Source organism: Hypanus sabinus, chromosome 6 (assembly GCF_030144855.1).
Source record: "Hypanus sabinus isolate sHypSab1 chromosome 6, sHypSab1.hap1, whole genome shotgun sequence".
Taxonomy (NCBI): Eukaryota; Metazoa; Chordata; class Chondrichthyes; order Myliobatiformes; family Dasyatidae; genus Hypanus; species Hypanus sabinus.
The window spans coordinates 113,849,384-114,323,824 of record NC_082711.1 but is presented as its reverse complement, the minus strand read 5'-3'; the positions used below and the strand labels follow the sequence as shown (position 1 = coordinate 114,323,824).

General features: G+C 46.4%; 2 protein-coding genes and 1 long non-coding RNA gene across 7 annotated transcripts; 2 read left to right on the top strand and 1 right to left on the bottom strand.

Annotated features, from left to right (window-relative positions):
* Window positions 1-65,430: 65,430 nt before the first annotated feature.
* On the top strand, window positions 65,431-103,397 carry LOC132395767 (uncharacterized). 2 transcript variants are annotated; one of them, XR_009512736.1, is made up of 4 exons: window positions 65,431-66,958; window positions 67,056-67,249; window positions 81,901-82,039; window positions 100,145-103,397. It is a non-coding gene; the product is annotated as an uncharacterized LOC132395767 (long non-coding RNA). The 2 variants fall into 2 exon arrangements; XR_009512735.1 differs by having other exon boundaries at window positions 65,438-67,249.
* A 51,954-nt stretch (window positions 103,398-155,351) lies between these two features.
* On the top strand, window positions 155,352-446,805 carry LOC132395766 (peptidyl-prolyl cis-trans isomerase FKBP5-like). 4 transcript variants are annotated; one of them, XM_059972770.1, is made up of 11 exons: window positions 169,025-169,156; window positions 191,242-191,412; window positions 279,378-279,522; window positions 293,335-293,477; window positions 315,775-315,895; window positions 335,177-335,333; window positions 414,856-414,946; window positions 416,544-416,627; window positions 422,986-423,171; window positions 443,662-443,901; window positions 445,467-446,800. In XM_059972770.1, exons 3-11 carry the CDS (start codon window positions 279,414-279,416, stop codon window positions 445,563-445,565), a joined length of 1,230 nt encoding a protein of 409 aa, XP_059828753.1. In that variant the 5' UTR covers window positions 169,025-169,156; window positions 191,242-191,412; window positions 279,378-279,413; the 3' UTR covers window positions 445,566-446,800. The 4 variants fall into 4 exon arrangements, with proteins under 4 accessions (XP_059828752.1, XP_059828751.1, XP_059828753.1 ...); XM_059972769.1 differs by lacking the exons at window positions 169,025-169,156; window positions 191,242-191,412 and adding an exon at window positions 155,352-155,481; XM_059972768.1 differs by lacking the exon at window positions 191,242-191,412 and having other exon boundaries at window positions 168,550-169,156; window positions 445,467-446,799.
* LOC132395765 (uncharacterized) lies at window positions 252,760-256,467 on the bottom strand. The gene is made up of 2 exons (XM_059972766.1): window positions 254,866-256,467; window positions 252,760-253,522 (listed from the first exon to the last, which is right to left on the bottom strand). Exons 1-2 carry the CDS (start codon window positions 255,638-255,640, stop codon window positions 253,122-253,124), a joined length of 1,176 nt encoding a protein of 391 aa, XP_059828749.1. The 5' UTR covers window positions 255,641-256,467; the 3' UTR covers window positions 252,760-253,121.
* Window positions 446,806-474,441: the final 27,636 nt, after the last annotated feature.

Here is a 474,441-nt window from a genome sequence, read left to right as displayed (position 1 = left end):
ATGATCCATTTCAGAAACCAATTCATATGATACACACAGGTGAACAAGCAGACAGGAATGTAATGTGGGAAAATATAATTCACTGCACTCTATGGAAATAGAGTAAAGTGTAGAATGAGCATTACTTTTAAATGATGGGAAAGAAGGAAATCTTCCTTATAACTGAATTTTGGTGATCTAGTTCATAAAATAAAAGTAAGCATGCAGATATAGGAAACAATTGGGAAGTAAAATTGGTTGTTGGCCTTTATTGCAAGGAGAATGGGATAGAAAATGAGGTTGTCTTGCTGAGATTTGATAGGGCCGTGGTGAGACTGTATTTGGATTACTCTGTGCAGTTTTACTCTCCACTCCTTAAAAAGGATATGCAAGTTTTTGGGTATCACTGCAGTGTAGATTCATTAGATTGCTTTCCACAATGACTGGACATCTATGGAGCAATTTTGGCCCATGGTCACTAGAGTTTAGAACCTTCAAATCTCCATTATGACATAGACCCGTACCATTAACCAAGGGGTCCATGGACCCGAGGTTGAGAACCCCAGGGTTAGGAGACTGAGTGGTGATCTGATGAGGATATTTGTGAAGATGGGAGGAACTGAGGAACTGAGAGATACCGAGAGATGTTTCCTTTAGCTGGACAATACAGAACTCTGGTTAAAGAATTGGTCATTTAAGACAGAGGTGAGTTGGCGAGGGTGCAGTGTTATTTTGAAGTTCAAGAATATTGAAGCATAAAAGCATTGAATTTCCATGTCAGGATGTGCTAATTTGGAGTGGGCGGTGCTTCTGAATGCCTGCTGTCCTTGTCCTTTTCAGGTTGTACGCATAAAAGGAAGATAGCATAGATACTACTTCTTTGGCCCTTGCAAATCCATGCTGACCATCGACCATACACTTACACTAATCTGACATTGATCCCATATTCTCCCTATGTTTTATAAACCACTACCTCTCACCTACGTACATGTCAGGGAGAACCTGCAGTGGTCTATTAAGAGAATTGTAAACTTAGACGGGAGCCTCTATAGTATCCAGATCATGCTTTGTTCTCATTGCTACCATCAAGAAGGAGGTACAGACACCTGAAGGCACACACTCAATGATTCAGGAACACCTTCTACCCATCTGACTTCTGAATGAACGTTCAACCCATGAACACTATCTCACTAATTTTATTTCTATTTGTGCACTATTTATTTCACTACTTAATATAAATGCATATACTTACTGTAATTCACATTTTTTTTCTATTTTTGCATTGCACTGTTGCCGCAAAGTCAACAAATTTAACGACATATACCAGTGATCTGTACGCCTTTGGGATACGGAAGAAAACTGGACCATTTGGTCAGAGTAGAATATGCAAACTCCAGATGGTCAGGACCCAAGTTCAGGATTGAACTTGGATGTCTGGCAATGGTTCTACTAGCTGTACCATGTGCCACTCCTAATGGTACAGGTAATACATTTCAATTAAGAGATCTATCAAGCCTTGGCAAGTCACCACTGTGGATGGCACAGACGGCACAGAATGCAGATTTTGTGTATCTATGGTTAGATGTGATTCCATATGTACAATGTCCTGTGTATGTTACTCAAAATGGGTTTTTTTGGTTTGTTAAGAGTAGGAATGCTTCTTTGTCTGATAAGTGTTTCTCTCGCAGTTGTTTTGCTTTATACTTGTTGATATGGTAATTGTATTCATTTGTTAACCAATGGGGAATGTTATTTTGTCTTGTGAGGCTGTGAACTTGGGGGAGGGGTTTCTTGCGGGTTTTTGGTAGAGAGCCGGGAGGAAGACGTCGAGGAAGGTGGACGTGCGCTGCACTGCTCGGAAGACCACCGGGTGTGGTCCTAGGTGCGAAGACGTGGAGGTCGGAGGCAAGCGACAAGGGGTCGAGTGGTTCGATGTTTGAGCTCCAACGATGTGCTCTAAAGCGACTGAACTTTGATAAGTTGGCGCCTTTTTGTTTTTTTCCCTTGCATATATATTGTATTGCCTAATACTCTTTTAATTTTAGTAAACTCTTTAAAGTGTATTTCATAACAGTATTTGTTGTGGGTTTGATACTGTGGGCGGGCGCGAGGCATAAACTCGATTCTCACAGCCCCTGCGTGTACGGGAGGTGGGATTGGTGTGTGGCTGGATCTCCTTTTCCCCTAGACATATACCAGCCTGTTGGGCAAGTGTTACACATACATTCTTGAAGTGTGAGTTCATTTGTCATCATCTGCTTGACTCTTCCTTCAATGCACTGTGTCCTCATTAAAACTTTTCCTCTCTGTCACATGGATCACACATCATGACCTCTCCCTTCCACACAAGAAATAAGGATGGTGAATGGTTTTGGATTCTAATTGAGCTATCTATCTGCTAACTGATTTCTTATTATTCTGAAACGTACCTCTAAATTTTGTAACTTACCAACTCTCTCCACAGATTTTGGCCAACCTGCCTGGAATTTTTATTATATTTTTAGATTTCCACATCTGCATTTTACCTGCTTTCCAATTATCCCAGCTAACAGTGAGAAACTCAGGTCCCTTAATCTCACACACATAATGCTGCTGTGTTCCACCAGCATTTTGTGTGATGTTGTTTGAATTTCCAGCATCTGCAGATTTCCTCGTGTTTGGTCCCTTAATCTGTTGGCTTTGCACTTGATAATAACCTCCCCAAAAGTTTCCTCCTCTGTCACTATATTCTGGCTAATAGAATATTTCCCTTTGTGTAACAGAGCCCAATACTTTTTTAATTCTAACTAAATGGATTCTGTGCTTTATCACTCCAGAGATACTTTCCCTCCCTTACACTGTAATTTCTAAGTTAACCACTGCACTCCTTTTTCTTCTCCTCTGTTTTCTAGACCCCTGACACCGAGTGCAGAGTCATGCCTTTTGTTGAAACATGTTAACACTACCACATCACATTTTTGTGAGGCTATTTGTGATAGTGGCCTGCTGGTTTTATTTAGCACCCTTGGTACATATGCCCCATCTACGAAGTTATCCACCTTTCTGCCTTTGCCTCTCTCACCACTTCACGTACTTACTCCGCTGGTATCTGCTATTCCTAGTCCTTTGTGCACACTTCCTTTTTTCTCTCTATTGCCTCCTCCTTCTCACTTTGCACGTTGTTCCCAGTATCTCACTATTGAGATTTTTAAAAATTCACCTACAGATTGGATCTCACTAGCAAGAACAGTATCTAGCCCCCAAACCCTCCCCACCCCCAATTGTCCTTGAGAAGGTGGTGAAGCCCTCTGGTAAAGGTACTTCCACAGTTGAGTTTCTTCCTGAGCAATCCCTTGGGCTTGAGGATCACTTGATTCCACTCCCATTGTGGGTTCTGAGGTGACTGACGAGACAAATATGTGGGACAAGAGGTAGGGTGAGTATTTTGGGAGGTGGTGGGCTCCTCTACCATTTACTTGTGTGTCTGTGCACTCCCAATGAAGTGACTGAATATTCTCGGTGTCATCTCAGGTACTTCGAGTAGTCGTGGCCAGTGCTACCAGGAGTTGATGGGAACGTTGAGATCTTTCTTATTGTGTGCTTGGTAACCTTCTCCTGAGACAGAGCTCAGAATAGAACATCTGTGCAGGGGGTCTGACATCAGATGTGCAAAAAATCCAGTCCAACTAACAGAGCAGACTGTGGGTAATTAGGACCTGCACACTCTGAGTGTTGGGTTGGGAGAGGATGCTGATGTTGGTTTGGTTATCTTCCAGTGGATTTGGAGGACTTTGCAGATACAGCCATATCTTGCCAGTCCAAATTGTCTGTAGATTGGTTTATCTCTTCAGTACCTACTACAGGTGGAAGGCCAGCGATCACAGCTGCTGGTGGTCCAAGGGTTTGGTGTCTGGAACTTTAAACATCCTTTTCCTTAGACTTTGCTGGTGCAGTGCTAACCTTCATTCTCACCAGATGCTTCTGCAGAAAGATTCCTCCTGAGATATGGGTGTAGCCCACATTCTCCATTTCTTGCAATGGATATTTACTGTCAGATGGCACCATTCTATGGGTTTGGCAGAGGGCCTTTAAGAACACAGAATACAGCACAGGAAAAGGTCCCTTGGCCCACAATTTTGTGCTGAACCAGCTAAAAAGTGAATCAAAAGCCCTAAAAATCTAATCCCTCCTACCTAGATGTCCCCATCCATCCATCTTCCTCACATTCACTTGCCTACCTAAACTTCTCTTAGAAGTCTCTAATGTATCTGCTTCTACCTCCACACCAGGCAGCGCATTCCAGGCATCCACCACTCTCTGAGTAAAAACTTGTCCCTCTCATCCCCCTTGAACCTACCCCCTCCCACATTCAATGCATGCCCTCCTTGTGTTAGATATTTCCACCCTGGGGGGAAACAGATGTTTCCTGTCTATCTATACCTTTCATAATAGTGTGTTCAGTGGATGCAGCACTGTAGCAATGTTTGGGAGAAACTGGTGGTAGTGTTTTACACGGCCCAAGTATGAACTGAGTTGTGACACAATTTCCGGTTTGGCTGCCTGTAGCACTGCTTCAGTCTTCTCTTGTGATCTATGTAAGCCGTGCTTGTCAATGCCACTTCCACAATATGTGATCTCATTCTTGAAAACACTCACAAAACTGAAAGGAATACAAAGATTGAATCCAGACTAAGATTTAATGGTCCAAGGTATGAAGATAAAAGGAAACCACCAATTACCACAGGTACCTATCCCGGCATTGGAGGAAAGGGAGCAAGTGACACAGAGATCACAACAAAACTAGAAATGAATGAAGAAGTCTAGTTAAAGAAAATAACTAACATGGTGTTTACACTAGAATGCTACAAACATTTTGTTAGGGAGTGTCATTGCATTGTCCAATAGTAAAATATTCAGGTATCATGAAGCCACAAGTTCATTCAAAAAAAGTCCAACATACATCCTCAGATCACCAAACTTGTGCATTAACATGGCAAATTCAGAAAACTCTTCAGGATATGGTGATTGATGCTTACTTATAACTAAGAGTAATGTGCAAAGGTGAAATAATTGTCATAGAACTTGTTAAAATGGCTTTAATTATGTTTGTTTTAAATACTGGTACACTGTTGCTGCAGATTTGCTTAGAAATGAAATCTGTGCAGAAAGTTAAATTGTCTCCATTAGCTCTAACAGAGAGACAGGGCTTTTATACCATGACAAAATGGCCATGCTCACATATTATCAAGGATTTCTTCTAAAACATTAAATTGCAGCAGAAAATAATTACAGTAACTTGTACTAAATAGGCTGAGTTTCAGGTTATTTAATTTAATCAAACCACTAAGAGGTGCACTTTCATTTAATTTAAAGCTTATGTTCACAAATCCAGCAGCAAAATGTAAGCAAAATGGCCAGTAATGTAAAATAAATCCACATTGGTTCAAGGTACAGCCAGTAACATAAAGGTTGATAAAACAATTGTCCGGAGGACTTTGGTACAACAACGGGATAAATTAGGACCCAGTATTAGGTGTGGCTCAGCCTTATCTACTCAGAGGTAATGTCATTTGTTCTAATGTTCCCTGCTTCTCCATAGGGAGATCTTTATCTGTGTGTTCAGGTGGAATAAGAGAGGCAGAAAACTGAGGGAACGGGAAATAAGAATAACAGCCTTTTGAAGATTCATTGAATTAATATAATAAAGGCAAATGGAAATTAAATATAAAGGTAAGTGGTGACTCTCTGAGCCACAGAGACAGAACTGTAGACACTGTAGACGGCTTGAAGGGCCGAATGGTCTACTTCTGCACCTATTGTCTATTGTAACAAATCTTCATTCAGACATTGAGGAGGAGACCTTAAGCTCCTGTACAAACAATATCCAAGACAAGCTTTTGACTGTATCTGGGTACATATAACAATAATGAACCAATTCAAAATCCAGTTGGAGAGAAAATCTCTTGGGAGAATCACCTGCAACAATCTCCTCTCAGAATCTTCAGTCTCTCAGAAGAATGTACAAATCTTTTGAGGTCAAATCTATGAAAGCCAAGTATAAAATTTTATTCTGGCTTCTTCCCCCTTCCTTTCCAGTCCTGAAAGAGGGTCTTGGCCCAAATCGTTGAGTGTTTATTCAGTTCCATTGATGCTGTTTGATCATGCATTTTGTGTGTGTTGCTTTGGATTTCCAGCATCTGCAAAATTTTTTGTGTTTCAGTGTAACGGTTGTGTTTGTTCCCAGTTTTGAGATTTTGAGGATCAGCAGGAAGCACTGACGCACTAACACCAGCGTACTGGAGGAGCCAATATGAACAGCATCTCCACCACGATAAAGCAACACCAACTCCGATGGATAGGTCATGTCATTCTGATGTCTAACTCACATCTCCCCAAACAGATCCTTTACTCCCAGTTGAAGGAAGGTCAGCGAGCTCCTGCTGGGAAAAGGAAACACTTTAAAGATAACATCAAATTCAGCCTGAAGACATCCAAAAACAGGGGAGACCCTGCATTCTATAAATAAACCGGGAAGAAATATGTTCAAGAGAACATAAGCACTACATGAGAACAAACTCCTCTGTGCTGCAGAGAACAAGTGGCAGAGACTGAACAACCAAAAGGCCCAACCACTAGCCATAGCCACCACCTACTGGTGTCCACACTGCACCAGAACATGGGGATCCCGGTTCAGCCCCCACAACCATCTGAAGACCCACTAATAGTCAACCCCGTAGGAGAACATCATACTCGACTCAAATGGTCTCACCATATATATTACATGGTTTCCTTCAATATTGTTGCTTGTAGATTAGTGGTTCCATCAAATCACATATTTACTGTCTCAATATCCAGAGATGTACCCATTGGTAGGTTAATTGGTCTTTGTAATTGTCCCATGATTAGGCTAGGGTTAAACCAGGGGTCGCTGGGTGGCATGGCTCGAAAGACCAGAAGGGCCTGTTCCACACTGTATTTCAATAAACATATACATAAATAAAAATAAAAAAATATATATATATCAGCTGACGAGATCACCTCTATATTCAAATACTTCTGTTAGGAACCCAGACAAAGCAAACAGCTTCATTTTATCACTGCAGTGAGGAATAGATCTCCGGATACACAGACATCCAAACACTGATTAATAAAATAAACACGTCTATGACTATGTATTATAGGATAGCCAGTCTGAATTATTGACTGATCTCATCACAGGGGTTTCAATGTGATCTGATTAACATAACCACTTTTCTGTCTTTTCTCTAATGTGATTCACAAAGGTATCGAGTGGCTGGTTTCAGCATATAAGTACACTTATACTGGCAATGGGTGCCATATGGGGAAAGGGGATCAGCAGCCAGTGTGGAGTATGACCTGTACAAAAAGGGTGGGTTACACCTGACCCCAAGGAGGCCCAATATTCTTGTGGTTGGGTTTGCTAGAGCTGTTGGAGAAAGATTAAGAAAGTGATAGAGCTGAGGATGGAGCAGTTAGTATACAGGTAGATGCAGTGTGTGGTGAGGCTGTGAGGAAGGATAATGATAGGGCAAAATTGCAGTCAGTCATATAAGCTGAAGTATAACATGGGAGCAGTCTGAGAGGGAAAAGCTAAAGTCAGATGTATCAGTATTACAGTGGAGTAAAAGGGATTACAGAGGCATGAGAGAGAGGAGCTGGTCAAAGTTGACTTGAAGCGGATGTGAGAAGGGATGACGGCAGATACAGCAATGGCTGGAGCTTCTGGGGTCATTTTGGAAAGTGCAGAATAGATACGTCCCAAAGACAAGGTAGTATTCTAAATGGAGGATGACATAGCCATGGCTGACAAGGGAAGTGAAAGAGAGCATAAAAGCAAAGGAGAGAGAATATAATAGAACAAAAATTAGTGGGAAGTTAGAATGTTGGGAAGCTTTTAAAAGCCAACAGAAGGCAACTAAAAATGCCATCAGGAAAGAAAAGATTAAATATGAAGCTACACTAGCCAATAATATAAAAGAGTATACCAAACTTTTTTTTTAGATACATAAAGAGTAAAAGAGAGGTGGTAATGGGGTCAAAGAAATGGTGAATGAACTTAAGTATTTTGCATCAGTCTTCACTGTGAACAAATTCAGGAGTATCTGGGCAGATGTGAGTGTAGTTGCTATTAATAAGGAGAAGGTGCTCGGAAACCGAAAGGTCTGATAGTAAAAAAGTCTAATGCACTGAGTGGACTACACCAATGAGGTAGCTGAAGAGATTGTGGAGTAATGATCTTTCAAGAAGTTCTGGAGGAATGGAAAATTGCAAATGTCATTCCACTCTTAAGAAGGGAGGAAGGAGGAAGAAAGGAAATTATAAGCCAATTAGCCTGACTTCCGTAGTTGGGAAGATGTTGGAGTCCATTACTGATGATGAGGTTTCGGGGTATTTGGAGGCACTGGATAAAAAGACCAAAATCAGCATGGTTTCCTTAAGAGGAAATCTTCCCTGACAAATCTAGTGGAATTCTTTGAGGAATTAACAGGCAGGATAGACAAAGGAGACTCAGTGAATGTTGGTTATTTGAATTTTCAGAAGGCCTTTGGCAAGATGCTGCACATGAGGCTTCTTAACAAGATAAGAAATAAAAATCCAAGGTACTACAGAAAACATACAAGACTGGCTGATTGGCAGGAGGCAAAGAGTGAGAATAAAGGAAGTCATTTTGGTTGGCTGCCTGTGACTAGTGGTGTTCCACTAGAGGTCAGTGTTGGTACCACTTCTTTTCATGTTATATGTCAATGATTTGGACTACAGAATTGATAGCTTTGAGACCAACTTTGTGTACAATATGAAGATAGGCGGGGGTGGGTAGTGTTGAGGAAGCAAGGAGTCTGCAGAAAGATGTAGACGGACTGGGAGAATAGACAAAGAAGTGGCAGATGGAATATTTTGTGGGCAATGTATGGACATACACTTTGATACACAAAAAAATTTCTGCAGCACCACACACAAAATGCTTGAGGTCAGGCAGCATCTATAGACATGAATAAATAGTTAACATTTCTGACTGAGACCCTTCGTCAGTACTGGAAAGGAAGGGGGAAGACACAGGAATAACTGGATGGAGGGTAGCTTAAAGGTGATAGGTGAAGGGTAAAGGGCTGGAGAAGAAGGGAACTGATAGGAGAGCAGAGTGGACCATGGAAGAAAGAGATGAATGAGGGGTACCAGAGGAGCTGATCGGCAGATGTGAAGCGGTTAGAAAGCGGGGTGGGGAATAGAGGAAGAGAGGAGGGGGTGGTGGAATAAAGGCATAGAGTATTTTCTAAATGGGGAGAAAATTCAAAAGTCAGAGGTGTGAAGGTACTTGGGAGTTCTTCTGCAGGATTCCCTAAAGGCTAACTTGGAGACAAGTCAAAAGGAAGGAAGGCAAATGCAATGTTCACATTCATTTCAAGAGGACTAGAATATAAAAGTGTGGTGCTGAGACTTCACAAGGCCTTGGTCAAACCGCATAATGTGAAGGCCTTTGGCCCCCTTATCTAAGGAGAGATACGCTGTCATTGGAGGGGGTCCGGAGGAGGTTCACAAGAATGATTTTGGGAACGGAAGGGTTAAAGTATGAGGTGGGTTTGATGGCTCTGAACCTGTATTCTTTGGAATTTAGAAGAATGAGGGGAGCATCTCAGCGAAACCTAGCAAATAGTGGAAGGCCTTGATAGAGTGGATGTGGAGACCATAATTCCTTTCGTGAGGAGTCCAGGACCAGAGGCCAAGCTCAGAATAGAGGCTTATCTATTTAGAACAGAGATAAGAAGGTATTTCTTTAGCCAGGGGACAGTGAATCTGTGGAATTCATTGCCACATAGGATTGTGCAGGCCAAATAACTGAGTACACTTAAAGCGGAGGTTGATAGGTTCTTGATTAGCAAGGACATCGAAGGTTAGAGGGAGAAGGCAGGAGAATGGGGTTGAGAGATAAATGGGTCAGCCATGATGGAATGGTGGAGCAGCCTCAATGGATTGAATAGCTTAGTTCTGGTCCTATGTCTTAGTATTTAATAAAGTATCTTCCAACACATGTCTGTGGAAGAAATCGTGCTGCCAGTTTCTAAATCGTATCTCTTAAGTGGCCTCCTGCTGTTTGCCAGTAGCCTGTTCTCTTCTGTGGCAAAGGTGTCTGTTTATGCAGCTGTTCCTGCAAGTTCAGAACTGATTACTGCTTGTAATTACATACTGTATGTATGAACGGTTTTGTATTACTGGCTGCTATCTCCATCACCCTGACAATACCTAACCAGGTCAACAAGTTGACCTTTCAAAACACAAATTAGTATATGGACAACACTCAAGCATTATGGGAAAGCCAGGTAACTGTTGCACAAAAGTGCTATGCAATAGAGATTCTAACCATCTACCTTAGTATTCAGTTGCACTTCCAGCAACAAATCCCTCACAATTAATATCCTGGAGTCATTATTAATCACAAGCTTAACTGGATTGGTCTCTCTCACACACACACACACACACACTGCAAGAGCAAATCAGAAACTAAGTACTCTGCCAATTTACTCTTCTCACGACCAACAAAACCTTTTGATCATCAATGAAGCTCTGACTGAGAGTGCGATGAAATACTTTGCTCTTACCTCCAACAACATTTCAGAAGCTCAGTGGCATTCAGGAGCAAGCAATCAACTGACCATCACATCATCAATACTTCTAACAGTTTAGCCCTCCAACACTACAGTGTGCTCCATGCAGAAGGTGTCCTGGAGTTGTCATGTTTTCCTTGACAGCACCTCCCAAAAGGCATCAGGCATGTGGAGCTGCCATAGACTGGAAGTTCTCCAAGACACGATCTGGACTTGGAAATAACATCATTCCTTTGGTATCTCTGGATGTAAATTCTGGATCTGATCCAATCTCATTGTACACTGGTACTAAGCAAGGTAGAATCATTGTCCCAACAATTTTACAACATTTCTCACTGAAATACTGCATTTCAATTCCAACAAGCTTCCCGTTTAATTGGCTCTAATCTATAGGACTAATAGAACATGGGACAGTGGAGCACCGTTTCAGGCCCTTTGACGCAATACATTGGTGCTGACCATGATGCCAAATTAAAATAATCCCATCTGCCTAGCCTATAGCTCACCATTCCCTGCCTCTTCATACGCATGTCTAATTGCCTCATAAACATTGCTATTCCATCTTCTTCCACCACCTACCCTGGCACAGCTTTCCAGGCACCTAGTACTCATTTGAAAAAAACCTACCTAGTACATCTCTTTTAAACTTCCCTCCTTTCGCTTTAATCTGATGCCATCTAGTATTTGATACTTCCACTCTGGGGTGGAGAAAGGACTCTATCTACTCTCTCTATGTCTTCTATATACTGTACTTCTATCAGGTTGGCACTCAGTGTCCAACACTCCAAAGAAATTGATCCAAGTTTGTCCAACTTCTTCGAGCTAATGTACTCTCATCCAGGCAGCATTCAGGTGAATGTCTTCTCCACCCTCTCCAAGCCTTCACATCCTTTCTGTAATGGCACATCTGCAACTGCATGCAATACTCCAAAAGTAGTGTAACCGAAGTTTTACACAACTGTCACCTGTCTTGCCAACTTTTATACTCAATCCCTCAGCAATGAAGGCAAGTGAGCTGCATGCATTCTTCACTGTCCTTTTCTGTTGTGTTACTACTTTCAGGGAATTATGGACTTCCACCCAAACTCCTTCTGTACATCAGTACTTCTAAGGCCAGCCCTCTAGACCAGTCAGCATCCCACTAAACCTCTTCTGCACCCTCTCCAATGCCTCAACACCCTTCCTATAGTGGGGCAACCTGAACTGTATCCAATACTCCAGATGTAGCCTAAGCAGAGTTTTATAAAGTTACAACGTAACATCTTGACTGTTTAACTCAATGCCTTGATGAATAAAGCAAGCATTCCATAAGCCTTCCTAACGACCCTCTCAACCGTGTAGCTATTTCCATGTACTTACTCTCTCTGATTTCTCTGCTCAGCAACACCCTTAAGGGTCTTATAGGGGTTAACCCCCCACACCCCCAATAGCTTCATAGAAGAGCTCTGTCGTAACTTGGTACATGGTCTTCCTATGTTCCCTAGTTAATGTGGAACTTTGACAAACCTCTATAGATGTGTAGTGGAGAGGGTATTGACTGGATGTATAAGAGAGTAATAACATCTGATGAACTGCTCACCCATTATGACCCATCCCTGCCCATCATCCCCTTATAGCATTGGAGCTGTTTTGTTACACATTATGAAAGATGGATCTGGATGCACGATTGTGTTTGCTGCAAGGTCACTGATGAGTGCAAAATGCAATTATGTGCAAATGGACCGAGAGGCCCTTAGTCTATAAAGAAGTACACGCTGTACACGCTTGTACACGCTGGAATTGGGCTTGTACACGCTGGAATTGGGCTTGTACACGCTGGAATTGGGCTTGTACACGCTGGAATTGAGGAGATTGAGAGGGGATCTGATTGAAATGTTTAAGATAATTAAAGGATTTGATAGGATTGAGGCAGGTAATATGTTCCAGATGTTGGGAGAGTCCAGTACCAGAGGACATAGATTGAGAATAAGAGGTCAGTTATTTAAAACAGAGTTGAGGAAGAGTTTCTTCTCCCAGAGAGTTGTGGAGGTGTGGAATGCACTGCCTCGGAAGACGGTGGAGGCCAATTCTCTGGATGCTTTCAAGAAGGAGCTGGATAGATATCTGATGGATAGGGGAATCAAGGCATATGAGGACAAGGCAGGGACTGGGTATTGATACTGAATGATCAGCCATGATCTCAGAATGGCGGTGCAGACTCGAGGGGCCGAATGGTCTACTTCTGCACCTATTGTCTATTGTCTATTGTCTAAGTTTCACCACTACACCTACAAACAAAGGTTTACACTATTGATAGGGCACCAACCACAAGAGTCCAGTTTCAATCCCAGGAAGGGAATTCCAGTGATGACAGGAACCCGGTTACAACATTGGGCTCTATTCCTAGGAGACACTCTTATGACATAGAATTCAAGGGCACCAAACAACACAGCAATGCTGACAACTTGTCACATCTTCCACTGTTGACAACCAAAGAAGGAAAGTCCTCATTCTGTGACCCAGCGGAAGTGTTCCACACTGCACTGATGGACCAGTTTCCGGTAACAAATTTTGAAATACAAAGAGAAACAAGGAATGACCCAACATTGTCAAGTCTATGACATCACCATGCAAGGATGGCCAGCTCACACTAACCCTATGTTTCCAGAGATCTCAGTGAGATGAAACCCACTGTTGTTATGTCAAAGAACACTGATGTGTGGATCAAATGTTGTGGTTTCCTCTAAACTGCACACCAGAGTGTTAGAGAATCTGCATGAAGGATACCCGGGTACAGTCAAGATGAAGAGTATCACCTGGAGCTACGTGTGATGGCTGGGAATAGATATACAGATTGACAACTTGGCCAAAAACTGTTCAAGTTGCACCCCCACATGCACGGTTACACCAGTGGGAGTGGCCGTCTTCACCACGACAAAGTGTACATATTGACTCTGCTGGGCCAATTGTGGACTCCATGCTTCTGGTTGCAGTGGATGCTCATTGAAGTGGCCAGAGGTCATACCAATGAAGTCAACCACATTAGCAAAGACGATATCCACTTTATCTTTGCTAGAACTGGCTTACTCAAATAAGTTGTAAGTGACAATGGACCACAATACACGTCAGAAGTATTCTAACTGTTCATGAAGAAAAATGGCATCAGACGTTTCAATCAGCGCCTGACAACCCAGCAACGAATGGGTTAGATGAAAGTTTTATCCAAACCTTCAAGAAGTCCATTAAAATGATGAACAAGGAGAACATTTCTCTACAGCACAAGGTGGACAACTTCTTTTTGTGTATCGGAACTCTGTTCATGCAATGAGAAATCAAACACAAGCAATGCTGTTCATGAACAGGAACCTGAGATCTTGCATAGACCTCCTGAAACCAGGCCTACGGAGGGAAGTGCAGAATAAACACTTCAACCAGTTGCCAATTGAAGCAGCAAGGAGCTTTGAGACTGGACAGGAAGACTTGGCGTGTGATTACGTAGAAGACAAGTGGACACCCGGTAGAATAGCTACAAGAACTGGACCACTGATGTACACAGTGGATGTTGGATATCAGATGTGGAGACGTCATGTGAACCAGATCCTGGATGCTCAGCCGAGTCCAACAAGACGGACACATTACAGTCACCGGACTTACCTCTCAGTGATGATCATGTCACCGACAGCAACGAGACTCGGGAAACCAAGAATGTTGTCTTAGACAAGACACCTGCCAAACCTGATGCCACTCCACAGGTCCAGAGGCGTGATGAGAATGTTATCGTTGACAAGACACCTGCCAAACCTGATGCCACTCCACAGGTCCAGAGGCGTGATGAGAATGTTATCGTTGACAAGACACCTGCCAAACCTGATGCCACTCCACAGGTCCAGAGGCGTGATGAGAATGTTATCGTTGACAAGACACCTGCCAAACCTGATGCCACTCCACAGGTCCAGAGGTGTGATGAGAATGTTGTCTTAGACAAGACACCTGCCAAACCTGATGCCACTCCACAGGTCCAGAGGCGCTATCGTGAAAGGAGCAGAGCGCCACCCAAAAGACTGAACCTTTAGAACTATGAAGTTCATTATGGACCGTTATTGTGAAGGCACGTTTCTTTGGAATATGTGTTTATGAAAGAGGGGTTGACTGTTTTGTCCATTGACTGTTTGATGTTGCATTAATCTAAAAGGGGAGGTAGTGGATCTATTTTTTTTTAGATCAATGCCCCCCCCAGCTCTAGGTATTGATCAGTTGTCTGCACATTCACTGTTGTCTATGCATGCACATAGTTCTCTCTCTTGCTGCAATGTGAATACACCAGTTAAAGCCATCTTCTGCATGCACGCTTTTATCTAATAGTTGTGCATAGACACAACAATAGTGTTCATGGTTTCAATGTCATTCAGAAATCGGGTGGCAGAGGGGAAGAAGCTGAATCATTGAGTGTGTGCCTTCAGGCTTCTGAACAAGGCATGACCTGGGTGATGGGATCCTTAATGATGGATTACGCCTTTTTTTGAGGCATTGCTCCTTGAAGATATCCAGGATCCTTTGGAGGCTATTGCCCGTGATGGAGCTGACTAAGTTTACAACTCTCTGCAGCTTAGTTCAGTCCCGTGCAGCAGCCCCCACTCCCCAACACCCAATACCAGTTAGAATAATCTGTAGAAATTTGTGTGTGTTTTTCGTGACATGCTAAATCTCCTCAAATTGCTAATGAAACATAACCATTGTCATGCCTTCTTTGTAGCTGCAATGATATGTTAGACCCAGGTTAGATCCTCAGAGATATTGGTACCCAGGAACGTGAAATTGCTCACACTCTCCACTTATGATCCCTCTATGAGGACTGGTGTGTGTTCCCTCATCTTGTCCTTTCTGAAGTCCAAAATCAGTTCTTTGGTCTTACTGATGTTGAGTGTAAGATTGTTACTGTGACACCACTCAATTAGCTGGTATAACCTGTACACCCTCTTGTCACCATCTGAAATTCTTCCAACAATGGTTGTACCATCAGCAAATTTATAAATGGTATTTGGTCTGTGCCTAGCCACACAGTCATGGGTGTAGAGAGAGTAGAGCAGTGGGCTAAGCTCACATCCCTGAGGTGTGCCAGTGTTGATAGTCAGCAAGGTGGAGCTGCTATTTCTGATCCACACAGACTGAGGTGTTCTGGATGGGACGTTGAGGATCTGGTTGCAGAGAGAGGTAGGTACAGAAGCCCGGGTTTTGGAGCTTCACAATCAGAACTGTAGGAATGATTGTGTTAACCCTGACACAACTTATACTGTTCGCAGTTACACAGCATTGATGTTATGTAACTGCAAACTGTGAATGTGCTAATTATGTTAACACGACTGAATGTATTGAGCATCAATGTAAACGTTTTGCACTGCTTTTATTCTTTTTATCATGAATACAATTCATTTTTGAAATATTACAAACATGCTATCATGAATATCATCAGTGGTGTAATTAAGGATTCCAGTATTAACATCCCTCAATTTGGAAAACCTTAAGGCAAAGTAGTGCTTTGCTTCAGATGTTGACTGATGTTGTGTTGAATGTTTCCTGCAGGAAGTCGGTGTTCCTCAGCACAGATTTGTTTGTGTGTATAAGACGGGCAGTAGGTGGCGTGGTAGTATAAACACAAGCAATTCTGCAGGTGCTGGAAACCCAGAGCAATGCGCACACAGCTTTGACAGTCCGAGGTACCCACTGAATGGAAAATCCTTCAATCCCTGCCCATCACAGGTAAAATCCTTCCCACCATTGAGCACATCTACACAAAACACTATCACAGGAAAGCAGCATCCATCATCAGGGGCCTCCTAGGACATTTTCTCTTCTCACTGCTGCCATCAGAAAGAAGGTCTGAAACCAAAAGGGATAACTTCACTCACCCCATCATTGAAATGTTTCCACAACCTATGGACTCACTTTCAAGGACTCTTCATCTCATGTTCTTCACACGTATTGCTTATTTATTCTTATTATTTCTATCTTTTTGTATTTGCTCAGCTTGCTGTCTTTTGCACATTGGTTGAACACCCAAGTTGATGTGGTCTTTAATTAATTCTGTTAATGGTTATAAGTCTATTATTGAATTTATTGAGTATATATGTGGTGATGTGTCTGTACTTTAATAATAAATTGACTTTGATCTTTGAGCTTTTGAAAATACGGGGGGAGCTCAGTGGTTGGGTCTATAGAGACTGTCATCCCATGTGCATTGTCAATTTTTATTTGTTGTTAAATCAGAGCCAAGAGTACATTGGGGAAAGCATATTTATGTGGTAAAGTTTTTGGAGGGATGTCAAATGGGACCACTGAGGCCAATCATGGTTTTCCAGCTCTCTTTCTTCCCTTGCTTATTTTTCCAATGGTTTCCCCAAGCCCACCCAGTGCTGAAGGGGGGCGCCTGGGCAGAAGGCTGAACAGGCAGAATTCTTTTGCTATATCTCCTCTCCACTGGCAAAGCATTTAGCTTCTCCCATGTCCCTCAGTCATCCCAACCAACACCCCAAACCCCTCACTGCAACACCTTCACCAGGAGGAACAGCCGCACTCTGTGGCAATGTAATCAAAAGCTCACAATCGTGCTCTCTGTAATCCCTCTGACAACTTTTTTCAGCTTTGGTTCCTAACAAATTAAATGCAAATTTCAAGAGCTCTTCTCAAAACGTAGTGTTTATTTTTTCCCCTTATCTTTAGTTTGTCTTTCCCATCCTGTAGTTTCCGCTTTCGGGGATAAAGCCCACAGTGAGATATAACATGCAGTTATGTGCACTCAGGAAGGTACCTGTCCCAAGATTCTCTCACTGGCTCTGCGCATTGTGTAAGACTTCTGAAGCGGTGAGAAATAAGTCTCGGCAGAGGGCTAATAAAATTCAGCTATAACATCACTTCCAGCTCCCCACACACTTCTGGATCAGAAAACCTTTCTCAGCTGATTCCGGGCAGCAGCTCCAGTTTATTATCGGCCAGTGCAGTCCAAGCTAACTTCCCACAATCAACAGACCTGAACTAATAGTGAAGTAAAACATGCAGTCAAGTCCCATTATCAACCATTTGATTTCAGAAGTCAGGAATTTAAAACAAACTGTAAGACACTGGGTGTTCAGACTGGATTGAGTTCAGGCTTTCTGCCAGGAATAGGCATTTGTATTAAATGAAAATAAGCCAAAGAAGCCAAAATTGAAGTGTTATTTCAATCAGAGGAATTTAGATTTTGGTGGGAATGGGGAGGAGATGATATGGTTGGAAATGAGCTGAGGGGCAGATTGGAAATTTAGTTGAAGATCCCAGAGATATCAATGAAAATTTAGCTGTAGGTTCATGATACAGACACCATGGTGGGTGAGAAGCAGTTGGTTAGTTTAATGATAGGATATTATATCACACCCAGACTACTGTAACCAAGTTTTAGGAAGAAATTGGCCTTGGAAGGGAATGCAGATTTACCAAAATGACAAAACATCATTGACGTGAAACATCAGTTTTTGTTTTTCTTTCCACTGATGCTACCTGACCTGCAAAGTATTTCCATTATTAATATTCTGCAAATGATACCCCAACTGATGATATCTAATATTGTGGAAATCTTACCCTGGAATGTAAAATGCTAAAGGATAATTTGATCACAGATTTTAGATAAGGTTCTCAAGAGGCTGAGTTTGCCCACGTTTATTTGCAGCTCGGGAGGTGCTACATCAAAGACTCCCCAAGGGGTTCTGTTGATGGAAAGTTCCTGGTAAAAATAGTAGTGTCGAAATTTTAAACACAAAAAAAGTCTGCAGATGCTGGAAGTCCAAATCCACACATAGAAACTACTGGGGGAACTCAGCAGGTCAGGCAGAATCTATGGAAATGAATAAACAGTCAGTGTTTCGGGCCGAGGCCCCTCTTCAGGACTGGAAAGGACGGGAAAAGACGCCAGAATAAAAAGGCTGGCAGTGGGGATGGACAGAAAGCTAGAAGGTGATAGGTGAATCCAGGTAAGTAGGAAAGGTAAGTGCTATCGATGAAGGAATCTGATAGGAGAGGAGAAAGGGAAGGAGAGGGGATCCAGGAGGAGGTGATAAGAGGTAGGAGGCTAGAGTGGGGGATAGAAGAAGAAGAGAGGGATTTTTTCACTGTAAAGAGATATCAATGTTCATGCCATCAGATTGGAGGCTATCCAGACAGACAGAATACAAGGTGTTGCTCCTTGGCACAAGAGGAGGTCATGGACATGTAGAAATCTCTTTCTGCAGCAAAATATTTTTATTTTCCATGTTTACCAAATTTTGTTTGCATTCCTCATACACTAGTATTTCACTTCAGGGCTTTTGCCCTGGATCCTCACCAGCGCACAGGCGTGGCTGAATGGTCTCGGTAATATCACATGAGCTTACGCAATGTCATTCTGCATTTTATAAGACTCATTTAAGACAGACCCCTCTAAATTAGGCCTTAACTTGCAAATTGAGAATTAGTTCAAGGATTCTAACTCAGCTGGACAATTGCTGGGGGTTTGAAGCACCAATTTCCTCCAGACAGGTTTTTTTTTGAAGTCTTCTTTCATAATGATTGCTCCACTTACCATCAATGTCCTCTGACCCTGAAGAATCCTGCAAGTTTCCTGAAAACTTTTTGCAAAGAAATCACTCTGATTGTGTCGCTGATTGTCAAATCCTTCTTACCTCCCAGTCAACTGATCACCCAAGTCAATACCTCTCACCGGAACCCCCTCTTATCTCTCTACAGTCTGACTTCCTGTAACCCATACCTCCTAACCACCTCCCTTCCTCCCAGGTCCTTTAACACCCCGAATGACGCGCCACTTACAAACGATCACCATCTGTATCGTTCATCCCTCATACCCAAACCTCTTCCCTTGGACAATACCCACCCCCCCCATATGCAATCCTTACCCCTTCAGCTGCATCTCAACAACAAATCTCTGTTATTCTCACCTCCCTGTCCATTTGGCTCCATGACTGGTTTACCACCGACCTTCTTCCCTTTCTTGAGCCAATCTCTTCTCTAGCACACCCAGATCCTTTCTTTCCCTACGTGGTGTGGTTAAGCACGCAAAAGCAAAAATTAAACTTGCTGGGGGAATGGAACAGGTTAGTGGGCTGACCGTTGTTTCCTTTCCCTCAACCAATGATGAGTTCCAGCTGCAGTTTATTTTGCTCCAGATTTTAGCATCTTGTATTTCAGTAAGCATGCAGGTCTTGTCTTCCTGCCCTTGCTCCATTGTTCCTGCCAGACTGTGCACAAGGCTGATACGCATACCTCTGAGTCACAGCCTTACGCCTCCCTTTCAAGAGGTTTAACATACTGAGCCCAGGTGTAAACACCAAGTACACTGCAGATGCTGTGGTCTGTTCAACACGTACAAACAAGCTGGATGAACTCAGCAGGTCGGGCAGCATCTGTGGAAGCCAGCAGTCAGGGCACCAAACAGTCCTTCCAGGTGAGGCAACACTTCACTTGTGAGTCTGTTGGGTCATCTATTGCATCCGGTGCTCCCGTTGCGGCCTCCTCTACATCAGCGAGACCCGACGCAGATTAGGGGACTGCTTTGTCGAGCACCTATGCTCCATCCACCTCAATAGACAGGCCAACTGCACTTAAAGATCAACACATACAAACAAGCTGGATGAACTCAGCAGGTCGGGAAGCATCCATGGAAACGAGCAGTCAATGTTGCCACCCACTTCAACTCTGCTTCACATTCCCATTCGGATATGTCCATACATGGCCTCCTCTACTGCCATGATGAGGCCAAACTCAGGTTGGAGGAGCAACACCTCATCTACCGTCTGGGTAGCCTCCAGCCTGGTGGTATGAACATTGAATTCTCCAACTTCGGGTAATTCCCATCCTCTCCCTTCCCCCATCCACTTTCACTCTGCCTCCTCTTCCAGCTGCCTATCACCTCTCTCATGATTCTGCCTTCTTCTACTACCCAAAGTGCTTTCCCCTTAGATTCCTTCTTCACCTCTCCTGCCTATCCCCTCCCTGCTTCCCCTGCCCTTGATCTTTCCTTTGATTGGTTTCTCACCTGGCACCTTCCACACTCCCCGCACCTTCTTTATGGGGCCCCTGCCCCCTCCTCCTTCAGTCCTGATGAAGGGTCTCCGCCCGAAACGTTGACTGCTTGTTTCCACGGATACTGCCCAACCAGCTGAGTTCATCCAGCTTGTTTGTACGTGTTGATCTTTAATTGTGGTTGGCCAGAGTAGAAGCACGGTCAGGCTGACTTGTAGAACCATGGAACAAATTGGAGGGTGATAACAGCACCAAAGACTATTTGGCCCTTCAAGCTCATATTGGGATTTTGCAGGAGGAACGCAGTTGGCTTCCCCTTCCATGCCTTTACTCTATGCTTTTTTACTTATTATTATTATTTTTGTATTTGCAAACTTTAGTGTCTTTTGTACACTGGTTGAACACCCAAGTTGGTTTTGTTGATTCTATTATGGTTATTATACTCTTATGGATTTATTGAGTATGCCCGCAAGAAAATGAATCTCAGGGTTGTTTATGGTGACATGTATGCACTTTAATAATAAATTCACTTTGAACAATTACAGTATTTTCCTACTCCTTCAAGCTCTAATCTAGTTCTCTGCTGAAAACCAGCCTGTTTCCCGAGCCCTTCCAGGCAATGCATTCCAGATACGAACCACATACTGCTTAAAACTGTTTCTTCATGTTGTCTTGGATCTTTTGCCAATCACCGTAAGTCTGTGTACTCCATTATCAGCTCTTCAATCGATGACAATAATTAGTCTGTCTGGATTTCTCATTTCTTTGAGCAAAGCTGTCTTCTCAATTCTAAGAACTTTCCCAGTTCCCTGCAGCAGAAGTCCTGGAAACTTCCGAGTAATAAATCTTTTCTGTACTTTCTGTAAGGCTTTAACATTTTCTCAACAGCGCAATGACCAAAAATGGATGGAATGCAACAGTTATGGCCAAGGCAATGTTTTAAAAAAAAGAATAAAAACACAAAATGCTGGCAGCAGGCCAGACAACATCTATGGGAGGAGGTAGTGACGACGTTTTGGGCTGAAACCCTTCATCAGGAGTGAAGTAACATGGGATGGGGGAGAGGGGATAGGAAGTGGGGGGAGGGATGAAGTAGAGAGCTGGGAAGTGATAGGCTGGAGGGAAATGGGCTAGAGGGAAGGTGGAGGTGGAGAATTAAGGTGGAGAAATCCTAGCTATGCTTGCCTTTTTGTCAGCCATGTGGAGCAATCTATGTTCCAAGCCTACACCGGTATCTGTCCTCCTCTTTTCTTGCGTTATATAATAATTCAGGATCAACCTTCTCATCTCTTGTGCCTGCTCCAATGTCCAACTGGCTTAGCTTTTATCTCATTGTCATCTTCCTACATCAAGAATACCAAAGATTTCTTCCCATTTCAGTTCTTAATGAATGACTACTTCTGTTCTCTGGTTCTAGATATAAGACCATAAGACATAGGAGCAGAATTAGGCCATTCAGCCCATCAAGTCTGCTCCGCTATTCCATCATGTCTGATTCCAGATCTCATTCAACCCCATACACCTGCCCTCTCACCATATTCCTTGATGCTCCAACCAGTCCGGAATCTGTCAATTTCTGCTTTAAATATACCCATAGACTTGGCCTCCACTGCAGTCTGTGGCAGAGCATTCCACAGATTCACCACTCCTTGGCTAAAAGAATTCCTCCTTATTTCTGTTCCCAAAGGTCACCCCTCAGTTTTGAGGCTGTGCTTTCTAGGTCTGGATACCCCCACCGAAGGAAACATCTGAGCCAAAGGAAAGGTAATGCCTTCAACTGCAGTCAAGCCCTTGGAGAACTGTGTTTACTCCAATGAGATCCCCACCCCAGGAATCAGTGTGGTCAATTTTGGTTCCATTGCTTTTTCCCAGGGCTGAAATGGTTGCCATAAGAGGACACAAAAAGTGCTGGGGAGTAGGTACAGAGGAGATGTCAGTTTTTTCCTCAGAGAGTGGTGAGTGTGTGGAATGGGCTGCCGGCAACGGTGGTGGAGGTGGATACGATAGGGTCCTTTAAGAGACTTTTAGATAAGTACATGGAGCTTAGTAAAATAGAGGGCTGTAGGTAAGCCTAGTAATTTCTAAGGTAAGGACATGTTTGGCACAACTCTGTGGGCCAAAGAGCCTGTATTGTGCTGTAGGCTTTCTATGTTTCTATGCCACAACTGCTAATATTCCAGAGGTAGAGACATCAGTTCTGCATGTAATTATGATCTCAGAAGTGTCCTTTGCAACGGTAGTAAGATGCCTTGTACTCAAACCACGTTTTGATCAGGAACAGCATTACCTTTGCCTTCTCAAATGCTGTTGATTCTGCCCATTGTTTTTTCAGCGAAACACAGGTCTTGCCAAACATTGATGCTTTCCTATTTTCTCTGTGAATGTGGAAGGCCTCACAGTTTTACACACTACATTCCTTTTGCCATGTTCTGGCTCCAGCATTTAGCCTGTCTATCTATATCGCCCTGAAGCCTTTCTGTATCTTCCGCACACCCAACACAACTTGGATTCATTAGCTAACTTGGAAATGCTACGCTCAGACCTCTCATCCAAGTCATTGATGTAGATTGCCAGCTCATCTGTGTTCCTTGTAATGTCCCACTAGTCAGTCTCCTGACCTGAAGTGACTCACTCATTCCTGTTCTCTGTTTCTGTCTATTAATTGTTCATTGTTCCACACCAGTATTATACTTTGAAGCCTATGTGCTCTACTTTCTTTCCGTAACCTCTCATATGACATCTTACTGAAGGTGAAGATCCAGCACGCTATATCCATTGGTTCCGACTCACTCATTCTCTTAGTTACCATCTCAAAGCCTCCAACAGATTTATCAAATAAAATTTTCCTTTCCTAAATCATGTTGACACTGCCTAATCCTATTATTATTCTCAAAATGACCCATTGTTACTTTGTAATAGTAATTTCTAATATTTGACTTAATTTTTCTGTACTGTTCTTATTTCTCAGTTTATTTTCTCCTGCCCCAGACTGTCAAGGACCCACGTCGACCACTCTTAATCTTTTCTTTTTTTTTACCTATTTATTAAAGATTTTATAGTCTGTTGATATATTTCTAATTTATTCCTTATATTTTACTTTCCCTTTTCATTGTCCTCCTGTGCTCCAGTCTGACAAATTTCCAAACCTTAGATCTGTCTTTTTGGCAAAATAATAAGCCTTTCCCTGGATTTTACAGACTACATTTAACCTTTTATTCACTGTGCTAGATACTTCCCTCGTTGGGGTTTTATGCAAATATATTTGCTACAAGTGATGTATTAATTCTCCAAACATTAGGCATGACTTAATTTTTTTCTCTCTCTTTTTCAAAATTTCCCGGTTTGCTTGCCTTTTGTTCCCAATCTCTTGATGGCCTTACCCAACTTCGATGTTATCAGCTTCGGTCTTGACTAATTAAGCTGGATAATGCCAGAGCCCTGAAAAGATTATGTCTCTGCTGTGGGAGTTCGGATTTCCTTGGGACCAGGTCTGTCTGAAGGAATTTCGAATGATAAGTGAAAGGAAGCTCAAAGCATGTAATCAGGCTTGTGAATCAGGGAGAGGATGTTTGGCTTGCAGCATATGTAGACATGGCAGAAATGGTCCACCTGGTGAATGTCAGATCGGTCTTTGTAGTATTATTTGTTGTGAAATATTTTCTTAGAAAAGCAGCATCTGTGCAAGCCCCTGCTACCACACATTCATCTATTCTTCAATGTTATGATTACTAACTTGGTAACGAGCAGAGAGCTTGGCAGTGGTTTCTGTTGCTCACTGTGGTCATTCCATGGACTATAGATGACTGCAAACTGCTTCTCATCCAGACAGATGCAAATATTTGAGCTATTGACATATCAGCTCTCAGGTTTGAAGTTACTTGAAAGATAAAAAATTTGAAAGATATCTTGTATTTGTTCAACCCCAGAACATCTAAAGTGTTTCATAATCATCAAGTTCTTTTAAAGTATAGTAATTCTCATAGAGCTGGAAGCTTTTATAAATGTATTAAAGGAGAAAAGATTAAGAGAAGTAGACTTGGGTCTCTGACAGGCTGGGGCAGAAAAATTAAGTAAAAATTAGAATTATATAACAGGATTGTTGTGATGGGAAATTTTAATTTCCTAATTATCAATTGGCATGTCCCTAGAGAGAGGGGTTTAGAAGGGGTGGAGTTTGTTCGGTGTGTTCAGGAAGGTTTCTTGACACAATATGTAGATAAACCTACAAGAGGAGAGGCTGTACTTGATCTGGTATTGGGAAATGAACCTGGTCAGGTGTCAGGTCTGTCAGTGGGGGAGCATTTTGGAGATAGTGATCACGATTCTATCTCATGACAGCTTGGAGAGGGATAGGGACAGACAAATTAGGAAAGCGTTTAATTGGAGTAAGGGTAAATATGAGGCTATCAGGCAGGAACTTTGAACCATAAATTGGAAACAGATATTCTTAGGGAAACATACAGCAGAAATGTGGCAAATGTTCAGGTGAGATTTGTGTAGAGTTTTGCATAGGTACTTTCCAATGAGACAGGGAAAGGATGGTAGGGTACAGGAACCGTGGTGTACAAAGGCTGTTGAAAATCTAGTCAAGAAGAAAAGAAAAGCTTGAGAAAGGTTCAGAAAACTAGGTAATGACAGAGATCTATAAGATTATAAGGCTAGCAGGAAGGAGCTTAAGAAAGAAATTAGGAGAGCCAGAAGGGGCAATGAAGAGGCCTTGGCGGACAGGATTAAGGAAAACCCCAAGGCATTCTACAAGTATGTGAAGAGCAAGAGGATAAGACGTGAGAGAATAGTGTGACAGCGGAAAAGTGTATACGGAAACAGAGCAGATATCAAAGGTACTTAATGAGTACCTTGCTTCAGTATTCACTGTGGAAAAGGATCTTGGTGATTGTAGGGATGACTTACAGCGGACTGAAAAGCTTGAGCATGTTGATATTAAGAAAGAGGATGTGCTGAAGATTTTGGAAAGCATCAAGTTGGATAAGTCACCAGGACCGGATGAGATGTACCCCAGGCTACAGTGGGAGGTGAAGGATTTTTTTTATAACCTGTTATTTTCCCATATTCTTCTAATCTATAGGATAATTTATGCAATGAGTGTAATGGGTTTGTTAGATACAGAACAGTCAGCAAATAAGTTAATCTTGTATTCTTCCTGATTAACTCTAAAACCCTTAATATCTGGATCCATTCTAATTAATTCAGCTGATGGCTCTATCGCCAACACAAATAAAGCAGGTGATAATGGACAACCTTGCCTAGTTGACCTTGTTAACTGAAATGGTGTTGAAATTTGACCATTTGTCACTACTTTAGCTTTGGGATTAGTATTTAAGGTTTTAATCCATTTTATAAAAGATACTCCTAATCCATATTTTTCCAATACCTTAAATAAAAAATCCCATTCGAATCTATCAAATGCTTTTTCTGCATCTAAAGCAACTACTACACTCATTTCTTCCCTCTTTTGTGCCAAATGAATTATACTAAATAACCGAGTTACATTATCTGCCGATTGTCTGTTTTTAATAAATCCTGTTTGATCCATATGTACTAATTTTGGTAAGTATTTAGATAATCTGTTAGATAAGATTTTTGCTATTATTTTATAATTGGGAGGTGAAGGATAAGATTGTTGAGCCTCTGGCGATGATCTTTGCATCATCAATGGGAATAGGAGAGGTGCTGGAGGATTGGAGGGTTACAGATGTTGTTCCATTATTCAAGAAAGGGAGTAGAGATAGCCTAGGAAATTATAGACCAGTGAGTCTTACTTCATTGGCTGGTAAGCTGATGGAGAAGATCCTGAGAGGCAGGATTTATGAACATTTGGAGAGGCATGATATGATTAGAAATAGTCAGCATGGTTTTGTTAAAGGCAGGTTGTGCCTTCCGAGCCTGATTGAATTTTTTTGAGGATGTGACTAAACACATTGATGAAGGAAGAGCAGTAGATGTAGAGTATATGGATTTCAGCAAGGCCTTTGATAACGTACCCCATGTAAGGTTTATTGAGAAAGTAAGGAGGCATAGGATCCAAGGAGACATTGCTTTGAGGATACAGAACTGGCTTGCCCACAGAAGGCAAAGAGTGGTTGTAGATGGGTCATAATCTGCATGGAGGTTGGTGACCAGTGGTGTGCCTCAGGGATCTGTTCTGCGAACCCTACTCTTTGTGATTTTTATAAGTGACCTGGATGAGTAAGTGGAGGGATTGGTTAGTAAGTTTGCTGATGACACAAAGGTTGGGGGGGGTGTTGTGGATAGCGTGGAGGGTTGTCAGGGGTTACAGCGGGACATTGATACGTTGTAAAACTGGGCTGAGAAGTGGCAGATGGAGTTCAACCCAGATAAGTGTGAAGTGGTTCAATTTGGTAGGTCAAATATGATGGCAGAATATAGTACAAATGGTAAGACTCTTGAAAGAGTGGAGGATTGGAGGGATCTTGGGGTCCGAGTCCATAGACATTCAAAGCTGCTGCGCAGGTTGACTCTGTGGTTAAGAAGGCATATAGTGCATTGGCCTTCATCAATCATGGGATTGAATTTAGGAGCTGAGAGGTAATGTTGCAGCTATAAAGGACCCTGGTCAGATCCCAATTGGAGTATTGTGCTCAGTTCTGGTCGCCTCACGACAGGAAGGATGTGGAAACCATAGAAAGGGGACAGAGGAGATTTACAAGGATGTTGCCTGGATTGGGGAACATGCCTTATGAGAATAGGTTGAGTGAACTCGGCCTTTTTTCCTTGGAGCCACGGAGGATGAGAGGTGACCTGATGGAGGTGTATAAGATGATGAGGGGTATTGATCACATGGATATTCAGAGGCTTTTTCCCAGGGCTGAAATGATTAGCATGACAGGGCACAATTTTAAGGTGCTTGGAAGTAGGTACAGAGGAGATGTCAGGGGTAAGGTTTTTGTGCAGAGTGGTGAATGCATGGAATGGGCTGTTGGCAGCAGCAGTGGAGGCAGATATGATAGGGTCTTTTAAGAGATTCCTGGACAGGTACATGGAGCTCAGAAAAATAGGGGGCTATAAGTAACCCCAGGTAATTTCTGAAGGTAAGGACATGTTCAGCACAGCATTGTGGGCCGAAGGGCCTGTATTGTGTTGTAGGTTTTCTATGTTTCTATATTATTAATAAAATAGAATATTATTATCTTGATATATTAATAGAATGTTAGACCTCACCTCAATTTTCTCACTGCATAATCCCATAAACAGCAGTATGGTAACAAGCAGGGATGTTGGTCATATGATCATTATTAGCCAAAACTGGGAGAAGAACATCCCTGCCTTTCTGTGAATTTGAGCCAGGTGGTCTTTCACATCCATCTGCCGGAGAGCAGAGATTAAGTTCAGCTTCTCATGTGGAGAGGAATCATGTCCAACGGTGCAAGTATAATGGCACTTGACCAAATTTCAGAGGGGCACCAGGGACTGTTGTGTACTCTGCTTGACTGAGACATGGCACACCAGTCAGAGCTCTCCATTCTGATGGCTTCGCCTTCCGCAGTCTGGACCGGGTGGCAGAACGGGTAAAGGCAGAAGTGGCTGTCTTTGCTCTGTGATTCACTCATTATGGTGCATGGACATGGTGGTCCTGTCTCAGTCTTGCTCCCATGATCTGGAACAACTAGCAACACACACAAAATGCTGGTGGAACGCAGTAGGCCAGGCAGCATCTGCAGGGAGAAGTACAGTTGACATTTCGGCCGAGACCCTTCGTCAGGACTGACTGAAAGTGGGAGGGGGAGGGGGAGATCTGAAATGATAGGAGAAGGCAGGAGGGGGAGGGATGAGGCTAAGAGCTGGAAAGTTGATTGACAAAAGGGATACAGAGCTGGAGAAGGGAGAGAATCATAGGACAGGAGGCCTAGGGAAAAAGAAAGGGGGAGGGGAGCGCCAGAGGGAGATGGAGAACAGGCAAGGAGTGATTGTGAGAGGGACAGAGAGAAAAAAAAGTGGGAAAGATAATAAATAAACATCAAACAAACAAACAAATACATAAATATGTCAGGGATGGGGTAAGAAGGGGAGGGGGGCATTAATGGAAGTTACAGAAATCAGTGCTCATGCTATCAGGTTGGAGGCTACCCAGCCGGTGTATAAAGTGTTGTTCCTCCAACCTGAGTTTGGATTCATCTTGACAGTAGAGGAGGCCATGGATAGACATATCAGAATGGGAATGGGACGTGGAATTAAAATGTGTGGACACTGGGAATCCTGCTTTCTCTGGTGGACAGAGAATAAGTGTTCCGTGAAACGGTCTCCCAGTCTGTGTCGGGTCTCACCAATATATAAAAGGCCACACCGGGAGCACCGGACGCAGTACACCACACCAGCCCACTCACAGGTGAAGTGTCGCCTCACCTGGAAGGACTGTCTGGGGCGCTGAATAGTGGTGAGGGAGGAAGTGTAAGGGCAGGTGTAGCACTTGTTCCGCTTACAAGGATAAGTGCATGGAGGGAGATCGGTGGGAAGGGATGGGGGGGGGGGAATGAATGGACAAGGGAGTCGTGTAGGGAGTGAACCCTGTGGAAAGCAAAAGGGGGGAAGGGAAAGATGTGCTCAGTAGTGGGATCCCGTTGGAGGTGGCGGAAGTTACGGAGAATTATATGTTGGACCCAGAGGCCAGTGGGGTGATAGGTGAGGACAAGGGGAACCCTATCCCGAGTGGGGTGGTGGGCGGATGGGGTGAGGGCAGATGTGTGGGAAATGGGAGAGATGTGTTTGAGAGCAGAGTTGATGGTGGATGAAGGGAAGCCCCTTTGTTTAAAAAAGGAAGACATCTCCTTCGTCCTGGAATGAAAAGCTTCATCCTGATAGTAGATGCGGCAGAGACGGAGGAATTGTGAGAAGAGGATAGCATTTTTGCAAGAGACAGGGTGGGAAGAGGAATAGTCCAGGTAGCTGTGAGAGTCTGTAGGCTTATAGTAGATATCAGTAGATAAGCCGTCTCCAGAGATGGAGACAGAAAGATCAAGAAAGGGGAGGGAGGTGTCAGAAATAGACCAGGTAAATTTGAGGGCAGGGTGAAAGTTGGAGGCAAAGTTAATGAAGTCGACAAGCTCAGCATGCGTGCAGGAGGCAGCACCAATGCAGTCGTTGATGTAGTGAAGGAAAAGAGGGGGACAGATACCTGTATAGGCTTGGAACATGGACTGTTCCACAAAGCCAACAAAAAGGCAGGCATAGCTCAGACCCATATGGGTGCCCATGGCTACACTTTTAGTTTGGAGGAAGTGGGAGGAGCCAAAGGAGAAATTATTGAGAGTAAGAACTAATTCGGCTAGACGGAGGAGAGTGGTGGTAGAGGGGAATTGGTTAGATCTGGAATCCAAAAAGAAGCGGAGAGCTTTGAGACCGTCCTGGTGAGGGATGAAGGTATATAGGGACTGGACGTCCATGCTGAAAATAAGGCGGTGGGGGCCAGGGAACTTAAAATCATTGAAAAAATTCAGAGAGTGAGAAGTGTCGCGAACATAGGAGGGAAGGGATTGAACAAAGGGGGATAAAACAATGTCAAGGTATGCAGAAATGAGTTTGGTGGGGCAGGAGCAAGCTGAGACAATGGGTCTACCTGAACAGGCAGGTTTGTGGATCTTTGAACATCTAGCATTAGGTTATCACTGTTCTGTCTGCCGAGGGAGTTTTCCCAGCATCTTCCTGGAAGCAGTGTATGTCCCACCCCTGACAAACGTCAGGCAGGCTGAGGAGGAGCCGTGCACTGTGATCAGCCATCAAGAGACATTACATGGTGTGCTTTCCCAGCCACTGCAGGACACTTCAACTGGGTCAGCTTGAGAAGTCTTTGCACTATGGAACCAGAGGAGCCAATGCTGTGATCCCTGTTATACTACCATCAAGGATGCTTACCAGGGCATCGCACTTTGGCAAGTCCAATCACTTGGCGTACAGGCAGAGACTGAGCTCTGCAGCACCAGTGGTGAGGTCCATGAAACATGGGCTGTGGAGAATATTCTTTGATTCTGAATGAGTACTGTCACGGACTTCATCACGATCTGTGTGGATGAGTGTGTGCCTTTGAGAACAGACGAAGTTTTCCCTGATCAGAAGCCCTGGATGAACTAGGAGATTCAGTCTGTTGAGGGCTAGATCTGGGCATTCAACGCCAGTTATTCGAAGTTTTACAAGGAATCCAGGTATGGCGGTCCTATCGCAGGCACACTCTTCAAGAAGGTGGATCCAGGAGCCTGAAGACCCACTCTCAATGATTCAGTAACAGCTTTTTCTCCTGTCATTAGTGATGCACCATCAATAACTCTCTGAGACGTGAGGCGAGATATTGGCTTTTATTGACTGGAAGAAAGAACAAGCAGCAATTGACCACCATGCTACATCCTGGAGACTGAGAGGCCGGGCTCAGGCCCCAATTGCCTTTATACCGGGGTCAGTGGGAGGAGTCACAGGAGCAGTCAGTGGGGGGGGGGGGGTGTCTAGACAGGTATATGTAGTTCACCACGATTAGGTTTCTGAATGGTTCATGAACCATTTTTGTACTAACGTATACTAATTTTATGTTTTTACACTGCATTGCTGCTGCAAAACAGATTTCACATCATAGCAAGACAGTGATAACAAACATAATTTTGATTTATGTGATAACCTGCTTCAAAGATCATCCAGTAACTCTTACACCCAATGTGATGAAGTGCTTTGAGAGATTGCTGATGAAACTTATCAACTCCTGCCTGATAAGTGACTTGGATCTGCTCCAATTCACCTGCTGACGCAGAAGGTGCAGAGCAGATGATGTCTCATTGGCTCCTCACTCAACCCTGGAACATCTGAACGGTAAAGATGCAGACATCATGATGCTCTTTAATAACCACAGCTTATTCAGTAGCATCATCTCGAAATCAGTAAGCTTCAAGACATTCATCTCAATACCTCCTTGTGCAATCAGACCCTTGGTTTCCTCACTTGCAGACTCCAGTCAGTTTGGATTGGCAACAACATCTCCTCCACAATCTCCATCAGCAGAGGTGCACCACAAGGCTGTGTACTTAGGCCCTTATGACTGTGAGGCTGGATACAGCCCCAGTGCTACATTTACGTTTGCTGATGGCACCACTGTCACTGGCCAAGTCAAAGATGGTATCGAAGCAGCTCACAGGAAGGAGATTGAAAATCTGTCTGAGTGGTGCCACAACAACCTCTCGCTCAATGTCAGCAAGACGAAGGAGCTGATTATTGACTTCAGGAGGAGGAAACTGAAGGTCCATGAGCCAGTCTTCATTGGAGGGATCAGAGGTGGACAGGGGCAGCAACTTTAAATTCCTCTTTGTTATTATTTCAGACGACCTGTCCTGGGCCCAGCGTGTAAGTGCAATTATTGAGAAAGCACGGCAGCGCCTCTACTTCTATAAGTAGATGTGACGTGCAGTGTATGTTGATTGGTTGCATCACAGCCTAGTTTGGAATACCAATGTTTTTGAACGTCCAATCCATCACAAGTTAAACCCTCCCTGCCACTGAGCATATCTACACGGAGTGGTTTCACAGGAAAGCAGCATCCATCATCGGGGGGCCCCCACCACTCAGTGCAAGTTCCCTTCTTGCTGCTGCCATCAGGAACCTCAGGACGGACACTACCAGGTTCAGGAACAGTTGTTACCCCCTCAGCCATCAGGTCCTTGAACCAGTGGGCACCCTGGTAGCAGAGCAGTTGGTGCAATGCTATTACAGCTCGGGGTGTCTGAGTTCAATGCCAGCATCCTCTGAAAGGGTATTGTGTGTCCTCCCTGTAGAATGTGTGAGCTTTCCCAGACGCTCGGGTTTCCTCCCACAGTCCAAAGATGTACTGGGTAGGTTAGTTGGTCATTGTAAATTGTCCTGTCATCGGTTCAGGTTAAACCCGGGTTGTCTGGGGTTTTTGGACTCTGTATAGCTCAAAGGGCTGGAAGGGCTACTCGGCACAATATCTCTGAATGATAACTCCACTTCCCCAACCTATGGACCCACTTCCAGACTCTTCTCCTCATGTTCTTGATATTTATTGCTTATTTATTTATTTATTTATTATTATTAGCTCTTTTCTTTATTTTTTTCTATTTGCAGTTTGTTGTCTTTTGCACGTCGGTTTGTCCTTCACGCGGTGTGTGGTCTTCAATTGATTCTATTGTTTCCTGGATTTACTGTGGATGCCACAAGAAAATTAATCTTAGAGTTATATAAAGTGACATACTGTGTATGAACTTTGATAATAAGTTTACCTTTCACTTTGATTCTGATAACATTTCTGCTGTCTCACAAAGAGAACAAACTAGCTGGGCCTCTCTAGGAGCAGGTCAAGCTGGACGCACAAGGTCACAGAACAGGAGGGCCATTGTTCTGTTTCAGAGATAGTGTCGGACCAGCATCATGGGATGATTCAGAGCCACCAGTTGTCTGGGAGATAGTTAAACCGTCTGGATGGGTAGCATGTGTAATGCATGTGATTAATTGTTAATTTTATTGATCTGTCGCCAGTGTGAAAAGGAATAATGAAAGATCTTTTCCTTTCTCTGTTGCTTGGAACACACACACACGCACACACACACACACACACACACACACACATGCACACACACACACACACACACACTCTCTCTCTCTCTTTCTCTCTCTCTCCCCCTCTCCCTCTCCCTCTCCCTCTCTCCCTCTCCCTCTCCCTCTCTCTCTCTTTCCCTCTCCCTCTCTCTCTCTCCCTCTATCTCCCCCCCAGTGATATACACTTATAAAGATGCTTACATAATACATCTCTGCCTCTCAGAACTGGCCTGGGTCCCGTTGCTCCTTGTGCATGACAGGGAAATGGAGTGCCACTTCCTTGGGTGACTCACAACAATGCCACTGTTGTTTTCGCACATTGTTAACACATCTAACACTCTTTCTGCTTACTGGGTGGGCGTTCCATAACACCAGTTTTCTCTCAGCCAGAGACAGAAGTTAGAATTTTTGGGCCAAGCTTCAACCCATAGGGGAGAAAAAAACCTTGGAAGCACATGGTAGAGGGATTGGGAACGAGAAGATAATTAAAGAGTCTGGGCTGTGACATCTGTGACATCCATGGTCAACATTTTGGAAAATGATCCTTTTAATACAAAATTTGCATTCAATTCTGTGCCGACAAACCCTTCAATCAACCCAGATTATCCCCTGACTTGGGTCCTTTTGTGACATGGGAGTCAATCAGTGCAGACCACGACACGGGGAATGTCCAGGTGCACAGAGGAGCACTGTGTCTCCTCTCCCTCATCTCCATTGCAGATATTTTATGGCCATACGATGCTTGCCATGACGAGAGGGGTTTCAGCTATGACTCGCTCCCAGCAGTCAATGGGCAAGACCAAAGTTCTGTGCATCTTGCCTGTACCTCTCAAAATTGACTGCGTGCAGGTTCCATCCTACTGGTTTTAAGTGATTTGCACCCAGTTTTCTTTCCCTTCAGAGAGCTTTGCCACTTCATGATGCAAAAATCCCTTGCAGTACGAGAGGGTGACATCCATTTTCTGGGAAGTCAGTTTTCAAACCATTGAGGTTGAAAATTCCAAAGCAGGCAAATTTTTGGAGCTACAATACTGTTATGTGGAGCAGTCTGAAGCTGGAAAATATCTCAGAAATGTGCGCAATGCTAGATCAATTCAATTTTAAAATCACAGCATCATTCCTTTGGAGCTGTGCAGACAAACAATGAGCCTAGATTATTTTTGGTAGCAGCCAAACAATCTTTGTTAACATATGTGCGAAGTTATGCCTTATTTTTTCAATGAATTGTGTTCCAGGACTAAAAACATTGCACTGAGTACTATCTGAAGGTCACATCTGGCCTCCAATGACTACTGTGGTCATGGCAATGATCACTATTTGGAACAAGCTTTTTTATTTTTATGGAAATATTATGTAAGATGTGCATCATGAACGCATTATTGGAAATGTAATGATGCTCCCCAACAAAACTGCAAAATGCATCAACCATTTTAACTTAAACACCAAACTGGCTTTGCAACTAGAAGTCTTCAATCATTTAGTCTTCTGTTCTGTCACCGGATCCATTTATTGATGATTTCTGGTTTTGAGTTCAATGGTTCAACTTTATATCAGGGAACGTATACAGTATAAAACCTGAAATTCTTACTCTTCACAGACATCCACGAAACAGGAAAAAAAATCCCAAAAAATATGACAGAAATGTCGGAAACCTAAAGCCAACAGAAGCATCAACCCTCCCCCCACTTGCCCCAGCAAAAACTCTGAACCCCCACCACCCAACCATGCAAGAAATAGGACTATGATCTAGAGTCCATCAAAAACTACTGTCCATCCCAACATCTTGGACAGGCTCTCTCTCTCTAGCGAGGGGGAGAGAGAGATATCACTCTTGCAACAAACAAGAGCGGGAGACCAGCAACAAGCTGTTTCATCTGCCACGTTGCTTGTCAGAGTCTCCCAACTTGAGGACTGACAGGCTGTCACTACCCATCAAAAGAGAGAGAAGGAGAGAAAGAGAAAGAGAGAGAGATCACTCAAGTGAAGGGGCCTTCTTCTATCAGCAGTGCGCACTGCCTGCTGTCTCTATGTTTCTTTCAGTCTTCCACAGCACTTCAGTCAACAACATTGGTGAGGAACCCGGTCATCCACCCCGAAAGCGCAAGTCTTCTTGGCCACACCTGGTGATATTGAAACCCCAGGCCACACGGTGAGTCCAAGAACAAGAACCCACTGCCCATGGGGAACCGTAGTTTGAGCTGTAGCTACATATTACGGACTCTGACAGAACCCCAGCCACCTTGAAAAGAAAAGAGAGACATGAGAAAAGAAGAAGCTGTTTGAAGTTGCCTGGGTCTGCAAAAGTTCTGGTGCCATGGGATAGATACACATAGTTCTGATGGTTTGCTCTTTTCCTCACATTAACTCTCAGCATCAATTTGACCTTCTGATTCCTTTCGGTTTTTCCTCTGAATCTATAGAATTCTCTAATGGCAGGTGGCTGACTGAGAAAGAAGTCCTAATGTGGACAAATGGAATTAATGTAGATACTGTAGGTAAGAAGGCTGGTATGATGTGGCAGGCCACAGAGCTCCGTTTTGGTGCTATACAACTCTGTCTCTAAGAGGGGGAAGTATCTCCAGTAGGTGCAGAGCATTGATTTTGGAATTACCTTCAACACATAATTTCTAAGTTAATTCAACTGCACCTAGTTTAATCCCCATCACGTGGTAAGTGAGTGACAACATGCAGTTGCTCCTGAGAGCTGACGGTCTGTGGGGGCTGTTTTTTTTATTCTAGGAAAAAGCTGAAATCTTGCCTTTTTTGTGGTGTAGGACACAGGAAGGGTGGTTTAGACATGGGGTGTGATAAAGAGGCTGATGGAAATGTGACGAACAAGACTTGTGGTTAAAATTCACTGTGAGCTGGTCAGGATGTGAGCCATGTGCTCAAAGCAGAAAAACTGCAAGTCAAAATCAATTTCATTGTCATAGGCACAAGTACGTACGGTGTGGTACAGGTACAATGAAAACAGCATTACAGACAGGCATTGCGGGTTCAGACAACACAGCAGATGTCAATTATACATTAAAATCAATACAAGACAGTGGAGAAAAAAACTGCAACTAGAGCAATCAAAAAACACCGAGACAAGTCCATAGTCGTCTAGGAGGTTGTAATAGTGTTGTGTTGCTAACACATATTAAAGTAATAAACACATTAAAAATAACTTTACCTATAATTTGTACACAGTAAGCACAACCTGTATGCACCTTTCTTTGCAGTCATAGCAATAATAATTCAGCTCAGTCCATCATGTTACCTCCTTAAACAAGAAATCCAAGCAGTGTTTGACATGTTCTTTCGAAGGACCCAATTGCTCAGTGTCCAGTGGGAGCAGGACTCAAAAAATGATTCAATGGGCTGCATTAATTACTCATACTGAAATGACAATCCCACTTAAAACCATCTTTTTGACCAATATACTGGCTACTTACCCTAACTTCATACCCTAACGTTGCTTGGGATGTTTTTCAAACGTAATGTTGGTACAACACTTTTCAGATTAAGCTGGGTGAGCATGGTGTTACTTTGGTGAGCCAGATCAAGGGGGACTGACTAGAGTGAATGAGGTGATGAGTGAATATTACTTCATGAATAAATTGCCAGTTATGTTCTACACCTTGTTTTTTTCCACACTGCTTTCTCCTTACACAAATTGTGGACTTTCCTTCATTTATTCTCTGACTTCATAGGGACAGAGAATGTTGAATTTTTGTGGGTGGAGTTAAGAAACTGCAAGGATAAAAAAACCCTTTATGTGTGCTAAATAATAGCCAAGATGTGAGGTTGAGATTGCAAAGGGAGCTGGAAAGGACATGTAATAAGGGTAATGACACGATTGTAATGGGGGTCTTCAATACGCAAGGGAATTGGGAAAACCAGGTTGATGTTGGATCGTGAGAGAGGGAATTTGTTGAATGCGTATGAGATGGTTTTTCAGACCATCTTATGCTTGAGCCTACTTGGGGAGGGATAATCTGAGATTGGGCATTGTGTAATAATCCAGATTTTATTAGGGAGTTTAAGGTAAAGGAACCCTTGAGAGACAATGATCATTATGTAATCGAATTCATTCTGCAACTGGTGAGGGAGAAGCGTAAGTCAGATGTATCCCTATCACAATGGAATAAAGGGAATTACGGAGGCATGAGAGAGGAGCTTGCCCAGGTGGACTGGAGGAGGAGACTGGCGAGGATGACAGCAGAGCAGAGATGGCTGAAGTTTCTGGGATCAGTTCACAAGGTGCCGGTTAGATATGTCCCACAGAAGAAGTTGTTCTCAATTTATAGGGATAGGCAACCGTGGCTGACAAGGGAAGTTAAAGGCTGCATGAAAGCCAAGGAAAGGGCAAATAATGTAGCAAAAGTGAGTGGGAAGTTGGATGATTGAGATGCTTTTAAAATTCAACGAAAGGCAACTAAAAAGCCATAAGAAGGGAAAAGATGAAACATGAGAGCAGACTAGCCAACAATATAAAGCAGGATAGTAAAAGCTTTTTCAGTTATATAAAGAGTAAAAGGGAGGTGAGAGTTAATATTGGACCACTGGACAATGATGCTGGTGAGGTACTAATGGGGGACAAAGAAAGAGCGAATGAACTTTGCATCAGTCTTCACTGTGGAAGACACTAGCACTGTGCCAGAGGTCCATGACCGTCAAGGGAATGGGAGTGAGTGCCATTCTATTGCAAAGGAAAGAGTGATAGGCAAACTGAAAAATCTTAAGGTGGAAAACTCACCTGGGCTAGATGAACTACATCCCAGAGTCCTGAAAGAGGTTGCTGAAGAGATAACTGATGCATTGGTTATGATCTTTCAAGAATCACTAGATTCTGGCATGGTTCCAGAGGACTGGCAACTTGCAAATGTCACTCCAGTCTTTAAGAAGGGAGGAATACGATAGAGAGGAAATCATAGGCCAGTTAGCCAAACCTCTGTGCTTGGGAAAATGGTGCAGTCCATTATTAATGGTGAGGTTTCAGGATATTTGGAGACTAATTTTAAAATCAAAGTCAGCATGGTTTCTTGCCTGACAAATCTGTTAGAGTCCTTTGAGGAAGTAATAAGCAGGGTGGACAAAGGAGAGTCAGTAGAGGTCATTTACTTGGATTTTCAGAAGGCATTTGATAAGGTGCCACGGATCAGGCTGCTTAACAAGATGAAATCCTATGGTGTTACAGGAAAGATACTGGCGTGGATAGAGGAATGGCTGACAGGCAGGAGGCAGTGAGTGGGAATAAAGGAGGCCTTTTCCTGACGAAGGGTCTTGGCCCGAAACGTCGACAGTGCTTCTCCTTATAGATGCTGCCTGGCCTGCTGTGTTCCACTAGTATTTTGTGTGTGTTGTTAGGCCTTTTCTGGTTGGCTGCCTGTGACTAGTGGTGTTCCTCAGTGGTCAGTATTGGGGTCACTACTTTTCACATTGTTTGCCAATGATTTAGATAATGGAATTGATGGCTTTGTGGCAAAGTTTGCAGATGATACAATGATAGGTGGAGGGGTGGGTAGTTCTGAGGAAACAATCTGATTGCAGCAGGACTTAGGCAAATTGGAAGAATGGACAAAAAAGTGACAGATGGAATACAGCGTTGGGAAATGTATGATAATGCATTTTGGTAAAAGGAACAATAGTGCAGACTATTATCTAAATGGGGAGAAAATTCAAACATCAGTCAAGTCAACTTTTATTGTCATTTCGACCTGCTGGTACAGTTCATAGTAAAGATGAGACAACATTTTTCAGGACCATGGTTTACATGACGCAGTACAAAAACTAGACTGAACTACGTAATAAAAAAAACACAGAGAAAGCTATACTAGACTACAGACCTACACTGCACTGCATAAAGTGCACAAAAACAGTGCAGGCATTACAATAAATAATAAACAGGACAGTAGGGCAAGGTGTCAGTCCAGGCTTCGGGTATTGAGGAGTCTGATAGCTTGGGGGAAGAAACTGTTACATAGTCTGGTCGTGAGAGCCCGAATGCTTCGGAGCCTTTTCTCAGACGGCAGGAGGGAGAAGAGATTGTATGAGGGGTGCATGGGGTCCTTCATAATGCTGTTTCCTTGCAGATGCAGCATGTAGCGTAAATGTCCATGATGGTGGGAAGAGAGACCCCGATGATCTTCTCAGCTGACCTCACTATCCGCTGCAGGGACTTGCGATCCGAGGTGGTGCAATTTCCGAACCAGGCAGTGATGCAGCTGCTCAGGATGCTCTCAATACAACTCCTGTAGAATGTGATGAGGATGGGTGGGGGGGGGTGGAAGATGGACTTTCCATAGCCTTCGCAGAAAGTAGAGACGCTGCAGGGCTTTCTTTGCTATGGTGCTGGTGCAGGTGAGATTCTCCACACCAAGAAATTTGGTGATCTTTATGATCTCTACCAAGGAGCCGTCAATGTTCAGCGGGGAGTGGTCGCTCCGTGCCCTCCTGAAGTCAACAACCATCTCTTTTGTTTTGTTCACGTTCAGAGACAGGTTGTTGGCTCTGCACCAGTCCATTAGTCGCTGCAACTCCTCTCTGTAAGCTGACTCGTCGTTCTTGCTGATGAGACCCACCACAGTCATGTCATCGGCGAACTTGATGATGTGGTTCGAGCTGTGTGTTGCAGCACAGTCGTGGGTCAGCAGAGTGAACAGCAGTGGACTGAGCACACAGCCCCGGGGGGTCCCCGTGCTCAGTGTGACGGTGTTGGAGATGCTCCTCCCGATCCGGACTGACTGAGGTCTCCCAGTCAGGAAGTCTAGGATCCAGTTGCAGAGGGATGTGTTCAGGCCCAGTAGGCTCAGCTTTCCAATCAGTTTCTGAGGAATGATTGTGTTGAATGCTGAACTGAAGTCTATGAACAGCATCCGAACGTATGTGTCTTTTTTGTCCAGGTGGAGGGTGGTGGCAATGGCGTCATCTGTTGAACTGTTGGGATGGTACGCAAACTGCAGGGGGTCCAGTGAGGGGGTCAGCAGGGTCTTGATATGCCTCATGATGAGCCTCTCGAAACACTTCATGATGATGGATGTAAATGATGATGGTAGTCATTTAGGTGCAGAGGGACAGCAGTTCTCATACGAGACTCCTTGATGTTTAATTTACAGGTTGAGTCTGCGGTAAAGAAGACAAATGTAATGTTGACATTCATTTCAAGGGGAATAGAATATAAAAGCAAGGAGATAATGCTGAGGCTTTACAACACACTAGACAAGGGTGTGAATAGGGTAGGGATGAACGGACAAGGGAGTTGCTTAGGGAGAAATCCCTGGGGAATGCAGAAAGTGGGGTGGAGGGTAAGATGTGTATAGTGGTGGGATCCCGTTGGAGATACTGGAAGTTGTGGAGAATTTTGTGCTGTCTGTTTCTGCTAATGTCTCACTGGAGTGTGATCTTCAACAATATAACTTCCACAATGTCACTAAACTCAGAGGACATGTTCAAACGTTCCAATTGAATCTTACACTTTACGTTATTTCTGAGCTTTCTGATACACTATTTCTGCTTCTCGATCTTGCATTCCTACTGTGTGCGAATGTTACAGTTTTCAGGAAGGTCTTTCGCTTCACTGTGCATTTGCAAATACAGTATACATATCCCCCGGCCTTACACTCTACAGTCAGAGATTTTCTCTTAGGCAGTCCTCATTGCCAATGAGATGTACCATGAGTTTTGCTGAACCTGTCTCTGGAACTGAATATTGTATCACTTGTTCACAGAGTTAGATACGGAGCATTAAGTGAATAAAGCTGCCTGTCTTGGTGATCAGTTTTCAGGTGAACTACCAGCATGGACCAATGAAGTGACAACGTTGCAGTTGCAGTGCCCTTCTGAGTAACAAACATGTCACAATCACATTTCCCTGAAGTGGAGTTTAAACCCATTACTTCTTCAGTCATATAGAAATATTATCTTTAAACTGTGGTTAACATTTTGAAAGTGCAGCTCACTATCGAAATGCAAAATCTTGATTTCTGCTGACAATAATCTCGTCAACTTCGAATATCAAAATCAATCGTTAAACAAAGAACTTGACATTTTGTGAGATTCAGAATGTGGAGATTAGTTTGAGTAAATATGTTTTTGTGATAATTTTATACATCCATGTCTATAAGATAAGCTACTCAAGTACAAAGGGTGATGATATTTGGAACCACACCTGTCTGGGCAGGAATTGGATGGAGTAACCGTTTCATGCCCCAAGTGCAGTGCGTCTGATTTTTCTGAAAGAAAAAGCAAATGAGCCAGTACTTTGTTGACAGGAGGTTATAGCCTGAGAATTGGGGATATCACTGAATTTATGTTTACCAGGATTTATGTTGCTTCATACAATGGCAACCAGTCTTTAACCACTCCACCATTATCATGGAAGTTGCTGCATTAGCGCATTATCAAGTTTATTAATGAATAAGGAAAATTTTCTTTCAAGAGCATAGTAATTGTTAATTGCTGCAAATCTGCCATGTCTGCTCAGTAAGTGCAAATTGGTTTGTAGTCTAACTGCTTGAAGGTGTGAAATTTTGTAGGATATTTTACAGGGAACATAGTCCAGTACAGCACAGGAACAAGCCATTCAGCCCACAATGTTGTGCTGAGCCAAAACATTAGCAATCAAATGGACAACTAAACTAATCCTTTTTGCCTGCACCGTGTCCATTTTCCTCACATGCATGTGCCAAAGTCTCAGATGTATCTGCCTCTCCTGCCATCTCAGGCAGTGCATTCCAGGTATCTGCCACTCTCTGTGTAAAAATTAACCCCTCACATCTGGTTTGAAATTGTCCCCCACCTTAAATGGATGCTCATTGTTATTAGACATTTGGACCCTTGGAAAAAAGATATTGTCTGTCTATGCCTTTCATAATTTTATAAACCTCTATCAGATCCCTCCTCAGCCTCTGCTGCTCCAGGGAAAACAACCCAAGTTTGTCCACCCTCTCGGTACAGCACTTGCCCTCTAATCCAGGCAACATCCTGGTAAACCTCTTCTGCACCTTCTCCTAAGTCTTGATATCTTTCCTATAAAGGATGACCAGAACTGTATGCAATACTCAAGGTGCGGCCTTACTAGAATTCTATAAAGCTGAAAAATAACTTCTTGACTTTTGAACTCAGTGCCTTGACTAATAAAGGAAACATGCCAAATGCCTTCTTAACCAACCAATCAACCTGTGTAGCCACTTACATGAAGCTATGAACTTGGACCCCAAGATCGCTTTGCTCATTACCACTGTTAAGGATCTTGCCCTTGTCAGTGTCTATTTGCATTTGACCCATCAAGGTGCAACACTTCACATTTGGTCTGGCTAAACTCCACCCATCATTTCTCTGCCCATATCTGCAAGTGATCTATATTGTATATCTCTGTATTCTTTGCCAGTTATCTAGGCTATCCACAACACTACCAATCTTCGTATTACCTACAATCTTACAAACCACCAGCTACATTTTCATCCAAGCCATTTATATACATCACAAACAGCAGAGGTCCTGGTACAGATCCCTATCGAACACCACTGATGACAGACCTCAATTCTATGATCAAGCCAGTTCTGAATCCAAATGGACATTTCACCATGGATCCCATGTATCTTAATCTTCTGGATGAGTCTCCCATGAGAGTCCTTCTCAGATATGCCTTATGAAAATCCGTGTACACAACATCCCCAGCTCTACCTTCATCAATCGCCCTCATCACCTCGTGAAAAAACTCATTCGTATTAGTAAGATATGACTTGGCCATGCTAGCTCTCTCTGATTTGGCTATGGTTTTCCAAATGCTCATAAAGCCTAACCCTAAGGCTTCTCTCCAGCAGCTTTTCTACACTGGCATGAGAATCCTGGTACCCTCCTTGAATAATGGAACAACATTAGCTAATTGCCAGTCCTCTGGGACCTCGCCTGTTGCTAGAGAGAACATGAAGATATTGGTCAAGGCCCCAGCAATCTCTTCTCTTGCCTCTCTCAATAACCTGAGTTATAGTCCATCAGGCCCTGGGACTTATCCACCAGAATGTTCATTAGGAGACCCTAAGCTACCTCCACATTTACCTCAAAATACCCTAGTTTATCAATATGCTCAGCACTGATTTCCCTATCCTCCACATCCTTCTCCTTGGTAAATACTGATGTAACAGTACCTCATCCACATCTTCCTCCACCCTTTATCCTTGAGTGGTCCTACCCTCTCCCTGGTATCCTTTTGCTCTTGAGATTCTCTTTATTCCTACCAGGCAAGGACTTTTCCTGGCCCCTCCTGGCTTTCCTAATTCCCTTTTTGAGTTCTTTTCTGGCTTCTTTATAATCTTTAAGGGTTTTGTTTGACTCTAGCTCCTTAGGGTTCACACACTTTTTCATTTTGTTCTTGACTACAGTACAGTGCAGAAGTCTTAGGCTCATGTATAAAAGTTCTGTAAAGCAAAAGACGCTTTTAAAAATAATGAAATGAAAAGTTTCTAAATATCAAAAATTTATGATAAAGAGCAGTAAACAGTAAAAAATGAAATCATATCAATATTTGTTGTAACCACTCTTTGCCTTTAAAACTGCATCAATTCTTTTAGGTACACTGTCATGCGGTTTTATAAGAAAATTGGCTGGTAGGTTGTTCTAAGCATCTTGGAAACTCACTACAGTTCTTCAGTTGCCTCAAGATTCAGGGGAGAATATTTAGGATGGAGATGAGGAGAAACTGTTTTTCCCAGAAAATGGTGAATCTGTGGAATTCTCTGCCCAGGGAAGCAGTTGAGGCTTCTTCACTAAATATACTTAAGGTAAAGTTAGACAGATTTTTACATAGTAAGGGAATTAAGGGTTATGGGGAAAAGGCAGGTAGATGGAGCTGAGTTTACGGACAGATCAGCCATGGTCGTATTGAATGATGGGGCAGGCTCGATGGGCCGGATGGCCTACTCCTGCTCCTATTTCTTATGTTCTTATGTTCAGCAGACTTGACCTGTCTCGCTTGCTTCTGTCGCTTGAGGTAATCTCAGACAGTGCCGATGACGATGAGATCAGGGCTCTGTGGAGCCCATACCATCTGAAACCAGTTAAAAAATTTAGGGTGCCTAAGACTTTTGCACAGTACTTCAAATCCATCACTTCTCTCACCTCTTGGCCTGTTCCACACAATTTCAAGGAATGGCTGCCAACACTGGGTAAATCAAAAGTTAAAAGACTTGAGAGCATCCCAACTGTAGTACTGGAGGTCTGTGCTCCAGACCTTGCTGAATCTAGCCCAAGTTGCATCAACTCAACATCATATATAACCATATAACAATTACAGCACGGAAACAGGCCACCTCAGCCCTTCTAGTCCATGCCAAATGCTTACTCTCTCCTCGTCCCACCAACCTGCACTCAGCCCATAACCCTCCATTCCTTTCCTGTCCAAACACCTATCCAATTTTACTTTAAGTGACAATATCGAACCTGCCTCTTCCACTTCTACTGGAAGCTCGTTCCACACAGATACCACTCTCCGAGTAAAGAATTTCCCTCTCGAGTGTATCCAGAGATACCGGCCACGTGACAGACGCACTGCCAGCTGGCTGGTTGGAGGACACACCACATGCCAATCAACATTTGGTCCCTCCCAACTAATCAATGCACACCTAAATTATTGGTCACCTTAATTGGATTATCTCGCCCAGCCCCATGCTATAAAAGGTGAGACATGTGCCTGGCTCGCTCTCTCTTACAGACCACCTCATTGAAGGTAAGTGCATTGATTTATGTTTGGGAAGGTTTATCATTTGTCCTGGTAAAGGAGCCGCAGCTATCCAAGGTCAAGGGGGATAGCTGTCGTAGTGCTTTTCCCTTGTTCTTTGTATGTGTAACTGTACCCTGTCCCCACACCTCTTTCTGTGTATTGTAGTTGCTTGTGTTGACCCGACTTCCCCTTGTGAATAAATTCCTTATTATTAAAACAGTGTGTCCAGGCCTCTACTGTTGAGACTCAAAGAACCAGTTATTTTCCATCACAACATTTTGTTACCCCTAAACTTTTGCCCCCTAACTCTCAACTCATGTACTCTAGAACATTGTAGAAGATGACCCTAGTGCGTCCAGTTTGCAGATCCAATTGGCTGTTATAACCTGATCGCTTTCAGTCTTTATCAGAGTGGAGAAAGGTGTCATCAAAAATGTTGTCAAAGTCTTTACAACCTCCTCTTTACTGCACAGTTTAGATTTTACCAGTGAGGGTAATGGCACCTGGCATCGAGGCAGCACTTGACTAGGGTGCTGTCCTAGTAAATCTGAAGTCAGTGGATATCTATTGGCAACTTCTGCAATTTTGGAGTTGTGCCTCTGTTATGAATATGCCACAGCTCTGAGGGGCTGAAGGGTGCGGGGTAGCCCCCTCCTTTTTGAGAATCGCAAGATCACTGTTGAGTCAGTTCAGGAGACCCAGGAAATGAGAGAAAGACATGCAGAATCCACAATGAGTTTGGAATGTGTCCTGGCCTCCAAAAGGCGGAACCATTAATACGGCTATTGTCTCTTGGAGACGGAATTGTGTATTGAATCCTGTATGATGCATTGAAGCCCCCAGGCAATGAACCGAGGGGGGTGGGGGGTTGGTGGAGGGATTGCATCATCCCAACCTGATTGACATCTGAGACCCTGTGAGTCAGGATAAAAGAGGGTCTGTGGGAACAGCCCCTTAGACGCACCAGAAGAAACGCTAGCGATCCCGTAATAGCGAAAGCCGGTGGGAAGGCCACGTGCGTCCGTTTCCATTTGCCCCGGAATCGGTGGGCCTTTACCACGGAAGAACGGTTTTTAGCTAACAATCGGGAAATCAACTCCCAACGACTCTCGAAGGATTGACATCATAAAAGGCCTGGGCAAGTTTTAACCCGTCTTTCTCTGCAACCAAAACACTGCAGCTTGAATGAACTAAAGTGACTTTTATATTTCCATCGGACAATACATTATCCCCTAGACAACGATAGAGCTATTTCTTATTGATTATTATTATACCCGTGCTTTTAGATTTAGTATTGACGACGTATATTATCTGTATGTTTGCATTGATATTATTTTTGTGTATTTTTATCAATAAATACTGTTAAAAATAGTACCATCAGACTTCAATGGACTCTCTATCTTTGCTGGTAAGTGACCCAGTTACGGGGTACGTAACACCTCAAACAAAGGAAGTTCTCAGAGGTCAGTCGCCCCATCTCTAGACGATCACTGCAGGGAGTCTAACTAATCACACTTGCTTCAGCACAACCTCTCCTCTATCACCGTGTTAGAAGTGAGGATGTTCACTAGTGATTGCACAATGTTCCCTTTGATTTATCTCTCCTTTTCTAACAAAACAGCCTGTGGTCAGATTTGGCAAGACATTGACAACATTCAAGCAAGAGCTGGTATTGACACCTCAGAAGTACCAGGTAACTGCCAACCTTCAGTAACAATGAACCTAGTCACTGACTATTAACATTCAAAATGGCATTATCATTACTGAGTGCCCAATCACTAATATCCTGGGCATCACCACTGATCACAAATTAAATCAAATTAATTTCAAGGAAATACAAGAGCACTTCAGAGTGAGGGTATCCTATGGTGGTTAATTCACATCCTGGCAGGCCAAAGTCTTTCCACTATCGACAAAGTACAAGTCAAGAACATGACTGGATACTCTCTGCTTACCTCAATATGTTTATCTGCAACAATGCTCAAGTTTGATTCCACCCATGGCAAAACCGTATAACTGATTGGCACCTCACCTTAAACCTTCATTCCCCACAGCACTGGTTGACGGTATATCTCATTCACAATCTGCACCCAGGGTACTCTGAACGCATTGCCCAAACCTACGCCACCAGGGGGACAAGAGCAGCAGGTGCGTGGAGCACATTCTCTTGCAGGTTCACCTCAAAATTGTTCATTATCCTGACATGAAAATGTATTACCAGCCCTTCGTCGTCACTGAGTCTAAATCCTGAAGCACCCTCCCCAATTTCACTGTGGACTGCAGTGGTTTCAGAAGGCAGCTCAACATCACCTTCTCAAGCTGTTTTGCAATGAGCTCTGTTGCTGGAGGTGACAATTACAGTTTAATACTGGAAACAAAAAAAAAAGAGTTGAACAGACATTCACGCTCTGAATCGAGAGATAAAAGTGATATTTGCACTCTATGACTCCTTATGAGCTGTGCCATCTAGGCAAGCATGAAGTGGCTGCTGAGTCCATTACAGAATGGCTGAATGTGCCATCTGACAAGGAAAAGGATGTGCATGCAACCCAAGGCCATGATGAAATCCATATTGCTGAAGTCTCTCCAGAACCGGCCCTCATTTTCATCTATCATTCTCTACGGCCAAAGAACATTACATTATAGAAATGGGTGACTCAGCCCATCTGAAAATGTTCACTCAAGAGTAACATGGATGAGAGGCGATAGATCGGGCAAGAGAAAATCTGTAGGTACTGAAAATCCAAGTAACACACACAAAATGCTGGAGGAACTCGGCAGGCCAGGCCAGGCAGCGTTTATGGAAAAGAGTACAGTTGATGTTTCGGGCCGAGACCCTTCTGCAGAACTGGAGAAAAGAAGATGAGAAGTGAGAAGGTGACAGAGCAGTTGGCTAAGAACTAAATCCACATTATGTGCATGCTGCTCAGATTTCTGTGTAAGTTCTGGAACCATCCTGAAAGTGCAACTGAGGCCATCGCTGGAATTATTGTCAGTGATTAATTCCTAAATCTGTGATCTGGAATGCTTTCCGTGGCTGTGTGAGATTGTTAGTGAAACTGTCACTGCAGCTCTGATGTATTTGTCAGGGAATTTTAGATCTGATTGTGGAGCCAGTGCTGACACTATTTCAGAGACCGTAGCTGGGATATTGCAGGATCTCTTCCTCAACGTTTTCTGCGACCCTTGCTCTTGCCAAAGACGAGAGAAATTTCATGCAGGAAGATTGCTTCTCCTCATACTGAGAATGAATGGGCCACTGTTATACATGATCTCTTCAGGTATCTTGGTGGGACTCTTGTGAGACCATTTGCTGAACTTGTGGCAGGGTAGATATCCAGATGGAAAGCGGCCAGTGAGTGAGTGGGCCAGTGAAGGAGTGGAGATTTGAGGCTTTGACTCGAGAGGCTGAGGATGAGCTTCACTCCAAGTGAGGTAAGGCCGGGTAAGTTCCTTTCAAAGGAGAAAGTTTCAAGAGTTGAGGCAAGTATTGGGTAGTATTGGTTGAGATTGGCCCCGTGGTTTGTTCATCCTGCAGCATGTGGGAAATCAGGGATACTTCCAGTGTCCCTGACGACTACGTGTGCAGGAAGTGTGTCCAACTGTAGCTTCTGGCGTCTGGAGCTGCGATTGGATTCATACTGGAGCATCCGTGATGCTGAGAAAGTCGTGAATAGCACGTTCAGTGAGTTGGCCACACCGCAGGTAAAGGCTACACAGGCAGAAAGGGAAGGGGTGGCCACTAGACAGCGTAGCAGTAGGCAGGTAGTGCAGGAGTCCACTGAGGTCACCTCCCTCCTAAACAGATATACTGTTTTGGATACTGTTGGGGGAGATGTCTCATCAGGGGAAGGCAGCAGCAGCCGAGTTCATTGCACCATGGGTGGCTCTGTGGCACAGGAGGGAAGGAAAAGGAGTGGGAGAGCTATAGTGATAGGGGATTCGATTGTAAGGGGAATAGATAGGTGTTTCTGTGACCGCAAATGAGACTCCAGGATGGTATGTTGCCTCCCTGGAGCAAGGGTCACGGATGTCTCTGAGCTGCTGCAGGACATTCTGGAATGGGAGGGTGAACAGCCTCATGGTGCACATAGGTACCAACGATATAGGTAAAAAACGGGATGAAGTCCTACAAGATGAATTTAGGGAGTTAGGAGATAAACTAAAAAGTAGGACCACAAAGGTAATAAGCTCTGGATTACTACCAGTGCCACGTGCTAGTCAGAGTAGAAATAGGAGGATATTTCAGATGAATACGTGGCTTGAAAAATGGTGCAAGGGGGAGGGATTCACATTTCTGGGGCATTGGAACCAGTTCTGGGGGAGGTGGGACCGGTATAAACAGGATGATCTGCACCTGGGCTGGACTGGAACCAATGTCCTAGGGGGAGTGTTTGCTGCTGCTGTTCAGGAGGCTTTAAACTGACGTGGCAGGGGGATGGGAACAAGTGGCGAGAGACAGAGGGGTGTTAAATGAGGGTAGAAGCAAAAAGTAGTAAGGTGAAAAGTAAAAGTGGCAGGCAGGCAAATCCAGGGCAAAAAGCAAAAAGGGTCACTTTTCAACATAATTGTATAAGGGCTAAGAGTGTTGTAAAAACAAGCCTGAAGGCTTTGTGTGTCAATGCGAGGAGCATTCATAACAAGGTGGATGAATTGAATGTGCAGATAGTTATTAATGAATATGATATAGTTGGGATCACAGAGACATGGGTCCAGGATGACCAAGGATGGGAGCTCAACATCCAGGGATATTCAATATTCAGGAGGGATAGACAGGAAAGAAAAGGAGGTGGGGTAGCATTACTGGTTAGAGAGGAGATTAATGCAATAGAAAGGAAGGACATTAGCCTGGAGGATGTGGAATCGATATGGGTAGAGCTGCATAACACTAAAGGGCAGAAAACGCTGGTGGGAATTGTGTACAGGCCACCTAACAGTAGTAGTGAGGTTGGGGATGGCATTAAACAGGAAATTAGAAATGCGTGCAATAAAGGAACAGTAGTTATAATGGGTGACTTCAATCTACATATAGATTGGGTGAACCAAATTGGTAAGGGTGCTGAGGAAGAGGATTTCTTGGAATGTATGCGGGATGATTTTCTGAACCAACATGTCAAGGAACCAACTAGAGAGCAGGCCATTCTAGATTGGGTATTGAATAATGAGGAAGGGTTAATTAGCAATCTTGTCGTGCGAGGCCCCTTGGGTAAGAGTGACCATAATATGGTGGAATTCTTCATTAAGATGGAGAGTGACATAGTTAATTCAGAAACAAAGGTTCTGAACTTAAAGAAGGGTAACTTTGAAGGTATGAGATGTGAATTAGCTCAGATACACTGGCAAATGATAGTTAAAGGGTTGATGGTGGATATGCAATGGCAAGCATTTAAAGATCGCATGGATGAACTACAACAATTGTTCATCCCAGTTTGGCAGAAGAATAAACCAGGGAAGGTAGTGCACCCATGGCTGACAAGGGAAGTTAGGGATAGTATCAAGTCCAAAGAAGAAACATATAAATTAGCAAAAAAAAAGCAGCACACCTGAGGACTGAGAGAAATTCAGAGACCAGCAGAGGAGGACAAAGGGCTTAATTAGGAAAGCGAAAAAAGATTATGAGAGAAAGCTGGCAGGGAACATAAAAACTGACTGTAAAAGCTTTTATAGATACGTGAACAAAAAAGCTTGGTCAAGACAAATGTAGGTCCTTTACAGTCAGAAACAGGTGAATTGATCATAGGGAACAAAGACATGGCAGACCAATTGAATAACTACTTTGGTTCTGTCTTCATTAAGGAGGACATAAATAATCTTCAGGAAATAGTAAGGGACTGAGGGTCTAGTGCGATGGAGGAACTGAGGGAAATACATGTTAGTAGGGAAGTGGTGTTAGGTAAATTGAAGGGATTAAAGGCAGATAAATCCCCAGGGCCAGATGGTCTGCATCCCAGAGTGCGTAAGGAAGTAGCCCAAAAACTAGTGGATGCATTAGTAATAATTTTTCAAAACTCCTCAGATTCTGGATTAGTTCCTGAGGATTGGAGGGTGGCTAATGTAACCCCACTTTTTAAAAAAGGAAGGAGCGAGAAACCGGGGAATTATAGACCAGTTAGTCTGACATTGGTGGTGGGGAAAATGCTAGAGTCGGTTATCAAAGATGTGATAACAGCACATTTGGAAAGAGGTGAAATCATCGGACAAAATCAGCATGGATTTGTGAAAGGAAAATCATGTCTGCGGAATCTTACAGAATTTTTTGAAGATATAACTAGTAGAGTGGATAGGGGAGAGCCAGTGGATGTGGTATATTTAGATTTTCAAAAGGCTTTTGACAAGGTCCCACACAGGAGATTAGTGTGCAAACTTAAAGCACACGGTATTGGGGGTATGATATTGATGTGGATAGAGAATTGGTTGGCAGACAGGAAGCAAAGAGTGGGAGTAAACAGGACCTTTTCAGAATGGCAGGCAGTGCCTAGTGGGGTACCGCAAGGCTCAGTGCTGGGACCCCAGTTAATTACAATATATATTAATGATTTAGACGAGGGAATTAAATGCAGCATCTCCAAGTTTGCAGATGACACGAAGCTGGGCAGCGGTGTTAGCCGTGAGGAGGATGCTAAGAGGATGCAAGGTGATTTGGATAGGTTAGGTGAGTGGGCAAATTCATGGCAGATGCAATTTAATGCGGATAAATGTGAGATTCTCCACTTTGGTTGCAAGAACAGGAAAACAGATTATTATCTGAACGGTGGCCGATTAGGAAAAGGGGAGATGCAACGAGACCTGGGTGTCATTGTATACCAGTCATTGAAGGTGGGCATGCAGGTACAGCAGGCGGTGAAAAAGGCAAATGGTATGTTGGCATTCATAGCAAAAGGATTTGAGTACAGGGGCAGGGAGGTTCTACTGCAGTTGTACAAGGCCTTGGTGAGACCGCACCTAGAATATTGTGTGCAGTTTTGGTCCCCTAATCTGAGGAAAGACATTATTGCCATAGAGGGAGTACAGAGAAGGTTCACCAGATTGATTCCTGGGATGGCAGGACTTTCATATGAAGAAAGACTGGATCGACTAGGCTTATACTCACTGGAATTTAGAAGATTGAGGGGGGGATCTTATTGAAACGTATAAAAGTCTAAAGGGATTGGACAGGCTAGATGCAGGAAGATTGTTTCCAATGTTGGGGAAGTCCAGAACGAGGGGTCACAGTTTAAGGATAAAGGGGAAGCCTTTTAGGACTGAGATGAGGAAAAACTTCTTCACACAGAGAGTGGTGAATCTGTGGAATTCTCTGCCACAGGAAATAGATGAGGCCGGTTCATTAGCTATATTTAAGAGGGAGTTAGATATGGCCCTTGTGGTTAAAGGGATCAGGGGGTATGGAGAGAAAGCAGGTACAGGGTTCTGAGTTGGATGATCAGCCATGATCATACTGAATGGCAGTGCAGGCTCAAAGGGCCAAATGGTCGACTCCTGCACCTATTTTCTATGTTTTTATGTTTTTACCAGTGGGGGGAGTCACAAACAAAGGGACTGAGCTATAAAATAAGGGACCAGTTGTTTAAGATTTTGGAACTGATGCACCATCAATAACTCACACTGAGACGTAGGCGAGATATTGGCTTTTATTGACTGGAAGAAGGAACCAGGAGTGAGTGTCTATCATACAAGGTCTTGGAGACTGAGGCCGAGCGTCAGGCCGCAGGTCTCCTTTATACAGGGGCCTGTGGGAGGAGCCACAGGAGCAGTCAGCAGGGGCGTGTCCCGACAGGCACATAGTTCACCACAGGAACGTATAGATTTTTTTCTCTCACACAGTGGAGAATCTCTAGAATCCTCTGGCCTTAAGGCTGGATCGTTAGATCCATTCAAGGTGGAGATAGATAAATGTTTGAAAGATTGAGGAATTAAATGTAATGGGGAAATGGCTCTGTTGATCAATCATGCGAAGCCGGCGTGAGGGGCCCACAGGTCCACTCCTGCTCCTACATTCTTGTGTTTTTGAGTGCTGGAATTTCTGGGACTTTGATAATCTTCACACAAATCTATGCAGGAATTCCAGCTGGGATTGTTTTGAGGGATCTCGCTGGTAACATGCTGGAGTTGTTCCTGCTTTATGCCAAAATGTTTATTGGGATTCACAGTAAATCTCTAGTTGCACTGTCGTCAGTCCCTTGCTGATCTTATCCTAAACTTCCTGTCGGCATTGTGCGATGGTTGCTGTATAACAGAACTGCAGAATTTTGAAAATGTTGCAGCCCCAGTAATTGGTGTATGTGTGCTTTGCATTGAAAAGTTGAGATTTTTAAAAAGTGATTACATTAGCAGGGTTAACCAACCTTCCAAACCACTCCAAACAATACATGTTTACAAATTGAATGATTAACACTAGAAGCTGGATCAATTAGCACCTGAATTTTATGTATCGGACTTCCGAAGCTCAATTTTAGCTGGAATTACATTTTATTGGGAAATTGGACTGATCACTTTCAGGAAACATTCCAGTTAGTGCTCCTGAGCGTTTCCCAATGTCAAATATGTACATTACCTAATGACATTACCTTTCATGCAGTGCCTCATTCTGCCCTAACCAATGTGAATGATGTAAAGTCCAACATTAATGAACAGTTTCCTTCAAACTGGGAGCATGGTAGCTTGCTGTCTTTTTCATTATTTAAGGGACCCATCTATTGACATTTGGAGATCTGCATCAGAACAACAGGAAGCTTCTGAAGTTCACTGTGTTACGTTAAAACTGACAGTGTATAGTATATCTACTAAATACTTCTGCAGTGGTGCCTCAGGAGTGACCATGAGCTCTCAATGGCATGGCTGATTGGTCAGAGTCCTGGGACAGGAGACTCCTCAGGAGACTACTCTGACCATTCTCAAGGACGTTTGTTTTGGTTCTCTGCCTGGAGTATTTGGTGCACAATCCCTGTCGGTGCTAATTGTGGGGTGACAACCCAGTCGCCACAGGCACTGGCAAGCCTGCCGAAGCTTTCCTGCGTGTCAGCTCCTGAGCTTGCACTGAGAGCAGGGTCATCAGCAAAGAGGAAATCCCTTAAGGTTGTTTCTCGTACATAGTCCTCAAATCAAACCAAGTGACTGTCTCCGTAATCCAGTAGCCAGCAACAACATGGTACATTGATAATCCAGTGGAGAGAGCCCGGAGGATGTGGAATAATCCCTCACATGCGGCTTTGCATTAGGTATCAATAAATGAACCACAGTGGAGGTTTACAATGCTGCTCAGCTCAGTCTGAGTGGGATTTCAACAGCTGGAGGACACAGCTGACAAACACTCACGTTAGTCCGCACGACTGTCTCCTGGTACCTCCTCACAAGTACAAGTTCTTGCTCATGCCTTGTAATTCACTCATGATGGCCAGATCTCTTTCACTAAATCCTGACGCTCTTGACTTCTACACTGAGGGGGATTCTAACAGCCGACAAATAATTGCATTGGCCATCGTGGCTCTTTCCCGGCACCTCCTGACAGATAGGACCTCACTCATGTCTTCTAATTGACTCATGAGGAGGGCCGGATCTCTTTCACGAAATCCTGATGCTCTTGCCTGAAGACAATCACCTTACAGCAATCAAAGCACGTGCTGCTTGCGCCGGACTGCCCAGGGGCCTATCCTTTTAAAGCAGGGGTTCCCAACCTTTTTTATGCCATGGACCAATGCCATAAAGCAAGGGGTCCATGGACTCCAGGCTGGGAACCTCTGCTTTAGAGGCTGATGCCCTGCTCTGATTGCTGGAAGCTCCATTTAACTAAGCATGGACCCGTTAGGAATGTACAAGTCTTGTGAAAAATCACACCAGCACTCTCTCAAATGTATTCTTGGCTTTGCATGACCTTTTACAGGAAAATAAACATCCAGTATGGCTAAGTACCACAAAGGTTAAAAGTACCAAAAGCAGGTGAAATCTAGTTTCGTGCCATTAGTGTTTATTATCAAACATTAAAACTCTGAGTAAGTGCAACATTTTGTGTGGAGTTCCAAACAAGTAGTAGCGCTTCCTCAAAACAGATAACTTCTGTGAGGAGCCCCAGCTTTTTTTCACTTTCTCAGCCAGAGACAAATTGTACAAGAACATTGTGCTACCAATCTAAGATTCCAGAATTAAAGACAGCTCAAAGCTACGATAGCATAAGGAATGATGGGAATTCAAAACTGATGAAATGACAGAAAATAATATAACAGCAAGTCAACACACAGAAAGTACTGGAGAAACATTCAGTCATCTGTTCCAATAAGAGAATTCTCTGTCCCTGTTCTATTGCAGAGTGATTAACGATGTAGAAATTGACAAAACAAGTGAAGGAATAAGTTATTCTTCATTATAACAGCTGCCCTGCAAGCTCCATTTCACTCCCTAAAGGATCTCAAAAGTAAAGTCATCTTTAATTGGGGTCAGTGTCACTATAAAGCAAGAACAAGTTCATTTATACGATGCTATTACTACCACAAATCATGCAAAAAGGTCTTAGCTACTTGTGTAATGAAATTAAATCGTGACATGTAATTGGCACACAGTACGCACAAAAACAACAATAAAAGAAAAGATTAGATCATCTATTCTTTTAGGTACTAGATAAGGAATAAATGCATGCCAGGACTCTTAAGTTTTTGTCTGAATAAAACAAAATGTCACCTCGGAAAATTAAGTTCTTCCTCAGTCCAGTACAAATGCTATGGTGCAGATATGGAGGGGAGTTTGAACTCTGATTAGCTAGTGCCTCAGGTTATGCTTGATACAGGCTAAGCACCACTTATCAAAAAGACTTGGGGCCAGAATTGGAATGTTTTGCAATATTTACAATACAATAAGATACCTTGGGGATGGGACCCAAATCTAAACATTACATTACAGATATAAATGTACCCTGACTGGTAGCTTTATATAATATTTTTAATTGTTTTGTACATGGAACAATAATGTATTGCTGGGAGTCTTTTTTCTGTTGTTTTCAGGAGCAGTTGATTTAAAAACTGGTTGGACCAGCCTGCAACACATACCTTCAAGGCTGGCAGAGGTGTGGCAAGTGAAACGAAGTAGTCAATTTATCAGCCAATATAAGCAAGGTTTGCTCTCGGGGAGCAGCCTTGTCGAGGGAAGAGCCTTGTGAGAGAAGTGCCAGTCTTTGGCTCGAGAGTCTTCAGCGAGGAGGCTGAGGGAAGCGACTACATCAAAGTTGGAGAGGGTGAGAGGTGGTGAAGAGATGAGAGGTAAACTGATTCAGTGTGATGCTTGCCTGACGTGGGAGGTCAGGGACACTGATGGTGCCTCTGGCTGCTACAACTGTGGAAAGAGTGTCCAGGTTCAGCTCCTGAAGGACCGTGTTGGGGCACTGGAGAGGCAATTGGATGACCTCAGGATCATCCGGGAAAACGAGAGTTTTCTGGACAGGACCTACAGTGAGATCATTACACCAAAGATACTGGAAGGGGGAGGGTGCCGATGAGGAAGGGATAGATGCTTGAAGTACAGTAGACCCCGGTGGATGTACCCTTGAAAACAGGTTCACCCTCTTGGAAGCTGTCGGGACAGAAGACACCGCCAGTCTGGGCGGTGGACAGGTCTGCGATTCAAAAATTGGCATTGAAGCAAAGTGGAGGACAGACGTTAGGCAGAACCGTGGTAGTAGAGGACTCCATAGTGAGAGGTACAGAAAGGTGTTTCTGCGGCAACAGGTGGGATTTGAGGATGGTGTGTTGCCTCCCTGGTGACAGGATCCAGGACATCACGGACAGATTGCAGGGCATCCTCAAGGGACCAGCCGGAAGTGGTAGTGCATGTCGGCACAAATGACATCGGGAAGACAAGGAAAGACATTCTGCAGCGGGACTTCAGAGAACTCGGAAGAAGGCTGAAAAGCAGGACCTCCAGGGTGGTTATCTCCGGTTTGCTTCCAGTTCCTCGTGCTGGTGAGGGCAGGAACAGGGAGATAGGGCATCTGAATGTGTGGCTGAGTAGTTGGTGTGGGAAGCAGGGTTTTAGATTCTTGGACCACTAGGATCTGTTTTGGGGTAGGAATGAATTGTACAATAGGGACGGGTTGCACCTTAACAGGTGGGGGGCCAGCATTCTGGCAGACAGGTTTGCCACTGCTACACGGGTGTGTTTAAACTAAGTAGTGGGGGGGGGGGTGATGAACTGGAAATATAAGGATGGAAGGATGGAGTTAAAGGGAAAGAGAGAATAAGAAAAGTTAAGAAAGACAACAGAATTAACGGGGCAGAAGGCTCAAGAAGGGATCAGAGCGAATGGCCAAGTGCAGTAGGGATCGATGAGAGAGGTGAGGGGAGTAATGGATTAAGAGTATTGTATATGAATGCACGAAGTATAAGAAATAAAGTGGATGAGCTTGAGGCTCAGTTGGAAATTGGCAAGTATGATGTTTTAGGAATAGCAGAGACATGGCTGCAAGAGGACCAGGGCTGGGAAACGAATATTCAAGGGTATACGTCCTATCGAAAGGACAGACAGGAAAAGACAGAAGGCAGAGGAATGAAATTCAGTCCCTTACAAGGGGTGACATAGAATCAGGAGATGTAGAGTCAGAATGGATAGTACTGAGAAATTGTAAGGGTAAAAAGACCCTAATGGGAGTTCTCTACAGGCCCCCAAACAGTAGCCTGGATATAGGGTGCAAGTTGAATCAAGAGCTAAAATTAGCATGTCGCAAAGGTAATGCTACGGTTGTAATGGGGGATTTCAACATGCAGGTAGACTGGGAAAGTCAGGCTGATACTGGACCCCAAGAAAGGGAGTTTGTGGAGTGCTTCCGAGATGGATTCTTAGAGCAGCTTGTGCTGGAGCCTACCAGGGAGAAGGCAATTCTGGATCTAGTGTTGTGTAATGAACAGTATTTGATAAGGGAACTGGAGGTAAAGGAGCCATTAGGAGGCAGTGACCATTACATGATAAGTTTTAATCTACAATCTGAGAGGGAGAAGGGAAAATCAGAAGTGTCAGTATTACAGTTGAACAAAGGGCACTATGGAGCCATGAGGGAGGAACTAGCCAAAGTTGATTGGAAGGATATCCTCACAGGGATGACAGTGGAACAACAATGGCAGGTATTTCTGGGAATAATACGGAAGGTGAAGGATCAGTTCATTCCAAAGAGGAAGAAAGATTCTAAGGGGAGTAGGGGGTGGTCGTGGCTGACAAGGGAAGTCAAGGACAGTATAAAAATAAAAGAGAAGAAATATAACATAGCAAAGATGAGCGGGAAGCCAGAGGATTGGGAAACTTTTAAAGAGTAACAGAAGATAACAAAAAAGGCAATATGGGGAGAAAAGATGAGGTACGAAGGTAAGCTGGCCAAGAATATAAAAGAGGATAGTAAAAGCTTCTTTAGGTGTGTGAAGAGGAAAAAATCAGTTAAGACCAAAATTGGGCCATTGAAGACAGAAACGGGTGAATTTATTATGGGGATCAAGGAAATGGCAGGCCAGTTGAACAGGTACTTTGGATCTGTTTTCACTAGGGAAGGCACAAACAATCTCCCAGATGCTCATGATGAAATGGTAGAGCAGACTCAATGGGCTGAATGGCCGACTTCTGCTCCTTTGACTTATGGTCTTATGGTCTTGTGTAATAGTGGCCAGAGGACCTAGGGTAACGGAGGAACTGAAGGAAATTCACATTAGAAAATGGTGTTGGATAGACTGATGGGACTGAAGGCGATAAACCCCTAGGGTCTGATGGTCTGAATCCCAGGGTACTTAAAGAGGTGTCTCCAGACAATCACAGGATATTTTGGGTATTAATCGTAGGACAGATATTCATAAGTTATCTTTGTATGCAGATGATTTATTATTATTCATTTCTAACCCGGAGAAATCCATTCCAGCAGTTTTATCATTATTGGCTCAATTTAGTGAGTTTTCTGGGTATAAGTTAAATCTTAATAAAAGTGAATTGTTTCCATTGAATAAACGGGTCCCAATTTATGGAAATTTACCCTTTAAATTAGTTAATGACTCTTTTACTTATTTAGGGATCAAAATCACAAAAAACCATAAAGATTTGTTTAGATTTAATTTTTTACCCTTAATTGATCAGATTAAAGGTTTGTTTACTAAGTGGTCACCTTTGTCTCTATCCCTAATAGGTAGGATTAATGCTATTAAGATGGTTATTTTACCTAAGTTTTTATATATTTTTCAAGCGATACCAATTTTTATCCCGAAATCTTTTTTTACTAATGTTGACTCTAAAATTTCTTCATATATATGGCAGTATAAAAATCCCAGGTTAGGTAAAACATATTTACAGAAGACAAAAAAGGAAGGCGGGTTAGCATTACCTAATTTCAGATTTTACTATTGGGCAGTTAATATTAGATATTTGTTATGTTGGTTGAAAGATGGGGGTGGATCTTTTGGCCCTTGTTGGGTGAGTTTAGAAACTAATTGTTTTTTTCACCCTTCCATTATAGATCAAGCTTATTCAGCTTGGAAAACTAAGGGATTACTAAGATTTTCTGATTTATTTTTAGATAATTGTTTCATGTCTTTTGAACAATTATCCAACAAATATAACTTGCCGAGATTTCATTTTTTTAGATATTTACAGATTAGACATTTTTTAAGTTCTGTACTCTCTACGTTTCCAAATTTTGTGCCTTCAGATACTTTGGAGAGTTTATTTGAATTAGACCCTTTTCAAAAAGGGCTTATTTCAAAACTTTATAATATAATTATGAAGATACGTTCAGAGCCTCTTTATAAGACTAAACAGGATTGGGAAAGAGAGCTTAGTTTTAGTATTTCTAGTGAGAATTGGGATAGAATTCTTCAATTAGTTAATACATCATCGTTATGTGCCAAACATTCACTAATACAATTTAAGGTCGTACATAGGGCCCATATGTCCAAGGATAAGTTAGCTCATTTTTACTCTCATACAAGTCCTATTTGTGATAGATGTCATTCTGAAATTGCGTCTTTAACTCACATGTTTTGGTCGTGTTCATTTTTGGAGAAATATTGGAAAGATTTTTGATATTATTTCTGCGGTTTTGAATATTGATTTACAACCTCATCCTATTACCGCAATTTTTGGTTTACCAATGTTAGATTCACTGCATTTATCTTCTTCAGCCCGTCGAATGATTGCATTTCTAACTCTGATGGCTAGAAGATCTATATTGTTGAATTGGAAAGAAATTGATCCTCCCACTGTATTTAATTGGTTCTCTCAAACTATGTTATGTTTAAATTTAGAAAAAATTAGAAGTGGTACTTTTGAGACTTCTATTAAATTTGAAAAGTTATGGAGACCATTTATTCAACATTTTCATATGATGTAATATGACCCTGTGCCAAGTTCATTTGATTTCCCAGTTTTCAGCTTATGTATTTTGAGAGGACCGGAAGTGACGGCATTGATGAATACTTATTTTTGTGAGATATTATAAACAGCCCGTTTTTTTTTCCTTCTTTTTTGTTTTTTTTCTTTTATATTACTTATTAGTTATAGTTATTAGATTAGATTAGCTAGTTCTGCATTATATAATTTTTGTTTTTTTTTCTTTTTTCTGTTTTTTTTTATATTATACATTATGAAATATTTAGATTTACTATGTCCATACATATATCTTATGGCTTATGTCTTGGTAAACTCATTTATATTGTAACTATAATGTATGTTTTTTTTTCATATGTAATGGAATGTCTATGTTGGTAATTTCTTTATCAATATATCATCTGTATTCTGTCCATATTACTAATATTAATAAAAAGATTTAGAAAGAAAAAAAGAGGTGTCTCTAGAAATCGTGGACACATTGGTAATCATTTTTCAATGTTCTATAGATTCAGGATCAGTTCCTGAGGATTGGAGGGTAGCTAATGTTATCTCACTTTTTAAGAAAGGAAGGAGAGAGAAAACAAGAAATTATAGACCAGTTAGCCTAACATCAGTGGTGGGGAAAATGCTGGAGTCAATTATAAAAGATGAAACAGTGGCACATTTGGATAGCAGTAACAGGATCGGTCTGAGTCAGCATGGATTTATGAAGAGGAAATCATGCTTGATTAATCTTCTGGAATTTTTTGAGGATGTAACTATGAAAATGGACAAGGAAGAGCCAGTGGATGTAGTGTACCTGGACTTTCAGAAAGCCTTTTATAAGGTCCTACATAGGAGATTAGTGGGAAAAATTAGAGCACATGGAATTGGGGGTAGGGTACTGACATGGATGGAAAATTGGTTGGCAGACAGGAAACAAAGAGTAGGGATTAACAGGTCCCTTTTGGAATGGCAGGCAGTGACCAGTGGGGTACCGCAAGGCTCAGTGCTGGGACCACAGCAATTTACAATATACGTTAATGATTTAGATGAAGGGATTAAAAGTAACATTAGCAAATTTGCAGATGACACAAAGCTGGGTGACAGTGTGAAAGGTGAGGAGGATGTTATGAAAATGCAACGTGTCTTGGACAGGTTGGGTAAGTGAGCAGATGCACGGCAGATGCAGTTTAATGTAGATAAATGTGAGGTTATCCACTTTGGTGGCAAGAACAGAAAGGCTGAATGGTGTCAAGTTAGGAAAAGGGGAAGTACAACGAGATTTAGGTGTCCTTGTTCATCGGTCACTGAAAGTAAGCATGCAGGTACAGCAGGCAGTTAAGAAAGCTAATGGCATGTTGGCCTTCATAACAAGGAGAGCTGTGTAAACACAAAGTACACTGCAGATGCTGTGGTCAAATCAAGATGTATAAAAAAGCTGGATGAACTCAACAGGTCGGGCAGCATCCGTTGAAAGAAGCAGTCAACGTTTTGGGTCAAGACCCTTCATCAGGACTAAAGAAGGAGGGGGCAGGGGCCCTATAAAGAAGGTGGGGGGAGGGTGAAAAATCAATCAGAGGAAAGATCAAGGGGAGGGGAAGCAGGGAGGGGATAGGCAGGAGAGGTGAAGAAGGAATCTAAGGGGAAAGCACTATGGGTAATAGGAGAAGGCAGAGTCATGAGACGTGATAGGCAGCTGGAAGAGGAGACAGAGTGAATGTGGGATGGGGGAAGGGAGAGGGAGGGAATTACCGGAAGTTGGAGAATTTGATGTTCATGCCAAGGGGCTGGAGACTACCCAGATGGTATATGAGATGATATGATATGCAGACTCCAGGGGCCGAATGGTCTACTTCTGCACCTATTGTCTATTGTTCCTCCAACCGGAGTTTGGCCACATCATGGCAGTAGAGGAGGCCACGTATGGACATATCTGAATGGGAATGTGAAGCAGAGTTGAAGTGGGTGGAAACCGGGAGATCCTGTCTGTTGTGGCAGACAGAGCGTAGGTGCTTGACGAAGCGGACCCCAATCTGCATCGGGTCTCGCCGATGTAGAGGAGGCTGCACCGGGAGCACCAGATGCAATAGATGACCCCAACAGACTCACAAGTGAAGTGTTGCCTCACCTGGAAGGACTGTTTGGGGCCCTGAATGGTGGTGAGAGACCAAGCAGAAAAGTCATGACTGTGCCTCAGGAATTACAGTACTGTACAAAGTCTTAGACACATAAAAAAAATTCAGTAAAGCAAAGATGCTTTCAAAAATAATGAAATTTCTAAATATCAAGAAAAACTATAGAGAGCAGTAAACAGAAAAAAAAACTAAATCCAATCAATATTTAGTGTGGCCACCTTTTGCCTTTAAAACTGCATAATTCTCTCGGGTACATTGTTGTGCAGTTTTGTAAGAAAATTGGCTGGTAGGTTGTTCCAAGCATCTTGAAGAACTTACCGCAGATCTTCTGCAGACTTTGGCTGTCTCTCCAGGTAATCCCAGACAGCCTCAATGATGTTGAGATCAGGGTTCTGTGGAAGCCACACACTGGAAACCTTATACAAAATCTAGGGTGCCTAAGACTTTTACACGTGTTTCATAAAGTCATCAATTTACATGGCACAGCAACAAGTCCTTTGGACAGCTGAGTCTATGCAGAACATTGTGCACCCATTTTACACAGATCTGGCAGTGATCTTTTTCTATCCTCTGCACAATTCCAAGTCAATAATTCCAGACTGTACCTACATGTTAACTTTCAAAGCCCACATATCTTTGGGATGTGGGAGGAAAGGGAAGCCCATACAAACAGTACCCAAGGTCAGGACTGAACTGTGAGTTGGAGAGGAATAACTGTCAAAGTTGGCCTTTTCCACAGATTTGGGTGTTGGGGTGGAGATACATCTCTACCAAAGGAGGGGTAAGGTGCTCCTTCCTTCTGTTTGCCTGCAGGTCACCCTGGGGCAAGGTGAGGCACCAGTTTACCTCCCTGATCAAGGTCAGGTCATGGGAGCAGGTGATGGAGGGTCGTATGAGCAGCCGGTGCAGATCACAAGTCCTGGTTATGCGACCACTGACGCCAGGCAGACAGTCTCTGAAGAGCATTGATAATGGCTGTGGTCACCCATCTTGTCAAGACACTGCCCAGAAGAAGGCAATGACAAACCACTACTGTAGAAAAATTTGCCAAGAACAAACATAGCCATGGAAAGACCATGATAGCCCATGTCTTACAACGCGGCACAGAATGAGTGATTCCACAGATGCACTTTGCATATGAATAAGTATTTCAAGAATGGCAAAACTGGGATGTCCTTGCTTTAAGAAATTAGTGTGTAGGCTTACTACCTTTCAGAGGCATTAAGATTCTGGGGAGTGTCAACCCTGCAAAGTAAACCTCTCTCTTTCAGTGCAAACACAAGGAAATCTGCAGATGCTGGAAATTCAAACAACACACACAAAATGCTAGTGGAACACAGCAGGCCAGGCAGCATCTATAGGGAGAAGTGCTGTCGACGTTTCGGGCCGAGACCCTTCATCAGGGCTCATCTTTCAGTGTCAGGTGCTGCAAAGTGAAGGTTAAAGGAATGTGGAGGTGCAGGGCACAGAGCTTAAGGATGGGAGATCAGGGCTGGAAAAATGAAGGGGACTCAGATTGACAGGTGAGATGGGGGGTTTAAAGGAATGTGACCCACTTTGCTCCAGGCCAGGATTTCAGGCTGGCGTTGGTCGAGGGAAGGTACTTTGAATGATATGATCTGGCCCAGTACGAGCCAGAGGCATTGACTGCAGGTGGCAGGTGTTCTTCGTACAGAGGAAGCAGTGAGTGGGGTATGAAATATAACCACAAGACATAGGAGCAGACACTAGGCCATTCGGCCCTTCGAGTCTGCTCCACCAGTCCTTCATGGCTGATTTATTATCCCTCTCAACCCCCGCCTGGTTTTCCTGCCTTTGACACCCTTATCAATCCAGAACCTATCGACCCCTGCTTTAAGTATACCCAATGACTTGGCCTCCACAGTCATCTGTAGCAACGAATTCCACAGGTTCACCACCCTCTGCAAAAGAAATTCCTCCTCTATAAAGAAATATGGGAAGTGGTACACCAACAAAGGCCCTGTAATCCAAGCTGGGGTTGTTATCTTCAGCCTGCTGTTTTCCATAGAACTTTGACCAATTGGGGTAGCCGCTTAATTGGGCCAAAATGCAATGACATGATCAACCAAAATCCACTGTGTATATCCCTTGGTTCAAATTTTCATCATCATGTTCCTGTGAAAGAGCTTTGGACTGCTAACAGCATGAAGAGTGGCTATAATATCCAAGAGGTTTCTAATGATATATTGTATTCTTTTGATATTTATCATCTTCATCTTCACTGCAGATTGCTTCAAGGCACTGTTAACATTTCACACTAGCTGTTGGTTTGGGAAGGTGATTACAAAAGTCAACCAGCGGAAACTGGCTTCATCCATATTGCATCGGACACCACGCCCACAAAGGAATGAATGCCTTGGGTCTCCCAAGTATGCTCCTTAAAATTGAGGAATATCAGGAAATTCTGGAAACATTTAGTCAGAAACTTTAAGAAAGAAATAGTGCTTCAGGCATGATGAACTTTCATCAGCTGGCTTTACTGAGTCTTTCAGTAAAGTTAGTGCATTGTTATCTTTAAAATTTTACCAGTCCTATCATTAATTATATTTGATCATGTTTACCTTTCTCAGGGAGTACACATAACGGACAATCTCATCTGGTCCCTCAACATCATGTCTTTGGGCAAGAAAGGACAGCAGTGTTGCCATTTCCTGAGAAGATACATGTGCATGAGGCTTCTCTCCCCGCCACCACCCTACACCACTATTCTAACTATTTTTTACAACAGCACCATTGGGAGTTTCCAGACCTGCTGCATACAGGAGTTGCAGGTCCCTACAGAAGATTGCAAGGACTCCGCTGAGGATTATCGGAGTCTCTCTTCCACTCAACCAAGATATCTATCAGGAGCGCTGCAGACACAGGGCCCTTAGCATTGTTAATAATCCCTCCCATTTGTCCAACAATCTCTTTGGCCCCCTACCATCAGGCAGCAGGTACAGTAGCATTGGGACAAGGACTGTTAGGATGGGAAACAGCTTCTTCCCCCAGGCCGTGAGGCTACTGAACTCCCTGCCACCACCCAGGCCTCACCAGGTATGAAGCACCAGTAGTGTTTACCTTATTATGTGTTAATTTATTTCTGGTAATACTACACATGGTGCACACTATGTTGTGCACCTAGGTAGGGAGAAGCATTGTTTCGTTTGTCAGTATACATGTGTACATACGGTCTGATGTAGAGATGATGATGAGAGTTTATTCATAACAATTCCAAAAGAACATTGGTAGCTTGGCCGAGTGACATCATGAAATTCTCAAAATTACAACCCCACCATTAGTGCTAATTGGGTGTCCGCTTAAATAATATAAGTAACATGGAATCCCGGAGCCAATCAAATTAAACTTAACAAGCTTTAACAGAAAGCACCGCGACATCGCATTACAAAGAATGAGGCACTCATGAAAAAACCCCAAGGATCTTAATGGTTAACAACTCTTATTAAACAACAATTAACCAATTCAGTTGCTCTGGAAAAACCCCAAAGCCCAACGCACAAGCTTAAAGAGTTCATTATATTTTAAAATTTTACATTAAAATACTAATGAGTGATTATACATTAGTATAAAGGAAAATAAGTCAATATAAATAATAGAACTTAACTTCTCCCTATAGGCCTGTCACCACGCTTCATCAATAGGTCAGAATCCCCTTTCAATAGGGAATCTTTATCTGAAGATTAGGGGGAAAAAGTTAAGTTCTATTATGATGCTATAGATGCTGCCTAGCCTGCTGTGTTCTACCAGCATTTTGGGTGTGTTGTAAGTACTTTGTTAGTCACACTGTTTCTGACGAGCAACCATCGCAAGTAGAAGTCTGCACCGTCACTTTGGGCTTGAAGGCAATTCAGCATCGCAGAACCGAGGTGAGGCGGCAGGCCCATTGCCGAGCGCTAGGAGTGCCCGAGGTTTGATCGATCTAATCGCCACGCCAAAGGCCAAATTGGGGCGGTGAGGTTGTACCAATTCGACTGAACTCAACGATAGGTTGGAGGCGTAAGTGTCTTGCTAAATTGGAAAGGTCAGTTACCGGCCGAATCGACTTTGTGCACCAGAGGGTATCGATTCGACTGAACTTCATGGTTGGACGGAGACTTAAATGATGTGCCAAGTCAGAAGGGTCAGCTACAGGCCAAATGGAGGCGGTGAGGTCCAGACCCAGAGTGTATTGGAACAATTGAACCTGATGTATGGTCATCGATTTAGGTACCAGGTCCTGCTGAAGGGTTTCAGCCCAAAACGTAGACTGCCCTTTTTTCTACAGATGCTGCCTGGCCTGCTGAGTTCCTCCAGCATTTTGTGTGTGTTGCTTGGGTTTCCAGCATCTGCAGGTTTTTCTCGTTTGTGATTTAGGCACCAGGCCAGATTGAAAAGGTCCAAGGTCGAGGAAGGGGCTGATTCTGATCAGTGTTCCACGTGGCCCTGCAGTGAACTACGCTGAACTGCTGGACTCTCTTGTCGACTTCAGTTCAGAACACTAATCGCTTGTGGTTTTCCTTTCTCTCCACATCGCGTGTCCGATGGTCTTTTTTATTTAGGTTCTTTTATTCATTGGCGTGCTGTGGTTTTTTTTCTCTCTCTGCACATTGGGTGTTCAACGGTGTTTTTTATGTGTGGGTTTGTTTTTGGGTTTCTTTGTCAAGAGATGAATCTTAAGGCTGTATAATGTATACTCGCTTCAATAATAAATTACTTTGAACTTTGAAACAGCTTGATCACACAAGTGGAAGAATTTCCGGAGACACGAGAGAATGCTGGAATCCGAAGTAACAGACAATCTGCTGGAGGACCTGAGCGAGCTGAAGGGTTGTGGAGGTGCCGGGCTAGGACTTGTTGATGTTTCGGGTTGACGGACTGCACCATGACTCCTGGTCTCCCTGTGCTGAGGGGCCACTGCAGAGCAGGTACATGGGAGAAGATAAATCTGGCATTCTACTGTGCTTGCCTTCTGAGGAATGAGAAAAAAATTACGTGATCAAGTTCTGCATTCATTTCTTCCATCTCTTGCATCATGTGCACTGTTCTACTGTCTTAGTCTTAGACACACACACACAAAAAAAATATATATATATGTGACAGGAGGGGAAGGAGTGGGAAACAGAGGGACATTCTGTAATGATCAACAAATCAAACTGTATGGCATCAAATGACCTTGCCTGGTGTCTCAGGGCTGGGTATATCTGCACCCATGCCACCACACCTCCCACCCCGGCACTCCTTCTCTGTCACTTGTTCCACACCCCTCCCATGGTGCTCCATGCTCACCATTCCCAGCATCCTTTGCTCCCACCAGATTTACAAACTTGCTCTCCACACCACTTTGAAAAATGCAGTACTGTGCAGAAGTCTTAGGCACCCTAGCTATATACAGTGTATGTGCCCAGGACTTTTGCACAGTGATGTACATCCTACTTGTCTTGTCCAGCCTATGGGATCTTATTGAACTTCCTTAAGCAGACAAGGTTGAAATCCAGATAGGGAGAAGCTACCATTACAGCAGTTATCCATTGGACTGTACACAGAGGACCTGGTGCTGTTGTAAAATCTTTGGAGAGCTTAGTAGGTGGGTCACCTCTCTCATTACTACAGCTAAAGTTTCCCATCTACTAAAAGGGCAACAATTATACTAGTTCCCAAGAAGCACAGGGCAAGCTGCCTTAATGTCTATCAGCCAGTAGCGCTCACATCTATGATGATGAAATGCTTTGAGAGGTTGGTCTTGGCTAGAATCCTGTCTCAGCAAGAACCTGGATCTGCCGCAATTTGTCTATCACCTCGATAGGTCTACAGTAGACATGATCTCAATGGCTCTCCATGTGACCTTGGATCACCTGGACAATACTAGTACCCATGTCAGGATGCTGTTTCCTGACTACAGCTTGATGTTTAGCACCATTGTTCTTACAGTTTGGTTGAAAAGCTCCAGTACCTGGGCCCCTGTTCCTCCTCCTGCAACTGAATCCTTGACTTCCTATCCAAAAGATCACAATCTGTGCGAATTGGAAATGACATCTCTACTTCACTGACAGTCAACACTGGTGCACCTCAGGCAGAATCTCAGATGGTGATGAGAGGGAGTACAGGAGTGAGATATATCAGCTTGTTGAGTGATGAAGCAGCAACAACCTTGCACTCAATGTCATTAAGAGCAAAGAACTGATTGTGGAGTTCAGAAAAGGTAAGACAAGGGAACACACACGGGTCCTCATAGAGGGATCAGAAGTGGAAAGAGCGAGCAATTTCAAGTTCCTGGGTGTCAGTATCTTTGAGGATCTAACGTAGACCCAACATATCAAAGCAGCTACAAAGAAGGCACGTGGTGACTACATTTCATCAGGAGTTTGAGAAGATTTGGTATGTCTCCAAAGACACTCACAAATTTCTAACTGGCTGCATCTTCATCTGGTATGGGTGGGGTGGGGGATCTACTGCACAGAATTGAAGTCAGCTGCAGAGAGTTGTAAACTTAGTCATCTCCAACATGGACACTAACCTCCCTGGCATCCAAAACTTCTTCAAGGAGTGATGCCTCAAAAAGGCGGCATTGATCATTAAAGATCTCCATCACCCAGGACATGCCCTCTTCTCATTGCTACCATCAGGAAGTGGTGCAGAATCCTGAAGGCACACTCTCAACGATTCAGGAACAGCTTCTTCTCTGCCATCTGCTTTCTGAATGGACATTGAACCCATGAACACTACCACACTACTTTTTTTACTTTTTTTTGCACTACTTATTTAACTCTTTAATATATATACACTTACTGTAATTCACAGTTTTTTTTTCTCTATTATTATGTATTGCATTATACTGCTGCTGTAACGTTAACAAATCTCATGGCATATGCCAATGGTAATAAATCTGATTCTGACACCAGTTCAAGACAAAATTAACCTGCATAAGAGATCCACTGGCGTCAACCCCACCTCCGTTCAAGACAAAATTAACCTGCATAAGAGATCCACTGGCGTCAACCCCACCTCAGTTCAAGACAAAATTAACCTGCATAAGAGATCCACTGGCGTCAACCCCACCTCAGTTCAAGACAAAATTAACCTGCATAAGAGATCCACTGGCGTCAACCCCACCTCAGTTCAAGACAAAATTAACCTGCATAAGAGATCCACTGGCGTCAACCCCACCTCAGTTCAAGACAAAATTAACCTGCATAAGAGATCCACTGGTGTCAACCCCATCGCTTTGACCACACCACCCCCGTGTCTGAACAAGCCATGATGACCACATCCCCCTTGTGTTCCAAGCCATGTAGAAGGTCCAGTGGGACCATCACTGGAGCACCCATTGGAAGGAGGATTTTAAGTGTGGGAGTGAAAGTAGCCCTTTCCAAGAATGAGTATAGTGAACAGGGGCCAGGCTCCAGAAAGCTACAGAGGTTGGCGTGAAAGTTCCCTGTTTCTGAATTCCCAGTTTCAGCTGGCAGCAGTCTGAATGAGGACTGGCATTACTCAGTGGTTGGTCACCAACAAACGTGTCACTTACGCAAATAAACCATCCAGACTGACGTGCCCAGTTTGATTTCCCATCTACTCCAGGAACGATAAACCATCATGAACACTCAGAAAAATATTTGCTTTTGGTCACATGGTGATAAACAGGGCAGCACTTCTGGAAAGAATATCCAGACCACAAACTTCTCTTTCATGTACACTTCCTTCCAACTTCAGCTGCTGCCCTCATATGGACACTAACACATGAACCTTCTTCAGTGTTGGTTTTGGTTTTGTTTGTGTTGTTAAACACTGTGTGCAGTTGTCGTCACCCACCTACAGGAAGGATGTAAATAAGGCTGGAAGAGTGCAGAGAAATTTACAAGGATGTTGTTGGAACCGGAGGACCTGAGTTATAAGGAAAGATTGAATAGATTGGGTAAACGCAAGCAGGCTTTTCCCACTGAGGTTGGGTGGGACTGCAATGAGATGTCATGGGTTAAGAGTGAAAAGTGAAAAAGGGGATCACAGGAGGAAACATCTTCACTCGTGAGAGTGTGGAATGAGCTGCCAATGCAAGTGGTGCATGTGAGCTTGATTTCAACCATTCAGGGAAGTTTGGATAGGCTGATGGACAGTAGGGATATGGATAGCTGCAGGTTGATGGGAGTAGGCAATTTAAATGGTTTGACACAGACTAAATGGGCCAAAGGGCCTGTTTCTGTGACCATATGACTCTATTCTTTAAAACTACCTTTGGTTGTTCTGTCTATCATTTATGAAAAGTAACATATTATTTTACCCTTTCAATGGCTGACTAACCAGGTTCAAAGGTAATAAGCAAGTCGAATCTTGTACCTCTATCGTTCTCTTCCCAGCTCACAACCAAACAACTACTGACCCTGCAAATCACATTTGAAAGAATAGGTCATGGTTACTAATTTAATTAATTTCACAATTAATTTATCTCTCAACTGCAATGGGAGGAGTGAAATCCCAAAGATCAAAAAATAAGACATTCCGTATGGTGTTGGCCATTTCTGTTTGCAGTTTTCAGATGTAGTGTCGTTTCTTGTGACTGACTCAATGTCTTAATCTCTGTGTTATGCCACCTTCATAAGCAGTGTCCTTCAGGTGGGGACTACAGAAGGAGGATGCAGAGCTGAATGTGCTCTCCATTCTGGCTATGGTCCTTTATTTTCTAACTTGGAACACAGTTACATCTATAGGACATCTGGGCACCACATCAGCTTGGCGGTTATGGCTCAGGGCATCAGAGTTCAGAGTTCAATTCTGATGCCAAATGAACGAAGTTTGTATGTCCTTCCCATGAGTGCATGTCTTTCCTCTGGGTGCTCCGGTTTCCTCTCACTGTCCAAAGACATACCGGTTAGTGGATTAATTGGTCAATGCTAATTTGTCTGTGATTAGGTGAGGGTTACGTAGGTGGCAGGGTATGGCAGACAACGATGATGATGATACATAGGTGGGTTGCTGAGCAGTGTGGCTCATTGGGCTGAAAGGACCTGTTCAATGCCACATCTCCAAATAAATAGATAATTAGATAGATAAATAAATTAGTAAGCCATGTCTCAGGAAGGCAAACTCCGTCATCAGGGATGCCCGCCATCTGGGCGACATCCTTTACACATCGGGCAGAATTATCCCAGGAGCCTGATGGCCCAGAACACAAAGTTTGAAACCGTTTCCTCCTCACTGTCATAGACCTGAAAATCTCTAACTCTACCTCAGACTATATTTCTTTTTCTCTCCCCCTCAGCTTTCTCAATATTAATGCTATTATGTTTATTTTCTTGTATAACTTATGTGTAATAAGTGCTAATTGGAGTTTACTTTGTAATTTGCTGTGATTTGCACGGCATTTGCACGTGAGTATGCAGCTTATTACCATGGTAAGACACTCGCATTCAGAGTCTGCTATTCGGTGCAGGTTGAATTTCTGTTGTGAAAAAGCATGAACTGAGTTCCACATGGAAAGTAAGCCATGTTAATGTCATCATCTTTACTTCACCACCATTACCTAATTTCTCCTGCACACCTCCCAACTACGTCTCATAGACCTTTTTTGGGAGTTTTTGATCAATATCATGACCTCACACTGCATATGCTGTTCTGTGGGTGTCTCTTTCTCCATTCCCCTCTCCGTGGTGGTCACGTTTCCCCCTCCCCCACCTCTGTTTTACTTCTCCCTCATCCCTCGTTCCTGCTGCTCTTCGTGTCTCTCCCAACCTTGCTGCTCTGCCTCTTTCTCCCTTCCTGTGCAAAAGTCCTGGACACATACATACAGCTGGGGTGCCTCAGACCTTTGCACATGACTGTAGTAATTTTATGTATTGCACTGTACTGCTGTCACAAAAAAAAACAACTTTATGACGTATGTGAGTAATGTTATCCTGATCTGATATGGGTCTCTCTTGTGGACTGAGAGTGGGAAAGGAGCAGAGACATGGGAATCATGGTTGGGGAAAGGGGAAGGGAGAGGGAAGCACCAGAGAGACATTCTGTAATGATCAATGAACCAATTGTTTGGAATGAAATGACCTTCCCTGGTGTCTCAGGGCTGGGTATGTCTGCACCTGCACCTCTCCTGCCCTGGCATACCTCCTCTGCCACCCATCATCACCCCTCCCATGGCACTCCACCCTCATCATTCTCAACGTCCTTTGTTTCTGCCAGATTTACAGCCTCGCTCTCCACTCCACGTTGACAAGTACAGTGTTGTGTAAAAGCCTTGGGCACCCTAGCAACATGTGCGTGCCTCAGACTTTTGCACAGTACTGGAGGTCCCTCTGCTTCTCCCTTTCTCTCACAACTGATCCCAGAAATAGGCACAAACACATTCTGCTCCAGCTCCCTGCTCTGAGCCATATTCCCGATCCCTGTCCCAGCTAGGCTCTTCCCTTCCTCTCCCAGTTCTGGCCATTCCTGATCCTGACCATGCTCCTCTTCTCACTTCTGGCCACATTCTCCACCCTAGTCTCACGCACCCCTTCCCAATGCTCCCTGGTCCGTGACAATTCCAGCCCCCATTCCCTGGTTTCAATCACCCCCCAGCCACCCTGCTCTCTGGTCACCCTTCCCATTGTAGTCATTCCTTCAGCAAGAATACATATTATTGGTAAATTGACTGAAATCTCCATGCTGAGCCCAGACTCAGGGCCAATCTTTTCAGACAGCTTGTGAGCTAGAAGAGAAATCTAGAAGTGATTGACAGACAGACAGACAGACAGACCGGCAGACAGACAGACTTTATTGATCCGGAGGGAAAGTGGGTTTCGTTACAGTCACACCAACCAAGAATAGTGAAGAAATACTGCAATATAAAAACATAAATAATTAAATAATAATAAGTAAATTATGCCAAGTGGAAATAAGTCCAGGACCAGGCTATTGGCTCAGGTGTCTGACACTCCGAGGGAGGAGTTGTACAGTTTGATGGCCACAGGTAGGAATGACTTCCTATGACGCTCAGTGTTGCATCTCGGTGGAATGAGTCTCTGGCTGAATGTACTCCTGTGCCCAACCAGTACATCATGGAGTGGATGGGAGTCTTTGTCCAAGATGGCATGCAACTTGGACAGCATCCTCTTTTCAGACACCACCGTCAGAGAGTCCAGTTCCACCCCCACAACATCACTGGCCTTACGAATGAGTTTGTTGATTCTGTTGGTGTCTTCTACCCTCAGCCTGCTGCCTCAGCACACAACAGCAAACATGATAGCACTGGGCACCACAGATTCGTAGAACATCCTCAGCATCGTTCTTATGCAATCAGCTTATGCAAAGACGGGCTATGAAACCATATCTCTACAGAGGTTCCCAACCTGGGGCCTACAGACATCTTGCTTAATGGTACTGATCCATGTCATAAAATTACCAGGTGTCTAATAGATAATAAGATTGCACATATTGTCAGGCATGCTCCTAATCAGTGTTTTTAAATGTCGCCATCACGGGAAAAACACATCAATAACACCAACATTTTCTCCATCCAAGTATCAGAGGAGATTTACAAGGATGTTGCCTGGATTGGAGGGTGTACCTTATGAGAATAGGTTGAGTGAACTTGACCTTTTCTGCTTGGAGTGATGCAGGATGAGAGCTGACCTGATAGAGGTGTATAAGATAATGAGAGGGATTGATCATGAGGATAGTCAGAGGCTTTTTCCCAGGCTGAAATGGCTAATACGAGGGGGTGTAGTTTTAAGGTGCTTGGAAGAAGATACCGAGGTAGGTTTTTCACACGGAGAGTGGTGGGTGTGTGGAATGCACTGCCGGCAGTGGTGGTGGAGGGGGATACAATAGGATATTTTAAGAGCCTCTTAAATAGGTACATGGAGCTTAGAAAAATGGAGGGCTAAGTGCTAGGGAAATTCTAGGCAGTTTCTAGAATAGGCTACATGGTCGGCACAACATTGTGGGCCGAAGGGTCTGTAATGTGCTGTGGACTTCTATGTTGAATATATTCTATATATTTTTGTTGGATTCCAAACACTGCTCCTCAGGTAATTCATGTTGTCATAGAAGGCAATCAGGATGGAGGCAGAAACAATTCTTCAAATGGTCACAAGTGTGATTTTTGGTTTAAAATGGAAGGAGCGTGCAGAGAAGATTTGAACAACAATCGTCAACGGAACTGTCCTTCAACCCGTGTGCTTGTCGGAGTGAGTTATGTCTAAGGTCGTCTAGGGTTAAAGAGTACGTAATAAAGTTATAAAATGATGAGCAAGCGGACTGCGATCGTAACTAACGGCTTGTAGAGATAGAGGGGGTGGGGGTTCACAGTTACACTGGTGCTGTTTACTGTCAGCTTCATGTGAGAAAGCGGTGTTGTTGTACCCTGCTATATATAACAACAAAATAACTGAATGTGAATCTGAAACGGTACAGAATACAGCGCTCATTTTATCGTATGACAGCTTGCGTTATTCGTCGTGTTGTTCACTGAAGCCGGAGGTTCGCTCCTGAATGTTTCACCGCCACTTCTCCGGCGTGCTCACCTTCATTCAGCTCCGGCTCGTTGTTCTGATTGGTTGACCGGGGCGCTGGCTCTGCTTGCGTCATTTGACATTGTACATTCAGTAGTTTCAGGTTAGAATTTTACATCAGATTATATGTTCATTTGTGCTTTGTTACTTTACTTTGTGGAGTTTGGTTGACTTTAATAAAACTTTCCCACAGAATTTTGGGTTGTGCTTCTCTCTGAACCTCGACACGTTTTCCCCACACCGATGTTTTCAGCGTGATTTTAGTGTTGTTTGAGGAAGGAACTACCTATCCCTATTCCTGATATTCATCTTACTTCTACCTCCAGCTCCCAGTCCTGGCCACACTCCACTATCCCACTCCCTGTGGCACAGCTGCCTTCTCCTATTCCTCTTCAGCTAGTTGTAAAGACTTACTGTGAATTCATAAGTTCAGTTCTGCCTTGATCACTTAAAGCAACATCGCAGATCTTTGATGGTTTCAATACTGTTGCATTTTTGGTTTTTATAGTGGGGCCACTGAAACATGATACATAAATAAAAAGTATTGTAGGAACTGTCCAAACTTGCAGAAGCAAAAGTGAAGTGTTTCTGACATGTGCAAGGGCCAATTGGCCACCGGTTGTTTGGTCCATTACAGTAAAACAAACCTCAAAGAACTTCATTAAAATTCACAGAAGACTGGTGTCGGTAAATGCAAGCACCACTGTGTGCCAACAGTTTATCAAAAAAGAATCACCTTTGGCTCCAGCTCAGAGAAAATTGGTTCTTCTGGCTTTGTGGTTGTTTCTGCAGCTGTTGGCAGTGAACAATGAAACACTTCATCGTTTAGTCTCATCCCCTAGCAGCAGCTTGGGCTTTCAGCTCATTCAGACCCAAGTCCAATATAATCCCTGTCACTGAGTCTTTGGAGATCACCAGAAAAGTCCTTATTCTCACAGATCAGCGATCGTCTCTAACACTGGCCACTTCCATTGCTTGGCCTGCCCCCGTTCACAGTAAAACACGATTGCAGCTCCTGACATAAGTTGTGCAAAGCTCTCCTTGCTCTAACTACTATGAACTTCAGGTAGTCGAAAATGATCCCAATATCTTAAAACAGAGCAAGACTTGTCCTTGTAATGCATTACTGTATTCTCACATCTGTGAGTGTCTGGTACAATCTGATTCCACCTACCTCCTTAACTCCTGACGAAGGGTCTCGGCCCGAAACGTCGACAGCGCTTCTTCCTATAGATGCTGCCTGGCCTGCTGTGTTCCACCAACATTTTGTGTTTGTTGTTTGAATTTCCAGCATCTGCAGATTTCCTCGTGTTTACCCCCTTAACTTGTTTGGTCTCACCATTTCAGTGATATTCTCTTTGTTCTACCTGTCATCTCTCCCCTGCTTTCTCTGCTACTGAAAACTACCTTGTTTTCTCTCTGAAAGATCGCACAGAGTTGCTTTTCAAATGATGGGCAATTTCTTAAATCTGGTGCACACCAGGGAATGACCAAAGCTGATCTACCTGAGCGAGGGTTTGGTACAAGATTACCAGTAAAGTTACATTCTGATAGCAGAATGGTGGCTACAGGAAGACTGTTAAGTAACAGACCGGATCCTGGTTACAGAGTAAAATGATTATCCAAGGTTCTAGCAGTAAACCCAATATTCTATAGCAACAGTGGCATGTACTGTAACACAAGTAGAGGATCTGCTGAAACTTGGATGCCATTGCATGCTCCCAGTTTTGTTTGCGATACCCTGTTACCACGTTAGCACAACACACATCTCCAGTTACTAATAATTAGCCCTCACAGTTCCTTCCCTACAACAGTTTTATTTTTAAAAGGTCTTGGGTCTGAAACATTAACTGCTTCTCTCTTGACAGATGCTGCCTGGCCTGCTAACTGCTTCCAGAATTTTACACCATAATTCCTTAAGGTATAGGAGCAGTATCAGGCCTTTTGGCACATTGAATCTACTCCATCATTTCATCATGGCTGAACAATTTCCCTCTCAACCCCATTCTCCTATCTTCGCCCTGTAACCTTTCATGTCTTGTCTAATCAAGAACCTATCAACCTCAGCCTTAGATGCTCCCAATAACCTGGCCTCCACAGCTCCCTGTGGAAATAAATTCCACAGATTCGCCACCCTCTGGCTAAAGAAATTTCTCCTCATCTCCATTCTCAAACACATCGCTCTATTCTGAGGCTGTGCCTTCTGTTCTTAGACTTCACCACCATAGGAGACATCCACTGTATCTAGGCCTTTCAACATTCGATAGATTTTAATAACATCTCATTTTTCTAAATTCCAGCAAGTTAAGTTCTGGAGTCATCATTTGCTCCTCATATGATAAGCATTTCATTTCCAGAATCATTCTCGTCAACCTTCTCTGAACCCTCTCCAATGTCAGCAAATCCTTTCTTAAATAAAGGGTCTAAAACTGCTCCAAATACTCCACAAGTGAGGCCTCACCAATGCCTTATAAAGCCTCAACATTACATCCTTGCTTTTATATCCTAGTCCTCTCGAAATGAATGCCAACCTTTCATTTCCCTTCCTCATCACTGACTCAACCTTAAATTCCTTTGGAGAACACTACATGAGGACTTCCAAGGCCCTTTGCACCTTGGATGTTTGAATTTTCTACCCGCATAGGAAAAAGGTCTATGCTTTTATGCCTTCTACCAAAGTGCATGACCATACACTTCCTGACACTGGATTCTATCTGCCTCTTCTTTGACCACTTTCCTGATCTGTCCAAGTCCTTCTGCAGCCTTCCTACTTCCTCAACACTACCTGCCCCTCCACCAATCTTTGTATCAATCTAGCTGCAAAGCCATCAATAGCCAATAGACAATAGGTACAGAAGTAGACCATTCGGCCCCTCGAGTCTGCACCGCCATTCTGAGATCATGGCTGATCATTCACTATCAATACCCAGTCCCTGCCTTGTCCCCATATCCCTTGATTCCCCTATCCATCAGATATCTATCTGCTTTGACCTCCAAGGACTTGGAGTAGTTTTGGCATTATTACTTTCAGTGGATTTTTTCCAGTTGCTGAGACCTTTCCAAGACCTTTCCACTTCCCTCTTCCACTTTAAAGAGATCTCTAAAATGTCCTCTTCCTAGCCTGAGGGCTTCTGATGCCTTTATATGAAAGTTTGCTTAATAATGCTTCCAGGACTTGTGACATTAAAATGCCTTTAACTACAGTACATTGCACCACGTTTTACTTTAGTAACTCTCAAAGAGAGAGAGAAAGTAACAGTTTAGTGAACCTTTATCAGACATAAATATCAATGTTTGGTCATGTAGATTGCAATTAAGGGAAATGTTAAGAGGAACAATGTTAACTATCTGCTGGTAGTAGGTTAGTAGCATGCCTGTTGCCAGTATAAATGGCACTGGAGGGTTCGGCTTGTGGAGCTGGCGAGACACTGGCATCATCGGTGTGCCAGGTTTTGGGTAGGGGTATACCCTTACAACGACAAGGCAGCAAGCTTTATCCGGGATGTCATGTTGGTGACGATGGGAGAGTGTGTACACTGAACATCCACCAGAGTAATGCAGAGTTGGCAGATGATAACACCGGTCAGGGTGCAATGGTAATTTGGTTCCAGGAATGTCACTTATGAAGTCAAGACTCCAGTCAATGCCTCCTCTTGGAGTCATAGAGTGAAGCAGCAAGGAAACAGACCATTCGGCCCAACTAGTTCATGCTAACAAATATTCCCATCTAAATTAATCCTGTTCATGTTTGGTCTATATCCTCTACAACCTTTTTTATCCATGTACCTGTCAATGTACCCTTTAAATATTTCGAATGGACTTGCTTCATCCAGATATTCTGGCAGCTCATTCCATATACTGACCAGTCTTTGGTGAAAGGCTGCTCCCCCGTTTAATCTCTCACCTTAAACCTGTGGTCTCAGGCTCTTGATTCCCCAACCCTGTGAGAAATGCCGTGTACACTAACCCTATCCATGCCCTTCAGAATTTTGTAGACCTCTACAAGATCAGCCTTAGTCAAAGCTCAAAGTTGAAGTTTCATGGTAAATTTACTATCAGAGTATGTATATGTCACCTTAAATAACCCTGAGATTCATTTTCCTGTGGGTATACTGAGCAAATCTATAGAACAGTAACTATAACAGGATCAATAAAAGATCAGCCAGAGTGCAGAAGACAACAAACTGTGCAAATGTGAATATAAATAAATAGCAATATATAACGAGAACATGAAATACCAAGATAAAGAGACCCTAGAGTGAGATAATTGATTGTGGGAACATTTCAATGATGGGCAAGTGAGTGCAGTTATCTCCTTTGTTCAAGAGCCTGATGGTTATGGTGTAGTAACTGTCCTTGAACCTGGTGGTGTGAGTCCTGAGGCACCTGTATCTTCTACCTGACGGCAGCAGTGAGAAATGAACATGGCCTGGGTGGTGGGATCTCTGACCTGATGATGGGTGCTCCTGTCTCTAATGGAAGTGTTCTAACCTACTCAACCTTTCTTCATAACTCTGTCCATCGAATCCTGGCAACATCCTCATAAATCTCCTCGATACACTTTCTAGCTCTTTTCTTTTCGGTTTAAGACGGTGCTGCCGAAGAAGTGTGACGGCTTACTGGTGGATCGAAAGCAAAGGAGATCGATTAAAACCATAATTAATAATACCTTTTTTGAAGTACATTGTGGCAAACTATCACTGCAAACAATGAAGAAGTGAGCTGGCGGGATGTGCTGTTGGAGCTGAGCTGGTTGGAGTGAACAAATCAGAGGGGAGAAGACGGGATAGAGAAGTTCTGATGCCCGTCCATATAACCCAGGGCCGAGGTGGATCGCTCTGAGCACCAGGCCCGTTTGGAGAGGGTAAGAACAGCTCCTTCAGAAGTGAATCACTGGGCAGCACGTTCAAGGCTTGGATCGATTTGCCGCGGCAAAGCCCGGGTCTAATGCGAGGTACTATCTGCTGTTGGGGCAATCTAAATGCCCCCTCATGTAGACTGGAAAGCAGGGTGTCAAGAGTCAGGCGAGGTTGGATCACGCTAAGCAGCAGGCTGACTTGGAGAGGTTGAGGACAGCTCCTTCCGCAGGGAAATCTGGGCCCAGAGTGATTCGCCGGTAGCAGGGCTGGGTTGGTGCAAGGTTCAGACAATTTAAGTGCTGGCCCAGATAGTCTGGGGGCTTCTCTCTCTGCGTCACTAAGGCTGTGAGAGTGCCCCAGGCTCCCGTGTTTCAGGCCTGTGAAGCTCGCAGTGACCTGCCCCACTAATATGATGGACTGAATACTGAGGCTTTGGGCCTGCTCTTGGAATTTGGATCTAAGGACTCAGTTTGGTTTGGAACGCTGTTGTTGTTGCTCCCTTCAATGATTTGTTTTGTGTTTTTCTCTGTGGGCACTGAGGTGTTGGTCTTATTTATTTTTAATTGGGTTCTTTCATGTTCCTTGCTTTGTGGCTGCCTGTGAGCAAACAAATCTCAAGGTTGGATAATTTATACATTCTTTGATAATGAATAATAATACATTCTTTGATAATGAATAATAATAAATACATTCTTTGATAAACATACTTTGAAACGTTCTTGACTTCAGCCAGCTGACATATACGGAGCAGCAGTAAAGGCAGATAACACGAATATTGCTGCAACATTCATGGACTCAGTCAAGTGAAATTTTTTGACATTTACCCGTATAACATATAGAAATGGACAATGAAGTGGAGGTGCTGCTGTGCCTTCTTGTTCAGGGAGGTGATATTAAATAACCAGGTGAGGTCACCTGTGATGTGAACTCCCAGGAACTTGGTGCACTGAACTCTCCCTGTGGAGAGGCCGAACTGCAGCCTGGCACACGAGACCCCATTTTCCAGGTGGGACTGGACAGAGTGGAGTACAGAGGCTACTGCATTCTCAGTGAATTGATTTGACTGATAAGCGAACTGGAAAGGGTCCAGTGTATCTGGGAGAAAGGCTTTGATGTGCTCCATGACCAGCCGCTCAAGGAGTTTCACAATGGTTGATGTTAATGCCACTGGACGATAGTCATTTACACAGGTTTCTGTTGCATTCTTTGGCACTGGAATGCTGGTTGTTGCCTTGAACACTGAGGAGACGATGGATTGTTCCAGAGAGATGTTGAGTATCTCCATCAGCTGGACTGCACAGTCTTTCAGAACCCGACCTGGCAGGAAGATGTTCAGCTTCCCAGGGGTCCTGCTGAAGGGTTTTGGCCTGAAACATCCAGTATACTTTTCTCTATAGATGCTGCCTGAGTTCCTCCAGCATTTTGTGTGTGTTGTGTGGTACATTAGCGGGCCCTGCAGCTTTGTGTGGGTTGGCTCTGACCAGGGTCTTCCTCACCTCAGCTTCAGCCAGACGGAGTGCCTGCTCCCCTGGGGGAGGGTTCCTTCCTCAACAGCACATTGTTCTGCGCATCAAACCGGGGGGTAGAGACACTCAGCCTCTTAAGGAGTGAGGCATCCTGGTCACTGACACTCAGAGCAGATTCGTAATCTGTTATCCTCTGAATTCCCTGCCACGTGCACCTCACGTCTCTGGTATCGCAAAAGTGGCTGTAAATTCTCTGAGAATGCCCCCATTTCACCACCTTGATGGAGTGGGAAAGCACAGTTTTTGCTTCCCTGACAGCTGTTGCATTCTCCAATTAAAAGGCAGCATCACGAACCCTGGGCCGTGCACAGACCTCAGCAGGATGCCGTGGCTGCAGATTTGCCCTCACCCGAGGTGTTTCATGATGTCATCCTCACGTAGCTGGTCACTGAATCCACATATTCCTCCATGTTAACATGGTTGCCATGGGTAACAGCCTCCCTGAACGTTCTCCAGTCTTAGACTATAATTTTTGTGTGACTGTGTTTTACTGATATCTTTTATGCGTTATGTAACTTATGTAACACCCTGTGAAAGGTTTCACTGCTAATGTAATGGTCTTTCTGTAGCACCAGTGTTTGTGTTATGGCTAAAGATCACGGGGGGGGGGGGGGGGGCTTTGGAATGTGCGCTGAATGTGCAATGAAGGGAGTGGTTTTTTCTTGTTGTCTGCCTGACACTGAGGTGATCTGGGTCTTTTGTTTGGTGGAAGATGAAGAGAGAAGATGCCAGAACAGAGAGGTCGTAGACATAGAAAGGAGTGGACTTGGAGTGGGGCCGGGAGTCGATGAAGCCCGGGGAAATCGATGGAGGACCGGTGGAAGGGAAACCGTGAGCTCCAACTTGTGCACGTTAGTCTGTTTCGTTAAAACGGGCCCTTTTCTTGTTGTTTTACTTTACTAACCCTCTAGTCAAATTAAGAATTGTAAAGCTGAATCGTGTAATTGCATACGGTGTACTGTCTGTTATTTCATGGTACTGGTTTGTAACAGGGTGACACATCACACAGCATCCACACAAACAGGAGGCTTTGCACCTCAATCTCACACGTTTGACGGGGCCGGAGATTGTCTTCCCTGGACTTATGCAGCCGACAGAACCTGAGGGTCACGCTAATATTTGCTACTTGTGCCTTGTGCTGTGTGTGTCTGTTGGTATTGTGTTTTAAACCTTGTCACTGGAGAAACGCTATTTCACTTGGCTGTGTTAATGGGTATTCATACATGATTAACAATTAAACTAGAACTACCAGCTATGAACCTCCTGACCTGGACTCACACACAGAAGTTGAATTGTTTATCAAGATTGGCCAAACATTTAATCCGCTATGAGACAGAAATTTTCTAGCAGTTTGTTGTTAGTTCTTTGTTTGGTCCTATCATTTACTTTCCAGTTCTAAATACCTTTGAGAAGGTGATGATAAGCTATCTGCTTGTGAAGAAACTTTGCTGGAGAGTTCCAGAAATTAGACCCAAGGGTAGTGAAGGAGCAGAATACATTTCTATGTCAGGATAGTCTATGACTTGAAGAGAACATGTGGCTTTGATCCTAGAAGAGTTTGTTGCTCTCTGCTCTTATTTCACATTGTATGAACTAACTGAGCTTTGCACCAATCACGTGTATTCAGGACCTGGATGGATTTGTACCCATCGAGTCACAGAGTAAATGAGGCTATTTCACAAAGCTATCCCAAAAATCATACCCTTCACTTCACTTTCTTCACAGAATTGCATTTTTTCCCCCATTTCAAGTATTAATTCTGTATGATTTGTTTTCTGCCAAACCATGAGTCTTACATTAAATAACTCACTGGGTTATAATGAAAATTGCCATGAAAGTCACGTGACTGGGGAGTCACTCTAAGCAGGAGAACCAGCGGTAGGAGGAGGAAAGAACGCTTTCCAGAAATATGTCTTATCCACCCATGATACCCAAGGAACTACTTTTCTCCCTGAGACATTTGGGCTTCAACAAGAGCATCCTCACCAAATGAAGGCACAGTTACCATTGCAGTGGGAAGAACTGTACTGCCAATGGACATTAGGGTAAGCCTGGCAAATTAAATTCACAAAACATTGGACATACTTCAGATATGACAACGATCGTGGAGAGAAAGACAAAGTTAGTGCTTCAGATTGAAGGTTTTCCATCAGAACAGTAAAAAAAGGATTTGGCCTGAGTTATCAACATTTTCTCCCTGTACTTCCAACGTTCACTGATCTTATTTCAGATCCCCAGTCCCTGTGGTTTATTTATCAATGTGATGTGATCGGGCTCCTTCTGGGCAGGAGCTCCCTCCCTCCGCTAGCCTGCAGGTCACCCTTGGGCAAGGTGTAGCACCTGCTCAGCCCATTGATCAGGGTCACGTGAAGCATTGGGAGCAGGTGGTGGATGGTCGTATGGGCAGCCGGTGCAGATCACAAGTCCTGGTTATGTCACCACTGATGCCAGGCAGACAATCTCTGAAGAGTATTGATAATGGCTGGGGTCACCCGTCTTGTAAAGACACTGCCCAGAAGAAGGCAGTGGTAAATCACTTCTGCAGAAAACCTTGCCAAGAGCAATCATGGTCATGAGACCACGGTCACCTATGGTGTACGACATGGCACATAACGATGGTGATGTTTTATAAGGGAATTTGATGGGCTCTCCATTGAAAAGCAATCGATTACATCGTACTCTTCCTTGCTAGACAGAGAAAACACAAGTCTCGTCTAGGATTACAGGCCACCCCGTGTAAAGGTGCTAATAAAATCACACATTTGATTTCCAGTCATGGTATTGTATCCTTGTAACCTGCCAAAAACAACACTCAATGAATTCTCTCAATACCTAACTTTTGAGTGATCATAGACAGTGAAGAATGTATAATGATTAACTCTTACATGTCTCACAACATACTAACTTCATGCCTATGATGGTCAAGTGTGGATGCATGGGTGGGATCCTTAATAATCCACAGGACCCTTAGTGTCATTAAGGATCCCACCCATCCATCCAGCATCCTCTTTGACTTTCCACCATCAGGCAGGGGACTCCAATACACAAAAACAAGAACAGTCAGAATGAGAAACAGCTTCTTCTCAAGGCCATCAGCCTTCTGAACTCCCTGCTGCATCATATTTGAAGTGTCACTGCTTAATCTGTTCTGTACCTTACAATATTTAATATTAATGCCCTTTAGTTTGTTACTTATTTGTGAATCATCTGTAGATTTTATCCTTACCTTCACAAATCATCATATGTTATGTGCACTGCTGTGCTTTACACCCTGGTTCAGAGGAACGCTGTCCGTTTCTATATACATTGTATGGTTATCTATGTTATTTACATGTATATAGTTAAATGACAATAAACTTCACTTGACTTGAAATGTGAGTGAGTAGGGAAGTGGGTTGTGCTTGTCAAGTCTCCCTGGCACCTGTGAAGTGACTACACCAGGGTTGTTACAGACTTTATTAAAACAGCTGTGGATGAGTGTGTCCTCATGAAATCATTCGGGGTTTTCCCCAATCAGAAGCCCTGGATGAACAATGAAACCTGGAACCTGCTGAGAGCCAGATCAGAGGCATTCAAGTCTGGAGATCAAGAATGCTACAAGAGGTTCAGGTATGATCTCCAGAAAGTCATCTCTCAGGCAAAGTGGAGATTCCGGACTAGACTGGAATCAACAAGGGAAGCTCAACAGCCATGACAGGGTTTGGATGCCAGAACCTCCTACAAAGCTAAATCTTGTGATATAGGGGACAGCAGAGCTTCACTTCCAGATGAGCTCAATGCCTTCTATGATCACTTTGATCACCAGGACAGAGACACCCCCATGTCTCCCGATGATCCTTTGGTCTCAGCATCTGAAGATGACATGCGGGCTGCTTTCGAGAGTGAATCCAAGGCTAGCATCCAGTGTCTGGCTGAATAATGAAGACTTGTGCCGACCAACTGGCTGGTGAATATGTTCAACCTCTCGCTCTGGCAGCGTCAGGTGCCCACCTGCTTCAAGCAGACTTCAATCATACCGGTGCCCAAGTTGAGTGTGTTAACCTGTCTAAGTGACTATCATCCACAGTGATGAAGTGTTTTGAGAGGCTGGTAATGAAGCCTATCAGCTCCTGTCTGAATGGTGATACGGATCTGCTCCAATTCACCTACCAAATTGGCAACAGGTCTACAGCAGATCCTATCTTGTTGGCTCTTCACACAACCCTGGAACATCTGGACAGCAAAGATGCATAGATCAGGATGCACTTTATTGATTATTGCTCAGCATTTAACACCATCACCCCTCAAAGCTAATCAGTAAACTCCAAGACCTGGGCCTCAATACTCCCTTGTGCAGTTGGATCCTGGATTTCCTTACTTGTAGATGCAATCAGTTCAGATAGGCAAAAACATCTCCTCCATGATCTCCATTAGCACAAGAGCACTGCAGGGTGTGTACTTAGCCCCGCTCTACTTGTTTTACACTGATGACTCTGTCGCTATGTACAGCTCCAGCACCATATACAAGTTGCTGATGACACCACTGTTGTGGGCTATATCAAAGGTGATGATGAATCAGCCTACAGGAGGGAGACTGAAAATTTGATGTAATAACATCAATCTCTCATTCAATGTCCATAAGACCAAGGAACTGAAAGCAGACACCAGGAGAGGGAAACCAGAAGTCCATGATCCAAGAGACAGAGGTGAAGAGGGTCAGTAACTTTAAATTCCTGGGTGTCACTATCTCAGAGCGCCTGTCCTGGGAACATCATATAAATGTAATTGCCAAGAAAGCACGACAGCACCTCCACTTCCTCAGCAGTCTGCAGAAATTAGGCATGTCATCAAAAACCTTGGCAAAGTTCTAAAGATGTGTGGTGGGAAGTGTGCTGACAGGCTGCAGTACGGCCTGGTATGAGAAAATCCTACAAAAAGGTACTGGATTCAGCCCAGTATATCACAGGTAAAACCCTCCCAATCTACGTGAAACATTGCTGTCAAAAAGCAGCATCCATCAACAACGATCCTCACCACGTGTTCTTTTCTCACTGCTACCATCAGGTAGAAGGTACAGGAGCCTCAAGACTCGCACCACCAGGTTCAAGAACTGTTACTGCCCCTTAATCATCAGGCTCTTGAACAAAAGTGGTTAACTACACTCATTTAAGAACTCTTAACTTATTATTTCCTGCTCATTATTTATTGCTATTTATTTATAGCTGCACTTGCACAGTTTGTTGTCCATTGATCCTGTTTACAAGTTACTGTTCTAAAGATTTGCTAAGTATATCCACAGAAAAAAATCTCAGAAAGATTGTGGTGTCATGTATGTACTCTGATGATAAATTTTACTTTGAACTTTTAAACTTTGAAGTTCAGGGTAATACATTCCTGATAGCTTTGCCTGTAACCATTTTCTAGAAAAGTCATTATGGTTTTGTGTCTTGTTGGACTGTGCAGCTTTATAACACAAATAAGGTTCATTTTTTGTCATGTTCCACTTTGCACTGACTGAATTATTTCAGAATGCTACGTGTAGATGCACAAAAGCAAATCAACCATAACAATAGGTGGTAGTACTTGCTTTGGAACATGATCATGCATATTTACTTTGTTTTAAAAGACAAAGTACTTTTTGAAAACTAAACTCTTCTTAAACAACTGGATGTTCATCTTTGATTCTTATAATAAACTGAACTCGAACTTGAACTTGAGCAACACTCAAGAAACTCGACAGCATAGAGGGAACAGCAGCCCAGTTGATAGGCATCCCATCCATAACCAATCACACAATGGTGCCAGTGTGTACCGAGCACAGGATACACTGCAACAACTCACCAAGTCTCACTATGCTAAAGCATGGGCAAGACCACCACCTGGAAGCTGCCCACCCAAGCAACACACCCTCCTCACTGGGGAACATATCCTTCATTGTCACTGGGGCAAAGCGCTGGAACTTCCTTCCAATATTCAGGAGGTATATCCACACCTCAAAACTGCAACGGTTCAACAAGGAAACTCACTCCCATCTTTTCAAGGCTGAGAAGGAATGCATAATTAAATGCTGTCTCAGCATGCAAGGCGAATGCCCCTTAGAATGAAATTTTGCAAAAGGTGCAGATCCACCATACTAAATGCCAAGGTACTAGAAAGATTTGGCTTGCCGCCTAAATTTTCTGGAATGGGCAGAATGGTCTTTCTCATATTGTACTTGCTCATGGTACTAGTCTTTTTATATCTAATATATATACGATGCTGCTTTGTGCGTGGATCATCGACACTTCAGTGTTCAGAGTACATGCACGTCACCTCATACACCCCTGAGGCTCTTTTTCCTGTGGGTAGACTCAGCAAACTATAGAACAGCAACAGTAAGCAGGATCAATGGAAGAGCAGAAGACAGCAAACTGCTGAAATGCAGCTATAAATAAATAGCAATAAAAAATGAGAGCATAAAATAAAAGGTAACGAGTCCTTAAAGTGAGATCATTGGTTGGCTTTAGGTTCATACTGGTTAGTTTAGGCCAACACTTAAGGTTAGTTCCTCCAAGAATTCATGATTTATTCCCTGAACTCTTCAGAGCAAATCAGGGAAGATATCACGAAATTACTAAAACTTGGCCTTCACCATGGAGGATACAAATAATATCTCTGGCATTAGTAGGAAACTGAAAGAGAAGAGGGAACTCAGGAAAATTGCAATCACGAGGGAAACATTACTGAACCAGTCATTGGAACCACAGGCGAACAACTACCCCACTCCCAAAGGACTTAATCCCGGGATTTTGAGAGAATTGGTGCTTTGGTTTTAATTAACCAAAACTCCTTGGATTGGGTAAAAGTTCAATTAGACTAGAAAGCAGAGACTGCAGCTTCTGTGTTCAAAAAGGAGAAACAGAAAGCAGGAAACAACAGGAAACATCAGTAATTTGGGAAATGTTTGGACATATTATTAAGGATTCTTAATATACATAAAGTAATACAATTCTTAATATACAAGGTTCTTCAAAAATTTCTCAGATAATAAAGCATTGTGAAAATGAGATTATGCTTGACAGAACCTGTGGACAGAATTCCAGAAATGTAGGCATGTATCAAGAAATTCAACAATGGTATGTTGTTTTGAATTTTCTGTTGCTATCTACAGGAATGTTCTTTTGCACCTGTTGTAATTGCAGAAGGCTTCCATATGTCCTCTTCACTAAAATATTCTGCTTTGGGTTTTCCTGGCAAAGTGTCAAATGAAAGAACTCAAAAAAGGCTAGTAATCTGAAATTATAACACAGAATGCAGCAAGGTCATGGCAGGGAGCAAATACAGATCCTGGAATCTGATGGGATGTCAGGACAGAAGTAAATTCAGTCATTCAAATTGATAATGGCTAATCTGTATCTTAAATTCATTCGCCTGTCTTGGTATCTCGTCTCTTTTTATGATTGTAAAACAAAAAAAAAACCCTTAATGTTGGTTTGGAAAAAATCAGTTGCCTTGTCTAAGCAGCTTTCTCGGTATCATTCCTGATTACCGTAGTCTCAGAAGGATTCTTGAACAATTAACTTCACATATTAAAGCTTCTTGTTCTGAAATTCCACACCCGAGGAAATAATTCCTCCTTGTCTACTTTATCAACTTCTTAAATTACCTTACAGATTAGATCCCAATTTGTTCCCAAGGAAATACTGTTACAGTTTGTAACTCCAAGAACTAATTGAGAGAAAAACATGGAACTGGGGATAACTAGTGTACGTTTTAGTTTTTACTTCGGTGAGGTGTGCACTTATGACAAGGTGCTGTAATGACATATGCCATTCACATGCTGTTACTTACAACCCGGAATGAATTATTTAACCAAACAAATAGTATCCCATCAAATAATAGATCTGCAATATCACTGAAATATTAAATAAACTGTGCTCCTCCCCGCTTAGCGATAAACTCTGACTCAAATTAGAATGCATCTCAGCTCATATACATACAGTATATATATATATACTGTATACTAAATAATACATCCACAGCATAGTAAATTTTAAATTCTCCCATTCAGGCCTGAAGATTTAATCGCTGTGGAGGATTTCTTACTCTTGTGGGATAACGTCGTTCCTGACAATTGGGGGTTGGTGGGAGGGGGTGTCACTCTGCTTGTCAGGGGAGACTTGTGGCTGTGAAACAATCTCAAGTTCTGGGGCCTCCTCCATGATGGTTGTAGGAGTTGACTCCGGCACCGGGAAGTGGCTCTGACAGCTCTAGACGCCTTTCTTTTCTAACAGTTGACTACTCTCCACAGCTGATCAATGTGTCGTCTCCAGATGACATCAGACACAATCTCCACTGTGCAGGAGAGTGGTCCAGTTCTGTCCTTAATCTTTCCAAGTACCCACTTTCGATCTAATCTGTAGACCCTCGCCAGGACTGATTGTCCAGGAGTGAAATATCGAACCTTCTCATTTGAGGAGCCTTCAATTTGTCTCCGCAGTTTGTCCTGCATTCTCCTTCCGAGATTGAGTCTGAGGAGATCCAAGCCTAAGTGTAAGGCACAACCCAGGAACTGCATGCCTGATGAGTTGTCGGTAGTGGAGTGTGCTGCACTGCGATATGCAAGGAGGAAATCGGAGAGTTTGTGATTCAATGTCACTCTAGTTTGTTCAGCTGACGTTGCTCACAGTGCATCCTTTAGACTCTGAATCAGCCACTTGTACAGTGCAGATGGAATGTGTTTTATTCCATTCTTTTTCAGGAATGACTGAAACTGTTCTGCACCAACCATGGTCCATTGTCACTGACCAAGAGTTCAGGAACACCTGTCCTTGAGAAAAGGCTCCTCAGTACATTAACAGTGTGTGAGGCTGGAGTGGAGCTTTTGGGAACCCTTCTGGCCACTTTGGAGCTGCATTCACTACTAGTGAGAAATTTGTGCCCATGAAATCCACATGAATCCTCTGCCAGAGCAATGCTGGCCACTCCCAGGGATGGAGACATGTTGCTCTTGGCATCTGCTGGGCGTGTTGGCATCCTGATCAGTGCATGGCAAACTGCTGAATCCATTTATCTATCCCTGGCCACCAGTCAAAACTTCGAGCCAATGCTTTAATTTTGACCATGCCTAGATGACTGGCATGTAGCTCCTCTAAAATTTTACCGCTCAGCTTGGACGGTACAACAATTCTAAATCCCCACATAAGACAACCTTTCTCAAGGACAAGTTCATCCAGGTGCTGGTAAAATGGGGAAACTGGAATTTCTGCTGCACATTCCAACCATTTTCGGTTGCTGTATAGACCTGATACAGTGTGGGTTCATTTCTGGTTTTCCTTTGGATCATCTCTGCTGTAAAAGGCAGACTTTCAATTTGCATTAGGGAGAATGCATCAAGAGGAAGTGCCCTCTTTTGTAAAATGTTCATACATTTCCTTTTCCAAGGGTAAATGGAAATCAGCATTTCTAGGATTAGTTGCTCTCTTGAATTCGATCTGGTAATTGTGTTCCCCAAATAAAAGAGCCCATCTCTGTATTTGTGTGGCTGCTGTTGGTGGAACACCCTTCTGTGGATTGAAAATGGATGTTAGTGGTTGACGGTCAGTAATTAGGGTGAACTCTCTCCCATACAAATGCTGGTTGAAATGTTTTACACCCCAAACCAAACTCAAGGCATCACTGTCAACCTATGTGTAATTTTTCTCTGCAGTGGTTAGGGAACATGATGAAAAGTCTATGGGATGTTCACTTCCATCACTCATAACATGTGACATGACTACACCAATACCATAAGGTGAGATGTCACAGGCAAGTTTCACTGGATGATGTGGATCACAATTAGTGAATACAGTGTCTGACATCACCACTTCCTTTACCTTTTGGACAGCCACCTCACACTCCGTTGCCATTTCTTCCTGATCTGTAGTAATGAGATCAGGGGTGGCGCTCAATAGCCAGGCTTGGCAGGAACTGTTAAAGCAACTGACACATCCTAAAAAAACGACCACAACTGCAACATGTCCTTTGGCCTTAGAGCAATGACAACTGCGTGAATTTTCTCAGCACAGTTGTGTAAACCTTATGTATCGATAGTGTGACCACACTAAGTGATGCTTGGTTTAAAGAAATCACAAAAAAACCCAAAGAATGCTTAATCAAATATTATATTCACAATATTATTGAAATATTAAATACACAACAAATTCAAGCAGTTTTTGTCTTGCCACCAATCAGATTTATCAGGACCACAACAGGAGAGGGTTGCATCCTGGATTGATCTTTTGAGAAGACTCTTTAAGAGGATGGATTATGTCATGAGTTGACAGCCTCATTCCAGGTACATGTTTGATCACATTTATGTTTTGGTTTACAGCCCATGCCTTACTGAAGCCAGTGGGACAAGTGCTCATGAGATTAAAACTATTTTTTACTGTGCCGCGCAACAGAGCTATCGGGAATGAATTCTGCTCCTTGTTAGGCTCGCAGCCCCTGGCTGCTATGAAACAAATTCAGTCAATGCACGTGCTAGATTTCTCAGCATGCCCTCTTTCCAGTTTCAGGTCACAAAACAAGGAATCCGCTGCCTTATTTTTTGGTTTTGTAGGTGCCAGCTTACTTTTATGTTTCTGTGCAGGTCTGGAGGATGCATTTATGGGTCAGTGTGGCAACAAGTATGCCACTTGCACATGCTGGTAATGAGATGCAGTGCTGAACTGACCTCAATGCTGCCAGAAAGGATGGCAGTGACCTGTTTAACCCCGCATGTTAATCACGCAAGGAGAGCAGACGTTTAGCAGGGAGAAGAACATTTCTGCTCGTACCACTCAGTGACATCATCAATAATCTGCAGCTTTATTGGTCATGCACTGAGACTGGAGTCTGTCAGAGTTAAGAGTTCAAAGAATCATACAGCACGCAGAGCCCCTGCTAACCAGCAGGCGCCCATTTACAACAATCCCACTGAATTTCCACTGTATTCACCCATGTTTAATTCTCTCCTTGGCCTTGTATTCAATGGGACATATACTAAATAGAACCTTCCCATAGGCTACATGGACTGCAGAAGTATCCCAAAAACCATTGTGGGAGATAAAGTTCAATTTGGTTCTCAAGATGGGAAGCACCATTGCAAATTTCTTGGCTTTAAAAAGGAGATTCAGAGTACAGGAAAAGAAGAATGAATCACGCAATCGGCAAAAGCAAATGAGTGAAAAACACAGAATATAAATGATCAAATCACAAAGTCAATGAAACAGCACAGTTTAGTTCAATCTCGTGCTGGGGTGCTTGTTGACTACAGGCTGCAGAACCAGTCCATCCCAATCGAAATCACACAAAAAAAGTGACCAGAAACCAGAAACATATCACAACGAGAACTATAGAGTCAAAACCACGAACTGCATTGATTAAATACTGCAAAAGGAATACTTTAACCATCAACATCACATGTGAAATAAGTTGCGCTCTCAGTTGAGTTCTTTGCTTGAAGGGAAATGGAGGGATTCTGAAATAAAAACATGAAGTAAGCCACATCTCTTTGGATCGCAGCAAATAATTTAACCTTCCTCCTCTGAACTGAACATTTTGAGCAAAAACTCTTCTTGAAGTAAACCATTTAATTCCTGGTGCTTATCAAACTGGGTAGGAGTTTTTAAACATGACATATTAATCTGTTGTGAACTGATATTATGTCTTTATGTTCTTCTTACTTTCAAGACTACTGACATCAGTCTCTTGAAAGAAATTAATCTTGATCAACCTGATCTGGGAAACTGCTTGATCATTTTCAACCTCCCTTTCTGCTTTAACGTCTTTGAAGAAGATGCTGACTCCCAAATCGGTAGCTATCTTTCCCACAACTTACAATCTGAACCTGTTCAGAACAGTTTCAGAAGATTCTTTTATCTGCAGCACCCCTTAGCAAAGGCCCATATAAAATCACATGTGGTGGTGGAGTGTTACCACCTTACATCTTCCTCAGAGTTTTGGAAACCCATTGGACATCCACCTCAGTTCCTACTATCACAGGGTTAATTCTTGCACAGCAGAAAGATTGTAGCCTAGCTGCTCTTCCTCACAAAGGAGGCTTTAAACTAACGTGGCAGGGGGATGGGAACAAGTGCAGAGAGACAGAGAAGTGTAAAATGAGGGTAATCGCAAAAAGTAGTAAGGTGAAAAGTAAAAGTGGCAGGCAGGCAAATCCAGGGCAAAAAGCAAAAAGGGCCACTTTTCAACATAATTGTATAAGGGCTAAGAATGTTGTAAAAACAAGCCTGAAGGTTTTGTGTGTTAATGCGAGGAGCATTCATAACAAGGTGGATGAATTGAATGTGCAGATAGTTATTAATGAATATGATATAGTTGGGATCACAGAGACATGGCTCCAGGGTGACCAAGGATGGGAGCTCAACATCCAGGGATATTCAATATTCAGGAGGGATAGACAGGAAAGAAAAGGAGGTGGGGTAGCATTGCTGGTTAGAGAGGAGATTAACGCAATAGAAAGGAAGGACATTAGCCTGGAGGATGTGGAATTGATATGGGTAGAGCTGCATAACACTAAAGGGCAGAAAACGCTGGTGGGAATTGTGTACAGGCCACCAAACAGTAGTAATGAGGTTGGGGATGGCATTAAACAGGAAAATAGAAATGCGTGCAATAAAGGAACAGCAGTTATAATGGGTGACTTCAATCTACATATAGATTGGGTGAACCAATTGGTAAGGGTGCTGAGGAAGAGGATTTCTTGGAATGTATGCAGGATGGTTTTCTGAACCAACATGTCGAGGAACCAACTAGAGAGCAGGCCATTCTAGATTGGGTATTGAGCAATGAGGAAGGGTTAGTTAGCAATCTTGTCGTGTGAGGCCCCTTTGGTAAGAGTGACCATAATATGGTGGAATTCTTCATTAGGATGGAGAGTGACATAATTAATTCAGAAACAAAGGTTCTGAACTTAAAGAAGGGTAACTTTGAAGGTATGAGACGTGAATTGGCTAAGATAGACTGGCAAATGATACTTAAAGGGTTGACGGTGGATATGTAATGGCAAGCATTTAAAGATCGCATGGATGAACTACAACAATTGTTCATCCCAGTTTGGCAAAAGAATAAACCAGGGAAGGTAGTGCACCCGTGGCTGACAAGGGAAGTTAGGGATAGTATCAAGTCCAAAGAAGAAACATATAAATTAGCCAAAAAAAGCGACACGCCTAAGTACTGGGAGAAATTCAGAGACCAGCAGAGGAGGACAAAGGGCTTAACTAGGAAAGGGAAAAAAGATTATGAGAGAAAGCTGGCAGGGAACATAAAAACTGACTGTAAAAGCTTTTATAGATATGTGAAAAGAAAAAGATTGGTCAAGACAAATGTAAGTCCTTTATGGTCAGAAACAGGTGAATTGATCATAGGGAACAAAGACATGGCAGACCAATTGAATAACTACTTTGGCTCTGTCTTCATTAAGGAGGACATAAATAATCTTCCGGAAATAGTAAGGGACCGAGGGTCTAGTGCGATGGAGGAACTGAGGGACATACATGTTAGTAGGGAAGTGGTGTTAGGTAAATTGAAGGGATTAAAGGCAGATAAATCCCCAGGGCCAGATGGTCTGCATCCCAGAGTGCTTAAGGAAGTAGCCCAAAAAATAGTGGATGCATTAGTGATAATTTTTCAAAACTCCTTAGATTCTGGATTAGTTCCTGAGGATAGGAGGGTGGCTAATGTAACCCCACTTTTTAAAAAAGGAGGGAGAGAGGAACCTGGGAATTATAAACTGGTTAGTCAGACATCGGTGGTGGGGAAAATGCTAGAGTCGGTTATCAAAGATGTGATAACAGCACATTTGGAAAGAGGTGAAATCATCGGACAAAGTCAGCATGGGTTTGTGAAAGGAAAATCATGTCTGACGAATCTCATAGAATTTTTTGAAGATGTAACTAGTAGAGTGGATAGGGGAGAGCCAGTGGATGTGGTATATTTAGATTTTCAAAAGGCTTTTGACAAGGTCCCACACAGGAGATTAGTGTGCAAACTTAAAGCACACGGTATTGGGGGTATGATATTGATGTGGATAGAAAATTGGTTGGCAGACAGGAAGCAAAGAGTGGGAGTAATCGGGACCTTTTCAGAATGGCAGGCAGTGACTAGTGGGGTACCGCAAGGCTCAATGCTGGGACTCCAGTTGTTTACAATATATATTAATGATTTAGACGAGGGAATTAAATGCAGCATCTCCAAGTTTGCGGATGACACGAAGCTGGGCGGTGGTGTTAACTGTGAGGAGGATGCTAAGAGAATGCAGGGTGACTTGGATAGGTTAGGTGAGTGGGCAAATTCATGGCAGATGCAATTTAATGCGGAGGTTATCCACTTTGGTTTCAAGAATAGAAAAACAGATTATTATCTAAATGGTGGCCGATTAGGAAAAGGGGAGATGCAACGAGACCTGGGTGTCATTGTACACCAGTCACTGAAGGTGGGCATGCAGGTACAGCAGGCGGTGAAAAAGGCAAATGGTATGTTGGCATTCACAGCAAAAGAATTTGAGTACAGGAGCAGGGAGGTTCTACTGCAGTTGTACAAGGCCTTGGTGAGACCGCACCTAGAATGTTGTGTGCAGTTTTGGTCCCCTAATCTGAGGAAAGACATTATTGCCATAGAGGGAGTACAGAGAAGGTTCACCAGACTGATTCCTGGGACGGCAGGACTTTCATATGAAGAAAGACTGGATCGACTAGGCTTATCCTCACTGGAATTTAGAAGATTGAAGGGGGATCTTATTGAAATGTATAAAATTCTAAAGGGATTGGACAGGCTAGATGCAGGAAGATTGTTTCCAATGTTGAGGAAGTCCAGAATGAGGGGTCACAGTTTGAGGATAAAGGGAAAGCCTTTTAGGACTGAGATGAGGAAAAACTTCTTCACACAGAGAGTGGTGTATCTGTGGAATTCTCTGCCACAGGAAATAGTTGAGGCCAGTTCATTGGCTATATTTAAGAGGAAGTTAGATATGGCCCTTGTGGCTAAAAGGATCGGGGGGTATTGAGAGAAAGCAGGTACAGGGTTCTGAGTTAGATGATCAGCCATGATCATACTGAAAGGCGGTGCAGGCTTGAAGGGCCGAATGGCCTACTCCTGCACCTATTTTCTATGTTTCTATGTTTCTAAATGGACTCAGTCTTGGCCAGAGTAAAGGGCAAAGCATTCCCTACTATTGAGCACGACTACACGAAGTGTTGTTGCAAGAAAGCAGTATCCATTATCAGACGCACCCTTCACCCTTGAAGAGCGATGACTGAGATGTATCCCATATGAATCAGGTTTAATATCATTGGCATGTGTCATGAAATTTGTAAACTTTGTGCCAGCAGTACAGTGCAATCATACATGATAACAGAAAAAAGCTGTGAGTTACAGTGATTATAGATATATTCAATTAAATAAGTAGTGTAAAAAATTGGAAATAAAAAAGGAGTGAGGTGGTGTTCATGGGTTCAATGTTCATTCAGAAGTTGGACGTCAGTGGGGAAGAACTGTTCCTGAATCGTTGAGTGTGTCTTCATGCTTCTGTACCTCCCTCCTGATGGAAGCAAGTCAAGTCAAGTCACTTTTATTGTCATTTCGACCATAACTGCTGGTACAGTTCATAGTAAAAATGAGACAACGTTTTCTCAGGACCATGGTGTTACATGACACAGTACAAAAACTGACTGAATTACGTAAAAAAACAACGCAGTAAAAAAAGACGACACTAGGCTACAAACCTACCCAGAACTGCATAAAGTGCACAGAACAGTGCAGGCATTACAATAAATAATAAACAGGACAATAGGGCAGTAAGGTGTAAGTCCAGGCTCTGGGTATTGAGGAGTCTGAGCTTGGGGGAAGAAACTGTTACATAGTCTGGTCGTGAGAGCCCGAATGCTTCGGAGCCTTTTATTGAGAAGGGGACATATCCTGGGTGGCGCTGAGGCTATGTAGTCTTCCCCAGTTGCTCTGCTCCATGCCTGCTAATATGGTGAACTGATAACTGGGGCTTTGGGTCTATTCCAGGCTGCCCCGGGGTTCGGATTTGAGGACTCAGTTCAGTTTAGAATGCCTGCTAATATGGTGAACTGATAACTGGGGCTTTGGGTCTACTCCAGGCTGCCCCGGGGTTCGGATTTGAGGACTCAGTTCAGTTTAGAATGCCTGCTAATATGCTGAACTGATAACTGGGGCTTTGGGTCTACTCCAGGCTGCCCCGGGGTTCGGATTTGAGGACTCAGTTCAGTTTAGAAAGCTGTTGTTTGCTTCAGCTGTTTGCATGATTTGTGTTTTTTCTTTCTCTTGCACATCGGGTGTTGGTCTTTTATTTTTTATTTTTTCTTTAATTGGGTTCCTTCAGGTTTTTTGCCCTGTGAGTGAGCAAATCTCAAGATGGTCTAGCTTATACGATCTTTGACAATAAACGCACTTTGAATCTTAATGATGAACGCTACCTTTCTGAGGCACCACTCCTTGAAGAAAGCCTGGACACTATGGCGCGCCACATAATGACACAAGTACCTGGAAATTTAGTTGCATAATACTTGTGTTTTTAAACAACCATGCATTGATTTGTATGACATAATCAATTATGCAATGCATCTGTAAGAGACATTTTAAAACTATCCAGATGGAGTAAAAATGTAAGCAGGAAAATTTATGAATTAATTAATGGCATAGTAAAATGGTAAAACCAAAAGGCTTTTCATAGTAAAACCAAAAGGTTTAATAGAAGTAACCCAGACACTGAGTTTTGCTTTCTCAACAAGTAGGTTATTGCTATTCAACCTTGCCTTTAATCTGAGATGTCTGAGTGTCTCTAGCAATACTCACAAGATGCATTTTGTGCACCACATCCCAAGGAGACAGAGGGAGAGAGAGCTTAAAAGAAGTGAGCAGGGTCAGTTGGCACATTTTGAGCACCACAGTTCCTGAGTGGACATTGGATTGTGCATGATTAGGGTCAATAAGGAGAAACTAGGCTTTAGTGGAGCAGCCATTGTGTGAGTGGTGTTGGCCAGTGATGGAGTGGGGAATGTTTTGTCTCCTCGAGCCTTCGGCAAGAAATGGCATAGGCAGTAGGTAGATTGCTTTTCATTATTTATTCTTTTTTTCTTTCTTATTGCACATTTAGAGCAGTGGGGATGTCAGGCAGGATAGTGGGAAGCTACTCTTGTGGGATTTGGGAAACAGGGAGACTTCCAGTGTCGCTGATAACTGCCAGCTTCTAACAGACTGTGTTAAGGAGCTGGAGCTGGAACTGGATGAGCTCTGGATCATTCGGGAGGCTGAGGGCTGATAGATAGGACATGCAGGAAGGTAATTACACCCAAGATGCAGGACACGGGTAACTGAGTGGCTGTGAGAGGGGGAAAGGAGGTAGGCAGCCAGTGCAGACTATGCCTGTGGTCATTCCCCTCAGCAACAGCTGTACCACTTTCGATACTGTTGGGGGAGGTGGGGGGTGACCTAGTGGTGGAAATTCACAGCCGTCAGGTCTCTGATTCTGAATCTGTTTCTGTGGCTCTGAAGGGAAGTGGGGGAGAAGAGGCAAGCTGCAGTCACAGGGGATTCGTTGGTTAGGGGCAGAGAAAGGAGGTCCTGTGGATGAGAACAACATACCCAGCTGGTTTCTTGCCTGCCTGGTGCCAGGGTCAATGTCATCTCGTGTTGAGTCCATGGCATTGTTACGTGGGAGGGCGAGCAGCCAGAGGTCGAGGTTCACAACAGAACCAATGACATGGGTAGGATGGGTGATGAGGCCCAGGAGTTAGGTGATAAGTTAAAGGACAGAACCTCCAGGGCTGAGATCTCAGGCTTGCTTCCCATGGCACGTGCTAGTGAGGCCAGAAATACAGATCGCGCAGTTTTACACGTGGCTAAGGAGATGGAGTTGAAGCGAGGGGTCAGATTTTTGGATCGCTTGGCTCTCTTCCAAGGAACTGGAACTGGAGGGGGACTAATATCCTCGTGGGAAAATTTGCTAGTGCTGCATGGGGCTGGGGGCCAGTTTAAATAAGAATTGCAGGGGGTGGGAACCAGAGCAGATAGAGGAGTATTTGTGGACAAAGATGTTATTAAGTCTACATTCAAACTCAGGACAATGGGACTGACGTCCTGAGATGTGTATATTCCAGTGCCAAGATTATTGTAGGAAAGGCAGATAAGCTTAAGTGATGGATCAGCATGTGGAATGCTGATTCCACATTGTAGTCATTTGTGAGACTTGGTGGCGGGAGGGTCAGGGCTGGCAGCTCGGTGTTCTGGGAAAGCGGGAGGGGTGACGTTACTAGTCAGGGAAAATAACATGGCACTGCTCAGTCAGGGCAAGCTGATGAGCTTGTCTTGGGAGACTTTATGGGTAGAAATGTGGAATGAGAAAGGTATGAACACAGTAATAGGATTATTTTACAGACCACCCAACAGTCCAAGGGATTTAAAGGAACAAATTTGTAGAGAGATCACAGACTACTGCAAGAAACATAAGGTTGTGATTGTAGGTGTCTTTAGCTTTCCACATATTGACTGGAACTCCCACACTGTAAAAGGTCTGGATAGGTTAGAGTTCATCAAGTGTGTTCAGGAAAGTTTTCTTAATCAGAATATTGAAGCCCCAACTAGAGAGGGTGAGATATTGATGTGCAGCATTAAATTTACACCAGACGTAGGAGGAGATGGGTAGGTGAGGAGAAGGAGTAAGAGGGGAGCCAGATTGAGAGTGGAAACAGAGAAGGGGGAGGGAGGAGAAAATGCTAGAAGAGAGAATGGACAGCACGGTAGCATGATGCTGTTATAGATGGGGATGTCAGGGTTTAATTCCAACACTGTCTGTAAGGAGGCCCTGCAAGGAGTCCTCCCCGTGGTATCCGTGGTGGAGCTAAGTAGTTATGGTGCCCATTGGCGACTGCTTTGCTTGCATGTTTGAAAACAGTTCTATTTTCATCTTTAATATTTCTATTTTTCCCTTTCAGGGTTCTTTTGAAGACCCTGACTGAGTTACACGGTGACTACGGTTCTTTGCGGGAATGGGACCCGTTCTCAGGGTTCCAGAATTGGCCATTATTCAGCATGCCAAAGGCTTGGCCTAAGATTTTGGCTCAGATTCTGAAGCCTGAGATCTCAAGGAACTGGAGACAGGCAAATCAAGGGTTGGTGTCGTCACTGGAGATCTGTGTATCGTCGGGGGAGTCAGAACATCTGCTGTGTGCCTGGGGGACCCAGGATCCTTTCGATCTTCAGGCACAGAACTCTAAAAAAGCGACGTAACAGACTTTTAACATCATAATCCAGCAGGTCGTTTGTTATGTCTCCCCACTCGTTGGAAAATGGAGTCACCTCTTTCTCCCTTATTCGGAGACAGAGAGCCTGCAGCATGTCGAATTATCGGGTGAACAATGTAGTCTTTGGGGTAACTGCAAGTCTGTGTCTTTGCTATTGCTTTGTTCATGCTTGAGTACTGGTAACAGGTGCATTTTTTTTGCCGGTGGGGGAAGGGCGATTGTTGCTCGATGCACCTTATGCGCGGGGGGGGGGGGAGCTGCAGGGGCTTTGGGGTTCTAACATTTAACTGTCATTCATTCTTGGGGCACTCCTCTGTTTTTGTAGATGAAAAGAAAAAGCATTTCAGGATGTATATTGTATACATTTCTCTGACATTAAATGAAACTTTTCTCCCCTGGTGCTCCGGTTTCCTCCCACAGTCTGAAGCTGTACTGGGTAGGTCAATTGGTCAAGATAAATTAACCCGTGATTAGGTTAGGGTTAGATCAGGGTTGTTGGGAGTTGCTGGGGCAGCACAGCTTGAAGGGGCTGAAAGGCCTACTTCATGCCGTATCGCTAAATAAAGAAATCAGTGTTGATGCCATCAGGTTGGAGGCCACCCACACAGAATATACCAGTGTTGCTCCTCCATTGTGGCAGCAGGGGAAGGCATGGCCCAACATGTCGGAAATGGGAATGGGAAATAGAACTGAAATGGGTAACCACCAGGAAATCCCTCCTTTTTAGACCTGCCAGCTTGTACTCCTTCCCCTCCACCCTCTGTCTTATTCTGGCTTCTTCCCCCTTTCTTTCCAGCCCTGATGAAGGGTCTTGGCCTGAAATGTCAGCTGTTCATTTCTGTTGATGCTGTCTGACCTGCTGAGCCCCTCCAGCATTTTGTGCGTGTTGCCCTGGATTTCCGGTATCTGCAGACTCACGTGGGTCTGAGGTACATTGTCATGTTTCCTCCATAATGATCTGATCTTCTGTGTCTGGCCAAGCACCGGCAGAGTTTCAGAATAGCTTCTCGCCACCCTCTTTCCACACTGGCCCAATGAAATGTTCTTGATGGAAGACTGATTGCTGCTTAGTAAGTTTCCAAGTGAGAAGGAGAGATGACCATGTAGTGGGTTTCGCCTCTCAGCAAAGTGTTTAGAGTCATGAAGCCACACAGGAACAAAGTACCTGTAGGCCCTTCTGCCCAACTCGTCCATGCCAACCCGAGCTAGGCCCACATAGAAATCATTGAGTCCCTCAGCATAGAAACAGGAACTTTGGTTTCATAATTTAGCAATTCTATAGATCCAAACTAGAATTAAATTCATTTAAATCTTACATCCATCCCACAATGTGAAGGAATGAAACAATATCACTGAACACAGCAGGTATTAGGTGAGACACGAGCAATAAATAACACACCAGACTGGAAGACAATGTTGTTGGGGTGGTGGTGGTTTGAGAATTTTTTTACAGGAGAACATATTATCAGTGTCTGTTGGGAATATCAATCAGCTTCTTGGTAGATGAAACATCTTTTTCTCTCGCTCCCTCTCTCCCTGTTGAACATTTCAATGCATGAATAGAAATTAAGGTTGCCAAGTCACCTCGAGTTCCCTAAAGATTCCAGGAAATTAATTATGTGTACAACTGCTAGCAACCCAGAGAAAATAAAATGTGATTCAAAGAGGCATTCAAACAATTGTGTGATGTTTGTATGTTCTTTGTTGTTCTTATGGGGGGAGAAATAGTTTCACAGGGCAGGGATCTTGGATGAAGCTTCCTGGAAATATCTAAAGAGAACTGGCAGTTTCATCTGAACTACTTGGATAACCTCTGACGTAATTCATTACAAACCACATGCCAAGTAGGTGAGCCCCTTCACATTGAAAATGGTTGATTACATTTACAAAATGCTGAGTTGTAAGAGAAAAGTGAGGACTCCTAGTAAATGACGGATGTTGATCCATCTCATTCCTCTCATCACAGAATTTAATGTTTTTAATTTGCTTGAACTGAAGTGGTTAAATCGCTCCAAATTTTCTTCCTTTAATTCACTTCCTGCCCACATGTATTAATCTCCATATCGTGTTCTCACTGCCTTAACATTCTTTCCTTAACTTATTATTTCCTCAGAACTACAAAACTCAAAGTGAAATTTATCATCAAAGTATGTAATTTTCTTGCAGGCAATTATGAAAAACTATCCATGAATGAAGATGGCCAAACAACCAATGTGCAAAAGACAAAATTGTGCAAATAAGCAACACTGAGAACGTGAGCTGTAAGAAGTTAACCATGTAACATATAACCATATAACATATAACAATATAACAATATAATCATATAATCATATAACAATATAACATATAACAATACAACCATATAACATATAACAATATAACCATATAACATATAACATATAACCATATAACCATATAACAATATAACCATATAACATATAATTACAGCACGGAAACAGGCCATCTCGGCCCTTCTAGTCCATGCCGAACGCTTACTCTCACCTAATCCCACTGACCCGCACTCAGCCCATAACCCTCCATTCCTTTCCTGTCCATATACCTATCCAATTTTACTTTAAATGACAATACCAAACCTGCCTCAACCACTTCTACTGGAAGCTCGTTCCACACTGCTACCACTCTCTGAGTAAAGAAATTCCCCCTCGTGTTACCCCTAAATTTTTGCCCCCTAACTCTCAACTCATGTCCTCTTGTTTGAATCTCCCCTACTCTCAATGGAAAAGCCTATCCATGTCAACTCTATCTATACCTCTCATAATTTTGAATACCCCTATCAAGTCCCCCCTCAACCTTCTACACTCCAAAGAATTAAGGGCTAACTTGTTCAACCTTTCTCTGTAACTTAGGTGGAATGCTCTGCCCCAGAAGGCAGTGGAGGCCAAGTCTCTGGATGCATTCAAGAGAGAGTTAGATAGAGCTCTTATAGATAGCGGGGTCAAGGGATATGGGGAGAGGGCAGGAACGGGGTACTGATGTGTATGATCAGCCATGATCACAGTGAATGGTGGTGCTGGCTAGAAGGGCTGAATGGCCTACTCCTGCACCTACTGTCTATTGTCTATTATTGTCTATTGTCTATTGTAACATTCTAGTAAACCTTCTTTGTACTCTCTCTATTTTGTTGACATCTTTCCTATAATTCGGTGACCAGAACTGTACACAATACTCCAAATTTGGCCTTACCAATGCCTTGTACAATTTTATCATTACATCCCAACTCCTATACTCAATGCTCTGATTTTTAAAGGCCAACATACCAAAAGCTTTCTTCACCACCCTGTCCACATGAGATTCCACCTTCAGGGAACTATGCTCCATTAATCCTAGATCCCTCTGTTCTACTACATTCTTCAATGCCCTACCATTTACCATGTATGTCCTATTTGGATTATTCCTACCAAAATGTAGCACCTCACACTTGTCAGTTCTTGAAAGTAAGTCTTTTGCTTGTAGAATCAGTTCAGAGCAGTGGTGATTGAACCTATCCATGCTTGTTCAGGAGCCTGGTGGTTACAGGGCAATAACTTCATGAACCTGTGATGTGGGATCTCAGGCTTCTGTGGGGTCTTTAATTGTGCTGGCTGTTTTACTGAAGTGTAGACAAAGTCCTTCTGGCCCTTTGAGCTGCACCTCCTGATATCCCTGCTCTAACTTTAACCTACTGGTGGATCAGTTTACAATGATCAATTAACCTACCTGTATGTCTTTGAAGTGTGGGAGGAAATCTGGGAAAACCCATGCATTCCACAGGGAGGACGTAGAGACTCCTGACAGACGACGCCGGAACGGAACTCTGATCTCCATCGCACTAACCGCTATTGATAATTGGCTTGTCAGGAAGATGGCAGAACAGTAGATGTCGTTGGATTAAGTTACAGTGCCAGAGTTAACAGGAGCAGAGAACTGAGGTCAGGACAGGACTGGATCTGGAAAAGGGAAGGGGAGTGGTGAGTGGCATGAAGACTATTCAAAGACAAGTTTCAGGAATTATCCGAACTCTGTTCAGCATGTATGTAGATCAGTGCTTCAGGTACTGTTCTTAGATTGGCTTACAGTCGTACTAATACAATCAGTGTGTCGCGGTTAGCACAGCGCTTTACAGTACCAGCGGCCCAAGTTCAATTCCCGACACTGCCTGTAAGGAGTTTGTACGTTCTCCCCGTGACCGTGTCTGTTTTCACCGGGTGCTCCGGTTTCCTCCCGCAGTCCAATGACGTACCAATCGGAGGGTTAATTGGTCATTGTAAATTGTCCTGTGATTGGGCTGGGGTTAAATCGGGGGTTGCTAGGCAGCATGGCTCCAAGGGCTGGAAGGGCCTGTTCCAAGATAATCTCAATAAATAAATAAATAAAGTCTTTCTTGGTAGTGTTGTTGACATGCACTTTTCTCATTTGGTTTTATACAATGAAATCTGTGGATGTCCACCAGTCATACTGGTTGTCTTTGCTATTTTCAATGCTCCTGAGGTGAAGGTGGTGATTTAGAAAGCGGGATGTTAGCTAAGCACTACACCCATTATGCCAGCAGTGTAGCACACACAAAACGCTGGAGGAAATCAGCAGGCCAGGCTGCATCTATGCAAAGTGATAAAGAGTAGACATTTCAGATCTCCAGCCCTTACCTTCCACACCATGAGCATTCATCACTTTGTTCTCCACAAATTCTGCCACCTTCAACGGGATTCTACAACCAAACTCATCTTTACCTCCACTCCCCACCCCCTGCACGCTTTGGTTTCCACAGGGTTTGCTCTCTTTGTGATTCCCTTGCCTTTTTGTCCCTCCCCACTATCCCCACTGTTCTCCATCCTGGCACTTAACCCTGCGAGTGGAACATGTGCTACACCTGCCCATTCACCTCCTCCCTCACCTCCATTCAGGGCCCCAAACAGTCCTTCCAGATGAGGTGACAATTCACATGCGACCCACACAAAATGCTGGTGGAACGCAGCAGGCCAGGCAGCATCTATAGGGAGAAGCATTGTCGATGTTTTGGGTCGAGACCCTTCGTCAGAACTTATTTCGATGGGACTTCACCCGCAAGTCTGTTGGGGGTCATCTATTCTATGAGGTGCTCCTGGTGCAGTCTCCTCTACATCAGTCAGACCTGACATAGATTGGGGTGCTTTGTCGGGCACCTTCGCTCCATTCGCAACAAGCAGGATATCCCAGTGGACAACCATTCATTACAATCCCCATTCCTATTCTAACATATCAGACCTCCACTGCCACGATGAGGCCACTCTCAGTTTGGAAAATTGACACCTCCTCTTCCTTCTGGGTAGCCTCCAACCTAATCTCTCTTAATTCCGGTAAATTCTCCCATCCTCCCCGTCTCTCTTCTTCCATTCCCCATTTACCTTTTCTCCTCACCTGCCCATCTCCTCCCTCTGGTGTCCCTCCTCCTTCCCTTTCTCCCATGGTCCACTCTCCTCTCCTATTCTTCTTCCTCAGCCCTTTTCCACCTATCATCTCCCACCTCCAGACTTCAATTTGCCTCCCCACCCACCTACTACCTGCTATCTAGTGCCCCTTCCCCACCTCTCGTGGATGCTGGCCTACCAGCTGAGTTTTCCAGCATTCTGTGTGTGTCGCTCTGGATTTCCAGCATCTGCACAATCTCTTTGTGTATATGCTAACAGTGTCACGTTTTAAAGTGTGGATCATCACACTACAACGTACAACAGCCATTTGGCCCATTGGGAACATGCCAGTCTCCATATGGGCCATCAGTCTCAGTCTCACTCTTCTTATGTCCCTGACACCCTGATTCTTATTCTCTCTTGATTCTTTGGCCACTTACCCATGTTAAGGGTAAACGTAACTATGTTACAGTGGTCGATTACCCCACCAGCTTTTGGGATGTGGAACGAAACGGCGCACCTGCAGAAACTCATGCACTCAAGGGGAGAGAGAGGGAACTCCACATCGATTGCAACAGAGATTGCAATTCAATCTGGGTCACGGGAGATGCGAGCGTTGACCATTGTACTGTCTGAATCTAAAGCTCTTTGTAACTGTAGCTGTTCCGTTCTGTAACTTCAAAACATTAAACTAATTCAAGGAATCCGGGAGTGCTGGTCTAACTTTGTGTTTACTTTAAGCAAGGCGTACACGTAACACGTGGTAACATGATGACACAGGTAATTCACATATTTAAACATACAAGTCATAAGTAATTATTTAATTGAACAACAATGCTTAATCAACCAATATATTTACACAAGATTACTCAAATATTACTTAACTATTAAATACATAACTGAAGTTTTATTAGTTGTAGCTTGTGGAAACTTCCCAAGTAGCATTCTGTTTTTTGGCCACCCATCTTTCTGTGCCCATTCTGATATGTCCATCCATGCCTCCTCTACTGTCACGATGAGGCTGGAGGAACAACACCTCATATTCTGTTTGGGTAGCCTCCAACCAGATGTCATGAATATGGATCTCTCAAACTTCCGGTAATGCCCCCCCTTCATCATTTCCCATCCCCTTTTCCCTCTCTCACCTTATTTCCTCCCCTTTTTCTTTCTTCCATGGCCTTCTCTCCTCTTCTATCAGGCTCCCCCTTTTCCAGCCCTGTATCTCTTCCACGTATTTCCTTCCCAGCTCTTTACTTCATCCCTCCCCCTGCAGGTTTCACCTATCACCTTGTGTTTCTCTCTCCCCTCGCCCCACCTTTTCAAACCTACTCCTCAGTTGTTTTTCACCAGTCCTGCTGAAGGGTCTCAGCCCGAAATGTTGACTGTTTACTCTTTTCCACAGATGCTGCCCGGCCTGCTGAGATCCTCCAGCATTTTGTGTGTGTGGCTTGGATTTCCAGCATCTGCAGATTTCCTCTTGTTTCTGTTTCTTCCTAGTACCCCAGCTGTGGATGAACAACACCAGCACCAAAGTTTTGACCAGTAACCACTGAAAAGTGCTCCTGGAGAACTGTCTCCAGTGATTTTAAATTGGGAACCGAATCAAGAGTCCGTATGCTGGAGAACAAAAACAAAACGGTGCAAACCAGTTCAGCAGACACCTGTGGGAATGATTCGCACCTCTGACTAGACCAGGCATGGGCAAACTATGGCCCGCGGGCCATATGCGGCCCGTTAAGCTTTTTAATCCGGCCCGCAGAACTTGATGAAATAAAATTAATAAACCTTGTTAACGTTTTTTCCCCGCAATTCTGGCGTTTTTCCAATAGATGACGCACTCTATATACATTGACCTTTGTTGAGGTGCAGCGTATTACTCCACATTTGCGCTTTACTCTTTGTTTGGCTCAACCTATTTGTGTGAACAGGCGTTCAGCGTCATGAACATCAACAAAGCCAGCCACAGATCCAAGTTAACTGACCAACACCTCAGATCCATCCTGAGAATCGCCACAACAAAACTAAATCCAGACTTTGATGCGCTGGCTAAAAAGGGAGACCAACAACACTGTTCCCACTGAAATGAAAAATAAGTTTCTTTGTTGTGTTATGTAAAAAATGCATTTGAAAATATTTTTTTCAATAAGCCTTACATGTTACATGTCAGTTCTGTTAAGTGATGGACATGAGTAGTGCGCAGGTGCACGTACGTTCTCAAAATAGAAAATGCGCTCCAGATCAAATAACGCGCTCCGCATACTGGCGCGCTATCAGTGTTCTGTCTCTGTGCTGGTCGTTGTTGAGTTTTGGCACAGGGGACAACTGAATAAGAAGGAGCAGGACAAGTAGACCCACATCTCCTACCGTTTTTGAAATAAAGACAGTCAGGAGGAGAGTGATGATGATAATATCTTGAAGGATAACAGAATTTTCAGTGCTTTAAAATAATAACTGTTACTATTAAAAAAGCTGTATTTTATTAATTTAATTTTCAGTGTTTTAAAAGTCATTTCAATAAATAGCTAAATACCATGGGACTTCAAAGACAGATATTTTGTTGTAATGCATTTGTTCATTTTCAATTGAAATTAAAGCACATGTTTTCAACATATCCCATGATATTTTATTTTCTCTTATGAGGTGTATTACCAAAACACTCCGTCCATCTGCTCCTGGTCCGGCCCCCCTGTCCAATTTTAGAACCCTTTGTGGCCCTCAAGTCAAAAAGTTTGCCCACCCCTGGACTAGACGAAGCTCCTGGCTTTCACAAAGGGCAGTCTGCAGCCAGCTCAGTTAATTTCACGCTATGTCAGGAAACTGCACAGAGCAAATGCGACAAGACCGGACAACATCCCAGCCAAAGTAGTGAAGACCTCTGCTCCAGAGGCAGCTGTGTGACTGGCCAGGCAGTTCCTGCACAGACACAACGATACCTGTATGAAGAATGCACAGATATGTTCTGTTCATGTGAAGCAGGACAAGTCCACGGCCTGGTTGTGGCCAATACACGGGCCTCATCTCACACTGCTCTTGGGCATTTCCCGGGCCTCGTTTGCCTGGCCGTGGCCTGTAAGGAGTTTGTACGTTCTCCCTGTGACTGTGTGAGTTTCCTCTGAGTGCTCCGGTTTCCTCCCACGGTCCAAAGATGTACCGGTTAGTAGGTTAATTGGTCATTGTAAATTGCCCCATGATTAGGCTAGGGTTAAATCGGGGGTTGCTGGGTGACGTGGTTCAAAGGGTCAAAAGAGCCTATCCAATGCTGTATCTTAATAAATATGTAAATTGTGTGGTTCCATTCGAAATACCTTGTCATTATGTAGAACATGTCCTCTGCTCGTTGTCCACCCCATACGTGTTATAGCTGCCACCTGTTTGCTCTGTCACACTCTAACCTTGTCTTTATTTGGAAAGCTCCCACCTTGGCTGCTCAGGCTCCACCTCAGTGGGCAACCACTCTGCCCCATCAAAAGGCTTTGGACCTGCTTGTTGCTGACTGGATCATCTCATATCAGATGGACACACCAGAGAAGAGTCTTCTCATCTCTCTCAACACTACAACCTCAGGCTTAAGGTCCCCGCTCCCTATGAGGCAGATCGCTATCGAGTCCATAGGAGCAGAATTAGGCCATTCAGCCCATCAAGTCTGATAATGGATCCCACTCAACCTCATACATCTGCACATCTCAACATATCCCATGATGTCCCGACAAATCGGGAAACTATCAACTTGTGCTTTAAATATACCCATGGACTTGGCCTCAGCCGCAGTCTGTGGCAGAGCATTCCACAGATTCACCACTCTCTGGCTAAAAAAATTCCTCCTTACTTCTGTTCTAAAAGGTTGCCCCTCAGTTTGAGGCTGTGCCCTCTCGTTCTGGATACCCCCACCAGAGGAAACCTCTTCTCCACCTCCACCCTAGCTAGTCCTTTCAGCATTTCAATGAGATCCTCCCACATTCTTCTAAATTCCAGTGAGTACAGGCCCAAAGCTGCCAAACGCTCCTCATCTGTTAACCCCTTCATTCCTGGAATCATCCTCGTCAACCTCCTCTGGACTCTGTCTAATAATAATACATCCTTTCTAAGATATGGGGCCCAGAACTGTCGACAATACTCCAAATGCAGACTGACTATTGTCTTATAAAGCTTCAGCATTATCTCCTTGTTTTTATATTCTATTCCCCTTTAAAGAAATGCCAGCATTGCATTTGCCTTCTTTACCACAGACTCAACCTGTAAATTAACCACCGGGAGTCTTGCACGAGGACTCCGAAATCCCTCTGCACCTCTGATGCTCGAAGTCATTCGAGCTCCTGTCCAGATGCCTCTTAAATGTTGTTACTGTTCCTGCCCCCACTTCACTCGAGATACCAACTACTTTCTGAGTAAAAATGTTACCCCTCAGAGCCACCTTAAACCTATGCCCTCTAGTTTTAACAGCACAATCAGAGGAAGCAGACTCTATGTCACCCATTGGTTTCTGTACCTCCATCGTCATCTTTTGCTCCAAGGAAAAGAGACCCAGCCAATCCTTATAACTCAGACCCTTCAATCCTGGCAACAGCCTTGAGAACCTTTTCTGCATCCTCCCCAGTTTAACCATATTGTTCCTAAAACCATCCCAGTCCTTACACTGCCTTCAACCTTCTCGTTATCTCTGCCAGCTACTGAGGAATGAAATTAATTGTAAACAGTTCTGCTGACTTTGGCACTTGACATTCAGTGTGAAGCATCAGTGCAGTGTTACCATTGGATCCTCTTACATTAGATGTGCTCAGAAAGCGTATGCTGTAAGGAGAGATGCTGATCGTTTTCTCTGGAATGGTGGAGGCTGAAGGGAGGTTACGAGAGGCACAGATGGAGTAGGCAGTCGGTATCTTTTTCTCAGTGTTGAAACGTCTAATACTAGAGTACATGAAAATACACTGAGAGGCAACAGGTTCGGTAGAGATGTGCGGGCAACACACACACAAGGTGCTGGAGGAACTCAGCAGGCCAGGCAGCATCTGTAGAATAAAGTGCAGTTGATGTTTGGATTTCAGCCTGAAATGTTGACTGTGCTTTCTTCCATAGATGCTGCCTGGCCTGCTGAGTTCATCCAGAATTTTGTGCATATTGTTTTGATTTCCAGCCTCTGTAGATTTTCCCTTGTTCGAGATATGCAAGGCAAGATTTTTATGCAGAGTGGTGGGTGTCTGGTGTGTGGAGGCAATATGATGAAGAAGTTCTTAAATAGGCGCATGAATACTTGTCATCACCGAGGACAATGAGATTACAGTGCTATTCCATTCCATTATTAAAATAACAGTGACAACATTTAAAACAACATCTCAGTTATTTAGAATGGCACACAAGTTACAACTGAATCAACAACAGGCAACTCTAAAGTTAAAAGAAACAGTGAATGCACCATTCAAGTGTTTCACATGCCCATGTTGTAAAATACGATGACTAGATATAAAACAGCATCAGGAATTATGCCCACGTGTGGCACTTAGAGATTGCACACAATGCCTGAGGACTATGGGTGGATGGGCAGGGACACAACAGCCCCGGGGGAATGAGCTATTTTTCAGTCTGGACATCCATGCAGAGGTGTCTCTGAATCTGCTGTTGGATGGCTGGAGATTGAACAGGTGATTGCTGAGGTGGGATGAGCCTGTCATGATTTTGCAAGCCCACAGTGACATTGCAAGTTGTGGACGGTTTCCACATTGGGAAGGTTTATCCTCACGACGCAGAGAATGGAGGAATGTGCATATTGTGTAGGCACTGGGGATTTATTTAGGCTTTTAATTGCTAGCTTAATCAGTTCAGTGGGCAAAGAAACATCTTGTTCCTTCCCAGATGCTTTAACTAGTACAAGTAGTTTAGCCGGAGCTGAGGTATTTCTGTGTAGGATGGTGTTATTCCTCGTGGTTATTACTATAGATACACGTATGCAGCCTAAGTCAGACATGGTACCACAAATACCAAATCTATCATCTGAATATTTCTTCCTTTATAATGACCAAGATTAAAGTATTGCAAGACTGGCCTGGTGCGAAGCCCTGCAGTAACTGGTGAAAGTACGAAGGAAGATTAATGAGCAGGCGGTTCTGGGCTAAGATTGTGCTTGGAATTCCCTAAGACTGCTGTAAGGTGCTGTGATGGAATTCTTGCCCTCCAGGTCTGCGATTTCCCAGACATGGGCTTTCTTTGCATGAGTTCTGAGCAATTTTCTCATGGGATTGTCTCAGGTCATGGCTGCACTGGATTCTGCAGTTTCTGTCAGTGCCCATGATGTTGAACACCTCTGTTGCTTTGGATGGGGCGTATATTCTCTGCCTGGGTGCCTGTGTATTGAACGAGTCTTCCACTGCCCAAACTGACAAAATGAGTGAAAAGACAAATAGGTTCATCGTCATGCTTGTCATGTGTTAGCTCAATAGACTGCTCACATAAATCAAGCGGAGAATCCATTTGTGATGGTGGCCCAGAAGAGAAAAGTATTAGTGTTTGAATTGGAAAACTGGTGCATGTGCAGAGTTTCACATGACTGTTTTTCTCTTGGCCTTCTTTGGCAAAATAAAATGTAATCTGCTTGCAAACAACTGCAGGAAATTTGACATGGGACTTCCTCTTCTAAATCACCCTAGCCACTTCGACACAATGTCTATGAAATGGAACTCTCAGGCTTCTGACTGAGAAACAAAGGTGCTATCAGCTGAGCACTTAAGATAAGACAAAGAACCAATTGTAAAAATTCCAGTGATTAGCCTCTAATTGACATATTTTAGGCCATTTTCTACCCAAGAACCTGAGTTTAAAGGGGCCAGTCAAACTCACAATTGTACATCCCAGCTGCACATATCTGTAATGACACTGAACAGCTGACAGTATTTCTGAAAAGAAAACTTATACCATTGCTTTTCCTCCTGTATTTTCATAAGTGCAAATTTTTATATCATTATAATTATCATTATGTGCCATGTTGTATGCCATGGACCATGATTGTTCTTGGCAAATTTTTCTACACAAGTGGTTTGCCATTGCCTTCTTCTGGGCAGTGACTTTACAAGATGGGTGACCCCAGCCATTATCAATACCCGTCAGAGATTGTGCCTGGTGTCAGTGGTCACATAACCAGGACTTATGATCTACACCGGCTGCTCATAGAACCATCCACCACCTGCTCCCATGGCTTCACATGACCCTGACCAGGGGGGCTAAGCAGGTGCTACACCTTGCCCCAAGGTGACTTGCAGGCTAGCGGAGAGAAGGAGCTCCTTACACCTCCTTTGGTAGAGACGTATCTCCATCCCACCACCCACAAATTTTCATATAGCATTTAAAATAATAGATCAGAAAAGAAGAATTCTTGTGTTTATCTTGGGGAAATGCCAGGAAGTAGTTGGAGATGTTCAGCAAACCTAATCAATTCCTAATTACCTCAAAGGAAGAGAAAATGGTTATTTGCATAGCACTCTTCAGAACCTGAGAATATCCCAACATGCGTTACACTTAATAAAAGACATACATTTGCCAAAGAACCAGCAGAGGGGAGATTTTCTTTACAATGTAACATAGTTGTTATGATGTGGAATACGGAGTCTGAGAGGTGGGGACACAAATACAGCAATACTTTTCAAAGGAGAATTAGATACCTGTGTGGCTAAGGATAAATGACTTTTATTTCAGAGCAACACACACAAAATGCTGGAGGAAATCAGCCTGCCAGGCAGCAGCTATAGAAATGAATAAACAGTTGATGTTTTAGGCCACAGCCCTTCTTCAGGTCTGGAAAGGAAGGTGAAGATGCCAGAACTAAAAGGTGGTGGGGGTGAGGGGGAGGGGAATAGCTAGAAGGTGTTAGGTGAAGTAGGAAAGGGAAAGAGCTGGAGAAGAAGGAAACTGATGGGTGAGGAAAATGGACCATAGGATAAAAGGAAGGAGGTGGGGATTCAGGGGGAGGTGACAGGCAGAGTTAAGTGGCCAGAGTGGGGAATAGAAGGGGGTGGGGTGAGGGAATTTTTTTTTATTGGAAGGAGAAATTGATATTCATGCCATCAGGTTGGAGGCCACCCGCCCGATGAGAGGGAGTGAGACGAGAAACATTGAAGATCTGCTTTCAAAGGGGCAGTATGCAGCTCTGATGAGCCAAATGGCCAAATGATGTTAATACTGCAGATACTGGAACCTGGAGCAACAAGCAAGAAGCAACTCAGATGGTCAGGTAGCATCTGTGGAGAGAAATGGCCACCAGTGTTTCTGATGGACGCTCTTCTTCTCTCATGCAGATGAAGGACCTCAAACCTGAAGGTCAACTATCCATTTCCCTCCACAGATGCTGCCCGGCCTCTCACTCAAACCCCTCCAGCGAGCTGTTTTTCAGTCCATGTTATTTTATCTTGCTTCACTTTAAAAACAAGTACTTCCACAATCCTTCAGAAGCACTTGTACAAGTTCATGAAATGTCAAGATATAGTGTTGGTAAATGGGATAGTAGGGATAGGTACATAGTGGGCTGAAGGGACCTCTCTGTGCTGTATGACTGTGACTCAACACTGGACAATAAATGTTTCCAAAAGTGTTGCTTCCTCAGAATTTTTTTTTGTTTATGATAGACTGCTTAAAGATGAACACAAATATAATTTCAGAATATTTGTATCACGTAGGAATTTGGAGAAACAAGAAATTAACTTCTATTGAATATAATGTGTTCAATTGCATAATGGTGCTGATGCTTTACAATAGTTCAACTAAGTTAAAAATATTTTGTTAATGATTTTCATTGGTACTCAGTGTCTGAGGCTTCTCGTTTAAGTGTCCAACAATAATTCGCCAGCATTGATGGATTCCAGATGCCCTGGTATCTTTTCTCCATGATCGCAATGTCCTGGTGAAACCTTTCACCATGCTCGTCACTAATAGCACCAAGATTTGCAGGGAAGAAGTCTAAATGGGAATGCAGAAAATGAATCTTTAGTGTCATTGATGACCTGCTTGATTTGGCATCAGTTATTCTGGGAAGCATGTCTCAAATATCAAAATCCTTCATAGAAATTTTTGTGCCTGGTGATAGCAAATTCCACCCTTACAGTCCTGAACCCAGTAATTATTACTAAACCTGTCCTGCCATGCAGCAGCCACACTGCCTAAGCATGCCTGGACAAGATAGGAAACTTTCCAGCTTACATTGTAGGCAACATTTTAATTGACTCGAATTATGAATTGAAATAATAAACGTTTATTTTTAAAAATGGTGCGTGATAGGGAAATTTCATGGTGATTTTCATGATCAGTAGTCAAAATTCATAAGATACACCTAAAGGTATCCAGGAAGCAAAATCTTTGTTGTCCAGTGTAATGTAAGGTGAAGCACACTGGGACATCTGCTCGAGTGGTCCTGTGGCTTTTGGGGCCAAAACCACATTCAGATCATTAGTGCAGAATGGTAGTCTTTCACGATTCCCGCAAAGTTTTTGCAACACGGTTTGATTTGCAGACGAGCTTAGCACTGTGCAATGCGGCGATGACATTTGAGCTGAGGCTGTCGAGATGGCATTTCTGCCTCGGAACAGTGAGTCCAGACTGTCAGGCAAACTTGCAGGCCCATTTATGGGAATACGCAGCCCCTGGAAGACTACTTTGCGGCAGTGAGGTTTAAACTACCTAGGTTGAAGCCACTGGGCAATTTACACAGCCTCGATAAAGCAGCTGTCGAGGATGTACAGAACAAGGCAGCGCTTAAAAATGATCGAGCTTGCCGCCAGTACCATGGAGCAGGAAAGTGACGCAGAGTTTGCCGGTCCAATAGCTTCAGCAGCAACTGAATTTGTTCCCTTTAGATTGCAAGCTCTGTACTGATTCTGTCCGGGGCAGGGGTAAGGGAGCCCCTAACCTGAGGCAGGGTGCACCTTCAAACCACTCTCACGTTCGAGAAATCAACTGTAACAAGATGGAAACTTGAAATGCACGGACAAAGATCCAGAGCGGTAACACACTCAGTCCCCAGTACGTCTCATGTGTTTGACTTGCATAGAACTTAATGTACTGGGCTCCCTGCCAAGGCGGTTGACATCTTCTATTTTGAAACACATCAAGTTTCAGTGGAAGTTTTTTTTTCTGGGCGAGGTCCAATGTCAATAAGGCTGTTATTCTAACGCTCTGTTGCGTGTCGCAGCCTGCAGCGGGTCCCACAGTTCAGTTATCGCTGTGCCCGCGACACGCCCCCACCAGCGAAAGAACATTCAGTTCCCGTACAGCTGGCAAACATCCCTCTCCTCACGTCAGTACATAAAACTGTTTATATTCTGACATTAATCTTCGGCTCAAGCGCCGCGTTCCTTTGTGCGGAATGATTCAGATCGCCGGCGGGCTTTTCACTCGATCATGTGGGAGGGGTTCTTGACACCTCGTGTTTGTTTATTTTGAGGTGGCCCTTTCTGTGTGCCTCAGTACACCTCGGTCTCCCAATAAACACTTTCTGACCCTTCAACGTGTTGGCAGGAAGATAAAGAATTTGCAATTAAATGTATTCTGACGAAAGGGGGAAAGGCTGCTAGTCAGAAAGAGGGTCGGGATTTAATGGCGTACTGGCGGTAGAGTGTTAACATTACCCCGTGTTTAAGGCGCCAGACTTCGGGCAAATATCCCGGAGCTGCAAGAGAGAGGAAGGGTTCAGAGGAAGAAGTAGCAGGAATTCCGAAGACAGGGCATTATGACGATGAGTGTAAGGCCAAATGGAACGCTTACTATCCGGTCAGAGGAAGGTCAGACCAAGATGAAGTGTGCTAGTCCAACAAAAATTACCATATAAATCAGTCCTTGGGAGCAGATGAGCTGAGTCAGGGTGGAATCAGGAAATGTTGTGGGATGGATTGGGCAGATGAAACAATCATCTTGGGGTCAAATAGATGTTGCAAACAATCTGCTTCAACCTCAGTTGCCAGAGAGAAGGACAGAGTTGTGGAGATAATGACAGGCCCCCCAGATCATTCCTTGCTGTTCCCTCTCTCTTTGGCGGGGTTTTCTGGTCTGCAATGGGCAAGCTGTCTGAGCTGGAGAAGAAGGAGCTGCCAGTGGGAAAGTGCCGGCCAGACACGGTGGACATGGGTTCCTGAGTGTTGGCATTTCAGAGTTATCAAGGAACAGTCCCTGAGGAACAGTCTGGGATCAGGAAGAAAAGCCTTGACTGTGAAAGTACCAGAGGGGAATAGTAGTCGCAATTCATTGTACGTATATGGGGGGACTTCAGAGAATGGTGGCATGTTCATCTGGGTCACAGCCTGCACCAAAGTCAGAAAGGATGACGAAGGGTCTTGGCCCAAAACGTCGACTGTACTTCTTCTTATAGATGACTGCTCCTTTCAATGGATGCTGCCCGACCTTCTGAGTTCATCCAATGCCTGTACGCATTCCTATAGATGCTGCCTGGCCTGCTGTGTTCCACCAGCATTTTGTGTGTGTTGTCAGAAAGGATGAGGAGGATTCATCTCTGACAATGTCACCAGTGACTTTCGCAGTCCGTTGTTCTTGGAAGTGAGGAAAAGTGTGGCTGGGAAGGTTGAAAACTCAGAGACCCGGGTGCAGATTTGAGGGCCATTCATGTTTTAGTGGAATTTGGTGAGGAGAAGAGGGTTGGAAATCTGGCAGTGCTTTGCAAAGATGGAAGACTTAAGTGCTGTCTTTTGAGGAGGGCGAATAACAGAAGATTCAAAGGAAAATGGCACGTGCCACGATGTGCGCACTGACGATGTTGGAACCCAAGTGCAGAGGGAAGTCAGACTCCAATGTAGAGACGGTGAACAGAGTTTATCGATAACCCTTCCAACAGAACAGTGGTAGCTCGGCCAAGCAAGGCCACAGGATGTAACATTCTCAAAATCAGGCCCCCACGATTAGCGCTAAATAATATATACAAGTAACACGGAATCCATGAGCCAATCAAAATTAACTGGACAAGTTTATACAGAAAGCACCAGGAAGAATATTGTGAAACACAAGTTGCACAAGAAAAGCAACAGAAAGTCTAGACGATCCACCACTCTGGTTAAACACAATCAACCAGTTCAGGTGCTGTCAAAAAGCTCAGAGCCCAAAGCTCTCTAGCTCCAAACATAAGCCCAAAGGGCTTGTTACAGGCACAGTACCTGAAAAATTAATAATAGCGCTGAAAGAAATTACGGTGGTCTGTGGCTTAATGGGTATGAGTTAAAACCTGCATGTTGTAGGTCATATAACCACAGCTATTCCAAAGAATCTGCAACCCCCATCCAGTTCCCATTCACACTTATTAATTGTAAAATTTCATCAAGTCCCCAATCCCCCCCATTCCCCCATTCATTCCCCAACCCCTCCCCATCCCCCATTCATTCCCCAATCTCATCAAATCCCCAACCCTTCCCCATCCCCCAATCTCATCAAATCCCCAATCCTTCCCCATTCCCCCATTCATTCCCCAATCACTCCCCATCCCCCATTCATTCCCCAATCTCATCAAATCCCCAATCCTTCCCCATCCCCCATTCATTCCCCAATCTCATCAAATCCCCAGTCCCTCCCCATTCCCCCATTCATTCCCCAATCTCATCAAATCCCCAATCCCCCCCATTCCCCCATTCATTCCCCAACCCCTCCCCATCCCCATTCATTCCCCAATCTCATCAAATCCCCAATCCTTCCCCATTCCCCCATTCATTCCCCAACCCCTCCCCATCCCCCATTCATTCCCCAATCTCATCAAATCCCCACGCCATCCCCATTCCCTCATTCATTCCCCAATCCCTCTCCATATCCTCATTCATTCCCCAATCTCATCAAATCCCCAGTCCCTCCCCATCCCCCATTCATTCCCCAATCCCTCCCCATCCCCCATTCATTCCCCAATCCCTCCCCATCCCCCATTCATTCCCCAATCTCATCAAATCCCCACGCCATCCCCATTCCCTCATTCATTCCCCAATCTCATCAAATCCCCAGTCCCTCCCCATCCCCCATTCATTCCCCAATCTCATCAAATCCCCAGTCCCTCCCCATCCCCTATTCATTCCCGAATCCCTCCCCATCCCCCATTCATTCCCCAATCTCATCAAATCCCCAGTCCCTCCCCATCCCCCATTCATTCCCCAAGCCCTCCCCATCCCCCATTCATTCCCCAATCCCTCCCCATTTCCCCATTCATTCCGCAATCTCATCAAATCCCCAATCCTTCCCCATTCCCCCATTCAGTCCCCAATCCCTCCCCATTCCCCCATTCATTCCCCAAACCCTCCCCATCCCCCATTCATTCCCCAATCTCATCAAATCCCCAGTCCCTCCCCATCCCCCATTCATTCCCCAATCCCTCCCCATCCCCCATTCATTCCCCAATCCCTCCCCATCCCCCATTCATTCCCCAATCTCATCAAATCCCCACGCCATCCCCATTCCCTCATTCATTCCCCAATCTCATCAAATCCCCAGTCCCTCCCCATCCCCCATTCATTCCCCAATCTCATCAAATCCCCAGTCCCTCCCCATCCCCTATTCATTCCCCAATCCCTCTCCATATCCTCATTCATTCCCCAATCTCATCAAATCCCCAATCTCATCAAATCCCCAATCCCTCTCCATCCCTCATTCATTCCCCAATCCCTCCCCATTCCCCCATTCATTCCCCAATCTCATCAAATCCCCAGTCCCTCCCCATCCCCTATTCATTCCCCAATCCCTCCCCATCCCCCATTCATTCCCCAATCTCATCAAATCCCCAGTCCCTCCCCATCCCCTATTCATTCCCGAATCCCTCCCCATTCCCCCATTCATTCCCCAATCTCATCAAATCCCCAGTCCCTCCCCATCCCCTATTCATTCCCCAATCCCTCCCCATTCCCCCATTCATTTCCCAATCTCATCAAATCCCCACTCCCCCATTTCCCCATTCTCATCAAATCCCCAATTTCAGCAAATCCCCGCTCTCCCCATTCATTCCCCAATCTCATCAAATCCCCAATCCCTCCCCACCCCCCATTCATTCCCCAATCCCTCCCCATCCCCCCATTCCGTCCCCAATCTCATTGAATCCCCAATCCCTCGCCATCCCCCATTCATTCCCGAATCCCTCCCCATCCCCCATTCATTCCCCAATCTCATCAAATCCCCAACCCCTGTCCTCCTGCAATATCCTCAGTCCCCTTTATATTCGCTCATCGACACAGTTGGGCCAATTCAGAGCCACCAACCCCCTTATCTTTGAAACATGGGAGGACAGGATAGTGCTGTTGTGCCCAGCACAATATTTCCAGTACAGGCGACTTGGGTTTATTTCCCCCTGCTGTTCATAAGGAGTGTATACCTTCTCCCTGTGTTTCCTCTGGGTGCTCCAGTTTCCTCCCACCATCCAAAGGCCTACTGTTTGGGATTGTGGTTGGCCACTGTAAACTGTCCTGTGATTAGGCCAGGGTTAAATTAGGAATTGCTGGCTCAAAGTGCCACTGTCTCTCAATCAATAAAATCACATAAAAAAGTCAGGAACCCATGGCGCTGTAGGAAGAACGTGGAGCCTCCACACAAACAGCATCAGAAGTGAGGGTTGAACCCAGGTCACCAGCCATACCATCAGCAACGGTCTGACAGCCAAAGTGCGAAAGTTGCGGTAAAATTTGAAGACACAAACAGATTATGCAGAGCAACATTCTACACACACATTGTAGTAATTCCACTTAGGTGCTGTTAATTGTGTGATAAATATGGACCAATACACAGGGAATACAATACAAGGTCCAGTCCTTCTTTGAACGGGACCAATGGATATAGTCACACTGGTCTGAGAATATAATTAGGGTTTGGGCTCACCTCCAACCAGGAATCCCCTTGATAATACAATGGGGTGTCAATGGATAACATGCTGAAGTCTCATAGTGAACTAGCTAAAGAAAGGGAACTGACCTAGCCACATCTTTATATTTAACTCCAGAACTGAAGGTGGAGGGGTGGGGGTGCTTTGTGAGGTTGTTGAGAGTTGTTAAATCCACATACCAATTACATGACACATTGAATTGCAAGTACATATAATTTGTTCTGAACTGTTCTGTACCTTAAAGTGGTAAGGATGTGGTTTTCCACACGGCACGCTTTGCATTTGCAAGTGCTGCGATTGAGGCAATGAAACAGTTCCCCTCGAGCTACGGTTAGGAACATTGTGTGAGACTGGCAGGCCACTGTCACGTATCTGTGAGCAGACAGCGAAGGAGCAGCATTGACAGAGAATAGGGAAGAAGCTGCTTCGCTACTTCATAAGTAAAATCCCATCGATGCAATGAGCATTAGGGAGGGAGTAGCCACAAACCGAGCCAAGCTGGGCTGGAAGAACTATGTTGCCTGGGATAGACCAGCGTGTGTGGCTGTGAGAATCTGAGACAGGAGCCAGGCACAGTGGCACAGCTGGGAGAACTCAAGCTAAATTGAACTGAACTTAACTAAAGAGAAAATTCCTAGATTTTTTCAATGACTATGTGGTTTTGTGTTTTATAGTCTGTGTCCTTTACTCGTTTTTTGCTGTTGGGTGATTTATTCTCTTTTTTTTTGTATGTTTGATGCTTTCTTCAAATGGGTTCCATGGTGTTTCTGGCTGTCTGTGGGAAGATGAATGTCAGGGTTGCATACCGCATACAATCTTCGATGCACACAGTTCCAGCGATTTGGGTTCAAATCCTGATGGTCTGTGTGAAGTTTACATGCTTTTCCTCTGACTCCACACTTGTCTCCCAGGTGCGCTGGCTTCCTCCCTCACCCCAGTTGTGCAGGTTGGTGGGTTAACTGGCCACAGTAAGTGGGTGAGTAGTAGAATCTGCAAAGAGGTGATGGGAATGTGGGGAGAATAACCCAGATTAATGTAGGATTAGTGTAAGTAAGCACTTGATGGTCAGCAGAGACTTGGTGTGCCAGAGGGATCGTTTTCATACTCTAAGGCAGGGATTCCCAACCTGGGCTCCAACAACTCCTTGGTTAATGGTATGGGTTCATGACATAACAAAAGGTTGGTAACCCTAAGACATCCTAGTAAAATCAAAGGAGTGTTGAAATGTAAAAATTAAGCATCTTAGTCTGTAGCTAGAAAGCTGTCAGAAACAGCCGTTTTGATTATGAACCTATCACTTGTTGAGTGATGAAAGCTGCCCAAGGTACTGAGTTAGTTCTTCAACTTTAAACGCCGGTGCCAAGCAATCTTTTGTGTCCAACTGAGAGAACGGTCTGTATGTCAACAATTCTGACACTGAAGAATCCTTTTGTGCTGTACTGGTGTCAGATTAGACTCATCTGAACTGTTCTCATTTACATTTACTTTGCTGCAATTGACAATCGACCTCCTAGCCCAGAGGGAGGAACAATGAGCACAGCTTAACATGTTAGCTGTTTCCAGCCACCAACAAGTCCAAAACTTATAAAAAACTTCAAGCGTAAGTGCTACACCTGTCCCTACACCTCCTCTCTTACCACCATTCAGGGCCCCAAATAGTCCTTCCAGGTGAGGCAACATTTCACTTGTGAGTCTGTTGGGGTCATCTATTGCATCCAGTGCTCCTGGTGCAGCCTCCTCTACATTGGTGAGACCCAAGACAGATTGGGGGACCGCTTCCACCACAACTGACAGGATCTCCCGGTTGCCACTCACTTCAACTCTCCTTCACATTCCCATTCGGATATGTCCATACGTGGCCTCCTCTACTGCCATGATGAGGCCAAACTCCGGTTGGAGGAGCAACACCTCATCTACCGTCTGGGTAGTCTCCAGCCTGGTGGTATGAACATCGAATTCTCCAGCTTCCGATAATTTCCTCCCTCTCCCTTCCCCCATCTCACTTTGCCTCCTCTTCTGGCTGCCTATCACCTCTCTCATGATTTTGCCTTCTTCTACTACCCACAGTGCTTTCCCCTTAGATTCCTTCTTCACCTCTCCTGCCTATCCCCTCCCTGCTTCCCCTCCCCCACCCCTTGATCTTTCCTCTAGTTGGTTTTTCACCTGGCACCTTCCACACTCCCCTCACATTCTTTATAGGGGCCCTGCCCCCTCCTTCTTCAGTCCTAACGAAGGGTCTTGGCCCAAAATGTTGACTGCTCATTTCAACAGATGCTGCCCAACCTGCTGAGTTCATCCAGCTTTTGTACGTGTTGATTTGACCACAGCATCTGCAGTGTACTTTGTGTTTAGTCCAAAACTTAATACTGCTGAAGCATGCACAACTGTAGAGTTTGGTTCTGAAAGGCTATAACTGATGCAGGTTATGATTGTACTGTATGTCATAATGTGCACTGGGAACTACTGAACCCAGCTCCGGAGGAACAACAGACTCCCATGTAGAGACAGACATTCCAACAGAACATTGAAGGCTCAACCGAGCAACACTGTGAGATGAATCATTCTCAAAACAAGGACCCTGCAATAAGTGCTAATCGGGAGTCCACTTTAAATAACAGCAGTACACAGAAAACCCGTGCCGGTCAAAATAAACTTGACAAGATGAAGCAGAAAGCACAAGCACTTAACGATTCTAGTTAAGACAACAATTAACAAGCACAGGTACTCTAAAGACCTCTAGCCCAAAGTTCTGCGCTTGCTGCACAGGCCCGCAGGGCTCATGACATTGTATGGCAAATTAACTTAACTTATTGCCTGTTTTGTCCTGGGCGTTTAGAGCAGCAATGAAGGTCCTCTATCTCAGGGATTCCATCATCATGTCAGTAGTTCAGTTTTCACTACTGTCAGCCATGCAAGTCCTGGGTGAAGACTCAGAAATACAGTAACACTCAGATGTAGAAGGGTTCTTTACCAGGTAGACTTGTTAGCCCTGAGCTGAACCTCTGAACCTAGAGGACTGGTGGACATTTCTGACATTCTTTTAGTCCGGCCACTATCCCCTGACCTGTTTGGCATGGGTGACCTACCAAGAGCCAAAGCAGAAAGAACTTACTGCAGCCAACGTGGCTGTCCAGGTCACTGAGGAATGCAAGCCTCCAAACTACCACAAGGTTGTGGTCCTCTTTGAAGACATTATATGACAGTGATCAGGATTATTTGCCAATACTTTTTAGTTTGGATTGTGATTCCCTCATTTCATGACATATGCCAGTGATATTAAAGTGGATTCTGATTTTAATTCTGATGTACATTTCACCAGATCAGTGTAGAGATGAAATTCCTCTCTTTTTAATATGCTTGGTCTGTGTATAAATTGCCTATGTAGATCTATGTAAGTAAAAGCAAGCCTTTTATTTTTTGAGTATTTGAGATGAATGGATAATATGATGAATTAGTTGAGACAGCCATTAATGAGTGACCACAGCAAAGTGTAATATCTTTAACATTTGTAGCTAGTTGATTTAAAATTGAAACCTGGGATTAGAAAACGGAAACTCGGCATATTAAAGAAATTTAGAATAAAAATACGGTATCATTAAAGGTGACCAATCAGTTTTTAGTCCCAGTGGGAAAGAAATTTGAATTCTCACCTATTCTGGTTTACATGTAACCACAGCAAATCCTTTACCTACTCTCTGAAATAGCCTCCTGCCCAGGGAAAATCACTGAAGGATGATAAATGCTGTTCTTGATTCAAGCAAAATCAACATAATGAGATAAGAATGATAATCTAGAATTACAATATCACTTTACTGGAGCCTAAAATGGGTAGGGGGGGGGGGTAGGAATCTTGAAATTAAATACATGAACAAGTCTCTTTGCTTGCAGAGTTTGTGTAAACAGTTCTCTCTGTACATATTATTTGACAAAAATGTGAAACATTAGTGAACATAATACAATGAATGCTAACTCCTTATCTAAATTCTGATGAACTGCACATTGATATAAAAGGGTTCAGATTTGGTAATATGATTCTATGTCAATAATAGTGAGTCAGCCATAAACTGTATGGACAGAAGCCACTCTTCCCTTTCCTGAAATCTGTTTACATCATCTTCCTGTTTGGTGTTTATCTCTTTGTGCCAATGCGGAAATGGTATAAGAACAATAAGAAACTGTGTTTAAAAGTTCTGCTGGCAATTCTTGCATTATATTTTCCTTTGGATTTTTTTCTGTGTGCTCTTCTGGGTGAAAGACACTTTTGTCTGGGAAGATGAAGTTGGGCATTCCTCAACATCAGGATATTCCAAGCACTTTAGAACCAGTGAAGTTTTTTTCTGATTTGAAAGCATAAAATGTTGAAAATAGCAGAGAAAGAAGTGAACGGGAGCAATTTGGGAGTGGGGGCATAGACAAAAGAATGTAGGAGTTACAAACTGAAGAGCAGGAAGACGTGCATGGAGAATGGCTCAGTTTGCTTCCTAATTTTCCTTTTCCTTCCTCTGTAAGTGAAGGATGTGCCCAGCCTGACCTGCTGGGGACATCTTCCTTCTCTGGTTTCTGCAGCTCTTATGTTCTTTTGTCTGTTTCTTTTTTAATTGTCTTTGTTCTCGCTCACTAACTGCTCTCATTTGTTCAGTGATCAGATAAACTTGTTTACAGCGTATTCCCATTGGCCACCCCCAGTTTCACTCTCTCTCTCCCACCCTCCCTGCAAATGGATGCGATTCTATTCTCTCCTTCCCAGTTCTGACAAAAATCCTCAGACCTGAAACATAACCTCTGTTTTTCTTGCCCCGATGCAGCCTGACCTGATGGGTGGTTTTAGATCTCCAGCATCAGCAGTTATTTTTGATTGTCAAGTAGTTTTGAAGATCTGTTCTATTTACCACAGACAGAAAAAAAACAGAAGCCAAATTTGCATAGAACAAGATTTCGACAAATGTCAATAAGATAATGATGAAATAACTACTTGTGGGTGTTGGCTGAGGGTAAAGCACTGGCCCCTGGGCTATGTTCCCTCTAAACTGCACAAGTGTGCATGCAGTTTCGAAAACTGGAGTTATCTGTCTGTATTGTTGAGATGAGAAAGTTGCTGGAGAATTTGCTAGTGGAAAGAAGTGGAATGATATTTGGAAACTTGACTTTTTGAAGCGTCAATTGGCAAGTAAATCGCATTTGGACAGTGTACAAAATGAATCAACTCAAAAACAAGCTGAGAAACTGTTTAGGTGAATGTCATTTGGATATGTTAATGAGAATCAAAAGCTATCAATTGGATGGAACTTCTATTAGTCTAGATAGAGTTTACAAAGAATGGGTAAATGCCCAAGACAGGAGAGAGAAAAAATAACTGAGTGACTTAAATATGTGTGTTATTTTGCTGTTATTCTGTGCAGTTTTACGTCAAATATTTTGTAAACCTACATAAACTGTGACACGTGTGCATTCAGTGCGCACATACTTCTGTCACAGGAAAAAAATTTGCATAACATAAGATTTTTGCGCACACTGACTACTAAAAATTAGAGGGAACATTGCCTGTGGGGAGGGCTCTCTAAAACTTCTTCTGATCATCACTACAGAGTATTTTACATCTTCCTGATGTACAGTCTCAGTGTAAAGGCAGAATGTGCAGTGGACTGGACCTAACTACGTGAAATAAACATGTCCACTCCAGTAGGTAGCCTTCTCTCAGTTCTGAACTCAGAACCCTTCTTCTGCCGTGGTTGTTTCCAAGTTGCTGCTGCCAATAGTTACCCACACTGCACTTCCTCTATAGTTCAAAGATCCATTTATTATTAAAGCATACACAACTCTGAAATTCGTCTTCTCCAGATAGCCACAAAACAAAGAAGGGACACAAAAGCCACTCAAGAGAGAGAAATCAAACACACCCCCTCCGCAAAAAATGGAACAGCATCCCGATCATCAACCCCGCCCTCCAAAAAACCTTGCTCCCCCACAAAAAACGGAACAGGATCATCGATACCCAAAAAGAAAACCCCTCCCCTGCACAAAAAAAGACTAACAGAACAAAACAGAACATCAACCTTCCCTTGCACAACAAAATGGAAAAGGAACAGGTGATAGAAAACACAAAAACTACAAGTCTGAAAAAGTCCACAGTTCATAGACACAGCAGTCAAGTCCGTTACGCAGAACCATGATACCATCCTCCAATATCACCGACATTCATCAACAGAGAGGGACACCACACGAGGCAGAGAGGCCTACCTACCTGCCACAGCGTGCCACGCTGCAATGGGCTGATCACAGGCTACGTCTCCACAGCAATCAAAAGCTGATCTCTGACTTGCCTTCCACATTCACCTTGATGTCTCAATCTAGTTGTTACACTTTAGAAACATAGAAACGTAGAAAATTTACAGCACAATACAGGCCCTTCGGCCCACAATGCTGTGCCGAACATGTACTTACTTTATAAATTACTAGGCTTACACATACCCCTCCATTTTTCTAAGCTCATGTACCTATCCAAATGTCTCTTAAAAGACCCTATCGTATCCGCCTCCTCCACCGTTGCTGGCAGCCCATTCCACACACTCACCACTCTCTACGTAAAAAACTTACCCCTGACATCTCCTCTGTACCTTCTTCCAAGCACCTTAAAACGGTGCCCTCTCGTGCTAGCCATTTCAGCCCTGGGAAAAAACCTCTGACTACCCACAAGATCAATGCCTCTCATCATATTATATACCTCTATCAGGTCACCTCTCATCCCCTGTTGCTCCAAGGAGAAAAGGCCGAGTTCACTCAACCTATTCTCACAAGGCATGCTCCCCAATCCAGGCAACATCCTTGTAAATCTCCTCTGCACCCTTTTTGTAGTTTCCACAACATCCCTGTAGTGAGGCGACCAGCACTGAGCACAAACTCCAAGTGGGGTCTGACCAGAGTCCTATATACCTATAACATTACCTCTCGGCTCTTAAACTCAATCCCAGGATTGATGAAGACCAATGCACCATATGCCTTATTAACCACAGAGTCAACTGAGTAGCAGTTTTGAGAACCTTCACAGTTCTGAATTAAATCTGATCATTCCTTCGAGATCAAGGAATGAACAAGAAGACAGAATAAGAAGAAAGTTCTGTTTCCTTTCCCCTTTTCCATCCTTAGCTTACACCTGGACTCGATCAATGTCGATAATTGCAATTCACATCCTGGGTGGGTTAAACAAGTGCATGCATTTTCTTATCCGCCAGAGAGTTCTTTAAGCAGTGTGTATGCTTGCAATTCATACAAACATGTTTTGCTCATAGACAGTCCCAAAACATTCTTGTTTTTTTTGTTTAAATTCTGCTTTCCACAGTGGAATAATTACAATGGCAGATTTCACAGGGCTGTGTCAGCATGCTGCAGTTCTTATTGAAACTGACGGAGTATGGATCTTGTGACCTTTCTTCAAAGTGCTCTTTGCTCTGTAGTTCCCCGTATCATTTTCCAGACAGGGTGACCTCCAAAAGCCTAGTGGGGTACTTGACATCTTATCTCCAGGGACATAATGTACTTAAATTATGTAAGAGCTGAGCCCAGAACCATTGGACACTGAGTGTATGACAGCTGAGCCACTGATACCACTGAAAAATACCAAAGGACTCCCCCTCAGAATCCCAGCCTCAATGTTCCTCCAAGCCTCAGAATGATAGGAAAGGAAGTTTGATGAAAGAAGAGCTAAGATATGAAGTTGGACCTGGAATTGGTTTACCATTGTCAATACAGTGAAAAGCCTACCTTGTGTTCTGTGCATGCTCACCCCTGCCACACAGAAGTGACAAACATGCCACTCCTGCAGTTGTCTTTCCCAATGTCTTGACCATCTTAGACCTTTTGCAGGTAACTAAATGAGTATTCAGATGAAAGCTGACAGCACAGCTGGACTACCCTGTTGGGTTTAGCTTTAACTCGAGGACTGCTCTCACCAAGAAAGGAAATCAATAAACATTTGTAAAAATTAAGTTAATGTTTCACATTTGTAATGTGTTACCAAATGGGGAATTTACTCAACATTCCACACTGCAACCAACTCAATAACTCTGCACTTTGCTTTGCCAGCAAAGGAAGTATCATGTGAAAGGTCTTCAATTTGACTGAAGAGGTTATTGCGCGAATTGGACATAATGTACCGAGAACCATCCTGATTCCGGAGGCGATGGCAATGCTTGCCCTGTGTTCTGAAATGGTTCTGAAATTCATTCTCGGCTCAGTTGCACTTTGTACTCTACATTGTAACCCGCATTGGAATCTCTTTTCATTGACTTCAGTGAAACTCATCTTCAAGCATGGAGTGAAACACACTAATGCTGCTATATTGCTTGTTCAGTGCTTCTGCTCTGAGGATGATTTTCTAGAGACAGTCCTCCTTCAGAGTTTTTTTTAAAGCAAGGCAGCTCTGTTCTCTGTAGTAATTCTTCAACCACGTGTTACCTTTAATGCAGAACCAGAGAGAAGTGATAGGCTGGCAAGGAGAACAGGTAAGAGGACAGAATGGGGAATAGAAGAGGGAAGGGGGAGGGAAAAGAAGTTTTTACTGGAAGGAGAAATTGATGTTCATACCATCAGGTTGGAGGCTACCCAGAGGGAATATAAGGTGTTACTCCTCCACTTTGAGAATGGCCTCGTCGTGGCAAAAGAGAAGGCCGTGGACCAACATGTCAAATTGGGAATGAAGGTAGTCACTGGGAATTTCCATTTTTGGCAGATGGGAGGTGCTCAACAAAGAAGCCCCTCCCATTTATGCCAGGTGACACAGTTTGGATAGAAAGGCCAGTAAGATAGTTTGGAGGAGGATGGAGAAGTAAGAGGTAGTCCTGATTAGGGAATCAAATTCACAGAGGAAAGTTTCAAGAGCAGGTGAGTTGAGAAATACCAACAGTTCACTTTTGCCAATTTCTGGAGTGATACATGCTGGTAGTGTGAAAATGTAGATGGAATTCAGTGTGCAAACAAGTATCATTCCAAGGATGGAGATAATGTTGTTCAGAGCCAGTCATTTGCCATGGAGATGGAGAGGGTTTTGGAGCTTGGAGACTCGTAGCTTAAGGCATGGCCACCGGGGATCAAACCATTAAGATCAGAAAATTCTTCAGGATTCTGATAGAATGAGTGCATATGTATGGGAGGGTTAAAGGGTTGGAGGAGATTCCATAGGCATGGAGGTGAGTAACATAGATAAGGTCTTCAAAACTAAGGGTTTGATTAACCAAGTTGGTGAGGGTCTGAGAGAACTGGTGAATGAGACTTGGTGCAAAGTTGGCAGAGACAAGACTGCCTTAGATTTCACGGAGGGGACAATGATGAAACCAGAACAACACGTTGTATTGGAACAGTCCACCTATGGAATTGATATGTGGAAGAAAGTTTCAGCCGTGGGTGTGTTGAGACGGCCCTGATCTTTCTGCTGAATGAAAACAGTATCCCTTTGTTTACTTTGTTTAGATACTTTATGATATAGAATAATTCTACAAAAACAAGTGGCCTTCTGGCTGTCAGGAATGTAAACCCAGCTTCAAAAACACTCATCTTTCTGGCTGTAAGAAGTATAAAGACAACTTCCTTCAAATGATGAAAATCAAACTGATAATCTGGCGCCACTGGAATTCTGATAGGGCCAAACTAGCAGATTGTCCAAACTACAGAAGTAACAAACACACTTTTCTTACATTTTACAAAGTAGTATCACACATGGTCCTGTGATCCTGCTGAGTTTAAGGAGAATGAAGAACATATGATGCTCTATATCCCAGCTCACAGTCATGAGGAGAACATGCAAACTCCTTATAGACAGGACCAGGGGTCAGAATCAAACCTGGACTCTGGAGCAATGGGGTATCGGTGCTCTGTCATTGTGCAACTGCTCCACTTCACTCTTTCCTGCAATGAGTATTACCTAATGTGTCCATCCTCTCTCCCAGTGTATCTATCTATTTAGCTTTTAAAACTATCTTCTCTGCTTGCCCCACTTCCATCTTTTGTGTCATATGTAAATTATGAAATAGTATTTTGTATATTCAAAATACAAGGAGCTTAAAAAATAGAGGGCTATGTGGTAGGGAAGTTCCAGGGAGTTTCTGAAGTAGATTATATGGTCGACACAACATGGAGGGTGGAAGGGCCTGTAATGTGCTGTAGACTTCTATGTTCTGTGTAAGTTCAGAAAAGCAACAAACCAAGACGCTGAGCTGCGTGGACCCATAATGAAACACGTTGGCATTCCTTGGAGCACTGGGTATTGAAGTGGATCTAGAGTTGCTCCAACCTGCTCGGGACCTCCTATAAACATTCTGTACGATTGAAATGAATGCGGGTGATCTCACAGGTGTGACAATTGGTGCAAAGCAGGACAAGTGACTGGTATAATGAACGTGCAGTGGGTTCTGCTCATTTGGGATTCAGGCTGAAGAGTAATGGTAGGATTGAGTAAAGGACTTCTCTCCAGGCTGAGGAAGGCTTAATTCTGTCATTTGGTACCCAAAATTATGCCCGTGACACCCACCACCCTCTGCTCACTACCAAGACTGCTAATGCTTGAAGAATTTACATTCTTAAAAGGCCTCATCAAATCTCTCTACTATTCACTTTGACGTTAAAAACATTCCATTTTTATAAAACAGTTGAAAAGTATTTGTGCACTGGATCAGTTGAGAAAACTCAGCTGTGCTTTCATCTATCCCACAGAAGCGGTTACAAGTTAGTGAACCCCTCTCTGGATTCTAGCTGAGGTTGCAACCAATGTTTTGTCTTCTCTCAAAGCTGTCAATAATTTTCATATTTTTCAACCATCTCTGACATTCAGAGATAATTTCTTTCTTTTTCAATCTTTTTATTGAGTTTCATATATATATAAAGAAAAACATAACATAATAATGAATAGGTTATGAATATAATAGACTTGAAATTACATTGGTAATAAGATAATAATATCCTATTAAACATCAACAGAAAGAAGTACATTAATCAATCAAGTCTGTATATCTATATATGAAAAAAAAACAAAAATAATCATCAAAAAAGAAAAAAAAATTGAAAATAAGTAAAAGAAAATGTATATTGAAAAAAAAACACTAAACTAAACTAACATGGGCAATAATAACAGTTTATAAGTATGTGATAGTGTCAAAAAAACTCCGGAACTCCATACCTGAACAAGAATAAGCAGAAAGAAGGTCTGGAAAAGGTCAGATTAATTCATATGAAAATGTCGAATAAACGGTCCCCAAGTTTCTTCAAATTTGACTGATGAGTCAAAAATAGTGCTTGTGATTTTTTCCAAACTTAGATATGAAATAGTTTGGGAAAGCCACTGAAACGTGGTAGGAGGATTTACTTCTTTCCAGTTTTGTAATATGGACCTTCTGGCCATTAATGTTACAAAAGCAATCAATAGTCTGATTGAAGGGGAATAGAGATAATTTAAACCATTGTTAAAATTTAAATAACTAAAAATCTCAAATGATTAAGAATAAAAGTTAATATAAGTAAATACATTACTTAGAAGTGAATGAAAATATGAAACCAAAGTAAAATGAATTGCTTTCTTTTGTCTCCTAAATGAATGTTTTGATGCCCTGGATTAAAATTACAGAGGCTCTGTACAAGAAGGGACAGAGCCGACTGTACTTCTCGAGGAGGATCCGGTCATCAGCACCTGCAGTCCTATGCTGCAGATGTTCTACAACTCAGTGATGGCTGGCATTCTATTCTATTCTGCAGTCTGCTGGGGCAGCAGGACGAGAGCAGCTGACGCCAAGAAGATCAATAAGCTCGTCAGGAAGGCTGGTTCTGCTTTGGGGGTGGAACTGGATTCCCTGGTGGTTGTGTCTGAGGGGAGGATGCTGGAGCAATGACAGAGCGTTAAGGACAATCCGTCTCACCCCCTCCATGACATACTGGACAGAGGGGCATGTTTAGTAACAGACTGATTCCACAGAGGTGCTCCACTGAACGCCGGCAGGTTCATTGATTTTGTGACCAATTCATGATTACCATGGCTAGGGTTGGGATAGGGCACGGTGCAAGACTTCTATAAACTGGCAGGCTAAATTTCCTGCCCAGTTTTCATTGGGATTTTCTATGGCATCTCCAAAACCCAACCAAAGAATTGGAATGGATGACTTTTTTTTTGATGCATTATTTACAGCGGAATGGTAATTATAGAGTCATAGAGCCCTCCAGTACAGAAACAGACCCTTTGGCCCATCTAGTCCATCTAGTTATTCTGCCTTGTCCCATTGACCAGCACGTGGACCATACCCTTCCCATACATGTACTTAACCAAACTTCTCTTAAATATTACAGTCAAATCTGCACCCACCACTTCCACCGGCAGCTTGTTCCACACTCTCACCACCCTCTGAGTGAAGAAACTCCCTTCAGGTTCCCCTTAAACTCTCCAATGCCAGCACTTATTTTCTTAGATAAAGGGCCCGTAATTGTTCACAATACTCCAAGTGTGTCTGACCAATGGCTTAGCATTACATCCTTGCTTTTAGATTCCAGCGCTCTCAAATTGAATGCGAACACTGTATTTGCCGTCCGTACCAAAGACTCAACCTGTAACTTAACCACACTCCCCGTGAGAATGTGGGGTAGCTAAAAAATAAATGGATGATTGATGGTCAAGGTGAATTCAGTGGACCTCTCTCAATTATCCTTCATTTCATAGATGTCCAACAGATGACAGGTACGTTTATTAAATCTGAATGCAGAAGCAAATTGAGTTAAAAGATTGCATCTGAGCTCAGATCAACTCCTGAGTGTCTCGGTATCTTCCTTTCATTCTCATAGTCAGAAACTGGATAATAGGAAGTTATTAAAACCAACAAAGTATTTCATTAAATGAAAGAATTCTGAGAGAGACAAGTAGCATTTTTTTTACTCTACTCCAGGCAGACAGCTGCACATTATACAGTGCTTCTATTGATCTGAGATGAATTCAGTATTCATTGAAGGCTGAAAAAAAAATCCCCAAGTACTTCAACAAAAATTTGACAGACTTTCATACAAGGTGATGTTAGTACAGTTGATTAACATTTAAACTAAGAGCAATGTTTTAAAACTGTCTCAAAGAAGGCAGCAACAGGGTAGAGAGGTTGAGGGAATTCCCAAGTTTAAACCTCTCCCAGCTGAGGCACAGTTACCAATGCTAAGGCGAAGGGAGTGCAGAGATCTCACATTCTAAACAGTGTTCTGGTTCTCCCCTGAGGTGTGAATACACCCTTTATCCCCTGAACTCTTCGCCTACAATTCTACATGTTCTTGTGCTGCTGTCTGGTTACAGCCCTCTGAGGTTGGCATTTCATCAGTGCTAGTTCGGACTGGGACTAAGCCAGGAGTGTTCAGAACAAAATGGGTGCTAAGAACAACAAGGCACAAGAACTAGAGGAAAACACCCTCCCATGACGTTTGAGAATTTTAAAACATTACAGCATGTTCTTGGATTACTACTGTCCTGCTCACCAGAATAACTAAATCTAGGGTACAGAGTGAAATGCTTTCTGAAGGAGCTCATTAGCATTCGTTTCACACCAGTTGGTTTCAAGGACCATCTTGAGAATGCTGAAGAAAGTCTTTGCCCAAAACTGGGCAGTCTAGTTTCTGTGTCTGTGCCACAGTGCCAGACTCGTTGCAAGTGGAGGCTTTTTCCGTGCGTGTCCAACAACAGATTCCAAAGTGCCAGAGGTTTGTTGTGTGGATGAAGAGAAAGATTCAAGAATGCGCTTGTAGTCTCCTTGAAAAAAATTCAACAACACCACAGAGAATCACTGGCCCGTGATAGTTCGTAGTGGAGAAGAAGCATTCAAGCTGGCAGGGAGGCCCTCGAGTCCATGTGTGAGGAGACGCAACAATGTAAATGGTGGAGGGAACAAACAAGCTCCAACACTATTCATCCATCTTGTCTCACCACAGACATTGGAGAACTGAAGAGGACACATGTCATCTTTTACTTCAAAGGATGTCCCCAAGTAGAGGAGAAGAAAGTTAGAACCCTGTCACCTGAATTGATGCTCTCAATTGCAGCATCGTGAAGGACATAGACATTTCCCCAGGGTCAAGGAGTCTAAATTAAGACCATAAGATATAGCAGCAGAATTAGGCCATTTGACGCATCGAATCTGCAACACCATTTCATCATGGCTGATCCAATTTCCCTATCAGCCCCAACCTCCTGCCTTCTCCCTGTATCTCTTCATGCCCTGACCAGTCAAGAATCTATCAACCTCTGCTTTAAATATACATAAAGACTTGGCTTCCACAGCTGCCTGTGGTAAAGAATTCCACAGATTTACCAGCCTCTTGGATAAAGAAATCCCTCCTCATCACTGTTCTAAAAGGTCACCTCTCTATTCTGAGACTGTGTCTTCTTGTCTGGGACTCTCTCACCATAGGAAACATCCTCTCCACATCCACTGCATCAGCCTTTCACCATTCAATAGGTTTCAATAAGATCACACCTCATTCTTCTGAATTCTAGTGTATACAGGCCCAGAACCAATCAACGCTCTTCATATGACAAGCCATTCAATCCTGCAGTCATTTCCGCGAACCTCCTTTGAACCCTCTCCAGTTTCAACACATCCTTTCTGAAATAAACCTGCTCACAATACTCCAAGTGAGGCCTCACCAGTGCTTTATAAAGTCTCAGCATTATGTCCTTGCTTTTATATTCTAGTCCTCTAGAAATGAATGCTAACATTGCATTTGCCTTCCTCACCATGGACTCATCCTGCAAATTAACCTTTAGGGAATCCTGCATGAGGACTCCCAGGTCCCTTTCCTCCTCAGTTTTTGCATTTCCTCTCCATTTAGAAAATAATCAACCATTTCATTTCTTCTACTGAAATGCATGACCCTACACTTCCTGACACTGTATTCCACCTCCCATTTCTTTACCCATTCTCCTAATCTTTTTAAGTCCTTCTATAGCCTCCCTACATCATCAAAACTACCTGCCCCTCCACCTATTTTCATATCATCTGCAAACTTTGCAACACAGCCATCAATTCCACCATCCAAATCATTGACATATAACATAAAAAGAATTGGTCCCAACACAGACCCCTATGGAACCTCTCTAGTTACTGGCAGCCAACCAGAAAAGGCTCCCATTAAAGGGCACGGGTTTAAGCTGAGAGAAGAGAGTTTAAAAGGGATATTAAAGGGACAATGTTTTCACAGAGAGGAAGGAGCTGCCAGAGGAAGTGGTAGTAGTAGGTACAATAATAACATTTAAAATATATCAGGGGTGATTGATAAGTTTATGGCCTAAGATAGAAGGAGTCAATTTTAGAAAACCTAGCACATATATTTTTCAATATAGTCCCTCCTACATTTACACAATTAGTCCAGCGGTCATGGGGCTTACGGATCCCTTCTTTGTAGAAGTGATCCACAGCAGGGGTGATTGATAAGTTTGTTGTCTAAGGTAGAAGGAGATGAATTATACAGGTCTCGTTACCTGCACGTGCAGTTCAACTGTTTGAGTGAAAATGCAGAAAGTTTGAAGTTAGTAACTCATCTCCTTCTACCTTAGGCCATGAACTTATCAATCACCCCATGCTGTGGGCCACTCCTGGAGGTCCAAGATGCCGATTTCCGCAAAGAAGGATCCGGATGCCCCATGACCGCTGGACTAATTGTGTAAATGTAGGAGGGACTATGTTGAAAAATAAATGTGCTAGGTTTTCTAAAGTTGACTCCTTCTACCTTGGGCCTCGAACTTATCAATCACCTCTCGTACTTAGGCAGGTGCATGGGTAGGAAAGGCTTCAGCGTCATATTCATCAGATGTACATAGGAACATAGAGTGGAGTGGCATTTCCATTAAACCGACACAAGCTGGGGGTGTGCTGGGGGGTAGCCCACTGGTGTCACCACACACTCTGCTGCTAACATAGCATCAGCAGAACAGCACAGGCAACAACAACCACCACTACAACCAAACAAAACCACAACAGCTAGACCAACCCCTTTCGCTCCCCCCCCCACCCCACTCCAATCCACCCGCCGCTCATGTACACAGACAGGCCTTCAACCCTAGAAAGGGCTTCCTCCTGGCCTCCGACCACCAGTTCTTGGCCCTGGGCTCTCAGGCTCGCTGGCAATGGGCCTCTCTGGCCTGAAGCCACGGACACGCAGACATCAGGCCTCTGACTTCCAGATGTGTTGACCCAGGGGCTTTGGCGCTTTGGGCCTCAACCCCAGGACTCGGCGTTCATGGAACTCTGAACTCTGGGCCTTGGCCTCTGGACTTGTATAGACCTCCAACTTGGGGTGGTGGGGTTACCGGCCGTTGAGCCTGGCACACTCCTCATACTATGCCAAAACCATCCCCATGAAGCTAAGTAACAACCAGGTCTGAGCCACGACTTTGACTAATGTTGCAGAGGGATATGGGCTTCTAAACATGGGGAGAAGGGACTGGCTCAAGAAGATAACAGGTAGAATGGACAATTTAGGCGGAAGGGCTTGTTTCTATGCTGTACTGTCCAATCATAGAGGCCAGGACGAGCAGATCTGCAATTGGTTCTTCGACCCAGCCGTGCAACCCAGTACTCTCTGCTCATTCACTTCCTCAAAAGCTACTGAAGTATGTTGTCTGAAAAGAGCCTCTTGGGGTGTTGGCAGGCCACTGTAATTCATTGGGAACCAACTCTGAGAACAAATTGGCCCTTCCTGCCACTGCTGGCTGAGAAACACAGGCCTCATGATGGTGTCAGTTGCAGCAGTATACTCAATCACAGTCTCTGACACATCCCACAATCTGAAAGTGAGTCAGTAGGCAAACAAGCCATCCAGGCCGCCACTTCTACACCTAACAGCACATGGCCCACAGCCTCTTAGGTGATATAAGTGCTTGTTTCAACAACCCAGCTTTTAGTGCTCTCAAAGAATGACTCCCCGCTGCATTATCACACATTGAGAATCCAACGCAAATTGTGATCAGTATATTGATACTTTGGTATGCACTGAATTCATGTGATTCAATCTTGGATCGTGCTACTGAATGATCCAGATCTTTGTCACGTGGTCCAGCCACACGATTGGGACCTAATGCACTCACTGACTGATGCACCATCAATAACTCTCTGAGACGTGAGGCAAGATATCAGCTTTTATTGACTGGAAGAAAGAACAAGCAGCAATTGACCACCATGCTACATCCTGGAGACTGAGAGGCCGGGCTCAGGCCCCAATTGCCTTTATAACGAGGTCTGTGGGAGGAGTCACAGGAGCAGTCAGCGGGGGGGGGGGGGGTGTCCATTCAGGTATATGTAGTTCACCACATTCACCCCCCTCCTTTGTTTTAAAAGAGAGTCCCCATGGGGCGAAGTTTCTTACAAGTATATTTACAGGTTAAGTCTATCAGGTGGTCGAATCTGTCGCTGCGATTTACGTAGCACCGGCTGTGATTGCACAGGTGCCGGTGGTGATTGCACCGGAGACGGTGGTTGTGCTGGTTCCGGCCTAACTGGAGGTGTCAGCACACTAGGCGTCAGTGATCCCTCATGCGTGTGCGAGGCGCCTGGTATATACGCGTACGAGACGCCCGGTATATGAGTGTCGTGAGGAGTCTGTGTAGGGCCTGGTGTGCGCGGTGTCACCTCAGGTACAGGGTTCATAGTTACCAGGGAGTGTTCGGGGTAGTGGTCTGCTGCTCCTGCAGGCACCAGGTCACGGACGGAGACAGTGTCCTCCCGCCCATCAGGTAAGACCACGTAGGCATACTGGGGGTTTGCATGTAGAAGGTGAAACCTCTCGACCAGCAGGGAGTATTTATTGCTCCTCACATGTTTCCGGAGCAGCACTGGCCCCGGGGTCGTCAGCCAAACTGGCAGGGTGGTCCCAGTGGCAGACTTCCTGGGAAAAGAGAATAGGCGCTCATGAGGGGTGGCATTGGTGGACGTACATAACAGGGAGCGGATGGAGTGGAGTGCCTCGGGGAGGACCTCCTGCCATCGAGAAACCGGCAACCCTTTTGACTTAAGGGCTAAAAGTGTGGCCTTCCACACTGTGGCATTCTCCCTCTCCACCTGTCCATTTCCCCGGGGATTATAACTCGTGGTCCGACTGGTAGCAATGCCCCTAGCTAGCAAGTACTGGCGCAGCTCGTCGCTCATAAAGGAGGACCCTCTATCACTGTGGATATAGCAGGGATATCCAAACAGAGTGAAGAGCTGGCACAGTGCTTTTATGACGGACGTGGCAGTGGTGTCGGGGCAGGGGATGGCAAAGGGGAACCGCGAGTACTCGTCGATGATGTTGAGAAAGTAGACATTGCAGTCGGTGGAGGGAAGGGGGCCCTTAAAGTCAACACTCAGTCACTCAAAGGTGCGGGTGGCCTTGATAAGTTGTGCCTTTTCAGGATGGTATAAGTGCGGTTTGCACTCAGCGCAGACTTGGCAGTCCCTGGTCATCGTCCTGATTTCCTCAAGGGTGTAAGGCAGGTTCCAGGCTTTCACGAAATGGTAAAATCGGGTGACCCCCCGGGTGGCAAAGATCTGCATGAAGGGTGTATAGCTGGTCGAGCTGTGTGCTAGCACATGTTCCCCAGGATAGGGCATCAGGGGGCTCATTGAGTCTGCCAGGCCGGTACAGGATATCATAGTTGTAGGTGGAGAGTTCTATTCTCCACCGCAAAATTTTATCATTTTTGATTTTGCCCTCCTGTTGGTTGCTGAACATGAACGCAACTGAGCGCTGGTCGGTCAGCAAGGTGAATCTTTTGCTGGCGAGATAGTGCCTCCAGTGCCTAATAGCTTCCACTATGGCCTGGGCTTCTTTCTCTACCGCGGAGTGCTGAATTTCAGAGCCTTGAAGGGTACAAGAAAAGAATGAGGGTATTCATTCTGATTGAGGGTAGCAACCTTCCTGATTGAGGGTAGCAGCCAGTGCGAAATTGGAGGCATCACACTCTACTTGGAAGGGAACGGTCTTGTCCACCGCATGCATTGTTGTTATGGCAATGTCCCCTTTAATGCGGCTGAAGGCCGTGCGGGCCTCAGCAGAGAGGGGAAATGTGGTAGACTTGACCAGGGGGCGGGCCTTGTCTGCGTAATGGGAGACCCGTTGGGCGTAATAGGAAAAGAAGCCCAGGCACCGTCTGAGGGCTTTGAGGGTGGTGGGAAGAGGGAGTTCTAACAGGGGGCGCATACGATCAGGATCAGGGCCAATGACCCCATTTTCCACGACATACCCAAGGATAGCGAGTCGGGTGGTTCCGAACACACACTTGTCCCTGTTATAAGTAAGGTTCAGGGCTTTGGCCACTTGGAAAAATCATTGGAGGTTGGCGTTGTGATCTGACCAGTCGTGACCACAGATGGTGATATTATCCAGATAGGGAAATGTGGCCTTCAGTTGGCACTGGTCCACCATCCGGTCCATTTCCCTCTGGAAGACAGAGACACAATTCGTGACACCAAAGGGGACGCGCAGGAAGTGATAGAGCCTGCCGCCCGCCTTGAAGGCAGTGTAGGGGCGATCCTCTGGGCGGATGGGGAACTGGTGATAAGAGGATTTCAGATCTATTGTCGAGTACACCTTGTACTGAGCTATCTGGTTGAGCATATCCGCGATGCGGGCTAGGGGGTACGCGTCAAGCTGCGTGAACCTATTGATGGTCTGGCTATAGTCCACGACCATCCTATTTTTCTGCCCAGTCCGAACAACAACCACCTGGGCCCTCCAAGGACTTATGCTTGGCTCAATGATCCCCTCCCTGAGCAGCCGCTGCACCTCCGATTTAATGAAGGCCCTGTCCCCCGTGCTGTACCTCCTGCTTTTAGTTGCCACAGGTTTACAGTCGGGGGTCAGGTTGGCGAACAGTGATGGGGGAGGGATCTTGAGGGTGGAGAGACTGCAAGTGGTGTTGGTAGCGCAGCTGTCGGCATGGTGCTGGGTGGGATGTGTGGGTCGGTGTGTGTGTGTGTGGTCAGTAGCGGGGTATGTGACAAAGCCCCACAAAACTGAGGATTCCGGACAGTGAGTGCTGGGAGGGGCCCGTCATATGCCATAGTCACACTTTCGAGATGGCTCTGGAAGTCCAGCCCCAATAGCACAGGTGCGCACAGTTGAGGCATGACCAGTAGCGCAAAGTTCCGAAATTCTGTGCCCTGCACCACCAATGTCACTACACAATCCACCCTGATGTCTGTGGAATGCGACCCAGAAGCCATGGTGACCCTCTGGCTTACCGGCCGTGTCACGAGTCCGCAGCGTTGCACCGTGTCCAGGTCAATAAAACTCTCAGTGCTGCCCGTGTCAAACAGGCAGCTAGTCCTGTGCCCCTCCACCAGGATGTCCATCATTGACCTTGCAAGCTGGTGTGGGGCGCTTTGGTCGAGGGTTACGGAGGCCAGAGTTGAACTGTCGTCTTGGTGCCCGGTAAGCACCGGTGGGTCGGGTGGGGCGAGGTGGCTCCGACAAAGATGGCCGCCCACATCCGGGCAGGCAAGATGGCGGCCCCCATGCCTTACACACAGCGCTGCCCGACCCCGCTTGTGGTTTAGACTTACAGACCTTGGCGAAATGGCCCTTCTTCCCGCAGCTGGAGCAGGTCGCTTCTCAGGCCGGGCAGCGTTTTCGGGGGTGCTTTTCGAGTCCGCAGAAGTAACACTGCATGGACTTGCGACTGGCAGCAGCTGTGGTTGGTTTCAGGGAGGTTGTGGACTCGCGACTGGCAGCGGCAGCGGTGAATTCACTCGCGGGTGGCAGGGTCTGCAGTGTCCACGGAACCGGCGGGGAATCACGTGGCAGGAGAGCGTCAGTGTTGTGCAGAGCAGCCTCCAACGTGTCGGCCGTCTCGATTGCCGAGCGTAAGGTAAGCTCGGCATTTTGCAGCAGCCGCTGGTGCACGTACACTGACCTGATCCCCGTAACGAAGGTGTCTCGTACTAGCAGCTCCGAATGCTGCTCCGCCGTCAGTCCTTTGCAGTTGCAAGTTTGCACGAGTGTCTGTAGGGCTCGGAGAAACTGCCCGCTTGACTCATCGGGTCACTGTCGCTGCGTCGCTAAGCGATGTCTTGCGTAGACGGTGTTCACCAGCCGCAGGTACTGTCTTTTGAGGGTGTCCAGTGCCCCCTCGTAGGTCGGCAGGTCCCTGATAAGTGAGAAAACTTTTGGGGTGACCCTCGAGAGGAGAATTCTGTGCATAATAGCGGGCTCAGTCGTACGAACCTCCTCCAAGTATGATTGGAAGCATGCAAGCCAGAGTTCAAAGGCAAGAGCTGCTTCTGAGTTTTGAGGGTCCAAGTCTAATTTTTCCATACGTAAAATACTTTCCATGTTTTAAAACTTCCAGTCAATAAAATTAATGCACCATTAATAACTCTCCAAGACGTGAAGCAAGATATCGGCTTTTATTGACTGGAAGAAAGAACAAGCAGCAATTGACCACCATGCTACATCCTGGAGACTGAGAGGCCAGGCTCAGGCCTCAATCGCCTTTATACAGGGGTCTGTGGGAGGAGCCACAGGAGCAGTCAGCAGGGGGGCGTGTCCAGACAGGTATATGTAGTTCACCACACTGACAAAGCAGAACCATGAAGTAATTATCAGAGCCGCCTGCAGAATGGCAAAAGATAAAAATAGATAAGAGATTGCATGTGAGGCTCTGTGCTGAATGAATGGGTTCCTGTGGGTGGGCAAAGGGGAGCTGAAGGGAGTTCCCTTACTTGAATTAGGCTGAGAGCAACGTCCTGCCAAAGTTACTGACTAGAACAGTAAAAAGAGCAAAGTGATAGGGCTTGAAATTTCCTGGTCCATCTTTCTCTGTTCTGGCAAATCTTGTGGATTGGTATGTTTTGAATCTGTAGTTTAGATCTGAACTGATCGATTAATTCTAACTAATATCTAAATAAAATCTAAAATTAACCACAATCTGTGCTAATCTGTAACCAATTTACCTACCACTGCAATTTTAGTGATCATAAGATCACTATAAGCAGCACAGGGGCCTCACAGGGGACTGTATTGACTCCCTTCCTGTTTACCCTGTATACCTCTGATTTCAGATACAACACTGAGTTGTGTCATCTGCAGAAATTCTCTGATGACTCAGCAGTAGTTGGCTTTATAAAGGGAGGACGGGAGGATGAATACAGGGCACTGTTGGAGGACTTTGTCAAGTGGTGCTGGCTGAATCATCTGCAGCTCATCATCAGTAAGACAAAGGAGATGGTGATGGACTTTAGGAAGACTAAGCCTGTACTGCTCCCTGTTACTACTGATGGTGAGTATGTGGATGTGCTGAGAACCTACAAGTACCCGGGGGTGCACCTGGATGACAGACTTGAGTGAGCACCAACACAGAGGCTGTGTACAAGAAGGGCCAGAATCGCCACTACTTCCTGAGGAGACTGAGGTCCTTTGGAGTGTGCAGGCCTCTCCTTCACATGTTCTACCAGTCTGTTGTCACCAGTACAATCTTCTATGCGGTGGTGGGCTGGGGCAATGGCATCAGCACGGGTGACGCTGACAGGCTCAGTAAACTGATTAGGAAGGCTGACTCTGTGATAGGAGTCAAACTGGACACACTGGAGGCTGTGGCAGAGCAGAGGACCCAACAAAAAATCCTGGAAATTCTGGACAATGTTTCTCACCCTCTGCATGCCACTTTTGCTGAACAGAGAAGCACTTTCAGTAATAGACTGAGACAACTATGTTGCACCAAAGAGCGCTGTATGAGGTCATTCTTACCCTTGGCCATAAGGCTCTATAATGAGTGAACCTATAGTCAGGGAAGTGATGGCCCCCTCCTGTTAGACTGTTTGAGGTGACTTATTTTTCATTCTTTCTTATTCTCTTCCAATATTTGTATATTTGTGTATCTGTGCACTTGTAATGCTACTGTGGCACTGTAATTTCCTTTGGGATTGGTAAAGTACCTATCTATCTATCTATCATGAAACATAGGAGCAGAATTGGGCCATTTGGCCCATCAAGTCTACTCTGTAATTCAATCTTGGCTGATTTATTTTCCCTCTCAACTTTATTCTCCTGCCTCCTCCCCATAACATTTGATGCCCTTTCTAATCAAAAACCTATCAACCTCTGCTTCAGGTATACCCAGTGATTTGGCCTCCACAGCTGTCTGTGGCAATGAATTCCTCAGATTCATCACCTTCTGGCTGAAGAAATTCCTGCTTATCTCTGTTTTAAAGGGATGTCCTTTCTGAGGCCATGTCCCCTGCTCTAGACTCTCCCACTATTGGAAAAGCCCTCTTAATACCCATTCTACCTAGACATAACAATATTTGGCAGTTTTCAATGAAAGACCCCATTCATTCTTCTAAATTCCAGCTAGTGCGGGTCCAGAGATATCAAAAGCTCCTCATTCATGAACCTTTTCAATCTTATGATCATTCTCTTCAACCTTTCCATTGCCAGCACATCTTTTCTTAGATGATGGGGTCCAAAACCACTCACAATATTGCAAATGCTGCCTTCAAGGCCTCAGCATTATATCCTTGTTTTTGTACTCTAGTCCTCTCAAAATGAATACTAACATTGCATTTGCTTTCCTTACAACCAACTCAGCCTGCAAGTTAACATCTAGGGATTCCTGCATGAGGACTTCCAAAGCTGTATTCACCTCCAAATTCTGCACTTGTTCCCCATTTAGAAAATAGCCCATGTCTTAGTTCCTTCTACCAAAGTGCATGACCATACAATGCACAATACTGTATTCCACCTGCCGCTTGTTTGTCAATTGTCCCAATCTTTCCAAGTACTTCTGCAGACTCCCTGAATCCTCAACATTACCTGCCCCTATCTCTGTATCACCTGCAAACTTGGCCACAAAGCCATAAATTCCTTCATCCAGATTATTAACACGCACTATGAAAAGTAGCAGACAATGCTGACCCCTGCGGAACACCACCAACTGTACAACTACACCAACACCAACCGCAAAACACCCCTTTTATTCCCACTCTTTACCTCCTGCCAGTCAGCCAACCTTCTATCTACGCTGGCATCTTTCCTGTAGTACCATTTTGTCAAAGGCCTTCTGAAAATCCAGGTAAACAGCATCCACTGACTTGTCTCTTTTCTATCCTGCCTGTTGCTCCCTCAAAGAATTCCAACAGATTGGTCAGGGAAGATCTCTTCTTAAAGAAACCATGCTGACTTTGGCCTTTTTTAAAATTCTGTGTGTCCAAATACTTTGAAACCTCATCCTTAAAACTGGGCTCTAACATCTTGCCAACAATTGAAGCCAGACTAACTGGCCTATAAGTTCCTGTCTTTTGCCTCTTAAAGAGTACAGTGTCATTTCCAATTTTCCTTCTAGAATCTATGATTCTTGACAGATCATTACTAATGCCTCCACAATCTCTTCTACTACCTCTTTCAGAACCCTGGGGTGTAGTCCATCTGACTTTTCAGCTTCCCGAGTACACTCACCTTCCCCTGCCCACGACAGTCTTGGCATTCTGCTAGTGTCTTCTACAGTGAAGACTGAAGCAAATATTTGTTGTTTGTCTGCCATTTCTTTGTCCCATCCCAACAATACTGCCTCTCCACCACCATTTTCCAGCAGTTTGATGTCGACTCTTACCTCTCTTTTACTTTATATCTCTGAATAAAACTTCTGGTATCCTCTTTTACATTATTGGTCAGCTTACCTCCATATTTCATCTTTTCTCTCCTTATTGCTTTTTAGTTGTCTTCTGTTCATTCTTAAGTTTCCCAATTCTCTAACTTCTACCTAATTTTTGCTATATTGTATGTCTTCTCTTATACTTTCACGCTGTCCTCGATTTTACTTGTTAACCACGGCTGCCTCATTCTCCCTTTAGAATTCTCCTTCGATATTAACCCATTCTGTGTCTTCTGAATTACCCCCAGAAACTCAAGCCATTGTTGCTCTTCCATCATCCCTGTTAATGCCCCTTTCCAATCAACTTTGGGCAGCTCCTCTCTCATACCTCTGTAACTCCACTCTAATACTGATACATTGGATTTTAGCTTCTCTCTCTCAAGCTGCAGTGTGAATTCTATCTTATTATGATCAATGCCTCCTACAGTTCCTGTACCTTAATCAGAATCAGAATCAGAATCGGAATCCGGTTTATTATCACCGGCATGTGATGTGAAATTTGTTAACATAGCAGCAGCAGTTCAATGCAATACATAATATAGAATAATAATAATAAATAAGTAAATTATTACAGTATATGTATATTAAATAGATTAAAAATCATGCAAAAACAGAAATAATATATATTTAAAAAGTGAGGCAGTGTTCAAGTGTTCAATTTCCATTTAGGAATCGGATGGCAGAGGGGAAGAAGCTGTTCCTGAATCGCTGAGTGTGTGCCTTCAGGCTTCTGTACCTCCTACCTGATGGTAACAGTGAGAAAAGGGCATGCCCTCGGTGCTGGAGGTCTTTAATAATGGACGCTTCCTTACTGAGACACGTCTCCTTGAAAATGTCCTAAGTACTTTGTAGACTAGCCCCCAAGATGGAGCTGACTAAATTTACACCCTCTGCAGCTTCTTTTGGTCCTGTGCAATAGCCCCTCCATACCAGACAGTGATGCAGCCTGTCAGAATGCTCTCCATGGTACACCTATAGATGTTTTTGAGTGTATTTGTTGAAACACAAAAAAATCTTTTCAACCTCCTAATGAAGTATAGACCCTGTCTTGCCTTAAGCATCCTAATCAAATCTAGTTCTTTACACAAGTAGCTCCAAACAACCATCTCGTAGACATTCCATAAATTCCTTCCCTTAGAATCCTGCACCAACTCGATTTTCCCAATCTACCTGCATATTGAAATCCCCCATGACTATTGTAACATTGCCCTTTTGACATGCCTTTTCCAACCCCCGTTACAGTTTGTACCCCATCAGGGTACCTACTCACAAGGATTCTACATCTGATGATCCCATGCCACTTCTTTTTAAGGATTTGATTTCATTTTTTACCTGCAGTGCCACTCTATCCCTCTGGCTAGCTGCCTGTCCTTTTGATACAATGTATTTCCTTGGATCTTAAGCTCCCTGCTGTGATTTTCTTTCAACCATGACTACAGTGCCAACAATGTCACACCTGTCAATCTCCAACTGCACTGCAAAGCCATCTAACTTCTATCATATAGTGCGTGTATTCAAATATAACACCTTCTGTCCTGTATTCACCATCCTTCTTTTCAGTTTTGTCTCCAGGTTGCCTGAAATTCAATTCTTATCCCTTTCTAACTATTTTTATCATTGCCATCAGTGCTTTCTACAGGGGCACGATTGAGAGCATCCTGACTGGCTGCATCACAGCCTGGTATGGGAACTGTACCTGCCTTAAAGCCTTCCTTCACCAGGCAGTCCCCGTCTTCCCTATATTTCCACAGTTTATGGACGTATCACCAGGTTCCTGAAGAAACACTGGATTACTACCATCCACAACACGTAAGGTAGCTCAAGTCACAGCTTCCGTGGACCAGAGATGACATGGCTCTCAGGACAGCTGGTGTTTTCAGGGTTCTCTGTGAATGTGGAGCAGCCTATATTGGCCAGACGGGATGCACAGCGGAAACCTACATCTAGGAGCACAGGAGGTGTATCCATTTGGTTACCTGGAGGAATTGGCTTTTGCAATAGCCATAGGATTGACATCGACGGCACAAACCTACTGTACCGCACCAGTGGCTTTTGGAACCATCTGATGAAGGAAACCATTGAGATAGAACGAGAGGAAAAGACTTTTAACAAAGACAGAGGTCTCGCTCTTAGTAAGAACTGGAATTCAATTGTAAACAAGGTGGGAGAGCAGAAGCCTGACTGGATTAGGACTAACCAATCAGGAGGGACAGACTACAGGGGTATAAATACCACTAGACTAGACATGCCCAGACATCATCCGTGATGAAGATGGCAGAGCTTGTCATCGAAACCGATACCTGTACCCAGGAAGAGTTTGTTTATTTGTTGGTTGATTCAGATGCAGTGCAGAGCAGAATAGGCCCTTTTGGCCCTTTGAGCAGTGCCACACAGCAATCTCCTAATTTAATCCCAGCCTAATCACGGGACAATTTACCATGATCAATTAACCTACCAATCGGTATGTCTTTGGACTGTGGGAGGAAACCGGAGCAATTGGATGAAACCCACATGGGCACATGGAGAACATACAAGCTCCTTACAGGCAGAGGTGGGAATTTAACCCCGGGTTGCCTGTACTGTAAAGCATGCTAACTACTACCTTGCCACCCACTTACAAAATATATGTATTCCTTCTGAGGGTAATAAGTAACATGAAATATAGTCCAGCCATAGAAGTTAAACACTGAACTAGATCAAAGGAAAATAATATTTCCAAAAAGGTGGTAAATCATAAGGATCACAGGAGTCTGCAGAGGGCTGTAGACTCAGCCAGCTCCACCATGGACACAACCCTCTCCACCAGAAGACATCTTCAAGAGGCAATGCCTCAAGAAGGTGACACCCTCACTATCTGAGACAGGCCCTCTTCTTGTTCCCATTATCAAGGAGGAGGTCAGGACACTGAAAGCCCCACTCAGCAATTCAGAAATATTTTCTTCCCCTTAACCATCATATTTCTGAAAGGTCCATGAAACCATGAACATAATTCCTTTATGTTGCACCATTTACTTACTCCATGGCCACTTTATTAGGTACCTCTTGTAAAGTGGCCACTGAATGTATGTTCCTGGTCTTCTGATGCTGTAGCCCAAGTTGTACATTCAGAGATTCTCTTCTACACACACACTTCTGTAACAAGTCTTCTTGTCAGCACGAGAGCCAGTCTGGCATTCTCTTCTGTCCTCTCTCATTAACAAGGTATCTTCACCCGCTGGATGTTTTTTTTGCTCCATTCTCTGTAAACTCTAGAGACTGTTGTGTGTGAAAATCCCAGGAGATCAGCAATTTCTGAGATACTCAAACCACCCCGTCTGGCACCAACAATCATTCCACCATCAAAGTCACTTAGATCACATTTCTTTCCCATTGTGATGCTGGGTCTGAACAACAACTGAACCCTTTGAATGCTGAAATCTATTATTCAGCAAATAACCAAGTACTTGGAAAATAATAATAAGGTTGAACTGAGTCAACATAGAAATTTGGAAAGGAAATCACATTTGACAAATCTATGTGTTTTTGAGACTGTAACCAGCAGAATGGAGAATGATTAAAGAGTGAATTTGGTCTAATTCAACTTCACTGAGATGCCACACAAGGATATAGAGAATGCGGTTTTGAAGGTAGTATACTGGTCTGTATAGTAACGGACAGATTCAAAGAGTAGTAATAAGCAGGCCACTATCATGTTGACTATCAGGTTGCTGCAGTAATCGGTCATTCACAGCCTCTCTGAAGTATTTTGTTGAGAAGGTGAAGTGACAGACTGCACATCCAAATTTGATGCTGTTACAAAGCCAAGTGGAAGTGTGGGCTATGAGAAGGACGCAGAAATGCTTCAGGGGATACAGCCAGGTTTGGTGAATGGGAAAAGACATGGAAAATGAAATATAATTTGGAATATTGAATCCGGTTTTGGTTGCACTTGCTATCAGATTGAGTTGTGGAGAAATTTTGAGCAGGTTCAGACTTTTTTCATCAGAGCAAAGGAGAATGAGGGTGAACTGAGAGAGACGTGTATAATCATGAGGGTCATAGATATGGTCAACATGGTCTTTCTTCCATGGCTCCCAGACTTGGGGTATCAAAAACCATTCAGTATAGGTGGGAAGAAATGTACTGGGAATCTGTGGGCCAACTTTTTCACACAGAGGCTGGTGCATATGTGGAATGAGCTGCTAGAGGAAGTGGATGATGCAGGTGCATGAACAGCATTCAAAAGTACTTGAACAGGTTTAGAGGGATATTAGCCAAAAATGGTCTATGGCTCCTGTCGGCTCAGCAGCTGTGTCCTGCAGCCGCCGGGCTCCTGAGCAAGTTGCAGTTGCCTCTGGGCTGAACTGGTGATGTGGCTGTGGAGCCATGTTCAGGGACTCTGCACTTTGTGTTCTGGCTATCACTTTTTATATCGCTTGCACCATTTGTTCTTTCTTCGCACATTAGGTTTTTTTTGTCTTTGCTGTGTCAGGTTTTTCATGAATTCTGTTGCATTCCTTTGCTTTGTGGAAGATGAATCTTGAGGTTGTATATGGAGTACACACAGTATTTTGATGATAAATGTAGTTTGAACTTTGAAATGGGACTAGCATTGATGGGAATCTTGGTCAGCATGGACACCTGGTTCCATGCTAAATGACCCCATGATATGTGGAAAAATGTGAGGCTGGCCACATTCCTAGAAAACGTAGAAGTGCTGAGCACATTCTAAATGGCAGGAGACTGAAAGGTCTTGGTGTTCAGGGGCAGGGTGGGGGGGGATTGTGAATCCAGATATCCTTGTATACAACTCACTAAAAGATAACAATGAGATCCCGAATGCAGTTAGGAAGACAAGCATTCACTGCAAGTGGAGCTGAATATTGGAGGTATCTTTTCCCAGCTATGTAACACCCTGGTGAAACATTTACAATATTGTGTGGAACTGTAGGGAGAGCAGGGCTGATTATAAGGGGAAGCTATATGATAGGGTATCTGTGTACATGAGGTGAGAGAAATTAAGATGGAAGAATGCATTTTTCTGCACAAATACCAGCTCTGGATATATCAGACAACATTGCAGTCACCGGACCTGTAATCCAGAAGTCTGGACTGATAAATTGGAAATCTAAAAATTTAAAAAACGTAGAATGCTGGAAATATTCAGCAGGTCAGGCCGCATCTGTTGGAGGAGAAACGGAGCTTCAGGACAAAGGAACTTTGTCAGAACTGGGAAGCAGACAAAAATTCTTGTTAAGCTGCAGGGTGGATGAGGGAGAGGGGGAGCCACTGACAGGGAAGAACAGTGGTGAAACTTGAGGAGAAGCTATACACAAGACCATCTGGTCAATGCGTGGATGGGAGCAGTTGGAAAGTGAGGACATGGCAGAAGAGCATAGACAAAGGAGAGCAAAACACAGAGTAGGAGGACATGCCTGGCAGGTCAGGATGGGCATGGTCCCCTCCCAGAGATAAAAAAGAGTACAATAACACATTGACTACGGAAAGCTGCAGTGTGCCCAGGTTCCACAACGTTGAAGTGTTGTGTTGGGCACTTTATAACAGTGCAGATGCCCAGACCAGTAGGTCAGAGTGGCACTGGGATGGAGAATTAAAGCGGCAGGCAAAGGGAAGCTTGGAGTAGCCCCACCATACTGAATGCACGGCTTCCATAAAGTAGTCAGCCGATCAGTGTTTGGTTTCTCCAGTGTAAAGGTCTTCTCTCCATAGTCATCCTAGTTTTATGCTATTAAAGATATCTACCCCACTCACCAGCTTCTCCATCCCAGCTCTGAGGAAAGGTCTTCCATTTGAAGCCTTGATCCTAGTTTTTCTCCTCCCCCAAAGTGGCTTGAGCTGTTGAGTAATTCCTGCATCTTCACTTCAACTGGCACTAATGAACCAGTGGCAAGACTCTAATCTCACCACAGCAGCCGTGGAATTTGCAATAATTTAATCATCAGGAATTTTTTTAAAAAGGGCTAGTCTTAGCAACAATAACCTCAAAACTACTGGATTATTGCAAAATCTATCTAGTTCGCTAATATTATTCAGGAAAGCAATTTGTCCTCCTGATCTGCAAATTCTCATTAACAATTAGTAGTTGTCATCACATGTGCCAACACCATCATTATGTGCCATGTTGTATTGATATGGGTGATCTGGGACTTTCCATGACCATGACTGGCAAATTTTCCTACAGAAGTGGTTTGTCATTACCTTCTTCAGGACAATGTCTTTACAAGACGGGTGACCCCAACCATTATCAATACTCTTCAGAGATGGTCTGCCTGGTGTCAGTGGTCACATAACCAGGACTTGTGATCTGCACCAGCTGCTCATACAACCATCCACCACCTGCTCCTGTGTTTTCTCATGACCCCGACAGGGGACTAAGCCAGTGCTACACCTAGTCCAAGGGTGACCTGCAGGCCAGCAGAGGGAAGGAGCACCTTACACCTCCTTTGGTAGAGAAGTATCTCCACCCCTCTGCCCAGCATGTAACATCAAAGCTATCAAAGTGAGGCTTACTCTTAAATGTCCCATGAAACATTCTAAGGGTAATGCAGTTCATGGGCCATCAATCTTACTGACAGATGTCCCAATTAGGAACTACCTAGTCCCAGCCCCAGGCATTTTGTACTAAACAGAATGCTTCAGTTCTGTGAATTTATTTTAAGTTGGGTGACATTTCAGATCTCTACACCTATATATAGAAAATAATTCTGAAAACAGTTCCCTCGCATTTGCATAACACAAACTTTGCATTAACAAGTGTCCACAGCCTTATGGGTGCAGGACAAGAAAACTATCGGTGGGATCTTGGCTAACTACGGGGGACTGTACTGATTGATGCCTGATGGAGCTCATTTACCTCTTATCTGTCCCTCTTGAGTTCTGCATCACCTATCAAGAAAAGGCCCCACACTCACATTGAAACTTTCAGGGTCAACAGAGTGGATGCAATGTGCATGTTTTCCTTTGGCTGAGGAGCCTTGCACCTGGGGCATAGTTTCAGAATAACAGGAGGGTAACTTAAGATTTAAATAAGAATTTTGTTTTTTTCTGAGGTACACTATTGTGGAAAGCTCCACAGGCTCAGTCACTGACAGGCCTCAACAGGTTTCCAGATATTTGGGGAATCAAGGGAGAGTGCGAAGGTGCGATGAATGGAGCTAAGATGGAAGAACAGCCAAAGTCTTAAAGAAGGGTCAGAAATAAAAGCTAGCAGCTCTCTGAATTATCCGCTCCGGTTTCCTGAACCTGATACAATGATCAATGAATTATTGTCCCTCTTTAAATAACTCCCCTCACCAACTTCACCTGACCTTCCCAACACCTGGAAACTTCTTTGAAACTATCTCTTGCTCACAACATCTGTTTTTTTACAGGTTAACGTTCCATTCATCCCTACCTCCTTAAACATTAGAACCTTCAGCCTTAATATTCATCTTGAAGTTCGACAGCTTGTCACCTCTCCCCCTTCTTTCAAAAAAAAACCAGATTTAATTGGGATTTGACCTAAGTTTTTCTGCAAAGTCTGTTTCTCCCTTGTAGATCGCTGCCTCTGCAGGTTGTACATGAAATACCAAGGCCAGTAATCTCTATACTGTATTACTGAGTCTGTTCATCGTCTTATTGTGTTGAATTGCATTGTAGAGGGAGGAAGTGTGGCTTTGCATTTCAGGGTAACCCCTATCTACAATCACACTCCTTTGGTTGTGCTCCTCAGCCACAGGAAGAAAGACAAAGAAAATTCCACTATGCAATATTGGGATCTGGTGGCTTTTCCAAAGTACAACCAAAATCCATTCCCTACTAAAGTATTTCCCATACAGGTCTACATCTCCCTCCCCAGTTCAACACAGAGTGTGTTTGATCCTCTTGTCATTGGAAGATACTTTATTTTGCAAAACCTTTACCAACCCTTGTTTTCACCACTTAATAAGTTGAATTGTTCTATGTAATCTTAATAATCAGATTAATGTTTTATCTTTTAAGATAAATATAGTTTTCCTTCTTGTAAACTATACATCCCATAGGCCAAGTTGCACTTCATCCTCAAACTGGCAGGCAAGTGATAGCCCCAGACAAACATGTATGTTTCGAAAAGTAATCTGCTCCAAATGACAAGCCTCAACAAATACCTTGTATAAACTTTGTAGTAACTTGTGCTGATCACTGCTCACTTAGTACAGGTGAACTGCAAATACATATTAACAATTGTCGGATAATGTAGGTAATCATGACCATGTTTATTCTCAAGGTTTCCTACACAAGTGGTTTGCCATTGCCTTCTTCTGGGCAGTGTCTTTACAAAAGGGATGATCCCAGCCATTATCAATGCTCTTCAGAGATTGTCTGCCTGGCGTCAGTGGTCACATAACCAGGTGATCTGCACTGGCTGCTCATACGACCATCCACCACCTGCTCCCATGACTTCATGTGACCCTGATCAAGGGGCTAAATTGGTGCTGCACCTTGCCCAAGGTTGACCTACAAGCAAAACAGAGGGAAGGAGCAACTTACACTTCTTTTGGTAGAGAGACGTATCTCAAGTTCAAGTTTAATTATCATTCAACCATACATGAATACAGCTTTCCTCTGGGGCCAAGGTGCTAAACATACACCGCACATTCAAGATACAAAAAAACACCCCCCTTACACCACATGGAAGTAAAAATGCTGTGGATGATGGAGGTCTGAAAATGTTGGACATACCTGGCAAATCAGGCAGCATCTGTGGAAGGTGAAATAGTTAATGTTCTTCCAGGAGTACTGAAGTAAAAGGAGTTTGGATTCAGAGAACGAGAGAAGAGAGGACATAACTAAAGGAAAAGTGGTTGATAGAGAAGAGATGAGCAGATTAAATTACAAATGATACAGAGTTTCAGGGAACTTGGTAAATTGGTTTATTATTGTCAGATGTATCGAAGCACAGTGAAATCCCTTACTTTTCATGTCACCTGTACAGATCATTCCATAACGTCAGTACAGCAAGGAAAGACAAAGGAAAAGCAAAGCAGAAGGCAGGCTGCAGAGTTACAGAGAAGGTTCACCAGATTGATTCCTGGGATGGCAGGACTTTCATATGAAGAAAGACTGGATCGACTAGGCTTATACTCACTGGAATTTAGAAGATTGAGGGGGGGATCTTATTGAAACGTATAAAAGTCTAAAGGGATTGGACAGGCTAGATGCAGGAAGATTGTTTCCAATGTTGGGGAAGTCCAGAACGAGGGGTCACAGTTTAAGGATAAAGGGGAAGCCTTTTAGGACTGAGATGAGGAAAAACTTCTTCACACAGAGAGTGGTGAATCTGTGGAATTCTCTGCCACAGGAAATAGATGAGGCCGGTTCATTAGCTATACTTAAGAGGAAGTTAGATACGGCCCTTGTGGCTAAAGGGATCGGGGGGTATGGAGAGAAAGCAGGAACAGGGTTCTGAGTTGGATGATCAGCCATGATCATACTGAATGGCGGTGCAGGCTCGAAGGGCCGAATGGCCTACTCCTGCACCTATTTTCTATGTTTCTATATTACAGTTACGGAACAGTACAGCGTCAGTAGACTGTCAGACCAACAGCTCATCTTCTCATACAAGAAGTTTATTTGCTAGGCTTCTATATGTGGGACAGAAGCTGTCATTGAGCCTGGTGGTACGTGCTTTCTAGTTTTTATATTTTCAGGGGGGGAGGCGAGAGAGTTGTAACTGAGCACATAAACGAAACAAGACACATCAAGAGGAGGTAAAAATTACAACGACAAGATCAGATAAAGTCTGAAAATAATGCAATAGTCAACACTGTTTCTCTGGAGGTGGGGAAGAATATAGTAATTGACTAATGATCTTTCTCTGAAATATAGTCGGCAGCAGGCAATGTGGGGCTTCATTCTGCCTTGTGTTCAATAAGATCACGGCTGAGCAGCATTGCCTTCACTCACTGATCACGTACCTCTCAATTTCCTCAATGGCTGAGAGCCCAGCTTCAGATTTCACCTTTAGTGACCAAAATGAAATTGTTGAAGCAAGGAGTCGCCGCTGGAGGATGTGGAAGGCGGAAGCTGGCAGTGTTGGCGAGCGTCCCCATTTCAGGCTGAGATGCCCAACGAGCTAGAAGAGGAGGCGAGGAAGTGGAACTGAAGCTGTGCAAATCCCATTGAGAGCTTAGTGAGGATCCATACCGATTCGCATCCAAACAGCTTCTACTCTGAAGAAGTAAGCACAGTCAAAGAAACAATTGTTCAATGTGTGAATGTTTAGCCTGGCAATGGAATGTTTTATTGCAGATATCTAGTACATGCCAAAGTTTGCTCAAGTGTAATTGAAGGAATGAATGTTGAACCCAGAAGACCTTAGGTAAATGATTATTTGATGTTCCTTGACCTCACACCAAATACCATAGTAATTATGTAGAAGGTTTTCCCTGGTTGGAGATGAATTGTATTTGTCTGTTACTTGGCAACCTATAAACTTTTGTCTAATTGGCCTGAATGCATATTGAATAGTTAATTCATAAAGGAATTGCACATTGTGTAATCATTATGTAACATCTCTGCCTCTGAGGGAAAGTAGTTGGATTAATGACACTGCCCTGAGGACCTAGTTCTGCCTTGGGAGTGAGATGATTGACTTCTGTAATATGTAGAATGAATGATTCCAAGAAGGGGAATGTTTCCTTCTTGATGTTTGATAACCTCAATTCTACCAGGGTCAAATACTGCTTGAGCAGACACCTACGGCCCACCATTGGAATTCAGCTCTATGGCTCATATTCTGACTACGATTTTTGGAACCAAGTGTGACTGACAAAACTAATCACACAATAGCTTATTGATGAGAAAATGCAGTTTGACCTTCCATCACTGCAGATAATCACTGATTCGGCAGGTGTGGCTGGATATTTCTGCCTGCTGTTGACAGGACATACCTGGGCAATTTTCCACATTGTCAGAAGATGCCTAGTTGTTAGTGTACCAGAATAAATTAACTGGAGGTGCAGACAGTTCTGAAGCAAAAGTTTTCAGAATTACAGCTGCTCATTACCTCATTACCTTTTTTGGATCCAGTGTGTCAGCCATTTCTTCATATCAGATGCAGTGAATCAAGCCCAGCTTCTGAATTGGTTTGCACCTCAGGAGGGAGTGGGAGGAAACTGCTTAGCCCTCCAGAATGAAACTGGTTGGTCCTTGCTTGCTTGACTTCACTATCATGAAGTATGGGTCTGTTCTTGGAGCCTAGTCCTCCTGTCCTCTTGTCAGCTACTTAATTGTTCTTCACCATTCAGAACTGTGACGTGGAAAAACTGCAGAGCTTTCAACTGCTCTGTTGGTTGTGGGATTGTCTAATTCTGTCTGTCAAACACTTTTTTTTCTGCTTAACGTGAACATAGTTCTGTACTACAGCTTGGGTAAGCTTACATCTCAGTTCAGGAGGCACAAGAGGCAGCAGATGCTGGAATCTAGATCATAAAACCAAGCAGTGGAGGAATTTAGTAGGTCAAATAACATCTGTAGGGGGAAGTGTGTGGTCAACGTTTTGGGTCGAGATACTTCAACAGAATCGCAATCAGGTTTATTATAACTGAAATGTGTCATGAAATATAAAATATAAAAATTACTCTGTTAGAAAAATAAATGAATTCTGCAAAAGATCATGGACTGATGATAGAGGGGAAATCTGATGATGGAGGGGAAGAAGCTGTTCCTTAAAAATTAAAATCAATGTTAAAATATCAAAGTATATACTGTCTGCCACTATATACGACCCTGAGATTCATTTTCTTACGGCATACTCAGTAATTCCAAGAAACATAGCAGAATCAATGACAGAGAGGTCAGGCAAACAACCGATGACAGACAGGACAGGCAAACAACCGATGACAGACAGGACAGACAAACAACCGACGACACAGCACAGACAAACAACCTATGACAGACAGGACAGACAAACAACCGACGACACAGCACAGACAAACAACCGATGACAGACAGCACAGACAAACAACCAATGACGGACAGGACAGACAAACAACCGATGACACAGCACAGACAAACAACCAATGACGGACAGGACAGGCAAACAACCGATGACAGACAGGACAGACAAACAACCGATGACAGACAGCACAGACAAACAACCAATGACGGACAGGACAGGCAAACAACTGATGACAGACAGGACAGACAAACAACCGATGACAGACAGGACAGGCAAACAACCGATGACAGACAGCACAAGCAAACAACCGATGACACAGCACAGGCAAACAACCGATGACAGACAGGACAGGCAAACAACCAATGACGGACAGGACAGACAAACAACCGATGACAGACAGGACAGACAAACAACCGATGACACAGCACAGGCAAACAACCAATGTCAGACAGGACAGGCAAACAACCGATGACACAGCACAGGCAAACAACCAATGACAGACAGGACAGGCAAACAACCGATGACACAGCACAGACAAACAACTGATGACAGACAGGACAGGCAAACAACCGATGACACAGCACAGGCAAACAACCAATGACAGACAGGACAGGCAAACAACTGATGACAGACAGGAAAGGCAAACAATCGATGACACAGCACAGACAAACAACCGATGACAGACAGGACAGGCAAACAACCGTTGACACAGCACAGACAAACAACCGATGACACAGCACAGACAAACAACCAATGACAGACAGCACAGGCAAACAACTGATGACAGACAGCATAGGCAAACAACCAGCAACAGACAGCACAGACAAACAACCGATGACAGACAGCACAGACAAACAACTGATGACAGACAGCACAGACAAACAACCGATGACAGACAGCACAGACAAACAACTGATGACAGACAGCACAGGCAAACAATCAACAACAGACAGCACAGACAAACAACCGATGACAGACAGCATTGACAAACAACCGATGACAGACAGCATAGACAAACAACCAATGACGGACAGGACAGACAAACAACCGATGACAGACAGGACAGACAAACAACCGATGACACAGCACAGGCAAATAACCGATGACAGACAGGACAGGCAAACAACCGATGACACAGCACAGGCAAACAACCAATGACAGACAGGACAGGCAAACAACCGATGACACAGCACAGACAAACAACTGATGACAGACAGGACAGGCAAACAACCGATGACACAGCACAGGCAAACAACCAATGACAGACAGGACAGGCAAACAACTGATGACAGACAGGAAAGGCAAACAATCGATAACAGACAGGACAGGCAAACAACCGATGACAGACAGGACAGGCAAACAACCGTTGACACAGCACAGACAAACAACCGATGACAGACAGGACAGGCAAACAACCGATGACAGACAGGACAGGCAAACAACCGTTGACACAGCACAGACAAACAATCGATGACACAGCACAGACAAACAACCGATGACAGACAGCACAGACAAACAACCGATGACAGACAGCACAGGCAAACAACTGATGACAGACAGCATAGGCAAACAACCAGCAACAGACAGCACAGACAAACAACCGATGACAGACAGCACAGACAAACAACTGATGACAGACAGCACAGGCAAACAACCGATGACAGACAGGACAGACAAACAACTGATGACAGACAGCACAGGCAAACAACCAACAACAGACAGCACAGACAAACAACCGATGACAGACAGCACAGACAAACAACTGGTGACAGACAGCACAGACAAACAACTGATGACAGACAGCACAGACAAACAACCAATGATGGACAGGACAGACAAACAACCGATGACAGACAAGACAGACAAACAACTGATGTGCAGAGGAAAACAAACCATTGTGCAAATGCAAACAAAAATGCAATTCTGTGGACGCAAGAAAGAAACTTGAATGGTAGTTTGCCTCCCAGGTGTCAGGGTCTGGGATGTTTCAGACTGTGTCGAAGATATCCTGTGGTGGGAGGGACAACAGCCAGAGGTCGTGGTACATATTGGTACCAATGACATAGGTAGGAAAAGGGAAGAGGTCCTGAAAAAAGACTACACGAAGTTAGGAAGGAAGTTGAGAAGCAGGACCGCAAAGGTTGCAATCTTGGGATTACTGCCTGTACCATGTGATAGTGAGAATAGGAATAGAATGAGGTGGAGGATAAATACGTGGCTGAAGGATTGGAGCAGGGGGCGGGGATTCATATTTCTGGATCATTGGGACCTCTTTTGGGGCAGGTGTGACCTGTATAAAAAGGACAGGTTGCACTTGAATCTTAGGGGGACCAACATCCTGGTGGGGAGGTTTGATAAGGCTACTGGGGAGAGATTTAATTAGAATTGTTGGGGTTTGGAACTGAAGAGACTGGGGAAGAGGAGGTTGGCTCACAAATAGAGAAAGTTTGGAGACAGTGTGTGAGGGAGGATAGGCAGGTGATAGAGAAGGGATGCACTCAGACTGAAGGTTTGAGATGTGTCTATTTTAATACAAGGAGTGTTGTGCACAAAACAGAAGAGCTTATGAACCTGGATCAGCACTTGGAGCTATGATGTTGTGGCCATTACAGAGACTTGGATGGTTCAGGGACATGATTGATTACTTCAAGTGCCAGGTTTTAGATGTTTCAGAAAGGACAGGGAGGGAGGCAAAAGAGGTGGGGGTGTGGCACTGTTGATCAGAGATAGTGTCACAGATGCAGAAAAGGTGGACACCATGGAGGGATTGTCTACGGAGTCTCTGTGGGTGGAGATTAGGAACAGGAAGGGGTCAATAATTTTGCTGGGTGTTCTTTATAGGCTACCCAATAGTAACAGGGATATTGAGGAGCAGATAGCGAAACAGATCCTAGAGAGGTGTAATAATAAGTGTTGTCGTGATGGGAGAATTTAATTTCTCAGATATCGATTGGCATCTCCCTAGAGTGAGGGGTTTAGATGGGGTGGAGTTCGTTAGGTGTGTTCAGGAAGGTTTCTTGACACAATATGTAGATAAGCCTAGAGGAGAAGCTGTACTTGATTTGGTATTGGGAAATGAATCTGGTCAGGTGTCAGATCTCTCAGTGGGAGAGCATTTTGGAGATAGCGATCGTAATTCTATCTCCTTTACAATAACATTAGAGAGAGATAGGAACAGTTAAGTTAGAAAAATGTTTAATTTAAGTAAGGGGAATTATGAGGCTATCAGACAGGAACTTGGAAGCTTAAATTGGAAACAGATGTTCTCAGGGAAAAGTATGGAAGAAATGTGGCAAATGTTCAGGGGATATTTGTGTGGAATTCTTCTCAGGGACGTTCCAATGAGACAGGGAAGTTATGGTAGGGTACAGGAACTGTGGTGTACAAAGGCTGTAATAAATCTAGTCAAGAGGAAAAGAAAAGCTTACAAAAGGTTCAGAGAGCTAGGTAATGTTAGAGATCTAGAAGAGTATAAAGCTAACTGGATGGAGCTTAAGAAAGAAATTGGGAGAGCCAGAAGGGGCCATGAGAAGGCCTTGGCAGGCAGGATTAAGGAAAACCCTAAGGCATTCTACAAGAATGTGAAGAGCAAGAGGATAAGACGTGAGAGAATAGGACCAATCAAGTGTGACAGCAGAAGAAGTGTGTATGGAACTGGAGGAGATAGCCGAGGTACTAAATGAGTACTTTGCTTCAGTATTCACTATGGAAAAGGATCTTGATGATAGTAGTGATGACTTGCAGCAGACTAAAGAGCCTGAGCATGTAGATTTTAAGAAAGAGGAAATGCTGGAACTTTTGGAAAGTATCAAGTTGGATAAGTCACCAGGACCAGACGAGATGTACCCCAGGCTACTGTGAGAGGCAAGGGAGGAGATTGCTGAGCCTCTGGCGATGATCTTTGCATCATCAATGGGGACAGGAGAGGTTTCAGAGGATTGGAGGGTTGTGGATGTTGTTCCTTTATTCAAGAATGGGAGTAGAGATTGCCCAGGAAATCATAGACCAGTGAGTCTTACTTCAGTGGTTGCTAAGTTGATGGAGAAGACCCTGAGAGGCAGGATTTATGGACATTTGGAGAGGTATAATATGATTAGGAATAGTCAACATGGCTTTGTCAAGGGCAGGTCATGCCTTATGAGCCTGATTGAATTTTTTGAGGATGTGACTAGACCCAGTGAAGAAGGAAGAACAGTAGATGTAGTGTATATGGATTTCAGCAAGGCATTTGATAAGGTACCCCATGCAAGGCTTATTGAGTAAGTAAGGGGGCATGGGATTCAAGGGGACATTGCTTTGTGGATCCAGAACTGGCTTGCCCACAGAAGGCAAAGAGTGGTTGTAGATGGGTCATATTCTACATGGAGATCAGTGACCAGTGGTGTGCCTCAGGGATCTGTTCTGGGACCCTTACTCTTCGTGATTTTTATAAATGACCTGGATGAGGAAGTGGAGGGATGGTTTAGTAAGTTTGCTGATGATACAAAGGTTGGAGGTGTTGTGGATAGTGTGGAGGGCTGTCAGAGGTTACAGCTGGACATTGATAGGATGCAAAACTGGGCTGAGACGTGGCACATGGAATTCAACACAGAAAAGTGTTAAGTAGTTCATTTTGGTAGGTCAAATATGATGGCAGAATATAGTATTAATAGCAAGATTCTTGGCAGTGTGGAGGATCAGAGGGATCTTAGGTTCTAAGTCCATAGGACGTTCAAAGCTGCTGCACAAGCTGACTCTGTGGTTAAGAAGGCGTATGGTGTATTGGCCTTCATCAATCCTGAGATTAAGTTTAAGAGCAGAGATATACAGGACCCTGGTCAGAACCCACTTGGAGTACTGTGCTCAGTTCTGGTCGCCTCACTACAGGAAGGATGTGGAAGCCATAGAAAGGGTGAAGAGGAGATTTACAAGGATGTTGCCTGGATTGGGGAGCATGCCTTGTGAGAATAGGTTGAGTGAACTCGGCCTTTTCTCCTTGGAGCGACGGAGGATGAGAGGTGACCTGATACAGGTGTATAAGATGATGAGAGGCTTTTCCCAGGGCTGAAATGGTTGACACAAGAGGACGCAGGTTTAAAGGTGCTGGGGAGTAGGTACAGAGGAGATGTCAGGGGTAAGTTTTTTACTGAGAGAGTGGTGAATGTGTGGAATGGGCTGCCGGCAAAGGTGGTGGGGGCTGATTTGATAGGGTAATTTAAGAGACTTTTGGATAGGTACATGGAGCTTAGAAAAATAGAGGGCTATGGGTAAGCCTAGTAATTTCTAAGGTAGGGACATGTTCGGCACAACTTTGTGGGCCGAAGGGCCTGTATTATGCTGTAGGTTTTCTATGTTTCTATGTAAAAAACAAATAATCAATAAATATTGAGAACATGAGATGTAGAGTTCTTGAAAGTGAATCCACAGGTTGTGGGAACAGTTCAGTGATGGGCTAAGTGAAGTTGTGATGTTTTTCCCACTGGTTGAAGAGCCAGGTGGTTGCTGAATCTGGTGATGTGGGACCTGATGCTTTTGCACCTTCCCCTGAATCTGGTGATGTGGGACCTGATGCTTCTTTCAGATGGTGGTAGTGAGAAGGGATCATGGCCTGGATGGTGGGGGTCCGTGATGATGAATGCTGCTGCTTTCCCATCAAAGTGCTTTGTGTTGATGTGGTCAATGGTTTGGAGGGCTTTACCCATGCTGGACTGGACTGTAGGATTTTCTGTTGAAGGGCACTGGTGTTTCCATACCAGGCTGTGTTGCAACCAGTCAATATACTCTCCAGCACACATCTGTACAATCTTGTCAAAGTTTTAGATGTCATGTCGAATCTTTGCAAACTTCTAAGGAAATAGAGGCACTGCCGTGCTTTCTTCGTAATTGCACTTACATGCTGGGCCCAGGATAGGTCCTCTGAAATGATATCACAGAGGAATTTAAAGTTGCTGACCCTCTCTCATCTCCTGTATCTCCTCCCAATGAGAAGGAGGCATGACAGTCAGAGACTGCTTGGAGGAGACAGCTAGTTTAAGGAGGTGAAATGAAGGGGTCATGAAAGACCTGGCGGGTGAAGGTTGGACACTGGTGAGAAGAGGTGACAGGTAGAAGGAGCAGCAGAGACTGGCGGGTGAAGGTTGGACACTGGTGAGAAGAGGTGACAGGTAGAAGGAGCAGCAGAGACTGGCGGGTGAAGGTTGGACACTGGTGAGAAGAGGTGACAGGTAGAAGGAGCAGCAGAGACTGGCGGGTGAAGGTTGGACACTGGTGAGAAGAGGTGACAGGTAGAAGGAGCAGCAGAGACTGGCGGGTGAAGGTTGGACACTGGTGAGAAGAGGTGACAGGTAGAAGGAGCAGCAGAGACTGGCGGGTGAAGGTTGGACACTGGTGAGAAGAGGTGACAGGTAGAAGGAGCAGCAGAGACTGGCGGGTGACTGGTGCTGGCAGCATACGACAGAATCTGAAAGAAAGACAGAGCTGGGAACCAAGGATGATCACCTGGGCTGACAACAATGGCAGAGAGGAGGACACGTCCTCATGTTGGAGATTACAATGGAGCAGCTTGAAAATATAAGGACAGTATTGTTTCCAAGTACAGTGCTCCTATTACATGTTATCTGAATCAATTTCTCTGCACTTGCCCCTCCACCCAAGCTGGGCGGAAGGAGAGACTGTTTCTGAGTGTGTGTCAGCCTGTCTCCGACGGTGAGATGACCTGCGAGTGTGTGAGGCTGTGAGTTTCTCTCTGAGCTCCCTGACTAATGTGCTGAAAGTGTTCTGGCAAGTGTCACACCAAACAGTTGTTTTTGACACCACTTCCTGTCAGCCTCCAGGGATGATGACGTGTGGAGACCTCTGGTTCCCATTGCCATACAATGCCTCCCTTTTGAAGTGAAACCATTGTCCTGACTCTGAGGCCAAAGTCAGACAAATGGGCCCTTTCTCTCAGTCATAATCCTGTTCCCCTCACCTAGAGACCTGGACCATTATAAGTGTGCAGTCCTAATGCTCATGTATCTGGATCAACTACGCAGCCCTTTTTACAGAGCAGATAAAAACACCACTGTTTCTCTATAATTATGAAATGATTACCTTGTCTTTGGGATGCCTGGCCAGTGAATGTTAGAAGCTTTCCAACTGATAACTTCATATTTTCCTTTATCCTTAACTTTAACAGTTTATATTTCTAAGAACCACCGCAGACAGAGTATTGGAACGAAACTATTGTGTTTCCTTTCTGAGCAATCCCATGCAGCTGTCAGTTGTTAACCCTTGAAAAGCTTTCCCCAGCATTTAAAACAAACAGGCTAAAAGCCTAACATGGGCAAAATGAAGCAGTTTTGTCAAGTCATCACCCCTACATTCCACCCCCAATAAATTGACATTTTGGGATGAAAAGATTGATCAGGAATATGAAACATTGACTATTCTTTTCTTCCAGCCGATGCTGCTTGACTTGTTGAGTTCTTCCAACGGATTGCTGCAATAAATGAATTTGTTTCCTCAAGGATCATTAATATCAAACACGGACTTAGTCTCATTCTTTGATCTATGGATTGTAAACACACAGCTACATTTGTTTCGTCATTTGCTATGACTTGTCCCATTTCCAGAAAGGAAAAATGCACTTATGATTCAACATTGGCAAAACAGCAATTCCATCCACACTTACAACACAGAAAAGTACAGCACATGGAAACGTCTTTAAGCTGACCATATACAGTATATTCCAGATTAAACTAATCCTATCTGCCTGCACGTATCCTGCATTTCTCCATTCCCTGCCTGTTCATGTGTCTGTCTAAATGCTTTGCTATCGTATCTGCTTTCACCACGTCCCCTAGCAGTACTGTCGGGGCAGCTGCTGCCCTCTGTGGAAAAACCTTGCCTCGTAAGTGTCCTTTAAACTTTTCACCCCTCACCTTCAACCACAGCCTTCTAGTATTTGACATTTCCATCCTAGGAAAAAGTCTCGATCTACTTTATCAATGCCTCGCATCATTTTATATACTTCTATCAGGATGCTCTTGTCTTCAGGCATTTGAGAGAAAACAATCCAAATCTATCCAACCTCTGCTTATAACTAGTGCCCTTCAATCTGGGTAGCATCCTAGTGAACTTCTGCAGCCTCTCCAAAGCCTCCCTCATATCCTTTCCACGGTGTGGTGATCAGAACTGTAGACAATTCTCCAAATGCGACTTAACAAGAGCTGCAACACGACTTCCAAGTTGATCAACCTGTGTTACGTACTCGTGACACATGACAGTGGAGCCCTTGTCATGTGACTGGGGTTGAAGCTATACTGGACTTGAGGTGATGGTCTTGTGATGGTGGAGTGACGTCATTTTCCCGCCAGTAGAGATCATGTGACAGGTTTTTTTTACAGGTTATAAAAGGTAGACCCCACCCTGTGAGGAGGGGCAGTTCGTGGCTGGATTTGCCAAGTTGACTTCATGCCACTGTGTGATTTAAGTGATGACGCAGTTTAGTTGAAGGATGAAGTTTTTATCTAATGCCCAAAGTTTAAAAGGTCATTGCCAGCAGGTTCTTTACGATTCTACTAGTTCGAGACTGTGGAGAGTAAAGATCGAAGTTCGGGTATTAAAGATCGAGGAGAATCGCTTTCTACGGTGAAACGGGTTTCAACCTTTGTTTGATCCTTATACGGAAGGATTTCGTGGACTATCTTCGTGTTAATCCCTGGGTTTAACCAGAAAGGATTGAAGGTAGTGAGGAAGGAAAGGTCAGTGCCTTTAAGCCGTTTCGTTTCGTAAATTCTTCGTGGGAAGTTCGACATCGGAGATCGAAGCCAAGCGACGTGAAAGAGAATTTAAATCGTCTTATAAAGTCTCTCCCTTTTAAATGGACTGTGAGCATATCAAACTTTTGGCAATACCACTTTAAAGAACTGTTTTTGCAATATCGCTTTAAGAATTGTTTGAGCTGCCGCACAGCAGCTGTTTCCAGTTACGTTAGTGTTTGTTTACTTTTGGGGGGGTTTGTTTTCTGTGTTTAATAAACGTGCTGTTTGTTATAAAAAACCCTTGCCAAACTCATTTATTTATTGTTGCCTGAATACGTAACACCTGGCTGATGACAGGAAGGCTTCTTCTTATGCCTCCTTCATGACTTGACCCACTTCTGTTGCCAGCGAGTCCGATGTCGCTCACTGTACTTGGACTCATAAAATGCAGCAGCTAGCACTTAATGGTGAGTTGTCCTTCTCTTCATTGGCACTCTTCATCCTATTCCAACCTCCTCCTTTCCCATTATCGTACTCCTCATTCTGTCATCAAATAGTGTTTTGGAAAGAGGCAAGATCTGGTGCAGGCACAGATCTATGTCTCTCTAGCCTTTATCTGGAGGAAATGCTCATACCAACTGTTTAGGTACAGGGCAGGAGTATTGGATCAGCCTGACTTGAATTACCTAGAGCCAGTACAGGCTGATGGGCTGAATAGCAGTGCTGCAACTCTTCTGCATTCTCTATCCTCCACCTGAGACTAGAAACTCTTATTCTTTGCTTCTGACAAAATAAAATATTCCTCCTTCCAAAACATGTACTTCCCTCATACTGAGTCCATTTCACATGTTCTAGAATCGCGTTTGATCTGATGTTAAACAAAGTTCCCTTTTATGTCTATTGCCAAGACCACTTCAGCCTGCATCCACAACATTGTCTGTCTTCTCTGACTTTATCCCCACTGACATCAGATCACTATTGTGGTATGTTTGTCCTCACCAGCAGTCACCCATACCCTCAAGGACACATGCCTTTCACCCCAAAGCGGACCAAATCATAGTTCCCAAATGCAGACTGGTAATTCTAATTATAATTTTACTCCATATTCCAAGGAATCCTGAATTCCCTTCCACATTCTCATCCTTTTTCCCCTTGTCTCTGCCTAGGGTGTTTCTCCTGTGGCAGGCCAGGCAGCATCTGTGGAAATGGATGAACAGTCGACGTTTTGGGCTGAGGCCCTTCATCGGGACCGCAGAGAAAAGGGGGAAGATGCTGGAGAAAGAGGGCGGGCGAGTGGAAGGAGGACAAGCGAGGTGGCCGGTGGAAATGAATGAAGTTTCAGGCTGAGATCCTTCTTCAGCATCTGAAGAGTCCTCCAGCATTTTGTGTGCATGGCTCCAAAGCTTTCATTTCTCTTCTTTGCAGACCTCCCAGTTTTGTCCCATTCTCCCTTCACCCCACTGCCCCTACTTCCCTTCACCTATCTTCACCCAACTCCCACCTATGGTTCCACCCACCCACAAGCCCCCAACTTCCTACCCAGCTCCCCTTCCCCTATTCTAGTTCCATCCACCGCTTGTCTCAAGTAGTTCCCATTGTCCATCACCTTTACTTATCGGACTCCATCATTGGAGCAGTCCTTTGTGTTCCTGCTTAACTTTCCTACCTGCCTCCACCCTCCCAACCCCCAGCTCACTCCATTTGCCTCAATTGTTCTTGTCTACTTCCATTACCACCATCTCCCAACACTACCCTGTTCCTCTCCCTTCCCTGTCATCTTTTACTCTTCCTTAGTCTAGCCTTCCCCTCTTTATGCTGGCCGTCTCCCCTCTCCGCTCTCAATCCTAGTCACAGGGTTCCTGTCCCACCGACACTTCAGAGGGTGGTGCATGTGTGCAATGAGCTGCCAGCAGAAGTGGTTCCATTGTAACAAAAGTGTCAATAGGTGCGTGGATGGAAGGGGTATGGATACAAGAAGATGGGACGAGCCGGAAGATCAGGTCAACATGGACTAGATGGGCCTAAGAGCCTGACTCTGTTCTGCAAGACTCTGTAACTCCTTTCCCCCACAAATTGCTGCTCAGCCTGCTGAGTTCCCGATAGTTGGGCGTTCCAGGTTCCAGCATCCTGTGTTTGCTTGCCCCCTCTCGCCTCTGTCTCCCACTTCCACCCTTCCTGCTCTCCTGGTTGACTCCATCTGCCTCAACCTAAGTCAGGACGGACACAGGGCTTGTCCAGGCTGACCAAGTGCCCGCCCAAATTAGTCCCATTTGCCCACGTGTGGCCTGTATCCCTCCAAAGCTGCCTTCCCCATACATTTATACTTGTCGTCAGTAGATCCATCTTCTGCAGGACCTATCTCACCCCTCGGCCTATCTTCAGTCCTCATTCCACACTCAATTCTGATACAGGAGTTTCGATAGTTCCTCCTTCCTCCTTCCCCCTCCCCACCCCACGCCGCCTCTCGCTGCCCGGCCGACTATGTTGCCCCAGCAGTTGTTACCCCATTCTCTCATTGTCTACATGAACGCAGACCTCTTTCTAACAGTCTCTTCCCTGGGTTCTGCCCCCACCGGCCCCTTGCCCAGTGCCCAGTGCCCAGACCCTCCTGCTCGGATATCGTAACCCTGAACACTCGCCCCTGATACGTCACACACCGATCGTCCAATTAGAAACCCCGCCTTCTCAGCGCAGTCTCTTCGAATTCAGCAGCTGTAGCAGGAATAGGCCGCTTTCATTCGCGCTAGGAATACTGGGACGGCCTCTGTTCCATATCTTTCGGAGCGCAGTGAAAGGCGGGTGAGAAGAGAATAGGAGGTGTGTGAGGAAAACAGAATATCCAGGAAGAGAAGTCGGAGAAAACAGGAAAGAAAGAGCTCTGGAAGCATCAAGCGAGCAGTTTGACCTGCGAGGGTGATTGGGTGAAGTGGAGATTTAACGATAATATTTGATCTTGCGCGTCTATTCAGAGCCGACCTGCGACGTTAAAGTTACGGTGTATTCAAGGAAAGTTGAGGGCGTCAACGGGAGAATCAACGGGCAAGCGAAAGTGAAGAGAGAAAAGGAACCAATATCTTATGGTCGAGGAAGGTCAAAAGTCGACCGTGGATCTTCGCTGTGAAATGACCACTGGTCAGGGGCGCAGATTACCGGCGAAGGAAGGCGAGATTACAGAACTGGAGCCGGGGGTAGAGGATCTGACACCCAACCGAGACAGAGGGGTGCTGAAGGTAACGTGCACTGCACTTCAATTTGTCCTCCAACAGATGCACAAACACATATTTGGACTGTTGGTAAATGTTTGACCCCCACTTAAATGATAACATTTAGTAATCGGACCGAGCTCACCCACAAGATAAATACTTTTCTCGTAATAGAACATGGGTCTGCGAAGACGGTCTCTCATTCGCCCGGGAAATTTCCATGAATGTAGCACTGATATTTCTCCCCCAAATGTTTATACCGTTTGGTATTTTGCGCGCTTCGATACATTGGGAGAGCACTTATGCAGAATTCCCTGTACAGTACTTGACTGGTCATATGTTTACGTTGTACATAATTTACATGTTAATTTACACGAGTCTTCACGTCAAAATGGGGATAAAATGGAATTCTCGCAACGCGTTTTAAATGATAATTTTCAGATGAATTGATAGGCGTCCCTGTTTAGTTCTGTGTGGCTCACCCACACGTCACTAAGCATCGCCGCGAACTTGCACCGTGTCGTTGTTTTTGCAGCGTAACACGTGCATGTTGGTCGGCTAACTCTATCGCCAGCTACCACCGGTGTTTGGAACCGTCTCCAGAGCGCTTTCGTTCATTTTCTGGCGAGCCCTCTGCCGCCGCTCCCACTCACCGCACGGCAGCAGTGGCTGCTCTCTGCCCGACTTCGGAAGAGACCGGACCAGAGGTCCGCAATAAGCTCTTCAAACGCAGCACAACGAATAAAAGTTTCATCTTAAGGTTGCTTGACAACTGCCCTCACAGAGGCACCTGGGCACACATTCTGACTTTAAATCTTGTTGCTGGATTTGCTCTCAGGAGGCGACAATGATTTAAAATCAGAAAGGCATATGATGCTCGCAGATTTTTCAGCGTTAAGCCGCCATTCTCTGTCGGGATCATGCTCAGACTGCGCACTCGTACAAGTTATTTTAATCAGTTTGAACCGCAGGCACGGCGGATTGCCACAGGGCCAGAGATCATTCCGGCGACGATGTGATTGCCGACGTTCCTACAGCAGGGCGATCCAGTAGCAGCAGCTTGGGCTGCCCCAGTTACTGGTGTTATCCCCCGAAAGATTCTCCGTGGCCGGGGTCGTCACTGCAGCCGCTCTTGCTTCTTGTAACTATACGCATCCGTTAGTCTCGGGAGACCATGGATTTGCGCCTTGGAAAGTTTCCGGGGCGCAGGCCAGGGTTGTACGGGAGGCCGGCAGTTGGCCAAGGGAAGGGCAAGGGCCGATGCAGCTTGGCACCGCTGTTGTCACAGAGCAATGTGTGGTTCAGTGCCTTGCTCAAGGACACAGCACATCGTCATAGCGGAGGCCCGAACTAGCGACCTTCCGACCAACGCCTTAACCATTTGGCCATTCTTGTAACTGGATCACAGTTATTGCCGCCGACTTACAGGGGTCCACAGACCCCCTCGGTTAATGGTAGGGGACGATGGCATACAAAGGCTGGGATGATGTTCAGTTTGTTGTTTTGCAGTACAGTGCCAGACATAAGATTACCATAAATGACAAAATAAATAGTACCAAAAAATAATAAGGTGGTGTGCATGGACCATTCAAAAATCTGCTGGTAGGGGATAAGAAGCCTCTGAGTGTGGTTCTTCAGGCTCCTGTACCTTCTCCCTGGTGGTAGTAGCCAGCAAGGAGCATGATCCAGGCGATAAAGGTCATTGGTGATGGATGCCATCTTATTGAGGCACCGCCTCTTGACAATGGCTGTCTCTGTGATGGAGCTGGCTGTATCTATAATCCCCTGCGCCCTCTTGCGATCCTGGGCAGTGGATACGCCGCACCGGGCTGTGATGCAACCAGTCAAGTACTGTCCGCCATATCAATATCTGTAGGAATTTGCAAGAGTGTTTGGTGAAGTATCAAATCTCCTCCAACTCCTCATGAGGTAAAGCTCCTGGCAAACTTCCTTGGCGTTCTGTCAACGTGTTTGCGCAAGATAGGTCCTCCGTGATGCTGATGCCCAGGAGCCTTTCTGCAGCTGACCCCCTGGTGTGGGTCCTATAATACTGGTACCGTGACAGAAAACAGATTGGAACCCAGTACCCTGCCAGGGCAGACCAAATAAATCTGGCTTGTGAGGTACTGCGTTTTTCCATGCAGGGTTACGTGTCCCAACCAGGTGGAGACTTTGGTTCCCAGCTTCTGATTGGGCGGTCCCTTAGGATGTCATTCGAACTTAGTGCTTGATCTTTTTATCCAGGCCAACAGCTGAAAGAAGTTTTCCTTACAGTATGTCACAGCCTGGTCTAGCTGAGGATGTCCCAAAGCACGTTACATGCCGTACAGGATTGCAGTCACTCATGGGAATCCTGCTTGTTGACTGCATGAGGATCAGAATCTTTCTACGGTCACATTTCCGAATGGTCCATGAACCCGACCTCATTATTCCTTTTCTAACGCACTATTTACTTATTTTGTGATTTATAGTAATTTTATGTCTTGGTTCTGCACTGCCGCTGAAAGACAACAAATTTCATGTCAGATGACACTGGACAACAAAGATTTTGCTTCCTGAATACTTTTAGGTGTATCTTATGAATTTTGACTACTGATCATGAAAATTGCCATGAAATTTCCCTATCACACATCATTCTTAATAAACATGTTTATTATTTCAATTCATAATTCAAGTCAATTAAGATGTTGCCTACAATGTAAGCTGCAAAGTTTCCTGTCTTGTCCAGGCATGCTTAGGCAGTGTGGCTGCTGCATGGCAGGACAGGTTTAGTAATAATTACTGGGTTCAGGACTGTAAGGGTGGAATTTGCTATCACCAGGCACAAAAATTTCTATGAAGGATTTTGATATTTGAGACATGCTTCCCAGAATAACTGATGCCAAGATTAAGGAAAGCAATTTTGTTGGTCCACAAATCAAGCAGGTCATCAATGACAGGCAATTTGAAGAATGTCTAGTGGGACTGGAGAAAATCACATGGAAGGCATTCAAGAAAGTTGTTGAAATTTTTCTGGACATCTACAGAGCACCAAACTACGTGCAGTTGGTTGAAAGCAAGCTTCAAGCATATAAAACCATGAAATGCAACATGTCACTAAAGATTCATTTTCTGCATTCCCAGTTAGACTTCTTCCCAGCAAATCTTGGTGCTGTTAGTGACGAGCACGGTGAAAGGTTTCACCAGGACATTGCGGTCATGGAGAAAAGATACCAGGGCATCTGGAATCCATCAATACTGGCGAATTATTGTTGAACTCTTAAGCGAGAAGCCTCAGACACTGAGTACTAATGAAAATCATTAACAAAATATTTTTAACTTAGTTGAACTATTGCAAAGCATCAGCACCATTATACAATTAAACACATTCAATGGAAGTTAATTTGTTGTTTCTCCAAACTCCTACATGATACAAGTATTCTGAAATTATATTTATGTTCATCTTCAAGCAGTCTATCATAAACAAAAAAAAATTCTGAGGAAGCAACACTTCTGAAAATATTTGTTGTCCTGTTGTAAACCTGATTCTGATTAATAGGGGATTGTCCTCTAGCTCCCTATTGTTGGGTCCTCCATCAAATCATCATCATCATTACATGCTGTGTTGTATGACGTGGGCGATCATGGTCTTTCAGAAACCATGATTATTCTTGGTAAATTTTTCTACAGAACTGATTTGTCATTACCTTCTTCTGGGCAGAGTCTTCACGAGATGAGTGACTCCAGCCATTTTCAATACTCTTCGGAGATCATCTGCCCATCGTCAATGGTCGCATAACCTGGACTTGTGATATGTTCCAGTTGCTCATACAACCTTCCATCACCTGTTTCCATAGCTTCACATGACCCTGACTGGGGGCTAAGCAGGTGCCCTGCCTTGTCCAAGTGTGGCCTGCCGGTTAGCAGAGGGAAGGAGCACTTATGCCTCCTTTGGTAAAGACATACCTCCGCCCTGCCACTCCATGTAACACCTTGTTCAGAACGTACATAGCTCTGAAAGTGCAGCAGACCCCGTTATCACCCCTGAGGTATTAGTTTGTACTTGCGTCTATGTAGTGCTAGAGATGGGAGTGCTACCAAAGGAGACAATGAATGTTTCAGAACAGATTTCACAACAAGCAGCTGCAATACTTGCAGTACAAGAATGTGTGTCTACTCTGCTAGAGAAATAACTTCCTGTTGGCAGTTTAATTTCGGGATATGCTTTGTTTCTGTTGTACATTTCAGATAGAATAGGCAGTTACCAACATTTGTGGCAAGAGAAAGAAAACTTGTGGAGGAACTCAGCAGGTCAGTCAGCATCTATGGAGGGGGGTGGAGAGTGGATGAAGGGTCTTAAAGCTGCTGACCCTCTGACTTCCTCCAGTGTTTTTAAACATTTTTTGCTGCAGATTCCATCTGGGGTCACAAATGTCTTGACTCTTCTAATGATTTGTGGGTTGTTTGGAAATTGCCTTAGAGTTCTAAAACATGGGGGAAGGCCCTTCAGCCCATTGCATCATGCTGGCCCATCAGTCACCCAGTACACTAATTGCATTTCATTCTCCTACATTCCCCTCAACTACCTCGCCCCTTTCCCCATTCAGATTCTATAACTCACCTACACATTTGGGGGAGGGGTGCGAGGCAACTTTGTGGCCAATTAACACACTGAATAGCACACCTTCGTAATACAGGCAGAAATTAGGACACCTGGGGTAGTCCTATGGAGAATGCACAGATTCCATAACTTCAGCTCCAGATTTAAACTGAGTCATGAGATCTGTGGGACAGCAACTCTCTACCTGCATTAAATTCCTTCTGCCCTCTTTCCACCCAGATTTCTTGACTTCCGGTAAGATTAAAAGCCCTCCAGAGTTACCCATTGCCTCAGTCACTAAAGCAACTTTGTATCTAGTTTCCAAAACACTTTGAATCCCATGTGGTCTAACTTTTCAAACAGCCTATCATACCCTGTCAAAAGCCTTGTTAAATTCCATGTAAACCACATCTGTACCACGGTCTTTAGTAATTTTCTTCGTAATCTCCTCAAAAAACTCAGATTTGTGAGGCAGGATTTCCTATGCACAAAACCATACTTGTTATCCCTAATCAGTCCCTGTGATCATGTGGTCATGTGATCATGGCACCATGTCCAGAAGGCTTTACGATACTGAGACAGAAGATGAGCTGAATTCCACATGCCTCATTGGAATAGTGTAGGAGTACAAGGACACAGAAGACAGACAGACATAAAAAAAAATTAAAAATACGCATGGTCTACCCCATCAGCGAGTTGCTCGTTGGTGGAGAAACTGAAGGAGCTGGACTTGGTGTGGACCATGTTGTCACCAGAGTCAGAGAGGCAATGGTGCGCGAAGGCGGTGTGCAGTCTAACAGTGAGTGATCATCTTGGTCACTCCTCTTGTGATCGCAAGATCCTGCTGGACATTGTTGGTGTGGAATGCTGCAAGTCCAATTCATTAATTTATTGGTGAGTGGCAGGGGAGCTGTGTGGCCTTGGTTGTAGCGAAGACTAGACCTCAAGCCAGGGTGTTACCTGTTTGCAACTGCCCAGGGGGAGGTGTTGGAGTGGGGTGTGCTCTCGAAGTACTGGAGGTGGTGTGGCATGGTGTCCATGCTGGAATAAGTGCTCCCCCTGTATTCACTCAACAGAAGACAAGGCACATTGTGTCTGACTGCAGGTTGCTGCAGCATTCACGGCCTCAGGGACTTGGACTGTATATTTTTTGTGTGACCGTAATTTCCTGCTATCTTACATGTGCAATATGAGCCTTGTGCTGTTTGTGGCTGTTGACACTGTGTTCTGCTCCTTGACCCCAGAGTAACGCTGTTTCAGTTGGCTGCATTCATGGGAGCTTGTGACAATTAAAGTTGATCTTGAACTTGAATTTAATTTGGAGTAAAATTTTGAACTAATCTGGACTCGAGGTTACCAGGTTATTTTTGTGTTGGTTATCTAAAAGTAAGTGGAATGGTCACATTAAATGCACAGTTGACACAAGAATTAATGTTATTTAACAATTCCAATGTTGGTGATACAAATCAAATGGGCACTACTTGGAAAATTCATCCCCTGTTTGTGTTCACAACTTTTACAATAAAGGAATATTGCCTGATTTTGATATGTTGAAATCAACTATATATAGCAAGTTATAATGAAAGGGAAATGTTCTAGAAAAACACAACAGGGCAGAAGAACATGGAAGTGAAGAAATCAGAAGTTGTTATTTGCCAAGCGAACAGCAACCCAGATAACTTGGATTTCTCGCCATCTCTGACTAGTTTGGTGTGATCTCCATCTTGTCATGCTCCTCTTTCCAATATTTCTCCTTTGCAAATTTGCAAGTAAAGGACCATTAATCAGAACATAGAACGCAGAACTCCACAGCACAGGGACTGCCCTTCAACACTAAGTGTCTGTCCTGAGCATGATGTCAGTTAAGAATAATCCCACTGTATGGTTGAAGTCTGTCAGATGGCAGTCTACGTGCCTCTGTTTGTATCTACTGCAACTGCTTCTCTTGCAGCAGTAGCTCCTCTCTATTTTCAGTGGAAAATTTTGGAAAGTTTATGCAAAATGATTATTTTAAATATAAACAAATCCAGGAACAGAAGGTACAAGAAGTACATGCAGACCTTTCAGCCTGTCCTGCTCTGCAATTAGGTCAAGGTTTGAATCCATTACCCATCTGAGAACCATGTTTCTTGATGCCTTTATCAAATATTGAAAACGTTTTCAGGCAGACAATTTTGGGGAGTAGTACCTTTCTTACCATTCTCCGTGTGGAACTGTCTCTGCTCGCAATCCTGAATACCTGTCAGCTATTTGTCTTGATAAAGCTACTTAATAGCTTTAAAGAGTGAAAATTGTATAGTTTGGATTAAAGCAGAATAGAGGAAAGGTATGACATTGGCTGCAAAACCGCTAGGACTTTTCATGTGAAGGGAGTTTGTAGGCATGGGAACCACTTCTTTGGATCGTTAGTCTTTACATTTTAGATTAATGGTCTTTGTTACTTGTGCTTTCAATACAGGCACATCTCAGAACTCTGATAATTCCAGTTCCCCTATTTTTTTTCCAGTGCCATATCATGACACCATTTTGCATGTCACAGTTGCCAATGAGATATTGGAATACATAGAAGGGTTAGTCAGCACAATTTTGCACACCACAGTTCTGGAGGAGACATTGGATTGCTCGAGGGAGAGAGAGTTTAAAAGAAGTGAGCAGGGTTAGTCAGCACAATTTTGCACACCACAGTTCTGGAGGAGACATTGGATTGCTCGAGGGAGAGAGAGTTTAAAAGAAGGTTTCAAAGGTACAATTTAATGTCAGAGAAAAGTGTACAATATACCTTCTGAAGTGGTTTTTCTTCGCAACCATCTGTGAGAACAGAGGAGTACCCCAAAGAATGAATGACAGTTGAATGTTAGAACCCCAAAGTCCCCCCAACTCCCCTCCCTCCTGTGTGTAAGCGTCAGCAAGCAGCGATACCCCCTCTTGCCCCCACCAGCAAGCGAAAAGCATCAGCACCTGCCGCCGAGCACTCAAACGTACAGCAAAGACACAAACTTGCAGAATTACAAAGACTACTTGTTCACCCGGTATTCGACATACCACAGGCTCTGTCTCGCTCCCTAATAAGAGAGAAAGAGGTGCCTCCATTTCGCAGCGAGAGGGGAGACATAACAAACAACTCTCTGGTTTACAATGTTGCATCACTTTTTCCGAGCTCTGTGCCCAAAGATCTCAGGTCTCTGGGCACACAGCCAAAGATCTTCCAGCTCCCACAACACGCCAGACTGTTGGGACACCAACCCTTGATCCACCTGTCTCCAGAGCCCTGAGATCCTAGACCTTCAAAGACAAGCTGACCTCTTAGGCTGAGCCCTTGACGTGCCAAATAACGGCCAGTTATGAAACCCCGAGAGCGGGTCCCATTCCCGCAAAGAACCGAAGTCAACGTGTAGCTCCAGGTCAGGGTTTTCAAAAGTACCCTGAAAGGGAAAAATAGAGGCATCAAAGATAGAAATAGAGCTGTTTCCGAAGATGCAAGCAAAGGGGTCGCTGTTTAGGGCCATCTAAAATGAGCAGAGGCAGCAGTTGACACATTTTACACACCGCCATTCCTGATGAGACATTCGATTGCACATAATTAGTCATTTGGCAAGGTCTAGTAAGTGGGGTTTGAGTGGCCATTGTGAGAGCGGTCACTGTGTGAGTGGGCCAGTGTTAGTGTGGGGAGTTGAGGCTGTGGCGAGGAAAGGGATAAACCGTAGGTGGTTTTTTCTTGTTATTTATTCTTTCTTGCTTTCTTATTGCACATTTAGAGCAGTGGGGGTGCTGGATGGGATAGTGGAATGCTCCTCTTGTGGATGTCCCCGGTGACCGCACCTGCAGTAAGCCCACCTATCTGCAGCTTCTATCAGACTGTGGTAATGCTTTAGAGCTGGCAGTGGATGAACACTGGATCATTCAGGAGGCTGAGCATGCAAGGAGGTAGTTAGACTCAAGGTAATTGGGTGACCATTAGGATGGGGAAAGAGGATGCCAGTGCAGAATACCCCTGTGGCTGTTCCCCTCAGCAACAGCGCTACCACTTTGGATATTGTTGGGGGGGGGGAGATGACCTAGAAGAGGAAATCCACGGCAGTCAGGTCTCTGCCACTAAGTCTGGCTCCATGGCTCAGAAGGGAAGAGGGGAGAAAAGGAAAACAAACAAGCAGTTTGGTGGACGAGAGCGAGGTTCCTGAATGGTCTGTTGCCTTCTGAGTGCCAGGGTCAGGGAATCTCGGACAGGGTCCACAGCATTCTTAATTGGGAGGGTGAGCAGCCCAAAGGTCATAGCCCAAGTAGGTACGATTGGCATTAGGAGTGACGAGGTCCCACAGAGTGAGTTCAGGGAGTTGGGTGCTAAAGCACAGGACCCCTCGGGTTCTGATCTCAGGGCTGCTACCTGTGCCACGTGCAAGTGAGCCCTCAAATAGGAAGATCATACAGTTTAACATGTGGCTAGGGAGTTGGTGCAGGAGGGAGGGCTGCTGGTTTTTCAATCATTGGGCTCTCTTCCAGGGAAGGTGGGACCTGTACAGAAGAGATATTTGGATCTGAATTGGAGGGGGACTACTATTTGAGCGGGAAGATTTGCTAGTGCTGCACGGGTCATTTAAACTAGAGTTGCAAAGGGATAGGAACAAGAGTGCCAAAACGGATAGTTGAGAGGTTGTGGAGAAAGATGTTGTTATAACCTCAGACAAAGTCAGGAATCAAAAAGTTGAGCATGGTGGGACTAACGCCTTGAGCTGTGTACTTTTCAATGCAAGGAGTATCGCAGGAAAGGCAGATGATCATAGATCGGGGCGTGGATCAACACTTGGAGTTATAATTTTGTAGCTATTAGTGACTGCAGGAGAGTCAGGTCCAGCATCTCAATACTCTGGGGTTCCGTTGTTTTAGACGTAATAGGATGGGAGGGATTAGATCCCATTACTTCTCAAGGAAATTGTCACAGCGTTGCTCAGTAGGACAGACTGGAGGGCTTGTCTAGTGAGGCTTTATGGGTAGAACTGAGGAATAAGAAAGATACGTCCACGTGAATGAGATTATACTATGGACCACCCAACAGTCTGTGGGACTTAGAGGTGCAAATCTGTAGAGAGATCACAGACTGTTGCAAGAAACATAAGGTTGTGATTGTAGGTGTCTTTAGCTTTCCACATATTGACTGGAAACGCCATAGTGTAAAAGGGCTGGATAGGGTAGGGTTTGACAAATGTGTTCAGAAAAGTTTTATTGATCAGTACATAAAAGTCCCAACTAGAGAGAGTGCAATATTAGATCTCCTATTATGGAAGAAGACAGGGCAGGTGACAGAAGATTAGCTCCTGGTAGGGGAACAACATAATATGATTGTAATGCCATTAATTTCGATGTAACTATGGATAAAGATAGGTCTGGTCCTCGGGTTGTGATTCTAAATTGGAGAAAGGCCAATTTTGATGGTTTCGGGAAGGACCTGGCCAGTGTGGATTGGACAGATCATTTTCTGGCAAAGCTGCACCTGGTAAGTGGGAGGCCTTCACAAGTGAAATTTTGGGAGTACAGAGTTTGTATGCTCCTGTCAGAATAAAAGACAAGTTTAATAGTTTTATGGAACCTTGGTTTTTCAAGAGATTTCGATGCCTTGGTTAAGAAACAGAAGGAGGAGTATAGAAGTATACGGTAGGTACGAATTAGCAAATGAGGTACTTGCAGAGAATAGGCAATGCAAGAGAACACTGCAGAGGGAAATCGGGAGAGCTAAAAGGAGTCTTGAAATTGCCCTAGCAGACAAGGTGAAGGAGAATCATTAAGAGCAAAATGATTTCACGGGACAAAGTTTGTCCTCTGGGAGATCAGAGTGGTAATCTATGCCTGGAGTCGAAAGAGATGAGAGAGATGTTAAATGGGATTTTTACATCTGTATTTACTCATCAGACAGATGTCAGTGTTATTAAAGCTGATTCTGATTCCAATGGTAGTTGGATAGATTGAGAAAGTCATTTTTACAAAGGCATAATTCTTGTACTTAAGGTACAAGAACAGTGCGTGAAGACAAATATCTGTTTAAGGCTTAGTAAATCAATGAATGGATCTCAGCAGGAGTAACATGTCATGGAGTTATACAGCATGGGAACAGGCCCTTCAGCCCATCTCAGAAATGCTGCCCAAATTGTTTTTTTGTGGTAGTCCCATTTTCCCTAGGTTTTATAGCTGCCTATTTCTGTGTATCAGAAACAATTAAATAACAATGTTCAACAGAGGATTTCATAAATACTTAAAAAGGGTAGAAGGTAAAGGATTGAAGAGAAAGAGCAAGGGAAAGGGATTAATTGGATCAATATCAAGGTGTACGTGGATGTGAAGGGTATGGTGAATAGCTTTCTACTTATCGTAATTATGTTGTTTTAAGATTTTGCCCTCTTGTCTAGGGAAATAGAATCTCCACAGCAATGTGTCAGCGATTAGGCTGAGCTGAGTTGTAATACCCAACTGGATAGAGGAGATCCTGTTGGGTAATTCTCCACACAAGAGGCTGTGGATGTCCAGTGCATCTTTACATTCACAGGTGATGTCAGAATTGTATTGTACTTGTAGGGAATCAGCAAGCAAATGGACTTGAGTACAAGATTAGCGATGGTTCATTGAAGGGTGAAGAGAATTGAGGGGGTGATGTGGTTTTTTGTTTTTGTAATAACATTTCATGGAGTTATTGGCCAGGGCTCACTTCTATGGAGCATCTGCCCAATGGAGGATATGTGTGAAGCAGTTTGCCAATGGAAGGCACCATGGAGCATTCAATTGATAGAGGAGATCCACAGTGTAGTTGATCACTGGTGCACTCTCATGCAGTATTTCAAACAAAATAGGTGGCCCATCAAGTCAGCTGCAACATAACTTTCTGACTCTTGAGCTCAATGCACTGCCTAATAAAGCAAGCATGCCACATGGCCTCTTTGCAATCCTATCAAGTTGTGCAGCCATTTCTGGAGAGATCTTAAGTAACTTGTCTTGGTCAGATGACGTTTGGGCAACTGTGATAAATGTCATCTCCATTTCACAAATTGTATATTGAGAGTGAGTGTAGAAAAGTTTTATAGTAACTTAACCAGTGTAAGAACCGACTGGGCTTTTTTGTGTCTGTTTGAAAAGATCTCTTATCGAGGTCTTAAGGAATAAAGATGCAGAGGATGTTTTCATATAGAAAGCGTGGAGCAGAAAGAGGGTACACATAAAGGGAACTTGAGACAGATTTCTTCACATAGAAAATATGAAACTGTTGAATCAGATGATGTTTATGCAGTTAATGGAGAGGATTGATACATGCCAGAGTTTTGGGAACTGCAGGATATTAGCACAGACAGCAAAAAAGAGTTTGAGTGTGTATTACGACAAATAAATACCAGTCTGGATCAGTGGGTAGATTGGAATCTTACTTGATTATTTCTGTAATATTACATTTAAAACCCAGCTGAGAAGTTGCCTGCCTGCCAAATCCTGCAGTAAGCAGAATAACTTGTGGTTTCCTGTGTGCACATTGGACTGTCCGTTGCCTGTTCACTATATATCTTCCAATTGGGGCTGCTGGCTGCCCAGAGTAAAGCTGTACCCTGGCAGTTGTTATTGGCCATTACCAGTACATGACCTGTTGAGCTGGGCAGTTGGGGGCAAAGGTTTCCCCAGCTGCCTTGCTTGCAGAAAAATGCTTTCAAGTAGAAGATGAAGCCGTTAGAATGTACTTTATTATTGTCATACGTGGATAAAGACTTTCTTATTTTAGTTATCTTACTTAGAGATACAGCTCTCTGAGCTGCACTGCCCAGCAACCCTGACTTAACCCCAGCCCCATCAAGGGACAGTTTACTAACCTCTCAGGTAAGCCTCGTACTGTGGGAGGAAAGCTCACACAGAGAGGAGGTACAGAGGATGCCGGGATCAAACTCTGAACTCTACACCCCAAGCTGCAACAGCGACGTGCTAACTGCAAAGCTACCGTGGTTTACATACTATCCAGACAGATCATTTCATTGTCATTGAGGTAGCGCAGGGCGTGGGGAACAGAATGCTGAATGAAATACTAAAGCTCAGGGAACGTGCAGTGCAGGTCAACAGAAAGGTGCAAGACCGTAAACAGAGGTCAGTTGTCCACCTTATTATACCGAGAGTCTGTTCGATAGTCCACCAGCAGCAGGGTGGAAGCTGGCGTTAGGCCTTCTGGCACATGCTTTGCCCAGAGGGCACTGGAAAAGGGAGGATGTTTAAGGTGATTTCCATCTTTATGTTGGCTGTTTTACTGAGGCAGGGAAGGCTGGTTGCCATAATCTGCTGAGCTATCTGCAGTTCTTTGGAGTCATAGAAAAGTACAGCACAGAAACAGGTCCTTTGGCCCATCTGGTCCATGCTGAACCATTTAAACCACATAGTCCCAATGCCCTGTGCCAGGGTCATAGCCCACCATACCCCTATCATCCATGTACCTATCCAGACTTTGCTTAAACATTGAAATTGAGCTGCACTGGCAGACCATTCCACATTCTCACCACCCTCTGAGTAAAGAAGTTTCTTGTCGGGTCCCCCTTAATCTTTTCAACTCTCATCCTCACCTTATGAACTCCAGTTGTAGTCCTACCTAACCTCAGTAGAAAAAATCTGCTTGCATTTATCCTATCTATACACCTCATATCTTTGTTTACCTCTAATAAATCTCCCCTCAATCTTCTACTATGTTTCAAGGAATAAAGTCCTAACCTATTCAATCGTTCCTTATAATTCAGGTTCTCCAGACCTGGTAATATCCTTTTAACATTTCTCTATATTCTTTCACTTTATTGACATCTTTCCTGTAGGTAGGTGACCATAACTGCAGACAATACTCCAAATTAGGCCTCACCAACACCTTATACAACTTCAACATAACATCCCAAATCCAGTACTCAGTACCTCGATTTATGAAGGCTAATGTGCCAAAAGCTTTCTTTATGAACCTATCTACCTGTAACTCTACTTTCATTGAATTATGGACCCGTATTCCCAGATCCTCAGTGCTCTACCATTCACTGTGTAAGACCTATCCTGGTTGGTTCTACCAAAATGCAACACCTCACACCTGATTGCATTAAATTCCATCAACCCATTTTTCCAGCTGGTTCAGATCCCACTGGAAGTTCTGATAGTATCCTTACTGTCCACTGCACCCCCAATCTTACTGTCATCCACAAATTTGCTGATCCAGTTAACCACATTATCATCCAGATCATTGATATAGAGGACAAACAACAATGGATCCAGCACTAGTCCCGGCTGGACCACTAGTCACAGGCCTCCAGTCAGAGAGGCAACCATCTACTACCACTCTCTGGCTTCTCCCTCAAAGCCATTGTCTAATCCAATTTACAACTTGAATGCAAAGCAACTGAACCTTCCTGACCAACCTCCCATGCAGGACCTTGTCAAATGCTTTGTTAAAATCAACACAGGCAACAGCCATTGCCTTGCTTTCAGCAATTTTCCTGGTATCTTCCTAACAACCTCTATAAGATTGGTTAGACACAATCCAACATGCACAAAACCATGCTGACCATCTCTAATCAGTCAATGTCTATCTAAATACAGTAGTCATATATCCAGCCATTTTAGAACACCTTTCAGTAACTTTCCCCATTATTGATGTCAGGCTCAATGGCCTGAAATTTCCTGGTTTATTTTAAACAGCAGAACAATATTGGCTATCCTCCAGTCTCTCACCATAGTTAAGGATGATTTAAATACTCTGCTACAGCCCTTGCAATTTCTGCACTTGTCTCCCGCAGGGTCTGGGGGAACACCTTATCAGTCCCTGAGGGTTTATCCACCCGAGTTGCCTCAGGGCAGAAAACACCTCCTCCTCTGTAAGCTGTGTAGAGTTCACCACCTTCCTGCTGCATTGCCTCACTTCTATAGACTCTGTGTCCATCTCCTGAGTAAATTCAGATGCAAAAACATCCATTGAAGATCTCCCCCATCTCTCTTGGCCCCGCACACGGATTACCATCCTGACCTTCCAGAGGACCAATTTTGTCCCTTGCAATCCTTTTGCTCTTAATGTATCTGTAGAATTGCTTAGGATTCTCCTTCACCTTGACTGCTAAGGCAACCTCATGACTTCTTTTAGCCCCCCTGATTTCTTTCTTAAGTGTCCTCTGCATTCTTGTACTCCATAAGCACCTCATGTGTTCCTATCCACCTATACCTACTGTGCGCCTCCTTATTTTTTCTTAACCAGGACCTCAGTATCTCTTGTAAACCAAGGTTCTCTAAACCTATTATCTGACAGGACCATACAAACTCTGTACTCTCAAAATTTCACTTTTGAAGGCCTCCCACTTACCAAGGGCACATCTGTTGGAAAACAACCTGTCCCAATCCACACTTGCCATTTCATTTCTGATACCATCAAAATTGCCCTTTCTCCAGTTTAGTATCTCAGCCTGTGGACCAGACCTATCTTTTTCCATATTTATTTTGAATCTAATGGCATTATGATCACCAGATGCAAGGTGTTCCCTTGCACAAACTTCTGTTACCTGCCCTGTCTCATTTCCTAATAACAGGTCCAGTATTGCACGCTCTCTCATTGGGACTTCTATGTACTGCTGAAGTAAACTTTCCTGAATACATTTGACAAGCTCTATCTCATCTAGTCCTTTAAAATTATGGGAGTCCAAGTCAATATGGGGAAAGTTAAAACCTCCTACTATAACAGCCTTGGCTTCTTGCCACAGTCTGTTCTCTCTACAAATTTGCTCCTTCTAAATCCTGTAGACTGTTGGGTTGTCTGTAATATTGCCCCATTAAAGTGGTCATATCTTTCTTATTTCTCAGTTCAATCTATAACACCCTACAAGATGAATTTTCCAATCTGCCCTGACTGAGCACTGCCGTGACATTTTCCCTGACAAGTAAAACCACCCTTCCTCCTTTAATCCCTCCCTCTCTGTCATGTCTAAAACAACAGGAGCCCGGAATACTGAACTGCAAGTCCTGCCTCTCTGCAACCATCTCACTAATGGCTACAATATCTTAATTCCAGGTTTTGTTCCATGCCCTGAGCTCATCTACCTTCCCTGCAGTACGTCTTGCATTGAAATATCGGCAGCTCAGGACATTAATTGCATCACGCTCAACCTTTTGATTCTTGCCTTTGTCTGATGTTTTACCAACATCCTGTCTCCACAACCTCTCCACTAACTGTTCTGGTACTCTTGTTCCCATCCTCTAGCAACCCCAGTTTAACCCCCTCCCTCCCAATCCCCTGTGCAGCACTAGCAAGCCTTCCCTCTAGGATATTAGATCCCCGCAGCTCCGTACAAACCGTCCCTTCTGTACGGGTGCCACCTCCCCTGGAAGAGAGCCCAATGATCCAAAAATCTAATGCCCTCCTTGCTACACCAAATCCCAAGCCACATGTTAAACTGTATGATCTTCCTAGTTCTGGTCTCATTAGCACGTGGCACGTGTAGCAATCCTGTGATCTCAATCCTGGAGGTTCTGCCCTTTAACTGAGCACCTAATTCACCAAACTTACTTAGCAGAACCTCATCACTCTTCTTAACTATGTCATTGGTACCTACATGGACAACGACCTCTGGTTTTCACTCTCCCGCTTCAGAATGCTGAGGACTCAATCTGAGCCATTCAGGACCCTGGTACCCAAGAGGCACCATACCATGTGGGAATCTCGTTCAGATCCTTTCTGTTCCATACCAGTCGAAGAGGGTTGAGAATAAGAAACTTGATGGGCTGTGGAAAGAATTAAATAGGATTAGAGTAACTGAGTGTTGAATAGAGTGTGGGAACAGAGGAGGCTGAGGGCCTAACTCTATGCTGCAGAGCTCTAAAGCAGGGGTTCCCAAACTGGTGTCCACAAACCCCTCGGTTAATAGTGGGGGTCCAAGGCATAACAAAAGGTTTTCTCTAAAGGGTTCTCCTGCACTTTTTAATTCTCAGTAATTAATTTGGCCATCATTTAACTTTGATTGTCCCTTAAGCTCATATTTTAAATCAAAACCATTTTTTTTCGTGTCTCCCTTTGCCAGTATTAAATCGAACTTTAGTCATCCCAGTGTGGCTCAAACAGCACATGCCGTTCCACCTTACTGAAGTCTTAAAGATATTTGTTTAGTTTTCATGTGGAGGTCTTCATTTTCAGTGATGCAGCATTCAATTCTGGAGTGAGCTTGCATGCAGTTTCAGTTCATCTGGTACACGCAGGTACCAGCCATGTAGGTGGGGAAATTATCTTGTGGTGATGCCAGCTGGGAGTAAGCAGAGTTTTGCGTCAGTCAACGTGAAAGGTGTTTCAGAGACGCAGGAGACTGCAGGCGATGGAATTTGTAGCAAGCAGCTGAGGTGTGAGCAATATGGACAGAGGAGCAAACGCGAGGAAATGGAAAGCCTGCGTCAGGACTGTAGGTGCCACAGAACAGAGAGGCTTAGGAGCTCATTGACAGCAGTGTCACAAGTAGACAGGGTGGCAGAGGAGGTGTTCGGCACTCTGGCCAGAGCATAACAGGTGGGATGTTTTATCGATGTAATATAAGACATTGATGAGGCTGCACATGCAGTCGTGTGTCCAGTTTTGGTCACCTTGTTATTGTAAAGATGTTATTAAACTAGAAAGAGTACCACAAAGATTTATCAGGGTGCTGCCTGGGCTAGGGGGCCTAGGTTGCAAGGAGAGGTTGCGTAGACCAGGACTTTATTCCCTGGAAGGTAAGAGGCTAAGGGTTGACCTGGTGGAGATATATAAGATCATGAGGGATGTAGACAGAGTGAAAGCACATGCTTTTCCCAAGAGAGGAGGTGGTAAAGACACGAGGGGGATAGATTTAAATTCAGAAGGCGAGAGATTTATCCCAGGCAACCTGTTCATATTCTATACTTTCACAGCATGGTCCCGGTCAATTTTGACCCAGCCCAAGAATCCCCTCATAACAAGTGAACTACAGATCTATTTAGAATGTATAAACAGCCTATCTGATATTAAGAAATGGGTGATTAATCCTTAACTAATGTTTCAGAGATCTAAAATCCATTTCATTAGATACGGGTCAAATTTGACCCAGAATAGCCTCAGTGTACAAAAGTTTGTAGCACCCGTACAAAAGTATAAAATTTCTAAATATTTTCATTTTTGTGCAATTTGGGTAACTTTTGGAAAAGTCATCAAATTTTGGCTAAAAAAAATGGCATTTAGGGTGTTTGTATTGCTGTCAAATGTCAAAATGGGTCAAATTTGACCCAAATGGCATGTAAGGGTTAAAAGAGACATCAGGGACAGTTCCTTCACACAAAGGCTGTTGTGTATTTGGAATAAACTGCTTGAGATAGTGGTTGAGGCAGGCAGGCAGGCACTAGCAACATTTATAAATCACATAGGCAAGAGCTGTGCACAGATAGGAGTGGGTTAGAGGGCTATGGGCCAAATGCAGGCAAATCCGACCAGCTCGCTGGGCATCACAGTTGGAATGGACAGGACGGGCGGAAGGGCTGGTTCCAAGCTGTATTAGTCTATGACTGAGATTCTGCCTAATTTACTGAGTTGCTCCGGCAGTGTGCTTTCAGTTGTAGTTTTGACGTAAGGTGGTCAGCAGCGAGTTGGGCCTCTGCAGGGACAATTTAAAGCAGGTAGCAAACAGAAAAATTACTGGTTAGTTTCTATTGGCTGTTAAAACATTGAACAAGTGGATGAAAGCTTTGCCAAAAGTGAACTATTAAGTTGTTACCCAGCAGGATGGTAGAAATTCTTTGGCGAACGATTGGGTTGGGTCCTAATCCGATGGTAAATTGGATTACTCTGGTTCATCAGATTCCTCCTAATAAAAGAACATTTAGATTAAGTAGAGAAGGAACTGGCAGTTTTTTTGTGCCTCCTTGGCTCCTTATATATTCCAAATGTTATTGACAATTTCACTGAAGAAATAAATTATCCAAATGCTCAAAAAGATCAGGAACTGAATTCCCAGAGCTCATAGAACATTGACTGTGCACTTACACATAATTTATCCAAGAGACAAGTCCTGTTTTGTAATAATTATCTGCCGATGATGAATTCGTTTACAGTTTCCAACACAGAATTTCAAATACTTATGAGTAATCTCAATTGCCCTACATACAATCCAACTGAATTACAGAATTACTAGTCTGTTCGCCTCTGGATTGGGTCCATTGTATGGATGGAGATCAATTTTGTTCAATGTCAAGTTATGAGCAACATCTTATTCTGATATCCTGGTGCGACTGAGACGTGAGTCATTAATGAATTGTTTGCCTTCCAGCTGTGTTGATTTCATATATTTAGCACCAGTTCATTTAGCAAATAATTCTCAAATGTTTCTACTAATTTACTTTTCATAAAGCATTGTTTCACCCAGAAAGGATGGTCTGGGAACCTTCAGCTGAATTGGTTGGAAAATTACCGCCGAATGAAATTTCTTGGATGCTTTGAATTTACCAGTTGGTGGGTGGAGAAATAGGAATAAGGATATAATACAGCAGATAGATAGACTACTGCCTTCCATTTGCATTTATTTATCAAACCACTAATTGATGAACAGAAACTTCAACAGAATCAAACGAATATTTGTGGGATATATCTGAGTAATGGGGGGCTGCTCACTAAATGAGCATAGAGATAAGGTTTCACTTCATTAACAAGGGCCACCCTCCAATCCTCCAGTACCTCACCATGGCTAAGGATGTTTTAAATATTTCTGCTAGGGTCTCTGCAATTTCAGCATCAGCCTCCCCTAGGAACAGGCCCTGTGGATTTATCTGTCCTAATTTGCCTCAAGATAGCAAACACTTCCTCCTCTGTAATCTTCAGAGAGTCAATGGCCTTGCTGTGGCACTGTCCCACATCTATAGATTCTGTGTCCATCTCCAAGTAAATACAAATGCGAAGAATCCATTTGACATCTCCCCCATCTCTTTCAGCTCCAGGCAGACATTACCTCTTCCAGAGGGCCAGTTTTCTTCCTCACTTTCCTTTCATTCTTAACATATCTGTAGAAACCATAACAATTCCCCTCACCTGGTTTGCACGTCTTCTTTTAGCCCTCTTGATTTCCATCTTAAGTGTTTGCTTGCACCTCTTGTACTCCCCAAGTAACTCATTTCTTCCTTTCTGGTATGAATAAAATTGTCCTTTCTCTCATTTAGAATCTCAACCAGAGGACCTATCCTTTTCCATAATTACCTTGAAACTAATGGCATTGTGATCACTAAATGCAAAGTGTTCCCCGACACAAACCTCTGTCACCTGCCCTGTCTCATTCCCTGACGGGAGATCTAGGATTGCATTCTCTCTGGTCGGATCTACAATGTACTGATCAAGGAAACTTTCCTGTAGACATTTGACAAACTGTTTACCATCCTACCATTTTACAGTATGGGAGTCCCAGTCAATATGTGGAAAGTTTAAAATCACCTGCTATGACCTCTTTATATTTCTTACAATGGTCTGCAAGTTTCCTTCTAAATCCCGTGGACTGTTGTGTGGTCTATAATATAGCCCCATTAATGTGGTCATACCTTTCTTATTCCTCAGTTCTACTCTAAAAGCCTCAGTAGACAAACCCTCCAGTCTGTCCTGACTGAGCACTGCCATGACTTAGTAATGACACTCCTCCCTATTAATCCCTCCTGCTCTACTACATCTAAAATAATAGAGTACTAAGCTGCTCCTCCTGCAACCAAGTCTCACTCATGACTGCAACGTCATAATTCTACGTGTTGATCAATGCCCTAAGCTCATCTGCCTTTCCTAAAATACCCCTTGCATTGAAATATACGCAGCTCGGAACATTCGTCCCACCATGCTTGAGTTGTTGATTCCAAACTTTGTATGTAGGCTGAGCAACATCTTTGCTCACAAGCACTCCACTACCTGTTCTGGCACTTTGGTTCCCATCCCCCTGCAAGTCTCATTTAACCAAACCCATCCCCACCCCATGCAGCACTAGCAAACCTTCCCACTAGGATATTAGTCAACCCCCCCCCCCCCCTCCACCCCAAATCGAGTGCAAACCATCCCTTCTGTTCTACCTTCCCTGGAAGAAAGTCCTGGGATCCAAAAATCTGTTGCCCTCCCCCTGCACCAATTCCTTAGCACATGTTAAACTGCACGATCTTCCTATTTCTGACCTCACTAGCATGTGGCACTGGTAGCAATCCTAAGATCACAACCCTGAAAATCCTATCTTTTACCTTAACATCTAACTTCCTGAGCTCACTTGGCAGGACTTGGTACCATGAGCTCTGGCTGCTCACCCTCCCACTGTGTCCAAAGCGGTATGCTTGTTGCTGAGGGGTACACTGCCCACCCCCCTCCTCCTGACAGTCACCCAGTTACCTTGGGTGTAACCATCTCCCTGAATGCCCTGTCTATCAATACCTCAGGCTCCTGATGGTCTCCCTACACTCCCCATCCCACAAGAGGAATGTTCCACTATCTTGTCCGGCATCCCACTACTCAATGTGCAACAATGAAGGAAGAATGAATAAGTTACAAAAAGGACCTCATTCTTCTCTGAACACCTCAAGTAACAAATATCCCACTCCAGATCGAGAGTTTGAGATGGAAACTGAGGTGCTCTATTACACTGCTCAACTGCTTTGAGCGCTCTGCAGTGCAATTTCCTGAACCTAGTGACCGAATGTGATTGGGAGCTTGGTGTATCAGTGCATACAATGCTGAATTGAATGAGGTTTCTCTTTGCACGCGCACGGAGGCTGCTGAGCATTTACGGTGATTGTAACTGACGTGTGATCTTCCTTTGATGATTCACCTGTGGAAAACTGAACCATGGTCATGAGGCCACAACCTGCACAAATTTGGTAATTGGAAACCTGCTTTGTTGGCTTTTGAACAACCTAGCCTTAATTGGGCTAATGACAGGATTCTGTAATATTTTCCTTCTCTCAATCCTGTCCTCCTTTAAGTTTTCCTTTTATAAATGATTGCAAACTCCTCCTGATCATCTCCTAAGGCAACCAACTACTATAACCCCACCCTCATCTGACTGACACTCCCCCCTATCATTGTGACCTAGTCTCACCAATTTTGTCCCTTGCCCCGTTATCTCCCAACTTCCGAATGACTCCAGGTATTTTCTTCCTTAACATTCTACCCAGTCCCCACTTTACCATCCCCACCCCGATAACTTCACTCACTCTCCACAATGACAGGAGGTCCTCAAGTCCCATTCCATCCTTACACAAGACAAATCTTTTTCAAGCAACTCAGTGAGTCTGATATGTGACTGATGGTTGCAACCTGGAACCCTGCACTGAACCACCACGGCCCTACTTTAATGCGGCTTATCAGATTTACCTGACTAACTATTTCCAAGCTGGAGATGGTTCAACTACGAGGGAAAGAAAAATTACCCAAGTATTTGTTCTGATGCAGGATTCCAACTCGAAATGTCGACAATTCCTCTCCCCAGAGATACTACCGAATACAATGAGTTCTTCCTGCTGGGTGTTTGCTGCTCCAGATTCCAGTGTGGAGTCTCTTTTGTCTCCTCAGTTACAACTTGTGACAAGATGCAAAATCGGAACGGAGCTGATGATTTATGCAACAACTGATATGGAATCACAGATATCTCTGCTGTCTACCAACCAGATACAGTATGATATTGTGGTGCAGCAATTCCATTAAAGAGGAGGGCATGAGAGATCACTCGTAAACAGAATCAAGGTAGCAACTGACAGCAATCTTGGAAGGATATTGGAGAGAAAGAGACTGTCCAATTGTTTAGGTCAGCGGTTCCCAAACGTTTTCATGTTATTGCGTCCTTGGCTCCAAAACTACATGCCCAGTGCCCCCTCTCCCTTTCCAGCCATTACATAAAAACTATAAAGAATTTTGATTTATGATGCACAGTGAAAGAAAGTAAGAACTGCAAATTCAAGTTAGTGACAGATAATTGCAAAAATTATTCATGTCTATTTAAAACTATAAATAAAATTATTTCTTCATTTAATTATAATAAACCAATTTACATGAACAATTTTAGAGTGTAGATTAGTAGCCCAATTATTCCATATTTCGTTGCTTTTTCACCTTTGCAGAGATATCAGCTTCTCAACTGATTGTCACTCAGAAGGAGTCTCAGATCCTCACTTCGGTAATTTTCAGTCTGTTTCCTGCTTCAAAAGAAGTTGCGTGAATCACTAAAACCACACTCTATTAAATATGACGTTGGAATGGTCCCAGTATACCTGAAGACCATTATCCAGTATTCTTTCTTCTGTTCCATCTGAGGGAGGCTTGAAAATTGGAAAAGGTTCTGATGGCCAAGGTTGCACTCAAATAGGGTTAAATTAGACAGAAGTGTGGGGATGACTGGTTTGATCTTGATACGATTCGCATAATTTTCCTGCAATTGAAAATTGATTTAATTAAAATTTGTGAATAATTCTGGAAAATATGCAATGGCTAATATTCTAGGGTTGATTCCTGAATGAAGCGTTGGAGTCCTCAAGGAAATTTATCACAGTTTCAAAAAGCACATGGAAGTGTTTCAGGGAGTTTCCTTTTGAGAGCCATCCGACTTCCGTGTGCAACAGCAAGCATTCAAACTGCTCATCATTCCCAATACAAAGCTCTTGAAATAGTCAGGAACTGAGAACTTGGGACAATTTTATTTAGCACTGTGATAACAGTACTTAATGATTTGTGCAGACGATAACTTAGTTTTTTTGTGACAAGATGTCTATGAATTTCACAGGGAATGGTAAATAAGTTAGGGACAACTTTTTCGAGAAAGTAGTAACTCCATGGTGGCATCCTGTCATTGATGGTTGCACAAGCAAGAGGAAGAATGTTGGTGAGCAGAATGTCTTTAATTGCTCAAAAACTCAAAATATTGATTCCCCTTTCATATCTTTTTCTAATACCCTTACAAATAACAGCTCTTAAACTATGCTTTCATCTTTTATAAAGCAAACATAGCCAAGAAGCAAGGTTGTGTTGTCTGGCAGAGTTGGCATCAAACTACAGAACAAATTCTATTGTCTGTAATATGTTGCACAATATCTCTTCCATATTTTCAGGCATTTCATTTATTTGTCTTTGAACAGAGTTGTCAGAACGGTACTCAGGACCTCCCTTACTGCTGGCAGAATCAGCTTTTCTCCAATTGTACGGGCGTTTCCAGATTTAGCAATGAGCAATGAAACGTTGTAAAAAGAACACAAAGCATCACCGTTTTGTTATGAAATGCTGGCAAACATCTTTTGATTAGTTTTTTGTTTCTGAAATTTTTTCAGGAAGTGACTGAAAATAAACCAAGTCCAAGTTTTTGGTTGTTTTATCCCAGTGTGTTCTCTTCAAATGTTCAAGGAGACTGTGTGGCTTAATTTCCTCTTTTGAAAAAGTTTTTTTCACACAACAGACACATTGACTGGAGTTGGTTGCCTGGTGCTGGTATAGATCCATATTTCAGATACTCCACACTATACTGTTTAAACTTCTTTTTCATTTGGTCTCTTTCTGCCAATTTCATTATGGATTAACAACCATGGTCAGTCACCTATTATTTAAGTCCAGCTTCAATAAAGGGGAAAGTTATACTGTCTTCATAGCGCAGACAAAACCTGACTCTCTGCCTGAAGGTAACTGAAGAGGGGCAGCAATATCTCGCTTGGCTTGTGGGTTAGAGAAATGTGGACAAGACCATTCAAAAGGGCAGACTCTAAACTTTACCCCATTGAATGCCATATGCCATATCACAGGAATTTTCCCACTGCTACTAGCTAACACTGTGCTACAGTAATGAACAGTAATAACGCGCGGGGCGGACCTGGAAATAACACTATTTCTTCAGTCTGGATTTCTCATGATGTGCCAAATACAAAAGGGCCACATTGTTTTCCAAACCCTACAGTGCTCTTTCAGCAAAGTCTAAGAGAATGGCGGGTTAGCAAGAGATGAGGTGGCTATGTGATCATTGTAATCAATTATGAAACATTCACAATCAAATGCTTGTAATAAGTATTTACTTTCTTAAATTAAACATGTAATCCCTCAGCTTCTCCCCTTGCTACCAAGATCCCCCAATGTCCTTTTATCTTTTTCGCCTTCTTAGATGGTCCCTCAAACTCTGGGGGAGATATCACCCAAACTGGGAGCCACTGATTTAGATCAACTACAAAGTAAAATTCATACACTTGACCACAAACTACCAGGACTTAAATTGATGAACAAAACTCAAGGATAATAATCTCTCAATTACACTGGACAACAAAGATTTTACTTCCTGAATACTTCTGTGTGTACCTTATGGATTTTAGGCTGCTGATCTTGAAAATAACCACAAAACTTTCTTATCACACACCATTTTTTAAAAATTGTCTATACTTGTTATTTCAATTCATAATTCAGGTCAGAATAACTCATGCCAAGAAGCATATTTGTTAGTCCACCAATGAAACAGGTCATCAATCACAGGCGATTCAAAGAACCTCTAGTGGGATGAGAGAAAATCGCATGGAATGCGATGGAATACAACATTCAAGGATGTTGTCGAAAATTTTCTTGGCAACTACAGAGCACTGAACTATGTACAGCTGGTTAGCAACATGCTTCAAGCATACAAAACCCTGAAGTCCAACATGTCACTAAAGATTCATTTTCTGCATTCCCATTTAGACTTCCCTGCAAATCTTGGTGCTGTCAATGACAAGCATGGTGAAAGGTTTCACTAGGATATTGCAGTCATGGCGAAATGGTATCAGGGCAACTGGAATCCATCAATGCTGGCTGATTATTGTTGGACACTTAAAGCGAGAAGCCTCAGACACTGAGTACAAATGAAAATCATCAACAAAACATTTTTAGCTCAGTTAAACTATTACAGAGCACCAGCTCTGTTATGCAATTAAACATCATATTCAATAACAGTTAATTTCTTCCTTCTTCAAATTCCTGCATGATACAAGTAGTCCGCTTCAAGTGGTCTATCATAAAAAAAAATCTGAGGAAGCAACACTTATGAAAAAAAACATTGTTATCCAGTGTTACTACCCTAGGTGCTTACAAAGTAGTCTGTATATAAGATTGTAAATGCAGGAAAAGATGTACTGTGTAAGGAGTTTGTATGTCCTCCCCATGACTGGGTGGGTTTCCTCATGGTGCTCTGGTTTCCTCCCACACACAAAGACAGGTTAGTAGGTTAATTGGTCACACGTGTGTATTTGGGCTCACTGGCCAGGAAGGGCTGGTAACTGTGCTGTATCTATAAATGAAAAGAAGTGGGTTGCGTTCAGGGAGAAAATGGTACTTTATGCCCTCTGAGTTATTCCCTCAGGATTTGGTAGTCCAATTGATAGTTCTAAAACTGTAAGGGAAAAGTCAGTTGTGTTTTAGGCTCTAAAAGTTAAGCTGTAAAAGATTTCTAGTAATTAACACAAAGAAAGAGAGAAATAAGAAAAGTGTGAGTAATGGGTCCGGGCAAAAAGAACAGCCAAGGAAAGAGCAAAAGGGCAGTTAAGGGCAACAGGAGCAAAGTCTGCATGGAGGCAGAAGGTAGAGTTTTCCCTGAAAGAAAACTTTTCATCGGTAGTCACAAAAGAGATGAAATTTGTAGCTGTAGTGAAAGGAGAAGGTAAAATTCCAGTGCAAGTCTCCGTAAATAAATAGGAAGTACTTCGATCCTTAGCGTCACCAATGGTGGATGAACCCTCATGTCTGTATGAGCTTTACCCCAGACTGCTACAGGAGGCAAGTGGAGAGATTGTTGGGGCTCTGGCTGACATTTTTATATTTCTTTGCTGGCCAGAGCTGAGGTACCACATGACTGCAGAATGGCAGATTTCCCTTTTTAAAAAGGGCAGTAATGTAAAAACCTGGCAATTACAATTACATTGTAAGGAACTGGATTAATGGTTCCTTCGAAATTGGGGTCTAATCAGAGATAGGCAGCAGTGCTTTGTCAATGACAGGTCCTGGTAGGTCTATCCAGCTGGCTTTCTTGTGGGCTGCATTGATAAGGGCTGTATATGTGGCTTAAATGGACTTCAATAAGGCCTCTGCCTTATTGGCAGATAGAAGGCTGCTCTATATGTGGCCCAAGTTGGTAAACTAGATCCAAAATTGGCTTGGCAAAAAGAGACAGGTGGAGGATTGCTTTTGTGACTGAATGCCAATGACTGGTTCTGCTTCCCAGTATGAGTGGCAGGAACCTGTATTGTAGGTGAGATATGATCTGTAAACCCATATTTCACTGTGTGGAGAGCAGGGCGATACTGAAGACATGGGCTGAGGAATGGCAGGTGGAGTTTAACCCTTAATGCACCTTGAGAGTATTAATAAAGCTAGGACACAGACTATGAATGGTGAGGTCCTCCGGATTATTGAGGAACAGAGGAACCTCTATCCCAAGCTCCTTGAAAGGTGGCAGCACAGTTAGATGATGAAGTTAAGAAGGTTTTATGATGAAATTCAGGATGTCGAATACCAGAACAGGGGGATCATTGCTCTATTATTATACCAAGATTGGTCAGTCATCGGCTGGGATACCGCGTGCAGCACTGGTCACTATGTTATAGGAAGGATATTGTGACCCTCAGGTTCTGTGAGCTGCATAAGTCCAGGGAAGACAATCTCCGGCCCTGTCAAACGTGTGAGATTGAGGTGCAAAGCCTCCTGTTTGTGTGGATGCTGTGTGATGTGTCACCCTGTTACAAACCAGTACCATGAAATAACAGACAGTACACCGTATGCAATTACACAATTCAGCTTTACAATTCTTAATTTGACTAGAGGGTTAGTAAAGTAAAACAACAAGAAAAGGGCCCGTTTTAACGAAACAGACTAACGTGCACAAGTTGGAGCTCACGGTTTCCCTTCCACCGGTCCTCCATCGATTTCCCCGGGCTTCATCGACTCCCGGCCCCACTCCAAGTCCATTCCCTCCTGCTGTCTACGACCTCTCTGTTCTGGCATCTTCTCTCTTCATCTTCCACCAAACAAAAGACCCAGATCACCTCGGTGTCAGGCAGACAACAAGAAAAAACCACTCCCTTCATTGCACATTCAGCGCACATTCCAAAGCCCCCTGTGATCTTTGGCCATAACACAAACACTGGTGCTACAGAGAAACCATTACATTACATTAGCAGTGAAACATCTCCCAGTGCGTTGCACTCTTCCCCCCCCCCCCCCGCCCCACCACCAAAATGAGATAAATTGCCAACCCTTCATGCAAAGCACAAATTGCAACCCAGGTGTAAAAGGCAGTGACTTAGCTCCCCAAAGCGGTACGGGTCACACTCTATTCCTCTGATACCACATCGGCCAGCATATCCAGTGGTCTCCTGATTCTCTGCAACCTCCATACCCTCTCATCTACTTCTTCATATTCCAACACTACTGAGGAAACTTCTGGTCTATCTGGTGAAGCCTCTCACCATCACTCGTGCCCTCAGACCCCTCTGCCCCTGGATGAAGGCATGACTGCTTCATCCCACGTAAGGTCCCGCTGAAACCCAGGCTGTCCACAGATAGCACCTCCCCCCCACCCCCTGGTTTCACCTGCTTCAGTGTCAGAAGGGTTGGGAGTCTCTTCCTCAGTCAGTGGGGACTTAGCAAAAGGCAGCATATACCACATTTCCTCATCCTCCGAATCAGTATCCCATTTAGGGGTAGAGGGCAGTCTAATCTCCCCTGCTGTTGCCCCTTTAGTCACCCAGCATCGACGCAGAGTCCTCTTACTAGGTGTACGCTCCAGGTCGAGCTCTTTGTCAACCCGAACCTCTTGTCCCAGAGGCAGAAGGAGAATCTTGACTGGCCCATTCCCATACTCTGCACTAGAGAGATTTAAAGTTCAAAATAAATTTTATTATAAAACTATATCACTATAGAAAAACCTGAAATTCATTTTCTTGTGGGCATACTCAAAAAAACCTTAAAATAATAAACATAACAGAAAAAAATGAAAGACCGAACATCTCGGCATGCAACCGGAAAGCAGAAGACAACAAAACTGTGCAAATACTAAAAGAAGAAAAATAATAGATAATTAAGCAATAATTATCGAGAAAATAACATGAAGAGTTCATAGGTTGAGGGGAACATTTCAAAGATGGGGTGGGTGAAGTTACCCCCTTTGGTTCAAGAGCCAGATGATTGCGGGATATTGACTGTTCCTGACCCTGGTGATGTGGGTCTGATGTTGAGGGGTAATGATTGTTCCTGAACCGGGTGATGTGGGTCTGATGTTGAGGGGTAATGACTGTTCCTGAACCGGGTGATGTGGGTCTGATGATGACGGGTAATGACTGTTCATGAAACTGGTGGTATGGCTCTGATGGTTGAGGGGTAATGACTGTTCCTGAATCTGTTGGTTTGTGTCTGATGTTGAGGGGCAATGACTGATCCTGAACCTGGTGGTGTTGGTCTGATGTTGCGGGGTGATGACTGTTCCTGAACCGGGTGATGTGGGTCTGATGGTGAGGCGTGATGACTGTTGCTGAACCGGGTGATGTGGGTCTGGTGGTTGATGGGTAATGACTGTTCCTGAACCGGGTGATGTGGGTCTGATGTTGAGGGGTAAAGACAGTTCCTGAACCGTGTGATGTGGGTCTGATGTTGAGGGGTAATGACTGTTCCTGAACCTGGTGGTTTGTGTCTGATGTTGAGGGGTAATGACTGTTCCTGAACCTGGTGGTTTGTGTCTGATGTTGAGGGGTAATGACTGTTCCTGAACCTGGTGGTTTGTGTCTGATGTTTGAGGGGTAATGACTGTTCCTGAACCTGGTGGTTTGTGTCTGATGTTGAGGGGTGATGACTGTTCCTGAACCTGGTGGTGTTGGTCAGATCGTTGAGGGGCAATGACTGCTCCTGAACCTGGTGGTGTGGGTCTGATGTTGAGGGGTGATGATTGTTGCTGAACCGGGTGATGTGGGTCTGATGTTGAGGGGTAATGACTGTTCCTGAACCTGGTGGTTTGTGTCTGATCGTTGAGGGGTAATGACTGTTCCTGAACCTGGTGGTGTTGGTCTGATCGTTGAGGGGCAATAACTGTTCCTGAAACTGGTTTTGTGGGTCTGATGTTGAGGGGTGATGACTGTTCCTGAACCTGGTGGTTTTGGTCTGATGTCGAGGGGTAATGACTGTTCCTGAACCTGGTGGTTTGTGTCTGATGTTGAGGGGTAATGACTGTTCCTGAACCTGGTGGTTTGTGTCTGATGTTGAGGGGTAATGACTGTTCCTGAACCTGCTGGTTTGTGTCTGATGTTGAGGGGTAATGACTGTTCCTGAACCTGGTGGTTTGTGTCTGATGTTGAGGGGTGATGACTGTTCCTGAACCTGGTGGTTTGTGTCTGATGTTGAGGGGTGATGACTGTTCCTGAACCTGGTGGTTTGTGTCTGATGTTGAGGGGTGATGACTGTTCCTGAACCGGGTGGTGTTGGTCTGATCGTTGAGGGGCAATGACTGTTCCTGAACCTGGCGGTGTGGGTCTGATGTTGAGGGGTAATGACTGTTCCTGAACCTGGTGGTGTGGGTCTGATGTTGAGGGGTAATGACTGTTCCTGAACCTGGTGATGTGGCTCTGATGTTGAGGGGTAATGACTGTTCCTGAACCTGGTGGTTTGTGTCTGATGGTTGAGGGGTGATGACTGTTGCAGAACCGGGTGATGTGGGTCTGATGTTGAGGGGTGATGACTGTTCCTGAACCGGGTGGTGTGGGTCTGATGTTGGGTGGTAATGACTGTTCCTGAACCTGGTGGTTTGGGTCTGATGGTTGAGGGGTAATGACTGTTCCTGAACCTGGTGGTTTGTGTCTGATGTTGAGGGGTAATGACTGTTCCTGAACCGTGTGATGTGAGTCTGATGTTGAGCTGTAATGACTGTTCTTGAACCGGGTGATGTGGGTCCGATGGTGAGGGGTAATAACTTTTCCTGAAACTGGTGGTATGGATCTGATGGTTGAGGGGTAATGACTGTTCCTGAACCTGTTGGATTGTGTCTGATGTTGAGGGGTAATGACTGTTCCTGAACCTGGTGATGTGGGTCTGATGTTGAGGGGTAATAACTTTTCCTGAAACTGGTGGTATGGATCTGATGGTTGAGGGGTAATGACTGTTCCTGAACCTGTTGGATTGTGTCTGATGTTGAGGGGTAATGACTGTTCCTGAACCTGGTGGTTTTTGTCTGATGTTGAGGGGTAATGACTGTTCCTGAACCTGGTGGTGTTGGTCTGATCGTTGAGGGGCAATGACTGTTCCTGAACCTGGTTGTGTGGGTCTGATGTTGCGCGGTGATGACTGTTGCTTAACCGGGTGATGTGGGTCTGATGTTGGATGGTAATGACTGTTCCTGAACTGGGTGATGTGGGTCTGGTGGTTGAGGGGTAATGACTGTTCCTGAACCTGGTGGTGTGAGTCTGATGTTGAGGGGTAATGACTGTTCCTGAACTGGGTGATGTGGGTCTGGTGGTTGAGGGGTAATGACTGTTCCTGAACCTGGTGGTGTTGGTCTGATGTTGAGGGGTAATGACTGTTCCTGAACCTGGTGATGTGGGTCTGATCTTGAGGGGTAATGACTGTTCCTGAACCTGGTGATGTGGGTCTGATGTTGACGGGTAATGACTGTTCCTGAACCTGGTGGTTTGTGTCTGATGTTGAGGGGTAATGACTGTTCCTGAACCGGGTGATGTGGGTCTGATGTTGAGGGGTAATGACTGTTCCTGAACTGGGTGATGTGGGTCTGGTGGTTGAGGGGTAATGACTTTTCCTGAAACTGGTGCTATGGATCTGATGGTTGAGGGGTAATGACTGTTCCTGAACCTGTTGGATTGTGTCTGATGTTGAGGGGTAATGACTGTTCCTGAACCTGGTGGTTTGTGTCTGATGTTGAGGGGTAATGACTGCTCCTGAACCTGGTGGGGTTGTTCTGATCTTTGAGGGGCAATGACTGTTCCTGAACCGGGTGATGTGAGTCTGATGGTGACGGGTAATGACTGTTCCTGAACCGGGTGATGTGAGTCTGATGGTTGAGGGGTAATGACTTTTCCTGAAACTGGTGGTATGGATCTGATGGTGACGGGTAATGACTGTTCCTGAACCGGGTGATGTGGGTCTGATGTTGAGGGGTAATGACTGTTCCTGAACCGGGTGATGTGGGTCTGATGTTGAGGGGTAATGACTGTTCCTGAACCGGGTGATGTGGGTCTGATGTTGAGGGGTAATGACTGTTCCTGAACTGGGTGATGTGGGTCTGGTGGTTGAGGGGTAATGACTTTTCCTGAAACTGGTGGTATGGATCTGATGGTTGAGGGGTAATGACTGTTCCTGAACCTGTTGGTTTGTGTCTGATGTTGAGGGGTAATGACTGTTCCTGAACCTGGTGGTTTGTTTCTGATGTTGAGGGGTAATGACTGTTCCTGAACCTGGTGGTGTTGTTCTGATCGTTGAGGGGCAATGACTGTTCCTGAACCTGGTGGTGTGGGTCTGATGTTGCGGGGTGATGACTGTTGCTGAGCCGGGTGATGTGGGTCTGATGTTGGGTGGTAATGACTGTTCCTGAACTGGGTGATGTGGGTCTGGTGGTTGAGGGGTAATGACTGTTCCTGAACCTGGTGGTTTGTGTCTGATGTTGAGGGGTAATGACTGTTCCTGAACCTGGTGATGTGGCTCTGATGTTGAGGGGTAATGACTGTTCCTGAACCTGGTGGTTTGTGTCTGATGTTGAGGGGTAATGACTGTTCCTGAACCTGGTGGTGTGGGTCTGATGTTGAGGGGTAATGACTGTTCCTGAACCGGGTAATGTGGGTCTGATGTTGAGGGGTAATGACTGTTCCTGAAACTGGTGGTTTGTGTCTGATGTTGAGGGGTAATGACTGTTCCTGAACCTGGTGGTGTTGGTCTGATCGTTGAGGGGCAATGACTGTTCCTGAACCTGGTTGTGTGGGTCTGATGTTGCGCGGTGATGACTGTTGCTTAACCGGGTGATGTGGGTCTGATGTTGGGTGGTAATGACTGTTCCTGAACTGGGTGATGTGGGTCTGGTGGTTGAGGGGTAATGACTGTTCCTGAACCTGGTGGTGTGGGTCTGATGTTGAGGGGTAATGACTGTTCCTGAACCTGGTGGTTTGTGTCTGATGTTGAGGGGTAATGACTGTTCCTGAACCTGGTGGTTTGTGTCTGATGTTGAGGGGTAATGACTGTTGCTGAACCGGGTGATGTGGGTCTGATGTTGAGGGGTGATGACTGTTCCTGAACCGGGTGGTGTGAGTCTGATGTTGAGGGGTAATGACTGTTCCTGAACCTGGGGGTTTGTGTCTGATGTTGAGGGGTAATGACTGTTCCTGAACCTGGTGGTTTGTGTCTGATGTTGAGGGGTAATGACTGTTCCTGAACCTGGTGGTTTGTGTCTGATGTTGAGGGGTAATGACTGTTCCTGAACCGGGTGATGTGGGTCTGATGTTGAGGGGTGATGACTGTTCCTGAACCTGGTGGTTTGTGTCTGATGCTGAGGGGTAATGACTGTTCCTGAACCTGGTGGTTTGTGTCTGATGTTGAGGGGTAATGACTGTTGCTGAACCGGGTGATGTGGGTCTGATGTTGAGGGGTAATGACTGTTGCTGAACCGGGTGATGTGGGTCTGATGTTGAGGGGTGATGACTGTTCCTGAACCTGGTGGTTTGTGTCTGATGCTGAGGGGTAATGACTGTTCCTGAACCTGGTGGTTTGTGTCTGATGTTGAGGGGTAATGACTGTTCCTGAACCTGGTGGTTTGTGTCTGATGTTGAGGGGTAATGACTGTTCCTGAAACTGGTGGTTTGTGTCTGATGTTGAGGGGTAATGACTGTTCCTGAACCGGGTGATGTGGGTCTGATGTTGAGGGGTAATGACTGTTCCTGAACTGGGTGATGTGGGTCTGGTGGTTGAGGGGTAATGACTTTTCCTGAAACTGGTGCTATGGATCTGATGGTTGAGGGGTAATGACTGTTCCTGAACCTGTTGGATTGTGTCTGATGTTGAGGGGTAATGACTGTTCCTGAACCTGGTGGTTTGTGTCTGATGTTGAGGGGTAATGACTGCTCCTGAACCTGGTGGGGTTGTTCTGATCTTTGAGGGGCAATGACTGTTCCTGAACCGGGTGATGTGAGTCTGATGGTGACGGGTAATGACTGTTCCTGAACCGGGTGATGTGGGTCTGATGGTGAGGGATAATGACTGTTCCTGAACTGGGTGATGTGGGTCTGGTGGTTGAGGGGTAATGACTTTTCCTGAAACTGGTGGTATGGATCTGATGGTTGAGGGGTAATGACTGTTCCTGAACCTGTTGGTTTGTGTCTGATGTTGAGGGGTAATGACTGTTCCTGAACCTGGTGGTTTGTTTCTGATGTTGAGGGGTAATGACTGTTCCTGAACCTGGTGGTGTTGTTCTGATCGTTGAGGGGCAATGACTGTTCCTGAACCTGGTGGTGTGGGTCTGATGTTGCGGGGTGATGACTGTTGCTGAGCCGGGTGATGTGGGTCTGATGTTGAGGGGTAATGACTGTTCCTGAACTGGGTGATGTGGGTCTGGTGGTTGAGGGGTAATGACTGTTCCTGAACCTGGTGGTTTGTGTCTGATGTTGAGGGGTAATGACTGTTCCTGAACCTGGTGGTTTGTGTCTGATGTTGAGGGGTAATGACTGTTCCTGAACCTGGTGGTGTTGGTCTGATCGTTGAGGGGCAATGACTGTTCCTGAACCTGGTTGTGTGGGTCTGATGTTGCGCAGTGATGACTGTTGCTTAACCGGGTGATGTGGGTCTGATGTTGGGTGGTAATGACTGTTCCTGAACTGGGTGATGTGGGTCTGGTGGTTGAGGGGTAATGACTGTTCCTGAACCTGGTGGTGTGAGTCTGATGTTGAGGGGTAATGACTGTTCCTGAACCTGGTGGTTTGTGTCTGATGTTGAGGGGTAATGACTGTTGCTGAACCGGGTGATGTGGGTCTGATGTTGAGGGGTGATGACTGTTCCTGAACCGGGTGGTGTGAGTCTGATGTTGAGGGGTAATGACTGTTCCTGAACCTGGTGGTTTGTGTCTGATGTTGAGGGGTAATGACTGTTCCTGAAACTGGTGGTTTGTGTCTGATGTTGAGGGGTAATGACTGTTCCTGAACCTGGTGGTTTGTGTCTGATGTTGAGGGGTAATGACTGTTCCTGAACCTGGTGGTGTGGGTCTGATGTTGCGGGGTGATGACTGTTTCTGAACCTGGATGTGTGGGTCAGATGTTGCGCGGTGATGACTGTTGCTTAACCGGGTGATGTGGGTCTGATGTTGGGTGGTAATGACTGTTCCTGAACTGGGTGATGTGGGTCTGGTGGTTGAGGGGTAATGACTGTTCCTGAACCTGGTGGTGTGGGTCTGATGTTGCGCGGTGATGACTGTTGCTTAACCGGGTGATGTGGGTCTGATGTTGAGGGGTAATGACTGTTCCTGAAACTGGTGGTATGGATCTGATGGTTGAGGGGTAATGACTGTTCCTGAACCTGGTGGTTTGTGTCTGATGTTGAGGGGTAATGACTGTTCCTGAACCTGGTGGTGTTGGTCTGATCGTTGAGGGGCAATGTCTGTTCCTGAACCTGGTTGTGTGGGTCTGATGTTGCGCGGTGATGACTGTTGCTTAACCGGGTGATGTGGGTCTGATGTTGGGTGGTAATGACTGTTCCTGAACTGGGTGATCTGGGTCTGGTGGTTGAGGGGTAATGACTGTTCCTGAACCTGGTGGTGTGGGTCTGATGTTGAGGGGTAATGACTGTTCCTGAACCTGTTGGTGTGAGTCTGATGTTGAGGGTTCATGACTGTTCCTGAACCGGGTGATGTGGGTCTGATCTTGAGGGGTATTGACTGTTCCTGAACCTGGTGGTGTGGGTCTGATGTTGAGGGGTATTGACTGTTCCTGAACCTTGTGGTTTGTGTCTGATGTTGAGGGGTAATGACTGTTCCTGAACCTGGTGATGTGGCTCTGATGTTGAAGGGTAATGACTGTTCCTGAACCGGGTGATGTGGGTCTGATGGTTGAGGGGTAATGACTGTTCCTGAACGTGGTAGTGTGTGTCTGATGTTGAGGGGTAATGACTGTTCCTGAACTGGGTGATGTGGGTCTGGTGGTTGAGGGGTAATGACTGTTCCTGAACTGGGTGATGTGGGTCTGATGTTGAGGGGTAATGACTGTTCCTGAAACTGGTGGTATGGATCTGATGGTTGAGGGACAATGACTGTTCCTGAACCTGGTGGTGTGGGTCTGATGTTGAGGGGTAATGACTGTTCCTGAACCTGTTGGTGTGAGTCTGATGTTGAGGGTTCATGACTGTTTCTGAACCGGGTGATGTGGGTCTGATGTTGAGGGGTAATGACTGTTCCTGAACCTGTTGGTGTGAGTCTGATGTTGAGGGTTCATGACTGTTCCTGAACCGGGTGATGTGGGTCTGATGTTGAGGGGTAATGACTGTTCCTGAACCTGTTGGTGTGAGTCTGATGTTGAGGGTTCATGACTGTTCCTGAACCGGGTGATGTGGGTCTGATGTTGAGGGGTAATGACTGTTCCTGAAACTGGTGGTATGGATCTGATGGTTGAGGGGCAATGACTGTTCCTGAACCTGGTGGTGTGGGTCTGATGTTGAGGGGTAATGACTGTTCCTGAACCTGGTGGTGTGGGTCTGATGTTGAGGGGTAATGACTGTTCCTGAACCTAGTGGTTTGTGTCTGATGTTGAGGGGTAATGACTGTTCCTGAACCTAGTGGTTTGTGTCTGATGTTGAGGGGTAATGACTGTTCCTGAACCGGGTGATGTGGGTCTGATGGTTGAGGGGTAATGACTGTTCCTGAACGTGGTAGTGTGTGTCTGATGTTCAGGGGTAATGACTGTTCCTGAACTGGGTGATGTGGGTCTGGTGGTTGAGGGGTAATGACTTTTCCTGAAACTGGTGGTATGGATCTGATGGTTGAAGGGTAATGACTGTTCCTGAACCTGTTGGTTTGTGTCTGATGTTGAGGGGTAATGACTGTTCCTGAACCTGGTGGTTTGTTTCTGATGTTGAGGGGTAATGACTGTTCCTGAACCTGGTGGTGTTGTTCTGATCGTTGAGGGGCAATGACTGTTCCTGAACCTGGTGGTGTGGGTCTGATGTTGCGGGGTGATGACTGTTGCTGAGCCGGGTGATGTGGGTCTGATGTTGAGGGGTAATGACTGTTCCTGAACTGGGTGATGTGGGTCTGGTGGTTGAGGGGTAATGACTGTTCCTGAACCGGGTGATGTGGGTCTGAAGTTGAGGGGTAATGACTGTTCCTGAAACTGGTGGTATGGATCTGATGGTTGAGGGGTAATGACTGTTCCTGAACCTGGTGGTGTTGGTCTGATCGTTGAGGGGCAATGACTGTTCCTGTACCTGGTTGTGTGGGTCTGATGTTGCGCGGTGATGACTGTTGCTTAACCGGGTGATGTGGGTCTGATGTTGGGTGGTAATGACTGTTCCTGAACCTAGTGGTTTGTGTCTGATGTTGAGGGGTAATGACTGTTCCTGAACTGGGTGATGTGGGTCTGGTGGTTGAGGGGTAATGACTGTTCCTGAACCTGGTGGTGTGGGTCTGATGTTGAGGGGTAATGACTGTTCCTGAACCTGGTGGTTTGTGTCTGATGTTGAGGGGTAATGACTGTTCCTGAACCTGGTGGTTTGTGTCTGATGTCGAGGGGTAATGACTGTTCCTGAACCGGGTGATGTGGGTCTGATGTTGGGTGGTAATGACTGTTCCTGAACCGGGTGATGTGGGTCTGAAGTTGAGGGGTAATGACTGTTCCTGAAACTGGTGGTATGGATCTGATGGTTGAGGGGTAATGACTGTTCCTGAACCTGGTGGTGTTGGTCTGATCGTTGAGGGGCAATGATTGTTCCTGTACCTGGTTGTGTGGGTCTGATGTTGCGCGGTGATGACTGTTGCTTAACCGGGTGATGTGGGTCTGATGTTGGGTGGTAATGACTGTTCCTGAAATGGGTGATGTGGGTCTGGTGGTTGAGGGGTAATGACTGTTCCTGAACCTGGTGGTGTGGGTCTGATGTTGAGGGGAATGACTGTTCCTGAACCTAGTGGTTTGTGTCTGATGTTGAGGGGAATGACTGTTCCTGAACCTAGTGGTTTGTGTCTGATGTTGAGGGGTAATGACTGTTCCTGAACCTGGTGGTTTGTGTCTGATGTTAAGGGGTAATGACTGTTCCTGAACCTGGTGGTTTGTGTCTGATGTTGAGGGGTAATGACTGTTCCTGAACCTGGTGGTGTGGGTCTGATGTTGCGGGGTGATGACTGTTTCTGAACCTGGTTGTGTGGGTCAGATGTTGCGCGGTGATGACTGTTGCTTAACCGGGTGATGTGGGTCTGATGTTGGGTGGTAATGACTGTTCCTGAACTGGGTGATGTGGGTCTGGTGGTTGAGGGGTAATGACTGTTCCTGAACCTGGTGGTGTGGGTCTGATGTTGCGCGGTGATGACTGTTGCTTAACCGGGTGATGTGGGTCTGATGTTGAGGGGTAATGACTGTTCCTGAAACTGGTGGTGTGGATCTGATGGTTGAGGGGTAATGACTGTTCCTGAACCTAGTGGTTTGTGTCTGATGTTGAGGGGTAATGACTGTTCCTGAACCGGGTGATGTGGGTCTGATGGTTGAGGGGTAATGACTGTTCCTGAACGTGGTAGTGTGTGTCTGATGTTCAGGGGTAATGACTGTTCCTGAACTGGGTGATGTGGGTCTGGTGGTTGAGGGGTAATGACTTTTCCTGAAACTGGTGGTATGGATCTGATGGTTGAAGGGTAATGACTGTTCCTGAACCTGTTGGTTTGTGTCTGATGTTGAGGGGTAATGACTGTTCCTGAACCTGGTGGTTTGTTTCTGATGTTGAGGGGTAATGACTGTTCCTGAACCTGGTGGTGTTGTTCTGATCGTTGAGGGGCAATGACTGTTCCTGAACCTGGTGGTGTGGGTCTGATGTTGCGGGGTGATGACTGTTGCTGAGCCGGGTGATGTGGGTCTGATGTTGAGGGGTAATGACTGTTCCTGAACTGGGTGATGTGGGTCTGGTGGTTGAGGGGTAATGACTGTTCCTGAACCGGGTGATGTGGGTCTGAAGTTGAGGGGTAATGACTGTTCCTGAAACTGGTGGTATGGATCTGATGGTTGAGGGGTAATGACTGTTCCTGAACCTGGTGGTGTTGGTCTGATCGTTGAGGGGCAATGACTGTTCCTGTACCTGGTTGTGTGGGTCTGATGTTGCGCGGTGATGACTGTTGCTTAACCGGGTGATGTGGGTCTGATGTTGGGTGGTAATGACTGTTCCTGAACTGGGTGATGTGGGTCTGGTGGTTGAGGGGTAATGACTGTTCCTGAACCTGGTGGTGTGGGTCTGATGTTGAGGGGTAATGACTGTTCCTGAACCTAGTGGTTTGTGTCTGATGTTGAGGGGTAATGACTGTTCCTGAACCTGGTGGTTTGTGTCTGATGTTGAGGGGTAATGACTGTTCCTGAACCTGGTGGTTTGTGTCTGATGTTGAGGGGTAATGACTGTTCCTGAAACTGGTGGTTTCTGTCTGATGTTGAGGGGTAATGACTGTTCCTGAACCTGGTGGTTTGTGTCTGATGTTGAGGGGTAATGACTGTTCCTGAACCTGGTGGTGTTGTTCTGATCGTTGAGGGGCAATGACTGTTCCTGAACCTGGTGGTGTGGGTCTGATGTTGCGGGGTGATGACTGTTGCTGAGCCGGGTGATGTGGGTCTGATGTTGAGGGGTAATGACTGTTCCTGAACTGGGTGATGTGGGTCTGGTGGTTGAGGGGTAATGACTGTTCCTGAACCGGGTGATGTGGGTCTGAAGTTGAGGGGTAATGACTGTTCCTGAAACTGGTGGTATGGATCTGATGGTTGAGGGGTAATGACTGTTCCTGAACCTGGTGGTGTTGGTCTGATCGTTGAGGGGCAATGACTGTTCCTGTACCTGGTTGTGTGGGTCTGATGTTGCGCGGTGATGACTGTTGCTTAACCGGGTGATGTGGGTCTGATGTTGGGTGGTAATGACTGTTCCTGAACTGGGTGATGTGGGTCTGGTGGTTGAGGGGTAATGACTGTTCCTGAACCTGGTGGTGTGGGTCTGATGTTGAGGGGTAATGACTGTTCCTGAACCTAGTGGTTTGTGTCTGATGTTGAGGGGAATGACTGTTCCTGAACCTAGTGGTTTGTGTCTGATGTTGAGGGGTAATGACTGTTCCTGAACCTGGTGGTTTGTGTCTGATGTTGAGGGGTAATGACTGTTCCTGAACCTGGTGGTTTGTGTCTGATGTTAAGGGGTAATGACTGTTCCTGAACCTGGTGGTTTGTGTCTGATGTTGAGGGGTAATGACTGTTCCTGAACCTGGTTGTGTGGGTCTGATGTTGCGGGGTGATGACTGTTTCTGAACCTGGTTGTGTGGGTCAGATGTTGCGCGGTGATGACTGTTGCTTAACCGGGTGATGTGGGTCTGATGTTGGGTGGTAATGACTGTTCCTGAACTGGGTGATGTGGGTCTGGTGGTTGAGGGGTAATGACTGTTCCTGAACCTGGTGGTGTGGGTCTGATGTTGCGCGGTGATGACTGTTGCTTAACCGGGTGATGTGGGTCTGATGTTGAGGGGTAATGACTGTTCCTGAAACTGGTGGTGTGGATCTGATGGTTGAGGGGTAATGACTGTTCCTGAACCTGGTGGTGTTGGTCTGATCGTTGAGGGGCAATGTCTGTTCCTGAACCTGGTTGTGTGGGTCTGATGTTGCGCGGTGATGACTGTTGCTTAACCGGGTGATGTGGGTCTGATGTTGGGTGGTAATGACTGTTCCTGAACTGGGTGATGTGGGTCTGGTGGTTGAGGGGTAATGACTGTTCCTGAACCTGGTGGTGTGGGTCTGATGTTGAGGGGTAATGACTGTTCCTGAACCTGTTGGTGTGAGTCTGATGTTGAGGGTTCATGACTGTTCCTGAACCTGGTGGTGTGGGTCTGATGTTGAGGGGTAATGACTGTTCCTGAACCTAGTGGTTTGTGTCTGATGTTGAGGGGTAATGACTGCTCCTGAACCTAGTGGTTTGTGTCTGATGTTGAGGGGTAATGACTGTTCCTGAACCTGGTTGTTTGTGTCTGATGTTGAGGGGTAATGACTGTTCCTGAACCTGGTGGTTTGTGTCTGATGTTGAGGGGTAATGACTGTTCCTGAACCGGGTGATGTGGGTCTGATGTTGAGGGGTAATGACTGTTCCTGAACCTGGTGGTGTTGATCTGATCGTTGAGGGGCAATGACTGTTCCTGAACCTGGTGGTGTGGGTCTGATGTTGAGGGGTGATGACTGTTGCTGAACCTGGTGGTTTGTGTCTGATGTTGAGGGGTAATGACTGCTCCTGAACCTGGTGGTGTTGTTCTGATCGTTGAGGGGCAATGACTGTTCCTGAACCGGGTGATGTGAGTCTGATGGTGACGAGTAATGACTGTTCCTGAACCTGGTGGTTTGTGTCTGATGTTGAGGGGTAATGACTGTTCCTGAACCTGGAGGTTTGTGTCTGATGTTGAAGGGTAATGACTGTTCCTGAACCTGGTGGTTTGTGTCTGATGTTGAGGGGTAATGACTGTTCCTGAACCTGGTGGTTTGTGTCTGTTGTTGAGGGGTAATGACTGTTCCTGAACCTGGTGGTGTGGGTCTGATGTTGAGGGGTAATGACTGTTCTTGAACCGGGTGGTTTTGGTCTGATGTTGAGGGGTAATGACTGTTCCTGAACCTGGTGTTGTGGGTCTGATGTTGAGGGGTAATGACTGTTCCTGAACTGGGTGATGTGGGTCTTGTGGTTGAGGGGTAATGACTTTTCCTGAAACTGGTGGTATGGATCTGATGGTTGAGGGGTAATGACTGTTCCTGAACCTGTTGGATTGTGTCTGATGTTGAGGGGTAATGACTGTTCCTGAACCTGGTGGTTTGTGTCTGATGTTGAGGGGTAATGACTGCTCCTGAACCTGGTGGTGTTGTTCTGATCGTTGAGGGGCAATGACTGTTCCTGAACCGGGTGATGTGAGTCTGATGGTGACGAGTAATGACTGTTCCTGAACCGGGTGATGTGGGTCTGGTGGTTGAGGGGTAATGACTTTTCCTGAAACTGGTGGTATGGATCTGATGGTTGAGGGGTAATAACTGTTCCTGAACCTGGTGGTTTGTGTCTGATGTTGAGGGGTAATGACTGTTCCTGAACCTGGTGGTTTGTGTCTGATGTTGAGGGGTGATGACTGTTCCTGAACCTGGTGGTCTGTGTCTGATGTTGAGGGGTAATGACTGTTCCTGAACCTGGTGGTTTGTGTCTGATGTTGAGGGGTAATGACTGTTCCTGAACCTGGTGATGTGGCTCTGATGTTGAGGGGTAATGACTGTTCCTGAAACTGGTGGTATGGGTCTGATGGTTGAGGGGTAATGACTGTTCCTGAACGTGGTGATGTGGGTCTGATGGTGACGGGTAATGACTGTTCCTGAACCGGGTGATGTGGGTCTGGTGGTGACGGGTAATGACTGTTCCTGAACCGGGTGATGTGGGTCTGATGGTGACGGGTAATGACTGTTCCTGAACTGGGTGATGTGGGTCTGATGGTTGAGGGGTAATGACTGTTCCTGAACGTGGTAGTGTGGGTCTGATGTTGAGGGGTAATGACTGTTCCTGAACCTGGTGGTTTGTGTCTGATGTTGAGGGGTAATGACTGTTCCTGTACCTGGTGGTGTTGTTCTGATCGTTGATGGGCAATGACTGTTCCTGAACCTGGTTGTGTGGGTCTGATGTTGCGCGGTGATGACTGTTGCTTAACCGGGTGATGTGGGTCTGATGTTGGATGGTAATGACTGTTCCTGAACTGGGTGATGTGGGTCTGGTGGTTGAGGGGTAATGACTGTTCCTGAACCTGGTGGTGTGGGTCTGATGTTGAGGGGTAATGACTGTTCCTGAACCTGGTGGTGTTGGTCTGATCGTTGAGGGGCAATGACTGTTCCTGAACCTGGTGATGTGGCTCCGATGTTGAGGGGTAATGACTGTTCCTGAACCGGGTGATGTGGGTCTGATGTTGAGGGGTAATGACTGTTCCTGAAACTGGTGGTATGGATCTGATGGTTGAGGGGTAATGACTGTTCTTGAAACTGGTGGTATGGATCTGATGGTTGAGGGGTAATGACTGTTCCTGAACCTGTTGGTTTGTGTCTGATGTTGAGGGGTAATGACTGTTCCTGAACCTGGTGGTTTGTGTCTGATGTTGAGGGGTAATGACTGTTCCTGAACCTGGTGGTGTTGGTCTGATCGTTGAGGGGCAATGACTGTTACTGAACCTGGTGGTTTTGGTCTGATGTTGAGGGGTGATGACTGTTGCTGAACCGGGTGATGTGGGTCTGAAGTTGAGGTGTAATGACTGTTCCTGAACCTGGTGGTATGAATCTGATGGTTGAGGGGTAATGACTGTTCCTGAACCTGGTGGTTTGTGTCTGATGTTGAGGGGTAATGACTGTTCCTGAACCGGGTGATGTGGGTCTGATGTTGAGGGGTAATGACTGTTCCTGAAACTGGTGGTATGGATCTGATGGTTGAGGGGTAATGACTGTTCCTGAAACTGGTGGTATGGATCTGATGTTTGAGGGGTAATGACTGTTCCTGAACCTGTTTGTTTGTGTCTGATGTTGAGGGGTAATGACTGTACCTGAACCTGGTGGTTTGTGTCTGATGTTGAGGGGTAATGACTGTTCCTGAACCTGGTGATGTGGGTCTGATGTTGAGGGGTGATGACTGTTCCTGAACCTGGTGGTGTTGGTCTGATCGTTGAGGGGCAATGACTGTTCCTGAACCTGGTGGTGTGGGTCTGATGTTGAGGGGTGATGACTGTTGCTGAACCGGGTGATGTGGGTCTGATGTTGGGTGGTGATGACTGTTCCTGAACTGGGTGATGTGGGTCTGGTGGTTGAGGGGTAATGACTGTTCCTGAACCTGGTGTTTTTGGTCTGATGTTGAGGGGTAATGACTGTTCCTGAACCGGGTGATGTGGGTCTGATGTTGAGGGGTAATGACTGTTCCTGAACCTGGTGGTGTGAGTCTGATGTTGAGGGGTAATGACTGTTCCTGAACCTGGTGGTTTGTGTCTGATGTTGAGGGGTAATGATTGTTCCTGAAACTGGTGGTGTGGGTCTGATGTTGCGGGGTTTTGACTGTTCCTGAACCTGGTTGTGTGGGTCTGATGTTGCGCGGTGATGACTGTTGCTTAACCGGGTGATGTGGGTCTGATGTTGGGTGGTAATGACTGTTCCTGAACTGGGTGATGTGGGTCTGGTGGTTGAGGGGTAATGACTGTTCCTGAACCTGGTGGTGTGGGTCTGATGTTGCGCGGTGATGACTGTTGCTTAACCGGGTGATGTGGGTCTGATCGTTGAGGGGCAATGACTGTTCCTGAACTGGGTGATGTGGGTCTGGTGGTTGAGGGGTAATGAATGTTCCTGAACCTGGTGGTTTTGGTCTGATGTTGAGGGGTAATGACTGTTCCTGAACCTGGTGATGTGGCTCTGATGTTGAGGGGTAATGAGTGTTCCTGAACCGGGTGATGTGGGTCTGATCGTTGAGGGGCAATGACTGTTCCTGAACTGGGTGATGTGGGTCTGGTGGTTGAGGGGTAATGAATGTTCCTGAACCTGGTGGTTTTGGTCTGATGTTGAGGGGTAATGACTGTTCCTGAACCTGGTGATGTGGCTCTGATGTTGAGGGGTAATGAGTGTTCCTGAACCGGGTGATGTGGGTCTGATGTTGAGGGGTAATGACTGTTCCTGAACCTGGTGGTGTGAGTCTGATGTTGAGGGGTAATGACTGTTCCTGAACCTGGTGGTTTGTGTCTGATGTTGAGGGGTAATGACTGTTCCTGAACCTGGTTGTGTGGGTCTGATGTTGAGGGGTAATGACTGTTCCTGAACCGGGTGATGTGGGTCTGATGTTGAGGGGTAATGACTGTTCCTGAACCGGGTGATGTGGGTCTGATGTTGAGGTGTAATGACTGTTCCTGAACCTGGTTGTGTGGGTCTGATGGTGACGGGCAATGACTGTTCCTGAACCTGGTGGTTTGTGTCTGATGTTGAGGGGTAATGTCTGTTCCTGAACCTGGTGGTGTGGCTCTGATGTTGAGGGGTGATGACTGTTCCTGAACCTGGTGATGTGCCTCTTATGTTGAGGGGTAATGACTGTTCCTGAACCGCGTGATGTGAGTCTGATGGTTGAGGGGTAATGACTGTTCCTGAACCGGGTGATGTGGGTCTGATGGTTGAGGGGTAATGACTGTTCCTGAACCGGGTGATGTGGGTCTGATGTTGAGGGGTAATGACTGTTCCTGAACCTGGTGGTTTGTGTCTGATGTTGAGGGGTAATGACTGTTCCTGAACCGGGTGATGTGGGTCTGATGGTTGAGGGGTAATGACTGTTTCTGAACCGGGTAATGTGGGTCTGATGTTGAGGGGCAATGACTGTTCCTGAACCGGGTGATGTGGGTCTGATGTTGAGGGGTAATGACTGTTCCTGAAACTGGTGGTATGGATCTGATAGTTGAGGGGTAATGACTGTTCCTGAACCTGGTGATGTGGGTCTGATGTTGAGGGGTAATGACTGTTCCTGAACCTGGTGGTGTGAGTCTGATGTTGAGGTGTAATGACTGCTCCTGAACGTGGTAGTGTGGGTCTGATGTTGAGGGGTAATGACTGTTCCTGAACCGGGTGATGTGGGTCTGATGGAGACGGGTAATGACTGTTCCTGAACCGGGTGATGTGGGTCTGATGTTGAGGGGTAATGACTGTTCCTGAACCTGGTGGTTTGTGTCCGATGGTTGAGGGGTAATGACTGTTCCTGAACCGGGTGATGTGGGTCTGATGGTTGAGGGGTAATGACTGTTCCTGAACCGGGTGATGTGGGTCTGATGTTGAGGGGTAATGACTGTTCCTGAACCGGGTGATGTGGGTCTGATGTTGAGGGGTAATGACTGTTCCTGAACCTGGTGGTTTGTGTCTGATGTTGAGGGGTAATGACTGTTCCTGAACCGGGTGATGTGGGTCTGATGGTTGAGGGGTAATGACTGTTTCTGAACCGGGTAATGTGGGTCTGATGTTGAGGGGCAATGACTGTTCCTGAACCGGGTGATGTGGGTCTGATGTTGAGGGGTAATGACTGTTCCTGAAACTGGGGGTATGGATCTGATAGTTGAGGGGTAATGACTGTTCCTGAACCTGGTGATGTGGGTCTGATGTTGAGGGGTAATGACTGTTCCTGAACCGGGTGATGTGGGTCTGATGTTGAGGGGTAATGACTGTTCCTGAACCTGGTGGTGTGAGTCTGATCGTTGAGGGGTAATGACTGTTCCTGAACCGGGTGATGTGGGTCTGATGTTGAGGGGTGATGACTGTTCCTGAACCTGGTGGTGTTGGTCTGATGTTGAGGGGTAATGACTGTTCCTGAACCGGGTGATGTGGGTCTGATCTTGAGGGGTAATGACTGTTCCTGAACCGGGTGATGTGGGTCTGATGTTGAGGGGTAATGACTGTTCCTGAACCTGGTGGTTTGTGTCTGATGTTGAGGGGTAATGACTGTTCCTGAACCTGGTGGTGTGGGTCTGATGTTGAGGGGTAATGACTGTTCCTGAACCTGGTGGTTTGTGTCTGATGTTGAGGGGTAATGTCTGTTCCTGAACCTGGTGGTGTGGCTCTGATGTTGAGGGGTGATGACCGTTCCTGAACCTGGTGATGTGGCTCTTATGTTGTGGGGTAATGACTGTTCCTGAACCGCGTGATGTGAGTCTGATGGTTGAGGGGTAATGACTGTTCCTGAACCGGGTGATGTGGGTCTGATGGTTGAGGGGTAATGACTGTTCCTGAACCGGGTGATGTGGGTCTGATGTTGAGGGGTAATGACTGTTCCTGAACCGGGTGATGTGGGTCTGATGGTTGAGGGGTAATGACTGTTCCTGAACCGGGTGATGTGGGTCTGATGTTGAGGGGTAATGACTGTTCCTGAACCTGGAGGTTTGTGTCTGATGTTGAGGGGTAATGACTGATCCTGAACCTGGTGGTGTGGGTCTGATGTTGAGGCGTAATGACTGTTCCTGAACCTGGTGGTTTGTGTCTGATGTTGAGGGGTAATGACTGTTCCTGAACCGGGTGATGTGGGTCTGATGGTTGAGGGGTAATGACTGTTCCTGAAACTGGTGGTATGGATCTGATAGTTGAGGGGTAATGACTGTTCCTGAACCGGGTGATGTGGGTCTGATGTTGAGGGGTAATGACTGTTCCTGAAACTGGTGGTATGGATCTGATAGTTGAGGGGTAATGACTGTTCCTGAACCTGGTGATGTGGGTCTGATGTTGAGGGGCAATGACTGTTCCTGAACCGGGTGATGTGGGTCTGATGTTGAGGGGTAATGACTGTTCCTGAAACTGGTGGTATGGATCTGATAGTTGAGGGGTAATGACTGTTCCTGAACCGGGTGATGTGGGTCTGATGTCGAGGGGTAATGACTGTTCCTGAACCGGGTGATGTGGGTCTGATGTTGAGGGGTAATGACTGTTCCTGAACCGGGTGGTGTTGGTCTGATCGTTGAGGGGTAATGACTTTCCCTGAACCTGGTGGTGTGAGTCTGATGTTGAGGGGTAATGACTGTTCCTGAACCTGGTGGTGTGGCTCTGATGTTGAGGGGTGATGACTGTTCCTGAACCTGGTGATGTGGCTCTTATGTTGAGGGGTAATGACTGTTCCTGAACCTGGTGGTGTGGGTCTGATGTTGAGGGGTAATGACTGTTCCTGAACCTGGTGGTTTGTGTCTGATGTTGAGGGGTAATGACTGTTCCTGAACCTGGTGGTGTGGCTCTGATGTTGAGGGGTGATGACTGTTCCTGAACCTGGTGATGTGGCTCTTATGTTGAGGGGTAATGACTGTTCCTGAACCGCGTGATGTGAGTCTGATGGTTGAGGGGTAATGACTGTTCCTGAACCGGGTGATGTGGGCCTGATGGTTGAGGGGTAATGACTGTTCCTGAACCGGGTGATGTGGGTCTGATGTTGAGGGGTAATGACTGTTCCTGAACCGGGTGATGTGGGTCTGATGGTTGAGGGGTAATGACTGTCCCTGAACCTGGTGGTGTGAGTCTGATGTTGAGGGGTAATGACTGTTCCTGAACCTGGTGGTGTGGCTCTGATGTTGAGGGGTGATGACTGTTCCTGAACCTGGTGATGTGGCTCTTATGTTGAGGGGTAATGACTGTTCCTGAACCTGGTGGTGTGGCTCTTATGTTGAGGGGTAATGACTGTTCCTGAACCTGGTGGTGTGGGTCTGATGTTGAGGGGTAATGACTGTTCCTGAACCTGGTGGTTTGTGTCTGATGTTGAGGGGTAATGACTGTTCCTGAACCTGGTGGTGTGGCTCTGATGTTGAGGGGTGATGACTGTTCCTGAACCTGGTGATGTGGCTCTTATGTTGAGGGGTAATGACTGTTCCTGAACCGGGTGATGTGGGTCTGATGGTTGAGGGGTAATGACTGTTCCTGAACCGGGTGATGTGGGTCTGATGTTGAGGGGTAATGACTGTTCCTGAACCGGGTGATGTGGGTCTGATGGTTGAGGGGTAATGACTGTTTCTGAACTGGGTAATGTGGGTCTGATGTTGAGGCGCAATGACTGTTCCTGAACCTGGTGGTGTGGGTCTGATGTTGAGGGGTAATGACTGTTCCTGAACCTGGTGGTGTGGGTCTGATCGTTGAGGGGTAATGACTTTCCCTGAACCTGGTGGTGTGAGTCTGATGTTGAGGGGTAATGACTGTTCCTGAACCTGGTGGTGTGGCTCTGATGTTGAGGGGTGATGACTGTTCCTGAACCTGGTGATGTGGCTCTTATGTTGAGGGGTAATGACTGTTCCTGAACCTGGTGGTGTGGCTCTTATGTTGAGGGGTAATGACTGTTCCTGAACCTGGTGGTGTGGGTCTGATGTTGAGGGGTAATGACTGTTCCTGAACCTGGTGGTTTGTGTCTGATGTTGAGGGGTAATGACTGTTCCTGAACCTGGTGGTGTGGCTCTGATGTTGAGGGGTGATGACTGTTCCTGAACCTGGTGATGTGGCTCTTATCTTGAGGGGTAATGACTGTTCCTGAACCGGGTGATGTGGGTCTGATGGTTGAGGGGTAATGACTGTTCCTGAACCGGGTGATGTGGGTCTGATGTTGAGGGGTAATGACTGTTCCTGAACCGGGTGATGTGGGTCTGATGGTTGAGGGGTAATGACTGTTTCTGAACTGGGTAATGTGGGTCTGATGTTGAGGCGCAATGACTGTTCCTGAACCAGGTGATGTGGGTCTGATGTTGAGGGGTAATGACTGTTCCTGAAACTGGTGGTATGGATCTGATATTTGAGGGGTAATGACTGTTCCTGAACCTGGTGATGTGGGTCTGATGTTGAGGGGTAATGACTGTTCCTGAACCTGGTGGTGTGAGTCTGATGTTGAGGGGTGATGACTGTTCCTGAACCTGGTGATGTGGCTCTTATGTTGAGGGGTAATGACTGTTCCTGAACCGGGTGATGTGGGTCTGATGGTTGAGGGGTAATGACTGTTCCTGAACCGGGTGATGTGGGTCTGATGTTGAGGGGTAATGACTGTTCCTGAACCGGGTGATGTGGGTCTGATGGTTGAGGGGTAATGACTGTTTCTGAACTGGGTAATGTGGGTCTGATGTTGAGGCGCAATGACTGTTCCTGAACCAGGTGATGTGGGTCTGATGTTGAGGGGTAATGACTTTCCCTGAACCTGGTGGTGTGAGTCTGATGTTGAGGGGTAATGACTGTTCCTGAACCTGGTGGTGTGGCTCTGATGTTGAGGGGTGATGACTGTTCCTGAACCTGGTGATGTGGCTCTTATGTTGAGGGGTAATGACTGTTCCTGAACCTGGTGGTGTGGCTCTTATGTTGAGGGGTAATGACTGTTCCTGAACCTGGTGGTGTGGGTCTGATGTTGAGGGGTAATGACTGTTCCTGAACCTGGTGGTTTGTGTCTGATGTTGAGGGGTAATGACTGTTCCTGAACCTGGTGGTGTGGCTCTGATGTTGAGGGGTGATGACTGTTCCTGAACCTGGTGATGTGGCTCTTATCTTGAGGGGTAATGACTGTTCCTGAACCGGGTGATGTGGGTCTGATGGTTGAGGGGTAATGACTGTTCCTGAACCGGGTGATGTGGGTCTGATGTTGAGGGGTAATGACTGTTCCTGAACCGGGTGATGTGGGTCTGATGGTTGAGGGGTAATGACTGTTTCTGAACTGGGTAATGTGGGTCTGATGTTGAGGCGCAATGACTGTTCCTGAACCAGGTGATGTGGGTCTGATGTTGAGGGGTAATGACTGTTCCTGAAACTGGTGGTATGGATCTGATATTTGAGGGGTAATGACTGTTCCTGAACCTGGTGATGTGGGTCTGATGTTGAGGGGTAATGACTGTTCCTGAACCTGGTGGTGTGAGTCTGATGTTGAGGGGTAATGACTGTTCCTGAACCTGGTGGTGTGGGTCTGATGTTGGGTGGTAATGACTGTTCCTGAACGGGGTGGTGTGAGTCTGATGTTGAGGGGTAATGACTGTTCCTGAACCTGGTGGTGTGGGTCTGATGTTGGGTGGTAATGACTGTTCCTGAACGGGGTGGTGTGAGTCTGATGTTGAGGGGTAATGACTGCTCCTGAGCTGGGTGATGTGGGTCTGGTAGTTGAGGGGTAATGACTGTTCCTGAACCTGGTCGTTTTGGTCTGATGTTGAGGGGTAATGACTGTTCCTGAACCTGGTGGTGTTGGTCTGATCGTTGAGGGTCAATGACTGTTCCTGAACCTGGTGGTGTGGGTCTGATGTTGAGGGGTGATGACTGTTCCTGAACTGGGTGATGTGGGTCTGATGTTGAGGGGTGATGACTGTTCCTGAACCTGGTGGTGTGGGTCTGATGTTGAGGGGTAATGACTGTTCCTGAACCTGGTGGTGTTGGTCTGATCGTTGAGGGGTACTGACTGTTCCTGAACCGGGTGTTGTGGGTCTGATGTTGAGGGGAAATGACTGTTCCTGAACCTGGTGATGTGGGTATGATGTTGAGGGGTAATGACTGTTCCTGAACCTGGTGGTGTTGGTCTGATGTTGAGGGGTAATGACTGTTCCTGAACCGGGTGATGTGGGTCTGATGGAGACGGGTAATGACTGTTCCTGAACCGGGTGATGTGGGTCTGATGGTTGATGGGTAATGACTGTTCCTGAACCTGGTGATGTGGGTCTGATGTTGAGGGGTGATGACTGTTCCTGAACCTGGTGGTGTTGGTCTGATCGTTGAGGGGTGATGACTGTTGCTGAACCGGGTGGTGTGGGTCTGATGTTGAGGGGTAATGACTGTTCCTGAACTGGGTGATGTGGGTCTGGTGGTTGAGGGGTAATGACTGTTCCTGAACCTGGTGTTTTTGGTCTGATGTTGAGGGGTAATGACTGTTCCTGAACCGGGTGATGTGGGTCTGATGTTGAGGGGTAATGACTGTTCCTGAAACTGGTGGTATGGATCTGATAGTTGAGGGGTAATGACTGTTCCTGAACCGGGTGATGTGGGTCTGATGGTTGAGGGGTGATGACTGTTCCTGAACCTGGTGATGTGGCTCTTATGTTGAGGGGTGATGACTGTTCCTGAACCTGGTGATGTGGCTCTTATGTTGAGGGGTAATGACTGTTCCTGAACCGCGTGATGTGAGTCTGATGGTTGAGGGGTAATGACTGTTCCTGAACCAGGTGATGTGGGTCTGATGGTTGAGGGGTAATGACTGTTCCTGAACCGGGTGATGTGGGTCTGATGTTGAGGGGTAATGACTGTTCCTGAACCGGGTGATGTGGGTCTGATGTTGAGGGGTAATGACTGTTCCTGAACCTGGTGGTTTGTGTCTGATGTTGAGGGGTAATGACTGTTCCTGAACCGGGTGATGTGGGTCTGATGGTTGAGGGGTAATGACTGTTTCTGAACCGGGTAATGTGGGTCTGATGTTGAGGGGCAATGACTGTTCCTGAACCGGGTGATGTGGGTCTGATGTTGAGGGGTAATGACTGTTCCTGAAACTGGTGGTATGGATCTGATAGTTGAGGGGTAATGACTGTTCCTGAACCTGGTGATGTGGGTCTGATGTTGAGGGGTAATGACTGTTCCTGAACCGGGTGATGTGGGTCTGATGTTGAGGGGTAATGACTGTTCCTGAAACTGGTGGTATGGATCTGATAGTTGAGGGGTAATGACTGTTCCTGAACCTGGTGATGTGGGTCTGATGTTGAGGGGCAATGACTGTTCCTGAACCGGGTGATGTGGGTCTGATGTTGAGGGGTAATGACTGTTCCTGAAACTGGTGGTATGGATCTGATAGTTGAGGGGTAATGACTGTTCCTGAACCGGGTGATGTGGGTCTGATGTCGAGGGGTAATGACTGTTCCTGAACCGGGTGATGTGGGTCTGATGTCGAGGGGCAATGACTGTTCCTGAACCGGGTGATGTGGGTCTGATGTTGAGGGGTAATGACTGTTCCTGAAACTGGTGGTATGGATCTGATAGTTGAGGGGTAATGACTGTTCCTGAACCGGGTGATGTGGGTCTGATGTCGAGGGGTAATGACTGTTCCTGAACCGGGTGATGTGGGTCTGATGTCGAGGGGTAATGACTGTTCCTGAACCGGGTGGTGTGGGTCTGATGTCGAGGGGTAATGACTGTTCCTGAACCGGGTGATGTGGGTCTGATGTTGAGGGGTAATGACAGTTCCTGAACCTGGTGGTGTTGGTCTGATCGTTGAGGGGTAATGACTTTCCCTGAACCTGGTGGTGTGAGTCTGATGTTGAGGGGTAATGACTGTTCCTGAACCTGGTGGTGTGGCTCTGATGTTGAGGGGTGATGACTGTTCCTGAACCTGGTGATGTGGCTCTTATGTTGAGGGGTAATGACTGTTCCTGAACCTGGTGGTGTGGCTCTTATGTTGAGGGGTAATGACTGTTCCTGAACCTGGTGGTGTGGGTCTGATGTTGAGGGGTAATGACTGTTCCTGAACCTGGTGGTTTGTGTCTGATGTTGAGGGGTAATGACTGTTCCTGAACCTGGTGATGTGGCTCTTATGTTGAGGGGTAATGACTGTTCCTGAACCGCGTGATGTGAGTCTGATGGTTGAGGGGTAATGACTGTTCCTGAACCGGGTGATGTGGGTCTGATGGTTGAGGGGTAATGACTGTTCCTGAACCGGGTGATGTGGGTCTGATGTTGAGGGGTAATGACTGTTCCTGAACCGGGTGATGTGGGTCTGATGGTTGAGGGGTAATGACTGTTTCTGAACTGGGTGATGTGGGTCTGATGGTTGAGGGGTAATGACTGTTCCTGAACCGGGTGATGTGGGTCTGATGTTGAGGGGTAATGACTGTTCCTGAACCGGGTGATGTGGGTCTGATGGTTGAGGGGTAATGACTGTTCCTGAACCGGGTGATGTGGGTCTGATGGTTGAGGGGTAATGACTGTTTCTGAACTGGGTAATGTGGGTCTGATGTTGAGGCGCAATGACTGTTCCTGAACCAGGTGATGTGGGTCTGATGTTGAGGGGTAATGACTGTTCCTGAAACTGGTGGTATGGATCTGATAGTTGAGGGGTAATGACTGTTCCTGAACCTGGTGATGTGGGTCTGATGTTGAGGGGTAATGACTGTTCCTGAACCTGGTGGTGTGAGTCTGATGTTGAGGGGTAATGACTGTTCCTGAACCTGGTGATGTGGGTCTGATGTTGAGGGGTAATGACTGTTCCTGAAACTGGTGGTATGGATCTGATAGTTGAGGGGTAATGACTGTTCCTGAACCTGGTGATGTGGGTCTGATGGTTGAGGGGTAATGACTGTTCCTGAACCTGGTGGTGTGGGTCTGATGTTGAGGGGTAATGACTGTTCCTGAACCTGGTGTTTTTGGTCTGATGTTGAGGGGTAATGACTGTTCCTGAACCGGGTGATGTGGGTCTGACGGTGAGGGGTAATGACTGTTCCTGAACCGGGTGTTGTGGGTCTGATGTTGAGGGGTAATGACTGTTCCTGAACTGGGTGATATGGGTGTGATGGTGAGGGGTAATGACTGTTCCTGAACCTGGTGGTGTTGGTCTGATCGTTGAGGGGCAATGACTGTTCCTGAACCTGGTGGTGTGGGTCTGATGGTGAGGGTTAATGACTGTTCCTGAACCTGGTGGTGTGGGTCTGATGTTGAGGGGTAATGACTGTTCCTGAACCGGGTGATGTGGGTCTGATGTTGAGGGGTGATGACTGTTCCTGAACCTGGTGGTTTTGGTCTGATGTTGAGGGGTAATGACTGTTCCTGAACCTGGTGGTGTGGGTCTGATGTTGAGGGGTAATGACTGTTCCTGAACCGGGTGATGTGGGTCTGATGTTGAGGGGTGATGACTGTTCCTGAACCTGGTGGTTTTGGTCTGATGGTTGAGGGGTAATGACTGTTCCTGAACCTGGTGGTTTTGGTCTGATGTTGAGGGGTAATGACTGTTCCTGAACCTGGTGGTTTGTGTCTGTTGTTGAGGGGTAATGACTGTTCCTGAACCTGGTGGTTTGTGTCTGTTGTTGAGGGGTAATGACTGTTCCTGAACCGGGTGATGTGGGTCTGATGTTGAGGGGTGATGACTGTTCCTGAACCTGGTGGTTTTGGTCTGATGTTGAGGGGTAATGACTGTTCCTGAACCTGGTGGTTTGTGTCTGATGTTGAGGGGTAATGACTGTTCCTGAACCTGGTGGTTTGTGTCTGTTGTTGAGGGGTAATGACTGTTCCTGTACCGGGTGATGTGGGTCTGATGTTGAGGGGTAATGACTGTTCCTGAACCTGGTGGTATGGATCTGATGGTTGAGGGGTAATGACTGTTCCTGAACCTGGTGGTTTTGGTCTGATGTTGAGGGGTAATGACTGTTCCTGAACCGGGTGATGTGGGTCTGATGTTGAGGGGTAATGACTGTTCCTGAACCGGGTGGTTTTGGTCTGATGTTGAGGGGTAATGACTGTTCCTGAACCGGGTGATGTGGGTCTGATGTTGAGGGGTAATGACTGTTCCTGAACCTGGTGGTTTGTGTCTGATGTTGAGGGGTAATGACTGTTCCTGAACCTGGTGGTGTTGGTCTGATCGTTGAGGGGTACTGACTGTTCCTGAACCGGGTGTTGTGGGTCTGATGTTGAGGGGTAATGACTGTTCCTGAACCTGGTGATGTGGGTCTGATGTTGAGGGGTGATGACTGTTCCTGAACCTGGTGTTGTGGGTCTGATGTTGAGGGGTAATGACTGTTCCTGAACTGGGTGATGTGGGTCTGGTGGTTGAGGGGTAATGACTGTTCCTGAACCTGGTGTTTTTGGTCTGATGTTGAGGGGTAATGACTGTTCCTGAACCGGGTGATGTGGGTCTGATGTTGAGGGGTAATGACTGCTCCTAAACCGGGTGATGTGGGTCTGATGTCGAGGGGTAATGACTGTTCCTGAACCTAGTGGTTTGTGTCTGATGTTGAGGGGTAATGACTGTTCCTGAACCTGGTGGTTTGTGTCTGATGTTGAGGGGTAATGACTGTTCCTGAACCTAGTGGTTTGTGTCTGATGTTGAGGGGTGATGACTGTTCCTGAACCTGGTGGTTTGTGTCTGATGTTGAGGGGTGATGACTGTTCCTGAACCGGGTGATGTGGCTCTTATGTTGAGGGGTAATGACTGTTCCTGAACTGGGTGATATGGGTGTGATGGTGAGGGGTAATGACTGTTCCTGAACCTGGTGGTGTTGGTCTGATGTTGAGGGGTGATGACTGTTCCTGAACCGGGTGATGTGGCTCTTATGTTGAGGGGTAATGACTGTTCCTGAACTGGGTGATATGGGTGTGATGGTGAGGGGTAATGACTGTTCCTGAACCTGGTGGTGTTGGTCTGATCGTTGAGGGGCAATGACTGTTCCTGAACCTGGTGGTGTGGGTCTGATGTTGAGGGGTGATGACTGTTCCTGAACCTGGTGGTGTGGGTCTGATGTTGAGGCGTGATGACTGTTGCTGAACCGGGTGATGTGGGTCTGATGTTGAGGGGTAATGACTGTTCCTGAACCTGGTGGTTTGTGTCTGATGTTGAGGGGTAATGACTGTTCCTGAACCTGGTGGTTTGTGTCTGATGTTGAGGGGTGATGACTGTTCCTGAACCTGGTGGTGTTGGTCTGATCGTTGAGGGGTAATGACTGTTCCTGAACCTGGTGGTGTGGGTCTGATGTTGAGGCGTGATGACTGTTGCTGATCCGGGTGATGTGGGTCTGAGGTTGAGGGGTAATGACTGTTCCTGAACTGGGTGATGTGGGTCTGGTGGTTGAGGGGTAATGACTGTTCCTGAACCTGGTGTTTTTGGTCTGATGTTGAGGGGTAATGACTGTTCCTGAACCGGGTGATGTGGGTCTGACGGTGAGGGGTAATGACTGTTCCTGAACCGGGTGATGTGGGTCTGATGGTTGAGGGGTAATTACTGTTCCTGAACCGGGTGATGTGGGTCTGATGTCAAGGGGTAATGACTGTTCCTGAACCTGGTGGTTTGTGTCTGATGTTGAGGGGTAATGACTGTTCCTGAACCTGGTGGTGTGGGTCTGATGTTGAGGGGTAATGACTGTTCCTGAACCTGGTGGTTTGTGTCTGATGTTGAGGGGTAATGACTGTTCCTGAACCTGGTGGTGTGGGTCTGATGTTGAGGGGTGATGACTGTTCCTGAACCGGGTGATGTGGCTCTTATGTTGAGGGGTGATGACTGTTCCTGAACCGGGTGATGTGGCTCTTATGTTGAGGGGTAATGACTGTTCCTGAACCGGGTGATGTGGGTCTGATGTTGAGGGGTAATGACTGTTCCTGAACCGGGTGATGTGGGTCTGATGTTGAGGGGTAATGACTGTTCCTGAACCTGGTGGTTTGTGTCTGATGTTGAGGGGTAATGACTGTTCCTGAACCTGGTGGTGTGGGTCTGATGTTGAGGGGTGATGACTGTTGCTGAACCTGGTGGTGTGGGTCTGATGTTGAGGGGTGATGACTGTTCCTGAACCTGGTGATGTGGGTCTGATGGTGACGGGTAATGACTGTTCCTGAACCGGGTAATGTGGGTCTGATGGTGACGGGTAATGACTGTTCCTGAACCGGGTGATGTGGGTCTGATGTTGAGGGGTAATGACTGTTCCTGAAACTGGTGGTATGGATCTGATGGTTGAGGGGTAATGACTGTTCCTGAACCTGGTGGTGTTGGTCTGATCGTTGAGGGGCAATGACTGTTCCTGAACCTGGTGGTGTTGGTCTGATCGTTGAGGGGTAATGACTGTCCTGAACCTGGTGGTGTTGGTCTGATCGTTGAGGGGCAATGACTGTTCCTGAACCTGGTGGTGTGGGTCTGATGTTGAGGGGTAATGACTGTTCCTGAACCTGGTGGTATGGATCTGATGTTGAGGGGTAATGACTGTTCCTGAACCGGGTGGTGTGGGTCTTATGTCGAGGGGTAATGACTGTTCCTGAACCTGGTGGTTTGTGTCTGATGGTTGAGGGGTAATGACTGTTCCTGAACCTGGTGGTGTTGGTCTGATCGTTGAGGGGCAATGACTGTTCCTGAACCTGGTGGTGTGGGTCTGATGTCGAGGGGTAATGACTGTTCCTGAACCTGGTGGTTTGTGTCTGATGGTTGAGGGGTAATGACTGTTCCTGAACCGGGTGATGTGGGTCTGATGTTGAGGGGTAATGACTGTTCCTGAAACTGGTGGTATGGATCTGATGGTTGAGGGGTAAAGACTGTTCCTGAACTGGGTGATGTGGGTCTGGTGTTTGAGGGGTAATGACTGTTCCTGAACCTGGTCGTTTTGGTCTGATGTTGAGGGGTAATGACTGTTCCTGAACCTGGTGATGTGGGTCTGATGTTGAGGGGTAATGACTGTTCCTGAACCTGGTGGTTTGTGTCTGATGTTGAGGGGTAATGACTGTTCCTGAACCTGGTGGTGTTGGTCTGATGTTGAGGGGTAATGACTGTTCCTGAACCGGGTGATGTGGGTCTGATCTTGAGGGGTAATGACTGTTCCTGAACCTGGTGATGTGGGTCTGATGTTGACGGGTAATGACTGTTCCTGAACCTGGTGGTTTGTGTCTGATGTTGAGGGGTAATGACTGTTCCTGAACCGGGTGATGTGGGTCTGATGTTGAGGGGTAATGACTGTTCCTGAACCGGGTGATGTGGGTCTGATGTTGAGGGGTAATGACTGTTCCTGAACTGGGTGATGTGGGTCTGGTGGTTGAGGGGTAATGACTTTTCCTGAAACTGGTGCTATGGGTCTGATCGTTGAGGGGTAATGACTGTTCCTGAACCTGTTGGATTGTGTCTGATGTTGAGGGGTAATGACTGTTCCTGAACCTGGTGGTTTGTGTCTGATGTTGAGGGGTAATGACTGCTCCTGAACCTGGTGGGGTTGTTCTGATCTTTGAGGGGCAATGACTGTTCCTGAACCGGGTGATGTGAGTCTGATGGTGACGGGTAATGACTGTTCCTGAACCGGGTGATGTGGGTCTGATGGTGAGGGGTAATGACTGTTCCTGAACTGGTGGTATGGATCTGATGGTTGAGGGGTAATGACTGTTCCTGAACCTGTTGGTTTGTGTCTGATGTTGAGGGGTAATGACTGTTCCTGAACCTGGTGGTGTTGTTCTGATCGTTGAGGGGCAATGACTGTTCCTGAACCTGGTGGTGTGGGTCTGATGTTGCGGGGTGATGACTGTTGCTGAGCCGGGTGATGTGGGTCTGATGTTGGGTGGTAATGACTGTTCCTGAACTGGGTGATGTGGGTCTGGTGGTTGAGGGGTAATGACTGTTCCTGAACCTGGTGGTGTGGGTCTGATGTTGCGGGGTGATGACTGTTGCTGAGCCGGGTGATGTGGGTCTGATGTTGGGTGGTAATGACTGTTCCTGAACTGGGTGATGTGGGTCTGGTGGTTGAGGGGTAATGACTGTTCCTGAACCTGGTGGTTTGTGTCTGATGTTGAGGGGTAATGACTGTTCCTGAACCTGGTGATGTGGCTCTGATGTTGAGGTGTAATGACAGTTCCTGAACCAGGTGGTGTGGGTCTGATGTTGAGGGGTAATGACTGTTCCTGAACCGGGTGGTTTTGGTCTGATGTTGAGGGGTAATGACTGTTCCTGAACCGGGTAATGTGGGTCTGATGTTGAGGGGTAATGACTGTTCCTGAAACTGGTGGTTTGTGTCTGATGTTGAGGGGTAATGACTGTTCCTGAACCTGGTGGTGTTGGTCTGATCGTTGAGGGGCAATGACTGTTCCTGAACCTGGTTGTGTGGGTCTGATGTTGCGCGGTGATGACTGTTGCTTAACCGGGTGATGTGGGTCTGATGTTGGGTGGTAATGACTGTTCCTGAACTGGGTGATGTGGGTCTGGTGGTTGAGGGGTAATGACTGTTCCTGAACCTGGTGGTGTGGGTCTGATGTTGAGGGGTAATGACTGTTCCTGAACCTGGTGGTTTGTGTCTGATGTTGAGGGGTAATGACTGTTCCTGAACCTGGTGGTTTGTGTCTGATGTTGAGGGGTAATGACTGTTGCTGAACCGGGTGATGTGGGTCTGATGTTGAGGGGTGATGACTGTTCCTGAACCGGGTGGTGTGAGTCTGATGTTGAGGGGTAATGACTGTTCCTGAACCTGGGGGTTTGTGTCTGATGTTGAGGGGTAATGACTGTTCCTGAACCTGGTGGTTTGTGTCTGATGTTGAGGGGTAATGACTGTTGCTGAACCGGGTGATGTGGGTCTGATGTTGAGGGGTGATGACTGTTCCTGAACCTGGTGGTTTGTGTCTGATGCTGAGGGGTAATGACTGTTCCTGAACCTGGTGGTTTGTGTCTGATGTTGAGGGGTAATGACTGTTCCTGAACCTGGTGGTTTGTGTCTGATGTTGAGGGGTAATGACTGTTCCTGAAACTGGTGGTTTGTGTCTGATGTTGAGGGGTAATGACTGTTCCTGAACCTGGTGGTTTGTGTCTGATGTTGAGGGGTAATGACTGTTCCTGAAACTGGTGGTTTGTGTCTGATGTTGAGGGGTAATGACTGTTCCTGAACCGGGTGATGTGGGTCTGATGTTGAGGGGTAATGACTGTTCCTGAACTGGGTGATGTGGGTCTGGTGGTTGAGGGGTAATGACTTTTCCTGAAACTGGTGCTATGGATCTGATGGTTGAGGGGTAATGACTGTTCCTGAACCTGTTGGATTGTGTCTGATGTTGAGGGGTAATGACTGTTCCTGAACCTGGTGGTTTGTGTCTGATGTTGAGGGGTAATGACTGCTCCTGAACCTGGTGGGGTTGTTCTGATCTTTGAGGGGCAATGACTGTTCCTGAACCGGGTGATGTGAGTCTGATGGTGACGGGTAATGACTGTTCCTGAACCGGGTGATGTGGGTCTGATGGTGAGGGATAATGACTGTTCCTGAACTGGGTGATGTGGGTCTGGTGGTTGAGGGGTAATGACTTTTCCTGAAACTGGTGGTATGGATCTGATGGTTGAGGGGTAATGACTGTTCCTGAACCTGTTGGTTTGTGTCTGATGTTGAGGGGTAATGACTGTTCCTGAACCTGGTGGTTTGTTTCTGATGTTGAGGGGTGATGACTGTTCCTGAACCTGGTGGTGTTGTTCTGATCGTTGAGGGGCAATGACTGTTCCTGAACCTGGTGGTGTGGGTCTGATGTTGCGGGGTGATGACTGTTGCTGAGCCGGGTGATGTGGGTCTGATGTTGAGGGGTAATGACTGTTCCTGAACTGGGTGATGTGGGTCTGGTGGTTGAGGGGTAATGACTGTTCCTGAACCTGGTGGTTTGTGTCTGATGTTGAGGGGTAATGACTGTTCCTGAACCAGGTGGTGTGGGTCTGATGTTGAGGGGTAATGACTGTTCCTGAACCGTGTGATGTGGGTCTGATGTTGAGGGGTAATGACTGTTCCTGAAACTGGTGGTTTGTGTCTGATGTTGAGGGGTAATGACTGTTCCTGAACCTGGTGGTGTTGGTCTGATCGTTGAGGGGCAATGACTGTTCCTGAACCTGGTTGTGTGGGTCTGATGTTGCGCAGTGATGACTGTTGCTTAACCGGGTGATGTGGGTCTGATGTTGGGTGGTAATGACTGTTCCTGAACTGGGTGATGTGGGTCTGGTGGTTGAGGGGTAATGACTGTTCCTGAACCTGGTGGTGTGAGTCTGATGTTGAGGGGTAATGACTGTTCCTGAACCTGGTGGTGTGGGTCTGATGTTGAGGGGTAATGACTGTTCCTGAACCTGGTGGTTTGTGTCTGATGTTGAGGGGTAATGACTGTTCCTGAACCTGGTGGTTTGTGTCTGATGTTGAGGGGTAATGACTGTTGCTGAACCGGGTGATGTGGGTCTGATGTTGAGGGGTGATGACTGTTCCTGAACCGGGTGGTGTGAGTCTGATGTTGAGGGGTAATGACTGTTCCTGAACCTGGTGGTTTGTGTCTGATGTTGAGGGGTAATGACTGTTCCTGAACCTGGTGGTTTGTGTCTGATGTTGAGGGGTAATGACTGTTCCTGAAACTGGTGGTTTGTGTCTGATGTTGAGGGGTAATGACTGTTCCTGAACCTGGTGGTTTGTGTCTGATGTTGAGGGGTAATGACTGTTCCTGAACCTGGTGGTGTGGGTCTGATGTTGCGGGGTGATGACTGTTTCTGAACCTGGATGTGTGGGTCAGATGTTGCGCGGTGATGACTGTTGCTTAACCGGGTGATGTGGGTCTGATGTTGGGTGGTAATGACTGTTCCTGAACTGGGTGATGTGGGTCTGGTGGTTGAGGGGTAATGACTGTTCCTGAACCTGGTGGTGTGGGTCTGATGTTGCGCGGTGATGACTGTTGCTTAACCGGGTGATGTGGGTCTGATGTTGAGGGGTAATGACTGTTCCTGAAACTGGTGGTATGGATCTGATGGTTGAGGGGTAATGACTGTTCCTGAACCTGGTGGTTTGTGTCTGATGTTGAGGGGTAATGACTGTTCCTGAACCTGGTGGTGTTGGTCTGATCGTTGAGGGGCAATGTCTGTTCCTGAACCTGGTTGTGTGGGTCTGATGTTGCGCGGTGATGACTGTTGCTTAACCGGGTGATGTGGGTCTGATGTTGGGTGGTAATGACTGTTCCTGAACTGGGTGATCTGGGTCTGGTGGTTGAGGGGTAATGACTGTTCCTGAACCTGGTGGTGTGGGTCTGATGTTGAGGGGTAATGACTGTTCCTGAACCTGTTGGTGTGAGTCTGATGTTGAGGGTTCATGACTGTTCCTGAACCGGGTGATGTGGGTCTGATCTTGAGGGGTATTGACTGTTCCTGAACCTGGTGGTGTGGGTCTGATGTTGAGGGGTATTGACTGTTCCTGAACCTTGTGGTTTGTGTCTGATGTTGAGGGGTAATGACTGTTCCTGAACCTGGTGATGTGGCTCTGATGTTGAAGGGTAATGACTGTTCCTGAACCGGGTGATGTGGGTCTGATGGTTGAGGGGTAATGACTGTTCCTGAACGTGGTAGTGTGTGTCTGATGTTGAGGGGTAATGACTGTTCCTGAACTGGGTGATGTGGGTCTGGTGGTTGAGGGGTAATGACTGTTCCTGAACTGGGTGATGTGGGTCTGATGTTGAGGGGTAATGACTGTTCCTGAAACTGGTGGTATGGATCTGATGGTTGAGGGACAATGACTGTTCCTGAACCTGGTGGTGTGGGTCTGATGTTGAGGGGTAATGACTGTTCCTGAACCTGTTGGTGTGAGTCTGATGTTGAGGGTTCATGACTGTTTCTGAACCGGGTGATGTGGGTCTGATGTTGAGGGGTAATGACTGTTCCTGAACCTGTTGGTGTGAGTCTGATGTTGAGGGTTCATGACTGTTCCTGAACCGGGTGATGTGGGTCTGATGTTGAGGGGTAATGACTGTTCCTGAACCTGTTGGTGTGAGTCTGATGTTGAGGGTTCATGACTGTTCCTGAACCGGGTGATGTGGGTCTGATGTTGAGGGGTAATGACTGTTCCTGAAACTGGTGGTATGGATCTGATGGTTGAGGGGCAATGACTGTTCCTGAACCTGGTGGTGTGGGTCTGATGTTGAGGGGTAATGACTGTTCCTGAACCTGGTGGTGTGGGTCTGATGTTGAGGGGTAATGACTGTTCCTGAACCTAGTGGTTTGTGTCTGATGTTGAGGGGTAATGACTGTTCCTGAACCTAGTGGTTTGTGTCTGATGTTGAGGGGTAATGACTGTTCCTGAACCGGGTGATGTGGGTCTGATGGTTGAGGGGTAATGACTGTTCCTGAACGTGGTAGTGTGTGTCTGATGTTCAGGGGTAATGACTGTTCCTGAACTGGGTGATGTGGGTCTGGTGGTTGAGGGGTAATGACTTTTCCTGAAACTGGTGGTATGGATCTGATGGTTGAAGGGTAATGACTGTTCCTGAACCTGTTGGTTTGTGTCTGATGTTGAGGGGTAATGACTGTTCCTGAACCTGGTGGTTTGTTTCTGATGTTGAGGGGTAATGACTGTTCCTGAACCTGGTGGTGTTGTTCTGATCGTTGAGGGGCAATGACTGTTCCTGAACCTGGTGGTGTGGGTCTGATGTTGCGGGGTGATGACTGTTGCTGAGCCGGGTGATGTGGGTCTGATGTTGAGGGGTAATGACTGTTCCTGAACTGGGTGATGTGGGTCTGGTGGTTGAGGGGTAATGACTGTTCCTGAACCGGGTGATGTGGGTCTGAAGTTGAGGGGTAATGACTGTTCCTGAAACTGGTGGTATGGATCTGATGGTTGAGGGGTAATGACTGTTCCTGAACCTGGTGGTGTTGGTCTGATCGTTGAGGGGCAATGACTGTTCCTGTACCTGGTTGTGTGGGTCTGATGTTGCGCGGTGATGACTGTTGCTTAACCGGGTGATGTGGGTCTGATGTTGGGTGGTAATGACTGTTCCTGAACCTAGTGGTTTGTGTCTGATGTTGAGGGGTAATGACTGTTCCTGAACTGGGTGATGTGGGTCTGGTGGTTGAGGGGTAATGACTGTTCCTGAACCTGGTGGTGTGGGTCTGATGTTGAGGGGTAATGACTGTTCCTGAACCTAGTGGTTTGTGTCTGATGTTGAGGGGTAATGACTGTTCCTGAACCTGGTGGTTTGTGTCTGATGTTGAGGGGTAATGACTGTTCCTGAACCTGGTGGTTTGTGTCTGATGTTGAGGGGTAATGACTGTTCCTGAAACTGGTGGTTTCTGTCTGATGTTGAGGGGTAATGACTGTTCCTGAACCTGGTGGTTTGTGTCTGATGTTGAGGGGTAATGACTGTTCCTGAACCTGGTGGTGTTGTTCTGATCGTTGAGGGGCAATGACTGTTCCTGAACCTGGTGGTGTGGGTCTGATGTTGCGGGGTGATGACTGTTGCTGAGCCGGGTGATGTGGGTCTGATGTTGAGGGGTAATGACTGTTCCTGAACTGGGTGATGTGGGTCTGGTGGTTGAGGGGTAATGACTGTTCCTGAACCGGGTGATGTGGGTCTGAAGTTGAGGGGTAATGACTGTTCCTGAAACTGGTGGTATGGATCTGATGGTTGAGGGGTAATGACTGTTCCTGAACCTGGTGGTGTTGGTCTGATCGTTGAGGGGCAATGATTGTTCCTGTACCTGGTTGTGTGGGTCTGATGTTGCGCGGTGATGACTGTTGCTTAACCGGGTGATGTGGGTCTGATGTTGGGTGGTAATGACTGTTCCTGAAATGGGTGATGTGGGTCTGGTGGTTGAGGGGTAATGACTGTTCCTGAACCTGGTGGTGTGGGTCTGATGTTGAGGGGTCATGACTGTTCCTGAACCTAGTGGTTTGTGTCTGATGTTGAGGGGAATGACTGTTCCTGAACCTAGTGGTTTGTGTCTGATGTTGAGGGGTAATGACTGTTCCTGAACCTGGTGGTTTGTGTCTGATGTTAAGGGGTAATGACTGTTCCTGAACCTGGTGGTTTGTGTCTGATGTTGAGGGGTAATGACTGTTCCTGAACCTGGTGGTGTGGGTCTGATGTTGCGGGGTGATGACTGTTTCTGAACCTGGTTGTGTGGGTCAGATGTTGCGCGGTGATGACTGTTGCTTAACCGGGTGATGTGGGTCTGATGTTGGGTGGTAATGACTGTTCCTGAACTGGGTGATGTGGGTCTGGTGGTTGAGGGGTAATGACTGTTCCTGAACCTGGTGGTGTGGGTCTGATGTTGCGCGGTGATGACTGTTGCTTAACCGGGTGATGTGGGTCTGATGTTGAGGGGTAATGACTGTTCCTGAAACTGGTGGTGTGGATCTGATGGTTGAGGGGTAATGACTGTTCCTGAACCTAGTGGTTTGTGTCTGATGTTGAGGGGTAATGACTGTTCCTGAACCGGGTGATGTGGGTCTGATGGTTGAGGGGTAATGACTGTTCCTGAACGTGGTAGTGTGTGTCTGATGTTCAGGGGTAATGACTGTTCCTGAACTGGGTGATGTGGGTCTGGTGGTTGAGGGGTAATGACTTTTCCTGAAACTGGTGGTATGGATCTGATGGTTGAAGGGTAATGACTGTTCCTGAACCTGTTGGTTTGTGTCTGATGTTGAGGGGTAATGACTGTTCCTGAACCTGGTGGTTTGTTTCTGATGTTGAGGGGTAATGACTGTTCCTGAACCTGGTGGTGTTGTTCTGATCGTTGAGGGGCAATGACTGTTCCTGAACCTGGTGGTGTGGGTCTGATGTTGCGGGGTGATGACTGTTGCTGAGCCGGGTGATGTGGGTCTGATGTTGAGGGGTAATGACTGTTCCTGAACTGGGTGATGTGGGTCTGGTGGTTGAGGGGTAATGACTGTTCCTGAACCGGGTGATGTGGGTCTGAAGTTGAGGGGTAATGACTGTTCCTGAAACTGGTGGTATGGATCTGATGGTTGAGGGGTAATGACTGTTCCTGAACCTGGTGGTGTTGGTCTGATCGTTGAGGGGCAATGACTGTTCCTGTACCTGGTTGTGTGGGTCTGATGTTGCGCGGTGATGACTGTTGCTTAACCGGGTGATGTGGGTCTGATGTTGGGTGGTAATGACTGTTCCTGAACTGGGTGATGTGGGTCTGGTGGTTGAGGGGTAATGACTGTTCCTGAACCTGGTGGTGTGGGTCTGATGTTGAGGGGTAATGACTGTTCCTGAACCTAGTGGTTTGTGTCTGATGTTGAGGGGTAATGACTGTTCCTGAACCTGGTGGTTTGTGTCTGATGTTGAGGGGTAATGACTGTTCCTGAACCTGGTGGTTTGTGTCTGATGTTGAGGGGTAATGACTGTTCCTGAAACTGGTGGTTTCTGTCTGATGTTGAGGGGTAATGACTGTTCCTGAACCTGGTGGTTTGTGTCTGATGTTGAGGGGTAATGACTGTTCCTGAACCTGGTGGTGTTGTTCTGATCGTTGAGGGGCAATGACTGTTCCTGAACCTGGTGGTGTGGGTCTGATGTTGCGGGGTGATGACTGTTGCTGAGCCGGGTGATGTGGGTCTGATGTTGAGGGGTAATGACTGTTCCTGAACTGGGTGATGTGGGTCTGGTGGTTGAGGGGTAATGACTGTTCCTGAACCGGGTGATGTGGGTCTGAAGTTGAGGGGTAATGACTGTTCCTGAAACTGGTGGTATGGATCTGATGGTTGAGGGGTAATGACTGTTCCTGAACCTGGTGGTGTTGGTCTGATCGTTGAGGGGCAATGACTGTTCCTGTACCTGGTTGTGTGGGTCTGATGTTGCGCGGTGATGACTGTTGCTTAACCGGGTGATGTGGGTCTGATGTTGGGTGGTAATGACTGTTCCTGAACTGGGTGATGTGGGTCTGGTGGTTGAGGGGTAATGACTGTTCCTGAACCTGGTGGTGTGGGTCTGATGTTGAGGGGTAATGACTGTTCCTGAACCTAGTGGTTTGTGTCTGATGTTGAGGGGAATGACTGTTCCTGAACCTAGTGGTTTGTGTCTGATGTTGAGGGGTAATGACTGTTCCTGAACCTGGTGGTTTGTGTCTGATGTTGAGGGGTAATGACTGTTCCTGAACCTGGTGGTTTGTGTCTGATGTTAAGGGGTAATGACTGTTCCTGAACCTGGTGGTTTGTGTCTGATGTTGAGGGGTAATGACTGTTCCTGAACCTGGTGGTGTGGGTCTGATGTTGCGGGGTGATGACTGTTTCTGAACCTGGTTGTGTGGGTCAGATGTTGCGCGGTGATGACTGCTGCTTAACCGGGTGATGTGGGTCTGATGTTGGGTGGTAATGACTGTTCCTGAACTGGGTGATGTGGGTCTGGTGGTTGAGGGGTAATGACTGTTCCTGAACCTGGTGGTGTGGGTCTGATGTTGCGCGGTGATGACTGTTGCTTAACCGGGTGATGTGGGTCTGATGTTGAGGGGTAATGACTGTTCCTGAAACTGGTGGTGTGGATCTGATGGTTGAGGGGTAATGACTGTTCCTGAACCTGGTGGTGTTGGTCTGATCGTTGAGGGGCAATGTCTGTTCCTGAACCTGGTTGTGTGGGTCTGATGTTGCGCGGTGATGACTGTTGCTTAACCGGGTGATGTGGGTCTGATGTTGGGTGGTAATGACTGTTCCTGAACTGGGTGATGTGGGTCTGGTGGTTGAGGGGTAATGACTGTTCCTGAACCTGGTGGTGTGGGTCTGATGTTGAGGGGTAATGACTGTTCCTGAACCTGTTGGTGTGAGTCTGATGTTGAGGGTTCATGACTGTTCCTGAACCTGGTGGTGTGGGTCTGATGTTGAGGGGTAATGACTGTTCCTGAACCTAGTGGTTTGTGTCTGATGTTGAGGGGTAATGACTGCTCCTGAACCTAGTGGTTTGTGTCTGATGTTGAGGGGTAATGACTGTTCCTGAACCTGGTTGTTTGTGTCTGATGTTGAGGGGTAATGACTGTTCCTGAACCTGGTGGTTTGTGTCTGATGTTGAGGGGTAATGACTGTTCCTGAACCTGGTGGTGTGGGTCTGATGTTGAGGGGTAATGACTGTTCCTGAACCTGGTGGTGTTGATCTGATCGTTGAGGGGCAATGACTGTTCCTGAACCTGGTGGTGTGGGTCTGATGTTGAGGGGTGATGACTGTTGCTGAACCTGGTGGTTTGTGTCTGATGTTGAGGGGTAATGACTGCTCCTGAACCTGGTGGTGTTGTTCTGATCGTTGAGGGGCAATGACTGTTCCTGAACCGGGTGATGTGAGTCTGATGGTGACGAGTAATGACTGTTCCTGAACCTGGTGGTTTGTGTCTGATGTTGAGGGGTAATGACTGTTCCTGAACCTGGAGGTTTGTGTCTGATGTTGAAGGGTAATGACTGTTCCTGAACCTGGTGGTTTGTGTCTGATGTTGAGGGGTAATGACTGTTCCTGAACCTGGTGGTTTGTGTCTGTTGTTGAGGGGTAATGACTGTTCCTGAACCTGGTGGTGTGGGTCTGATGTTGAGGGGTAATGACTGTTCCTGAACCTGGTGGTTTTGGTCTGATGTTGAGGGGTAATGACTGTTCCTGAACCTGGTGGTGTGGGTCTGATGTTGAGGGGTAATGACTGTTCTTGAACCGGGTGATGTGGGTCTGGTGGTGACGGGTAATGACTGTTCCTGAACTGGGTGATGTGGGTCTTGTGGTTGAGGGGTAATGACTTTTCCTGAAACTGGTGGTATGGATCTGATGGTTGAGGGGTAATGACTGTTCCTGAACCTGTTGGATTGTGTCTGATGTTGAGGGGTAATGACTGTTCCTGAACCTGGTGGTTTGTGTCTGATGTTGAGGGGTAATGACTGCTCCTGAACCTGGTGGTGTTGTTCTGATCGTTGAGGGGCAATGACTGTTCCTGAACCGGGTGATGTGAGTCTGATGGTGACGAGTAATGACTGTTCCTGAACCGGGTGATGTGGGTCTGGTGGTTGAGGGGTAATGACTTTTCCTGAAACTGGTGGTATGGATCTGATGGTTGAGGGGTAATAACTGTTCCTGAACCTGGTGGTTTGTGTCTGATGTTGAGGGGTAATGACTGTTCCTGAACCTGGTGGTTTGTGTCTGATGTTGAGGGGTGATGACTGTTCCTGAACCTGGTGGTCTGTGTCTGATGTTGAGGGGTAATGACTGTTCCTGAACCTGGTGATGTGGCTCTGATGTTGAGGGGTAATGACTGTTCCTGAAACTGGTGGTATGGGTCTGATGTTGAGGGGTAATGACTGTTCCTGAACGTGGTGATGTGGGTCTGATGGTGACGGGTAATGACTGTTCCTGAACCGGGTGATGTGGGTCTGGTGGTGACGGGTAATGACTGTTCCTGAACCTGGTGGTTTGTGTCTGATGTTGAGGGGTAATGACTGTTCCTGAACCTGGTGGTGTGGGTCTGATGTTGAGGGGTAATGACTGTTCCTGAACCTGGTGGTGTTGATCTGATCGTTGAGGGGCAATGACTGTTCCTGAACCTGGTGGTGTGGGTCTGATGTTGAGGGGTGATGACTGTTGCTGAACCTGGTGGTTTGTGTCTGATGTTGAGGGGTAATGACTGCTCCTGAACCTGGTGGTGTTGTTCTGATCGTTGAGGGGCAATGACTGTTCCTGAACCGGGTGATGTGAGTCTGATGGTGACGAGTAATGACTGTTCCTGAACCTGGTGGTTTGTGTCTGATGTTGAGGGGTAATGACTGTTCCTGAACCTGGTGGTTTGTGTCTGATGTTGAGGGGTAATGACTGTTCCTGAACCTGGTGGTTTGTGTCTGATGTTGAGGGGTAATGACTGTTCCTGAACCTGGTGGTTTGTGTCTGTTGTTGAGGGGTAATGACTGTTCCTGAACCTGGTGGTGTGGGTCTGATGTTGAGGGGTAATGACTGTTCCTGAACCTGGTGGTTTTGGTCTGATGTTGAGGGGTAATGACTGTTCCTGAACCTGGTGTTGTGGGTCTGATGTTGAGGGGTAATGACTGTTCTTGAACCGGGTGATGTGGGTCTGGTGGTGACGGGTAATGACTGTTCCTGAACTGGGTGATGTGGGTCTTGTGGTTGAGGGGTAATGACTTTTCCTGAAACTGGTGGTATGGATCTGATGGTTGAGGGGTAATGACTGTTCCTGAACCTGTTGGATTGTGTCTGATGTTGAGGGGTAATGACTGTTCCTGAACCTGGTGGTTTGTGTCTGATGTTGAGGGGTAATGACTGCTCCTGAACCTGGTGGTGTTGTTCTGATCGTTGAGGGGCAATGACTGTTCCTGAACCGGGTGATGTGAGTCTGATGGTGACGAGTAATGACTGTTCCTGAACCGGGTGATGTGGGTCTGGTGGTTGAGGGGTAATGACTTTTCCTGAAACTGGTGGTATGGATCTGATGGTTGAGGGGTAATAACTGTTCCTGAACCTGGTGGTTTGTGTCTGATGTTGAGGGGTAATGACTGTTCCTGAACCTGGTGGTTTGTGTCTGATGTTGAGGGGTGATGACTGTTCCTGAACCTGGTGGTCTGTGTCTGATGTTGAGGGGTAATGACTGTTCCTGAACCTGGTGATGTGGCTCTGATGTTGAGGGGTAATGACTGTTCCTGAAACTGGTGGTATGGGTCTGATGGTTGAGGGGTAATGACTGTTCCTGAACGTGGTGATGTGGGTCTGATGGTGACGGGTAATGACTGTTCCTGAACCGGGTGATGTGGGTCTGGTGGTGACGGGTAATGACTGTTCCTGAACCGGGTGATGTGGGTCTGATGGTGACGGGTAATGACTGTTCCTGAACTGGGTGATGTGGGTCTGATGGTTGAGGGGTAATGACTGTTCCTGAACGTGGTAGTGTGGGTCTGATGTTGAGGGGTAATGACTGTTCCTGAACCTGGTGGTTTGTGTCTGATGTTGAGGGGTAATGACTGTTCCTGTACCTGGTGGTGTTGTTCTGATCGTTGATGGGCAATGACTGTTCCTGAACCTGGTTGTGTGGGTCTGATGTTGCGCGGTGATGACTGTTGCTTAACCGGGTGATGTGGGTCTGATGTTGGATGGTAATGACTGTTCCTGAACTGGGTGATGTGGGTCTGGTGGTTGAGGGGTAATGACTGTTCCTGAACCTGGTGGTGTGGGTCTGATGTTGAGGGGTAATGACTGTTCCTGAACCTGGTGGTGTTGGTCTGATCGTTGAGGGGCAATGACTGTTCCTGAACCTGGTGATGTGGCTCCGATGTTGAGGGGTAATGACTGTTCCTGAACCGGGTGATGTGGGTCTGATGTTGAGGGGTAATGACTGTTCCTGAAACTGGTGGTATGGATCTGATGGTTGAGGGGTAATGACTGTTCTTGAAACTGGTGGTATGGATCTGATGGTTGAGGGGTAATGACTGTTCCTGAACCTGTTGGTTTGTGTCTGATGTTGAGGGGTAATGACTGTTCCTGAACCTGGTGGTTTGTGTCTGATGTTGAGGGGTAATGACTGTTCCTGAACCTGGTGGTGTTGGTCTGATCGTTGAGGGGCAATGACTGTTACTGAACCTGGTGGTTTTGGTCTGATGTTGAGGGGTGATGACTGTTGCTGAACCGGGTGATGTGGGTCTGAAGTTGAGGTGTAATGACTGTTCCTGAACCTGGTGGTATGAATCTGATGGTTGAGGGGTAATGACTGTTCCTGAACCTGGTGGTTTGTGTCTGATGTTGAGGGGTAATGACTGTTCCTGAACCGGGTGATGTGGGTCTGATGTTGAGGGGTAATGACTGTTCCTGAAACTGGTGGTATGGATCTGATGGTTGAGGGGTAATGACTGTTCCTGAAACTGGTGGTATGGATCTGATGTTTGAGGGGTAATGACTGTTCCTGAACCTGTTTGTTTGTGTCTGATGTTGAGGGGTAATGACTGTACCTGAACCTGGTGGTTTGTGTCTGATGTTGAGGGGTAATGACTGTTCCTGAACCTGGTGATGTGGGTCTGATGTTGAGGGGTGATGACTGTTCCTGAACCTGGTGGTGTTGGTCTGATCGTTGAGGGGCAATGACTGTTCCTGAACCTGGTGGTGTGGGTCTGATGTTGAGGGGTGATGACTGTTGCTGAACCGGGTGATGTGGGTCTGATGTTGGGTGGTGATGACTGTTCCTGAACTGGGTGATGTGGGTCTGGTGGTTGAGGGGTAATGACTGTTCCTGAACCTGGTGTTTTTGGTCTGATGTTGAGGGGTAATGACTGTTCCTGAACCGGGTGATGTGGGTCTGATGTTGAGGGGTAATGACTGTTCCTGAACCTGGTGGTGTGAGTCTGATGTTGAGGGGTAATGACTGTTCCTGAACCTGGTGGTTTGTGTCTGATGTTGAGGGGTAATGATTGTTCCTGAAACTGGTGGTGTGGGTCTGATGTTGCGGGGTTTTGACTGTTCCTGAACCTGGTTGTGTGGGTCTGATGTTGCGCGGTGATGACTGTTGCTTAACCGGGTGATGTGGGTCTGATGTTGGGTGGTAATGACTGTTCCTGAACTGGGTGATGTGGGTCTGGTGGTTGAGGGGTAATGACTGTTCCTGAACCTGGTGGTGTGGGTCTGATGTTGCGCGGTGATGACTGTTGCTTAACCGGGTGATGTGGGTCTGAAGTTGAGGGGTAATGACTGTTCGTGAAACTGGTGGTATGGATCTGATCGTTGAGGGGCAATGACTGTTCCTGAACTGGGTGATGTGGGTCTGGTGGTTGAGGGGTAATGAATGTTCCTGAACCTGGTGGTTTTGGTCTGATGTTGAGGGGTAATGACTGTTCCTGAACCTGGTGATGTGGCTCTGATGTTGAGGGGTAATGAGTGTTCCTGAACCGGGTGATGTGGGTCTGATGTTGAGGGGTAATGACTGTTCCTGAACCTGGTGGTTTGTGTCTGATGTTGAGGGGTAATGACTGTTCCTGAACCTGGTTGTGTGGGTCTGATGTTGAGGGGTAATGACTGTTCCTGAACCTGGTTGTGTGGGTCTGATGTTGAGGGGCAATGACTGTTCCTGAACCGGGTGGTATGGGTCTGATGTTGAGGGGCAATGACTGTTCCTGAACCTGGTGGTTTGTGTCTGATGTTGAGGGGTAATGTCTGTTCCTGAACCTGGTGGTGTGGCTCTGATGTTGAGGGGTGATGACTGTTCCTGAACCTGGTGATGTGCCTCTTATGTTGAGGGGTAATGACTGTTCCTGAACCGCGTGATGTGAGTCTGATGGTTGAGGGGTAATGACTGTTCCTGAACCGGGTGATGTGGGTCTGATGGTTGAGGGGTAATGACTGTTCCTGAACCGGGTGATGTGGGTCTGATGTTGAGGGGTAATGACTGTTCCTGAACCTGGTGGTGTGAGTCTGATGTTGAGGTGTAATGACTGTTCCTGAACCTGGTGGTTTGTGTCTGATGTTGAGGGGTAATGACTGTTCCTGAACCGGGTGATGTGGGTCTGATGTTGAGGGGTAATGACTGTTCCTGAACCTGGTGGTTTGTGTCTGATGTTGAGGGGTAATGACTGTTCCTGAACCGGGTGATGTGGGTCTGATGGTTGAGGGGTAATGACTGTTTCTGAACCGGGTAATGTGGGTCTGATGTTGAGGGGCAATGACTGTTCCTGAACCGGGTGATGTGGGTCTGATGTTGAGGGGTAATGACTGTTCCTGAAACTGGTGGTATGGATCTGATAGTTGAGGGGTAATGACTGTTCCTGAACCTGGTGATGTGGGTCTGATGTTGAGGGGTAATGACTGTTCCTGAACCTGGTGGTGTGAGTCTGATGTTGAGGTGTAATGACTGCTCCTGAACGTGGTAGTGTGGGTCTGATGTTGAGGGGTAATGACTGTTCCTGAACCGGGTGATGTGGGTCTGATGGAGACGGGTAATGACTGTTCCTGAACCGGGTGATGTGGGTCTGATGTTGAGGGGTAATGACTGTTCCTGAACCTGGTGGTTTGTGTCCGATGGTTGAGGGGTAATGACTGTTCCTGAACCGGGTGATGTGGGTCTGATGGTTGAGGGGTAATGACTGTTCCTGAACCGGGTGATGTGGGTCTGATGTTGAGGGGTAATGACTGTTCCTGAACCGGGTGATGTGGGTCTGATGTTGAGGGGTAATGACTGTTCCTGAACCTGGTGGTTTGTGTCTGATGTTGAGGGGTAATGACTGTTCCTGAACCGGGTGATGTGGGTCTGATGGTTGAGGGGTAATGACTGTTTCTGAACCGGGTAATGTGGGTCTGATGTTGAGGGGCAATGACTGTTCCTGAACCGGGTGATGTGGGTCTGATGTTGAGGGGTAATGACTGTTCCTGAAACTGGGGGTATGGATCTGATAGTTGAGGGGTAATGACTGTTCCTGAACCTGGTGATGTGGGTCTGATGTTGAGGGGTAATGACTGTTCCTGAACCGGGTGATGTGGGTCTGATGTTGAGGGGTAATGACTGTTCCTGAACCTGGTGGTGTGAGTCTGATCGTTGAGGGGTAATGACTGTTCCTGAACCGGGTGATGTGGGTCTGATGTTGAGGGGTGATGACTGTTCCTGAACCTGGTGGTGTTGGTCTGATGTTGAGGGGTAATGACTGTTCCTGAACCGGGTGATGTGGGTCTGATCTTGAGGGGTAATGACTGTTCCTGAACCGGGTGATGTGGGTCTGATGTTGAGGGGTAATGACTGTTCCTGAACCTGGTGGTTTGTGTCTGATGTTGAGGGGTAATGACTGTTCCTGAACCTGGTGGTGTGGGTCTGATGTTGAGGGGTAATGACTGTTCCTGAACCTGGTGGTTTGTGTCTGATGTTGAGGGGTAATGTCTGTTCCTGAACCTGGTGGTGTGGCTCTGATGTTGAGGGGTGATGACCGTTCCTGAACCTGGTGATGTGGCTCTTATGTTGTGGGGTAATGACTGTTCCTGAACCGCGTGATGTGAGTCTGATGGTTGAGGGGTAATGACTGTTCCTGAACCGGGTGATGTGGGTCTGATGGTTGAGGGGTAATGACTGTTCCTGAACCGGGTGATGTGGGTCTGATGTTGAGGGGTAATGACTGTTCCTGAACCGGGTGATGTGGGTCTGATGGTTGAGGGGTAATGACTGTTCCTGAACCGGGTGATGTGGGTCTGATGTTGAGGGGTAATGACTGTTCCTGAAACTGGTGGTATGGATCTGATAGTTGAGGGGTAATGACTGTTCCTGAACCTGGTGATGTGGGTCTGATGTTGAGGGGTAATGACTGTTCCTGAACCGGGTGATGTGGGTCTGATGTTGAGGGGTAATGACTGTTCCTGAAACTGGTGGTATGGATCTGATAGTTGAGGGGTAATGACTGTTCCTGAACCTGGTGATGTGGGTCTGATGTTGAGGGGCAATGACTGTTCCTGAACCGGGTGATGTGGGTCTGATGTTGAGGGGTAATGACTGTTCCTGAAACTGGTGGTATGGATCTGATAGTTGAGGGGTAATGACTGTTCCTGAACCGGGTGATGTGGGTCTGATGTCGAGGGGTAATGACTGTTCCTGAACCGGGTGATGTGGGTCTGATGTTGAGGGGTAATGACTGTTCCTGAACCGGGTGGTGTTGGTCTGATCGTTGAGGGGTAATGACTTTCCCTGAACCTGGTGGTGTGAGTCTGATGTTGAGGGGTAATGACTGTTCCTGAACCTGGTGGTGTGGCTCTGATGTTGAGGGGTGATGACTGTTCCTGAACCTGGTGATGTGGCTCTTATGTTGAGGGGTAATGACTGTTCCTGAACCTGGTGGTGTGGGTCTGATGTTGAGGGGTAATGACTGTTCCTGAACCTGGTGGTTTGTGTCTGATGTTGAGGGGTAATGACTGTTCCTGAACCTGGTGGTGTGGCTCTGATGTTGAGGGGTGATGACTGTTCCTGAACCTGGTGATGTGGCTCTTATGTTGAGGGGTAATGACTGTTCCTGAACCGCGTGATGTGAGTCTGATGGTTGAGGGGTAATGACTGTTCCTGAACCGGGTGATGTGGGCCTGATGGTTGAGGGGTAATGACTGTTCCTGAACCGGGTGATGTGGGTCTGATGTTGAGGGGTAATGACTGTTCCTGAACCGGGTGATGTGGGTCTGATGGTTGAGGGGTAATGACTGTCCCTGAACCTGGTGGTGTGAGTCTGATGTTGAGGGGTGATGACTGTTCCTGAACCTGGTGGTGTGGCTCTGATGTTGAGGGGTGATGACTGTTCCTGAACCTGGTGATGTGGCTCTTATGTTGAGGGGTAATGACTGTTCCTGAACCTGGTGGTGTGGCTCTTATGTTGAGGGGTAATGACTGTTCCTGAACCTGGTGGTGTGGGTCTGATGTTGAGGGGTAATGACTGTTCCTGAACCTGGTGGTTTGTGTCTGATGTTGAGGGGTAATGACTGTTCCTGAACCTGGTGGTGTGGCTCTGATGTTGAGGGGTAATGACTGTTCCTGAACCGGGTGATGTGGGTCTGATGGTTGAGGGGTAATGACTGTTCCTGAACCGGGTGATGTGGGTCTGATGTTGAGGGGTAATGACTGTTCCTGAACCGGGTGATGTGGGTCTGATGGTTGAGGGGTAATGACTGTTTCTGAACTGGGTAATGTGGGTCTGATGTTGAGGCGCAATGACTGTTCCTGAACCTGGTGGTGTGGGTCTGATGTTGAGGGGTAATGACTGTTCCTGAACCTGGTGGTGTGGGTCTGATCGTTGAGGGGTAATGACTTTCCCTGAACCTGGTGGTGTGAGTCTGATGTTGAGGGGTAATGACTGTTCCTGAACCTGGTGGTGTGGCTCTGATGTTGAGGGGTGATGACTGTTCCTGAACCTGGTGATGTGGCTCTTATGTTGAGGGGTAATGACTGTTCCTGAACCTGGTGGTGTGGCTCTTATGTTGAGGGGTAATGACTGTTCCTGAACCTGGTGGTGTGGGTCTGATGTTGAGGGGTAATGACTGTTCCTGAACCTGGTGGTTTGTGTCTGATGTTGAGGGGTAATGACTGTTCCTGAACCTGGTGGTGTGGCTCTGATGTTGAGGGGTGATGACTGTTCCTGAACCTGGTGATGTGGCTCTTATCTTGAGGGGTAATGACTGTTCCTGAACCGGGTGATGTGGGTCTGATGGTTGAGGGGTAATGACTGTTCCTGAACCGGGTGATGTGGGTCTGATGTTGAGGGGTAATGACTGTTCCTGAACCGGGTGATGTGGGTCTGATGGTTGAGGGGTAATGACTGTTTCTGAACTGGGTAATGTGGGTCTGATGTTGAGGCGCAATGACTGTTCCTGAACCAGGTGATGTGGGTCTGATGTTGAGGGGTAATGACTGTTCCTGAAACTGGTGGTATGGATCTGATATTTGAGGGGTAATGACTGTTCCTGAACCTGGTGATGTGGGTCTGATGTTGAGGGGTAATGACTGTTCCTGAACCTGGTGGTGTGAGTCTGATGTTGAGGGGTAATGACTGTTCCTGAACCTGGTGGTGTGGGTCTGATGTTGGGTGGTAATGACTGTTCCTGAACGGGGTGGTGTGAGTCTGATGTTGAGGGGTAATGACTGTTCCTGAACCTGGTGGTGTGGGTCTGATGTTGGGTGGTAATGACTGTTCCTGAACGGGGTGGTGTGAGTCTGATGTTGAGGGGTAATGACTGCTCCTGAGCTGGGTGATGTGGGTCTGGTAGTTGAGGGGTAATGACTGTTCCTGAACCTGGTCGTTTTGGTCTGATGTTGAGGGGTAATGACTGTTCCTGAACCGGGTGATGTGTGTCTGATCGTTGAGGGGTAATGACTGTTCCTGAACCTGGTGGTGTTGGTCTGATCGTTGAGGGTCAATGACTGTTCCTGAACCTGGTGGTGTGGGTCTGATGTTGAGGGGTGATGACTGTTCCTGAACCTGGTGGTGTGGGTCTGATGTTGAGGGGTAATGACTGTTCCTGAACCTGGTGGTGTTGGTCTGATCGTTGAGGGGTACTGACTGTTCCTGAACCGGGTGTTGTGGGTCTGATGTTGAGGGGAAATGACTGTTCCTGAACCTGGTGATGTGGGTATGATGTTGAGGGGTAATGACTGTTCCTGAACCTGGTGGTGTTGGTCTGATGTTGAGGGGTAATGACTGTTCCTGAACCGGGTGATGTGGGTCTGATGGAGACGGGTAATGACTGTTCCTGAACCGGGTGATGTGGGTCTGGTGGTTGAGGGGTAATGACTGTTCCTGAACCGGGTGATGTGGGTCTGGTGGTTGATGGGTAATGACTGTTCCTGAACCTGGTGATGTGGGTCTGATGTTGAGGGGTGATGACTGTTGCTGAACCGGGTGGTGTGGGTCTGATGTTGAGGGGTGATGACTGTTGCTGAACCGGGTGATGTGGGTCTGATGTTGAGGGGTGATGACTGTTCCTGAACCTGGTGGTGTTGGTCTGATCGTTGAGGGGTGATGACTGTTGCTGAACCGGGTGATGTGGGTCTGATGTTGAGGGGTAATGACTGTTCCTGAACTGGGTGATGTGGGTCTGGTGGTTGAGGGGTAATGACTGTTCCTGAACCTGGTGTTTTTGGTCTGATGTTGAGGGGTAATGACTGTTCCTGAACCGGGTGATGTGGGTCTGACGGTGAGGGGTAATGACTGTTCCTGAACCGGGTGATGTGGGTCTGATGTCGAGGGGTAATGACTGTTCCTGAACCTGGTGGTGTGGGTCTGATGTTGAGGGGTAATGACTGTTCCTGAACCTGGTGGTTTGTGTCTGATGTTGAGGGGTAATGACTGTTCCTGTACCTGGTGGTGTGGCTCTGATGTTGAGGGGTGATGACTGTTCCTGAACCTGGTGATGTGGCTCTTATGTTGAGGGGTGATGACTGTTCCTGAACCTGGTGATGTGGCTCTTATGTTGAGGGGTAATGACTGTTCCTGAACCGCGTGATGTGAGTCTGATGGTTGAGGGGTAATGACTGTTCCTGAACCAGGTGATGTGGGTCTGATGGTTGAGGGGTAATGACTGTTCCTGAACCGGGTGATGTGGGTCTGATGTTGAGGGGTAATGACTGTTCCTGAACCGGGTGATGTGGGTCTGATGTTGAGGGGTAATGACTGTTCCTGAACCTGGTGGTTTGTGTCTGATGTTGAGGGGTAATGACTGTTCCTGAACCGGGTGATGTGGGTCTGATGGTTGAGGGGTAATGACTGTTTCTGAACCGGGTAATGTGGGTCTGATGTTGAGGGGCAATGACTGTTCCTGAACCGGGTGGTTTGTGTCTGATGTTGAGGGGTAATGACTGTTCCTGAACCGGGTGATGTGGGTCTGATGGTTGAGGGGTAATGACTGTTTCTGAACCGGGTAATGTGGGTCTGATGTTGAGGGGCAATGACTGTTCCTGAACCTGGTGGTGTGGGTCTGGTGGTTGAGGGGTGATGACTGTTCCTGAACCGGGTGATGTGGGTCTGATGTTGAGGGGTAATGACTGTTCCTGAAACTGGTGGTATGGATCTGATAGTTGAGGGGTAATGACTGTTCCTGAACCTGGTGATGTGGGTCTGATGTTGAGGGGTAATGACTGTTCCTGAACCGGGTGATGTGGGTCTGATGTTGAGGGGTAATGACTGTTCCTGAAACTGGTGGTATGGATCTGATAGTTGAGGGGTAATGACTGTTCCTGAACCTGGTGATGTGGGTCTGATGTTGAGGGGCAATGACTGTTCCTGAACCGGGTGATGTGGGTCTGATGTTGAGGGGTAATGACTGTTCCTGAAACTGGTGGTATGGATCTGATAGTTGAGGGGTAATGACTGTTCCTGAACCGGGTGATGTGGGTCTGATGTCGAGGGGTAATGACTGTTCCTGAACCGGGTGATGTGGGTCTGATGTCGAGGGGCAATGACTGTTCCTGAACCGGGTGATGTGGGTCTGATGTTGAGGGGTAATGACTGTTCCTGAAACTGGTGGTATGGATCTGATAGTTGAGGGGTAATGACTGTTCCTGAACCGGGTGATGTGGGTCTGATGTCGAGGGGTAATGACTGTTCCTGAACCGGGTGATGTGGGTCTGATGTCGAGGGGTAATGACTGTTCCTGAACCGGGTGGTGTGGGTCTGATGTCGAGGGGTAATGACTGTTCCTGAACCGGGTGATGTGGGTCTGATGTTGAGGGGTAATGACAGTTCCTGAACCTGGTGGTGTTGGTCTGATCGTTGAGGGGTAATGACTTTCCCTGAACCTGGTGGTGTGAGTCTGATGTTGAGGGGTAATGACTGTTCCTGAACCTGGTGGTGTGGCTCTGATGTTGAGGGGTGATGACTGTTCCTGAACCTGGTGATGTGGCTCTTATGTTGAGGGGTAATGACTGTTCCTGAACCTGGTGGTGTGGCTCTTATGTTGAGGGGTGATGACTGTTCCTGAACCGGGTGATGTGGGTCTGATGTTGAGGGGTAATGACTGTTCCTGAACCTGTTGGTTTGTGTCTGATGTTGAGGGGTAATGACTGTTCCTGAACCTGGTGATGTGGCTCTTATGTTGAGGGGTAATGACTGTTCCTGAACCGCGTGATGTGAGTCTGATGGTTGAGGGGTAATGACTGTTCTTGAACCGGGTGATGTGGGTCTGATGGTTGAGGGGTAATGACTGTTCCTGAACCGGGTGATGTGGGTCTGATGTTGAGGGGTAATGACTGTTCCTGAACCGGGTGATGTGGGTCTGATGGTTGAGGGGTAATGACTGTTTCTGAACTGGGTGATGTGGGTCTGATGGTTGAGGGGTAATGACTGTTCCTGAACCGGGTGATGTGGGTCTGATGTTGAGGGGTAATGACTGTTCCTGAACCGGGTGATGTGGGTCTGATGGTTGAGGGGTAATGACTGTTCCTGAACCGGGTGATGTGGGTCTGATGGTTGAGGGGTAATGACTGTTTCTGAACTGGGTAATGTGGGTCTGATGTTGAGGCGCAATGACTGTTCCTGAACCAGGTGATGTGGGTCTGATGTTGAGGGGTAATGACTGTTCCTGAACCTGGTGATGTGGGTCTGATGTTGAGGGGTAATGACTGTTCCTGAACCTGGTGGTGTGAGTCTGATGTTGAGGGGTAATGACTGTTCCTGAACCTGGTGGTGTGGGTCTGATGTTGGGTGGTAATGACTGTTCCTGAACGGGGTGGTGTGAGTCTGATGTTGAGGGGTAATGACTGTTCCTGAGCTGGGTGATGTAGGTCTGGTAGTTGAGGGGTAATGACTGTTCCTGAACCTGGTGGTTTGTGTCTGTTGTTGAGGGGTAATGACTGTTCCTGAACCTGGTGGTGTGGGTCTGATGTTGAGGGGTAATGACTGTTCCTGAACCTGGTGGTGTTGGTCTGATCGTTGAGGGTCAATGACTGTTCCTGAACCTGGTGGTGTGGGTCTGATGTTGAGGGGTGATGACTGTTCCTGAACTGGGTGATGTGGGTCTGATGTTGAGGGGTGATGACTGTTCCTGAACCTGGTGATGTGGGTATGATGTTGAGGGGTGATGACTGTTCCTGAACCTGGTGGTGTTGGTCTGATCGTTGAGGGGTAATGACTGTTCCTGAACCTGGTGTTTTTGGTCTGATGTTGAGGGGCAATGACTGTTCCTGAACCTGGTGGTGTGGGTCTGATGTTGAGGGGTAATGACTGTTCCTGAACCTGGTGTTTTTGGTCTGATGTTGAGGGGTAATGACTGTTCCTGAACCGGGTGATGTGGGTCTGACGGTGAGGGGTAATGACTGTTCCTGAACCGGGTGTTGTGGGTCTGATGTTGAGGGGTAATGACTGTTCCTGAACTGGGTGATATGGGTGTGATGGTGAGGGGTAATGACTGTTCCTGAACCGGGTGGTTTGTGTCTGATGTTGAGGGGTAATGACTGTTCCTGAACCGGGTGTTGTGGGTCTGATGTTGAGGGGTAATGACTGTTCCTGAACTGGGTGATATGGGTGTGATGGTGAGGGGTAATGACTGTTCCTGAACCTGGTGGTTTGTGTCTGATGTTGAGGGGTAATGACTGTTCCTGAACCTGGTGGTGTTGGTCTGATCGTTGAGGGGCAATGACTGTTCCTGAACCTGGTGGTGTGGGTCTGATGGTGAGGGTTAATGACTGTTCCTGAACCTGGTGGTGTGGGTCTGATGTTGAGGGGTAATGACTGTTCCTGAACCGGGTGATGTGGGTCTGATGTTGAGGGGTGATGACTGTTCCTGAACCTGGTGGTTTTGGTCTGATGGTTGAGGGGTAATGACTGTTCCTGAACCTGGTGGTGTGGGTCTGATGTCGAGGGGTAATGACTGTTCCTGAACCGGGTGGTTTTGGTCTGATGTTGAGGGGTAATGACTGTTCCTGAACCTGGTGGTTTGTGTCTGTTGTTGAGGGGTAATGACTGTTCCTGAACCGGGTGATGTGGGTCTGATGTTGAGGGGTAATGACTGTTCCTGAACCTGGTGGTTTTGGTCTGATGTTGAGGGGTAATGACTGTTCCTGAACCGGGTGATGTGGGTCTGATGGTTGAGGGGTAATGACTGTTCCTGAACCGGGTGATGTGGGTCTGGTGGTTGAGGGGTAATGACTGTTCCTGAACCGGGTGATGTGGGTCTGATGTTGAGGGGTAATGACTGTTCCTGAACCTGGTGGTTTGGGTCTGATGGTTGAGGGGTAATGACTGTTCCTGAACCTGGTGGTTTGTGTCTGATGTTGAGGGGTAATGACTGTTCCTGAACCTGGTGGTGTTGGTCTGATCGTTGAGGGGTACTGACTGTTCCTGAACCGGGTGTTGTGGGTCTGATGTTGGGTGGTAATGACTGTTCCTGAACCGGGTGATGTGGGTCTGATGGTGAGGGGTAATGACTGTTCCTGAACCGGGTGATGTGGGTCTGATGTTGAGGGGTAATGACTGTTCCTGAACCTAGTGATGTGGCTCTGATGTTGAGGGGTAATGACTGTTCCTGAACCGGGTGATGTGGGTCTGATGTTGGGTGGTAATGACTGTTCCTGAACCGGGTGATGTGGGTCTGATGTTGGGTGGTAATGACTGTTCCTGAACCTGGTGGTGTGGGTCTGATGTTGAGGGGTAATGACTGTTCCTGAACCGGGTGATGTGGATCTGATGGTGAGGGTTACTGACTGTTCCTGAACCGGGTGGTGTGGGTCTGATGTCGAGGGGTAATGACTGTTCCTGAACCTGGTGGTTTGTGTCTGATGTTGAGGGGTAATGACTGCTCCTAAACCGGGTGATGTGGGTCTGATGTCGAGGGGTAATGACTGTTCCTGAACCTGGTGGTTTGTGTCTGATGTTGAGGGGTAATGACTGTTCCTGAACCTGGTGGTTTGTGTCTGATGTTGAGGGGTAATGACTGTTCCTGAACCTGGTGGTGTTGGTCTGATCGTTGAGGGGCAATGACTGTTCCTGAACCTGGTGGTGTGGGTCTGATGTTGAGGGGCAATGACTGTTCCTGAACCTGGTGGTGTGGGTCTGATGTTGAGGCGTGATGACTGTTGCTGAACCGGGTGATGTGGGTCTGATGTTGAGGGGTAATGACTGTTCCTGAACCGGGTGGTTTTGGTCTGATGTTGAGGGGTAATGACTGTTCCTGAACCGGGTGGTGTGAGTCTGATGTTGAGGGGTAATGACTGTTCCTGAACCGGGTGATGTGGGTCTGATGATGAGGGGTAATGACTGTTCCTGAACCTGGTGATGTGGGTCTGATGATGAGGGGTAATGACTGTTCCTGAACCTGGTGGTTTGTGTCTGATGTTGAGGGGTAATGACTGTTCCTGAACCGGGTGATGTGGGTCTGATGTTGAGGGGTGATGACTGTTCCTGAACCTGGTGGTTTGTGTCTGATGTTGAGGGGTGATGACTGTTCCTGAACCTGGTGGTGTTGGTCTGATCGTTGAGGGGCAATGACTGTTCCTGAACCTGGTGGTGTGGGTCTGATGTTGAGGCGTGATGACTGTTGCTGATCCGGGTGATGTGGGTCTGAGGTTGAGGGGTAATGACTGTTCCTGAACCGGGTGATGTGGGTCTGACGGTGAGGGGTAATGACTGTTCCTGAACCGGGTGATGTGGGTCTGATGGTTGAGGGGTAATTACTGTTCCTGAACCGGGTGATGTGGGTCTGATGTCAAGGGGTAATGACTGTTCCTGAACCTGGTGGTTTGTGTCTGATGTTGAGGGGTAATGACTGTTCCTGAACCTGGTGGTTTGTGTCTGATGTTGAGGGGTAATGACTGTTCCTGAACCTGGTGGTGTGGGTCTGATGTTGAGGGGTGATGACTGTTCCTGAACCGGGTGATGTGGCTCTTATGTTGAGGGGTGATGACTGTTCCTGAACCGGGTGATGTGGCTCTTATGTTGAGGGGTAATGACTGTTCCTGAACCGGGTGATGTGGGTCTGATGTTGAGGGGTAATGACTGTTCCTGAACCTGGTGGTGTTGGTCTGATCGTTGAGGGGCAATGACTGTTCCTGAACCTGGTGGTGTGGGTCTGATGTTGAGGGGTGATGACTGTTCCTGAACCTGGTGGTGTGGGTCTGATGTTGAGGGGTGATGACTGTTCCTGAACCTGGTGATGTGGGTCTGATGTTGAGGGGTAATGACTGTTCCTGAACCGGGTAATGTGGGTCTGATGGTGACGGGTAATGACTGTTCCTGAACCGGGTGATGTGGGTCTGATGTTGAGGGGTAATGACTGTTCCTGAAACTGGTGGTATGGATCTGATGGTTGAGGGGTAATGACTGTTCCTGAACCTGGTGGTGTTGGTCTGATCGTTGAGGGGCAATGACTGTTCCTGAACCTGGTGGTGTTGGTCTGATCGTTGAGGGGTAATGACTGTCCTGAACCTGGTGGTGTTGGTCTGATCGTTGAGGGGCAATGACTGTTCCTGAACCTGGTGGTGTGGGTCTGATGTTGAGGGGTAATGACTGTTCCTGAACCTGGTGGTATGGATCTGATGTTGAGGGGTAATGACTGTTCCTGAACCGGGTGGTGTGGGTCTTATGTCGAGGGGTAATGACTGTTCCTGAACCTGGTGGTTTGTGTCTGATGGTTGAGGGGTAATGACTGTTCCTGAACCTGGTGGTGTTGGTCTGATCGTTGAGGGGCAATGACTGTTCCTGAACCTGGTGGTGTGGGTCTGATGTCGAGGGGTAATGACTGTTCCTGAACCTGGTGGTTTGTGTCTGATGGTTGAGGGGTAATGACTGTTCCTGAACCGGGTGATGTGGGTCTGATGTTGAGGGGTAATGACTGTTCCTGAAACTGGTGGTATGGATCTGATGGTTGAGGGGTAAAGACTGTTCCTGAACTGGGTGATGTGGGTCTGGTGTTTGAGGGGTAATGACTGTTCCTGAACCTGGTCGTTTTGGTCTGATGTTGAGGGGTAATGACTGTTCCTGAACCTGGTGATGTGGGTCTGATGTTGAGGGGTAATGACTGTTCCTGAACCTGGTGGTTTGTGTCTGATGTTGAGGGGTAATGACTGTTCCTGAACCGGGTGATGTGGGTCTGATGTTGAGGGGTAATGACTGTTCCTGAACCGGGTGATGTGGGTCTGATGGTGAGGGTTAATGACTGTTCCTGAACCGGGTGGTGTGGTTCTGATGTTGAGGGGTAATGACTGTTCCTGAAACTGGTGGTATGGATCTGATGGTGAGGGTTACTGACTGTTCCTGAACCGGGTGATGTGTGTCTGATGTTGAGGGGTGATGACTGTTCCTGAACCGGGTGATGTGGGTCTGATGGTGAGGGTTAATGACTGTTCCTGAACCGGGTAATGTGGGTCTGATGTTGAGGGGTGATGACTGTTCCTGAACCGGGTGATGTGGGTCTGATGGTGAGGGTTAATGACTGTTCCTGAACCGGGTGGTGTGGTTCTGATGTTGAGGGGTAATGACTGTTCCTGAAACTGGTGGTATGGATCTGATGTTGAGGGGTAATGACTGTTCCTGAACCTGGTGGTGTGGGTCTGATGTTGAGGGGTAATGACTGTTCCTGAACCTGGTGGTGTTGGTCTGATCGTTGAGGGGTAATGACTGTTCCTGAAACTGGTGGTATGGATCTGATGGTTGAGGGGTAATGACTGTTCCTGAACGTGGTGATGTGGGTCTGATGATTAGGGGTAATGACTGTTCCTGAACCGGGTGATGTGGGTCTGATGTTGAGGGGTAATGACTGTTCCTGAACCTGGTGGTGTTGGTCTGATCGTTGAGGGGTAATGACTGTTCCTGAAACTGGTGGTATGGATCTGATGGTTGAGGGGTAATGACTGTTCCTGAACGTGGTGATGTGGGTCTGATGATTAGGGGTAATGACTGTTCCTGAACCGGGTGATGTGTTTCTGATGGTGACGGGTAATGACTGTTCCTGAACCTGGTGGTGTGGGTCTGATGTTGAGGGGTAATAACTGTTCCTGAACCTGGTGGTTTTGGTCTGATGTTGAGGGGTAATAACTGTTCCTGAACCTGGTGGTTTTGGTCTGATGTTGAGGGGTAATAACTGTTCCTGAACCTGGTGGTTTTGGTCTGATGTTGAGGGGTAATAACTGTTCCTGAACCTGGTGGTTTTGGTCTGATGTTGAGGGGTAATGACTGTTCCTGAACCGCGTGATGTGGGTCTAGTGGTTGAGGGGTAATGACTGTTCCTGAACCGGGTGATGTGGGTCTATTGGTTGAGGGGTAATGACTGTTATGACTGTTCCTGACGTTGGTGGTCTGGGTCTGATGTTGAGGGGTAATGACTGTTCCTGAACCTGGTGGTGTGAGTCCTGAGGCTCCTGTGCCTCCTTCGAGATTGTCCATGATGTTCCCTGGAATGGAGCATTTCCCCGAGTTGGAGGTGGATCGCACTGGAGGACTGAGATTTCGCATAAGGTGTAAGAGATTTGTAGTGGATCTGTGGGGTTCCTTTTTACTCAGAAAGTGTCAGATACAGAGCTTTAGGAAGTAGCAGTAATGTCACCAACATCATTTTGAGTAGTTTTTACATGACCATTTCAATCACATTGGCATGAGGAGCTTTGTGATTAATGTGAATTTGTGCCTTCTAGTCTGCATTGACTTGATGGGATGAATGGCCTGCTGTGTCACTCTATAACCCCAAAATATTATAGTTGGTCGGCTTCTGAATGTGAACTAAATATGTCAACAAATTGAGCGTTTACTGCAGGAACAGTGGGCACACATTCAGATTGGACAGTGTGGTTATGGTGTCCAGCACTTAGCTGTAGCTGCACAATGGCCTGAATTGTGATTTAACAATATCAGGTCATGAATGATGTTACAGTTGTAAGATATAGCAGATTATTGTAAGTAACTTCTTGATGGTTTGTGCTGTTTTGGTGGGACCAAAGGGCATGTTTCTCTGCTGAAGGAATCTGAATGCTAGAGCCAAAGGCAGGGACCAGATGAGCCTGTTTACAATTGTCCGAAGGGGATTAAGGACCCAGCCAGCCAATGCATATTTAAGGAGTTTGATGAAAGGCTGGTGGGCCAGCACCTTAGACTCTACATGGCTTGAAATAATTTGCTTCAAGCCCAGCAAAAGGAACGAAGTTATACCTAGTAATGACAATGAATCTGATTTAGGTAATTTCTCGGTTATTGTATTAACTGAGTAGGGCAGCAAGAAAATGAATCTCAGGGTTGTAAATGGTGACATATATATACTTTGATTATAAACTTACTTTGAACTTGAACTTATTCTATAGACATCATGATATAATAATTCCAATATAGAAACTGAAACTGAAATAGGAAGAATAATCCTGAGATTGTTGAATTAATTCTTCCTTCCATGTGATGATACAAAGACTCTCTATGGTTATCAGGGTAATATAGAGTCATTTATACCCTGAAAGGACTCGGGTTTTACAAAGATAAATACAAGTGACAAGGTCATGTTATGTTTTGTAACTTTAAAACATTAAACTAATTCAAAGGATGAGGCAGGAGTCTGAAATTTGAGACTAACTTTGTGATTATTTTAAGCAAGGGACGTATATTTTGAGGTAGTGTGATGACATATACAATTCACATTTATATGCATATAACTCATAATGAATTATTTAGACAAACAAGAATGTTTAATCAATCAATATATGTACACGACATTACTCAAATATTGCTGAAATATTAAATACACAACAGGCCAGGAACTTTGCCTATCAGCTGCCTAGACTTTAGAGATGGAATCAATGGCAACTGTTTGGGGTTGCTGGAAGGGAAAGAGGGTAAAGAGAGGAAAAGGGTCAGGGAGGAATTGGCCGTGTATTAGATGAGCTTTGAAAGATACTTTGTGGTGGGGCTGAAGGGAAAATTGAACGACAATCAGTTGAAGGAATGTGGGTTGTTGGAACAGGGAGTTCTGGAAAGGATCAGAAATGGTTGCAGTGGGCAGGAGTTTGTAATACAAATATTTTTTACTTCTACTCTGTGTTCCATAGACAGTGATGTTTTGTTACTGTCTGTCCTTCTGAATTCCCTGGTCACACAGAATGATTGAACGGTCTCTTGTTTTTAACAAGGAGAATTTTAGGTTCATTTGAATTTATTTGGATGACCTCATTGTGATCAGCCCATTGCCTGACATTGCTCTTCAGCGATTGTCATCAGGTCAACAAACACTTTTTCCTCTCAATGTACTTGGTTCATTTCTTTTCAGCAACTAATAACTTAGTGTTATTGTCTGCCTATGTTTCCATTAATCTCCCTGAACAAATATACGCAGCCGAGGAGCATTAACCAACGAGAACAGAAGGAACCCAGTGAACAATAAGCAAAATGATATGACCTCTGAGCTCATCAAATATCCATCTGATTGCATGTCAGAGTCAGTGTGCTGGGCCTCTTCGACCTGCATGGAAAATGAAGGAGTTTGCAAATGAAAATTCTTTCATTTAAGACTCATTTAGAAAGGCACTTCAAAAAGGCAGAGGATGAAGAGAAATCGACCATGTGCAGACAGATGTGCAATCTGAATTGACATCACGGTTGGCATATGTCTGGCTGGCTGAAGGGCATGTTCCTGTCTTCTCTATTCACCGTGGTCTTCAAATATTCAATGATCACATCTCTGGAAAAGGCTTCATGCTTCATTTTACAGTCCAAGTGGCATGTGCAGAAACTCAAGGAAGGCAGACGAGGTTGTCGCAGCCATTTTGGAATGTCCTCTGAGCACACAGGCACCTGATGGTAGCCCCTAACAAGATCAACTTTGGAAAAAATTAACTTTGTGGCTAATTGTGCAGAAAAAATCTTGAATGTGTGGAACTGGGTGATAAACTGCTGCAGTTCCTTGTGTAGAAGTGCTCCTACAATGGTGTTGAAGTTCCAGGAATTAGACCTGGTGAGGATGAAGGACTGGGGAAACAACTCCCTATCAGGGAGGAAGGGAACCTGCAGGCAGTGGTGAACCAGCTATCCTTGCTCTTCTTGATGGTAGATCCTTTAAGTTTGGAGGAGGCGGGGAGTGCCAACCAAGCAGACTGTCTTGTGCTTTGCTTTTTCTCGTTTTCTTCTCTTGTATCTTGTAGATGACAGAGCTGCTTGAAGGAGTCCAGAGATGATACTCCCACCCAGTTTCTAATCTTATTTATATGGTTGCATTTCCTGCTGTGACTCTGACAAGTTGAGAATGAGAGTTTCCGCTTGTAATGAAACTGCCTGGTAGTTTCTTTCATTAGAGCTGGTTTTTGTGTTCTGCAACCCAAGTACTTCAGTGCCTCTTTTCATTGCGTGCCTGAACTTTGTGAGTGGAATTGAGCATTGTGCAATCCCATTTTGTTCTTGTAGAGTCATAGCGTGGTATAGTGTGGAAAGAGGCCCTTTGCACCAACTGACATTCAACCTATGCTAATCACATTGTATTCTTCCCATGTTGCTATCAATTCTCCCAAGAGTTAAACTGACCCATTAACCTTACAACCTATGGATCTTGAAGAAGCGGGAGGGAACTAGAAGACCCAAAGGAAATGCAGAGAGCCAGTGAAGGCATGGAAACTCCATATGGACAATGAAGGAGGTCGGGGTTGGTCGTGCATCTCTGGAACCATGAAGCTGCATTTCCACTAACTGTGCCACTGTCCATTTTGTGCTGTGTTGTATGACATGGGCGATCACGGTCTTTCCATGACCATGATCGTTCTTGGCAAGTTTTTCTACAGAAGTGATTTGTCATTGCCTTCTTCTGGGCAATGTCTATACAAGATGGGCGGCCTCAGCCATTACCAATACTCTTCAGAAATGGCTGCTTGGTGTCAGTGGTCGCATAACCAGGACTTGTGATAGGCTGCTCATACGACCGTCCACCACCTGCTCCCATGACTTGATGTGACCCTAATCATGGGGCTAAGCAGGTGCTACACATTGCTCCAGGCTGACCTGCAAGCTCAGGGAGGGAAGGAGCCCCTTTAACCTCCTTTATTAGAGACGTATCTCCACCCCACTACTGTCATAGAGGGTGCCACTCTGCTGTGCTCTACAATAGATGGAGAATCACCGATGGATCATGGGAAATCTCTGCACTGAGTGGTGTCACGTCTTGTACGAAGATGGTTATAGTTGTTGGAGATCAGCTAGCTTGTCTCCAGGACCACTATACTAATCTTCGTACAAGGTGTGACTCCAATGGAGAGATACCATTTGATCCAGTTGCAAACGGAGGTATTGACTCCTGGGTCTTGGAGTTAGCTTGGAATGATAGTATTGAAGGTGGAGCTGTAGTCAATGAAGAATAGTCTAACATAGGTATCTTTATGGTCCACATGCTCCAGGGAGAGGGCCGAGGAGAATGCATCCACTATAAATTGGTTTCAGCTGTAGGTAAATTACTGTGGGTTGGGTGTCTGGCAGACTGGACTAAATATATGCCATGACTAACACCTGGAAGCACTTCACAATGAACTGGACAGTAGCCATTAAGGCATGCTACCTTGTGTGTTTTAGGTACTAACATGATAGTCGTCTCCTTAAAGTGGGTGGGAACCTCAGAAGCAGAGAGAGAGGTTATAAATGTCTGTAAATACCCCTGTCAGTGGATCTACACAGGGCCTAAGGACGTGGTGAGGGACACCATCTGAGCAAGCTATTCTTTGCAGGTTCTCTCCCAGGAAGATCGATCCTATGTCTACAGCAGTTGCAATGGGTTCATTGGAGACAGTTGGGGTTGATGGTAATGTTCCAAACTCTTGCTGTTCAAAACATGCATAGAATGGATTAAGATCATCTCAGATGGATTGGATTTGTCCTGTCTTTTGTGAGCAGGACATACCTAATCAATTTTTCACATTGCCTATAACATCATAGTATTGGAATGACTTAGCTGAAGGCATAGCTGGTTCTGGAGCAGCACGCAAAGGTGTTGGAGGTGTTACGTACCCTGTAACTGGCTGTCAGACCGGCAGAGATAGAAGTATCTGTTGGAGTCTGGTGGGACCAAAACTAAGGGTGTTTATTAGTAAACTACACAACACAGTATTAAAAAAGCAAACATACATATAAAACAAGTTAGCAATAATAAACCTAAAAGTGTAGGAATAATAATAAGCAATAATAAACAAGCTCTATCGATGTCTAGGGGTAAATGAATTATCATAGGAAAGTATAAAGTTCAGTTCATGTGTGCTGAGGTAGTTATGGTTGTTGTAATCGTTGGAGAGAGAGAGAGAGAGAGAGAGAGAGAGAGAGAGATGTAACAGCTGCAGCAGGCAAACCTTCTGTTGCTTTCTTATTCCGTAGTATCGTGTGGTCATTCAGCTATGACCCCTCTGTTCTTCAGCTAGACCGTTCGTCTGTGGTGGACTCATCACTCTGGCATGAGTGGACACACACACAAGTCCCCACCGGCCCTGTGATCACATTGTGAGCTTTACTGACCAATCTCCTGATTCAGTCTCCGAAGCTCCCACCTTTCTTGTGGGTTCACAACACTCAGTCAGCGTCCCCTGGTGTGGCTCCCCAAACCTGTCTTTTATCCCTACTAACGGGGTCTCAGCTATCCATCAATCCCAATGCATTGTTGCTGTGTTCTGGCTATTAACTGTTGATTTTACTAGTTCACACCCATGGTGAATGGTTCACATTGCCTCATGGATGGCCAGTTTTTGAATCTATTCTGAAACTAGACTGTTCAAATGCACTGAGGATCAGCAGAGGAAGGTTAAGTAGCGGTAATAACTAGGATGTCTCCTTACCTGTAGGTTATCTGATCCCATGAGATTTCATGGGCTTTGGTGACAATGGCAATGCAGTCACTTCTCCCATCTCTTTACCATTGAGTCATTGTAGCTGCTGCCTGTCTTGCTGTGTGGACAGGTATAGCCAGAGATTATGAGAAGGGAGTCTGGTACGTTTTGTGACAGCAACCATGTATGCCTCTGTTGACTTGATGTGTGGGAGAGCTTTCCAATTGGGGCACCAGGCCCTGATTTTTGCAGTTCCTTCTGAATGCAGTATCCAGTTTAACTTTCTTTGTTGGTTTGTGTGGCAGTTTGATAACTAGATAGCTTGCTAAACTTTTACTGAAGGGTAGCCTTCTTGGTCTGGTATGGGGTCACATGACGTGCTACCTCGAGAAGAGGATATCCATCATCAAAGATCTGGGCCATGCCATCTTCACCCAGTTACCATTGGGCAGGAGGTGCCAAAGCCTGGTCTCACACCACCAAGCTGAAGAACAGTTACTTCCTTTCAGTCATTCAGTTCTTGAAGCAAGATGCACAACTCTAGTCACTATCTCAGTATAGCAACTCTACGGCTACTTTGCACTGCAATAAACTTTGGTTTTTGTTCTATCTTGTACAATTTACGTCTAGATTATGTTTTCTTGTGAATGTATGTAGCTGATGCTGGGTGCCTGTGAGTAAGCTTTTCATTACAATAATCTGAACTTTTGATTCTTTCTGATATGAAGCTGGCTGGGTTAATTGATAGATTTTTAATGACACTAATATTTTTATGGGTCACTATTAATGAGTCAACCATTAAAAAAAAAGTCCTATTTAAATTAAATATATGTTCTCCAGCAACCTTGCGGGGATTTGAACTAATCTCTGGATTATTGCTCGAAAGACGAGCCCATTCGAAGCAATACTGCAACCAGGTGGTTTCTGGAGAAAATCCATGTCCTTTGCTGATCGCACATGTTGCAGAGTTCCCCGTCTTTGTTATCTGGGCAATGTGGTGACAGACTATTTTGTTTGCACAGAGAGGTTTTATTTTGAGTTCATGGTGTCATTGCTGTCCTTGTCACCGGGCCTTGCCAGCTGCTGAAGGACAGGAACAGAAGCTTCATCTGGCTTATCATTGTCATGCAGCATGTACGTTCCCCTGAATCCAAGGTTAAGCCACTGAAACGGGGGATGTTTGTCTTGGGACAGAAGTGCTTTGTCTTGTTACACAGTGAAAACAATCTGCCTGAATTGTGAGCATTCAAAAGCGAGGGTAGGATATAAACTGGAGATATCTTTCAGCCCTTACCTAGGTTCCGGAGATGAGTTAGACTGTGTGCCAAACTGCTTTGTTCCTGGTCCACATGATTGTGCCCACCTAGAGAGAAAATGATCAGTACCTCTGGATCAAGGGTTCCCAACCTGGGGTCCACAGACCGCTCAGTTAATATTAGGGCTCCATGGCATACAATAAGCTGAGAGCCCCTGCTCTAGATTAATCTGGCTGTCCAGAAAGATCAAATGCACTTTATGTCGGTCTTCCAATATTAATTCCAATCTCTGCATACCTAATCTGTATTGAACTCTTGAGTCAATGAAGGCTTTGTGGTGCCATCACCAGAGGGAGCGTGCACAATGCCTGTTGGAGACAGATTCATTTATGAATGTGGATGTAGGGATTTATAATGAACACGAGTAAAAATACTATTGTGAAATAGAATCTGACAGGCCCATGTATGTTTATCACACTTAATTTAACACTACCCTTAGCATTGTACTCCAGCAAATCAGCATATGGATAACTGCCTGAATATTTAACACCTAGAAGTGTTCACACCTTAAGTACAAGCGCCACACTTCAATTTATTGTGTTTGCACATGATCTGTGTACATTGTGCATGGATCGAGGAATTCTTCTTGTTAGAATTGTGTGGCTTGCTGTAACAGAACTCCTGTGAGAAGTTAGAGAAAGTGGAGATCTTCTGCTAATGTTAGGACCTAGTAATGTTTTTGTTAATCTGAAATATAATATTCTTTATTATTTTAAAATATTGAATCAGTTGATGATAGCTGTTTCTGACTCAATGTAAAATAAAAACAAATACAGAGATAATCAACAGATAAGGCAATAACAATACAAAGAGAAACAGCGTTAACTGATTGGCTCAATGACCTTTGAACTGAATGTCTATTGAGAGGTCTACCTGGGTCCATCTGCCCATCATCCTTCACCCATAGCCAGTCCACCAATCACCTACTGACCCTTGCAACACCCCTCCTCATCTTCTCTTTATACTCTCTATCTTCCCTCGCTTCCAGGCAAGGACGCAAGGTTTTCACCAGAGATATGAAAGATCCCTGTAGCAAGTTGTCTGTTGCTCCAGATTCAGTCTCTTGTACCTCTGTCATCAAATATTTAATTTGAAAACAGAGACGCAGCTGCTGCCTGGTCTGCTGAGCATTTCCACCGGTAACAGCTCTTCCGCTGGATGTCTTTCTTTCCCGCACAGAAGTTTGGTCTTGTGCTGTGTTTTGTGTCTGGATATCGACTGACTTTCTGTAACCTGTTTCTGAAAGATATATGCAAGGGAAAGTTCAAAATCTATGTTCACAGAGCAGAGCAAAACTAATAAATGAAAGTCAAGAAACTATCAAGTTTGATATAAAAACACAATGCTCAAAATACTCTGCAGATCAGGCAACTTCTGTAGAAAAGAGAAACAGAGTTAACTTTACTCATTTGTGCATTTTTGATTAGTGATTGTTAAGCCATTATTTATTTATTCAAGTTTAGTGCCATAGACATACATACCCAGGGAATCAATGGCATGAAGATCAGCATTTTGCAGTATGGATTAGATCCTCTTGTTTCAGTTAGAAAACCCTAGATCAAAATGGGGAAGAAGCAACATCAAATTAATTTTAAATCACAGAGGGTGGCTATGCCAACAATTATCTCTGATAACGTGAGGCCAGGGTTGTCCGGAGGATTAGCTATAGATAAAGTCATCCAGTGAATAGAAATGAGAAAGAAAGACTGCTACACAATAAATGAAAAAGCTATGTAGTTAGAAAAAGAGAAGATTCATGAAAGACATGTATCAGTTTGAATCAGTGGAAGGTATACTGACTGGCTGCATCACAGCCTGGTATGGAAACAGCAATACCCTTGAACAGAAAATCCTACAAAAAGTAGTGGATATGGCCCAGTCCGCCATGGGTAAAGCTCTCCCCACCAGTGAACACATCTACACAAAAACGTTGTTGTTGGAAAGTAGCATCCATCATCAGGGATCCTGCCACCCTCATCATGCTCTCTTCTCATTACGGCCATCAAGAAGGTGGTACAGAAGAATCAGGACTCACACCACCAGGTTCAGGAACAGTTATTCCCCCTCTGCCATCAGGCTCTTGAACCAGAGGGGATAACTTCACCCAACTTTACTTGCCCCATCATTGAAATGTTTCCACAACCAAAGGACACACTTTCAAGGACTCATCATCTCATGTTCTTGATATTTATTGCTTATTATTTAATATTTGTTTTTTCTTTTTGTATTTGCACAGTTTGTTGTCATTTGCACACTGGTTGAATGCCAAGTTGGTGCAGCCTTTTGTTAATTTATCGATTCTACTATGCTTACAACTCTATGATGGATTTGTTGAGTATGCCCACAAGAAAATGAATCTCAGGGTTGGGTATATGTGCTTTGATAACAAGCTTACTGGGAAATTTTGAACTTTGAAACAGGGCTGATAAGAGTTGGGTTCTGACATGGTGAGAGAATACCATCCCAAATTCTGACCTCTCCCTGGTCAGGAGAAGTTACAGGATCCTTAAAGTGTTCCCTCAGTTTTCCCTTGTTGTCACAGAGCATGGAACAAAGTGTCTACTTGGGAGGCTGGCATTGCATGCTCCAACAGGCCACTCAGTAGCCTTGGAGAAGCTAATGTAGTTGCTTTCGTCCTAACTTATTACAGACTTAGAGGGTTTTGTGCAGGTTACATGCTTCCAGGGTTTCAATGTGTGTTCACATAACAGGCCAAGGATAAGTAGATGGATTGTGAACTTTGACAGTGCTCTTGAGCTTCAAACACTCTACCTCAAAGGGCCAGAAGCTGTGCAGGTGCACTGAAGGATATGGTGAATTTCATCATCAATATTGCTGGCAGGAGACTTCTGAGATATAGGAGGTGGTCCACGTTTTCCAGAGTCACATCGAGGATGTCTGGCATGATGGGGGCAGTGTGGTGCAGGTTGGTTGAGGACCTTAGTCCTGCGAATGTTGAGTGCAAGGCCTTTTGTTTCATGTAGTTGACTGAACGAGCTGATGACAACATGGAGCACAACCTGCGATCACATCCATATGCAAATGTCACCCGCTTGCTGAAAGAAATTGGGGTTCTAAAGTGGGGGTGATGTGGAGAGGAGATGGCCAATATAATGAGCAGTGGGCAGTGGTGACTCCATCTATTATCCACTTGCCACTGTCTCCCAACCACACTCCCCCCAATGCCCCTTCACTCCTCCTTGGCCCACCAATCACCTCAAACTCCTGTCTCAACTCTTCTCCTCTCTCCTTTATGCTGACTGTCTCATCTCTTCACTCTGAGTCCTGATGCAGGGTTCTGACCCGACCTATCCACAATGGCTTTCCCTCCACAGATGCTGCTCAGCTCACTGAGTTCCCCCAGCAGATTGTCTGCTGTAAGGAGACTGATCCGACAACAGGGGAATCTCTCTGCTGCCCGCCACAGGGAAAATCACCGCTGGGGAAATCCACGGAGGGCTACTCTGTGAATTGCAGTTGGATTTCATCCACCTGGGGGCACAGTGGCTTGTGTTTAGAAAGGGAATTCCACAATTAGGAGGACAGATACTGTTCTTTGCATTTTAGAACAAGATAAGGCAAAGAATGATTGTAACACTACACCGTATTTGATAAGCTGGTCTCTCAACATTAAGGGGATATCAAGATGGAATCACTCCCCAAATGTTTCTGCCCTTCTTACAACATGACCTGGAAACTCGAGTGTATGCACTATGTGACAGAAGTGGGAAAGCCAACAGGAAATGTTCCAAGTGTGCAGAGCACACAATGTGAAATTGGCTCGCTCTCAGCCAGACAAACAAACTCAAGCTGACATGCGGGGACACTTTATCATATTGACATGAGGACACTGGCAGGAGAGGCTTGAGTTTTGACTAGGGAGAAGAAAAGAGACCTCAGAGAGCGGCCTGCTCGAACGACAGGTGATGGGGTAGCACTTACCTGAAGTAAAAGCAGAAGATGCAGAAAGATAGTGGCAGCATTAACATGTCAGGATGATTAGAGGCCATAAGGAGAGGTTGGGCAAGTTATGGTTGTTTGCTCTGAAGGCTAAGGGCAGACCTGGTAGAGGTTTATAAGGCTATGAGAGCCATAGATAGAGTAGACAACCTTTTGCCTGGGGCTGAGAAGTCCAGTACTGGAGGACATGAGAGGAGGAAAGTTCAAAGGAGAAGAATTTTACACAGAGAGCAGTGGCTGTCTGGAACACACTGCCAGGAGCGGTGGCACTGACAAATGTAAAAGGACTGTTTGAGAAGTTCCAAGATGAGAATGTGAACATACAGACAAAAGAAGGTATGGCCGAAGGGATTAATTTAATGAGTTGTCATTAACATAATTAATTTGGTGTAACATCACAGGCCGTAAGGCCTGTTCCTGTGCTGTACTGTTTTATCTACGTCAGGTTGAAGACTCCATGTCAGTTCTGCCCACCCTTTCTGACAAATAGTCTCCCATCTTGTTACAAGGATTACTCCTTAGAAACAATGATCATTTAGGTACAGAGAGATCTATATTTGCTGACAAGCACCTTCATTGTCTCAAATAAAAATTTACCCAACCAATCACCTACATGTTTCCCTGACCCCCCCATGACTGAAGAATAGGAAAGAGTCCATGCTCCGATGTGAGTGCTCCATTTCCATGATGGTTGCTGTCCACGGAGTTGTAGCTGCTTCACATTCAAAGCCTCTCAGTTTATACACTTCCCTTACAAGTTCAAATGTTGCATTTCAATCTGGTTGGCTTGGGGGTCATCTGATTGACCTGTGTCACCTGCTTATTGGCTCTGGTCCAAGCCGGCATCCATGTGCAGAGTACTATAGTAATTTAGTGGATCACACTGTAAATCTGCTGTTGCAAAAAAAAATTCATGACATGTGAATGATGAGAAACCTGATATAGGTTTCTAATGAGGACTGAAAGTGGGAAGGGACAGGGAGAGGGGGATCATGTTTGGGAAAAGGAGAAGGGAGAGGGGAGGGAGTGGGAAACACCAGAGAGATGTTCTGTAATGATCAATACATTGTTTGGAATCTGGTGTCTCAGGGCTGGGTGTGTCTGCCCCCGCATTCCTTCTCTGCCACCTGCCTCACACCCCTCTGCGACATTCCACCTTCGCCATTCCCAACATCATTTGCTCCTGCCAGATTTACAAACTCGCTCCCTCCTCTGTGTTGACAAATATAATACTGTGCAAAAGTCTTATGCGCCCTACCTATATATACTGTGTGAGATTAAGACTTTTGCACAGTACTGTAAATGCCAGGAACAATCAAATACTCGACACCCTAAAAACAAGCTGAAAGCACATACTACTCTGCCCAAGGACAGCTTGTGTCCTGCTGTTACAAGGCTCCTGATTTCCCAGTCTCCCTCGCTCTCATTGTCTGCCGACACTGGACTTGGACTGTAACTGTAACACCTCATTCTGCATTCCATTACCTTGTTCCCCTCTGCTACTGATGTGAGGAAATTACCTGTAGGGCTGGCATGCAACACTGAGCTTTTCACTCTCTCTCAGTACGTGCAGCAACAATAAATCAGTTTACCAGTTTTATCTCTTGTGTTACTTTAGCACCTTGTCGTAAGGTGTGTAAAGAAAAACAATAACCTGGGAATAATGTGCCAGAACACTTGGTTCTCATTTATCAGAATCAAGATTAATAACACTGGAATATGTCATGAAATTTCTGTTCTGCAGCAGCAGTACTAAACAATATATACTAATAAAAACTGTAAATTACTGTAGATGTTATATATATATATATGTTAAATTAAATGTCATGCAAAAAATAAGTAGTGAGGGTGTGTTTTGTGTTCAATGCCCATTCAGAAATCTGATGGTGGAGGGAAAGAAGCTGTTCCTGAATTGTGTATGTTCAGGCTCCTGTACCTCCTCCCTGATGGTAGCAATGAGAAGAGGGCGTGTCCTGGGTGACGAGGGTTCTTAATGATGGGTGTCCTCAATGATGGATGCTGCCTTTTTTGAGGCAATGCTTCTTGAAGACGTCCTGGATGCTGGGGAGACTGGTGTTTGTGATGAAGCTGACTAAGTTTACAACCTTCTGCAGCTTATTTCCATCCCGAGCAGTGCCCCCCCAACACACACACACACACACACATACCAGATGGTGATGCAGCCAGACAGAATGCTCAACACCATACATCTGCAGAAATTTGTGAGTATCTTTGATGACTTGCCAAATCTCCTCAAACTCCTCCGACTCAGCAACGCGATGTAACTCGATTAAATTTCCCGGACAGGAAGATTTACAGAGATGGAGGAATCTTTGATTGGGTTGTTGATCATAAAGAGCCACATGGTCTCATTTTGAGCCAGCTTTTGCCATCCACTCATCGTTGGTGATATTGTATGACGAGCATGTTGCTGAAGAGCAGAACATGATAAAGTTCTCTGCAACCTGCTGCCTACTTAGAATCAGTGTGCAGAATAACACCTTGTCTTCACAGAACACCTTGTACTTCAGCTTGTGCAGAACTCTTATGAGGCAAAAACTTTAACATCATCAAAACAAATCGCAGGACAAACGTGACTGGAATCTGAGACCAAACAGAGCACTGCTGGTATGAACTCAGCGGGTCAGGCAGCGCTTTTGGACATAAAGGTCACGACCCTTCATCAGGAATGGTGCAGCCAGTCAGGTCCATGTTAGCTATCAGAACCATCGCATCCCTCACTGTATCCCTGCAACCCCACCTCAAATCTCGGTGACATATCGTGCAAAGTTGTTGATCGGCAGAGCACACGGCCGCGAGTGCATAGGGAGGAACGTAAGGTGCTGAGGATGCCGCCTTTTGGGGAAAGCTAACGCAGTTAAAGGGAGATGCATGCAAAGCCCTGCTGAGGTCAGGATCCAAGCTGGTCACTCGAGTTACCGCTCTGTAGAGTTGGTAGATAAGCTTCCTGGAGGCTTGAAGAAGCTTTATCCCTCCTTCATCCCCACCTACCTGGTTAGACCCCAGCAGAACCACTAAAGTGAGTTGAGGGTTGTGTAATTTGGGCCTTGGTTGGAGATGGAACAGAGATCCACCAGCAACTGGACAGCAGATTTCAGTGGGTTATATTATTAGTAGAGCTTACATAAATCCAGCTTCCTTTCCTTTGATTATAAGATGACTAATTAAGTCAATTAATATTTGAGAAGATTTTGTACAGAACGATGGAGTAATTATTTCCTCTGGTGGTGGAACTAACAATGGAGAACTGTCGTAACAACAACATCCAACCTACTGCTACAGGGTACAGGCATAACATTCATAGTGAGTACCCTACAAGAAGTATTGGATACAGCCTAGCCCATCATGTGGGTAAAGCCCTCACAACCATTGAGCACATCTACACAGACCGGTGTCGCAGGAAAGCAGTGTCCACCACCCAGGTCATGCTCTTGTTTCACTCCTGCCATCAGGAAGAAGGTACAGGTGCCTCGGAACCCACACCACCAAGTTCAGGAACAGTTATTACTCCTCAACTTACCCCCATCATTGAAATGTTCCCACAACCAATGGATTCACTTTCAGGGACTCTCCATCTCATGGTCTCGATAGTTATTCCTTATTTATTTATTTCTTATTATTATTTCTTTTTTCAGTGTTAGCACAGTTTGTTGTCTTCTGCACTCTGGTTGAACCCCAAGTTGGACAGCCCTTCATTGATTCTGTTATAGTTATTATTCTATAGGTTTATCGTGTATGCACAAGAAAATGAATCTCAGGGTTGTATACGGTGATATATGTGTACTTTGATAATAAACTTACTTTGAGCTTTGAAACCAGAAAGCCATCCTTCAGACAAAGCATGGTAAAAATCCACAGCTCTGGAGTTTGGATCCTGAGGAACAAATGAGTATCTTCATGATTAATACCAAGAGAACTTTTCAACTTATCAAGGCATTTGGACCAAAGGCAGGAAAATGAGGTCAGCATCTGTTAGGTTCTCATTGGATGGTTTAAGAGGCTCAAGGGCTTGAAAGGTTCCCTTCTTCCTTTGTATTAGTTATCATTATTTATTCATTTATTGAGAAACAGCACAGAATAGGCTCTTCTGGACTTTCCACTACGCTACCGTGCTGGCCGTGTTCATTACAATGAACATTGTATTCCAGGGATATCATGCTGGCAGCCTGGGAGGAGGAGAGAGATAGTGACGTGTGCACTCCCCCCGGCTGCCCCCTTGCAGCCAGCTCTTCTAGGGAAATGCTCAGTCATTTTGCTGAGCAAAGTAAACCTTCATCCTGCTCTCCACACAATGGTTCTTATCAAAATGTGCCACACCTTACCATAAAGAACATTTAAATTATTCAAATATTGACCTGTGGTGTGGATTATTGACAACTCTGTTGGTCTGCCTTTGATATGAAGGTGGCAAATGAGATGAATGCAGCGGTTTCAAAACTAGCACGGTAGTAAATAGCCTCCATTCCGCTCCTGCTCTGGTGATCTTTATTGTGTAGGTAGTTCACTCGATATCCTTTAGAAGAGCGGACCGGACAGGAGGCTGCCCCTTGAGTTTGCCTCCTTATGAGGTCACGACAACAGATCGAACACAGAGCATGTAACTTATCCTGTCTCCTTCAGTAATGTGCAGGAGATCAGACTCCAGGTGCTGAGTAATCTTGTCAAGGCTCCTGAAGACTTGACTCAGAGCCCAGCTTCTTAGTATTTTTGCCATTTATTCTATTTGCAGGACTTCCTTGTAATTTCTAAGTAAAAGACATTACTTAGTGTGGGGCCCTAGCTCCTGCACTCCTAATGGTCACCACCATCTCCCAAGACAAACTACAAAGCGTGTGATGCCTGCTGGGGATCACCTCTTACAGGCCCCTCCAAAGCCCCTGGCATGGCTTTATATAATTGAGCCACAGAAGTTCTCCCTCTTTGAGGGAGTGGGAGTTTCATCACCCAGTAGCTACAACTCACCGGTGCTGAGGGTCAATTTCACCCTCACACGTACCCCCAGCACACTGTCAGAGTACCAAGTCTGACGGGCAGCTAACACAGATGAATGGGTGGCGGTAACGTTGCGGTCAGCGTGATGCCGTTACAGCGCCTGCAGTCCGGGTTCACTCCTGCCGCTGTCTATGTCCTCCCCGTGACCGTGTGCATGGTTTCTGGTCGCACCAGTTTCCTTCCACACTCTGAAGATGTATGAATTAGTAGGCTGATTGGTCACATGGCTGTAATTGGGTGACCCAGGCTTGTTGGGTTGGAAGGTCCTGGACATTACGGAAAAAATTTAGCTCTGAATCCTTGCCAGAAGGGTTTAGTAGCCATCATTTATAACATGATCATGAAAATACAGCCAAAAATATCAGAAAAAATTAAGAAGGAATGGGAAAAAGAACTTCATTGTCTTATACCCACTGAGCAGTGGGAGAAAATTTTACAATTAATCAATTCCTCTTCTATTTGTGCTAAACATAACCTAACACAATTTAAAGTTGTACATAGGACTCACATGTCCAAGGATAAACTTGTTCGATTTTACTCTCATGTTAATCCAACCTGTGGCAGATGTTATTCTGAAGTCGCTTCATTGACCCACATGTTTTAGTCTTGCCCTTGTTTGCAAAATTACTGGAAAGATATTCCCCGTATTATTTCAACAGTTCTGAATATCAATTTGCAACCGCATCCTATTACTGCAATTTTCGGTTTACCGATGGTGGATAATATTTGTTTATCCCCCTCAGCTCGACGGATGATTGCATTTGTTACATTAATGGCTAGAAGATCTAGTCTATTGAATTGGAAAGAAATTAATCCTCCAACTATATTTCAGTGGTTTTCTCAAACTATCTCTTGTTTGAGTTTAGAAAAAATTAGAAGTGTTGTCTTTGATTCTTCAGTTAAATTTGAAGAAACTTGGAGACCATTTATCCAACATTTTGATATGAGCTTAACTGACTTTTCCTAAACCCTGCTTCTATTATCCTTAATTATTTGGATGGAGGTGCGGAGTTATTGACGCTGCTGTGTATATTTGACATAATGCAATGGCCCATGTTGGTTAGGTTTTTTTTTCTTCTTTTTTCTTTTTTGGGGATTTTTTTTCTTCTTATTTATTCCATTTTTCCGCAATTACTGTGAGTTTGGGAGGTTATTATCTATGGATTATCATCTATATGAAAGTATACTTAACCTATTAATTATGTGCTTTCAAACTCTCTGTATTCATGTTTCATTTATGTTTGTTTAAAATTAATAAAAAGATTTAAAAAGGAAAGAAAGGAAGGTCCTGTTACCGTGCTGCTTCTCTAAATAAAACAAAAACAGAGTTCTTGCCCTAAAGGCAAAACATTCTGCTTTGAGCTTTGGAATTCTGGAAGAATTGTTGGTGTTTTCGACTAAGGAGAACACGAAGATGGCACTAATATGAAATTTTGGGGTAAAGCAGGGGTAAGTTGGTTTTGTGGTTAGGTTACTGGACCAGAGGCTCAGACTGATGACCCAGAAGTATTGGTTCAAATGCACTGTGACCTCTGGGAATCAAATACCTATGATATTCAAAAACTATCTAACCTTAAAGATAATACTGGTCAGGGAGGCAAAGTGTGTTCTCGATATTATTTGGGGATGGGAGCCAATCGGGAGAGCTGCCCATTGAATAGTCAAGCACACAATGACGTCCATCAGTCAGGAGTGATTGGAGTGTGGTGTGTCACACAGCTCTAGCAATGAAAGAGGCAGTCTGATATTGAATTTCCTGTGTGCAGTTTGGGCACTGACTGAAAAAGATGCTGCATGCACTGTGCAGGATTAGCCTCCATCTTTTGTTTTGGTAATCTCATCCACAAAAATTTATGGTGGCCATGATATCACTATCCTTCAGGTTTTTGTAGATAAAATAACAGATGCGTTTTAGGTTTAAGGGAAACCATATCAACTCCTTTATTGTCAACCAAGCACAGAACATAAAATGTGGTTTAAAAAAAACTTCACATCATTATGTCATCACATCAGACCAGCCTTTTAAAGTGAGCCCCAACTCAATGTTGGTGGTTGTGAATTATGCATATGTTTCCAACCCTTACAGTTCTAGAATGCCTTTAGAGCAGCTGATGGTTGAGCCCACGAGGGGATCAGCTATTCTGGATTGGGTGTTGAGCAATGAACCAGAATTGATCAGAGAGCTTAAGGTAAAAGAACTCTGAGGGGCCAGTGATCATAATATGATCAAATTCACCTTGAAATGTGAGAAGGAGAAGCTAAAGTCAGATGTATCAGTATTACAGTGGAGTACAGGGAATTGCAGAGGCATGAGAGTGGAGTTGGTCAGAATTGATTGGAAAAGAACACTGGCAGGGATGATGGCAGAACAGCAACAGCTGGAATTTCTGGAAGCAATTCAGAAGGTACCGCGTATATACATCCCAACGAGGAAAAAGTATTCTAAAGGCAAGATGATAGAACCATGGATAACAAAACAAGTCACAGCCAACATAAAAGACAAGGAAAGGGCATATAATGCAGTAAAAATTAGTGGGAAGTTGGAGGATTGGGAAGCTTTTAAAAACCAATAGAAGGCAACTAAAAAGAGTCATTAATAGACAATAGACAATAGGTGCAGAAGTAGACCATTCGGCCCCTCGAGTCTGCACCGCCATTCTGAGATCATGGCTGATCATTCACTATCAATACCCAGTCCCTGCCTTGTCCCCATATCCCTTGATTCCCCTATCCATCAGATATCTATCTAGCTCCTTGAAAGCATCCAGAGAATTGGCCTCCACCGTCTTCCGAGGCAGTGCATTCCACACCTCCACAACTCTCTGGGAGAAGACGCTCTTCCTCAACTCTGTTTTAAATAACTGACCTCTTATTCTCAATCCATGCCCTCTGGTACTGGACTCTCCCAACATCTGGAACATATTTCCGGCCTCAATCCTATCAAATCCTTTAATTATCTTAAACGTTTCAATCAGATCCCTTCTCAATCTCCTCAATTCCAGCATGTACAAGCCCAATCTCTCCAATCTCTCTGCGTAAGACAGCCCTGCCTTCCCAGGAATCAACCTAGTGAATCTACGATTAAGAAGGTAAAGATGGAATATGAAAGTAAACTAGCCAATAATATTAAAGAGGATACCAGAAGCTTCTTCAGATACATAAAGTGTACAAGAGAGGATATCGGACTGCTGGAAAACAAAGCTGGAGAGGTGGTAATAGGGTGAAATCTAAATGGCGGATGAACTAACTAAGTATTTTGAATTAGTGGAAGACTCTAACAGAATGGTGGAAAATCCAGATGTCAGCGGTCATAAACTGCGTGAAGTTACCATAACCAGAGGAAAGGTAAAATTAGTCACCTGGACCACCCCAGGGTTCTGAAAGAGGTGGTTGAAGAGATCATGTAGGTATTAGTGATGATCTTTCAAGAATCACTAGATCTTGGAATGGTTCCAGAAGACTGGAAAATTACAAATGTCACACCCCTCTTCAAGAAGGGAGAGAGGAAGAAAAAAGGAAATTATAGTCCAGTTAGTCTGACCTCAGAGGTTGGGAAGATATTGGAGTCAATTATTAAGGATGAGATCTCAGGGTACTTGGAGGCATATGATAAAATAGGCCATAGACTGCATGGATTCCTCAAGGGAAAACCTTGTCTGACTAATCTGTTGGAATTACTTGAAGAAATAACAAAGCGGTTAGACAAAGGAGAATTGGGGGATGTTGTTTACTTGGATTTTCAAAAGGCCTTTGACAAGGTGCCACACATGAGGCTGCTTAACAAGTTATGAGCCTATGGTCTTACTGGGAAGATTCTAACATGGATAAAGCAGTGGCTGATTGGCATGAGGCAAAGAGTGGGAATAAAGGGAGCCTTTTCTGGTTAGCTGCAGGTGAGTAGTGGTGTTCTACAGGAGTCTGTGTTGGGACCAATTCATTTTACATTATGTATCAATGATTTGGATGATGGAATTGATGGCTTTGTTGCAAAGTTTGCAGATGATATGAAGATAGGTGGAGAGAAAGGTAGTTTTAAGGAATTAGAGAGGCTACAGGAGGACTTGGACAGATAGGAGAATCAGCAGAGAAATTGCAGAATGTATACTGTGTCGGGAAGTGTATGGCATGCACTTTGGTAGATGAAATGAAAGGGTTGACTATTTTCTAAATGGAGAGAAAATACAAAAAACTGAGGCACAAAGGGACTTGGGAGTTCTTGCACAGGATTCCCTCAAGATTAATTTGCAGGTTGAGTCTGTGGTGAGGAAGGCAAATGTGATGTTAGCATTCATGTCAAGAGGACGAGAATATAAAAACAAGAATGTAATGTTGAGGCTTTATAAAGCACTGGTGAGATCTCACTTGGAGTCCTGTGAGCAGGTTTGGGCCCCTTATCTTAAAGGGTGTGCTGAAACTGGAGGGGATACAAAGGAAGCTCACGAAAATGATTCTAGGATTGAATGGCTTGTCATGTGAAGAGCGTTTGATGGCTCTGGGTCTGCATTCACTGGAATTCAGAAGGATGAGAGGTGATCTCATTGCAACCTATTGAATAGTGAAAGGACTTGATAGAGTGGATGTGGACAGGATATTTCCTATGGTAGGAGAGTCTAAGACCAGAGGACACAGCCTAAGAATAGAGGGGTGTCCTTTTAGAATGGAGATGACGAGGAATTTCTTTAGCCAGAGAGTGGTGAGTCTGTGGAATGTGCCACAGACAGCTGTGGACGCCAAGCCTTTATGAATATTTAAGGCAGAGGTTGATTCTTAATTGGTCAGGGCATGAATGGATATGTGGAGGGCAGGAGATTATAGACAATAGATGATAGGTGCAGAAATAGACCATTCGGCCCTTCGAGCCTGCACCGCCATAATCATCTACTATCAATACCCGGTTCCTGCCTTGTCCCCATATCCCTTGATTCCCCTATCCATAAGGTACCTATCTAGAAAGCATCCAGAGAATTGGCCTCCACTGCCTTCTGAGGCAGTGCTTTCCAGACCCCCACAACTCTCTGGGAGAAGAAGTTTTTCCTTAACTCTGTCCTAAATGACCCACCCCTTATTCTTAAACCATGCCCTCTGGTACTGGACTCTCCCAGCATCTGGAACATATTTCCTGCCTCTATCTTGTCCAATCCCTTAATTATCTTATATGTTGCAATCAGATCCCCTGTCAATCTCCTTAATTCCAGCGTGTACAAGCCCAGTCTCTCTAACCTCTCTGCGTAAGACAGTCCTGACATCCCAGGAATTAACCTTGTGAATCTACGCTGCACTTCCTCTACAGCCAGGATGTCCTTCCTTAACCCTTCAGACCAAAACTGTACACAATACTCCAGGTGTGGTCTCACCAGGGCCCTGTACAAATGCAAGAGGATTTCCTTGCTCTTGTACTCAATTCCCTTTGTAATAAAGGCCAACATTCCATTAGCCTTCTTCACAGCCTGCTGCACTTGCTCATTCACCTTCAGTGGCTGATGAACAAGGACTCCTAGATCTCTTTGTACTTCTCCCTTACCTAACATTACACCGTTCAGATAATAATCTGCCTTCCTGTTCTTACTCCCAAAGTGGATAACCTCACACTTATTCACATTAAACGTCATCTGCCAAGTATCTGCCCACTCACCCAGCCTATCCAAGTCACTCTGAATTCTCTTAACATCCTCGTCACATGTCACACTGCCACCCAGCTTAGTATCATCAGCAAACTTGCTGATGTTATTCTCAAAGCCTTCATCTAAATCGTTGATGTAAATGGTAAACAGCTGTGGTTCCAATACCGAGCCCTGTGGTACCCCACTAGTCACCACCTGCCATTCCGAGAAACACCCATTCACTGCTACCCTTTGCTTTCTATCTGCCAACCAGTTTTCTATCCATGTCAATGTCTTCCCCCCGATGCCCTGAGCTTTGATTTTACCCACCAATCTCCTATGTGGGACCTTATCAAATGCCTTCTGAAAATCTAGGTACACTACATCCACTGGATCTCCCTTGTCTAACTTCCTGGCTACATCCTCGAAAAACTCCAATAGATTAGTCAAGTATGATTTGCCCTTGGTAAATCCATGCTGGCTCGGCCCAATCCTATCACTGCTATCTAGATAAGCCACTATTTCATCCTTAATAATGGACTCTAGCATCTTCCCCACCACTGATGTCAGGCTGACAGGACAATAGTTCTCTGTTCTCTCCCTCCCTCCTTTCTTAAAAAGTGGGATAACATTAGCCATTCTCCAATCCTCAGGAACTGATCCTGAATCTAAGGAACATTGGAAAATGATTACCAATGCATCCGCAATTTCCAGGGCCACTTCCTTTAGTACCCTAGGATGCAGACCATCTGGACCTGGGGATTTGTCAGCCTTCATTCCCATCAGTCTACTCATCACCGTTTCCTTCCTAATGTCAATCTGTTTCATTTCCTCTGTTACCCTATGTCCTTGGCCCATCCATACATCTGAGAGATTGCTTGTGTCTTCCTTAGTGAAGACAGGTCTAAAGTACTTATTAAGTTCTTCTGCCATTTCTCTGTTTCCCATAACAATTTCACCTAATTCATTCTTCAAGGGCCCAACATTGTTCTTAACTATCTTCTTTCTCTTCACATACCTAAAAAGGCTTTTGCTATCCTCCTTTATATTCCTGGCTAGCTTGCGTTCGTACCTCATTTTTTCTCCCCATATTGACTTTTTATTTAAGTTCTGTTGTTCCTTAAAAACTTCCCAATCATCTGTTCTCCCACTCACCTTAGCTCTGTCATACTTCCTTTTTTCTAATGCTATGCAATCTCTGACTTCCTTTGTCATCCACTATGACCCCTTTCTCCCCTTTGAATCCTTCCTGCTCCGGGGGATGAACTGATTTTGCACCTTGTGCATTATTCCCAAGAATACCTGCCATTGCTGTTCCACTGTCTTTTCTGCTAGGATATCCGTCCAGTCAACTTTGGCCAGCTCCTCCCTCATGGCTCCATAGTCTCCTTTGTTCAACTGCAACAATGACACCTCCGAGCTGCCCTTATCCTTCTCAAATTGGGATTGAGAGGAAAATTGGATCAGCCTTGATGGAATGACAGAGCAGATGATGGGCCAAATGGCCTAATCTGGTCCTATATCTTATGGTTTAATGGGCTTATTACCTGACAATCCCATAAGTGTGTGTACTCTGTTTTATCACAATTTTGTGAGTACTATCATCACCTGGCATTAGCTAATATGGAGGAGATAGTTACCATTTTGAAAGGGACATACATTTACTCGACAACCAGAGCTGGGAAAAACTTTAACACATTTTGCAAACTTAGTTGAATGGGCAAGCACCATCCAAGTGTGGTTAGCGTTGCGGGAGACATCGCTTACAGAGGCCTGAGAAGCGTTGAGGGATGTTCCGAGTGTCAAGGCTGTAAGCATGCAGACTGCTGAAGCTGGACACAACAGCTCCACTTGCTGAGGCACTGTGTCATTCTTCCATTCAGACCTGGAGGATGAAAGATCCAGAAATATTTCAGAACCAGGCCAGTTTTTTCCCTGGAGGGAAAATCTACCGGTAGTAAGAAAGCAGAAAATGTTACTCGAGTATATTCAGAGAACTCTTGGTGAGCTGGCATACACGCTGTGGAGCAAAGGAATGCTTAACCTGTCGAGCAAATGGCGATCAGAGGGGGTAATTTGTCCTTGGTGAAGTCAAACTTCTCAAGTGGTTCTGGAATTGCAGGTGGGAATGGAAGTTTCTACACTACTTTAGCAGCATTCCAGGCTCTCTTCCCAGAACTCTGCTGCACTGTTATCAAAGGCCAAGAGAGCCAACAAAGTTGGGAAGTGAAATGGGAAGGCATGATTCCGAAAGGAAGTAAGTTTAAGTGAATGCAAATGATGTAGATCAACCCCAGGGTAGGTGAGTGGTAAAGGAACCAGTGGGGAAGGCGGGGGGAAAAGCTGGTGAGCATCTGGGAGAGGTTATTTCAGAAGGAAGTAAGTAGAGGAGTGGAAATGATGGGATGCTCTGGGTGTCCGTGGGCCAATTAGCCTCCCTCTATGGAAAAGATATGAGGCAATGGTGGTTATGGGGCATTTAGTAATGATTGTTGCTGTGTTTGCCAGCCTCTCATGTTTCCCTTTGCCTTCCCAGATTGTCAAGAAGGCAGGAATCGATGCCGAGTCTCCTATGATTGGAGATAAAGTGTTTGTCCACTACACCGGGACCCTGCAGAATGGAAGAAAGTTTGATTCGAGTAGAGACAGAAATGAGCAATTTGTCTTTGATCTGGGGAAAGGTAAGTGACTTCCTACAAATGAGCCTCTGCTGGAAAAGCTAAATGTAGAAATGAAGGTGAAAGCATTATTTAACTTGTGAAATCTGTAGTCAGATGAAAACAAAGTTTGTATCCGTCCACCTTCATCCCTAAACATTAGAAATGCAGAACCATCAAATCACAGCTTCACAATCAGTAGCAATGATTTCTCTTCCAGTTTCCTCTGGTACTTCCAGGAATTTATCCTTGGTCTCCTTACCAGTGTACCCCATAAAATCATCACATCAGATTCACCACGAATACTGACTGCACTCACCTGTCCTCAGAAACTCCTTCTGATAGGCACAGCATTTGTCTCAGATCTAGAACTGAATGAGTAGAAAACACCTTCAGCTGAATGAAGCCAAATTGTACCCCACACAGTCTGTGTTCCCCATCACCCCCGGTTTTCCTGATGTCTGTCCGAAGTTGAACCAAACCCTTCATCACTGTGTATGTGGTCATGATGACGAACCTCCATCCCATACCTACTCTATCACCGGTACTTCCACTTCCAAAACATTCCCTATCGTTCTCTCTACCTGAGTTATCTGCAACCTAACTCAATTCAATCAGACTTAACACCACAGTTCTCTTTGCTGTGTGCGTATGTGGTGAATTCCGAGGAATGAAAGCGCTAAGATGTGTCATTATTGCTTTACATCATCGTCTTATGTACAGTTTTGTGCAAAAGTTTTAGGTACACACACCCCCCACCCCCTGGGGCCTAAGACTTTTGCACAGCACTGTAGTAATTTCATGAATTGCACTGTACTGCTGCCACCAAACAAGACACGCTCCATGACATATGTGAGTGATGGTAAACCTGATTCTGATATGGGTCTCCATAGTGAACTGAGAGTGGGAAGGGGACAGGGAGAGGGAAATCATGTTTGGGAAAAGGAAAAAGGAGAGGGAAGAGAGTGGGAAGCACCAGAGAGACATTCTGTTATGATCAATAAAGGAATTGTTGGAATCAAATGACCTTGCCTGGTGTCTCAGGGCAGGGTGTGTCCGCACACGATGCCCCCCACCCCCAAACTGGACACTCCTTCTCTGTCACCTGTCCCACACACACTGCACCCTCACCATTCCCAACATCAACTCCTGCAACAATCAGTGAAGTCAACATCAAAGTAAAATTATTATCAAAGTACCATCTACCACCTGAGATCCATTTTCCTGTAAGCATTTACAGGGAAATAAGACATGCATCACCAACGACCAATGTTGAAAAGAAGACAAGTGGTGCAAGTAAAGAAGTAGTATCGAGAATGTGAGTCATGGAGCCCTTAGAAGTGAGTCCAGAGGTTATGGAATCAGTTAGGAGTTGTGGTGAGTGAAGGTATCCACTCCAGTCTAGGAGCCCGATGGCTGTAGGGAAATAACTGTTCCAGAAACTGGTGGCACAGGACTTAAGGCTCCTACACTTCCTGTTCGGCGGTAGTAGTGAGAAGAAAGCATGGGCTGGATGGTAGGGGTCCTTGAATTTGGATGCTGCTTTCTTACAGAAACGCTCCCTGTAAGCATGCTGACTGGCGGAGTAGAGTTGCTCCCTGTGAGAGCTGCAGTGTTGATGTCAGCAAGAGAACCCATGACGCACTCAACATGGTTCCTCTCAGGGAGTCCCTGCCCACTGAGCCGTGGGGCAATTCATTTCTGCTCATGAACATTTGAGTTGCGCTGACACCCAGCTTCTATGGGATCCTTCCCGGCTGCTGTCTGCCTGTGTTACATCTCACAGTCGCTGGTCACTGCTGCTTCACACTCTGTACTCAAAGAGCGCTGCCCACATGAAGGCAATGACAAACCACTTCTGTAGAAAGATTGGTCAAGAACAATCACGATCATGGAAGGACCATGGTCACCTATGACATGGTAGTCTGTGCAAAACCGCCACCATGACCCATCTTTCTTCCTGACCGACACTGCTGGGCTGCCATTGGGCTGTCGGAGGGCTCACTGATGCCAGCCACTACCATCACGTCAATCCGCTGCTCTGCTACCGGCATTTAGCGATGGTCTGGGCATCTCCGGTGTTAATGTGGTGTTGGACCAGCGCCGTGCATCTGCAGTATTCGTCCCTGGCTGCGTGATGTCAAGGTGCTGGCCCACGCTGGTCCTGGTCCAGGCCCTCGCTGCGCCACCGTCACGGCTGCACGATCTCGCTGGAGGGCACTGCGGTAGTTCTACCAACGTCGTGGCACTGTGCCAATGCGGTTGCTGATCACAGGGGTGCTCTGGGGTGTCTGGCGGTAGTCCCTGCCTGGTCCACTTCCCGCAGCTGCCCTGCCCAAGGGCCATGGCTTCAGCACCAAGGTAAAACATTTTGCCCCCACACGGGGCCCCCGGTGGGACTGCAGCTCCAGGCCAGTGATGCAGGACTCCCAGATGCCAGCTAGCCACCCCCCAATCTCCACTGTGTTTCTCCACACTGTGATACACCGTCGCCTCTTCCCCCGTATCGCTGCACAGTCACCGGTGACTGTAGTCAGCTGGACTGCCGGCGTTGTCCACCCAGGCGGGCTGGCTGGTCCATCTTGGGGAGAACACCGGGATGGATGATAGTGATGGTTGACCCCGTGTCCACCAACGCACGGCATCTGATGCCCCCACCACGCAGTCCACGTAGAAGCCTTGCTCCTCACCCAAACAGCCCACCCGGAGGGGCGAAAATGGAGATATTCTGCTGGAGGTCTCGAGCAGCGCTTCCCTGGCTCAGTGTTTCCCGATGGCTGGGCTGGTGCGGGTGGCCTCACCGCACTGGCAACGGGAGGCTCCCAGGAATGGTCCTCTGGGTCATCAGCTCGCACTGTCGGGTCTGAGGAATGGTGAGAGCAGTCCAACAATGTGTGAGGTGAGCACCCAGGACAACGAGACCCACACCCAACCTCAAGAACTCCTTCACCCTCTACCTATTCCGAAAAGACCACTGGCACACATCTCCATGGAATTTGTCACGGGTCTTCGCCTTCCTGTCATGATGGTAACAGTAGATCAATTTTCAAAGGCCTGTAAATTCATTGCCTTGGACAAACTTTCATCTGTCATGGAGGCAGCTGAGATTGCCCTGCTCCAGGTCTTCAGGGTCCACAGATTTCCAGTGGACATTGTGTCAGATTTCAGTCCTCAATTCATGTCATTTTTGGAGGGCATTCTGTACACTGACTGGTGCAACAGCGAGACTTTCCTCTGGGTTTCACCCACAGTCCAGAGGCCAGATAGAGCGGGTCAACCAGAACATGGAACAAACCATAAGATGCCTGGCCTCTGAAAAGCCAGATGAGTGGTGCGACCATTTGTCACCGACAGCATTCTGCCCATGGGATGTTCCCATTCAAGTGCCAGTGTGGGTATTCTCCACCACTCTCCCCTGAGCAGGAAACCAAGGTTGGGGTTCTTATGGCCCAAGATCTCACCTGAAACTGCTGGGAAAAATGGACTAAGGCAAGGGAGATTTTGTTGGCCTCTACCCGGAAGGCTGAAATAAAGACTAACTGCAAGAGAAGACAAGGACCAGTTCTGGAGCCTGGGCAATGGGTCAGGCTGTCTACTCAGGTGGAGTCTAGGAAGTTGGTGCCCAAGTTATTGGAGAAAGTAAACCCAGTTACTTACACATTGCAGTTCCCCGAGACCCACAAGATCAATTCCACCTTCCACATTTCCCAATTAAAACCTGTAAGCACCAGTCCTTTAGTCTCACAACCATCTGTTCCACAACCACCCAGGTTTGTCGATGGGGAACAGGTCTTCACCTTAGAGAATTCTTGCTTCACAAACTGTTCAGAGAGTTTGGCACTTTCCAATGGACTGGGAGGGATTTGGGCCTGAGCAATGATGCTGGGTTCCTGAAAGGGACATCTTAGGTCTGGCCCTCATCCACGATGACCATCATCGTCTCCTTGAGCAGCCAGGGTCATCACAAGTTGGCCATAGGGTAGGGGTCCTGTTGTGACACACACCCAACCACACGAGCCTCCAGGATATACTCTCCGGAATATGGAGAGCTGGTGCAGCATCTTTAAAGATTGAGGCCCATCCTGGCCCATCCTGGCCATTTGTTGGCTCCAGGATTTTATTATATAAAGAGCACCTGAATTAACATTCAGCACTTAATCGTCAACTCAACTCGAATTTTCATCTAGCATCTAGTTCAATGGTTCAATGTATCAGCGGTTCCATTTAGTATCAGAGAATGTATACAGAATACAACCTGAAATTCTTACTCTCCACAGACATCCATGAAACAGAAGAAAACCTTCAAAGAATGAATGATAGAAAACTTGTCAGAACACCCGTCCCCTGCCGCCCCCCCATACACAAGCAGCATCAACCCTCCCCCTCGCATAAAGTATCAGCATTCCCACCGCCCACCTTACAAGCAGAAAAACCCCAAAGAGAGACCATAGTCTACAGTACATCAAAGACTAACTGTTGCCCCACAGTCTCTCTCTCTCTCTGTCTCTCTCACTAACAAGCAGCAGAAAAACCCCAGAGAGACCATAGTCTACAGTACATCAAAGACTAACTGTTGCCCCACAGTCTCTCTCTCTCTCTCTGTGTCTCTCTCACTAACAAGCAGCAGAAAAACCCCAGAGAGACCATAGTCTACAGTACATCAAAGACTAACTGTTCCCCCACAGTCTCTCTCTCTCTCTCTGTGTCTCTCTCACTAACAAGCAGCAGAAAAACCCCAAAGAGAGACCATAGTCTACAGTACATCAAAGACTAACTGTTCCCCCACAGTCTCTCTCTCTCTCTCTGTGTCTCTCTCACTAACAAGCAGCAGAAAAACCCCAAAGAGAGACCATAGTCTACAGTACATCAAAGACTAACTGTTCCCCCACAGTCTCTCTCTCTCTCTCTGTGTCTCTCTCACTAACAAGCAGCAGAAAAACCCCAAAGAGAGACCATAGTCTACAGTACATCAAAGACTAACTGTTCCCCCACAGTCTCTCTCTCTCTCTGTGTCTCTCTCACTAACAAGCAGCAGAAACCCTGAAGAGAGACCATAGTCTACAGTACATCAAAGACTAACTGTTGCCCCACAGTCTCTCTCTCTCTCTCTCTGTGTCTCTCTCACTAACAAGCAGCAGAAACCCTGAAGAGAGACCATAGTCTACAGTACATCAAAGACTAACTGTTGCCCCACAGTCTCTCTCTCTCTGTGTCTCTCTCACTAACAAGCAGCAGAAAAACCCCAGAGAGACCATAGTCTACAGTACATCAAAGACTAACTGTTGCCCCACAGTCTCTCTCTCTCTCTGTGTCTCTCTCACTAACAAGCAGCAGAAACCCTGAAGAGAGACCATAGTCTACAGTACATCAAAGACTAACTGTTGCCCCACAGTCTCTCTCTCTCTCTGTGTCTCTCTCACTAACAAGCAGCAGAAAAACCCCAAAGAGAGACCATAGACTACAGTACATCAAAGACTAACTGTTGCCCCACAGTCTCTCTTGCTCTCTGTGTCTCTCTCACTAACAAGCAGCAGAAAAACCCCAAAGAGAGACCATAGTCTACAGTACATCAAAGACTAACTGTTCCCCCACAGTCTCTCTCTCTCTCTCTCTGTCTCTCTCACTAACAAGCAGCAGAAAAACCCCAAAGAGAGACCATAGTCTACAGTACATCAAAGACTAACTGTTGCCCCACAGTCTCTCTTGCTCTCTCTGTCTCTCTCACTAACAAGCAGCAGAAAAACCCCAAAGAGAGACCATAGTCTACAGTACACCAAAGACTAACTGTTCCCCCACAGTCTCTCTCTCTCTGACTGTCTCTCTCACTAACAAGCAGCAGAAAAACCCCAAAGAGAGACCATAGACTACAGTACATCAAAGACTAACTGTTCCCCCACAGTCTCTCTCTCTCTGACTGTCTCTCTCACTAACAAGCAGCAGAAAAACCCCAAAGAGAGACCATAGTCTACAGTACATCAAAGACTAACTGTTCCCCCACAGTCTCTCTCTCTCTGACTGTCTCTCTCACTAACAAGCAGCAGAAAAACCCCAAAGAGAGACCATAGACTACAGTACATCAAAGACTAACCTTTGCCCCACAGTCTCTCTCACTAACATGGGAGAGACAGGTACCACTCCTTCCACAGCAAGAAAGGAGACAACATACACTATTTCAATGTTATAGCCAGTCGGAAGCTTTTTATTTTGTTCCCCAGCTCGAGAATCGGCAGCAAACTCTCCCTCGTATCAAAATCTGGGTGATCGGTGAGCGTCAAGAATAGAAACATGCTGCTGTGCAGAACCGCAGTTTGAGTGCAGCTGTAGATCAAAGATCCGGATAGAACCCCAGCCAGCCTGAAAAGGAAAATAGTCATTAGAATAGGAAGGATTTAACTGTTTCACTGATGAACTGAGAAAAGTCGCCCTCTGGTGTCATCTTTAGCTCCCTAAGTTTGTTTTAGTCTCATATCATGTCTTGATTCTCATCTTGGATACTCCAGCAGTTGGGTCCTAACCATCCTTGCCCAGGTCTTTTGCCATGCTCCTTCCCTTCATGTAGTTTCTGCATACAAAATCCAGGTACTGTCACAGCTTCAGTTGGATCAGATTGACTACCCTTTTCTTTGTACCTATTCACAGCCAGAAAGGGATCAGAGACTTTTCAACACAGTGGGAGGGAGGTCTTTTCTAGCCAAGCAGGGCTTACACTTGCTTCTTTTCAGTCTCTGGCTAAACATCTACAATTAGTACATTAACCCTCTTTTTCCCAAGTGCTTTCCTTTTCTAACTCAATGTCAATCATTTAGTAAGTTAGAAATTATCTTTAGCAAGGTAATTTTTGTTGTGTTCTTACACAACACCTTTCTGTTAGAGAAAGGAGAAACTTTTCTTGCCATTGCCCCTCCCTGTTACTCTTCCAGTTACTACAATCCTGCATTGTTGTCAGGACGAGTTGTAACGGGCTCGGTCAGCCACAATGTGGTGAACTACATATACCTGTCTGGACACGCCCCCTGCTGACTGCTCCTGTGGCTCCTCCCACAGACCCCAGTATAAAGGCGATCAAGGCCTGAACCCGGCCTCTCAGCCTCTAGGATGTAGTATGGTGGTCACTCACTGCTTGTTCCTTCTTCCAGTCAATAAAAGCCGATATCTCGCCTTACGTCTCAGAGTGAGTTATTGATGGTGCATCACACAACAGTGGTTCAGAAGGAAGGGAGTGAAGCTGGATATCTGGGGCAGATGCTGAGTTTAGAAGGCAGAAGATTACAAGAAGCTGGGGGCGTAGGGGTAGTAGACAGCAAGGAAGGTTACCAAAGCTTGCAGCGGGATCGGAACCAGCTTGAAAAGTAGCAGGTGGAATTTAATGCAGACAAGTGTGAGTTATTATACTTTGGGAGGACCAACCAGGGGAGGATTTGTGTGGCAAATGGTAGGATACTGAGGAGTGTGGTAGAACAGAGAGATCTGCAAATGCAGATCCATAATTCCTCGAAAGTTGTGTCGTAGGTAGGAAGGTTCGTAAAGAGAGCTTTTGGCACCTTAGCCTTCATAAATCAAAGTATTGAGTACAGGAGTTGGCATGTTATGTTGAAGTTGTATAAGACATTGGAGGGGTCTGGTTTGGAGTATTCTGATCATCTACCTACAGGAAATAAACTTGAAACAGCACAGAGAAGACTTACAAGGATATTGCTGGGACTCGAGGATCTGAGTTATAGGGAAGGTATGAATAGGCTAGTACTTTATTCCCGGAGCATAGGATAATGAGAAGAGATTTGATATACAAAATTATGAGAGGTAACTTTGAATTGGATTTTACTTTTTCTGTGCTGTAGTGTTCTATGACTCTATGGCTATGACAAAGATTGGAAAACAAGGGCTTCGTAAGTCTTAAAACAAGGAGTGTTATGAAGAACCTGGTGAGCTGAGGGTAGAGATAGACATATGGAAATATGACTCCATTATTATTAAATCATGACTTAAAAATAATTGGTAGAAATTCAACTCAACTTTTTGGCATAGCTTTTAAATGGGTTGGGGTGAGTTAAAAACAAATAAGGAAAGAGTTATAACATTGGATAAGGAAACAATTATATTTGTGAAAGAAGGGTATGACCAGGGTCATTCTGGCTGAATTTAGCAACAGAAAAGGACCAATCACACATTTGAGAAAGAACTACAAAACCAGTAAATGAAAAAAAAACAAGAGCAGACAAGCAGGCAAACTTGTGAAACTTGCAGAAAATGGTATAACAACTGTATATTCCAAATTCCTCTGACAGTGACTGGAATAGGATCCGTTTAACAATATGTGAGGTGCAAATTCTTAAAATGAATTCAGGAAATCTTTTACCTTGCCAGCATGTCACAAGGGTTTCAGTGATTCTGATTGCTATGTTTCATAACTCCAAAACACAAAGCCTAATTGAATAGAAAACAAGGGAGACAGGAAACAACTCATGTCCAGTTTCATTTTTACTTCAAGTGAGGGGTGTACATAGCATGTGGTAGCATCTTGACACATGCAATTCACTTATTTTTACATAAAACGCATAATGAATTATTTAAACAACAAAGAATGCTCAATCAAACAATATATACAATATTACTCAAATTTTAAACACACAACAGTGTTCTCCCAGATTTGACAGAATATGAAGAAGGACAAGGGTTGAATAGGAAGAAGAGTTCTCATTGGTGGAAAGACCAGCTTTGTGAAGCTGAATTGTAACTTAGTGAGAATCACTTGGAAATTTCTACTTAAAGGTAACTCTTCTTCAGAAAAATGGAAGGCATTCAAAAGTTGCTCAGAGCAAAAATGGATACACAAATTTCAAACTTTCTGGATGTCAAGTCACATAGGGGATTGGTCATGGAAAAGGAGGGTAAATATTTATTTAAGCAAATTGCTTTCCATTATTTTGCATACAGCCAAATATTGGAACAAGCCTGTGATCTCAATCTCTTTCTAGTTTAAGACCCAGCATTCTCAAAGTCAAGGTTATTGTTATATGCACAAGTACATGCAGGTTGGTTTCCAACTCCAGGAGGAAGAATTTCTAGAGTGCCTGTGAGATGGCTTTTTAGGGCAGCTCGTGGTTAGAGGATCAGCTGTTCTGGATCGGGTATTGTGTAATGAACTAGAATTGATTAGAAATCTTAAGGTAAAAGAACCCTTATGGCCCGTGATCATAATATGATCGAATTTACACTTAAATTTGAGAAGGAGATGCTAAAGTCAGATGTATCAGTATTACAGTGAAGGAAAAGGAATTACAGAGTAATTAGAGAGAATTGATTCAAAAAGAACACTGGCAGGGGTGATGACAGAGCAGGAATGGCTGGAAATTCTGGAAGCAATTCAGAAGGCACAGGATATCTACATCCCAAAGAGGAAGAAGGAAGTATTCTAAAGGAAAGATGATACAACTGTGGCTAACAAGAGAAGTCAAATCCAACATAACAGCCAAAGAGAGGGCCTATAATAGAGCAAAAAAAAATGGAAAGTTGAAGGATTGGAAAGCTTTTAAAAGTCAACAGAAAGCAACTAAAAAATTCATTAAGAAGATATAGATGGAATATGAAAGTAAGTTAGCCAATAATATTAAAGAGGATACCAAAAGTTTCTTCCGATACATGAAGTGTAAAAGAGAGTTGGGAGTGGGTATCGGACCACTGGAAAACAATGCTGGGGAGGTAGTAATGGGGGACAAGGAAACAGCGGATGAAATGAGTAAGTATTTTGCATCAGTCTCTCTGTGGAAGAAGCTGGCAATATGTGAAAATTCCAGGTTTCAGGTGGCATGAAGTACATGAAGTTACCATTAATAGAAAGAAATTTCTTTGGAAACTCAAAGGTCTGAAGGTAGATAAATCATCTGGACCAGATGGTGTACATCCCAGGGTTCTGAAAGAGTGACTGAAGAGACTGCGGAGGCATAAGTAATGATCTTTCAAGAATCACTAGATTCTGGAATGGTTCCTGAAGGCTGGAAGATTGCAAATGTCACCTGACTCTTCAAGAAGGGAAAGATGCAGAAGAAAGTAAACTTTTCTTCTTTGTCGGACCTCAGTGGTTGGGAGGATGTTGGAGTTGATTATTAAGGATGAGGTCTCTGGGTACTTGGATGCGCTTGAAAAATAAGTGGTTTCCTGAAGGGAAAATCTTGCCTGACAAATCTGTTGGAATTCTTTGAAGAAATAACAAGCAGGATAGACAAAGAAAAATCAGTTGGTGTTGTGTACTTGGATTTTCAGAAGGCCTTTGACAAGGTGCCACAAGACTGCTTAACAAGCATGAGCCCATGGTATTACAGGAAAGATTCTAGCATGGGTAAAGTAGTGGCTGATTGGCAGGAGGCAAAGAGTGGGAATAAAGGGAGACTTTTCTGGTTGGCTGCAGGTTGTGTCTGGAGTGAGGAAGGCAAATGCAATGTTAGTATTCATTTCAAGAAGTCTAGAATATAAAAGTAAGGATGTAATGTTGAGACTTTATAAAGCACTGGTGAGGCCTCACGGAGTATTGTGAGCAGTTTTGGGCCCCTTATCTTAGAAAGGATGTGCTGAAATTGGAGAGGGTTTAAAGGAGGCTCACAAAAATGATTCCAGGATTGAATGGCTTGTCACATGAAGAGTGTCTGATGGGTCTGTGCTTGTGTTCACTGGAATTCAGAAGAATGAGGAGTGGCCTCATTGAAACCTTACGAATGATGAAAGGCTCTGATAGAGTGGATGTGGAGAGAATGTTTCCTTTGGTGGGTGATTCTGAGACCAAGGGATACAGCCTCAGAACAGAGGAGCCTCCTTTTAGAACAGAGATGAGGAGCAACTTCTTTAGATTGATGAATCTGTGGAATTCTTCACCACAGACACTTGCAGAAGCGAAGTCATTATGTATATTTGAGGCAAAGGTTGATAGATTCTTGAATGGGTCAGGGAACGACATGATACGGGGAGAAGGCAGGAGATTGGGACTGACAGGAAAATTGGATCAGCCATCATGAAATGGCTGAGCAGACTCAATGGGCCCAATGGTCCAATGTGCTCCTATATCTTATGGTCTTGTGGAGACATGTATGTACTTTAATAATAAATTTACTTCGAACTTTGAACAAAGCCCTGGTTATAGTTCTGTAGACCAAAAGATTCAGTCCAGAAAATGCTGCCCTTGTAATCAGGGAGCCCACATACAAAAAAACAACAAGAATGTGGAATGTTTCTCCTGACCACAAAGCACAGAGAAAGAAATTCCACTCTGGACAATAGCCAGCACTCCTCTCCCAATGGTACACAAACAAGTAAAATAATGTAGTGTCATTATTAATACTGCAAAAGAGGAGATTACCAATAATGGCATTAAAATTACCAATTCACTGGTGCTCAATTTGGATTCCACAGGGAACATTCAGCTCCTGACCTCATCACAACCTGGTCAAAGCATGAAGCAAAGGCCTGAATTATGAGGTTGATGAGGTGAGACTGGTTGTTAGAAAACCAGAGGTTATAGAGTAGCAAGCGCAGAACCTGGGACCACCATGCCCATCTTCATGAACCCTATTTGCTTGCCATTGGAACCACATCCTTGTAAGACTTGATATCTAATATTTGATATCAAGTCAGAAAGTATTAAAGTCCATGGGAATCTTGACAAAAACTCTTACTTTATTTGTTTTTTGCATTGCACAAAGGAAGATGGTTGCATTTATGGGGGAAAGTCACTTCAACCTCAGACCATTGATTTGGGAGTACTTCAGGGCAGAGTTTTAGCTATCTTCATCTTCTTCATCAAAGACCCTCCCTCCTCTATTCCTGGATGATAGAGTAGTGTTCAGTTCAACTGACAGTATTCCCCAGATAACATGCATGATCCCCGAGTGAGACTTGAACCCACAACATTTTACCTCAGGCAAGGAATGCTCCTTCAAGACACATAGCTGATTTAAGAGTTGCGTGTTTGACCACTTACGTAAATAATAGTTAAGAGACTGCTATTTTTCAATAAAAGGACAAGATTATTCTTGACAGTTTATTTCTCTGAGGAATGTTCTTGAAAGTGTTAGCTTGGAAAGACCTGTTGAAGAACATGGAGCAACATTGTAAAAGAAAATAAAGGCGAGGCCTTCTTATGTTTCATTCTCAACCAAAAGTTATGTTCAAGGCTGGGGCGGAGAATTGAGCTAACTGCTTGTCACTGGGATTCTGACCAATGTTCCCTTTAACTAATTGCTGAGGGAAAATGTGAAATAAAAACAGATATTCACATTCCAATATGTCTATCCATGGCCTCCTCCACTGTCATGTTGAAGTCACACTCAGTTTGGAGAAACAACACTCTATATGCCATCTGGGTAGCCTCCAACCTGCTGGAACTTCCGGTCATGCCCCCACCCCTCTCTTGCTTTCCTCTCTCACCTCATCTCCTCACCTGCCTACCACCTCCCTCTGGTGGTCCTCCTCCCTTAATTTTCTTCCATAGCTTTCTCCTATTGGAGTTCCCTATCTCCTTTCACCAATCAACTTCCCAGCTCTTTGTTTCATCCCTCCCCCTCCTAGTTTCACCTATCACCTTGTGATTCTCCCTCCGCTCCCCCCACCTTTTAAATCTACTCCTCATCTTTTTCTCAGCAGTCCTACCGAAGGGTCTTGGCCCGAAATGTCAGCGGTACTTTTTTCTGTAGATGCTGCCTGGCCTGCTGAGCTCCTCCAGCACTGTGTGTGTGTTGCCTGAGTGTTTCCAATATTGTCTTTTTCATTTGACGTTCCTCCATCTGCAGTTTATTTAGGTTTTAGTTCGTGTTGGGAAATAATTGTCTTCAGTAATTGAAGTCAAAGTCCACCCCTGTCAAATTCCAGTTCACCCTAACAGCATACGTGCCGGTTACTTCTTGCCATTAGCAACCCAGTAAATGCCTCTGTGTTAGCTGCTTCAAACGTTGTTTGTGATCAGGAGTTCATATTCAAGACATCCTCTGGGGATGAATTTTGACACGAATTCCTGATTGGTTCTGGCAGCTAATTTTAGATGGTTATGAGGGCCTCTCAGAATCTTTTAAAGTCTTGGCCAATTTGATGCTCAGAGCACAAATGGAGGGATGGGTCAATCAATCCCCAACCCCTTCAAATCCCCAAACCTGTCCCACCATCTAACATGATCATGGCAGATCCTCCCCAGTCCTCATCTCCTCTTATGTGCCAGTTCTCTTATATTTAATGGTGGCACGGTAGCATAGTGTTGAGCACAATGCTTTACAGTAAAACTGACCTGGGTTCAATTCCCGCCTCGGTCTGTAAGGATTTTATGTGTTCTCCCTGTAACCGAGTGGGTTTCCTCTGGGTGCTCCGGTTTCCTCCCACATTCCAAAGATGTATCAGTTAGTAGGTGAACTGGTCATTGTAAACTGGCCTGTGATTAGGCTAGGGTTAAATCGGGGGTTGCTGAGCAGCGTGGCTCGAAGGGCCAGAAGGGCCTGTTCCACACTGTGTCTTAATAAATATATATTTTTTAAAATGTTACCTTCTCCTTCCCCTTAAATAAAGTATTAAACAAGAAGTGAATATTACCACTGGCCACCAAAATCCAGCAAACCCTGAGACTCACACCAAAATGTGGCCTTGGTGATATGGTCTCCACAACCCTTCAAGGCAGAGAATACTAAATTTCATCACTCTCGGGGAGAAGAAACTGCAGTGCTCCTCAGAATTGAACACTTACCCCCAGCAACCACTTTTCCCTTTCTCTAAATTACTTGGCTTTCTCTCTTGCCGGAGAAGTGAGCCCACAGCTTTGATATTTTTAAATACTGTACATGCAGAAACGTATATTTCCTTTTATAGGCCAAGTGTTAAAAGCATGGGACCTGGGAGTGGCTTCAATGAAGAAGGGGGAGATCTGTCAGTTGATCTGTAAGCCAAACTATGCCTATGGGACTGCTGGAAGCCCACCTGAAGTCCCTTCAAACTCTACGTTGCTCTTTGAGGTAGGTGTGCCTTATTTGTCTGGCTCTTACAATGTCAACCTTGATGTCCAATCACTAGAGAACAAGCGTTCCCAATCTGGGGTCCACGGACCCCTTGCTTGACGGTGTTGGTCTATGGCACAACAAAGGTTGGGATCCCCTTCCACAGTGCATTACAGTCCGAAAGGTCAAGTGGCAGCATGTCAGCACACAGTAAGGAAACGGCTGTGAGAAGATGCCAACCATCAGCACCCAATTACACTCAATCTGCTCCAGTATCTCAGTCAGGTTTATTTTCACTGACACCTCGTGAAAGTTGTTGATTTGTGGCAGCAGTACAGTGCAAGCCATAAAGATTATCATAAGTTATAAATATGCATAAATAAATAATGCAGAAGAGGAGTAGCGACATAATGTTCATGGGTTTATGGACCATTCAGAAGTCTGATGGCAGAGGGGATTAAAATGTTCCCAGAATACCGACTGTGTGTCTCCAGGCTCCTGAACTCCCTTGCTGATAATAGTACTTCTCCCCTTGTTCCCATCAGCTCCCCTAGATTCAGACATTCATCGGCAGACTGGGAAACGATTTCCCCCGGCCAGTTAACCAATGTTTGTGTTTCGGATGCTGCTGCAAATCAAAGAATAGAAACATAGAACCATGGAAAACCTGCAGCACATTACAGGCCCTTCGGCCCACAAATTTGTACTGAACATGTCCCTACCTGAGAAATTACTAGGCTTACCTATAGCCCTCCATTTTTCTAAGCTCCATGTACCTATCCAAAAGTCTCTTAAAAGACCTTACCATATCTGCTTTCACCATCATTGCCGGCAGCCCATTCCATGCACTCACCACTCTCTGTGTAAAAAAACTTACCCCTAGCATCTTAAAACTGTGTCCTCTGGTGGCAACCATTTCAGCCCCGAGAAAAAGCCTCTGACTATCCACACAATCAATACCTCTCATCATCTTATACACCTCTATCAGGTCACCTCTCATCCTCTGTTGATCCAAGGAGAAAAGGCTGAGTTCACTCAACATATTCTCATAAGGCATGCTCCCCAATCCAGGCAACATCCTTGTAAATCTCCTCTGCACCCTTTCTATGGCTTCCACATTCTTCCTGTAGTGAGGCAACCAGAAATGAGCACAGTACTCCAAGTGGGGTCTGACCAGGGTCCTATATAGCTGCAACATTACATCTTGGCTCCAAAATTCAATTCCACGATTGATGAAGGCCGAAACACCATATGCTTCTAAACCACAGAATCAACCTGCACAGCAGCTTTGAGCGTCCCTTGGACTCGGACCCCAAGATCCCACTGATCCTCCACACTGTCGAGAGTTTTACCATTAATACCATCTGCCATCATATTTGACTTACCAAAATGAACAATTTCACACTTATCTGGGTTGAACTCCATTTGCCACTTCTCAGCCCAGTTCTGCATCCTATCAACATCCCGCTGCAACCTCTGACAGCCCTCCACACTATCCACAACACCCCCAACCTTTGTGTCATCAGCAAACTTACTAACCCATCCCTCTACTTCCTCATCCAGGTCATTTATAAAAATCACGAAGTGTAAAGGTCCCAGAACAGATCCCTGAGGCACACCACTGGTCACCAACCTCCATGCAGAATATGACCTGTCTACAACCACTCTTTGCCTTCTGTGGGCAAGCTCGTTCTGGATCCACAAAGCAATGTCCCCTTGGATCCCATGTTTCCTTACTTTCTCTATAAGCCTTGCATGGGGTACCTCATCAAATATCATGCTGAAATTCATATACACTACATCTACTGCTCTTCCTTCATCAATGTGTTTAGTCATATCCTCAAAAAATCCAATCAGGCTCGTAGGGCATGACCTGCCCTTGACAAAGCCGTGCTGACTATTCCTAATCATATTATACCTCTCCAAATGTTCATAAATCCTGCCTCTCAGGATCTTCTCCATCAACTTACCAACAACTGAGGTAAGACTCACTGGTCTATAATTTCCTGGGCTATCTCTACTCCCTTTCTTGAATAAAGGAACAACATTTGCAACCCTCCAATCCTCTGGAACCTCTCCCTTCCTCATTGATGATCCAAAGATCATCACCAGAGGCTCAGCAATCTCCTCCCTTGCCTCCCACAGTAGCCTGGGGTAAATCTCATCCGGTCCTGGCAACATCCAGTTTGATGCTTTCCAAAAGCTCCAGCACATCCTCTTTCTTAATAGTTACATGCTCAAGCTTTTCAATCTGCTGCAAGTCATCCCTACAATCACCAAGATCCTTTTCCATAATGAATACTGAAGTAAAGTATTCATTAAGTACCCCTGCTATTTCCTTGGGTTCCATATGCACTTTCCCACTGTCACACTTGATAGGTCCTATTCTTTCACATCGTATCCTCTTGCTCTTCACATACTTGTAGAATGCCTTGGGCTTTTCCTTAATTCTGCCCACCAAGGTTTTCTCATGTCCCCTTCTGGTTCTCCTAATTTCCTTCTTAATCTCCTTTCTATTAGCTTTATACTCTTCTAGATCTCTAACATTACCTAGTTCTCTGAACCTTTTGTAAGCTTTTCTTTTCTTCTTGACTAGATTTATTACAGCCTTTGTACACCACAGTTCCTGTACCCTACCATAACTTCCTTGTCTCATTGGAACGTACCTGTGCACAAATATCCCCTGAACATTTGCCTGTCATGGTCCTGTCTGGCAATTCCCCATTACCAATTGAGCCTTAAATCCCCTTGCCTGATCTCCAATCGTTCCCAATTCAGCTAATTACACACACCTGCTTCCCATCAGGATAAAAACCCTGGAATCACAACAAGGAGCTGCCAATTCGTTGGCCAACTCTGGTGTGCGTAACCTCGTTTCATTGTTATTTAGGACTGGTCTTTAAGTTCTGCATCATCTCCGGGATTCTCTATGTGAACCTTGTCTCTGTATAAAGACTCTCCTGGATACCGGTTCTCTGTTTGCAGTGGTGCTAATGCCTGATGACTCTGCCTCAGTGCCTGTGTCCTGCACCTGGGCCACGTCCTTGCAACAGAACGAACTGGCCAAGAATGAACCCAACGGTCATGGACCCCGTGCAACAGGCCCTTGCCAGCCAGGGCTACTTACTGGGCACCCACGGCTAAGATTCAAAGAGGTCACGGAAAACCTTTGTATACTATCCATGAATGTAAGGAAGGTCAGTGAACAAGTGGACAGGGTGTCTGCTTCTCTTATGCCATTCCCTCCAAGAACCCCAACTGCCCAAAATGCACAGCCAGGGATAGCTATGCCCCTGGGATCGGCAACAAAATCCCCTCGAGAGCTGTATGTACCCGAACCGGAACCCTACGCTGGGGACCTAGGCAGGTGCCGGGCCTTCTTATTACAATGCTCCTTGGTCTTTGAGCTACGGCCACATACGAACACTTCAGATAGATCAAAGATTGCGTATGTCATGGGGCTGTAACAAGCGGTTGCCTTGGCATGGGCCACTGCAATATGGGATAACTGACACCTTCCCCTCCTTTGTCTCTGAAATGCGGAAGGTCTTCAAACAGCCCATTTGTGGTAAGGATGCCGCAAGGCGCTTGCTGACTCTTTGTCAGGGTTCGCAGACTGTAGTGAAGTGGAGTTTCAAACCTTAGCGGCTGACTCAGGGTGGAATGTCAAGGCCCTATGGGAGGTGTTCCAATAGGGCCTCTCAGATAAGATAAAAGATGAACAGGCAGTGAGGAATGACACAGACAGACTGGACTCTGATCTCTCTCGATAATCAACCTTGGGAGTGTCTGAGAGAAGAGACTAACTCCTCAGGTCAGTCCACGTCCCATCTTACCACTTCAACCAGCCCTAATCTCTCTCTCCCTTCCGTTCCTCACAGAGCTCCTGCTCCTGCTGTTCTGCTGAGTCAGACGCCACTCCCTTCTGTTCCCCAAACCCAGATGCAGATCCTGGCTACTGTGTATTATCAACAATGTCCCTACCCACCTTGGTGGATTCCAGTGCCGAGGGCAACCTGCTGGACGAGGACATAGCCTCCCAGGCCAGAATACCTCAGGAGCCACTAATTACCCCTCTGGATGGAAAACTGCTGGCTCAGGTGACCTTGTTTCTCTCCGGAAACCATCAGGAGGAGGTACAGTTCAATCTCATCCATATGCCTCAAGCCCCTGTAGTCCTAGGATACCCGTGGCTGAACCGCCACGATCCTCACATTGACTGGCCCCCCGGGAGGATAGCCAGCTGGAGCCCATTTCGCCACTCCCAACTGTCTGCAATCAGCCCCATCTCCCAGGGAGACTACAGCGACCCTGCCTGCCCCGGAACCCCTCAACTTGTCCAGAGTCCCCACAGAATACCATGACCTGGGACAGGTATTCCGCAAACAACAGACTCTTTCCCAGCCTCCCTTCCTCCATCGACCTCCTCCCTGGGGCCTCGCTATCCACCAGTCTTTATAACCTATCCTGACTGGAGAGGGAGGCCATGGAAAAATACATCAGCGAGTCTGTCATGGCGGGCATTATTAGGCCTTCATCCTTCCCGGTAGGTGCCAGTCTCTTCTTTGTAGAAAAGAAGGATGGGTCACTTAGTCCTTGATTACTGAGGCCTCAACAATATAACAGTTAAAAATAAGTACCCACAACTCCTCATCAATTCGGCATTTGAACCACTTCATGGAGTCGCCATCTTCTCGAAGTTGGACCTTCGTAACGCATATCACCTAGTCAGGATAAGGGAGGGGGATGAGTGGAAGACGGCCTTTAATACAACTCCAGGCCACTTTGAATACTTAGTCATGCCGTTTGGCCTCACCAATGCTCCCACTGTTTTTCAAGCCCTAATCTATGATGTACTGAGGACCTTTATCAACCGCTTCAAAGTCGTTTACCTGATGATATCTTAAAATTTTCTAGCAGCCCCCAGGAACACATTCACCATGTCCATCTAGTCCTCCACAGACTGTGGGAAAACCAGTTATTTGTGAAGGTGGAAAAATGCGAGTTCCTCATTCCTTTGGTCATCTTCCTGGACTATATCATTGATAGCGGGCAGGTGAGGGCAGATCCCAAGATGATCTGGGCAGTGGAAGAATGGCACTTCAGCAGTTCCTGGGGTTTGTGAACTTCTACCACCGACTTATCAGGGACTACAGTTGAGTGGCACACGTCTGGGTTCGTCTTCCACCCTGGGAGTGATCAGACCCTGGATCTCCTGAAAGGACACTTTTGGTGGCCTTCCAAGGGGGCGGACACCCATTCCTATGTCTCTGCATGTTCTGTCTGTGCCCATGGAAAAAGCCTCCCATCGGCCACCTGCGGGATTACTTTGTCCTCTACCTGTCCCTGGTCATCCTTGGTCACACATTGCCCTGGACTTTATCAGCGGTCTACCCCCTTCCTGTGGAAACACCACTGTCCTCACTATGGTAGATTGGTTCTCCAAGACGGTGGACTTTGTAGCCCTCCCAAAATTGCCTTCTGCTCAGGAAACCACAGACCACTTTGCCCACCAAGACTTCCACCTCCACAGAATCCCTGTGGACATCGTCTCCAATCGAGGTCCCCAATTCGTCTCGCAGGTATGGAAGGCCTTCTGTCAAGCCTTAGGTGCATCGGTCAGCCTGTCATCCAGCTTCCACCCCCAGACGAACGGGCAGACGGAACGGGTCAACCAGGACTTGGAGGCAACACTACATTGTGTAACAGCAAACAACCCATCGACCTGGAGTCACCACCTCCTGTCAGCTGAATTCGCCCACAACTCTCTGGTGAGTTCTGCCGTTGGGAGGTCTCCCTTCAAGAGCTCCCTTGGGTACCAACCCGCACTGTTCCCCGCGCAAGAAGAGGAGATTGCGGTGCCGTCTATTCAGGACCAAATTGATCGGTGCCTTAAGGTTTGTGAGAAGACTCACACGGCCCTACTCAGACCAACAAATCGCAATAAGAAAACTGCCAACTGATGGCAGACACCAATGCCTGAGTACCAACCTGGGCAGATGGTGTGGCTTTCATCCAAGGACATCCCGCTCAAAAACAAGCCTAGGAAACTCTCCCCTCACTTCCTGGGACCATTCAAGGTCAAAAGTACCATCAATCCCACAGCAATCTGGCTTAAACTCCCGAAGTCTATACACATCCACCCTACATTTCACATCTCTCAGTTTCCGTCAGCCCCTTGTGTCCTCCGACCAAAACCCCTCCACCCATCTGGATCATTGACAACCGTCCAGCAACTACTAGATGTGCGCTGTCAGGGCAGGGGCCTCCAATACCTAGTCAACTGGGAAGGGTACAGCCCAGAAGAGCTTTCCTGGACTCCTCCCTCATCCAAGATTTCCATCGGGAGGATCCGGACAAGCCTGCAGGATCGCCTGGAGGCTCCTGTTGATGGGGGGGGGGGGTACTGTCATGTCCTGTCTGGCAATTCCCCATTACCTCTTCAATTGAGCCTTAAATCCCCTTGCCTGATCTCCAATCGTTCCCAATTCAGCTAATTACACACACCTGCTTCCCATCAGGATAAAAACCCTGGAATCACAACAAGGAGCTGCCAGTTCGTTGGTCAACTCTGGTGTGCGTAACCTCGTTTCATGGTTATTTAGGACTGGTCTAAGTTCTGCATCATCTCCGGGATTCTCTATGTGAACCTTGTCTCTATATAAAGACTCTCCTGGATACCGGTTCTCTGTTTACAGTGGTGCTAATGCCTGATGACTCTGCCTCAGCGCCTGTGTCCTGCACCTGAGTTCGTCCCCAGCCACATCCTTGCAACATTTGCCTCATTTCTTCCATTTTTCCCTGAGAACATTTGTTTCCAATTTAAACTCCAATTTCCTGCCTGTTAGCCTCATAATTCCCATTACTCCATTCAAACACTTTTCTAACTTGTCTGTTCCTATCTCTCTCCAATCGTATTGTAAAGGAGATAGAATTACGATCACTATCTCCAAAATGTTCTCCCACTGAGAGATCTGACGCCTGACCAGGTTCATTTCCCAATTCTAAATCAAGTACAGCCTCTCTTGTAGGTTTATCTACACACTGTGTCAAGACACCTTCCTGAACAGACCTAACAAACCCTACCCCATCTAAACCCCTTACTCTAGGGAGATGCCAATTGATATTTGGGAAATTAAAATCTTCCATCACGACAACTCTGTTATTATTATTACACCTTTCCAGGATCTGTTTCCCTATCTGCTCCTCGATATTCCTGTAACTATTGGGCAGCCTAATCAAAATAAAACACCCAGTAAAGTTATTGACCCCTTCCCGTTCCTAACCTCCACCCACAGAGACTCCATAGACAATCCCTCCATGGCGTCCACCTTTTCTGCAGCCGTGACACTATCTCTGATCAACAGTGCCACACCCCCACCTCTTTTGCCTCCCTCCCTGTCCTTTCTGAAATATCTAAAACCCAGCACTTGAAGTAACCATTCCTGTCCCTGTAGCATCCAAGTCTCTGTAATGGCCACAACATCATAGCTTCAAGTACTGATCCTCGCTCTAAGCTCATCTGCTTTGTTCACAACACTCCTTGCATTAAAATAGACATGTCTCAAACCATCGGTCTGAGCGCGTCCCTTCTCTATCACCTGACTATCCTCCCTCTCACACCGTCTCCAAGCTTTCTCTATTTATGAGCCAACTGCCTCTTCCTCTGTCTCTTCAGTTCGGTTCCCACCCCTCGACAATTCTAGTTTAAACTCTCCCCTGTAGCCTTAGCAAACCTCCCTGCCAGGATATTGGTCCCCCTGGGATTCAAGGGCAATCCATCCTTTTTGTACAGGTCACACCTGTCCCAAAAGATCCAGAAATCTGAATCCCCGCCCCCTGCTCCAATCCCTCAGCCACGCATTTATCCTCCACCTCATTCTATTCCTATTCTCACTGTCACGTGGCACAGGCAGTAATCCCGAGATTACTACCTTTGTGGTCCTGCTTCTCAACTTCCTTCCTAACTCCCTGTAGTCTGTTTTCAGGACCTCTTCCATTTTCCTACCTATGTCATTGGACCTCTGGCTGTTCTCCCTGCCACTGCAGGATATCTTGGATATCTTGGCAATGTGAAACATCCCAGACCCTGGCACCTGGGAGGCAAACTACCATCCGAGTTTCTTTCCTGTGTCCACAGAATTGCCTGTCTGACACCCTGACTATAGAGTCCCCTATCACTAATACCTTCCTCTTCCTTTCCATACCCTTCTGAGCCACAGGGCCAGACTCTGTGCCAGAGACACGGCCACTGTTGTTTCCCCCAGGTAGGCCGTCCCCCCAAATAGTACTCAAACAGGAGTACTTATTGTCAAGGGGTACAACCACAGGGGTACTCTCTAGTACCTGACTCCTCCCCTTCCCCCTCCTGTCTGTGACCCACTTGTCTGTCCCCCATGGCCCCGGTGTGACCACCTGCCTAGAACTCCTTTCTATCACCTCCTCGCCCTCCCTGACCAGACGAAGGTCATCCAGCTGCATTTCCAGTTCCCTAACTCCATCCCTCAAGAGCTGCAGCTCAATACACCTGGTGCAAATGTGGAAATCTGGGAGGCTGGGAACCTCCAGGACCTCCCTCATCTGACAATGAGCACAGAACACAGGCCTCACACACATTACTTCCTTTCTGCAACTGGTAGACCTACCTCGCCTCGTCCCATTACCATCTAAGCCCATTGAGCCAAAGCCCTGTCACTCTGCTGCCCGCTCTGAATGGGGCCCGCTGGATATGGCAGTCTTCTTTTTAATCCTTTCACGCTCTGCTGGCTGACGTCACGTGCCCTTGCAGTCTTGCCTCTCTTTTACCCCGAGTAGTAAAACTGCCTTCGCTCCGGAAATCAACCAGAACCTGAGGGAAAAGCAATGCCATCCCAGAGGGAGTGTGCGGGCTCCACACAGACATTATCAGAGATCAGGGCTGACGAAAATGATTCTGGGATTGAAGGACTTGTCATATGAAGAGCATTTGATGGTCTGGGCTTGTACTCGCAGGAATTCAGAAGAATGAGGGGTGACCTCATTGAAACCTGTCGAATGTTGATAGACTTTGATAGACTGGATATGCAGAGTGTTTCCTGTCATAGAGGAGTCTAAGGCCAGAGGAATAGAACATAGAAAACCTACAGCACAATACAGGCCTCAGCCCACAAAGCTGTGCCAAACATGTCCTTAGAAATTACCCAGGGTTACTGATAGCCCTCTATTTTTCTAAGCTCCACGCACCTGTCCAGGAGTCTCTTAAAAGACCCTATCATGTTCACCTCCAGCACCATCGCCGGCAGCCCATTCCACTGACACTGAACAGAAGGACTCAGCATAGAGGGATGTCCATTTAGAACAGAGATGAGGAGGAATTTCTTTGGCCAGGGAGTGATGAATCAGTGGAACTCATTGTCACTGGTGGCTGTAGAGGCCAAGTCACTGGGTATATTTAAGGAAGAGTGATACTTTCTTGATCAGTCAGGGCAGGAAGGGATATGGGGAGAAGGCAGGAAATGAGGGCTGAGAGGGAAAATGGATTAGCCTAATTTTGCTCCAATATCTTATGGTCTTATGGTTTACATTGTTGGAACTGTGAGGCAGGTTCTAGCTGTTACATCACTGAACAACCCACCTTACTTGTTCAGGATAGTGCATTTATCCCAGTTATCACCTACCCATTTACCTCCCGTGTAACTTTCTGCGATTTATAAACATGCATTCTAAGACCTCTGTTCCTCAATACTTCCCAGTAATTTTCCATTTATCATGTGTGTCCTAGCTGTGTTTGACATTGTCCCGCCTATTCACCAGTGCATTACAACCTTGTTAGAGTCAGCCAATTTCTTCCTCAGTAACAAGTACACATACATTTCGTTTTTCTAAATACAGCACACAGAATTATGTCATTGACAAACGAATATCCTGAACACCTAGCACTAGAATTCATTGTGAACATCCCACACACACTAAAGTACTTGTTGATTATTATTTATGTCTTGCATCTAAGTTAATATAGGATCTGATCTTCCACTCTCCCTTGGACTTTATGTTCTTGTTTAGTGCTGGCCAGGGTGATATCTGGGACATGTCAAAAGCAAATCTCAGATATCACCCAAGATGCCCAAAGTGTCAAACAGCCTCCGGTCCTGTTGACTTAAACCATCAGACTATAAGACATAGGTGCATAATTAGGCCATTCAGCCCATCGAGCCTGCTCTACCATTTTATCATGGCTGATCCTTCCCATTCTTGTTCCTTCTCCCCATAACCTTTCATGCCCTGACTAATCAAGAATCTATCAACCTCCTCCTTAAATACATACAATGACCTTGCCTCCATAGCCACCTGTGGTAATGATTCCTCTCTCTGGCTAGTTCCAACTCTGTTGTACACCGAATAGATGAGGACAACTGTGCTGCTCCAAAGAGCACTATGTGAGGTCATTCCTACCCTTGGCCATTAGACGGGCAGACTATTATTTAACTGGGGAGAGAATTCTAGGTTCTGAGATGCAACGGGACTTGGGAGTCCTCGTGCAGGATACCCTTAGGGTTAACCTCCAGGTTGAGTCGGTGGTGAAGAAGGCAAATGCAATGTTGACATTCATTTCTAGAGGAATAGAGTATAGGAGCAGGGATGTGATGTTGAGGCTCTATAAGGCACTCGTGCGACCTCACTTGGAGTACTATGTGCAGTTTTGGGCTCCTTATTTAGGAAGGGATCTGCTGACATTGGAGAGGGTTCAGAGAAGATTCACTAGAATGATTCGGGGAATGAGAGGGTTAACATATGAGGAATGTTTGACCGCTCATGGACTGTACTCCTTGGAGTTTAGAAGAATGGGGGGGACCTCATAGAAACATTTCGAATGTTGAAAGGCATGGACAGAGTGGATGTGGCTAAGTTGTTTCCCATGGTGGGGGACTCTAGTATGAGAGGACATGACTTAAGGATTGCAGGGCGCCCAGTCAGAACAGAGATGCGAAAACATTTTTTTTTTAGCCAGAGGGTGGTGAATCTGTGGAATTTGTTGCCACGGGCAGCAGTGGAGGCCAAGTCATTGGGTATATTTAAGGCTGAGATTGATAGGTATCTGAGTAGTCAGGGCATCAAAGGTTATGGTGAGACTAAAGGGGAGATTGGATCAGCTGATGATGAAATGGCAGAGCAGATTCGTTGGGCCGAATGGTCGACTTCTGCTCCTTTGTCTTATGGCTCTACAATGAGTCATCCTATAGCCGGGGAAGTGACGACCCCCTCCTGTTAGACTACTTGAGGTAACTTTTTTTTATTTTTTCTTACTTCTCTTCTAATATTTGTATATCTGTGTGCTTGTAATGCTACTGTGACACTGTAATTTTTTTTGGGATCAATAAAGTATCTCTCTATCTGAAGAAATTCCTCCTCATCTCTATTCTAAATGGATGCCCCTCTATTCTGAGGCAGTGCCCTCAACTTGACTTCTCTAGTCAAATTTTAGAAATACCAACTGGATCTCAGCCCACATTGTGTTGGTTAGGTAAACCTCGCGCACGATTGTCCAAGGCTAGACTAGTCTGTGCCAATCTGCCTCAACCAGGTTATTGCTATTTTACGTTGTTAAAAGTATTGTGTACGTGCAGCCAACTATTGTTGAAAGCATAAACAAACAAAATGAATAAGAGAAAGAAAGACAGAAGGAAGGCAGCAAGAAGGAGGAAAGGAAAAGGATGAAGGGGAAGAATAAGGGAGAAATGGGATGTTAACAGGGACGTGCCGGAGACAAAGAGCAAAGCAGCTGAGTCATGAGGAAATGCCTGAATGTTGTACCTGAAATACTGACACTGCTCCTCTCTCCACAAGTGCTGCCTGCACTGTTTTTGTTTCTTTTTTACAGTACCTGAAGTTTTTTTTCCAGTTTCACAAGAGGGCAAGGGAAGAGCGTTAAGGGATTTCCTGGTAAGGGAAGCTACTGTGGCCACAAGCAGGACTCGCGGCTGGGTGTGTTGCCTCCCTGGTGTCAGAGCGGCTGCAGCACATTCTGGGAGAGGGAGTGAACTGCCAGTTGTGGGTGTCATTGTAAGCACCAAGAATGTAGGAAAAAAATGCAGCAGGAAGTCCTACAACCAAATTTAGGTAACTCAGAGATAAATTTAAAAGTAGCACCTCGAAAATAATAATCTCAGTATTGCTTACTGCGCCATGTACGAGTCAGGAAAAGCAAAATAGGACAAAGGTGTGCTTGATCACTGGTACAGTAGGGAAGGTTCTGATTCTTAGGGGAATTGGAACTGGTCCTGGTGTGGGTGGGTCCAGAACAAATTGAACAGCCTACACCTGGGGTGGCAGGATGGAGATATGTCTCTACCAAAGAAAAGAAAGTGCTCCTTCCATCTACTAGCCTGCAGGTCACCCTGGAGCAAGGTGTAGCACCTGCTATCCCTCTGATCAGAGTCACGTGAAGCCATGGGAGCAGGTGGTGGATGGTTATATGAGCAGCTGGTGCAGATCACAAGTCCTGGTTATGAAACCACTGATGCCAGGCAGACAATCTCTGAGGAGTATTGATTATGGCTGAGGTGTCCTGTCTTGTAAAGACACTGCCCAGAAGAACAAACATGGTTATGGAAAAGACCATGATTGCCCATGTCATACAAGATGGCACATAACAGCTGGGCAGGACTAGGATCGATGTCAGTGGGGGATTGTTTGCTAGTGCTGTTGGGAAGGGGACTATGCCAAGAGCATGGGAATCCAGACAAAGGGGTAATGCAGAACCAAAAGCAAAAGTTCGAAAAAAGTCAGCGTAGAGTCCAAACAGCAAGTTCAAACAGAAAGAACACCAAATTACTAAATTCTACAATGATAACGAGTGAAAAGGTGTAAGAGTGTAATTTATCTGAATTCCGGTAGTGCTCAGAACAAGGTCAGTGAATTCATGACATAAATCAGTACAAGGGGTATGATCTGATGGCCATTACATAAGTGTGTTTGCAAGGTGGAGGTGAGGGGTTGGTCTTTGAGGAGAGGTGGAATTGCCTGGGACTATACTCATTGGAATTCAGAAGAATGAGAGGAGATCTTATAGAAACAGAAAATTATGAAAAGGATTGATGATTTGGAGGCAGGAAAGTTGTCTGCACTGGTAAGGAAGAGTAGAACCAGGAGAGATAGCCTGACAATTCAGGGGAATAGGTTCATGAGAGAGATAAGGAAAAATTGCTTTTCCCAGAGAACAATGAATCTGTGGGATTTTCTGCATAGCAGGGGAATTAGGAATTATGGGGAAAAGGCAGGTAGGTGGAGAAGAGTCCATGGACAGATCAGCCATGATCTTATTGAGTGGTGGAGGAGGCTCGATGGGCCAAATGGCCTATTCCTGCTCCTATATCTTGTGTTCTTGTGTTTATTTAACATTGAACTGGAGACTGTGATAAGCTGGAGAAAAATCTTACTCTATCTGCTAACTAGACGGGATCAAAAGTTTCTGCAATGCACTTAGAGGTAATTTATTGAGGAATCCTGCCCTTCACATGAACATACATCAGATTAATTTTATTCTGTTTCTGCCTTTTCCTTAGATCACACAAACCACTAATGTATACTGTTACACCCATTAGCTGTAGATTTCTATCTAACATCTGGGACCAAAGTCAACAGTTTCTTTGAAAGTCTGACTTTTTCCACGTCTTGTGCCAATATTTAAGTCTTTTTGATTTGGTCAGCCTCCTTTTTAGAGACTGTGCCTTTCAGCTTGGAAACTGTTGCATGAGCTTTTGGGAATTTGGCACGGGCCTCACAAGGGGCATTGTCTGCAGGAACTGCTTTGACATCTGACATTTAACTCAACACCAGCAAACCGTCACAGAAAACATTCCGTCCCTGAAATTATCAGAGAAAAAATAATCAGAAGAATTAGCCTTCTACTTTGATGCACTCCTTTTGGAAAGAGGATTGGTGAACATCAGGCTTCAGGCATGTGTCCTGCTTGCAGCAGAACCTGGTGAGCTGGCGGTGGTCATGAGATATACCGCTATGTTGTACCTTTGGTATTTTTCTACTTCTCCTCAACTCCTCCAGGGGCCACTTTCCACCCACCCGCTTCTTTCCTGCATGAATCATCTGAGAAAGCTCCATCTCTACCGAATCAGTACTAAAATGCCCCACTGGGTGAAACAGGAGACAACGTCTACACTGAGAACTCTGTGCTCAATCTGCTGATGCAAAGCCATCTTTGGATTAAATAAAAGCAGATGATCCTGGGAAAAAATCAGCAGCTCAGGCAGCATCTGTGAAAAAAGAAACTGTTAAAATTTCAGGTTTTAAAAACTACTGTTGCAATTTCATTTTACATAAAATTTATATAAAAATTTCAGAAAGGGTAAGATGATGGAACAGATACCAGTCCTCATAAAGGGATCAGCAGTGGAAAGGGTGAGCAGTTTCAAGTTCTTGGGTGTCAGCGTCTCTGACAATCTAATCTAGGCCCAACAAACCAATGCAGCTACAAAGAAGGCAAAATAGCAGCTGTATTTGATTGAGAGCTTAAGGAGATTTAGTACATCACCAACGACACTCGCAGACTTTTACAGTGGAGGGCATTCTAACAGGCTGCATCACCATCTGGTATGGAGGGTGGGGAGAGCTACTGCACAGGATGAAATAAGCTGCAGAAGGTTGTAGACTTAGTCAGCTCCATCTTGCTCACTAGCCTCCCCAGCATCCTGCTCATCTTCAAGGAGTGATGCCTCAGAAAGGCGGCATCCATCACTAAGGACCCCCATCGCCCAGGACATGCCCTTTTCTCATTGCTACCATCAGAGAGAATTTACAGGAGCCTGAAGACACACTGTCAATGATTCAGGAATAGCTTCTTTCCCTCTGCCATCCAAAATCTGAATGGACGTTGAACCCATGAACACTACCTCATTAGTCTTTTTTTTCACTTATTGCACTGCTTATTTAATTTAACTTTAAAAATATATATACACTTCTGAGCATAAGTTACAGGTTTTATTATTATGTATCACAATTCACTGCTGCCACATAACAACCAAGTTAATGGCCTATGCCAGTCTGATTCGGATTCCTCTGTCTCTCCAACAAACTGAGAAGAAGCTCAGCCTTGTCCCACCAGCTCACATTCCAATAACGTTAAGAGAATTCTGGACATGTGCATGGATAATAGGGCAATGCGGGGCTATGGTCGATGAGAGTAGCCAGTTTAAATGGTTTAGGCATGGACTAAATGGGCCGAAGGACCTGTTTCTGTGATGTACTTCTCCATGACTGAATAAGTTAACTGATTCTTGCCACCTAACCTGCCAAGTGTCTGTCTATTTCGGATTTCCAGCATCTGGTGCTTTTCTTTTCATAGTCCTGTACTCCTACTGATTAAAACAGACTCATGGGTTTTGATGAAAGGATCTTGAGCTACTGAATTTCTTGGCATACATGTAATGAAAAAAAAACTGGGACTGTTGACACACAATGCAAAGACAAAAAGAGGTCCGTGGAGAGAGATGGACAGTCAATATTTTGGGACCCTTCTTCTAGACCAGGGGTTCCCAAACTGGTTCCACGGACCCCTCGGTTAACGTAGGGGTTCGATACATACAGAAAAAAGGACGGGAACCCCGATCTAGACTGAAAGAGTAGAGGGAGGGTTACCAGTTTAAAAGAGATGAGGGATGGGCTGGAGGCAACAAGGAGCTGCAGATAATGGAATCCAATAGGAATGGAGAGTGGAGCATTGAACCAAATAAGGGAGGTGTGGAGGAGATGGGAACTTTTGGTGAGGGGGCCCAGTGAGAACAGCTTTTGGGTGATGGGCAGATGGAATGGGTGGAGAAGTGGAAGGAAATTAGTTGATAGGGAAATTGTATGTGGGTGGTGTTGGGTGTGTGGCGGAGAAACTGGGTGAGTTCTCTGGGCACTATTCCTATACACGGCTTTCTGATTGTTTTGAAGGACTGAAGTGATGCCCAGGTAGTGACAAGATTATATGAGACAGTAAATCAGATCTTGAAAAAAGTCACGGGCCAATTTAATGAGCACGTTCCTCTGTTTTCTACACCTCACCTCGTGATGTGCCCAAGGATGGGCTGAAGGGGGCTCCAGCTGGTAAGCAGGGGCTCAGGTGCTACTTCAATCACCCAAAAAAATATATTATCTTGTGGTTCTGTGCATGTGTACACATGTTAGCTTCCTGCCATTGAAGAGGAGTACCCTCACAAAATCCAAATTTCAAATCTTGCACACACCCATTGTAAGTTCATCGTTTTTCCATGTGAACCTCTTTGTTCTTCACACCAACCATTCTTTGTTGCTACATTTTCCAAATCCCAGTCACTCCAAGGTAAAGAAGTTCACCACTGATCAATGGCTTTATTAATTGCTTATTTTTATGAAATCAGATGTGTATTCCCCCACTGTGGAAATATTTTCTCTACATCCAAGCTATCAAATTCTCAGACTGGTCCCAAAAACCTTCACTCTCGCAAAAGTTTTGCAATCAAAGCTATTAAGCTGAATTAATATTAAGACTAAGTTTGAATTGTTGAGGTTTGCTGACCTTCATTGCAAAAAGCAACTGAACAAGTATTGTCAGGAGGCTTAATAATATATGAGAAATATTAGACAGTACATTGCTAACCTGAATCCATGACTGGGCATCATCTTGGATCACTTTGTATGGTACCCGAAAAAGTCTTAAAGGTTCCTAAGTACCAGGGTGGGCTTAGAGAAGTGTAACACTTTATTACAGGAAAGCACTAGTTCCCCAGGTTCATAGAAACATAGAAAACCTACAGCACAATGCAGGCCCTTTGGCCCACAAAGCTGTGCCGAACGTGTCCTTACCTGAGAAATTACCTAGGGTAACTCATAGCCCTCTGCTTTTCTAAGCTCCACGTACCTATCCAGGAGTCTCTTAAAAGACCCTGTCGTATCCACCTCCAGCACCATCGCTGGCAGCCCATACCACGCACTCAACACTCTGCATAAAAAACTTATTCCTGACATCTTCTCTGTACCTACTTGCAAGCACCTTAAAACTGTGCCCTCTAGTGTTAGTTCTAGCCCCAAAAAAGTTGCAGGTTGGTAATATGACCACAGACCAAGTTCCCTCGAGACAGAAGGTGTGTGTAGCCCTGCAGCAGCTGACAAATCCAACCCACCCATCTCCCAAATACACACTTGTACGTTCCGTGCATAAGATATTCATAAGCCAGTGAGGATCTGTACATATTTTCGGAGATTTTATTGTGTGTTTATTTTTGGAACATTAAAGGTCTAAATTCAGAGTAGGTGGGTCGTTGAAGGAAGGAAAGCGCTAGGGACTGGGCATGAGGTTGAAAGTCGGAAGCAAGAACCTGTGAAGCAAGTTTTTGGCCAGTGGGAGTATTATAGATGTGTTTCATGGGAGAGGAAAATAGCTGTTGGGGCAGGTGACTGGAGTCACTGCATTCTATTGGATCAGGACCAAGTCACCTCCAGGGGTAGTGACTGGCAACTCAGGGCTACAGGGATACTGCTGGGGAATGGCACAGATATCAAAGAACTGCAAAGCCCCTGGGGTCATAGTGATGTCAATTAAAGAGCTGCTGATCCAGTGCCCTGACCACCCTATTTCCATGTGCAGCCCCACCCCTCACCCCCTTTACATTCCCCAGGACTGACCATGTGGAGTTTTCATGCTCTCCTGTAGGTTGCATGTTGTTCTGGTTGCCTCCCACATTGCAAGAAGGTGCAATTTGGTTGGTTAATTCACACCAGTAAATTATTTTCAATAACATGGGAATCCTTGGCAGTGTCTAAAGAGCAGATAAGGTGGGAATCTGGGTAGAATGAAGTGGCCGAGGGTAGGACTGGTGTAAATCGGTGTGAATGCTCAGTATGTATTGAGTGTGAATGGTCAGTGTGGATTGGGTGTGAGTGGTGAGTGTGGATTGGGGTGAATGGCCAGTGTGGATTGGGTGTGAATGGTCAGTGTGGATTGGGTGTGAACGGTCAGTGTGGATTGGGTGTGAATGGTCAGTGTGGATTGGGTGTGAATGGTCAGTGTGGATTGGGTGTGAACAGTCACTGTGGATTGGGTGTGAATGGTCAGTGTGGATTGGGTGTGAATGGTCAGTGTGGATTGGGTGTGAGTGGTGAGTGTGGATTGGGTGTGAATGGTCAGTGTGGATTGGGTGTGAATGATCATTTTGGATTGGCTGTGAATGGTCAGTGGATTGGGTGTGAACGATCAGTGTGGATTGGGTGTGAATGGTCAGTGTGGATTGGATGTGTATGGTCAGTGTGTATTGGGTGTGAATGGTCAGTGTGGATTGGGTGTGAATGGTCCATGTGGATTGGGTGTGAATGGTCAGTGTGTATTGGGTGTGAATGATCAGTTTGGATTGGCTGTGAATGGTCAGTGGATTGGGTGTGAACGATCAGTGTGGATTGGGTGTGAGTGGTCAGTTTGGATTGGCTGTGAATGGTCAGTGGATTGGGTGTGAACGATCAGTGTGGATTGGGTGTGAGTGGTCAGAGTGGATTGGGTGTGAACGATCAGTGTGGATTGGGTGTGAGTGGTCAGTGTGGATTGGGTTGAGTGCTGAGTGTGGATTGTGTGTGAGTGGTCAGTGTGTATTGGATGTGTATGGTCAGAGTGGATTGGGTGTGAATGGTCAGTGTGGATTGGGTGTGAGTGGTGAGTGTGGATTGGGTGTGAACGGTCAGTGTGTATTGGGTGTGAATGGTCAGTGTGTATTGGGTGTGAGTGGTGATTGTGGATTGGGTGTGAACGGTCAGTGTGTATTGGGTGTGAACGGTCAGTGTGGATTGGGTGTGAATGGTCAGTGTGTATTGGGTGTGAGTGGTGATTGTGGATTGGGTGTGAATGGTCTGTGGATTGGGTGTGAATGGTCAGTGTGGATTGGATGTGTATGGTCAGTGTGGATTGGGTGTGAACGGTCAGTGTGTATTGGGTGTGAACGGTCAGTGTGGATTGGGTGTGTATGGTCAGTGTGTATTGGGTGTGAATGGTCAGTGTGGATTGGATGTGTATGGTCAGAGTGGATTGGGTGTGAATGGTCAGTGTGTATTGGGTGTGAGTGGTGATTGTGGATTGGGTGTGAACGGTCAGTGTGTATTGGGTGTGAGTGGTGATTGTGGATTGGGTGTGAACGGTCAGTGTGGATTGGGTGTGAGTGGTGAGTGTGGATTGGGTGTGAATGGTCAGTGTGTATTGGGTGTGAATGGTCAGTGTGGATTGGATGTGTATGGTCAGAGTGGATTGGGTGTGAATGGTGATTGTGGATTGGGTGTGAACGGTCAGTGTGTATTGGGTGTGAATGGTCAGTGTGGATTGGGTGTGAATGGTCAGTGTGGATTGGGTGTGAATGGTCAGTGTGGATTGGGTGTGAGTGGTCAGTGTGGATTGGATGTGTATGGTCAGAGTGGATTGGGTGTGAATGGTCAGTGTGGATTGGGTGTGAGTGGTCAGTGTGGATTGGGTGTGAGTGGTCAGTGTGGATTGGGTGTGAATGGTCAGTGGATTGGGTGTGAACGATCAGTGTGGATTGGGTGTGAATGGTCAGTGTGGATTGGGTGTGAACGATCAGTGTGGATTGGATGTGAATGGTCAGTGTGGATTGGGTGTGAGTGGTGAGTGTGGATTGGGTGTGACTGGTGAGTGTGGATTGGGTGTGAGTGGTGAGTGTGGATTGGATGTGAACGGTCAGTGTGTATTGGGTGTGAATGGTCAGTGTGGATTGGGTGTGAGTGGTGAGTGTGGATTGGGTGTGAGTGGTGAGTGTGGATTGGGTGTGAGTGGTGAGTGTGGATTGGGTCTGAATGGTCAGTGTGGATTGGGTGTGAATGGTCAGTGTGGATTGGATGTGTATGGTCAGAGTGGATTGGGTGTGAATGGTCAGTGTGGATTGGGTGTGAGTGGTGAGTGTGGATTGGGTGTGAGTGGTGAGTGTGGATTGGGTGTGAGTGGTGAGTGTGGATTGGGTGTGAATGGTCAGTGTGGATTGGGTGTGAATGATCATTTTGGATTGGCTGTGAATGGTCAGTGGATTGGGTGTGAACGATCAGTGTGGATTGGGTGTGAATGGTCAGTGTGGATTGGATGTGTATGGTCAGTGTGTATTGGGTGTGAATGGTCAGTGTGGATTGGGTGTGAATGGTCCATGTAGATTGGGTGTGAATGGTCAGTGTGTATTGGGTGTGAATGATCAGTTTGGATTGGCTGTGAATGGTCAGTGGATTGGGTGTGAACGATCAGTGTGGATTGGGTGTGAGTGGTCAGTTTGGATTGGCTGTGAATGGTCAGTGGATTGGGTGTGAACGATCAGTGTGGATTGGGTGTGAGTGGTCAGTGTGTATTGGATGTGTATGGTCAGAGTGAATTGGGTGTGAATGGTCAGTGTGGATTGGATGTGTATGGTCAGAGTGGATTGGGTGTGAATGGTCAGTGTGGATTGGGTGTGAGTGGTGAGTGTGGATTGGGTGTGAACGGTCAGTGTGTATTGGGTGTGAATGGTCAGTGTGTATTGGGTGTGAGTGGTGATTGTGGATTGGGTGTGAACGGTCAGTGTGTATTGGGTGTGAACGGTCAGTGTGGATTGGGTGTGAATGGTCAGTGTGTATTGGGTGTGAGTGGTGATTGTGGATTGGGTGTGAATGGTCTGTGGATTGGGTGTGAATGGTCAGTGTGGATTGGATGTGTATGGTCAGTGTGGATTGGGTGTGAACGGTCAGTGTGTATTGGGTGTGAACGGTCAGTGTGGATTGGGTGTGTATGGTCAGTGTGTATTGGGTGTGAATGGTCAGTGTGGATTGGATGTGTATGGTCAGAGTGGATTGGGTGTGAATGGTCAGTGTGTATTGGGTGTGAGTGGTGATTGTGGATTGGGTGTGAACGGTCAGTGTGTATTGGGTGTGAGTGGTGATTGTGGATTGGGTGTGAACGGTCAGTGTGTATTGGGTGTGAATGGTCAGTGTGGATTGGATGTGAACGGTCAGTGTGTATTGGGTGTGAATGGTCAGTGTGGATTGGATGTGTATGGTCAGAGTGGATTGGGTGTGAATGGTCAGTGTGGATTGGGTGTGAGTGGTGAGTGTGGATTGGGTGTGAATGGTCAGTGTGTATTGGGTGTGAATGGTCAGTGTGGATTGGATGTGTATGGTCAGAGTGGATTGGGTGTGAATGGTGATTGTGGATTGGGTGTGAACGGTCAGTGTGTATTGGGTGTGAATGGTCAGTGTGGATTGGGTGTGAATGGTCAGTGTGGATTGGGTGTGAATGGTCAGTGTGGATTGGGTGTGAGTGGTCAGTGTGGATTGGGTGTGTATGGTCAGAGTGGATTGGGTGTGAATGGTCAGTGTGGATTGGGTGTGAGTGGTGAGAGTGGATTGGGTGTGAGTGGTCAGTGTGGATTGGGTGTGAATGGTCAGTGGATTGGGTGTGAACGATCAGTGTGGATTGGATGTGAACGGTCAGTGTGGATTGGATGTGAATGGTCAGTGTGGATTGGGTGTGAGTGGTGAGTGTGGATTGGGTGTGACTGGTGAGTGTGGATTGGGTGTGAGTGGTGAGTGTGGATTGGGTGTGAGTGGTGAGTGTGGATTGGGTGTGAATGGTCAGTGTGGATTGGGTGTGAATGGTCAGTGTGGATTGGGTGTGAATGGTCAGTGTGGATTGGGTGTGAATGGTCAGTGTGGATTGGGTGTGAGTGGTGAGAGTGGATTGGGTGTGAGTGGTCAGTGTGGATTGGGTGTGAGTGGTGAGTGTGGATTGGGTGTGAGTGGTGAGTGTGGATTGGGTGTGAGTGGTCAGTGTGGATCGGACTTTTCTTGGGGATTCAGGGTGAGAGTATTACATGAAGGTGAATGGAAGATTGGTTGAATAGACCGTAGAGGAAGGATGACCGTTTGGATTTACGTCTCTACCAAAGCAGATGTAAGCTACTCCTCCTTCCCTCCGCTTACCTGCAGGTCACCATTGGGTATGGTGTAGCACCTTGCTATCCCCCCCCCCCCATCATGGTCACATGATTTTGTGGGGGTAGATAGTGGCTGGTAGCTGGTGCATATCAGAAGTCCTGGTAATGCAACCACTGACACTCGGCTGATCAGTATTGATAATGGCTGGGGTCACCCGTCTTGTAAAGGCACCATCCAGAAAAGGGGAATGGTAAATGACTGCTGTCGAATAACCATGATCACTTATGTCATACAACACGACACATAATGAACGAGCGAGTAAACTTTCAAGCCAGTTATCAGAATGTTTACAGCTGCTGACCAGCTGCCAAGTACTGGTGTGTTTCATCTTTAACAGAGATTTCTTTAAATCCAGATTGAACTGTTGGATTTCAAGGGAGAAGATCTAACAGATTGTGAAGACAGAGGCATCATCCGTAGGATTAAGAAGACAGGGCAGGGTTATTCCTGCCCCAATGAAGGAGCTACGGTGGAAGGTAAATTCTGCAACATTGTGCGGAGTGGGAATGTTCGTCCTTTCCAATACTGAGTACAATTCACATTACACGATTCACACTTTACAAAGTTCAAGGTTCAGATCAGTACATGAGGTAGGGCAGAAGGGGCAGCTGATGCTGGGATGTGGAGCAGCAAACTGGGAGCAGAGGGAGCCCTGCATCACCACCGAAAGTGGAAAGGGGAGGTGCAGGGCGGAAAGGGTAGAAGGCAAGTGATGAGACAGGGCTCTGAGGTGGTTGGTGGGTTTCGGAGGAATGCAAGACGAATAGTCAGACTTTCTTCACTGTTCATAAGGACTGAATTCTAGCTCTGCATTTAAACTTTCAGTAGGTTTCAAAGGTACGTTTAATGTCAGATAAATACATCCTAAAACTCTTCTTCCCAAACATCCACAAAAACAGAGGAGTGCCCCAAAGCTCCCCCCACAACTCCCCCACCTACGCATAAATAGTAGCAAAGAAACAATCCCACCCCTGCCACAGCAAAAATCATCAGCGCCCCTCCCCACCGAGCACTCAATTGTGCAGCAAAGCATCAACAAAGACACGGACTTGCAGTCCCCCAAAGACTACTCGTTCACCCGGTAATTCAACGTACCACAGGCTCTCTCTTTCTCTCTCTCTCTCTCTCTCTCTCTCTCCCTCATAAGGGAAAAAGAGGTGTCTCCATTTTCATAGTGACAGGGGAGACATGACAAACAACTCGTTGATTTATGGTGTTAAAAGTCTGTTGCTTCACTTTTTCTGAGCTCTGTGCCTAAAGGTCACACAGCCAGTTCACTGCTTACAATCTTCCATTTCTGGCGGCCCATCAGTCAGTGACAGCGCCACCAGCCTTGAATCCAACCACCTCCAGAGCCACGAAAATCTGGCACCCTGAAGGCACCCTAGCCATCCAGGCCACATCCTTGGCATATCGAAAAGCCGCCGGTCGTGAGGCCCTGAGAGCGGGTCCCATTTCCACAAGGAACCAAAGTTAGAGTGTAACTCCAGGTCAGGGTCTTCAAAAGAACCCTGAAAGGAGAAAAAAGAGAGATCAAGGATGGAAATAAAGCTGTTGTCGAAGATGCAAGCAAAGGAGTCGCCATTAGGCGCCATCATACTAAGCTCCGCCCCATCGGATACCATGGAAAACCTGAAACGTGTGGTTTAACATCCAATAATCCGGAAAATCAACCAGAGGGACCACAGGTGGCCCCTGTGTGCCAGATCAGAGTCAGGTTTGCTCTCACTGGCATTTCATGGAATTTGTTGTTATGCAGAAGGAAAACAAAACAATAAAAACTGTAAATGACAGTGATCGTAACGTGATTGAGTTCAAGCTGGAATTTGAGCGGGAGAAGCATAACTCATGTGTATCAGTATGGCAGTGGAATGAAGGGAATTCCAGAGGCATGGGAGGGAGCTTGCCCAGGTGGATTGGAGGAGGATACAGGTGCGGATGACGGCAGAGCAGAGATGGCTGAAGTTTCTGGGAATAGTTCACAATAGTTCTATATATATAGATATACCCCACAGAGGAAGAAGTTCTCAGATGGCAGGGTTAGCCCACTGTGGCTGACAAAGGAAGTTAAGGACTGCATAAAAGCCAAGGAAAGGGCATATAAGGTAGCAAAAGTGAGTGGGAAGCTGGATGATTGGGAAGCTTTTAAAATTCAATAAAAGGCAACTAAAAAACAGCTCTAAGAAGGGAAAAGATAAAATATGAGAGCAAACTAGCCAATAATATAAAGAAGGATACCAAAAGTTTTCTCAGTTATATAAAGAGTAAAAGGGAGGTGTGCGTTGATATTGGACCACTGGAAAATGATGCTGGTGAGGTAGTAATGGGGGACAAAGAAATGGCAGATGAGCTTAACGGGTACTTTGTGTCTGCCTTCACTGTGGAGGACACTAGCAGTGTGTCAGGGAGCAGGGGTGAGTGCCATTGCTAATACAAAGCGAAAAATGCTAGACAAACTCAAAGGTCTTAAGGTGGACAAATCACCTGGGCCAGAGGGACTACATCCCAGAGTCCCGAGAGAGGCTGCTAGATAGATAATGGATACATTGGTCATATTCTTTAGGAATTACTTGATTCTGGCATGGTCCTGGAAGACTGGAAGATTGCAAATGTCTCTCTAATCTTTAAGAAGGGAGGGTGGCAAAAGAAAGGAAATTACAGGCTAGTTAGCCTAACCTCAGTGGTTGGGAAAGTGTTGGAGTCAATTATTAAGGATGAGGTTTCGGGGTACGTGGAAACTAATGATAAAATGAGTCAAAGTCAGCATGGTTTCTGCAAAGGTAAATCTTGCCTGATAGATCTGTTAGAGTTCTTTGAGGAAGTAACAAGCTGGGTGGATGAAGGAAAGGCAGTAGATGTCATTTACTTGGATTTTCAGAAGGCATTTGATAAGGTGCCACACATGGGGGTGCTTAGCAAGATAAAATCCTATGGCGTTACAGGAAAGATACTGGCGTGGATAGTGGAATGGCTGACAGGCAGGAGGCAGTGAATGGGAATAAAGGGGCCCTTTTCTGGTTGGCTACCAGTGTCTAATGGTGTTCTTCAGGGGTCAGTACTTGGATCACTACTTTTCAGATCGTTTGTCAGTGATTTAGATAATGGAATTGATGGCTTTGTGGCAAAGTTTGCAGATGATACGAAGATAGGTGGAGGGGTAGACAGTGCTGAGGAAGCAATGGGATTGCATTAGGAGTTAGACAAATTTGGAAGAATGGACCAAAAAGTGGCAGATGGAGTACAATGTTGGGAAATGTATGATTGAGAATTTTGATAAAAGGAACAATAGTGCAGACTATTTTCTAAATGGGGAGAAGGTTCAAACATCGGAGGTGCAGAGGGACTTAGGAGTCCTTGTGCAAGACTGGAAGAAGGTTAAGTTACAGGTTGAGTCTGTGGTAAAGAAGGCAAATGTAAAGTTGACATTTATTTCAAGGAGAATAGAATATAAAAGCAAGGAGATAATGCTGAGGCTTTATAAGACACTAGTCAGGACAGATTTGGAATATTGTCAACAGTTTTGGTCTCCATATCTTAGAAAGGATGTGTTGTCATTGGAGAGAGCCCAGGGGAGGTTCACAAGGATAATTCCAGGAATGAAGGGGTTAAAATATGAAGAGTGTTTGGCACCTTTGGGCCTGTACTCACTGGGGTTTAGAAGAATGTCGGGGGATCTCATTGAAACCTACAGACTGTTGAAAGGACTAGATACAGTGGATCTGGAAAGTTTGTTTCTTGTGGTGGGGGTATCCAGAACTAGAGGGCGCAGCCTCAAAATTAAGGGGCAATCCTTTAGAACAGAGATTAGGAAGAATTCTTTCAGCCAGAGAGTAGTGAATCTGTGGAATGCTCTGCCACAGGCTGCGGTGGAGGCCAAGTCCATGGGTATATTTAAGGTGGAAGTTGATCACTTCCTGATCGGCCAGGGCATCAAAGGATATGGCGAGAAGGCTGGGATATGGAGTTGAGTGGGATCCTGGATCAGTCATGATGGAATGGGGGAGCAAACTCAATGGGCTGAATGGCCTAATTCTGCTCCTATATCTTATGGTCTGTGATTTCTGAATTGTGTGCCTTCAGGCTCATGTACCTCCTCTCTGACAGTAGTAATGGGAAGATAATACTGTTGTACTATCAGAGGAACAGAAGAGGAGGATGCTGGGGCCTTTGAAGGTTCTATGTAAGTCTGAAGTTAAGGCCAGCTTCACTCTCAGCACCTGAGCTTCAAAATAATTCCAGAGTACGGATGATGATCTATGGAGCTTGCTGTTATATACCTTGCCAATGGTCCATACACAAGAAGGGATGGCTTCACTTACATGCTCTTCAAGAGCAGCTGGGGTTCACCATCTGTGATTGGCAGCTCATCTAGGAGAAGGAAAACGCTAATCTCCGCTGCCTTGCAGCTATTCCTGCTCCTGGGGAAGCTTTGGGATTAAACCCTGAGGGAGAACCCGGAGCTGGAGTCTCATAAGGCAGTCCTATATTGAGTTCAATGCTGACTGGCGACTCCAGCGACACCGCCAGTGCCAAGCGTTATCTGTCTCTGCCAGTCCATTCATCACCTGCATGGAGAGGGGGAGCCCGCTGTTTGGGCAACAGTTTGCTCTCCACATCGCATTGCCCTGGCGCGCAAGTCATATAGACAGTTGGGATGCAACATCCATGGTCGACCCTGGCCAACAGAGGGCCTCAACAAGAACAGTAAAGATTGTCAGTGGAGAAGTGGTGTCAAACACCAGTAATCTATAGACTAAACTCACCTGGTGTTATTCCTTACAGGTACCTCCGTGGAAACCTTGTGCCAGGAGCTCCTAGCAGGACTTCTGGCATATCACCATAGCTCCTTATATAAAGAACATCCCTCGTGTAGACCTTTATGCCCACCAACGTGCCCAGGTTCCTCCCTGGGACATTGACAACTCTCTCGTTCCCGCCTCTACCATTACTGTAGTAGCTGGTTTTGGTGTAGTAACAGGTAGCTGTACTTTGTTCCTTGTATGCTGCATGTGCAACATGATTTGGCCTTTAGATGCACACTTGGATATGCAGTAAATGGAGGGATTTTGAGCACATGTCGTTGACACAAAGGTGGAGGGTGTTGTGGATAGTGTGGAGAGCTGTCTGAGGTTACAGCGGGACATTGATAGGATGCAAAACTGGGCTGAGAAGTGGCGGATGGAGTTCAACCCAGATAAGTGAGAGGTGGTGCATTTTGGTAGGTCAAATATGATGGCAGAATATAGTATTAATAGTAAGACTCTTGGCAGTGTGGAGGATCAGAGGGATCTTGGGGTCCGAGTCCATAGGACACTCTAAGCTGCTGCACAGGTTGACTCTGTGGTTAAGAAGGCGTACGGTGTATTGGCCTTCATCAACCATGGGATTGAGTTTAAGAGCTGAGAGGTAATGTTGTAGCTATATAGGACTCTGGTCAGACCCCACTTGGAGTACTGTGTTCAGTTCTAGTCACCTCACTACAGGGGGGATGTGGAAACTATAGAAAGGGTGCAGAGGAGATATACAAGGATGTTGCCTGGATTGGGGAGCATGCCTTATGAGAATAGATTGAGTGAACACAGCCTTTTAGCCTTGCAGCGACGGAGGATGAGAGGTGACCGATAGAGGTGTATAAGATGATGAGAGGCATTGATCATGTGGATAGTCAGAGGCTTTTTCCCAGGGCTGAAATGGCTAACATGAGAGGGCACAGGTCTAAGGTGCTTGGAAGTAGGTACAGAGGAGATGTCAGGGGTAAGTTTTTTTTTACTCAGAGAGTGGTGAGTGCATGGAATGGGCTGCAGGCAACAGTAGTGGAAGAGGATATGATAGGGTCTTTTAAGAGACTCCTGGATAGGTACATGGAGCTTAGAAAAATAGAGGGCTATGGGTAACCCTAGGTAATTTCTAAGGTAAGGACATGTTCAGCACAGCTTTGTGGGCCGAAGGGCCTGCATTGTGCTGTAGGTTTTCTAGGTTTCTATGTGTTGAACAAGTGAGTTAATTTAATCTCAGCCAGCACCGATATTGTGGGCCGAAGGGCCTGTTACTGTGATGTACTGTTCCATGTTGTCTGTTGAATTCAAGGCCAATTTGTGATGTCACAATGGAAGAGGTCTCCTGCTATCATCGTCTTACCTCACCTTCCCTTCTCCCTGCCCCCTTCTCCTCAACACTCATCGACCTCCTCCTCAGCAAAATAGTTTAATTCTCGGTGCGAGGTGGTGCCCGTTTGGTTTGCGATTCAATTTCCCGCCGAGATCTTGACTAGCTCTTACAGCTGGGTGAGTGGGAGGACAACGAGGAGCAGCCGAGTGATATGACTCAAGGCACTTTGGTTTACAGGGAGATCATGTTTGTGTTGCCTGCAAGCTGAGAAAGTCTCGGTGTGAGAATGGGTGAACATGGTGTGCCAATTAACAAATTCCTCCCTAGCACCAATCATCCTCGACCGTGTCCAGTTGCATGATTACATAACCAAAGTCCCGCTGAAAGAGATTCCTCGTGAAACACAAGGCTCGCAATAGGCCTGAGCCAGTGGAATGACTGATAATTGTTTTTAAATTAAGATTAAACAGTATAAACAATGGAAGCTAATACAGGACTTCTGTTGTTTCTTTGATGGATATTATTTTGCTTACTCCACAGGAGTGGGTGATTTAAGTCAGAATGTACAGAATGTTCTGTTTATTCTGTTTAAGGAGCTTTATTCCAGACTCCCTGCCAATCTCCCTCAGTACAGTGTGTTCCAGCCAAGCAAGTACCTCCAGGCAAACTTAAACTTGCTAAAATGAGGATTAGAGAACTTGTACAAATAAAAGCTGTGTTCTACTTTCTTCTTTGCTACATTCAGCTCTGTTGTAGGAAGAGGTGATCTGTTGAGTGTACAGTAATGCTCTGTTCCCTGACGCTCAAACTACTGAAACTTAATACATAAAATACCCATTAAAATTGTTCACCCCCCCGCCCCCCGGAAGTTTTCACGTTTTATTGTTTTACAGCATTGAATCACAGTCCATTTAATTTGGTTTCTTTTAACACTGATCAACAGAAAAAGACTCTTTTGTGACTAAATGAAATCAGATTTCTACAAAGTGATCTAAACTAATTACAAATATAAAACACAAAATAATTAATAGCATAAGTATTCACCCCCTTTGAGTCAGTATTTTGTAAATGTACCTTTGGTAGCAATTACAGACTTGAGTCTGTGTGGACAGGTCTCTATCAGCTTTGCACATCTGGACACTACAGATTCTCACCATTCTTCTCTACAAAGCTGCTCAAGCTCTGTCAGTTTGTGAGTGAACAGCCCTTTTCAAGTCCAACCACAATCCAATCAAATTCTCAATTGGATTGAGGTCTGGACTCTGACTTGGCCAGAGTCATGAACAGAGTCCAGGACATGAACTTTGTTGTTCTTAAGCCATTCCTGTGTAGCTTTGGCTTTATGCATGGGGTCATTGTTTTGCTGGAAAACAAATTTTCTCCCAAGTCGCAGTTCTCTTGCAGACTGCATCAGGTTTTCCTCCAGGATTTCCCTGCATTTTGCTGCATTCATTTTACCCTCTACCTTCACAAGCCTTCCAGGGCCTTGCTGCAGTGAAGGTAATCTCTATTTAACTAATTAAGTGACTTTGAAAACCAATTGGCTGCAGCAGTGATGTTTTGGTGTGTCATATCAAAGGGGGGACGTTGAATACTTATGCAATCAATTATTTGGTGTTTTATATTTGTAATTAATTTAGATCACTTCATAGAGATCACTATGACACAAAAGAGTCTTTTTTTCTGTTGATCAATGCCACAAACACCAAATTAAATCCATTGTGATTCAATATTATAAAACAATAAAACATGAAAAATTCCAAGGGGGCTGAATGGAGAGTGTTCAGAGAAGATTCACGAGAATGGTTCCAGGAATGAAAGGGTTACCGTACGAGGAACGTCTGGCAGCTCCTGGGCTGTATTCCCTGGAGTCCAGGAATCTCATAGAAACATTCTGAATGTTAAAAGGCCTGAACAGATTAGATATGGCAAAGTTATTTCTCATGGTAGGGAATTCTAGGACAAGAGGGCATGACTTCAGGATTTTAGAACTGAGATGAGAAATTACTTTAGTCAGAGGGTGGTAAACCTGTGGAATTTGTTGCCACGAGCAGCTGTGGATGCCAAATCATTGGGTGTATTTAAGGCAGAGGTAGATAGGTTCTTGATCAGCCAGGGCATCAAAGGGTATGGGGAGAAGGCAGGGTAGTGGGGATGACTGGAAGATTTGGATCAGCACATGATGGAATGGTGGAGCAGACTCAATGGGCTGAATGGCCTACTCTGCTCCTATAGCTTGTGGTCTTATGGTCTAATACTTTTTATAGGTGCTGTACCTTAGAACACAGAAGACTGAGAGGAAATTTGATAGAGGTATATAAAATTATGAGGGGTATAAATCAGGTAAATGTAAAGAGGATTTTTCCACTGAGGTTGGGTGGAAGTACAACCAGAGGTCATGGGTTAAGGGTGAAAGGTGAAGAGTTTAAGGGAACATGAGGGGAAACCTCTTCACTCAGAGAGCTGTGAGAGTGTGGAATGAGCTGCCAGCACAAGTAGTGTATGTGAGCTCAATTTCAGTATTTAAGCAAAGTTTGAATAGGTACATGGATAGCAGGGTTATAGGGGGGCTATGGTTGGCAGTTTAAATGGTTTTAGCATGGACTAGATGGGCCAAAGGGTCAGTTTTTATGCTGTACTCCTCTGTGACTCAACGGCTCAAAGTATTTTGTTTGACCAAGCAGGACCCCTCTCCCAACACACCAATGGAACCCCTCCTCCACATCCCACTATCTGACATCTTCACCCTCACTCCTGGGAAAGGACCTTCCAGATTTGGTCTTCCAGCAATGGCTTCCTGTTGAAGGGAATAGTGCCCATTTCATCATCACTGAAAGTGGCATAGGCAGACAAGAACTTTAATGAATACTTGCCTTAATACAGCTGCAATTTTCACCATGTTTTATAGGTAGTCTCGGGGTTACAACGTTGCGTTCTTGAGAACTCATCGTAAGGTGAGCTCTTCTTCGGTCAAGATGAGAGAGGATCACAGAACTTGACCCGACAAGGGACGCTCGGTAGTCGTGGCAGGGTTTGAACACCATCACCTCTTACAGAGTTAAATCAAGCGACAAAGTCAACAGCGGGGCTTCGTTTCCAGATGGGCTTAACACCTTCCATGCTCACTTTTACCATCAAAGCATAGAGGGACCATCACAAACCCCCACGTCCCTTTCAACCATCAGCTCTTGAACCAAAGGGGGCAACTTCACAAAACTTCACTTACCTCATTGCTGAAATGTTCCCACAACCTTTGGGCTCACTTTCAAAAACTCTTCATCTCATGTTCTCAATATGCATTCTTTATTTGTTTATTATTATTATTTCCTCTTTTGTTTGTATTCACACAGTTTGTAGTCATCTGCACGCCAGTTGAATGCTCAAGTTGGGCAGGTCTTTCCTTAATTCTGCAATGGTTATTATTTTACAGATGTATTGAGTATATCCAGAAGGAAATGAATATGAGGGTTGTATATGGTGACATATATGTACCTTGATAATAAATTTACTTTGAACTTTGAAACTGCTGACACCAGTGAGTGAGCAGCTGTGGAATGAACCGCTATAAATGCACTCACTGACTCAGTGAGTCTTCTCGACATTCCTGACTCTGCTTGACCAAACTCAAGCAAAAAATCATTGGCGCCCCTCCCCACCGAGCACTCAATCGTGCAGCAAAGCACCAACAAAGACACGGACTTGCAGTCCCCCAAAGACTACTCGTTCACTCGGTAATTCGACACACCACAGGCTCTCTCTCTCTCCCTAATAAGGGGGAAAGAGGTGTCTCTGTTTCACAGTGAGAGGGGGGACATAACAAACAACTCACTGATTTACCATGTTAAAAGTCTGTTGCTTCACTTTTTCCGAGCTCTGAGCTCAAAGAGTCGGCATCAGAAAGGTGCAGCCCCCCGGATGCACAACGTACAGTACTAGCCTGCTGTTCCTGATGTTCTGTCACTTCAGTCAAGGGCACCAGCCTTGAATCAGCCCGTCTCCAGAGCCACAAAAATCTGGAACCCTGAAGGTGCCCTAGTCCTCCAGCCGTGTCCTTGACATATCAAAAAGCGGCCGGTTGTGAGGCCCCGAGAGCAGGTCCCATTCCCACAAAGGATCGAAGTCAGAGTGTAACTCCAGGTTAGGGCCTTCAACAGAACCTTGAAAAGGAAAAAAGGATCTCAAAAATAGAAATAGAGCTGTTTCCAAAGATGCAAGCAGTCACCGTTCAGCACAATCTTAACCACTCCACCCCTCTGTCTGCACCCACACCCTCCTGACCCCTCCAAGGTTCAAATTTTTGTCCTTCCTCCCAGATGCTGTTGGAGTTTCGGAGCACTGGCCCTCATTCCTGGCTGACACCGTGTCAACGCATAGTCTCAGGGCATCTTGCAACTCGGAAACAGGCCACTTGGCCCAGCCTGACCATTCTGACCTTTGCACTTCTCCACCTGTTCAATTTTTGCCCATCGCCTTCCCTGCTTTGATGATTCACGTGCTGAAGTTGGTGTATTTTCATGCAGACTCCCAAATGCTCACAGCAAAGTATGCAAGAGGACACCTTAAAAGGGATTAGCTTCAGTTACCACATGTACATCAAAATGTTGCAACATACTGTGAAATATATGGTTTGTGTCAAATCAAATCAGCGAGGATTGTGTTGGGAGCTACCCCCAGGTGTCACCACACTTCCAGCACCAACATAGAGTGTCCACACTAGCCTGGATGTCGTTGGAATGTGAGAGGAAACCCGTGCGGTCATTGGCAGAGGGTACAGGCTCCTCACAGGCAGTGGCAGGAACTGTGCTCTGATCCCTGGTTACGGGTGGATTAGGTGACTGTACGAACCATTACACCTCTTTTCATGTTGTGGTGTTCGCCGAGCTTGGCAATTAGATTGCAGGTATTTCATCACTATCCGAGGTGACATCCTCAGTGCCGAGTTTTTGGTGTTTCTCTCTGGGAGTGCTCATGTGCTCGCTTGCCTCCGTCCTGATTGGCTACCCCTTCATTGACCTTGATTTCTATTGGCTTGCATTTCTTTGTCTCTTAGGGGTTCGTAGATGGCATCTATTTCGATATGTTTGTTTACAGAGTTATCAGAAGATAAACACGCTTCTAAAAATTCTCGTGCCTGCTTCATTTTGGCCTGTGCCAGAACCGCTGACGTGCCCCAGTTAAAGCGATGTCCATCTTGGTCTTTGTGTACAGAGATCGGTGACAGCGGATCATGTCTCTGTGCCACCAGTTTGCACCACTGTAAATGAGTTGAGAGTTTATATCCTGTCTGGCCAATGTGGTTCTTGTTGTAATTTCTGCAGGTGATCCCGCGCACCACATTGCTTCTGTCGGTTGTTTTTTCTAGTACCTCGGTCCTTGAGACGAGCTTCCTGAAAGTTGACATTGGTTTGTGAGCAATTGTGATGTCGTGAGGCTCTAGCAGTCGAGCTGTCAGTTCTGAGATAACCTTGATGTAGACCGAGGTCGCGCACTTCAAATGCCTCAGCCTGAGCTAACAATATCAGCGGCGTCCATCCCAGTACCAGTTGTCTGAATCATGTGCTCTGCCTTAGTGGCCATCAGAAGGACCTCCCAGCTGCCACTAAGGTAGCTGGAGAATTAATTTTAAGGCCTTAATAAAAGTTTATATATTGATCTTGAGAGGAACTCTGGGAGTCCACAGGATCTGCTAATCCACATGAAAGGGCTAAAAGATTCTGCAATTCTATTTATGACTTTTCTTACAGTCTTATGCATCGAGTGGCACCTCTGCCATGGCAGAGACCCTCAGTACTACATGGAGTCTTGGCCTGGTTGTTCATGTTCTTGGCTTTGGCATTGGACTACTGGTTACAGTGCTGCCCATGGCTGGGAAATGCCTAGTTAGTCACTGCAGTTACGGGACAGATACTCCCACTTGAGGAGATCCCATTGGCAGGACATTCTGAAGCAGCCAGAATGTAAAAAAAAAACTTGCTTTTTCTTCCAACTTTTTCTGACCTCAGTTTATTTTCCTATATGCATGCCAAAGTTGTTGGCTGTATCACTCTCAGATGGCGTAACTTAAACTTGGACTCCCTCTGAGAATGCATTTACATTGGTGGAGTATAGGTCAACTGCACAAGGACCTGGAGATGTGTCAAGGAAGGTGGGAAAGTGGCAGGGTGTTAATGGGTTGCAGTTACCCTCACACTTCTGTTAGTTTTCAGGGTTTTTTTTATATGCCATACTACATTTGAATCCACAGCTTTCTAAGATGCTGTATCTGTGGAATCAGTCTGCAGGACAAACTGATTGTCTACAATTGAAATGAAGGGATGTGGTCCATACATTGCCTCTAGCCAGTTCTGCCATTTACTGTCTTCATGGCTGATCTGTAAACTTCCACCCACAACATCATGAAGAGTTTTGTGGGCTTCCAGGGCATTGGAGAGTTGTGTGGCCTGGAGGACTCATTGTTTTTCCTTACGAGATGCTGAGAACTTGAAGGGGTTATTTTCTAAGCTTTGTTGCACACTCCTGATCTTCAGCTCTCTGGTGTGGGAGAGGTGGAGAGATGGTTGCCTGAGGAATCTCCTCATCAGATTGCACTTGGCTCTGGATATTCAGAGGTCCAGGTCCAAGCTCATCGCAAAGTTCAATTTCTGGAGAGAGGCCAGGCCTTGTCTACTGCTCTGCTTGATGCCTTCTGTGACAAGTGGGCTCTGTGGACTGATGTGCATCTGTGTTGGTGGGAACAGCCTTCTAAGTTGTGTTTTCTCTCATGATAAAGAACAGAAACAAAACAAATGTACAAAAAATGTGCTACGTGGAAAGAAGAACTTCACTCGTGCCTGAGTCCAGAAATTCTTAATTCATTCAATGGATATGGACTTTGTAAGCTGAGCTCATCCTAGTTACTCAGAGAAGGTGGTGGTGAACTGCCTTCGTTGACCAGTGCAGGTTTTCAGGTGTGGGTCACCAATGGTGCTCTTAGAGATGAGATTCCAGGACCCTGACATGGTGACAGTAAAGGAACATGGTGTATTTCCAAGTGAATATTTGGTGTGGCTTGGAGGGTGACTTCTAGTTGGTGGTGTTCCCATGGTTTTGCTGCCCTTGTCCTTTCAGCTGGTAGAGATAGTGGGTTTGGGAGGTGCTCCCTAAGGAGTCTTGATGGGTAGTTGCACAGCTTTCATGCAGATGGGACCAACTGCCCTTGAAATCTGCTCCAGCAGTCACTAAGATCATGGCTGATTGCAACCTCAACTCTACAGACTGATCGAACTGCTCCAGCAGTCACTAAGATCGTGGCTGATGGTGATCTCAACTCTACAGACCGATCGAACTGCTCCAGCAGTCACTAAGATCGTGGCTGATGGTGATCTCAACTCTACAGACCGATCGAACTGCTCCAGCAGTCACTAAGATCGTGGCTGATTGCAACCTCAACTCTAGACTGGAATAACTGTGGTGTCCCTGAACTCTACTGCTTATCTAGTGTCCCTCTGCTTCTGCCTTAAAATATTCAAGAACATTAAAATATTCCATCATCCTTTGAAGAAGAAAGAGCTAATGAATCTCGCTGTTGCCATTAGGAAGAAGGTACAGGAGCCTGAGGACTTGCACTGTCAGGTTCAGGAGAAGTTATTAATCCTTCAGCCATCAGGTTCCTGAATCAAAGGGGATTACTTCACTTGCCCTGTCATTGAAATGTTCTTACAACCTATGGACTCACTTTCAAGACTCTTCATCTCATGTTCTTGATATTTATTGATTATTTACTTATTATATAATAATAAAATAATATAATTAGATATTATAATTATTTCTTGCCTTTTGCACACTGGCAGAGCATCCAAGTTGGTGTGGTGTTCTATTGATTCTATTATGATTATGGATTTATTGAGTATGCCTGCAAGAAAATGAATCTCTGTGTTGTATATGGTGACATATGTGTACTTTGAAAATAAATTTGCTCTCACCTTCCTCCCTTCCTGCCCACTACATTGCTGGGGTTTAGGGCAGCAATGAAGGTCTTCCATCCCTTACGGTGGTCAGGGCTTCCTTCATTATGTCAGCAGCTTCCTGTCAGTCATGCAAGTCCCCAGCTGGAGACTCAGGAATACCATCACGTTCAGATAGAGGAGGAGTCTTCATTGCTGTTTCTGTGACAATTTTTTTGAACAGTCAGGTTGTTAGCCCTGAGCTGAACCCCCGAACCCTAAGGACCATTGGACCACTGACCTCTACCCTTTGACCTGTTTGACAAGGGTGACCCTACCAAGAGCCAAAACATAAAGCCCTGACTCCAGCCAACAGAGCTCTCCAGGTCATTGAAGCACAACAAGCCTCTAAACCATGACAAAGTTGTGGTCCTCCTGGAGGATCTGCTCCCAAGACCTAACGTTAACTCCAAACCTGACCTGACCCGACCCAAAAACTGCACTAAAGCAGAGGAAAAGACTATCTTAGCAGCACACGTGTAGGACAGACCAGGATTAAACATATTGAGCTGTGCTGAGCCAAGCTAGTGTGGCCTAGACTGTCCCAACCCTGAATATTCTATCAGAAAATACACCTGATACCCCCCCTGCCCCACAGTAGTTTGGGTCCTGTTCAGCTCACCTAGATTCCAGCCTAGACTTCGAGGACTGGCTCTGTTGTGGGTCAGAGTGCAGATTGTGATTTGGCAGAAGATGTGGTTGTTCAGGATGACTGAGAGAGAGCTGCCATGAGAATGTTATTTTGGAATATCCCTTCATGCTCTTCAGGCAAACTTGTTCTTTCAGGAATAGCCCACGCCCTCTGCAGAAGGACACCATCCTGCCTTTCCAGGCACCGTTCTACATTAAAAACACATTCACACAGAGCAAATGGAAGGAAAATTGCCCAACACAGTAAGAACTTGATCTTTGTTGTTGACAAAATGCAATTCCATTGAGCGGCACACATAAACTCTACACGAGGCAGCAGAATTTCCAAGCCAATGCACTGGCTCCTAACTCTATACAGATTATTTCGGCATAACAATAATGACAACTCTTCAAAAGAGATCCTTTGCACTTTGAAAGACTGGTGTTCTGAGGGGTGATGTTAGGTGTGGGGAAGGGGACTTTTGTCTAGCTCTGGACATTTCTTTGAGGAAGTGCCCTGAATGTCAGGCTATGGTTCATTGTGTACTTAATACAAAACCAGTCAAAACAGTGCCATCTACCAGCACTCTTGGGCAAGCCCTTGGTCACACAATATATTTGTTGACTTTCACTTACATAATTTTATTTATTTAGAGATTGAGGTACAGAATTGTAGAATCAAGAATTCTTTAAGTTATAAGTGGATATCAACTCCATTTCCAAAATTCTCTTCTATCACCAGTCCATAACTTATCAGTGAGTTTCCTTCATTGCAATCTAGATTGTGCAATCTAAATTGAGTATCATTTCTGAATCACTGCACAGAGAGGCACGCTACAAACTTACTGCTGTCTCAGCTCACTTTTGACTTACTTTAGCCATTCTGAGGTCTCACAACTTGTAAACCAAATTTGCAGTCTCTGTTTTGTGCTCAGAATGAGTAGGTTCTGAAGACAACCCAGATTAAAGATTTTTTTTAAACTGTAAAATCCTGTCCAAGGAAATCCCCACAACATGTCTACCTCAGCTTTGGGATTCACCCACAGGAGATGGTATTTTAAATCGATAGTGAATGAGTGAATGTGGCACTGAGAGTATGGGTAGGTCTGCATTAATGCTTGTTCCATAATGTGAATGGTGGATTAGGGAATGATATTTGCATTACTTGGACCCCACATTGGTTATAGTTAATTGCAAATGGAAAAACCTGTTAAAATCAGTACTTTGAAACCAGTTATAACCTGTTGTGCTATAACATTGACAACTATCATGGCAGAGTGGATCTACGCTAACTGATTCCCAGGAACGTCTAGCCCATGACTAATCAAAATGCAGATGAAGCTGGGGGTAGCATGAGAACCCAGAGTCCTTGCACCGGGAGTATTCAGCTCTGTGTGAGTCACTTCTCAAACCACGCCATCACACAGCTGAGGACGAGTCTGCAGTTCACACTGTTGGATCCTGATACGTTTGGGATCCAAAGGTTCCTCAGAAGTCACGAATGGGACATAAAACTTGTTGCTTATGGCTGTTTTATTAAATGTTGAAAGAATGGGGGACGAGAGAGCTGAGAGAAGAAAAGGACAAAAAGCAGTCATGGTCATCTTATACTGAGGCTAGAAATTACAAGAGTTTTAGTGATTCCAATGAAGAAATAAAATAACTGGATTCAAATGGCATGACCCCTGCTACTGAAAACTGAAGTTTCTAGAAAAATACAGAAGCAACTGTACTATGATTACTGGAAAATCTGCTGCACAATTACATGTATAGAACTGATTAGATACAAGCAAGTACAGGAAAGTTAAACTGCAAGGAGAGTAACTATTCGACACCCAACACCATATTTATGTCTCTAGCCCAGGCATGGGCAAACTACGGCCCGCAGGCCATATGCGGCCCGCAGAACTTGATGAAATTATATTAATAAACCTTGTTAACGTTTTTTCCCCGCAATTCTGGCGTTTTCCCAATAGATGACGCACTCTATATACATTGACCTTTGTTGAGGTGCAGCGTATTACTCCACATTTGCGCTTTACTCTTTGTTCGGCTCGACCTATTTGTGTGAACAGGCGTTCAGCGTCATGAACATCAACAAAGCCAGCCACAAATCCAAGTTAACTGACCAACACCTCAGATCCATCCTGAGAATCGCCACAACAAAACTAAATCCAGACTTTGATGCGCTGGCTAAAAAGGGAGACCAACAACTCTGTTCCCACTGAAATTAAAAATAAGTTTCTTCGTTGTGCTATGTAAAAAATGCATTTGAAAATATTTTTTTCAATAAGCCTTACATGTTATATGTCATTTCTGTTAAGTGATGGACATGAGTAGTGCGCAGGTGCACGTACGTTCTCAAAATAAAAAATGCGCTCCAGATCAAATAACGCGCTCCGCATACTGGCGCGTTGTCATTGTTCTGTCTTTGTGCTGGTCGTTGTTGAGTTTTGGCACAGGGGACAATTGAATAAGAAGGAGCAGGACAAGTAGACCTGCATCTCCTACCGTTTTTGAAATAAAGACTGGATAAATAAATCAGGAGGAGAGTGATGATGATAATATCTTGAAGGATAACAGAATTTTCAGTGCCTTAAAATAATAACTGTTACTATTAAAAAAAGCTATTTTATTCATTTAATTTTCAGTGTTTTAAAAGTCATTTCAATAAATAGCTAAATACCATGGGACTTCAAAGACAGATGTTTTGTTGTAAAGCATTTGTTCATTTTCAATTGAAATTAAAGCACATGTTTTCTCCATATCCCATGATATTTTATTTTCTCTTATGAGGTGTATTACCAAAACACTCCATCCATCTGCTCCTGGTCCGGCCCCACTGTCAAATTTTAGAACCCTTTGTGGCCCACAAGTCAAAAAGTTTGCCCACCCCTGCACTAGCCACAGCAGAAGCTATGAAACCAGAATGAAGGATGTGAACCTTGATCCTAAAGCAGGGCATAAAAGAAAGCAGGATTTGTGTCACTGTGGTTGTGCTGACCTGTACGGATGTGTTGTGAGTGTCATTGCTGTACATATAGTGTGTATAGCAAACCTGGGTGCTAATTATCAACTTCTGAAATAGTCTATGCAGGTTAATAGTTTTTCCAAAGGTAGCACTGGACAGCAAAGATTTTACTTCCTGAATACCTTTGGGTGTATATTATTGATTTTGGGCTGAAATCACCATGAAATTTTCCTATCACGCACCATTCAATTCATAATTTAATGAGAATTGATGCTAATGTTAAAGAAGACATTTTTGTTGGTCCACAAATCAAACTGGTCGTCAATGTCATCCAATTCGAAGAACTTCTAGTTGGATTGGAGAAAATTGTGTGGAAGGTATTCAAGGACATTGTTGAAAATTTTCTTAGCAAATACTTATCACCAAAGTGTGTGCGGCATACAATGTTTTAACCGTACAAAACCATGAATTGAAACAAGTCACCGAAGATTCATTTTCTGCATTTGAATTGAATTGAAAGATCTTTATTGTCATTATACATAGATACAATTAAACTCTGTTTGGCTTCCTCTCAGGCAATCAAACAAAGTGGTAGATAAAAACAAAACAGTGATAGAAAAACAGTATTAAATAAATAAGTAACAGAAAATAAGTTGCAGCAGCACCAGAATATCACAGTAATGCACAAAGTGCCATTAGTGCAAGTATTTGAGTCCTTGTGTGTGCTCACAGTTTCAGTCATTGTTCTGTGGGAGTGGTGTGTTGGAGCTCTGGGGTAGAAGCTGTTCCTCAGTCTATTTGTTCTGGCTTTTAGTGTCCTGAACCTTTTGTTGGACGGCAGCGGGTCAAACAGGGAGTGGCCGGGGTGTGCGGTGTCTTTGGTTATGCTGATTGCTTTCCTCCTGAGTCTGCTGGAATAGATGTTGTCCAGTCCTGGGAGTTCCATCCTCCATCCTGACAATTTGCATTTCCATTAAGACTTCTTCCCTGCAAATCTTGGCACTGTCAGTGACAAAATTGATGAAATGTTTCACCAGGACATTGTAATCATGGTGAATTGGTATCAGGGCAAATGGAATCCATCAATGCTGGCTGATTATTGTTGGAGACTAAAGCGAGAAGCCTCAGACACTGAGTACAAATGAAAATCATCAACAAAACGTATTTAGCTCAGTTAAACTATTCCAAAGCATCAGCACTGTTGTACAATTAAACGCATTATATTCAATAAAAGTTAATTTCTTGTTTCTCTAAATTCCTATGTGATACAAGAAGGCTGAGTTATATTGGTATTCACCTTCCATCTGTCTATCATAACCACAGAAAAATTCTGAAGAAGCAATATTTTTGAAAAAAATTGTCTAATATATTTTTTCTGAAGGTATTCGGTGTCTGTAAGCTTGTTTCATTTACAATGATCTATTTAACGCTTTTATTTATTTGTTTTGGAGGATATGTCAGCATAATTGGCCTTGAGCTGGAGGTTGTGAGCTGCTGCTGGGGAGGGAGAATCCAGATTTAGACCCAGCAAGAACAAAAGAAATGTGGTGAATAGTGAAGGTCAGGAATATCTGTGACTTGGAGGGGAATCTACAGGTGGTAGTGGTTGCTGAATTTTGCATCATAACTTTAAAACCTTTTTGTTGAATCGTATCCCCGAATGCTTGGCTTAAATAACTTCCAGCTCACTTTCTCCCCTGCAAGGAGATTAGAGAGTTGTTACAGATTGTAAAGCTGTCCTTTCAAAAATCAAACAAATAAAACTGGTAAAGCTAAAACTCCATAATAAACACAGATTCTGGAAATCCTTGGGCACAGGGAAAGGGAAAGGAATCGGATGTTTCAAATCAATAAAGATTTGTTAGAACTAAAAAATTTATTTTCATCCTTCAGCTAACTTTAACTGTCCAACCCTAAGCAGGCTGATCCACAACATCCCTGTGGAATTAAATAAAAACTACACAGCAACCTGTGTTGAATGTAATGACAATTTTTTATCATGAAGAATTCTCAAGAAGAAACAGATGCAACGTTATTTCTACAATCTATTCTTTTGCTCCCTGCAGTTTATGTGGAAGGATGGTGTGATGGTGCCTTGTTTGACCAGCGTGAGGTTAAATTTGTGGTTGGAGAAGGGGAAGATCACGATATTCCCATAGGAGTGGACAAAGCCTTAGAGAAAATGCAGAGAGGAGAGCATTGCATTCTTCATCTGAAGCCAAAGTAAGTGCACAGCGTACTAATTGGAAAATCATAGACATAAGGGTATACGGCTCAGAAACAGCCCCATCAAACCACTGTGTCCTACTTTAATCCATTGTGGTTCCTGTCATCGGGTCCAATGATGACAGGATATCTGTGCGGGCGAGTTTTTAAAGTGGAAAAGCCGTTGCATTGGGTGATTCTACTCTCTCAAACTCAGAAGTCTGAGTCCAGTGGTGTGAGTAGTCTTCCTTAGATGCAGTGGATGACCATGACATCTCCTGTGCCTTGTTGTGCCCTTCACTCTCCACGGGTGTTATAGAACCGCCTCCCTGGCCGATGGATCTCACTGCACACCTCACCTGCCCAGTCTGCATTATAGATAAAGATTAATCCATTATTTTCCTCATACCCCCATCATCTTCCACCAAATTGTACCACTTGCCCATACACCAGTGGCAGCGGACAGTGGCCAATGAACCAGCACATCTTTTGGATGTGGGAGGAAACCGGAGCACCTGGAGCAAGGGCTCCCAATCTGGGGTCCACAAACTCCTCGGTTAATGGTAGGGTATAAAAACTTCCGCTCTCGAGGAAATCCATGTGATCATGGAGCGAATGTGTAAGTTCTACGCAGACTGATCCCAAGGTCAGGATCGAACCCTGGTTTCTGGAGCTGTGGGGCAGAAAGACACAGCATAGTTCCATCTCTCTGTTGTCATGCCCCTTCGAAATGTCTTTGTCTTGATTTCCCATGAGGAAGCCAAAACCTTTGAAAACATCTGAAAACATGTCCCATTGATATGGCCTTTGTTAAAACCCTGCAATTGTAAGTGTAGCATTTATGAATCACCAACAAGAAGCAATGAATTTGTGCTGTCTTTACGACAGTTATTTAGTTTATAATATTTTCGCTTAGTAATTCATTCGATAGTATTTTCTAGTTAGAATTAGAAGTGTTTAAAGTATATTCATTGCATGTAAAATATATCGGCATGCGATGACGTCACATCCGGTTTCGCCGCGTCTTGTGGGAAAGTACCGGTTCGAAATTAGCGCGAGGGTAGGGGCTTACCACGAGGCTCACCTGAGCAGAAGCAGTTTTGCAGGCATGAGAAATCACAGTGAGAGCAACGCTGTAAGTTAATAGATAATCGATATGTTGAACTAAGATGTTAATGCCGATCCTGTTAGAAGTAACGACGGTAGATAATGTTTATGGCTTTCGTTAGTTAAAGAGTCGCGGATAGTTTGCATGGAAGTGTATTTAAAGTAGTCAATGGAGCAGGTAAACTCTCCCTGTATACTGCACCTTAGTGTAATGCAGTTATAGTCACCTTTGCAAGTATTTACACTTGAAATGTGATATTAAGGAAGGAACAAATACTGTATCAATCTTGTATTGTTTTATCAACAGTTTTCACCATATGTTAATGTGAAGAGTGAACAGTAAATGGTTAATCTTGCTGCGATCTGGTTCTTATTAACTGTGGTTTATCTCGACGTTAAATTCGGCGTTCGTGACACGCGAAGGAGAACGTTACAGAATTAATTTAGCACTTTCTCAACTGAGGGAGGGTGACTAGAGACCCCAACTTTCTGCTCCAAACGCATCTGAAAAAACACGTGGACCTGTTCCCCAACCTCATCCAAAGGCCAAGTCCACATGTGCACTGGACTGGAGTCAGTGCAGTGTCAATGTGGTCAAGTCTCTGAGCTCAGAGAGAAGAGCATGGTAAATGGGATGTACTGACAATGACAACAATACTCCATTATATTATGTTTTTTAATGCAAAGCGTCCTTGAACACTTCACAATTTTTAACTATCAAAAGAGAGAGGTATAAACACTAAAAGCTTAACTAAAGACAAACATGAGAAAATCTGCAGTTGCTGGAAATCCGAGCAACACACAGAAAATGCTGGAGGAACTCAGCAGGCCAGGCAGCATCAATGGAAAAGAGTACAAACAACATTTCAGGCCGAGACCCTTTATCAGCACTGGTGGGAAAAAAGATGAGGAGTCAGAGTAAGAAGGTGAGGGGAGGGGAGGAAGAAACAAAGATGATAAGTGAAGTAAAAGTTGGGAAGTCAATTAGTGAAAGAGGTATAGAGCTGGAGAAGGGGGAAGCTGAAAGGAGAGGACAAACGGCCAAGGAAGAAAGAAAAGGGGGAGGAACCCAGAAGCAGGTGATGAAAAAAGGTGAGGGAGGTAAAAAGGATGGGGAAGCATCATGCTATGAGCAGGTTCAGCAGAGACAGAGGAATTGAGAGAAGTGGATGGCATTTTCACAAGTAACAGGGTGGGAAGAGGAATAGTCCAGGTAGCTGTAAGGGTCAGTGGGTCCGTAATAGACATCAGTAGACAAGTTGGCTTCAGAGATGGAGACAGTCAGATCAAGGAAGGGAAGGGAGGTGTCGGAAATGGACCAGGTGAATTTGAGGGCAAGGTGACAGTTGGAGGCAAAGTCGACAAGTTCAGCACGGGTGCAGGAAGCCATTGTGTAGGAAGAGTGTGAGATGGTCACCAGTGTAGGCTTGGAGCGTAGACTGCTCCACGTAGCCGACAAACAGGCAGCCATAGCTGGGACCCATCTGGATGCCCTTGGCTACCCCTTTTGTCTGAAGGAAGTGGGAGGAGCTGAAGGAGAAGTTATTGAGAGTGAGAACAAGTTCTGCCAGATCAAACAGAGTGCTGGTGGAGGGGAACTGGTTGGGTCTGGTGTCCAGAAAGAAACCGAGAGCTTTGAGACCTTCCTGGTGGGGAATGGAAGTGTATAGGGGCTGGACATCCATAGTGCAAATAAAATTATCTGCACCAGGGAAGTTGAAGTCATTTTAAAAAGTGTGTGAAGTTATAAACCAGCCTATCCAGGTAGCCCCACTGTTTCTGCTTGTTCCTGCCCCACTGAACTCATATAAGCACAACTAGACTCTGTTTTATCCCGCCTGGTTCAGTCCCTTCCTAAATGCATCCCTGACACTTCACACACTCTTGATCTGGCCACCCCAGCAGGGGTAGATACCCCTGTCCTCACCAACCCCCCACCAGACTCCGCGTTCAGCACATAATTCTCCGTAACATCCACCATCATCAATGGGATCCCAACACCAAGCTCATCTTTCCTCCCCCACCCCCAACCTACTGGTTTCCGCAGTGATTCCCCACTGAACTCCCACCATTGCTCATTGCTCACTGATCTCCCTCCATTGCTCATTGCCCACTGATCCCCCTCCATTGCTCATTCCACACATATCTCCCTCCATTGTCCATTCCCCACTGATCTCCCTCCATTGCTCATTCCTCACTGATCTCCCTCCATTGCACATTCCCCACTGATCTCCCTCCATTGCTCATTACTCACTGATCCCCCTCCATTGCTAAATCCCCTCTGATCTCCCTCCATTGTCCATCCCTCACTGATCTTCCATTGTCCATTCCCCACTGATCTCCCTCCATTGTCCATTCCCCACTGATCTCACTCCAATGCTCATTCCCCACTGATCTCCCTCCATTGCTCATTCCCCACTGACCTCCCTCCATTGTCCATTCCCTACTGATCTCACTCCATTGTCCATTCCCCACTGATCTCCCTCCATTGCTCAGTCCCCACTGATCTGCCTCCATTGTCCATTCCCCACTGATCTCCCTGCATTGTCCATTCCCCACTGATCTCCCTCCATGGTCCATTCCCCACTGACATCCCTCCATTGTCCATTCCCCACTGATCTCCCACCATTGCTCATCCCCCACTGACCTCCCTCCAATGTCCATTCCCCACTGATCTCCCTCAATTGCTCATTCCCCACTGATCTCCCTCCATTGCCCATTCACCACAGATCTCCCTGCATTGTCCATTCCGCACTGATCTCCGTCCATTGATCATTCCCCACTGATCTCCCTCCATTTTCCATTCCCTACTGATCTCTCTCCATTGCTCAGTCCCCACTGATCTCCCTCTATTGTCCATTCCTTACTGATCTCCCTCCAATGTCCATTCCCCACTGACCTCCTTCCATTGCGCATCCCCCACTGACCTCCCTCCATTGTCCATTCCTCACTGATCTCCCTCCATTGCTTATTCCCCAGTGACCTCCTACCATTCTCCATTCCCCACTGACCTCCCTCCATTGTCCATTCCCCACTGATCTCCCTCCATTGCTCATTCCCCAGTGACCTCCTTCCATTCTCCATTCCCCACTGATCTCCCACCATTGCTCATTCCCCACTGATCTCCCTCCATTGTCCATTCCCCACTGATCTCCCTCCATTGCTCATTCCCCACTGATCTCCCTCCATTGTCCATTCCCCACTGATCTCCTGCCAATGCTCATTCCCCACTGACCTCCTTCCATTGCTCATTCCCCACTGATCTCCCTCCATTGTCCATTCCCCACTGATCTCCCTCCATTGTCCATTCCCCACTGATCTCCCTCCATTGCTCATTCCCCACTGATCTGCCTCCTTTGTCCATTCCCCACTGATCTCCCTGCATTATCCATTCCCCACTGATCTCCCTCCATGGTCCATTCCCCACAGACATCCCTCCATTGTCCATACCCCACTGATCTCCCTCCATTGCTCATCCCCCACTGACCTCCCTCCAATGTCCATTCCCCACTGATCTCCCTCAATTGCTCATTCCCCACTGATCTCCCTCCATTTCCCATTCACCACTGATCTCCCTGCATTGTCCATTCCACACTGATCTCCCTCCATTGCTCATTCCCCACTGATCTCCCTCCATTGTCCATTCCCCACAGAACTCCCTGCATTGTCCATTCCCTACTGATCTCCCTCCATTGCTCATTCCCCACTGATCTCCCTCCATTGTCCATTCCCCACTGATCTCCCTCCATTGTCCATTCCCCACTGATCTCCCTCCATTTCTCATTACCCACTGATCTCCCTGCATTGTCCATTCCCCACTGATCTCCCTCCAATGTCCATTCCCCACTGACCTCCTTCCATTGCTCATCCCCCACTGACCTCCTTCCATTGTCCATTCCCTACTGATCACCCTACATTGTCCATTCCCCACTGATCTCCCTCCATTGCTCATTCCCCACTGATTTCCCTCCATTGCTCATTCCCCACTGTCCTCCTTCCATTGTCCATTCCCCACTGATCTCCCTCCATTGTCCATCCCCCACTGATCCCCTTCCATTGTCCATTTCGCACTGATCTCCCTCCATTGTCCATTCCCCACTGATCTCCCTCCAATGCTCAGACCCCACTGATCTCCCTCTATTGTCCATTCCTTACTGATCTCCCTCCAGTCCATTCCCCACTGATCTCCCTCCATTGTCCATTCCCCACTGATCTCCCTCCATTGTCAATTCCCCACTGATCTCCCTCCATTGCCCATTCACCACTGATCTCCCTGCATTGTCCATTCCGCACTGATCTCCGTCCATTGATCATTCCCCACTGATCTCCCTCCATTTTCCATTCCCTACTGATCTCTCTCCATTGCTCAGTCCCCACTGATCTCCCTCTATTGTCCATTCCTTACTGATCTCCCTCCAATGTCCATTCCCCACTGACCTCCTTCCATTGCGCATCCCCCACTGACCTCCCTCCATTGTCCATTCCTCACTGATCTCCCTCCATTGCTTATTCCCCAGTGACCTCCTACCATTCTCCATTCCCCACTGACCTCCCACCATTGTCCATTCCCCACTGATCTCCCTCCATTGCTCATTCCCCAGTGACCTCCTTCCATTCTCCATTCCCCACTGATCTCCCACCATTGCTCATTCCCCACTGATCTCCCTCCATTGTCCATTCCCCACTGATCTCCCTCCATTGCTCATTCCCCACTGATCTCCCTCCATTGTCCATTCCCCACTGATCTCCTGCCAATGCTCATTCCCCACTGACCTCCTTCCATTGCTCATTCCCCACTGATCTCCCTCCATTGTCCATTCCCCACTGATCTCCCTCCATTGTCCATTCCCCACTGATCTCCCTCCATTGCTCATTCCCCACTGATCTGCCTCCTTTGTCCATTCCCCACTGATCTCCCTGCATTATCCATTCCCCACTGATCTCCCTCCATGGTCCATTCCCCACAGACATCCCTCCATTGTCCATACCCCACTGATCTCCCTCCATTGCTCATCCCCCACTGACCTCCCTCCAATGTCCATTCCCCACTGATCTCCCTCAATTGCTCATTCCCCACTGATCTCCCTCCATTTCCCATTCACCACTGATCTCCCTGCATTGTCCATTCCACACTGATCTCCCTCCATTGCTCATTCCCCACTGATCTCCCTCCATTGTCCATTCCCCACAGAACTCCCTGCATTGTCCATTCCCTACTGATCTCCCTCCATTGCTCATTCCCCACTGATCTCCCTCCATTGTCCATTCCCCACTGATCTCCCTCCATTGTCCATTCCCCACTGATCTCCCTCCATTTCTCATTACCCACTGATCTCCCTGCATTGTCCATTCCCCACTGATCTCCCTCCAATGTCCATTCCCCACTGACCTCCTTCCATTGCTCATCCCCCACTGACCTCCTTCCATTGTCCATTCCCTACTGATCACCCTACATTGTCCATTCCCCACTGATCTCCCTCCATTGCTCATTCCCCACTGATCTCCCTCCATTGCTCATTCCCCACTGTCCTCCTTCCATTGTCCATTCCCCACTGATCTCCCTCCATTGTCCATCCCCCACTGATCCCCTTCCATTGTCCATTTCGCACTGATCTCCCTCCATTGTCCATTCCCCACTGATCTCCCTCCAATGCTCAGACCCCACTGATCTCCCTCTATTGTCCATTCCTTACTGATCTCCCTCCAGTCCATTCCCCACTGATCTCCCTCCATTGTCCATTCCCCACTGATCTCCCTCCATTGTCAATTCCCCACTGATCTCCCTCCATTGCTCATTCCCAACTGATCTCCCTCCATTGCTCATTCCTCACTGATCTCCCTACATTGCTCATTCCCCACTGATCTCCCTCCATTGCTCATTACTCACTGATCTCCCTCAATTACTCAATCCCCTCTGATCTCCCTCCATTGTCCATCCCCCACTGATCCCCTTCCATTGTCCATTTCGCACTGATCTCCCTCCATTGTCCAAGCCCCACTGATCTCCCTCCAATGCTCAGACCCCACTGATCTCCCTCTATTGTCCATTCCCCACTGATCTCCCTCCATTGCTAATTCCCCACTGACCTCCTTCAATTGCTCATCCCCGACTGACTTCCCTCCATTGTCCATTCCACACTGATCTCCCTCCATTGCTCATTCCCCACTGATCTCCTGCCAATGCTCATTCCCCACTGACCTCCTTCCATTGCTCATTCCCCACTGATCTCCCTCCATTGTCCATTCCCCACTGATCTCCCTCCATTGTCCATTCCCCACTGATCTCCCTCCATTGCTCATTCCCCACTGATCTGCCTCCTTTGTCCATTCCCCACTGATCTCCCTGCATTATCCATTCCCCACTGATCTCCCTCCATGGTCCATTCCCCACAGACATCCCTCCATTGTCCATACCCCACTGATCTCCCTCCATTGCTCATCCCCCACTGACCTCCCTCCAATGTCCATTCCCCACTGATCTCCCTCAATTGCTCATTCCCCACTGATCTCCCTCCATTTCCCATTCACCACTGATCTCCCTGCATTGTCCATTCCACACTGATCTCCCTCCATTGCTCATTCCCCACTGATCTCCCTCCATTGTCCATTCCCCACAGAACTCCCTGCATTGTTCATTCCCTACTGATCTCCCTCCATTGCTCATTCCCCACTGATCTCCCTCCATTGTCCATTCCCCACTGATCTCCCTCCATTGTCCATTCCCCACTGATCTCCCTCCATTTCTCATTACCCACTGATCTCCCTGCATTGTCCATTCCCCACTGATCTCCCTCCAATGTCCATTCCCCACTGACCTCCTTCCATTGCTCATCCCCCACTGACCTCCTTCCATTGTCCATTCCCTACTGATCACCCTACATTGTCCATTCCCCACTGATCTCCCTCCATTGCTCATTCCCCACTGATCTCCCTCCATTGCTCATTCCCCACTGTCCTCCTTCCATTGTCCATTCCCCACTGATCTCCCTCCATTGTCCATCCCCCACTGATCCCCTTCCATTGTCCATTTCGCACTGATCTCCCTCCATTGTCCATTCCCCACTGATCTCCCTCCAATGCTCAGACCCCACTGATCTCCCTCTATTGTCCATTCCTTACTGATCTCCCTCCAGTCCATTCCCCACTGATCTCCCTCCATTGTCCATTCCCCACTGATCTCCCTCCATTGTCAATTCCCCACTGATCTCCCTCCATTGCTCATTCCCAACTGATCTCCCTCCATTGCTCATTCCTCACTGATCTCCCTACATTGCTCATTCCCCACTGATCTCCCTCCATTGCTCATTACTCACTGATCTCCCTCAATTACTCAATCCCCTCTGATCTCCCTCCATTGTCCATCCCCCACTGATCCCCTTCCATTGTCCATTTCGCACTGATCTCCCTCCATTGTCCAAGCCCCACTGATCTCCCTCCAATGCTCAGACCCCACTGATCTCCCTCTATTGTCCATTCCCCACTGATCTCCCTCCATTGCTAATTCCCCACTGACCTCCTTCAATTGCTCATCCCCGACTGACTTCCCTCCATTGTCCATTCCACACTGATCTCCCTCCATTGCTCTTTCCCCACTGACCTCCTTCCATTGTCCATTCCCTACTGATCTCCCTACATTGTGCATTCCCCACTGATCTCCCTACATTGTGCATTCCCCACTGATCTCCCTCCATTGCTCATTCCCCACTGATCTCCCTCCAATGCTCAGACCCCACTGATCTCCCTCTATTGTCCATTCCTTACTGATCTCCCTCCAGTCCATTCCCCACTGATCTCCCTCCATTGTCCATTCCCCACTGATCTTCCTCCATTGTCCATTCCCCACTGATCTCCCTCCTTTGCTCATTCTCCACTGATCTGCCTCCTTTGTCCATTCCCCACTGATCTCCCTGCATTGTCCATTCCCCACTGATCTCCCTCCATGGTCCATTCCCCACTGACATCCCTCCATTTTCCATTCCCCACTGATCTCCCTCCATTGCTCATCCCCCACTGACCTCCCTCCAATGTCCATTCCCCACTGATCTCCCTCAATTGCTCATTCCCCACTGATCTCCCTCCATTTCCCATTCACCACTGATCTCCCTGCATTGTCCATTCCACACTGATCTCCCTCCATTGCTCATTCCCCACTGATCTCCCTCCATTGTCCATTCCCCACTGATCTCCCTCCATTGTCCATTCCCCACTGATCTCCCTCCATTTCTCATTACCCACTGATCTCCCTGCATTGTCCATTCCCCACTGATCTCCCTCCAATGTCCATTCCCCACTGACCTCCTTCCATTGCTCATCCCCCACTGACCTCCTTCCATTGTCCATTCCCTACTGATCACCCTACATTGTCCATTCCCCACTGATCTCCCTCCATTGCTCATTCCCCACTGATCTCCCTCCATTGCTCATTCCCCACTGTCCTCCTTCCATTGTCCATTCCCCAATGATCTCCCTCCATTGCTCATTCCCCACTGACCTCCTTCCATTGTCCATTCCCCACTGATCTCCCTCCATTGCTCATTCCCCACTGATCTCCCTCCATTGCCCATTCACCACAAATCTCCCTGCATTGTCCATTCCCCACTGATCTCCCTCCATTGTCCATTCCCCACTGATCTCCTGCCATTGCTCAGCCCGAACTGATCTCCCTCCATTGTCCATTGCCCACTGATCAACCTCCATTGCTCATTCCCCACTAATCTCCCTCCATTGCTCAATCCCCATTGATCTCCCTACATTGTCAAGTCCCCACTGACCTCCTTCCATTGCTCATCCCCCACTGATCTCCCTCCATTGTCCATTCGCTGCTGATCTCCCTCCATTGCTCATACCCACCTGACCTTCCATTGTCCATTCCCTACTGATCTCCCTACATTGACCATTCCTCACTGATCTCCCTCCATTGCTCATTCCCCACTGATCTCCATCCATTGTCCATTCCCCACTGATCTCCCTGCATTGTCCATTCCACACTGATCTCCCTCCATTGCTCATTCCCCACTGATCTCCCTCCATTGTCCATTCCCCACTGACATCCCTCCATTGTCCATTCCCCAACAATCTCCCTCCATTGTCCATACCCCACTGATCTCCCTCCATTGCTCATTCCCCACTGACCTCCCTCCATTGTCCATTCCCTACTGATCTCCCTCCATTGCTCATTCCTCACTGATCTCCCTCCATTGCTCATTCCCCACCGATCTCCCTCCATTGCTCATTACACACTGATCCCCCTCCATTGCTCAATCCCCTCTGATCTCCCTCCATTGTCCATCCCGCACTGATCTTCCATTGTCCATTCCCCACTGATCTCCCTCCATTGTCCATTCCCCACTGATCTCCCTCCATTGCTAATTCCCCACTGACCTCCTTCAATTGCTCATCCCCGACTGACTTCCCTCCATTGTCCATTCCACACTGATCTCCCTCCATTGCTCTTTCCCCACTGACCTCCTTCCATTGTCCATTCCCTACTGATCTCCCTACATTGTGCATTCCCCACTGATCTCCCTCCATTGCTCATTCCCCACTGATCTCCCTCCATTGTTCCTTCCCCACTGTCCTCCTTCCATTGTCCATTCCCCACTGATCTCCCTCTATTGCTCATTCCCCACTGACGTCCTTCAATTGCTCATCCCCCACTGACTTCCCTCCATTGTCCATTCCTCACTGATCTCCCTCCATTGCTCATTACAACCTGACCTCCTTCCATTGTCCATTCCCTACTGATCTCCGTACATTGGCCATTCCTCACTGATCTCCCTCCATTGCTCATTCCCCACTGATCTCCCTCCATTGTCCATTCCCCACTGATCTCCCTGCATTGTCCATTCCACACTGATCTCCCTCCATTGCTCATTCCCCACTGATCTCCCTCCATTGTCCATTCCCAACTGACATCCCTCCATTGTCCATTCCCCACCGATCTCCCTGCATTGCTCAGTCCCCACTGATCTCCCTCTATTGTCCATTCCTTACTGATCTCCCTACATTGTCCATTCCCCACTGATCTCCTTCCATTGCTCACCCCCACTGATCTCCCTCCATTGTCCATTCCCCACTGATCTCCCTCAATTGTCCATTCCCCACTGATCTCCTTCCATTGCTCAGCCCGAACTGATCTCCCTCCATTGTTCATTCCTCACTGATCTCCTTCCATTGCTCATCACCCACTGATATCCCTCCATTGTCCATTCCCCACTGATCTCCCAACATTGTCCATTCCCCACTGACCTCCTTCCATTGCTCATCCCCCACTGATCTCCCTGCATTGTCCATTCCCTGCTGATCTCCCTCCATTGCTTATTCCCCACTGTTCTCCCTCCATTGTCCATTCCCCACTGACATCTCTCCATTGTCCATTCCCCACTGATCTCCCTCCATTGCCCATTCCCCACTGATCTCCCTCGATTCTTCATTCCCTACTGATCTCCCTCCATTCTGCATTCCCCACTGATCTCCTTCCATTCTCCATTCCCCACTGATCTCCCACCATTGCTCATTCCCCACTGATCTCCCTCCATTGTCCATTCCCCACTGATCTCCCTCCATTGCTCATTCCCCACTGATCTCCCTCCATTGTCCATTCCCCACTGATCTCCTGCCAATGCTCAGTCCCCACTGACCTCCTTCCATTGCTCATTCCCCACTGATCTCCCTCCATTGTCCATTCCCCACTGACATCCCTCCATTGCTCATTCCCCACTGATCTCCCTCCATTGTCCATTCCCCACTGACATCTCTCCATTGTCCATTCCCCACTGATCTCCCTCCATTGCCCATTCCCCACTGATCTCCCTCGATTCTTCATTCCCTACTGATCTCCCTCCATTCTGCATTCCCCACTGATCTCCTTCCATTCTCCATTCCCCACTGATCTCCCACCATTGCTCATTCCCCACTGATCTCCCTCCATTGTCCATTCCCCACTGATCTCCCTCCATTGCTCATTCCCCACTGATCTCCCTCCATTGTCCATTCCCCACTGATCTCCTGCCAATGCTCAGTCCCCACTGACCTCCTTCCATTGCTCATTCCCCACTGATATCCCTCCATTGTCCATTCCCCACTGATCTCCCAACATTGTCCATTCCCCACTGACCTCCTTCCATTGCTCATCCCCCACTGATCTCCCTGCATTGTCCATTCCCTGCTGATCTCCCTCCATTGCTTATTCCCCACTGTTCTCCCTCCATTCTCCATTCGTTACTGACTTCCATCCATTGTCCATTCCCCACTGACATCCCTCCATTGCTCATTCCCCACTGATCTCCCTCCATTGTCCATTCCCCACTGACATCTCTCCATTGTCCATTCCCCACTGATCTCCCTCCATTGCCCATTCCCCACTGATCTCCCTCGATTCTTCATTCCCTACTGATCTCCCTCCATTCTGCACTCCCCACTGATCTCCTTCCATTCTCCATTCCCCACTGATCTCCCACCATTGCTCATTCCCCACTGATCTCCCTCCATTGTCCATTCCCCACTGATCTCCCTCCATTGCTCATTCCCCACTGATCTCCCTCCATTGTCCATTCCCCACTGATCTCCTGCCAATGCTCAGTCCCCACTGACCTCCTTCCATTGCTCATTCCCCACTGATCTCCCTCCATTGTCCATTCCCCACTGATCTCCCTCCATTGTCCATTCCCCACTGATCTCCCTCCATTGCTCATTCCCCACTGATCTGCCTCCTTTGTCCATTCCCCACTGATCTCCCTGCATTATCCATTCCCCATTGATCTCCCTCCATGGTCAATTCCCCACAGACATCCCTCCATTGTCCATACCCCACTGATCTCCCTCCATTGCTCATCCCCCACTGACCTCCCTCCAATGTCCATTCCCCACTGATCTCCCTCAATTGCTTATTCCCCACTGATCTCCCTCCATTGCCCATTCACCACTGATCTCCCTGCATTGTCCATTCCGCACTGATCTCCCTCCATTGCTCATTCCCCACTGATCTCCCTGCATTATCCATTCCCCACTGATCTCCCTCCATTTCTCATTCCCAACTGATCTCGCTGCATTGTACATTCCCCACTGATCTCCCTCCAATGTCCATTCCCCACTGACCTCCTTCCATTGCGCATCCTCCACTGACCTCCCTCCATTGTCCATTCCCCACTGATCTCCCTCCATTGCTCATTCCCCAGTGATCTCCTTCCATTGTCCATTCCCCACTGATCACCCTCCATTTTCCATTCCCCACTGATCTCCCTCCATTACTCCTTCCCCACTGACCTCCCACCATTCTCCATTCCCTACCGATCTCCCTCCATTGTCCATTCTCCACTGATCTCCCTCCATTGTCCATTAGCTGCTGATCTCCCTCCATTGTCCATTCCCCACTGATCTCCTTCCATTGTCCGTTCCCCACTGATCTCCTTCCATTGCTCAGCCACCACTGATCTCCCTCCATTGTCCATTCCCCACTGACCTCCTTCCATTGCTCATTCCCCACTGATCTCACTGCATTGTCCATTCCCCACTGATCTCCATCCATTGCTGATCCCCCACTGACCTCCCTCCATTGTACATTCCCCACTGATCTCCCTCCATTGCTCATTCCCCACTGATCTGCCTCCTTTGTCCATTCCCCACTGATCTCCCTGCATTGTCCATTCCCCACTGATCTCCCTCCATGGTCCATTCCCCACTGACATCCGTCCATTTTCCATTCCCCACTGATCTCCCTCCATTGCTCATCCCCCACTGACCTCCCTCCAATGTCCACTCCCCACTGATCTCCCTCAATTGCTCATTCCCCACTGATCTCCCTCCATTTCCCATTCACCACTGATCTCCCTGCATTGTCCATTCCACACTGATCTCACTCCATTGCTCATTCCCCACTGATCTCCCTCCATTGTCCATTCCCCACAGAACTCCCTGCATTGTCCATTCCCTACTGATCTCCCTCCATTGCTCATTCCCCACTGATCTCCCTCCTTTGTCCATTCCCCACTGATCTCCCTCCATTTCTCATTACCCACTGATCTCCCTGCATTGTCCATTCCCCACTGATCTCCCTCCAATGTCCATTCCCCACTGACCTCCTTCCATTGCTCATCCCCCACTGACCTCCTTCCATTGTCCATTCCCTACTGATCACCCTACATTGTCCATTCCCCACTGATCTCCCTCCATTGCTCATTCCCCACTGATCTCCCTCCATTGCTCATTCCCCACTGTCCTCCTTCCATTGTCCATTCCCCACTGATCTCCCTCCATTGCTCATTCCCCACTGACCTCCTTCCATTGTCCATTCCCCACTGATCTCCCTCCATTGCTCATTCCCCACTGATCTTCCTCCATTGCCCATTCACCACTGATCTCCCTGCATTGTCCATTCCCCACTGATCTCCCTCCATTGCCCATTCACCACTGATCTCCCTGCATTGTCCATTCCCCACTGATCTCCCTCCATTGTCCATTCCCCACTGATCTCCTGCCATTGCTCAGCCCGAACTGATCTCCCTCCATTGTCCATTGCCCACTGATCAACCTCCATTGCTCATTCCCCACTAATCTCCCTCCATTGCTCAATCCCCATTGATCTCCCTACATTGTCCAGTCCCCACTGACCTCCTTCCATTGCTCATCCCCCACTGATCTCCCTCCATTGTCCATTCGCTGCTGATCTCCCTCCATTGCTCATACCCAACTGACCTTCCATTGTCCATTCCCTACTGATCTCCCTACATTGACCATTCCTCACTGATCTCCCTCCATTGCTCATTCCCCACTGATCTCCATCCATTGTCCATTCCCCACTGATCTCCCTGCATTGTCCATTCCACACTGATCTCCCTCCATTGCTCATTCCCCACTGATCTCCCTCCATTGTCCATTCCCCACTGACATCCCTCCATTGTCCATTCCCCAACAATCTCCCTCCATTGTTCATTCCCTACTGATCTCCCTCCATTGCTCATTCCTCACTGATCTCCCTCCATTGCTCATTCCCCACTGATCTCCCTCCATTGCTCATTACACACTGATCCCCCTCCATTGCTCAATCCCCTCTGATCTCCCTCCATTGTCCATCCCGCACTGATCTTCCATTGTCCATTCCCCACTGATCTCCCTCCATTGTCCATTCCCCACTGATCTCCCTCCATTGCTAATTCCCCACTGACCTCCTTCAATTGCTCATCCCCGACTGACTTCCCTCCATTGTCCATTCCACACTGATCTCCCTCCATTGCTCTTTCCCCACTGACCTCCTTCCATTGTCCATTCCCTACTGATCTCCCTACATTGTGCATTCCCCACTGATCTCCCTCCATTGCTCATTCCCCACTGATCTCCCTCCATTGTTCCTTCCCCACTGTCCTCCTTCCATTGTCCATTCCCCACTGATCTCCCTCTATTGCTCATTCCCCACTGACGTCCTTCAATTGCTCATCCCCCACTGACTTCCCTCCATTGTCCATTCCTCACTGATCTCCCTCCATTGCTCATTACAACCTGACCTCCTTCCATTGTCCATTCCCTACTGATCTCCGTACATTGGCCATTCCTCACTGATCTCCCTCCATTGCTTATTCCCCACTGTTCTCCCTCCATTCTCCATTCGTTACTGACTTCCATCCATTGTCCATTCCCCACTGACATCCCTCCATTGCTCATTCCCCACTGATCTCCCTCCATTGTCCATTCCCCACTGATCTCCCTCCATTGTCCATTCCCCACTGACCTCCCTCCATTGTCCATTCCCCACTGATCTCCCTCCATTGCCCATTCCCCACTGATCTCCTTCCATTCTTCATTCCCTACTGATCTCCCTCCATTCTGCAATCCCCACTGATCTCCTTCCATTGCTCAGCCCCCACTGATCTCCCTGCATTGTCCATTCCCCACTGATCTCCCTCCAATGTCCATTCCCCACTGACCTCCTTCCATTGCTCATCCCCCACTGACCTCCCTCCATTGTCCATTCCCCACTGATCTCCCTCCATTGCTCATTCCCCACTGATCTCACTCCATTGTCCATTCCCCACTGATCTCCCTCCATTGCTCATTACTCACTGATCCCCCTCCATTGCTCAATCCCTTCTGATCTCCCTCCATTGTCCATCCCCCACTGATCTTCCATTGTCCATTCCCCACTGATCTCCCTCCATTGTCCATTCCCCACTGATCTCCCTCCATTGCTAATTCCCCACTGACCTCCTTCAATTGCTCATCCCCGACTGACTTCCCTCCATTGTCCATTCCACACTGATCTCCCTCCATTGCTCATTCCCCACTGACCTCCTTCCATTGTCCATTCCCTACTGATCTCCCTACATTGTCCATTCCCCACTGATCTCCCTCCATTGCTCATTCCCCACTGATCTCCCTCCATAGTTCCTTCCCCACTGTCCTCCTTCCATTGTCCATTCCCCACTGATCTCCCTCCATTGCTCATTCCCCTCTGACGTCCTTCAATTACTCATCCCCCACTGACTTCCCTCCATTGTCCATTCCTCACTGATCTCCCTCCATTGCTCATTACAACCTGACCTCCTTCCATTGCCCATTCCCTACAGATCTCCCTACATTGACAATTCCTCACTGATCTCCCTCCATTGCTCATTCCCCAGTGATCTCCTTCCATTGTCCATTCCCCACTGATCACCCTCCATTTTCCATTCCCCACTGATCTCCCTCCATTACTCCTTCCCCACTGACCTCCCACCATTCTCCATTCCCTACCGATCTCCCTCCATTGTCCATTCTCCACTGATCTCCCTCCATTGTCCATTAGCTGCTGATCTCCCTCCATTGTCCATTCCCCACTGATCTCCTTCCATTGTCCGTTCCCCACTGATCTCCTTCCATTGCTCAGCCACCACTGATCTCCCTCCATTGTCCATTCCCCACTGACCTCCTTCCATTGCTCATTCCCCACTGATCTCACTGCATTGTCCATTCCCCACTGATCTCCATCCATTGCTGATCCCCCACTGACCTCCCTCCATTGTACATTCCCCACTGATCTCCCTCCATTGCTCATTCCCCACTGATCTGCCTCCTTTGTCCATTCCCCACTGATCTCCCTGCATTGTCCATTCCCCACTGATCTCCCTCCATGGTCCATTCCCCACTGACATCCGTCCATTTTCCATTCCCCACTGATCTCCCTCCATTGCTCATCCCCCACTGACCTCCCTCCAATGTCCACTCCCCACTGATCTCCCTCAATTGCTCATTCCCCACTGATCTCCCTCCATTTCCCATTCACCACTGATCTCCCTGCATTGTCCATTCCACACTGATCTCACTCCATTGCTCATTCCCCACTGATCTCCCTCCATTGTCCATTCCCCACAGAACTCCCTGCATTGTCCATTCCCTACTGATCTCCCTCCATTGCTCATTCCCCACTGATCTCCCTCCTTTGTCCATTCCCCACTGATCTCCCTCCATTTCTCATTACCCACTGATCTCCCTGCATTGTCCATTCCCCACTGATCTCCCTCCAATGTCCATTCCCCACTGACCTCCTTCCATTGCTCATCCCCCACTGACCTCCTTCCATTGTCCATTCCCTACTGATCACCCTACATTGTCCATTCCCCACTGATCTCCCTCCATTGCTCATTCCCCACTGATCTCCCTCCATTGCTCATTCCCCACTGTCCTCCTTCCATTGTCCATTCCCCACTGATCTCCCTCCATTGCTCATTCCCCACTGACCTCCTTCCATTGTCCATTCCCCACTGATCTCCCTCCATTGCTCATTCCCCACTGATCTTCCTCCATTGCCCATTCACCACTGATCTCCCTGCATTGTCCATTCCCCACTGATCTCCCTCCATTGCCCATTCACCACTGATCTCCCTGCATTGTCCATTCCCCACTGATCTCCCTCCATTGTCCATTCCCCACTGATCTCCTGCCATTGCTCAGCCCGAACTGATCTCCCTCCATTGTCCATTGCCCACTGATCAACCTCCATTGCTCATTCCCCACTAATCTCCCTCCATTGCTCAATCCCCATTGATCTCCCTACATTGTCCAGTCCCCACTGACCTCCTTCCATTGCTCATCCCCCACTGATCTCCCTCCATTGTCCATTCGCTGCTGATCTCCCTCCATTGCTCATACCCAACTGACCTTCCATTGTCCATTCCCTACTGATCTCCCTACATTGACCATTCCTCACTGATCTCCCTCCATTGCTCATTCCCCACTGATCTCCATCCATTGTCCATTCCCCACTGATCTCCCTGCATTGTCCATTCCACACTGATCTCCCTCCATTGCTCATTCCCCACTGATCTCCCTCCATTGTCCATTCCCCACTGACATCCCTCCATTGTCCATTCCCCAACAATCTCCCTCCATTGTTCATTCCCTACTGATCTCCCTCCATTGCTCATTCCTCACTGATCTCCCTCCATTGCTCATTCCCCACTGATCTCCCTCCATTGCTCATTACACACTGATCCCCCTCCATTGCTCAATCCCCTCTGATCTCCCTCCATTGTCCATCCCGCACTGATCTTCCATTGTCCATTCCCCACTGATCTCCCTCCATTGTCCATTCCCCACTGATCTCCCTCCATTGCTAATTCCCCACTGACCTCCTTCAATTGCTCATCCCCGACTGACTTCCCTCCATTGTCCATTCCACACTGATCTCCCTCCATTGCTCTTTCCCCACTGACCTCCTTCCATTGTCCATTCCCTACTGATCTCCCTACATTGTGCATTCCCCACTGATCTCCCTCCATTGCTCATTCCCCACTGATCTCCCTCCATTGTTCCTTCCCCACTGTCCTCCTTCCATTGTCCATTCCCCACTGATCTCCCTCTATTGCTCATTCCCCACTGACGTCCTTCAATTGCTCATCCCCCACTGACTTCCCTCCATTGTCCATTCCTCACTGATCTCCCTCCATTGCTCATTACAACCTGACCTCCTTCCATTGTCCATTCCCTACTGATCTCCGTACATTGGCCATTCCTCACTGATCTCCCTCCATTGCTTATTCCCCACTGTTCTCCCTCCATTCTCCATTCGTTACTGACTTCCATCCATTGTCCATTCCCCACTGACATCCCTCCATTGCTCATTCCCCACTGATCTCCCTCCATTGTCCATTCCCCACTGATCTCCCTCCATTGTCCATTCCCCACTGACCTCCCTCCATTGTCCATTCCCCACTGATCTCCCTCCATTGCCCATTCCCCACTGATCTCCTTCCATTCTTCATTCCCTACTGATCTCCCTCCATTCTGCAATCCCCACTGATCTCCTTCCATTGCTCAGCCCCCACTGATCTCCCTGCATTGTCCATTCCCCACTGATCTCCCTCCAATGTCCATTCCCCACTGACCTCCTTCCATTGCTCATCCCCCACTGACCTCCCTCCATTGTCCATTCCCCACTGATCTCCCTCCATTGCTCATTCCCCACTGATCTCACTCCATTGTCCATTCCCCACTGATCTCCCTCCATTGCTCATTACTCACTGATCCCCCTCCATTGCTCAATCCCTTCTGATCTCCCTCCATTGTCCATCCCCCACTGATCTTCCATTGTCCATTCCCCACTGATCTCCCTCCATTGTCCATTCCCCACTGATCTCCCTCCATTGCTAATTCCCCACTGACCTCCTTCAATTGCTCATCCCCGACTGACTTCCCTCCATTGTCCATTCCACACTGATCTCCCTCCATTGCTCATTCCCCACTGACCTCCTTCCATTGTCCATTCCCTACTGATCTCCCTACATTGTCCATTCCCCACTGATCTCCCTCCATTGCTCATTCCCCACTGATCTCCCTCCATAGTTCCTTCCCCACTGTCCTCCTTCCATTGTCCATTCCCCACTGATCTCCCTCCATTGCTCATTCCCCTCTGACGTCCTTCAATTACTCATCCCCCACTGACTTCCCTCCATTGTCCATTCCTCACTGATCTCCCTCCATTGCTCATTACAACCTGACCTCCTTCCATTGCCCATTCCCTACAGATCTCCCTACATTGACAATTCCTCACTGATCTCCCTCCATTGCTCATTCCCCACTGATCCCCCTCCATTGTCCATTCCCCACTGATCTCCCTGCATTGTCCATTCCACACTGATCTCCCTCCATTGCTCATTCCCCACTGATCTCCCTCCATTGTCCATTCCCCACTGACATCCCTCCATTGTCCATTCCCCACCGATCTCCCTGCATTGCTCAGTCCCCACTGATCTCCCTCTATTGTCCATTCCTTACAGATCTCCCTACATTGTCCATTCCCCACTGATCTCCTTCCATTGCTCAGCCCCCACTGATCTCCCTCCATTGTCCATTCCCCACTGATCTCCTTCCATTGCTCAGCCCGAACTGATCTCCCTCCATTGTCCATTGCCCACTGATCAACCTCCATTGCTCATTCCCCACTAATCTCCCTCCATTGCTCAATCCCCATTGATCTCCCTACATTGTCCAGTCCCCACTGACCTCCTTCCATTGCTCATCCCCCACTGATCTCCCTCCATTGTCCATTCGCTGCTGATCTCCCTCCATTGCTCATACCCACCTGACCTTCCAATGTCCATTCCCTACTGATCTCCCTACATTGACCATTCCTCACTGATCTCCCTCCATTGCTCATTCCCCACTGATCTCCATCCATTGTCCATTCCCCACTGATCTCCCTGCATTGTCCATTCCACACTGATCTCCCTCCATTGCTCATTCCCCACTGATCTCCCTCCATTGTCCATTCCCCACTGACATCCCTCCATTGTCCATTCCCCAACAATCTCCCTCCATTGTCCATACCCCACTGATCTCCCTCCATTGCTCATTCTCCACTGACCTCCCTCCATTGTTCATTCCCTACTGATCTCCCTCCATTGCTCATTCCTCACTGATCTCCCTCCATTGCTCATTCCCCACTGATCTCCCTCCATTGCTCATTACACACTGATCCCCCTCCATTGCTCAATCCCCTCTGATCTCCCTCCATTGTCCATCCCGCACTGATCTTCCATTGTCCATTCCCCACTGATCTCCCTCCATTGTCCATTCCTCACTGATCTCCCTCCATTGCTCTTTCCCCACTGACCTCCTTCCATTGTCCATTCCCTACTGATCTCCCTACATTGTCCATTCCCCACTGATCTCCCTCTATTGCTCATTCCCCACTGACGTCCTTCAATTGCTCATCCCCCACTGACTTCCCTCCATTGTCCATTCCTCACTGATCTCCCTCCATTGCTCATTACAACCTAACCTCCTTCCATTGTCCATTCCCTACTGATCTCCGTACATTGGCCATTCCTCACTGATCTCCCTCCATTGCTCATTCCCCACTGATCTCCCTCCATTGTCCATTCCCCACTGATCTCCCTGCATTGTCCATTCCACACTGATCTCCCTCCATTGCTCATTCCCCACTGATCTCCCTCCATTGTCCATTCCCCACTGACATCCCTCCATTGTCCTTTCCCCACCGATCTCCCTGCATTGCTCAGTCCCCACTGATCTCCCTCTATTGTCCATTCCTTACTGATCTCCCTACATTGTCCATTCACCACTGATCTCCTTCCATTGCTCAGCCCGAACTGATCTCCCTCCATTGTCCATTCCTCACTGATCTCCTTCCATTGCTCATCACCCACTGATATCCCTCCATTGTCCATTCCCCACTGATCTCCCAACATTGTCCATTCCCCACTGACCTCCTTCCTTTGCTCATCCCCCACTGATCTCCCTGCATTGTCCATTCCCTGCTGATCTCCCTCCATTGCTTATTCCCCACTGTTCTCCCTCCATTCTCCATTCGTTACTGACTTCCATCCATTGTCCATTCCCCACTGACATCCCTCCATTGCTCATTCCCCACTGATCTCCCTCCATTGTCCATTCCCCACTGATCTCCCTCCATTGTCCATTCCCCACTGACCTCCCTCCATTGTCCATTCCCCACTGATCTCCCTCCATTGCCCATTCCCCACTGATCTCCTTCCATTCTTCATTCCCTACTGATCTCCCTCCATTCTGCATTCCCCACTGATCTCCTTCCATTGTCCGTTCCCCACTGATCTCCCTCCATTGTCAATTCCTTACTGATCTCCCTCCATTGTCCATTCCCCACTGATCTCCTTCCATTGCTCAGCCCCCACTGATCTCCCTGCATTGTCCATTCCCCACTGATCTCCCTCCAATGTCCATTCCCCACTGACCTCCTTCCATTGCTCATTCCCCACTGACATCCCTCCATTGCTCATTCCCCACTGATCTCCCTCCATTGTCCATTCCCCACTGATCTCCCTCCATTGTCCATTCCCCACTGACCTCCCTCCATTGTCCATTCCCCACTGATCTCCCTCCATTGCCCATTCCCCACTGATCTCCTTCCATTCTTCATTCCCTACTGATCTCCCTCCATTCTGCATTCCCCACTGATCTCCTTCCATTGTCCGTTCCCCACTGATCTCCCTCCATTGTCCATTCCATACTGATCTCCCTCCATTGTCCATTCCCCACTGATCTCCTTCCATTGCTCAGCCCCCACTGATCTCCCTGCATTGTCCATTCCCCACTGATCTCCCTCCAATGTCCATTCCCCACTGACCTCCTTCCATTGCTCATCCCCCACTGACCTCCCTCCATTGTCCATTCCCTACTGATCTCCCTACATTGTGCATTCCCCACTGATCTCCTTCCATTGTCCGTTCCCCACTGATCTCCCTCCATTGTCCATTCCTTACTGATCTCCCTATATTGTCCATTCACCACTGATCTCCTTCCATTGCTCAGCCCGAACTGATCTCCCTCCATTGTCCATTCCTCACTGATCTCCCTCCATTGCTCATTCCCCACTGATCTCCCTCCATTGTCCATTCCCCACTGATCTCCCTCCATTGTCCATTCCCCACTGACCTCCCTCCATTGTCCATTCCCCACTGATCTCCCTCCATTGCCCATTCCCCACTGATCTCCTTCCATTCTTCATTCCCTACTGATCTCCCTCCATTCTGCATTCCCCACTGATCTCCTTACATTGTCCGTTCCCCACTGATCTCCCTGCATTGTCCATTCCACACTGATCTCCATCCATTGCTCATTCCCCACTAATCTCCCTCCATTGTCCATTCCCCACAGAAATCCCTGCATTGTCCATTCCTTACTGATCTCCCTCCATTGCTCATTCCCCACTGATCTCCCTCCATTGTCCATTCCCCACTGATCTCCCTCCATTGTCCATTCCCCACTGATCTCCCTCCATTTCTCATTACCCACTGATCTCCCTGCATTGTCCATTCCCCACTGATCTCCCTCCAATGTCCATTCCCCACTGACCTCCTTCCATTGCTCATCCCCCACTGACCTCCTTCCATTGTCCATTCCCTACTGATCACCCTACATTGTCCATTCCCCACTGATCTCCCTCCATTGCTCATTCCCCACTGATCTCCCTCCATTGCTCATTCCCCACTGTCCTCCTTCCATTGTCCATTCCCCACTGATCTGCCTCCTTTGTCCATTCCCCACTGATCTCCCTGCATTGTCCATTCCCCACTGATCTCCCTCCATGGTCCATTCCCCACTGACATCCCTCCATTTTCCATTCCCCACTGATCTCCCTCCATTGCTCATCCCCCACTGACCTCCCTCCAATGTCCATTCCCCACTGATCTCCCTCAATTGCTCATTCCCCACTGATCTCCCTCGATTTCCCATTCACCACTGATCTCCCTGCATTGTCCATTCCACACTGATCTCCCTCCATTGCTCATTCCCCACTGATCTCCCTCCATTGTCCATTCCCCACAGAACTCCCTGCATTGTCCATTCCCTACTGATCTCCCTCCATTGCTCATTCCCCACTGATCTCCCTCCATTGTCCATTCCCCACTGATCTCCCTCCATTGTCCATTCCCCACTGATCTCCCTCCATTTCTCATTACCCACTGATCTCCCTGCATTGTCCATTCCCCACTGATCTCCCTCCAATGTCCATTCCCCACTGACCTCCTTCCATTGCTCATCCCCCACTGACCTCCTTCCATTGTCCATTCCCTACTGATCACCCTACATTGTCCATTCCCCACTGATCTCCCTCCATTGCTCATTCCCCACTGATCTCCCTCCATTGCTCATTCCCCACTGTCCTCCTTCCATTGTCCATTCCCCACTGATCTCCCTCCATTGCTCATTCCCCACTGACCTCCTTCCATTGTCCATTCCCCACTGATCTCCCTCCATTGCTCATTCCCCACTGATCTCCCTCCATTGCCCATTCACCACTGATCTCCCTGCATTGTCCATTCCCCACTGATCTCCCTCCATTGCCCATTCACCACTGATCTCCCTGCATTGTCCATTCCCCACTGATCTCCCTCCATTGTCCATTCCCCACTGATCTCCTGCCATTGCTCAGCCCGAACTGATCTCCCTCCATTGTCCATTGCCCACTGATCAACCTCCATTGCTCATTCCCCACTAATCTCCCTCCATTGCTCAATCCCCATTGATCTCCCTACATTGTCCAGTCCCCACTGACCTCCTTCCATTGCTCATCCCCCACTGATCTCCCTCCATTGTCCATTCGCTGCTGATCTCCCTCCATTGCTCATACCCACCTGACCTTCCATTGTCCATTCCCTACTGATCTCCCTAAATTGACCATTCCTCACTGATCTCCCTCCATTGCTCGTTCCCCACTGATCTCCATCCATTGTCCATTCCCCACTGATCTCCCTGCATTGTCCATTCCACACTGATCTCCCTCCATTGCTCATTCCCCACTGATCTCCCTCCATTGTCCATTCCCCACTGACATCCCTCCATTGTCCATTCCCCAACAATCTCCCTCCATTGTTCATTCCCTACTGATCTCCCTCCATTGCTCATTCCTCACTGATCTCCCTCCATTGCTCATTCCCCTCTGATCTCCCTCCATTGCTCATTACACACTGATCCCCCTCCATTGCTCATTCCCCACTGATCTCCCTCCATTGTCCATTCCCCACTGACATCCCTCCATTGTCCATTCCCCAACAATCTCCCTCCATTGTTCATTCCCTACTGATCTCCCTCCATTGCTCATTCCTCACTGATCTCCCTCCATTGCTCATTCCCCTCTGATCTCCCTCCATTGCTCATTACACACTGATCCCCCTCCATTGCTCAATCCCCTCTGATCTCCCTCCATTGTCCATCCCGCACTGATCTTCCATTGTCCATTCCCCACTGATCTCCCTCCATTGTCCATTCCACACTGATCTCCCTCCATTGCTCTTTCCCCACTGACCTCCTTCCATTGTCCATTCCCTACTGATCTCCCTACATTGTGCATTCCCCACTGATCTCCCTCCATTGCTCATTCCCCACTGATCTCCCTCCATTGTTCCTTCCCACTGTCCTCCTTCCATTGTCTATTCCCCACTGATCTCCCTCTATTGCTCATTCCCCACTGACGTCCTTCAATTGCTCATCCCCCACTGACATCCCTCCATTGTCCATTCCTCACTGATCTCCCTCCATTGCTCATTACAACCTGACCTCCTTCCATTGTCCATTCCCTACTGATCTCCGTACATTGGCCATTCCTCACTGATCTCCCTCCATTGCTCATTCCCCACTGATCTCCCTCCATTGTCCATTCCCCACTGATCTCCCTGCATTGTCCATTCCACACTGATCTCCCTCCATTGCTCATTCCCCACTGATCTCCCTCCATTGTCCATTCCCCACTGACATCCCTCCATTGTCCATTCCCCACTGATCTCCCAACATTGTCCATTCCCCACTGACCTCCTTCCTTTGCTCATCCCCCACTGATCTCCCTGCATTGTCCATTCCCTGCTGATCTCCCTCCATTGCTTATTCCCCACTGTTCTCCCTCCATTCTCCATTCGTTACTGACTTCCATCCATTGTCCATTCCCCACTGACATCCCTCCATTGCTCATTCCCCACTGATCTCCCTCCATTGTCCATTCCCCACTGATCTCCCTCCATTGTCCATTCCCCACTGATCTCCCTCCATTGTCCATTCCTTACTGATCTCCCTCCATTGTCCATTCCCCACTGATCTCCTTCCATTGCTCAGCCCCCACTGATCTCCCTGCATTGTCCATTCCCCACTGATCTCCCTCCAATGTCCATTCCCCACTGACCTCCTTCCATTGCTCATCCCCCACTGACCTCCCTCCATTGTCCATTCCCCACTGATCTCCCTCCATTGCTCATTCCCCACTGATCTCACTCCATTGTCCATTCCCCACTGATCTCCCTCCATTGCTCATTACTCACTGATCCCCCTCCATTGCTCAATCCCTTCTGATCTCCCTCCATTGTCCATCCCCCACTGATCTTCCATTGTCCATTCCCCACTGATCTCCCTCCATTGTCCATTCCCCACTGATCTCCCTCCATTGCTAATTCCCCACTGACCTCCTTCAATTGCTCATTCCCGACTGACTTCCCTCCATTGTCCATTCCACACTGATCTCCCTCCATTGCTCATTCCCCACTGACCTCCTTCCATTGTCCATTCCCTACTGATCTCCCTACATTGTCCATTCCCCACTGATCTCCCTCCATTGCTCATTCCCCACTGATCTCCCTCCATTGTTCCTTCCCCACTGTCCTCCTTCCATTGTCCATTCCCCACTGATCTCCCTCCATTGCTCATTCCCCTCTGACGTCCTTCAATTACTCATCCCCCACTGACTTCCCTTCATTGTCCATTCCTCACTGATCTCCCTCCATTGCTCATTACAACCTGACCTCCTTCCATTGCCCATTCCCTACAGATCTCCCTACATTGACAATTCCTCACTGATCTCCCTCCATTGCTCATTCCCCACTGATCTCCCTCCATTGTCCATTCCCCACTGATCTCCCTGCATTGTCCATTCCACACTGATCTCCCTCCATTGCTCATTCCCCACTGATCTCCCTCCATTGTCCATTCCCCACTGACATCCCTCCATTGTCCATTCCCCACCGATCTCCCTGCATTGCTCAGTCCCCACTGATCTCCCTCTATTGTCCATTCCTTACAGATCTCCCTGCATTGTCCATTCCCCACTGATCTCCCTCCATGGTCCATTCCCCACTGACATCCCTCCATTTTCCATTCCCCACTGATCTCCCTCCATTGCTCATTCCCCACTGATCTCCCTCCATTGTCCATTCCCCACTGATCTCCCTCCATTGTCCATTCCCCACTGATCTCCCTCCATTTCTCATTACCCACTGATCTCCCTGCATTGTCCATTCCCCACTGATCTCCCTCCAATGTCCATTCCCCACTGACCTCCTTCCATTGCTCATCCCCCACTGACCTCCTTCCATTGTCCATTCCCTACTGATCACCCTACATTGTCCATTCCCCACTGATCTCCCTCCATTGCTCATTCCCCACTGATCTCCCTCCATTGCTCATTCCCCACTGTCCTCCTTCCATTGTCCATTCCCCACTGATCTGCCTCCTTTGTCCATTCCCCACTGATCTCCCTGCATTGTCCATTCCCCACTGATCTCCCTCCATGGTCCATTCCCCACTGACATCCCTCCATTTTCCATTCCCCACTGATCTCCCTCCATTGCTCATCCCCCACTGACCTCCCTCCAATGTCCATTCCCCACTGATCTCCCTCAATTGCTCATTCCCCACTGATCTCCCTCGATTTCCCATTCACCACTGATCTCCCTGCATTGTCCATTCCACACTGATCTCCCTCCATTGCTCATTCCCCACTGATCTCCCTCCATTGTCCATTCCCCACAGAACTCCCTGCATTGTCCATTCCCTACTGATCTCCCTCCATTGCTCATTCCCCACTGATCTCCCTCCATTGTCCATTCCCCACTGATCTCCCTCCATTGTCCATTCCCCACTGATCTCCCTCCATTTCTCATTACCCACTGATCTCCCTGCATTGTCCATTCCCCACTGATCTCCCTCCAATGTCCATTCCCCACTGACCTCCTTCCATTGCTCATCCCCCACTGACCTCCTTCCATTGTCCATTCCCTACTGATCACCCTACATTGTCCATTCCCCACTGATCTCCCTCCATTGCTCATTCCCCACTGATCTCCCTCCATTGCTCATTCCCCACTGTCCTCCTTCCATTGTCCATTCCCCACTGATCTCCCTCCATTGCTCATTCCCCACTGACCTCCTTCCATTGTCCATTCCCCACTGATCTCCCTCCATTGCTCATTCCCCACTGATCTCCCTCCATTGCCCATTCACCACTGATCTCCCTGCATTGTCCATTCCCCACTGATCTCCCTCCATTGCCCATTCACCACTGATCTCCCTGCATTGTCCATTCCCCACTGATCTCCCTCCATTGTCCATTCCCCACTGATCTCCTGCCATTGCTCAGCCCGAACTGATCTCCCTCCATTGTCCATTGCCCACTGATCAACCTCCATTGCTCATTCCCCACTAATCTCCCTCCATTGCTCAATCCCCATTGATCTCCCTACATTGTCCAGTCCCCACTGACCTCCTTCCATTGCTCATCCCCCACTGATCTCCCTCCATTGTCCATTCGCTGCTGATCTCCCTCCATTGCTCATACCCACCTGACCTTCCATTGTCCATTCCCTACTGATCTCCCTACATTGACCATTCCTCACTGATCTCCCTCCATTGCTCGTTCCCCACTGATCTCCATCCATTGTCCATTCCCCACTGATCTCCCTGCATTGTCCATTCCACACTGATCTCCCTCCATTGCTCATTCCCCACTGATCTCCCTCCATTGTCCATTCCCCACTGACATCCCTCCATTGTCCATTCCCCAACAATCTCCCTCCATTGTTCATTCCCTACTGATCTCCCTCCATTGCTCATTCCTCACTGATCTCCCTCCATTGCTCATTCCCCTCTGATCTCCCTCCATTGCTCATTACACACTGATCCCCCTCCATTGCTCATTCCCCACTGATCTCCCTCCATTGTCCATTCCCCACTGACATCCCTCCATTGTCCATTCCCCAACAATCTCCCTCCATTGTTCATTCCCTACTGATCTCCCTCCATTGCTCATTCCTCACTGATCTCCCTCCATTGCTCATTCCCCTCTGATCTCCCTCCATTGCTCATTACACACTGATCCCCCTCCATTGCTCAATCCCCTCTGATCTCCCTCCATTGTCCATCCCGCACTGATCTTCCATTGTCCATTCCCCACTGATCTCCCTCCATTGTCCATTCCACACTGATCTCCCTCCATTGCTCTTTCCCCACTGACCTCCTTCCATTGTCCATTCCCTACTGATCTCCCTACATTGTGCATTCCCCACTGATCTCCCTCCATTGCTCATTCCCCACTGATCTCCCTCCATTGTTCCTTCCCACTGTCCTCCTTCCATTGTCTATTCCCCACTGATCTCCCTCTATTGCTCATTCCCCACTGACGTCCTTCAATTGCTCATCCCCCACTGACATCCCTCCATTGTCCATTCCTCACTGATCTCCCTCCATTGCTCATTACAACCTGACCTCCTTCCATTGTCCATTCCCTACTGATCTCCGTACATTGGCCATTCCTCACTGATCTCCCTCCATTGCTCATTCCCCACTGATCTCCCTCCATTGTCCATTCCCCACTGATCTCCCTGCATTGTCCATTCCACACTGATCTCCCTCCATTGCTCATTCCCCACTGATCTCCCTCCATTGTCCATTCCCCACTGACATCCCTCCATTGTCCATTCCCCACTGATCTCCCAACATTGTCCATTCCCCACTGACCTCCTTCCTTTGCTCATCCCCCACTGATCTCCCTGCATTGTCCATTCCCTGCTGATCTCCCTCCATTGCTTATTCCCCACTGTTCTCCCTCCATTCTCCATTCGTTACTGACTTCCATCCATTGTCCATTCCCCACTGACATCCCTCCATTGCTCATTCCCCACTGATCTCCCTCCATTGTCCATTCCCCACTGATCTCCCTCCATTGTCCATTCCCCACTGATCTCCCTCCATTGTCCATTCCTTACTGATCTCCCTCCATTGTCCATTCCCCACTGATCTCCTTCCATTGCTCAGCCCCCACTGATCTCCCTGCATTGTCCATTCCCCACTGATCTCCCTCCAATGTCCATTCCCCACTGACCTCCTTCCATTGCTCATCCCCCACTGACCTCCCTCCATTGTCCATTCCCCACTGATCTCCCTCCATTGCTCATTCCCCACTGATCTCACTCCATTGTCCATTCCCCACTGATCTCCCTCCATTGCTCATTACTCACTGATCCCCCTCCATTGCTCAATCCCTTCTGATCTCCCTCCATTGTCCATCCCCCACTGATCTTCCATTGTCCATTCCCCACTGATCTCCCTCCATTGTCCATTCCCCACTGATCTCCCTCCATTGCTAATTCCCCACTGACCTCCTTCAATTGCTCATTCCCGACTGACTTCCCTCCATTGTCCATTCCACACTGATCTCCCTCCATTGCTCATTCCCCACTGACCTCCTTCCATTGTCCATTCCCTACTGATCTCCCTACATTGTCCATTCCCCACTGATCTCCCTCCATTGCTCATTCCCCACTGATCTCCCTCCATTGTTCCTTCCCCACTGTCCTCCTTCCATTGTCCATTCCCCACTGATCTCCCTCCATTGCTCATTCCCCTCTGACGTCCTTCAATTACTCATCCCCCACTGACTTCCCTTCATTGTCCATTCCTCACTGATCTCCCTCCATTGTTCATTACAACCTGACCTCCTTCCATTGCCCATTCCCTACAGATCTCCCTACATTGACAATTCCTCACTGATCTCCCTCCATTGCTCATTCCCCACTGATCTCCCTCCATTGTCCATTCCCCACTGATCTCCCTGCATTGTCCATTCCACACTGATCTCCCTCCATTGCTCATTCCCCACTGATCTCCCTCCATTGTCCATTCCCCACTGACATCCCTCCATTGTCCATTCCCCACCGATCTCCCTGCATTGCTCAGTCCCCACTGATCTCCCTCTATTGTCCATTCCTTACAGATCTCCCTGCATTGTCCATTCCCCACTGATCTCCCTCCATGGTCCATTCCCCACTGACATCCCTCCATTTTCCATTCCCCACTGATCTCCCTCCATTGCTCATCCCCCACTGACCTCCCTCCAATGTCCATTCCCCACTGATCTCCCTCAATTGCTCATTCCCCACTGATCTCCCTCCATTTCCCATTCACCACTGATCTCCCTGCATTGTCCATTCCACACTGATCTCCCTCCATTGCTCATTCCCCACTGATCTCCCTCCATTGTCCATTCCCCACAGAACTCCCTGCATTGTCCTTTCCCTACTGATCTCCCTCCATTGCTCATTCCCCACTGATCTCCCTCCATTGTCCATTCCCCACTGATCTCCCTCCATTGTCCATTCCCCACTGATCTCCCTCCATTTCTCATTACCCACTGATCTCCCTGCATTGTCCATTCCCCACTGATCTCCCTCCAATGTCCATTCCCCACTGACCTCCTTCCATTGCTCATCCCCCACTGACCTCCTTCCATTGTCCATTCCCTACTGATCACCCTACATTGTCCATTCCCCACTGATCTCCCTCCATTGCTCATTCCCCACTGATCTCCCTCCATTGCTCATTCCCCACTGTCCTCCTTCCATTGTCCATTCCCCACTGATCTCCCTCCATTGCTCATTCCCCACTGACCTCCTTCCATTGTCCATTCCCCACTGATCTCCCTCCATTGCTCATTCCCCACTGATCTCCCTCCATTGCCCATTCACCACTGATCTCCCTGCATTGTCCATTCCCCACTGATCTCCCTCCATTGCCCATTCACCACTGATCTCCCTGCATTGTCCATTCCCCACTGATCTCCCTCCATTGTCCATTCCCCACTGATCTCCTGCCATTGCTCAGCCCGAACTGATCTCCCTCCATTGTCCATTGCCCACTGATCAACCTCCATTGCTCATTCCCCACTAATCTCCCTCCATTGCTCAATCCCCATTGATCTCCCTACATTGTCCACTCCCCACTGACCTCCTTCCATTGCTCATCCCCCACTGATCTCCCTCCATTGTCCATTCGCTGCTGATCTCCCTCCATTGCTCATACCCACCTGACCTTCCATTGTCCATTCCCTACTGATCTCCCTACATTGACCATTCCTCACTGATCTCCCTCCATTGCTCATTCCCCACTGATCTCCATCCATTGTCCATTCCCCACTGATCTCCCTGCATTGTCCATTCCACACTGATCTCCCTCCATTGCTCATTCCCCACTGATCTCCCTCCATTGTCCATTCCCCACTGACATCCCTCCATTGTCCATTCCCCAACAATCTCCCTCCATTGTTCATTCCCTACTGATCTCCCTCCATTGCTCATTCCTCACTGATCTCCCTCCATTGCTCATTCCCCTCTGATCTCCCTCCATTGCTCATTACACACTGATCCCCCTCCATTGCTCAATCCCCTCTGATCTCCCTCCATTGTCCATCCCGCACTGATCTTCCATTGTCCATTCCCCACTGATCTCCCTCCATTGTCCATTCCCCACTGATCTCCCTCCATTGCTAATTCCCCACTGACCTCCTTCAATTGCTCATCCCCGACTGACTTCCCTCCATTGTCCATTCCACACTGATCTCCCTCCATTGCTCTTTCCCCACTGACCTCCTTCCATTGTCCATTCCCTACTGATCTCCCTACATTGTGCATTCCCCACTGATCTCCCTCCATTGCTCATTCCTCACTGATCTCCCTCCATTGCTCATTACAACCTGACCTCCTTCCATTGCCCATTCCCTACAGATCTCCCTACATTGACAATTCCTCACTGATCTCCCTCCATTGCTCATTCCCCACTGATCTCCCTCCAATGTCCATTCCCCACTGATCTCCCTGCATTGTCCATTCCACACTGATCTCCCTCCATTGCTCATTCCCCACTGATCTCCCTCCATTGTCCATTCCCCACTGACATCCCTCCATTGTCCATTCCCCACCGATCTCCCTGCATTGCTCAGTCCCCACTGATCTCCCTCTATTGTCCATTCCTTACCGATCTCCCTGCATTGTCCATTCCCCACTGATCTCCCTCCATGGTCCATTCCCCACTGACATCCCTCCATTTTCCATTCCCCACTGATCTCCCTCCATTGCTCATCCCCCACTGACCTCCCTCCAATGTCCATTCCCCACTGATCTCCCTCAATTGCTCATTCCCCACTGATCTCCCTCCATTTCCCATTCACCACTGATCTCCCTGCATTGTCCATTCCACACTGATCTCCCTCCATTGCTCATTCCCCACTGATCTCCCTCCATTGTCCATTCCCCACAGAACTCCCTGCATTGTCCATTCCCTACTGATCTCCCTCCATTGCTCATTCCCCACTGATCTCCCTCCATTGTCCATTCCCCACTGATCTCCCTCCATTGTCCATTCCCCACTGATCTCCCTCCATTTCTCATTACCCACTGATCTCCCTGCATTGTCCATTCCCCACTGATCTCCCTCCAATGTCCATTCCCCACTGACCTCCTTCCATTGCTCATCCCCCACTGACCTCCTTCCATTGTCCATTCCCTACTGATCACCCTACATTGTCCATTCCCCACTGATCTCCCTCCATTGCTCATTCCCCACTGATCTCCCTCCATTGCTCATTCCCCACTGTCCTCCTTCCATTGTCCATTCCCCACTGATCTCCCTCCATTGCTCATTCCCCACTGACCTCCTTCCATTGTCCATTCCCCACTGATCTCCCTCCATTGCTCATTCCCCACTGATCTCCCTCCATTGCCCATTCACCACTGATCTCCCTGCATTGTCCATTCCCCACTGATCTCCCTCCATTGTCCATTCCCCACTGATCTCCTGCCATTGCTCAGCCCGAACTGATCTCCCTCCATTGTCCATTGCCCACTGATCAACCTCCATTGCTCATTCCTCACTAATCTCCCTCCATTGCTCAATCCCCATTGATCTCCCTACATTGTCCAGTCCCCACTGACCTCCTTCCATTGCTCATCCCCCACTGATCTCCCTCCATTGTCCATTCGCTGCTGATCTCCCTCCATTGCTCATACCCACCTGACCTTCCATTGTCCATTCCCTACTGATCTCCCTACATTGACCATTCCTCACTGATCTCCCTCCATTGCTCATTCCCCACTGATCTCCATCCATTGTCCATTCCCCACTGATCTCCCTGCATTGTCCATTCCACACTGATCTCCCTCCATTGCTCATTCCCCACTGATCTCCCTCCATTGTCCATTCCCCACTGACATCCCTCCATTGTCCATTCCCCAACAATCTCCCTCCATTGTTCATTCCCTACTGATCTCCCTCCATTGCTCATTCCTCACTGATCTCCCTCCATTGCTCATTCCCCTCTGATCTCCCTCCATTGCTCATTACACACTGATCCCCCTCCATTGCTCAATCCCCTCTGATCTCCCTCCATTGTCCATTCCGCACTGATCTTCCATTGTCCATTCCCCACTGATCTCCCTCCATTGTCCATTCCCCACTGATCTCCCTCCATTGCTAATTCCCCACTGACCTCCTTCAATTGCTCATCCCCGACTGACTTCCCTCCATTGTCCATTCCACACTGATCTCCCTCCATTGCTCTTTCCCCACTGACCTCCTTCCATTGTCCATTCCCTACTGATCTCCCTACATTGTGCATTCCCCACTGATCTCCCTCCATTGCTCATTCCCCACTGATCTCCCTCCATTGTTCCTTCCCCACTGTCCTCCTTCCATTGTCCATTCCCCACTGATCTCCCTCTATTGCTCATTCCCCACTGACGTCCTTCAATTGCTCATCCCCCACTGACTTCCCTCCATTGTCCATTCCTCACTGATCTCCCTCCATTGCTCATTACAACCTGACCTCCTTCCATTGTCCATTCCCTACTGATCTCCGTACATTGGCCATTCCTCACTGATCTCCCTCCATTGCTCATTCCCCACTGATCTCCCTCCATTGTCCATTCCCCACTGATCTCCCTGCATTGTCCATTCCACACTGATCTCCCTCCATTGCTCATTCCCCACTGATCTCCCTCCATTGTCCATTCCCCACTGACATCCCTCCATTGTCCATTCCCCACTGATCTCCCAACATTGTCCATTCCCCACTGACCTCCTTCCTTTGCTCATCCCCCACTGATCTCCCTGCATTGTCCATTCCCTGCTGATCTCCCTCCATTGCTTATTCCCCACTGTTCTCCCTCCATTCTCCATTCGTTACTGACTTCCATCCATTGTCCATTCCCCACTGACATCCCTCCATTGCTCATTCCCCACTGATCTCCCTCCATTGTCCATTCCCCACTGATCTCCCTCCATTGTCCATTCCCCACTGACCTCCCTCCATTGTCCATTCCCCACTGATCTCCCTCCATTGCCCATTCCCCACTGATCTCCTTCCATTCTTCATTCCCTACTGATCTCCCTCCATTCTGCATTCCCCACTGATCTCCTTCCATTGTCCGTTCCCCACTGATCTCCCTCCATTGTCCATTCCTTACTGATCTCCCTCCATTGTCCATTCCCCACTGATCTCCTTCCATTGCTCAGCCCCCACTGATCTCCCTGCATTGTCCATTCCCCACTGATCTCCCTCCAATGTCCATTCCCCACTGACCTCCTTCCATTGCTCATCCCCCACTGACCTCCCTCCATTGTCCATTCCCCACTGATCTCCCTCCATTGCTCATTACTCACTGATCCCCCTCCATTGCTCAATCCCTTCTGATCTCCCTCCATTGTCCATCCCCCACTGATCTTCCATTGTCCATTCCCCACTGATCTCCCTCCATTGTCCATTCCCCACTGATCTCCCTCCATTGCTAATTCCCCACAGACCTCCTTCAATTGCTCATCCCCGACTGACTTCCCTCCATTGTCCATTCCACACTGATCTCCCTCCATTGCTCATTCCCCACTGACCTCCTTCCATTGTCCATTCCCTACTGATCTCCCTACATTGTCCATTCCCCACTGATCTCCCTCCATTGCTCATTCCCCACTGATCTCCCTCCATTGTTCCTTCCCCACTGTCCTCCTTCCATTGTCCATTCCCCACTGATCTCCCTCCATTGCTCATTCCCCTCTGACGTCCTTCAATTACTCATCCCCCACTGACTTCCCTCCATTGTCCATTCCTCACTGATCTCCCTCCATTGCTCATTACAACCTGACCTCCTTCCATTGCCCATTCCCTACAGATCTCCCTACATTGACAATTCCTCACTGATCTCCCTCCATTGCTCATTCCCCACTGATCTCCCTCCATTGTCCATTCCCCACTGATCTCCCTGCATTGTCCATTCCACACTGATCTCCCTCCATTGCTCATTCCCCACTGATCTCCCTCCATTGTCCATTCCCCACCGATCTCCCTGCATTGCTCAGTCCCCACTGATCTCCCTCTATTGTCCATTCCTTACAGATCTCCCTACATTGTCCATTCCCCACTGATCTCCTTCCATTGCTCAGCCCCCACTGATCTCCCTCCATTGTCCATTCCCCACTGATCTCCTTCCATTGCTCAGCCCGAACTGATCTCCCTCCATTGTCCATTGCCCACTGATCAACCTCCATTGCTCATTCCCCACTAATCTCCCTCCATTGCTCAATCCCCATTGATCTCCCTACATTGTCCAGTCCCCACTGACCTCCTTCCATTGCTCATCCCCCACTGATCTCCCTCCATTGTCCATTCGCTGCTGATCTCCCTCCATTGCTCATACCCACCTGACCTTCCATTGTCCATTCCCTACTGATCTCCCTACATTGACCATTCCTCACTGATCTCCCTCCATTGCACATTCCCCACTGATCTCCATCCATTGTCCATTCCCCACTGATCTCCCTGCATTGTCCATTCCACACTGATCTCCCTCCATTGCTCATTCCCCACTGATCTCCCTCCATTGTCCATTCCCCACTGACATCCCTCCATTGTCCATTCCCCAACAATCTCCCTCCATTGTCCATACCCCACTGATCTCCCTCCATTGCTCATTCTCCACTGACCTCCCTCCATTGTTCATTCCCTACTGATCTCCCTCCATTGCTCATTCCTCACTGATCTCCCTCCATTGCTCATTCCCCACTGATCTCCCTCCATTGCTCATTACACACTGATCCCCCTCCATTGCTCAATCCCCTCTGATCTCCCTCCATTGTCCATCCCGCACTGATCTTCCATTGTCCATTCCCCACTGATCTCCCTCCATTGTCCATTCCCCACTGATCTCCCTCCATTGCTAATTCCCCACTGACCTCCTTCAATTGCTCATCCCCGACTGACTTCCCTCCATTGTCCATTCCACACTGATCTCCCTCCATTGCTCTTTCCCCACTGACCTCCTTCCATTGTCCATTCCCTACTGATCTCCCTACATTGTGCATTCCCCACTGATCTCCCTCCATTGCTCATTCCCCACTGATCTCCCTCCATTGTTCCTTCCCCACTGTCCTCCTTCCATTGTCCATTCCCCACTGATCTCCCTCTATTGCTCATTCCCCACTGACGTCCTTCAATTGCTCATCCCCCACTGACTTCCCTCCATTGTCCATTCCTCACTGATCTCCCTCCATTGCTCATTACAACCTAACCTCCTTCCATTGTCCATTCCCTACTGATCTCCGTACATTGGCCATTCCTCACTGATCTCCCTCCATTGCTCATTCCCCACTGATCTCCCTCCATTGTCCATTCCCCACTGACATCCCTCCATTGTCCATTCCCCACCGATCTCCCTGCATTGCTCAGTCCCCACTGATCTCCCTCTATTGTCCATTCCTTACTGATCTCCCTACATTGTCCATTCACCACTGATCTCCTTCCATTGCTCAGCCCGAACTGATCTCACTCCATTGTCCATTCCCCACTGATCTCCCTCCATTGCTCATTACTCACTGATCCCCCTCCATTGCTCAATCCCTTCTGATCTCCCTCCATTGTCCATCCCCCACTGATCTTCCATTGTCCATTCCCCACTGATCTCCCTCCATTGTCCATTCCCCACTGATCTCCCTCCATTGCTAATTCCCCACAGACCTCCTTCAATTGCTCATCCCCGACTGACTTCCCTCCATTGTCCATTCCACACTGATCTCCCTCCATTGCTCATTCCCCACTGACCTCCTTCCATTGTCCATTCCCTACTGATCTCCCTACATTGTCCATTCCCCACTGATCTCCCTCCATTGCTCATTCCCCACTGATCTCCCTCCATTGTTCCTTCCCCACTGTCCTCCTTCCATTGTCCATTCCCCACTGATCTCCCTCCATTGCTCATTCCCCTCTGACGTCCTTCAATTACTCATCCCCCACTGACTTCCCTCCATTGTCCATTCCTCACTGATCTCCCTCCATTGCTCATTACAACCTGACCTCCTTCCATTGCCCATTCCCTACAGATCTCCCTACATTGACAATTCCTCACTGATCTCCCTCCATTGCTCATTCCCCACTGATCTCCCTCCATTGTCCATTCCCCACTGATCTCCCTGCATTGTCCATTCCACACTGATCTCCCTCCGTTGCTCATTCCCCACTGATCTCCCTCCATTGTCCATTCCCCACCGATCTCCCTGCATTGCTCAGTCCCCACTGATCTCCCTCTATTGTCCATTCCTTACAGATCTCCCTACATTGTCCATTCCCCACTGATCTCCTTCCATTGCTCAGCCTCCACTGATCTCCCTCCATTGTCCATTCCCCACTGATCTCCTTCCATTGCTCAGCCCGAACTGATCTCCCTCCATTGTCCATTGCCCACTGATCAACCTCCATTGCTCATTCCCCACTAATCTCCCTCCATTGCTCAATCCCCATTGATCTCCCTACATTGTCCAGTCCCCACTGACCTCCTTCCATTGCTCATCCCCCACTGATCTCCCTCCATTGTCCATTCGCTGCTGATCTCCCTCCATTGCTCATACCCACCTGACCTTCCATTGTCCATTCCCTACTGATCTCCCTACATTGACCATTCCTCACTGATCTCCCTCCATTGCACATTCCCCACTGATCTCCATCCATTGTCCATTCCCCACTGATCTCCCTGCATTGTCCATTCCACACTGATCTCCCTCCATTGCTCATTCCCCACTGATCTCCCTCCATTGTCCATTCCCCACTGACATCCCTCCATTGTCCATTCCCCAACAATCTCCCTCCATTGTCCATACCCCACTGATCTCCCTCCATTGCTCATTCTCCACTGACCTCCCTCCATTGTTCATTCCCTACTGATCTCCCTCCATTGCTCATTCCTCACTGATCTCCCTCCATTGCTCATTCCCCACTGATCTCCCTCCATTGCTCATTACACACTGATCCCCCTCCATTGCTCAATCCCCTCTGATCTCCCTCCATTGTCCATCCCGCACTGATCTTCCATTGTCCATTCCCCACTGATCTCCCTCCATTGTCCATTCCCCACTGATCTCCCTCCATTGCTAATTCCCCACTGACCTCCTTCAATTGCTCATCCCCGACTGCCTTCCCTCCATTGTCCATTCCACACTGATCTCCCTCCATTGCTCTTTCCCCACTGACCTCCTTCCATTGTCCATTCCCTACTGATCTCCCTACATTGTGCATTCCCCACTGATCTCCCTCCATTGCTCATTCCCCACTGATCTCCCTCCATTGTTCCTTCCCCACTGTCCTCCTTCCATTGTCCATTCCCCACTGATCTCCCTCTATTGCTCATTCCCCACTGACGTCCTTCAATTGCTCATCCCCCACTGACTTCCCTCCATTGTCCATTCCTCACTGATCTCCCTCCATTGCTCATTACAACCTAACCTCCTTCCATTGTCCATTCCCTACTGATCTCCGTACATTGGCCATTCCTCACTGATCTCCCTCCATTGCTCATTCCCCACTGATCTCCCTCCATTGTCCATTCCCCACTGACATCCCTCCATTGTCCATTCCCCACCGATCTCCCTGCATTGCTCAGTCCCCACTGATCTCCCTCTATTGTCCATTCCTTACTGATCTCCCTACATTGTCCATTCACCACTGATCTCCTTCCATTGCTCAGCCCGAACTGATCTCCCTCCATTGTCCATTCCTCACTGATCTCCTTCCATTGCTCATCACCCACTGATATCCCTCCATTGTCCATTCCCCACTGATCTCCCAACATTGTCCATTCCCCACTGACCTCCTTCCTTTGCTCATCCCCCACTGATCTCACTGCATTGTCCATTCCCTGCTGATCTCCCTCCATTGCTTATTCCCCACTGTTCTCCCTCCATTCTCCATTCGTTACTGACTTCCATCCATTGTCCATTCCCCACTGACATCCCTCCATTGCTCATTCCCCACTGATCTCCCTCCATTGTCCATTCCCCACTGATCTCCCTCCATTGTCCATTCCCCACTGACCTCCCTCCATTGTCCATTCCCCACTGATCTCCCTCCATTGCCCATTCCCCACTGATCTCCTTCCATTCTTCATTCCCTACTGATCTCCCTCCATTCTGCATTCCCCACTGATCTCCTTCCATTGTCCGTTCCCCACTGATCTCCCTCCATTGTCCATTCCTTACTGATCTCCCTCCATTGTCCATTCCCCACTGATCTCCTTCCATTGCTCGGCCCCCACTGATCTCCCTGCATTGTCCATTCCCCACTGATCTCCCTCCAATGTCCATTCCCCACTGACCTCCTTCCATTGCTCATCCCCCACTGACCTCCCTCCATTGTCCATTCCCCACTGATCTCCCTCCATTGCTCATTCCCCACTGATCTCACTCCATTGTCCATTCCCCACTGATCTCCCTCCATTGCTCATTACTCACTGATCCCCCTCCATTGCTCAATCCCTTCTGATCTCCCTCCATTGTCCATCCCCCACTGATCTTCCATTGTCCATTCCCCACTGATCTCCCTCCATTGTCCATTCCCCACTGATCTCCCTCCATTGCTAATTCCCCACTGACCTCCTTCAATTGCTCATCCCCGACTGACTTCCCTCCATTGTCCATTCCACACTGATCTCCCTCCATTGCTCATTCCCCACTGACCTCCTTCCATTGTCCAGTCCCCACTGACCTCCTTCCATTGCTCATCCCCCACTGATCTCCCTCCATTGTCCATTCGCTGCTGATCTCCCTCCATTGCTCATACCCACCTGACCTTCCATTGTCCATTCCCTACTGATCTCCCTACATTGACCATTCCTCACTGATCTCCCTCCATTGCTCATTCCCCACTGATCTCCATCCATTGTCCATTCCCCACTGATCTCCCTGCATTGTCCATTCCACACTGATCTCCCTCCATTGCTCATTCCCCACTGATCTCCCTCCATTGTCCATTCCCCACTGACATCCCTCCATTGTCCATTCCCCAACAATCTCCCTCCATTGTCCATACCCCACTGATCTCCCTCCATTGCTCATTCTCCACTGACCTCCCTCCATTGTTCATTCCCTACTGATCTCCCTCCATTGCTCATTCCTCACTGATCTCCCTCCATTGCTCATTCCCCACTGATCTCCCTCCATTGCTCATTACACACTGATCCCCCTCCATTGCTCAATCCCCTCTGATCTCCCTCCATTGTCCATCCCGCACTGATCTTCCATTGTCCATTCCCCACTGATCTCCCTCCATTGTCCATTCCCCACTGATCTCCCTCCATTGCTAATTCCCCACTGACCTCCTTCAATTGCTCATCCCCGACTGACTTCCCTCCATTGTCCATTCCACACTGATCTCCCTCCATTGCTCTTTCCCCACTGACCTCCTTCCATTGTCCATTCCCTACTGATCTCCCTACATTGTGCATTCCCCACTGATCTCCCTCCATTGCTCATTCCCCACTGATCTCCCTCCATTGTTCCCTCCCCACTGTCCTCCTTCCATTGTCCATTCCCCACTGATCTCCCTCTATTGCTCATTCCCCACTGACGTCCTTCAATTGCTCATCCCCCACTGACTTCCCTCCATTATCCATTCCTCACTGATCTCCCTCCATTGCTCATTACAACCTAACCTCCTTCCATTGTCCATTCCCTACTGATCTCCGTACATTGGCCATTCCTCACTGATCTCCCTCCATTGCTCATTCCCCACTGATCTCCCTCCATTGTCCATTCCCCACTGACATCCCTCCATTGTCCATTCCCCACCGATCTCCCTGCATTGCTCAGAGCCCACTGATCTCCCTCTATTGTCCATTCCTTACTGATCTCCCTACATTGTCCATTCACCACTGATCTCCTTCCATTGCTCAGCCCGAACTGATCTCCCTCCATTGTCCATTCCTCACTGATCTCCTTCCATTGCTCATCACCCACTGATATCCCTCCATTGTCCATTCCCCACTGATCTCCCAACATTGTCCATTCCCCACTGACCTCCTTCCTTTGCTCATCCCCCACTGATCTCACTGCATTGTCCATTCCCTGCTGATCTCCCTCCATTGCTTATTCCCCACTGTTCTCCCTCCATTCTCCATTCGTTACTGACTTCCATCCATTGTCCATTCCCCACTGACATCCCTCCATTGCCCATTCCCCACTGATCTCCTTCCATTCTTCATTCCCTACTGATCTCCCTCCATTCTGCATTCCCCACTGATCTCCTTCCATTGTCCGTTCCCCACTGATCTCCCTCCATTGTCCATTCCTTACTGATCTCCCTCCATTGTCCATTCCCCACTGATCTCCTTCCATTGCTCAGCCCCCACTGATCTCCCTGCATTGTCCATTCCCCACTGATCTCCCTCCAATGTCCATTCCCCACTGACCTCCTTCCATTGCTCATCCCCCACTGACCTCCCTCCATTGTCCATTCCCCACTGATCTCCCTCCATTGCTCATTCCCCACTGATCTCACTCCATTGTCCATTCCCCACTGATCTCCCTCCATTGCTTATTACTCACTGATCCCCCTCCATTGCTCAATCCCTTCTGATCTCCCTCCATTGTCCATCCCCCACTGATCTTCCATTGTCCATTCCCCACTGATCTCCCTCCATTGTCCATTCCACACTGATCTCCCTCCATTGCTCATTCCCCACTGACCTCCTTCCATTGTCCATTCCCTACTGATCTCCCTACATTGTCCATTCCCCACTGATCTCCCTCCATTGCTCATTCCCCACTGATCTCCCTCCATTGTTCCTTCCCCACTGTCCTCCTTCCATTGTCCATTCCCCACTGATCTCCCTCCATTGCTCATTCCCCTCTGACGTCCTTCAATTACTCATCCCCCACTGACTTCCCTCCATTGTCCATTCCTCACTGATCTCCCTCCATTGCTCATTACAACCTGACCTCCTTCCATTGCCCATTCCCTACAGATCTCCCTACATTGACAATTCCTCACTGATCTCCCTCCATTGCTCATTCCCCACTGATCTCCCTCCATTGTCCATTCCCCACTGATCTCCCTGCATTGTCCATTCCACACTGATCTCCCTCCATTGCTCATTCCCCACTGATCTCCCTCCATTGTCCATTCCCCACTGACATCCCTCCATTGTCCATTCCCCACCGATCTCCCTGCATTGCTCAGTCCCCACTGATCTCCCTCTATTGTCCATTCCTTACTGATCTCGCTACATTGTCCATTCACCACTGATCTCCTTCCATTGCTCAGCCCGAACTGATCTCCATCCATTGTCCATTCCTCACTGATCTCCTTCCATTGCTCATCACCCACTGATATCCCTCCATTGTCCATTCCCCACTGATCTCCCAACATTGTCCATTCCCCACTGACCTCCTTCCTTTGCTCATCCCCCACTGATCTCACTGCATTGTCCATTCCCTGCTGATCTCCCTCCATTGCTTATTCCCCACTGTTCTCCCTCCATTCTCCATTCGTTACTGACTTCCATCCATTGTCCATTCCCCACTGACATCCCTCCATTGCTCATTCCCCACTGATCTCCCTCCATTGTCCATTCCCCACTGATCTCCCTCCATTGTCCATTCCCCACTGACCTCCCTCCATTGTCCATTCCCCACTGATCTCCCTCCATTGCCCATTCCCCACTGATCTCCTTCCATTCTTCATTCCCTACTGATCTCCCTCCATTCTGCATTCCCCACTGATCTCCTTCCATTGTCCGTTCCCCACTGATCTCCCTCCATTGTCCATTCCTTACTGATCTCCCTCCATTGTCCATTCCCCACTGATCTCCTTCCATTGCTCAGCCCACACTGATCTCCCTGCATTGTCCATTCCCCACTGATCTCCCTCCAATGTCCATTCCCCACTGACCTCCTTCCATTGCTAATCCCCCACTGACCTCCCTCCATTGTCCATTCCCCACTGATCTCCCTCCATTGCTCATTCCCCACTGATCTCACTCCATTGTCCATTCCCCACTGATCTCCCTCCATTGCTCATTACTCACTGATCCCCCTCCATTGCTCAATCCCTTCTGATCTCCCTCCATTGTCCATCCCCCACTGATCTTCCATTGTCCATTCCACACTGATCTCCCTCCATTGTCCATTCCCCACTGATCTCCCTCCATTGCTAATTCCCCACTGACCTCCTTCAATTGCTCATCCCCGACTGACTTCCCTCCATTGTCCATTCCACACTGATCTCCCTCCATTGCTCATTCCCCACTGACCTCCTTCCATTGTCCATTCCCTACTGATCTCCCTACATTGTCCATTCCCCACTGATCTCCCTCCATTGCTCATTCCCCACTGATCTCCCTCCATTGTTCCTTCCCCACTGTCCTCCTTCCATTGTCCATTCCCCACTGATCTCCCTCCATTGCTCATTCCCCTCTGACGTCCTTCAATTACTCATCCCCCACTGACTTCCCTCCATTGTCCATTCCTCACTGATCTCCCTCCATTGCTCATTACAACCTGACCTCCTTCCATTGCCCATTCCCTACAGATCTCCCTACATTGACAATTCCTCACTGATCTCCCTCCATTGCTCATTCCCCACTGATCTCCCTCCATTGTCCATTCCCCACTGATCTCCCTGCATTGTCCATTCCACACTGATCTCCCTCCATTGCTCAATCCCCACTGATCTCCCTCCATTGTCCATTCCCCACTGACATCCCTCCATTGTCCATTCCCCACCGATCTCCCTGCATTGCTCAGTCCCCACTGATCTCCCTCTATTGTCCATTCCTTACAGATCTCCCTACATTGTCCATTCCCCACTGATCTCCTTCCATTGCTCAGCCCCCACTGATCTCCCTCCATTGTCCATTCCCCACTGATCTCCCTACATTGTCCATTCCCCACTGACCTCCTTCCATTGCTCATCCCCCACTGATCTCCCTGCATTGTCCATTCCCTGCTGATCTCCCTCCATTGCTTATTCCCCACTGTTCTCCCTCCATTCTCCATTCGCTACTGACTTCCATCCATTGTCCATTCCCCACTGACATCCCTCCATTGCTCATTCCCCACTGATTTCCCTCCATTGTCCATTCCCTGCTGATCTCACTCCATTGCTCATTCCCCACTGATCTCCCTCCATTGCCCATTCCCCACTGATCTCACTCTATTGTCCATTCCTTACTGATCTCCCTACATTGTCCATTCCCCACTGATCTCCTTCCATTGCTCAGCCCCCACTGATCTCCCTCCATTGTCCATTCCCCACTGATCTCCCTACATTGTCCATTCCCCACTGACCTCCTTCCATTGCTCATTCCCCACTGATCTCCCTCCATTGCCCATTCCCCACTGATCTCACTCTATTGTCCATTCCTTACTGATCTCCCTACATTGTCCATTCCCCACTGATCTCCTTCCATTGCTCAGCCCCCACTGATCTCCCTCCATTGTCCATTCCCCACTGATCTCCCTACATTGTCCATTCCCCACTGACCTCCTTCCATTGCTCATCCCCCACTGATCTCCCTGCATTGTCCATTCCCTGCTGATCTCCCTCCATTGCTTATTCCCCACTGTTCTCCCTCCATTCTCCATTCGCTACTGACTTCCATCCATTGTCCATTCCCCACTGACATCCCTCCATTGTCCATTCCCCACTAATCTCCCTCCATTGCCCATTCCCCACTGATCTCCCTCCATTCTTCATTCCCCACTGATCTCCCTCCATTGTCCATTCCCCACTGATCTCCCTACATTGTCCATTCCCCACTGACCTCCTTCCATTGCTCATCCCCCACTGATCTCCCTGCATTGTCCATTCCCTGCTGATCTCCCTCCATTGCTCATCCCCCACTGACCTCCCTCCATTGTCCATTCCCCACTGACCTCCCTCCATTGTCCATTCCCCACTGATCTCCCTCCATTGCTCATTCCACACTGATCTCACTCCATTGTCCATTCCCCACTGATCTCCCTCCATTGCTCATTACAACCTGACCTCCTTCCATTGTCCATTCCCTACTGATCTCCCTACATTGACCATTCCTCACTGATCTCCCTCCATTGCTCATTCCCCACTGATCTCCCTCCATTGTCCATTCCCCACTGACATCCCTCCATTGTCCATTCCCCACCTATCTCCCTGCATTGCTCAGTCCCCACTGATCTCCCTCTATTGTCCATTCCTTACTGATCTCCCTCCATTGTCTATTCCCCACTGATCTCCTTCCATTGCTTATTCCCCACTGATCTCCCTCCATTCTCCATTCACCACTGACCTCCTTCCATTGCTCATCCCCCACTGAACTCCCTCCATTGTCCATTCCCCACTGATCTCCCTCCATTGCTCATTCCCCACTGATCTCACTCCATTGTCCATTCCCCACTGATCTCCCTCCATTGCTCATTCCCCACTGATCTCCCTCCATTGTCCATTCCCCACTGATCTCCCTCCATTGCTCATTCCCCACTGATCTCCCTCCATTGTCCATTCCCCACTGACCTCCTTCCATTGCTCATCCCCCACTGACCTCCCTCCATTGTCCATTCCCCACTGATTTCCCTCCATTGCTCATTCCCCACTGATCTCCCTCCATTGCTCATTCCCCACTGTCCTCCTTCCATTGTCCATTCCCCACAGATCTCCCTCTATTGCTCATTCCCCACTGACGTCCTTCAATTGCTCATCCCCCACTGACTTCCCTCCATTGTCCATTCCTCACTGATCTCCCTCCATTGCTCATTACAACCTGACCTCCTTCCATTGTCCATTCCCTACTGATCTCCCTACATTGACCATTCCTCACTGATCTCCCTCCATTGCTCATTCCCCACTGATCTCCCTCCATTGTCCATTCCCCACGGACATCCCTCCATTGTCCATTCCCCACCGATCTCCCTGCATTGCTCAGTCCCCACTGATCTCCCTCTATTGTCCATTCCTTACTGATCTCCCTCCATTGTCCATTCCCCACTGACCTCCTTCCATTGCTCAGCCCCCACTGATCTCCCTCCATTGTCCATTCCCCACTGATCTCCTTCCATTGCTCAGCCCGAACTGATCTCCCTCCATTGTCCATTCCCCACTGACCTCCTTCCATTGCTCATCCCCCACTGACCTCCCTCCATTGTCCATTCCTCACTGATCTCCTTCCATTGCTCATCACCCACTGATATCACTCCATTGTCCATTCCCCACTGATCTCCCTCCATTGCTCATTCCCCACTGATCTCCCTCCATTGTCCATTCCCCACTGATCTCCCTCCATTGCTCATTCCCCACTGACATCCTTCCATTGCTCATCCCCCACTGACCTCCCTCCATTGTCCATTCCCTACTGATCTCCCTGCATTGTTCATTCCCTACTGATCTCCTTCCATTGTCCGTTCCCCACTGATCTCCCTCCATTGTCCATTCCCCACTGATCTCCCTCCATTGTCCATTCCCCACTGATCTCCCTCCATTGCTCATTCCCCACTGACCACCCTCCATTGTCCATTCCCTACTGATCTCCCTCCATTGTCCATTCCCCACTGATCTCCCTCCATTGTCCATTCCCTACTGATCTCCCTCCATTGTCCATTCCCCACTGATCTCCTTCCATTGCTCAGTCCCCACTGATCTCACTCTATTGTCCATTCCTTACTGATCTCCCTCCATTGTCCATTCCCCACTGATCTCCTTCCATTGCTCAGCCCCCACTGATCTCCCTCCATTGTCCATTCCCCACTGATCTCCCTCCATTGTCCATTCCCCACTGATCTCCTTCCATTGCTCAGCCCCCACTGATCTCCCTCCATTGTCCATTCCCCACTGATCAACCTCCATTGCTCATTCCCCACTGATCTCCCTCCATTGCTCCATCCCCACTGATCTCCCTACATTGTCCATTCCCCACTGACCTCCTTCCATTGCTCATCCCCCACTGATCTCCCTCCATTGTCCATTCCTTGCTGATCTCCCTCCATTGCTTATTCCCCACTGATCTCCCTCCATTGTCCATTCCCTACTGATCTCCCTCCATTGCTCATTCCCCACTGTCCTCACTCCATTGCTCATTCCCCACTGATCCCCCTCCATTGCTCATTCCACACATATACTCCCTCCATTGTCCATTCCCCACTGATCTCCCTCCATTGTCCATTCCCCACTGATCTCCCTCCATTGTCCATTCCTTGCTGATCTCCCTCCATTGCTTATTCCCCACTGATCTCCCTCCATTGTCCATTCCCTACTGATCTCCCTCCATTGCTCATTCCCCACTGTCCTCACTCCATTGCTCATTCCCCACTGATCCCCCTCCATTGCTCATTCCACACATATACTCCCTCCATTGTCCATTCCCCACTGATCTCCCTCCATTGTCCATTCCCCACTGATCTCCCTCCATTGTCCATTCCTTGCTGATCTCCCTCCATTGCTTATTCCCCACTGATCTCCCTCCATTGTCCATTCCCTACTGATCTCCCTCCATTGCTCATTCCCCACAGATCTCCCTCCATTGCTCATTCCCCACTGATCCCCCTCCATTGCTCATTCCACACATATACTCCCTCCATTGTCCATTCCCCACTGATCTCCCTCCATTGTCCATTCCCCACTGATCTCCCTCCATTGTCCATTCCTTGCTGATCACCCTCCATTGCTTATTCCCCACTGATCTCCCTCCATTGTCCATTCCCTACTGATCTCCCTCCATTGCTCATTCCCCACTGATCTCCCTCCATTGCTCATTCCCCACAGATCTCCTTCCCTTGTCCATTCCCCACTGATCTCCCTCCATTGTCCATTCCCCACTGATCTCCCTCCATTGTCCATTCCCCACTGATCTCCCTCCATTGCTCATTTCCCACAGATCTCCTTCCCTTGTCCATTCCCCACTGATCTCCCTGCATTGTCCTTTCCCTACTGATCTCCCTCCATTGCTCATTCTCCACTGATCTCCCTCCGTTTTCCATTCCCCACTGATCTCCCTCCATTGTCCATTCCCAACTGATCTCCCACCATTGTCAATTCCCCACTGACGTCCTTCAATTGCTCATCCCACACTGACTTCCCTCCATTGTCCATCCCTCACTGATCTCCCTCCATTGCTCATTCCCACCTGACCTCCTTCCATTGTCAATTCCCTACTGATCTCCCTACATTGACCATTCCTCACTGATCTCCCTCCATTGCTCATTCCCCACTGATCTCCCTCCATTGTCCATTCCCCACTGATCTCCTTCCATTGCTCAGCCCGAACTGATCTCCCTCCATTGTCCATTCCCCACTGACCTCCTTCCATTGCTCATCCCCCACTGACCTCCCTCCATTGTCCATTCCTCACTGATCTCCTTCCATTGCTCATCACCCACTGATATCCCTCCATTGTCCATTCCCCACTGATCTCCCTCCATTGCTCATTCCCCACTGATCTCCCTCCATTGTCCATTCCCCACTGATCTCCCTCCATTGCTCATTCCCCACTGACACCCTTCCATTGCTCATCCCCCACTGACCTCCCTCCATTGTCCATTCCCTACTGATCTCCCTGCATTGTTCATTCCCTACTGATCTCCTTCCATTGTCCGTTCCCCACTGATCTCCCTCCATTGTCCATTCCCCACTGATCTCCCTCCATTGTCCATTCCCCACTGATCTCCCTCCATTGCTCATTCCCCACTGACCACCCTCCATTGTCCATGCCCTACTGATCTCCCTCCATTTTCCATTCCCCACTGATCTCCCTCCATTGTCCATTCCCTACTGATCTCCCTCCATTGTCCATTCCCCACTGATCTCCTTCCATTGCTCAGTCCCCACTGATCTCACTCTATTGTCCATTCCTTACTGATCTCCCTCCATTGTCCATTCCCCACTGATCTTCCATTGCTCAGCCCCCACTGATCTCCCTCCATTGTCCATTCCCCACTGATCTCCCTCCATTGCTCAGCCCCCACTGATCTCCCTCCATTGTCCATTCCCCACTGATCAACCTCCATTGCTCATTCCCCACTGATCTCCCTCCATTGCTCCATCCCCACTGATCTCCCTACATTGTCCATTCCCCTCTGACCTCCTTCCATTGCGCATCCCCCACTGATCTCCCTCCATTGTCCATTCCTTGCTGATCTCCCTCCATTGCTTATTCCCCACTGATCTCCCTCCATTGTCCATTCCCTACTGATCTCCCTCCATTGCTCATTCCCCACTGTCCTCCCTCCATTGCTCATTCCCCACTGTCCTCCCTCCATTGCTCATTCCCCACTGATCCCCCTCCATTGCTCATTCCACACATATACTCCCTCCATTGTCCATTCCCCACAGATCTCCCTCCATTGTCCATTCCCCACTGATCTCCCTCCATTGTCCATTCCTTGCTGATCTCCCTCCACTGCTTATTCCCCACTGATCTCCCTCCATTGTCCATTCCCCACTGATCTCCCTACATTGTCCATTCCCCACTGACCTCCTTCCATTGCTCATCCCCCACTGATCTCCCTGCATTGTCCATTCCCTGCTGATCTCCCTCCATTGCTTATTCCCCACTGTTCTCCCTCCATTCTCCATTCGCTACTGACTTCCATCCATTGTCCATTCCCCACTGACATCCCTCCATTGTCCATTCCCCACTAATCTCCCTCCATTGCCCATTCCCCACTGATCTCCCTCCATTCTTCATTCCCCACTGATCTCCCTCCATTGTCCATTCCCCACTGATCTCCCTACATTGTCCATTCCCCACTGACCTCCTTCCATTGCTCATCCCCCACTGATCTCCCTGCATTGTCCATTCCCTGCTGATCTCCCTCCATTGCTCATCCCCCACTGACCTCCCTCCATTGTCCATTCCCCACTGACCTCCCTCCATTGTCCATTCCCCACTGATCTCCCTCCATTGCTCATTCCACACTGATCTCACTCCATTGTCCATTCCCCACTGATCTCCCTCCATTGCTCATTACAACCTCACCTCCTTCCATTGTCCATTCCCTACTGATCTCCCTACATTGACCATTCCTCACTGATCTCCCTCCATTGCTCATTCCCCACTGATCTCCCTCCATTGTCCATTCCCCACTGACATCCCTCCATTGTCCATTCCCCACCTATCTCCCTGCATTGCTCAGTCCCCACTGATCTCCCTCTATTGTCCATTCCTTACTGATCTCCCTCCATTGTCTATTCCCCACTGATCTCCTTCCATTGCTTATTCCCCACTGATCTCCCTCCATTCTCCATTCACCACTGACCTCCTTCCATTGCTCATCCCCCACTGAACTCCCTCCATTGTCCATTCCCCACTGATCTCCCTCCATTGCTCATTCCCCACTGATCTCACTCCATTGTCCATTCCCCACTGATCTCCCTCCATTGCTCATTCCCCACTGATCTCCCTCCATTGTCCATTCCCCACTGATCTCCCTCCATTGCTCATTCCCCACTGATCTCCCTCCATTGTCCATTCCCCACTGACCTCCTTCCATTGCTCATCCCCCACTGACCTCCCTCCATTGTCCATTCCCCACTGATTTCCCTCCATTGCTCATTCCCCACTGATCTCCCTCCATTGCTCATTCCCCACTGTCCTCCTTCCATTGTCCATTCCCCACAGATCTCCCTCTATTGCTCATTCCCCACTGACGTCCTTCAATTGCTCATCCCCCACTGACTTCCCTCCATTGTCCATTCCTCACTGATCTCCCTCCATTGCTCATTACAACCTGACCTCCTTCCATTGTCCATTCCCTACTGATCTCCCTACATTGACCATTCCTCACTGATCTCCCTCCATTGCTCATTCCCCACTGATCTCCCTCCATTGTCCATTCCCCACGGACATCCCTCCATTGTCCATTCCCCACCGATCTCCCTGCATTGCTCAGTCCCCACTGATCTCCCTCTATTGTCCATTCCTTACTGATCTCCCTCCATTGTCCATTCCCCACTGACCTCCTTCCATTGCTCAGCCCCCACTGATCTCCCTCCATTGTCCATTCCCCACTGATCTCCTTCCATTGCTCAGCCCGAACTGATCTCCCTCCATTGTCCATTCCCCACTGACCTCCTTCCATTGCTCATCCCCCACTGACCTCCCTCCATTGTCCATTCCTCACTGATCTCCTTCCATTGCTCATCACCCACTGATATCACTCCATTGTCCATTCCCCACTGATCTCCCTCCATTGCTCATTCCCCACTGATCTCCCTCCATTGTCCATTCCCCACTGATCTCCCTCCATTGCTCATTCCCCACTGACATCCTTCCATTGCTCATCCCCCACTGACCTCCCTGCATTGTCCATTCCCTACTGATCTCCCTGCATTGTTCATTCCCTACTGATCTCCTTCCATTGTCCGTTCCCCACTGATCTCCCTCCATTGTCCATTCCCCACTGATCTCCCTCCATTGTCCATTCCCCACTGATCTCCCTCCATTGCTCATTCCCCACTGACCACCCTCCATTGTCCATTCCCTACTGATCTCCCTCCATTGTCCATTCCCCACTGATCTCCCTCCATTGTCCATTCCCTACTGATCTCCCTCCATTGTCCATTCCCCACTGATCTCCTTCCATTGCTCAGTCCCCACTGATCTCACTCTATTGTCCATTCCTTACTGATCTCCCTCCATTGTCCATTCCCCACTGATCTCCTTCCATTGCTCAGCCCCCACTGATCTCCCTCCATTGTCCATTCCCCACTGATCTCCCTCCATTGTCCATTCCCCACTGATCTCCTTCCATTGCTCAGCCCCCACTGATCTCCCTCCATTGTCCATTCCCCACTGATCAACCTCCATTGCTCATTCCCCACTGATCTCCCTCCATTGCTCCATCCCCACTGATCTCCCTACATTGTCCATTCCCCACTGACCTCCTTCCATTGCTCATCCCCCACTGATCTCCCTCCATTGTCCATTCCTTGCTGATCTCCCTCCATTGCTTATTCCCCACTGATCTCCCTCCATTGTCCATTCCCTACTGATCTCCCTCCATTGCTCATTCCCCACTGTCCTCACTCCATTGCTCATTCCCCACTGATCCCCCTCCATTGCTCATTCCACACATATACTCCCTCCATTGTCCATTCCCCACTGATCTCCCTCCATTGTCCATTCCCCACTGATCTCCCTCCATTGTCCATTCCTTGCTGATCTCCCTCCATTGCTTATTCCCCACTGATCTCCCTCCATTGTCCATTCCCTACTGATCTCCCTCCATTGCTCATTCCCCACAGATCTCCCTCCATTGCTCATTCCCCACTGATCCCCCTCCATTGCTCATTCCACACATATACTCCCTCCATTGTCCATTCCCCACTGATCTCCCTCCATTGTCCATTCCCCACTGATCTCCCTCCATTGTCCATTCCTTGCTGATCACCCTCCATTGCTTATTCCCCACTGATCTCCCTCCATTGTCCATTCCCTACTGATCTCCCTCCATTGCTCATTCCCCACTGATCTCCCTCCATTGCTCATTCCCCACAGATCTCCTTCCCTTGTCCATTCCCCACTGATCTCCCTCCATTGTCCATTCCCCACTGATCTCCCTCCATTGCTCATTTCCCACAGATCTCCTTCCCTTGTCCATTCCCCACTGATCTCCCTGCATTGTCCTTTCCCTACTGATCTCCCTCCATTGCTCATTCTCCACTGATCTCCCTCCGTTTTCCATTCCCCACTGATCTCCCTCCATTGTCCATTCCCAACTGATCTCCCACCATTGTCAATTCCCCACTGACGTCCTTCAATTGCTCATCCCACACTGACTTCCCTCCATTGTCCATCCCTCACTGATCTCCCTCCATTGCTCATTCCCACCTGACCTCCTTCCATTGTCAATTCCCTACTGATCTCCCTACATTGACCATTCCTCACTGATCTCCCTCCATTGCTCATTCCCCACTGATCTCCCTCCATTGTCCATTCCCCACTGATCTCCTTCCATTGCTCAGCCCGAACTGATCTCCCTCCATTGTCCATTCCCCACTGACCTCCTTCCATTGCTCATCCCCCACTGACCTCCCTCCATTGTCCATTCCTCACTGATCTCCTTCCATTGCTCATCACCCACTGATATCCCTCCATTGTCCATTCCCCACTGATCTCCCTCCATTGCTCATTCCCCACTGATCTCCCTCCATTGTCCATTCCCCACTGATCTCCCTCCATTGCTCATTCCCCACTGACACCCTTCCATTGCTCATCCCCCACTGACCTCCCTCCATTGTCCATTCCCTACTGATCTCCCTGCATTGTTCATTCCCTACTGATCTCCTTCCATTGTCCGTTCCCCACTGATCTCCCTCCATTGTCCATTCCCCACTGATCTCCCTCCATTGTCCATTCCCCACTGATCTCCCTCCATTGCTCATTCCCCACTGACCACCCTCCATTGTCCATGCCCTACTGATCTCCCTCCATTTTCCATTCCCCACTGATCTCCCTCCATTGTCCATTCCCTACTGATCTCCCTCCATTGTCCATTCCCCACTGATCTCCTTCCATTGCTCAGTCCCCACTGATCTCACTCTATTGTCCATTCCTTACTGATCTCCCTCCATTGTCCATTCCCCACTGATCTTCCATTGCTCAGCCCCCACTGATCTCCCTCCATTGTCCATTCCCCACTGATCTCCCTCCATTGCTCAGCCCCCACTGATCTCCCTCCATTGTCCATTCCCCACTGATCAACCTCCATTGCTCATTCCCCACTGATCTCCCTCCATTGCTCCATCCCCACTGATCTCCCTACATTGTCCATTCCCCTCTGACCTCCTTCCATTGCGCATCCCCCACTGATCTCCCTCCATTGTCCATTCCTTGCTGATCTCCCTCCATTGCTTATTCCCCACTGATCTCCCTCCATTGTCCATTCCCTACTGATCTCCCTCCATTGCTCATTCCCCACTGTCCTCCCTCCATTGCTCATTCCCCACTGTCCTCCCTCCATTGCTCATTCCCCACTGATCCCCCTCCATTGCTCATTCCACACATATACTCCCTCCATTGTCCATTCCCCACAGATCTCCCTCCATTGTCCATTCCCCACTGATCTCCCTCCATTGTCCATTCCTTGCTGATCTCCCTCCACTGCTTATTCCCCACTGATCTCCCTCCATTGTCCATTCCCTACTGATCTCCCTGCATTGCTCATTCCCCACTGATTTCCCTCCATTGCTCATTCCCTACTGATACCCCTCCATTGCGCATTCCACACATATACTCCCTCCATTATCCATTCCCCACTGATCTCCCTCCATTGTCCATTCCCCACTGATCTCCCTCCATTGTCCATTCCTTGTTGATCACCCTCCATTGCTTATTCCCCACTGATCTCCCTCCATTGTCCATTCCCTACTGATCTCCCTCCATTGCTCATTCCCCACTGATCTCCCTCCATTGCTCATTCCCCACAGATCTCCTTCCCTTGTCCATTCCCCACTGATCTCCCTCCATTGTCCATTCCCCACTGATCTCCCTCCATTGCTCATTTCCCACAGATCTCCTTCCCTTGTCCATTCCCCACTGATCTCCCTGCATTGTCCTTTCCCTACTGATCTCCCTCCATTGCTCATTCTCCACTGATCTCCCTCCGTTTTCCATTCCCCACTGATCTCCCTCCATTGTCCATTCCCAACTGATCTCCCACCATTGTCAATTCCCCACTGACATCCTTCAATTGCTCATCCCCCACTGACTTCCCTCCATTGTCCATCCCTCACTGATCTCCCTCCATTGCTCATTCCCACCTGACCTCCTTCCATTGTCCATTCCCTACTGATCTCCCTACATTGACCATTCCTCACTGATCTCCCTCCATTGCTCATTCCCCACTGATCTCCATCCATTGTCCATTCCCCACTGATCTCCCTGCATTGTCCATTCCAAACTGATCTCCCTCCATTGCTCATTCCCCACTGATCTCCCTCCATTGTCCATTCCCCACTGACATCCCTCCATTGTCCATTCCCCACCAATCTCCCTGCATTGTCCATTCCCCACTGATCTCCTTCCATTGCTCAGCCCGAACTGATCTCCCTCCATTGTCCATTCCCCACTGACCTCCTTCCATTGCTCATCCCCCACTGACCTCCCTCCATTGTCCATTCCTCACTGATCTCCTTCCATTGCTCATCACCCACTGATATCCCTCCATTGTCCATTCCCCACTGATCTCCCTCCATTGCTCATTCCCCACTGATCTCCCTCCATTGTCCATTCCCCACCGATCTCCCTCCATTGCTCATTCCCCACTGACATCCTTCCATTGCTCATCCCCCACTGACCTCCCTCCATTGTCCATTCCCTACTGATCTCCCTGCATTGTTCATTCCCTACTGATCTTCCATTGTCCGTTCCCCACTGATCTCCCTCCATTGTCCATTCCCCACTGATCTCCCTCCATTGTCCATTCCCCACTGATCTCCCTCCATTGCTCATTCCCCACTGACCACCCTCCATTGTCCATTCCCTACTGATCTCCCTCCATTGTCCATTCCCCACTGATCTCCCTCCATTGTCCATTCCCTACTGATCTCCCTCCATTGTCCATTCCCCACTGATCTCCTTCCATTGCTCAGTCCCCACTGATCTCACTCTATTGTCCATTCCCCACTGATCTCCCTCCATTGTCCATTCCCCACTGATCTCCTTCCATTGCTCAGCCCCCACTGATCTCCCTCCATTGTCCATTCCCCACTGATCTCCTTCCATTGCTCAGCCCCCACTGATCTCCCTCCATTGTCCATTCCCCACTGATCTCCCTCCATTGCTCCATCCCCACTGATCTCCCTACATTGTCCATTCCCCACTGACCTCCTTCCATTGCTCATCCCCCACTGATCTCCCTCCATTGTCCATTCCTTGCTGATCTCCCTCCATTGCTTATTCCCCACTGATCTCCCTCCATTGTCCATTTCCTACTGATCTCCCTCCATTGCTCATTCCCCACTGATCTCCCTCCATTGCTCATTCCCCACTGTCCTCCCTCCATTGCTCATTCCCCACTGATCCCCCTCCATTGCTCATTCCACACATATACTCCCTCCATTGTCCATTCCCTACTGATCTCCCTCCATTGTCCATTCCCCACTGATCTCCCTCCATTGTCCATTCCCTACTGATCTCCCTCCATTGTCCATTCCCCACTGATCTCCTTCCATTGCTCAGCCCCCACTGATCTCCCTCCATTGTCCATTCCCCACTGATCTCCTTCCATTGCTCAGCCCCCACTGATCTCCCTCCATTGTCCATTCCCCACTGATCTCCCTCCATTGCTCCATCCCCACTGATCTCCCTACATTGTCCATTCCCCACTGACCTCCTTCCATTGCTCATCCCCCACTGATCTCCCTCCATTGTCCATTCCTTGCTGATCTCCCTCCATTGCTTATTCCCCACTGATCTCCCTCCATTGTCCATTTCCTACTGATCTCCCTCCATTGCTCATTCCCCACTGATCTCCCTCCATTGCTCATTCCCCACTGTCCTCCCTCCATTGCTCATTCCCCACTGATCCCCCTCCATTGCTCATTCCACACATATACTCCCTCCATTGTCCATTCCCCACTGATCTCCCTCCATTCTCCATTCCCCACTGATCTCCCTCCATTGTCCATTCCCCGCTGATCTCCCTCCATTGTCCATTCCTTGCTGATCTCCCTCCATTGCTTATTCCCCACTGATCTCCCTCCATTGTCCATTCCCTACTGATCTCCCTCCATTGCTCATTCCCCACTGATCTCCCTCCATTGCTCATTCCCCACTGATCCCCCTCCATTGCTCATTCCACACATATACTCCCTCCATTGTCCATTCCCCACTGATCTCCCTCCATTGTCCATTCCCCACTGATCTCCCTCCATTGTCCATTCCTTGTTGATCACCCTCCATTGCTTATTCCCCACTGATCTCCCTCCATTGTCCATTCCCTACTGATCTCCCTCCATTGCTCATTCCCCACTGATCTCCCTCCATTGCTCATTCCCCACAGATCTCCTTCCCTTGTCCATTCCCCACTGATCTCCCTCCATTGTCCATTCCCCACTGATCTCCCTCCATTGCTCATTTCCCACAGATCTCCTTCACTTGTCCATTCCCCACTGATCTCCCTGCATTGTCCTTTCCCTACTGATCTCCCTCCATTGCTCATTCTCCACTGATCTCCCTCCATTGTCCATTCCCCACTGATCTCCCTCCATTGTCCATTCCCCACTGATCTCCCTCCATTGCTCATTCCCCACTGACCACCCTCCATTGTCCATTCCCTACTGATCTCCCTCCATTGTCCATTCCCCACTGATCTCCCTCCATTGTCCATTCCCTACTGATCTCCCTCCATTGTCCATTCCCCACTGATCTCCTTCCATTGCTCAGTCCCCACTGATCTCACTCTATTGTCCATTCCTTACTGATCTCCCTCCATTGTCCATTCCCCACTGATCTCCTTCCATTGCTCAGCCCCCACTGATCTCCCTCCATTGTCCATTCCCCACTGATCTCCCTCCATTGTCCATTCCCCACTGATCTCCTTCCATTGCTCAGCCCCCACTGATCTCCCTCCATTGTCCATTCCCCACTGATCAACCTCCATTGCTCATTCCCCACTGATCTCCCTCCATTGCTCCATCCCCACTGATCTCCCTACATTGTCCATTCCCCACTGACCTCCTTCCATTGCTCATCCCCCACTGATCTCCCTCCATTGTCCATTCCTTGCTGATCTCCCTCCATTGCTTATTCCCCACTGATCTCCCTCCATTGTCCATTCCCTACTGATCTCCCTCCATTGCTCATTCCCCACTGTCCTCACTCCATTGCTCATTCCCCACTGATCCCCCTCCATTGCTCATTCCACACATATACTCCCTCCATTGTCCATTCCCCACTGATCTCCCTCCATTGTCCATTCCCCACTGATCTCCCTCCATTGTCCATTCCTTGCTGATCTCCCTCCATTGCTTATTCCCCACTGATCTCCCTCCATTGTCCATTCCCTACTGATCTCCCTCCATTGCTCATTCCCCACTGATCTCCCTCCATTGCTCATTCCCCACTGATCCCCCTCCATTGCTCATTCCACACATATACTCCCTCCATTGTCCATTCCCCACTGATATCCCTCCATTGTCCATTCCCCACTGATCTCCCTCCATTGTCCATTCCTTGCTGATCACCCTCCATTGCTTATTCCCCACTGATCTCCCTCCATTGTCCATTCCCTACTGATCTCCCTCCATTGCTCATTCCCCACTGATCTCCCTCCATTGCTCATTCCCCACAGATCTCCTTCCCTTGTCCATTCCCCACTGATCTCCCTCCATTGTCCATTCCCCACTGATCTCCCTCCATTGCTCATTTCCCACAGATCTCCTTCCCTTGTCCATTCCCCACTGATCTCCCTGCATTGTCCTTTCCCTACTGATCTCCCTCCATTGCTCATTCTCCACTGATCTCCCTCCGTTTTCCATTCCCCACTGATCTCCCTCCATTGTCCATTCCCAACTGATCTCCCACCATTGTCAATTCCCCACTGACGTCCTTCAATTGCTCATCCCACACTGACTTCCCTCCATTGTCCATCCCTCACTGATCTCCCTCCATTGCTCATTCCCACCTGACCTCCTTCCATTGTCAATTCCCTACTGATCTCCCTACATTGACCATTCCTCACTGATCTCCCTCCATTGCTCATTCCCCACTGATCTCCCTCCATTGTCCATTCCCCACTGATCTCCTTCCATTGCTCAGCCCGAACTGATCTCCCTCCATTGTCCATTCCCCACTGACCTCCTTCCATTGCTCATCCCCCACTGACCTCCCTCCATTGTCCATTCCTCACTGATCTCCTTCCATTGCTCATCACCCACTGATATCCCTCCATTGTCCATTCCCCACTGATCTCCCTCCATTGCTCATTCCCCACTGATCTCCCTCCATTGTCCATTCCCCACTGATCTCCCTCCATTGCTCATTCCCCACTGACACCCTTCCATTGCTCATCCCCCACTGACCTCCCTCCATTGTCCATTCCCTACTGATCTCCCTGCATTGTTCATTCCCTACTGATCTCCTTCCATTGTCCGTTCCCCACTGATCTCCCTCCATTGTCCATTCCCCACTGATCTCCCTCCATTGTCCATTCCCCACTGATCTCCCTCCATTGCTCATTCCCCACTGACCACCCTCCATTGTCCATTCCCTACTGATCTCCCTCCATTTTCCATTCCCCACTGATCTCCCTCCATTGTCCATTCCCTACTGATCTCCCTCCATTGTCCATTCCCCACTGATCTCCTTCCATTGCTCAGTCCCCACTGATCTCACTCTATTGTCCATTCCTTACTGATCTCCCTCCATTGTCCATTCCCCACTGATCTTCCATTGCTCAGCCCCCACTGATCTCCCTCCATTGTCCATTCCCCACTGATCTCCCTCCATTGCTCATTCCACACATATACTCCCTCCATTGTCCATTCCCCACTGATCTCCCTCCATTGTCCATTCCCCACTGATCTCCCTCCATTGTCCATTCCTTGCTGATCACCCTCCATTGCTTATTCCCCACTGATCTCCCTCCATTGTCCATTCCCTACTGATCTCCCTCCATTGCTCATTCCCCACTGATCTCCCTCCATTGCTCATTCCCCACAGATCTCCTTCCCTTGTCCATTCCCCACTGATCTCCCTCCATTGTCCATTCCCCACTGATCTCCCTCCATTGCTCATTTCCCACAGATCTCCTTCCCTTGTCCATTCCCCACTGATCTCCCTGCATTGTCCTTTCCCTACTGATCTCCCTCCATTGCTCATTCTCCACTGATCTCCCTCCGTTTTCCATTCCCCACTGATCTCCCTCCATTGTCCATTCCCAACTGATCTCCCACCATTGTCAATTCCCCACTGACGTCCTTCAATTGCTCATCCCACACTGACTTCCCTCCATTGTCCATCCCTCACTGATCTCCCTCCATTGCTCATTCCCACCTGACCTCCTTCCATTGTCAATTCCCTACTGATCTCCCTACATTGACCATTCCTCACTGATCTCCCTCCATTGCTCATTCCCCACTGATCTCCCTCCATTGTCCATTCCCCACTGATCTCCTTCCATTGCTCAGCCCGAACTGATCTCCCTCCATTGTCCATTCCCCACTGACCTCCTTCCATTGCTCATCCCCCACTGACCTCCCTCCATTGTCCATTCCTCACTGATCTCCTTCCATTGCTCATCACCCACTGATATCCCTCCATTGTCCATTCCCCACTGATCTCCCTCCATTGCTCATTCCCCACTGATCTCCCTCCATTGTCCATTCCCCACTGATCTCCCTCCATTGCTCATTCCCCACTGACACCCTTCCATTGCTCATCCCCCACTGACCTCCCTCCATTGTCCATTCCCTACTGATCTCCCTGCATTGTTCATTCCCTACTGATCTCCTTCCATTGTCCGTTCCCCACTGATCTCCCTCCATTGTCCATTCCCCACTGATCTCCCTCCATTGTCCATTCCCCACTGATCTCCCTCCATTGCTCATTCCCCACTGACCACCCTCCATTGTCCATTCCCTACTGATCTCCCTCCATTTTCCATTCCCCACTGATCTCCCTCCATTGTCCATTCCCTACTGATCTCCCTCCATTGTCCATTCCCCACTGATCTCCTTCCATTGCTCAGTCCCCACTGATCTCACTCTATTGTCCATTCCTTACTGATCTCCCTCCATTGTCCATTCCCCACTGATCTTCCATTGCTCAGCCCCCACTGATCTCCCTCCATTGTCCATTCCCCACTGATCTCCCTCCATTGCTCAGCCCCCACTGATCTCCCTCCATTGTCCATTCCCCACTGATCTCCCTCCATTGTCCATTCCTTGCTGATCACCCTCCATTGCTTATTCCCCACTGATCTCCCTCCATTGTCCATTCCCTACTGATCTCCCTCCATTGCTCATTCCCCACTGATCTCCCTCCATTGCTCATTCCCCACAGATCTCCTTCCCTTGTCCATTCCCCACTGATCTCCCTCCATTGTCCATTCCCCACTGATCTCCCTCCATTGCTCATTTCCCACAGATCTCCTTCCCTTGTCCATTCCCAACTGATCTCCCTGCATTGTCCTTTCCCTACTGATCTCCCTCCATTGCTCATTCTCCACTGATCTCCCTCCGTTTTCCATTCCCCACTGATCTCCCTCCATTGTCCATTCCCAACTGATCTCCCACCATTGTCAATTCCCCACTGACGTCCTTCAATTGCTCATCCCACACTGACTTCCCTCCATTGTCCATCCCTCACTGATCTCCCTCCATTGCTCATTCCCACCTGACCTCCTTCCATTGTCAATTCCCTACTGATCTCCCTACATTGACCATTCCTCACTGATCTCCCTCCATTGCTCATTCCCCACTGATCTCCCTCCATTGTCCATTCCCCACTGATCTCCTTCCATTGCTCAGCCCGAACTGATCTCCCTCCATTGTCCATTCCCCACTGACCTCCTTCCATTGCTCATCCCCCACTGACCTCCCTCCATTGTCCATTCCTCACTGATCTCCTTCCATTGCTCATCACCCACTGATATCCCTCCATTGTCCATTCCCCACTGATCTCCCTCCATTGCTCATTCCCCACTGATCTCCCTCCATTGTCCATTCCCCACTGATCTCCCTCCATTGCTCATTCCCCACTGACACCCTTCCATTGCTCATCCCCCACTGACCTCCCTCCATTGTCCATTCCCTACTGATCTCCCTGCATTGTTCATTCCCTACTGATCTCCTTCCATTGTCCGTTCCCCACTGATCTCCCTCCATTATCCATTCCCCACTGATCTCCCTCCATTGTCCATTCCCCACTGATCTCCCTCCATTGCTCATTCCCCACTGACCACCCTCCATTGTCCATTCCCTACTGATCTCCCTCCATTTTCCATTCCCCACTGATCTCCCTCCATTGTCCATTCCCTACTGATCTCCCTCCATTGTCCATTCCCCACTGATCTCCTTCCATTGCTCAGTCCCCACTGATCTCACTCTATTGTCCATTCCTTACTGATCTCCCTCCATTGTCCATTCCCCACTGATCTTCCATTGCTCAGCCCCCACTGATCTCCCTCCATTGTCCATTCCCCACTGATCTCCTTCCATTGCTCAGCCCGAACTGATCTCCCTCCATTGTCCATTCCCCACTGACCTCCTTCCATTGCTCATCCCCCACTGACCTCCCTCCATTGTCCATTCCTCACTGATCTCCTTCCATTGCTCATCACCCACTGATATCCCTCCATTGTCCATTCCCCACTGATCTCCCTCCATTGCTCATTCCCCACTGATCTCCCTCCATTGTCCATTCCCCACTGATCTCCCTCCATTGCTCATTCCCCACTGACACCCTTCCATTGCTCATCCCCCACTGACCTCCCTCCATTGTCCATTCCCTACTGATCTCCCTGCATTGTTCATTCCCTACTGATCTCCTTCCATTGTCCGTTCCCCACTGATCTCCCTCCATTGTCCATTCCCCACTGATCTCCCTCCATTGTCCATTCCCCACTGATCTCCCTCCATTGCTCATTCCCCACTGACCACCCTCCATTGTCCATTCCCTACTGATCTCCCTCCATTTTCCATTCCCCACTGATCTCCCTCCATTGTCCATTCCCTACTGATCTCCCTCCATTGTCCATTCCCCACTGATCTCCTTCCATTGCTCAGTCCCCACTGATCTCACTCTATTGTCCATTCCTTACTGATCTCCCTCCATTGTCCATTCCCCACTGATCTTCCATTGCTCAGCCCCCACTGATCTCCCTCCATTGTCCATTCCCCACTGATCTCCCTCCATTGCTCAGCCCCCACTGATCTCCCTCCATTGTCCATTCCCCACTGATCTCCCTCCATTGTCCATTCCTTGCTGATCACCCTCCATTGCTTATTCCCCACTGATCTCCCTCCATTGTCCATTCCCTACTGATCTCCCTCCATTGCTCATTCCCCACTGATCTCCCTCCATTGCTCATTCCCCACAGATCTCCTTCCCTTGTCCATTCCCCACTGATCTCCCTCCATTGTCCATTCCCCACTGATCTCCCTCCATTGCTCATTTCCCACAGATCTCCTTCCCTTGTCCATTCCCCACTGATCTCCCTGCATTGTCCTTTCCCTACTGCTCTCCCTCCATTGCTCATTCTCCACTGATCTCCCTCCGTTTTCCATTCCCCACTGATCTCCCTCCATTGTCCATTCCCAACTGATCTCCCACCATTGTCAATTCCCCACTGACGTCCTTCAATTGCTCATCCCACACTGACTTCCCTCCATTGTCCATCCCTCACTGATCTCCCTCCATTGCTCATTCCCACCTGACCTCCTTCCATTGTCAATTCCCTACTGATCTCCCTACATTGACCATTCCTCACTGATCTCCCTCCATTGCTCATTCCCCACTGATCTCCCTCCATTGTCCATTCCCCACTGATCTCCTTCCATTGCTCAGCCCGAACTGATCTCCCTCCATTGTCCATTCCCCACTGACCTCCTTCCATTGCTCATCCCCCACTGACCTCCCTCCATTGTCCATTCCTCACTGATCTCCTTCCATTGCTCATCACCCACTGATATCCCTCCATTGTCCATTCCCCACTGATCTCCCTCCATTGCTCATTCCCCACTGATCTCCCTCCATTGTCCATTCCCCACTGATCTCCCTCCATTGCTCATTCCCCACTGACACCCTTCCATTGCTCATCCCCCACTGACCTCCCTCCATTGTCCATTCCCTACTGATCTCCCTGCATTGTTCATTCCCTACTGATCTCCTTCCATTGTCCGTTCCCCACTGATCTCCCTCCATTGTCCATTCCCCACTGATCTCCCTCCATTGTCCATTCCCCACTGATCTCCCTCCATTGCTCATTCCCCACTGACCACCCTCCATTGTCCATTCCCTACTGATCTCCCTCCATTTTCCATTCCCCACTGATCTCCCTCCATTGTCCATTCCCTACTGATCTCCCTCCATTGTCCATTCCCCACTGATCTCCTTCCATTGCTCAGTCCCCACTGATCTCACTCTATTGTCCATTCCTTACTGATCTCCCTCCATTGTCCATTCCCCACTGATCTTCCATTGCTCAGCCCCCACTGATCTCCCTCCATTGTCCATTCCCCACTGATCTCCCTCCATTGCTCAGCCCCCACTGATCTCCCTCCATTGTCCATTCCCCACTGATCAACCTCCATTGCTCATTCCCCACTGATCTCCCTCCATTGCTCCATCCCCACTGATCTCCCTACATTGTCCATTCCCCTCTGACCTCCTTCCATTGCGCATCCCCCACTGATCTCCCTCCATTGTCCATTCCTTGCTGATCTCCCTCCATTGCTTATTCCCCACTGATCTCCCTCCATTGTCCATTCCCTACTGATCTCCCTCCATTGCTCATTCCCCACTGTCCTCCCTCCATTGCTCATTCCCCACTGTCCTCCCTCCATTGCTCATTCCCCACTGATCCCCCTCCATTGCTCATTCCACACATATACTCCCTCCATTGTCCATTCCCCACAGATCTCCCTCCATTGTCCATTCCCCACTGATCTCCCTCCATTGTCCATTCCTTGCTGATCTCCCTCCACTGCTTATTCCCCACTGATCTCCCTCCATTGTCCATTCCCTACTGATCTCCCTGCATTGCTCATTCCCCACTGATTTCCCTCCATTGCTCATTCCCTACTGATCCCCCTCCATTGCGCATTCCACACATATACTCCCTCCATTGTCCATTCCCCACTGATCTCCCTCCATTGTCCATTCCTTGTTGATCACCCTCCATTGCTTATTCCCCACTGATCTCCCTCCATTGTCCATTCCCTACTGATCTCCCTCCATTGCTCATTCCCCACTGATCTCCCTCCATTGCTCATTCCCCACAGATCTCCTTCCCTTGTCCATTCCCCACTGATCTCCCTCCATTGTCCATTCCCCACTGATCTCCCTCCATTGCTCATTTCCCACAGATCTCCTTCCCTTGTCCATTCCCCACTGATCTCCCTGCATTGTCCTTTCCCTACTGATCTCCCTCCATTGCTCATTCTCCACTGATCTCCCTCCGTTTTCCATTCCCCACTGATCTCCCTCCATTGTCCATTCCCAACTGATCTCCCACCATTGTCAATTCCCCACTGACATCCTTCAATTGCTCATCCCCCACTGACTTCCCTCCATTGTCCATCCCTCACTGATCTCCCTCCATTGCTCATTCCCACCTGACCTCCTTCCATTGTCCATTCCCTACTGATCTCCCTACATTGACCATTCCTCACTGATCTCCCTCCATTGCTCATTCCCCACTGATCTCCATCCATTGTCCATTCCCCACTGATCTCCCTGCATTGTCCATTCCACACTGATCTCCCTCCATTGCTCATTCCCCACTGATCTCCCTCCATTGTCCATTCCCCACTGACATCCCTCCATTGTCCATTCCCCACCAATCTCCCTGCATTGTCCATTCCCCACTGATCTCCTTCCATTGCTCAGCCCGAACTGATCTCCCTCCATTGTCCATTCCCCACTGACCTCCTTCCATTGCTCATCCCCCACTGACCTCCCTCCATTGTCCATTCCTCACTGATCTCCTTCCATTGCTCATCACCCACTGATATCCCTCCATTGTCCATTCCCCACTGATCTCCCTCCATTGCTCATTCCCCACTGATCTCCCTCCATTGTCCATTCCCCACCGATCTCCCTCCATTGCTCATTCCCCACTGACATCCTTCCATTGCTCATCCCCCACTGACCTCCCTCCATTGTCCATTCCCTACTGATCTCCCTGCATTGTTCATTCCCTACTGATCTTCCATTGTCCGTTCCCCACTGATCTCCCTCCATTGTCCATTCCCCACTGATCTCCCTCCATTGTCCATTCCCCACTGATCTCCCTCCATTGCTCATTCCCCACTGACCACCCTCCATTGTCCATTCCCTACTGATCTCCCTCCATTGTCCATTCCCCACTGATCTCCCTCCATTGTCCATTCCCTACTGATCTCCCTCCATTGTCCATTCCCCACTGATCTCCTTCCATTGCTCAGTCCCCACTGATCTCACTCTATTGTCCATTCCCCACTGATCTCCCTCCATTGTCCATTCCCCACTGATCTCCTTCCATTGCTCAGCCCCCACTGATCTCCCTCCATTGTCCATTCCCCACTGATCTGCCTCCATTGCTCCATCCCCACTGATCTCCCTACATTGTCCATTCCCCACTGACCTCCTTCCATTGCTCATCCCCCACTGATCTCCCTCCATTGTCCATTCCTTGCTGATCCCCCTCCATTGCTCATTCCACACATATACTCCCTCCATTGTCCATTCCCCACTGATCTCCCTCCATTGTCCATTCCCCACTGATCTCCCTCCATTGTCCATTCCCCACTGATCTCCCTCCATTGTCCATTCCTTGCTGATCTCCCTCCATTGCTTATTCCCCACTGATCTCCCTCCATTGTCCATTCCCTACTGATCTCCCTCCATTGCTCATTCCCCACTGATCTCCCTCCATTGCTCATTCCCCACTGATCCCCCTCCATTGCTCATTCCACACATATACTCCCTCCATTGTCCATTCCCCACTGATCTCCCTCCATTGTCCATTCCCCACTGATCTCCCTCCATTGTCCATTCCTTGTTGATCACCCTCCATTGCTTATTCCCCACTGATCTCCCTCCATTGTCCATTCCCTACTGATCTCCCTCCATTGCTCATTCCCCACTGATCTCCCTCCATTGCTCATTCCCCACAGATCTCCTTCCCTTGTCCATTCCCCACTGATCTCCCTCCATTGTCCATTCCCCACTGATCTCCCTCCATTGCTCATTTCCCACAGATCTCCTTCACTTGTCCATTCCCCACTGATCTCCCTGCATTGTCCTTTCCCTACTGATCTCCCTCCATTGCTCATTCTCCACTGATCTCCCTCCGTTTTCCATTCCCCACTGATCTCCCTCCATTGTCCATTCCCAACTGATCTCCCACCATTGTCAATTCCCCACTGACGTCCTTCAATTGCTCATCCCCCACTGACTTCCCTCCATTGTCCATCCCTCACTGATCTCCCTCCATTGCTCATTCCCACCTGACCTCCTTACATTGTCCATTCCCTACTGATCTCCCTACATTGACCATTCCTCACTGATCTCCCTCCATTGCTCATTCCCCACTGATCTCCATCCATTGTCCATTCCCCACTGATCTCCCTGCATTGTCCATTCCACACTGATCTCCCTCCATTGCTCATTCCCCACTGATCTCCCTCCATTGTCCATTCCCCACTGACATCCCTCCATTGTCCATTCCCCACCAATCTCCCTGCATTGTCCATTCCCCACTGATCTCACTCCATTGCTCATACCCCACAGATCTCCCTCCATTATCCATTCCCCACTGACATCCATCCATTGTCCATTCCCCACTGACATCCCTCCATTGCTCATTCCCCACTGATCTCCCTCCATTGTCCATTCCCCACTGATCTCCCTCCATTCTCCATTCCCCACTGATCTCCTTCCATTGTCCGTTCCCCACTGATCTCCCTCCATTGTCCATTCCCCACTGATCTCCCTCCATTATCCATTCCCCACTGATCTCCCTCCATTGCTCAGTCCCCACTGATCTCCCTCTATTGTCCATTCCTTACTGATCTCCCTCCATTGTCCATTCCCCACTGATCTCCCTCCATTGCTCAGTCCCCACTGATCTCCCTCTATTGTCCATTCCTTACTGATCTCCCTCCATTCTCCATTCCCCACTGATCTCCTTCCTTTGTCCGTTCCCCACTGATCTCCCTCCATTGTCCATTCCCCACTGGTCTCCCTCCATTATCCATTCCCCACTGATCTCCCTCCATTGCTCATTCCCCACTGACCTCCCTCCATTGTCCTTTCCCTACTGATCTCCCTCCATTGTCCATTCCCCACTGATCTCCCTCCATTGTCCATTCCCCACTGAACTCCCTCCATTGTCCATTCCCCACTGATGTCCTTCCATTGCTCAGCCCCCACTGATCTCCCTCCATTGTCCATTCCCCACTGATCTCCTTCCATTGCTCAGCCCGAACTGATCTCCCTCCATTGTCCATTCCCCACTGATCAACCTCCATTGGTCATTCCCCACTAATCTCCCTCCATTGCTCAATCCCCACTGATCTCCCTACATTGTCCATTCCCCACTGACCTCCTTCCATTGCTCATTCCCCACTGACCTCCCTCCATTGTCCATTCCCTGCTGATCTCCCTCCATTGCTTATTCCCCACTGATCTCCCTCCATTGTCCATTCCCTTCTGATCTCCCTCCATTGCTCATTCCCCACTGACCTCCTTCCATTGCTCATTCCCCACTGATCTCCCTGCATTGTCCATTCCCCACTGATCTCCCTCCATTGTCCATTCCCAACTGATCTCACTACATTGTTCATTCCCCACTGATCTCCCTCCATTGCTCATTCCCCACTGATCTGCCTCCATTGTCCATTCCCCACTGATCTCCCTCCATTTCTCATCCCCCACTGACCTCCCTCCATTGTCCATTCCCCACTGATCTCCCTCCATTGTCCATTCCCCACTGATCTCCCTCCATTGCTCATTCCCCACTGACCTCCCTCCATTTTCCATTCCTCACTGATCTCCCTCCATTGCTCTTTCCCCACTGACCTCCTTCCATTGCTCATTCCCCACTGATCTCCCTCCATTGCTCATTTCCCACTGATCTCCTTCCATTGCTCATTACCCACTGACCTCCTTCAATTGCTGTTCCCCCACTGACTTCCCTCCATTGTCCATTCCACACTGATCTCCCTCCATTGCTCATTACCCACTGACCTCCTTCAATTGCTCATCCCCCACTGACTTCCCTCCATTGTCCATTCCACACTGATCTCCCTCCATTGCTCATTCCCCACTGATCTCCCTCCATTGTCCATTCCCCACTGATCTCCCTCCATTGCTCATTCCCCACTGACATCCTTCCATTGCTCATCCCCCACTGACCTCCCTCCATTGTCCATTCCCTACTGATCTCCCTGCATTGTTCATTCCCTACTGATCTCCTTCCATTGTCCGTTCCCCACTGATCTCCCTCCATTGTCCATTCCCCACTGATCTCCCTCCATTGTCCATTCCCCACTGATCTCCCTCCATTGCTCATTCCCCACTGACCACCCTCCATTGTCCATTCCCTACTGATATCCCTCCATTGTCCATTCCCCACTGATCTCCCTCCATTGTCCATTCCCTACTGATCTCCCTCCATTGTCCATTCCCCACTGATCTCCTTCCATTGCTCAGTCCCCACTGATCTCACTCTATTGTCCATTCCTTACTGATCTCCCTCCATTGTCCATTACCCACTGATCTCCTTCCATTGCTCAGCCCCCACTGATCTCCCTCCGTTTTCCATTCCCCACTGATCTCCCTCCATTGTCCATTCCCAACTGATCTCCCACCATTGTCAATTCCCCACTGACGTCCTTCAATTGCTCATCCCCCACTGACTTCCCTCCATTGTCCATCCCTCACTGATCTCCCTCCATTGCTCATTCCCACCTGACCTCCTTCCATTGTCCATTCCCTACTGATCTCCCTACATTGACCATTCCTCACTGATCTCCCTCCATTGCTCATTCCCCACTGATCTCCATCCATTGTCCATTCCCCACTGATCTCCCTGCATTGTCCATTCCACACTGATCTCCCTCCATTGCTCATTCCCCACTGATCTCCCTCCATTGTCCATTCCCCACTGACATCCCTCCATTGTCCATTCCCCACCAATCTCCCTGCATTGTCCATTCCCCACTGATCTCACTCCATTGCTCATACCCCACAGATCTCCCTCCATTATCCATTCCCCACTGACATCCATCCATTGTCCATTCCCCACTGACATCCCTCCATTGCTCATTCCCCACTGATCTCCCTCCATTGTCCATTCCCCACTGATCTCCCTCCATTCTCCATTCCCCACTGATCTCCTTCCATTGTCCGTTCCCCACTGATCTCCCTCCATTGTCCATTCCCCACTGATCTCCCTCCTTATCCATTCCCCACTGATCTCCCTCCATTGCTCAGTCCCCACTGATCTCCCTCTATTGTCCATTCCTTACTGATCTCCCTCCATTGTCCATTCCCCACTGATCTCCCTCCATTGCTCAGTCCCCACTGATCTCCCTCTATTATCCATTCCTTACTGATCTCCCTCCATTCTCCATTCCCCACTGATCTCCTTCCTTTGTCCGTTCCCCACTGATCTCCCTCCATTGTCCATTCCCCACTGATCTCCCTCCATTATCCATTCCCCACTGATCTCCCTCCATTGCTCATTCCCCACTGACCTCCCTCCATTGTCCTTTCCCTACTGATCTCCCTCCATTGTCCATTCCCCACTGATCTCCCTCCATTGTCCATTCCCCACTGAACTCCCTCCATTGTCCATTCCCCACTGATGTCCTTCCATTGCTCAGCCCCCACTGATCTCCCTCCATTGTCCATTCCCCACTGATCTCCTTCCATTGCTCAGCCCGAACTGATCTCCCTCCATTGTCCATTCCCCACTGATCAACCTCCATTGGTCATTCCCCACTAATCTCCCTCCATTGCTCAATCCCCACTGATCTCCCTACATTGTCCATTCCCCACTGACCTCCTTCCATTGCTCATTCCCCACTGACCTCCCTCCATTGTCCATTCCCTGCTGATCTCCCTCCATTGCTTATTCCCCACTGATCTCCCTCCATTGTCCATTCCCTTCTGATCTCCCTCCATTGCTCATTCCCCACTGACCTCCTTCCATTGCTCATTCCCCACTGATCTCCCTGCATTGTCCATTCCCCACTGATCTCCCTCCATTGTCCATTCCCAACTGATCTCACTACATTGTTCATTCCCCACTGATCTCCCTCCATTGCTCATTCCCCACTGATCTGCCTCCATTGTCCATTCCCCACTGATCTCCCTCCATTTCTCATCCCCCACTGACCTCCCTCCATTGTCCATTCCCCACTGATCTCCCTCCATTGTCCATTCCCCACTGATCTCCCTCCATTGCTCATTCCCCACTGACCTCCCTCCATTTTCCATTCCTCACTGATCTCCCTCCATTGCTCTTTCCCCACTGACCTCCTTCCATTGCTCATTCCCCACTGATCTCCCTCCATTGCTCATTTCCCACTGATCTCCTTCCATTGCTCATTACCCACTGACCTCCTTCAATTGCTGTTCCCCCACTGACTTCCCTCCATTGTCCATTCCACACTGATCTCCCTCCATTGCTCATTACCCACTGACCTCCTTCAATTGCTCATCCCCCACTGACTTCCCTCCATTGTCCATTCCACACTGATCTCCCTCCATTGCTCATTCCCCACTGATCTCCCTCCATTGTCCATTCCCCACTGATCTCCCTCCATTGCTCATTCCCCACTGACATCCTTCCATTGCTCATCCCCCACTGACCTCCCTCCATTGTCCATTCCCTACTGATCTCCCTGCATTGTTCATTCCCTACTGATCTCCTTCCATTGTCCGTTCCCCACTGATCTCCCTCCATTGTCCATTCCCCACTGATCTCCCTCCATTGTCCATTCCCCACTGATCTCCCTCCATTGCTCATTCCCCACTGACCACCCTCCATTGTCCATTCCCTACTGATATCCCTCCATTGTCCATTCCCCACTGATCTCCCTCCATTGTCCATTCCCTACTGATCTCCCTCCATTGTCCATTCCCCACTGATCTCCTTCCATTGCTCAGTCCCCACTGATCTCACTCTATTGTCCATTCCTTACTGATCTCCCTCCATTGTCCATTACCCACTGATCTCCTTCCATTGCTCAGCCCCCACTGATCTCCCTCCGTTTTCCATTCCCCACTGATCTCCCTCCATTGTCCATTCCCAACTGATCTCCCACCATTGTCAATTCCCCACTGACGTCCTTCAATTGCTCATCCCCCACTGACTTCCCTCCATTGTCCATCCCTCACTGATCTCCCTCCATTGCTCATTCCCACCTGACCTCCTTCCATTGTCCATTCCCTACTGATCTCCCTACATTGACCATTCCTCACTGATCTCCCTCCATTGCTCATTCCCCACTGATCTCCATCCATTGTCCATTCCCCACTGATCTCCCTGCATTGTCCATTCCACACTGATCTCCCTCCATTGCTCATTCCCCACTGATCTCCCTCCATTGTCCATTCCCCACTGACATCCCTCCATTGTCCATTCCCCACCAATCTCCCTGCATTGTCCATTCCCCACTGATCTCACTCCATTGCTCATACCCCACAGATCTCCCTCCATTATCCATTCCCCACTGACATCCATCCATTGTCCATTCCCCACTGACATCCCTCCATTGCTCATTCCCCACTGATCTCCCTCCATTGTCCATTCCCCACTGATCTCCCTCCATTCTCCATTCCCCACTGATCTCCTTCCATTGTCCGTTCCCCACTGATCTCCCTCCATTGTCCATTCCCCACTGATCTCCCTCCTTATCCATTCCCCACTGATCTCCCTCCATTGCTCAGTCCCCACTGATCTCCCTCTATTGTCCATTCCTTACTGATCTCCCTCCATTGTCCATTCCCCACTGATCTCCCTCCATTGCTCAGTCCCCACTGATCTCCCTCTATTATCCATTCCTTACTGATCTCCCTCCATTCTCCATTCCCCACTGATCTCCTTCCTTTGTCCGTTCCCCACTGATCTCCCTCCATTGTCCATTCCCCACTGATCTCCCTCCATTATCCATTCCCCACTGATCTCCCTCCATTGCTCATTCCCCACTGACCTCCCTCCATTGTCCTTTCCCTACTGATCTCCCTCCATTGTCCATTCCCCACTGATCTCCCTCCATTGTCCATTCCCCACTGAACTCCCTCCATTGTCCATTCCCCACTGATGTCCTTCCATTGCTCAGTCCCCACTGATCTCCCTCTATTGTCCATTCCTTACTGATCTCCCTCCATTGTCCATTCCCCACTGATCTGCTTCCATTGCTCAGCCCCCACTGATCTCCCTCCATTGTCCATTCCCCACTGATCTCCTTCCATTGCTCAGCCCGAACTGATCTCCCTCCATTGTCCATTCCCCACTGATCAACCTCCATTGATCATTCCCCACTAATCTCCCTCGATTGCTCAATCCCCACTGATCTCCCTACATTGTCCATTCCCCACTGACCTCCTTCCATTGCTCATTCCCCACTGACCTCCCTCCATTGTCCATTCCCTGCTGATCTCCCTCCATTGCTTATTCCCCACTGATCTCCCTCCATTGTCCATTCCCTTCTGATCTCCCTCCATTGCTCATTCCCCACTGACCTCCTTCCATTGCTCATTCCCCACTGATCTCCCTGCATTGTCCATTCCCAACTGATCTCACTACATTGTTCATTCCCCACTGATCTCCCTCCATTGCTCATTCCCCACTGATCTGCCTCCATTGTCCATTCCCCACTGATCTCCCTCCATTTCTCATCCCCCACTGACCTCCCTCCATTGTCCATTCCCCACTGATCTCCCTCCATTGTCCATTCCCCACTGATCTCCCTCCATTGCTCATTCCCCACTGACCTCCCTCCATTTTCCATTCCTCACTGATCTCCCTCCATTGCTCTTTCCCCACTGACCTCCTTCCATTGCTCATTCCCCACTGATCTCCCTCCATTGCTCATTTCCCACTGATCTCCTTCCATTGCTCATTACCCACTGACCTCCTTCAATTGCTGTTCCCCCACTGACTTCCCTCCATTGTCCATTCCACACTGATCTCCCTCCATTGCTCATTACCCACTGACCTCCTTCAATTGCTCATCCCCCACTGACTTCCCTCCATTGTCCATTCCACACTGATCTCCCTCCATTGCTCATTCCCCACTGATCTCCCTCCATTGTCCATTCCCCACTGATCTCCCTCCATTGCTCATTCCCCACTGACATCCTTCCATTGCTCATCCCCCACTGACCTCCCTCCATTGTCCATTCCCTACTGATCTCCCTGCATTGTTCATTCCCTACTGATCTCCTTCCATTGTCCGTTCCCCACTGATCTCCCTCCATTGTCCATTCCCCACTGATCTCCCTCCATTGTCCATTCCCCACTGATCTCCCTCCATTGCTCATTCCCCACTGACCACCCTCCATTGTCCATTCCCTACTGATATCCCTCCATTGTCCATTCCCCACTGATCTCCCTCCATTGTCCATTCCCTACTGATCTCCCTCCATTGTCCATTCCCCACTGATCTCCTTCCATTGCTCAGTCCCCACTGATCTCACTCTATTGTCCATTCCTTACTGATCTCCCTCCATTGTCCATTCCCCACTGATCTCCTTCCATTGCTCAGCCCCCACTGATCTCCCTCCATTGTCCATTCCCCACTGATCAACCTCCATTGCTCATTCCCCACTGATCTCCCTCCATTGCTCCATCCCCACTGATCTCCCTACATTGTCCATTCCCCACTGACCTCCTTCCATTGCTCATCCCCCACTGATCTCCCTCCATTGTCCATTCCTTGCTGATCTCCCTCCATTGCTTATTCCCCACTGATCTCCCTCCATTGTCCATTCCCTACTGATCTCCCTCCATTGCTCATTCCCCACTGTCCTCCCTCCATTGCTCATTCCCCACTGATCCCCCTCCATTGCTCATTCCACACATATACTCCCTCCATTGTCCATTCCCCACTGATCTCCCTCCATTGTCCATTCCCCACTGATCTCCCTCCATTGTCCATTCCTTGCTGATCTCCCTCCATTGCTTATTCCCCACTGATCTCCCTCCATTGTCCATTCCCTACTGATCTCCCTCCATTGCTCATTCCCCACTGATCTCCCTGCATTGCTCATTCCCCACTGATCCCCCTCCATTGCTCATTCCACACATATACTCCCTCCATTGTCCATTCCCCACTGATCTCCCTCCATTGTCCATTCCCCACTGATCTCCCTCCATTGTCCATTCTTTGCTGATCTCCCTCCATTGCTTATTCCCCACTGATCTCCCTCCATTGTCCATTCCCTACTGATCTCCCTCCATTGCTCATTCCCCACTGATCTCCCTCCATTGCTCATTCCCCACAGATCTCCTTCCCTTGTCCATTCCCCACTGATCTCCCTCCATTGTCCATTCCCCACTGATCTCCCTCCATTGCTCATTTCCCACAGATCTCCTTCCCTTGTCCATTCCCCACTGATCTCCCTGCATTGTCCTTTCCCCACTGATCTCCCTCCATTGCTCATTCTCCACTGATCTCCCTCCGTTTTCCATTCCCCACTGATCACCCTCCTGGCACTTAATCCTGGCAAATGGAACAAGTGCTACACCTGCCCCTGCACCTCCTCCCTTACTGCAATTCAGGGCCCCAAACTGTTCTTCCAGGTGAGGCAACACTTCACCTGGAGTCTGTTGGGGTCATGTACTCTGTCTGGTGTTTCCAGTGTGGCCTCCTTTATAACGGTGAGACCCGACACAGATTGGGAGACGGCTTCACCAAGCACCTACACTCCATGTGTCAGAAAAAGTGGGATCTCCATTTTAATTCCACTTCCCATTCCTATTCCGACACGTCAGTTCATGATCTCTTCTACTGTCGTGATAAGGCCATACTCAGTTTGAAAGAGCAACACCTTATATTCCATCTCGGTAGCCTCCAACCTGATGGCATGAACATTGATTTCTCTAACTTCTGGTAATGCACCCTCCCCATTCACTATTTCCCATTCCTCTTCCTCACCTTGTCTCCTTGCCTGCTCAACACTTCCCTCTATTGCTCCTTCCCCTTGTTTTCTTCCATGGCCTTCTGTCCTCTCCTATCAGGTTCCCTCTTCTCCAACCCTGTATCTCTTTCATCTATCAACTTTCCAGCTCTTTAATTCCCCTCTTCCCTGTCTGGGTTTCACCCATCACCTTGTGTTTCTTCCTCTCCTCCCCTCACTTTGTTACTCTGAGTCCTCATCATTTTTCTCTCCAGTCCTGCCAAAGGATTTCTGCTCAAAACATTGACTGTACTCTTTTCTATAGAGGCTGCCTGGCCTGCTGAGTTCCTCCAGCGTTTTGTGTGTGAAGCTTAACTAAGTTTGGGCTTTGAGGAGTGTTTTCATTAACGTGTAAATCCAGTGTTCAGGAAGGCAGTTTAATGGTCGGACTTAAGATTTGTACTGCATACCTGAGCCATCAACGTCAATTTCAAGGTTCGATGTTGAAAGTTCAAAGTTCAAACTTCTGTATCTTAGCCTGACTGTGTACTAACCTCAGCAAAACTGCTGCTGAGGCCTGCATTCTTACAGCTGGCAACTGCATTTTTCATCTTCCATAACCTAGAATTCACCCAGGACCATTCTCCTTCTATTCTTTTTGGCATCTGGCATCCATCTCCTCTTGTTGGACAACACTGGCTCCTAATGTCTTTGTTTTCACTGGTCCATAGTCATTGGATTGTACCCCTTCTCTAAGTCTGTACAATCTTCCTCAGCCCCTATATCTCTCTGGGATCTCTTCTAATCATGGATTCTTGTTCACTTCAACAAAGTTTCTTTTGAATTCCCTCACTAAACCTCCCGGCCTCTTTACTCCTGCTTCAGTGAGCAAGCTGTTTACTCCCTGCCCTGTACCTCTTCTTACTGAAGTTTGTGTAATGTTGCTGTTTGAGAGAACACCATCTTGTTGTTGACCACAATCTTTCCAACTGCATTTACGTCTGTGAACAATAGTGACAGCTTCCAGATATAAATGTGGCAGCTGGAACGTTTTGCCAGCAAGACGATCATACACAAACGGAGCACGGTATTGGGCTTTTTCTGGATCTTGTCCAATCTCTTTATCACTTTATCACCAGGTATACAATTTCTTGATCGAACTTACTAATGGAGCCCAGGAGAAGCTTTGCTCTGGAGTGCCCTGCCCAACACCACCACCTGAGTCATCGTGCATCAAGCAGTTTATTGATTTAATGACACAGTGCAGTTTAGGTTTTTCTGGTCCTTTGAGCCCTGCTCCCCAGCAACCCCTGACAACCCCGATTAACCCTGAACTAACCACAGGATAACTTACAATGGCTAACCTAGCCGGTATGCCTTTGAACTGTGAGAGGAAACTGCAGCATCAGAGGATGCTGTACATTCCGTGGGGAGCGTGTACAGAACAGCCCCGGAAAGGAAATCTGATCTCCACAACCATCGTGCTAATCGCTACAACTAAATACCAACAACTTTGTCACTGGGGCATGGGGTTGTCAGGTGAACAGAGCACAGAGTCCTCATTTTACCAGCTGCGAGAGATTGTTTTGTTACACTCTGGACAAGGGAGAGAGAGAGCCCAACATTCTGTGCACTATAAACCACAAGACAAAGGAGCAGAAGTAGGCCACTCGGCCCATCGAGTCTGCTCCGCATTAGGTCACGTGAACCCTTCCTCTCTGACCTAGCTATTTAATACACTGATCTACATCCTGCAATAATGAGAAACCAGTCCATAGAACATCCAGAGCATCCGGCTGGAGGAATGCTCGAATATCAGTGAGAAATATGACACTCAGTGAGATTAAACTAGAAGAATGCTCGAATATCAGTGAGAAATATGACACTCAGTGAGATTAAACTAGAAGAATGCTCGAATATCAGTGAGAAATATGACACTCAGTGAGATTAAACTAGAAGAATGCTCGAATATCAGTGAGAAATATGACACTCAGTGAGATTAAACTAGAAGAATGCTCGAATATCAGTGAGAAATATGACACTCAGTGAGATTAAACTAGAAGAATGCTCGAATATCAGTGAGAAATATGACACTCAGTGAGATTAAACTAGAAGAATGCTCGAATATCAGTGAGAAATATGACACTCAGTGAGATTAAACGAAGAATGCTCGAATATCAGTGAGAAATATGACACTCAGTGAGATTAAACTAGAAGAATGCTCGAATGTCAGACGGGGCAGAGCTGGGAGGACCATTGGGCAATTGTCTCATTCCTTTTACAAATTCAACAAGAAGGCTGAAATTATTTTGTTTCAGATATGGATTTGGAGATCATGGAAAACCAGGCTTCAATATTCCACCTAACTCGCAGCTGGATTATGAGGTCTTGCTGAAGAACTTTGTAAAGGTGAGTGGATATGACAGACAGTCAGAAAGCTAGAGCGAGAGGAATCATGAGTGAGTTACCTTGAGTGTGCTGGTACTGTCGAATGAACAGGATGTGCTGTTTGACAGAACTCTATCTTATTGTTGACGCAATGTCTCCAACTGGATTTACCTCTGTGAACAATAGTGAAAGCTTCCAGATATAAAAATTGAAGCTGGAACATTTTGCCAGCAATATGATCATACACAGAGTACAGTATTTGATATTTTTCTGGGCCTTATCCAATCTCTTTATCACTTTATCACCAGATATACAGTACCAGGGTTCAAAATTCAAGGGACTACAAGGAAATTTTGTGAACTGGTGTCCGACCTTTACCCTTTATACCCCAGCATTATTCAGCTTTGGTTTTCTTTGACAAATGCATGTGGTGCACCAGATAGGATCTGGTCAAAAGGCATATGAAGGGTTTATGAAGATTTATAAATCTTCACCTTTTTCAGCTCTTTAAGTCCTAATTGTTTGAGAGAAAGGCCAATGTTCCATTAGCCCACTAGGCTGAGGTTCTGAACAGGGTACGTGGCTAAGCTAGAAGTCTGAACTAACTGCCTAGAGACAAAGTTCTAACCTGGTGGAATTTAGAATCTGTTAGCACTAAAATAAGACAAGTGGGGGGTGGTGGAGATACTCAACAAAACTTATTAATGGTGACCATGAAACATGTAATAATGCATCTGGTTCAGGGAAGGAGATCTGCCATCTTTCCCCAGACTGACTTACCCACGATTCCAGCCCTCCATCACCTGCTCGACCTTCAAACACCATCTGAAGTTTTGTAGCAAACTTAACCGGTTGTGCCATTACCCTATGTACTACAGCTCATTTTGTGTCACCTGATTTGGAGAAGGGTCTCACACGGTAATAGACGTTGGGAATGGCGAGGCTGGAGTGCTGCAGGAGGATGTGGGACAGGTGGCAGAGAATGAGTGCCGGGGCAGGGGGTGGCACATGTACAGACATACCCAACCCTGAGACACCAGGCAAGGTCATTTGATTCCAAACAATTAGTACATTGATCATTACAGAATGTCTCTCTGGTGCTTCCTGCTCCCTCCCCTCTCCCTTCCCTTTTCCCAACCATGATTCCCCTCTCCCTGCTGCCTTCAGTCCACAATAGAGAGCCATTCCAAACAACTATTACTCCCACCAGAACTGCAAACTCACTCTCTGCTCCATGCTGACAAATATAGCACTGTGCAAAAGTCTTGGCACCCGAGCTAAGACTATCCGTGCCCAAGACTTGTGCATGGTACGGTATGTCATTCCAATCTTGCACTGCTGTACACTAATTTTACCTGGAAAATTCCATGGTGCATCTCTTGGCTTGCACAGATTTGACTCTAGAATCACAGGTCTTCTACCATCGAGACTGCCGAGCCTGGTCACAGTCTCTGACCCTTTCCTGTGCTCTGTACTGCCTCTGCCAGTGGCAGAGGTGTGAGGGGTGGAGGTAGGCAGTAGAAGTGTGGCATTCCTCTTCACCGTGGATCGATGCTGGGGTTATGGCACATGTCTGTGTTTGTCTTAACAACGTAGATTGCTCCATTTTGCCAAACAGGCTAAAGAATCCTGGGAAATGGATACACATGAGAAGTTAGAGCAAGCAGCTATTGTCAAGGAGAAAGGAACGTCCTATTTTAAGGTATTTGTGAAAACTAGTTATCTCTAACGTACTCGTGAGCTGAGTTCACCAAAGAGCAGCTCTGCTTAATTGCCTTCACTAACAACACCCTCCTTCCCTCTATCCACAAACTTATAATATCTGTGGCGTGCTCCAGTTTGGAACAGGGACGGAATGTATTGCAGCATCCGAGTTCTGACCATGCCTTACCTTCCAGCTGGTTTCAGATCTCACCCATGTTCAATGAACCCAAGTGGATGACCAGCATTTGAAGAGTGCAAGGTATTAAGAGAATGCTGCCAGGACTTGGGCCTGAATTATAGAAAGTGGTTGGGCAGGTTAGAGCTTCACTCCCTGGAACAGTGGAGCTTGAGAGGGTGACCTTGTATAAAATTGTGAGGGGCTTAGACCATAAGACATAGGAGCAGAATCAGGCCATTTGGCCCATCAAGTCTGCTCCGCATCAACAGGGTGAATGCACATAATTTTTATCCAAAGAAAAGAGAAAGAAAAGCTAAAGAGCATGGATTTAAAGTGGGGGGAAAGGCTTAACATGGGCCTGATAGACCATTCAGCCCCTCAAGTTTGCTCCGAATAGACAGGGTGAATGCACATAATTTTTATCCAAAGGAAAGTGAATCAAAAATTAAGGTGAAAGATTAGAGGGGAAAAGTTTAGAGTGGACCTGAGAGGCAACATCTTCACACTGTGGGTTGTAGGTGTATGGAAGGAGCTGCCAGTGGAAGTGGTTGAGTTGGGTACAATAACAACATTTAAAATATGCTTGGATTAGGAAAGGGTTAAAAGGATGCTGAACAATGCATGCAAATGGGACAGGCTTAGAGAGGCCTCCTGGCTGGCCAAGATGAGTTGGGCAATTACTAAATAGCTCTGGATACTCATACTCCCACGGCTTCTAGAGTCCAACATTAACATCTCCTCCTTATATCCCCAAGAACATTGTACAGGATATGCATGAAAGAAAAGTCAAATTATGTTCCAGAAGTAGTACTGAGTTAAAGAAAGCTTCCCATGAACAAATTTCAGGCATGTCCAAAAAACTCCACTGGATGATAACAAAATGCTTCTAAAAACTGTTATTTTGGTAGCTTATTAATACCTTTGGGTTGGTAGATGCTTTTTGTGTTGACAAATAGCAAAAGAATCAGAGACTATCTATTTATAGAATTTTATGTTTTGTTTGAAGTTTTCAGTAATGATCAAAACTGTTCTCAGCTTTTTTGGCTCTGATTTGCACTAGTTACTAATTGGTTGGTTGACACTGACCAGCAGAAAAAGTAATTGCCTTGAAATTGAACCTGTCAGGTGGGCCTATGACACCACAATTGTAAGCCGTATCTCGTGTAATGATGAGTTTGAGTACAGAGAGGAAATTAAAAACTTGGTGGCATTGTACAAAGACAATAACTTATCCTTCAACGTCAGCAAGACAAAGGAATTGGCTGATGACTTCAGAAGGAGTAGCGGACCGCACGGCCCCATCTACATTGGTGATGCGCAGGTGGAACAGGTCAAAAGCTTTAAGTTCCTTGGGGTCAATATTACAAATGACCTGACTTGGTCTAACCAACAGAGTCCACTGCCAAGAAAGCCCACCAGTGCCTTTACTTCCTGAGAAAGCTGAAGAAATTTGGCCTGTCCCCTAAAACCCTCACTAATTTTTATAGGTGCACCATAAAAAGCATTCTTCTAGGGTGCATCACAACCTGGTATGGAAGTTGTCCTGTCCAAGACCGGAAGAAGCTGCAGAAGATCATGAACCTAGCCCAGCACATCACACAAACCAATCTTCCATCCATGGACTCACTTTACACTGCACGCTGTCAGAGCAGTGCTGCCAGGATAATCAAGGACACGACCCACCCAACCAACACACTTTTTGTCCCTCTTCCCTCCAGGAGAAGGTTCAGGAGCTTGAAGATTTGTACAGCCAGATTTGGGAGCAGCTTCTTTCCAACTGTGATAAGACTACTGAATGGATCTTGACCCAGATCTGGGCCTGACCTTCCAAATATCCGGACCTGTCTCTCGGTTTTTAAAATTTTTTTTGAAATTTTTATTATATTTACTATCTATTTGTACTCCAGGGAGTGTGAAGCGCAGAATCAAATATCACTGTGATGATTGTACGCTCTAGTATCAATTGTTTGGTGACAATAAAGTAACCATCAACACATACAGAGTTAGCGGTAGTTCAGGAGCTCCTTATTTATTGTCTATTGTGCTACGCCATCACCATATCCGTTGAGAGAAGTAATACTTCCTTTGAAAGCACATTTTCCCTGCCTCAGAAGATGCGGTCAGACATTGTGCATTCCTTTCAGGAGCTGCTGTCATGTGGGGGGGGGGGTGCTGGGAGCAGACCCGAATGCAAGACACTGAAGTACTAGGAACTGGACTGGACTAGGCTTAGGGACGGGACAGGACACAGACTAGGAGCTGGGATGGGTACACAGACTTTGGGCTAGGACTATGGCTAGGAGGGCAGGACCGGGACAGAGAACTGGGAACTAGGAGCCTGGGCTTGGACTCCGAGCCAGAGACTGGACAAGGACCCAGAACCTGGGTCTTGACTCGGGCTCGGACCCCGGAACTAGGTGAGGACATGACATGGTTACAGGACTGGATGAGGCTTAGATTCTTTGAGGCTTTCCTGGGCAGGACGAGGTACTCCTTCTTGGAACACAGGGCCGGGACCCTTCCTAGGATGCAGGGCTGGGATGACTGCCGAGGTAAACCAGGGAGGAAACTGTCAGGGATTCAGATGGAGAGGGGAAAGGAACAGACCAGCCTCAGGGTAACAGCAAAGACAGCCTGGCTTACCCAACGGAGGCAACAACAGGAAGAGACAGATCCAACTGCAGGGTAACAGCAAAGACAGCCTGACTTACCCAATGGAGGCGAGGACAGGAAGGGAGCTAAATCCGGGGTGGCTCCGAGTCTCGGGGCGGCCTGCAACCTTGGCTGGCCCCGGAAATGGCCGAATCCATATCTAGCTTGGAGTGGCAGACGGCCACTCAGCTGGTCCCAGAAACAGCTGAATCCATGTCTAGCTCGGAGTGGCAGACGGCCACTCAGCTGGTCCCAGAAACAGCTGAATCCATGTCTAGCTCGGAGTGGCAGACGCCCCCAGAAACAGCCGAATCCATGTCTAGCTCGGAGTGGCAGACGGCCACTCAGCTGGCCCTGGAAACGGCCGAATTCATGTCTAGCTCGGAGTGGCAGACGGCCACTCAGCTGGCCCTGGAAATGGCCGAATCCATGTCTAGCTCAGAGTGGCAGACGGCCACTCAGCTGGCCCTGGAAATGGCCGAATCCATGTCTAGCTCAGAGTGGCAGACGGCCACTCAGCTGGTCCCAGAAACGGCTGAATTCATGTCTAGCTCGGAGTGGCAGACGGCCACTCAGCTGGCCCTGGAAACGGCCAAATTCATGTCTAGCTCGGAGTGGCAGACGGCCACTCAGCTGGCCCTGGAAATGGCCGAATCCATGTCTAGCTCGGTGGCAGACGGCCACTCAGCTGGCCCTGGAAACGGCCAAATTCATGTCTAGCTCGGAGTGGCAGACGGCCACTCAGCTGGCCCTGGAAATGGCCGAATCCATGTCTAGCTCGGAGTGGCAGATGGCCACTCAGCTGGTCCCAGAAACGGCTGAATTCATGTCTAGCTCGGAGTGGCAGACGGCCACTCAGCTGGCCCTGGAAACGGCTGAATTCATGTCTAGCTCGGAGTGGCAGACGGCCACTCAGCTGGCCCTGGAAACGGCCAAATTCATGTCTAGCTCGGAGTGGCAGACGGCCACTCAGCTGGCCCTGGAAATGGCCGAATCCATGTCTAGCTCGGAGTGGCAGACGGCCACTCAGCTGGTCCCAGAAACGGCTGAATTCATGTCTAGCTCAGAGTGGCAGACGGTCCCGGAAACGGCCCAATCCATGTCTAGCTCGGAGAGGCAGACGGCCACTCAGCTGGTCCTGGAAACGGTCGAATTCATGTCTAGCTCGGAGTGGCAGACGGCCACTCGGCTGGTCCCGGAAACGGCCGAATCCATACCCCAATGACTGCTCCGACTAGAGACAACAAGGATCCATGAAGCAGGGGTCCTCCAACCAGGCCTAGAGATCACGAATAGCTACTCTGGCCTTCGACCGGCAGGTTGCTCCAAAGGGATATTGACAAGACAAACCAGCACCCACACTCAACCCCAGGGCCACATATTCCCAGCCCCAAGAAGAGGATCAGGTGCACATGATTAAACCCAACTGAAACAAGGGACAGCCGCAAGACCTGGAGTCCAGGGTCCACGGCCCGGACCATGAACTGGAATGCAGATTTCACAGACATCATGACAGCGGCCATCATGACAGTTCCAAGCTGATTGCAGATCCTTGAGCACCCAACGCCACCACAGCCACGCACAGTAGCTGCCACGGTGGTTCAGGAAACTGCAGGGGAACGGCGGCGATGGAACCCTTTCCTCTGCTGGAGTCCCCTGCTGTGCTCAGCTCCATGTACCAGGAGGTGCAGGATGTCACTTCTGACCCTGGGCAGGTAACATGTAAATGCTGTGGTCATTGATCAGCAGTCCCCTTGCAGACACCTCGATCCTTGCCAACAACTGTTGGCTGGAGCGACATGTGATAAACTGATATCCATAAGACGCAGGAACAGAATTAGGCCATTCAGACCACCGTGGCTGACTTACTATCCCTCTCAACTCCATTCTCCTGCCTTCCCCCATAACCCCTGACATCCTGACTAATCAAGAATCTATCAGCCTCTGTCTGACCTGGCCTCCACAGCCATCCGTGGCAATGAATTCCACAGATTCACCACTCCCTGGCTGAAGAAATTCTTCCTCATTTCTGTTATAAAGGGACACACTTCTTGTCTCAGGCTGTACCCCCTAGTCCTAGAGCCCTCCACTACAGGAAACATCCTCCCCATGTTCACTCGGTCTTGCCCTCTCAATATTCGATAGGTTCCAACAAGGTCCCACCCCACAGCCCCCTTTCTTCTGAAGTGGATGTCAGACAGGGGATCTTTTAATTCAGGTTACTTTGGCCAAGTCCAGTTGGCCTTGGTCTTTGATCTTTCATGGAGCCAAAGTGACAGCATAGGAATCAGGCCCTTTGACCCACTGACCACACATGTCTGAACCCATTTTCTATTAAACTCCCCCTCCCCAGACCACACAACACCTGCACGCTACAGGAGAATTTATGGTTACCAATCAGTCTACCAACATTCACACAGAGAATGTGCAAATTCCACACAGACAGCACGGCAGGTTGGGAAAAGAGAAGATGAAGACTGAAGAACAGTGAGGTAGTGGTCCTGTGAGCTGTGCTGCTCAAGTTGGATGCGATTCTTCTCTCCACAATGAGTGCCCATTTCACCCAGCAGAGGAGTGAAAGGTACAATGCAGAATCTTGTGAGTTTGAAGCGGACACCGCTGAAGTTCGCGGATGCTGGTGTAACCCCTGACCAGAAGTCTTCCAGTTATCAGAAGTAGATTATTGCTTGACTTGTGAGTGAAAAGCAAGGTTAACCAAACCAATTTCAAGGCTATTCCTTTTTCACTAAAACAGGAAAACTAGCACTAGTTATAATTTTTTGTTTGGGATTTTCAACTTCAGCCACAGAAACACTTTCTTAATGTCTGAACCATAAAAGAATTGAACTGAAAATTGGATTTCAACAAGGGAAGTAAAACAGAATTACATAGGGAGAGTGGTCCTGATTAAATAGACTTAAAACATTCTGAACTTCAATAATTGTGTTCATCTGAGGCAGCTCACAGTAAAACACTGGAATGCTAGAGTGAAGATTATTTATCGATACAGAATTCCTCATTGAGTTCCTCAGGCAGATTGTTTTCTGCTCCAGATTCCAGCACCTGCAATCTCTTGCATTCCCTTGTGTGTCTATCAGTCAATACATTGTGAGGAAGAGACATCTAGTCCATTTGGTCTGTCCCACATGATAGCAATGACTGTATGTCACCTTAAGAAGAACATCTTACTTGAAACCTGAGAGGGGTCCTGCTGAAGGGTCTCAGCCCAAAACATCGACTGTGTACTCTTTTCCATAGATGCTGCCTGACCTGCTGAGTTCCTCCAACATTTTGGGTGTGTTTCTTAGCTGAAACAATGAGATCTCCTGAAAGAAGCGAACAAAAAAGTTCAGACTGGTTTAGAAACAATTAAAATTTGTAAAAGTTCCTCTAGAATTCTTTACTACAGATGAAATTGATTCAGGATCTTGACTCTGATCGTATGATGTCAGTTTCCCTAAAGCTGATTCTAATTCTAGTTCTAAACGTGTCCCATTCTCTGGATATTTTTCTTTTCCATGCTCAGCGTGGTAAATATGAGCAGGCTCAGATCCAGTACAGGAAGATCGTGGCATGGCTGGACCAGTATTACGGCCTATCGGAGGAGGACAGTTGGAGCGCTAAGGCCCTTGTTCTAGCGGCTCATCTCAACATGGCAATGTGCTGTCTGAAACTGAATGACTACCTGAAGGCTGTCAAGAGCTGTGACAAGGTGAGGAGTGGGGCAACTTATTTTTTGCCACGAATGGAGTGGTTGACTCAAATAAACACCCAGTGAAGCTGTGTCTCGATGTGGAAGTGTCCAGGTTGTAGGTTTACAGTTTGAGCACTGGGATCAGCACCCAGGCCCAGCTGGAAGAGCTGCAGCCTCACAGCCTCTGGAGAGACAAGTTCAATCCCCGCACTGGGTTCTCCCTGTGACAGCAAACTTCCAAATCCTGCCATGTTCCAAAGACGTGCAGATTGGTAGGTTGAGTGACCACTGTAAACATTCTTTAATGTGTAGCTGAGGGGGAGAATCCATGGGGAATTTGATGGGAATGTGGGGCGAGTAGAAATAAAACGTGGAATTTGTGTTGGATTCCTGTAAATGGGTGGGTGATGGACAGCAGCTTCGGTCCTTTGTAAATCAATGACCCTCTCTGTACTTAATACTAAGTAACAGCTCATTGCTTAATTTCAACGGTGATCTCTTTCAAAGGAGGCCATTGGAGAGGTATCAGTACAAGCTGCTTTAATTATCTTAGGATTGTTTTGACAGACTTCTATAGATGTGTGGTGGAGAGTATGCTGACTGGTATGGCAACACCAACACCCTTGAATGGAAAATCCTACAAAAAGTAGTGAATACGTACAGCTCAGTCCTCCCCACCACTGAGCACCAACAGAATTGTCCTGAAGGAACAACTGAATCCTAGAATGACAAGGTGCATTGAAAAGAACAGCTGAATATGTCTCTAAAAAGTTGATGCAGTATATGGCACATTGCGTAGAACAGTATGGCACAGGAAAAGGCCCTTCAGTCAATGATGCTGTGCTGAACTAATTAAACTAACCCCAACTGCCTGCACGTGGCCCATAGCCCTCCATTCACTTCATATTCAAGCAGTGGAATACTGAGTGCCTTTTCTTAATGCAGGTGAGATGTGTTGGCCGGACTCTGGCAAGATTGTGACTAAGCAGGTATTTATCCGACTTATCCAGTTTGTTGTCCACTGTCATGCACCCCCTCCACCAGGTGTTGCAAAACCTCCACCTCCACACATCCTGGTGGGTGAGTCCGAGGGGTCCTTTGGCTCAGGCAGTGATTTGCGGCAGATAATTTGATGTAATGGGCAGTTTGTTACTCATCTGCTTGAACACATGTCCCACTGTCGGAGATGAGCCACCTTGGCTCACTAATGTCCTAACTTGTACCACGGCTTTTACCAAGAGTCCTGCAACTCTAACTGTCTCGATACCGTAGCCATGGTTTGGCAAAACATTGAAGAGGAGATGCAGTGCAGAGACAAATGATCTCTAACCTGCCCTGAGAGGGTCTAATGGGACAGTGTCCTATAAAATCCTCATTGTACATGCCCTGAGACGGTCTGATGGGACAGTGTCCTATAAAATCCTCATTGTACCTGCCCCGAGAGGGTCTGATGGGACAGTGTCCTATAAAATCCTCATTGTACCTGCCCTGAGAGTGTCTGATGGGACAGTGTCATATAAAATCCACATTGTACCTGCCCTGAGAGGGTCTGATGGGACAGTGTCATATAAAATCCACATTGTACCTACCCTGAGAGGGTCTGATGGGACAGTGTTGTATAAAATCCACATTGTACCTGCCCTGAGAGGGTCTGATGGGACAGTGTTGTATAAAATCCACATTGTACCTGCCCCGAGAGGGTCTGATGGGACAGTGTCGTATAAAATCCACATTGTACCTGCCCTGAGAGGGTCTGATGGGACAGTGTCGTATAAAATCCACATTGTACCTGCCCCGAGAGGGTCTGATGGGACAGTGTCATATAAAATCCACATTGTACCTGCCCTGAGAGGGTCTGATGGGACAGTGTCATATAAAATCCACATTGCACCTGCCCTGAGAGGGTCTGATGGGACAGTGTCATATAAAATCCACATTGTACCTGCCCTGAGAGGGTCTGATGGGACAGTGTCCTATAAAATCCACATTGTACCTGCCCCGAGAGGGTCTGATGGGACAGTGATCTGTGAAATCCACATTGTACCTGCCCTGAGAGGGTCTGATGGGACAGTGTCATATAAATTCCACATTGTACCTGCCCTGAGAGGGTCTGATGGGACAGTGTCGTATAAAATCCACATTGTACCTGCCCTGAGAGGGTCTGATGGGACAGTGTCCTGTGAAATCCACATTGTACCTGCCCTGAGAGGGTCTGATGGGACAGTGTCATATAAAATCCACATTGTACCTGCCCTGAGAGGGTCTGATGGGACAGTGTCATATAAAATCCACATTGTACCTGCCCCGAGAGGGTCTAATGGGACAGTGTTGTATAAAATCCACATTGTACCTGCCCCGAGAGGGTCTGATGGGACAGTGTCGTATAAAATCCACATTGTACCTGCCCTGAGAGGGTCTGATGGGACAGTGTCGTATAAAATCCACATTGCACCTGCCCTGAGAGGGTCTAATGGGACAGTGTCCTGTGAAATCCACATTGTACCTGCCCTGAGAGGGTCTAATGGGACAGTGTCGTATAAAATCCACATTGTACCTGCCCTGAGAGGGTCTGATGGGACAGTGTCGTATAAAATCCACATTGCACCTGCCCTGAGAGGGTCTGATGGGACAGTGTCCTATAAAATCCACATTGTACCTGCCCCGAGAGGGTCTGATGGGACAGTGATCTGTGAAATCCACATTGTACCTGCCCTGAGAGGGTCTGATGGGATAGTGTCATATAAATTCCACATTGTACCTGCCCTGAGAGGGTCTGATGGGACAGTGTCGTATAAAATCCACATTGTACCTGCCCTGAGAGGGTCTGATGGGACAGTGTCCTGTGAAATCCACATTGTACCTGCCCTGAGAGGGTCTGATGGGACAGTGTCATATAAAATCCACAATGTACCTGCCCTGAGAGGGTCTGATGGGACAGTGTCATATAAAATCCACATTGTACCTGCCCCAAGAGGGTCTAATGGGACAGTGTTGTATAAAATCCACATTGTACCTGCCCCGAGAGGGTCTGATGGGACAGTGTCGTATAAAATCCACATTGTACCTGCCCTGAGAGGGTCTGATGGGACAGGGTCGTATAAAATCCACATTGCACCTGCCCTGAGAGGGTCTAATGGGACAGTGTCCTGTGAAATCCACATTGTACCTGCCCTGAGAGGGTCTAATGGGACAGTGTCGTATAAAATCCACATTGTACCTGCCCTGAGAGGGTCTGATGGGACAGTGTCGTATAAAATCCACATTGCACCTGCCCTGAGAGGGTCTAATGGGACAGTGTCGTATAAAATCCACATTGTACCTGCCCTGAGAGGGTCTAATGGGACAGTGTCATATAAAATCCACATTGTACCTGCCCTGAGAGGGTCTGATGGGACAGTGTTGTATAAAATCCACATTGTACCTGCCCTGAAAGGGTCTGATGGGACAGTGTCATATAAAATCCACATTGTACCTGCCCCGAGAGGGTCTGATGGGACAGTGATCTGTGAAATCCACATTGTACCTGCCCTGAGAGGGTCTGATGGGACAGTGTCGTATAAAATCCACATTGCAACTGCCCTGAGAGGGTCTAATGGGACAGTGTCGTATAAAATCCACATTGTACCTGCCCTGAGAGGATCTAATGGGACAGTGTCATATAAAATCCACATTGTACCTGCCCTGAGAGGGTCTAATGGGACAGTGTCCTATAAAATCCACATTGTACCTGCCCTGAGAGGGTCTAATGGGACAGTGTCCTATAAAATCCACATTGTACCTGCCCTGAGAGGGTCTGATGGGACAGTGTCCTATAAAATCCACATTGTACCTGCCCCGAGAGGGTCTGATGGGACAGTGATCTGTGAAATCCACATTGTACCTGCCCTGAGAGGGTCTGATGGGACAGTGTCATATAAATTCCACATTGTACCTGCCCTGAGAGGGTCTGATGGGACAGTGTCGTATAAAATCCACATTCTACCTGCCCTGAGAGGGTCTGATGGGACAGTGTCCTGTGAAATCCACATTGTACCTGCCCTGAGAGGGTCTGATGGGACAGTGTCATATAAAATCCACATTGTACCTGCCCTGAGAGGGTCTGATGGGACAGTGTCATATAAAATCCACATTGTACCTGCCCCGAGAGGGTCTAATGGGACAGTGTTGTATAAAATCCACATTGTACCTGCCCCGAGAGGGTCTGATGGGACAGTGTCGTATAAAATCCACATTGTACCTGCCCTGAGAGGGTCTGATGGGACAGTGTCGTATAAAATCCACATTGCACCTGCCCTGAGAGGGTCTAATGGGACAGTGTCCTGTGAAATCCACATTGTACCTGCCCTGAGAGGGTCTAATGGGACAGTGTCGTATAAAATCCACATTGTACCTGCCCTGAGAGGGTCTGATGGGACAGTGTCGTATAAAATACACATTGCACCTGCCCTGAGAGGGTCTGATGGGACAGTGTCCTATAAAATCCACATTGTACCTGCCCCGAGAGGGTCTGATGGGACAGTGATCTGTGAAATCCACATTGTACCTGCCCTGAGAGGGTCTGATGGGACAGTGTCATATAAATTCCACATTGTACCTGCCCTGAGAGGGTCTGATGGGACAGTGTCGTATAAAATCCACATTGTACCTGCCCTGAGAGGGTCTGATGGGACAGTGTCCTGTGAAATCGACATTGTACCTGCCCTGAGAGGGTCTGATGGGACAGTGTCATATAAAATCCACATTGTACCTGCCCGGAGAGGGTCTGATGGGACAGTGTCATATAAAATCCACATTGTACCTGCCCCGAGAGGGTCTAATGGGACAGTGTTGTATAAAATCCACATTGTACCTGCCCCGAGAGGGTCTGATGGGACAGTGTCGTATAAAATCCACATTGTACCTGCCCTGAGAGGGTCTGATGGGACAGTGTCGTATAAAATCCATATTGCACCTGCCCTGAGAGGGTCTAATGGGACAGTGTCCTGTGAAATCCACATTGTACCTGCCCTGAGAGGGTCTAATGGGACAGTGTCGTATAAAATCCACATTGTACCTGCCCTGAGAGGGTCTGATGGGACAGTGTCGTATAAAATCCACATTGCACCTGCCCTGAGAGGGTCTAATGGGACAGTGTCGTATAAAATCCACATTGTACCTGCCCTGAGAGGGTCTAATGGGACAGTGTCATATAAAATCCACATTGTACCTGCCCTGAGAGGGTCTGATGGGACAGTGTTGTATAAAATCCACATTGTACCTGCCCTGAGAGGGTCTGATGGGACAGTGTCATATAAAATCCACATTGTACCTGCCCGGAGAGGGTCTGATGGGACAGTATCATATAAAATCCACATTGTACCTGCCCCGAGAGGGTCTGATGGGACAGTGATCTGTGAAATCCACATTGTACCTGCCCTGAGAGGGTCTGATGGAACAGTGTCGTATAAAATCCACATTGCACCTGCCCTGAGAGGGTCTAATGGGACAGTGTCGTATAAAATCCACATTGTACCTGCCCTGAGAGGATCTAATGGGACAGTGTCATATAAAATCCACATTGTACCTGCCCTGAGAGGGTCTAATGGGACAGTGTCCTATAAAATCCACATTGTACCTGCCCTGAGAGGGTCTGATGGGACAGTGTCATATAAAATCCACATTGTACCTCCCCTTAGAGGGTCTGATGGGACAGTGTCATATAAAATCCACATTGTACCTCCCCTTAGAGGGTCTAATGGGACAGTGTCCTATAAAATCCACATTGTACCTGCCCTGAGAGGATCTAATGGGACAGTGTCCTATAAAATCCACATTGTACCTGCTCTGAGAGGGTCTGATGGGACAGTGTCGTATAAAATCCACATTGTACCTACCCTGAGAGGGTCTGATGGGACAGTGTCGTATAAAATCCACATTGTACCTACCCTGAGAGGGTCTGATGGGACAGTGTCGTATAAAATCCACATTGTACCTGCCCCGAGAGGGTCTGATGGGACAGTGTTGTATAAAATCCACATTGTACCTGCCCCGAGAGGGTCTGATAGGACAGTGTCCTGTGAAATCCACATTGTACCTGCCCCGAGAGGGTCTGATGGGACAGTGTTATACAAAATCCACATTGTACCTGCCCCGAGAGGGTCTGATGGGACAGTGTCATACAAAATCCACATTGTACCTGCCCCGAGAGGGTCTGATGGGACAGTGTCGTATAAAATCCACATTGTACCTGCCCTGAGAGGGTCTGATGGGACAGTGTCCTGTGAAATCCACATTGTACCTGCCCTGAGAGGGTCTGATGGGACAGTGTCATATAAAATCCACATTGTACCTGCCCTGAGAGGGTCTGATGGGACAGTGTTGTATAAAATCCACATTGTACCTGCCCTGAGAGGGTCTGATGGGACAGTGTTGTATAAAATCCACATTGTACCTGCCCCGAGAGGGTCTGATGGGACAGTGTCGTATAAAATCCACATTGTACCTGCCCTGAGAGGGTCTGATGGGACAGTGTCGTATAAAATCCACATTGTACCTGCCCCGAGAGGGTCTGATGGGACAGTGTCATATAAAATCCACATTGTACCTGCCCTGAGAGGGTCTGATGGGACAGTGTCATATAAAATCCACATTGTACCTGCCCTGAGAGGGTCTGATGGGACAGTGTCATATAAAATCCACATTGTACCTGCCCTGAGAGGGTCTGATGGGACAGTGTCCTATAAAATCCACATTGTACCTGCCCCGAGAGGGTCTGATGGGACAGTGATCTGTGAAATCCACATTGTACCTGCCCTGAGAGGGTCTGATGGGACAGTGTCATATAAAATCCACATTGTACCTGCCCTGAGAGGGTCTGATGGGACAGTGTTGTATAAAATCCACATTGTACCTGCCCTGAGAGGGTCTGATGGGACAGTGTTGTATAAAATCCACATTGTACCTGCCCCGAGAGGGTCTGATGGGACAGTGTCGTATAAAATCCACATTGTACCTGCCCTGAGAGGGTCTGATGGGACAGTGTCGTATAAAATCCACATTGTACCTGCCCCGAGAGGGTCTGATGGGACAGTGTCATATAAAATCCACATTGTACCTGCCCTGAGAGGGTCTGATGGGACAGTGTCATATAAAATCCACATTGTACCTGCCCTGAGAGGGTCTGATGGGACAGTGTCATATAAAATCCACATTGTACCTGCCCTGAGAGGGTCTGATGGGACAGTGTCCTATAAAATCCACATTGTACCTGCCCCGAGAGGGTCTGATGGGACAGTGATCTGTGAAATCCACATTGTACCTGCCCTGAGAGGGTCTGATGGGACAGTGTCATATAAATTCCACATTGTACCTGCCCTGAGAGGGTCTGATGGGACAGTGTCGTATAAAATCCACATTGTACCTGCCCTGAGAGGGTCTGATGGGACAGTGTCCTGTGAAATCCACATTGTACCTGCCCTGAGAGGGTCTGATGGGACAGTGTCATATAAAATCCACATTGTACCTGCCCTGAGAGGGTCTGATGGGACAGTGTCATATAAAATCCACATTGTACCTGCCCCGAGAGGGTCTAATGGGACAGTGTTGTATAAAATCCACATTGTACCTGCCCCGAGAGGGTCTGATGGGACAGTGTCGTATAAAATCCACATTGTACCTGCCCTGAGAGGGTCTGATGGGACAGTGTCGTATAAAATCCACATTGCACCTGCCCTGAGAGGGTCTAATGGGACAGTGTCCTGTGAAATCCACATTGTACCTGCCCTGAGAGGGTCTAATGGGACAGTGTCGTATAAAATCCACATTGTACCTGCCCTGAGAGGGTCTGATGGGACAGTGTCGTATAAAATCCACATTGCACCTGCCCTGAGAGGGTCTGATGGGACAGTGTCCTATAAAATCCACATTGTACCTGCCCCGAGAGGGTCTGATGGGACAGTGATCTGTGAAATCCACATTGTACCTGCCCTGAGAGGGTCTGATGGGACAGTGTCATATAAATTCCACATTGTACCTGCCCTGAGAGGGTCTGATGGGACAGTGTCGTATAAAATCCACATTGTACCTGCCCTGAGAGGGTCTGATGGGACAGTGTCCTGTGAAATCCACATTGTACCTGCCCTGAGAGGGTCTGATGGGACAGTGTCATATAAAATCCACATTGTACCTGCCACGAGAGGGTCTGATGGGACAGTGTCATACAAAATCCACATTGTACCTGCCCCGAGAGGGTCTAATGGGACAGTGTTGTATAAAATCCACATTGTACCTGCCCTGAGAGGGTCTGATGGGACAGTGTCGTATAAAATCCACATTGTACCTGCCCTGAGAGGGTCTGATGGGACAGTGTCGTATAAAATCCACATTGCACCTGCCCTGAGAGGGTCTAATGGGACAGTGTCCTGTGAAATCCACATTGTACCTGCCCTGAGAGGGTCTAATGGGACAGTGTCGTATAAAATCCACATTGTACCTGCCCTGAGAGGGTCTGATGGGACAGTGTCGTATACAATCCACATTGCACCTGCCCTGAGAGGGTCTAATGGGACAGTGTCGTATAAAATCCACATTGTACCTGCCCTGAGAGGGTCTAATGGGACAGTGTCATATAAAATCCACATTGTACCTGCCCTGAGAGGGTCTGATGGGACAGTGTTGTATAAAATCCACATTGTACCTGCCCTGAGAGGGTCTGATGGGACAGTGTCATATAAAATCCACATTGTACCTGCCCCGAGAGGGTCTGATGGGACAGTGTCATATAAAATCCACATTGTTCTGCCCCGAGAGGGTCTGATGGGACAGTGATCTGTGAAATCCACATTGTACCTGCCCTGAGAGGGTCTGATGGGACAGTGTCGTATAAAATCCACATTGCACCTGCCCTGAGAGGGTCTAATGGGACAGTGTCGTATAAAATCCACATTGTACCTGCCCTGAGAGGATCTAATGGGACAGTGTCATATAAAATCCACATTGTACCTGCCCTGAGAGGGTCTAATGGGACAGTGTCCTATAAAATCCACATTGTACCTGCCCTGAGATGGTCTAATGGGACAGTGTCCTATAAAATCCACATTGTACCTGCCCTGAGAGGGTCTGATGGGACAGTGTCATATAAAATCCACATTGTACCTCCCTTTAGAGGGTCTGATGGGACAGTGTCATATAAAATCCACATTGTACCTGCCTGGAAGGGTCTCATGGGACAGTGTCGTATAAAATCCACATTGTACCTGCCCTGAGAGGGTCTGATGGGACAGTGTCGTATAAAATCCACATTGTACCTGCCCTGAGAGGGTCTATTGGGACAGTGTCCTATAAAATCCACATTGTACCTGCTCTGAGAGGGTCTGATGGGACAGTGTCGTATAAAATCCACATTGTACCTACCCTGAGAGGGTCTGATGGGACAGTGTCGTATAAAATCCACATTGTACCTACCCTGAGAGGGTCTGATGGGACAGTGTCGTATAAAATCCACATTGTACCTGCCCTGAGAGGATCTGATGGGACAGTGTCGTATAAAATCCACATTGTACCTGCCCTGAGAGGGTCTGATGGGACAATGTCATATAAATTCCACATTTTACCTGCCCCGAGAGGGTCTGATGGGACAGAGTCATATAAAATCCACATTGTACCTGCCCTGAGAGGGTCTGATGGGACAGTGTCGTATAAAATCCACATTGTACCTGCCCCGAGAGGGTCTGATGGGACAGTGTTGTATAAAATCCACATTGTACCTGCCCCGAGAGGGTCTGATAGGACAGTGTCCTGTGAAATCCACATTGTACCTGCCCCGAGAGGGTCTGATGGGACAGTGTTATACAAAATCCACATTGTACCTGCCCCGAGAGGGTCTGATGGGACAGTGTCATACAAAATCCACATTGTACCTGCCCCGAGAGGGTCTGATGGGACAGTGTCGTATAAAATCCACATTGTACCTGCCCTGAGAGGGTCTGATGGGACAGTGTCCTGTGAAATCCACATTGTACCTGCCCTGAGAGGGTCTGATGGGACAGTGTCATATAAAATCCACATTGTACCTGCCCTGAGAGGGTCTGATGGGACAGTGTTGTATAAAATCCACATTGTACCTGCCCTGAGAGGGTCTGATGGGACAGTGTCATATAAAATCCACATTGTACCTGCCCCGAGAGGGTCTGATGGGACAGTGATCTGTGAAATCCACATTGTACCTGCCCTTAGAGGGTCTGATGGGACAGTGTCCTATAAAATCCACATTGTACCTGCTCTGAGAGGGTCTGATGGGACAGTGTCGTATAAAATCCACATTGTACCTACCCTGAGAGGGTCTGATGGGACAGTGTCGTATAAAATCCACATTGTACCTACCCTGAGAGGGTCTGATGGGACAGTGTCGTATAAAATCCACATTGTACCTGCCCTGAGAGGATCTGATGGGACAGTGTCGTATAAAATCCACATTGTACCTGCCCTGAGAGGGTCTGATGGGACAGTGTCATATAAATTCCACATTTTACCTGCCCCGAGAGGGTCTGATGGGACAGAGTCATATAAAATCCACATTGTACCTGCCCTGAGAGGGTCTGATGGGACAGTGTCGTATAAAATCCACATTGTACCTGCCCCGAGAGGGTCTGATGGGACAGTGTTGTATAAAATCCACATTGTACCTGCCCCGAGAGGGTCTGATAGGACAGTGTCCTGTGAAATCCACATTGTACCTGCCCCGAGAGGGTCTGATGGGACAGTGTTATACAAAATCCACATTGTACCTGCCCCGAGAGGGTCTGATGGGACAGTGTCATACAAAATCCACATTGTACCTGCCCCGAGAGGGTCTGATGGGACAGTGTCGTATAAAATCCACATTGTACCTGCCCTGAGAGGGTCTGATGGGACAGTGTCCTGTGAAATCCACATTGTACCTGCCCTGAGAGGGTCTGATGGGACAGTGTCATATAAAATCCACATTGTACCTGCCCTGAGAGGGTCTGATGGGACAGTGTTGTATAAAATCCACATTGTACCTGCCCTGAGAGGGTCTGATGGGACAGTGTCATATAAAATCCACATTGTACCTGCCCCAAGAGGGTCTGATGGGACAGTGATCTGTGAAATCCACATTGTACCTGCCCTTAGAGGGTCTGATGGGACAGAGTCATATAAAATCCACATTGTACCTGCCCCGAGAGGGTCTGATGGGACAGTGTCATATAAATTCCACATTTTACCTGCCCCGAGAGGGTCTGATGGGACAGAGTCATATAAAATCCACATTGTACCTGCCCTGAGAGGGTCTGATGGGACAGTGTCATATAAAATCCACATTGTACCTGCCCCGAGAGGGTCTGATGGGACAGTGTTGTATAAAATCCATATTGTACCTGCCCCGAGAGGGTCTGATAGGACAGTGTCCTGTGAAATCCACATTGTACCTGCCCCGAGAGGGTCTGATGGGACAGTGTTATACAAAATCCACATTGTACCTGCCCCGAGAGGGTCTGATGGGACAGTGTCATACAAAATCCACATTGTACCTGCCCCGAGAGGGTCTGATGGGACAGAGTCATATAAAATCCACATTGTACCTGCCCTGAGAGGGTCTGATGGGACAGTGTCGTATAAAATCCACATTGTACCTGCCCTGAGAGGGTCTGATGGGACAGTGTCCTGTGAAATCCACATTGTACCTGCCCTGAGAGGGTCTGATGGGACAGTGTCATATAAAATCCACATTGTACCTGCCCTGAGAGGGTCTGATGGGACAGTGTCATATAAAATCCACATTGTACCTGCCCTGAGAGGGTCTGATGGGACAGTGTTGTATAAAATCCACATTGTACCTGCCCTGAGAGGGTCTGATGGGACAGTGTCATATAAAATCCACATTGTACCTGCCCCGAGAGGGTCTGATGGGACAGTGATCTGTGAAATCCACATTGTACCTGCCCTGAGAGGGTCTGATGGGACAGTGTCATATAAAATCCACATTGTACCTGCCCTGAGAGGGTCTAATGGGACAGTGTCGTATAAAATCCACATTGTACCTGCCCTGAGAGGGTCTAATGGGACAGTGTCGTATAAAATCCACATTGTACCTGCCCTGAGAGCGTCTGATGGGACAGTGTTGTATAAAATCCACATTGTACCTGCCCTGAGAGGGTCTGATGGGACAGTGTCATATAAAATCCACATTGTACCTGCCCCGAGAGGGTCTGATGGGACAGTGTCATATAAAATCCACATTGTACCTGCCCCGAGAGGGTCTGATGGGACAGTGATCTGTGAAATCCACATTGTACCTGCCCTGAGAGGGTCTGATGGGACAGTGTCGTATAAAATCCACATTGCACCTGCCCTGAGAGGGTCTAATGGGACAGTGTCGTATAAAATCCACATTGTACCTGCCCTGAGAGGATCTAATGGGACAGTGTCATATAAAATCCACATTGTACCTGCCCTGAGAGGGTCTAATGGGACAGTGTCCTATAAAATCCACATTGTACCTGCCCTGAGAGGGTCTAATGGGACAGTGTCCTATAAAATCCACATTGTACCTGCCCTGAGAGGGTCTGATGGGACAGTGTCATATAAAATCCACATTGTACCTCCCCTTAGAGGGTCTGATGGGACAGTGTCATATAAAATCCACATTGTACCTGCCTGGAAGGGTCTCATGGGACAGTGTCGTATAAAATCCACATTGTACCTGCCCTGAGAGGGTCTGATGGGACAGTGTCGTATAAAATCCACATTGTACCTGCCCTGAGAGGGTCTAATGGGACAGTGTCCTATAAAATCCACATTGTACCTGCTCTGAGAGGGTCTGATGGGACAGTGTCATATAAAATCCACATTGTACCTACCCTGAGAGGGTCTGATGGGACAGTGTCGTATAAAATCCACATTGTACCTGCCCTGAGAGGATCTGATGGGACAGTGTCGTATAAAATCCACATTGTACCTGCCCTGAGAGGGTCTGATGGGACAGTGTCATATAAATTCCACATTGTACCTGCCCCGAGAGGGTCTGATGGGACAGAGTCATATAAAATCCACATTGTACCTGCCCTGAGAGGGTCTGATGGGACAGTGTCGTATAAAATCCACATTGTACCTGCCCCGAGAGGGTCTGATGGGACAGTGTTGTATAAAATCCACATTGTACCTGCCCCGAGAGGGTCTGATAGGACAGTGTCCTGTGAAATCCACATTGTACCTGCCCCGAGAGGGTCTGATGGGACAGTGTTATACAAAATCCACATTGTACCTGCCCCGAGAGGGTCTGATGGGACAATGTCATACAAAATCCACATTGTACCTGCCCCGAGAGGGTCTGATGGGACAGAGTCATATAAAATCCACATTGTACCTGCCCTGAGAGGGTCTGATGGGACAGTGTCGTATAAAATCCACATTGTACCTGCCCTGAGAGGGTCTGATGGGACAGTGTCCTGTGAAATCCACATTGTACCTGCCCTGAGAGGGTCTGATGGGACAGTGTCATATAAAATCCACATTGTACCTGCCCTGAGAGGGTCTGATGGGACAGTGTCATATAAAATCCACATTGTACCTGCCCTGAGAGGGTCTGATGGGACAGTGTTGTATAAAATCCACATTGTACCTGCCCTGACAGGGTCAGATGGGACAGTGTCATATAAAATCCACATTGTACCTGCCCCGAGAGGGTCTGATGGGACAGTGTCATATAAAATCCACATTGTACCTGCCCCGAGAGGGTCTGATAGGACAGTGATCTGTGAAATCCACATTGTACCTGCCCTGAGAGGGTCTGATGGGACAGTGTCGTATAAAATCCACATTGCACCTGCCCTGAGAGGGTCTAATGGGACAGTGTCGTATAAAATCCACATTGTACCTGCCCTGAGAGGGTCTAATGGGACAGTGTCATATAAAATCCACATTGTACCTGCCCTGAGAGGGTCTAATGGGACAGTGTCCTATAAAATCCACATTGTACCTGCCCTGAGAGGGTCTAATGGGACAGTGTCCTATAAAATCCACATTGTACCTGCCCTGAGAGGGTCTGATGGGACAGTGTCATATAAAATCCACATTGTACCTCCCCTTAGAGGGTCTGATGGGACAGTGTCATATAAAATCCACATTGTACCTGCCCTGAGAGGGTCTGATGGGACAGTGTCGTATAAAATCCACATTGTACCTGCCCTGAGAGGGTCTGATGGGACAGTGTCATACAAAATCCACATTGTACCTGCCCTGAGAGGGTCTGATGGGACAGTGTCCTGTGAAATCCACATTGTACCTGCCCTGAGAGGGTCTGATGGGACAGTGTCATATAAAATCCACATTGTACCTGCCCTGAGAGGGTCTGATGGGACAGTGTCATATAAAATCCACATTGTACCTGCCCTGAGAGGGTCTAATGGGACAGTGTCGTATAAAATCCACATTGTACCTGCCCTGAGAGGGTCTAATGGGACAGTGTCGTATAAAATCCACATTGTACCTGCCCTGAGAGGGTCTGATGGGACAGTGTCGTATAAAATCCACATTGCACCTGCCCTGAGAGGGTCTAATGGGACAGTGTCATATAAAATCCACATTGTACCTGCCCTGAGAGGGTCTAATGGGACAGTGTCATATAAAATCCACATTGTACCTGCCCTGAGAGCGTCTGATGGGACAGTGTTGTATAAAATCCACATTGTACCTGCCCTGAGAGGGTCTGATGGGACAGTGTCATATAAAATCCACATTGTACCTGCCCCGAGAGGGTCTGATGGGACAGTGTCATATAAAATCCACATTGTACCTGCCCCGAGAGGGTCTGATGGGACAGTGATCTGTGAAATCCACATTGTACCTGCCCTGAGAGGGTCTGATGGGACAGTGTCGTATAAAATCCACATTGCACCTGCCCTGAGAGGGTCTAATGGGACAGTGTCGTATAAAATCCACATTGTACCTGCCCTGAGAGGATCTAATGGGACAGTGTCATATAAAATCCACATTGTACCTGCCCTGAGAGGGTCTAATGGGACAGTGTCCTATAAAATCCACATTGTACCTGCCCTGAGAGGGTCTAATGGGACAGTGTCCTATAAAATCCACATTGTACCTGCCCTGAGAGGGTCTGATGGGACAGTGATCTGTGAAATCCACATTGTACCTGCCCTGAGAGGGTCTGATGGGACAGTATCGTATAAAATCCACATTGTACCTGCCCTGAGAGGGTCTGATGGGACAGTGTCATATAAAATCCACATTGTACCTGCCCTGAGAGGGTCTGATGGGACAGTGTCGTATAAAATCCACATTGTACCTGCCCCGAGAGGGTCTGATGGGACAGTGTCCTATAAAATCCACATTGTACCTGCCCCGAGAGGGTCTGATGGGACAGTGTCGTATAAAATCCACATTGTACCTGCCCTGAGAGGGTCTGATGGGACAGTGTCGTATAAAATCCACATTGTACCTGCCCCGAGAGGGTCTGATGGGACAGTGTCATACAAAATCCACATTGTACCTGCCCTGAGAGGGTCTGATGGGACAGTGTCATATAAAATCCACATTGTACCTGCCCCGAGAGGGTCTGATGGGACAGTGTCGTATAAAATCCACATTGTACCTGCCCTGAGAGGGTCTGATGGGACAGTGTCATATAAAATCCACATTGTACCTGCCCCGAGAGGGTCTGATGGGACAGTGTCGTATAAAATCCACATTGTACCTGCCCTGAGAGGGTCTGATGGGACAGTGTCATATAAAATCCACATTGTACCTGCCCTGAGAGGGTCTGATGGGACAGTGTCGTATAAAATCCACATTGTACCTGCCCCGAGAGCGTCTGATAGGACAGTGTCCTGTGAAATCCACATTGTACCTGCCCCGAGAGGGTCTGATGGGACAGTGTTATACAAAATCCACATTGTACCTGCCCCGAGAGGGTCTGATGGGACAGTGTCATACAAAATCCACATTGTACCTGCCCCGAGAGGGTCTGATGGGACAGAGTCATATAAAATCCACATTGTACCTGCCCTGAGAGGGTCTGATGGGACAGTGTCATATAAAATCCACATTGTACCTGCCCCGTGAGGGTCTGATGGGACAGTGTCCTGTGAAATCCACATTGTACCTGCCCTGAGAGGGTCTGATGGGACAGTGTCCTGTGAAATCCACATTGTACCTGCCCTGAGAGGGTCTGATGGGACAGTGTCGTATAAAATCCACATTGCACCTGCCCTGAGAGGGTCTGATGGGACAGTGTCATATAAAATCCACATTGTACCTGCCCTGAGAGGGTCTGATGGGACAGTGTCATACAAAATCCACATTGTACCTGCCCTGAGAGGGTCTGATGGGACAGTGTCATATAAAATCCACATTGTACCTGCCCTGAGAGCGTCTGATGGGACAGTGTCATATAAAATCCACATTGTACCTGCCCTGAGAGCGTCTGATGGGACAGTGTCGTATAAAATCCACATTGTACCTGCCCTGAGAGGGTCTGATGGGACAGTGTCATATAAATTCCACATTGTACCTGCCCTGAGAGGGTCTGATGGGACAGTGTCATATAAAATCCACATTGTACCTGCCCTGAGAGGGTCTGATGGGACAGTGTCGTATAAAATCCACATTGTACCTGCCCCAAGAGGGTCTGATGGGACAGTGTCGTATAAAATCCACATTGTACCTGCCCCGAGAGGGTCTGATGGGACAGTGTTGTATAAAATCAACATTGTACCTGCCCTGAGAGGGTCTGATGGGACAGTGTCGTATAAAATCCACATTGTACCTGCCCTGAGAGGGTCTGATGGGACAGTGTCCTGTGAAATCCACAGTGTACCTGCCCCGAGAGGGTCTGATGGGACCGTGTTGTATAAAATCCACATTGTACCTGCCCCGAGAGGGTCTGATGGGACAGTGTCGTATAAAATCCACATTGTACCTGCCCTGAGAGGGTCTGATGGGACAGTGTCGTATAAAATCCACAGTGTACCTGCCCCGAGAGGGTCTGATGGGACAGTGTTGTATAAAATCCACATTGTACCTGCCCCGAGAGGGTCTGATGGGACAGTGTCGTATAAAATCCACATTGTACCTGCCCTGAGAGGGTCTGATGGGACAGTGTCATATAAAATCCACATTGTACCTGCCCTGAGAGAGTCTGATGGGACAGTGTCGTATAAAATCCACATTGTACCTGCCCTGAGAGGGTCTGATGGGACAGTGTCGTATAAAATCCACATTGTACCTGCCCCGAGAGGGTCTGATGGGACAGTGTCCTATAAAATCCACATTGTACCTGCCCCGAGAGGGTCTGATGGGACAGTGTCGTATAAAATCCACATTGTACCTGCCCTGAGAGGGTCTGATGGGACAGTGTCGTATAAAATCCACATTGTACCTGCCCCAAGAGGGTCTGATGGGACAGTGTCATACAAAATCCACATTGTACCTGCCCTGAGAGGGTCTGATGGGACAGTGTCATATAAAATCCACATTGTACCTGCCCCGAGAGGGTCTGATGGGACAGTGTCGTATAAAATCCACATTGTACCTGCCCTGAGAGGGTCTGATGGGACAGTGTCATATAAAATCCACATTGTACCTGCCCTGAGAGGGTCTGATGGGACAGTGTCGTATAAAATCCACATTGTACCTGCCCCGAGAGCGTCTGATAGGACAGTGTCCTGTGAAATCCACATTGTACCTGCCCCGAGAGGGTCTGATGGGACAGTGTTATACAAAATCCACATTGTACCTGCCCCGAGAGGGTCTGATGGGACAGTGTCATACAAAATCCACATTGTACCTGCCCCGAGAGGGTCTGATGGGACAGAGTCATATAAAATCCACATTGTACCTGCCCTGAGAGGGTCTGATGGGACAGTGTCATATAAAATCCACATTGTACCTGCCCCGTGAGGGTCTGATGGGACAGTGTCCTGTGAAATCCACATTGTACCTGCCCTGAGAGGGTCTGATGGGACAGTGTCGTATAAAATCCACATTGTACCTGCCCCGAGAGGGTCTGATAGGACAGTGTCCTGTGAAATCCACATTGTACCTGCCCTGAGAGGGTCTGATGGGACAGTGTCATACAAAATCCACATTGTACCTGCCCCGAGAGGGTCTGATGGGACAGTGTTGTATAAAATCCACATTGTACCTGCCCTGAGAGGGTCTGATGGGACAGTGTCGTATAAAATCCACATTGTACCTGCCCTGAGAGGGTCTGATGGGACAGTGTCGTATAAAATCCACATTGTACCTGCCCCGAGAGGGTCTGATGGGACAGTGTTGTATAAAATCCACATTGTACCTGCCCCGAGAGGGTCTGATAGGACAGTGTCCTGTGAAATCCACATTGTACCTGCCCCGAGAGGGTCTGATGGGACAGTGTTATACAAAATCCACATTGTACCTGCCCCGAGAGGGTCTGATGGGACAGTGTCATACAAAATCCACATTGTACCTGCCCCGAGAGGGTCTGATGGGACAGAGTCATATAAAATCCACATTGTACCTGCCCTGAGAGGGTCTGATTGGACAGTGTCATATAAAATCCACATTGTACCTGCCCCGTGAGGGTCTGATGGGACAGTGTCCTGTGAAATCCACATTGTACCTGCCCTGAGAGGGTCTGATGGGACAGTGTCATATAAAATCCACATTGTACCTGCCCCGAGAGGGTCTGATGGGACAGTGTCCTGTGAAATCCACATTGTACCTGTGCTAAACGTGTTTTCCAGAAGGAATTTACTCCTACCTGGTACTGAAACACAGATATATTAGTCCCTGTGACTACAGAGCTTGGCAGGTAAAAGGAAACTGCACCCTGTGGAAGGGTTTCAACCTGAAGCAAGTAATATCATCCCCTCAGATGTTGCTGAAACCCATGAACCCCACCCCCACCCCGCCCCCAGACTTCTGTGCTGCTTCTAATTCCAGCACCTGCAGCGTCTCCTGTATCTGCAATCCACACACTGGGACTGTTGTACAAGCAGAAAAAGTGAACTCGGGTCCATTGCTCAGGCTGTAGGACTCTACCTAGGCTCTTCAAGAACATACCCAAGTAGATGCTTTTTAAACGTGTGAAGTTTTATTATCTCTGTCACTCCTCCAGGCTGTGAATTCCAGATCACTACTACCTTCTGGTTCGTGATTTTAGAAATGCCGTGTTCAGTAACAAGACTTACCTTTAGTGTGACAGTCTGGGGAAGAAGGTGTAGCCAGAGCCTGCCATACAAGAAAGAATTCGGGATCATTAGGACATGCTAAAGCGGAGTTGGCAATACAGACCTCTCATGAAAAGCCGTTGATTATAGCTGAATGAATAATTTTAATGTGAAATTGGTGAATGTCCGTCTGACCTTTGGGGGAAAGGTAGGTGGATGGAGTTATGCCACTCGTCACTCATGGTCATGTTCAAAAGTTCAAAGCACAATCATTATCAGAGTGTGTATACATTCCACAACCTTGAGATTTGTCTCCTAACAGATCAAATAAATCCAAAAGAACCCATTAAAAAGGAAGATAGTCAAACACCCAGTGTACAGAGAGAAAAAAAACAATAAGCACAAGCAAATAGCATCTGAACTGAAGGCCACAAAGAGAGTCTGTCCACAGACCCTTAGTTCAGCACAGAACGGAGCAGCAAACTAAATCGGCCTAACAGACAGATCTTTTCAATCTGGCCCTGTGTCTAAATTGGTGTCTAAATATTGGGCTCAGTCGCCTTGTCACCATCGCTTTGATTCAGCCTGTACCCAACCATTCCAATTCAGCCCAGCAGTTAAATCATTGTCCAGATGGGCCAAATGGCCTAATTCTCCTCCTCCATCTCATGGTCAAATATCAAGTTCAGTCACTTTGATACTGTCAGGGGCCTGGGTCCCGTCACCTCGATTCAGCCTTTCCAATTCAACTCAGCAGTTCAATCGATCAAATCTGGGGCCTTCCTTGCTCTAGGTGCCAGGCCTGCTCCCTCGCCTTGTCTCACTTCTGCCACATTGAATTGCCTCAAGTCCAAGTCCAAAGGGAAGTTCTGTTGAAATAAACTTGAGGAGATGAATGAGAAACTCTTGTCTGGGTTTCCACGCAGCACCCAGCTTTGAACTGAATTCATGGAATGCCTGACCTAAAATAGGGAGTACTTTCAAAGAAGGAGCAGATGTGTTCAACAAAAGGACCCGTCAACAACTTCTGAAGGCCCACTTAAAGTACACAGTAAAAACCACTCATTTTAATGGCATTTACATCCTTATTCCTAAGCAAAGGTTCTCTGGACAGCAGTGTGACAGAGAATCTCCAGACTTTGGAGCAGATTTTAAGCACTGGGCAGATTTAGATAGAATAGTGTCCTATGAGAGAGGGGAATTGTTATGACTGTTAGTAATGTGTTTTTATTTAAGATTTCTTTTGCATTCCATTCCTTCTTGAAATGCAATCAGCCCACGAATTAAATGATAATAACGACTGCAAGGTTTAAAAATCAAGCTTCATTTCATTCCCATGCAGGCATTAGAGATTGACAGACTGAACGAGAAGGCCCTGTACAGACGTGGAGAGGCAAGACTCTCTGTGAATGAGTTCGACCTGGCGAAAGCGGATTTCCAGGAGGTTCTTCAGGTCAACCCTGACAACAAGGCAGCAAGGGCCCAGCTTCTCATGTGCCAGAGGAGGATAAAGGAGCACCACGAGAAGAACAAGAAGATCTATGCTAATATGTTCCAAAAGTTTGCAGACAGGGACTTAAAGGTGTGTGTGAAATGGGGGCAGTTTGAATGATCAAAGAAAGATCTGTATTTGTCAATTACCTGCGACTTGCCAGAATCAAAATCAAAATTGACTTTATTGCCATCTGCGCAAGTTACATGTGTAAACTTAATTGCAGCCGCGTTACAGTCACATAGAATCATACAAGTAGCTTTCAGAAGAAAACAATAAATTATCTCAAGATTGTTCACGAAGCACAATTAGAAGAAAAAAATTACAGGGAGAGTGTGCAAATTCCATGAAGCACGGGGTTTGAAGCAGATTATTGGAATAGGAAGGCAGTAACACTAAAAGCTGCATCACTGTACTGACAGATCTCAGCTCCAGCCATTTGACCACACAGCCTGGAGCACTGGGAGAATGCTGAACCATCAGAGGAAAACTTAAACCACCCTCTATTTGCCCTTAGCTTGTTATTAAGTAACATGCAATAATACTTGAGGGTAAATTTACATTCTTATTTGAATAAATACCACCAAAATAGAATATATGACAATATTTCATTACTGCATATGGTACCATGCAGTGCCGTTTCAGAAGTAGTTCATGAGTAGCGAAATGCTTTGGGATGTCTGAGGACTTGAAAAGTAAATATACCTCTACTATAACTGAGTATATGAGGAGATGCGTCTCTACCAAAGGAGGTGTAAGGTGCTCCTTCCCTACACTAGTCTGCAGGTCACCCTTGGGCAAGGGGTAGCATCTGTTTAGCCCCCCACAATCAGTGTCACGTGAAGCCATGGGAGTAGGTGGTGGATGGTCGGATGAGCAGCTGGTTCATATCACAAGCCTGGGTTGTGAGACCACTGACGCCAGGCAGACAATCTCTGAAGAGTACTGATAATGGCTGGGGGGGTATCACCCATCTTGTAAAGATGCTGCCCAAAAGAAGGCAATGGTAAACCAATTCTGTAGGAAAATTTGCCAAGAACAATCATGATCAGGGGATCATGATCACCCACGTCACATGACTCGGCACATAATGATGATGTCACTTGACATGGCACATACTGACGATGATGATGATGACAAAAGAAAACAAATATATAAACCAAGCAGACTTACTAAATCCAAGTACAGACTATAGATAGCAAGTGTGTTCCATTGGTAGATGAATGACTGTTTGTCAGGTAGAAATTACTATGGTTTGCAAAACAAAAAAAGTATGTTTGACGCAACATCTTACCCAAGACTACAGGAAATGAACGGGCTACAAAATTCTGGTCTAACAAAGAACTGTCAGTGACACATGAGGATGAATGTATCCTTCTATGCTTCAAAGTTCTATAGTTGTGATTATTTTCTTTAACGGGATGCATATATCTGGCCTCCATATCATTTAGATTACCCCTGTTTCCCCCAACCTTCACTGCCCCAGCCTATCCCCCTGATTCTCTCCTTATCTGTAAGAACATGCACTGAGCTTCAGTCTCCACAATGGAAGCATAAGCTTTTGCATCACGGTCAGATGATGTCTCAGCTCCAGAAACAGCTAACATGTTTGGGGAATCTAATTGCTTCCTTCTGACGCCTAGTCTATTTTGCAGGGAAGAAGAGGCAAATCTTCCAGGGAGAAAGGGAGCAATATGCTTAAAGAGGTGGAGGAGGATTCGCCTGAAGAAAAAAAACCCAGAGAGGCAGCATGAAGGGGGAATGCCCCTGTCAGAAGAACAAAGTGGCTGGTTTCTAAGTTGGCCCTAAATGGCACCTCAGCAACCCTGTGCTGAACAATGTCCCGCTTTAAGGTGCAAGGAGCTGTTTTCTGCCGATAAAAGGGAACAAAAGAATTGTTATAGCTGGAGATCTCGAGAAGTACATTGACAGCTGCTGGTTGCAGACTCCACCGAAAGCCATGGCAGATCTTTATAAACCTGAGTGAAAGTATTTCTGAGCATTCCAGAATCAAGCACAAATAAACATAATAATCGTCCTCCTCTGGTTTTGGATATTTGTCCTTGAATGCGGTGAATAGACAGTCATGTGAGTAGGTTCTGTTAGGGTGTAACCTTCTGCATCAACCCTGCAAAGAATTCACTTTCAAGATGAGCTTCCAGAGAGTAAAGGAACAACCTTCTAATTCAGCTGAAATGCCTTTTCCTTGCCTGTAAGAACATGCACTGAGCTCCCTCGTTCTACTATAGAGAAGCAGGCTTCTCAAAGGCTTTCTCCGTCACTGCCCCCAGCTGTGTCGGAGGTACACTTCTCACTGCTGTGTCACGGCAGGACCCTGGTCTGTGGTCATTCCCCACAGAGCCTCTGCAGTGTTTCAATGAGCTTCAGTGTTTCTGTCTCCACTGTACTTGCAAAGATTGTCCTCATTGACAGAGCCAACGGCAATCCAAGGAGTAACTGTTTGTAGTGGAATACCTGAGCAACTTCTGTCTTTAACATTTAGGTTTCTCAATAAAAAGCTTGTTTCATACTGAAAGCTGTCAGGAACATTATCAGAAAACACTTCTATCTGATGATTCCCCTGCAACATGGCCCAGCTCGTGCAGTGGATGCCACTACTCTGGGTGCAAAGTGAACTCTAGGAACACGGGATACTCGAAGCAACAAGCAGCCTGCTGGAGGAAGTCATTAGCTTGAGTGCGCAGAGCGGATAGGAAGCGTAGACATTCTGGGTCAAAGCACTGTATCAGGACTGAGAATGGAGAGGGAAGATAAGCAGTAGAAAGAGGAGGAGTGGTCGAATGGGAGCCAAAGGTGACTGGAAGAGGGGTGCAGTATTACAGTCAGATTAGGCCAAGCTGTCGAGGGGTAGAGGTGGAGTTAAGAGGCAGAGAAAGGTGGATGATCAGTAAGGGCAAAGAGGCACATGAAGCCCAGAGAGTGAGGGGATGGTGAAGGTGAAGACAGTTCAAGAGCAGGAACACAAGGGACACCAGTGCTGGAATATGATCAAAGTGAAATGGGAACCATTGAAGAGATGGTGAGGGGGGGGGGAAGATGATGGGGAGAGATTGGGGAGAGAGAGAGAGGGAGAGAGGGGTTTGAGAATGGGAGGGTGGGGGCGAGGAGGGGGTGAGGGGGGAGATAGGGGAGAGTTAAGAGAGGGAGGAGAACTGGAACTGAATAACAGAGGGAGGGGAAGAGCAGGAGAGTGAAGTGGGTGGGTAGCCAGTGGATGGAAGCAGGAGGGGAAGGGGGAGGGGGGAAGTGTCAAAAACTGGAAGACTGGAAGTTTGGTGGAGGGGAGTGGGTTGTTGGTGAAAGAGGAAGCACTGGAAGTAAGGGTTATCGGAAATCGGAAAATTCAGTGTTCATACCATTGGGTGGTCAACTACTCAGGTGTTGTTTCCCTACTTTGCAATCGGACTCATCCCGGCAGAGCAGGAGGTGGCTGAGGATGGCTTTTGTGTTTCCAATAGTCAGTTGGCTTTGCATTTACTGGCTGATGTCCAGCTGTGTACCAATGAAAATTTCAGTTTGCTAAGTTAACCAGCAGTCCATCCATTCGTACAGGGTCACTGCATTCCCGATGAACCATTAACCAGCAGTCCATCCATTCATTCAGAGACACCACATTCCCTATGAACCGTTAACCGGCAGTCCATCCATTCGTTCAGAGTAACCACATTCCCTATGAACCGTTAACCAGCAGTCCATCCATTCGTTCAGAGTAACCACATTCCCTATGAACCGTTAACCGGCAGTCCATCCATTCGTTCAGAGTAACCACATTCCCTATGAACCATTAACCAGCAGTCCATCCATTCGTTCAGAGTAACCACATTCCCTATGAACCGTTAACCGGCAGTCCATCCATTCGTTCAGGGTCACTGCATTCCCTATGAACCGTTAACCATCAGTCCATCCATTCGTTCAGGGTCACTGCCATTACCATTAACTGAGTGCCACAGCTTCCTGGCTTATCCGATATATCCGGGTATGTCTAGAGAAGTTAGGCACAAAGATTAAAATTCACGACAAAAGTACATTCCCATGTTCATAGTCACGATGAATGTCAATGGTCTAAACAAAGCTCACGTTCTCGTTTTCCCTATTTATTATATTAAAAAAAAAACCCTAACCCTTAATACTAACCCAATTCTGCTTCACATCCCCGTTGTCACTATTCTGCCGACTAAATTAAGATCGCAAGCAAACTGCTATGAGTGATTAAGACGATTAGCCCAAACACCGGCGAGTGCCCATGACATTGGCAAGAACCGTTCCCCGATGGGGGTAGGGAACAATCCATTCCGTTAACCATCAGTCCATCCATTCGTTCAGGGTCACTGCATTCCCTATCAACCGTTAACCAGCAGTCCACCCATTCATTCAGAGTCACCACATTCCCTATGAACCGTTAACCAGCAATCCATCCATTCGTTCACAGTCACCACATTCCCTATGAACCGTTAACCGGCAGTCCATCCATTCGTTCAGAGTCACCACATTCCTTATGAACCGTTAACCAGCAGTCCATCCATTCGTTCACAGTCACCACATTCCTTATGAACCGTTATCAGCAGTCCATCCATTCATTCAGAGTAACCACATTCCCTATGAACCATTAACCAGCAGTCCAATCATTCATTCAGGGTCACCACATTCCCTATCAACCGTTAACCAGCAGTCCATCCATTCATTCAGAGTAACCACATTCCCTATGAACCGTTAACCAGCAGTCCACTCATTCATTCAGGGTCACTGCATTCCCTATCAACCGTTAACCAGCAGTCCATCCATTCGTTCAGAGTCACCACATTCCCTATGAACCGTTAACCAGCAGTCCACTCATTCATTCAGGGTCACTGCATTCCCTATCAACCGTTAACCAGCAGTCCATCCATTCGTTCAGAGTCACCACATTCCCTATCAACCGTTAACCGGCAGTTCATCCATTCGTTCACAGTCACCACATTCCCTATGAACCGTTAACCAGCAGTCCATCCATTCGTTCAGAGTCACCACATTCCCTATCAACCGTTAACCGGCAGTTCATCCATTCGTTCACAGTCACCACATTCCCTATGAACCGTTAACCAGCAGTCCATCCATTCGTTCACAGTCACCACATTCCCTATGAACCGTTAACCAGCAGTCCATCCATTCGTTCACAGTCACCACATCCCCTATGAACCGTTAACCGGCAGTCCATCCATTCGTTCACAGTCACCACATTCCCTATGAACCGTTAACCAGCAGTCCATCCATTCGTTCAGAGTCACCACATTCCCTATCAACCGTTAACCGGCAGTTCATCCATTCGTTCACAGTCACCACATTCCCTATGAACCGTTAACCAGCAGTCCATCCATTCGTTCACAGTCACCACATTCCCTATGAACCGTTAACCAGCAGTCCATCCATTCGTTCACAGTCACCACATCCCCTATGAACCGTTAACCGGCAGTCCATCCATTCGTTCACAGTCACCACATTCCCTATGAACCGTTAACCAGCAGTCCATCCATTCGTTCAGAGTCACCACATTCCCTATGAACCGTTAACCAGCAGTCCATCCATTCGTTCAGAGTCACCACATTCCCTATGAACCGTTAACCAGCAGTCCAACCATTCGTTCAGAGTCACCACATTCCCTATGAACCGTTAACCAGCAGTCCATCCATTCGTTCAGAGTAACCACATTCCCTATGAACCGTTAACCAGCAGTCCACTCATTCATTCAGGGTCACTGCATTCCCTATCAACCGTTAACCAGCAGTCCATCCATTCGTTCAGAGTCACCACATTCCCTATGAACCGTTAACCAGCAGTCCATCCATTCATTCAGGGTCACTGCATTCCCTATGAACCGTTAACCAGCAGTCCATCCATTCGTTCAGAGTAACCACATTCCTTATGAACCGTTAACCAGCAGTCCATCCATTCATTCAGGGTCACTGCATTCCCTATGAACCGTTAACCAGCAGTCCATCCATTCGTTCAGAGTAACCACATTCCTTATGAACCGTTAACCAGCAGTCCATCCATTCATTCAGGGTCACTGCATTCCCTATGAACCGTTAACCGGCAGTCCATCCATTCGTTCAGAGTAACCACATTCCCTATGAACCGTTAACCAGCAGTCCATCCATTCGTTCAGAGTAACCACATTCCCTATGAACCGTTAACCGGCAGTCCATCCATTCGTTCAGGGTCACTGCATTCCCTATGAACCGTTAACCATCAGTCCATCCATTCGTTCAGGGTCACTGCCATTACCATTAACTGAGTGCCACAGTTTCCTGGCTTATCCGATATATCCGGGTATGTCTAGAGAAGTTAGGCACAAAGATTAAAATTCACGACAAAAGTACATTCCCGTGTTCATAGTCACGATGAATGTCAATGGTCTAAACAAAGCTCACGTTCTCGTTTTCCCTATTTATTATATTAAAAAAAAAACCCTAACCCTTAATACTAACCCAATTCTGCTTCACATCCCCGTTGTCACTATTCTGCCGACTAAATTAAGATCGCAAGCAAACTGCTATGAGTGATTAAGACGATTAGCCCAAACACCGGCGAGTGCCCATGACATTGGCAAGAACCGTTCCCCGATGGGGGTAGGGAACAATCCATTCCGTTAACCATCAGTCCATCCATTTGTTCACAGTCACCACATTCCCTATGAACCGTTAACCATCAGTCCATCCATTCATTCAGGGTCTCTGCATTCCCTATGAACCGTTAACCAGCAGTCCATCCATTCGTTCACAGTCACCACATTCCCTATGAACCGTTAACCGGCAGTCCATCCATTCATTCAGAGTCACCACATTCCCTATGAACCGTTAACCAGCAGTCCATCCATTCGTTCACAGTCACCACATTCCCTATGAACCGTTAACCGGCAGTCCATCCATTCGTTCACAGTCACTGCATTCCCAATGAACCGTTAACCAGCAGTCCATCCATTCGTTCACAGTCACCACATTCCCTATGAACCGTTAACCGGCAGTCCATCCATTCGTTCACAGTCACCATATTCCCAATGAACCGTTAACCAGCAGTCCATCCATTCGTTCACAGTCACCACATTCCCTATGAACCGTTAACCGGCAGTCCATCCATTCGTTCACAGTCACCATATTCCCTATGAACCGTTAACCAGCAGTCCATCCATTCGTTCACAGTCACCACATTCCCTATGAACCGTTAACCAGCAGCCCATCCATTCGTTCACAGTCACCACATTCCCTATGAACCGTTAACCAACAGTCCATCCATTCGTTCACAGTCACCACATTCCCTATGAACCGTTAACCAGCAGTCCATCCATTCATTCACAGTCACCACATTCCCTATGAACCGTTAACCAGCAGTCCATCCATTCATTCAGAGTCACCACATTCCCTATGAACCGTTAACCGGCAGTCCATCCATTCGTTCACAGTCACTGCATTCCCAATGAACTGTTTTTCCACACAGATATACTTGTGTCTTATATTTACAATGTAGTATCAACAGTAAAGACAAATGGTCTACTCTTGTTGGATTTGCAGCTGAAGACCTCCACCCCACTAATGTTTCATCCGTCTGCATTGCCTCAGTGAAGCTTCTGAGATGCTGTTACAAGGATCAATTCACTCTGAATTGTGGTCCCTTCCCAAAGCCTTTCTGGTGGCTGCCCCAAACCTCGACATACTCCCAGCAGGTACCTTGGACGTGGCTCGTGGACATCTCCCCACACTGGAAGAACAGGTTTTGGCAGGCCAAAGTGCACCTTACACTGAGTTAAAGATCTTTCCGTAGCAGTCCATGTTTGTCTTAGTACAGATCCGTATCTTCAGGAACATGTCAGAGCATAGAGCTCTGAGTTAAGCTGCTGCTTGGGACAAACCTCAGTAAAGACTACTGCATCCTTTCATAGAAGCTCTTCTCAAACACGCATTCTGCAAACGGGCAGAGGACTGTTTGATGGACACTTTAGCCTCCTGGAGAGCAACACCCAGTGAATTGCTCTAGAAATTTGTGCGCCTGGTATTCTTTTTCCAAACCTTTAAGCAAACTTAAGAAAAGAAGAATGTTAATATAAAGCCTTACAGCGGTTCCCAATCTGTATCCACGGACCCTTTGTTTAATGATGTTGGCTTGTGGCGTAAAATTTTAGGAACACCTGCTTTAATATAACAACACATCCCAAGGGACTTTACAGACAAGAATCGTCATTGTTCCTGGCAAAATTAACTGTGTTCAAACACACTCAAAATAAAAAGCTGCAGATGCTGGAAATCTGAATAAAAATAGAAAATGTTGGCAGCTCTCAGTAGGCCAAGCAGTATCTGTGGACAGAATGGATAAAGAGTTAACATTTTCCAAGAACTTTCATCAAAGCCCTGAGCAACTTCATGAGATCCCATCTTTATGCCAAACACCAGTATGATAGAGGATTGGCTGACTGGCAGGGGGCAAAGAGTGGGAAGAAAAGGGGCCTTTTCTGATTGCTGTTGGCAACTAGTAGTGTTTGCAGGGACAGTTTTGGAAACCACTTCCTCTCACAAGATATGTCAGTGATCAGGATGATGGAATTGATGGTTTTGTGGCCAAGTTTGCAGATGATATAAAGATATGTGGAGGGGCAGGTGGCACGGAGGAAGCTGAGAGTCTGCAGAAGGAATTAGACAGGTTATCAATATGGGCAAAAAAAAAGCGGCCGATGGAATACAGTGTAGGGAGTGTATGGCCATGCACTTTGGTAGAAGGAATAAAAATGTAGACTTTTCTAAACAGGGAGAAAATTCAGAAATCAGATATGCAAGGGCACTTGGGAGTCATAGTTCTAGGAAATGGGCCTTTCAGCCCATCTAGTCTCTGCTGAACTATCAAAATGCTCAGTGTCATCGACCTGCACCCAGACCATAGCCTTTCATGCCCCTCCCATTGTGTACCTATCCAAATTTCCCTTAAATCTTGAAATTGACCCCACATCTACCACTTGCACTGGCAGCTCGTTCCACACTCTCACTAACCTTTGAGTGAAGAAGTGCCCCCTCTTGTTCGTCTTAACCATGTCATCTATCACCCTTAACTCATGACCTATAGTTCTAGTTTCACCCAACCAATGGAAAAAGCCTGATTGCATTTACTCTCTCTTTACTCTTCATAATTTTGTACATCTCTATCAAAGGTCCCCTCAGTCTTATACATTCTAGGGAATAAAGCCCTCTCCAATTCAAACATTCCTTGTAACTTACTGCAGGTCCTCGAGTCCCAGCAACGTCCTTGTAAACTTTCTCTGCACTCTTTCAATCTTATTTAAATCTTTCCTGTAGGTAGGTGACCAAAACTGCACATAATTCCCCAAATTAGGCCTTGCTACCATCCTATACAATTTCAGCATAACATCCCAACTCTTGTACACTATACTTAGATTTATGAAGGCCAATGTGCCAAAAGCTTTCTTTATGACCCTATCTACCTGTGACGTCACATTCAAGTAATTATAGATCTGTATTCTCAGATCCTTCTGTTCTACTGCACTCCCCAATTTCTATATCACTCACAGTGTAAGACTTAGTCTAGTTGGTGCTCCCAAAAGGGAATACATCACATATGTCTGCATTAAATTCCAGCCACCATTTTTCAGCTATTCCAAATCCCACTGCAAGCTTTGCTAGTCTTCTGCACCATCCACTACACCCCCAATCAATGTGTTACCTGCAACTTTGCTGATACAATTAGTCACATTATCATCCAAATCATTCATATAGATGACAAACAACAATGGACCTAGCACTGATCCCTGTGGCACTCCACTAGTCACAGACCTGCAGTCAGAGAGGCAACCATCTACTGCCACTTTCTGGCTTCTTCTGCAAAGCCAATGTCTAATCCAATTTACTATCTCATCTTGAATGCAAAGCAACTGAAACTTCTTGACCAACCTCCCATGCAGGACCTTGTCAAAGACCTTGTTAAAGTCCATGCAGATAACATCCACGACCTTGCCTTCATCAACCTTCTCAGTAAATTCCTCAAAAAACTCTATAAAATTACTTAAACGTGACTTGCCAAGCACAAAGCCATGTTGACCATAAGTCCCTGTCTCTATAAAAACTTTTATATTGGTACCTTCCAGTAACTTTCCACTTGTGATATCAGCCTCAACGGCCTATAATTTCCTGGTTTATTCTTAAGACCAGCAGAACACCATTAGTTATCCTCCAATTCTCCACTACGTCAGCCGTGGCTGAGGATGTTTTAAATATCTCTGCTCAGGCCCCTGCAATTTCTGCACTTGCCTCCCATACGGTCCGAGGGAACACCTTGTCAAGCCCCGGGGATTTATCCACCCTAATTTGCCTTAAAACAGCAAACTCATCCTCCAGTGTAATTCATATAGGGTCTATGACCTCATTGCTGTGTTGCCTCAAATCTAAAGAGTCTTCATCAATCTCCCGAGTAAATACAAATGCCAAAATTCCATTTAAGATCTCCCCCAACTCCTCTGGCTCCACTAGGAAACAATTTTGTCCCTTGCTTTCCTTTTGCTCTTAATATGTTCATAGAAGCCATTAGGATTCTCCTTCACCTTGTCTGCAAGAGCAACCTCATGTCTTTCTTTAGCCCTCCTGATTTCCTTCTTAAATGTTGCTTTGCATTTCCTATCATTCCCAAGTACCTTATTTGTTGCTGCCTGCCGATACCTGCTATGCAACTACTTTTATATCATAACCAGGGCCTCAATAATGCTCGGAAACCAAGTTCCCTGAACCTAAACCTTGCCCTTTATTCTGACAAGAACATACAAACACTTTGCTCTCGAAATTTCACTTGTGAAGGCCTCCCACTTACCTAGTACACCTTTGCCAGAAAACAACCTGTCCCAATCCATGCTTGCCAGATAATTTCTGATACCATCAAGATTAGCCTTTCTCCAACTGAGAATCTCAACCCAAGGACCAGACCTATCCTTTTCCACAATTATCTTGAAACTAATGGCATTATGATCACTAGATGCAACGAGTTCCCCTACACAAACCTCTGTCACCTGCCCTGTCCCACTACCTTATAGGAGATCAAGTATTACACACTCTCCCTCCTCTGGGGGAGCCTAGGACCAGAAGGCACAGCCACAGAATACAAGGGCATTCTTTTAAAAGAGAGATGATAAGGAATCTCTTCAGCCAGGGGTGGTGAAAATGTGGAATTCATTGTCATGAACAGAGGCCACCTGGAGGCCAAGTCATTGGGCATATGTAAAGCAGAGGCTGATTGATTGTTGATTAGTAAGAATGTTAAAGGTTATGGGAGAAGACAGTAGAATGGGGTTGAAGGGATAGTAAGTCAGTCATGATGGAATTACAGCACAAACTTGATGGTCTAATTCTGCTCCAACGTCTTATGGTCTTATGCACGTTTTCAATCTCTCCCTGCAACAACACCAATTCAATCTGTCTCAGTTCTTTCTGGGTCCACAGTTCCAGCTTTAGTCTCTGCTGCCCAAGACTAACTTTTATCAATAGTTCAATAATTCAATACTTCCATTTAATATCAGAGAATGTATACAATATACAACCTGAAAGCACAGGTTTATCAAGTTTAAACTGATGAATCCTATTAGTTCTGTTTGAAACCACTGGCATAAACCAGTGAGATCTCAGAATTTCTATGACATCTATACAAAACCATCATGATTTTGTACAGTGCTATCTAACCTCCTTTTAAACCTTTTTCTGCTCGAGACAAAACCGGATTTTCTGGGCTCTCATTTTGTTATTAAATTCCTTGTGTTTTTCTCAACCAGCTCATTCTTTGTAATGCATTTTCCTGGTGTTTTCTGTTTAAGCTTGTTAAGTTTATTTTGATTGGCTCAGGGATTCCATGTTACTTGTATTATTTAAGCGGATGCCTGGTTAGTACTAATCGCGGGGTCCTAGTTTTAAGAATGTTACTTTTCATGGCTGAGTCACTGATGTTCTACTGGAATTATGAATAACCTCTAGTCGCCGTTTCTACATTGGAGATTGGCTTTCCTTTGCACTTGGGTTCCAATATTGCCAGCACAAGCTGTGACACCTCCTCACCCTACTGTATGTTGGATTTACAAATTGCACAAGATTCTTCTTATTTTCCCCTCCACACAGCAGCCTTCCCCCACCCACCCACCAATTAACTTTTCTCCAGATCCTGAAAGTCTTTGATTTGAAAAAGAAATCAAATCAGGCTGTGATATATCTTAGCAACTTCATTGGGAAACATATGCAAGAAAAGGCATTCTGTATCACAGGCAAACAAAATGGTTGGTCAGCTAAGTGCTCCCTGCTCGTTGTCAAGTTAGCTTGAAATTTAAACAATGCTGTCACTAAGTACTTGGGGATATTCTGCAGGACACCCTTGTAATGTGGGCAATTACAAGTCTGTAATAATGTCTCAGAGATACCAGGAGCTTCAACCAAAATATTGGTGTAATACAAAACCACTGGGGAAATTCAGCAGGTGAGGCAGCTGGATTTGAGGGAAATGGATAGCTGATGGTTTGGGTTCGTCTGGTGAGGGATCTGACCTCTAAACACACCCCATCATTAGGTGCTGCCTCACCCTTCCTCCAGTGCTTTCTTGTGTTGGTCTAGACTCAAGCATCTGCCATCTGTGACTCCAGAAAACAGATCTACTCTATTGTAGATGAGCAATAATTAAAGATGTGTTCACACCACACATTGTAGTACCGGGCAAAGCTTTTAGCTACACACATAGCTAGGTGTCTAAGTCATTCCTGATGCGATAGTGAAGTGCAAACTCCAGCTCTAGTCGAAGGAGCCCAATGCATGGAAGCCAGTTGGGCAGCTGCTGCAACATCGCCCTTGCTGTGGTTTCAGATGTAATGAAAGGTAGGGGTACCACTTGCCTAAATTGGCAGTGATACATTCTTACTTATGCAGCAAAAAACATCTTCAAAACAGAAATGACACCAATAGAACCCATTTTCCGAATCTAATCCTCCCAGCAGGAACGAGCAGTTGCTGAATATCTTTTGTTTATAATTCTGGTTTTGTTGACATTAGTAGCAGCTGTTCCAAATCAGTGAACACAAGACTATTTTGTTACAGCGTGTGTAGAATTTTGTTCAAGTACGTACATTTTCAAATACCCGATCAACAGAGCTCAACTTGAATGAAAAGACCCGGCAACTAATTGACTGCATATATAGGTGTCCCTGTTTTCACTATTTATCATTCTAAAGAGACATCTAGAACAGTTTGTACTGATACCTTGAATGTGGAAAAGATGACTAATGAACGCAGAACAAAGTGCTGCTGCGGACCTTCAGTAAGCTTCCACGATCCCCTCCCCCATCCTTGGAGTAAATATTAGGTTTTGACTGAAAAAAGCAGGCCAGAGTTGGAGCAATCAGTTTGAACCCAGAGTTTAAGTGACAATGGAAGCACATTGAATAGTGATTTTACAACTGAAGTTGGACCTGTGTTTAAAAAGGAAAATATTTGTAGGTTTGGGGAAAAAATGATGAGAGGTGAGGATTAATTGGATAACTCTGTTCAAAATTGATTTATTATTTGTTTAATGTGTGAATTAGGAGCATTTGTGGATGACGGGATGGAGATACGTCCCTACCAAAGGAGGTGTAATGAGCTCCTTCCCTCCGCTAGCCTGCAGGTCACCTTTGGGAAGGGGTAGCACCTGCCTAGCCCCACGACTAGGGTCATGTGAAGTCATGGGAGCAGGTGGTGGATGGTCATATGAGCAGCCAGTGCAGATCACAAGTCCTGGTTATGCAACTGCTGACGGCAGGAAGACAGTCTGTGAAGAGTATTGATCATGGCTGGGGTCACCCGTCTTGTAAAGACACTGCCCAGAAGAAGGCAATGGCAAACCACTTTGGTAGAATAAATTGCCAAGAGCAATCCTGGTCATGGAATGACCATGATTTATCACATTCTACAACGTGGCACATAATGACGATGACGATGATGATTTTGGCCAATTGGCTTTTGATCGCTTCAGTATTTCTGCAAAATGATGTCTGATCAGAGTGTAAACTTAGTTCTGAATTCTTGCCTACTTGTAGGGCCTTCTCAACTGCCTTGCTTATTTATCTATCTCTTTCTAAAAATATGCAAAGACGCTGCTTACACTGAAAAAAAAGGCCTCATCTTTGCCTTAAATGGGCAAGTCCACATTTTAAACGCCTACTGTGGTTACGGATTCCAGATTCTACACCCACAGGAGATCTTTTCACTATCAGCACCCCTCAGTATCAGTTAAATATTTCTCTCGTTGCCCTTTACTCTAACTTCAACCAGCTACAAACTTAACCTGTCCTTCCTTTCCTTGCAAGATAACCTACACTTTTAGGTACTGCCTGGTAAAATGTTTTCCTGAATTATTTCCAATGTTTTAATATCATCTCTTAAGTAAGACCAATTTTGCCCCCAACACAACAGATATAGTCTCACCCTAGCTATGAATGATGACATTCTTTTGGCTCTTCTAACCAATTTCTTAATCTACAAATTAACATTTTGCAAATTATAGATGGGGGGACCTAGATCACTTTGCCTCTCAGAGCTTGACATCTCTCACTATTTAGGTAAAATACCCTTGTTTTAAAAGAAGTTCCTTGCCAAATTGGACAATTTCATATTTTACCTCATTAACTTTACCTTTGCCAAGTGAATTTACCTCCTGTCCGTGGGTTACTAGCAAGTTTAGGACCATCACATCGAGTTCATTTCTAGGGATGTGAGCAATTTGCATTTCTGTAAATGGGTTTATGATCTCTCCATGCACTCTCTGTCTCTGTGAGGGCAACCAGCAGTTCTTGATTGTGTTGATTTTTCCAGCTTGGGAAAAATTATCCTCCCTGAAGTAAGATGACCAAAAGTGGGCCATTCATTTCTCATGTGAAACTTCGCAGGACTTTTTTTAAAGCATCTAGTCTAAATCACTTCAGGTTCTCTTCCTCATTTTCAATTTAATTCACATAAATTGTCATTCAGCCATACATGAATACCTATAGATATAGCCAAACGAGACAGCATTACTCTGGGACCAAGCTGCAAAACACAATACCAACAGTCACACAGCACAAGGCACACATAATACATACAAGATAGTGAGCAGATAAAGGTACAGTCACACAAAAAGTCCAGACCTGGGCCACAAATGCCACAGACATCTGCAGCTGACCACATTACAGCCTGTTTTCTGCTGAGGGGGCAGCGACAATTCCAGCCGAGACATACATACTTTTTGTATCTGTGTGTGTGTATGTATATATACAAACGCACACCACACACACACATATATATGAAAGCGACAGAACAAACTGAGAAACCAGAAAATAGCACTGTCAATTGCCTGAAGCTCAGTATCCACAACGCCTTTTTGGCGCTTCAGCCGAGTTTGTTTTAATGTATTGGCTACATCCACATCTCTGCCTGCATTGAAAGAAATCTTTACACTCATCCTCAACCATTCCCTGCAACTCCAATGCTATTTAATGAAGGGCTAAACTGTGAGATATCTGGTGGAGTTTCTGAGCAATATTCTCCTGTAAGCATGTCGTTCAAGCTCCAGAACCCCAAAGATAATTTTCCCTAACATCTCCCTGTTTCACTCTGACGGGGCAGGAACTCGTTCAGATGGGCGTCATACCGCAAGAAATGAGGCATTCTTTCAAAGCTTCGTAGAGCTCAATCTCTGCTTCACGCTCTTCAGTTTGAACACCATATGCATTTCTTTTCCTTGGCCCGCTAACATTCCTAGGCAGGCTTGGGTGATGAATTCAAAACTTTAGGTGTCTGTATTCAAATTGTTTTGGGTCAACGGGTCTCAAGCATTCCCTCTGCTGGACTCCTAAATGTCAAAAATAATCTGACCTCTAATGTGAGAGCCTCCAAATTTACAAAGTGGCACACTTTATTGACAGGAGTTTCAAAGCATCCTTTAAAACATTAAACTCATTCAAAGGAAGGCACCGGAGTCTGGGAATGGGGTCTAACTTTGTGTCTGCAAGGTGCATACCCGTCACGTGGCTGTGACATGGCGTATGCAATTAATGTATTTATAAACAGTAATGAATGCTCAAACAATGTAATTACAATATTATTCAGGTATTACAGAATCATTAAATACACAGCACTTCCCACCTCTGCTTACTTTTCTTGAACTGGTAGCAATGAACTTTCAGTTCTGGGTGGGGTGCAGTATGATGTTAATGCATCTATTTCATTCTCCAGGTCCCATCTGAGAGTTTCATGGCTTGCTGCAAATTTCTCCTCTTTTAATGAAAATGCAATAATGTCTTCACTTGTCTGCACTGCTGACTCCACATATGATGCAAACCCCTTTTCCTTACTTTAAGTCATAACTTCCCCTGTAATCCAGGAGCTCGGGTATGCTTGTTCCATCACGTACCCTCTCAAATGAATCTCACAATCCACTGTCAGACACGAGGTTCTCTCTTATCCGTAATTCCAGCTCAGGAATCATTCCCAGTTGATTCAACCGGCATTCTGATAATATCCCTTATTCAATCATAAAGATGTTAAGAGGAAAAGATTAGCTTTGCCTGTTACACGTATATTGAAAGGGCAGAATGTACAGTGAAGTATGCTGTTTGCATCAACGACCCGCACAGTCTGAGGGCAGTCCGCAAGTGTAGCCATGTTCCAGCTGCCAACATAACATGCCCACAACACTAACTTGTACATCTTTGGAACGAGGGAGGCAACTGAAGCTCCTGGAGGAAACTTGAGCAGTCAAGGGGAGAACGTGCAAACTCCTCACAGACAGCATCAGGAATTGAAGCCCATTCTTGCAGCAGGAACTAGAATGAGAATCGGAATTAGAATGATTGGAAGTTCACTTCTGGCAGATGGAGTGGAATGCTTGACAAAGCGACCCCCCTCCCCCCCCGTTTGCAGTGGGAACCATCAGTGCAGAGGAAACTGCGTCAGACACAACACGGTACTTTACCGATTTATTTTACTGAGTCTTACAAGCAGACAAACATCCTACACTTAGCAAGCAGTTAGCCATACGATAGATCCTCAGGGTGTGGCAGCATGTTGCAATGTGCTTATCTATGTCAATGTTCTGATGCAAAGTACATGAAAATGTCATTGCAAGCAAAATATACTACTCGGGTAAGTATTGACCCCAGTCACATTCTACTCTTCCCAGTACAGGTCTGGAATAGCCTGTGGCACCACTCAGCTGTGACAATAGTTTGGGGCAAAGTCTGTTCAATTAATTCAGAAAACAATCAATGCTCTCACATCCTTTCTCCTGCTCCACAGATCAGGCAACAGCAAATGCATCCATACCTGCTCAGTTTTGGTCCATGGAATCACTTCTCATTGAAAAAAGTTCTCACTGCTGATGGCAAAATCTCCTTACTTTATCATGGAAAGTGAAGAGGTGATAGACAGGAGCTACAGGGAGGTAGTTATCCCTAGGCTACAGGGGTCAGAAAACTGGGTGACTGTCAGGAGAGGAAAGAGAAATGACCGGATAGTGGAGAGTCCCCTGTGGCTGCCCCCCCTCAGCAACAAGTATCTCATTTTGGATGCTGTTGAGGGGGATGACCTGACAGGGGACGGCCATGGTGACCGGGTCTCTGGCACTGAGCCTGGCGCTGTTGTTCAAGGGGGAAGGAGGGAGAAGAGGAATACAGTAGTCATAGGGGATTCCATAGTCAGGGGAACAGACAGGAGATCTGTGAGCCTGACAGAGATACCTGCATGGTGTGTTGCCTCCCAGGTGCCAGGGTATGGGATGTCTCAGATCGGGTCCAGAATATTCTGAAGGGAGAGGGCGAGCAGCCGGTTGTCTTGTTACATGGTGGTACCAATGACATAGATAGGAAAAGGGAGGAGGTCTTGAAGAGAGATTTCCGGGAGTTAGGAAGGAAGCTGAGAAGCAGGACCTCCAGGGTAATAATCTCAGGATTGCTACCTGTGCCATGTGTTAGCGAGGGCAAGAATAGTAGGATCAAGCAGATGAATGTGTGGCTGAGAGACTGGTTCAGGGGGCAGGGCTTCAGATTCTTGGGTCATTGGGATCTCTTCTGGGGGAAGTATGGCCTGTTCAAAATGGACAGGTTACACCTGAACCCAAAGGGGACGAATATCCTGGCTGGAAGGTTTAACAGAGCTGTTAGGGAGGGTTTAAACTAATTTGGCAGGGTGATGGGAACTGGAATGATCGAGTGGAGGAGGGGGAAAACAGAAATATATCTAAGATAGTGAGCAGTAAAGATGTCAGGAAGGAAAAGCAGGTGATGGGGCAAATTTGCAGCCATTGGGATGAATTGCAGTGCAATCAAAGCAAAAAGTACTGAATACTGGACTTAAGGTGTTATTCTTAAGTGCACGCAGGATAAGGAATAAGGTGGATGATCTTGTCGTACAGCTGCAGATTGGCAGGTATGATATTGTGGCCATCACTGAGATGTGGCTAAAGGATTCATGTCTCTGGGAGCTGAACGTCCAAGGATACATGGTGTAGGCAGCTAGGCGGAGGGGGTGGCATGGCTTTATTGGTAAGAAATTATATTAAAAAGAGGTGACATAGGATCAGAAGGTGCAGAATCTTTATGGGTTGAGCTAAGAAATCGCAGGGGTAAAAGGACCCTGATGGCAGTTATATTCAGGTCTCCTAACAGCTGCAGTGATGTGGACTACAAATTACAACAGGAAATAGAAAAGGCTTGCCAGAAGGTCAGTGTTATGATAATTGTGGAGGATTTTAACATGCGAGTGGATTGGGAAAATCAGGTCAGCACTGGATCTCAAGAGGGAGAATTTGTAGAATGTCTACGAGATGGCCTGTTGTTGAGCCCATTGGGGGATCGGCTGTACTGGTTTGGGTGTTGTAATGAACCAGAGGAGATTAGAGAGATTGAGGTGAAGGAATCCTTAGGAGGCAGTGATCATAACATGATTGAGTTCACTGTGAAATTTAAGAAAGAGAAGCCAAAATCCAATTTGTCAGTATTTCAGTGGAGTAAAGGAAGTTACAGTGGCATGAGAGAGGAAATGGCCAAAGTTGACTGGAAAGGGACAAGACAAGATATATTCCAAGAAAGAAGAAATTTTCGAATGGAAAAGGGATGCAACCGTGATTGACAAGAGAAGTCAAAGCCAAAGTAAAAGCAAAGGAGAGGACATACAAAGAAGCAGTAATTAGTGGGAAGGCAGAGGATTGGGAAGTTTTTAAAAGCTTACGAAAGGAAACAAGAAGGTCATTAAGAGGGAAAAGATGAACTATGAAAGGAGGCTAGCAAATAATATCAAAGAGGATACTAAAAGCTTTTTCAAGTACATGTATATAAAGAGTAAAAGACAGGTGACAGTAGATATAGGACCGATAGAAAATGATGCTGGAGAAATTGTAATGGGAGATAAGGAGATGCACTTAAGGGTGTCAGGAAAGAGAAGTGTGCACAGTCACAATTACGACAGAGAAAGTACTCAGGAAGCTGAATAGTCTAAGGATAGATAAATCTCCCGGACCAGATGGAATGCACCCTCGTGTTCTCAAGGAAGTAGCTGTGGAGATCACGGAGGCATTAGCAATGATCTTTCAAAAGTCAATAGATTCTGGCCTGGTTCCGGAGGACTGGAAGATTGCAAATGTCACTCTGCTATTTAAGAAGGGGGCAAGGAAGCAAAAAGGAAATTATGGACCTGTTAGCTTGACATTGGTGGTTGGGAAGTTGTTAGAGTCGATTGTCAAGGATGAGGTTACAGAGTACCTGGAGGCATATGACAAGATGGGCAGAACTCAGCATGGTTTCCTTAAAGGAAAATCCTGCCTGACAAACCTATTGCGATTTTTTGAGGAAATTACAAGTAGGCTAGACAAGGGAGATGCAGTGGATGTTGTGTATTTGGATTTTCAGAAGGCCTTTGATAAGGTGCTTTGATGAGGCTGCTAAACAAGATAAGAGCCCATGGAATTATGGGAAAGTTACACACATGGATAGAGCATTGGCTGATTGGCAGGAAACAGGGTGGGAATAAAGGGATCCCATTCTGGTTGGCTGCCGGTTACCAGTGGTGTTCCACAGCTGTGTTGGGGCCACTTCTTTTTATGTTGCATATCAACGATTTGGATTATGGAATAGATGGCTTTGTGGCTAAGTTTGCTGATGATACAAAGATAGGTGGAGGGGCCAGTAGTGCTGAGGAAACAGAGTCTACAGAGATAGATTGGGAGTATGGGCAAATGAAGTGGCAAATGAAATACAATGTTGGGAAGTGTATGGTCATGCACTTTGGTAGAAGAAATAAATGGACAGACTATTATTTAAATGGGGAGAGAATTCTAGGTTCTGAGATACAACAGGACTTGGGAGTCCTCGTGCAGGATACCCTTAGGGTTAACCTCCAGGCTGAGTCGGTGGTGAAGAAGGCAAATGCAATGTTGGCATTCATTTCTAGAGGAATAGAGTATAGGAGCAAGGATGTGATGTTGAGGCTCTATAAGGCACTGGTAAGACCTCACTTGGAGTACTGTGTGCAGTTTTGGGCTCCTTATTTAGGAAGGGATGTGCTGACATTGGAGAGGGTTCAGAGAAGATTCACTAGAATGATTCCAGGAATGAGAGGGTTAACTTATGAGGAATGTTTGACCGCTCTTGGACTGTACTGCTTGGAGTTTAGAAGAATGCGGGGAGGGACCTCATAGAAACATTTCGAATGTTGAAAGGCATGGACAGAGTGGATGTGGCTAAGTTGTTTCCCATGGTGGGGGAGTCTAGTACAAGAGGGCATGACTTGAGGATTGAAGGGTGCCCATTCAGAACAGAGATGCGAAGAATTATTTTAGCCAGAGGGTGGTGAATCGGTGGAATCTGTTGTCACGGGTGGCAGTGGAGGTCAAATCATTGGGTGTATTTAAGGCAGAGATAAATAGGTATCTGAGTAGCCAGGGCATCAAAGGTTATGGTGAGAAGGCAGGAGAGTGGGACTAAATGGGAGAATGGATCAGCTCATGATAAAATGGTGGAGCAGATGCAATGGGCCAAATGGGCGACTTCTGCTCCTTTGTCTTATGGTCTTTATGCACAAGATCAACTTACTTCTTGCCATAGAGACAGAGTCATAAAGCACAGAAGCAGGCCCTTTGGCCCAGCTAGTCTGTGTCAGACTATTATTCTGCCAGTCCCATCCATCTGCCCCATACCCCTCCCATCCTTGTACCTATCCAAACTTCTTGTAGATGTTGAAATGCAACCGTATACAACCTGAGAAAATGAACCTCGTGGCTGTGAATGGTGGCATACAAGCACTTTGCCATCCACCACTTCCACTGCCGTGCCTTTCCTAATACATCACTACAGCAACTAGTTGTAATCAGTATGTAACTGCCACAGTGGATTTTAACAATGTTAGTTGCACAGATCAGCGTGTTGATAAAGCAATTAGTAGTATTACAAAGTCCTTACTGTCTTCAACATCACATTACAGGAACAAGTATTTACCACTGGCCTTGAACATGTCACGTGATTCTCAAAATCTACCTCTCTGAGCAGGGATGTCCTTCATTATCTTAGTGTTGAATTTTGTCAGATACTTTTCCTTTGAAGCAACTTGAAATACTTTACTACTAGAAATAAGTTTTTGGAAAGTGACTCGTTGGTGTTGTGTTGGTTGAAGGTTCTCATTGCCGATACACAACCGCAGTGCACTCACAAGAAGCTGTTTGTCACACGAGGCAGCCCTAATCTCACAGCTGAACAAATAATGGAAAACTTACTGATCATTATGTTTGTCAAAATTAATGCACTTTAATCACCACATCAGACAGAGAGAGTTCAGGTGACATGAGGATCAATCCTTCCAACTGTGTTCAATCAGAAGCAGTTTGACACTTAGAATTGGTTGGATACTGGCCAAGTTAGGTCCTCACAGCAAACACCAAAAGGCTTTGAACGGATTTATTCCCCATTCCTGTGTGTCTCTCTCTCACCTTACACCCTTACCTGCCCATCTGGTGCTCCTCCCCCTTCCATGGTCTTCTATCCTCTCCCATCAGATTGTATCTCTTTCACTGATCAACTTCCCAGCTCTTAACTTTACCCCTCCCCATCTCCTGTTTTCACCCAACACTTGTACTTCCTACCACCTTCTTTCTCCGACTTCTCCCCTTCCTCTCCAGTCCTGAAGAAGGCTCTCGGCCCGAAATGTTGACTGTTTACTCTTTTCCAGGCCAGCTGAGTTCCTCCGGCATTTCATGTGTGTGTTGCTCTGGAGAATTTCATGCTTTTGAAACATTTAATCTTTGCTGTTTTTAAACCCTCTCTCTGCAAGGGCAGCATGCTGACTTGCTGCAGTTTACAATAAAATCCTTTTTTCAGCATCTGCCTACTCAAAACATTTTACCTTTAGGATTCGCTGACATTTCCTACACTGTGGAGTCAATGTCAGTTCTCAGCAGAATCTCTCTTCACAGGCTCACAGTTGCTCTCTTCTGTAGCTGCAGGCAAAGCTCGGGTTATCAGTTTTATAATAGGCCACATGGAATCACAGAGTCAAAGAAAAGTACAGCACAGAAACTGGCCCTTCAGTCCATCTAGGTCATGCTGAGCCACTTAAACTGCCTACTCCCATCAATCTGCACTAGCACCATAACCCTCCACACCCCTGCCATCCATGTATCTGTCCAAACTTCTCTTAAACATTGAAATTGAGCTCCTATGCACCACGTGCGTTGGCTGCTCACTCCACACTCCCACAACCCTCTGAGTGAAGAAGTTTCCTCTCATATTCCCCTTAAACTTTTCACCTTTCACCTTTAACCCATGACCTCTGGTTGTAGTCCCACTCAACCTCAGCAGAAAAATCCTCTTTGCATTTACCCTATCTGTACCCCTCATAATTTTGTACATCTCTATCAAATCTTGTCCCAATCTTCTACATTCCAAGGAATAAAGTCCTATCCTATTCAATCCTTCCTTATAACTCAGGTCCTCCAGACCCTGCAATATCCTTGTAAATTTTCCCTGTACTGCACTCTTTCAACCTTACTTACATCTTTCCTGTAGGTAGATGACCAAAACTGCACACAGTTCTCCATATATGACCTCACCAACATCTTAATCACTTTCAACATAATATCCCCTCTCCTGTACATCTTCAGGTTACTGCAGAATGGTGCTCAGTTGACCCTCTGACCTCTTTACAGTGTGCCAAAGAATCCTCCTAATTTGTAGAGAGGTATACAGAGCGCCCCCATTCAGCCGCTCAATGTATGTCGACAAAGTCAAGTGCAAAGGAATAGGCACGCTGGCAACACAACAGTAGCTGAGAAGAAAGCCCTCTTGCCTTCTCGAGGGCAATTAGGGGTGGACAATAGCCAAGTCAAGTTTAGTTTGAGTCAAGTACCTCAAGGCACCTGCTGGTAGAGCTCTATATTCTTGTGGATGTAGAAGGATTGACAGTGTAGAAGCATTGCAGGGAATCCTTGTCTGGCCAGTCAGCCACAGATTCAGGTTCAGATTAGTTTATTATCATAAATCCAGATGTCAATGAAATTTCTTCCTCATGTGAAACTCACAGAGTAAACACCGTTGTTCACTCATTCATTCATCAGGTGCTGTGCCGTATCATCATTATGTGCCACGTCATATGACATCATCATTGTGTGCTGTGTCATATGACATGGACAACCATGGGCTTTCCACGACCATGATTGTTCTTGGCAATTTTTTCTACAGAAGTCATTTACCATTGCTTTCATCTGGGCAGTGTCTTTGCAAGACGGGTAACCCCAGCCTTTATCAATACTCTTCAGAGATTGTCTGCCTGGTGTCAATGATCACAGAACCAGGGCTTGTGATCTGCACCAGTTGCTCATACGACCATCCACCACCTGCTCTCGTGGCTTCACGATCAGGGGCTAAGCAGGTACCACACCTTGCCCGAGGGTGACCTGCAGGCTCGTGGAAGGAAGGGGTTCCTAGAGAGGCATCTCATCCTCGCCACCCAGTAAACAGCACACATGGTAATAATGAATGCAACAATAGACGAACGCTGTCAAAAACAACAGAATGGTGTAAACCAAGCTAATGCAAAAAGACATTCCAAAGTTCCAGTGACAGAAGAGATAGGATGGAGAGTCCGAGAATGAGTCAGCACACCAGCAAAGGCGTGTGAAGTAGATGATTGGTTCAGAGGCCTGTTAGCAGTGGGGAGGAAGCTGTATTCTGGAGTTTGGTCACCTGGGCTTTCATGCTCCTACCAGGCAAGAGAGATAAAAGAGATTGGCGGTTCATCAGATTGTGACTTCAATAGTCCCATTACATGCAAATAACTTCAAGATTGTGGGCATAGTGAACAGACTAATACTTTGCCATGGAGCAGATGGGCCTATTGGTCTCTTTCTGTGCTGTAGTGTTCTATGACTTTATAATACACATTGAATTGATAGGACAGGAAGTAAGCAGAGCATCGGGTGGCTCCATCGCTAAAAACAAAATCCTTACAAAGAACTGACATAGGATTGAAAGATTTAGAACCTTTGTGAGTAGAGTTGAGAAACTGCAAGGGTAAGAAGTCCCTGATGGGAGTTATATACGGACCTCCAGACAACAGCCAGAATGCGGGGTACAATTTACAACAGGAGACAGGAAAAAGAGACAATATTACAGTAACCATAGGCAATTTCAAAATGCATGTAGATTGGGAAAATCAGGATGTTGCTGGATTTCAAGGGAAGGAACTTGTAGAATAACTATAAGCAGGCTTTTTAGAGCAGCTTGTGGTTGAGCCCACTAGGAAAATCTGTTGGAATGTTGGAATCTGGTGGAAATTAACAAGCAGGATAGACAAGGGAGAGTCAGAGGATGTTGTTTATTTGGATTTTCAGAAAGCCCTTGATAAGGTTCAGCACATGAGGCTTCTAAACAAGATAAGTGCCCGTGGTATTACAGGAATAGATCACAATCAGTCTGGTCTTCCCACCAAACGGAAGATGTACCAGTAGCAGACAAAATGCAAGAAAGGTCTAGCTGATTGATTCCTGGGATGCGTTTCTCTTGGTGAGAAAGTGTTAAGCAGACTGGGCCTATAATTTGTAGAGTTTAGAAGAATGAGAGGCACTGTCATTGACAGATGAAGGACTTGATGCAGAAGATTCTTGTTTCTCCCCCCACCTCCTTTTCCAGTACTGATGATGGGTCTTGGCCCAAAATGGCAACCATTTATTCATTTCCATATTTCCTGCCTGACCTGCCAAGTTCCTCTAGCAATTTGTGTGTGTTGCTCTAGATTTCCAACAGCGTGTCTTATACTTGGCTGATGTTTCCAGGAGTTACAGACACAAGATGTTATTCGCACAGAAAGGAGATGAGAAGAAATTGCCTTTGCCCATAGAGCTATGGAGGTCCTGCATATTCAACTTGGAGACTGATTGATTTGCGGACACTAGGGAGTACAGGGATATGGGATTAATGCAGGAAAGTGGCTTGAGGTAAAAGCAACACACACAAAGTGCAAGAGAAACTCAGTAGGTCAGGCAGCATCTAGGAAATTAATAAATAAAAGATCACCTTTATCATCTCAGAGAACAAACAAGACGACGAACAGACTACCCCGTGTCTGTTTTTAAATGTTTACATGCCAGCCTTGGTTTTCAATATTCAAGTAATTAGCCTTGCATCTGCTGTCCATACCAATAATTAACCCTTTCAACCCTTCAACTGAGAAGGTAATTAGGCAGCAACCACTTTGGATGGACACAAATGCCTACTTACTATTATTGAGACCAGATGTCCTATTATTTTTGGTTAATACTACATTAGCATCCTAATTAGATTTTCCTGCTGAATCAAGGCTGTATCCATTCCAAGGACAATATGTCTCTCTTCCACAGAAAAGAAACTGGTACAGCACGTGTAATCCAAATCTAATCTGAATTCTAATAGACTAAGTTCCTCACTGTTCTGTTCCAGCTCCAGTGAAATAAAAGCCAGGATGCAATTTGCGTTTCTTTTTTGTTGTCATTCTGTTCGTCCAAAGATTTGACTTTCATGCAACTTAGAAAACACTCTGATCTATCTTTCTAAGTGTAACACTCAGGCTCAATTAACTCCCGTTTGTCTAGGGAAAGCTGCCGTCTGCCCCTTCAAACGGTGTGTGGATGCTGTGTAATGCACTGCAGTACAACCCACAATCAGACAGTACACAATATGAATAAATGCTTACACTTTGCTGACTTTGGCTAAAGGATTAACAGAATATAAAAGGAAAAGAGAAAGAACAAGGTGCCACTTTTAATAAAACACGTTGTGCACAAATAAATCATGGGGCTCACGCAGCAGGGGTTCCTCCACCGAACAACCTCCTCCAAACTCCTCGACCCTCGGCCTGGAACCAACCACGGAGGTCTACCAGAGCGCTTCCCGCACGTCCTTCCTCTTCGTTCTCCTCCCGAATCTCTCGCACACCAACCCCAGTTCCCACACATACAGATAGAATAACATGACTTCCATTGGTTAGTTCCCCCAAGAAACATTACCTCATCAGTTAACATTACAGAGAAGCCATTTTATTATTAGCAGACAATATTACAGTAAATATCACTGAGAACCCTACATAAGTCCAAAATAGTTGACCTCATTTATTTCCATACTGAATACTATCTGCCACAGGTCTGAGGAGTCCATTGCCTCGCAGTTCCAGTAACACCGGTTCGATCTTGTGTGGATCTTTTTATACTCTCCCTATTACCCACGTGAGTTTCCTCTGGGTACCTCCCACATGCAAAACATATGTGGCTTGGCAGGTCAACGTGCGTTGATGAGTAATAAATCCTGGGGAGCCGCTGGAGATGTGTGGAGAATGAAATGAGATGAGAGTGAGATTCATGTATTTAGGAGAGAGGAGCGAGGAAAGATGACACCGATGGCCATCAAAGACCAGGTGACTTCTTCCAGTTCATCCATGAAACAGCTTTTTCTTCTTCTCTGATGTCTTTCTTTCTGTTGGAGTCTGTGATCTACAGTTCTCGGCAGGAAGTGGGTTTTCGGACCAACTGTGCGGCCTAGCGCTTTGTTGTATACAGGAATGACCTGGAAAATGTGCAGCCTTGGGGAGCAGCCCTGTGGATGACCCAGTTCCTCACCAGTTTTCCTGACTGAAGTGCCATGAGAGACTGAGAAATTGAGACAGCAGGCAGTGTGTTCTCAAGTCAGAGGGCTTGGAGAAGCAACGTGAAAGATTGTAAATTCAGAACAGTGAGTTACTCTTGTTGGAGGGGCGACCTCGCTCACCCTCGATGGAAAGAGAGAGAGCCTGTCGGAGGTACCGAAGTGCTGGGTTCTGGACTGTAGTTCTGATGGACTCTGGATCAAGGTCTCTTGATGGGTAGGGGGTGGCAGCAGCTTTTGCTGTTGCTTGCATGTTGAGGGGAAGAGTCAATTCTTTTGCAAAGGGGGGCTTCAGATTTTTGATGTTTCTATTATTCATTCTATGGGGTTTCTTGTTTTGTGGATGTCTGCGGAGAGTAGGAATTTCACGCTGTGGACTCCATACATTCTCTGACAAAGTATTAAAATGAAGCTTTGAACCTTTGATAATGCTGGTTGACGTGGACACTGTGGGTCGGAGATCCTGTCACAAGCCGAGGGGAGTCTGTAATTCCCCCGAGCTACTCACAGAACATCGAACAATGCTGCACAGGAACAGGCTTTCAGCCCATGATATCATACTCCACTAATTAAACTAGAAATTAAGTGCTTTACTGAACTAGTCCCTTCTGCCTACTCAAGTCCATATCCCTCCATTCTCTGCACATTCAAGTGCCTGTGTAAGAGCCTTTTAAGCACTGTTAACATATCTACCTCCATGACCACTCCTACCAGTGCATTCCAAGCACCCATCACTGTGTGTATATATAACTATCTCTGCATATTACCCCACTCACCTTAAATACATGCTCTCTAGTCATTCCTTATTCTGGCATGGAGCAGATAAAACCATTTGACTTTATCCTGCTGTTAATGACATGCTAAGGGCCTGTTGTTGAACCACATTTCAGACAAATATGAAAAGGGATCTCAAGACAGCAGGATGAACTACCATGACACTTGCGACAGCTCTCCTAGTCTTCACCACATACTCCTGAAGATTACTCCATCGTGTCTCCCTCTTTTTCCCACTCAGCGTATTCTAACTGCTCTCTGCACAGATTCACACTCGTCCTCAGGTTCAAGGACAGCTTCTATCACACCGTTGTAAGACTCTTCAATGGGCCTCTTGCAGATGATGCAAAGGTTAGTAATGCTGTGGCTGCTATAGAACATTTCCAAAGGATACATCAGGATAACAATCCTCTGCAATTATGGTGGGATAAATTCCTGTTTAATCTAGACAAGTGCGAGGCGATGCACATTGGGAGCTTGAACATAAAGGGAGACCACACAGTTAATGGCTTTTAATTAGTCAGGGCATAAACTTCAAGAGGAAGGAAGTTACATTTCTGTGCAAAAGTCCTAGGCACCTGTAAAGAAATTCTGTAAAATGAAGATGCTTTCAAAAATAATGAAATGAAAAGTTTCTAGATATCAAAAAAATTATGATAAACAGCAGTAAACGGTTAAAAAACTAAATCTAATCAATATTTGGTGTGATTGCATTTTGCCTTTAAAACTGCATCAAGTTCTCTTGGGTACACTGTCGTACAGTTTTATAAGAAAATCGGCTGATGGGTTCTTCCAAGCATCTTAGAAAGCTTGCCATCGATCCTCTGGGGCTGTCTTGCTTGCTTCTGTCTTTCCAGTTAATCCCAGACAGCCTCGATGATGTTGAAATCAGGGCTTTGTGGAGGCCATTCCATCTGAAACTATATATATATTTAAAAAATCTAGGGTGCCTAAGACTTTTGCAGAGTACTGTAGATGAACTCTTGGTCTCTCAATCTACCTCAACTTGGCCCTTGCACTTTGTCTTCCTCCACTGCACTCTCCCTATAACAGTAACACAATCTTCTGCATTAGTTTTGTACTACCTCAAAGTGGTCATGCTTGGAATGACCTGTACGTATTACATTTAAAGCAACGTCTCTCACTGTATCTTGTACATGTGACAATAATAAACCAATCATTAATTGCCATTTAGAAAACTTTCATTTGGCCCTTGCTGCTTTACCAATTGCCTTCCAGCTATGTCCTCTTGTCACTTATATGAGGGGTGATTAATAAGTTCCTGGCCTAAGATAGAAGGATTCAATTTTAGAAAGCCTTGCGCATTTATTTTTCAACATTGTCCCCTCCTACATTTACACACTTAGCCCAGTGGTTGTGGAGCATACGGATCTTGGACCTCCAGAAAGTGTCCACAGCAAGGGTGATTGATAAGTTCGTGGCCTGAGGAAGGGGAAGAGTTATACAGCTCTTGTTACATGCACATGCAGGACAACTGAGTGATTATGCAGCAAGATTGAAGTTAATAACTCATCTCCTTCTACCTTTGATTAGATTGAACTTTATTGTCATTGTGCCAAGTACAGATACAAAGGCAATGAAATGCAATTAGCATCTAACCAGAAATGCAAAGAATAGTGTTATTTACAAAATAACTGTGAATAAAAAGTAAGTGCTACAGCACACAAATATAAAAGTACTGAGACAGTACGATATGGGTGCAATACTGCTTAGCGCGGGGATGTGAGGTTCAGCAGGGTCACAGCCTCAGGGAAGAAGCTCTTCCTGTGCCTGCTGGTGTGGGAGCGGAGGCTCCTGTAACGCCTACCAGATGGGAAAAGACTAAAAAGTCCATGGTTAGGGTGAGATGCATCCTTGATAATGCTTTTCACCCTGCCCAGGTAGCGTTTATGGTAGATGTTCTCAATGGCGGGCAATTGGATGCTGATAATCCATTAGGCCATGAACTTATCAATCACCCTTGCTGTGGACACTTTCTGGAGGACCAAGATCCGTATGCTCCACGACCGCTGGACTAAGTGTGTAAATGTAGGAGGGGATATGATGAAAAATAAATGTGCTAGGTTTTCTAGTTGACTCCTTCTACCTTAGGCTACAAACTTATCAATCGCCCCTCGTAGTGTTGTCAATGGAAACAATTTCTGCATTCTAAACTACCACAATATATAATTTTGACCTTTTCTATTAAAACTGTCCTTAGCCCTTCATGGTCTGTGGAGAACAAATCCACTCCTCTTGTCTCCTGACATACATGAAGCTATGCACTTGGGTCAGGAGTTAGTAGTCTCAGCTGACAAAGAACTACAGGGAAAGAAAACCTGTTCTTTGGGTCTACTCCACATCTTTCTCCCTCCTCACTCCCCTTTCTCTCCTTGGGATCCACCATGAACAAATGAGAGGAACTGCCATTTCAATATGACATTCAAGTTATTGTACTCGAGCATTTGAGCAAATCAGTGCCAATCCAAGTAACATACCAAATATTTCCAACCTTGTCTGTTCCGAGTTACTCCTCTTAATCTGAACGTTCAGTGTAGTGGGGAGTGTGTGGCACAGTGGTTAAGCAAAAGAATAAATTTTGTTACTTCTTTCAGCAATTAAGGTCACCTTACCAAGGAAGGATGTGGATTCTACAGAGAGAGAGTGCAGAGGAG

What these genes read in the sequence shown, in the direction of transcription:
- LOC132395765 (XM_059972766.1), bottom strand. Translation starts at nt 255,640, where the DNA reads ATGCGAAATCTCAGTCCTCCAGTGCGATCCACCTCCAACTCGGGGAAA. An exon ending in CATCAGACCCACATCACCAC is followed by an intron (nt 253,523 to 254,865) that starts GTTCAGGAACAG and finishes CAACACCACCAG; the next exon opens with GTTCAGGAACAGTCATTACC.
- LOC132395766 (XM_059972767.1), top strand. Translation starts at nt 298,724, where the DNA reads ATGTCTCTGCATGTTCTGTCTGTGCCCATGGAAAAAGCCTCCCATCGG. An exon ending in TGAAGGAGCTACGGTGGAAG is followed by an intron (nt 315,896 to 335,176) that starts GTAAATTCTGCA and finishes TGCTCCCTGCAG; the next exon opens with TTTATGTGGAAGGATGGTGT. An exon ending in CTGTCAAGAGCTGTGACAAG is followed by an intron (nt 423,172 to 443,661) that starts GTGAGGAGTGGG and finishes ATTCCCATGCAG; the next exon opens with GCATTAGAGATTGACAGACT.